We start from the raw sequence: 430,630 nt of genomic DNA, 5'->3' as shown, positions 1-430,630 counted from the left end.
CCTCCAGTTTTACAGAAAATGAAAGCCCCTCCCTGTATTGCGTGGTCCTCAGATGTAAAGACTACTTGAGAGACAGGAAAAGTGACCATTTAAAATGTTGGCCTTACCACATTCACTTTCAATCAAGGCACCGTAAAATTCCTCCCTCCGCAAATCCATGTCTTTAGGAGGCGTATTTCCAATCAACTTTTGTTTTTAATTTAATCCTCTATCAAACTATTGTAGCATGGTTGTGTGGCTTTGAGCAGTGGTGTACCAGTTGATTGTAATAATCAGTGACTCCCCAGTTTTGTTGTACATCACCCAAAATATCTATAACTCCCAATGTCTGGGTCACACTCTATACCAATTAAATAGAGTGTCCAGGCTGAGAGAGCCAGGCATCAACATCTATGAGAAGTTTAGAGCCAACTACGAAGTTAAAGGGCACAACGTCAAGACCACCTTCCAACTGCCAGTTTGGGGGATTCCCAAAATCACCCTCAGGCTCAGTAATTGACTAGAAAGACAGAACCGAATGGAAACTATTATACAATTAGTTTATTACATGGAAAATATACAGATTAAAATTAGCCAAGGGTAAGATCACAGGCAGCATCCAGGGGGTACCAGATTTCCATTGCCCTCTCCCCATGGGGTCAGGACACATGACTGTCCTGGCCTCCATGGGTGACAGTACCCATGGAATATTGCCAACCAGGGAAGCTCACCTGAGTTTATAGGGGCTTTATCCTGTGTTTCCTCTCAGCCTCCAGGTCAACTGATATTGCGTGAGGCACCCTAAGTCACATTGTTGGTCTTCCTGCGGTGGTTTGCTCCCATTATAGACTATGTGGATGTGGCCAGCCCCCGCCAAATCATATTGGCAGGCTATTCAATGTGACTCAAGGTCCCCAGGTGAACAAAGATACTCCTGTCAGACATACCAGTCCAAGGATCCAGAGATTACCTCCCAGTAGTGGACAGCAAAGACCTTACCTTTGGACAGGGCTAAATGCTTTTCTATAAGGTATCATTTCAAGATTCCAGATGATTCCAATCTGCAGCAATGTCTGGGAATCACTAGTAGGAAATAATTTAATCCAAAAGAAAAAATGTTAATGCTTAGAGTTTTATGGTCACAGGAAAAATTTTAAATTTCTAATTATATTCTTTGTGTGTGTGTATGTGTGTGTGTGTGTGTGTGTGTGTGTGTGTGTGTGTGTGGTTGGCACAAACAGTATGAAAGGTAAGTCAGAAGAATTTTAAAATATATTAGTACTACATTAGGACAAAATTCTGTGGGAGAAGTTGAACGGACATCTAAGTCCAAGTAGTGGAGTGATGTGAAATCTCTGTAAAAGGAGGTACTTACTTGTTTGTGGATTTATACCACCTATTACTCTTGTTTTTAAATTTTTAATTTCTAACATCAAAAATGGGGCTTCCCTGGTGGCGCAGTGGTTGAGAGTCCGCCTGCCGATGCAGGGAACACGGGTTCGTGCCCCAGTCCAGGAAGATCCCACATGCTGTGGAGCGGCTGGGCCTGTGAGCCATGGCCGCTGAGCCTGCGCGTCTGGAGCCTGTGCTCCACAGTGGGAGAGGCCACAACAGGGAGAGGCCCGCGTACCGCAAAAAAAAAAAAAAAAAAAAAAAAGCACATGTCTTGGTTGTGCAACTCAGTGAATTATTACGAAGTGAATACATTCACTAAATCAAGAACAGATTGTTGCCAGCAAACCCCGCCCTCAGCATCCCTCATGCACCATTCCCCATCACTTTCAACCCAAGGGTAGCACCGTCCTGAATTCTGTTACCATAGATAAGTCTTGTCCATTTTGGTACTTAATACATATTGAGTCATACAGTATATAGTTTGTATCTGGCTTCTTTCAATCAATAACACATTTGTAAATTCATCCATAGTTGTATGTAGCTGCAGTTAGTTTACTTTCATGGCTTTATAATATTCCATTACATGAACGTACCATAATCTATCCGTTTACCATCAAAGGACATTGCATGTTGTGTCTTTGAATATTGCTGGGTATCCCATCACCAATTTATCTAGATTCCTCTGAATCCCTGTAAATGGCTGATAAGAAAATTGTATCTTAAAACATCACCGTTGTACACATCGGAAATGACATCTTTTGCCACCAGTGAAATATAGAATGAGAAATAATATGGGAGGAGGTACCCTGAAGGGCACGGCTTTAGGTCATTACTTCTGAAATGAATGTGCATGTGGACCAGCTGGGGAGAGAGTTTAGTGCAGATGAATTCACTGGGTAGGCAGAGGGGCCAAACTCCTAAGTGACATTAATGGTGCCAGTCCCGGGGATCACAAAACTCTTTTGTACTTGCGTACATGGGAAGGCCATTCAGGTGAAGCAGGCAGACCCGCAAAGAGATAGGACGGCAAGTCCAGCCTTCAAGGTCTCCCTTCTCCCACAGGCGGAATGACCAACAAGGAACTGACTGTATATATCAGCTAACTGTCCAACTTCTAGATGCCAACCAGACCATCCTGGATCACTTCTCTCCTTTGCCTTTTCCCATCTGGAAGTGGAGAAACAGCGTCTCTCCTCGGGTGAGTCTCTGGGGTGTGGGAAAGGACAGTGGGGCTTATGAGAATCTATGGCTGCATAAAAAGTTGCCCTCAAATATAGTGGCTTAATAGCATCAGCAGTCATTTTCTCACCTCTCGTGGTTTCTGTGAGTAGAGCTCTGCTGGTTGCTTCTGGCTCCATTCTCTCGCGTAGTAGCCTTCAGGCACTGGCTGGGGCCGAAGGGCAGGGCGGGATGTGAGTGTGTATACAGCTGGTGGCTGGCCAGGCAGCTCTTGGTTTAATCTCAGAGCTTGGCCGTGGGATCTCTCTGCTTGGTCTAGTTTGGGCTTCCTCACAGCATGGTGGCTTCAGGGCAGTCAGACTGCTTCCTGGTGGCTCAGGGTTCCACCATGAGGCTTCTGGAGAAACCAGCAGAAGCTGCCTTGCCTTTCTGACCCAGCCTTGGAAGTCACTTAGCAAAAGTCACTCAGCGTCATTTCCACCACACTCTTGGTTACAAGGGAACCTGCCCAGATTCAAGGGAACAGGAATTAGACTCTATCCTTGGATAAGGAGTGGCATGATTCTAGAAGTACCTGTGGAGACGTTGTCACAGCCATCTATGGAAAAATACCACCTGCCTGAGGACCCCAAATCAGCTTCTGAGAGGAAACCTATGTCACAATGAGGCTTACCTCTTTTCCTTCCTACAGGTCAGCCACGTGTTCTCCAACCTCAAGAAGGGCGTTCGCTTTGTGTCTTTTGAATGCTGCATCTGGGACTTGGAGTTCAGAAATGAGCAGTATGGAATCTCTGTGACGAATTCCAGTGTCATCGTGCAGGTCTGTCTGTCCTAGTCGAGGGCTGTCCTTGAAAACTACCTGACCGTGCCTCCCGGGAGCTGGGCCCATTGGCTGGGCCGTCTCAGTAATCAAGGGCTTATAGCTCCCTGGAATCCTGGGATCTCCTGGATCCGGTCAAAGTTCCTACTGGGCCCTGTCTTCAGATTCTGGAAACTACTATAAGAAGGTTCCTGGGGCTTCCCTGGTGGCGCAGTGGTTGAGAGTCCGCCTGCCAATGCAGGGGACACGGGTTCGTGCCCGGGTCTGGGAAGATCCCACATGCCACGGAGCGGCTGGGCCCGTGAGCCATGGCCGCTGAGCCTGCGCGTCTGGAGCCTGTGCTCCGCAATGGGAGAGGCCACAACAGTGAGAGGCCCCAGTACCGCAAAAAAAAAAAAAAAAAAAAAAAGAAGGTTCCTCTATCAAATTTACTGGCTGCTCCTGCTCTAAAGCAGCCCCTGTTTTACTGAGTGGATACGCAGTGATCAGCACAGGGAAACACTGGATCATGAGAAGGCTTCTCACCCTCCACCCACACCAGGCCCTCTGTTTCCGCTCCAGAGCCCTCTACCCTTGCCTCCTAGAAGTTCATCCCTATGGCGGAGAAAATTCCAGCCCCCACGGGTGGTGAACTTAACCCCATGGCGTTTCAAGACTGGGATCAGGACTCAGAGCTGAAAGTCAAACTACCTCAAAAAAATGGATGGAGACAGAGGGTTCTTCCCACCCTATGAACAATCAAGTGGTCCCCTGAGTCCAGCCTTACCCTGAATTGTATGGTGTATAAAATTATTTTGTTATTTTGAAATTCTTTTCAAACATGGAAAGAATAAATCAGAAATATATCTGCCAATCATAGGTAATAAAGGTATTATTTTGCCAATAGTGTCTCATGTCTTTTTTTTTTTTTTTTTTTGCGGTACGCGGGCCTGTCACTGTTGTGGCCTCTCCCGTTGCGGAGCACAGGCTCCGGACGCGCAGGCTCAGCGGCCATGGCTCACGGGCCCAGCCGCTCTGCGGCATGTAGTATCTTCCCAGACCGGGGCACGAACCCGTGTCCCCTGCATTGGCAGGCGGACTCTCAACCACTGCGCCACCAGGGAAGCCTTCTCATGTCTTTTTAATAGAAATACAATGTTTCTGCATTGGTGACTACTTGGTTCACAGTAAGGATTTGCCCCAGTTGAGGAGGGAAAATTGTACAGAAGAAAACACCATAGAAGGTGTTCCCCATTTGAGAGCATGGAAGTGTTAGCATCCCATTTCCCAAGCCCTAAGAAAATCATGGAGTCAAAGATTATCAGTCAGGGGTAAAAGCATTAGGCAGGTGGTGGATGTGGGTACAGTGTCACAGTGACACCACATTTGTGACATTCTAGTCATGATGAGGGTGAGAGAGGACCATGCAATGGCAGGATCTGGCTGTCCTCACCCCAGTCCAGGGGTCGTGGCTAGACTCACTGCTGCAGGATCCCTAAGGAGTTCCAGTCTCCTGATGTAATGCAGGTGAAGCCTGCCGCTGCCTTTGATGTAACTACCCTGAACTGCCCCACCCACCTGCAGTATCAGCATGGGACACACCCACTGAGGACAGTGTTTTGCTAGTATCATCAAAAGGGGAGTGTGACAGGTTGAAACAGACCTAAGAACCATGACCACATGTAGTGTGTGGTCCTGGAGTAGAGACTGGTTCAGACAATTTAGCTCTGGAGGATATTTTTAGGTCAACTGGAGGAATTTGGATACGAGGAGTATGAGACAGGCATTTACAGGTAGTTATAGCACATAGAGCTTTCCCCCCTGAAACATTGAATACATTTCCAACTCGATGCACCATCAACATCACTGCAAAATCCTTTCATGTGTATTTTCTACAAATGTGGACATTCTTCTACATAACTACGATCAAACCATTGGAACAATGAAGGTCACATTGATTAAATAACAGAAAGGCTTCACATAGCTTGTCTCTCTTCTTTGAAAGGCCTGTTTGCAAGGTGGGCTGGAATCTGGGAACTTGATTTGGTAGTTGTCCACCATTTCCTAACAGATAAGAAGGCTCATTGTTCTTAGACTGTGCAAACACGATGGTTTCTCCTCAACACCTGTTTTCATATGGGGAGCCTGGAATTTTGGTACATGCCAGGCAGAGGGTCCTCTGTGTCTAGGGCCCAGTGAAACCCTAGTGTGCTGGGTCCCTCATGAGATTCCCTGGACATCACACACATGTGGCTGCATTTTTATTGCTGGGAGAAGAGTACACTCTGCATGTTCCCCCACCGGGGAAGGGAGAGGACGGAAGGAAGAGGCACATGGATTCTTCCAGTCTCTGCTTGTGTGTTTTTCCCTTAGGATCCACTGTGCATCCTTACGGTACCCCTGTAGTTCATCTCTGGAGTGAGTCCAACTATATGCTGAGTCCCCCAAGTCCTCCTGGCAAATATCCAACCATGGGGGTAATCTTGGGGCCACACAAACATGTGTACAGTTGTGGCAGGGGTGGCATTGCTAGAAGGATCCTAGCTACCTAAAATATGGCTACTCTGTTTGGGGGAAAGGGACGGGGTGGGGAATGGTGAACCCCCAGTGCCTGGTGGCCACGGATTTGCTCATGGTTTGAAACAGCTGAGCTGCTGTCTGTTTGAAACTGAGTCCCCCTAAAACTGTAATCCCTACCAAGTCTACGATTAACCTCTCTATCCAAAACTTTATTCCTTTTCTTGTTCCACCCCTGTTGCCCTCAAGATTGAGGAGTATCAAAGAAAAGGGGGGATTGGAGCTGAGGAGGACCCTGCAGGGCCCCCCCGAGTAAAAAGTCTTTCCAAGGCCCCCGTTTCTTGTTTGTAGGGAAAAGGCCTCAGCCTCCTAGACCTTCCCTGATTTCTGATGAAAGAAATTTTCACATATTGAGGTCTGGGGAAGACGTTGTGGCTTATACATGATGTAACTCAAATTTTATGCTAACTAAAACAGCCTGTTTATACGGCCTATCAAACATACATTGTACATCTGCTTTAATTATTAAAGAAAAACGTGCATTGACCAGAAGTAAAAATGTCCATCTTAAGAATAAAGATTAAATGCCCCCCTTCCTAGGACGCCAACGCTGGTACTGCTTCCATGATAAGACTCCCTTGCCAAGGTCATACTGATTCACTGTGTACATGTTGATCTTTTTCTTTTCTTTTCTCTTTTTTTTTCTTTTTTTTTTTAAACCTTGAAGGAATGTATCTCTGACTTGTTCGGTGTTCTTTGTTCTGACAAGTGATTAAACCGTGTTGAAAACCGTGCTTCTCTGGAGCAGTTCCTCAGAGTTCTCTGAGAGGGCATCTCCGGGCTATAGTCCTCAGTTTGGCTCAAATAAACTCTTTTCTATTCCTATTATAGATTGTTTATTGATTATTTTTGTCAACTGTTCCAAAGGGCAGATTCAAACAGTTACTAATTAGGGAAGTGAGGGAATGCAGAATGAAAGGAAAAGGAGTCAAGGAACAATAATGCAGGGGAAAAAAACAGAGTCCTAGCTCCTCCTCAAGGGATATACATAACAATCTCATACATATTTTTGAGTTCTTCTGCAGGAACTAAAGCCCCCATGCAGGCAGAGGATGGCAACTACATGCTGAGATTCCAGACTTGGAACCAGAAGACTGACGATCGAGATTCCTTGTACACCACCCTGTTACCTCACCACCGGCCAATCAGAAGAAAGTCATACACCCTGCAGCTCTCAGCCCAAATGTTACCTTTCAAAAACTCTTCCCTGAAAACCTCAAGGAATTCAAGTCTTTTGAGCACGGGCTGCCTGTTCTCCTTGCTTGGCCATTGCAGTAAAACTCTCTGTGCTCCAAACTTTGATGTTTCCGTTTGTTTGGCCTCACTGTGTGTCAAGCACATGAACTTGGGTTCAAAAACATGTTGTGAGAGGTAGAAGTTAGCTATGCAATGAAAACAATAGGTCCAGGGGCTTCCCTGGTGGCGCAGTGGTTGAGAGTCCGCCTGTCGATGCAGGGGACACGGGTTCGTGCCCCGGTCCGGGAAGATCCCACATGCCGCGGAGCGGCTGGGCCCGTGAGCCATGGCCGCTGAGCCTGTGCGTCCGGAGCCTGTGCTCCGCAACGGGAGAGGTCGTCAACAGTGAGAGGCCTGCGGAAAAACAATAGGTCCAACCCCTGGGGAGTTGGCCCACAGGACCCCCTGGCTAACTTTGGCCCGGAAGTGAAGATGATAATGCAGCCTGATGATGCCTTTGGTTTTTCCCACTTTCCTCCAGGTGGGAGTTTGGGGTGGGTCAAAGATAATAAATATTAGTTTGCAGTTGCTCCCTATTCTAGGTGGGAAGAGAAAAGGGCCAAACTTCCCAAAGATGGGTTTCAGGTGAACCTAAAAGTTTGCACTGCTTTCTCCTCCGAGTAGAAGGAAACTAGGTTAAAATCCATTCCCAAGACTGGATCGAAGCTTTAGGTAAGCCAGAAGAAAAAGAAGAAAGGAAACATTCCAGCTCTTAGGCCTGGGGGCTGCAGCAGCCCTCCCTGTTCAGGTGGCCATGATGCTAACCCTGAATGCTGAATTTACTTCTAGGGATTTGAGTAAACTCCCAAGGAGGGAAAGAAAAAGGGAAATCTACAATACAATATGGCCTCTCAATTAGATCTCAAAGGAAAGGGGAAATTTGTATTTTCTGGGTATTTCATCTGCACGTATGATTTTAAAAGATCAATGATCAATGTATACATATATATACGTACACACGTATTATATATATAATACATATGTACTTTATACACACACACAATAGTTTGTTTTCTCTGTATTACTGTTACCAAAAGCTCCGCCTCTCTGTATACCGGTGATGAATCGAATCTCCGAGACAGAGTTTTGGGTGAAGTAGAAAAGAATCGCTTTATTGCTTTGCCAGGCCAAGGGGGCCACAGCGGGCTTCTGCCTCGAAACACTGTGTCCCAACCTGGGAGGATTTGAGGAGGGGTTTTATAACAGTGATTCAAAGGTGGGGTCTCTGAAAAGATTAGGGTGTGTGTAGGACCTGCACTCCTTTAATCTTGTCTCTCAGGTGTTCGGTCTTCTAATCTTTCTTTTTTTAAAAAAGCATTTATTTATTTGGCTGCACTGGGTGTTAGTTGCGGCACACATGTGGGATCTTTTCTTTAGTTGCCGGGGATGGAACCCAGGCCCCCGCATTGGGAGTGCAGAATCTCAACCACTGGACCACGAGGGAAGTCCTGGTCTTGTAACCCTGATGAACTTCTCTGGTCCCTTTAATCTGGCCTCAGCCTCCCTTGATTAGCAACTGTCCCTCTGGAACTCAGGGAAGGTCATGAAGGCTGGAGTGTTGCTTACAAGAAACGGGGACAAAAGGGCCTCACTCGGTTTCATTATGACATTTTGACAGCTTTTAAAAGACGTTTCTGGGGCTTCCCTGGTGGCGCAGTGGTTGGGAGTCCGCCTGCCGATGCGGGGGGTTGCGGGTTCGTGCCCCGGTCCAGGAAGATCCCACGTGCCGTGGAGCGGCTGGGCCCGTGAGCCATGGCTGCTGGGCCTGCGCGTCCGGAGGCTGTGCTCCGCAACGGGAGAGGCCACAACAGTGAGAGGTCCGCGTACCGCAAAATAAAAAACAAAAAACAAAAAATATATATATAAAGGAGAGGTGCCAGAGTTGGGGGAGAGATATGATCTTTATCTTTCAGAGCTACTGGAAGATTTCCTCTCCTCCCCAGCTGAAAGAAAAAAAATGGGAGGAAGCCCAGTGTCGTCTTTCCAGGCTGCTGGACCACTTTGAATTCAAACTGTGAGCCTACCTCTGATGTCTATCCCTCCAACTGGTCACATCTGACAGATCTGACTAGGAGACAGCAGGAGGGGACCCCAGTCACAAATACGTCCAGGTGTTGTCCATGCTAACGAGGTGGATGAACCACCTTCATGGCAAAACAAACTGTTTGGAACTGATTGCCTCAGGCGTTCCCCCTGAAAGCTAGGACTGAGCTGAACCATTTGGACTGGTCTGGCAACCCTGGAGTGGGAGGACCCTGGGCAGGCGGCCACACTGGGGGCTCTGTTAACCCATTCTGCCTGACCAGTGCGTGTCCTACTTGGGGTGCCCTAACGATTATAAATTCTTTGCTTCTAGGGGTACCCTGTGTGCCCTCTGGGGTTGTTCTTCTCATGTGTGTGGTGCCCTGACATGCCTCAGCCCTGGAAGGCTTTGAGGTCAGCTTCACCTTCTTGGCCAGAGTGTGCAGTGCCTGAGTTGATGCCTCGGGCCAGGAAAAAAAGTTCAAACAGAAACTTGAAGACTAGAAACTTGAGGAAGCCACCCGATTTTCTGAGACAGACCTTTATGGTTAGTGGGATTTGCTTTACCTGGCTAAATCCAGGACTCCAGGGACTTCCCTGGTGGTCCAGTGGTTAAGAATCCACCTTCCAATGGGGGGATCCCTGGTCGGGGAAATAAGATCCCACATGCCGCGGGGCAACTGAGCCCGTGCACCGCAACTACTGAGCCCGCACGCTCTGGAGCCTTCTAGCCACAACTAGAGAGAAGCCTGCGCACCACAACGAAGGCCCCACCTACCGCAACTAAGACCCGACACGGTCAAATAAATAAATAATAAATCCAGGACTCTGGAGGGCATAACTGAGGCCAATACTGCAGGTTAATCTCACCCTGTGAGGATCTACTGATAAGAATTTTGCTGTAAAGATGCCCTGGCCAAGGGTCAATGTAGTGGACTGCAGAAAAGAGTTATCACAGCAGGCCAGAGGCCCCATTTTTAGAAGAGCCTGCTTACGAGGTTGGCCGGCATCTAGGAGCTTGGTCAGAGTGTCCCCATCATTCTCTAATTGATAAGGATGGCTCACTGAGCTGGAATTGCAGACATGTGGTTTACGCTGAGCACTTTCATTCTTTCTTGGAGTCTGGAATTTTGGTATATGTCAGCAGACGGTGCCTATGTGAGCAGCCCCCAATAAAAATGCTGGATGCTGAAATTCTAATGGACTTCCCACGACGGAAACAACACACACGTGTTGCTGCATTTTGTTGTGCTCTGTGAGCCCTCATGGAAGGAAGAGAGCGTAAGGAAGCCTGCACATGATTACTCCAGAACCCACCCATGTCTTTTTTCCTTACCATCTGGCTGTGTGTCCTTAGTACCTGTTGTCATAAATCTTCGCTGAGTACAACTGTACGCTGACTCCCATGAGTCATTCTAGAAAATCTCTAAACATGGCAGTGGTCTTGGGGACTCCCAACACTGTACCTCTAATCCTTAGATTCCATCCAAGTTTTGCCAAATGTTCCAATGGCTTGTTTTGGTTTGTTTGTAGCAAAAAGATCCAGGTCAAAATCATGTGCAATGGCTTGGACGTTCCTTAAGAAACTAAAAATAGTGTTGCCATATGATCTAGTAATTCCACTCCTGGGCGTATATGTGGACAAAACCATAATTTGAAAACATAGGGACTTTCCTGGTGGTCCAGTGGGTAAGACTCTGTGCTCCCAATGCAGGGGGCCCAGGTTCGATCCCTGGTCGGGGAACTAGATCCCACATGCATGCCGCAACTAAGAAGTCCGAATGCCTAAGATTCCACATGCCGCAACTATGAGCCCTCATGCCGCAACGAAGATCCTGTGTGCCGCGACTAAGACCTGGTGCAGCCTAAATAAATATTTTTTTAAAAGATACATACATCCCAATGTTCATTGCAGCACTGTTTACAATAGCCAAGACATGGAAGCAACCTAAGTGCCCATTGACAGAGGAATGGATTAAAAAAGATGTGGTACATAAAAAAAGATGTGGTACGTATATACAAAGGAATATTACTCAGCCATAAGAAAGAATGAAATAATGCCATTTGTAGCAACAGGGATGGACCTAGAGATTATCACACTAAGTGAAATAAATCAGACAGAGAAAGGCAAATATCTTATGATATCACTGATATGTGGAATCTAAAAAAATGATACAAATGAACTTATTTACAAAACAGAAACCGACTCACAGACTTAGAGAATGAATTTATGGTTACCAAAGGGGAAACGTGGGGAGGAAGGATAAATTAGGAGTTTGGGATTAACATATACACTACTATATACAAAATAGATAACCAACAAGGACCTACTGTATAGCACAGAGAACTCTATTCAATATTCTGTAATAACCTAAATGGGAAAAGAATCTGAAAATGAATAGATACATGTATATGTATAACTGAATCACCTTGCTGTACTAACACCACATTGTAAATCAACTATACTCCAATATAAAACAAAAAAATTTTTAAAAAGGCAAAAAAATCACGTGCAGTGGCTTCTGGTCGTCATGTCTCCATAGTCTCCTCCGGTCGGCAACAGTTCCTCCATCTCTTTTTTACTTTCATGATATTGACAGTTTCAGACCTTGTAAGCCAGTTTTGCCTTGTAGAATGTTCCTCAATTTGTTTTTTTCTGACGTTTCCTTATAGATTCAGATTATGCCTCTTTGGCAAGCATATCACAGAAGTGACTTTTTTGTCCTCATTGCATCCCATCAGGTGATACATGATTTCAATTTGTCCTGTTACTTACGATGCTCACCTTGATCACTAGATTTAAGGTGGTGTCTGTCAGCCTTCACTGTCAAGCTACTCTTTTCCCTTTCTAAATAGCGTTTTGTGGATAGCACCATTAGGCCTGCTTGTAAGGTTGACCCTTGACTGACTTCTGGAAACTTGCATTTTGGGAGTGACAAGGACTGATAAGGGTGATTCTCTGTGCCTGGAATTGTGTGAACAATATGGTTTATGCTACTTTCCTTCTGGAATTTGGGTACATGCTACCAAATTAGGAATTAGGTACATGCTGTGTTCAGCATAAACCACATTGTTTGCACAAATAGTCCAGCCACAGTAAATCACCCTTATCTGTTAGGGAATGGTGGGAACACTTCCAATAGCCAGGTTTCCAGATGCCAGCCAAGAGCCAGTCTTTTTTTTTTTCCTCTATAAATTTATTTATTTTTGGCTGCCTTGGGTCTTCGTTGCTGCGTGTGGGCTTTCTCTAGTTGCAGTGAGCTGGGGCTACTCTTCATTGCAGTGTGAAGGCTTCTCATTGTGGTGGCTTCTCTTGTTGCAGAGCATGGGCTCTAGGCACACGGGCTTCAGTAGTTGTGGCACACGGGGTCAGTAGTTGTGGCACATGGGTTTTGTCGCTTTATGGCACGTGGGATCTTCCCGGATCAGGGCTCGAACCTGTGTCGCCTGAATTGGCAGGCGGATTCTTAACCACTGCACCACAAGGGAAGTCCAAGAGGCAATCTTGTAAGCTGGTCCTTCTAAAGATAGAAGCCTCAGGCCAGCTGTGTTGACTCTTTTCTTCACAGTTCTCCATTCAGTTCTATGTGAATGTAGCCACAGCCCCAAATCTCTTTTAGTTACTGTTCTAAAATATGAGGAACTTCCTTTTTATCTCTCTATTTGAGCAGCCTAACCCTCTCTCCCTTGACTAGAGGGTTGCAAACTTCAGGCCAGCTGAATCAATAGCTTGAGTGTGATGCCAACATCTTCCATATGATGTTTGCATCTGGGTTGCCTTCTACTGTCTCGTGGAGACATTGTATGGAAGCTTTTGAGAAGGAGTCTGAATGACAGGAGCACACAGTGTTAGCTTGTCCAACTTTCCTAGGTGGTGAGTGTCTGGAGTCTTGTTACCTTAGACTACAGGCCACAGGCAGAGAAGAATCCCTTAGTAGAGTCCAGTTCCTTCCATCCCTACTTACAAACTGGCCAGTTCCTGCCTGAGCTCATCTCTCTTATAAGGATATTGCAAAAAGCAAATATGGGTAGTATACACACCAACAATACTCTGAGTTTTCCAACCAGTTCCCTAGGGCTACAAGTTCAGGTGAACAATGGGCCGCTAACCTCACTGTCAAAGAAGAGAGTTCTACAAAATGTTTTCTCCTGGCACAATAAAGGCCACGGGTTCTCATCCTACGATAGCCAGTCTGCCACCTGCTGCATGATCACTAAGACAATGCCACATGTCTCAGAGTTTTATTTTCTACATCAGCATTCCACTTCTGGTATCAATTTCTATATTAAGATGCAGCCTAGGCTGTTGTAACAGACTTGAACACACAGTATCTACAAAACGTGGAAGCTCATATCTTAGTTAATAATTTATAGGTTGGTGCGCGGTCTGGGGCAGATAGATGGATCTGATCCTTGACCTATCATTTCTACCATCTTCAACATGTGTCTTCCATCTCCAGATCCAAGAAAGCTGCTAAAATTGCTCTGTCTCAACCAGTGGGGAAGGGGAGAAGGGGAAGTATGGGAAATTGGGATTGTTTTCAAGGAGATGAGCTAGAAGTCACATACGATATCTCTACTCACATCCCATATCCCACTGGCCTGAATTTAGTCACATGGCCACATCTAGCTGCAAAGGAGACTGGGAAAAGTAGTTTGTGACTGGGTGGCCAGCTAAAACTTGGGGGCTTTTAATAGTAAAAGGAAGAAAGGGAAAATGGAGGGCTTCTCTGGTGGCACAGTGGTTAAGAATTCGCCTGCCAATGCAGGGGACACGGGTTCGAGCCCTGGTCCAGGACGATCCCACATGACGCGGAGCAACTAAGCCCCTGCGCCACAACTACTGAGCCTGCACTCTAGGGCCACGAGCCACAACTACTGAGCCTACGTGCCTAGAGCCCGTGCTCCGCAACAAGAGAAGCCACTGCAATGAGAAGCCCACGCACCACAATGAAGAGTAGCCCCCACTCGCCACAACTAGAGAAAGCCCGCGCACAGCGAAGACCCAATGCAGCCAAAAATAAATAAATAAATTTTTTTCAAAAAAAGCAAGAAAGGGAAAATGGATATGAGGAAACTGTTGAAGTTAGCAGTCTCTGTCATGGACCATGTGAGATTAACTACTTGATGTCCTCCAATGTCCATCCTGCCCTTGATATCTCTGATCACAAGGCTTCCTAAAATAAAAACTATATATCCCAGCTTCCCTTGCAGCCAAGTGTGGCCATGTGACTAAGTCCCAGCTGGTGGAATGTAGGGAAAGTGATGTTCACAATTTCTAAGATATGACTTTAGGGTGGGGGGCAGCATGCCCTTTCTACACCTTCTTCAGCATTCCTGCTTCTCGGAAGGTGGATGTGATGGCTGTAGTTACATCGTGGGCCATGAGGACAAAAGCCACATCCTAATGAATGTTGGCAGAATGAGAAGCCAGAAGCAGCTTAGACCCTAGAGCCACCATGCCCAACCTGCACAGCCTACTCCTGAATTTTCCCCTAGAGAGAAATAAACTTATATCTTTTTTTTAAACATCTTTATTTGAGTATAATTGCTTTACAATGGTGTGTTAGTTTCTGCTTTATAACAAAGTGAATCAGTTATACCTATACATATGTTCCCTTATCTCTTCCCTTTTGCATCTCCCTCCCTCCTACACTCCCTATCCCACCCCTCTAGGTGGTCACAGATCACCGAGCTGATCTCCCTGTGCTATGCGGCTGCTTCCCACTAGCTAGCTATCTTACATTTGGTAGTGTATGTATGTTCATGCCACTCTCTCACTTTGTCACAGCTTACCCTTCCCCCTCCCCGTGTCCTCAAGTCCATTCTCTAGTAGGTATGTGTCTTTATTCCCGTCTTGCCCCTAGGTTCTTCATGACCTTTTTTTTTTTCCCTTAGATTCCATATATATGTTTTAGCATACGGTATTTGTTTTTCTCTTTCTGACTTACTTCACTCTGTATGACAGTCTCTAGGTCCATCCACCTCACTACAAATAACTCAATTTCGTTTCTTTTTGTGGCTGAGTAATATTCCATTGTATATATGTGCCACATCTTCTTTATCCATTCATCTGTCGATGGACACTTAGGTTGCTTCCGTGTCCTGGCTATTGTAAATAGAGCTGCAGTGAACATTGTGGTACATGACTCTTTGAATTATGGTTTTCTCAGGGTATATGCCCAGTATTGGGATTGCTGGGTCGTATGGTAGTTCTATTTTTAGCTTTTTAAGGAACCTCCATACTGTTCTCCATAGTGGCTGTATCAATTTACATTCCCATCAACAGTGCAAGAGGGTTCCCTTTTCTCCACACCCTCTCCAGCATTTATTGTTTGTAGATCTTTTGATGATGGCCATTCTGACCCGTGTGAGATGATATCTCACTGTAGTTTTGATTTGCATTTCTCTAATGATTAATGATGTTGAACATTCTTTCATGTGTTTGTTGGCAGTCTGTATATCTTCTTTGGAGAAATGTCTATTTGGGTCTTCTGCCCATTTTTGGGTTGGGTTGTTTGTTTTTTTGATATTGAGCTGCATGAGCTGCTTGTAAATTTTGGAGATTAATCCTTTGTCAGTTGCTTCATTTGCAAATATTTTCTCCCATTCTGAGGGTTGTCTTTTTGTCTTGTTTATGGTTTCCTTTGCTGTGCAAAAGCTTTTAAGTTTCATTAGGTCCCATTTGAAAACAAACTTAAATCTTGTTTAAGTTACTATGATTTCGAGTGTCTAATTTACACAGTCAAACCCAAATTCTAATGAACACAGAGAATGTCGTAGTTTCATATTCATCTTTTGCAACTTGCTCTTTTCACTCAACATTACATTTCTTACATGTATCCATATGGATTTGTGTATATCTAATTCATTAAAAATTGTTTTTACATGGTTCCTTCAGGAGTTGTTTCCCTGAGACTCTTTATTTTATTGTGGTAAAATAAACATAGCATGAACGATTTTTTTTTTTTTTTTTTTTTTTTTTTTTTTGCGGTACGCGGGCCTCTCACTGCTGTGGCCTCTCCCGTTGCGGAGCACAGGCTCCGGACGCGCAGGCTCAGCGGCCATGGCTCACGGGCACAGCCGCTCCACAGCATGTGGGATCTTCCCGGACCGGGGCACGAACCCGTGTCCCCTGCATCGGCAGGCGGACTCCCAACCACTGTGCCACCAGGGAAGCCCAGCATGAACGATTTTTAAGCATACAATTCTGTGGCATCAGGTACCTTCACAATGTTGTACAACCACCACTATCCATTCCAGAACTTTTTTATCATCTCAAATAGATATTTTGTACCCACTAAACAATAACTCCCCATTCTTCCTCCCCACCCCCAGCCCCTGGTAACCTCTATCCTACTTTCTGTCTCTATAAAATCACCTATTCCAGGCACCTCATAAAAGTGGAATCTTACAATATTTGTCCTTTTGTGTCTGGTCTAATTCATTCATCTTAACTACTCTATGACAAAGCATCTGTCTCTTTGTTGAGGTCATCTTTGTCATCCTTTAATGAAGTCTCATAATTTACTCCAAAATGAACTTGAACATCTTTTCTTGGCATTTGGGCTCTGCACCTTACTTTTTGTTGTATAAGAGAATGGAATCTTTTCTAAGAATTATATTTTCTAATTGGTCATTGCTATTATTAGAGGAGCCTTAATGATATTTTTGTATGTTGATCTTTAATCCAGCAGACTGGCTGAAATTTCGTTTTTGTTTTTTACAGGGAAGTTTTCTAATTAACTTGGATATTTTGAAGGTTTCCAGTGGGGTCCTTATATCACGCTGATGCTTCCCTTTTATCTCTAGTTGGTCACAAAGGTTTTGTTATAAATGAGTGTTGAACTCCATCTAATGTTTCATCTCCCTTAATTTGATAATATGGTGTGTCACATTAGTAGATGAAAAAAATGTTTTTTGATGTGAAATTGTCATAGGTAGGAAAGTGGACTGGTTGCTATGATATGCCACCCAAATACCCTCTTCAGGATGGAGGAATTGTTTCCACCAGCTGTCAGGACTGTTGGCAGCTGGTGGCTTAGAGCTGAGCATCTGTCTGGTCAATGCCCTCAGCTGAAGAAAACCATCTCGCTTAAGCTTATGTCCCTTTCCTAGGGGCAGCCCATATTCCATGTCTGGTCAATGAGGGGACAAAAGCCTGGCTCCAGGGACTTCCCTGGTGGCCCAGTGGGTAAGATTCCACGCTCTCAATGCAGGGGGCCCAGGTTCGATCCCTGGTCGGGGAACTAGATCCCACATGCTGCAACTAAACACGCCACAACGAAGATCCTGCGCAGCCAAAATTAATTAATTAATAAAAATTTTTAAAAAAGCCTGGCTCCATGCCTCAATTAGGGACAACCCAGAAGGCCAGCCCACTCCAGTTTCCCTGTAGGATGGACTGAGGCCCTGCTGCAACCACGTCAGCTTCTCCCTGTGCCTTTCCTGCCTCCTCTCTTCCTTATAAATGTTGCCCCAGAGAGCTCTTCCCAGAAGCCAGCTGTTTGGGCTGCAAATCTCTACCTCAAAGTCTGTTTCCTAGGAAACCCTACGTGTCAAAAATGTGAATGTTATGTGTGTTTATTTATTTATTTATTTTTGGCTGTGTTGGGTCTTCGTTGCTGCACACGGGCTTTCTCTAGTTGCGGCGAGCAGGGGCTACTCTTCGTTGCTGTGCACGTGCTTCTCATTGCTGTGGCTTCTCTTGTTGCGGAGCACCGGCTCTAGGTGCACGGGCTTCAGTAGTTGTGGCGCACGGGCTTAGTTGCTCCGCGGCATGTGGGATCTTCCCGGACCAGGGCTCGAACCCGTGTCCCCCGCATTGACAGGCGGATTCTTAACCACTGTGCCACCAGGGAAGTCCCATGTGTGTTTATTTTTAAACAAAAATAAAATAAATATTTATGTGTCCACCAACTAAGTTCTGGAATAGAACATTGCCAGTGCCTTAGAAGCCCGTTGTGGGCCCTTCCCCGTCCTTCCCCTTCCAGCTTACTCAGATATCATCACCATCTTGATATTTGGTAATAACCTCTTGGTGTGTGTGTGTGTGTCTGTGTGTGTGTTTAGTGTTTTGTACCTATGTATTGCATCTATATCTATCTATCTATCTATCTATCTATCTATCTATCTATCTATATCTTTGCTTTTGAATTATACAGCATGTATTCTATGACCTGCTTCTTTCATTCAGCATCGAAGTGAGATTCACCCATTTTGATGACATAGCTATCGCTTGTTAATTTTGTTCATTATGTGAATAAACTACAATATGCGCGTCTGTTCCACTCTTGACAGACATGCGTGTTGTCTCCAGTTTCGCGACTATTATTACTCACTGCTGCAATGAACGTTCTCGTACCTGCTTCTGAGGTCATGGGCACAAGTGTCTCTAGGGCAGGGTTTCTTAACCTCAGCACTCCTGCCATTTTGGCCTGGATAATCCTTGGCCGTAAGGGACTGTCCTGGGGTTCTTAGAACACTTAGCAGCATCCTTATTTTCATATTTAAACAATCATAAAGAATTTCAATCCAGGACTTCCCTGGTGGTCCAGTGGTTAAGAATCCACCTACCAATCCAGGGCAGGGGACATGGGTTCGAGCCCTGGTCTGGGAACTAAGATCCCACATGCCATGGGGCAACTAAGCCCACACGCTCTGGAGCCCTTCAAAATACATGCAAAACCTGCCGCATCTCTGCCACCACCTGGCTCTGGTCCCGGGCAGGATTACCTCTCACCTCAGTTATGATTCATCTAGTTCAGAGACAGCAGGACCCAGGAAGGCGCCCCGCACGTAGTAGGTGCTGCATGCAGTAGGAGCTCATGTTCAGGCTGACTGATTGGCCTCCTCACCCCCTCTTGGCTGGGCTGTGAATTCACTTGGCCAGCGTCCTGCCATCCTTCCACTGTCCCCCTCCAGCACCCCTGCAAGAGCCCGATCTCTGATCTTCCTCCACGTTGACCCCTTGCATCCCCTCCTCCAGGCCATGGGGCCTCTGGGGTTTTAAGAATTTGAACCTAGAGAATTCCCTGGTGGTCCAATGGTTAGGACTCAGCGTTTTCACTGCCGTGGCCCAGGTTCAATCCCTGGTCAGGGAAGTAAGATCCCCTAAGCCACATGGCACCGCCAAAACAAAAACAAAAACAATTTGAGCTCAGCTGCTCCCCTCACACCCAGGGTGGTTAATTCCAGGCTGGTTGTACCCTTGCCACACTCCCATTCCGTTGACATAATAGTGGGAGTTGATCCATCCCAGGGACAACCTCCAAATCTCTGATCTCCAATCCCTGTGGGACCTTCTAAGACATCCCCGTTCATCTCCGGATCACAGCTCTGACTTCAGCCTGGTCAGGAGCAGAGCCAGGCAAAGGGATGCTACATGATGCCATTAACACACTGGACGTCATTTAACTACCTCCTGGGGTTATGGCCAGGCCCAACAGTGAGACTTAGGAAAGAAGGCAGAATAGAGCTGGGCAGTAAACAGACCAGCTGATGCCAATCCAGATGTGAACAACCTGGCTAGTGCTGCAGACTTTCTCTGATTTCACTGGCTGTGAAATTGTACACATGTCAGGTAATGGTACAGCCCGACATGGGATGCAACCCAGGGGACAAGAACTTGGTAGCCCGCGAAGCCGCTTTGTTTTGATAACTATTTAAAAGGGGCCCCGTGGGTTTTTTCATAACCAGCAAGTCAGAGCTCCTGTTCCAGTCCCAAATTCCCGGCCAAGAATCGCCCTCACCTCACTAGTAAAATTTTCCTTATGAGTGTCTTTTAATGCCCAGTTAGTTGTAAGAAGGCTTACAATCAGAGAAAGTCAGGTGAACCCCCAGAATTAATAGTTTTGTGTTATGTTTAAGAATCATCTGGGATGTTTGGTATTTAATATATTTGAAATGTTTAAGAGAATCTGGCATAGGAGAAAATGTGACGAATGTGTCCTGCAAATGTAAGTCTTCCAACTTGAAGTGTGTAATTGAGTAATACATTATTTTAGACTTGTAATTTGTCACTGAAATGTGAAAGGGAATTTTTCAAACAGAGTAAATGGTACTAGAATATTTAAAAGATCTTGACACTCTTGTAATTTATTGTAAGAGTTAAATACTTGGGAAGGTTTCGCTTTTTAGAAGCTTCTGTTGAGCGTCCAAAGAAAATTAAACAGTTAAGGACTTCCCTGGTGGCACAGTGGTTAAGCATCCACCTGCCAATGCAGGGGACATGGGTTCGAGCCCTGGTCCGGGAAGATCCCACATGCCGCGGAGCAACTAAGCCCGTGCGCCACAACTACTGAAGCCCGCGCGCCTAAAGCCCGTGCTCCGCAACAAGAGAAGCCACCGCAATGAGAAGCCCGTGCACTGCAAAGAAGAGTAGCCCCCGCTCGCCGCAACTAGAGAAAGCCCGAGCAGCAAGGAAGACCCAACGCAGCCAAACATAAATAAATATATTTTAAAAATGTAAGTTGGGGTTTTATTAAGCCACACTGATGAAGGGCTTTGGATTTGACTGTATAGAAACAGGTCCTGCTCAGGGACTTCCCTGGTGGTCCAGTGGTTAAGAGTCCGCCTTCCAATGCTGGGGACTTGGGTTCAATCCCTGGTTAGGGAACTGAATCCCACATGCTGCGGGGCAACTAAGCCCAGGCGCCACAATGAAGAGCCCGCGTGCCGCAACTAAGAGCCGACGCAGCCAAATAAATATTAAAAAAAGGAAGAAAAGGAAACAGATCCTGCTCGGAACAAAGAGTGCCAGCCTATCTGCTTGTTCAGAGCCAATACCATGGACAGTTTTGAGGAAAGACCACATCAGTGGGCTGCTGCGGTGGGTGCCCCCCCATCTCCTCACTGGTCCTGAATCATCGGCCATCCCGAAACTGGCTCCACCTCCACCCAAAACCTCAGCAGCTCTGAGGCAATAACTCTGACTCTTCACATTGGCAAATAAGATCATACTCCCAACAGGAAAGAAGAATACACATTGGAACAGCCATCGTCAAGAAACAAATTCAAACCCACGGTGTCAGCACATTTGTGACATGTGTCAGTACAAGTAATTAGTTTTACAATCATTATAATATCACACAATTGCCTCATCTATTCGTTAAGGTATTTACAACGTTTGCAAAGATCTGATATGAGACTTGTGAAGGGTTTAAGTGATTACGTTTGGAAGGAGTGTTTAATTGGTTAGGGAATTCTGATATAGAAGAATAACTGCTTAACGATTTTATCAAAGAACAAAGATTAGCTAGTATTCCTGTTGACGCGCCAGCCCCGTGGCTGTGAGCAAATCAGCAGCAGGGAGAAATGGTTGCTTGCATACATTCCTGGTGAGTAATGGGTAATTCTGCAGTAGCTAAGAAAATTTTATGCTGCACATACTTTTTCATAAGTATCACTTTTTTATTGAGATAGAATTCACATAACAAAACAATTAATCATTGTAAAGTGTTTGAGTCTGTGGTTTCTAGTATATTTACGATCTTGTGCAATCATCACCACTATCTAATTCCAGAACGTTATCCTCTCCCCGTTCTTCGCAATTCCCCCAGCCCTTGGCAACCACTAGTCTACTTTCTGCCTCTGTAAATTTGCCTATTCTGGTCATTTCCATGTAAATGGAATCGGTACAGCATGTGGCCTTCTGTGTCTGGCTCCTTTAACTTATCAACAGGATTTCAAGGTTCATCCACGTGGTAACATGTGTCCATACTTCCTTTCTTTTTCTGGCTCAGTAATCCCATTTCAATAATCCCATTGCATGGAAATATCACATTATGCTTATCTATTCATTAATTAATGGACACTTGGGTTGTTTCCATCTTTTGGCTATTATGAATAATCCTGCTATGAACACTTGTGTACAAGTTTTTGTGTGGAGATAAGTTTTTCTTTCTCTACAGTATATACCTAGGAGTGGAATTGCGGGTTTTATGGGAACTCTAAGTTCAACTTTTTGAGCAACTGTCAGATTGCTGTCCAAAGCCGCTACACCATTTTATGTTTTCACCAGCAGCGGTGTATGAGGGTTCCGATTTACCTGCACCCTCAGCAACACCTGTCATTGTTCCTTTTTAAAATTACAACCATGCACATATCTTGTGATCCAGCAGTTCCGCTTTTAGAAATATACACATACTATGATGACACACACTGTACATGGCAACACTGTTGGTAACAACAAAATATTAGAAATACCCTGTATTTCCATCAGTAAAGGATGAGAGTAAGACATGGGGTACCCCCATACAGAAAAGTAAATAAATAAGGAAGCTCTCTATGTAATGATATGGAAAGATCATCAAAGTATATTAAATGAGGGGAGGTGGGGGAGGGATGGATTGGGAGTTTGGGATTAGCAGATGCAAACGATTATATATAGAATGGATAAACAACAAGGTCCTATTGTAGAGCATAGAGAACTATATTCAATATCCTGTAATAAACCATAAAGGAAAAGGATTTTTAAAATATATATTATACGGTAAAAGCAAAGTGTCAAACAGGGAGTACATGGTATGTTATTGTTTATTTGAAGAGAGTGTGTGTCTGCATAATTCCTCGTACATGTATAGAAAATCTCTGCAAGAACATGTCTGAATCGAGGGGAAAACTGGGGTAGCTGAGGGCAGTGGTAGAAGAGAGATTAGCCCTAGAAACCTTTTTTATACTTTTAAATTTTTATACCTTGTAAATATATTATCCAATTCAAAATAAATACAATGAGAAACTTTAAAACACTGAAAGCTAAACAAAACAGATCTGTAGGCCTGACAGAAGCTGGAGGCGACTTCTGCGTCATCCAGTTTGACCTTCACGCCACAAGGAAAATGACAACACGGTGAGACAGCAAAGTGACCTGCCTCGGGTCACTCAGTAATCAGCGGTGTCACCAGGAGATAAAGTCTGACCCAGAGCCCCCCCCCCCCACACCCCCGGTCTTAGCACCTTAGAGGTTATGATACATTTCTATTTCTATAAAGTAATGGAATAAAAAAGGAAATCAGCTGACAAAGGGCTGGGGGAGGAGACTGGATTCATTTCCTGTTGCTGCTGCAACGAATGACCATAAACTCAATGGCTTAACACAACAAAAGTTATTCTTTTACAGTTCTGGACGTTACAAGCCTGTAAAATATTTTGTGCCGCATTCGGCAGTATTCACAAGTCCCAGGGATTAGGGCACAGATATGTTCAGGGGGTCTTTACTCAGTCTACTGCAGAGACCACCCACATGTAAGAGACTCCCACACTTTTCTGGTAGGCAAACCTGCTAGAGGCTTGGGGATATGAATCAGAGTGAAGAGGTCATCGCACTCAGGACAGGACTGCAGGGAAGAGGGAGCCCAGCATGACCCGGGCTGTAGGAGACAGGCAGGAGTGAGAAAAAAGGGCCAAGGCAGGCTCAGATGATAGTTTTTCCACACTTCCTGCACCCTCTCCTCCCCCCTTCCCCAGGGCACAGGCCACCCAACATTCATGGGCAGGACAACAAGAATCGAAGGGCGCTTCCCTAAAGAGATCCAGCTCTCTGCCAGCCTGAGGTGGTAACTAGGCTAGGTGTCAGCTTCTGGAAAAAGCCAGTCCTATTTCGGCACTTGTGGAGGAGGGGAGGGGCAGCCGGAAGTGGGGCTTCTGGTCTCTCACCATCCACATGTGAGGCTGGCCCGACAGCAAGCCCCACGCCCAGACACAAAGCTCCCATTCACCCTGAGACCTGGCGGGAAAACAGTCCAACATTTATAACAGGAAGCACAGTCCCATCACCTACCAGACACCAGCCTTGCTCCTCAGTTGAGAATGGCAAGGAACAAGCTAGATCATCAGACAGGAAAAGAAAACTAGCCCCGAGCAAGACAGAACCCAAAGGAAATCACCAATTCAAGACCCAATCAAGGGGACTTCCCTGGTGGCGCAGTGGTTAAGAATCTGCCTGCCAATTCAGGGGACATGGGTTCGATCCCTGGCCGGGGAAGATCCCACATGCCACGGATCAACTAAGCCCATGTGCCACAACCACTGAGCCCGCTCTCTAGAGCCCGGGAAACACAACTGCTGAAGCCTGCACACCTAGAGCCCATGCTCTGCAACAAGAGAAGCCACTGCAATGAGAAGCCCGCACACTGCAATGAAGAGTAGCCCCCGCTCACCGCAACTAGAGAAAGCTGGCGTGCAGCAACGAAGACCCAACGCAGCCAAAAATAAATAAATAAATAAAGTTATTTTTTTAAAAAAATAGGGAATTCCCTGGAGGTCCAGTGGTTCGGACTCTTCACTTCCCCTGCACCGGGCCTGGGTTCCATCCCTGGTCGGGGAACTAAGATCCCACAAGCTGTGCAGTGAGGCTCAATAAATAAATAACAACTTAAAAACATTGTTATAGTTTCTTACCCTCAAACTTTCTTCATAAATTAGGCCCCAGTCTCTTCAAGCAATAAGACCTGACTGAACTGACATCAGGTACTCATAACTATTCCACTAAGTAGTTCTTTCTACACACAATTTAACGCAGAAATATCACATGATCATGGAATGCTGCCCTGATCCTGCTGGGAATACTGCAGATTGCTGTCTATATGTCATATGCATTCTACTGCCTTCTAAATTTGAAAAGTAAAAAATAAACAATCCGGAATCCAAACCATCTAGTCCTAGGCCTTTCAGATAAGGGACTGTGTGTGGATCGATACTGTACACGCTACCAATAATACAACAATTTTACAACCCACCGCAGAAAATGCTTCGAAAGGCAGATGGTACAAATAACGAGAGCTGACGTTTACTGCGCGCTGCAGGCACGGACCTCACGCCGTCCTCATGATGGCGTTGTGGTGCCTTTCTGAGGCTTCCGGAGGAGGGGACCTGCGGAACCGAGGCTTAAACCCCTTCCTGTGTGACCACCAAGCCAGTGACTTGCGCCTCGTGCAAAGCCTACGTATCTCTGGGCCTCAGTTTCTCAGGAGAGGTGCCCATGGAATAATGCACATTCCATTTGGCATAGTTGATAGGGACAGAGTAAAGGGACAAAGTAGGTGATTGGTTAATCCCACTAGGGGATTTTAAGTAGAGAAAAAAGTATGGGAGACCCCTGTAAGTTAATGATCACTCAAGAAAGCATGTTTGCTTAACTACAACACCAAGCAGCCTCGCTTAGCAACAAAACCATGCAACAGAAGCATGAGACATGCCCCGAAACAATAAAACGATGGTGGCATGAGACCCATGTCTTGCCCAGTGAGCTCAGTAGGTTAATGATTCCTAGGACATGCTCCTCTGGGCACACTGAAAACAAAAATATAAGGAAAGGGTGACATTATACTGAACCCTGAGATGATTTACATTTTTTTAGCATACGTTACCGCCTTTTTGCTCATTTCCATTGCGCCGTGACAGTCCCGGCTTGACCATGGAGGGACAAGAAAACTCCCCCACCTCACATGGAGGAGGAGCTGATGATGGAAGCTCACCATCTACTCAAGAATGAGGAAAAAGGTGGTCTTCTCCCCCTCTCCACTTTTCCTTTGATTATAAAACTGTAGCCCACTAAGTTCTCCAGGCGTGGCACTCCCTTGCCCACCAGCTTGTAGGCCTCAAAAGTGTCCTACACTAATACTGTAAACTCTTTTCTTACCTGTCACTCTGCCTCTCCCTGAAGTCTCTCTACCGGGAGACAGAGGAACCTAGGCTCTGCTAAGTACAGAGACGTGTTCTATCAGTTTCAGTGCCCGTGATGAGTGAGCGCTGGGGTAACTGGGACTGGTGACGATTTCCTAGGTTGTGGGAGGCCTGGAGCTCAGAAGACTGGCTCTGGGGAGGCTAAGGTCAGTCCTTGAGGTTCCTTGCGCAGTACAGGGCAATCCGAAGAAACTGTGCAGGGCCAAGGGCAGAGGTCAAGAGAGAAATGGGTCTTGGCCCCATCCTTCCTGTGAACCTCGGATTAATTACCTTGTCTGCAATTTAGGGGAGGGGGCAGGTTTCTAATGTAGGAGCGCCCAGGTTGTCACCCCAGAGAGGTATGTTTGGCAGAGAGGCTCAACTTAAGAACAAGCCTGGGCTTCTGAGACACTACCACCCTGGGGACACAATGTAAATTCGAGAGAACCCCTGTGGATAGAAGCTTCTATCCAAGTGTTTCACACCAAGCCCAGGGTCGAAGTCACAGCTCGGCCATTTACTAGAAGTTGACGTATGGTGGGAGAGATGTTGTGAACGGCGAGGCGGTTGTAGGCAGGTGGCGGGAAAAGGAAGGAAAGACATGATTTAGGGGGGTGGGGGCAGCTGGGACCATTTCCACGGCGGGAGGCTCCCCGGGAGGTGGGACTCGTCCACCGGTGGTGCCTGCGCTAAGCGCCGGGGAACCCGGGTCTCAAATCGCGGGGCGCCTGGGCAGCACGTAACCACGTGGAGAAAATGTAAACTCTCAGAGGAGCGGGCCCCGAGATGCACGAGGGCGGGGGCTGGGTCTCCTCCCCGCCAGCCTTGCGGCAGCTGGGCCCTCCTCCCAGCGCCTACAACCTCCCAGACCCCGCCCCTCCCTCGCTCCGGCTTCGCGCAGCCGCCCGCCCGCGGGATCTCACAGCCGTCCGCCCCGGAGAGGACCGACTGCCCAGAGCGCGGGTCCCGGGGCTCCCTGGGCGCGGCCGTTCCCGGGGAGCCCCCCGACTGCCTCTCAGAGCAGGGTGGGGAAGGGGATCCTAGCCCGCCGCCGCCTCCGAGCAGGCCGCCAGGTGAGCGCCGGGACAGGTAGGGACCCAGGTCGGGACCGGTGTCCCGTCCCCACTCGCGGCTGAGGCGCCCCGGGAAGAATTTCCGCCCCAGGCCCTGCCCGGAGGGGCGTGTCCCGAGAGTCCTGCGCCCTAGTGCCCCTTCCCGGCCTGCCCCAGCCAGCTTCTGCCCCTTTAAGTCCAGAGTTACACAATCGCACGTTTGAAAGCCCCAGATCGTTCGGAAAGGGCTTTGCTAAAAGCAGTCCTCTAAAGCCCTCGCCTCTCCGCTCGGCTGCTGGCCCGCGGAGGCCACCATTAAATAAATCCCCCTCCGAAACGTACCCGACCAACACGTGTTCGCAGCAGCTGGTGAAAGGCCAGACCACTTTTTACCAATTCTGGTTTTTGTTTCCTCTGACTGGCGGAAAAATCTGTGAATCAGAAGATCTTAGAGCGCCGTTTCTCGATTTAGCAACTTGGGCACAGTATGTTTTTAGCTGCGGCCGCTCCACCCAATTTAAATTTTGTTCTAAGTTAACCTTTGCAGTGTTCAGTAATATTTGTTAACACTCCGTATCTTGGTCCTTCAACTTTAGACAGCAGCTGTTTACCCCTTATTTTGAATATTACCAATATTCAAATTTACAATATTACCAACCTACTTTTAAAATAAATAATAACAATTTTTTAAATGTCCCAGTAACACGAGAACAAAAGACAAACGGGACAAAGCTTTGCATGAAATATCAGTCGTTTAAACAGCGCACCCTCCCCCGCAGCCAGTTTTAAAACTTTGTAATTAAATTACTTTCAGAAATGGCAGAAGTAACTTGTGATCCGTGGTGCATGGTTTTAAACCTTCCTCTGCTTTTTATTACTCTGGTAGTTACTTCCAAATTTTTAAAGCAAATTCTTCCATTGTTATTTCTTAGTTTATCAATCATCTCCACGGTTTCCCTCCTTCCTAAATAATCATGACATTCCTTTTAGTTTCTCTATTGGCACTTTTGTAACATGAAATAATTTTTGTAAACTTTTGTTTTTCTTGTTCCATTAAATATATCTATATATAACTATATATATATATATTTGTTATATATATATGTATATAATCTGTTGACTCCCATTTTTGTATGGCCTGACTGAGGAATCTACTTTAAAAAATATACATATTTTTAATTTATTTGTTTGGTTGCACTGGGTCCTAGTTGTGGCTTGCGAGCTCCTTAGTTGTGGCATGCGAGCTCCTTAGTTGTGGCATGCGAACTCTTAGTTGAGGCATGCATGTGGGATCTAGTTCCCTGACCAGGGATCGAACCCGGCCCCCTGCATTGGGAGCGTGGAGTCTTAACCACTGTGCCACCAGGGAAGTCCCGAAAATATTTTTAATAAAGTATTTATATTTATTTAAATGCTATTTTTTCAATCCAGTCAAGTTATACATATGATTCACAAATCAAATAGAAAAATCTGCCTTAGTTTTTTCCTATGATAAAAGAAATATAATCTCTTTAAGAAAAATGGAAAAGGCAGGGGCAGTGTTTTAGATTAAAAGAGATTAGAGAGACATGAGCACCCCCAGCAGTGTGTGAGCCCCATCTTTGTTAGGAAGATACAGCTCCAGAAGACCTTGGGACAATGGGAAAAAGTGTTCATGGAGTGAAGATTAGATGGTAGAATGGATTTCTCTTAGTGGATTAAATGTTAGTATAGACTTATAGAGGGTCCTTATTCTTTCTTAGAAGATGCATGTTTAATAGTTCATCAAAAGAGACATTGTAAATCAACTATACTCCAATAAAAAATAATTTAAAAAACAAGCAAAAACCCGGTGGATCCCTGAAGTTACCCAAAGTCATCTTGCCTTGGCAACAGTAGCTAGTCCTCTGGAGTCACAACATACCAAGACGGAAAATGTAAAATGCAATTCAAATAAAATGCCACGTGGTTCAAGACCATCAAAAAAAGAAAAAAGTTAATCAAAAGAGAGGGAGGGAGAGAAAGCCAATATGGCAAAATATGGAGCACATTGAGATATTCGTTTTAACTATTTTTTTCAACTTTTCTGTATGGTGACATTTTTATGGTAAAATTTGATGTAAATAAAGTAAGACAGTATAGAAACTCAGAGATGAAGACGTGCACAGTGGCACAAACCCTGGAGTCCTCCACACTGAGGTTCAAATCCCCGACCTGCTTGCCTGTCAGGCGACCTTGGGTCCGTTGCTTCCCTCCTCCAAGCCTCAGTTTCCCCAGCTGAAAAATAGCGCCTGCCTCATGGGGTTGTTGTGGGGCCTTCTGTGAGATCTTGTAAAGCACTTTCCACGTGCCTAGAGCAGTTAGAGTGCAGTTAACATTAGCTGTTAGTATTTTGTGAAGGATTTTTCTTAACTACCATGGTCTGCTCACCTGGGAATAACTACTCATAACATCATCACTGCTCTTGAGCCCTTCCTTCTACTCCTTTTTTTTTCTGGAGATAGATTTTGAACTTGCCATTTTCTGTTTTTTTAAATTTAATTAATTTATTTTTTGGCTGCATTGGGTCTTCACTGCTGCACACGGGCTTTCTCTAGTGGCGAGTGGGCGCTACTCTTCATTGCGGTGTGCGGGCTTCTTATTGCAGTGGCTTCTCTTGTTTCAGAGCATGGGCTCTAGGCGCGTGGGCTTCGGTAGTTGTAGCTCGCGGGCTCTAGAGCTCAGGCTCAGTAGTTGTGGCGCACGGGCTTATTTGCTTTGCGGCATGTGGGATCTTCCTGGACCAGGGCTCGAACCTGTGTCCCCTGCATTGGCAGGTGGATTCTTAACCACTGCGCCACCGGGGAAGTCCCAAACTCGGCATTTTTCTCTTGCCGTTTTTAAATTCACTGAATGGCTCTGACCTTGCCATTGCTGCAGTTTCATGTCCTGCTGTGCTTCGTTACTCCCTAAGGATCCCCTTAGCCCACATTCCTCCAGTCATGGCTTTAATGGCTGCGTGATTCTGACATAAGGAGGTGCAGCCACAGACTCCAGTCCCGTAGATGGACTTAAGTGCTAATCGTAGTCACAACGTTCACAATGGCAGCTAACACTTGTCGAGGGCCAGGCCTTGATCTCACTGAATTTCCCCATCACCATGAGAAGTGAGAGTTACTACAAGTCCACAGTGTCTTAGCCAAAACTTTTGAGGCCCAATGCGTTTGGGAAGTGACTATGAGGCAAGCCATAGGAACCATCCTGTACATTAGATAAGATTCCTGGTGGGGCTGGAGAGTAATCAAACACACTGACATTTCTTCAGTGAAATGCAAGTTCATACCATAAATAAAACCTTCCATCCGTTCCAGGCAGCTCCGCCACCAAATGGGTCAGTGAAAGACTTGGTTTGCAGAGCTTTTGGATTTAGGGATTGTGGACGGGAGATGTGGACCTGCACATTTCCCATTTTCCAGAGGGGAAATCTACGCTTCGAGAGGGAAAGCCACATGCCCCAATTCACGGAGAAGTTTGAATTGGGGCTGGGGCGAAACCGGGGCTGACTGAATGTGGAACTGGCAACATTTCACCTCTCCCCAGTGCCACCTCCTCTGCAGGCTGTCACCAGCAGTTCCCAAAACCAGTGTCCCCGGCTAGCCCTGTGATGCCCCAGAAATGTCAGTGCTGCCCCCAGGGAATGAGGTGATGCACGTAAAGAATTTCTCAGGATGCCTTACACAAAGAAAGCATCGACAAATATGAACTATTATTTGCACTAAGATGCAGTGCGACTGTTTCCTTCTTTGACTTAAATAATCATGGTGTTCACTGATAGCACTAATAATTGTTAAATGGCGAAATATAACACTCATACAGAAAAGTACATAAAATATACATGTACAGTTTAACAAATAATTATAAAGTATATGACCAGCGCCCAGGTCAACAAGGAGAACATTACCAGCCCCCAGATGCTCCTCTGGTTAGTAGCCCTTTCCATCCCCGCAGAGGGAACCAGCGTCCCGACTTTTATAATGCTCGTCTCCCTGCTTGGTTTTTTTAATATGGTGTTAGTACCTTTTAATATGTGTGTACATCCGTAAGTAGTATTGATTGGTTTAGCTTGTTTGTAAACTTTCTAAGAGTAGAACCACTGGTGTGAGTATATAATTTATCATCTAAACCAGGGAATTTTGGAAGTGATAGGGGTCACTATTAACAATGACCCTAATTACCCTGGGACACTAGGTGTAGACAGGACTGCCCCAGGCCACCCAGCTGTCTGGTTGTCCTGGGACTCGCACTCTGGGTGACTTGTTGTGTCTGGCAACTTCACCCAAAATTATGCTTTTGAGGTCCATTTGTGTTGTTGTGTTTACTTGTCGTTAACTCTTTTTTATTGCTACTTAGTATCCCATTCTGTGATTGCCTTAATTTGTTTATACACCTTACAGCGGATGGGCACCTGGGTCATTTCCAGGCTGAAGCTGTTAGGGGCAATGCTGTCGTGAACATCCTAGTATGTGTTTCCTGGCTCTGGGGTCGAATTGCTGGGTCATGGAGAAGGCACATTTCTAACTTAAGTAAAAAATGCCTTGGGACTTTCCTGGTGGCGCAGTGGTTAAGAATCCGCCTGCCAATGCAGGGGACACGGGTTTGAGCCCTGGTCCAGGAAGATCCCACATGCCGTGGAGCAACTAAGCCCATGCGCCACAAGGACTGAGCCTGTGCTCTAGAGCCCACAAGCCACAACTACTGAGCCCATGTGCTGCAACTACTGAAGCCCGTGGGCCTAGAGCCCGTGCTCCGCAACAAACAAAAGCCACCACAATGAGAAGCCAGTGCACCGCAACAACGAGGAGCCCCCGCTCACCGCAACTAGAGAAATCCCGCACGCAGCAACGAATACCCAATGCAGCCAAAAATAAATAAATTTAAAATGTCCAACTAGGGAATTCCCTGGCGGTCCAGTGATTAAGACTCCGCACTTCCACTGCAGGCGCGGCGGGTTCAATCCCTGATGGGGAACTAAGATCCCACATGCCCTGTGGTGCGGCCACATAATAAATAAATTAATTAATTAATTAAAAAATACCCAACTAGTTTCCAAAGTGGTTCCACCAATTTTTACTCTCGTCAGGTGTGTATGGGAGTTCTCACTAGTGGCATTTTAAGTAAATTATGGTGACATTGCACTAGTTGGCTGGTTGGTTGATTGATTTTAATACGCATGATGTTCATGACATTTAAACTAGAATATACCAAAATCAGAAGTAACTTTGCCTCCCATTTCACCCATGCTGTGGCCCAGAAAGCAGCTGAATAACTGAGAGGGGGATGACAATGAAAATGACAGAGAAATAGGGAAATTCAGTATGGTCTGTTACTGTCTGCTATGAAAGATGGTGTTTAGCTCACTGTGTATTCGCTCCACTAATTTTTAATAATTGTACTTTTTAAAAGATCATTTCTTATTTACCTTTGTAACTTTAAATTTTATGCTTCACTTGTATTTCTTATTCTGGCAACTTTTGATTCCCATGATACTGAGTGAGTGAGAGAAGCGTCTTGGCTTCCCCTCCTCCCACATTTTCCTTTCCCATCTTTTGTCAGTTGTACACTTGCTTTCACACTGTCAAGGTTGATTACTTCTACAGTCTGTTCCGTTACACTATTTAAGTCTTACATGCTTTAACTGTAAAGTTTGCCGGGTTTGGGGTTTGTTTTTTTTTTCTTGGACAGCTTTATTGAAGTGCAATTTACATACCATAAAATTCAGCCCTTTTAAGTGTACAATTCAGTGATTTAGTGAATTTACAGAGTTTTGCAGCCATCGCCACAGTTTTAGAGCATTTCTATCACCTCCAAAAGATCCCTTGTGCCTATTTGTGACCACTTCCTGTTCCCATGTCCAGTCCCAGGCAACTACTAATCCTTCTGTATGTCTTTTCCGGACATTTCATATGAATCCATCATACGATACGTGATCTTTTGTGTCTGGTACTTTCACTTAGCATACTGTTTGGGGGTTCATTCTCATATTGTAGCACATACCAGTACTTCATTCCTTTATTGTTGAACAGTATTCCACTGTATGACTATTCCACATTTTGTTTATCCATTCACCAGTCGATGGACATTTGGATTGTTTCCGAAGATATAATGTTGCTATGCACTTTTGCAGTCAAGTCTTTGCGTGGACGTGTGTTTTCATTTCTCTTGGGTAGATAGCCTAATAGTAGAATTGCTGGGTTCCATGGTAAGTTTATGTTTAACGTTTTCTTTTTTTTAATGTTCAACTTTTAGAGAAACTGTTTTTCAAAGAGGCTGTACCATTTTACATTCCCACCAGCAGTGTGTGAGGGTTCCAGTTTCTCCCTGTCCTTTGCCAGTCTTTTGGACAATAGCCATTCTAGTGGGCATGAAGTGGCATCACATTGTGATTTCAAATTGCATTTCCTTAATGACTAATGATGTTGAGCATCTTTTCACGTGCTTATTAGTCATTTGTATATCTTCTTCAGTGAAATGTGTATTCAAATCTTTCATCAATTTTTTTTTTTTTGCGGTACGTGGGCCTCTCACTGCTGTGGCCTCTCCCGTTGCGGAGCACAGGCTCTGGATGCGCAGGCTCAGCTGCCGCGGCTCACGGGCTCAGCCGCTGGGCGGCATGTGGGATCTTCCCAGACCGGGGCACGAACCCGCGTCCCCAGCATCGGCAGGTGGACTCTCAACCACCGCGCCACCAGGGAAGCCCCTTTCATCAATTTTTAAATTGGATTGTCTTATTATTGAATTTTAAGTGTTCTTTATATATTCTAGATACAAGTCCTTTATCAAATATATGGTATGCAAATATTTTCTGTTAATCTATAACTTGTCTTTTCATTTTCTTAATGATGTCTTTTGAAGTACAAAAGTTTAAAATTTTGATGGTGTTTAATTAATCCATTTTTTCTTTTATGAATCCTACTTTTGGTATTGTATCTAAGAAATCTTTGCCTAACCCAAGATCATGAGATTTTTCTCCTGTTTTCTTCTAAAAATGTTATAGTTTTAACTCTTACATTTAGGTCTCTGATTCATTTTGAGTTGATGTTTGTGTATGGTGTGAGGTAAAGGCCTAAATTCATCCTTTTGCATGTAGATTTCCTAGCACAATCCAAAAGATTGTCTTTTTTTGAAAAGACAATCTTTATGTTAAGAGACCAGATCTTAAATGTTCTCACCAAAAAAGGAAATAATTATGTGAAGTGATAAAGGCATTGCTAATAAATAATCATATTGCAATATATAAATGTATCAAATCAACAGGCTGGAGAGTTCCCTGGCTGTCTAGTGGTTAGGACTCCTTGCTTCCACTGCCGGGGTCCAGGTTCGATCCCTGGTCAGGGAACTAAGATCCCACAAGCCACGTGCTGAGGCCAAAAAAAAAAAAAAAAAAAACCAAAAAACAGGCTGTACATCTTAAATTTACACAATATTAATTATATCTCAATAAAACAAAAACAATATTTTCCCCATGAAAACCAATAAACAGAGCTAGTATAAGGAGAATGCCCCTAGCCTCCAGGTCAAATGGATTCCTTTTTCTTGTACGTTATCAAATGGATATAACATGGATATGGTTCAGTGTATATCATATTTGTGCCATGACTTTCTTAAACAGTTTTTTGTTTTTCCTGCAGTTCTTTTAAATAGCTTTACTTTTTCTCTTTTGAGAGAAGGATTTTCCTGTTTTTAACTCATCCCATCTATTTCTTGGAATTCTTTTTTTCTTCTTGACGACAGTCTTCCTTTTTTTTTTTTAAAAGACATTCTTCCTTTTTTAGTATGCTGTTCTTGTTTTGCTTTGAATTTCTTCTCAAATCTACGTGTACTCAGGACCAGCTACATAATTTGCAGGGCCCAGTACAAAATGAAAATGTGGGCCCCTTGTTCAAAAACGATTAAGAATTTCAGGTTGGCAGTAGCAGACCATTAAACAGGCATGGAGCCCTTCTAAGTACAACTCCAAAGGTCACACACCCATGAAGCCTGAAGCCGGCCCTGAGTGTACGAATTAGGGTTTTTCTTTTCCTTTACATTCTTTTGGCCCTCTGAACTGTCTCTGTTACCTCTGGGGTCAGTTCACTTTTGCTCTGCATGTTTATCTTTTTTTTTTAATTAATTAATTTATTTATTATTTATTTTTGGCTGCATTGGGTCTTTGTTGCTGTGCGCGGCTTTCTCTAGTTGCGGTGAGCAGGGGCTACTCTTCGTTGCAGCGTATGGGCCTCTCATTGCGGTGGCTTCTCTTGTTGTGGAGCATGGGCTCTAGGCGTGCAAGCTTCAGTAGTTGTGGCACACGGGCTCAATAGTTGTGGCTTGCAGGCTCAGTAGTTGTGGCGCACGGGCTTAGTTGCTCCGCGGCATCTTCAGGAACCAGGGCTTCAACCCGTGTCTGCTGCATTGGCAGGCGGATTCTTAACCACTGCGCCACCAGGGAAGCCCTGCATGTTTATCTTACTGGTTCTTTTTCAGGCTGCTGGTTTTCTTTAAGCATCTGGTGATCCCTGCTTGTCCAATCACATTTTCAAACGAACAAGGGGCTGGGTGACTTATTTAAGTAACTGGTATGAAATTTGGGGCTTTCGTAAATATGGTCCTGCTTTCCCACTGGCCTCTTTGCCCAGCTGAAGGTATGACTGAGAACCCTGTGTTTGGAGGCAGCACTTGTCAGTGATAACTTGGGGGAAACCAGGCTGCTGGGAGCTCACTCCCAGATGCCAGAGTGGGGAAGGCTATCTCAGGAGCACCAGCAGCCTGGGCTCTTCCTGGATGCTTCATGCAATGTTTTCAAAGAACAGTCATCCAGTATTGTTTTGTTTTTCCTGTATGTGAATGTTGGGCAGCTTGAGATCTGTGTGGCAAAGCGTGGGGGAGGAAGGTGAGGGAACAGGGAACCAACAGGCATAGTTTTTCAGAGATGGACTAACCTCTGTCCTCCCTCTGCCCTCTCGACTCCTGACCTGCACTTCTACCACAGCCTGGGCCCCTCTGGATCCTCAACTCTGGGTCCAGAGCCTCTGGGGGTCCTTGAGGCTCCATTGTCCCCACCTTGAGTTCTGTCCTAGCCCCTACACTTCCTTCTGCTTTCTGTCTTGCAGAAATTTATCAGCATTTCTTTCTTGGTGATGGTCTCCCTCCTGTTCACTTTGCTTTTTAATTTCTTTGCTGTACATAGGGAGGATGCCCTTTGAGAGGGAGATCAGACTGCCCAGATTCCCATCGCCACTCCACTTCTGACTGCTGTGTGACCTTTTGTGCCTCATTTCACCTCTCTGGGCCTCAGTTTCCTCATGGTGTGAAGATCAACTGGGATAATACAGAAGCCACAAAAGGCTGCCCGCAATCAGTTCCTGGGTCTGCAGATCTGTCTCACCTGGCCCACACTGTTCTTTATTTTTTTTCTTTAAATGCACTGCTAACATTTAAAAATTGGGTGATTTCACATAAAAACAGGGATTTCCAATCACTTGACAAACTGGAAAATGTAGCCGAACTGGGCCCACCTTCCTACTGGGCAATAAATCAGCCCCAGTGAACACTGGCACAGCCTCCAGCCTGGGCTCTTCTCTCTGGTTTGCTTCCACCCAGTTGGTCTCACTTTGGATACTGCCTGTCTCTTGTAGGCATTTGAACTTGGGATTCCTGGGATTCTGTTTTGAGAGCCTCTAGCACAGAACTAGCTATTATTATTATGAGGCCAGCCGGGGGCTTGAACGCAGCCCTTGCTCTGATCACCAGGCCCTGCTACCCCCGGCTTGCATTCACCCAGAAAGGGTACCATTTTTTAAAAATCTACCTAAAAACTCTTCCAGGCCAGTAGAGGCTCTGATTATCAATAGCTCAGTCTGCCTTCTTAAAGGAGAAGACACACCAGATCTTTGTACATGCAAATAATTCCCAAAAGCAAAGAATTTTCAATCTTGTTTTATTGATGGTTTTTCTGTAACCATTTGTCACAGGTTAGAAACAACACTGGCGCCACAGTTCAGAGTCAAGAGTTAAAATTAATAAGGGAGAGAATTCCCTGGCAGTCCAGGACTGCACACTTCCAATCCTGAGGGCGCGGGTTCGGTCCTTGGTCGGGGAACTAAGATCCTACAAGCCGCAAGGGGCAGCCAAAAAAAAAAAAAAAAAAAAAATTAATAAATGAGGATGCTGACAGCTGCAACTCTCACACATGGTTGATGGGATCGCCAATGGCACAATCACGCTGAAACAAACGATGGGCGTGTTCTTGTAAAGTGAAATACACACTTACCATGTGATCCAAGAATTCCACTCCTACATAGTTACTCATGAGAAATGAAAACATATGTGCACACAAACACTTGGGTGTGCACGTTCATAGAAGCTCTATTCATAATAGCCCCAAGTTGGAAACAACCCAAATGTCCATCATGCTGGGTGGGTAAACAGGTCGTGGTGTAACCTGTTCAATGGAATACTACTCCGCGATAAAAGGGAGTGAACTGCTGATGGATACATGCAACGATGTGGCTGAATCACAGAATGTGATGCTGAAGGAAAGAAGACACAGGGGCACATTCTATAGTTATCAGTCAGGGTCCAGTCAGGAGGCTGGAACCACACAGGAATTTGAAGGGAGAATGTTTAATATACAGAATTATTAATTATAGCAGAGGGTTAGAGTTAGAGGGATTAGCTGCTAAGAAATAAGAGAATGATAAAGAATATAGAAATAGCAACTACAAGGAGCAGCCACTACCCCTAAGATCTAAGACAGAGAGCTTGAGAAAGATGCCAGTCCCAGGCCGTCCGTGGCAGCCCCAGAATCCCTGCTGTTTTTGGAGAACACTTGGAGATGGCTCACTAAAGGGCAAAAGAATCCCTTTGTGCTGCACCTGTAGAACTTGCTGGAAATCCACCCTCTGGAACTTGCCAGAAGTCAGTCCTCTAGGATGCCAGGGAAAGCAGTTCCCAAGGAAGTATCCCACCAGCGGCACTCAGCTAGGAAACCAGCTGAGGTGGGTGCCAGGGGAGGGTGCTGGCTGAAGGATGCTGCTGACTGCCCGACACCGGAGAAGCATGCATGTACGCCTGGGAATGGGGCAGGAGAAGCTGCCTATCCCGGCAGTCTGGAAGTGGGAAGCAAAACCCCTTCCTCTGTATCACAGACTCTAGGTCCATCCACCTTACTGCAAATAACACATATATATGGAATCTAAAAAAAAAAAAAAAAAAAGGTACTGATGAACCTAGTGGCAGGGCAGGAATAAGTACGCAGACATAGAAAATGGACTTGAGGACACGGGGTGGGGGGAGGGGGAAGCTGGGGCGAAGTGAGAGAGTGGCATGGACATATATACACTACCAAATGTAAAATAGATAGCTAGTGGGAAGCAGCCGCATAGCACAGGGAGATCAGTTTGGTGCTTTGCGACCGTCTAGAGGGGTGGGATAGGGAGGGTGGGAGGGAGGCTCAAGAGGGAGGGGATACGGAGATATATGTATGCATATTCACTTTGCTGTGCAGCAGAATCTAACACTACTTCCTCCTGCAGTGCCTCTCTGGCTCCCTCTACTGGAAATATTTAACATGTCAGCCGGCAAAGGGAAAAGATTTACACGCCCAGATTCCAATTTCTCAACTTGGAGCTGTGAGGAAATAAATTAATAACTGGCACACCATATGATTCCATTTATATGAAATTCTAGAAGAGAAAACTCGAATTTATAGTGACAGAAAGCAGATTAGTGGCGGGGATGGAGGTGGGGCTTAACTGGGAAGGGGTAAACCTTTCAGAGTGAAAGAAATGTCCCACATCTTGGCTGTGGGCATGGTTGTACAGTTGTACGCAGTTGTTAGAACACAAATTGTACACTTGAAATGTGTGCATCTTATTGGATGTAATTTATACATCCATGAAGGTAATTTTTTTAAAAAGGTACCCATTCTGGGAAACAGGGCTCCCTGTGTGCAAATATAAATGGAACATGTACGTGTACACACACAGCAGAAATGCACCACAAAACCCACCACCAAGATTCCCCAGCTTATGCAGGTGCATATCTCTCCATGGGGTGTTATTGGAAGTAGTTTCTGGCTTTGGCTTGGTGGTTTGCTCATGCATTCTCCCTGAGGAATTCAAGTGCAACATGGGTGCCCTGGGTAGTTGGCAGAGTTTTGAAAGGGTGATGAGGTAGATGTGTGCCCACCCCCTCTCCCACTTCCCTTCTCCCCAAGGGGGATCCACAGAGAGCATCTCACTAGGTTCCTAATTCTTTCAGATTATCAAATCCTCATCCAAAGGGCGAAAGCCTACAGCTCTTTTATGACCATTGAGAGTTATTCCTTGAGTCCCAGGCATGGCTTAGGGATATTTGTCCTTCACTGCTCACATCCATCATTTGAGGTAGAACAATAGTTATCCCCGTGTTACAGACAAGAAAACCGAGGCTCAGAGGCCAGCAACATGCCTAAGTGATGGCCTGCCCAAGAAGAGGCAGAACCAGGATTTGAACGTTGATCGTCTGCCTCCATAGTGGGAGCTCCTGACCATCAGCTATCCTGCTGGGAGCAGCAGCCCAGGATCCTGGAAACCTTCAGTTGCTCCCTGGCCTCGGTAGAGGGTGCTAATAGGCTTTACAGACACTGAATCTTGTTTTTTTTAACTTATTTATTTTATTTTTGGCTGCATTGGGTCTTCGTTGCTGCGTGTGGGCTTTCTCTATTTGCGGCGAGTGGGGGCTACTCCTCGTTGCGGTGCGCGGGCTTCTCATTGCAGTGGCTTCTCTTGTTGCAGAGCATGGCCTCTAGGCATGCGGGCTTCAGCAGTTGCAGCATGCGGGCTCGGTAGTTGTGGCTCATGGGCTCTAGAGCGCAGCCTCAGTAGTTGTGGCATCCGAGGCATGTGGGATCTTCCTGGACCAGGGTTCGAACCTGTGTCCCCTACGCTGACAGGCGGATTCTTAACCACTGTGCCACCAGGGAAGCCCGGACACTGAATCTTTGGCAGTTGCGTCTTTTCTACCCCCATGATTATATTCTGAAAAAATTCAACGATACAGAGAAGCGAATTCAAGCATACAGAAAAGCTGATTTTTAAATTTTTTTATTTTTATTTTTTGCCACGCTGCACAGCTTGTGGGATCTTAGTTCCCTGATCTGGAATGGAACCCACGCCTTCGGCAGTGAGAGCTCCGAGTCCTAACACTGGACTGCCAGGAAATTCCCAAAGCTGAAATAATTATACAGTGGATAAACACTGACTCCTAAGAAAGGGAGACAAGGACAATACCCATGTATTTTTTTAGACCGATACTGAAATATTACTATTCACAGTAACTGTTCAGTCTTCCAAATTCATAAAACAAAAGTTAACGACATGATATTTCAAGTACCAAAATGTACCGGGGTTTGATCCCTGGTAGGGGAACTAAGATCCCACATGCTGCGCCGCACGGCCAAATAAAAAGAGAGAGAGAAGGACAATTCCATCATCGTGATTTGTACAACAACAAAGAAGATAAAGTGTTTACTTTTATGTGGCAAAAAGCATTAAAAAAAAAAAAACTGGCTACTCAGGGAAAAGTATGTGCTAGCAGGAGACCACGTGGAGACGGAGAAATGCTGGGGAGCCCCCAGCTGTTTGAGTCCCCACCTCTGGTGCTCGACAGAGTGATGAGCCTTCAGGTGACCCAGCACCAGCCCCTGCCTGAGGACCGCTGCATGAGAGCCGCTGAGAACTGATTGGCTGAGCCCAGTCAGTCCCTAGAGCCATAAAAAATAATCATAAATAATGGTTATTATAAGTATGTGCCACCAAACCATGGCAATGGTATCACCACTGAGTCACGGAGGTATTTTTGTGCAAAATTTTCCATCACTATAAAAAGGCCCTACTTGATTGGAGGAACCACTGAGGAGAGAGAGAAGCTACCTCTTAATGCTCTCATGGGGCCCTTAATTGAAAAATAATCCTATCGTGCTCACTTCGGCAGCACATATACTAAAATTGGAACAATAGAGAGAAGATGAGCCTGGCCCCTGCACCAGGATGACAAGCAAATCTGTGACGCGTTCCATAGTTTAAAATCATAGTAATAATAATAATCCTATCTTTTGTTTGATAACAGTGGGGAGAGCTTTTTGGACATCCCTTGGTTCCTTTCCATGGACTACCATCTCTGTTTTTATTGTTGTTATCGTTTCTAGTAAACCTTTTCTAGAAAGTACACAAACTGTACAGCCTGATGAATTTTTACAAACGAACGCACATGTAACCAGCCCTCAGATCAAGAAACAAGAAGAGGGCTTCCCTGGTGGCGCAGCGGTTGAGAGTCCGCCTGCCGATGCAGGGGACATGGGTTCGTGCCCCGGTCTGGGAAGATCCCACATGCCGAAGAGCGGCTGGGCCCGTGAGCCATGGCCGCTGAGCCTGTGCTCCGCAACGGGAGAGGCCATAACAGTGACAGGCCCGCGTACCGCAAAAAAAAAAAAAAAAAAAAAGAAGAAAGAAAAAAAATCTTTCTAAATGTTTCTAAAGGCAGTTCCTCTGCCCAGATGGAACTTTTTTTTAACTTATTGAAGTAGAGTTGATTTACAATGTTGTGTTAATCTCTGCTGTACAGCAAAGTGACTCAGTTACACACATATACATTCATTTTTATATTCTTTTCCATTATGGTTTATCACAGGATATTGGATATAGTTCCCTGTGCTATACAGTAGGACCTTGTGGTTAATTCATTCTATAATATTTATAATAGTTTGCATCTGCTAATCCCAAACTCTCAGTCCATCCCTCCCCCACCCCCCTCCCTCTTGGCAACCAACCACAAGTCTGTTCTCTATGTCTGTGAGTCTGTTTGTGTTTCACAGATAAGTTCATTTGTGTCATATTTTAGTTCCACATATAAATGATATCATATGGTATTTGTCTTTTTCTGATGTGCTTCACTTCGTATGAGAAGCTCCAGGTCCGTCCATGTTGCTGCAAATGACATCATTTCATTCTTTTTTATGGCTGAGTAGTATTCCATGTATATATGGACCACATCTCCTTTATCCATTCCAGATGGAACTTTTAATGCTGACTGGAATTCTCTTGGCCACCCTTTGTGAGGGGTACCTGTCCCCTGAAATACAGGTCACTGAGCATCGTTACATTTAGCGAGTGCTGCGTAACAGACCACTCAAGATGCAATGACTTAAAACAATAACCATTCCTTTATTATTCTGGCGGCTCTGGGGATTGACTGGGCTCAGCTAAGCAGCTCTCAGGGGTTCTAGTGCAGGTGCCATCAGGCAGTGGTTGGGACGGGGTCATCTGAGGGCTCATTCACTCCTCTCTGTAGCACCTTGGATGGGGAGACCCAAACAGCTGGGGCTCCCAAGCATGTCTCTCTCCCGGTGTATCTCCAATGTGACGACTTCAGGGCAGCCAGACTTACATGGTGACTCAGGCCGTGGTGTGCTGGAGCTGGCTCGCACCGGATCCTGGAAGCACGTTGTGGACAGCTCTTTCCAACGCCAAAGTCCAGGGACGTCGTGTTGGTAGCTTGCTGTCAGCCATGGAAGGTGTATTCACACCACAGAAATCAGCAAATGTTACACACCCAGACTCTTTTCTTTTTTTCCCCTACAGAGCCAGTTGTTAAACGTTTTAGGAGCACACCACTGGACTCACGGCTCCCCATGCATGCATCCCCAGAGAGTCAGGCAGAGGCTGTATCCTCTTTCCTGACCCAGCCTCTGAAATCCCTTAGCAATGTCACTTCTGCAATGCTCTGAAAGGCGAAACAATCCCAAAGCCTGCCCATGTCAAGGGGAGGGCTGTGGACGCCACTCCTTAATGGAGAATGACCAGTTCCTGGAAAAGAGCACATCAGTTTGCATACGTTGTTATAACCATCTGGGGAAGATGTCTGCCATGCATCACAGGTCCCTGGAAACTGAATATCAGTAGCATCCCCCAGTCACTGTGACAACCAATACAATATCCTCCCCACCAAACACACCCACACACACACACTCCCAAACACCCTAGCAGCAGGCAGCGCCGTGCCATTCTGACCCAGCCAGTCGTTGGCATTCAGCCGTGTTGGACATGTTGGCTACAGGGCACCTCGTGGTCCTCAGGAGAGCATCACACACAAGCATTTTGAATACCCAGGGCTCGTATGGTACATCACGTGAAGGTCCTTGCCCCTCAGTGAAGTCTGGCTGCCCTCGTTGTGTGAGGGGACCACCCCCAGCTCCAGGGATCCCCTGTTTGCCAGTGATCGGCACACATCCATACCGGGCAAGCTGGTGGATTCGCTTGTAAATTGCAGCTAATTATTAATGCAGCTAATAACCACCTGGGGCAAAGCACACCCTAGTCTCTAAAGCGTGTCTCCACAACTTCAGTTCTCTGTTGCGGGGGTGAAGGGGAATCGGGCTTTGTGCCACGTGCACGGACCACTGGCTTGATAGAGCCTTAATCCTTAACAAGACCTTAATCAATTTATTTCAAAATAGTAACCGCTGACATGAATGGAGCACTTACTGGCATTAGATAGTATAACAAGCATTAGATCATTGAAGCCTCTTAACCCAGGGCAACCTCCAAGGATTGTTTTGGACATTAAAACACGATGATGGGATTCAGTGCGATGATCCAGCTTAAATGCTCGGCACGGGTGGTTTAGTCAGGGCTCAGTAAATGTCACCAGATGAAAATATTGTAGCTAAGTGGTTGCTCACCAGCTTTTTATGGTGTGTAATAATAATAGCAACTAACATAATTTAGTGTCTAATATTATATCAATACCACTTTTATTTATGAAACACCAGCGATTATTTAAGCGCTTTACAAATAAATATTAATTCGTTTCATCCTCACAATAACCCTATGAAGTGGGTAAGGTTAACATCCTCATTTTCAGAAGAGGAAACTGAGGCATAAAAAGTTGAAGTGATTTGCCCTTGAGGCAAGAGGCTTAGCTGGGACTCAAACCCAGGCTGGCTGGACCCAGGCATGAGCATTTCATCACTAAGCTCTTCTGCCCTGACGGGGAAATGAAATGCGTTTCTCACTAGGTCTTGAGCTATTCACTGAGTTCTTGTTAAATAAAGGTGTTTCACCTTGCTATGCCTCAGTTTGCTCATCTGTGAAGTGGGTTTCTTTAGGGAAGACTAAAGTAAGAAAACGGGAAGGAGGAGGAGGTGATGGTCATGAGGCCCTGAAATTGTAAATAATGTGGCCAGGGACAGTCTCATGGAGAAGTTGACATCTGAGCAAAGATTGAAGGGAATGTGGAGGTGAGCCAAGAAATGCTCTGGTTCCAGGTGGAGGAAACAGCCTGTGCAAAGGCCCTGAGGTGTGGAGGCCGGTGTGGCTGGGGCAGAGTGAGTGAGGGGGAGATGAGGGCAGGGAGGTGATGGGTACAGATCGTGTGGGGCTTGTGGGCTGCATTGAGGACCTTGCCCTGACCCTGACTGAGGTGGAGCCACAGGAGGGCTCTGAGCAGGGCAGGGACAGGACCTGACTCAGGTGTTCACACCTGACAGCTGGGGAAAGGAGCAGGGAGACAGTAATGGTCCAGGTGAGAGGTGATGGAGAATAGAGGCGGTTCAAAGACTCATCCCTGGGACTTCCCTGGTGGTGCAGTGGTTAAGAATCTGCCTGCCAATTCAGAGGACACGAGTTCGAGCCCTAATCTGGGAAGATCCCACATGCTGCAGAGGAACTAAACCCGCACACCACAACTACTGAGCCCGCGTGCCACAACTACTGAAGCCCACACACCTAGAGCCCGTGCTCCGCAACAACAGAAGCCACCTCAACGAGAAGCCCATGCACCCCAACAAAGAGTAGCCGAGTAGCCCCCGCTTGCCGCAACTAGAGAAAGCCCATGCGCGGCGACGAAGACCCAACGCAGTCAAAAATAAATAAATTTGTTTTTTAAAAAAACACCGATCCCTGACACTGAAATCAGAGGGAGGAGGAAGGAACAGCTGAGGAGACCGACTAGGAGCCACAGGCAGACAGGAGGGGTCCAGAGAGACATGCTGGCCCAGAGCCAAGTGAGAAGAGCGTCACCTCACTGTGTCAGGTGCTGCTGACAGGTCAAGCAAGGTGAGGATTGAACAGTGACTACTGGCTCAGCACCAAGGGGGGTCATTGGTGACCTTGACATTTCAGGGTAGAGAAGGAGGGCAAAGTCTGATTGGAGAAGGTTTGAGAGAGAATATCAGTAGAAAATATGGAGGCAGTGAGCGTGACAACTTTTTGGAGAAGATTTACTATAAAGAGGAGCAAAGAAATGGGGTCAGAGCTGGAAGGGGAGGTGGAGTCAAGAGGAGTTTAATTTGTTTTCAAATGAGAGATGACTCTGTGCGAGCTGACGGGAATGATCCAGTGCAGAGGGGGAAGCTGAAGGTGCAGCAGACAGAGGGGAGAACCGTGAGACGGTGACCTGGGGTGGGCGCAGTCACGGTGGGAAAGCACAGTGGTACATGGGGCGGTGGGGGTCTCTGGATGTTCACTTCCCATCGATTTTAGTTTTTCTGCAAAATAAGAAGCAAGGAGGGAATTCCCTGGTGGTCCAGTGGCTAGGACTCCATGCTTCCACTGCAGGGAGCATGGGTTCGATCCCTGGTAGGCGAACTAAGATTCCTCCATGCTGCGCGGCGCGGCCAAAAAAAATATAAATGAGAAGCAAAGAGAGAGTGAAAAGGTGGAAGGAAGTGTGATGTGTTGGGGATAGGGGAGAAGGTGTGAAATAGTTATCTACAGAGAGGAAGAGCAAGAGGATAAGAGACATGTAATCTGATTGCCAGGCAGCACTGTGGGTACACTTGAGCATCAAGTGCACAAACTTAAAGTGAGACCAGCCAGTGGAGTTGTGTGTTGTTCTTCAGCTGCTTTAAACTGTGCGGGTACAGGCACAGGTAGGTGGAGGGCTGGATTTAACCGGGGCACGCGTTGGAAGAAGCCAGAGGAGGCAAGGGTGTATGCAAAGAATGTTTTAAATGATTAACCAAGGAATTTAAGCTGGATAAGGAAGAACTGAGGACTTGAGGGGGTGTGGGGCAGTGAAAAAGAGGTAGGGACAAAGGATGGGAGATCATAGTGGGTTGGAAGGACTGTGTGTGTGTGGGGGGGGTAGGTCTAGGGCACTGGAGGGAGAGAGCTGGAAAGAGAGGAGGCGATGCGTGGGGAGTGAGAAGCCTGAGACTGAGGTTCTGAAGAGGCTGTGGTTACTGAGACAAGGTGTAGGTGCGACCACGGGATGGAGGGGCTAGAAGAACAACTGGTCAGGGAACAAGAGAGGCCTGGTGGCAGAGGAAGGATCGTCATCCTGGATACAGAAATCACCAAGAATGTTGATAAGAACAGCTTGAGTGGCTGTGAGCCTGGAGCTAAAATCATGGAGAAGTGAGGGGTAGTCATCTGGGTCAGCAGATGATGACGACAAGGTGACAAACGATCTACCCTGATGATGAGATTCATAGCTGCGGCATTTGGGGGAGGATGGAGGGAGAATCTCTGGAAACAGCACCAGGGAGCAAGGAGATTTACCCACTTGGAAGGCCCACAGGACAGCTGGGTTCTGGTTAGAGCAAAAATGTGACAAGAATCTTCAGCGAAGAGATTGAAGAAATAGATTTTGCTGAAGGACAGGATTCCAAAGGCCCTAGAGTTGGGACAGGTTGGGGGATGGGATGGAAATGGCTTCCTCCTCGGTGGATTTTTCTCATGGGTCTTCAGTGTGTATATGGTCATATGCAAAGTGCTTAGCCAGAGGAAGAAGTCGTGGTTAGCAGTCCTGGTGGGGTCGTGATCAGGCCAGGGGTTTGTTGCTTGAGGGGGAAAGGTGGGGAGAAACCGGTCCCCGTCCAGAGCCAAGTGGTAGGAAATAGATGCTGCATTTTCTTGGTTATGGCAGTCCCCCGGTCGCCCGTGTACCTGGTGAGGTCACGGTCAAGTCGCAGGGGACTTGCGTCCTGGAAGGAGAGGTGGAGGGAGGCCGGGCTGCTCTGACCCGCCGACCCCTCTCGACCTGCAGGACTCTGGCGGCCGGAGATGGGCGCCCGGCTTTCGCGGCGGCGGCTGCCCGCGGACCCGCCCATAGCCTTGGACGCGCTGCCGCCGGAGCTGCTCGTGGAGGTGCTGAGCCACGTGCCACCGCGAGCGTTAGTGACGCGCTGCCGCCCAGTGTGCCGCGCCTGGCGCGACGTGGTGGACGGGCCCACCGTGTGGCTGCTGCAGCTTGCCCGCGACCGCAGCGCGGAGGGCCGCGCTCTCTACGCGGTGGCCCAGCGCTGCCCGCCCAACAGCGAGGACGAGGAAGAGTTCCCGCTCTGCGCCCTGGCGCGCTACTGCCTGAGAGCGCCCCTCGGCCGCAACCTCATCTTCAACTCCTGCGGAGAGCGTGGGTGCCGGGTGCACGGGCTAGCAGCAGGGGCGGGAAAAAAGAGACCAAAAGGATGTGTGGCCTGGGAACCCCAGGCGAGGTGGAGTGAGTGGCCGCGGCCAGGGTGAAGCAGACAGGGGCGAGGCCGGGAGCCAGGGAACGTGGTCGAGGCTCTTGGGAAACTGGGTGGGAGGAGCCAGGGGCTGTGGGCCGTATAGCGAGCCAAGATGGCTGGGCGAGACAGAGCAGAAGGATCCAGGGGACTGGGCCGGGAAGCTATGCTTGAACTGTAGATTAGGTGGGCGCGGTTAAAGGGGGAGGAGCCCGGGGAGGCCTGGGGAGAAGCCGATTGGGTGCTGGCAGGGGCGGAGCTTGCATAGAAATATAAGGTCGTATTGAGAGGCTGTGGGGAGGGGAACTGAATGAGTGGGCGGGACCAAGGTAGGAGGGGCCCGGAAGCGGTGGTGTAAGGAGCCCGGGGCGGGGCCAGAATTGAAGCCCAGTAGTTTGAGAGTGAAGGGAGGCAGAACAGGGGGCGGGGCCTAGAGAGGCTGGGGAGAAGCTGAGTGGATGGGCAGGGCTGAGTGACGCCGTTGTGGGGTGGGACCACGAATACAGCCTGCTGGGAGGGAGGAGCTGGTGGGCGGAGCAAGCTAGGTGGTGGCGGGTTCTCTGCGGGGCGAGCTGGCGGGCGAATTCCTGGTGTTCAACCCTTTTGTATCTCACAGAGGGCTTCAGAGGCTGGGAGGTGGAGCACGGCGGGAATGGCTGGGCTGTGGAAAAGAACCTAATACTGGTGCCGGGCGCTCCTTCCCAGACCTGCTTCGTGACTTCTTTCGAGTGAGTGGCCCTTGATCCCTGGTGCGAGGGAGGGGGACTCTACCCTACCGTCCTCATCCTCACCCTCACCCACTTTCAGCCTCTCCTTCGCACATTCATTTGTTCAGTCAACCAGCTAATATTTGTTAAGGGCCTACCAGGTACCAGGCACTGTTTTACATGTCAGAGACACAAGGAAAATTCAGAAAGATCAGGAAACTGCTCTTTTTTCATTTGCATTTTAGATGTAGGGTTGGGGAAGCCATTAAACGCATAAACAGTAAAAAAAAAAACAAAAACATAATAAACATTTAGAGGGCTTACTCTATGCCAGATGCTTTACATGTAAATTTTTAAATCCTGGCAATAACCCTATGACACAAATACCATTATTATAAATGGTGGATCTGGGATTCGAACCCAGGTAGTCTGACTTCAGAGCTTCTGATGTGGTAAATGCTGTGAAGACATAAAAACAGTTTGATTGGCTGATTCTCTATCCTCATACCCCATACCCATTTTCCTTGTGCCCTCCCCCCACAGTCAACCATTCTCGTGGCATCTAGCTTTCTAGTAGTTACCAGTATATTAGGGGTGACGGGATATCTCATTGTTATTTTAATTTGCATGTTTCAGTTTACTAATAATTAAACATCTCTTCATGTGCTTGTTAGCTTTTTGGATTCCCTCTTTTGTAAGTTGCCTGTTCATATTTTCTATTAAGGTTGATATCTTATTCTCGTTGATATACAAGAATTTCTTGTATATTCTAGCTGTCAGTCCCTTGTCCATCCTGGACATTATAGAAATCCCCCACTCTACCATCTGCATTAACTATGTCCATGTGTTATTTGGTATTTACATATGATCAAATTCATCTTTTTGCTTTAGAATTTGTTCTTTGAAATTTTGTTTAAAAAATCCTTCCCTACCCTTAGATCCTAACAGTGTTCTCTTATACTCTCTTCTAGTAACCTCATAGTTTTATCTTTTACATTTAGATCTTTAATCCACCTTGAATGTGATGTTCGGTAAGGATCCAGTTTTCTTTTTATCCCCCTCCTTATATTGAGCCAGTTTTCCCAACACCATCTACTAAAGAATCCTTCCCTTCCCCCATGGAATGGCGGTGCCACCTCTATCATTTATGAAGTTCCCATACAAACCTAGGTCTGTCCTTGAGCACTCTGTTCAGTTCTGGTCAGTTTATCAGTTCTTCTGATAAATCACTATTTCTGTTATTATGGCACATTGAAATTCGAGGAGAAGGACTGTTTACAAAGGTGCAGGCAGAACACAAGAGATACTACAGGACTCTAGGCTAGTAACAGTGGGGGGAAGGGACTTTACCACCCCTAGGCCTGGCAGGGGTAAGGGGAGGAAGCAATTACTGAAACATGAAGACAGAGAAGGCTGGGAGGAGAGGGCACTGTGGAGAGGGCCCTTTCGTTGAGAAATACAACAGTCCCACGATGATCCCTTGGGAGGGAGCCAGGAGAATAAATACCCTGATTTCACTCTCTTCTCCCTTCTATCTGCTGCTGGAGCTTCCCATTGGCGGACCCAACAGGAAGTAGAGGGTAAGGGAGACCCTTCCATACAGGCAACACAACCTTAGACCATGGGCCTCTTGGTGCTTGAGGAGACCCCAGAATTCTCTGCTCAGATGTCTAGTATGTGGGCCTCCATTTGTATTCATGTCCTGGTCCCCACAAATATTAGGGGCAGGCCTGCATACAGTCAGCCTCCTGGAGTCTACAGCAGAGTGAAGGGTGGAGGGGATCTGAGAGGCCAGTGGGGTTGCACAGCCCATCATACATCTTGTCTGGTAGAGCAACCCTGATGGGCTGCTTTAGACAGGGTAGTCAGGGGAGGCTTCTGGGAGGAGGTGATTTCTGGGCTGACTTGAATGATGGGACTCTCTACCCCCCCCCCACCCATCCTATCATCCCCCCTTCCTAGATGGTGCTTCAAGAGGCAGCTTGTGGACTTGGTGATGGAGGGTGTGTGGCAGGAGCTGCTCGACAGCTCCCAGATCGAGATCTGTGTGGCCGACTGGTGAGTGGAGAACCCCCCGTGGTGGCAGCAGTTCTGCAGAAGGGAGTCATTTCACACCCCCATCGACCCCACGGCTGGCACTGCTACTGTGCCCCCTTCATAGTGAGGCTGACAGAGGGGAAGCGATGCTCTCATAGTAGCAGAGCCAGGGAGGGGCGGAACTTTGGTGAGCCCAGAACCCCCAGATTCCTACACCCTCAAGCTCCTCCCCAAGGTTGTGGTTCCTCCCCAGAACACCATTACCTCCCCACCCCCGTCCATATACACCTGACCCACAGCCTCCTGAATCTGCCCCCAGGAGCACCCAGGCTCTTCCCCCAGGCCCTGGCTCCACCCCAGGGGCACCTAGGCTCCTCCCCCTAGGTTCCCAGGCCTAACCTCATCAAAGTGCAGGGAGGCCAGACCTCAGTCGCCCTCCCCAACCCAGAGACCTGAGCGGGTGGTGAGGCTATCAAGGCTCACTGCCACCCGGCAGGTGGGGTGCCCGGGAGAACTGCGGCTGCATCTACCGGCTCCGGGTCCGCCTCCTGGACATGTACGAAAACGAAGTGGTCAAGTTCTCGGCATCACCCAACCCGGTCCTTCAGTGGACTGAAAGAGGCTGCCGACAGGTGGGTCCAGACTACCTTCCCTCACCCAAAGGCACACCCACCTCTCACCCTGCTCAAATTCTGCTCTCAGCACTGCTGGGTATCTATAACAACAGCTAACAATCATTGAACCCTTATTACAGGCCTGCCCAAGAGTTTCACCCATTAATTCATTTCATTAGCACAATGGCCTCGTTGTTCAACAGACATTTTTGAGCACCTACTGTGTGCCTGCTATGCTCTAGTTGCTAGAAATGCAGCAGTGAACCGAAGTCCTTGCTCCATCCCCATTCTAGAGTTGGGGAAACTGAGGCATGGGAGGTTAGGTGACTGGCCCGAAGTCACCCTAAAGCGTGCAGGGCCTGATTCAACCCCAGGCTGGCTCCTGAGCCTAAACTGTCATGGTCATCATACCTCACTTACCAAAGTAACCTTTTAGGTGGTCTTTTGGTTTCCATTCCTGATCTCTTCCCACCCACCCCCAACCCAACACACAGACTCAGCATCCAGAAAGCTCCTATTAAAAAGTGAGTCAGGGGCTTCCCTGGTGGCGCAGTGGTTAAGAATCCACCTGCCAATGCAGGGGACACAGGTCCGAGCCCTGGTCTGGGAAGATCCCACATGCCGCGGAGCAACTAAGCCCGTGTGTCACAACTACTGAGCCTGCAGTCTAGAGCCCGCGCGCCTAAAGCCCATGCTCCGCAGCAAGAGAAGCCACCGCAATGAGAAGCCCGAGTACTGCAACAAAGAGTAGCCCTCGCTCGCCGCAACTAGAGAAAGCCCGCGTGCAGCAATGAAGACCCAACACAGCCAAAAATAATAAATAAATAAAATAAGTTTATTTTTATTTTATTATATTATTTTTTTTGCGGTACGCAGGCCTCTCACTGCTGTGGCCTCTCCTGCTACGGAGCACAGGCTCCGGACGCGCAGGCTCAGCGGCCATGGCTCACGGGCCCAGCCGCTCCGCGGCATGTGGGATCCTCCCGGACCGGGGCACGAACCCGTGTCCCCTGCATTGGCAGGCGGACTCTCAACCACTGCGCCACCAGGGACGCCCATAAATTTATTTTTTAAAAAAGGTGAGTCAGACCACGGATCTCACCTGCTTGTAACCCTTCCGTGGCTACATCTCAGAGCAAAAGCCAACATCCTATCATGCAGCTATAAAAAGGAATGAAGTACAGATTCACACTTGAACATGCGTGAGCCTTGGAAACTGTGCTAAGTGAAACAGAGGCCAGACACAAAAGGCCACATATTGTATGATTGCATTTATATGAAATTTCCAGAATAAGCAAAGCCATAGAGACAGAAAGCAGATAGATTACTGGTTGCCAGAGGATAGGGGGAGGGAGGAATTGGAAGTGACAGCTAAGGGATTCGAGGTTTTCTTCCTAGGGTGATGAAAATGTTCCAGAATTAGTGGTGATGATTGTATAACATTACGAATACACACACACACACAAACAAAAAAACCACTGAATTGTACAGTTTTAAATGGTACATTTTATGTTGGGTGGATTTTAGCTCAATTTAAAAAATTAAAGAAGATTAAAAAGCCAGAAGCCAGGGACTTCCCTGGCAGTCCAGTGGTTAAGACTCCACGCTTCCACTGCAGGGGGCGTGGGTTCAATCCCTGGTCAGGGGAACCAAGATCCCACATGCTGAGTGGCGTGGCCAAAAGAAAAAAAAAAAAAGCCAGAAGCCAGAGTCCTTCTGTGGCCGATCTCAAAGGCCCCACACGATCTGCCCGCTACCTCCCTGACCCCACCTCTTACTTCTCCCCTCACTCTGCTCCAGGCACACTGCCACCTCAGGGCCTTTGCACTGACTGTTCCTCTGTCTGGAACACTCCAGATCCCCACTTGGCTCCCCTGCCCCATCAAGTCTCTGTCATCTCAGTGGGGCCCTTGCTTTACAATCCCACCCTCCTGCAGTATTTCCTCCGCCCTTTCCCCCATCTGTCTTCAGCGTCACAGTCTAGACTCAGCTTCGCCAGGATACGATCTTTTGGCTGCTTTCTTCACGGCTATATCCCCAGCGCCTGGAGCAGGGCCAGGTACCTACTTGGTGTTGGGGAACATCTGTTGAGGTTGCGGAGGAAGAGGAGTCCATGGAGCCTCACTCCCTCACTCTCCTTCCCTGCACAGGTCTCCCACGTCTTTACCAACTTTGGCAAGGGCATCCGCTATGTGTCTTTTGAGCAGTATGGAAGAGACACGCGTTCCTGGGTGGGGCACTATGGTGCCCTCGTGACCCACTCCAGCGTGAGGGTCAGGATCCGCCTGTCCTAGCTAACCAGCCTGATCCAGCCTTCCGGGACAGACTGCCATCTGCCAGACACCATCGTCAATCAAGGTCGGCTCTGCAGCCACGAGCCGGAGGATGCCCGAGGACAGTGGGGGTCCCGTGTAGCCTGTTCCCGGAATGTTTCCAGTGAACCCCACTTGCTGCTGCTTCAGCGTGGTGGCCCCCATGCTATTCGAGAAACCAGGGATCCAACCAGGCTGGTCACTTGCTTCCCCAGCTTCCCAGGGGGAGTGTCAAAGAGTAACTCAGAGACCTGTATGTTACTTGCAAATTTTTTTCTCACATGTGTGGATATCAGTTGACAGACTGAGTCAGAAAACAAAGGCCAAACCAGAATTTCAGACAGAGGAAAGCTGCGGGCAGTCGTGGACAAGGACTCTTCTCAGCATGCTTTGGGGGCAAGGTGATTGCTGGCAGGGAGCAGAGGTCCTTGAGGGGACCAGCAGCAGCCTCAAAGTGAACTCTTCCTGTTGTTTTGGGGAGTCTCTGGGATTTGGCAGCGGGCCCGTGCAACCGCCTCCAGCACCACGCCCATCAGCACCTCCCCTCTGGGCCAGGTGCCATTTCTTTCAGAATTTCTGAGGCCAGTTCTGTGCTGACCCCCAGACTGTATCCTCCAGCCCCACCTCCTGCCCCTGCCTCGGGGGCAGCTCGCCTCCTGTCAGGCGACAGCCTCCTTTTCTCCACACTTGAGCCCGCTTGGAGATGGACCCCAGGAGCAAGGCATGCTGTGAAGGAAAGTTCTTTCCCCAACTGAGCGCAGCCAACAAGCTCGCTCAGTAAACTCGGTGCTAAGCATGACGTGATGGGGGATTTTTGTCTGTAACTGATGCACTTGTTTGCCCCTAGCTCCGATCCTAAAAGGCCTTGTGGGATGTTTCCAATCGTGAGAACTTCAGGTGTGCTAAGTGCCGTGCAAGAAACAGAGGTGGGCTTTGAGAACCCAGAGACGGGCTACAAGGGCTCACCCAACAGCTCCTGTGCCCGATCTCAGCTGTTCTCCCAGCAGCTCTCACGGAGGCACTGTCATCACTGCCATTTAGTCCAGACAGAAACGGGCTCAGAGTTTAAAAGGCCTGCCCAGCGTCACCTGGCCAGTAAACAGGGGGAGCCGGACTTATACCAGACATTGGGTTCCAAAGCCTGATGATACAAGCTCAGCTCCCAAATTTTCAAACCTAACATAGCCAAGCACATGATCGCGTGAGGGCAGCATCACTCTCAGTGCCATTTTCCAAGGGAGGAAACTGAAGCCAGAGGGAGAAGCAAATATACCCAGAGTCACAGAACAAGGAAGAGGTGAGGCAGGATGTGAACCCAGGTGTGTGTGAGTCTGAGAATGACAGAAGAGCAGCACACACCATTAATCCTTGCAACACCCCTTCGTGGCCAACATTACAATTACTGCCACTTTTCAGATGGGGAAGCTTGACAGCAGGGCTTTTGTGCCCATGCCCTCAGCCTGCAGGAGGGGGAACTGGGCCTCAGTGCTGCCCACTAACTCCAAAGTTTAAAACAGAGTGGCCACTGCATGTGTTATACACATAAAGCACCCAGGTTAATCTTCACCAAACCCAACAGAGGCGATACTGCAAGTGGAGCTATTTTTTTCTGCAGGAGGAAACTGAGGCCAGAGGGGATGTCGGTGCCCAAGACCACACAGAGGGCAAATACCATGCAAATACCACAAGGGGGTGGGGGGGGCGTGTCTCTGTGTTTATTGCAACCCCTTCCCAGTAGATGGCACTACAGTGTCTCGTCCCAGCAGAAGAGGTCCCTGGCGCCAACATGGAAACCAAGAGTGTTGGGAGAGGGGCGCCTTTTTTCTGACTCACACCCAGGACCACTATGGGCTAAGGGTGGTCCTGATGGAAGAGGCGGCCAGGCTTTGAACCACGACCAGCTACTTCTAGAGTTGTACTAGCTTCCCAAGGACACTGCAGGGGCCCCGAGGGGAAGGTTTTGTTCTGCGGTGATCACCCACCCGCCGTGTCCCGGGGGAGGTGGGAAGGGAGTCACTTCTTCTTCTGCACGTGGCCACAGTCGTACTTGCCCCGCACGATGGTGAGCTTGACGCCGGGCAGGTCCTGCGTGCGGCCGCCCTGCACGAGCACGATGTGGTGCTCCTGCAGGTTGTGGCCCTCTCCGGGGATGAAGCAGACGGCCTCCCGACCGGTGCTGAGCCGCACGCGGCAGCATTTGCGGTTGGCCGAGTTGGGCTTCTTGGGCTTGCGGATGAACGTGCGCAGGACCACGCCCTTCAGCTGTGGCCGGCCCTCCGTGGGGCCCACTTTCGTAGGCGGATGCTTTGGAGGACCCCGGCGGTGCATCTGGTTCAGGGTGGCCATGGGACGCGGGGCCCAAGACCGCGGGGCCAGGGCTAGGCCTGGAGAGACACAACCGGGAGGGCCGCGGTTATTATCCCAGCGAACAGATGATAGCATCAGCCACTCCGCTCTGGTGTTCTCGGCACCGTTCCAAGCACTTTGCCAGGGTGCATTTGTTTACGGCTAGGGGTACTCACGGCTGAGAGTAATATAACATTTACGGAGTAACCACCACGTGTCAGGTCCTATTTTAAGCATTTTCTATGAATTAACTCATTTTATTCTGCAAAGAAGACATTAATTTTAATGCTGTTTAAACAACAGTAAACGCAAACAGGCTCCCACTGTGTCCTGTACTGTTCTATGCATCGTACCTACGTTAATTTATGCTGCTCCACAGCGACCCCAAGGGGTACCCCTGGGAGGTGTCACTCCTCCTCCTCCCGTCGCACCCTCTCCTATCCCGGTGAGCAGATCCCATCAACTGAACCTTCACAACTGATCAGAATCCCTTTTCTCCCTCCCCCATGGCATCCACCCTGGTCCTGTCCACCCCCGTCTCCCACTGGACTCTCCTGTCCTCCTTCCTCCTCCTCCCAGGTCTCCCGACTCCTACTGTCTGCTCCCCACTCGAAGCCACAGGGACCCCATGGACACCTGGGTCAGATCGCATCCCTCCCCTGCTCAGAGCCCTCTTGCGGCTCCATCTCAGTGAGGGTAAGAGCCGAATTCCCCCCCGGGGGCCCAGGAGGCCCCACATGGTCTGCGAGCTATTTCTCTGACCTCATCTCCTCACTTGCCCCCTCGTTATCCCTGCTCCAGCCTCAGCCTGTGTCCACAAACACATCAACAGAAAGGAGGGCAGTGTGGCTGCAGTGCAGTGAGAGGAAAGGCAGGTGGGGGAAAAGGGCAGGAATATGGTTCTAAGGTAGATGACAGGATGTGCTCATAGACAGGAAATAGGACATAAAAAGACTCAAACAACTGGATTCTCTTCAACAAACATTCATTGAGCACCTACTGTGTCTTGGCCACAATCAATAATGGAGACGCAGTGGTGACTGAGACAACCCTGGGCCATGTCCTCTTGGAGTTCCCAGGCCAGAGCTGTGAGGTGCATCCTCTCTCTGTGTCACTAGCACGAATGCCCTCTCACACCCAAACGTCACACTCCCCTCCAGATTCAGGGCAGGTCCTGGCCCTACAGTCCATTTCCATGTGTCCTTATGCCTCAAGTTACAGCACAATCCTCAGGACAAGACATTCCTAGAAGTCTCTTCCGACGGGTCTGCCCTTGACCAAGACTGTTCACCTCTCAGTGCCTCAGTGTCCTCATCTGTATGGTGGGCACCACACTCAGGTCTCCCTCCTTAGCACCGTGTGTGAGAGGCTTCCATGAAATATGCATGTCAAGCCAGCCCAGATTCCCCAAGCAGGGCACAGATCTGTCTTGTCCAGTCCTGTGACCCTTGGTGAATAAAGGTCTGCAGAGTGACTGAGTGGAATATTTCTCATAAGGGCATGGCCCAGGAGAATCATTTGATGTTTGTGGAAGAACTAGGTTCATAAATAAAGTGTCCCTCTCAGTGCCTGGCATGTAGTAGGCTCTTGAAAAACATCAGTTGGGGACTTCCCTGGCGGTCCAGTGGTTGAGACTCCACGCTTCCACTGCAAGGGTGCAAGGGGCGCGGGTTTGATCCCTGATCAGGGAACTAAGATCCCACAAGCCGTGTGGCTCGGCCAAAAAAAAAAAAGGAAAAGAAAACGTCAGTTGAATGAATGACTTCAAAGTCTTGCTTGGATGTCTCACCCATGGGAAGTATTTAATATCATTTGCTGAAAAAAATAATTGATCCGAACTCCTGATACCCACCAGACGCCTAAATGCTACTTCCTACCTCTTGCTCTTGCAACCCCTGCTCCGCCGAAACTCGGGGCTAAGGCAGAGGGACACAAGTCCCAGGGGAAATAACCCTCACGCAGCCTCGTCTCTGCAGCCCAAGCCCCCCATTTACCATGATTTAGGGACGTGCGGAGGCCACGGAGAAGGCCGGACCAGGACATCCCGCCGCCTGCAGCGTCCCTGTGTTAGGGGATAAGAGACTCATTAAGCAGGAGGAAGGAAAAGTGGCCGTAGTCGGGGGAGGGTCCAAATTCTCCCCATCCCACTCTCGGAGCCTTCCGGTTAAATCTAAGGAATTTCCTCTCATTGTAAAACCACAACCCCTAACGCTGCTAACAGAAAATCCCTCCGTAAATTTAGTCTTGCTCTGAATAGGCTCTCCCAACCGCCCCCGCTCACAAACAGAAGGAAACTAGAAACTGAGAGGAGGCCCGGGAAGTTTGGAGGACCCGAGAACTCTGCCGACCTTACCGACCCTAGCCGGGTCCACAGACACGCCGAATGCGGCCTCTAGCACGGTCTAGGGATTATCCCGGCAGGGATTGGCTGGTTCTGCCTCTCCCGTACACTGAAGGGGCGGGGAACAGACGACGATTGGGCAACGACAGTGTCAATCTCGGTCAACTGTTCTCGCTGATCTTTTTTCTTGAGGCATGGGAGAGGGCTCACCCCTTCCAGGCTCTGATTGGCTAGTCCCAAGAATAGCTGCTTTGCAATTAGTCTAAAAGCGTAGTGGGCGGGACGAAGAGTGCGTGTCTCTTTGTCCCCCTTCCAAGATGGCTGCGTCCATAATGCGGCGCTTGTGGCCTCTGGTGGCTGCTCGGGGCTTGCGGCTCCGGGGAGGCTGCGTTTGCAACCAGAGCCCAAGGAGAAGTTTCGCTACGGAGAGACGAGACCGGAACCTCCTGTACGAGCACGCGCGTGAGGGCTACAGCGCGCTCCCTCAGCTGGACATGGAGCCGCTGTGCGCATACCCGGAAGAGGCCGCGCGCGCCCTGGAGCTCCGCAAGGGGGAGCTGCGGTCGGAGGATCTGCCCGCGATCGTGAGTGCGCTTGCGCCGGCCGGTGGTTGCGAGGCCGGGCCGCTTTGTCTATTGGCTGTTCGTTTTACGGACGAAATGGGCTAGCAAGAAACTCTCCAGCAGGGGCCGGTCTTATCGCAGGAATTTTAGTTCCTTCCCAAGTTTAGCCAACGTGTTGTACTTGGCACCTAACTACGTGCCAGTTAGCCAGAGTGCTAAGGCCCTACTGTCTAGATACCCATGATGCGCTTGCCCCATAAAGCGTGCTGGGTACCCACTCTGCGTTAGGAACTTACTGTCTGCCAGCGTCCTCTGTGTTTAGACCTCATGCCAGGCTTATCCTAAGGCCACGAAGGAAAATGGGGGACAGGGATGTGAATCAGCGGCGGGGGGGTGTGAATCAGCGGTAGGGGCGGGGGTTGCCTCTTGCCTTTGGAGAATGAGAGGTAGAGTTGTGCACCTACCCCACAGGTAGTAGCCAGTTAAATAGTGTTATTTAATGAATGAATGTGCTTTTGAACAGATATGTAGGGAGCACCCCTGTTGTGTTCCAGATGTTGAGAATAAGGCAGTGAATATTATTATTAATAATAATAAAGCTAGCACTTATATAGTACTGCATGCTGGGGAACTAGAACCAGGGTCACCATACTTCTAGACCCTGCTGGGGTGCTGAGGATGATGGGGACCCCAAATCCTCCCAGCCCTCTCTTGGGCCCCCCTACCATTCCTATTTTAAGTGCTTTACACAGATGAGTCTCATTTAAATTTCACAACTTTATGACGTGGGTACCATTATTTCCCCTATTTTATCAGAGGGGAAGTTAAGGCTCAGAGAAGTTAATTAAAAAAGAAAACCTAGGAACTTCCCTGGTGGCGCAGTGGTTCAGAATCCGCCTGCCAACGCAGGGGACACAGGTACAAGCCCCGGTCCGGGAAGATCCCACATGCCGCGGAACAACGAATCCCATGCGCCACAACTACTGAGCCTGTGCTCTAGAGCCAGCGAGCCACAACTACTGAGCCCGTGTGCCACAACTACTGAAGCCCGTGTGCCTAGAGCCCAAGCACCGCAACAAGGGGAGCCACCGCAATGAGAAGCCCGCACACTGCAAGGAGGAGTAGCCCCCGCTCGCCACAACTTAGAGGAAGCCTGTGCACAGCAAGGAAGACCCGACGCAGCCAAAAATAATTAAAAATTAATTAATTTTTCAAAAAAGAAAAACAAAAAATATATGGCAGTTCCTCAAAAAATTAAACATAGAATTACCATGTATTCCAGCAATTCCACTTCTGGATATATACCCAAAAAGAACTGAAAGAAGGGACTCAGATATTTGTATGCCTATGTTTATAGCTGCGTTAGTCACAGTGGCCAAAAGGTGGAAGCAACCCAAGGGTCCACTGATGGATAAATGGATAAACAAAATGTGGTAAATACATACAATGGAATAACATTCAGCCTTAAAAAGGAAGGACATTCTGACACATGCTACAACGTGGATGCACTTTAAAGACGTTATGCTGAGTGAAATTTGCCAGTCACAAAAGGGCAAATACTGTGTGATTCCAGTTGTGTGAGGCACCTGGAGCAAATTCACAGACAGAATGTAGAATGGTGGTTGTCAGGGGCAGGAGGGGAGAAAGTTTAATGGGTACAGAGTTTCAGTTTGGGAATGTAAAGAAGTTCCAGAGATGGGTAGTTATGATGATAGCACGACGATATGAATGTACTTAATGCCACTGAACTGTACACTTAAAAAAAATTTTTTATTGGAGTAGTTGCTTTACAATATTGTGTTTCTGCTATACAGCAAAGTGAGTCAGTTATACATATACATATATCCACTCTTTTTTGGATTTTTTTCCATATAGATCATTACAGAATATTGAGTGGAGTTCCCTGTGCTATACATTAGGTCCTTATTAGTTATCTATTTTATATAGTGTGTATAGGTCAGTCCCAATCTCCCAATTTATCCCTCCTCCCCGAACTGTACACTTAAAAAATGGTTAAAGGACTTCCCTGGTGGCACAGTGGTTAAGAATCCACCTGCCAGTGCAGGGGACATGCGTTCCAGCCCTGGCCCAGGAAGATCCCACACGCCATGGAGCAACTAAGACCATGCGCCACAACTACTGAGCCCACGTGCCACAACTACTGAAGCCCATGCACCGTGTGGAGGCCGTGCTCCACAACAAGAGGAGCCATCGCAATGAGAAGCCCTTGCACTGCAACGAAGAGTAGCCCCCGCTCACTGCAACTAGAGCAAGCCCACATGCAACAATGAAGACACAATGCAGCCAAAAATAAATAAATTTTTAAGATACTTTTTAAATTATTAAAATGGTAAATTTTGGTGGTTGGATTTACTCCTCGCCATGTCTTCTCACAAGACTTTCAGGATCAAGCGATTCCTGGCCAAGAAACAAAAGTAGAATCGTCCCATTCCCCAGTGGATTCGAATGAAAACTGGTAATAAAATCAGGTACAACTCTAAGAGAAGACATTGGAGAAGAACCAAGCTGGGTCTGTAAGGAGCCTCACATATGAAGTGGCGCACATTGTCAGAACATCACTAGTGTCTGGAACAACTGCCTATGTTTGATGCTCTCTCCTCTTTTCTTGATCTTTCCTCACCACTGCTCACTGTGTAGCTCAGTAATAAACATGTGAACCTTTTGTTGGGAAAAAGAAAAAAATAAAAAGGTAAGTTTTATGTATATTTTACCTCAGTTTACTAAAGTGCTGGTTTAGAGACCCTAAGTTAAATTTATAACCCACAAACGGATCACATTCCAAAGCTTGAAAAGCACTTCCTTAGGGCATAAGTATGGAGAGGAGTATGGCGTGTGGCTTGTCAGGCAGTAGCAGGGCATGCAGTTTGTTCCTGGGGGCGCTGGGGGCCTGGGGTGCTCTCAGGCAGGAGAGGATTGTGTAAGAACTCTGGCTGGACTGGAGAAGGTGAGCCTGAAGGCCAGGAGGCTGGCACAGTGCTTCTGGGGGGTGATGACGGGATCTGGGGTGGGACAGGAGTGGGGAGATGAGGAAGGACAGAAAGTTCAGGATGTGGTACCTGGCTGCGGGGCTGGGGTGGAGGGTGGGCGTTAGTGGGGCTGTCCCTGAGGAGGAGCAGATGTGGGGGAGATACTTTTCCCAGAGTCACTCTTGCACACGGTGAGCTGGGAGGTGTCCAGGAGACATCCAGGGGGAGCCACCAAGTGGGTAACAAACCATCCTGTGATCTCCCTCTCTCCCCTCTGGCTTCCCCTCCCCCTTCCAGGGAGGTAGGACAGTGTTGCTTGCACCATTTTGTCGAAGGGAAAACTGCAGCCAGAGAGGACAGAGGGCTTTGCTCGGGGATCTGGGCTCACAGAGGGACTCCACAGCAGTAGGTGTGCCCAAAGAGTGAGGGCTGGAGGGGGCTGCGTCTCTCCCGCCCCTCCTGACTCTCCTGACCCCCCTGGGTTGGTGAGTGCAGGTGTAGCTGCCGTGGCCGCCCCATAGGACAGAGGCTGTTTTGCTCTCACATGAGAGTCAAGAGGTAAGTGCGGCTCAGCTCCACGTCCCCCAGCGTCCAGGTCCTTTCGTCTTCTTGCTCTGCATCCCTTAGGGGGTTGTCCTGTTCACCTCTCCTCAGGGTCCGTCGTCCAGTCCAAAGGGAGTGAGAAAGTCCAGAATGGGGGCTTATCTTTAAGGAGGCAACTCAAGAGTGACACCTACCACTTCAGCTCATGTCCCTTGGTCAGTCTTGGGCCCACAGACACATGTAGCTGCCCGGGAGGCTGGGAGTGTGTCTTAATTCTGGGCAGCTGTGTGCCTGGCTAAACATCAGAGGGTTCAAGTACTGAAGGGAAGGAGGGGAGAATGGCTACTGGGGGACAGTGAGTGGTCTCTACCTCACCCCACTGCTGGTCCAGGGGGCCGAGGGGACGAGGCTCCAGCCAGAAGGGGTAGGGGACAGTAGCCGCTTCACATCTTTCCCTCCTGTGTCCACCCCCAGATCTCAACATGGCAGGAGCTGAGGCAGCAGCGGGAGCAGATCCGGAGCCTGGAGGAGGAGAAGGGGGCCGTGGCTGAGGCAGTGCAGGCCCTGCTGGTGAGCGCGGGGGTCCTGGGTGGGTGGGGTGGGGTGGCAGGAGGATGCCTCTGGCTGCAGGTAACAGGAAACCCAATTTATGGAACGTGAAGGAGGTGGACATTCATTATGTCACACAACAAGCCACCCAGGGCCAGGCATCCCTGGGACTGATGAATTAGCAGCTCCCCCCAGCATCCCTAAGCCAGGTTCCTTCCCTCTCTCTCCACCTGCAACCTCACCATGTTGATTTGACCTCAGCTGCCCCCTCAGGGTCCCAGGGTGCCTGCCGTAGTACAGCGTCTCCTGGCATGTCTCTGCCAGAGGCAGAAAACAGGACTTCTCTGGCTTGAGTGCCTTTTCCAAGAGCAGGGAGACCTTTCCTGAAGCATCCAGCAGAGTCCCCTCATGTCTCACGGGCCCAGACACCCCACAGCCACACCAGTCAATGACAAGAGGCAACCTTGGCTGGGCCCACGTTCCCTGAACTGCAGGCTACCCAGGGGAGGGTGAACTGAGTCAGGGATCTCTGGCTAGAAGGAGGAAGGAGGGCAAATGGTCTTGGGTTAGACAGCCAACAGCATCTACCACAGAGGGCTGAAAAGCAATCGTCGTCATAATAGCAGACGTGTACATAGCCATCGCTGCCTGCCAGGCGCTGTCCTAGGTGCTTTCCTTACTCTCAATCATCACAGCTCTGTGAGTCAGGAACAATACAGACCCGGTTCTACAGCTGAGGAAACCGAGACCTCAAGAGGTTCAAATGTGCCTGTCTCACAGCTAGGAAGCAGGAGAGGTGGGATTGGCACCCAGGCATTTGGGCAGCTTTTCACCACTCTCCCAACCCTAACTACATCTCCCAGTGACCTGCTGTGTCTTGCCAGGCCCTGGGCTACATGCATCACAGGCGAGCAGCCGGTGAAAACAACAAGATTGATCACAGTTCATGTTCAGTGAGCACTGGCTCATCTTCTCAGGAAGCCAGGCAACAGCCCTACTAAGGAGCTCCTGTTAGCCCATTTCACAGACCAGGATACCAAGGCTCAGCGAAGGGAAGAGATTTGCCTAAGGGCGCACAGCTGGTAGGCACCCAACATTCAGACCCAGATCTGCCTGATTCCCTCTGGTGCTCAGGACCACAGAAGGTTCAGAGTATCACAGACCCTTGGTCTCAGGCCTCCAAATGCATGCTCACAGACCTTACCGTTCCGAGCCTCAGTTTTCTCATCTACAAAACGGGCATCACATTGACGCGCGAAACTCATGGAGTGGGTTATGAAGAAATAGGATCGTATGAGAGTCCTCTGCACCTGGCCAGGCGTGAGGCAGCGCTCAATAAATGGAGCTGCAGGCATGATTACTATTATGTTACCTTGCCTCCTCCCAGCTTTACTGACAGAGAAACTGAGGCACAGAGTGGAGGAGGGTCCAGCCAGGCACCGGCAGAGCAAGGAATTCAGATCCCCTGGCCCTGACCTTTCACCCCTCCTCCCCATCCCCAACTTCATCAACCTGATCACCGCCTCCTTCTCTTTTCTACAGGTAAACCAGGACCACAATCAAGTGCAGCAGGTACTACAGGGAGTTGATATCCTGTCCCTGGTGAGGGGTGGGCAGCAAAGATCCCATTATCAGCCATGAAGTCTCCATTGTATGTAATAGAAAACATAACTCAAATAGGAGTAAGGAAAATAACATCAAGAGGCTCTATTGATTCATGAAACTAAAAAGATTGGCTTCAGGTACAGCTGGATCCAGGTCCTGGCCCATATTTGCTTCTGCTTCCTTCTTATTCCCAGACCAGCTTTCTCCCCTTGGGGCAAGGGGAGGCAGGGTCTGGTGCAGAGAGGACCATTTTCCTGACAGCTCCAGACACAGCCCTGGGGCTGATTCTCATGAGTTCGTCTTGGGTCATGTGCCTGTCTTTAAGCCAATCACTATGGTCAAAGCAATGGAATGTTCTAGTAGACCAGGCCAGAGCCATGTCCCTGTGGACATGCCCTGTGGTGGTGAGGGGAGGTTCCTGGAAGGAAATACAAGATGTTGAGTGAAAACAGGCAGCAGCAGACATCCACCACAGAGGTTGTGCTAGCTGGGATCAAGGTCAAACTGGTCGAGGGACCCCACCCACTCCTGGGCTGACCCTGCCTGCCCCGCTCCCAGGACCCCCAGTATCAGAGTCTGCGGGCACGTGGCCGGGAGATCCGGAAGCAACTCATGCTCCTGTACCCCAAGGAGGCCCAACTCGAGGAGCAGTTCTACCTGCGGGCGCTGAGGCTGCCCAACCAGACCCACCCAGACGTGGTGAGCGTCGCGCTGGGCAGCGGGGGAGGCCAGGGGTCCACCTAGTGCCACCGTCCCAGTGACACCCACTGTTTCCCTGCAGCCCGTCGGGGACGAAAGCCAGGCCCGAGTGCTCCATGTGGTTGGAGACAAGCCAGGTGGACCACAGCCCAGGCCAGGGGACCCCAGGCTGGGGGCGGGGGCTCCTGGGGTCTGGGACCATGGCTGGAGCCTGTAGAGCCCCAGGGCTTTCTCATTTCTCACCCTGTCTCGTATGTGTGTGTGTGCGGGTACACGTGTGTGTGTGTGTACACGCACACATGTATTTGTCTTTTTTTCCTCCCCCCTCTCTTTTCCTCTCCTTTTCTCTCCCTCCCTCTGTCCTCCTCTCCTTCCGCTCTCTCTCTAATCCTCTTTCTCTCTGTCTCTGTCCCTGTCTCTCCTCCCCCTCTTACCCCATTGCTTTTCATCCGTATATAGCTTTCTCCTTCCAACCCCGGGGCCACCTGGAAATAGCTGAGAAACTCGACATCATCCGTCAGAAGTGAGCCCCCCTCCCAGCCCCCATCGCCCAGCCCTCCCAACCCAACAGCTGGCTGCCGGCTCTGCCTCATTGGGCTCAGCATGGGATGTGGAACTGCCAGGGCCTTGCCCGGCATGAATGTTTGATGCCTGGCCCCCCGCCTGGCAGCTGGGCCTCTGCCCCGGGGTGCTTGAGTCCCCCTCTTCCCCCACCAGCCCTGGCCCACGTGCTCCCGCCTGTCTGCCCATCTGTCTCCCAGGCGTCTGTCCCACGTGTCTGGCCACCGCTCCTATTACCTGCGTGGGGCTGGGGCCCTCCTGCAGCACGGCCTGGTCAACTTCACACTCAACAAGCTCATCCACCGGGTATGGGCCTGGATGGGAGGGTTGCCTGGAGAGGGTGGCATTGAAGCTGAGCTCTGAAGGCTCAGGGTGGAGAGGAGGGGGTGACCTCTGCTCCAGTCACTGTTTTCAGAGCTTTACATGTATTATTGACATATTTAATTCTTAGGGCAACTTTACGAGGTGAGTGCTATTATTATTCCCTTTAAAGATGGAGGAGGGAGTAACTAGCCAGGGTCTCCAGCTAGCGTGTGAAGCCGCACCTGTAACCACTGCCCCTCACTGCCTACTTGCAGTGTACAGGGAGTGTTGGGGAAATACAGCATCCGTTGAAACTGGAGGGGTCGGCAAGGGATGAATGCAGGGGATGTTGGCCATGGTGAGGGACTCAGACATTTCCTGAGGGCACTGGGGAGCCACAGAAGGCTTTCAGCAGGGGAGGGACATGGTCAGATCTAAGTGGTATATCCAAGTGAGGAAACCAGGAAGCACCAGCAGAGGGGGCCCCAGTGACAGGGGCCCAGGACCCCGGGTCCAGCTCCAAGCCCACTGCTCAGGCCTGCATCGATTTCCTCTGAAGTGAAATGGACTTTGGAGTGACACGGGGGAGCCATTGGCTCACCCTGCAGCGTCCTTTCTTCAGGCCTGAGCTTGGGGTCTGGTGGGGGTCCTGGCTGTGCTCCTCACCCCTCCTGTCCCCCCTCACAGGGCTTCACCCCCATGACGGTGCCAGACCTTCTCCGAGGAGCTGTGTTTGTGAGTGAGGACTCTGTTCCCCATGCCCAGCCGTGTGTCAGGCCCCATTCTGAGGGTTCCAGGTGGAGAGACCAGCCTGTCTCCCCCGAGGAACCTGCCCTGGGGCTGCGTTGAGGGGGTCAAGCCATAACAGGGAGCTCAGGGTGATTCCAGATGCTTTCAGGGGAGGAGCAGGGGTTGTGACTGCAGAATGGGGGCCACCCAGGTTACCTGACCCCTGACCTCTGTGGCCTGGCCTCCTCCCCAGGAAGGCTGTGGGATGACACCAAATGCCAAACCATCCCAAATTTACAACATCGACCCCTCGCGCTTTGAAGACCTCAACCTGGCCGGGACAGCAGAGGTGGGACTTGCAGGTGAGTTCCTACCTGGGCGCAAGAGTGGGGTGAGGACACCTCCAGTGTCCTCAGAGCAGGAGGGGATCGAAAGGGGACAGCCAGGAGCCTCCTGGCGGGTGATGGCTGCACGCCCAGGATATCTCAGCGACCCCAGGGCCTACATGTACAGTTGTGTAGGTTGTTTACTGCACAATGGTACGGTGAGGATCCAGCCACATGTCCTGACTTGAGGTTGCGTCTGCTAGAGGGGACACCTTTTCTAATTCTCACAAAGGTTTCCTATGGCTGGCTGGATGGTGGCCTTGGCTGACCCATTCTGTCCTCCTCTCCTCCCAGGCTACTTCATGGACCACTCTGTGGCCTTCAGGGATCTGCCAATCAGGTGATGCCCAGTTCCTTTAGACCTTGTCCCCACCAGTGACATTCCCTCTCCTCTCCCTGACCCCACCTACCCTGCTCCCCCCAGGATGGTTTGTTCCAGTACCTGCTACCGGGCGGAAACAGACACGGGGAAGGAGCCGTGGGGGCTGTATCGAGTGCACCACTTCACCAAGGTTGGCATAGCTAGGACTGGCAACAGCCCAGCACCCCAGCCCGTCGAGCCCTACAGCCTAGCGCCTCCTGACTCCTGTGCCCCCCGCCCTGCCCCAGGTGGAGATGTTTGGGGTGACAGGCCCTGGGCTGGAGCAGAGCTCGCAGCTGCTGGAGGAGTTCCTGTCCCTTCAGATGGAGATCTTGACAGAGCTGGGCTTGCACTTCCGGTGCGGGGAGGGGCCGGGGGCTGAGGTGGGTGGCAGAGGATGGGGGTGAGGGAGGAGGGAGGGAAGGGCTGGCTAGGTGCTCCCCCATCTTGAAAATCCTCACCACCTCTTCTCCCTCTGCCCCCTTTTGCCTGTGTTACGATTATATATAGGATGTCCGTCTACCTATCAGTCTATAAAATCCCGCATAGGATCATAATGGCCGCATAAGCTGCGCAGGGCACTCCAGTGTCCAGACCAGGCCCCTTCCCTCCTGTTGCTCCCCATTCCTAGGGTGCTGCCTCATCTGCATGGTCCAGGATGGCTCTTCACCCTCCAGGGGGCGAGGGCACACCCCTTCCCTTTAAGGGGGTGACTGGACGTCACAAGCCCCACCTCCTCGCACCCTGTCAGTCACACGGAGCTTTCAAGAGAAGCTGGGAAGGGTGGACTTTTATCTGGGTGACCCATTACAAAAACCTGAGGGTGCTCCTGTTACAGAAGGAAGCACAGCGATGGTGAACAGCCCACTCGGCCACCTCGTCCCCTTTGCCGCTGTCCTCTACCTTATCCCTTGCATTTCCCTCTTTTGGCTGCCTCCTCTTCCATCGCCTCCCCTTGCCCCTGCCCCGCTCCTCCACCACCTCTCACCTGCTGGCCCTTGCCATGTCTTTCTCCTGGGCTGCAGGGTCCTGGACATGCCCACCCAGGAGCTGGGCCTGCCCGCCTACCGCAAGTTTGACATCGAGGCCTGGATGCCGGGCCGAGGCCGCTTTGGCGAGGTGAGCCCCCTGCCCGGCGGGGCGACAGGGTGGGAAAGAGGACCCCACCGCCGCCGACGGCCCGTCGTCTCAGCCCACCCCACCCCCATGCCCAGGTCACCAGTGCTTCCAACTGCACGGACTTCCAGAGCCGCCGCCTCCACGTCATGGTCCAGATGGAGGCCGGGGAGCTGCAGTTCGCCCACACGGTGAGCCACACACCCTCGCCCACCCTCCCCAGTGCCCCGGCGCCCCGGGCCCACCACCTCAGCCCCTCCCTGGGCCGGCCGGCAGCTGGGTCTGAGCGTGCCCCTCTCGCAGGTGAACGCCACAGCCTGTGCTGTCCCCCGCCTCCTCATTGCGCTCCTGGAGAGCAATCAGCAAAAGGTGAGGGGGCAGCGGGAGGATCTCACGCAGGGAGGCGGAGGCTGCAGGGCTGGCAGGGCAGCCGCCTGAGGCCTGCTCTCTCCCCAGGACGGCTCGGTGCTCGTGCCCCCTGTCCTCCAGCCCTACCTCAGCACCGATCGGATCACGACCCCCACCCACGTGCCTCTCCAGTACATCGGCCCCAACCAGCCCCAGAAGCCCAGGCTCCCGGGCCAGCCTGCCTCGAGCTGAGGACTCATCCTCGTTGGCCAGTAGGGTTGTCGCTGTTTCCTGGAGCTTAGGGGGTCGCTGGGCCCCTGGGACCTGTTGTCCTGAGCCATCCCGACATTTGCCTTCCTCATGTCAGCTCCCCGCCTGGGCCCCTGGACTCCAGGGTCCACCACTCCTGTGCCCCTACTTCCTCAGGATCAGTCAGTGACCCTGTTGTCGTTGGAGCTCCCAGCCTGTGCTGGGAAGCAGTGTTTCCTCCAAGGGGACTTGGAGGTTCTAGGGATGGGGGAAGGCCTCCATCCCTCCTTCCTTCTTCCCGCCCTCAGTGCTTAAGAGAAAGTCCCCCAATAAATAGTGGAACAAAGGCCTTTGTGGGTCTGTGAGTTAGGGGGGTGGCCTGGCCAACCTGCTAGGGATGCTGGGCTATTGCTCAGAGGTGCTGAATCCTCAGGGGGTCTGTGGCTGCAGGAACCAAGCCAGAAGTGTCCAGCGTCCCCAGAGCACGTGGAGGGTAGCTTGGGGGCCACTGAGGGAATTGAGAGGATGCCGAGGCCTCTCCCCTGACTCTGGGACAAGTGGCACCTCACGTCCAACCTCCCCCCTCATTCCCCAGCTCCGGGTGGGGTCCAGGAAGCAGCCCAAACTCGGTGAAGCCAGAACTCACTCCTCCCCTAAGTGCCTCTGTCTCAGTACCTGGAACTGCTCTCCCAGCTCCTCAGGCCGCAGCCCTGAGAGTCATCCTCGACTGTTCTCTCCTCTCCACATCCACATCCCATCCTTCAGCAAACCCCGGCAGCTCCTCCTTCAAAATATTTCCAGAACCCTCCTCTGCCCTCTCGTCCCTGGCCCCTCCCTGGGCCTGTCCACTGGTATCTCCCATTTGGAGAGTCGCGGCAGTCTGTCGGCCGTCTTCCTGCTCCCTGTCCCCCGCACAAAGCCAGAGGGACCCTGTGGACACCTGCGTTGGGTCACATCCCTCCCTGCTCAGGGCCCTCCCGGGGCTCCATCTCACTCAGGGGAAAGGGCAAGCTGTCACCATGGTCCACGGGGCCCCACGCGACCCGCCCCCCACCTTCCTCTTCAACCAGCCTCTTCCCTGTCGTGCTCTGGCCACCCCCCAACCTGCCTTGCTGTTCTCATCCTCAGACTTATTCCCAGCTCAGGCCTCTGCACTTGCTAGACCGCTCCCTGGCTACTCTTCCCCTAGATCTTGTGTGATTGCTTGCATTTTGTCACTCAGGCCTTAGCCCAGATGTCACCTCCTCCGAGAGGACTTCCCTGACCAGCGTGGCCAAAGTAAACACCCCAGCACTCAGCATCTGTGCCGCTGTGCTGTGCTGCGCCGCAGCCTCCTTCCTTGAGTGTTGTCTTTCCCCATTCTCAGATGTCTGCTCCAAGAGGCCAGGGAAGTTTGCCAGTAGCCCCATTCATTGTTGTAGCACCAGGGTCTAGAAGAGGACTGTGCATGTAATGGGCGCTCAACAAAAATGACTGGGATGAGGGAGCTCGGACCTGTGTAGTTCGCAGTGCCAAGCACTGCCCAAGCTAACATGTGCATTAACTGATTTAATCTTCCCCATCAAGCTGTGGAGTAGGTTGTCACCAGCCCTGTTTCACAGTGAGGAACAGGTCTTAGATTAAGCAGTTGTCCCAGGGCTGCACAGCTGGTAGTGGAGGAGCTGGGACTCAGGTGGGGCCCAGATACAGCTCTGAGGAAGTAGATTTATGAGACCCACTTTCCAGAGGAGAAAATGGGCCAAGGAAAGGAAGGAGTTGCCTAAGGTTGGTCTGTAAGTGGCTGCCTCTGGATTCAAACCCAGGTCCCGCCTCCCAGTGGGGCCTTAAGCTCATCAGACCCTGTTTACCTGGGCAGAGAATCCCCCCCCCCCCGACCCCGCGCTGGAGCTCAGGGGCTGGAAGCTGGAGGGGAGGGTGCAGGGAGTGGGCCCCCATGAATAATTGAGGGTCTCAGGCGGGTCTCCGCCCCGCAGCTGTTGCCCTCCATCTGGCGGGGAGCGGGTGGTGGTGACGTCACTTCCTCCCGTGGGGGCCACTGGGGGCGCGGGTTATAAGGAGCTGCCTCCCCGGCCGCACGGTGCGAGGACCCTGGTCCGGACGCCCCGCCATGCAGCGCCGCGAGCCCACCGTGCCGCTCTTGCTACTGCTGCTGCCTCCTCTGCTGGCGCTGCTGCTCGGGGCGGGTGAGCGCCTGAGACCAGGGCGACCCCCCCGGCCAGCCTGGGGAGCGGGGGACTCGGGTGACCGGGGGCGGGGATGGCGCACCCAGCGGGGCCAGACTAGAGCTTTCACGGGCTGAGCTTCCAGGTGGAGACGGCGCACCTGGCAGGGGGGCTGGGGGAGGGGACTTGTGGGTACCGGGACGACCTGGGAGCTGGAATCAGCACCCGGGACAGCGCCCGGAGTACGAGCCCAGCGCCCCCGTCCTTCCTCCACAGCCACCGCGGCTCCCCTGGCACCGCGACCCTCCAAGGAGGAGGTGAGGACTGCGGCCCTCTTGCCCTGCCTCATCTCCCTGGGGCCCTGGTCCCCCCTGCCCAGCCCCCTCCACGATCTTTTGTCTCCCCTCCAACCCTCCCACTGTTCTCATGCCCCCCATCTGCCCTACCCTCAACCTCCCCTCTGACCCTTCACCCCCAGCTGACCCGCTGTCTGGCAGAGGTGGTCACAGAAGTGCTGATGCTGGGCCAGGCCAAGCGAGGCCCCTGCATGGCTCTGCTCCACAAAGGTAAGGAGGGCCCAGGCCCCAGTTCCTCTTAGGAGCTCCCACCCCACCAGGGCTGCCTGGAGGAAGGGGTGTCCTCTTCTCATCCTAGAGCCATTGTCTGGGCTGGCCCAGCATTGTCAAGTGTGTCCAGACTGAAGGAGCCTGGCCCCTAGCCCCACCCTCGGGGCTCCCTGCAAGGGTACAGGATAGGGGCAGAGAGTGTCTCCCAGCACCTGACTCTCCCCTCCCAGGTCTGGGCAGTGCCCCTGTGGGACCTCGGGCAGCCCCAGAACTCCTCTAGGGCTGTTTTCTGTTTGGCTGCACAGAGAACATCCTCTCTTTCCTCTAGAAATGTGTGAGACAGAGTCCTGCGGCTGTGGGTCCACTGAAGAGAAAGGCCTCCTGGTTGGGGATTTTAAAAAGCCAGAGGCTGGGAAGACAAGGTCCAGCCAGGAGGTGAGGGACGAGGAAGAGGAGGCAGCAGAAAGGACCCACAAGGCCGAAGTGCGGGAACAGGCCATCCGCGAGCAGCTCCACGGCCGGCTGCGCCAGGAGGACCGCAGAAAGGAGGAGGAAAAGGAGAGAGGGCCCGTGGAGACCATTGAGGGCCCGTGGAAGCGGGTGGCAGAGCAGACCAGCGATGAGGAGACGGCCCAGTTCGAGGCAGAGGAGAAGGGGGTGCAGGTGCTGGGCAGGGGCCACAGCCTGTGGCCGGGTGCCGAGGCGGGTGGAGAGAGGCACAAGGACCGCCACCACCTCCACCAGGCAGAAGCTGAGCCCAAGCAGGAGAAGAGAGAGGCTTCGGACAGGGAGGTGAGTGGAGGAGGCAAGGGGGGAGTGGGGTGGAGCAGATGCCAGTGGACTTCCTACCGAACAGCCACCGGTATTGGGCCATGAACAGCAAGACCCACCACAAACGGGCCGTAGAGACCAGGACTGACACGAGGACTAGGCAGCAGCATCTAAGCGGGGCCTTCACTTGACCAGGAGGGCTTCCGTACTTCCATTGCAGTAACCAAGAGGCCACCATTACCACACAGAAGTGCCTGGGTTAGCCACCATTGCTAGCCTGTGACCAGCAAGTTGGCCACCATGAGAAGTAGCTGCCGCGGCTGGTTCACTGGGCTCTAGATGGACACCACTGCTGGGTCATGAGAAGCAAAGGTGGTGGCAGTGACCGAAATGGCCATCACCTCACAAATGGGTCACAGCATCCCAGCGGAGCGCCTTTGCTAGTCCTCTGTCTGCCGCCGTTGGCTATGGCACACACCACAGGCCTCACCGCTGGCCACGTTAGCTGCCGTGACCCTTCCAGGGTTGCAGCAACCAGCAGGGCGACCATCGCGGCCCACGATGACCACTGCTGGTTGCCACTAAGTGAACTGACCTGGCCCACATTCATGGGCAACCACTGAGGTGGCCTGCCTTTGAAGGTGGGTGCTGAGCACCCCACTTCTGATCCCCCCAGGAGCATGACGTGGAACGGCTGGAGCACACGAGAGATGAGCTGAAGAAGGCGACGGAGATGCTGGGAGAGGAGCTCAGGAGGGCGGGCTGACCCCTGACCTCGTGTCCTCCTTCCTCACACACCCTCCGGCTTAGGACTGTTGACACCCAAACCCTTCCAGTCCGTCACCCCATTCTGCTCCCCAACCTGCAGGAGTGGGGAGAAGGGTGCACCTTGAAACCAGGCCTGAGGGGCCAAGTCTGAGCTGGGTAGAGGGGCTGGGCTCAGACTGACTCAGGAAACAGCCCTGACACCCGTCTAATGCAGTCCAACCCTCCCGAGTGAATAAAGCACAAAGAAAACCACCAAGGCTTATCGCGTAGCACTTGATTTTAGAGGGACAGGAGCTGAGGAGTGGGCGGGAGGCCTGGGAAGGAGACTGTTGTCAGAACTGGGATTTTTTTATTAAATTGGAAACTCTATTCACAATTAAGTCAGATGGGGTCATCAGGGAGCGGTTTCGAGGCTGGGGTGGGAGGTAGCTGGTTTGGGCTCCGGCCACTGTGGACCACGATGTCGTCATATTCATCCTGGGGGCAGAGGGGGCCAGGCAGAGGGGCTCAGGTGGCTGCCACCTTGCCCGCTGCCCAAGTTCTCCCACCCACCCTGAGAACCGGGTGCTGCCTTGAAGCCCAAGTTCCCCGCTCCCAGTTCAACTTCCCTGCTTCTAGTTCTCTAAGCACCACTTTCCAGGTCACCTGTGTTCTCCCAGCACTACCGCGTGGGCTCCAGCCCTGCTGCCTCTCCAGCCCTTCAGCCGCCGCAGCCTGAGGTCTCCCCCTCCGCCCCTTCCCTCTGCCTCTACCCAAATTCCTCAACCCCCACCGTTCAACGACAACCCCTGCCCCCAGCAGTGTCTCTGCTGCCTGGGTTCTCCAATAAAGCCTCCTCACCGCTGGCTTAGGTCTCTCCCCACCGCTGCCCGTGTTTGAATCACTGCTGCCGAAGGTCATCTTCCCACAGCCTAAATTCTCCAGCTCTTGCTCCCACAAAACAACTCCCCATGCTGCCACCCTCTGCTGCCTATGTTTACCAACCACTAGGACCAAGGTCTTTTCTCTCCCTCTGCCTGAGTTCTACCTTAACTTCTCAACTGCCACTGCCTGAGTTCTCCCCGCCACCCCTGTCCAGGTCTCCCCTGATCGCTGTCTGGTATCACTCTCACTGCTGCCTGAGTTCTCTAATCACAGCAGCCCAACGTCAGTCTCAACGTGCTGCCTAATTTCTCTTCTCCCCCTTCCACCTGCCCGTTTACTCTGACCCCCAAGCTGGGCCGCCCAGTCTTTCCTCCTGACTCACGCCCTCGTCCCCGCTGTCGCTGTCGCTACTGCTGCTGCAGGGGCCAGGCTTGTCCTCGTCCTCGGGCTCAGGGGCTCCGTGTGCACGGAGGAGGCGGGCGAGGATGGGGTTGGTCCGGAGCATGGCGCTGCCGAGTGGGGTGCGGCCACCGTACATGCGGGTGGCGGGGTTGGCACCGGCCTTCAGGAGAAGTTCCAGCACATCGGCTGCCTGGGCCTCCACTGCCAAGTGCAAGGGGCTGCGGCCACATGTGGGCTCCTGTGGGGTGCAGCAGAGAGGTTAGAGGAGGCCCTGCCCCGCTCGGGGACGATCCCCACCCTGCCACGCCTTCTCCCTAGGGCAGCTCACCGGTTTGTTGAGGTCAGCTCCGGCCTCCCAGAGCAGTCGGACCATCTCCGCGTCTTTGTGGATGACAGCCACATGGAGTGGGGTGTGGCCTGGGGACAGAGTGACCTATGTCAGATGATGGGGGGGTGGGCCTGGGCCCCCAATGCCACGATCCTAGGGGATGGTTCTGTGGCCTGAGGGTGATGGAGTTTGGGGTCTGGCTCCTGAATGCCTGGGTATATCAAAGAGGCTCCTGCATCCCAAATGCCTAAGTCTCAGGTGGTCTGGAACTTGCTGGTGGTGCCAATGCCTGGGTTGTGGGATGTCTGGGGCCCATGCGTGAAGAGCCCAGGGGCTTTGGACAGGAGGCCTGGATCTTGGGGCTAGGAGACCTGAGTCTCTGGTCTTACTTCACAAAGAACCAGGACCCCAAATTCCTGGGTCCTGAGTAGTTGAAGGGCCTATGACCTTGGGGGGTGGGGTGGGCCATGAACACTGGACCCCGCCCTTCTACCTGTGGAGGGGCCTGGTCCCAAGTAGTTGGGTGGGCTTAGAGACGGGGGAGCTGAGACTCAGATGCTAGGGCCCTGGGTAGACAAGGTCTATTTTCCCATGAGGCCTGGCTGAGGAGGGCTGTCCCTGAACTCCAATGTCAACCTCTGGGAACCTGGGCTGCCAGAGTTTCCCGGAGGGCTTGGCGCTTGAGTTCCCTTGTCCTGGGTGGCCTGGGGCTTGTGGTTCTCAATAAGCTGGGGCCTGAGCAGGAGCCCTTGGGCCTGATGCCTGGGTTCCCTAAAGCCTCGGTATTATTTCCCAAGGGGCCAGGCTTTGAGTCAGGAGAGCCGAGCCCAGAGCCAGGCACCCTTACCCTGCCTGGGAGCCCGGGCCCTTCCCAGTGACAGAGGACACTCACCCTCATAGTTTTCAGCCTCCAGCTGCAGTTTCCAGTCCTCTTCACTCTCATCCTCTTCCTTCTCCAGGTCAGGTTCAGGGTACAAGGCAACAGAGGTGTGGTTGGTGTCAGGGGTGTGGTCAGAGCCCTGAGCGAGGTAGGTGTTGGGGACTCCCCTGGGGCACCGGGGGCGGGGCTGGAGCAGCACACGAGCGCAGGCGTGTGCCCCGACGCGGCAGGCCAGGTGCAGCGCCGTGTGGCCCCCACGCTCCGCCACCAGCAAGCTGGCACCCGCTGCATACAGCTTCTCCACCGTGGATGCCTCTTCCAGGATGGCTGCCAGATGCAGGGCTGTCTGCAGGAGCAGAAGGCAGGGGTTAGGGGGTCACACAGAGAAGCCTGGCCCCCAAGCCCTACGGTGCCTACGGGTGGCTCACCTGGCCCAGGTCATTCTGCAGGTACAGGTACTCAGTCCCAGCGGCGAATCCTAGGAGGAAGTCCAGGAAGGGCTCGTGCTGGTGAATCACGGCCAAGTGCAGGGCCCTGAGGACAAGGACGGGGTCAGAAGGCAGAGGTCTGGCACTCTCTTTTTAGTTTGCTTGGGTGTTTGTTTGTTTTTTTTGGTTTGTTTGTTTTACTTCTTATGAGGTCAAGTACTCTAGCATGCGTTCATTCAACAAACGTGGAGCACCTGCTGGGTGCTAGGCATTCTGACCACAGTTCTGGAACCAGCTGTCAGGAACCTGGGAGGGTCAGGTCAGAGTTAATTCAGCAAATTTGTTTAATCAATGTTTTGGTTTGGTTTGGTTTGGGGGTTTTTTGGCTACACCGCACAGCATGTGGGATCTTAGCTCCCTGACCAGGGATAGAACCCGAGCCCCCTACAGTGGAAGCGTGGAGTCTTAATCACTGGACCAGCAGGGAAGTCTCCAGTGTTTATTAAGTAGACTTCTACTCCCTCCCAAGATGAAGTAACATGGACCAGATTTCACTCCCATCTCCAACCAACCAAAAAAAACCAGACATAATACAGTATATGAAACAACAGTTCCCAAGATACTGGACATCATGCAATGAATGACAGCAATTCTAGGGAAACAGGCAGCACACTCGATGAGCCCTTCAGTTGACTGCCACAGCTTTCTGTCTTGAGAGTTTCCAAGCCATGATGCAGAAAGGGGAATGCAGGCAGATTTGCCTGAGGTGAGGAGACAGAGCTGAGTCTCAGGAGAGCAAGGCAGCTGGAGTCACAGGACAGGGAACCAGAGAGGAGACAGCTGCCCAGGGATCGCAGAGGGGCCTCTTGAGTATTTAGAAGAATACTGGTCAGTGCAAGGGTGTAAGGAAACTACCCCAGGCTGGGGGAAAACCATCCAAAAGGATTAGAGAGATATGCCTGGTGCTCACACAGGGCCGGGACTAGGACAAACCCACAATTCACAGGATATTGGGTAGAATACTCCGGAAGGTCTTACTTCATCAGTAATGAGGAATAATGAGCCCCAGATTAGGTGGGTGCTCAGGACCCACCTAACAAATCATAAAAGCAAAACCCCAAAGGATCAAACTACTTACAAGTAATTTAACCGCATCCCAGAACAATATTTAAGAGTATTTATAGGAATACAAAGCTAGCTAGCCTGACAAGGTAAAAATTACAATGTCTGGCATCTAATCAAAGATTAGATGGTTAAGAATCCGCCTGCCAAAGAAGCAGGAAAGCATGATCCATAGTGAGAATAATCAACCAATGGACATTGACCCAGAAATGACTCAGACGACAGGACTAGCAAACGAGAACATTCAAACTGTATCTTATACATGCAACAAGTTAAGTAGAGACATGGATAAAAAAAAGAAAAAAAAAAAGACTCAAACTGAACTCCTAGAGATAAAAACTACAGCACCTGAAATGAAAAAGACACTGGATGGAATTAACAACAGATTACACACTACCAAAAAAAAAAGATTAGCAAACCTGAGGACTTCACAATAGCAACTCTCCAGAATGAAACACAGAGAACACTTCAGAACGGAAAGGACATCAGTGAGCCGTGGGCCAACTTCAAGCGGCCCAGTCTATCCGTAACAAGTTCCTAAAGGACCAGGGGGATAGAAAAAACGTTTGAAGAAATAATGTCTAGAAAGTTTTCCGAATCTGATGGAAACTATAAACCCACGGCTCCAAGAAGCTCTATGACTCCCGAGCACAAGAAATATGAAAAGTATATCGAGGCCCCACATGAAAAACCTGTTCAAAATCAACAACTAAGATAAATATCTTCGGAGCAGCCAGAGGAAAAGATACCTTAAGTATAAAGGAATAAAAGTAAGCACGACAGCAGGTTTCACAAAGGAAATAATACAGGAGAACACGATGCGGCCACATCTTTAAAGTACTCAAAGACGGACTGTCAACCTAGAATTCTTTAACCCAGCAAAAATATCTCTCAAAAATGGAGACAAAATACAGCTGCTTTCAACTATACAAAAGGAACTCATCACCAGCAGACCCACATCACAAGAAATGTTCAAGGAAACCTGTAAGCAAAAGGAAAATGACGTCAAACGAAAATATGGATCTATACAACAGAATAAAGAACACTGAAAACAGTAACTATACGGGTAAGTACATAAGATTTTCTTTCTTAATATGTAAATTTCTTTAGAAGATAATTTTTTAAAAAGAATTGACTGTTTAAGCAAAAATTATAACAGTGTCTGGTGGAGTTTATAACACATGTATAAGTGAAATGTACGACAGCAATACAACAAAGGCCAGGAAGAGACAAATGGAAATATACTATTCTAAGGTTCTTTTATGCTATGAGAAGCGGAATCATATCACTTGAAGGCAGACCATAATAAGTTAAAGTGGCACACTATAAGCCCTAAAGCAGGAGTCAGCAAATTTTTCTGTAAAGGGACAGATAAATAATTCAAGCTTAGTGGACGACATGGTCTCTCTTTCACCTACTCAGCTCTCCTGTCAGGATGCGAAAGCAGCCATTGGCGATATGTAAATGAATGGGCATGGCTGGATTCCAACAGAACTTACTTAATGGCGTCTGCAATTTGGATTTCATATAATTTTCACTTGCAATGAAATGTTTTTCTTCTTTTGATTTTCTTCCAACCTTTTAAAAATGTAAAAACCATTCTTAGCTCACAGCCATACAAAAGCAGGTAGCTGGCTGGATTTTGCCTGTCTTTGTTGGCAAAGACCATAGTTTGCCAACCTGTCTTTCAGAGCAATCACTAAAATAAAAAACAAAGAGTTAAAGGTAATAAGCCAACAAAAGAAATACAACGGGGCTTCCCTGGTGGCGCAGTGGTTGAGAGTCTGCCTGCCGATGCAGGGGACACGGGTTTGTGCCCTGGTCCGGGAAGATCCCACATGCCGCAGAGCGGCTGGGCCCGTGAGCCAGGGCCACTGAGCCTGTGCGTCCGGAGCCTGTGCTCCGCAACGGGAGAGGCCACAACAGTGAGAGGCCCGCGTACCGCAAAAAAAAAAAAAAAAAAGAAAGAAAAGAAAAAGAAATACAACGGAACAAAATTTGCTCGTTCCAAAAGACAGAAAAAGAGGAAAAGGTAAACAAAGAAGAGATAAGTAGAAAACTAATAACGAGATGATAGACATAACTATATCAATAATTAAATTAAATGTAAATGGTCTAAAAGCTCCAATTAAAAGGTAGAAACTGTCAGATTGAATAAAAAAGCAAAACCCAACTATATGCTACCTACAAGTAACACCCTTTAAAATAAATTTTAAAATAGGTTAAAAATAAAAGAATGGAAAAAGATATACCATGCTAACACCAGTTAGTCAAAAGAAAGCAAGAGTGAAGGACTTCCCTGGTGACACAGTGGTTAAGAATCCGCCTGCCAATGCAGGGAACACGGGTTCAATCCCTGGTCCGGGAAGATCCCACATGCCACGGATCAACTAAGCCCGTGTGCCACAACTACTGAGCCCGCGCTCTAGAGACCATGAGCCACAACTACTGAACCCATGCGCTGCAACTACTGAAGCCCGTGCGCCTAGAGCCCGTGCTCCACAACAAGAAGCCACCTCAATGAGAAGCCCATGCACCGCAACGAAGAGTAGCCCCCACTCGCCGCAAATAGAGAAAGGCTGCCCGCAGCAATGAAGACCCAACGCAGCCAAAAAATAAATAAATAAGACAGCATACACGAAAGCCCCTAACGTTGGCTAGCATAAAAAACAGATACTCAATGAAAAACAAGTTTAAAAAAAAAAAGAAAGCAGGAGTGAGTATTTTAATATCAGAGTAGATTTCAGAGCAAGGAATATTACCACGGATAGAGAAGATTATTTCCTAATGATAAAGAGGTCAATTAAGGAAGAAGACATAATAATCCTAAACATTTGTGCCCCTAATAACAGAGCGTCAAATTACACGAAGGAAAACCTGATAGAACAAGGAAATCCACAAATCCACAATTATTGTTGAAGATTTCAATACCCCTCTCTCAATAACTGATAGAACAAGTAGACAGAAATCATCAGCAAGGATACAGTAGACCTGAACAACAGAAGAACCAAAGAAACCAATACAACCTCTAACTGACACTTGGAGAACACTACACCAACAGCAGCAGAATACACATTCTTTTCAAGTGCACACACAATGGAATTAAACTAAAAACCAATAAAAGGAAGATATTTGGACTATCTGGAAACTAAATAACATACTTCTAAATAATCCACCAGCCAAAGGAGAAATCAAAAGAGAAATTAGAAAGTGTACTGAATTAAGTGAAAATAAAAACACAGCACACCAGAATTTGTGAGATACTGCTAAAGCACTACTCTGGGAAATTTACACGAAACACCTATACTAGAAAAAAAGAAAGGTCTCAAATCAATGACCTCAGATTCCACCTTAAGAAAATAGAAAAAGAAGAACAAATTAAACCTAAAGTAAGCAGAAGAAAGTAAATAATGAAAGTCAGAAGAGAGATCAACAAAATAGAAAGCAAGAAAAAAAAAACCTATAGAGAAAATAAATGAAACCACAGCTGGTTCTTTGAGAAGATCGGTGTTTCTTGAGTGCCTCCTATGGGCCAGGCACTGTTCCGTCACTGGGGATACAACTGTAAACACAACACACAAAAACCCCAGGGACATTCCCTCAGTTGGGCCTTTACAGCATTGTTCTTTCTACCTGGAATGCTCTCCCCAGATTATCTACTTATCTCACTTTCCTACTTTATTTTTCTCCAAAGAACTTACTATCTTCTGACATACCATTTTTCTTATTTTTTTTTCATTTTTCCATCTTTGTTTCTTCCTATCTTTCTTCTCTTCTGTCTCTCTTTCTTACTTTGTGTCTATGTGGCTTTCTGTTTCTTTCTTTCCTTCCCTCTACCTTTCTTTCTCTTTTGTTCCTCCCACCCTTCCTCCCTTCCTTTCTGTAAGTCTGTCTGCCCTGCCATCTATATACCCCCACTAGAATGTAGGCTCCACAAGTCATAAGTTTTTGTGCTTTCTTCACTGCCTTATCACCGGCACCTAAAACAGGGCCTGAAACGTTGTCGGTGTCGGATAAATATTTGTTTAACAGATGAATCCCTGCTGTCATGGAGTTTACATTTTCTGTTTGAATGTAAGGTTTGAAGATTAGTGCTCAGAAGGTGGGATCTTAGAGTCAAAAGCCAAGTATTAATTTCGGAAATCAAAATCTAATGCGTCTAAGTTAGGAGCTAAGGATCAAAGATCATATTTAGAGGTGAGATGTCAGGAGGAGCCTGCCCGAACTTCAGTTCTAACATAGGTCTCAGGACCGCAGTCAGGAAGGTCAAATCGAGCCTTGGATGTGGAATCAATCAATGGATGTGGAGCTCTGAGAACCAGAGTTCCAGAAAGGAAGGGGTTAGGATCAAAATTAGATTGGAAATTGATTTATCAAAGGTTAGACTTGGGGGTTAGAGGTCAGGGAAAGCATTTAGAAGACAGATTTAGGATTGAGAGGTTGGGAAGTCAGGATCAGAGACTAATAGGGAGTCAGATGTGGGATTTTAGGGCCCGGTGTGGCAGCCTAAGGTTCACTCACGTGTCGCCATCCTCAGTGACGTAGCCAAAGACGAGGGGCGCCCACGACAGCCCCGGGCCCAGCTCCGCGCCTAGCCCCGGTCCTCCGGGGGCCGCCGCGTCCGGACCCAGAGAGCCCAGGCCGCTGTCGCACCATTCGTCGGCATCCGCAGCTTTCCCCAAGCACGCGACCCCGGCCATGGCCCCCAAAGCCTCAGGGGACCCCAGCGGCCGCCCGCCAGTCGCTGGGCTCTGCCTGGAATTCTAGCGCTTCCGCCCTGGGGGGAATTCCCCAACACGCCCCCTGACTCAGCCAATCAGACTGAGTTAAATAGTAAACGCCCCGCCCCCATACCACACCGTGACCAATCAGAGTATTCAGATGGACTGCGACTCTCTACCCTTTCCCACTCTTTCCGCGCGCCCTTTACCAACATGGCTGCGGGAGCGGGGCACTCTGGGATGCGTAGTCCAGCCCTCTTGTGTCTTCCTTACCGCAGAGGGGCTAGCTCCGGGAATTGTTGGCGGCCGCGATGGCTCCTGGGAGTTGTAGTTCTTTGCCCTGTCTCGGACCCCTCCTGTTTCCGGTGCCGTCACGGGGCAGAGCAGTCGGTGACAGTACCGAGGGCCCCCGCCCCGCGCCCATGGCTGAGCCGGATCGTGAGTCGGGGGCCCTGGTGGGAGGGTCGGGCCGTGCCGGGGCCTGGCTGAGGGCTGCAGGCCCCGGGGCCCGAGGGCGGGCGTGGTGGGGCAGGAGATGGGGGCTGCACGGGGGGGAATGGAATTCAGGGGCCGTTGCAAAATGATCCATATTGCTAGCTTGGTGGGTTTCTGGGTCGCGAGGTTTTAAGGGTCCGTTTGCCACGTCCCCCAGGTTACTAATGATCGCGTCTTTCTCTCACCTTAGTTGCTAAGGATCCTCGTTGCTAGAGACTTAGAATGCCGCGGTCCAGGTTGCTGAGGGTACCTGGTTGTTAGTGGGAACTGTAGGATGCTAGGGGACCCCTGGTGTCCCCTCCTATCTCTTCCTTCCTCTCCTAAACCTACCATCCCACCCTCCCTGCCCCCCACCACCCAACACCTCTTCCAGGCGGAGTATCTCTTCTTATCTTCTCACTTGCTTTCTACGCTTCCCTCTGCTTGTAAACCTAACCCTCCCCGTACACACTCACACACTACTGCGTCCTTCCTAACTCCTCCTAAGTCTTCCTCCATACCCTGTATGCTTTACTTTCTTTTCTCTCTCCTAAACCTTCCCGTCCCAGCCTCTTTGTCCCTCACTAACCACCTGTCCTCCCAGCACTCCCCACTCTGATAAGATCTGCTTTTCCCCATTCCCTCCCTCCATCTACTCCATTTTTACACTTCCACCCCAGTATAACTAGGTTGGTGGGTCTTCTTGACCCCCTCTGCCCCCCGCTGCTTTGAAACCCTTCATTCCCCCTTAACCACTCCCTTCACCATAACCACATCTGCTCCCCCTCCTCCCCCAGCCTCTGACCCTGTGGAGACCCAGGCAGGGAAGGTGCAGGAGGCTCAGGTGAGATGGAGGGAAGGGTGGAGGGAAGGAGAGAGATGGACTTCCAACACCCCACACGGGGGGAGGTTGCAGAGGGGAGACAGATACCCCAGGGCCCTCAGCTCACTGCCCCAGTCCCTCACCCCACCTCCTGGTTCATCCTCCCGGGGAATGGTGGATTCTGGGGACTGTCAGAGAAGGGTGTGCAGCCTCAACCCCAGGCCTGCCCTTCCAAACTTTCCTTTCTCCTTGCCCTCCCCACCGCGGCCCCCATCCCTTCTGAAACTCATTTGCACTGGGCATGGAAGAGCTTTGGTCCCTGAACTCACAGATCTCACAGGACAAGTGACTAGACAATGACCCTATGGGGTGATAATGAAAGTAGCTCAGGGCACTCTGGGAGCCCAGAGTAAACTTTGTGGAGGTCACACAGATTCCTGCCAGTCCCTTCCCTGGAGGAATCCACAGGCTGATCTAGGAGTCAGATTGAGACACAGCACATGGTAGTTAGTGTAGAGTGATTTAGAATCTTCTCAGGCAAGGTGAGAAATGGTGTCCCAGACAGAGGATACAGCTTTTGCAAACACTGAGGGGCATGAAAGAATGTGATGTGTTCAGTAATCAGGTGGCTGGGGAGGTCAGCTAATTATATTCATGGTTAGCATTTATGGAGTACTTACTCCAGCCGGGTACTCTGCTTAGTGTTTGATGTGCCTCATCTCATTTCATCTTCCCAGCATCCCTGTTGGGAGGCAAGTTCTACTGTAGCCATTTTATAGATGAGGAATTGGAAACAGAGTTGTTCAGTAACTTGTCCACTGTTCCTTGGCTAGAAGGGCAGGGACGGGTTTGCGACCCACGGCACCCGGCACATTGCGTCCCGGACACTTCTCTGGAAGCAGGCTCACAGAGGCCCCACCAGCACCTCCAGCTCCCCCTTAGGCCCTGTTGCTCCCACGTTCTCAGCAGGGCCCTGAAATCCTTCCACAGAGCCTCACTGTCTGCGACCTGAAATCATGCCAGCCCACCCACAGACGCGAGATCGCAGTTCAGATGTAGGCCAGTGCAGAAGCTGTGATGAGAGCACCCCACAGAGGCACGGCAGAGCCACACCGAGGGGATAAGAGCTTCCTGTCAGGCCGGGCTTCTCCCTCGCCTGGCTCCCAAAGCACGACCACTGTCAGGGAAAAAGGTTTCATGTGAAAAAGCGATCCTCAGTCCCAAAGAGAGAGATTCGAGGATGTAAATTGCAGCATTGTCTCATACAGAAAAACTGGAAACAGCCCAAACGGCTATCAGTTGATGGGTTAAATGAACTATGGGGCATCCTCACACTGCAACGCTATGTAGCTGGTAGGTCTATGATATATTGTTTGGCGCAAAATGCAAGTTGCAGCATCGTACTGTGGTGTGACCCATTTCTGGGGAAATAACGAGTTTTACCCGCAGAGACAAAATCTGGAGTAATTACCATTGTACTGTTAATAAGAGTGGTTAGCTTGAAGTGGGGGAATGGGACGGGGGTTGTGGGTGAGGGAATCATGAAGCAAGTGCCCCCAAGTTATACATTGTCTAATGGTCGAAGTTTTTGTGCAGCATACGTAGTCCGAAAGTAACGAAAAGTTTTCACTATGTTTGGAAGGGAGGTTTCTATTCAGAAAGGCTTGGAACCAGAGTTGTGAGTGATGGAGAGGGGTCGTTGGAGGGGTTTTAAACAGGAGAGCGAATTGGTTAGATTTTTTTTTTTTTTTTTTGGCTGCACCACTCGGCTTGCGGGATCTTAGTTCCCCAGCCAGGGATTGAATGCAGGCCCTTGGCAGTAAGATCGCGTAGTCCTAACCACTGGACTGCCAGGGAATTCCCCAGAATTGCATTCCTACCATTGCATGAGGTCCGTTACAGGGCCCAGGCCTGGGCTAGCACACAGCACAGCCGGTGTCCGTTTGTCCAGTGGTGGATAGTTCTGGAACTCCCGCCGAGTGCCAGACCCTGTTCTTGGTGCTGGGCTTCCAGCGGTGATGACGAAAACTCCCAGCCTTCTTGGAGCTGACATCATGGTAGACTCCATAGATGTTCGTGATCAGATGATTAGACTGGAGAAGCCACAGAGAAGGGCCTTTGAAGTGGAGGGGAGCGGGCCGACCCAGGCAGGCCATCACACACAGGGCAGCAGAGTAGATCAGAGGTGAAGACTGAGGCTGGGAGCCTAGGGAGGAGGTCGGGGCAGGACCGCGGGGAGGACAGGCTGGGCCACGTGGAGCCCTGGAGAGGGGACGTGTTATGGCAGGAGGGCAGGGGAGGGAGGCAGGAGGCGTCTGGCAGACCGGGGGCCGGAAGCCACACTGAGATGGGGCCCAGGAGGAGGAGCAGGTTTGGGGGAGATGCTGAGGCCAGTTTGGGACGTGGTGGGAGTGAGGGACCGGGGGTCACTTAGAAGGAGGCATACCAGGAGGCTGCGGGAACCCTGGATCTGGAGGACAGACCAGTGGCGTGGATGAGGCCGACCAGGGAAGGTGAACAGAGAAAGTAGGGAGGGCCCAGGACAGAGTCCCAGACCCTCAATTTGGAAGTCTGGCTGAGGGGAGGAGTCGATAAAGGAGATGGAAGGGTTGGAAAGGTGGAGTGGGGGGCTTCAGGCAGGAGGGCTGACGGCCGCAGGGTGAGGACCGAGGCGTTATTCACAGGAGTGACGTAGGTGAGGAGGGCTGCAGGACTGCTGGCCGGGGCAGGGGACTAAGGGGTTGTAAGGCGAGGCCGTGGACACCGGGAGGTGATGAGAACATAGCCAGTGCTTCCTGAGCGATCACCACCACACACCCGCCCCAGGGCTGTTCTGAGCACCTCCCAGAGGTGAACTCACTTCATCTCACAGTAGCACTCTGAGATGAGTGTCCTCTGAGCTCCATTTCTAAGAGGAGGAGCTCGGAGACTCAGAAAAGCCAAGTCACCCACCGGAGACTGTGCTCCTTGCAAGTAGCAGAGCTGGGTTTTCCAACACAGGCAGCCTGTCCCAGAGCCCACACCCCGGCCCCCAGCGCTGTCCCCTCCACCCCTCACTTCCTCGGGCCCAGCTCCCAGCCAGAGCCTTTTCCCCAAACCCGGTGTCACCCCCACTTCCTTCCCTCCCTCACCCCACTTCTGGGGCCTGATCACCCCACCCCCACCCTTTCCAGGACTCAGATTCAGACACTGAGGGAGGAGCGGCTGGCGGAGAAGGAGAGAGTGAGTATCTTCCTTGAGAGCACGGTTCTGGGGGGCGGTTTAGGGCAGGGATCTGGGTGCTCACCTCCGCCAGGGGTGACATTCAAAGTATGTAATACCAGATGCAGTGTGAGCGCCTGGAGGCCCCTGACTGGGCCAGGCATTGAGCTCTTAGTTGCGGGAAGGCGGCGGGGCCCCAGGGCTGGGCAGGGGCACTCGGGGCCTCTGGGCACCCTGACTGAACACCCACCCGGCTGCTGTCTCTCTTCTTTTTGGCCAGTGGACTTCCTGCGGAATTTCTTCTCCCAGACACTGGGCCTGGGCACCCAGAAGGAGCGTCTGCTGGACGAATTAACCCTGGAAGGGGTGACCCGCTACATGCAGAGTGAGCGCTGTGAGTCCTCTGCCTGCCCTGGGCCCCTTCCCCTCTCCTGGCCCCAAGTGACTTAATTCACAACTTTCGTCTGCAAGTCACAAGAACCTCAACTCAAACCGGCTTATGCCAGAAAGGGAGTGTGTTGATCCTGTAATGAAAACCCCGCTTTAATCGTGGCTGGATTCAGCGGCTTCCACGCTGTTGTCAAAAATCTGAACCCTCTCTGGTGCAGCTCTTCTCTGTGTTGGGGTCAAGGTTGCTCCTGGCAGTGGCAGATACAAGTTCCAGCAGCCTAGTGGCTCCCACTGAAGAGAGCACCTTTCTCCCAGTAGTTCAGACAAAAGAGCAGAGATCGGCTCCAATTGGCCCGGGTTGGGTCACATTCCTACCCCTGAACCAATCACCGTGTCTCTGATTGGCCAGGCCTGTTTGACAGAATGAAGACGCTAATAATAGTAATTACCTTATAGGGTTATGAGGGGGTTACATAAATTCATAGATGTAAATGCCTGGAACCGGGCCTGGAACAGAGCAAGGGCTGCCTAAGTGTTCCCTGTGACGATTATTACAGGAGGCTTGTTTCAGGTGTGGTGTAGAGGTGCCTCTTTATGGGGTCACCATGTAATTTATATTTCTCGCCACGAGTTGAGGTCGCCAGAGGCTGAGAAACTGAGCCCTCGGCAGTCCTCGACTAGAACAATCCACTCTTTGAGGGTCCTGGACAGCCTTTTGTTGAGGACGTCTTCTCCAGTTTCCCTGTCCTCCAGCTGCTGCCGTCTCTCCGAGGGCAGCCAGGCCAGCCGTCCTGAACCTCCCTCTCCTAGGGCAGGCCAGACAGCTGTCTGCAGCCATCTCTTGGCTTGGGTGGGCCCCCAAAAGAACGAAGGCAGTGGCATCAAAGCTTTCATTCCTTCTGTCCTCCTGCACATGGGTTTTAGGATAATTGATTCATGAGGGCGCCTATGAGGGGATAATAATAAATAATAACAATGGGGACTTGCATGGCGGTCCGTTGGTTAAGACTGCGCCTTCCGACGCAGGGGGTATGTATGGGTTCGATCCCTGGTTGGCGAGCTGAGATCCCACATGCCTCACAGCCAAAGAACCAAAACATAAAACAGAAGCAATACTGTAATCAAAATTCAATAAAGACTTTAAAAATGGTCGACAGAGGGGCTTCCCTGGTGGCGCAGTGGTTGAGAGTCCGCCTGCCAATGCAGGGGACGCGGGTTCGTGCCCCGGTCCGGGAAGATCCCACATGCCACGGAGCGGCTGGGCCCGTGAGCCATGGCCACTGGGCCTGTGCGTCCGGAGCCTGTGCTCCACAACGGGAGAGGCCACAACAGTGAGAGGCCCGTGTACCACAAAACGAACAAACAAAAAAAAATGGTCCACACCAAAAAAATCTTAAAAATATAAAAATAATAATAACAATGAATTGAGCTCTCACTGTTTGCCAGGCACTGGGCTAAGCACTTGACAGGTGTCCCCTCCTTTGATCTTCACATGATACCTGTGAGGAGTGATCTGGACAGAGGAGGAAACTGAGGTGCAGAGAGACTGTGACTGGGTACAGGGTCACACTTCTGGCAAGAGGCAGAATCAGGGCTTGATGCCAGGCCGCCTGAATCCAGGGCGCACGCTCCCTTCCACATGGCCCCTGGTGGGTCCACTGGGCCGAGTCCAATGGCATTCTGAGACGAAGCCAAGGGCTGTGGCTGTAGCAGGCCTCAGCCTTTGTCACCCTTGCTGTCCTCCTTTGCATAGAACACCCCAGAGGCGCCTGGTTCACAGGCGCCTCACACCCGTGTCTGTCCATCAGCTGAGGGGCAGATGCCAAGGGTGCTGCGTGGCAGGGCTGCCAGCCAGCCAGCCACTGAAGAGGCAGCTGGGCTATTTCTGCACAGCCCCACGTGCTTGTGAAGTGATGCCACCCCTACCACGCCTCCCCATCTTCTTCTCTGAAAGCTGGTGACGATGGGGGAGCAAAGCGCTTATAGGTGTACGAATCATGGGGCTAAAGAAGTTGAGCATGAGTGACTTGTAGAATCATCAGTGCTGGGCACTGATCTAAGCTTCCCAGGGATGAATTCATTCTCTCAACAGCCCTGCAAGGTCAGTACTGTGATTATGCCCATTTTACAGAGCAGGAAGCTAAAGCCCAGAGTGGTGAGCTGAACTAAGACGCCCCCGCTGGTATGCAGAAGAAGTAGGATTGGAAGCCCTTATCCACTCTGCTGCTCACTGGGCATGGGCTGAGAGTGGCCAGTCTTTGGTCTTCACCTGAAAATTACCAGACTTCCGGCGGCTGATGTGCATTTGATTATGGAGGGAAGGAATAGGATGAAGGAATGTGTATCATATGCTAGAAATAGATGGCCATCCAAGATTATGTCCAAAAGATGAGGGGTGGCCAGAGATTTTTTTCACAATAACCTGCAGCTCTTCCGGGGGAACCCCCCACCCCACCCCTCTCACTAAGATCTCATGCATTTTTGTCTAGATCTAGCGAGGAGAAATTTCTCTCCAAGTGGCCTTTTCTTGAATCTTACTACATTGCTATAATTTCATTTCTTTTAATATAAATTTATTTATTTATTTTGGCTACGTTGGGTCTTCGTTGCTACGCGTGGGCTTTCTCTACTTGCAGTTTGTTGCAGTGCGCATGAGAACGTTGTGGTGGCTTCTCTTGTTGCGAAGCACAGGCTCTAGGTGCGCGGGCTTCAGTAGTTGTGGCTCGCGGGCTCTAGAGCGCAGGCTCAGTAGTTGTAGCACACAGGCTTAGTTGCTCTGTGACATGTGGGATCTTCCCAGACCAGGGCTCGAACCCGTGTGCCCTGCATTGCAGGTGGATTCTTAACCACTGCGCCACCAGGGAAGTCCCCATTGGTGTAATTTCAAACAGTGGATTCTTTGACCCCATGCTGGCTCTTCCATCAGTCACCTGTGTGACCCCTTCCCCTATCTGAGCCTCAGTTTCCTCATGTATAAAGTGGGATGTTAACACCTCCCTCCTTGAAATGGTTGGGAGAGCCATTCAGGGATCTGAAATGCTTGCCCCAGGGCCAGGCACAGAGTAAACGGCTTCAGGGACTGTGGTGGGTGGTATTATTTAAGGGTAAGAAAGGGAAAGGGAAACTTTGGTCTTTTAATGTAATCATTACATTCAGTCTGTGATGATATATTTGATTATTAGACAGCAGAGCCACTAATAATTTTTTAAGCTGTCAGAAGTTCATTGTGAACACCAGCTCAGTACTTAGTTTATGGCAAAGACAACTGTCTTAAGATAAATGGTCACATTTTGGAGCAGTGTTTGATGTTTAAAACAAAATGTTACAACGGTAAACAAACGTAAACTGAAAAAAAACAAAAACAAAAAACCCACGCTGCATAAACTCTTCTCCTCCAGGTCGCAGGGTTATCTGTTTGGTGGGAGCTGGAATCTCCACTTGTAAGTGCCCCCCTCCCCCAAGAGAACTCCCTGGTTGGGGGTGCCCCTTCGAAGAGCTGGGGAGGAGCTGTATGGGGGCCCTTGCCTGGGAGGGTCAGTGTGGTAGAGAAGGGGCCAAGGTCCCTCATCGATTGAATGCCCGCTGCCACTCCTCCCCCAGCGGCGGGCATCCCTGACTTCCGCTCCCCAAACACGGGCCTCTACGCCAACCTGGAGAAATACCATCTTCCCTACCCGGAGGCCATCTTTGAGATTGGCTACTTCAAGGTACGTGTCCTGCAGGGAGGAACGTCTGTAATGGGGGTGGGGGGTGGAGGCGTGGCCGCCTCTCTCCAGCTCTCATCTCACCAGGGCCATCTGGGTGCCCACCTGCCCTCCGGCTCTCTCTCCCACAGAAACACCCAGAGCCCTTCTTTGCCCTCGCCAAGGAACTCTATCCTGGGCAGTTCAAGGTGAGCTCTCTTTTGCGGAGGCGGTGACAGGAAAGGTTGGGGGCCAGCAGGCATGGGAAAGCCCCCTCCAGGGCCCTTCAGACAAATATGATAGCCATTAAACACATGGGCTCTGGGGAAGTTCCCTGGCCTAGTGGTTAGGATTCCGGGCCTTCACTGCTGTGGCCTGGGTTCAGTCCCTGGTTGGGGAAATGAGATCCTGCAAGCCGTGTGGCACCGTCCAAAAAAAAAATATATACATATATATACACATGGGCTCCGGGCCCAGACGGCCTGGGTCCAAGTCCTGGTCCCTCATTTCCTGCTCTTGTGTCCTTGAGCCTCTGTTTTCCCTTATGTAAAATGAAGCTGTTAATAGTCCACGAGAAGGGTTGTCGTGAGGCTTAAATGAGTTAACGATACATGCAAGAGCCCAGACCCCAGAGCCAGTCCTCTCTGTGCAAACCCCAACTCCACAACCTGGGTGACTCTGGCAAGACAGTCACCCTCTCTGTGCCTCAGTTCCCTCACCTGTGAAATGGGGATAACAAAGGTGCGCGCCTCGCGAGGTCGGTGTGACGATTCCGTGAGGGAAAACAGGCGTGGCGCCTGGAACGGTTCCCGCACACGGCGGTGCGCGGTCAGTGTCTTCCGTCTTCATCGGCACTGTCATGATTGCTCCCCTCCAGCCCACCGTCTGCCACTACTTCATCCGCCTGCTGAAGGAGAAAGGGCTGCTCCTGCGCTGCTACACGCAGGTAGGCGGGACCGCGGGCGTGCTGGGAGGAAGAGCGTGGGCTGGAGGGGCCCGGAGAGCTCAGGCCACGGCTTCTCTGTCACGTGACCTGCAGTGACTCACGTCCCCTCTCTCAGCCTCAGTTTCCCTTTCTATAAAACAGAGGCCAGAACAGCTTTGCCCTCTCAGGCCTGTGGTGGTGTGGCAGTGACCTCCCTCAGGGCCATCTCAGGAGTACTTCTCTGAGCAGACACTATCGGCACCATAGATTTCGTATTTGGCGGGGCTTTCCAGCAGATGACTCCAAACTGAGTTGATCTAATATGATCACTACACCTGACAATTTTCCGGCTGGTAGCTGTAAACTCTTAAGGAAAGAGCACTATCGTTTTTTTTTTTGTGGGGCACCTTTTAAAAATATATTTATTTATTTGGCTGTGCTGGGTCTTAGTTGTGGCAGGCGGGCTCCTTAGTTGCGGTTCGCTGGCTTATTAGTTACGGCACACCAGCTCCTTAGTTGCAGCAGGCGGGCTCCTTAGTTGTGGCATGCATGTGGGATCTAGTTCCCCAACCAGGGATCGAACCCCGGCCCCCTGCATTGGGAGCGTGGAGTCTTAACCACGGCACCACCGGGGAAGTCCTGGGACACCCTTTTGTAATTTGCACAAAGGCCTTGTGCGTACCGTGGGGCCGTGGCTCATACAGGTCAGGTGCTTGGCGGAGGGCCTCGCCGGGGTGTCCTCAGGGAAGGACAGCTCACATTGTTGGCTTCCGAGTTGGTGAGCCTTTTAGGATCTCGCACCCCTAATAGTGAAAAATGTTTGCACCTCTACCTTTGTTTCATAAATACGTATTCAAATTACATGATGTACTATAGCCCTGATACCATGCCTGCTCTAATTCATACCTCAGAACCCAAAATTACGAAATAGAGAGAGAACACATGGATAGAAATAGGTGTTCTATTATTTTCTTCCTGCGCCTGGCAATCGGGAGCCTGCAGCCTCAGAAGTTGCCACCAGGGGGAGGATGAAATCTTTGTAGGTCCGGAATTCTCAAGTGGGGTACGTGCTCCCACCCAGGGCTGGCGGGGGAGGGGATGGCCTCCTCCTTCCAGCAGGAGCCCCAGCTCAGAATAAACCTGACCTTTCTTCCCAGAGAGTCAGTTTTTTCCATGAGATGTGACTCAGACTTGATACGAACAGCTCACCTGAAGCCAAGTGCCTTCATGAATTCCTCACCATAGCCCTGCTGGCAAACCTGTTTGTAAGCTTCTGTCCCAATGTTTACTGAGTGCCAACCCAGTGCCAGGCCCTGCAGGCAGTGAACGGAGGGAGCAGACATCCCTGCCCTCCTGGAACTGACACTGTAGTGTGGGGAGAGACAACGGACGAGATGGGTGAGTTGCGTGTCTACGCTGATGCTGAGAGGTCTATGGCGCGCAGCTGAGCAGGAAAGGGGACTCAAGCTCTGTGTGTGCGGGGTCGGGGGTGCTGTAGTGAACAGGATGTCAGGGAAGGCCTCACTGAGAAGCAGGACATTTAAACAGAGACCTGTAGGAGGGGAGGGAGGGAGCCATGGGATCATCTGTCGGGGGAGAGTGCATTCCAGGCAAAGCGAACAGCCAGTCCAGAGGTCCTGAGGGGAGGCTGCATTTGGCGTGTTCAAGAAGCTGGATCTGGACTTCCCTGGCAGTCCAGTGGTTAAGACTCCACGCTCCCAATGCAGGGGGCCCAGGTTCGATCCCTGGTCAGGGAACTAGATCCCACATGCCACAGCTAAGACCCGGCACAGCCAAATAAATAAATATTTTTAAAAAGAGAAAAGAAGAAGAAGAAGAAGCTGGATCTGAGTGAGCAGGGAGGACAGTAGTAGGAGAAGATGGAGGAGACGAGGTCAGGGAGGTGACAGGGGTGGACCGTGTGGGGGCTTGGGGGCCACAGGGAGGGCTTTGTCCTTTCCCCTGAGTGAGATGGAATCACAGGAGGGCTCTGAGCAGGGCAGGGATGTGACCTGACCCAGGTGTTCACAGGGTCCCTCTGGCTGCGTGAGGGGGGCAGACTGTGGGAGCAGTGGGGGGCGGGTACCAAGACCAGGGAGGAGGCTGCAATGATGTTCCAAGCAGGAGAGGATGGAGGCTGGGCCGGGGAGGGGGCCGCCGAAGGGGAGAGGTGGGCGGCTTACGAACCCGTTTTGAAGGTGGAGCTGGCAGGACTTGCCAATGGGTTGAATGTGAAACGATTCGTGAGAGAAGGAAAGGAGTCAGGGATGACTGGCTCCCTGTCAGCCTGAGCACCTGCTGCCTTTTATTGAGATGGTGGGACGTGCAGGCGTGGGGGGCAGAGGAGGAGCTTGGCTGAAGGCATGTCGGGGTTGAGATGCCCATTAGACAACCACCTGGGGACATGGGCAGACAGCTGGACACAGGAGTCTGGACTCGAGCTGGAGAGCAGCAGATAGACGACGTTTAAACCCTCCAGACAGGATGAGATCACAGGGGTCCCAGCACGAGAAGCCCAGGCCCAGGCCCAGGTGGCTCATGGGGGCAGCTCAGAGGGCTCGCTTCCCAGCTCTGTCTGAGGCAGAACCCCCTGCCCCAACCACGAAAGCACACCAGCTGTAGGCTATTTTTAGACGAAAGCCAAACACCAATGCGTTGTGAGGTCAGCGTGAAATGTGGTGGCATTTCCCCCCAGTTGCAATTCTTCATGTGTGGATTTAAGCACGCATACGTATTCAAAATGGCGCATTACGTAACATAGACAAAGGTGGAAAAAAATTTTCCAGTCTCACGTTTCACGAAACCTTTTTTTTTTTTTTTTAAACTCATCACCCTCTTCTTTAACCTCAGCCACTTTTTGAGTCACTGACCCAGTTTTCTGGAACACATTGTCTTCACGTCTTTCTGAATTGTGACGATGCAGCACTTTCGAAGCCACGCGCGATGCTATTTTTATCTCAAGACACAAGTATCCATTCAAACATGAGAACAGTTGTCGCCTTCGTTCAAGTCACTGTGATCTCCTCAGCAAACCAGCTTATCGCTCTTTTAAATCTATATCTATGGCATTTACATCATACATAGGGTTTGTACTTGGCTTTCTTTCATTTAAGCCCTGTCTGGAGGATCCTTCCATATCTGCACCCACATAGCAGTTTCATGCTTTTTTAAAAAAAAATTATTTATTTATTTAATTTTTGGCTGCGTTGGTCTTCGTTGCTGCAGGTGGGCTTTCTCTAGTTGCGGCGAGCGGGGGCTACTCTTCGTTGCGGTGCGCAGGCTTCTCATTGCGGTGTCTTTTCTTGTTGCGGAGCACGGGCTCTAGGCGCACGGGCTTCAGTAATTGTGGCATGCAGGCTCAGTAGTTGTGGCTCGCAGGCTCTAGAGCGCAGGCCCAGTAGTTGTGGCACATGGGCTTAGTTGCTCTGTGGCATATGGGATCTTCCCAGACTAGGGCTTGAACCCGTGTCCCCTGCATTGGCAGGCGGATTCTTAACCACTGTGCCACCAGGGAAGTCCCAGCTTCATGCTTTTTAAAAGCATGTCAGAGACGTGATGTCTTGAAACCAGAAGTGAGCCAAGGTTTAAAATTCAAGAGATTGCAAATGAAAACCCAGACATCAGGCTCCTCTTGAAAATCGGGAAGAGCTGGCTGTACCCTGGGTGGCTTTCTGTGGGGGAGAGTGGTTGGCTGGAGCTGAGTGGCCGCTGCCCACCTTGCCCAGGGCCCGCCTCCTCACCATGACCTCTTTCCTGCCTGATGCTGAGGCCAGACATCAGTTGCTGTGTGTTGCCATGCATTCATTGCTGCTTGGCCTTTATAGCGAACCTCTTGGGCCATATTCCCCAGCCCCAGCTTCCCTCCCGGGGGCCACGGCTGCTGCCTACTTCTTGGGTCTCCTTTGAAGATATTCCATACTTAGGCAAGCAAATACACAAATTCATATATTGATTTTTTCACATCCTGTACACACTGCCTTTGTGCTTTGGGCCTTCTAACATCTTGGAGAGATCCCTTCACACCAGTACATACGGGTTGACCGCATTCATTTTTGTTTGTTTGTGGTTTCTCCATCAAAAGTGGCATCAAGGGAATTCCCTGGTGGTCCAGTGGTTAGGACTCTGTGCTTTCACCGCTGAGAGCGTGGGTTCGATCCCTGGCCAGGGAACTAAGGTCCCGCAAGCCGCACAGCATGGCAAAAAAAAAAAAAAAAAGTGACATCAAAGGGTAACACAGAGGCGTGTAGGTAGACCTTTGACGTACCATTTAGTTATATGCGTGCATACTGCTTACTTACGTGTCCGGGAGTTGGTAACTAAGTCAAGAAACAAAGGCAAAACTAGCATTTCTAGTAAAGGGGGGAGAGGGAAAGCCACAGAGAGTCTGGGGACAGTGACTCTTGTCTGCATGTGTTGGGGATAAACTGATGGCTGGCTGGGAGCAGAGAGGGCAGTTGGGGCTGTCTGCCCTTGCAAGGGAACCCTCTCAGTTGTTCACGGAGCCTCCAGGAAACCTCGTCGGGTCAGCTGGGGGCTGCATATGCCCGGCCATCTCTGTAACGTCTGCCAGTGTCCTCCAGCAGCACCTGCCCCAGCAGCATTCCTCGTGGGCAAACGAAAGCTGCTCCGGAGGGGCTGGAGAAAGCGCAAGTGTCTATGTGAAAGAGAAGAATATTCTTGCCTGTTGAATAAGGAAAGTATCTCTGTCTGAAAAGACTACAAGTTAATATACTATCAATGCAGCAGATCATAGTAAGGTTAAGTAGGAAAACAGTGTGATGAAAACCCAAAAAACCCTCCTGATTCATTGATTTATGTTAATGCCTGGCCAGGGCTGCCACAGACAGCTGTGCAGGTTGGGTACTGCACAAGGATGCCATATCTGAGGGGGCTGCGTTTACAGTGGAGACACTGGAGAGTTGTATGTTTATTTCAGCAAATTTCTGGCAGGTGCTACTAGAGTGTCTGATTCTAACAAAACACATTTGCAGCAAAACGGAAGCAAAGTGGCCCAAATTTGCCAGGGCTGGTTGGTGGCAGTGGGTCTGGGCTCATAGAGATTTGAGTTTGGGCCCCTGCCTTTAAGTGTCCATGACTTACCTTTTCAGAGGCACCATCAGGATGAACAGAAGAGTTTTAGACACACCCTGCCCCTTGTTTCTCCCTCCCTCCGTTCTCCCCGTCCCACTTGCTTTTCTCAGCCGCAACTCCTGGCTATGCCTTCTGCCCCTTGGGGGGTGTGGTTCGCTCCTGACCCTCTCTCCTCCATCTCTCCCTCCAGAACATAGACACCCTGGAGCGAGTGGCGGGGCTGGAGGCCGAGGACCTGGTGGAGGCCCACGGCACCTTCTACACGTCTCACTGCATCAGCCCCGTCTGCCGGCAGGAGTACGCGCTAAGCTGGATGAAAGGTGAGGGGCCGGAGGCTATTATCCCCGAGGGCAGGCCTCCCGTCCCCTGTCTGCTCCCCAGCGCCAGGGACAGGGTCTCCACGCGCGGACGCCAGCTCTGTCCTGCACAGCTCTGCAGCTCTTTTTAGCAGATAATGGCAGCCCCCAAAGATTGGAGGTGGCAGTGGGGGTTCATTTCTCCCGACACCACCTCACAGCCAGGTTATGATGGATGCGGACTCCAGACACAGAGACGTGCGTTAGCAGACAGGCCCCCACGTGGTCCTACAACCTGTTCTGTGAGGTCATGAAACCCTAGCTCTTTGTCCTTTGGGCGCTCTGACCCCGTCTCACATGAGGGGCTCATCCAGGCAAGCGCAGCTACACTCTAAGAAGAGCAGAAGTATCTGAGAGAACTTTCTGGGGTGAGGGGAATGTCCAACACGGCAGCCACTTGCTACATGGGGCTGTTGAGCTCTTAAAATGTGGCTAATGTGACCGAGGAACTGAATTCTTAACTTTCTTTAATTTGTATTAATTAAAATTTAAAAGTCACATGTGGCTCTAACCAGCATACCGGCCAGCACTGCCCCAGAGGCACAGGATTCAACCGGCCGATTAGCTGGATTCAGGCGAGCAGAGGCCGTGGCGTGTGAAGCTGGGCACAGCCCTGGTTAGGAATGAAGCCTGGGGGCTGTCCTTAAGGATGCAAACTCCAGGGCTTGCTAAAGTCCTCATCCCTGTTCTTGCCTGGGCAGAGTGTCCAAAAAGAGAAGGAGGAACAAAAAATCCAGCCAATCCACATTTCCTGAATGCCAGTGAGAGCTGATTTCTGACATCCATTGTGCTAATTAAGAAGCCACTTACTTCATCCATGGAAACCCATTTCTGATGTTCTTTATGCTGATTTCACAAAGCCTCTGGTGTCCCTGTGTGATAAGGACAGCTGCAGCGCTGATAGTAGGGCCCCTGGAGTGTGGCCCTTCTGACAACATGCCAGCTGCCCGCCCCTGGGGTGAGGATTCCTGAATAGCCCAAGTGCACGCAGCTGGGGGTGATGGACAATTAACATTACCCCATTATGTCTCTCTTACAGCAGTAGCACAAGCGTCACCCGCAAAATGTCATGTACTGTCAATGCAAAAATATTCTCAAGTAAATGACAGACCTGAAAGCAGTGCTCTGTAAATATCTGTTGAAGGAATGAGTGAATAGTTGAATGAACAAACCAGGATTCTGTGGGTTGCAAGTGACAGAATGCTTTCAAGCTTCCTTAATCAATAGGCAATGAGGACGATTGTCATAAGCATGGGGTGTGCGTGGGGGCAGGGGTGTGTCTGTCACAGAGCCCGAGAGTGGGAAGCAGCTGCACCTAAGGTTCTGTCCCCGTCCCAGCATCATCTGCATAATTCTTCCCTCTCTGCCACTAGGCCTGGCGCCTACCAGGCCTCTCTGACCCACGGGGAAGTAGGGCTGCCCTCAAAGACCCACTGGCCGAGCTTCACTCCCAAGTCCAGATCCCCCGGGTCGGGGGTTGGTGGAACCCAGCTGCCCCTTTTAGGGGCGAGTGTCTGCTCATTTGTTTGTTTGTTCATTTAATAGCTATAGGCTGGTGCTGGGAGCCACCCCAGGAATGTTGGGGGCAGGGGAGGGACAGCTGTCTAAGAAGGGAGGTCCCTCCTGAGCAGGGCAAACACCCCAGGAGGCCCGCCCGGTGACTGAGGTGTGTTTGTGTTGACAGTGAAGGAAGGATGGGGTGGGCAGGCAGGCTGCGGCCCCAGCCCAAAGCCTCTTACCTCCTCTTCTCCCTCCCCGTTCCCCACGCTCAGAGAAGATCTTCTCCGAGGTGACTCCCAAGTGTGAGAAATGTCGGAGTGTGGTGAAGCCTGGTGAGCCTTGGGGCCGGGGACCAACCGCGGTAGACTCAGGCTGGGACCCCCTCAGCCACTAACCCCTTCCCAAGAAGGCCACGCGCCCTATCCGTCCATCCAGCCCCGTCACCCTCTCTCCCTGACCAGTGCCCGGAGTCTGCCCCAGGGAGAGTGGGTACCATAGCCCCTAGTCTGTCCCCAGCGCTCCACACTCCCGTCCCAGCCCTGCGGTCCACCTTCTGCTCCTGCCTGTCCTCTCTCTCCCTCCCTGTCTCTGCCCCCCTGCTTTTTCACTGTCTCTATCTCTCCCTGTGTCTGTCTGTCCATCTATCTCCACCTCAGATATCGTGTTCTTTGGCGAGAACCTCCCGGCGCGTTTCTTCTCCTGCCTGCAGTCAGTAAGTATACCCGCCGCGCCCCCCATCTCGGTCCTCGCAGGGGCAGCCTGGGTCCTGCCCTGGGGAAGGTGGCTTCCCCAGGTAGCTGCGGGTGGGCTTGCAGCGGGGGCCGGGGACCGCAGCCCAGCCTCACTGGCCGCTCCCCCTTCACAGGACTTCCTGAAGGTGGACCTCCTCATCATCATGGGCACCTCCCTGCAGGTGCAGCCCTTCGCATCCCTTATCAGCAAGTAGGTTGGGGTTCTGGGCTATGGGGGGCTGCTGGGGACTGGGGGAGCCGGGACAGGCCCTCACCACTCAGCTCGCCCTCCACCAGGGCGCCCCTCTCCACCCCGCGCCTGCTCATCAACAAGGAGAAGACTGGCCAGGTGAGTCCTTTTAGTCACACCCTGCCACCCCCACACAGGGGCCCCACATTGCCTGCCCCCGGCCTCCTCAGGAACCAGGGGACAGGTCTCTGGAGAATCCCGATACTTTGGACCCCTCAGCTCAGACCTAAGGGTTCTGGAATCCACAGTGTTCAGGTTCCAGGCTGCCCTGACTCCAAGATTCCACAGGCCTCTGTGTCATTCACCCCTTTTTTTTTTTTAATTTATTTATTATTTATTTTTGCCTGCGTTGGGTCTTTGTTGCTGCGCATGGGCTTTCTTTAGTTGCGGCGAGCGGGGGCTACTCTTTGTTGCGGTGCACGGGCTTCTCATTGCAGTGGCTTCTCTTGTTGCGGAGCACGGGCTCTAGAACGCGTGGGCTTCAGTAGTTGTGGCACACGGGCCCAGTAGTTGTGGCTCGCTGGCTCTAGAGCACAGGCTCAGTAGTTGTGGCACACAGGCTTAGTTGCTCCATGGCATGTGGGATCTTCCTGGACCAGGGCTCGAACCCGTGTCCCCTGCATTGGCAGGCAGATTCTTAACCTCTGCTCCACCAGGGAAGTCCCTCATTCACCCTTTTGAACGAGTGACAGAACCCCAGCTCAAAGCGACTTAAGCCAAAACGAGAATGTCGTACTTCCCGTGACTGAAGAGTCAGGGCTAGCTGGCCCCTGGGCCTGCAGCAGTTCTGTCAGGAGTTACCCGCTCCCTCTCTCATCTCTCTTTTCCTGAGGTAGCTTCACTCCCAGGCAGGGGCTCCCTCCTGGGGACAGATGTTTCTCCAACAGGCAAAAAACGTACGGTGTGCCAGATACCGTGCTAAGCATTTCCTCTGTATTAACCCGCTGACAGTACAACCCTAGGAGTGGGTTTGATGATCACCCCCACTCTACAGAGAAAGAAACTGACGTTCAGAGAGGCCAGGCCACTTGAGCAAAGTCACAGAGCTGGGATTCCAACCCAAGCCACCTGGCTCCAGGGTCTGTGCTCTTAGCTCCCCCCGACTCCACCCCCTTCCCCACAGATGGACCCTTTCCTCGGGATGATGATGGGCCTCGGAGGAGGCATGGACTTCGACTCCAAGAAGGCCTACAGGTGAGGCCCTCCCGCGGCAGTGCGGGGGCAGTGGAGCCTTCAAAGGACAGGGCCAAGGTGGGAGGGAGGGCACGGAGGCACAGGGCAGGGCAGAGCCGACAGGGCCCTGGGACAAACCTGGGAGCTCTGACTCTCACCCGCCCACAGGGATGTGGCCTGGCTGGGTGACTGCGACCAGGGCTGCCTGGCCCTTGCCGACCTCCTCGGATGGAAGGTGAGGAGCCTGGGCCACCCCCGCCCACCCTGAGCCCAGTCCCTGGACCCCCGTCCCACAGGTCCTCTGACCTTATGATGCATGATGACCTCTGACCTCTGTGAACTTTGTCCCCTGCAGAAGGAACTGGAGGACCTTGTCCGGAAGGAGCATGCCAGCATAGATGCCCAGTCGGGGTCAGGGGCTCCCAACCCCACCACTTCAGCTTCCTCCAGGAAGTCTCCACCTCCTGCCAAGGAGGAGGCCAGGACCACGGAGGGAGAGAAACCCCAGTGACAGCCGCATCTCCCAGGCAGGACGCCCAGCTTTGGGACAGCTGAGCCCCAACCAGGCCTGGCCCCCTCTAACTTACAGCTCTTTTCTGGGGAGCTCAGAACATTTCCTCAATCTACTAACTACTCCCTCCCCAAACTGGGGTCCCAGCACCCCTGACCCCGGCGAATCTCTAACATTTTTAGGGGCTGAGGCTTGGGCAGCCAGTCTCTAACAGCCCGCAGCCCCTAATCACCCTTAGGGCCAAGGATCAGCCTCCCCTAATCTCTAACTGCTCAGGGGGCCAGGGGTACCTCCAAACTGCTAACTGTCCCAGGACGAGAGCCCCAGGGCCCCCATGCTCTCTACTGTTCCCAGGGGCTTGAGGCCAAGTCGACGAAGTCTAACCTACCCTGGGTGAGGAGGTGCGCCCTCCAGACGTGACTCACACCCAGTGGGGGGGTCCAAGCCTCAAGGCCTCCCAAGTCTCTGCCTACAACTCCCAAAGTGGGTGCCAGGCCCCCCAACTCGGGACCCGCTTCCCAGACGGGGGTGGGCAGATGGTGTCGCTTATTAGAGACAAATTAAAAGCAAAAAACAACTAACCATCAGCTGTCTGGCCTCGCTGTTCTTTCCTGCGGGCCCACAGGGAAGCTGCCGGAGGAAGGGACTAGACATTGGGCCCCTAAGAAACAAGAACATCCACAGGCTCTCATGAGAAAGGGTGAAGGGTGCCGAAGGGTGCCGAGAGGGGACTCCTGGGGCCGTGGGAGCCTCATGGGTCTTACCCCTGGACTCCCAGACTGCCAGGGTCCCTTCCTCCAGAGCCCGGTCACCTAAGGCCTGAGCCCCCGGAAAGAGGGAGGAGGGTCGATTTCAAATAACCCCAGCCCCGCCTCTTCCCCCTGCCCACTCAGCTTCCTCTCTCTGCGAGGAACACTTTCACTTCCTGCTACTCCAGGCCTCCCCTCGGAGAACAGGTAGGGGTCCCCAGGGACTGAGCAGCTGGCATCATCACCCCCCCACTGACCCACTGCCTCCCTGAGGTATCAGGCAGCTGCCGCCGTCCCATCATGCCCAGCACCACCCATCTCCTTCTCCCCTTCTCATGGGACCCAGGCAAGCATCTGTCTCCCTCCCCCCACCCCTCCTGACTGCTCTCCCCTGGCCAGGGCACCTGCTCTCTGTCCCCCACTTCCTAATACCCTGGTCAGTGGGCTGATTGATTTGTTTAGCTGTTTATTTTCCATCCCCTGTACCCACCCCAAGAAGAATGGAAGCCCCTGGGAGCAGGGGCCTATTCTGCCCATCACCCTCTTCCTCAGGCACCCTTTTCCCCTACTCTGGGCCTGTACTCAATAAATATTTGTTGGATGGATGGGTGCACGGATGGATGGATGGATGCATGGATGGACCTAGGACTCCTACTCCTGGGACTGCTGCAGGGAAAATATTTTAGAATGCCCACCTTAACTTATAACCCACTGTAGGACTCTCTACCTGGTGAGAAGGGTTGGGGTCCGATGGATAGAGGGACAGATGTGTGATAAAGCAAAAAGAATAATAGTAAAATCTAGGTAGCGGGTATGTGGATGTTCCCTGTAAAATTATTGCAGCTTTTCTGAATGTTTTAAATCTCTCATAATAAAACGTTGGGAGAAAATATCTGAGGGCTCCTCTGTGGTCTGGGAAGGGAGGGAGAGGAAATGTGGTATAACATTTGTCACCGTTACAGAGTGCCTGCTGTGGGCAGAGCCCTTTTCCGGGCACTGTATTTTGACAAGGTTGTTAGTTAGCTGGTCCACATTCATAAGGCTGCACCGGATGTTATAATCTGAAATATTACCCTACCCCTTGGTAAATAGCTATCAGTTTGAGTCATCTTCCTCCCCCACTACGTCAAGACTCAAGACTCCTGGGATCCCCAGATCGCCCCACCATCCAGCAAATAAAGAATTAATACCTGGCACAGCAACGGGTCTCAAGTCCATTCTGATTGGTCAAGGTCTCTGCCATGCGGGTTGTAAATAGACTTATCTTTCTCCCTGCCAGAGGCCAGACCATGGCTCACTGGCCTTCTGCAACCTGAGGATGATGGTACAGCCAGAGGACAAGGCCTCAGCAGGCCCCACCGATGGGGAGAGGTGAGGGCTGCTGGGGCTGTCTCCAGCTCCTGCCCCTGGATTCAGAAGCCCCTTCCATCCAGTTCCCACCCGCCACAGGACCCAGAACCCCATCTCTGACCCTTTGCCCCTGGGCTTCCCCTTCCTGTACCTTTGACCCCATCTCAGTGTCCAACTGCCTTCCTCTGTCCCCTGGTCTCCTGGTCCCTGTGTGTCCCAGACTAATCCCATCACAGGCGAATGGAGCAGGTGAGACCCCCTTAAGAGTCCTTGGGACCCCAGAGCCACTCCTTCGCCTTCAGAGGACATGGGGGGTGTGGCAGATCCCAGAGCTGGATGCCCAGGATGCAAAAGCCCTTCTGGAGCTGTGGCCACCAGGGGTAAGTGCTCACAGCCGGGGACCCTCTCTGACCCTCCCCATGACACTCTGAATCAGTTCGGACCCTGCTGGTTGCTAGTGACAACCACAGCACAGACCAGGCAAACTGAAAGGCTACTTATTGATTCAAATGACTGAAAAGCCCAGAAGTAAAAGTAATTTCAGGAATGTCTGGATCCTGAACATCAGACAATGTATACATTTCTCTTCATTCCACTTCTTGGCTTGGTTTTTCTGTTTTTCCCTTTTTTTTGTTTTGCCACAAGGCTTGTAGGGTCTTAGTTCCCTGGCCAGGCGTTGAACCTGGGCCCTCAGCAGTGAAAGCGCAGAATCCTAACCACTGGACCGCCAGGGAATTCCCTTGGCTTTGCTTTAAACTGCAGGGAATTCTAAATATTTGGGGATGCAAGTAAACACTTGTTCTGTAATAGCTTAGATAAATAGGCATTTATCTTTCTAACATAACCAGAAAGGTAGCTGCAGGCTCCAGTTCTGCTCCTCGGGTGACATCAAGGCCATCTTCTCTGCAATTCTCCTGGACTTCCCTCATGGTCATCCAGTGGCTGCCCCGGACCCAAGCACATGTGTGCATTCCAGGCAGGAGGAAGGAAGAAAGGAGGCACCAGTTGCATTGTTTTCTTTTACTAGGAAAAACAAAAGCCTTCACAATTGATTCAGAATATACAGATAAGGCCCAGGTAGCAACATTTTTAAAAGCTCACCTGGGAGTTATACAGAGGTGAGAACCACTGCCTACATCACTCATTATCCATCTTCTATGGCTGGGCCTATTAATGCCCTGAATAAAGCTGGAGTTCTGCAAGGAATAGGGAATAGATCTGGATAAAGCAACTAACAGGTATACCACAGTTTCCTCCTCAGGGAGGCTTTCTCTTTGTAGTTAGAGAGATGGCTGGCCCCAGCTCAGGGCCACATCTCGCCAGCTTAGCAACCTCCGTGTAAAAAGAGGCCTCTTTCCAAAGAGCTCCAGCAAAAATCCTGTGGAAGATTTCCATTGGCTGAGCTTGGTGCACGTGCCCATCTCTGAACCAATCACAGTGGTCAGAGAACACTGTCAATCCTATTGGCTAGGTCAGGTCATGGACCCACCCCTAGAGCTTGACAGGAGAGTTAGTCACCCACAGGACCTAGAGTAGAGAGTGGAGTAGAGAGTTTTCTAAAGGAAATTTGAGGTGTGGAACCCAAAATAAGGGCAATGGATGCTAGCAGGCACAAATCCTCTTCAAGCTGAACTTTGCCTCCATTCCCCCAGAGTTTCCTGGTCATAGGACATGATCCCAGACAGGTCCTTGTGTTGAGGACAGGACCTTCACCAGGGGAAATCAACACCTACCAGATCCTGAAGCTTCCTGGAGGTGAGGAGCCTATACCCCCAAGTTTGCAGTCCACAGCAAATTTATCACCAAGATTGGTCAGTTTTAATTCTAAAATATCTCCTGAATCTCCCCAATGCTCTCTACCTCCATCACCCTAATCCTAGCCACCATCACCTCTTGCCCAGACAATTTCAGTAGCCTCCTCTCTGGTCTTCCTGCTCCCACCCTTTTCTTCCATTCTGAACACGGCAGCCAGAGTGATATTTTCAAACATCAATCAGATGTTATACATTCCTGCCCTAAACCCTGCAAAGGACATGCAACATCTTTAGATAAACATTAAACTCCTTACAGCCCATCATGGCCTATAAGGTGATGAATGATTAGCTCCCGCCCACCTCTCCATCTACAGCCCTTCATTCTCTCTACTCTAGACACACTGTTTTCTCTGTTTCTTGAGCATTTTAAATGTGTCCCAACTTCAGGGCCTTTGTATTTGTTTTTCCTGCATGAATGCCCTTCCTTGAATGGTTAGTTTAGTCTCCATCGTTTAGGCCTCTGTAGAAATGTAATCTTCCTTGGCCACCACAGCTAATGAGAGCCCTGGTCACTTTCAATCACTCCATTTCATTCATAGCACTCAATACATTATACACTTATCTTTATTTGTTTACTCATTCATTTTTGTCTCCCTCCACTAAAAGGTAAACTACAGGAAGACAGAGAATGTATCTGCCTTTTGACAACTGTATCCCTAGTGCCTGAAAATGAATAGGTGCTCAATAAATATTTGTCTAATGAATGAATCCTATTTGGTGGCATAAGTGGAATGCAAGCCTAAAGTCACAGGAAAAGATAGGGACTGCAAGGGTAGAAATTTCCTTGTTCTGAAGGTTCTTGGGGGACCTGCAGGACTGGGGAAGAGAGAGTCCCAGGGAAAAGAAGGCTGCTACCCCTCGAGTTTTCTAACTTGTTCCTCCTTGCCCTCTCCCCGCAGGTGTGTCTCTGGAGTCCTCTAACCTCTGCATGTCAGACCTGCCCCATCTCCTGGCCTTCCTATCAGCCAGCAGGTACAGGTCACCTTTCAAAAGGGCTAAGGGGGATCCTTCCCTATGATACCTCACCCATACTGTGACTCCTCATTTTTTCTCAGGGATGTTTTGCCCAGAACACTGCTCTTGCCCCCTCCCACTCTAGGGCCTGGAGACCAAAACACAGGTGAGGCATGATTCTCTAATGGAGGAAGAGGCCACCTTTCCACCTCCTTAGTCCAGGAGGATGGTACTTGAGGGACCAAACTACAGGGTTCGAGGGAAGATAAGGCTGGGGTTTGAGAAAGGTGGGGGGGGTGCTCGACTCCTGGGCCCGAATGAGGAGGTGCCAGGGACCAAGCCTCAGTTCTTCCAGTAACGAAGCTGGACACTAAGGCTGGCCCCTTGGACACCTGGGACACCTCACTTCTGCTGGCCCCCAGATCCTCTGCAGATTGGCAGCATCCAACTCAACACCTCAGGGAGGGTGTTCTTTGTGGTGAACAAGCTCTACCTGGAGACCCACAGAGGGTGGGAGATGGAGCAGACGCCCCCAGAGACAACTCCAGAGACTGCCGAGAGACATGGTCCAGGTTAGATGAGCAGGGCCCCGGGCCCCTGAGGGATGAAGGAGCTGCCGCCACTGTTTTGTGGAACTCAACCCTCTCTCCCCATCAGCCCCCAGGACCCCAGCCCCTCACCAGGTCTCCTGGGTGGAAGGCCCGCTCAGCCCAGAAGTACACCATCCTAGGCCAGCTCTGGCCAGCCTGGTGGAAGAGAAGAAGGAGGATGACTACAAAGATGAAGAAGAGGGAGCTGAGGATGCGCTCACGCGTCACATCCGGGCTCTAGCCAGGGCCCGGAGCAGCTACGTGGCCAGGCAGTTCCGGGGCTTTCGGGTGCGCCTCACCTCAGAGGCTGAAGGTCCCCACAGGCCTGGGGACCCGGCCACAGAGCTGCTTCAGGATATGCGGCACCTCCTTGCTGACCTCCAAGATCACTTAGCAAAGGACCCCGATGTCAGGGCTGTCTTTGAGAGCAGGGCTCCCGGGGCCCCCCAGAAGGACGAGGATCTAGGTAATGAGGAGGGCTGAGAGGGAACTTAGGGCCACTCTCCCAACCCGCACAGGTTCACGTTTGCCATCTCTTGGCCCTACATAGGTGTTCACACCCAACTTCCTTCTCTCCATCTGTGTGCATACCTGTTTCCTTTTCTACTCACACGCCCTTTCCTACATGTAATAATACCTATTCTGTTCACCACTGCTCCATCTCACACACGTGTGACAGCCATACTCTCTCTCCCACGCGCTCGTTCACACCCAGGCTCCTTCCACACGTGCTCACACCTAAGTCTACACAAGTGGGTGGCCACAGGCTAGGAAGGTGTTGCGGTTGGCGAGGATGGGTCGCTGGAGAGAGAGGGTAGGCATAGGTCAGCCTGGCGACCCTTCCTTCACCCATCTCAACCCCTGCAGGCCCCGCGGTGGAGGCGGCCCTGTGCCGGGCGGTGCTGGCGCCTCTGAAGCCGGCCCTGTGGACTCGACTCCGCACGCTCCGCGCCCCAGCTCTGCGGCAACTGCGGCGGCGACAGATAGCCATGCGGGCGGAGGCGGGGCCTCCGGGAGCTCAGGGGGCGGGGCATGAGAGGCGGGGCCCCGTCCCCGCCCTGCGAAGCCGCATCCACGCGCGCCTGGCGCGCCTCCACTCAGCCTGCGCCCCACGCCGCAAGGTGTCGCTCCTGCTGGCGGTGTGCAGTGACGTCTACGAGGGCCTGGCTCGGGACGAAAACCAAGGTAAAGGAGGAGTCTTGAGTCTACCTGAATGTGGAGTGGCTTGAGGGTTACAGGAGCCAGGTAGAAGGCTCCCGTGCACACGTCGAGGGGAAGATGGCATGCTCTAGCAGGAGGCGTCTACGCGGGCCGCGGGAATCTAGTAACGGGCGTTTGCATGCCCGGCAAAGTGGAAGGGCAGCCAGCACTTGCGGTCCTGGGGATCGGATGGAAGGTGCCTGCACGCCCCGTCCACCCCAGAGCCTGTCCTCCGGCTCCCCTAGAGCCCCTGGGGGCCGACGCCTTCCTGCCAGCGCTAACAGAGGAACTAATCTGGAGTCCGGACATTGGGGAGACTCAGCTTGACGTGGAGTTTCTCATGGAGCTCTTGGATCCGGACGAGCTACGGGGAGAGGGTGACGCCCCAGCCCCAGAACGCCGGGACCCAAGAGGGGGCGCCCTAGGCCGCCCGCCTGCAGCGGGAGGGAAGGCGGTCAACCTGCAGGGAGCCTGCAGGCGGCCAGGGAACCTGAGGGGGCTGCGCTGACCTACCCTTCTTGCCCCTAGCCGGGTACTACCTGACCACGTGGTTTGGGGCCCTGTACCACATTGCCCACTACCAGCCCGACACGGGCCGCGCGCCCCAGGGGCTCAGCTCTGAGGCTCGGGCCTCCCTGCGCCAGTGGCACCGCAGGCGGACGCTGCATAGACAGAGCCCCACCGAAGCCCAGGTGATCGCCCCTCTGGACTGCGGGTGGAGGGGAGGGCTGGATCTGTTGCCTTTCTGACCCAGGCTCCTGCCTCTCCCCACAGGCCAAGCTGCCCTTTGAGGAACCATGGGCAATAGAGATTGTGCAAGAGGCCAGTGATGATTAGAGTCTCAGACCCTTCTGCTCCGCAGGCAAGATTCGGGAGGCACCTAGGGCAGCACCAACTTCTGACCCCTGTAGTTTAGACTAGAGGCAGCAAGAAGGAGGGGCTCCCAGGAAAAGGAAACGGGTCTGAGGGAAGACCTCTGAGCGTTTGCATTGGCTGTCCCTGCTTCCTGGAATGCCATTCCCGGATATCCACACTGCTCCTTCCCTCCCTTCCTTCAGATCTTTAGGCAGATGTCACCTTCTCAGTGAGGCTCTCTTCCAGACACCCCTGTCTAAAACCACAGCTTCTCTGGCTTGCCCTTTCTGTGGTAAACAGAATAATGCCCCCCCAAGATGTTCACCCCCTAATCTCCATACTCTGTGAATATGTTACCTTAAGTGGTAAAAGGGACTTTACAGATGTGATTAAATTAAGGATCTTGGACTTCTCTGGTGGTCCAGGGGTTAAGACTCCGCGCTTCCACTGTGGGGGCTGGGGGTTCGATCCCTGGTGGGGGAAGTTCCGCATACCGTGGGGTGCGGCCAAAAAAAAAAAATTAAGGGTCTTGTGATGGGAAGATTACCCTGGATTCAGGTGGGCCCGATGTAATCCCCAGGGTCCTTATTAGAGGGAGGCAGTGGGGTCAGATTCAGAGGAAGAGATGTGATGATGCAAGCGGAGGTCGGAGTGATGTGTCCAGGAGCCAAACAATGTAGGCATCCTCTAGAAGCTGAAAAAGACAAGGAATGGATTTCCCCCTGGAACCTCCAAAAGGAGCTCAGCTTTCGATTTTGTTTTTTTTTAATTAAAGTATAGTTAATTTACAATGTTGTGTTAGTTTCAAATGTACAGCAAAGTGATTCAGTTATGTATATATATATTCTTTTTCAGATTCCTTTCCATTATAGGTTATTACAAAATATTGAGTATAGTTCCCTGTGCTATACAGTAGGTCCTTGTTGTTTACCTATTTTATGTATAGTAGTGTATATATATTAATCCCAAACTCCTAATTTATCTCTCCCTCCCTCCCTACCTCTGCTATCCCTTTTGGTAACCATTAGTTTGTTTTCTATGTCTGTGAGTCTCTTTCTGTTTTGTAAGTAAGTTCATTTGTATCTTTTTGGGGGGAAGGGATTCCACATATAAGTGATACCACATGACATTTGTCTTTCTCTGTCTGACTTACTTCAGTTAATATGATAATCTCTAGGTCCACTCAAGTTCAGCCTTTGATTTTAGACCCTAAGACACATTTTGGACATCTGACCTTTAGAACTGCAACAGGTAATAAATGGGTGTTTTTTTAAGCCACTAAGTTTGTGGTAATTTGTTACAGCAGCCATAGGAAACACTCCCCTACCCTGATCTTTTTTTTTCCATAGAAGCTTTCACTTCCAATCATTCCATATAATATACTTATTTACTGTGTTAATTGTCCATAATCTTCTCCCTCCCCTTAGGACAGTGCTGTCCAATAGAAATAGAATACAAGCTACACATGTAATTCTAAATACTCTCATAGCTACATTAAAAAAGAAAAAGAAAAAGAAAAAAGAGAAAAATAAAAATAAAAAAAATAAAAAGAAACGAGTGAATTTAACTTTAATAACATATCCGATTTAACCCATTATATCACTTCAACATGTAATCAATATTTTTGAATTATTGAGATATTTAACATTCTTTTTGTGTGTATCCTAAATCTTCAAATTCCAGTGTGTTTTACACTGTAGCACATCTCAAGTGCTCAATAGCCACTCAGGGCCTGTAGCTACCATTTTTAGACAGTGAGTACAGCCTTAGGACGTCAGCTCCAGGAGGCTATGGATCTCTGTTCTGTTCATAGCTGTATCCTCAGTGCCTAGACAAATGCCTGGCACACAGTAGGTGTTCAATAAATACTTGTTCAATGAACACATTTTCTGTGGTAGGCTGAAAATGGCTCCCCGCAAAGATATCCATGTCCTAATCTCTGGAATCCGTGAATGTTACCTTATTTGGAAAGGGGTCTTTGCAGATGTTATCAAATTAAGGATTTTTTTTCCCCATGCCCTGAGGCTTGCGGGATCTTAGCTCCCAGACCAGGGATTGAACCTGGGCCCATGACAGTGAAAGCGCTGGGTCCTATCCACTGGACCTCCAGGGAAGTCCCAAATTAAGGATTAAAATGGAGGGATTATCCTGGAATGTCGAGGGGGGATCTAAACGCAACCACATGTGTCCTTATAAAAGGAAGGCAAAGGAAGACTTGACACAAACAGGAGAAGGCACTATAAAGGCAGAGCAGAGAGAGATCTGAAAATGTTGGCTTTGCAGATTGGAGTGATGTGGCCACAAGCCAAGGAACACTTTCCAGAAGCTGGAAGAGGCAAGGAACGGAGCCTGCAGAACAAGTGTGGCCCAGCTGACACCTTGATTTCAGCCCAGTGATACTGATGTTTAATTTCTGGCCTCCGGAACTGGAGGAGAATAAATTTCTGTTGTTTTAAGCCACCGAGTTTGTAGTCATTCGTTACACCAGCCCCAGGAAACTTACAGAGTCTCAGCACTATTAATGAAAAGGAAAAATAAGAGTAGAATTAATACTCAACCTCATTCCAGCAACAAGGACATTTGTCTACTAGAAAAATAGGAAAATCCCTCTTAATCCATCTAATGAAGAGATGCATTGCCATTAAAAATTTACATTTTATAATGATCAAAATGCTGTAATTTTAGATGTCAACTGAAAAATGTCCCAGGGAATAGAGTTTTTTCACAATTGTTTTTGAAAGCCAAGAACCTTGAGGATGGCTGCATTGGGCAGTGAAGCAGGAAGAAGGGATTGGAGAGACTGCAGGACACAGTATCTGATCTTATGTTCATACAGCACTGAGGGGGGTGGTCAGACCCCAGGAGATGGGAGGGGTCATGTCCTGTAAGAAGGAGCTGACCTCCAGGGCAAGCAGGGCATCAAGAATTTCATTGATTTATTATGTGTTTATGTATGTACATATGTATTTATTTATTTTAAATTGTAGCAAAAATATATAATTTACGCTCTTATCTTTTTTAAATTTTTATTTATTTATTTTTGGCTGTATTGGTTCCTCGTTGCTGCAGGCGGGCTTTCTCTAGTTGGGGCGAGCAAGGACTAGTCTTCGTTGTGGTGCACGGGCTTCTCACTGCAGTGGCTTCTCTTGTTGCGGAGCACGGGCTCTAGGCGCGCGGGCTTCAGTAGCTGTGGGTCGTGGGCTTAGTTGCTCCACAGCCTGTGGGATCTTCCCAGACCAGGGCTCGAACCCATGTTCCCTGCATTGGCAGGCAGATTCTTAACCACTGCGCCACCAGGGAAGTCCCTACACTTTTTTCTTTTTCTGTTTGTTTGTTTTTGTTTTTTGGCCATGCCAGGGATGCGACCCGAACCCACTGCACTGGAAGCTCAGAGTCAACTACTGGACCACCAGGGACATCCCCCATCTTACACATTTATAAGTGTGCAGTTCAGTAGTATTAACTATATTCACATTGTTGTGTAACAGATCTCTGGAACGTTTTCATCTTTTAAATCTAAAACTACCCATTGAACACAGCTCCTATTTCCCCTTCCCCCCAGCATCAGGCAACCACCGTTCTAATTTCTGTTCCCATGATTTTGACACCTCTAGATATCTCATGTAAGTGAAATCATACAGCATTTGTCTCTTGGTGAACTGGTTTATTTCACTAAGCATAAAGTCCTCAAGCCTCATCCATGTTGTAGCATAGGACAGGATTTCCATCTTTTAAACTTTTTTTTTTTTTTTGCAGTATGCGGGCCTCTCACTGCTGTGGTCTCTCCCGCCGCGGAGCACAGGCTCCAGATGCGCGGGCCCAGCGGCCATGGCTCACGGGCCCAGCAGCTCCACGGCATGTGGGATCCTCCCGGACCGGGGCACGAACCCATGTCCCCTGCGTCGGCAGGCAGACTCTCAACCACTGCGCCACCAGGGAAGCCCTAAACTTTTCTTTTTTTTCTTTCTTTCTGGCTGTACCACACGGCATGCGGGATCTTAGTTCCCCGACCAGGGATCAAACCCATGTCCCTGGTAGTTGAAGCGTGGAGTCTTAATCGCTGGACCACCAGAGAAGTCCCCCATCTTTTAAAAGACTGAATAACGTTTCATTGTTTGTATATATCACATTTTGTTTATCTAGTCATCCTTCTGTGGACAACTGGGTTGCTTCCACCTCTTGACTATTGTAATACTGCAATGAACAAGAGGGTGCAAATATCTTTTTTGAAATCTTGCTTACATTTCTTTTGGATATATACCCAAAAGTAGCATAGCCAGATCATATGGTAATTCTATGTTTAATGTTTTACAACAGTTTTTAATTTAATTAAAATTAATTTTTTAACAGTTTATCTCTAGGCTGTTTTCCTGAACAGCTGCACTACTTCACATTCCGACCAAGAACGCACAAGGGTTCTGATTTCTCTACATCCTTGCCAACACTTATTTTTCTCTTTTTTGGATAGTAGCCATCCTAATGGGTGTAAGGTGATTACCACTGTAGTTTGGGCTTGCATTTTCCTAATGATTAGTGACGTTAGGCATCTTTTCATATGCTTGCTGGCCATTTGTACATCTTCTTTGGAGAAACGTTTATTCAAGTCTTTTGCCCATAATTAAATCGGGTTATTTGTTTTGCTGTTGTTGTTGAGTTGTGGAAGCTCTTTATATCCTGCGTGAGTATGTCTTGTGGACAGCCCCACTTGCTGGATTTGTCTGATGTTTCTTCACGATTAGATTCCAGTCCTGCAGTTAAATGAAGAATACTGTGGAGGTGAGGCTTGGTCCTTCTCAGTACCTCCCATCAGGCACCCCGTGATCTGTGATGCTAAGTTTGCCCATTGAGTTAAAGAGTATATTAGTTTGATTGGACTGCTGTAGCAGAATACCACAGACTGGGTGGTTAAAGAACAGAGATTTGTTTTCTCATGGATCTGGAGGCTGGAAGTCTATTAAGGGGTCAGTAGGGCTGATTTCATTCTGAGGCCTCTCTCCTTGGCTTGAAGATGCCCATTTTCTCCCTTTGCTTCATATGGTCTTTCTTTTGTGTGTGTCTGTGTCCTAATCTCTTCTTCGTATAAGAACACCACTCACGTTGCATCAGGGCCTGCCCATATGATTTCATTTTCACCTCTTAAAGGCTTTTTCTCCAAATATAGTCACATTTGGAGGTACTGGGGGTTAGGACTTCAACATATGAGTTTGGTGGGGACACACAGTTCAGCCCATAATAGGAAGTGACTGTCAGATTTCTTCCCATTTGAATTATGATGTTATCCGTAGGTGGTACATTGAGACCCTGTGAATAACCTGTCCCCCAACAACTTTTTTACCCAATGCTTTCAGCACCTTTTTTTTTTTTTTTTTTAGATATTGGGGGTAGGAGTTTATTAATTTATTTATTTATTTTTGCTGTGTTGGGTCTTCGTTTCTGTGCGAGGGCTTTCTCTAGTTGCGGCAAGCGGGGGCCACTCTTCATCGCAGTGCGCAGGCCTCTCACTGTCGCGGCCTCTCTTGTTGCGGAGCACAGGCTCGAGACGCGCAGGCTCAGTAGTTGTGGCTCATGGACCTAGTTGCTCCGCAGCATGTGAGATCCTCCCAGACCAGGGCTCGAACCTGTGTCCCATGTATTAGCAGGCAGATTCTCAACCACTGCGCCACCAGGGAAGCCCCACCTCTTTTTGATCCTTGCTGAATCATTGGATTTATTTGTACTATTATATTCTATTCATGGCTGTTTTCCACTTCCTGGAGTAAAATGATGTTTCCTGTATAAATAAATGTGTTGAATTTTTTAAAAAAAACAGTGAATCGATTTAAAGAAAATGATTAAGTAGCTAAGCGTACAGGTGATGCGTGGATACGAGGCAAAGTATGGGAAAGTGAAACCAAATGGCTGATGTTTGGGGTATCACTGGTTTAGGGCTTTGGCTACACTTTGAAGCTCTGGGCTTCGTGCTGGATGCTTCCTCTTGGCCTCCCATTCCCATGGTGTCCCAAACTGGCCACAGCATCTCCCTGAAACCCATTCCTTCTAGTGCCCATCTCAGGGGGCCCCCCGATCCCCTGGTCCCTAGGCCAGCCAAAGCCTGAGCCTCGTCCTGCACCCTTCCTCTCCCCACTCCCTCCCACCCCATCCTCCCTTTCCACAGCCCCATCCTGGTCCAGCCCCAGCCTCCCTCTGCCTCCTGGTTCCAAGTCCTGGGGATCCTCTGCGATACCCACCCACGTGGCAGCCAGAAGGGAATTTTAAAAATAGATCTCAGAGGTCTATCTCTCAGACCAGAAATTAGGTTTGCAAGAAACACTATTTTATTTTTTATTTAGAGAGATACACATTCCATAGGCAGAATGTCGACCATCTCAGGTGGCGTGGGGGGTAGTTGGTTTTTAAAGGCTGGGTAATTTCATATGCTAATGAGTAGAAGGAATATTCTAACTATTTTGGGGAAGGGGCAGGGGTTTCCACGAATTGGGCCACTGCCCATTTTTTGACCTTTTTTGGTCAGCCTCAGAACTGTCATGGCACCTGTGGGTGTGTCTTTTAGCATATGCTTATGTATTACAATGAGCATATAATGGGGCTCAAGGTTTATGGGAAGTCACATCTTCTGCCATCTCTGGCCTAGTTGATTCTAACTAGTTTTTGTTGTATTCTCAAATGGCTGCGTCATTCTTTTAACAGTTGTGCCCTGCCCCCGTCCCTCCTGCCTCACCTGGAACGTCTTCCCCAGACGCACGCTTGTCTGACTCCCGTGTGTTTTGCAGGGCTTTGCTCAACTATCACCTTTTCTATGACTTCTCAAAAAGTACAGCCTCCCTTCCTGTTTTATTGTTAATCTTGTTAGGGAGCTGTTGACCAAAACCGCCCAGCTTGGCCAGGCAGGATGATAACCGCTTGCCTGCGTTGTCTCACAACAGAAGGTCCTAGTAAAGAACGAGGTGCTGCCACTGAAAACTAACTGGGAGAATTCGGGAGGGGCTGAAAGGAGGGAGGACGTGCCCGCCCATAGTATCTCTCGTAAAACCAGCCCAGAAAAGTTTGGGAGGGGCCAAAAGGTGGAGGGAAGAGATGATATATCCTGCCAACCTCCCAGAAACGCTCACACTGGAATCCATCTAGGCTGAGTGATGTGCGCGCCACCAGGAAGGACCCTGAGTCAAAATGATTGGCCAGGGACAACCTGGAAACTAACCCTATTATAAAACCAGAGACTGTGAGCCACGCGGCAGAGCAGTTCTCCTGGGTTCCCTAACCCTGCTGCTCTCCACCCGGATGCCCCTCTCCAATAAAGTCTTTTGCTTTGCAGCGTGTATTTCTCCTCGGACAATTCATTTCTGAGTATTAGACAAGAGCCCTCTCTTGGGCCCTGGAAGGGGTCCCCCTTCCTGCAACAATCTGATACTATATATCAATGGTTTTCAACAGCAACTTGTTAAAAATGCAAATTCTAGAAATAAACCCTGGCACGTATGGTCAAATGATTTTCGACAAGGGTGTCCATATCATTCAATGGGGAAAGGACGGTCTTTTCAACGAATGGTAGTGGGGAAACTGGATGGATATCCACGTGCAAAAAAGAATGATGTTGGACCCTTATCTAACACCCTATATAAAGATTAACCTAAAATGGATCAAAGACCTAAATGTCAAAACTATAAAACTCTTAGAAGAAAACATAGGGGAAAAGCTTCATGATATTGGATTTGGCAATAATTTCTTGGGTGGGATGCCAAAAGAAGGGGCAACAACAAAAAAAAGTTAATTGGACTACATCAAAATTCAAAAGTGTGCATGAAAGGAAACAATCAACAGAGTGTTACATCAACCCACGGAATGGGAGAAAATATCTGCAAATCATAAAGGGTCAATATCCAGAATACGTATAGAATTCCTAAAACTCAGCAAAAACCCCACAAAAATCCAATTTTATTTGTTTGTTTGTTTATTTATTTATTGGCCACGCTGCATGGCTTGCGGGATCTTAGTTTCCCGACCAGGGATCGAACCCGGGCCCGGTGCCCCCAGCTCTCCCCTGGGCAGTGGAAGCACAGAGATCCTAACCACTGGACTGCCAGGGAATTCCCTACAATCCAATTTTTAAATGAGCAAAGGACTTAAATAGATATTTCTCCAAAAAAGATATGCAAGTGGCTGATAGGCACATGAAAAGATAATAAACGTCACTAATAATTAGGGAAATGCAAATCAAAGCCACTATAAGCCACTATTTCACGCTCATTAAGGGACAATGTATGTTTTGCCTGTTTATTCTCTGGCTCCCCCCACCCCCCAGCACAGATAATAGCTAATGCTTAGTGGCTTGTATGCCTGTTGGCGGAGGTCATCAAGAGGACACACGTGACTGCCAGTTGACCTGAGAGCTGGGCCCGGGCAGTCAGAGTCTCCTCACCCGCTCCCCTGTCCTTGGAATGTACGCTGCCCACTCTTCCCACAGTGGGAGCTGTTCCAAAGACACAGCCTTGGGAGAGAAGGGTTTTGTTGAGACCATCTCGACGGTATGTGTGACTGAGCCCAGTTAAGGCCTCTGTATATAAACTCTGAAGATTCTGGCAGGTGGGTAAGGAGATCTACTTATCTTGTGGCTGCCCAAGATATGAAAAAAGTTCGTATGAACTTTCCCTTGCTTCTTAAACCTGCCATCTACCAATCTGGACATGCCTCTTTCTTGGGTCTCTCCTTGCCTTCTGTGTACAGGGGCCAGTTTGCAAACCAACAATGCCACAACCTTAGGAGGTAAAGATTGTATTATCAGCACCCCCTTTTAACAGAATAAGACTCAGAGATAAGGGGTCTTGCCAAGGCCACATAGCTAGGAAATGGCAGAGCCAGGATTTGGACCAGGCCATCTGGCTCCTCAGCACGTGTGTGGCCCCAACCTAGAAAACCAAATCATCTGGGCTGAGAGAGGATAAGTCAAACATCATCTCCCCGAGGGTGGGAATTTTGTGTGCCTTGTTCACTGCTGAATCCCCAGTGCCTAGAACAGGGTCCGGCACAAAGCAGTACTCAGTAAATATTTGTCAAATGAAGGAATAAATGAATTAAAATAAATACTAAATTTTCAGCCAGTTTTTATTGTTGTTGTTGTTAATAGTAATAGTAGTTGGACACCGTGGTACAACTACTTTGGAAAATAACTTTTCTTTAAAAGTTAAATATATACCTACCACATGATCCAGACATTCCACTCCTAGGTATATACACTAAAAAAATGAAAACATATCCACACAAACACGTGTACATTGATGTTCATAGCACCTTTATTTGTATAATTGCCAAAAAATGCAAACAACACAAACGTCCATCAGTGGGTGACTTGATAAACAAATTGTGGTGACTTGATAAATAAACTATTCCACACAATGGAACAGCACTCAGAAATAAAATGAATGGGCTTCCCTGGTGGCGCAGTGGTTGAGAGTCTGCCTGCCGATGCAGGGGACACGGGTTCGTGCCCCGGTCTGGGAAGATCCCACATGCCGCAGAGTGGCTGGGCCCGTGAGCCATGGCCGCTGAGCCTGCGAGTCCGGAGCCTGTGCTCCGCAACGGGAGAGGCCACAACAGTGAGAGGCCCGCGTACTGCAAAAAAAAAAAAAAAAAAAGAAAAAGAAAGGAAAAAAAAAGAAATAAAAAGGATGAATTATTGTTAAACATGTATGAATCTCAAAATAATTATATTGAATGAAAAAAGCCAGACATGAGAGTACATACTATATAATTCCATTCTAGAAAATGCAAACTAACCAACGGTGATAGAAAGTAGATTAGTGGTTGTCTGGGGATGTGTGTGTGGAGGGGTGAGGGATGAAGCGTTTATCAAGAGGCAGGGGGAAATTTGGAGATGATGGATATATTCATTACCTTTTTAGTCATTATCTTCTTTTTTTTTTGATGTTCCTGAGAATTTATATTTTATTTATTTATTTTTAAATTTTTATTTTTTTCATGGTTAAGCCATTCATTCTTCTTTTTTAAATGTATTTATTTATTTTAATTAAAAAGAATTTTTTGGGGGGCCGCACTGTGTGGCTTGCAGGATCTTAGTTCCCTGACCAGGGATCAAACCTGCGCACCCTTGCAATGGAAGCACGAAGTCTTAACCACTGGACTGCCAGGGAAGTCCCCTCTTTTTATTTTTTTAATTTTTAAATTTTTTAAAAATTAATTTATTTTATTTGTAATTTATTTTTGGCTGCGTTGGGTCTTCATTGCGGGCTTCTTCTAGTTGCAGCGAGCGGGGGCTACTCTTTATTGCAGTGCACGGGCTTCTCATGGCAGTGGCTTCTCTTGTTGTGGAGCATGGGCTCTAGGCGCGGGCTTCAGTAGCTGTGGCACACGGGCTCACTAGTTGTGGCTCGCGGGCTCTAGAACGCAGGCTCAGTAGTTGTGGCGCACGAGCTTGGTTGCTCCGCGGCATGTGGGATCTTCCCGGACCAGGGATTGAACCCGTGTCCCTAGGGATCTTAGTTCCCTGACCACGGATCAAACCTGCGCACGCTTGCAATGGAAGCACAGAGTCTTAACCACTGGACTGCCAGGGAAGTCCCCTCTTTTTATTTTTTAAATTGAAGTATAGTTGATTTACAACATCATGTTAGTTTCAGGTGTACAGCACAGTGATTCTGTTATATATTCTTTTTCAGATTCTCTTCTTAAATTTTTTTAAATTAATTAATTTTTTATTGAAGTATAGTTGATTTACAATGTTGTGTTAGTTTCAGGTGTACAGCACAGCGATTCATATATATCTATATCTATCTATCTATATTTTTTTTCAGATTCTTTTCTCATATAGGTTATTATGAAATATTGAGTATAGTTCCTTGTGCTATACAGTAGGTGTCCTTGTTTCTTTTGGTCATTACTTGATTGTGGTGGCGGTTTCACAGGTTTATACGTAAGTCAAAACTCATCAACCGTATTCTTTAAATATGTATGGTTTCTTGAATGTCAGGCATATCTCAATAAAGCTTGGGGAAAAATAAGTCACAACTGTGTGATGCAACTGAGAACTTTTCCTCTACCACAATGGCTTCACCCATTGACCCCTAAAGGCATCTGAGTTTTCAATCTGAGGCCCAATAGACCATGAAGATATTTCTGCTTGGAGCCCTGAAGAGGCTTTAAAAAAAGAAAAGAAAAGAAAGCTGGCCTATTTCTGCTTTGGGGCCTGTCACATTTCTCTCCTGAAACCCTGAGCCCACAGGGGACCAATTTCTTGACTAGGGAAGGAAAAAATGAGAATAGGCATAGGAAAAAAAAGAAGCCCAGCAGATGGGAACATGGCTAGCTACCCCACTCACAAGTAGGCAGGAGGAGAGTGGATATGGGGGGAGGGTGGCTGTAGTTCTCCCAGGAAGCAGGGAGAAAGTCACTGCTGAGAGTGACGAGGAAGACGCTGTTAGAGAGGTTTGAGGAGAAGATCTGATACATCATCTGGGAGAGTCAAGGGACCAGGGGCAGAGGCAAGATTCGTTAGGCAGCATTCCAAGTCGGTGGGTATGAATTTAAGGCGAGAGCAGTTAGCATGATTGTGTATTTTTTTCCATCCACATTCATCTGCACAGATGCAGGCATGCGATAGATGGAATCTTAGATTTAACAAGGATTGTGGTTTTGCCAGATGAGTAGGGTGGAGAGGGGGAAGTGTGTAGAGAATGTGCGTAAGGGGGCGATTATAGTGGTTTGTCAAGGAATTTAATCTGTGTGAAGGTATGAGGGGGTGGAGGGGTCATGGAAACATGGTAGGGCTAATGGATTATCGGAGTTGAGCTTCTGAAGGGAGTGAACTAGAAAGACAGGTGACCGGGAAAGCGCAAGATGCATGAAACTGAGGTTCTAAAGAGGCTGTGGTAATTGAGACAAGGTCTAGGTGTGATCATGGGAGGGACACATAATACTGTACATCAACTATAATTTTTTAAAAAAATTATTGTTTTTTTAAAAAGTGTTTTTTCAAAAGGCTACAAGCCAAGGGAATCCCCACCTCCACCTGGATGGGCTTGCTGTAGGTGTTTGAGAGCAGTTATGCACACTCGCGACACTGATGTGGATGGCGGGTCCTGGGATGCCATGGAACAGGCCTGTGTCAAAGAGAGAGGGAGAAGAGATGCTCCTTAAAAAAGAAGCATCTCATAGTGGATAGAGGACCAAAAGGAGCTGGGGAGGTTGGCCACCACTATGAGCCCTGCAGTTGGGGTGGTTTTGAATCATGAGGAGTTTTGACCCCTCAGCCCATCCTCTGGGCTCTACTTTCAAAACAGATCCATAACCTGCTCACTTCAATCCCTCCACGGCCCCCATCCTGACCCCGTCCACCTTCTCCAGCTCATTCCCATTGAATTAGCCTCCTGTCTTCCTGCTCCCACCCCACCTCCCACAGTCTGTTTCCCACACCCACAGCATGCAGCCACAGGGCTCCTGTGAACACCTGAGCCAGATCAGGGCCCTTACCTGCTCGGAACCCTCCTGTGGCCTCACCTCAGAGTAAAAGTCAAAGTCCTCCCCTCCCCATGGCCCAGGAGGACCCTCACAGACTGCCCTCTCCCCCTTTTCTGATGTCATCACTTACCATTTACTCCTCCCTTCCTCTACTCCAGCCACAAAGGTCTCTAGCAATTCCTGGAACACACTAGGCACATTTCACCACAGGGCCTTTGCACTGGATGTTCCTTCTGCTTGGAATGCTCTTCCCCCAGTATCCACATGACTTCCTCTCTCTCCTATTCAGACCTTTGCTAAAATGTCACCTTCTCAGTGAGGCTTCACCTGAATACCCTTTTGAGCAAACTGCCCTCATGTACTCCTCAGCCTCCTTCCCTGTTTTATTATCTTCATAGCAGTTATCACCTCTGATACATATTTTACTGATGTATTGTGCATCTTTCACTAGAATGGAACCCCTGGAAGGAGGGAATTTTTTCCTATCTGGTTCACCATTTTTATCCCAGATGCCCCAAAGAGTGTTAGTTCAATAAACATCTGATGAATGAGTGAATGACCCCAGGGTAGGTCCTTAGAGGGGTGAAAACATACCCACTTTTGGCCCCCAAAGAGCCCAGATTCTAGTGAGGAGACAAAAATTAAATAACTGGTTGTTTTCACATGGCAATAAGAGCAAAGAGGGAGATAAATGGGAAGCCATGATTATAACTGTGTATGGCGACTAACTAGGCTGGGGTGCTCAGGAGGTGACATTTGAGCCAAGGCCTCTCAAATGAGGAGCAAAGATCTGGGAGAAGGGTGTTTTAGACAGAGGGAACAGCCAGTGCAGAGTCAGGAATGAGCTCTGGGTATCTGATGAACAGAAGGAGAACCAGTGTTTGTGCCATGTAGAGGACAAGTGGAAAGGGTTAGGCATGGATTTGGATGGGCCCACAAGGGTTGGATTACGCAGTTCGGGACCTAAGGAGGGGAGGACTTGTTCTTTCACATGCTGCCCAGCTGTGGTGAATTTCAGTTGGTCTTTCCCCTCTCTGAGCCTCAATTTCTGAAATGGAGGTGGACCTGAGATTCCCTCTGCTTCCAGACATTCTCAGCACTTCTCAAGACCACCCAGTGTTGCAGGTGCTATTACCAACCTCCTACCGGATGAGGAAACAGAGGCCCCAGAATGCTAAATCACTTTTCCAAAGCCACAGAGTAAGTAGGTGCACCGTCCATGTTTGAACGCTGGCAGTCTGACCCCAGGACTCATGCTCTTAACCTCCAAGGGATATTGCAGACCCCATCACCGTAACAGGCACTGCAGTGCACTGGTTATGTGTCTTTGGTGGCAGACAAATCCTGCTATATGCCACTTACAAGCGGTGGGATCCCGGGTAGGTCGCTAGCGTCCCCTGAGCCCATTTCCCCGTCTGTACAATGTGCACCGCAACATTTACCTCAACCAACAGAACACTTGGCTGACCAGGAGGAATGAGGCGTGATTCCCAAACAACTGTGCGACTTTCTGTGAGGGATGGGGGGCGGGTATTGAGGGGCTGGGGATGTTTGGGGAAAAGGGACGCGGAGTCTTCCCGTTCCTTTTTTGCGTTGTTTCCTCCATTCAACCGCAGAGCAACTCTCGATCTCCCCCCTCTACCCCCCCATTTTTTTTTTCCCCCGGGCTGGAAAGAGGTCGTGGTCCCTTTAAGTCCCGCCCCTCCCTCCCCCAAAACTTCCCAGTGTCTGCTCTCTTTTCGATCTCGGACGGCCGGCCAGGCTCGCCGCCGAACTGGTAGGGGCTGGGGGCGAGGGGTCAGGGAGGAGTGAGGGGGGATCCCAGGGAGGCGCCGCCCGGGGCCCGCGACCACGGCCCGTGTGCAAGGGGTGGGGGAGGGGCGGAGGCCGGGAGCGCGGGTGTGCAGATAACGCGGCAGCCCGGTCGCCAGCCGTGGGCGCGCTCGGGCGGCCAAGCTGCCTGGAACTTGCCGCGCGTGGGACGGTTCCGTCGCGTCCCGTCGGCGCGCGCCGGCGCGAGGGGCGTCCGGGCCCGGCGCGGGGGCGGGGAGGGGAGGGGCCCCTCTCTCCCCCTCCCCCCACCGCATTCCTCTGACGTCTGGACCTCGCGACCCCGCCCTTCAGTCGGAGCCGCACCGCCTTAATTCCGTCGCACTGATCACGTGTTGGAGGCGCTGCGCCGTCCCCCATCTCCGTTCGGCCGGCTCTTTCGGATCTTTTCGGGGTGATTGGGAGCTGATTTACATCTCCACCAGCCCACTCCAACTTTCGTATCTCCTCAAACCCGCGGACCTACCAGGACGGTCCCACTCCCTTAGTGCCACTGACCCCATTTCAAACTTAGTTTCCACTAGGACCCCTATTTCGGGAACCCCCTTTCACCCGAGTGGAAAGGTTCCAGAGCATCTTTGGTGGGCGTCCCCGCATTTACCACGTCTGTCTCCTCGCTTTCTAAGAGCAGCGTCCCCTCCTCCTCTCCCCCCTCCTCCGCCAGCAGGCAGCCCCATAAGGTTAAAGCCCTTAGGGCGGGATCCTAGGTCACCCCCCAGCCCCGCCCCCAGGTTCCGGCTGTTGGGCGTCGTTGCACCTTAGACTTGGGAAGGTGTACTCTGCGGGGTGGCCCTACCCGCCTCGGAGGAAACAAGGCCCGCCAGACGCTTAGAATACCCTAACTACTCCCCTTTGCAGAGTGCTGGCACTGTGCCGGGTGCTGTACCTGGCGCTTGGTAGGGTGGCCAGCTTCACTAAGGCCGAGGCAGAGACCACCGCTCCCTTGCTCACACAAGCACTTCAATGCTACGGAAAAAGCCACCAAATTGTGACGACCCAGAGTAGTAAGGGCTGTCGCGTAAGAACCATTGGCCTGAGCGATCAGGGGTTATTATGGGGGAAGCCGAGGGTCTGGGCTGGTAGGGACAAGGAACGCTTCTCCGAGTGAGCAGAGCACGAACAAGAGAAATTTATTCTTTAGCTCTGGCAGGAGGAATAGCGGAGAAAGTGTTCTAGTTGGAAGGGCCTGCTCGGGCCAAAGATCCAGAGGTGCGCGAAAGATCCTTCCCTTTCTGCAAACTGAAAGGAGTTATTTGTGGTTGAATTTAGTGGTAGAGTGGTGAAAGGACGCCGGAGAACTGGACTGGGTCATAAGATAGTCGGCAATAGCAAATGGTTTTATACTGAAGGAAAGGGTCAGATTGGGTTCAAAAAATTTTTCACTGGCGTTGTGAAGGTTAGAGATGGAGAGGAATAGAATATAGTGATGGAGACAGAGCTGCACTGGCAGTTGCCCTTCTAACTTAGTTTGCCCTTGCGGGGCTGCTTACAGCAGTAAATAAAGACCCAGGATACTTCAGGCCTTCCCTCCTTTAGAGGGTCGCCCCGCCTCCAGAGGCGCCTGAAAGCGATTCGCGCATGCGTCCTCTCCTCCGATCCTTTCCTAGACTGCGCCAAAGAGCGCCTACGGGTCAGGGATGGGCTCTCCTTTTTCACCCAATCAAGGGCCACCAGTGGTCCTACCGTCTGGTGAGAGGACTCTTTCCACTCTCAACTGACTAATCGGGCGTCTTGCAGAAGATGGACACCTGCAGTAGCCAGTGGAGAGAGGCAAAGGGGAGGGGCCTCCTTGGTTCCTTGCGGAGAGGCGCGGGAAGGTAGTCGCTGTGACGTAAGACTAAGGGCTTTCGGTTTGATGGATTAGCGAGAAGACCAATGAAAGTGGGAAGGAGGCGGGGCTTTGGGGGAGAGTGGGGAGCGCCGCTCCTATCAGGTGCTCCTAACGAGGCCAGGCGGTATCAGAAATCTGACCAATCAAGTTGGAGTTTATTTTAAGGCGGCGGGGTCGGAGAAATGACTGGCAGAAAGCGCTCGCCTATAAGGAGTGTCCCAGACAAACAAGGGCGGGCACTCCTGCAGAACGGCGTGAGCTTTACCCAATCGTTGAGCAAGGCGTATGGAGGCTTCCCCTCCCCCAGCGGCGGGACCACTGGCTCCCCCTATCGGGTGGGGGCGGCCGGTGACGGGCGTGTCCCTCCCCCAATGAGAGGCGGGGGGAGGCGGGTTCTGGACCGCCATGTCGCGGAGGCTGCTGCCCCGGGCGGAGAAGCGGCGTCGGAGGCTGGAGCAGAGGCAGCAGCCGGACGAGCAGCGGAGGCGGTCCGGAGCGATGGTGAAGATGGCGGCGGCGGGCGGCGGAGGCGGCGGTGGCCGCTACTACGGCGGCGGCAGTGAGGGCGGCCGGGCCCCTAAACGGCTCAAGACTGACAACGCTGGCGACCAGCATGGAGGCGGCGGCGGCGGTGGAGGAGCCGGGGCGGCGGGCGGTGGCGGCGGGGTGAGGCCAGGGCCCTAAGCCGGAGACGGCCGGGAAGGGAGAGGAAAATTCTCACGTTGAGAACATTTATTTTGGGGAGAGGGGGGCTATGCGCACGCGCCCAGGCCCTCGCGCCGTGGACGGGGTGGGGGAGGGGAAGGCGTTGGGGAAACGGCGGGGTTTGCGCGAGGACAGGCGCTTGCGCGTGCGCGCTCTACAGAGCGGGGTGTGGGGGGGCGGAGGAAACTGCTCGCGCTGCAGGTGGCGCAGTGCGCAGGCGCCGCGGGCTGGCTTGTGGGGCCCGGGCACGCGGTCGGGCCGATTTTTTCTTTATCATTTTCTTTTCTGACCCCATGCGCAGGCGCACTTCTCTTGCCCGGGCCTTGTGGGTGGTTGGGGGCGGGGGCACCGCGTGAGCGGGGAACGAGTGGGCGGTAGCTTTTTTCCGTGCCTGAGTGGGGTATTCTGCCTGATCGCTATTTGATCTTTGTAGCGTCATGGTTTGTCTCAGTACAGAGATTGATATCTTTGAGGATATTCTCCCAGTCCAGAATATCTGCCTCATTTTTGTGGGCATTATAAACCGGAAGAAAGCGTTGTGAGAGGTCTTTTTAGCCGTTTGGAAGTTGAACCAAGCTTTCGAGTTATCACAAGTTTGCTTACATTTTCTGAGGGTTAACTGGGTGCCGTAGGTTTGATGAACCCAAATGTTCCTTGAGGGGTGGGCACTTTGTAAGGGATTCAGCCTCTTCAGTCTCCTGCTCGGAAAAGACAACCAGTTGTTACTCCTGGCTTGGAGCCCATTCCCTCCTCCTTGGAAGTTCCTGAAGCCTTGTCTCGTTCAGCCATTTGCAGAGTTTTCCACGGTTTAGCGGTGCTCTGTAGCCGTGATTTACTAGCATTTAAACCATGCCAGGCCTTGTTGCACGCATTTGAAAGGTATCTTAATTGAATTCTTAACACTCCTCTATGAGGTAAGGAATGGGCTTACTATTCCCCATTTACAGAGGCGAGGTAAATTCCTTTAGGTCTTGTAGCTAGTCTGAGGAGGGGCAGGGATTAGAACTCAGGACTGTGGAGCTCCAGGTCGCTGATCTGGTAACCCTCAGGCGAGTGTGGCTCCTGTGGTTTGTGTGGTTCATTCCTGAAATAGAATCCAATTCTGCCCATGTTACATGGGCTTCTGCTTGGTGGTTCTCACATGGGAGGCTGGGCCCAGAGCCCAGGAGAGGTGGAGAAAGTTACTTTGCTCTTTCTTGATTCCCAGACACTTTTGTCTGTGGGTGGAAAGATACTTCCCCTGGGAAGGGAACTGTCTTGATTTTTAGTGGTACAGGTTGGATCTTCTCTTCTTTTGAAAGACTTTACTGTCTTTTTCGTTAGTCTGACCTAGGTAGTATTTTCCAATACAGATTTTGGTGAGAGAGTAAAGACTAGACGCAGACAAGACTGGCCTGGATGCCACGGTGTCTGAGGCACCTGCTGGACCTGGGGATGAGTGGTGGGGAGCAGCAGTGCTTGGCTGTGTGGTGATCGTAGGTTCCTCCACTAGGGGAGGGGCAGAAAAACTTGGGTGAATGCAGCAGAAAATTGAGTCCCCTTTCCAAGCCACTCTTTTCCCACATTTCTTTGACCAGTGGGAAGAGACTGGTGCTGGGAAGACTGTAAGATGGGACTTGGGACTTGTCTGGTCCTCCATTTTGCCTTCATCAGAAACTACAGTAAGAGCCATTAGGTATGTGGCCATACACTCAGGCCTTCTGCTCTGCTGGCCCAGAATCCTTTTGGGGTGATTGGTTGAATTGCTGCCTCTAGTTGCCTGCCCTGTGTGTCTTTTCTGGGTGACACACTCGAATGTTTTATCTGTCTGAGTCCCCAGTGGCACAGAAGCCAATAATCCACCATTTTGTACAGCAGAAAATGAAGTCTTATTTTTGCTTCCTTTCTCAGGAGAACTACGATGACCCGCACAAAACCCCCGCCTCCCCAGTTGTCCACATCAGGGGCCTGATTGACGGCGTGGTGGAAGCTGACCTTGTGGAGGCCTTGCAGGAGTTTGGACCCATCAGGTACTCAGCTCAGAGGCCAGGGGTTGGGTATTCAGCTGAGTTAACTCCTTGGTGTCCTGTGTGTCACCGGGTTTCTGGTTAGAAGTAATTCGGCCATTTCGGTCCAGGTTCCTTTAGCTAGGTCCTGGACCTCCATTACTCCTGGGGTTAGCCATTGTACTTGGATAAGTTACAGCAAGTTCCGTGTCTTTTCCTCCTTCCTTTTTTTTTTTTTTTCTCATTCCTTTTTTTTCTCTCTCTCTGCCTTGTAATTTTGGCACATGGTGAGTAATGGGAATAGAGTGGTGAACACCACTGTCTTTATTCCTCCCAGACAGTTGCCTACCCAGAGTGGTCAACACTGTGATAGGGGAAACCCAGGCGTCTGTGGGAGGCATCTGACTCGATCAGGTGAGGGAGGGGTTGGGAAGGAAGGCTGCCCAGAGAAGCTGATGCCAAAGCCGCACACAGCTCTTCTGCTTGTCGTGCCACTTACAGCAAGGGGTGTTCAGGTCAAGAAACCATGACGGGCACAGCGGAGTCCAGAGGCCAGGGAGGAGTCAGATCACAGATAACTGAGGCCGTCCTCTGACTCTTGTCTCCATCCCCCTGAGAGGATTGCAACCTGTGTTCTCTTTGCCAGTTATGTGGTGGTAATGCCTAAAAAGAGACAAGCGTTGGTGGAATTTGAAGATGTGTTGGGGGCTTGCAATGCCGTGAACTACGCAGCCGACAACCAGATCTACATCGCGGGCCACCCAGCTTTTGTCAATTACTCTACCAGCCAGAAAATCTCCCGCCCCGGGGACTCGGATGACTCCAGGAGCGTCAACAGTGTGCTTCTCTTTACCATCCTGAACCCCATCTATTCGATTACCACGGTGCGTGCCAGTGGTTATTCGTTAAGCTGCTTCTGTGGAATCTCCCTCCTGCCTTTTCTCCCTGTCTTCTCCCATGAGCCAGACTGACCTGCCAGTGTCCCTTCATCTTGCTTGTGTTTGGTTTTTACAGGATGTTCTTTATACTATCTGTAACCCTTGTGGTCCTGTCCAGAGAATTGTCATTTTCCGGAAGAATGGAGTCCAGGCTATGGTGGAATATCCTTTGTTGGGAAATGGGTGTTCCTTGAGATGGGAGCTCACAGGGCTTGGTAGGAATCCATCTTTTCAATCAGCACGTGTCTCCTGAATGCCTGCCATGTGCCAGATGCCTTCATAGAGCCCATGGTCTCATGGAAGGGATGGTTAATAAACAATCACAGCTAAATAGGCCCTTGAACAGCACAGATTTGGACTCTGTGGGTCCACTTAAGGTGTGTCTCACTCACTAAGTGTATACGACAGTGTTAAGCCATCTGTGGTGGGTTAAATACATGGATTTTCAACCGCACAGAGAGGCGGCGCCCCTAAAACACACACACACACACGTTCAAGTGGTGTGCAGTGTGAAAGTACAGGGTCTAAAGTGTGACGGGAAAGAAGAATGTGCCCTGAGATACAAGAGGGAAGAACTGATATTCAGGCTGAGGACACCACATCTGCAGAGGTCCTCAGGTGGGCAGGAGCTTAGCGTTGCAGGAAGCAAACAACCTGACAACTGAAGAGTAGCTGACGAGGGGGAGAGGGTTCCTTAGGCCATTGGAAGAAGTTACGGCATCCCGGGCAGTGGGGTGAACTTGGGTCAGGGTGCAGTGGTGGGACGTCACTGATGGGTTTTCAGGGCAGGAGTATAATCTAGTTAACGTTTCAGAGATTGTTCAGGCTTAGTCAAGGCGTGTAGAAGTGGGGGGGGCCGGGAGATGAGGCTGAGGAAGAAGGTGACTTGGCCCGTGAGGCTGGCAGAGAAGGTTGTTGCCGTGGGGCGGGGCGGGGGAGTACAGGTCTCAGGCCGCGTCTGCGCATTTGGGGCAGCACTCCAGCTGTGTCTGCACAAGTGGCTGGTGGCTATGGGCAGTGAACTAACCCCGAAGCCCGCTTGGAGCAGTCTTTGGGGTGCTACTTGTCCTCATCCCTCTCTGGTGCAACTTGAAGCTCTTTTCAGAGAGCTCTTGGGATGGGACTTTCCCTTAACTTTACTCACATTTGACTCTGTGCAGAGTGCCCAGCGGGCCAAGGCCTCACTCAATGGGGCTGACATCTACTCAGGCTGTTGCACTCTGAAGATTGAGTATGCGAAGGTAGGTCTGGGAAACGGCTGCCCCTTGTCAGCTTCCTAGGTGAGCCTGGAGCCTGGCTGACCTCAAGCTTTTTTTTGTCCCTGCAGCCTACACGCTTAAACGTGTTCAAGAATGATCAGGATACTTGGGACTACACAAACCCCAATCTCAGTGGACAAGGTAATCCTGACGGCAGCTTTGTTTTAAACATACCCGCCTTGCCTTCACTTGACTAGCGCACTTCATAGACCTGGACTCAGGGTTATGTAATGCCATTGGGCTCCTGTGGACATGGGAGGGCCTTGGGGATCAGCTCTTGGAAGATACACTCCAGTGGGAGGGGGTGAATGAGGGGCCTCTGTAGGTCCTAGCTGCTGCTTGTGGCCCTTTGACGCAGCAGAGGATGCAGGGTCGAGGCAGAGGCCTGGGTGGGGTGGGGAGCAGGGCCTCACTGAGCACAGGCCACGGCAGTGGCTCACAAACCAGTAGCAGCTCCCAGACGGATTCTGCTGCTGTTCTTCTAGGAGCCTGCTTAGGGTCACTGACCCCGTTCTCACTGGGCCAGGAATGGTCCTCTTGCTCTCCACTCTTGACAGGGTCTGCTTCTGGGGGGACAGATTGGGGATGTGACGAGGGCTCCCAGGCCCTTGCAGCAGAGCCTTTGAGCAAGTTGACCTTGTGGAGGTGAGACACCCTGGATTGGAGCAGGGCGGACACGCCTCACCTCACTTGTAGAGGGAATGCAACATCTCTGCAGGGGGCCCAAATGGACAACCCCGTTCCTAGAATCTGTCAAGAATGGTTTGCCTTGGATAGGAGGGAGAGGTGGAGCCTTGCCTTTGAAAAACAGCGGCGCCCCCTCAGCAAGACCATCCATCTCTGTTTCTGTCTTGGTCTGATACGTCGGACTAGGCCATGGGCTGAGGGAGGTGGCTGGTTGCTGACATCTCACAGGCCCCCGTTCCTAGGCAGGCCTGTCTTGTTCGCCCTTGCAGCTGGGAAGCCGTGGGCCGGGTGGGCTAGACTCTTCCCCAGGACCCTCACAATGGGCGCTGTGGGGCTCGCTGCCCCCTCCAGAGGTCAGAGACAAATTGGTGACCGAGTGAATGTACCAGAGCGGGCAATGGCATTACATGACTGCTAACAGAAACACGGCAACCAACCATTTCTTCTCCAAGGAACATAAATAGAAGATGTGCAGACCGGCAAGGGCTAGTGGCAGGGGCTGGCTGTGCATTGGTTTTGATGCCTCTCAGCTTTGGCCGCCCCCAGGCTGGGGGTCAAAAACGAGAGCTGTTGAGGTGACCTGGAGTGAGGGAGGTGCTTCGCCACCCCCTCGGGAACCAGACTTCAGCGGCTCTGCCTCTGCACATTGCTCACCAACACACAGGGTAGAAACCACTAGCTCTTCCTGGAGAGAACAGAACACGCAGCCTCCACCACGTCCCCAGAAACAGCCGCAGACTTGAGCTCACTACATCAAGAACACCACACCGCGCTCCAAGGAACAGCTACAAGCACAGAGGCAGACAGAGACAAAGAAAGAGACGCAACATGGCAGCAGACACTGCTTTTTTACTAAACATTAAAAAAATGTCAAAATCCAAGCAAACTTGAACCCGAAAATGTACACAGAAGTAGGAAACACAGAGAACAGAGCTCTCCCAGCCAGCCAGCGGCGCTCTTTTCGGAGAACGTTTCATAGACTGAAGTAGATTCCATGGGCCTCCAAGACAATAGGATCCTCTCCATTCCTCGCCATGTGGGTTTGGTTTTTTTTGTTTTTCGTTTTTTAAGTCCTTTGGTTTGGGGAGGGCCTTCTTTTTTTTTTTTTCTGTTTTGATATTTTTATTTTTTCTGCAGTCATCGGCTGCCAACATAATCTGCACCAACTGGAGATCAGAAACCAAAAAAAACCAAAAACTTAAACCACAACAGCAGCAAAAAAATCAAAAAAACCAAAACAGACCTAAAACCAAACAGCCAAACAGCTCAGAGGTACACAGTTACCTGCTGGCGGGTAACTGGGAGTGCTCCCAAGGCCAAAAGCGCGGGCATAGTGGGGCCACTGGCACACCTCATAACCAGGAGACACGCACACGGAACGCTACACAGCCAGAAGCACCGCACTGCAGCACACAATGTGAGGAGGTGACAACATGGAGGGACACTACCCACTTCATACACCTTTATTTTCCACTTTTCTGATATCTTCTGAGGACAGAACATCTGTGAGCCATTTTTGATTTAATCAGAACATTGACTTTTAAAACAATTCTTTAAAAAAAAGTTGTATCGGATGTGTACCGTAACTTGTATTTATGACTGTAAAACCATGTGATGCAGGGTCGCAGTGTATGTTTGATGGGACGCCATCTTTCAGAACTGTGCTAACTCACTGTTGAAGCGTCCAATGGTAAGAGAAAATACAGATTTGTTTTTTGTGACAAATGGACATTGTACTCTGTACTTCTGCTGTAAGTAGCCCTTTTCCATCTTTGTAATGACTGTTGGAAAACAAAACCCAGGCCGGGTGGCAGGAAGGGGCAGTGTTCCCGAGCCCTGGGTTTTTGGAGTCAACCAGGCCTGGGTTGAAGTCCCGGCTTGGCCACTAACTTGCTTTGTGACCTTGGGCCAAAGTGTATTATAACTGCTCAGTTAAAAGTTAAGTGCTCATTTTCCTTATCTGTAAAACGGGACTAAAATAGTACCTACCTCATAGGGTTGTTGTGAGGAATTTAAGAAACGGTGATGTCTGTTTGTAAAGTACTTAGCACAGTGTTTGCCACTCAAGTGCTAAGTTAACGGTAGCGATTTTGAACTGCAGTTGGGGTTGGGGCGGGGTGGAACTGCGCCATTGTCTGAGACTGTTGATGCCTTGTACATGACTGCTCATTTGAACTGATGTTGATGTCGCCCTGTTTGTCCTTTCCTACAGTCCCTCTTCTTGGGGTGGATGTGACTAGAGGGGAGGGTGACTGGTACCAAGATCGAGAAAGTCTTCTCTCTAGAGAGTGGGCCCTAGCGCACTCAGACCCTTGGGGCTTTGTGGGCCCAATTTTATTTTTCTACCCTTCTCTGTGTTATTTTCTGGCTCTTAACTCCTTTCCCTTCATTGGGAGTTATTTTAGAAATCTGTTCCCGGCCCCCATATCAGCTTCCATAGTGGCTGCAGCTTCCCCAGAGGGGGAGCTCGGGAAGGTGAGAGGCCCGGAACCTGGCTTCATCCTTAACGGATGAAGGAAAGCAGCCTGCTTGGAGTGGGCGGCGGGAGGGACAGTGGGCTCCACCCTTGAGGCCTGGGCTTCATGCCCACCCTGGGTCCGGCCACAGGAAGGAAGCCCCAGTAACCCTTGTGAGGAAGGAAAGGCCGCTGCCCAGGCCCTCAGGAGCTGAGGGACGCTGAGATCAGCCTCTAGTCAGGAGGGAGAGAGAGAGCTCTTTTTCCAAGTTAGGTTCTAACTGTTCTCTCTGTCTGCAGGTGACCCTGGCAGCAACCCTAACAAACGCCAGAGGCAGCCCCCTCTCCTCGGAGATCACCCCGCAGAATATGGTGAGGGCAGGGGGTTCCCCTCCGTGGACTCCCGTGGCTCATGTGCCCCTGCCCGCCGCCCGACGCGCAAATTCTCACCCGTCCTCCCTCTCTTTCCTTCCCACCCCCCAGGAGGGCCCCACGGTGGGTACCACAGCCATTACCATGATGAGGGCTACGGGCCCCCCCCACCTCACTACGAAGGGAGAAGGATGGGTCCACCAGTGGGGGGTCACCGCCGGGGCCCAAGTCGCTACGGCCCCCAGTATGGGCACCCCCCACCCCCTCCCCCACCACCCGAGTATGGCCCCCACGCCGACAGCCCTGTGCTCATGGTCTATGGCTTGGATCAGTCTAAGATGAACTGTGACCGGGTCTTCAATGTCTTCTGCTTGTATGGCAACGTGGAGAAGGTGAGCTTCCGCTAGGTCCACTGCTTTCCTTATAGACCTGGCAGCCCCAGGGGAGGCCCCGACCTTTTGGCCCCCCAGTGAGCAAAGAAGGGAAGGAGCGTGTTTAGGAGCAAGCAGGTCCAGAGAGGGTGACTAGTTTTAATCAGGTGACATTGCAGATGGATTTTATTTGGTCCTCATGCTATGTGGGTGATTTATTTTTTTATTTTTTTTAATTTTCAGTGTTTTTTTTTTTAAAAAAAACAAGACTTTATCACATGAAAGTGTTAGTACTTAATATTACGTAAATATTACGGTGTATAAAATTTACCCATCACAGTTAAAGATCATTATGTCAGGATTTTTTCTGGAACACTTCAGATGATATGGCAACACTGAGCCTTCCTGCCTTGCCTGGGATAATAGTTGGCTGGGGCTGTCTGGTGACTGCCCACTTCAGACTAGGTCGTTTCTTCTGTCAAAGCCATCTGGGTCCTAGAAGCCTTTGAGTTTACAGCCCCTGGCCTGGCCCATTAATATTAGCAGCTAATAACGTGTGAAGCGGGTTTTTTTGTACCACTGTTAAAAGTGCTTTAAATGTTGTAAGTTGTTTCATTCTCACAAGAATCCTTAGTGAGACAAGCAGGGGAAGTAAAAGCATGGGGGGCAGATAACTTGCCCAGGTTCACATGCCTTTTTGTGGAAGCAGGACTCAGAGCTGACACTGTTTTTAGTGTTTTTAGACCATAACCCACATAGTCATGACTCAGTATCTGTATATATGTCTGTTGATGGAAATAGCTGCTTTTTTCCTCCCACCATTCCTGCTTTTCTGTTGTGCTTTGTTAAATGGCCCGCTCATGGGTCAGGTCCTGAGGTTAGGGAAAGACTGCCTAGTCTTTGCTGCCCAACTTGGGCTGAGCACTTGCTGTGGGCCAGACATGCTTCTCTGTTCTCCTGGCTCCTCACAAGTGAGGAAATGGAAGCCTCGATCCAGAGCAGGAGTTGACTTCCTTCTGACTGACTTGGAAGGGACAGGAGAAGGGTCTCTGACAGCTGGGCGGTGGTGCTGATCACGGCTACTCTCCTCAAGGTGAAATTCATGAAAAGCAAGCCAGGGGCCGCCATGGTGGAGATGGCTGATGGATATGCTGTGGACCGGGCCATCACTCACCTCAATAACAACTTCATGTTTGGGCAGAAGCTGAATGTCTGGTAGGTACCCAGGCTCCTCGTGGAGGGTTGGAGAGGGACTGAGGAGAGGAGGGAGGGGGAATGGGGCCCACTCTGGACAGAGGTCAGAGGAGCACAGAGAAGCCAAGTGCTTATCCAGGCTGGAGTTGGGCGTGCAGGTGTGTTCCCAGATGCTCTTCTGAAACAGCGGGCGAAAGTGTGTCGGCCTCTCCTCAGCTGTGGCATACAGTGCTGTCAGACAGGAAGGAGGCCACAGTAGGAGGTGGGGGACAACTTGAGGTCTGACACAGGGCTCCCCTTCCCTCCTGCAGTGTCTCCAAGCAACCAGCCATCATGCCCGGTCAGTCATACGGGCTAGAAGATGGGTCCTGCAGTTACAAAGACTTCAGTGAGTCAAGGAACAATCGGTTCTCCACTCCAGAGCAGGCAGCCAAGAACCGCATCCAGCACCCCAGCAATGTGCTGCACTTTTTCAATGCCCCTCTGGAGGTGACTGAGGAGAATTTCTTTGAGGTGGGTGCCATGGACTTGGTCCTTCAGCGTAGCCATCTGAGGAGGCCATTCATTTTTGAATTTTAACGAATATCTATTGAGTTGCTCTGCTGGGCTCTGGGTTGGGTGCTAGGGATGTAGCAGGGACCAAGAAAGGCTCAGAATGGCACCAGACTTCCAGCAGCAGTGGAGTTCGCCATGCTGCTTGTATTTTTGGCAAGTCAGAGTGGCTGCTCATTTGCCTTGAAACATTCCTCCCGGTCTGGGTGACGGACTGGTGATTGGAGTCCAATCTCGAAACATCCACACTGTCAGGCCATCTGGGGCCTAGATGACATTAGAAGGGAGGGTCCCATTATGGTGCTGTCAGGGAACTGGGGCAGCTTTGGGGAAGGGTGGAAGTCTGACTGTGGAGTTGGACTTTGGGCCTTACTGTGGCCTGAGGTGTTGCTATTCGGTTTAGCAAACATTTACCTAGTGCCAGAACACACCCAAATAACAGCTGAAAATGGGAAACTTAAAAAGCAGTTTCCCGGTTTTAGGCAACAAAATAGCTAAGAGCAGTGTTTCTCAACCTTTGGGGGGATTACAGGGACACCTTAGAGCGTGTGACAAAAGCTTAGAAACTCTTGTCCCGAAAAGTCCAAGTGTTCAGCTGTGGCGTGCTTCAGTTCCGCCATGTGGCACTCCTTGTGTTTCTAAGTCTGTCTGTTCTTTGTTTTTGTTCTGGCCACGCAGCATGCGGGATCTTAGTTCCCTGACCAGGGATCAGACCCATGCCCCCTGCAGTGGAAGCGTGGAGTCTTAACCACTGAAACACCAGGGAAGACCTTTGAGTCTGTTTTCTGTTTCTGTTGCAGATCTGCGATGAGCTGGGAGTGAAGCGGCCATCTTCTGTGAAAGTATTCTCAGGCAAAAGTGAGTAAACTGCCCCACCTTCCTCGCCCATTTCTTGACTGTAGATGGGCAGCTCCCTGGCTTTTGCTCAGGTCAGCCTTAAACCTTTGTTTTTCCCATCAGGTGAACGCAGCTCCTCTGGGCTGCTGGAGTGGGAGTCCAAGAGCGATGCCCTGGAGACTCTGGGCTTCCTGAACCATTATCAGATGAAAAACCCAAGTGAGTATCTGTGGGTCCTGCGGTCATCCATCCCCCTTGTTGCTTAATGGGTTGGCTCGCTTCGGGCCAGAGCCATCCTTCCTGCCATCAAGATAGGGCCCCAGGGATTTCCTTATTGTCACTGACACAGGCAGGTGGGACCTGGTCCCCAGGAGAAGCAGCCTGATGTTTCATGTGGGAGGGCCAGCCCAGCTGCTTGCTGCCACCGGCTCTGCCAGCTTGGGCGTTGCTCAGGCTTGTCCTCCAGGGAGCTGCCATTCTCTGTGCATCAGAGGCTGGCTCAGTACCCAGGAAAGGGGGCTGTAATAGCCAGCAGGTGAAATTTGCCCACCCAGTTCCTGGGCAGGCCTATTGTGCGCCAGCTGAAAAGCTGGGAATGGGATCCTCCATGGAATTGAAGGAAGAGGAGAAATGCCTTGTGTGTTAGTCTTGTTTTTGAGTCTCAAAAGTGGCAGTGAAGAGTTTGACCCTTGCAGTTGAATTGCAGAAAATGAGAGGTGTGTGCAAAACCAGGGGACTCTGGGTGGGGGGAGCATCCAGAGAGGGGTCCGGTTACACCTCTGTGCTCTCTTTTGCAGATGGGCCATACCCTTACACCCTGAAGTTGTGTTTCTCCACCGCTCAGCACGCCTCCTAATTAGGTGCCTATGGAGAGTCCCACCTGAGCAGGAAAACATTGCTTTCCTTTATGCTGGTTTTTTCTTTTGTTTGTTTTGTTTTGCAGATGTTCCTGTATTCCTTTTTTTTTAATGCTAGGTTAGTAGAGGCTTAACCGTAATGGAAACGCTGGAAGTCTAAAGGGGGAGGGGAAGGGGAACTGATATCTCCCAAGATTAACCTTCACTTTTTAAAAATTATTGTACATGTGATTTTTTTTTTTTTTCCTGTTCATACATTTGTGCTGTCCGTGTACTCTTGGCACATTTCAATAAAATTGTTTGGAAAATAAACGTAGCACTTTCTGGGATTCTGGGGGTGTCTACTTCCCTCACAGTCTTCTGAAGAGGGGCAGGCCGGCCAGGACACAGCTGCAGCCCTTCCAGAGGGGCCGACCCAGCCCTGAGGAGCAGTGTGGGCCAGAGCTGCAGATTGGGAAGTGATGAAGGGTCTTGAGAATCTGGGAGACCTGGTGGCATCCTTCATGGGCTCTACCCAAACAAGCTGGATCTAGTTGAAGAGTTTTTTTTTTAAGTAAATAGTTGAAAAAATTAAATTGAAGAGATTTTAAAAAGAAGAAAGCCTTAATCTTAAAAAGTAAACACCCGCCTTTCTTTAAGGTTGGAAAATGAAACCTCAAAAGTGAAAGTCATCTCCCCACTCCCCTTGAAAACAAGTTTTTCTTTTTCCATAAGGAAAGTTCTATTTGCATATGTGTCTTAACAGAAAATGCTTTGTACTGTAAGATGTTCTCATATCACATGAGGGCAACCTCATTATCTTCAGTCTTACACAGTATCTTGTGTGGATATGTCATAATTTACTTCGTTCTGAAGGTAATTTCCAATTGGCTACTGCAAACAGTACTACTATGCATCTTCATACAGATGTTATCCAACTTCCTTGATACTGATCTGGAGGTAAATTCCTAGCAGTGGAATTGCTGGGTTAAAGGATACATTCAGTTGCAACTTGATAGATATTCCCCAGTCTTGGTGTGTGGGAACTTGTGCTTATGGTTGGGGCTGGGCCATATGGGTGGAGGGCAGACGATAACCTGAAAGGGAGCCGCCTTTAAGAACCTTGACTCATACTGGAGGGAAGAGATCCTGCAGAGAGGAGCAGGTCAAAAAGTCCAGTTCCTTGTGTGCGCTTGAAAAAACCCACTTTGCTAATTTCCTGTAGAGTTTTTAAACATTAACATCTACTGAAGTCAGATGGCATTTATCAAAGTTTCATCAGGAAAAGCTTCAAACCTCTAGACAGAAACTACAGTCACCTTGCAGCTGTAAAAATCTAGGATTATTTTAAGCTAATCAAGGGGGGTAAAAAGTAAATTTCCCCATTTTGTCTGCCAGCACCCAGTCTTCATCCCATGTTAGTAGCTATGAGTCTCCTAGATGTTCTATGCATATATTGTTTTTTATGAAGGTACAGCCATCTATAACTTTTTATAGCAATCTAACTAAATGTTCTACATCTTTAAATTTTTTTCTCTCACATCTTGGTATCTGCATAGTGGTTCCAGAGTTCTCCATTGTGTAGCTGACCAAACAGTTCTCTGTTTTCCAAAAGATCCTTACTATCTGACACATTGAGAAGGCAAAGTAGGACTTACTTGGTGATCCTGTGGTTAAGACTCAACCCTTCCCTTGCAGGGGGCTCAGGTTTGATCCCTGGTCTAGGAAGTTCTGCCTGCATGCAGTGTGCAGTGCGACCAGAAAGAAAAAAAAAGAGTTTCATTGGTGGTACAGTGGTTAAGAATCCACCTGCCAATGCAGGGGACACGGGTTCCAGCCCTGGTCCGGGAAGATCCCACATGCCCCAGAGCCGCTAAGCCCGTGGGCCACAACTACTGAGCCTGCGCTCTAGAGCCTGCAAACCACAACAGCTGAAGCCCAAGCGCCTAGAGCCTGTGCTCTGCAACAGGAGAAGCCACCGCAGTGAGAAGCCCACACACCGCAACGAAGACCCAGCACAGACAAAAAAATAAATTAATTTAAAAAAAAAAAGCAAAGTATTCATTACAACCCTATTTGCCAGAGACAGAGACCTTGAACTAGTGACTTCTCCCCAGCCGGTTTCCTCTGCATACAACATAAAATAGTACAATCGCGTGGTGGTGTGGCAATTCAGGTTATACAGTCAGCGCTTAATGGTGGTGGGCCTATATTCCCATTCCCGTACATGGATAAATTCAGTAGTAACTTTTTTCTTTTATTTTTTAATATGTATTATTTTTTAATTTATTTTGGGCTGCATTGGGTCTTCGTTGCCGCTCGCGGGCTTTCTCTAGTTGCGGCCAGTAGGCTTCTCATTGCAGTGGCTTCTCTTGTTGCAGAGCACTGGCTCTAGGCGCGCAGGCTTCAGTAGTTGTGGCTCGGTGGCTCTAGAGCGCAGGCTCAGTAGTTGTGGCCCATGGGCTTAGTTGCTCCGTGGCATGTGGGATCTTCCCGGACCAGGGCTGGAACCCATGTCCCTCGCATTGGCAGGAGGATTCTTAACCACTGTGCCACTAGGGAAGCCCCCTGTGGTTTTTTTTTTTTGTTAATAAGGTACAAATGCATGATTGCAAACTTGCAGAGCTGCAGTTATTCTGCCATTATGCCCTTAGACATTCATCTGTCTTCAATTTCTCCACCATTATGAAACAGCTGTGGTGAATTCTGTACAGAATGTCCAAGAGCAGCGTGAACCATTTTCTTAGCCCGGGTATCTACTGGTCCAAAAGTTCCATGACCGAATCACTCTAATGGCCGGCGAACCTAGAAGGCTGTTTCCGGTTGCCCTTGGTAAAGATGGCGAGAAGAGGACCGTCACCGGGGTCAGGCTGCGAACTCGATGCCCTCACCAAACATGGCGGCCTTTTGTGCCCGCCCCCTTGGCTTCCTCCTGTCGGTTTACTCCAACGAATCAGTAGCTATGGCGGCGGTGATTCCGGCTTCTCGGAGGCTCCGCAACTTGCTGACCTGTCGTGAGTCACCTCTTGACCTTTGGGGGTCCGTTGAGCTTTCGTGGTGTCACAGCGACAGTCGGACGGGGAGGCCTGTCCCGGGTCTCGCAGGGTCCGAGCCCCTTATTAAACTCAGGGGTCCGTGCCCCCATCCAAACGGCCTGTGTCTTACAATCGGGTCGCTGACGGCTCAGTGTTCCCAACCTGGAGTCAGTACCACGATCACGGGTCTGAAGTGTTCCTCATACTGAGGCCACTGATAAGTGCGCCCTAATCTTAAAGTCTGTATTTCCCTAAACCAAGGCCTCTAACAGGACTGTGTTCCCCAATCTAGTGTCACTGAGATGTGTGCCCTCTGCTCTTGAAGGTGCTGTGCCCCCAGTCTGGGGTCATCAATGGCTCTCCCTTCCTTCATCTCCCCAGGATTGACAGCCCGCACCAACCTGGGTCTCAGCCTTAACCTTCATCCCTTGAGTTCCTTTGCACAAGATGAACCCTCCAAAGCAGCCCCCGAGGAAGCCCCAGGCCACAGCTATGAGTCCCTTCGGGTGACATCTGCCCAGAAACACATCCTGCATGTGCAGCTAAACCGGCCGGAGAAGAGAAACGCCATGAACAAGGCCTTCTGGAGGTCCGGCCTGCAGATTCTGGAGGCCTGCCTGCAGGAGGAGGCAGGGGCTAAGGGACTGGGCAGGGGTGGGCCTGAGGGCAGGGGATTCCCACGCCAGACATAGCCCTTCCCCCTTTCCCCCACAGCGAGATGGTGGTGTGCTTCAACAAGATTGCAGAAGATGCTGACTGTCGTGCTGTGGTGATCTCTGGCGCAGGAAAAATGTTCACTTCAGGTACGAGGTGCTCTCCACACCCACCCCTGCCAGTCTCCCCTGCTCCTGGGAATAGAGTAATGCTTCATAATTAGTGTTTTAAGCAGCTTCTAACTTCCACTTTGATCATTTTCAAATACAGAAATTAGTCCATGGGACTTCCCTGGCGGTCCAGTGGTTAAGACTGCACGCTTCCACTCCAGGAGGCATGGGTTCATCCCTGGTCGGGGAACTAGGACCCTATATGCCGCACGGTGCAGCAAAAACAAAAGAAAAGAAATTAGTCCAACAGAACATGACAGGATCATCGGCTCTAAAGTCAGGGTTTTCATCCTGAATCTGTGGCCTTGATCAAGGCCTTTAATCACCCAGAATCTGTTTTTTTCTAATGTCAGTAAAGCGTGTTGTAATAATTACACGCTTTCTGGCAATTCCCTGGCAGTCCAGTGGTGAGGACTCAGCACTTTCACTGCAGGGGCCCTGGTTCAATCCCTGGTCGGGGAACTAAGATCCTGCAAGCTGCGAGTGGCGTGGCCAAAAATAAAAAATTGCATGCTTTCGTGCAATTAATTACTCAGTCCACATGAACTGATTCCCGGTTACATGTCTGTTAGATCTTTTGATTGTCCCACAGGTCTTTTCTTCAGGTTGGATAATTTCTATTGACCAGATTCATCGACTCCTTTGTCACCTCTGTTCTGCTGTTAAGCCCATCCAATGATTTTTAAAAATTTCAGATACAGGCATACCTCAGAGATATTGTGGGTTCAGTTCTAGACTACCACAATAAAGCGAATATAGCAATAAAGAAAGTCACATGAACTTTTTGGTTTCCCAGTGCATGTAAAAGTTACATTTACACTATACTGTAGTCTATTAAGTGTGCAGTAGCATTATGTCTAAAAAAAAAGTACAGGGGCTTCCCTGGTGGCGCAGTGGTTGAGAGTCCACCTGCTGATTCAGGGGACACGGGTTCGTGCCCCGGTCCAGGAGGATCCCACGTGCCGTGGAGCGGCTGGGCTCATGAGCCATGGCCGCTGAGCCTGCGTGTCCGGAGCCTGTGCTCCGCAACGGGAGAGGCCACAACAGTGAGAGGCCTGTGTATCGCAAAAAAAAAAAAAAGTACTTACCTTAATTAAAAGATAATTTATTGCTAAAAAATGCTAACCATTTGACAATGCAGGGTTGCTAGAAACCTTCAATGTGTAAAAAACACAGTATCTGTGGGACTTCCCTAATGGTTCAGTGGTTAAGATTCACTGTTTCCAATGCAGGGATGCATGGGGCATGGGTTCGATACCTGGTCAGGGAACTAAGATCCCACATGCTGTGTGGTGCAGCCAAAAAATCAAAAGGAAAAACAGTATCTGTGAAGTGCAGTAAAATGAGGTATGCCTGTATTGTACTTTGCAGTTCTCAAATTTCCATTTGGTCCTTTTTTATATTTTCCATTTCTCTGCTAAAGTTTCATATCTTTTTGTTTGTCACAATCATATTTTTAAAAAAATATTTATTTGTTTATCTTTGGCTGCATCGGTTCTTAGTTGCTCACTCGGGATCTTCATTGCCGCGTGCGGACTTCTCTCTGCTTGTGGCCCGCGTGCTCAGTAGTTGTGGCTTTCGGGTTTAGTTGCCCCTCGGCATGTGGGATCTTCGTTCCCCAACCAGGGATCAAACGTGAGTCCCCTGCATTGAAAGGCAGATGCTTAACCGCTGGACCACCAGGGATGTCCCACAACCATATTTTTCTTTGCATCATTGACCGTAGTTACAATGGCTGTTTTCAAATCCTCGTCTCCTAATTCCAACATCTGGGTCCCCTTGGCGTCAATCTCTGTTTCTTATCTTTTCTCTTGAAAAAAAATGGGTCTCATTTTCCTGTTTCTTTGTTTTCAGAGTAAGCTTAGATTGTATCCTGGATATTGGACTATGGGAGAAAATGATGTGGAAATTCAGGATCCTATTACATAATTCCAGAGTGTTGAGTTTCCTGTTTTAGCAGCTGAGTTGGAGTCAGTGTTTTAAATCTCTTTGCTGGGCTGCCTGCCTGCTTCATGGGTCAACAAGAGATTTGGGCAGAGCTTATACACAGAACCTGGGGCTCCCCTCTCTGGCTCTCTGCTTTCTGGAATGTCCCCCCCTCACTTTCTATCAGCTGAGGTCACCCTGGGCTCTGTTTGTCCTTTGGTTCTTCAAGCACAACTTCAGCCTGCCCTCAGGTTAACTTTAAAAACAGGTAACTCGGCCAGTCACTTCTTCCAGAGTCTGCCAGGTGCCTTCAGGTAATTGGATCTTGTCCAACAAGGGCACCTAGTTGGCACCTGTAGGAGGGTCCATACCAGAAGTGGAAGGTCACATACACTGATTTCTGCACAGGGCCCAGCCTAATGTTGGGGTCCCAGTGGTGACTGAGGCAGCCCCAGGCCCTGCCCTCATGGAGTTTCCAATTCAGTGGGGAAGACAGACAGTAAACAATGTATTTCTTTCTTTTTTTTTTTAACTTGCTTTAAAATATTTTATTGGAATTCTTTTGATAAGACCAAGTAAAGGCCACCTAAATGATTTTGGCCCCCAAATTTCTAGGCAGTCCCCTCTCCCCACCCCAGGAGGTTGACAGCTGCTCACACAGGTTAAGGCAGGGAAGATGTGGAGTTCCGAGGGTCTGTCCAACACCAGGTAGAGGACACCCTTTGTGTCAGCAGAATTCACAGTACCCAGGTAGAAGGTGCGCTGCTCTCCACTTCTTATCACAGCCTGTTAATGAAGTGGCAGGAACCATTACCGGGGCATCCCAGCTATCCCAACAGCACTTCTCCAAGAGGAGAATTCCAAACCTTAGGCCTTCAGTCACCAGGCTAGCCCTGAATCTCTGTGAAGGGACACTGCCCTGGCTGGGCTTCCAAAAGCTCTCCTGCTTTATTCAAGAATAACACAACAGTGGACGTCTTAAACACCCTCAAGGCGCTCAGGAGCCTCCTTCAAGAATCAGGGGCCTGGGGCTTCCCTGGTGGCGCAGTGGTTGAGAGTCCGCCTGCCGATGCGGGGGACACAGGTTCGTGCCCCGGTCCGGGAGGATCCCACATGCCGCGGAGCGGCTGGGCCCGTGGGCCATGGCCGCTGAGCCTGCGCGTCCGGAGCCTGTGCTCCGCAATGGGAGAGGCCACAACAGTGAGAGGCCCGCGTACCGCAAAAAACAAAACAAAACAAAAAGAATCAGGGGCCTGGGAAGAAACCAGTGAGTCAGCAGAAGCCAGGGCGACTCCAGACGAGCGCCCCCTGCTCTGAGCTGGGTCAGTTCCGAGCAGTGGTGTCACAGAGACATCAGACGCTCTAGTCTGTAATGACAGTTCATCCTGCTCAGACAATGCATTTCTTTCTGTTTCGTCTGTTAACATCTCCGCACGTCGTGCCCGTTGTTTTCCTTCTACCACTCTCTCTGTTCTCCTTCATTCCTTTGTTCATCCATTCAACATTCCAGTGCCAGCCCCCTTCCTGGGTGCCTCGGACCTAGAAACAGAAAGCAGCCCCTGTTTCTGAGCCCTTTCCCTCGTGGAGTGCAGGATGAGGGTTCATGTGTAGCCGTGCCAGGCCTGGGGTCCTCATCTTTCAGCTCACAGCTGATTGTGGCCGTCTCGTCCCATTTTCAATCTGAAGGCCAGAAAGAAGAAACTCAACTTAATTAGCAGTTTCAATGATAGAATGAAACTACTAATTTAAAAAAAAAAGAAAAAAAGAACTAGCCCACACTTACTTACATTTGCGGAGTGTCTCTGAGCACCTTACACATATTAATTCTCACCACGACCCTATGAGACAGGCTCAGTCCCCATCCCCATTTGACAGGTGAGGAAACTGAGACCCAGAGAGAGGAAGAAACTTGCCCAGTTCTCACTGCTGCGATTTTTGAACATGGGCTGCCTTGCTGCAGAATCCTTGCTCTTCATGGCTAAGTGACCCAGGTGTCTGACAGGCTGGTTCAAAGTATGCCTAGCCGGAGGAGCCCGCCACCTCCCACCCCTGCCAGCCGCACACACCTTCACCTCTCTGTGGTCTCATCTGAAGAAAAGGGAGATGCTGTGAGCCCCCACCTCATCAGGTTGCCGTGAGGATGAAACGAGTTAATAGGCACAAAACATTAATTCATGTGGAACTTTTATTAATGTAGCTGCTATTATTATTTTTAAAAATAAATTTATTTATTTATTTATTTTTGGCTGCATTGGGTCTTCGTTGCTGCGCGCGGGCTTTCTCTAGTCGCAGCGAGCGGGGGCTACTCTTCGTTGCGGTGCGCTGGCTTCTCGTTGCGGTGGCTTCTCTTGTTGCAGAGAATGGACTCTAGGCGCGTGGGCTTCAGTAGTTGTGGCACGCAGGCTCGGTAGTTGCGGCTCACGGGCTCTAGAGCGCAGGCTCAGTAGTTATGGCTCACGGGCTTAGTTGCTCCGCGGCATGTGGGATCTTCCCAGACCAGAGCTCGAACCCATGTCCCCTGCATTGGCAGGCAGGTTCTTAACCACTGCGCCACCAGGGAAGTCCCCGTAGCTGTTATTATTGATGATTATAAATAAGTTAATTGTTATGATGAAGGAGATCTGAAACACTGAGGTTCCCAGGGAACGAGATAGGGGACCTCTCCGGAATGACTTCTGACTCTGGAGGGGGACACCTTGTTCCGTGGTCTGGGGCCGTTTATTCCAAGGGGTTGCAGACACCCGTGTCTGCAGATCCAGGTAGGGCAGATAAACCAGCAAAAACAGCGGGAGGAGGTGTGGCCAGGTGCCAAGCTGGGCTTGTTCTGGGGGTAAGCTTGGTCCCACTGAGTCATACAAGCTGTGCAGGCCTAGTGGGAAGCTGGCAGATGTCTGCAGGCTGATGCAGGCGCTTCTGGCCTCGGCTGAGACAGAGTATATAATAATAGTAACTGTGGTGATGCCATTACGTGCCAGGCATTGCTCAAAGCGCCTCTGGGCTCTGTCACTTGAATCCTTGCCGCCCCATCAGCTCTCGGGAGGATTTTAGGCTCATTTTACAGAGCAGAAACCCGAAACCCAAAGGATGGAGTGACCTGGCCAGGGTCACACAGAGGAGTTCTGTCTTACCCATATTTAACTTGCACAAATTCAGCTCTACCCTGAGTCAACACTCCTGTGCTCTCGTTCATTTAAATAAGCCTGTGCAGGCACCAGAGCCTCAGAGGGTCAGGGGTGTGGCTGAAGGTAGGAGTGACTTTTCAGGTTTGTCAAATAGCATTGTTCAGAGGACAGGCAAAAGGATGAGAGTGATTCACCTCGGGAAGAAGAAAATTCTGCTCAGAACGACCCCGTAGCTCCAGCTCACTCAGAGTCAAAGTCAAAGTCCTCCTCTTGGCCCACAAGGCCCCACAGAGTCTGCCTCTGTCACCTCTCTGACGTTGGCTTTTCCTGCTTTCCCCCCTGCTCACTCCACTACGCTGGCCTCAGTGGTCCTCCATACAGACACCGGGGTCATTCCTACCGCAGGGCCTTTGCACTGGCTGTTCCTGACATGTAGAACTCTCTTATCCCAGATATCCCTACAGCTCCCTCCCTTATGGTCCTTCAGATCTTTATTCATATGTCACTTTTTCAGTTAAGAGGGTCCCTGACCACCCTACTTAATACTGCAAGAGCCCTCACTGTGCATGTGCACGCGTGCGCGCGCACACACACACACACACACACACACACACTCCATTCCACTTCCCTCCTTTAATTTTCTTTTAGTACTTATTGCCAGCTGACAAAATGTATCTTCTTACCTGTTTGTTTCCCATAGAAGGGCAGCTCCATGGGGGCAGAGATTGTTGTCTGTCTTGTTCACTTATTGAGCACCTGCTGTGTGCTAGGCCCTGGTAGGCACTGGGGATACAGTGGTGGGCAAAAAGCCAAACTCCTTGGGGGTGGGGAGATGGGGAAGACAAACTCCTCCGCTCATGGAGCTCACATCCTAGAAAGGGAGACAGGCACTAAACGAGATAAGCATACAGTTATGTGGTAACAAGAAGGCAGTGCGGGAGATATGGCCGAGAAAGGAGGTGAAAGGTGACAGGCTGCAATTTAGCCAGGGTGCCCAGAGGAGGCCTCTCTGAGGAGGTGACCTTTGAACTGTGGCCTGATCGCTGGGGAAGGGCTGTTCTAGGCAGAGGGAGGAGCAGGCAGAGGCCCTAGGAAGCGAATGTGTTGTCGGAATGGCTGATGGAGGCCTGCGTGCCCAGTGGCATAGGCTGGAGATGATGCTTGTGCAGGGCTGGTAAGGTCTTGGCAGAAGACCTGGCATTTCATTCTAAGTAAGAGGGATGGGGGGCGTCGGGGAGAAGAGAGGGCCCTGAGGTGATCACAAGTGCCCTCTGGCCGCATGTGGGGAACAGACTGTGGCGGCAGGTCAGTGGAGGAAAGGTCAGGCTTGGGATTGTCTTAAAGTTGGAGCCACAAAAATTTCTCCATTTCCGAGCTTCCTGTCTCAGGAAACATCACCACCTTTGACGCAGTTGCTCGTGCCCAAAACCTTGACCTCCAGGCCATCTGGCATCACAGTGAAAAGCACGGCCCCTGGAGCCGGCTGCATAGTTCTGGGCTTGAAGTCGCAGTTCCACTGCTCACAAGCCAGTGTGGCCTTGGGCGTGTGATTTAAGCTCCCCGTGCCTCAGTTTCTCCCCCAGGAAAATGGAGGTAGTAATAGGACCTACCTCAGAGGGTCATTGTGAGGCTAAGGTGAGCAAAGACTCGATACACGTTAGCTTGCCTTGTCTTCACACCCCAAAGGCAGTCCCTCCTGTGAGTTGCTGCCTCCACCGTGGTGGTTTGCGTGGCCTCTGAACCCTAGCCAGGGCAACGGGTTGGGCCTGGGCGGCTAGGTGAGCCTCCCCAGATCTCCCCACCAGGTATCGACTTCGTGGACATGGCTTCAGGCCTCCTTCAGCCCGCGGGAGACGACGTGGCCCGTATCAGCTGGCACCTCCATAGCCTCCTCAGCAGATACCAAGAGACCTTCAGCGTCATCGAGAAGGTGACCCTGGGAGGCTAGCGGGGCAGCCCCCTTCCTGCCGCTCCTGGACCAGCCTTGACCCCGCCCCTCCTGTCCCCTTCCAGTGCCCTAAGCCGGTGATTGGCGCCATCCATGGGGGCTGCATTGGTGCAGGTGAGTCTGCAGCCACCCACCCAGATCTGTTGCCAGTTAGACTTTGGCCCGAGGCGCAACCCCACAGTCTGGGGGTGGGGGTGGGGAGCAGTCCTGTGGTGGTTTAGTGTCCCTGGCCTCTCCTTCCCAGGAGTGGATCTTATCACTGCCTGTGACATCCGGTACTGTACCCAGGATGCTTCCTTCCAGGTGAAGGTGAGCCATCCTCCTGAGCTGCTTCCTTGGGCCCCGCTTAGAGCTGGGAAATGAGTGGCAGAGACAGGTCAGAGCAGGGGCAGAGCAGGGACAGAGCAAGCTAAGGGGGTGGGCGTGAGTCTAGACGGCTTCATGGAAGAGTGAGTTAGAACTGAACCTTAAAAAGTAACCCTTGGGACTTCCCTGGTGGTCCAATGGTTAAGACTCCGCGCTTCCAAGGCAGGGGGCGCCTGTTTGATCCCTGGTCAGGGAACTAAGATCCCACGTGCCACAGGAGCAAAAAAAAAAGAAAAGAAAAGTAACACTTGGCCAGGGAGGAAGTCAAGGGTAGGCCATGCAGTCAGTGTGAGGTCAGGAGTGAGTCAAGTTGTCAGGGAGGGGTTGAGGCTAGGGGCGCTGCTTGGCGTCAGTGCTGGAGGGGGCGGGAGGCACGATGGAGCTCATGGTTGGAGGGGGGCAGGGCAGGGATAAGCAAGGCTTCTGTCTGGAGATAGATGCAGCTGACCTCAAAGAATTGGGAGGGCAGAAGAATTGGAAGGTGGGCTGTATGCTAGACCGAAGGAACCTACATGGGCAAAAGTACGTGGATGGGAATGAAACGGGGTGTTTGGAATGGGAGTCTCTGAGGTGGGGGTGGGGTGGGACCTCTGCAGTAAATGCGGAATTTCATTGGCATTGAGGTTGCATGGGGACAGTAGTGGGCAGAAACTAAGCACGGGCAGGATTGCTCCCCCCAGGAGGTGGACCTAGGTTTGGCAGCGGATGTGGGAACCCTGCAGCGACTGCCCAGAGTCATCGGGAACCAGAGGTGGGTGAGAGGAGCCTGGGGGAGGGGACGGCAGGACATCTCCTAGACCTGGGATGACTGCCACCCCCGACACGCTCTGCCCTCTTGCAGCCTGGTCAACGAGCTGGCCTTCACTGCCCGCAAGATGATGGCTGACGAGGCCCTGGACTGTGGGCTGGTCAGGTAGGGGCTGAGGCCTGTGCTGGATAAGAGCTCAGGGGCAGCCAGACCTGGGTGGGGCTCTCTGGATCCCCGAGTACCTTAACTCATGGATTCCAAGTGGCCTCCTCTCTCTGGGTGGTCTGGAGTCTACTGCCCTGCTCTGATTGGTCCATTTCACTGCGGTATCTTCCATTTTCTACGGTGATTGGCCACTTGTTCATCCATGAGAGGGAGAGGAGAGCTCTTCTCAGACCGCCGACTGCAAATGCCTTTCATCCTCAGCCGGGTCTTCCCAGACAAGGAGGTCATGCTTGATGCGGCCTTCGCCCTGGCAGCCGAGATTTCCAGCAAGAGCCCCGTGGCGGTGCAGAGCACCAAGATCAACCTGCTCTACTCCCGCGACCATTCGGTGACCGACAGCCTCAACTTCATGGTGAGACTCTCCGTCCGACCAATCACATCCCTTCTCTGATCCCAGCGCAACCAATCAGGGCACAGCGGCCCCTTGCAGGCCTTGTCCTCTGACTGGTGCGCTGCTATCTCCTAGTTTTCATTGGTCCAATTAAAATCTTCCCATATCCTTTCCATTCCCCGCCGCCGTCTTTATCCAGAAATCCTGGAACATGAGCATGCTGCAGACAGAGGATGTCGTTAAGTCTCTCCAGGCCTTAATGGAGAAGAAGGAACTGAAGACCATCACCTTCTCCAAGCTCTGAGAGGCCCTTCATCCCAGGTCCTGGCCCAGGGTCTAGCTTTGTCCCGTCTCGTGACTGCGCTTCCTCATTCACAGAGAGGGAGGATTAGTGAAGATGGTCCCCCTCGCTGTCTTCTTTGCCAGTCTCCCTGTTTTCATGCCTTGTCTTCACCCCACGAACAATAAAGCAATATAAAGAAGCCGGTGTCCTTATTGGAGAGAGAGGCGAGGCAGAAAGGGGGTTAACATGATGATCCTGGGGGCTCCAAAGACCACGGTTGTGCTGAAAGTTGGGGACAGAGATATGACCAATGGGCATGGAAGACATGCAGGTGATGACCATTCAGAGTGGCAGTGGGCAGGCCAGGGCTGGTAGCAAGTCATGTGAAAGGCCACAGACGGTCTTCCTGCCTGCCCCAGGCTTGTGGGCGGCATTTCCCCTGCCTGGCCCCCACTCACTACACAGCGTAGTAGGTTCCGGTGCTGGAGTCTGGCTAGGGTTCTGCTGCTACCCAGTCTTGGGCCAACTGCCTCACCTCTCTAAGCTCTGAGTTCTCTTTTCCATATATAATCACAACCTCCTGGAGAATTCCCTGGCGGTCCAGTGGTTAGGGCTTTCACTGCAGCGGCCCGGGTTCAGTCCCCTGTGGGGGAACGACGATCCCGCAAGCTGCGTGGCATGGCCAAAAAAATAAATAAATAAACCAACGTCCTGGATTTATGTTTGGAATGAGGGCAAGAGACCAAGCATTAATTACAAGGTATTATTTTCCTTTTTTTCTTCTTTTTCGGCCGCGCCGTGCGGCTTGTGGGAGATTTGTGGGATCTTAGTTCCCCTGACCAGGGATGGAACCCGGCGCCACGGCAGTGAAAGCACGGAGTCCTAACCACTGGACCACCAGGGAAGTCCCCAAGCATTAATTTAGTGTCTCCTATATGCCACGTCCTGTTATGAATATTTATTAACTTAGTAATTCCTTTCAAGGACCCTATGAGGTTAATACTATTAATATTCCCTATTTAACAGATGGGCAAATGGGCAAATTGAGGTTAAACCACTGACGCAAGATCAAACAGCGAAGAAGCGGCAGAGGAAGGAGTTTAACCCAGAACCTCAGGCCCCAGAAGTCAGTGATCTAAACCACGACATATACAACATGACGTACATACTAGAGGCATGCAGCAATAACTGAGGTCCTCGAACAGTTCCTGGGAGTATCAGGAGTGCCCAGTTCCTCCTTGCTTTTTCACTTGTTTCCGTTGCCCATCTGTCCTGGGCCACTCCTTTTAGCCTTACCCTGCCCCACCCTCCTGGCCTCACCCTCCCTCTGACAACAAAGGGTCAGCCAGGTTTTTATGGGCTCCGATAAGGCCCTTGAAGGGCCAAAGTTCGCCAGCACTTCCTCTTTGCAGGAGGGCCTAGAGGAGGCGGTCCTGAGCTGAGTACCCCAGGCCTGGCCCAGAAGATCTGGGTTCCGGCTGGTTACCAGTGAGGCTGGTAAGAGAAGGGAGACTGGGGGTGCCCTAGAAGATGTGTGTCTAGGATCCCTAGAAGAGGGACCCCGTGGACCCTGCCCTGCCAGCCACTCCCTTATCCTCAGGTATAAGGGCCAGCCACCAGCCGCTATCTGCCGCCATTCCCTACTCCTGCAGCTCTTCTCACTGTAGAAGCCACCAGCCCAGCCTCTCAAGATGGCCTTCGTTCCTGCACCAGGCTACCAGCCCACCTACAACCCGGTGAGATACCCTAGTCCCTGGCTTAGCTCCACCCTGACCGCCACGCACCAATTTACCCTCACCCTGATCCTCAGAGGCAGCCACCCGTGCGTTGTGGGTCTGATTTACCCAGTACTGACCCTGGGGCTTGACTTACTCCTACCCTGATAGACTATTTACATCCGGCTCCAGCTCTCAGCCTTCTTCATCTTCACGCTGATCCCTCACCCCTTGGTTTCCTCTCCCTTGCTTAAGGGAGGGGGACTGGAGGGGCTGCTGACTGAGTAGTAAGGGCTGCAATAGGCAGATGACCTTTGAGGCCCCTCACCTGGCCCCTTCTGCAGACGCTGCCCTACCACAGGCCCATCCCAGGCAGTCTCAGAGTTGGAATGTCCATTTACATCCAAGGAGTGGCTAGCGAGCATATGAAGAGGTAAGACCCTCCCCCATGCCAGGCTAGGCTGGGAGGGGGCTAAAAACAGGGGGCTTCCAGCCCAGGTGCAGGAGGCCTATTTCCCTCCCTCCCCGCCGCTGAGAAGAGGGCTCTATGCCACCGCACCTGATGGCCAAGGAACAGCTCTGGTCTGGGGAGTCCAGGGCTTGGTGATCAGATCAGGAGGGGGGCTGGGAGGTGTTAGGGAGACTCACCATGACAGGTGGCCCCAGAGTTGGGACACTGGATTGGAATTGTTGGGTATGACAGCATGAATTAAGATCACAGGCTCAGAGCCGGTCCACCTGAGTTCATGTCCCAGCTCTGTCACTTACCAACCGTGTGACTGGGAAAGCTCTGTGTGCTTTAGTTTGTCATCTATAAAATGGGTTTTGAGGATTCAGTATGTAAAACATATAGAGTCGTATATTCCACACTACAGCAACTCTTAGCTTTTTGTTTCTTTAATTTTTTTGGCAGCGTTGGGTCTTCATTCCATGCGGGCTTTCTTTAGTTGAGGCGAGTGGTGGCGGGAGGGCTACTCTTTGTTGCGGTGCGTGGGCTTCTCACTGCGGTGGCTTCTCTTGTTGTGGAGCACGGGCTCTAGGTTTGTGGGCTTCAGTAGTTATGGTACGTGGGCTCAGTAGTTGTGGTGCACGGGCTTAGTTGCTCCGCGGCATGTGGGATCTTCCCGGACCAGGGTTCAAACCTGTGTCCTCTGCATTGGCAGGCGGATTCTTAACCACTGCGCCACCAGGGAAGTCCACTTAGCTTTTTTTATGGTTTTAAAATTGTGATGATAAAAAAAACATGGTGATGATAATTGAATGATGTCATAGGACTGTTGTTTCTTTGGTCATTGTTTCTGTGTCCACCGAGTACCCACTCTGTGCCTAGGCGCTGGGGACAGAGCATCCAACAGGACAAAGATCCCTGTCCTCGTGGAGCTGACATCCTAGTAGAGGAGACAGATAAAAAATAAATAAGTCAGATATATAATAAGTCAGATGGCAATAAATGCTATGGAGACAAATGAGGAGGGAAGGGAGATGGGGAGCAGATGTGGGGTAGGGGTTGTGTGACATTGTCCCTTTAAATAAGGTGGCCAGGGAAAGGTTCCTGGGAAGGGAATTTTTCAGCAAAGACCTGAAGGAGGTGAGAGGGAGGGAGCCTGGGGTGTATCTGAGGGAAGAGCATTCCAAGCAGAAAGAACAGCCAGTGCAAAGGTCCTGAGGCAGGTGTGTACCTGCCCCCTTGGAATAATTTGGGGGCTGCTGGTGTGAAGGGAGCTGTGGAAGGTGCTCCGATTTGGGTTTTCATAGGGTCCCTCTGGCTGCGTGTGGGGAATGGCCTTCAGAAGCCAGGGAGGGGGCAGAGAGACCTGAGCCGATAGAGACTGGGCTGGGGTAAATGCAGGAGTCCCAGTAGCAGTCTTATTTGAAGCTGGGTCAGGGAGGGGAGTGAGCAAAGGGGTAGCGGTGGGAATCTGCCCCTTGGAGTGCAGGGGCACGATCTCCCCCTCCAGTCTTGGGTCAATAGTGCGCTGGCATGGGCGGCCAGGGGAACAGCCCTTCGTGTCCCACCAGGTTCTTCGTGAACTTCGAGGTGGGGCAGGGCCCAGAGGCAGACGTCGCCTTCCACTTCAATCCCCGCTTTGACGGCTGGGATAAGGTGGTCTTAAACACGAGGCAGAATGGCAACTGGGGCAAGGAGGAGAAGAAAAGGAGCATGCCCTTCAGCAAGGGTGCCGCCTTCGAGCTGGTGTTCATGGTCTTGGCCGAGCACTACAAGGTCGGAGTCTCGAGGGCGAGGCCTCCCCTCCCCACCCCTCCCTCCCCACTTCCCTTCCTTCCTCCCTCCCTGCCTTTCTGCCTTCCTCTGATCCCTCCCTCTCTCCCTTTCTTTCTTCGTTTTTCCTCTCTCCCTTCCCCCTCCCTCCTCCCTTCCTACCTCACTTTTCTTTTCTTTTCTTTTCCTCCTCTCCTGCCTCTCTTTCTCATTCCCATTCCTCCACCTCGGAGAGCCTTCTAATGTGTTTCATGCATAACATCTTGCTCCCGTGTTCTTGCGAGGTATGTATTTTGGCCCTTTCTTATCAGGAAGTCTAAACACACACAGAAGCACAGAGGCCTGGGAAGCCCTCCTCTCCTTGGCCAGCACCGATAGCTGTCCACTCCAGGTTCCTCTGCTCCTATCTCTACCTCCCACTTCCCCTCCGGTTATTTAGAAGCAAATCCCAGCTATCATATAATTTCATTCATAAATATGAATGGAGTTCTCTCCATCCCCTGCCTCCCCATAAATGACACACATCAGACACCCTGTGCACATCTGTCCCAGCCTGACCCATGGGAGAAGTCTTCTGGGAGGATGACCTACCTGGATGTTATCTGCCCTCATATAGACACCAGATATCTAACCTCATCACCAAGGTTAACATTAGGGCTTGAGCTCGGACAGACACGGGTTCAAGTCTGGGCTTTGCCTCTCCCCAGCATGTGACCTTGAACTGGTCACTCTACTACCTGGAACCTCTGCTTTCTTGAACAACAGGGACAGTGTTTTGTCCTCCCTCATGGAGCTGTTGAGCCCATCACCATGTTGATGCCAGCAGGTAAAGTGCTTAGCACGTAGGAAGCTCTCAGTCCTGGGGAGCTGGGTCTCGGCTGTGCCCGTTGCTTAGCACTATAACTAGAACCGTGAGGGCTTACAGTACTCTTGAGATGTGATGACAAGGCAAGGCTCTACCTGGGATTTCCACAGTGCCTCTGACAAGCCTTCCCAACAGTCCCAGAGCAAGATCCCATTTTACAGAGGCAGAAACAAAGACTCAGAGAAGTGAGTGACTTACCTAAGGTCCCACAGCCAAGACATGTCAGAGCTGGACCTGACACCCAATCATTTGGTACCCAAACCAGGACTCCAATTCAGTGATCTCCCAATCTCCATCCTCAGGCTAAATTCTCTATTCTCGTCTGCCCACCAATCTGTGAGCTGACTTTTGACCTCTGACCGGTGGACTCAAGATTCCTGACTCTGAGGCTGTCCCAGCTCACCCTCAATACTCGTGACCCCCAAGTTAAAAATCTCCCTGTTTCCTGCTTCCTGTTTTCTACCCTCCAGGGTCAGAGGTGCCACCTCTGACCTGACCCCTGCCCTCCAGGTGGTGGTAAATGGGGATCCCTTCTATGAGTTTGGGCACCGGATCCCGCTACAGATGGTCACCCACCTGCATGTGGATGGCGACCTGCAGCTTCAATCAATCAACTTCATCGGAGGCGAGCCCGCCCCAAACCAGGTGTGTGGTGTGTCCCCCTTTTGTTTGCTTGCTGTCTTCCTTAATTCACCCCTACATTCACTTATTTCCTGAGCACCTGCTCTGGGCCAGACCCTTTGCCAGGTGACGCCACAGACCCAGCGGCAACCAGGACAGTCTACTGGGAAGACAGACGTGTCACCAGATAGTAGTGGCCACAAGTTGTCAGTGTGGGGGTGGGGCGCATACAGGAGGTCCGGAGAGTCTTTTTTCTTTTAAGGTATTGGCACCATTTTCTACACCATCATTTTATTTTATTTACTTATTTAATTATTTTGGCTGTGCCACATGGCTTGCAGGATCCTAGTTCCCTGACCAGGGATTGAACCCTGACCCTTGGCAGTGAAAGCGCAGAGTCCCAACCACTGGACGGCCAGGGAAGTCCCTGGAAAGTCTTAGGAAGGGCTTTCTGGAGGAGAAGTAGGTGTGTAAGCTGAGTCAGAAAGTGATGACAGGGAGGGACAAAAACCACAGGAGTAGCAAACGTGTTTCTGAGAAGTTGCCTGACGTCATGAGTCAGCTGGGAAATTCACTGCCAATCCCAGGGAGCTACCACTACGCACCCACCAGAAGGGCTGTCACGGGAAAGGCACATCATACCCACGGCTGCTGAGGCCGTGGACTGGCCGACACTCCCATACCTCGGGAAATAACTGGGCAGCATCTACGGAAGCTGAACAGACACACACCGGTGACCGTGAAACCCCACTACCAGGTCCACGGTGAACAACTGGCCAGGACACAAGCACTAGAAACCCACAGCAACACTACTTGGAGAAGCCCAAATCTCAGAACCCTGGCATGTCCTTCAGCTGAGGGCTCTACCCTTCCCAACCTGTAAGTCCCCCAGCCCCTCCAAGGGGAAAGGGCACTGGTGATCCTGAGCCCCATTCTACAGATGTGGGAACTGAGGCACGGAGTGCTTCAGTAACTTGCCCAAGATCGTGGAGCTCGTAAGCGGCAGAGGCACGGATCCAACCACTCCTCTGCCTCCCTGATGAGGAAATGCTGGGATTGTCTTCATCCCTAAGGTGGCCTTGGGCCTATGGGTGTTCATTTTACTGTCGTGCTTCATCAGTGTATTTTATTTTATTATTTATTTACTTACTTACTTATGGCCACACTGCATGGCTTGCGGAATGTTAGTTCCCTGACCAGGGATCAAACCCTGGGCCCCCACAATGAGAGTGCCAAGTCCTAACCGCTGGACCGCCAGGGAATTCCCTCATCAATGTATTTTAAAAAGAAAAACAACATGGGAATTCCCTGGCGGTCCAGTGGTTAGGACTCCTCACTTTCACTGCCGAGGGCCCGGGTTCAATCCCTGATCAGGGAACTAAGATCCTGCAAAACGCTCAACGCGGCTAGAATAAAAAGAAAAACAACAATGAAGCAATTTTTAAAGGACCTTCAGGATAGCTGGCTTAAAGGGGAAGTCGAGGCAGAAATGAGTGCATCAGAAACAGAGAGAAAGAGTGAATAAAAATTGTTTGGCGGGGAAAGGAACCACTGGTGAGAAGGTGAGGACGAGAGAGAGGAACAGAGACAACGAGTAAGAGAGGCTGAGAAACAGAAACAGAGTCACACACAGACTGAAAGAGCTGAGACAAGGGAGAGACAGGAGCTTGGCTGGCTAAAGCACCCCTAGTTGCCCCAGGGGTGCGCATGTAGAGGGAGGGGCAAATCACGGTTGGAGACGAGGTGAGCAGGGTGTTGTGTGGGCCTGCGGGTGTGTAATGGGGGTGCACGCTTTATCGTGTGGCTCCTGGAGGGAGGAGAGCAGTGGATGAGGGTCCTGGGTCAGCAGGAAGCCAGGACAGAGGTGGGGACAGAAACAGAATTTACCAGCCTTGTCCTAAAGGAGTGGGCTGAGGTGTGCTGTGCACTGGAGATCCCTAAACACGGCGAGTTCCTCTCCCTGAATGAGCCATCTGGGTGCTACCCTTTGACCCCGAGTTCCCTTGGATGGTGGTGGTAGGCTGCCCTGGGGCAGGCATCCTTGACACCCTCCAGGCCCTAGTTTAGGGTCCCCCTCATTGCCTCCTTCTCCTTCTGTGCCCACAGATACCCATGCCTAATCCGGCGTACCCAGTAAGTACCTGCTGGTGGGTGATGGACTTCCCCTTGAGGTGGGGTTCAGTGGCTGAGGAGGTCGTAGGGCAGCCAAAGGACCCCCAGCCTCTCTCCATTCATGCCTTCTGTCCATCTGTGTAGGGTCCCGGGCAGTGCTACCAAGAGCCAAGTAACCTCCCTGTAAGTGGGAGGGTTGTGTGGCCATTTGGGGGTGGGTGGCAAGAACTGGAGGGTGGTCAGAGAGACTGGATCCCCAGTTGTACTAATCCAGCACCTAGAGCTACGCCTGCATGGAGTAGGTGGGCCTAATATTTGCCGAATATTATAGAATAACTCTTCCTCACTTCACAGACCATGGAGGGACCCCCAGCCTTCAACCCGGTAAGGTCTCTGGTGGGAGTTTAGGGTTCTGTGGTGGGCAGTTTGTGGGGAAGCAGGAACTGGTGGTGGGTCGGGGGTCCTGAGCCATGGGGAGCCCTGAGAAGGTAGGAAATAGAGTGGGCAGAGGGTGTTTGGGGAGGGAGGGGGGTGGGGAGAGGGTGGAGTTGGTGGTCAGAGGGTGTGGAGGTTGGGGGTTTGGGACATTTCCCAGGACAAGTGAGAGCCCCTCTCTGAAAATTTGTCCCTGCCTCTGGCTTCTGGGGACCTGAGAGACGATGGGACACCATGTTCTCTTCCCACAGCCTGTGCCATTTAATGGGAGACTGCAAGGGGGGCTTACAGCCCGAAGAACCATTATTGTCAAGGGCTACGTACCCCCCACAGCCAAGAGGTACAGAACCTAGACTGAGGTGTGAATCCTTGGTCCTCCTCATCCCTCAGTCCTAGGAGACTGAGCCCTCAGCCTCCTCCACTGGAGACCTGGGAATCCAGTCCCCAGTCCCCTCCTTCCTTGGGGAGCAAAGCGCTCCCCCACCTCCTCCCCACCCATCTTACTCCTACCCTTCTCTCTGCCCCCAGCTTTGTCATCAACTTCAAGGTGGGGTCCTCAGGGGACCTGGCTCTGCATATTAACCCCCGGCTGAGTGAGGGCAGTGTGGTTCGGAACAGTTTTCTGAATGGCTCGTGGGGAGCTGAGGAAAGGAATGTCTCCTACAACCCGTTTGGTCCTGGACAGTTCTTTGATGTGAGTCTGGGATCTCTTTCCCTGCTTCCCTCCAAAGCCTCTGTCCAGGCTCTGGCCTCATGCCCTCCCCTCTCTCTGCAGCTGTCCATTCGCTGTGGCATGGATCGCTTCAAGGTGTATGCCAACGGCCAGCACCTCTTCGACTTCTCCCATCGCCTTTCGGCCTTCCAGAGGGTGGACATGGTGGAGATCCAGGGTGATGTCACCTTGTCCTATGTCCAGATCTGATCTATATCTGGGGCCATAACCCCTGGGAACACAGAGGGAGATCCTGTAGGACTCCTTTCTAAGCCCCTAATAAAATGTCTGAGGGTGTCTTGTGAGTGTACACGACCCCGTTCGCCTCCCTCACTGTTCCTTCCTTCTTGGTTCAGTCGTGCACTGTCCATTCAGCCATCCAATCATCTGCCCATCCATCCTCTCATCATAATAAATCTAGGGCTTTATGTGTATGAACCCATTCACTCCTCACAGTGCCAGGAGGTAGGAACTATTACTATTTTCCATCTGTAAATGATGAAGAGACAGGCAAAGAAAAATAAAGCTGTTGCCCAAGGTCACAGAGTCCGTCAATGGCAGAACTAGTATCCAAATCGAGGTGGTCTGGCTCCCAAGGCTACGTACTCAGCCACTATACAGCCTGTTGTCCCATCCACCCTGCATCCATCCAACCAAAAGTCCATATACCCATTCGACATCCAACCATCTAGCCACTCACCAATCCATCTATCCGTCTGTTTGTCCAGCCATCTTTTCATCCATCCCTTCATCCATCCACCCATCCATTCATCCCTCCATCCATCTATCTCATCATCCATCAGTCTTTCCAAACATTCCTCTGAGCATATGTTCATCCATCCATCTAAACATTCAATGATCCATCCACTCTACCTCTCCATTTTAGCTGTTTGTTCATCCATTCATCATCCAGCCGTTCACCCATCCATCTGACCATCCATCCATTCAAACATCTAACTACTTATTTATTAGTCCATATGTCTATTCGCTCAGCCATGCTTACATCCAGATTTCATTCATCCTTTCATCTCTTCACTCCCTCCATTTGTCCATGCAGTTCTCTGCCTTCCAGCACATCCATCCATCCGTCCATTTGTCCATTTTTTATCTATCCAGTCATCCATTCTTCTCTTCATGATCTATTCCTCCATCCATTTCCAATTATTTATCCATACATTTATCTCTTCATCTGTCCACTAACCATGTGTCATTCATTCAAACATCCTTTTATCATCATCTTTGTGTTGCTTTAATAATTTGTTCATTTCCTTACACTTTCATGCATCCATTTATTCACTCTTATTCATTCACTCACTCGCTTGTTCACATATCCAGTCATTTGTCACTGTCTCTTCAATTACTCATTCAGTTTATTGTCTCATTCATTCACCTAGTGTAGTTCTTAAACAGTCCTACATTGCAATCCCCTGGGGAGCTTTTAAAAAATATTGATACCTGACCCCAACCCAGACCATCATTAGGCTAAACCACAAAAATGCCATTTTTGTAGGTTAAACGTGGTTAAATATCAATAATTTCGTATGTTCTAGTCTAGTAAGTCTGTAGTGGGTCCTGGGCATCAATATTTTCGTTGAGTTCTCCAGAAGATTCTATGGATTTGTCAAACATTGATCAAAGATGTTCTGGGGGCCCTCAGACCCTGGATGGATGCTGAGGACGTCAGGAAGGGCGGAGGGCTGACCTGGGCAGCCTCCAGTCTGAGGCCGTCTTCTCCTTCTTCTGGGCTCCCTCCTCCCTTACTGAACAGTCACTGCCCAGGGATGGCTGTCAGGAGATACATCAGCCACGAGCCTAGAGGGGCACAGGAAGAGGGTCCCGCAAAGAGCTGGTGAGGTCATGTTTAGTTTTCTATCACTGCTGCAATATGTTTGAAGAAATAATGCCTGAAAACTTACCCAATTTTATGAAAGACATTCGTTTCTAGATCTGAGAAGCTCAATGAACTGCAAGTAGGATAAATACAAAGAGATCCATACCGAGACCCATCATAGTTAAACTGCTGGAAGAAAAAAAAAAAGACAGAAAAATTTGAAAGCTGTAAGTGAAAAAACAACTCATCATGTACAGGGGAAAGCAGTACGAGTCACAGCTAAATTTTCATAGAAACAATGAAGGCCAGAAGGCAGTTGAATGATTTATTCAAAGTGCTAAACAAAAGAAAACTGTCAGTAATTCTATACTCAACAAAACTATATTTAACAACAGAAGGCAAATGTTAAGAAGAAAAAAAACAACAAAAAACTGAAGGCAAGGGCTTCCCTGGTAGCACAGTGGTTGGGGGTCTGCCTGCCGATGCGGGGGACGCGGGTTCGTGCCCCCGTCCGGGAGGATCCCACATGCCGCGGAGTGGCTGGGCCCGTGGGCCATGGCCGCTGGGCCTGCGCGTCCGGAGTCTGTGCTCCGCAACGGGAGAGGCCGCAGTGGTGAGAGGCCCGCATAACGCAAAAACAAAAAACCAAACAAAAGACTGAAGGCAAAAGAAAGATATTGTGAGATAGAAGAAAACTGAGAATTCATTGCTAGCAGACCTCCCTGTAGGGAATACTAAAGGAAGTCCTTCACATTGAAAGAAAATCACATCAAATCCACAGGAAGAAATAAAGAATCCTAGAAATTATGAATATGTGGATAAATATTTTTCAAAATTATATAAATAAAATTTTTTTTCTATTTTCTTTAAAAATGTGATGGTAGTGAAAATTATAACACTATATTGTAGAGTGTATAACATATATGAATGTGATATATATAACAACAATAGCACAAAATAAGGTGGGAAATGGAGATATATTGGAGCAATGCTGCTATATTTTACTGGAATTAAATCTGTATTAACATAAAGTAGACTGTGATCATTTACAATGCATATTGTCCTCCCTAGAGTGACCATTTAAAAACCAGCTTTCAAAATATACAGTTTAGGGCTTCCCTGGTGGCGCAGTGGTTGAGAGTCCGCCAGCCGATGCAGGGGACGCGGGTTCGTGCCCCGGTCCGGGAAGCCCGTAAGCCATGCCGCTGAGCCTGCGCGTCCGGAGCCTGTGCTCCGTGGCGGGAGAGGCCACAACGATGAGAGGCCTGCGTACCGCAAAAAAAAAAAAAAATCAAAATATACAGTTAAAAAAAAACAACAACAGAGGAATTTAAATGGTATACTAAAAATTGTTTAACACAAAGGCAGGTAGTGAAGGACTAACAGAGTAAAAACAAATAGCAAAATGGCAGCTGTGAAGCCAACTATATCAATCACAACATCAAGTGTGAATGAAATAAACATTCCAACCAAAAGTCAGAGATCAGGGCTTCCCTGGTGGTGAAGTAGTTAAGAATCTGCCTGCCAATGCAGGGGACACGGGTTCGAGCCCTGGTCCGGGAAGATCCCACATGCCGCGGAGCAACTAAGCCCGTGCGCCACAACTACTGAGCCTGTGCTCTAGAGCCCGCGAGCCACAACTACTGAAGCCCACACGCCTAGAGTCTAGTCTGTGCCCTGCAACAAGAGAAGCCACTGCAGTGAGAAGCCAGTGCACCGCAACTAAAGAAAGCCCACGGGCAACCACAAAGACCCAACGCAGCCAAAAAAAGTCAGAGATCGTCCGTGGTGGTCAGCTTCCAAACTGGCCTCCAATGATATGCAAACCCTTGTGTGAACCCCTCCCAAATGGTACCAGGGTTAGTATGTCACTTCTCAAACGGGGGTATAAGAGACACTACAGCTTCTGTCGTGGCTTGCTCTCTTGCTCTCTCATTTCTCAATGACTCCCCCGGGAGGAGTCAGTAACTTCTTGAACAGTCCTATGTAAGTGCTCATGTGACAAGAAACTGAAAACTCCTGCCAACATCCATGTGTGTGAGCCCTCTTAGAAGAAGTTCCTCCAATCCCAGTCAAGCCTTTAGAGCAGGGGTTGCAAACTTTTTCTGTAATGGTCACATAGTAAATATGTTAGGCATTGTGGGTGACCCAGTCTCTGTTGCAGCTCCCGAGCTCCACGGGTGGAGCACAAAAGCGGCCAGTAGGCTATACGTAAATGAAAGAGCATGGCTGTGTCCCAATAAAACTTTATTTATGGACACTGAAATTTGAATTTCGCATCATTTGAAGTGTTAAGAAATGTTATTCTTCTTTTCATTTTTTTTTCAGCTATTTTAAAATGTGAAAACCATTCTTAGATTGTGAGCCTTACTAAAACAGGCAGTGGGTGGGTTTAACCCAACAGCCATAGTTTGCCAAACTTCTTTCGGGTGCTAGCAACTTCACTTATAGTTTGACTGTAACTGCATGAAAACTCAGCACCACAACCTAGTTAAGCCACTCCTAGGTTCCTAACTTCAGCAACTGGAAGACAATAAGTATGTGTTATTTTATGATGTTACTGGGATAATTTGTTATGAAGCTACAAAGAATAATACATTTTCAGCCTGGATAAGAAAACAAGACCCAAGTATATGCTATCTACAAAAGACACACTTTAGATCTAAGACGTAGATAAGTTGAAGGTAAAAGGATGAGAAAAGAAGTACCGTGCAATCAGTAACCGTAAGAGAGTAGAAGGACAAAATTAGTATCAGACACAATAGATGTTAAAAGAAATTTTACTAGAGACAAAGGACATTTCATCATGATAAAAGGGTCAATACATCAAATATACACATCAAACTATGCACATATATTGCTAAGGGACAAAAAAGAGGTGAGTGGGTGAAAGATGCTCGATTTTATGCAAGGAGGGAAAAAAATTGCATATACATGTGTTTAGAAGGGCAGAAAGTTTTGGAAAGATACACAAGAGATAAAGACACGGGTAACAGAAGTTTGCTCTTAAAAGGAGGACTTTCATATACATATTTTATATATTTATAGTTTTTTTATTTTGAAATGACTAACACAGAAAGTTGTAAGTACAGTACAAACATTTTTTTCCCTACACTCATTTGAGAATAAGTTGCCAACATGCTTCCTGATCACCTTCAATTACTTTATTGTGTATTTCCACAAACAAGAACATTCTCTTGCATGTCCACTGTAAGGCAACAGTGAAAATCAGGAAATTAACAGATGGATAACAGATTAACAGATGGATAACTACCATCTATTCCGAGACCCCAACCACCTTTACCAGTTGTGCCAACAACTGTATTTTCCACTGCATACTTTGAAATTTGTACCGTAGGTATATCTTTAAATTAATATATATTTTAAAATTATATATATTAAAAATTATTTATATATAAAGTGATATTATATATATGTAATTCCTTTAACAGGCAAATAAAAATAAACATAGTAGCCCTGGGACCAGGGGAATTCAGACTTTCCCGGGTCCTCCAGTGGGAGAGGGTGTCCTTCATTCCACGACCCACCCAGAGATACACTCTTGAGGGCCGGGCATGGGGGTGAAGTGGCTTCAGCCGAAGGGTCTCAAGGGGCAGAAAAACGGGTCCAGAAAAAGCTCAAGTGCCAGCAGCAGGGTTTGGTCTTCCCACCACCCTAGCTGTTTCAGGTTCAGTCGGCAAGCAGCCCCACCTTGCCGAGCCTCCGTTTTTAAACCGCAACTTCTGCAGCGGCCCAAGGGAAGGAGGGAAATTTTTCTGTTACACTTTGGCCGGGAGTCCGGACCGGAAGCCTGTGGTACATCCGCCAGGGGTGCGGATCCAGACTTTCCGAGACCCGGGTCCGAACCCACTGTGAGCTGCTGGCATGCTGCCCCACCCCACCCCCCGCCTCCATCCGCAGCTGCGAACCACGTCCGCTGCGAGCGCCTCGCTGAGGGTGCGAGGCTGGGGGCGCTCGCTTGGTCCCGGCTCCCCCGCCAACCACAGCTATTCAAGGGCGACCCAGCGACCCCCAGAAACCAGAAAATCCCCACCTGCAGGTCGGGGGTGACTGGGCGTCTGTATATACCCAACTCCCCCTACCCCCTAGAATCTCGGGGAGGGCCGGGGTCTCGGGGCCGTCGGGCGAGCCCAGATGGACGAAGTGTGTGAACACGCTCGAAGGCAGCAGGGACACAGGAGCCCGGCCGTTCGCGTTTCCCGTCTTCTCCGCGGGGAGGCTGCAGCTCCAGTGCGCGTCTGCCCCGGGGCGCGACCATCGGAGGCCTGTCCTGACTCCCGAACAGATGGGAGGCAGGCGAGGCCCGGATCTGCCTCCAAGCCCCGCCCCGCGCCACCCGTCTGCAGGCGCCAGTAGGTAGGCGAAACCGGCGAGAGGCAAGAAGAGGGACTTCGGCGCAGGGAGCCTGAGATTCACGCACCCGGGGTCTCCAAGGGACCTGTTGGCAGACGGACCGATTGGGGGGTCCGTTACACCCACGGAGCGGGCGCCAAAGGATGGCTGGGGCCCCTGTAAATTCCGTAAAGTCGGCCCGCACCGCATTGCCACCTGGCTGCTTCGCAAAGTGCTGCAGGGGGGCAAGCCAAAGCCCCACCCCCGCCAGATCGTGACCCTCCTCAGGCCTCCAGGGACAAAAAGTGCCCTCGGAGATTCAGGCCCGGACCCGCCCCGGCCACGCAATCGCCTGTGACCCTTAGTCAGTGTCTTCACCTCCCTGAGCCTGCTATCCTCGTCTATATGAAGGAGACACAGACACACAAGAGGCGCACAGACGAGAGGCTAAGACTTTATTTGTCACTCAAGAGCCCTGTGCCCCGTCCCCACCTGCCCTCCTGGGAAGGCTCAGAAGAGCTTCACAAACTCCAGCTGCACGTCCCCGCCCACTTCCATCCAGAGCGCGCGCTGTGGTGGGAGCCGGTAGCTGAACTGGTGGTATTCCTCGTCCCCGATCACAACCTGCAGGGGCAAGGAGACACGGTTTATGGTTCCCGAGGCGACTGCGGGGTCATTCCCGACTCGTACCCACGCTGCGTGACCTCGTCACCCACGCAACCCCGCATTAGGGAAAAGCGCTGCTCTTGATTCTAAGCCCTTGCCGGGAGGAGTCAATGAGTTCATTGCCGGCACGGGGTGCTTTGTAAGCTTTGGCGGTGGATGTGGTCTCCACGGTGCCCGCGTCCACCGCCTCACTGTGACGCACAGATTGAAAGTGGAGAACGGCCTGGGTGGTGGAGGGTCTACAGCGACCACTCCCTGCCGGGACTTATTCTGGGTTCTGTCTCCCAACCCATCCATTCCCCTGCCCCAGAGCCGCTACGTCAGGCGCCAGTGGACAGGGAATAGGGTCCGGGGTGTCCACGCCTCCCCGCTGGACACCCACCCTCTGGGCTCGTTCTCTCGCGTCCTTGTCACCGCCATACGCCTGCCTTCTAGTGCGCTTGCGCCAGGGGAGGTGAGGGACTAGGGACGCCGTGGCCGGCCTTGGCCGCGCCTTTGCTCTCCACCTCCGACAAGGGCCTTCCTGGCCTTGCCAAGGAAAGAGACCTGGGTGTTGGCGGCCACCCCTGTGGCAGAGACGCACCTGGAAGCCGTCTTTTTGGGCAATGAGGTGCAGTTCGAAGGGCTCCCCACGCTGGAAGGCAGGGCTACCGCTGCGCTCCTCTGAGCCCCAGGCGCTGCACTCCATGGTGTTGAAGACCACCGAGGATTCATCCAGACGGGGGTTGAAATGCAGGACGATCTCACTGTCTGGATCATCACTGCACAGCAGGTTTAGGTAGAACCTGTTAGGTGGCGGATGGGAGGGGGCGTCAGAGAAAGGACTTACCGATTGCTGAAGCACATCCAAGTCCACAGGGACCTGAGAGCCACACGCCAGTGAAGGAGGGGTGGTGGACTGGAGGCCAAGGAGCCCAGATTCCAGGACATCCAGAAACCAACTGGGGACCTGGACACACATCCACCCAGGCAAGGGTCACTGTACTATGGCCTGGGTCCCCCGCATTTCCAGAGTCTGGGAGTTGCCGAGGAGTCATGGTCCTGAGACAGGGGTGCCTCCGATCCCCCAATTCCCAGAGGGCCGGGAGCAATACCAGGGACCCCAGTATTCCCAGGCATCGTAGATTCCCAGAAATCCTGAAGCTCCCGACCCAGGAAGTCATAGGTTTGATTGCTGAGGCCTCCCAGGTGCCCAGGGCACCTCTGGCTCACAGGCTGTGTTTCCACAGTTGCTTCAGACTCAGACTGGAAGTCTTACTATAAGTAAGAGCCTTGGATTGCCCTGGAACTCCCAGATTCTTAGAAGGTTGTAGGGACCCCAGGTACACTGTCCTGGGACAAATGAGTAAAGACATCAGATTCCAGAAGGTGGGAAATAGCTTGGAGATTCCAAGATCCTGGTGGGCAAAGCTGGCCTGGGGCTTGTTCTCTGGGCTGTAAGAAGTGGGGTCAGCTGAGCCTGGAGACCTCCCACCCCTTACCGCAGAGACTTGGAGGTCTCACCTGGCAGCATCTTTGGGGACAACACCACGAATTCTCAACACAGTGCCGACTTCGAAGCTCTTGGCCAGCGAGGTCCTGTAGGGCACGTTCTGCAGCAGCAGGGGTGCGGGGGCCAAAGTGGATCAGGGAGGCAGAGGAGAGAGACACATGGGTCAGTGCCGGGGAGAACATGACCAGGACCCAGGCCAACAGAATCAGAGAGCAGAAAGGGCACAGAGGCAAAGGAAAGAGAGCCAGGCGTAGGGAAAGGGTTGGAGAGAGGAACACAAAGAATCAACAGGAAGATATTCAGAGAGGTAGAAAGTAAGGGGGAAACACCAAGGGGGAGATGGGAGCGTGGGATGGATTGGGTCAACCCAGAAACAACAGCCCAGAACGTTATAGCACCCCCAAACACCCGTTTTCTCCTTGACACAGGAGACCTCAGCCAAGCCCCAGCCCCTACCCCATTCCAGTGCAGCCTTGGGTCCAAAACCTCGCCACCTCCACACCCCTGGAGCACTCACATATACCGGTGGCATGGCTGGAACAGCGGACAGGCAGTGGTGCTGGTGGGTATGGCTGCTGGGACCTTAAGTAGAAGCAGGGCGTGGCTGGCCCTGGTGACTCACCGTCACCCATTTCCACACCCACCACCCACACCTGGCACAGACCCTGGCCCTGGGGCCATGCTGGCCAGCACCCTCCTTCTATGGCCTCTGACACCTCTGCAGTCTCTGAGGATTCCCAGGTCCCTCTCCTCTGGGCTAATAATGATAGGAACAGTTAACAATAATAATAATAATAACACTATAGGGATTCCCTGGCGGCACAGTGGTTAAGAATCCACCTGCCAGGGGAGAGGACACAGGTTCGATCCCTGGTCCAGGAAGATCCCACATTCCTCAGAGCAACTAAGCTGGTGCACCACAACTACTGTGCCTGCGCTCTAGAGCCTGCAAGCCACAACTACTGAGCCCGCGTGCTACAGCTACTGAGCCCGTGTGCCACAACTATTGAAGCCCGCGGGCCTACAGCCCGTGCTCTGCAACAAGAGAAGCCACCGCAGTGAGAAACCCGTGCACGGCAACGAAGAGTAGCCCCCTCTCGACACAGCTAGAGAAAGCCTGTGTGCAGCAACGAAGACCCAACACAGCCAAAAATAAATAAATACATTTATTTATTAAAAAAAAACAACATCAGAGAAGGCTCATTGAGCCACCATCCCTCCAGCCCTAGCTTCCTGGTGCCTGGCGGAGAGAAAACACGCTTGTGCCCATTTCATCATGGAAAACTTGAGTCCTGAGAGGCTAAGCTGTGGGCTGCAACTCTGGACCCTCTCTCCCAGGTTAGGACCTGTTGACTAGGGCTAAGGACGTGTCTGCTCTGACATTCCAGTTTATGCTTCTGGAATATAATAATAACCATGGCAACAGCAATAATAATAGAAAAGGGAGCTCAGAGGGGCAGGGTATTTTGCCTGATGGTCAAGGCTGTCTCCTTGGCGCCTAGTGCAGTGCCTGGCACACATAAGTGCTCCGTAAATATGGGTGAAAGAAGGAATGAAAGATAACACAGCTGCCATTAACGAAGCCTCCGGCCTTTCTAGCATGTGCCAGAGACCACTGATTTCAGACAGGCCACTGAGGCAGGGCCATTGATCCCCCTTATTTGACAGATAAGGAAACTGAGGCTCAGAAATGAGAAGCCATTTGCCCAAAAAACACAGCTGTGCAGAACCACGGACACTGTGTCTCTGGCTTTCTTGATCTCTGGAAGTTTCTCTCTGGTTTATTCTGTCTCCAGGATGCCCTAGTCTCTCTGACTCTCTGTCTCTCTGGCTGTCCTGTGTCTCTGTCCCCCCACCCCCCGACGTGTTCCTGTTTCTCTCCTTCGAGTCTCTCTCCCTCCTCCTCCCAGAACCCTTCCTCTCTCCCATCCGATGTTCAGGACAAGGGGCGGGGAAGGAGGGGTGTCCTACACCCGCCCCCCAGCCAGACCAAGGAAGAGAAAAAGTGGGACCCTCCACCCAGGCCCATTTCCACTCCCCACAGCCCAAAACTCCAGAAGAGGAATCCAGGTATGAAGGGTGGGGTCAGAGGGAGAATGCTGAAAGAGGGTTCTGGGAGACAGGGAACGGGGAGGTGGGGAGCTGGGCAGAAGCCCCTCCTAGCAGCCCCTTCTCCGTTTCCGCCGCTCTACTCCCTGCACCCCACCCGCGTTGGCGCCCCACCCAGCAGAGGGAGAAGAGGCCTGGAGCAGAGCCAGGAATGGAAACTCTGGGTGGAGACAAGCCGACTCAGAACCTGATCCACAGCCTTGCAGGCGTCCCAGCCTCCCTCCAGGCCCCTGACCACACAGCTAGGGCAGCTGGAGGAGCCAGGGCCTCGGAGACGGAGGCTGGGCAGCTGCATTTAGGCGTTTGGTTGGGGGCTGCAGGCACCCCCATTTGGCAGAGGACAAAGCAAGCTTAGAGAGGGCCAGCCTCTCCCCAAGGCCTCACAGCAAGGACGGGCCAGGGCCCGGGCTGGAGCCGCTCTGTGTGCCAAGGGCACCTCATCGGGACTTTCAATAGAGAGGACAGTGGGGTCTGAGGTGGTGACACCAACATCTGCTCGGGTGGAGAGTTTCCCAGGACGAGGGACTCCATTACTCTGATCACTAAGGGTGTCCCCTTTCTGTACCTCATTCTGTATATTGCTGTGTATCCCACTAGCTCATCTGTTCCCCGATTTCTTCATGGTGGTTGGATATTTCCCCACATGCTGCCGACCTGCAAGTCCTGACCTTCGAGTTTGCCGTATGTTTGCACTGAGTGTGTTACCAGCTTGATTGCTAGGTCATCTCTCAGCTGTCAGACACGGGCATCCTGGCTGGATTCGCATTCATTTGTGCTGGTTATCTTTCATCAGTTCTGGAATAACATGCTTAGGAGCATTTTTGTCTCACCTCTAAATAAGTGGCGGATGTCCTCATTTCCCAATACTCTTTTTGTTTTGTCGAGCTGTAGGTCACGCTCGTAAGTCATCCAGGTTTTACCGGAACACTTCCATGAGCCTTGACAATACACGGACCTGGGCAACCACCACCCCAATCAAGTTTTAGCCCCTGAAACAGCCAGTCCCCCTCCACCTGCCCCAGGAAACACTGTCACTCCTCAGCATTTGAGAGCCACCAAGCTCATCTGCGATGAAAACAAAGAAAGGGATGCCCAGCGGGCTGAGTCTGCTGGCCCTCCCCTCCTTCCGAAATAACTGGGGCGAAAAGTACTGAGTGCACCACGGTGTTTGTAGGAATTGAAAATCCCAGGCTCTGTCCATGTCAGCTTCTTGGAGACTTTGGGTTGGTTTTCATATACAGCGAAGAAAGTTCAGGGGCTGGATTGGTTTTGTAAATTAGTTTATCAATGAGGAAAATGATATGTTTTAAAAATCTGACCTTTTTTTTTTGGCCGTGCTGTGCTTGACTTGTGGGAACTTTTTCCCCTGATGAGGAATTGAACCCAGACCCTCGGCGATGAAAGCACCGAGTCCTAACCACTGGACCACCAGGGAATTCCCCCAAATGTGACTTTTTCTTAAGCTAGGAAGTCCGCTGGAAACCTTACAGTCCTATTGATAAATATAGTAAATTGTATCGATGCAATCACTTGCTAAGGAGAAGCAGTTGCTGTCATATTTGGTTCCATTGATAAACTGAGTTCATTAAACCCCTTTAAACATTTTAATCAGAATGCGGGATTTTGACATGTTGAGTTTGAAGTATTTCCACTGTCTCTCCAAGGCCAAAGTAATCTTGTACATTTCCGTCTCGCTCTGTGAAAACACTGATTTGCTGTTTCTCCTCCTCTTCTCCTTCCTTTCCTTCTGCTGATCAGTTGGGTGCTCCAGCTGTCATGCTGGTGAGTAAGTGCTGCTTCTGGGGGTGGGGGGCCCACAGGGCGGGGTGAGGGGGCTGAGGGGGCGCCCCTCCCCCAGGGCTGGGTCAGCTGGGGTGTCAGAGGGAGCCGGTGAGGAGGGTGCTCAGCAGAGGCTGGCCCTCAGGAGGCGGGTAAGGAGGGTGGCGGGACAGCAGGGAGCGCAGCCCGGACGTGGGAGGAGGTGTCTGTGCAGGGCTGAGGGTCACTGAGAGGTGCTGGAGCCCAGCGGGGGAGGGGTGCTTCCCCAGGGGGAGGAAATGCTGTGTGGGTGTCAGCGATGGAAGCAAGTCCAGAGCTGCTCTCTCCCTGTCAGAGGAGGGACGTATAGATGTGGACCAAAGAAATGGGCCGTGAACCCTATGACATCGGTCTGGAAACGGAAGTCTGTTTGAAGTAATGATTGCATGAGTTGGAGATTTATTTGGAGAGGATTATTTTAAAACGTTTTTTAAAATTGTGTTAAAATAGAAAACCATGGAATTTACCATTATAACCCTGTTTTAAACGTACAGTTCAGTGGCCTCAAGTACATTGACATTGTTGTGCAACCCTCACCACCATCCATCCCCAGAGCTTTTTCACCTCCCCAACGGAAACCTGTACCCACTAAACACTGGCTCCCTGTTCCCCTGTCCACACCCCCTGGCCACCACCATGCTACTTCCTGTCTCTGTGCATTTGACTGTTCCGGGTACCTTGTCTGAGTGGAGTCATACTTGCCCTCTGTGACTGATGAGTATTACATACACATAAAAGAGAAAGAAAGATGGATGTAAATATGTGTGTGTGTGTTGAAGGGTGACAAATATGCCACCCAAAATATTACCCTTTGGGACTTCCTTGGCGGTCCAGTGGGTAAGACCCCACTCTCCCAATGCAGGGGGCCTGGGTTCGATCCCTGCTCAGGGAACTAGATCCCGTATGCCACAACTAAGAGTTTGCATGCTGCAACGAAGATCCCGCATGCCAAAATGAAGACCTGGCACAGCCTAAATAAATAAATATTAAACACCACCACCAACAACAAAATATGCCCCTTTGGCATGAGGATTATTTTGAGCTAAAAGCACTTGAAAAGCAGCAAATACAGGAAGGGCATTCTAATCTCCCCTTTTCTCCTGAAAACAGGAGATAAAAACTACTAAGTGAAAGACACCCTACTTGGACCCAAGGAAAGTAACATTTTTATCAGCAAGCTGAGACCTAGAGAGTCCAATAAAAACAGGCCTTGTTAAAATAATTCTTATCTTCCTTTAGCCTCCCCACACATTAGTTACTTTTCCGCAATTGCTTTTATGGTTCTTAGCTTGAAGGTTTAGCTGTTTCTTTGCATTTATTTCCTTATGAGGCCTCCAGGATCATGTGAAACATTTAAATGTGTATACAGGGACTTCCCTGGCGGTGCAGTGGTTGAGAATCCGCCTACCAATGCAGGGGACACGGGTTTGAGCCCTGGTCCAGGAAGATCCCACATGCCGCGGAGCAACTAAGCCCGTGCACCACAACTACTGAGCCTGTGCTCTAGAGCCCCCGAGCCACAACTACTGAAGCCCACGTGCCTAGAGCCCGTGCTCCACAGCAAGAGAAGCCACTGCAATGAGAAGCCCGCGCACCGCAACGAAGAGTAGCCCCCGCTCGCCGCTACTAGAGAAAGCCCGCACATAGCAATAAAGACCCAACACAGCCAAAAATAAATAAAACAATTAATTAATTAATTAAAAAACGAAGTCAGGCAAGGCAAAAGATGTGTGGACCCTCTGTGTCATCTGAATATCTACAAACATTGTGGCCCTACCAGGCAAGAAAAATAGGAAAGGAGCTCAGCTCCTCAACTCAAAACACTAGATCGAGTTTGGTCAGGCAAAAATGTCATCTGAATGCATGTGGCTGACACATCAAACTTGGAGAATGTGTCATTTGAATGTGGCTCCCTTCCTAAAACCCACTAGCAGCAGTTACTCCCATGCAAATGGCATATCCTGGTGTGTGTCACACAGCTCTAGGCACTTGATCAACTTTCACCCTTCAGTTTCTCACTGTAATTTAATCGAATCTAGGAGGTAGGGACTGCTGTCATCCCTGTTTTACTGACATAACGAGAAAAGCAACTGTCTTCAGATCACGCAGTCAGGGAATGCAGGGCCAAAAACACATCCCAGGCGTCTGGCCCTTAACCAGTATGTTTTAAATGAGTTTTTAAAGTTGTCGACCCTCAGGGCCAAAGAAACGGAGAGAGAAGACAAATTTAGGTACTGGATACGTGGTAACCTCTTAGTAAATCCCAGAAATTGAACCCTAGGCTGGAGTTGGAAAACTATAGAAGAAACTCAGTGAATTCAGAGCCACCAAACAGCTCGGGAATCCATGGCACCAGGTGCTTCTGGAGGTGGGACAAACAATGGGAGGCAGGCTTTCCGGGCAGCGGGAACGGAGGTGGGCCTGGCGGGTCCACGTTGCCTCGGGGCTGGACCCCAGGTCCCCGCCCGCCCCAGCGCCCGCCGCCGACCGGCTGAGCCCCACGCCTCCGTCCGTGCTGGGCCGCGGTGGCCGGAGGTGCGCCCAGGTCCGCGGGACAGGTGGGCGCAGAGCTCGCTTGTTTTGGGGGTGGCATGCAGCGAGGTTCCGGCGCCTCCGCGGAGCATCGCGGGTCCCGGGCTGCGGGCTCCACGGCTTGCTATGCGCTCCGCACTTTCCCGGCTCTGAAGCCTCGAGAACACGGCTAGGCAGCAGTAGTTTAAAGCGGACTTTGCCTACTGGGAACTAGGGGCCTGCTGGGGTCTCAGTTCTTGGCTGGCCCCGGAACACGAGGTTGCCAGGCGTGTGACGGCAGCAAGTAGGAGAGAGCCGCTGGTGCGGTGATGAGAAGGAAAGGAAGGACACTGGCTGTTGGCCTGTGAACCTAGGCAAGAACGAGCAGCCAACACAATGCAGACCAAGGTCCGTGGGCCCACCTCGGTCCTGGGCGGCTGGTCAGTGGAACAGATCTGCAGGTGTGGCTCTTGTCACTCTCGGACTGGCTTCGGGACAGATCCTGCTGATGAGCCCAGGGCACCGCCCTCAGTCCTCCAGGAGAGTGCGCCGGAGTGGAGCCGGGGGTGTGTGCCCACTGGGCACCACGGCCACCCCCCTCCAGTCTGCCTGCGAGGGCAGTGGGGAGCGGGGGGAAGTTCCGGTCTTGGGAATGTCCTCTGATAAAAATGAACCTGCGGGGCTTCCCTGGTGGCGCAGTGGCTGAGAGTCCGCCTGCCAGTGCAGGAGACGCAGGTTCGATCCCTCGTCCGGGAAGACCCCACGTGCCGTGGGGCAACTAAACCTGCGAGCTACAACTACTGAGCCCGTGTGCTGCAACTACTGAAGCCCGCACACCTACAGCCCGTGCTCCGCAACAAGAGAAGCCACCGCAGTGCAATGAGAAGCCCTCGCACTGCAACGAAGACCCAACACAGCCAAAAATATACAAATTAAATTAAATCTTTAAAAAGAAATAACAAAAGTATGAAATTACCACCAAAAATACCTCCACCGGTTCTTTGGCACTTCTGCTCCATGAGGTGGAGGCTTAAACGCAGGCCAACCTCAGTTGTTCACTCCTAACAAGTAGAGTGCAGCATGGAGAGGTTTGGCATGACTTCCCAGACCAGGTGAGAACAGAGGAGGCAGCTTTCGTCTGGTGAGCTGAAAGGGCGCTGGCTTTTGGAGCCCTGAGCTGCCATGAAGGAAGTCCGGCTGCTCTGAAGATGCACAGGCTTCCTAGGAAGGCTGTGTGCAGGTCACCCAGATGATCCCAGCCCCCTAGTAACAGAGGTTGCCCAAATATCATGGAACCTTAAGAGACAAGCCATTCCCTCTGTGCCCTGTCCAAACCCTCGACCTACAGAAGCCATGAGCCCACACACACACGATGGCTGTTTTAAGCCGCAAAGCGTTGGGGTAATTGGCTTCACAACAAAAGTAACTGGAACCCGGGGAAATGCAACAGCCACATGGCCATCCTGGACGGAGTCAGGACTCTGATTAAGAGAGAAAGTGATAATGGATATTGGATGGTCAACTGGTGCTCCCTGTTACAGTGCAGCCCTTTGTCTACAATAATATTCATCTGTACTCTTCCTCCCCTACCCAGACCACTCACCTCCCCTTCCAGTGGAGATAACCTTAAGCTCCCATCTGGTTACTGTGCCCAGCCCAGAGGCCAGGATTTTGGTGGAAGACACTCACAGTCCTCTTTGTCACGCCCAGCCAAGGCTGGCCCTAGACACCCAATAAACTAAGGTGAAGGCATTTTTGGGTTTTTTTTTGTGTGTGTGTGGTACACGGGCCTCTCACCGCTGCGGCCCCTCCCGCTGCGGAGCACAGGCTCCGGACGCGCAGGCTCAGTGGCCTATGGTTCACGGGCCCAGCCGCTCCGCGGCACGTGGGATCCTCCTGGACCGGGGCACGAACCCGCGTACCCCGCATCGGCAGGCGGACTCCCTACCACTGCGCACCAGGGAAGCCCGGTGAAGGCATTTTTATGCAGGAAACGGGAAACAGGGCAACGTGCAGCAGACACTGGTCCATAGCAAAGATAAGCCCACTGGACATGAAGACCAAAGACTCGTTCTGGTTCTGCCTCCAGGGAGGTTCTTCTTGTCTCCACTGCTTTCCAAGGCCTCATCTGGGGGGTAGGGATGTTGGAGAGGATGCTCTTTCTGGGAACCGCGGTAGTCCGGATTCTGTAAAATCAGAACCCCAAGTTTGATTTATCCCCCCACCATTTTGAAAATTTTCACACTTACAGCAAAGTTAAAAGAAGAGGACGGTGAACGCCTGCAGAGATGTCATCCAGGCTCCCAGGCGCGTTCATATTTTCCACATCTGCCATTTCTCTCTGTGAACCACTGCAAGGCAGGTTGCAGGCATCATGACACTTCACCCCTAAATACTTCAGTGTGCATTTTGTACAAAATGTATTGGGCTACACCAGGTCTTCGTTGCAGCAGGGGGGAATCTAGTTCCACGACCAGGTGTCCAACCCGGGCCCCCTGCATTGGGAGCGCGGGCTCTTAAACTGGACCACCAGGAAGTCCCTGCAGTGTGCATTTCTGAAGCATAATTCTCCTATATAATCACAGTACAAATCACACCTAAAATGTTAACATAAATTGAACCTTGTAATTATTAGCTCACACGGTCACCTCCGTTTCCAGCCCGATGTCACAGGGTTCACGGCCCATTTCTTTGGTCCACATCTATACGTCCCTCCTCTGACAGGGAGAGAGCAGCTCTGGACTTCCTTCCGTCGCTGACACCCACACAGCATTTCCTCCCCCTGGGGAAGCACCCCTCCCCCGCTGGGCTCCAGCACCTCTCAGTGACCCTCAGCCCTGCACAGACACCTCCTCCCACGTCCGGGCTGCGCTCCCTGCTGTCCCGCCACCCTCCTTACCCGCCTCCTGAGGGCCAGCCTCTGCTGAGCACCCTCCTCACCGGCTCCCTCTGACACCCCAGCTGACCCAGCCCTGGGGGAGGGGCGCCCCCTCAGCCCCCTCACCCCGCCCTGTGGGCCCCCCACCCCCAGAAGCAGCACTTACTCACCAGCATGACAGCTGGAGCACCCAACTGATCAGCAGAAGGAAAGGAAGGAGAAGAGGAGGAGAAACAGCAAATCAGTGTTTTCACAGAGCGAGACGGAAATGTACAAGATTACTTTGGCCTTGGAGAGACAGTGGAAATACTTCAAACTCAACATGTCAAAATCCCGCATTCTGATTAAAATGTTTAAAGGGGTTTAATGAACTCAGTTTATCAATGGAACCAAATATGACAGCAACTGCTTCTCCTTAGCAAGTGATTGCATCGATACAATTTACTATATTTATCAATAGGACTGTAAGGTTTCCAGCGGACTTCCTAGCTTAAGAAAAAGTCACATTTGGGGGAATTCCCTGGTGGTCCAGTGGTTAGGACTCGGTGCTTTCATTGCCGAGGGTCCGGGTTCAATTCCTCATCAGGGGAAAAAGTTCCCACAAGTCAAGCACAGCACGGCCAAAAAAAAAGGTCAGATTTTTAAAACATGTCATTTTCCTCATTGGTAAACTAACTTACAAAACCAATCCAGCCCCTGAACTTTCTTCGCTGTATATGAAAACCAACCCAAAGTCTCCAAGAAGCTGACATGGACAGAGCCTGGGATTTTCAATTCCTACAAACACCGTGGTGCACTCAGTACTTTTCGCCCCAGTTATTTCGGAAGGAGGGGAGGGCCAGCAGACTCGGCCCGCTGGGCATCCCTTTCTTTGTTTTCATCGCAGATGAGCTTGGTGGCTCTCAAATGCTGAGGAGCGACAGTGTTTCCTGGGGCAGGTGGAGGGGGACTGGCTGTTTCAGGGGCTAAAACTTGATTGGGGTGGTGGTTGCCCAGGTCCGTGTATTGTCAAGGCTCATGGAAGTGTTCCGGTAAAACCTGGATGACTTACGAGCGTGACCTACAGCTCGACAAAACAAAAAGAGTATTGGGAAATGAGGACATCCGCCACTTATTTAGAGGTGAGACAAAAATGCTCCTAAGCATGTTATTCCAGAACTGATGAAAGATAACCAGCACAAATGAATGCGAATCCAGCCAGGATGCCCGTGTCTGACAGCTGAGAGATGACCTAGCAATCAAGCTGGTAACACACTCAGTGCAAACATACGGCCAAACTCGAAGGTCAGGACTTGCAGGTCGGCAGCATGTGGGGAAATATCCAACCACCATGAAGAAATCAGGGAACAGATGAGCTAGTGGGATACACAGCAATATACAGAATGAGGTACAGAAAGGGGACACCCTTAGTGATCAGAGTAATGGAGTCCCTCGTCCTGGGAAACTCTCCACCCGAGCAGATGTTGGTGTCACCACCTCAGACCCCACTGTCCTCTCTATTGAAAGTCCCGATGAGGTGCCCTTGGCACACAGAGCGGCTCCAGCCCGGGCCCTGGCCCGTCCTTGCTGTGAGGCCTTGGGGAGAGGCTGGCCCTCTCTAAGCTTGCTTTGTCCTCTGCCAAATGGGGGTGCCTGCAGCCCCCAACCAAACGCCTAAATGCAGCTGCCCAGCCTCCGTCTCCGAGGCCCTGGCTCCTCCAGCTGCCCTAGCTGTGTGGTCAGGGGCCTGGAGGGAGGCTGGGACGCCTGCAAGGCTGTGGATCAGGTTCTGAGTCGGCTTGTCTCCACCCAGAGTTTCCATTCCTGGCTCTGCTCCAGGCCTCTTCTCCCTCTGCTGGGTGGGGTGCCAACGCGGGTGGGGTGCAGGGAGTAGAGCGGCGGAAACGGAGAAGGGGCTGCTAGGAGGGGCTTCTGCCCAGCTCCCCACCTCCCCGTTCCCTGTCTCCCAGAACCCTCTTTCAGCATTCTCCCTCTGACCCCACCCTTCATACCTGGATTCCTCTTCTGGAGTTTTGGGCTGTGGGGAGTGGAAATGGGCCTGGGTGGAGGGTCCCACTTTTTTCTCTTCCTTGGTCTGGCTGGGGGGCGGGTGTAGGACACCCCTCCTTCCCCGCCCCTTGTCCTGAACATCGGATGGGAGAGAGGAAGGGTTCTGGGAGGAGGAGGGAGAGAGACTCGAAGGAGAGAAACAGGAACACGTCGGGGGGTGGGGGGACAGAGACACAGGACAGCCAGAGAGACAGAGAGTCAGAGAGACTAGGGCATCCTGGAGACAGAATAAACCAGAGAGAAACTTCCAGAGATCAAGAAAGCCAGAGACACAGTGTCCGTGGTTCTGCACAGCTGTGTTTTTTGGGCAAACGGCTTCTCATTTCTGAGCCTCAGTTTCCTTATCTGTCAAATAAGGGGGATCAATGGCCCTGCCTCAGTGGCCTGTCTGAAATCAGTGGTCTCTGGCACATGCTAGAAAGGCCGGAGGCTTCGTTAATGGCAGCTGTGTTATCTTTCATTCCTTCTTTCACCCATATTTACGGAGCACTTATGTGTGCCAGGCACTGCACTAGGCGCCAAGGAGACAGCCTTGACCATCAGGCAAAATACCCTGCCCCTCTGAGCTCCCTTTTCTATTATTATTGCTGTTGCCATGGTTATTATTATATTCCAGAAGCATAAACTGGAATGTCAGAGCAGACACGTCCTTAGCCCTAGTCAACAGGTCCTAACCTGGGAGAGAGGGTCCAGAGTTGCAGCCCACAGCTTAGCCTCTCAGGACTCAAGTTTTCCATGATGAAATGGGCACGAGCGTGTTTTCTCTCCGCCAGGCACCAGGAAGCTAGGGCTGGAGGGATGGTGGCTCAATGAGCCTTCTCTGATGTTGTTTTTTTTAAATAAATAAATGTATTTATTTATTTTTGGCTGCGTTGGGTCTTCGTTGCTGCACACAGGCTTTCTCTAGCTGTGTCGAGAGGGGGCTACTCTTCGTTGCCGTGCACGGGTTTCTCACTGCGGTGGCTTCTCTTGTTGCAGAGCACGGGCTGTAGGCCCGCGGGCTTCAATAGTTGTGGCACACGGGCTCAGTAGCTGTGGCACGCGGGCTCAGTAGTTGTGGCTTGCAGGCTCTAGAGCGCAGGCACAGTAGTTGTGGTGCACCAGCTTAGTTGCTCTGAGGAATGTGGGATCTTCCTGGACCAGGGATCGAACCTGTGTCCTCTCCCCTGGCAGGTGGATTCTTAACCACTGTGCCGCCAGGGAATCCCTATAGTGTTATTATTATTATTATTGTTAACTGTTCCTATCATTATTAGCCCAGAGGAGAGGGACCTGGGAATCCTCAGAGACTGCAGAGGTGTCAGAGGCCATAGAAGGAGGGTGCTGGCCAGCATGGCCCCAGGGCCAGGGTCTGTGCCAGGTGTGGGTGGTGGGTGTGGAAAGGGGTGACGGTGAGTCACCAGGGCCAGCCACGCCCTGCTTCTACTTAAGGTCCCAGCAGCCATACCCACCAGCACCACTGCCTGTCCGCTGTTCCAGCCATGCCACCGGTATATGTGAGTGCTCCAGGGGTGTGGAGGTGGCGAGGTTTTGGACCCAAGGCTGCACTGGAATGGGGTAGGGGCTGGGGCTTGGCTGAGGTCTCCTGTGTCAAGGAGAAAACGGGTGTTCGGGGGTGCTATGACGTTCTGGGCTGTTGTTTCTGGGTTGACCCAATCCATCCCACGCTCCCATCTCCCCCTTGGTGTTTCCCCCTTACTTTCTACCTCTCTGAATATCTTCCTGTTGATTCTTTGTGTTCCTCTCTCCAACCCTTTCCCTACGCCTGGCTCTCTTTCCTTTGCCTCTGTGCCCTTTCTGCTCTCTGATTCTGTTGGCCTGGGTCCTGGTCATGTTCTCCCCGGCACTGACCCATGTGTCTCTCTCCTCTGCCTCCCTGATCCACTTTGGCCCCCGCACCCCTGCTGCTGCAGACGTTGCCCCACAAGATCTCGCTGGTCAACGGCTTCGAAGTTGGCACTGTGTTGAGAATTCGTGGTGTTGTCCCCAAAGATGCTGCCAGGTGAGACCTCCAAGCCTCTGCGGTAAGGGGTGGGAGGTCTCCAGGCTCAGCTGACCCCACTTCTTACAGCCCAGAGAACAAGCCCCAGGCCAGCTTTGCCCACCAGGATCTTGGAATCTCCAAGCTATTTCCCACCTTCTGGAATCTGATGTCTTTACTCATTTGTCCCAGGACAGTGTACCTGGGGTCCCTACAACCTTCTAAGAATCTGGGAGTTCCAGGGCAATCCAAGGCTCTTACTTATAGTAAGACTTCCAGTCTGAGTCTGAAGCAACTGTGGAAATACAGCCTGTGAGTCAGAGGTGCCCTGGGCACCTGGGAGGCCTCAGCAATCAAACCTATGACTTCCTGGGTCGGGAGCTTCAGGATTTCTGGGAATCTACGATGCCTGGGAATACTGGGGTCCCTGGTATTGCTCCCGGCCCTCTGGGAATTGGGGGATCGGAGGCACCCCTGTCTCAGGACCATGACTCCTCGGCAACTCCCAGACTCTGGAAATGCGGGGCACCCAGGCCGTAGTACAGTGACCCTTGCCTGGGTGGATGTGTGTCCAGGTCCCCAGTTGGTTTCTGGATGTCCTGGAATCTGGGCTCCTTGGCCTCCAGTCCACCACCCCTCCTTCACTGGCGTGTGGCTCTCAGGTCCCTGTGGACTTGGATGTGCTTCGGCAATCGGTAAGTCCTTTCTCTGACGCCCCCTCCCATCCGCCACCTAACAGGTTCTACATAAACCTGCTGTGCAGTGATGATCCAGACAGTGATATCGTCCTGCATTTCAACCCCCGGCTGGATGAATCCTCGGTGGTCATGAACACCTGGAAGTGTGGCGAGTGGGGCTTAGAGGAGCTCGGCTTTGGCCCTGCCTTCCAGCGTGGGGAGCGCTTCGATATGCTCATCATTGCCCAAAAAGACGGCTTCCAGGTGCGTCTCTGCCACAGGGGTGGCCGCCAACACCCAGGTCTCTTTCCTTGGCAAGGCCAGGAAGGCCCTTGTCGGAGGTGGAGAGCAAAGGCGCGGCCAAGGCCGGCCACGGCGTCCCCAGTCCCTCACCTTCCCTGGCGCAAGTGCACTAAAGGGCAGGCGTATGGCGGTGACAAGGACGCGAGAGAACGAGCCCAAAGGGTGGGTGTCCAGCGGGGAGGCGTGGACACCCCGGACCCTATTCCCTGTCCACTGGCGCCTGACGTAGCGGCTCTGGGGCAGGGGAATGGATGGGTTGGGAGACAGAACCCAGAATAAGTCCCGGCAGGGAGTGGTCGCTGTAGACCCTCCACCACCCAGGCCGTTCTCCACTTTCAATCTGTGCGTCACAGTGAGGCGGTGGACGCGGGCACCGTGGAGACCACATCCACCGCCAAAGCTTACAAAGCACCCCGTGCCGGCAATGAACTCATTGACTCCTCCCGGCAAGGGCTTAGAATCAAGAGCAGCGCTTTTCCCTAATGCGGGGTTGCGTGGGTGACGAGGTCACGCAGCGTGGGTACGAGTCGGGAATGACCCCGCAGTCGCCTCGGGAACCATAAACCGTGTCTCCTTGCCCCTGCAGGTTGTGATCGGGGACGAGGAATACCACCACTACCGCTACCGGATCTCACCAGAGCGCGCGTTCCGGTGCGAAGTGGGCGAGGACGTGCAGCTGGAGTTTGTGAAGCTCTTCTGAGCCTTCCCAGGAGGGCAGGTGGGGACGGGGCACAGGGCTCTTGAGTGACAAATAAAGTCTTAGCCTCTCGTCTGTGCGCCTCTTGTGTGTCTGTGTCTCCTTCATATAGACAAGGATAGCAGGCTCAGGGAGGTGAAGACACTGATTAAGGGTCACACAGCGATTGCGTGGCCGGGGCGGGTCCGGGCCTGAATCTCCGAGGGCACTTTTTGTCCCTGGAGGCCTGAGGAGGGTCACGATCTGGCGGGGGTGGGGCTTTGGCTTGCCCCCCTGCAGCACTTTGCGAAGCAGCCAGGTGGTAATGCGGTGGGGGGCGACTTTAGGGAATTTGCAGGGGCCCCAGCCATCCCTTGGCGCCCGCTCCGTGGGTGTAACGGAACCCCCAATCGGTACGTCTGCAAGTAGGTCTCTTGGAGACCGCAGCCTCGCGGAGAAGATGCGTGAATCTCCGGCTCCCCGCGCCGATGCCCGAGGCTTTATTCCTCTCCGTCGCTTCCCCGGCCTCCCGGCGCCTGCAGACAGGTGGCGCAGGAAGGGGCTTGGAAGCCAATCAGGGCGTCGCCGGCCTCTCATCTGTCCCCGAGTTGGGACAGGTCCCGCCAGTTCGCGCCCCGAGGCAGACGCATACTGCAGCGACACGGGACAGGTAGGGCCGTGCTCCCGTGACCCCCTGCTGTCTAAAGCGCCGTTCTCACACTTCTTCCTCCTCGGCTCACTCAACGGCCCTGCGACCCCGGCCCTAGCCGAGGGATTCTGGAGGGGGAACGGGGAGCGGGGTACATACAGAAGCCCAGTCAGCCCTGAGTGCCATGTGGGGATTTTCTGGTTTCAGGGGGGTGGTTTGGTTGTCCCTAAAAGGCCACTCGTGGGAGAGGAGCCCAGACAACGGGAGCGCCCCCGAATCCCGCACCCACAAGGCACTCGCATCGTATGTGGTTCTCAGTAGCGGACGGAGAAGGGGGTGGAAGGTGCGTGCCGGCAGCGCACCACGTGTTGGAAAGTCCGGAGCCGCGCCCCTGCCGGATGTTTCTCAGCCTGGAACCTTGCGAAACCAGTGACATGTTTCCCCCTCCTGGCCGCTGCCAACATTGCAATCTTGGCAATCGGTGCAGGAGCAGGGCCCTGTTTTCCTTGGTTTCATCTTAAAGAGAGGTGGAAAATCCTGTGGGACCACCAAGCCTGGGCGCCAGTTCGAGCCCTTCCAGGACCTGAGCTTTTTCTGTACTTTGCAAACCGCCTATAACTACCTTTCCCCATGCTGGCCCTTCTGAATATGTTTCTGGGGGGCAGTGGAATGAGGGGTCCCCTGCGGAGACCTGAGAAAATCTGGCATCCCTTGGGACTCCAGGGCTCATTGTTAAATGAATTAATTTTTATTTTATGTGTGTTTTCATGTAGTTACTGAACATTAAAAAATGTTTGTAAAGATAATATACTACACAGTTCGAATTTCAACAAATACAGTGGAAAGGAAGGCACTATTAACACAATCACAAAGGGGTTGGATTCTGCCGTTTAGATGGTAATGATTCATCAGTGTTAATTTCCTGACTTTCACCTCTGTCTTACCGTGTATATAGTGGAGAATGTTCTTATTTATACAAAATACAAACTATTCGGAGATAAAGAGGCAGCATGTTGGCAACTTATTCATAAATCGTTCAAGAAAAAACTGAAGTTTATATTGTACTTAAAACTTTTTGTCATTTCAAGAAATATATATATATATTATATCATAAATGTATGATATGATCTTATATGTAGAATTCCCTAAAGATTCTCCCCCCCCATTGCTAAAACTTGAATGAATGAATTCAGAAAAGTGGCAGGACACATAGTCAACACACAAAAATCAGCTGCATTTTCCTACACTGAGACTTTGTTTTTGTAACAGAGAGATATATACACAGCTTCACTCATTTTGCTGGCTTCCCAGGACTCCACTGCAAGGAGTAACACAACTGAAGTCACTTGAACCCGCTGGATGTCTACTGGTGTCACATCATCTCCTACCTACAAACGACTCTTCAGTGAGTTTCCTTGGACCTACCTACAACAGCCCAAAGCTTTTACCTTTTTAATAATCTCCACTGTTATTAGAAAATATATGCATAAAAAAATAAGGAAAATATATGCACACTTATTGTATGGTTTTGAATGAGAATTTTTAAATTACCCACAATTTTACCACTCTGAAATAATCACACAGTATATTAGTGTGTTTCTTTCTAGTCATTTTTCTCTAATAATTTATCTACATTGTACATTTTGGGGGAAACTGGAATATATATATTTATATACCTATTTAGCTAACATTTCCTGAGTCCCTACTATGTGTTAGTCACTGTGCTAACCATTCGTTCAATCCTTAAAACGACTCTCTGAGATACTTTTTTTTTTTCATTTATAGAAAGACAATATTTTTTATTTTAAAAAATTTAAAAATTTTTTTATTGAAGTATAGTTGATTTACAGTGTTGTGTTAATCACTGCTGTACAGCAAAGTGATTCAGATATATATATATAGATATATATATACATTCCCTATTTATTTATTTATTTTGGGCTGCACTGGGTCTTTGTCGCTGAGCGCGGGCTTTCTTTAGTTGCGGCGAGCGGGGGCTACTCTTTGTTGTGGTGCGCAGACTTCTCATTGCGGTGGCTTCTTTTGTTGCGAAGCATGGGCTCTAGGTGCGTGGGCTTCAGTAGTTGTGGCACGAGGGCTCAGTAGTTGTGGCACGCGGGCTTAGTTGCTCTGCGGCATGTGGGATCTTCCTGGACCAGGGATCGAACCCGTGTCCCCTGCATTGGCAGGCGGATTCTTAACGACTGCGTCACCCGGGAAGCCTCCCGTTTTAATTAGATTGTTTGTTTTCTTATTATTGAGTTATGAGTTCTTTATATTTTCTGGATATAGTCCTTTGCCAAATATATGTATTGTGAATCTGTAATATGTATTCTCCTCTATGTAAACACAGACTAAAAACAAAAGACTAATTTTTTTTCATTTTTTAAACTGTGCCTTTCTCAGAGCAGAAGTGTTTAATTGATGAATTCCACCATATCAGGGTTTTGTTTTTTTTTTTCTGTTATGCTGTGTGCCTTTGTGTCCTATTTAAGAAACCTTTGGAAATTCCCTAGCGGTCCAGTCGTTAGGACTCGGCACTTTCACTGCCAAGGTCCAGGTCCAACCCCTGGAGCGAGAACTAAGATGCTGCAAGCCTCTCAGCATGGCCAAAAAGAAAAAGAAAAAAGAAAAAAAAGAAATTTTTGTCTACCTAGGGTCACAATTTTAAAAATGTTTCCTTCTAGCTGTTTTATAGTTGTAGCACATATGCTTGGGTCTATGATCTATTTTTAGTTAATTTTTTGTATGGTGTGATGTAAGGGTTGCGGTTCACTTCTTACCATATGGACTTCTAGCTATTTCAGCACCACTTGTTGAAAAGATTGTCTTTTCTCCCATTGAATTACCTTGGTTATTTTGTCAAAAGTTAATTGACCATATATGTGTGTGTTTATTTCTGGCCTCACTAGTCTTCTAACTCCTTGATCTTTTTGTTTACCTTTATGCCAATATGACACTCCTGATTTCTGTAGTTTTATAGTAAGTCAAAAATCACATAGTGGGCTTCCCGGGTGGCGCAGTGGCTAAGAATCTGCCTGCCAATGCAGGGGACATGGGTTTGAGCCCTGGTTCAGAAAGATCCCACATGCCATGGAGCAACTAAGCCTGTGCGCCACAACTACTGAGCCTGCGCTAGAGCCCCCGAGCCACACTACTGAGCCCACGTGCCACAACTACTGAAGCCTGCGCGCCTAGAGCCCGTGCTCCGCAACAAGAGAAGCCACCGCAATGAGAAGCCCGCACACCACAACGAAGAGTAGCCCCTGCTAGCCACAACTAGAGAAAGCCCGCGTGCAGCAACAAAGACCCAACACAGCCAAAAATAAATAAATAAAATAAAATCTATTTTTAAAAAAGTCTATAAAAAAAAATCACATAGTATAAGTCTTGCAACATTGTTCTTTTCAAAATTACTTTGTTGTAGGTCTTTTTTGTATTCATATACATTTTAAAATTTTTATCAGCATTTTTAAAATTCATTAATTTATTTATTTTTAAAAATTATTTATTTATTTATTTTTGTCTGTGTTGGGTCTTCGTCGCTGCACTCAGGCTTTCTCTAGTTGCGGTGAGCGGAGGCTACTCTTCGCTGCGGTGCGCGGTCTTCTCATTGTGGTGGCTTCTCTTGCAAAGCACGGGCTCTAGGCGCGCGGCCTTCAGTAGTTGTGGCATACGGGCTCAGTAGTTTTGGCTTGTGGGCTCTACAGCACAGGCTCCGTAGTTGTGGCACACGGGCTTAGCTGCCCTGCAGCATGTGGGATCATAGCTCCCCGACCAGGGATTGAACCTGTGTCCCCCACATTGGAAGGCAGATTCTTTACCACTAGACCACCAGGGAAGTCCCTTGGAGTCTGTTTTTAAGGAACTCACACTAAGACACAGGGCGATTTAAATATATGTTTCATTTAAGTTAAACTCCAGGGGCCATCAGTTGGCCTAAGGTGGAATACACACTTCCAGAAGAGTCAGCCAGCATCTGATCAAAAGCCAAATAGGCAATTACCTCAAGGGCTTCAACTATCTTTGAGAAACACCAGAGACTTCACTAATTAGCATGATGAAAGTTAGAAATGGCTTTTCATTTGCATATTGAGTGGCTTATTAATAATTAACATAGTGGGTGTTAAAAATGGCCTGTTATTGATGAAATTGGTAGCTTGCAGTGTTGACTAAAGTATTTTAGACACTTTCCACCCTTGTTTGAATAGTGTATAAGAATCTAGTAAACTTTCATCATTTTCCGTAAGGTGAAAAAAGAAACCTACAGATTAAAAGCGATTTAAGAGGCATGTCAATCAACTTCAGTGAAGCTACCTTATTTGGGTCCTGATCCAAATAAACTACTAATAATTTTATTACATTTATGAGACAATTGGAAATGTGGATATTTGATGATATTAAGGAATTATTGTTAATTTTCTTGGTGTGACAATGGTATTCAGGTTATAGTTCTCTTTAAGAGTTTCTATCTTAGAGAAATACATTGAAATATTTACTAAGGAAATGAAATGATGTCTGGGATTTGCTTCAAAATTATACAAGAGGGGTGGGGTAGAAGTGAAGCTGGATTTGAGTTAAAAATTGTTGAGTCTGGCTGATCAAGATACGAGGCTTCATTATATCCTTCAGTCTGCTTCTGTTTGTGTTTTAAATTTTCTGTAACAAAAGGTACTGCTTTTAGAGAACAGTGTCATACTGTGGGTATTCTTCTGAGGCTTGCTTTTTCACTGAACATTATGTTTCTAAGGGTCACCCATGCTGTATCTGCAGTTCATCCAATTTTCACTTCTGTGAAGTCTTCCCTAATTTTCTCATTGTGCTGACAAAAGATATTTGAGATGTTTTCAGGTTTTTGCTATTACAAACCATACTGCTATGAACGTTTTTGAACACGTCTCCTGGGATACATGTCACATGCGTTTCTTTAGGATACGTATACCTGGGAGTGGAATTGCTGGGTTATAGCATAGGCATTTGCTGAGTAATGCCAAATTGTCTTCTAAAGTGTTTGTACCAAGTTACACCTCTCCATCAGCACTTCTGTTGCTCCACATCCCTGCCAACACTTGGTATTTTCAGACTTCTTAACTTTCTTCCTCATCTAGTGGGATAGTGGTATTTCATATGGTTCTAATTAGCATTTCCTTAGCATATGCATATTAGCATATGCTTATTGGCCATGCTGCTTATTCGGCAACTGCTTATTCATGTTTTTGCCTGTTTTCTATTGAGTCAACTTGTTTATTTACAGGGGCTCTTTGTATATTCTGAATACTGACCTTTTGAGAAGCAGTATAGTATAATCAGTAAGCCAGACCACCAGATTAAAATCCTGAGTGTGCAACTGTGAGAGCATGGCCACAACACCACACTTCCCTGTATCTCAGTTTCCTCATCTGTAAAATGGGGTCACTATAAACCTTACCTTTTGCTATGGGCTGAATATTTGTACCCCTCCCCACCAATTCATATGTTGAAGCCCTAACTCCCAATGTGGTGGTAGTTAGAGGTGGGGGCCTTTGGGAGGTAATTAGGTTCAGATGAGATCATAAGGGTGGGGAATCCCCATGATGGAATTAGTGCCCTGATAAGAAGAGGAAGAGAGAGAATTCTCTGGTGGACCAGTGGTTAGGACTCAGCACTTTCACTGCCGGGGTCTGGGTTCAATCCCTGGTCGGGGAATTAAGATCCCACAAAAACAAACAAACAAACAAAAAAAAACAGATGGGACATAGAATTAAATATAGTGAAAAACTATAGATCTTCCAAATGAAAAAAAATAAATAAAAAAGAAGAGGAAGAGACACCAGAGCTCTCTCTCTGCCATGGAAAGATACACCAAGAAGATGGCCGTTTGCAAGCCTGGAAGAGAGCTCTCAGCAGGACCTGACCATGCTGACACCCTGATCTGGGACTCCCAGGCTCCAGAACTGAGAAATAGTCATTGTTGTTTGAGCCCCCAGTCTGTGGTCTTTGCTATAGCTGCTATAGATCTCTTGTGCACAGTCACAGCAAGTGCTCGGTAAATAGTAAGCATTTGTTATTATATGTGTAACAAATACCTGCTCTCTATGGTGGGTCTTTTCATTTTCATGATAGCATTTCAGGCAAAAAAAAAAAAAATATTTTTTTAATTTGGCTCAAGTGCAGCCTTAACTTGGTGAAACAGGAACACTCTACTTTGCTGGTTAGGTAAGGAAGCAGGAGTAGAAGCCGAGTAACTGGCACCAGACCCCTTACTCCATGACAGTGAAGGAATTCCTTACTCCACAGGGAATCGATGTCCTCGACATTCCGGCTAGCGCACCGCTGCAGAAATCATGCCAACTGAATTAGGAAGGTTTCTTTTGGTTGCTAGTGACATAAATAAATAAATAAATAAATAAAATAAATGGGAAAAAGAGAGGAGAATTATTGACTCCGTTAATGTAAAAGTCTGGTTTTGAGCACACCCGATTGAGGGGTTGTCTGCTCGCGGGAATCTTGCCACTGGCTCTGCTTCCCTCAGCGTTGTCCTCACTCTCAGGCAGGGTCTCCGGACTACACGGCCAAGGTAGAGCTGAGCCACTCGGGGCTTACATGCCGTCCGCTTAGTGGCCTCAGGGAAATAGAAGCCCTGTCCTGACTCCCAGGTACTGAACAAGGGGTGTGACCGAGGGGCGTGACCAGGGGCTGACGTGCTCTGATTGGCTGTTCTGAGTCACATGCACTTCCCTGGAGCTGGAGGGAGGGGCCAGCCCTACCAGAGCCACAGGGCTTGAGAATAAGGGGCCCGTGGGTCCCCAAAACATAATGGGGGTGCTGATTCCGGAAAGAGGTCGGGGGTGCTGGGCTCACAAAGCATCTACTACAGTAACATCAATGCGTTCTTCTTACCTTGGCTGGGGAAAGCATATTTGGGACTCCGGATTCAAGGAGCGATGTGGGGAGTGATGATCGAGAGAACACTTGCTTGTGGGTTGTGAGCAGAGCCCTGAAGCATGGCAGCCGGCAGGCAGCTAGGAAGAGCAGCAGCCTGGAGGGGCCTTGCAGGAGGGGCCGGGGAAGGGGCAGGTAGGAGGCCAGAGCATCTGACAGGATCCATCATTGCGAGATGTCAGGTTTTACTAAAAGCTTCCTCCTACTGTTAGTGGTACTTTGGGGCAAATAAAGAGGAGAGGGCTGTGACCTCGCGGGGTGAGAACATGGAGAACAGATAATGGGATGGTGGAAGTGACTGTAGAAATGGCAGAGACAGCAGCCAAAGCCGGTGATGATAGGTGACCATAGATGGGATCACAGGACGTAGTCATGACATAGAACGTTCATTGAGCAACTACTGTGTGTCGGGCACTGTTCTGAACATGTCTCACATATCGACTCATATGTTTCTCACAACAACACCCAGAGATAGGTCTTATTATTACCCCCATTGTAAAGATGAGGAAACTGAGGCACAGAGAGGATAAGTGACTTGCCCACGACACACAGTTCTGAGTGGCAGCTCTGAGATTTGAACCCAGGCCCTCTGACTCCTAACCCTGTCACCTGCCTCACGTGGAGGGTTGGTCTTTGCAATTCTATAGGAAGAAAACCTGTTTATAACCTCCTTTTTGTGGCCACACAGCCGGGAGGCACAGACAATATCTGTTTGTCCATCTGGAGGGAAAGATGCCAGAGGGCTGAGGGACATCTAGTATCACAGAGGAGACAAGGCTCTGCTGGGGCAGGAGACCCCCCTGCTGAGTGTGGAAGGGCTGTGGGGATGAAAACTGGTGAGTTTCGGCCACTTGAAACCTATTTCTCCCATTTCTTCCAATGGCTCTGAGGTAGGAGATAGATAGGCCCCAGACTCAGCAGCTGCAGCTGGTCTCCTGCTGATGCTTTGAGATGGGATACCAGCGGGAGCATCGGGCCCTGATTGGGTGCATTCTTGTGGATTTCCCAGCCCAACACATGCGCAGAGAAGGCCTCAGTCTAGGTTCAACCATCAGTGTCGAGGTAAAACCAACAAGAGGGAATGCTTCAAATATAAGTCAACTGGCCACTGGGCCTGTAAATGCCAGGAGCGCCCCCAGGCCATGCCCAGTCTGCAAAGAGACCGGTCTCTGGAGATGGGCGTGCCCTCAGTCCTGAAGGGGAAAGGCGTCTCTGCTCCAGATGGCCATGCTGGACAACTGAGGCGGTCCCAGGGATTCTGGCGGCTCCCCCATGCCCCCTCACGAGCTGTCGGTCTCTGTCGAGGAGCCCCAGGTGGTCCTTGATGTGGCAGGTAAGAAGATGGAGTTTTTAAATTGATACGGCAGCCACTTATTCTGTCTTGATTTCTCATGCTGGGCCTCTTTCCTCTAAAAGTTGCACAGTTAACTGGTGTTGACAGAAAGCCTGAGCGCATTACTTCCCTGGGCCCCTCGCTTGCCGGTTTGAACAGTGTTTGATCTCACATGCCTTTCTAGTTGTTCCTGAGTGTCCTACCCTACTACTGGGGTGAGACCTTCTGGGCCCCCTTGGGGCTATATTAGGGTTAAGGGTGGGCCTAGGGCAGCCCTTTGTCTTGACCCTGGCTAAGGCAGATCGATGGGAAAAGCAAGGGCCTGCTCGAAGGCTGATCTTTAGCGCTTGCTTTTTTAACCTGCTTGTTAAGTTTGCTTTTTCCAGGTTACAGCAATTCAAGATGATGGCGATGCAGGGATTGCATCCACTGCCTGAAACCAGTCCTGCCGGAATAACAGCGGAAGTTGCCCTGGGGCCCCGAACAAGGCAAGGTAAGAGCTCCATGGCCCCGATGAGGTCCGGTCTATGAACCCAGTGTCAGCCTGAAGAAGCTACAGAAGATGAACCATTGCCCTTCAGCCTCCCAATAAGATGTTTTTGAGTCCACATCTCTCGGGAGGGATTTGAGGTAGGAGATAGGCCCCCGGGTGAGCAGTTGCGGCTGGTCTCCTGCTGCTTCGAGATGGGATACCAGCAGAGGTATTGGGCCCTGACTGGGTGCGTTCTTGTGGATTTCCCAGCCCAAAACATGCTCAGAAAAGGCCCTCAGTCTAGGGAAAGGGCAAGAGGGAGAAGATGCCAGCTGGAATCCATCTTGGCTGAGAGATTGGTGCCCACACCAGGACCAAATATGGAGATGATTGGTCAGAAAAAAAACCCGGAAAGTTGCCCCTATAAAAGCAACCTAAGCTGCCCCTATTGTGTGCAACCTCTGTGACTCTGCCACGTGTACTTTGCTTCTAATAAACGCTCTTATCTTTTTCGTAATCTTTGTCTCTTTGCTGAATTCTTTCTTCAAAGAAGACAAGAACCAAGGTCCTTCTTCCAGCCGCTCCACCACCAGAATCAGCTACAGCGTCCTTTTGGGGAAATACTATTCTACCGAACCCTGAGCCACAGGTGGGCAGGATGGGGTGTCATAGTCACCGGTGGGCCTTGCCCCAGCCCAGGACAGGTAGGTGCAGAGCGGCCCCTCCATGGTCAGCTCTGCCTGGGGCAACCAGGCTGAGGTCTGCCTTGTCGGGGAGGGGAGAGATGGGGGTCCCACTTTGGGTGACTGAGGAGTTACAGGGACAGGGAGAAAAATGGAGAGGGACAGAGAGTGAGGCACATACAAGAAAGACACAGAGAGAAAAAGAGACACAAGAAGAGATATAAAGAGAGAGATGGAGGGACTTCCCAGGCGGTCCAGTGATTAAGACTCCATGCTTCCAATGCAGGGAGCGTGGGTTCGATCCCTGGTTGGGAACTAAGATCCCACATGCTACGCAGCCCGGCCAAAAAAAAAAAAGAGAGAGAGAGAGAGATGGAGACAGCGGGAGATACAGAGAGAGATACAGGTACAGATAAACAAAAAATGGAGAAAGACAAAAGGAGACCAGAGAGATGGACAGAGACAGTGAGGTCAAGATAGAGAAGAGAGATAACAATGGCAGGCAGAGAGAGAAACTGTCAGATGGAGAGACAGAGAGAGAGAGATACAGCAGTAAAGATAACTCCCTCCAGGATAAAGCAGGCTATAAAAAAGGCAGATCAAAGGCACTAAAAAAAAAAAAAAAGATGCCTCTCTCCCCATCCCTGCCCTTCTCAACCCCACAGAGGGAGGCCTGCAGGGACAAGCTGGTGGAGATGCACCGCCCACACTGACCTCCTTCTAGGCACTCCCACAGCAGCAGCCGGTCCTCCTTCAGCTCTGCCCACCTTCCCTCCTGCTGCTGGCCAAGCCCATTAAGCTGCTACCCTGGCCACAGCTGAAGGCCCCACGCCCTGAGGAGGAAAACACTGAAGAGGCATCCTTGCTCCCTGCACACCAAACCATCAATTAGTATTAACGAGGGAAGGTTCCTCTCTGCCTAAAGACCCCCATCTGGGCTCAGATGGAGGGGAGGCCCTACCCCCATGACTCAGGAGGTTAAAGGGCCTAGATCCGGCCTGTGAGCCCACAGTGTCCGGATGGCGTGTGGCAGAAAGAGAGTCACCATCCAGCTGGTGAACCAGGAGGCAGGGCCTGGAACCAAGGGCCCAAAGCCCTCTCGGGGCCAGAACTACAAAGCAATCCAAGCAGCCTGCCTGGATGAGGGGATCCTGTTCCGAGATCCCTATTTCCCTGCTGGCCCTGATGCCCTACTTCCCTGCTGGCCCTGATGCCCTTGGCTATGACCAGCTGGGGCCCGACTCGGAGAAGGCCAAAGGGGTGGAATGGAAGAGGCCCCATGTAATGTGGGGATGGGGGTTGGGCTCCCAGGTCTGAGGAAGGAGGCTGGGGGCTGGGCTCCTGGTCTGAGGGAGGAGGTGTCACTGTGGGACCAGCTCAGAGCAGGTTCAGCAATCCTGGGTCAGGGGAGGCCCAGGGAAGCCAAACGGCTGCCCACAGGTTTCACAAGCCTCTCATGGGGTTGGAGGCGCCCATTACTCCAGAGCCGCGAGGGCAGGAGGGGGCCCGGGCATCTGACCCCCCAGCTGCTTCTTCCCTCCCCTTCCTGGCTGAGGTCTGGATTCTCCCATCTCCTCCAGGAGTTTTGCGCTAAGCCCCAGTTCATCTGTGAGGACATGAGCGGAACAGACGTGTGTCAGGGGAGTCTGGGTGAGACCACTGAACCCCTGCTGAGCCCCCAGATCTGGCAGGTTTCAGTGGGGACCCCGACAGCTCCGCCCTCAGCCTCCCCCTGCCCTGTCCCTGCCCCTCCCCCTCCCTCTCAGGCTCTCCTCTCCTGGTGCCTCGGTCTCCCTCTTTCCACCCTCCCCCCATCCCAGCCTCTCCTGCCAGGTAACAGCTGGTTTCTTGCAGCCGCTGCCTCCATCACTCTGTACCCACGACTCCTGTCCCAGGTGGTCTCCCCGGGACAGGGCTTCCAAGACGGCTACGCAGGCGTCTTCCACTTCCAGGTAAAGCTCGGTTCCTCTGTTCATGCCTCAGTTTCCCCCAGGGTGACATGGATTTCATAGTTGACACTGTCCCCATGGGGCTGTAATTTTCGGACTGGTACAGCAGGGTCAGGCATCAGAGGTTGGGGCCCAGCAGGGTTGGAGGTGGGAAGCCGAGCCCAGGCCCCTCCCCTTCTCCCACCAGCTCTGGTAGTTTGGCTGCTGGGTGGACGTCGTGGTGGACGACAGGCTGCCTGTGCGTGAGGGGAAGCTGATGTTCGTGCGCTCGGATCAGAGGAACGAGTTCTGGGACCCACTCCTGGAAAAGGCCTACGCCAAGTAAGGACCCCGATGCCACCAGGGGCAGCCCCAAGTCCCAGCCAGCAGGCCCCAAGCCACAGGGGACGCCCGGAGCACCCCCGACTTCTGGGATCCTCTAGACACCCCACCAAAGATCTCAAACCAAGGTACAGCCCACAGGACCCTCATGTCATACCATCGCCTGAGGACCTCCAAATCATAAACACCTCCCTGATTTTTTTTTGGGGGGGGCGTGCCTTGTGGCATGCGGGATCTTAGTTTCCTGACCAGGGATTGAACCCGTGCCCCCTGCATTGGGAGCACAGAGGCTTAACCACTGGACCACCAGGGAAGTCCCCCTCCATTGATATTTCACACAAAATATTCCCAGATACCAACCGAACACTCTTAATTCTGAAGGAGACTGAAATCTCGTATGAGGCCCCGGAGTCACCAAGTCTAAGCAGTCCCCTTGGGGGACCTGTAACCTCAGACAATCTCTCCTGATCCCTTGAGAAACCAAGACACCTCTAAAATATTGGGTGCAATCCTGGGACCCTTAAATCTTCACTTTTCCCTATTCTGCATCTCTGAAATCCCTGACAAACCCCTTAGGGATCACCCCCCAAAGCAGACATCTCCCACAGACTCAGTGTCAGACACAGACCCCAGGATGCCCAGAATTCTGACAGAGCTCTACTGTGACCCCCAGATCACGCAGTCCTGGTGGCCCCAAGAGCCACCAGCCAAATTTCTCAGGGCCTACCAAGTGCACCCTCCTTAAGAGTCTGCCAATTTGGGGGATAGCCCTTGGGACCTCACAGCATGAGACAGAGGCCCCCCACATTCCCATGGTTGCCCAAGATACTCGCCCATGACTCAGACACCCCACCCGAGACCTGCTTCCACAGGCTGCATGGCTCCTACGGGGTGATGCGAGGCGGCCACATGAATGAGGCTTTCGTGGACTTCACAGGTGATGTGGGCGAGGTGCTCTACCTGAGGCAGGACGCTCCAGGCCTCTTCTCTACCCTGCGCCATGCCCTGGCCGAGGGTTCCCTCGTGGGAGCCGCTGCCCTGGTGAGAGAGTCAGACTCCCATGAAGACCCCCGCCAGGACCAGAGCGCAGTCACAGCTAGAGAGGGGCGGTGTCCTGGGTCCTTCTCCCCTCTGCTTTCACTGCTGGCTTATTGTCTCTCACACACCTAATGCCAGCAAGTCAAAAGGACATTTATTTGCTCTCATGACTAATGAAGCTTCAGGCACAGCTGGATCCAGGTGCTTAGTGGCTGTTGTGAATGTGTTTTTCTATTCTTGTTTCTGGGTTAGATTCACTCACAGGCAGGCTTTCCTCTCATGGGCACAAAAGTGGGCCCCACAGCTGCAGGTTCCTCCTACTGCCCCCCGGGGGATGTGTGTGTGTGAAAAAAAAAAGTGCCTCTTTCTGAGAATTTCAACAAAAGTCTCAGGACTGATTTTTCATGGGCTCAGTTTGGGTCATATGTCCATCTGTGACCCAATCACATATTCATTCACTGAGTCAGTCTAACTCATTCGTTCATTCATTTATTTAATCCTCTACTCAGTTACTGAGTGTCTTTTGCATTTCTCCACCTCTTTTCCTCTCTGTTCTGTATCTTTCTTTGTCCCCGTGTCTCTCCTCTTTATTTATTTATATTTTTAGTAAATTTTTTAAAAATAAATTTATTTATTTATTTTTATTTTTGGCTGTGTTGGGTCTTCGTTGCTGCACGCGGGCTTTCTCTAGTTGCGGTGAGCAGAGGCTGCTCTTCATTGTGGCGTGCAGGCTTCTCATTGCGGTGGTTCCTCTTGTTGAGGAGCACGGGCTTCAGTAGTTGGGGCAACGGGCTTAGTTGCTCCGCGGCATGTGGGATCTTCCCAGACCAGGGCTTGAACCCGTGTCCCCTGCGTTGGCAGGCGGATTCTTAACCACTGCGCCACCAGGGAAGTTGTATGTCGCTCCTCTTTAAATCTGTTTTGGTCTCTTGTCTCCATCTGCCTCTCTCTCCTTCTCTTGCCTTCACTTGCCAACTCCCAGCCCCTCTCAGAGCCTGGTGCCATTCAGTTAGGTGCTCTGGGTGACTCCTGCTTTGGTGAAAGGAGGTGGGGATGCACAGGGGAGCTCTGTCCCCTGCTATGGCTCACTGTCCTGTCCTCTTCCCAGAGTGATCGGGGCGAGTACCGTACAGAAGACGGGCTGGTGAAGGGACATGCATATTCAGTCACAGGCACACACAAGGTGAGGAACCCCCAGGGTGGGCTGGCAGGGGGTGTCCAAGCACCAAACCCCACTGACCACGTCTCCCTTAGGTGTCACGGGGCTTCACCAACGTGCGTCTGCTGCGGCTGCGGAGCCCACAGGGCCGAGTGGAGTGGCCTGGGGCCTGGAGTGATAGGTGGGATGGATCTGGGGTGGGTGGGTGGCTCGGTCCCACCTGCCCACCCCTTACACCTCCGTCTCCCCAGAGGCCCATGCTGGGACGTGCTCCCCGCTGAGTGGCGAGATGCCTTGCTGGTGAAAAAGGAGGATGGTGAGTTCTGGTGAGTGGCGCAGGGTCCCCGGTCTGCTTCGGGGAGGGGCGCCAGGCCAGCAGGGTCAGGGAGGGGGCAAGTCCCGCTTGAAGGGACATGGGAGAAGTTCATGGGGGTGGGTCCTAACGGGGAGAAACTGTCCATGTCTGTGGTAATTCGGGAGTTGGGTTCTATTTCACGGAGTCGAATTAGAATTAGCAGTAACATTAGGGAACTTGGAAGCATAGTAATCTTTGGAGGGTTGAAGGGGGATGGGTAATATTTAGGGCAGTTGAGGGAGGTTTGGTGACATTGGGGCATTTCTTGAGATTTGGCAATACTGAGGGGCTGAAGGGTACTTACTGGTAATAGAGAATCTGAGGGTCTTGGTATTCGGGGGTTGAAGGCAATTGGACCATATCTGGGGGGAGTTTGTGGACCTTGGCTACTTGCAGGGCATTTCTGAGGACTTGCAGAAATCTGAGGGAGCTGGAGGGCTCTAATTTGAGGGTCATTTCTGGAGACATGTATTATTTGGGGGACTGAAGTGTACTTGGCGACATTTAAGGAATTTAGGGGCTTTGTGACTTGGGGGGTCATGAGCTATTTGGGGTGGGGGCCGGGCCACCCCACCTCTGACTGCCGGCCACCGTCCAGGATGGAGCTGCAGGACTTCCTCTGCCACTTCGCCACCATCCAGGTCTGCTTGCTGAGCCCTGAGGTGCTGGTCCGCAGCCCGGCTGGAGGCGGCAGGCACATCCACACCTTCCAAGGCCGCTGGGTACGCGGCTTCAACTCTGGCCGGGGCCAGCCTCGTGCCAGTGAGGCCTGGAGGGTCCCCTAAAGGCAAGCAAGGGGGGCCGTGGCAGGCTGGGTAACCCTGTTTCTTTGTCCTTTACTAGAAACCTTCTGGACTCACCCCCAGTTCCGGCTGACGCCGCTGGAGCCTGAGGAGGAGGACGAGGGGCCCTGGGAGGGCTGGGGGGCAGCAGGGGCACAGGGCCCGCACTGGGGGGCGCACCCCCAAATGCACTGTGCTTCTGTCACCCATCCAGCGCAACCGGCGGTCCCTGAGGGCCCAGGGCCTCACATACCTGACTGTGGGCTTCCACGTGCTCCAGGTGGGACCCCGGGCTGGAAGAGGCAATGGGGGGAACACAGAGGCGTGGAGGTGCAGGAGGCCAAAGGGGGGATCTGAGGGGGTAGAGGATGGGGGCCGAGGGTCAGAGTCAGGAGACAGCTGAGGAAATCGGAGGTGGGGGTCAAGGAGACACTGAAGGGCTAGGGAGGGCGCAGAGGGAGAGGCTGGGGGTCAGAAGGGTAGAGGGGTGAGGGGTGAGGGGTCAGAAAGCAGACAGAGAAAGGGCTGGAGGAAAGGCTGAGGATCAGGGAGGGGACCGAGGAGCAGAGGGCACAGATGGGAGGGAGGGGTCCGGAGGGGCTGGGGCAGGGGCTTTAGAAGGGGTGGGATGGGAAGAAAAGAGAGGGAGGGGTGTGGAGGGAGCCGGAGCGGGGGGACTCTGAGGGGTGGCTGCCTCTGCCTGGCCCTGACTCCCCTTGCTCTTCCTTCTTACAGATCCCAGAGGAGGTGGGTATCAGGTAGGACCCCAGATTCCATCCATCTCTGAGCCAGCCCCAGCAGCTGGGACAACCTGGGGGCCTGGGACGCGCTTGGGGTGATGGGTGACCAGTGGGTTTGGACAGGGCGGTGTGGAGGATGCAGTGGGTCGGAGGCTGGGTGGGGTGAACTTGGACGGCGGTGGTCACGTCGCCCTACCCCCCAGCTGCTGGGACTGTGGGACTCCCCGCGCAGTCTTGTGGGGCCTGCTGCGCGCCGACCGCTCGCCCTTCTGTGCCCGCCGCGACGTGAGCCACCGCTGCCGCCTGCGCCCCGGCCACTATCTGGTGGTATCCAGCCGCCCGCGCCGCCCGCGCCGTCGACTTCACGCTGCGCGTGTTCTCCGAGCGCCGCCACACCGCAGTGTGAGCCAGGATCCCCTGCTCCGCCCCGGGATCCCCTGCCCCGCGCCTGGGTCAGCCCAGCGCCCCCAGGGTCCCACCTAGAGCCCACCCGAGCCTCAGCTGAGACCCCGCGCGGCCCATATCCCCAGCCGCGGGGTGGGCAGTCCCCTCCCCCCATCTCCCGTCTGTAATTTGCAGGGAGGTAGATGTGATCAGCGCCGACCTGCGTGCCCTCATGGTGAGGCGCTGCTCTGGGAAGGGGTGCGAGGGTGTGTGTGTGCTGGGGGGCCAGAACTAAACACCCCCTACCCCACAGGTCCCCTACATTACCCTGGAGCTAGAGATGCAGCAGCTGTTTCAGGAGCTGGCAGGAGAGGTGAGGAGATGGGGCAGGGCTAAGGGGGTCCCTTCCCTCCCCTCCCCTACCCTCGCCATGTACCCCTCCCTCCCTTTCTCCCTCATCCTAGACATCTCATTTTGCTTTGATTTCTCAGTCTGTCTGTGCTTAAATCTCATGAGCTTCTTTTCTCAAAATGCTCACAGCTCTTCCCTGCCTTTGCTCAGTCCGTACCCTCCCCCTGGACTGCTTTCTCTCCCTTCACAACCCCTGCCAGGCTAAGGCCTTATCTTTCCAACGTGCCCTGACCCTCCCCCAGGCTGGTCAGCTGCTTGTCCTCTGTGGGCTCCCGCAGCCCAATGCTTCCCCATTGCAGCCCTGACCACTCTGGGGACAGGGCTCACTCCCTTCCAGGACCAGGAGCTCCGAGAGGGCAGGCCTAGGCTTCTCTCAGTCCCTGCTGTGTCCCAGCACCACCCAGCATACTGTCTGGGCGGCCCAGGGCTGTTTGCTGAATGACTGCCCGAGTGCAGGCTCACAACCGGCTCTCTCCTTACCAGGAGGAAGAACTCAATACCCCTCAGCTCCAGACCTTATTAAGCATTGCCCTGGAGCCTGGTGAGTTGGGGACCAAGAGCGGACTCCAGAGCCCCCATGTGTGTTAATCCATGATGCTTCTGGGAGTCAGGCCATGGGAACCCTGGGCTCAGCCTGCTGGCAACTCCCCTGTAGCCAGACCTGTGGGTTCTGTGATAGGACCCGTGGCCAAGGCCATGGCCACGTATAAGCCCATCTTCCTTTATGGAAGTGTAACTGTCCTGAGCACAGACCCAGAGCCCCGTGCCTGGGTTCAAATCCCAGCTCTACTAGTTTCCAGCAGTCCCATGGCTTTCTGCACCTCAGTTTCAGAAAGGATTATTGAGGATAACAATAATCCCTAGCGCTTATACTAATGGCCAGTACGCAGAAAGTACCTTTTTTTTTTTCCTGTAGCCAGGGCCCATGCACGGACTCCCAGAGAAATCGGGCTCAGGACCTGGGAGCAGCTGGGGCAGCGTTTTGGGGTATATGATGGGGGCATTGCCTGGGTAGGGAGGATGGCCTCCTCTTCCCTTCTGGGGACATTGACCTTAACCAGATGCCGCATCCCCAGCATGGGCGAAGCCTCGACCTGTACCACTTCCAGCAGCTCTGGGGCCACCTCCTGGAGTGGTAGGTAAGATGGGGGCTGGGCAGGGCACCTCCTTCTGGAGGGAGAGGCACCTTTACTAACATGGGTATAGGTGCTCTGTGGGCTAGCAGGGCCCCAGGGGAGAAGGGGAACTTGACCACACCACGCCAACCTGGAGGCATCTGGCTGGGATATTCCTGCCCCATACACCCCTTTGTTGTCCCTCTACTTGTCTGTCACTGGGAGGTGATAATTCCCCGCCCCGCCCCTGCTCTGGCTCCCTGTGAGGAGATGGTCCCAGGTCTCCCCACACTGCAAGTGGTAAGCCACTGTCCACTGAGCCCTCCCTAAGCCCTTTGTGGCGAGAATATCACCTTGTCCTCACAACACCCTTGTTACTGCTGGTACTGTTATTCCCAATTTACCGAATGGGAAACAGACACCCAAAGCTGCTTGCACAGGGCGGCCAGGAAGAAAGGGAGGTGGGTGGGAACGCAGGCTCTCTGGCTCCAAGACCCACTTTCAGCCTCCTCCAGGGTGCCTAGGGGCCTGGGGATGGGACTGACCAATACCTCCCTGCCCAGGCCACATCTGACAAGTTCGATGAGGACGCCTCTGGAACCATGAACTCCTATGAACTGAGGCTGGCCCTGAACGCAGTGGGTATGGACAGAGGTCCTGCGGGATCCTGGGGACAGATCTGCTCCCCCTCCTCCCCTGTACTCCTTCCCCGCCATCCACAAAGCCCACACCTCAGTTGCCCACTCTTGGCAGGAAATGGGTGACCCTGAGAGAGGCCCAAAGGGGAGAATCCTCTGTGTGGGGGGAGGAGGGCACTGAGGGAGGGAGTGCGGCCCTCCTGGGAGGGGAAGGGGGGCGTGGGCACTGGTGTCTGAGAGGCCCCAGCTCCCAGGACCTCATGGTAGAATGTCCTGGACTCCTGGACTCCTTGGGTGGCCCTGGGTGCCTGGAGCCTCCATTTCCCTCTCTGTAAAATGGCTAATACACAGGGTGGCCAGGAGGAGCCTGTGGAATGGAGCCCACAGGGTTTAGTGCTGGGGAATGCAGCTTCCTTGACAACATGCCAGAGTGCCCAAAGGAAGGCTCCCACTGAAAGGCTGAGTTCTTCCAGGAGACGTAGAACAGCCCCATTCCATTTGTGTGGGAGCCCAAAAATCCTAGCCAATGAACAGAGGCAGAGAGCAACTTTTTCCCTGGGCTATACAGTTGGAAAAGTGCATGTGATCTGTCCCCCACTCCACCTTGCATGGACGGGGTGTGGTCTGGGATCAGACACAGAACTCCCAGACCCCCACCCCACCGCAGGGCTCATCTGCCACAGCAAAGGGAAGGGTGAGACATGGGGAGATGGGGGGCTGGGGGTGATGTGACCCAGAGTCTGAGAGGCAGGGGGAGACCCTGAGGGGGGAAGTCAAAGGTGCAGGGAGGTGCAGGAAAAGGGAACTCAAGACAGGGGGGAGATGGAGTCAGAGAGAAGATTGGGAGATGTGAGCTTGAGAAACAAAGAGTCCCAGGTAGGCAGAAGCAGAGGCGAGAGAGGGTGGCGGAAGGCGGAAGGCTGTACTGTTCATGCGGTATGCCCGAGTGCCTGGTACAAGCCTGGTGTTAGTCTAGGCAGAGGAGCGCTCTAAGGGGCTGACGTGCTGATGGTGCAGACACAGAACAAGCAGAACGTCTAGCGCAGATGGTGAGAAGTCCTACAGTGGCAAAAGGAAACAGGCCATGGTGCTGGGACCCGCAGAGCGTGAGGTGTGGGTTGAGACATGGCGGTCAGGGAAGGCCTCACTTGGGTGATGTGTGAGCAGAGACCGGAAGGAGTGAGCCTTGGGGACTCCGGGGAAGAGCGGTCCAGATGGGGAAAGTCAGTGTAAAGGCCCTGAGGAGGCTGGTGTGGAGGCAGCGGAGTGAACTAGGGGCCCAGTGATGGAGATGACAGGGGGCCAGTGTGGCTGGAGCCAAGTGGGGAGGGGGAGGTGGTCAGAGGGGAGATCGGTGGAGGAAGACAGGAGAGCCCCACGAGGCCTTGGGAGGACAGCTCTTTAAAAATTCTTAAATATGTATGAGAGGGAGGAGGGAGAGGCAAGTCCAGGGTCAGGGACTTGTGTGTGAGCCCGGAGCTGACAGGCAAGGGAAAGGTGGTGTGTATGGTGGAGGGAATACCAGGGAGCGGGCCAGCTGGGAGCAAGGTCCGGAGACCTAGCAATCCTGGGCTGGGGGGACGGACAGGAGAAAGAACCTGCTCCGATCCAATCCTATCCTCTGCTCCACAAGCACCCCCTGAGCCCCGCTCTGCTCCAGGCCCTGTGCTGGCTGGTGCTGGGGATTCAGTGGTGACCAGAAGCCCTTCCTGGACCTCACCCACCACTCACTCCCCTGCCCAGTGCAGGCGCAGCCAGACCCACCAAAGACAGTGACAGCCCAGAGGGCTCAGGGCAGGGACGTGGGGGCCCAGAGGGCTCAGGGCAGGGACGTGGAGGCCCAGAGGGCTCAGGGCAGGGACGTGGGGGCCCAGAGGGCTCAGGGCAGGGACGTGGGGGCCCAGAGGGCTCAGGGCAGGGACGTGGGGGCCCAGAGGGCTCAGGGCAGGGACGTGGGGGCCCAGAGGGCTCAGGGCAGGGACGTGGGGGCCCAGAGGGCTCAGGGCAGGGACGTGGGGGCCCAGAGGGCTCAGGGCAGGGACGTGAGCTGTGGGACCCCAGAGGAGGGGCTTCATGCTGCTTGCTGGGGGCTGAGTATCTGAGAGGACTTCCTGGAGGAGGCGTGTATCAGAGTAGGAACACTCCGGGCTGAGAGAGGACGTGGTGTTCTGGGCAGAGGGAACAACAAGTGCAAAGAAGGCAAGGCAAAGCCCAAGGTCAAGGAGAGGAGAGGGAGGTGGGGAACAGGAGATGAGGTGCAGCCTGTGCAGGCCACCAGGCAGCTGGGGACAACAGGGGCCCTGGGGAGGGGTAACCAGGAGGTCATGGTCACTAGGGCCCAGTAACCGAGGTAAGGGCTTTCACAAGGACTGGCTTTTAAAAGCCTCTGTGGGACGATTCCTCATCGGAGGTGATTTCTGAACTCCAGAAATCGCCCCTGGTCTGGAACATCAAGAAATTGACATCATACGGGGCTGACAAAAATGCTTTGCTGCACAGAAATATCCTCTAGTGTCTATTGGCAGAAATCCTGCAGAGTTTAAAGGAATAATAATACAGTAGTTATGATGGGCCAGACACTGCCCTAAGCTCTCTACAAATAACATCTTCACACGACCTTACAGGGTCAGGGCTCTCATAGTCCCCATTTGACAGATAAGGAAACTGAAGCCCAGAGAAGTGAAGGGAGCTGCCCGTGGCCTCACGGCTGGGATGAGGCAGAGCTGGGACTAGAGAGGTGGGACCAGGCCCCCCTGGTGTCTGCCTTCCCTGGGGAGTCGGAGGGGGGGTATGACCCTGAGGTGGGGCTCCCGGGGCAGCCCAGGCTCAGAGGCGGCCTCCCCCGGGCTTCCACCTGAACAACCAGCTGACCCAGGCCCTCACTAGCCGCTCCCGGGACAGCCGTCTGCGCGTGGACTTCAAGCACTTGGCGTCCTGCGTGGCCCAGCTCATCTGCCTCTTCCGTGAGTGTCATCCCTGGCACTGGTGGGACAGGGGGAGGATGTCTCCATAGTGGACCAGGGAGGTGGGCGCGCACCCTGCCCCTCTCTGACAGGCCACTGCAGCCAGCACCTGGATGGGGGCGAGGGGGTCGTCTGCCTGACCCACAGACGGGTGAGCCTGGGCTGCAGGGAGGGGTGGCACGGGAGTGTCAGGAGTCCCCTGCCTCATGCCTGCTGTTTCCTCTCGCTCAGTGGATGGAGGTGGCCATCTTCTAGGACCTCAGCCTGGGAGCCCTGCCTTACCCTTCTCCCAGCCCGGACCAGGGTTTCCTCTACAGGAAGGGGGCTGATGCCCTGATGTTAAGCAGTGATTCAGAGTGTGGCCTTGGGAGCCAGCCTGCCTGGAGCTGACTTCCGGCCCCCCCACTCACCAGCTGGGTGACACCGGGCAAGTCACTGCACCTCTCTGGTAAACAGGCATGGTAACAGCACCTTTCTCATGCAGGCTGCACGAGTTAGCCCACGTTACACGCTTACAACAGTGCATGACCTGGAGTGGGTCCCCAACAGCACTCCTACTTTCACACACTCATGGGAACAGGGATCGGGGCACTCCCACGCCCCACCTCACTCTGGCAAGAGGTGCTCTATCATCGCTCTCCTAAGAGGTGGAGAACAGATAGAAAAACAGAGGACACTGTAGGAATCCTTCTTAAAAATATTACATGTTTTATTATCCTGTCCCCAGAAGGGTGGTTTATCCAGAAACCGAGAAAAAAAATAATCAATCGGAATAAACTCAAAAAAAAGGGGGGGGGAGGTGGTGGAGTGAAACCATCCACTAACAGGCAGCTAGGCCAGCAGCCCACCCTCCGCCTCGGTTGGGGGGGGGTCCCCAGAGACCCACACCGACGGCAGACATCAGAGAAATCAGTAAGGGGCTGGGGGAGGGGAGCAAATCAGCTATGTCTTCATTATGAGAGCAAGAGGCGGCGAAGATATGCTGCTAGGTGAATATATATTTATATAATAAATCCGTAAGTTAATAAAGTAAATAGTAATTCTCTGAAAGTTTTTTTTCATAGTTTTTTTTTTTGTGGATTTTTGTGTGTTTTTTTTGTGTGTGTTTTGTGTGTGTGTTTTTTTTCTTTTTTTCTTTTTTTTTTTTTTTTGCCGGTGGAGGGGGTCCTTAGAAAATCTGAGAGATACGCAGGTCCAGACAAAGCAAGGTGGGGGCTGGCTGGGGGTGAGGGTGGGAGGCTGGTCTGCCCAACCCCACTCCTGGTGCAGAAGAGGGGGGACTGAGCTGAACCCCCTCATCTCCTGGCGATGCCAAGTGAGGGGAGGGGACAAGGGAGCAGGGAGCAGGCTGGTCCTCTTTCCTGCCGGGCAGCTGTGGCACCCTCTACGGGGCCCATCGCAGGCCCGGGCGGTTCCTGGACAAGGCACGTCGGGCTTTGGCCTGGATGTGGGAGGCCTTGAAGGGACCTCAGGGGAGAAGAAATGGACCAGGGGGGTGGTGAGGGGTGGGCGTTTCTAGGGCTTGGAGGGGGCCTGTTTTACTGTGAGGATCCACTGTCCCCTCCACAGAGTTAAAAAAACAAAACAAAACAACACATCATATATATTTACCAGACCAGAAGCGCTGACCCCGGAAGCCTCCCTCACACCCGTCCAGGGGGAGGGGGAGATCCTCCTGGCCCACTGACAAAGAGAGAGGAGAGAGCCTGCCCCAGCCCCTCCCTGCCCACCCCACTCCCGCCCAGAAAGGACTGACAGAGAGTGCTTTGCATAGATACAGAGTCAGAGGAGCGGGGCCAGGGGGTGCCCTTGCAGTGGGGGGGTGGGGGGTGGGGCAGAAAAGCTCCCCCAGCCCCTCCTGGAGGCTGTGAGGAGGGGTGTTTGGTCAGGGTTTCTCTGGTGGGGGCCTCACAGGTCGCTCTCGCCGTACAGGGCTGTGGAGAAGGACTTGTAGTCGAGGGCCCCGGGCACGGCATCAGGGCCCTGGTATGGGGCCATGCGGGCGATGCAGTACTCGGCCTGGTCGGGGGGCAGCTCTCTCCGCAGCTCCTCGGCTGTGATGAAGTTCTGGGGGCGGCAGGGCGGGAATCTGGGTCACGCCCAGCCCTGGCCGCAAGGGCCCCTCCCCGCCGGCCGCTGGGTGCCTCCCAGGTGTCTTGCTCACCTTGTCCCCGGCCAGGACCTTGAAGGAGGCGATGACCTGGTCGGCCGTGTCTGTGTCGGTGGTCTCCCTCGACATGAAGTCGATGAAGGCTTGGAAGGTCACGAGGCCGCTGTGGTTGGGGTCAACCACGCTCATGATGCGGTTGAACTCGGCATCGCCCTGCGAGGGGGGTGGGCGGGGGACAGGCGGCCTTTAGCGGGGCAGGGCGGCCGGGCCGGCCCGGTGGCTAGAACCGGGTCAGGAGAGCAGGGCCCGACCCCAGCGCACACGACAGGCGTCGTCAGCCCGCCTCCAAGGGTCTTGGCTCCCCGGCCGACTGCCCCACCTGCCCCAGACCTGGGACGTGCACCCTCTGCTCCTCCCGTCCCGCGTTTCTGGGAAGTGGGGAGTTGGGGAGTGGATCTAGCAGGCCTACTGCTCCTCAGCCCTGGCTGGAAAGTTAGCTCCGGAGGGCGAGGAAGAAAGAAAGAAAGAAAGAGAGAGAGAAGGGGAGAGAGCTGGAGGCCTGACCTCCTCTCTCCAGAGACTTCCAGGAAAGGAGGTGGGAGGCTCAGGGAGTCATCGGAGGGACCCCAACCAGCAGATGCAGCAGAGGAGGAGGAGGGAGGCCAGGCCATGCTGCTCTGGTGGAGGAGTGTCCCCGAGGACGCGGACATTCTGGAGGCGGTGAGGAGGGACGGAGGAGGGGGAGGGACGGAGGAGGGGGAGGGACGGAGGAGGGGGAGGAGAAGAGGCACAGCAGCAAGGGCAGGCAGAGGCGGCATACCAGGCTGTATCCCGTGGAGATAAGCAGAGCCCTGAAGTCATCGGAGTCCATGCTGCCCGTCTGCTTCTGCTCGAGGACGCAGGGACAGCAGAGGAGACCGGGCCCAGAGTAGGCAAGAGGGGCCGCCCCGTGTGCACAGCGGGGAAACAGGACAGTGGCAGGGAGCGGGGGAGACAGAGGCGGCCCCGAGAGACCAGGTAAGGGGGAAGGTGTCCGGAGAGACACAGGGCAGGGAGGCGGCAAGAGAGCCCGTGAAATGGCACACATGATGGCAAGGGGTGGGATGGCCAGAGGGAGGGGAGACAGAGAGAAGGAGAGAGAGAAAGAGAAGAGCAGTTAATGCCACAGTCCGCTGGGGCCCAGGGGGCGCGTACCTGCCGGTCATTCTCCACGTCGTAGCCCAGGCTGATGAGGCAGGCCTTGAACTCCTCTGGCCCCAGCGCCCCGCCGTGGTCCTGCCGGCGTCCGAAGGCAGGTGTGCACAAGGGGCGGTGTGGAGACCAGGCCGGCACCAAGGCAGGGAGAGGGGCCCGGGTCACATGCAGAGGGTGGGGGAAGGGGACACACGGGGGAGGGAAACACAGTTAGAGGTGACGTGGACAAGGTGATGGCCAGGGCGGGGCAGGTGGAGGGGCGTGGGTAGCCTGGAGGGCAGTCAGAGGCCGCCTCCCAGCTCCTCTGGGCCAGAGCAGGGGTGGGAGCTGAGAGGTGCAGGATTGAGGCTTGAGTCCCAGGACTCCTGGGAGGGAAGGGGGGAGCTCTCCTCACCTCCAGGATTTGGGGTGGGAGAAAGGGGATTGCACCCCCTCCTGCTGGGCCCCTGCCTAACGCCCAGAGCACATGCTACCCACAGAGAGCAGGCAGATGACACATCAGGCCCGGCAGGGCCCGGGGCAAACTGGTGCTCAGGGCCCCTCTAAAGGGGCTGCCAAACCAAACCTGACTTTTAAGGACACTGTGTGTATGTGTGGATCAGATTCCTGCGTCAGGTCTCAAATCCCTGGTGTGCTGGGACCTGTCTGTTCAGGGATGCATCGGCAGGTGGGCGAGGATGCAAAGCCCCGGGGGCGGGGCTTGGGACTCCCCTTTCTCTTCCTGAGGGAAGCTGCCCACGCTGTGGGTCGAGGTGATGCACCTCTGCACCCCCTTCAGTGGCTGGGGCCCTGCCGGCCCCTGTGAGTGGCCTCTGATACTCAGCAACTGTGATGTGAACAAACGGACAGATGCAAAGACGCAGGGGGCAGGGTGGGAGGTGACGGTGGGGAGGGACGACAGCAGGGGGCAGAGGGAGCGGCTCACCTTGTCGAAGTGATTGAAGGACGCCCGGAACTCCTGCATCTGCTCTTGGCTGATGCCTTTGGCATCGCGGGTGAGGATCTGGTTCTCCACCTCGTTGATGGTGCGGGCGATGGTGGTGAGCAGCTGCTCCCAGCCCACGCGGATGTGCTGCGGGAGGAATGAGGGCGTGAGTGTGGGCTGGCCGGCAGGTGGGGATGCTGGGACCACCGCCGCTGTAGCTGAGGGGGGCTCGGGACTGGCTGCTCCTTGTGCGGGGGTATGTGTGGCCTGGAGTCAGACTCACCCCAACTTTCTCCCGAATGCCAACCCAGCCCCACACTCTGCCATGCGGCTCATGTACACAGGGCCACAGGCATGGTGCCCGCCTACTGCCTCTGCCAACCAGCGGGGTTCACGTCACACCGGTGTATGTCCCAGTGACGGATGCAGCAGACAAGCGGGTCCTGATACCTGTGCCAGGATCCACAGGGAAGCTTTGTAGAGACATGCTGGGCAATGTGTACCTAGCTTTCTGGGGAAACAGCCCTTCCCCCCTTTTATTTGGTGGCATCTTCCGATCTGCATGGTCTAAGTGCTGTCACCACGGACCATTTCAAGCTACCAATATGATGGCAACCAGCCCTGATGCTGTAACCTGGCGGCAGCGAGCCGGTGCAGGGGATTCCCGCACATGCTGGCTGGATCTGTGTCCTCGAGTGAGGATGAAACGGCTGAGGTCACACTGGGGGCAGGTGCTGCCCGCCCTCCCAGCTCTCCAGGGAGCTTGTCTTGAGATGTGTGTTGTCATGGTGATGGGAGAGTAGTGGTAGAGAAACCGTGATTTTTAGAGACATGTAAACGTTGGATCTAGTCTTTTTGGTCAGAGAGAAAGGGGAGACAGAGCAAGCAGGAGACACTTTTCTACAGGGCAAAAGCCATTTGGAATAAGACAGCCGGGCCCTGCCTGGGCTGCCACAGGAATCCCGCAAGCGCGTGCAAGGGCAGGCGGGTGGGGGCGGGGCAGGCTTGCCTCCATGGTGTAGTTGGTGTGCTTGTTGTCGAAGATGAGGGCCTCCTGGATGAGCTGGTGCTGCTGCTCCAGCAGGTCCAGGTTCGGCTTGTAGTCCACAATGCTGCGCTCATACTGCTTCAGGTGGCTCAGCTGGTCCTCCAGAGTCCCATTCATCTCGATGGAGATGCGCCCGATCTCCTGCACAGAGGGTGGTGCTACTGGGTGGGGGACTGGCGGACCCTCGGCCACGACCAGCCACCAGGAGGCGGTCTGTCGCGGGCCGCCCCAATGCCAGGGCGCCTCCAGCCCGGGACCTCTGCCCAGGGGTCCCCTCCGGCCCTCCCTCCAGTGTAACAGCAGCCACGATGCGGTTTCTGCACCAACGCTCCACAGGGCTAACCTCGCTGCTCCCCGCCTGACTCCCTGTGAGGCCCAAGACTGGGACAGGCCTATTCCACAGAGGTGGAAACTGAGGCCCAAAGAGGGCAACTTATGACATTAAGAGGCAGAGCCAGGATCGGAACCCAGGCCTGGTGACTTCAGAACCCGTGCTCCTGAGCACGAGCACCCCACGCCTCGCTTCCCAGGGTGACCAAGCCGTGCAGGGGGCACTGAGCCCCGCGGCCGACCTGCCCGATCCTCTCTCGGGCTGTCGTGAGTTTCAGTGAGGCCACTTTGGTCAGTGGGGTGCCTAGTGCACAGTGAGCACTCGTAAGTGGCGGCCTGAGTCGCAGTCGGCATGGTTACAAGCCTTCCCGTGGCTGGGTCACGAGGGCAGAGTGGGGGCGCGGGGAGGGTCTGAGCTCGGACCACCTTGGTCACAGCTACACCACAGTGCTTGTGATGCGGCTGGCATAGGGCGGTGCCCAAAAGTGTCTGTTGAGGGAAGGAAGTAATGGTCTTCCTCATCCTTTTAGGGGTGAGAAAACTGAGCCACAGAGGTTAAATTGTGCCTGGCTCCCGACCGGAAGTCGAGGGGAGAGTCGAGACTCGAACCCGTCTCTACCTGACCCCTCAGCACAGCTTCTCTCTGGATGGCGCTGCCATTTCCATGAATACGTTATTGACGCTCCTAATCCCAGGAGGCCACGAGAGCTGGGTCCCAGATCCACCGGCCCCGTGGAGCACTGGGGCCCTCCCACCAGGGGCAAGCAGCCTCCCGTTCAGTGGGGGCTCTTCCTCAACTCTGCCCTGAGACTCTCCTGGGCCCAGCAGGGCTGGGGCGACTCGCCCTCACCTCCATCTTAGTCTGGATCCAGGGCCCCACGATGTTGGCCTGGCTGGCGAACTGGCGGCGGAGGTGCTCGTTGGACTGCTGCTTGCTCTGCTCCTCCAGGAGGGCGTGGTCCCGCTTGGGCACCAGCTGCTGCACCTGGGGAAGGGGATGCGGGCAGGAGCAGTCAGGGGGGCGGCCGCCTCGCCTGGTTGGTCCTGCCCCGGCCCTGCCGGTGGGTGTGTGCCGCCCACCTTCTCCCACTTGGAGTTGATGATCTGGGGGGTGACGGTGGTGTAGGGGTTGCTGCCTGACAGCTTGATGTGGTTGCTCTCGGCGATCCTCTGGGCCTCCTTGTGGATGGCCAGGATGGCCTCCCGTTCCCTGTCGGCGTCCGGCAGTGTCGACTTGAACTGGTCGTGGGCTGAGATCAGGCCCTGGGGGCAGGAAGAGAAGGGATGAGGGCGCGGCCTGGACCCGTGGAGGCCCCACGAGCCACGAGAAGGGCGGGAGGGGAAGGGGCGGACCTCGATTTCCTCGATGGTGTGGACGATGAACATGTCCTGGAGGTCCTCCATGGCGCTCTCCATCCAGTTGTTGAAGGGGGCTGCCCGCTTGGCGTACTCCAGGTGCAGCTGGTCAATGGTCTCCAGCTGCTTCTCTGTTTTCTGGTGCGTGTTGGGAGGGACGGGGACAGAGGAGGGAGGTCAGTAGGCTAGCAGGAGGTGTGTACGGTGGAGAGGGGTCCGGGGGCACCAAGGGGTCAGGGGAAGACCCCTGCTCTGAGGGCAACAAGGCACAGACCTCAGTGGGGGGCATCGCTCCCTCCTCACCTCCAGGGCTTCCCTGCGACTGTGGGTCAGAGAGCCAAGGGCATCCCACTGGTCGCAGATCTTCTGGCAGCGGGTGTTGACGTTGTGGGAGTCGTAGTAATCCAGCTCGCTGTGGGCCGGGCAGAGGGTGATGAGATCCAGCAGGGGCAGTCAGGGTGTGCTGGACCCACCCGCCCCCAGGTGTCCCAGGCCCTGGTACCAGGGGATATCGACACTTAAGCACATCAGTCATCAATCACCCCTCTGGCCCGGGGCAGGAGGAATTGCGGGGAGAGGATAACAGAGCTTGCTGTCACTGTAAGCTATGCAGGGCTCCCAGAGTGTGGCCCTCGACCATCCCTGTAGGCTGGTGAAATCTCAGTTGCCCGACCAGGGGTCGAACCCAGACCCCCAGCAGTGGAAGCACAGAGTCCTGACTACTAGACCACCAGGGAAGTGCCCTGGATAATTTTCCATTTAAAGGAAGTCTAGCAGAACACACTGGTTAGAGAATAAGGCTCTGGAGCCAAGTTCCCTAGGTGTGAATTCCAGCTCTCCGATTTTGAACTTGTGTGACCCTGGGCGAATGAACTCCCTCTGGATCCCTCGGTTTTCTCCTCTCTGAAATGGGGGTGGGGTTATCACGGAGACCAAGTTACTTAGCTCGTGTGAACTGCCGAGAGCAGTCCTTTGCACCCAGTAGGTAAAAGTAGCAACAGTTCCTCATTAAAGGTTGTGTATTTACTTTAATGGGTATTAAGGAAGAAATGTACAATTAGCCTACAATCTCACTGTATGCAACTAACGATATATTCAAGGAAAAAAAAGTGAGCTGATTAGGGAATGGGTATTATTACTGCAATGACTGAGGTTGGAAACACTAAGCTGATACCATAGTTCCCAGCCCCCTGCCCCTTATTCCCTCTCTTCAGCCCCAGCATTCCTGCCTCCTGGGGTCCACACTTGGATACTCTTAGCAGCAAGGCTCCTAGGGAGTCAGTGTACAGGTCTGGGGGAACAACTATGGGGAGGAACATGACATGGGAACCAGGACACAGGGATTGTGTCGCCTGCCTGGTGAGCCAGACGGGCAGGCAGGATACAGGGGCCGGGGGAGCAGGCAAGGGCTGGAGGAGGAGCAAGGCTGTGCTTCACACGGGGACCAGGCGGCCCAGGTTCCAGTCCTATCTCACTCCCTAGCTGTGTGACCTTGGGCAGGCCCCTTGGCCTCTCTGTGCCTCAGTTCCCACTCTGTGACACAGGATTGCTGGGGGATTAAATGAGCTAGTACACATAGAGCACTAAGTGCCCTGAGTTTTCGTCATTACCATTAATCTACGCTCAGCCGGGCTGTCTATCCAGGCTCATCCTGGCCGGCCCTGGGCCCTCAGACTCATCTTCGGGGCAACAGACAGCACCCCAAACAGCCCTCCCTTTCTCCTCCAGGGCTACTGTCCAGAAAGCTGCCTCGGGACCGCCTGTTCCCCGGCTCAGGGTAATGGGTTTCACATGGCTGTTCCCAGTGCCTGAGAAGTGGGCTGGCCTAGGAGCTCCTCCAAGTCTGTTTCTCACTGGCTTCCAGGAGCTCGCCTGTCAATGGGGGTGGGGGTGGGGGTGGGGGACCTGCCCATGTCCCACCCCACAACCCCTGAGGGTGGTGGACGTCTGCGTCTGTGACCTCACTCTCCTTGGCCTGGGCATGCCAGGTACAGGGGCTCGATCCTAGGGGAGCTGCAGGACTTCAAGGGGTGCCCCCAACAGCGCTCAATGGGGACACCGTGTCCCCGGTACTGTGAAGACCCAGTGGTACTTCTGCCTCTGGGTGAGCAAATGGGGAGCCCCCAGAGCAGCTGGGCAGTGTGGCGGGCGTGAGTCAGGAAGGAAGCCAGCCCTGCCCGGTGTGGGGCTCCACTGGGCATCAGTGCTAGGCCCCAGCCTTGCAGGAACAAGGAGAACTTTGGGGATGACTGTGACAGGGTAGGGGGTGTCTGTGGAGAGGGCAGTTCCAGCCAAGGATCCTATTTTGGAGCAGACGGCTATTCTGGGAGCCCGGCCGCCCTCCAGGGCCTGTGGATTTTCCATGAAGTCATGGCCTGGGCCTCCCACTCCCTGGGCCCTGCTTGCTGATGGCCGCTGCGCTGGTGGAATAAGGCCCCTTTCACTGGCTCTGGAGGTTCAGTGTACTAATTGTGTGCACAAGTTTATCTGACTGGGGTGGGGAAGGGAGGGCAGAGAACCGACTGCCTGGAAGCTCTTACAATAAGTGTATTCTGAGCAGGAGAGGGAAGGGGCCGGACAAAACAATGGGCTCTCTGTGCAGCCAGATTCCCTCAGGGAGCAGGGGGTGGGAGCAGTGTGGGCTAGGCCGCCCACCACATCAGGGCGCCAGGGGGTCTCCTTGGTGTGGCAGGCAGAGGAGGGGGAGCCCCAGGGACCCCAACAGCCTGAGGAATCAGGACAAGGGGTCAGAGACCCCCCCCCCTTCTGCTGGAGAATCTAGATCCCACTGTTTCTCATCTGGGGTAAAGACAAGGTGGGCAAAAGGCATCATCCTGTAAGGCTCTTCCCTGGCATCTGAAAGGAGGGTGTGAGGGTGGAAAGGGCTGGGGGACCCCATTCCACCACTGCCCCGCCACTGCTCTGGACTGGGTGCTGGAGGGGAAGCAGGTGACGGGGAACCACGAGCCCACACGTACTTGAGCTCCTGGGCGATAGCGGCGATCTGCTCCACGCGGTCCTGGTGCGCGGCCAGGTCGCTCTCGAAGGCCTCGTGCTTGCGGATGAGGGCTTTGATGTCCGACAGGGTGGCCGTCTCATAGTCCCGGTGCTTCAGCATCACCTCCTTCCCTGGTGGGGCGCGGAGGGCAGGGGGTGCTTCGTCAGCAGCGCCAGAGGGAGGGAGACGGGGTGTGGACCCCACGCCCTGCCTTGCCGAGGATGGTGCCACGAGAGCTAGAAACCTCCAGAGCCTTTTTCCTCGCCCTTTGCAGGAATCTCTATGCCCAACTAGCTCCTGGATGGAGCTGGGAGACGCTGTGGGGCTGGTGGGCCTGAGCCATATCCCAATTCAAGCTGTGGGCTCTAAACTTAGTATCCTTTATTGGTAGACGGTAAGAATTTGGGTTGTGCTACCAGGGCTGGAAATGTGGACGCCTACCTGCGGACCGCTGTGATCTGGAGAAGCAGCTGGCGTTGCAGCCGTGCCTCAGCAGTGGGGGGAAGGGGAAGTCTGAGTCAGGGCTCTCCCAGGAGCCTGACCCCTGGCACTTGGGCGCCAGGCCCCCTCGGTGTGGGAGTCCTATCACAACCTATTGCTCCACACTATCCTAAGGGCTTTCCACGTGCAGCGAGGCAGGGCCCATTGTCGGGCCCTTTGAAGGAAGGGAGGAACACTGCTATCAGTCCTGGAGCCTGGCTAATGATACACCCCAGGACAGAAGCTCAAGTGAGCCCTGCAAGCACAGTAAGGTACTGCTAAGAACCAAGGGGGAAACGCTGGCCGGGAAAGGTGGCTGGGACCCCCAACCCCTAAAGCTACCTCCGGCTACCCCGGAGCGGCAGCTCAGAGACCCCCTCAGCTGGCACCAGGAAATCCAACCAACAGCTGCCTGCCTAGAGCAGGGGATGGCAGACAGCTTCTCCCCACCTGTTCTTCCCCTGTAAATGCGGCCAGTGCCAGGCCAAGGTTAACACCTCAATGAGGGGATGTTGAGAAGGCCGGGCACCAGCCAGTTCCATCTGCATCTCAGCCACCCCGTGGACAGGGCCCGGCACTGGCGGACAGGAGGTGTCAGCCTGGGAGACCGAGTGCACCGGCCCTGCCACTCCAGCCCCGGGGCAGCAGGCTCAACCACAAAGGCAAGCTTGCAATTCCCTTCTCCAAATTGCTTTCTCCCAAGGGTGGGAACCAGAACCAGTAGGTTACCACTTTTCTGCCTCAGCAGAGTTTCAGCAAGGGAGCTGCCAGGGGTGTGCTGGGAAGAATCGGGAGGAGGGGGCCACAGCCACGGCTGCCTGGGACCCAGGCCAAGGGGCAGCTAGGCTGGGGGGGGGGATGGGGGCTCATTTTTGCTTTTCCCCCAGACAATCTGAGACCCTGTGAGAAGCACCCACATGGGTGCTCACTCCTGCAGGCTGTAGGGATGGTGAGGGGGCACAGAGTGATGGTGGCTCAACCCGCCCTCTGCCCCCCAGCCCCCACAGGTGAGGAGGCTGCTACACCCGGCTTCCAGGGGTGTAGAGGGGTCGGGAGGCTGGTCTGTCCTCCTGTTCTGCATAATTGGGTGGTTCAGAGGACAGAGGCTTCAGGCCTTGGGAATGAGAGTGGACAGGCCTGCCTGGGGACTCCGGGCTAATGCAAGGGGCAGGGCCAGATGCCAAAGTGCCTGTGGGGAGGTAGGGGTGGGGCAGGGGCGTGTGGAGTTGGGCCCTGGCTAAAGACTGGGCCACTTCTCCTAAACGCCTTCGGGTGAAGGCCGGCCAAGGCGGTTCCCAGGGAAGGAGCTCTGGTGGGCCGTCACACCCACACCCCTCGGCCTCAGGAGACCATCTTCTCAGGGCCTCCTGGAGCCCCAGGAGAGAGGCTGGAGGGCTGATAAGAGGCCCCCAGAAGGGAAATCCACAGGGAGGACACAGGAGCCTAAGAAAGGATGATGGGGCTACAACACGTGCATAATGACAGGAGGCAGCTCAGTCCAAGCGTGGGGCCGGTGCTGTAAAATCCACTTACATGTCCAAGGGCCCCGGACCTCACCTACCTGGAAACTGCTGAGCACAGCGAAGAGGCTCAAGAGGTGTTTGTTGAATGAATGAATGAAGAACAAACGAATAAACTACATGCCAACACCCCCCCCTCAGGTTTGCGGGGGCAGAGCCCACAGGCGCCATTTCTGTGGGGCAGAGGGAGGTGCCTGCGTCCCTGGCCCAGGCTACCCTGTCCTCGGCTCGCCTTCTGGCTTCCCCTCCTCTGCATTCCTTCCCTGGCAGAGGAGGGGTCAGGGTATTGCTCTGCATCTGGAAGCTGCCGTTGGAGAGCAGCTGGCCTGAGCTAATGTGAGGAGGGCATTAGCCGGGCTGCGGCTGGGGACACAGGTGACACAGGCCCAGGTCTGCGGACCCTGCAGAGCTGCGTGTCCGCATGCCGGCAAGGGTGGGGCAGGCTCCGTATGGGTGCCTCTGGGTGGGTCTCAGCGACTGACCAGGGTTGCGGCAGCCTGCCAAATAGCTGGGTGGGTGGGGCCAGAGGAGCCCCCAGGGGCTCAGTGAGGATCTCATGGGGACCTGGGAGGGTGGGAGGGATGAAAAACCGCACTGACCAATGCAAGGAAGTGTGAGACCAGCTAGGCAGAGTGGTGGCAGGAGGGCCAGGGCAGGGAGTGCAGGAGGCAGCCGGAAGTGGGAGGGTGGGAGCCCAGTGGAAGGCGCTGGCCGTTTCCCGAAAGCTTTTGGGCCCCTGGGATGCAGAATCTCAGCCGTGGTGTGGGTCCCGACCGAGGGCCAGGGACGTGATGGAATCCCACATCCCGAGCCAAGGGAACAGGCACTGCAAAGCTGCGGAGAAGCCGGAATCACCGCTGCCCTTGTGGGAGGGGCCCCGGGGGAGGCACCGGGACAGGGCAGGGGTGAGAAGGAGCTCCCACGGCGGGCCACACCGAAGGGCGCGTGGCTGGTGGTCAGTGAGCAGCAGGTGCAAGTCGGGCAGCAGGGCCGGGAGGCGGCTCCCTGGCCCGTTCTAAGGACCATGCTCAGGACCACAGACCATCCAGCACTGGCTCTTCAGTCCACAGTCTCAAAGGGTGTTGGGCACGGAAGGCAGGGTGTGAACCCAGGCTGCCAGGGAGGGGAGAGCATACCCCCACGCCCACCCTGGCCCGGAGGGCCGCCATACTCAGGGGAGACGTGGCAGAGTGACCGGGACAGGGGCCACGTCCCTGTGCAGCTGGCAGAGGGTCCAGCGACCCAGGAAGCAGTCCACCTGTAAGTAATCTCTGAGGCCAGGGCAGGTTGGGCGGACCTGGCCCCAAACTGTTCCTTGCTGCCTGGGGCTGGATGGACCCACAGCGGCATTTGTGACATGCATGTTCCCAGGCAGCAGGAAAGGGGGTCTGACAGACAGACGCTATGCAGGCAGGAGGGGCTCTGTGTGTGTGTGTGTCTGTGTGTGCGTACACGTGTGTCTCTGAGAGACAAGAAAGGAGGGAGGGAGCTGGGAGGGTCGTACCGTCGGTCCAGGCCTCGTGGATGGAGGCCTTCTGCCGGAACTTCTCCGCCAGGTGGTCGAGCCGCTCCAGCCTGCGGATCTCGTTCAGCAGCCACTCCTCGTAGCCCTTCTCGGCCTGCTCCAGGTGCTGCCAGCCGTTGTTGATGTCCTGTGGGGGCGGGAGAGGGCAGGGCTACCACAGGGAGCTGGGGCACGCAGCAGGGCAATGCCTCCCTGAAGGTTACCACCCTGATGATGACGGGAAGGCAGCAGAAATGGGCCGGGGTCACATCTCTCCCCGGCTTTGCTGTATCTGCGTGTCTGGTCAGGGCCCAGCACATGGCAGGTGCGGTCAATACTTTTGGAGTAAATGATTGAATGAAAATGAACGAATGCCATACGGGGCACTGGGAGTCAGAAGGTGACTGTCCAGTGAATATTGTCCCTCCCCTGAGAAGGGGTCTCAAGCACTGGAGGTCCTGGAGTCACAGCCAAATGAGGGTCCAAATTCAAACAATTCCACACAAACTATGGTGTGGTTTGGGGATGGGTGTAAAAGTCTGGGGAGTGATGGGGGGAGAAGGAACACAGTAAAGTGTCAAGTGCATGCCCCACCGCACTCTGCACTCCGAAAGCTGTGCATTTCAGTTAAGAAAGACCATGCTGGGGAAATAAGCCTGTGGGCGGTGAGCAGCCGCCCCTCAGCTGTTCCCTCACAGGGAACCTGCAGCCCCACACACCTCCTGGGCCCCGGCCCACCCTCAGCCCCCGGCACTCACCGAGACCATCCTGCCCTCGGAGGGCATGAAGGCGGGCCGGTTGCTGAGGCGCAGCTTGGTCTGCAGCGTGTTGAAGTTGATCTCCAGCTGGCACTTCTCCTGCACCTTGGGCGGCTTATGGACGCGCCGGTAGTCGCGGAAGTCCTCCAGCTTCTGCTGCATCTCCTGGATGGTCTTCTGGGGCACGCGGTCCTCCAGCCAGGGGATGGTGCGCCGGATCCACTCCAGGAGCTGTGGGCCCACAAGAAGCTGCGGTGGCCTCTGCAGGGGACCCTCTGAGCACAGATAGGGCCGCCCCCGGCTCATGGGCACAGGGGACCTGGATCTCCGAGGGCCCCATCTTGGGGAATCACCCCTGCTCCCCAGCTCGACTTTTCCATGATTCCCGACGGGAATCCCATGACCAGGAATTCTGGGAACACGTGCCCCCTCTGAACCACGGGGCTGTTCTCTGGCTACTTCCTGCTCCTGCCTTTGCTTTTGGCCTTCCTTCCCTCACCTAAGCAGGGCAGCCTCAATTCAGACGCCCCTCCTGGATGGCCGCCCCCATTGCACCCCCATGAGAGCCCGCTGTCGCCATCTGCACCGAGCTTCACACTGAGAGCCTCACTGTGTCCTGGTCACTGACTGCCGCCTCAAGGGCAGGGCTGACTGCACGCCTAGCTCACTCTCGGGTGGTCAGTGCCATGCGCGGGGCCTGGGACACAGAAAATTATAAAGTACAACTGAAAAAGAAAGTGACCCGTATGAGCCACTCATGTCTTTGATGGAGTGAGACCAGGGTACAAACAAGCAAACAAACTGGACATTCTAGAACAATCCTAGGAGAGGAAAATCGAGTACTGTCCAGCATAGATAGGCCCGGGGAAGTGATTCCCAAATGCCAACCTCTGGCAGGATGAGAAAACCAAGGACAAAGGTCTCCGTGTGTGTTGACATCTTGGTGCGTGATGCTAACTGCCCTCTCTTGGGAAGGGCCGGGATCCTAAGATATAACCTTTTAACCTTCTTAGGTGTTAGACATGATGGTGGTAACAAACGGTAGCTTTTTCTTTTAAAAATATCCTTAACTTGGCAAAATAAGAAGTTCACCACTCTAGGTTGGCTGGCAAATACTTTCCCAAATTTTCCTGGTCTGTGAAATCTCGAAGTCTGGGAACCACTGGTCTAGAAGAGCAGTCAAACTACTCCTCTTGGGGAGCGTAGATGTTTTTATTTTTTTTTAATGTGGAAATTTTAAAAATAAAGGGGAGAATCTAGGAGAGATGTACTAAACACCCACATTCCCAACTGATGGTCCGGGTTCAGGTTCCGGAGCAGGGCTGCCTGGGTTTGAACCTCCGTCCCACCAAGCCGCATGGTGGTGGGTTTGTGCCTGACCCTCTCTGGGCCTGTTTCCTCACTTGGAAAAGGGGGTAATAGGAGTTCCCTCCTAACACGGCTGTTGTGGAGATGGTAAATCCTGTTCGTGAAGTGCTTGCACGGGGGCCTGACATGACAAACTGCTGTCCTGTCACCATATCAGCTCTCGGGTCTCTCTCCATCCTACGGAATCAGTCTCTCCACGGGTGGGGCACGGGAACAAAAATTTTTTAAATTTTTAAAAAGCTCCCCAGCTGATTCTAATGCAGTCGGGTGTTCAGAAAACTCTGTCCTTGAGTTATCTTCTGTAGAAACCCAAGCTCGAGACCCCAGAAGCCAGCCAGCATAGTGACACAGCAGTCTGACCCCTCAGTCTTGTAAAATCAACCCGAAAGGTCACATACTGGCTTGGTCAAACTCCACAGCCTATATAACCTTACGATCTTTTCTAGAAAGTCTCGCTGCCATCCCTGCTCTCCCCTCTGCAGATGTCCCATGACCTTTGGCAGAGAGTAACAAGAGGTGACCTAATCTTTCAGCGCTGGCGGGGCCACCAGGGCAGGGGGGAGTGACACACTCACGTCGCTGGCCAGCCTCTCATAATCTTCCATCAGGTGTTCATTCTCCTGGTTGACAGCCAGCACCTTGCAAATCCGGTTGGCGGCAGTCTCAGCCTGGGGCAGGGGAGGGGAAAGCACACAGTCAGGGCTGCCTGGGGGCTGCTGACCCTCCCTCCTGACAGGCACGTCCCCTGAAAGCTGGCTCATCCGTGGCCCACACAGAAGTCCCCAAGGAGGGAAGGAGAGGAAGCACAGCATCAGCAAGATGGGGCCGAGTGGCTGTGTCCTGACAGGCCTTTCCGGGGCCCCCAAAGCTTACTGCTGAGGCCCCCGCCAGGGGAGCTGGGCCTGTGGGCTCTCTCGACTTGGACCATGGAGGTGCTGAAGGGGACTAGGGAGCCGTACGCTCACCCACTGTGGGGGAAACGGACTCACAGGCCCTCCAAGAGGAGAGTTGGGTGAGGCTGGGTAGGGTCCTCCGCTAGGCTAAGGACCCTCCCCTTGGCTGGGAAGGGAGACCGCGGGGAAGGCCGAGCGCCAGAGAGCTGTGGCGGCGGGCAGGGGGGGGGGTGCTGGCGCCCCCCAGAGAAGTCTGGTGGTCAGTGCGCAGGCAGAGCATGCCCGGCCCCTTCCTAATCCTCCCCTCGAGGAGGCTGCTGAAGGCTCAGAGGGCGGAAGTCACGATGCACAGGGCGGAGGGGAGCCAGGGCTTCGGAGAGTAGGGAGCAGTGCAGACAGTGACTAGTCTCTGCCCAGAACTACAGGACAATGTCCTGCTTTGTCCTGCTGGGGGGAAAATGCAAGGACAGGAGAAGGAGGGTGAGGGATGCCACACAGAGACCAGGTACCTTTCAGGAAGCACAGAAAGGGTCCAAGAAGAAGAGTTGAAACGGCAACAGAACAGGAACAGAAATAGTGAGGAGGGTCTACAGAGTGGCGGGGAAGGAAAACAGAGAGGCTTGGGGGTGGCTCCAGACCTGGCTAGCTGCAGGCACTGACGCCCAGCCTCCCACTTCCACACGCTGCTCTGGGACAGGTGGGGAGGTGAGTGGGGGACCAGCTGAGAGTGGTGCACGCACACACACACACACACACACACACACCCTGCTTCATGCTGCAGGACACAGGCCGACGGCCACAGGCAGTGCTCCTCAGAGGTGAGGCTCACGAGGGCCTCGGCCAATGAACACCCAGCCCCTAGTGAGTGCAGGAAGCAGAGCCAAGATCGCAGCTTGTGGGGGAGTCACGGAGGTGAGTCCCTGACCCCAAATCTGGAGAGACAACCGGCACCCCAAGCTCAGCTCCACTGCGCTGTGCAGGCCCGCGAAGGTGCGGGCTGCTGGTCACAAGTGTTTTGGTTCACCACTGAGTTCCTGGCACCCAGCTCAGGGCTTGGCGTGTTTGAGGTACTCAAGAGTTGATGAATGAATGAGTGAGCAAAGGAACAAGGAGCAAATGCTTTAGTGACTAGAAATAAACTATCAGGAGAGAACGGAAAAACTTGGTGCTAGGGCTAGGGTTGCCCTTGCATTCATGAAACAAAACAAAACCCAGAGAGCACTCTTTTAAGAGACTGGATTGAACCTCTGGGGAAAAGACAGCCACAATAATAAAAGCATTACAAGGATGTCCTGGGAAGTAAACACGGGCCGGGGGAAGCTGGGCTCATAGCCGGAGAGGCCTGGATCCTGCACGTCCCTTGGTGACGGGCAGCTCCCAATAGGCCGGCCTTTATTTCCTCCCTCACGAGAGGGGCCCAGCTGCCTCAAAGACTCCCAAATGCTCTGACCTGGGCTTTCCTGCCAGTATCCCCTCCCACAGATGCCTCAAGGCCTCCGGTTCCCCACACCAGAGCTCAGCTCTAAGCATGAGGGGGCAGTTTGGGCAAAGAGAAGACACTCCCTCGAGGGCAGTGTGGTGGGCAGCGAGGCTGGCTTGGGGCCCGTGGAGGAGTGAGGCCAACACAAACGTGCTGTTAGTTGGGGTTTGTGGCGAGGAATCTATCACCGCCCACCCCCCCCCGCCTTCCTGCTAGGGTGAGGGGTCCCCTCCACTCTCCCTGCCTGTGCCCCCCCACAGAACACTCCGAACACGAGCTCTGACCACCTGCCGGGGAGGTGGCACGGGAAGTGGCACGGCGGGCAGAGGCGGGCAGAGGCGGGCCACTCTGACTGCCGGGCCGCGGGCGGGGCGCTTAAGGGGCCAGGCACCGTCCTGAGCTCTTCACCCGCATGAGCTCACTTCATCCTCAGGACAGCCCTGAGACGGGTACTAGCCTGCTCCACGTTTTCCACGTGGGAGAACGGAGGTGAAGAGACTTATCCGAGGTCACACTGCTGAGAGGCGGCCCAAGCAGATGGCCCGTAGGAAGGCCCCCACTGGCCTTGAGGCTCTGAAGGAGGCAGCAAAGTCCCCGCCCCGTGACTTCAGTGTCCTCCTCTTGTAAATGGGGATAACGGCACCCACCCCTCCCGGGGGTGTGCAGGGGACTCTTAGAGCCTGTGCACATGGAGTCCTCGGAGCAGTCCCTTGCATGCAGTAAGTGCTCAATAAATGAGAGCTCATTTCTTCTTGTTCTCCTCCCTGCCCAACTGCCAACGGTGACACAAAATCAAGCTGCTGGGAATACACCGCTGGCCAAGACCAGACACCCAGGAGGCAAGTGGAGGGGACAGAGCCGGCCAGGCCTCCACGTGGGGGCAGCTGGGCACCATCCTGTGGAAGCAGAGGGCTCCTGACAGGCGCAGCGGGGGACACGTGAGGTCAGCCAGGCTCGGGGAGGGCCGCTCCTGGGAGCAGACACTTCTGACGGCCCTACCTGTGTCCGCGGGGCTGCTGGGGACAGCGGCCTGACGATCTGGGTCAGCAGGAGCAGGCCCAGAGCCTTTCCTGGGGCCTTTGGGAGGGGACAGAGCTGCAGAGAGGGGCAGCAAAGCCAATGCTCCGGGCAGAGGCACAGCCAGCGCAGCAGGCAGGTGGCCGGCACGGATCACGGAAAGGGCGGGGCGGCCGAGCAGAGCAGCACAGGCCCAAGCTGCGCTCTGCCATCTAAGGTGACACTGGGATTCAGCTGCCTTGTCTGAGAAACCAGGGTGCCACCACCCATCTCACAGAGTGGGCGGTATTCACAGAGAGACTACCTGTGGTGTCTCGACACTGGGCCAGCACCGGCCCGGTGGTGGCAATGGAGGCCCACAGTCACAGGAACCTGCCAGACTGGGTCGGTCCTCAGGCCGCAGCCCGGGCAGGGGGACGTGGGGGTGGAGGGGTGGCAAGGGCGAGTCTCCAGCCACAGCAGTGAGGGTGCTCCCGCCCCAGCTCACCTTTTGAGCCCCCGAGAAAGCGTGGTAGAAGCAGGACACGTAAGTCATGATGGCTTTCTCATCTGGCCTCAGAGTGCCTACAATATCTGCGCAGAGAGAGAGAGAGAGAGAGGCAGGAGAGAGTGAAAGGCGCAGGAAGGCCGGCCGAGGCCCGAGGTTCATGCGGAGGAACAGCGCTTGCTCTGGACTGGAAGCCAGGCCCTGGCTCCGGCCTGGGTGGGCATGTCTTGCCGGGGTTTTGTAGAGGGGAAGGGGGAGGGTCTGAATAAGATGGATTCCTTTTCGAACCAGGCCTGAGTTTGTGAAACACTAGCAAGGAAGCCTTGTTTAGGGCTGGAAGGATCAGGTGTTATTTGATCTTCCTGGAAACATAAGCAAGATCCTGTCCGGTGTGACCACCTACCACCTTAGCATAAACCCCTGGTGGTCTCCTGATGTCCCCAGAATAAAACCCAAGCTCCGGATCCCGGACTACGATGGTCCTGCACGGCCTGGGCCCGTCACGTTTTCCGACCTCATTTTCCTCCCCTCTCCTACTCTTCTCCAGCCATTCCTTGAAAAAGCCATGCTTATTTACACCTCAGGGCCTTCGCACTTGCTCCCCCCTCTACCTGGAACACTTTTCCTACAGATCTTCACCAGGCAGCTCCTGCTCATCTTGCCTCCCCTGACAGCCCCAGCGAAGCAGCCCCCACGCTTCCCCATCCCACCATCCTGTCGCATGCTCTCGACTGCACTTATCACATGAAATTACTCTATCTGTGGACACGCCTGTTGTCTGCCTTGCCCACTAGAATGTAAGCTCCATGAGAGCAGGGACCGTGCCTGACTCAGTCACTGACTATATCCTAAGTGCCTGGAACAGAGCCTGGCACAGGTCAGGCCCTTGATAGACAATGTGGGCAAGGACTGAATGGGCAGAGGTGCCAAGGAGTCAGGGGGTGGCTTCCAGTCGGAGAGAGACCGCTGCCGTCTGCAAGAGAAATGAAGTGAGCACGGGAGGCGAGAGGCAGCAGCGGCATTGGGCAGTGGCAGCGAGGTGGGCCTGCCTGGCCCTGCCCGGTACCTTCTGCGCTCCTGAAAAGGCATGGTAGAAGCTGGACACATAGGTCATTATGGCCTTCTCGTCGGGCCGGGCCGTGTTCACGATGTCTGCAAGTGAACAACAAGGGTTAAACCGCCCAAGCAGGGGCGGGTGCGGCGGGGGCGGTCACCCACTGGATCCACAGGCTCCCAAGGCCACAGCCATCCTGGGAGAAGGACCCTCAGAGCTGATTCCACGGCCCTTGGCGACTCCAGTGGGCTTGGCTTGGCCACTCCATCCCCCATGGTCACTGGAAAGGCCAAGCCTGTGGGAAATGGATTAAAACGAGGCCACTTCCTCTCTCTGAGAGTGGCCTCAAGGGGCTGCTAGACGGTCAACCCCAAAGGCCACCAGAGGCCAGAGGCATGGGTCCTGGCTGGGGGTGGTACATGGCTGGGAAAAGGAGCAAAGCCGGAAAAGGAAAAAACACTCCACTTTGGTGGGCTCCAGACTCCGAGGCTGTGGCAGGCAGGGAAGGCAGAGGCCTTGGTTGTTTGCAGGAGTCAACCCTCCTGGCGACCTCCCTCGCCCCTCCGGAGGGAGGGGTGGGATCAGTCAGGAAGGCAGGGCACCTGGGCCCAGCCCAAGAGGCAGCCCCTGAGAGCTGACCCTTCAAGGACCTCTTCCCCACCACCTGCACCCCTGGCTGCTCAGGCTGCTCCTGCTCTGGCTCCCTGGGTGACACCACTGTCCCCAGTTCACGCTGATTCATTCAGGCGTTCTGGCTGGCTCCGCCAGCTCCCTGAGGCTACTGCAAGACATGCCCACAAAACAGGGTGCTGACTGAACAAAAGGGATGTACTTACCCTCTGCATCCAACATCTTGGGGATGTCTAGGTATTTCTCAGCCACTTCAAAGGCATTGTTCAGGTTGGTGACGGGGTCGTCCTGGGGGAGGGAGGTGAGGGAAGGAGGAAAAACTTGGTCAGGGGCAGGATGCACAAGCAGAAGGAACAAGGGCTGGCCCGGAAGGGAGGGATCTTGGGAAGGGCTAGGACTGGAAAGGGTCCTTCAGGCAGTTCTCAGCCACCTGTGCTGCTGCAGGGATCAGTGAGGGGAGGGGGGACACCCGGGTAAAGTCAATTCCTACCCAAAGGAATGCCTCTGGAAATCTTTGTGGGGCAAACTGTGGACCCTTTCTCCAGAGACAATGCAGGCGTGCTCTTTTCTTAGAATTTCCATCCATCCCCAGACCCCAGATTAAGACCCCTGCCCTGAAACCCACACTGGTCCAGACCTGAGAGAGCCCTGGGCGTGGGGGGTGGGGTAGAGAGGGAACGGAGTGCATCCACGTTCTAACCTCCCTACTCTAACTGCCCCCGTTCTAACCTCCCTACTCTAACTGCCCCGCTGCTTACAGGATGAAAGGCACTTCACCCTGACCCTCCCTCAGGTGCCTTCACCTAGGCTTTCCAGCTAGAGCCCAATACGATTACTCACTGCGGACTGAACGGGCTAAGTGCAGGCCTGTGCCTCCCCAACCTGGGATGCCCGCTCTCTGGCCCTCAACTGCCTCCTCCCCAGAGGCCCTGCCCCCACCGGGCCAGCTCAGGTGTGCCTTCCTTCCTCTGGAGCATTTGTCCGGCCCCATCCCCTCTCCACTCCCACGCAGCCTGAGCACATGCACAGGGCCCTGTACGGCTGGTTTGCTCTGGACGCAACTGTCCTGTCTTCCCCGCGAGGCTGGCAGCTCCTAGAGGGCAGAGCCTGGGTCTTACACGCTCTGTACAGGCAAAATACAACAGGACCCCGCACGGGACAGGGCTGTCGGCGGTGATGGTTTAGAATTCTTTACCCCTCCCCAAATGCTTCCAGAATCTAGAGGGTTAAGGAAGGGCGGCTATTAAGCATGGCCGGCCAGGCCCTACAATAACCCCAGGTAGCTGCGATGACCAAGGAGGGAGAAGGGCAGTCCCCAAGGGGAGCAAAGGAGGCGAGATCAGCCACCGAGCCTGGGGTCTGCTGACAGCTGGCACAAGGCCCTCCCAGTCTGCCCATCTGAGCACAGAGTCCAGCTCTGGACGCCAGCAACAGATGGGCTTGGGGGCGGTGGCCCGGAGCCAGGGTCAGACTCAGGGTGTCTGCGGGCCACTGAGGGGAGCAGGAGACACGTACCTTTCTCAGCTTGTCGTACTCAATCAGCTCTGGTCTGTGCCGGTGGATCAGGGCATTGAAAGCAAGACCGTCCTTCCAGCTGGGGATGGAAAGGCCAAGGTTATGAGTGGAGCCCCCCCACCGTCATGGGAGGGCTGCAGGCTGTGGGCACCCACAGGAATGATTAACTCCCACTCAGTGAGGTGGTTTAGAGTGTGTGCCTGGCACTGTAGGCAGACGGTGTGGCCGGCTGGCCGTGAACCTGGCTGCTGGAGCCAGACCATCTGGGGGAAATCCCAGCCCTTCCACTCGCTGTCAGTGTGACCTTGGGCAAGTCCCATAATCTCCTGCTACCTCAGTTGCCACATCCGTAAAATGGGGATAATACAGTACCTACACTTCATTGGGCTGTTGTGAGGATGAAATGAGTAAATATGTGAGGCTTTGGCCGATACCTGACAAATGACAAGTGCTTTGAGTGCTCGTTACCAGGGTAGCTGTGACCTGCTGAGCACTGTCCCTGCAAGGCCCCACTGAGCCGGGCAGGCCACTGCAGGCCCTCTGCACCTTAGCTGACCTGACCCGTGGGCTGGCTAAATGCCGGGATGTGGCTTGACACGAGGGGCTCTGTTCAGAGGAAAGTGACAGCTGGTCACAGTCACACTGGCTCTTTCATGGGTCAAGGTTAATGACGCCTCCTTAGAAAGACCCCCCCCGGCCCCCGACTGTGGTATTCTTCCAGTTACTTTCTATCACCTTATCCTACTTTGTCGTCTTTCTATGACTCCTCTCACTACCTGAAATTACGCTGTTGGTTTCTTCACGCCTTTGTGAACTACTGGTCCCCCTGCTGCGGTGTTACCTTCCAAGCGTGGGGACTTTATTTTGGTGCTGCTGTATTCCCACTCTTGGCATGGAGTAGGCATTCCATAGACATTTAGTGATTGAATAAATAAACGAGTAGAAATGCACAGGGACTTCCCTGGTGGCACAGTGGTTAAGAATCCGCCTTCCAATGCAGGGGACGCGGGTTTGATCCCTGGTCGGGGAACTAAGATCCCACATGCCTCAGAGCAACTGAGCCCGCAGGCCACAGCGACTGAGCCCACGCTCCACAAGGAAAGATCCCACGTGTGGCAACTAAGACCCAATGCAGCCAAAAAAAGAAAAAGAAATGCACAGAGGACCAGCCAGCTGGTGGCAGGAAAAGGAAGGAAACACACAGAGGAGCTCAAGGGAGGGACCAAATGCTCTCAATGCAGAGCACAATGGTCCCCAACGTCCAGTGCCAGGGCTCCAGGAAGCCTGAGGACACAGCAGGACCTCTGTGGATCCCATGAAGCCCCGTTCTTCATTCCTACGTGTGCCCTCTCCCTGGTCCATCCACCCCAGGAGAACACCAGAGGCTCAGAGAGGTGAGGTCACAGAGTCACACCAGATCTGACCTCGGGGCCGCCCCCAAAGCCTGCACTCCTAACCCCCGGGCCATGCCACGCTCCCAGATCTTGTGTGGCACTGACCACACTCACCTCATGGACACACTCATTTCCCGCCCTCAACCGAGGAAGAACAGGCTCGTGCAGGCCGAGTCTTGTTCCTCTAGTGGACACAGTACATTTTTCCCAACACTACATTCACTAGCAACCGTAAGGATGGCAGGTCCCTCTTGAGAGGTCAAAACAAAGGAAGAGCTTTGTTGTTGCTTCTGAGTTACCTTGCTTGGGGAAAAAGAAGATTCTAGAGGGCCTGCCAGAGTGCCGGGCCTTAATGCCTTTAGCCTGGGACGGCGAGGTGACTGCTGCCTCCCCCAGGGGACGCAGGGACCTTGCCAGGGGCTCACGGGGGCCAGTGGCAGGGGGAGGGGCCGCTGAGAGCTGGCACCTCACAGACCATGACAACACCACAGGAAAAGAGAGAGGGTGGGAGGACCGCATCTCAGGTCCCAGGAAGCAGAGTGGGAATGATGTGGGCCGGGTGCTTTGGCCGGCGCTCACCTGATGTGGAAGTTCTGCACGTTGACGTTCTTGTACGGGGCCGTCTTTCTCTGGCACCAGAGAAGGAGCCCTTCCTTGGCAGAGGTCTCTGCAAAACACATGAGGATGGTGAGCACTGGCCCAAAACTAAGCGCTCAGAACCCAGCCCCGGTGGATTGCACTTTCGGCTCGGGCATAAGGGTCGCACAGAACCTGGGGGAGAGGCCCTTGGACGGAGCAGCAGCAGTGCCCCTTCCAGACGCGGGTGGGCGCCTGCTGATCCTAACAGCACGCCAGGCCCCGAGGGGCAGTCCCTTGCCTGGGGTCACCCCAGAAGTGGCAGTGACAGGCCAGTGTGAGGGCCTGAACCGGCGCCATGTTTCTGACCCCAAAGCCTGTGCCTTTAGCTGGCAGGACACACGGCCAAACAAGCCCTGATGCGGGCCTGCCCACTCAGGGTCTCTAGACCTGGCCGCAGCTTCGAGGAAGCAGGGCGGGAGGGCCCCAGGAGGTCCGTCCGTTCCCCGTGGACAGCTCTGACTGTCCTCAACACACTGGGAGTGCTACAGTGACCAGATAGATGCGCTCCCTGCTGTGGTCTGTCACCAGGAGCCCCCTCTGCACACTGGCCCTGTGGCTTTTCTCATCCTGTGGTGGCCTGGACCAACCCCAGGTCCATGGAGGCCAAGGTCCGAGGGTGGGAGGCTGAGTGGAAACATAGGTGCTGACGCCCAGGAGAACGAGGCCAGGCCTGACTCTATCACTAGTTTGCTACTTGACTGTAAAATGGGGCCACACTTGACAAGGGTGGTGTGAGGGTCCACTGAGATGGGCGGCTGCGGGGGGGACCCTTCACCTGCAGCCTGGGCCAGCACCTCTACTAACCACCCCCAGGCAGGGCATCTGAGTGATGTCTGGACACAAGAAAGAGCCTCAAAGCATGAAGACAAAAAGCCCGAAATCCTAACTAAGTCCCCCCAGCTCGGGTGGAACCAGGGTGGGGAGGAGAGGCTGTTCTTTGCCCATGAGCAGGTCCTTGGCTCTCACCTTCCACAGAGATGTCCTGGATGGCGAACCTGAGGATGATGGTCCAGATCATTCCCAGGGTCATCTTTGCGTTGCCGTCCACAATCTCTGCACACAGGGAAAGGGGGCAGAGGGCAAGAGGGTTGTTAAAACCAGAGTGGGACTCCCCAGGCGGCCCCCGGGCCTGTCTAGAGATCAACTCCAATCATCTGAAAGAGCTGCCTAGGCCTGTCCTCCACCGCCTTCACTGGGAGAAGATGTCCCCTGAACACTCCGGGAAGCGCTGTCCCTAAAGCCTTCTGCTGCCTGGCACCTTCGGGCTTCCATCCCCGTGTATTCTCGGCCACGCAGGCCTCTTCCTCTCTGGGCAGCTCATTCTCTTGACCCAGCTCAACGGACTGCTCCCCGCTGAGCCTCGTCCCAGGTGTTGGGCCTCCGTTTCCAGGACCCACCACACCTTATGGGCATGTCTCTTGAGAGTCTGCCCACTTCCTTCCAATCCCACTGCCGCCACCTTCGTCCGAGCCACCGTCGTCTCCCTCAGATCCGCCCGTGCTGCCCCCTCCATCCCCACTGCGACCCACCCCACGCGGCAGGCGCAGCGTCACTGGAACAGGTGCACCGGATCTGTGTCGGTCGCCTGCTTTGTGTTCTGGAGTCTGGCTTACAAGGCCTGCCCTGCGTGACCCCCACCTCCCTCCCCAGCATTCTCCAGCTCCGTCCCCTCAACAAGCCAGCTCTCTCTTGTTTTAAGGCTCTCACACCTTCTGGCCCGCCACAAAGCGCACGCCTCGACCCTTTCCTCACACGGCTGGTCCTTCCCAGCCTGTAAGGCTCTGCTTATACGTCACCTCCCCAGAATGGCTTCCCTGACCGTCCCGGTGCCTCTCTCCCCAGCACCCTGCTCTTCCCCTCACACAGTGATATGTGCTGGTTTGTCTAGTTGTTCACTGTCTGCCTTCGTGATCACCTCTGCACCCCCAGCACCTGGACCCGGCCCTTGAGAAAGACACGGTGCTGCAGGAAGGGGAGAGTGGGTAGCACAAGGTGCAGCTGATAAGTGCGTGCTTTTTTAACTAACCGAAAACCAGCCTCTCTCCCAAACTTCTGGGAGTGAAAGAGAAGGGTTTGGACCACACGTTCTTCAGCTTCAGCAGCTTAAGAGAAAAACCACTTCTGCAACGCTCAGGCACCGTGTGTCTGCAGCCAGGTGAGGGAGGTGCATGCAAGCGGCCTCTTCCTGGGGCCCATGGGCCCAACACGCCTTTGGCGGTCCTCTCAGGCCTGCCACCCCCACGCCTCTCACACACCGGATGCAGGAGAGAGGATGCGGAGAATGGAGGGGACACTTCAAGAGAGCTTGCTCACCAGCCTCGAGAACAGAAAACTCTAGGCGGGCTTGATCTGGGAAGGAGGCACGATGGTCCCCCAGAGGATGGGGCCCAGCCTTCCCCGAGGACATGCTCGCTAGGAAAGGGTGGGTGCTCTTTTAGCCACTGGAGAGGCTCCCCACAGCGAAGCCATGGGCTGACGGCCGAGGGCACCTCTCGGCTTGAGGGTTTCAGGAGAGGAGATATGCGTAGCTGGCCGCCTGGAAGCAGGGGAAGGACACGTTGTCTGTCCAGCTCTCTCCCAGTGTTAAGAACCCCCACGGCCGGAAACGAGGCCGAGCCTTCCCAGCGTGGGGTGAGGGCGGTGATTCAGGAAATCTACGCTGCGTTCCCCCCGAGGGCCAGGCACCCCAAAGCCGGGGACGGACACAAGCTGGAGAGGAGGCTGCAGCGCCCATACCCAGCCGCTTCCACGAGCAAGCTGGTCACGGAGGACTCAGAGAGTCCCTGTGAGGGGAGGAAGACGGCCGCTCTCATGACACATCCACCAGCTGCTTCTTGGACCTGCAGCTGTGCCTCCGACTCCCAACCCCTCTCACAACCCCCACGAGGAAGCCACGTTCCAGCAACTGCCTAGATGGTGTGGAGGGACAGGGAGCTGGGGGTGGGCGGGGACTGGGGCGCTCAGGTATCCCAAAGCCCTCGGAGCGGCTCCAGTCGGCTGTCCTCCAGAGGCCCGACGGCCACGGGGATTGGGAGTGAAGCAGCTTGGGCATGAACGGAAAACATTTTTAGACTGAGTTTTTCTCCAGATGAAAACTGATGACTGCCACGGGTCTCTCCTCTAACCCCTTCTGTATTTACAGGCTAGCATCTGAGCAAAATCAATGCAGCTGTGAGAAGCGGAAGGCTGGAGGGGAGCCAGGAGGAAAGAGCCATGCAAGAACAGAAAATCTCAGGGTCTGACTGAGTTCAGGGTTTTGATTTTTTTTTTTTTAAGCAAACACCAACCACCTCAGCCGTGGCATGCGAGGCTTGGCAGCGCTCCCTGGAGAGGTCCCGGGTTGGGGCAGAGCCCTGGAACGCGGGATGTGCATTCTGGCCCGGAGTCCTGGCCAAATTCTCGGAGCCCTGCCATTAGCGGCAATTAGTTTTCTTTGTTTTTCTAAAAGCTGGGACAACATGGATATGGGGGTGTAGGAAACCCTGCTCTGATTAATGACCAGAGCTGGGAGCCCAGGCTGATGGGGAGCTTCTGGGCTCTGTCAGGCCTCGCCTGGTCTCCAAAGGCGTCTGTGAGACAAGAGCCTGCACTGGAGGGAGGGCACTCCGCTGCTCTAGGGAGGGCTCGGAGACAAGGGTCACAGTTCCAGGTGCCCGCACGGGGCGCAGAGGATCCCGGGTATTCTGTCAAGAGGCCACACTCTCCCAAGCTGTGCAGCCAGCAAAGTCTGCTCACTGACCTTTGGGCTTACACTCCCTGACACCGGGCCTCAAGCGCCCTCCCCTACTCTGAGCGCTCCTGCCTGCAGACACCAGACAGGGCCTAAGGGCGAAGGTGCTGCTGGCTCAGAGAGATGCCGTGTCACGTGTCGGTCTGTGTCCCTCAGGCCCGGCACCAGGAGGGCGAGTGAGGGTGTCCGGGGTCCAAGTCAAAGCCATTCCTCCCCCTGTGCCCCTCACGACCGGGTGAGCTGGATTTCCTGGTCTTGGGCTGGATTATCCCTTGGGGGAAGGGAGGGAGGTCTGTGGGCCCAGCGTCACATCAAGGGCAGTCACTGTGGTCGCTGCTTGGTGCATCTGGGCTTTAGGCACCCCCAAGTGCTCTCTCTGCCACCAACACGACTTCTGTTCCCAAGGCAGAGGTCGGGCCCCATCTGAGCTCACCTTCCGCCCCAATGGAGACCAGCTTGACTCCTTTGCTGGCGATGAAGTCCAGTGCCTTGTTCACATTGTTGATTTTGTGCACTCTCATCTTGCCCCGCTCCGGCTTAGGTAACCGCTCCCCTGAGGGCCAAACACCGAGAAAGAGAGGGAGAGGAGCTTCAGGGTCCCCGCTGCTCCCCAGAACAGGCCCATGCCAGCGCAGTGCTGCTGCAGCTGGTAAAGGCCCCGCTCTTCCCTGAGCAGCAACGGGACGGCGGGGTGGGTAGCACCCCGTGGGCACCCGCAGGAGGGGGCCTCACCTGAAATGACCTCCAGGAGGAGCATGAGCTTGAGCCCGTCTCGGAAGTCCTCGTCGATGTTCTCGATCTGCGTGCCGGCCTTCCTCAGGTGGGAGTTGCACCAGGCTGTGAAGGTCTGGGGAAGCAGAGGAGAGCATGGCTTGGAGGGTCGGCGTGTTCGTCAGGGCTCTCCAGCAAAAGGGCCAGGTCACAGCCCTGACCCTGCGACAGCACGGCTGCCACGGGGCCCTTGCTCAGGGCCAGGTCCTGGGCCCCACCTTTTATCAACAATGACACTGTTTCTGGTCTTTACAGCGACCCAGGCAGGTGGATCTGAGGACACTGAGGCTCAGGGCAGTTACCAGACTACCACTTGGTCAGCCAGGTGACGAGTGGCAGAGCGTGGACTGGAAGCCACGTCGGCCAGCCTCAGAGCAAGTGCTGTCCCCACCACACCCTGAGTGAGCCCACTGCACGCATCGGGCAAAGGTGCTGACGGAACCAGGTCCTGAGCATGGAAACAAGAAGCAGGGGTCCAGCTCCCGCGGACACGTTCTTCTGGACAGACCCACCAGCCCTCCATCCCCCTGAGCGGGCAGAGCAGACCACAGGTCCCCACGGCCCTGGCTCCCTTCCACCTGCCCCTCCCCTCAGGCAGGGGCAGCGATTTCCCCATCACTGGCACAGAGATGACTTGGGACAGGAAAGCAGTTGGAAAACAAGCCTCCTGTAAATTCAAGGTTTGCTCAAGTCAGTCTCTCTTCGAACTGCCAGTAGCCCAGTGGCAACACCTCCCCCAAAGGCCGGGCGCACAGATCCTCCGAGCCTTGTGGCACCCCTACATATGCTGTTTCCCTAGAGGCCAGACACCCTCTATTCCCTGGAGAACATCCCACGCCCCACCCTTCCACATCTTAAGATCCAGTGTATCTCAGAGGGGGCTGGAAGGCAAGTGGGAGGCAGGCACCCACCCCCACCAGGGTTAGGCAACCACATCTGAGGAGGAACTGCCGGAGGATCACAGGGCACGCGGGTGCTGGAAGGCGAAGGGGCCTTTTCAGGTGGAGAGGCCCGTCGATAAGAAGCCCAAACCCCAAACCAGAGCACAGAATGCCCGAGTAGTAACCACCACTCAGCCCCCTGCTGGCTGGGGCGTGTTATCAGACTTCAGCGCCAGGGGTGCACGTCACATCAGTTAAGGTGCATGTGCCCAGATGCCTTCTGTGGAGACAGGCCCCTGCAGCAAGATCTGGGAAAAACCCCACGCCTGTTTCTCACGGGAGTCCCTCGCTCTGCCCTCGTCAATCTGCAGGGCCCAGCGTGGAGGTGGGCCGACAGCCAGGAACGCGCAAGAGCCCATGTGCACCCGGGTACCGGCAGAGGCCATGTGGGGCTGAGGGGCTTCCAAGGAGCCTCTGGCCAAGGACCATGTGTTTTGACAACTGTCACCAGCCCTGCTCATTCAGAGACTCAACACGAGGCCCCTCCCAGACAAAGAAGCCGCCTGATTAATACGCTGCACCACAGGTACAAGGTTTCCTTCCAAACCCGAAGCGGGGGGAGGGCTGCGAACGGGCAGGGCACCCCGCCCACCTCCCGCCAACACGAAGAAGAGTTCTTCCACCTCGGAGACGGACACCCACGTGAGGCTGTCTCCTCAGCGACGGGCACCTTTACCCCGCTTCCGCCTCGCCTCAGCCCGCACCCACCCATCCCACAAAATCAGTCCCAAGTGCGGCTCCTCCGGACGCCCCCACTGACTTGCTTGCCCCACCCCGACTCTGACTCGGATGCCCCCTCCTGGTGCAGGTCTATCACAGCACCATTCTCTCTGCTTCTGCCTCCCCACAAGCATGAGCTACTTTGGGCTCTGGCCAGGAGCAGGTTCTCAGCAAGGCATCCGCCTTCCCTACCTCGCTTCCCACGCTCCTTCCCCTCTGCAGCTCTCAATTCAGACAGACCAGGGCTACACCACTCATGTGGGCAGGTTACCCAACCTTCCTAACGTCAGCTTCTTCATCTGCAACCTGGCGATGAAGACACCACCTGGGTCACGGTCAGTGTGAGGGTTCGAAGCGGCAATGCCTGTAGAGCACACGGCAGGTGCTCATAAGCGGCAGCTCTCCGCACAGCCCGTGCTTCCCAGGATCTCCTCCTCTACCAACACCTGGCCCGCCTCTTCCACTGAGTGCCTTCTCCGTCCCCTGCCTGCCCCCGCCACCGCGCTCAACCCTTGGCATCTCTCTGACAGCATTCTCCAGTCATTTTGGGTCTTATTGCATGTGTGCGTGCTCCCAGGGAGTAGGAATTAAGTCTCACATCGCACATGCATTTAGAATGCCCAGGGCTGCCCTGGTGGTGCAGTGGTTGAGAGTCCGCCTGCTGGTGCAGGGGACACGGGTTCGTGCCCCGGTCCGGGAAGATCCCACATGCCGCAGAGCGGCTGGGCCCGTGAGCCATAGCTGCTGAGCCTGTGCGTCCGGAGCCTGTGCTCCGCAATGGGAGAGGCCACAACAGTGAGAGGCCCGTGTACCGCCAAAAAATAAAATAAATAAATAGAATGCCCAAAGCACAGCAGCCTCGGTGGTGGGCAGCGGGCGGGCGGGGAACTCAGCCACCCTGTAAAGCAGAGGGCAGCAGCAGGCCAGGCTGGGGCAGGAAGTGGCAGGGGATGCTGGGCCTCTGCTAAGGCATGTACCTGAAAGATGCTGCGGGGCAGCAAAGTGGCCCATTACATCCCGTGGCCGAGGATGCAAGAGGGCAGTTCCCAGAGGGCAGGCGTCCCTGGTGCTGCGCTGCTGCTGGGCCGAGATCTAGGTGCCTGGGCTGCAGGGAGAGCTGGGCACGTGTCTGAAAGGCAACCCTCTCCGCCTCGGCCTGCCTGGGTTACACCTGGGGTAACCCTTCGGGGTTTGAATGCCAGCCCCTCGGCTTACTTCTGTGTTTCCAACCAAGTGACTTGGCCTACTTCCACCTCAGCTTCCTTCTCTGTAGGATGGACTTATCAGAATCTACCTCCTGTATTTGCTGTAGGGCTAAATGGGGGGGAATGCTTTAAAACATCTGGCACAGAGCTTGGCATCAAGAGCCAGATGGACTGAGCATGCGCACACATGCAAACTCAGCCACCCCGGCCGCTTCCCATTCCATTCCCAGGAAGGATGGATGCGAGCCCGTCTCTCTGCAAAGGCCCTTACCCCACGGCCATGGGTGGAGTGGTAGCAAGATACAGCAGACCCTCACTCCAACCTGTGGAGGCTCTGAACGAACCTCGCCTCATTGGGTTCAGGCAGTCTGTCCTCAGAAGGTCACGGCATCGTCCACCCTGCAAACATGCGTCCCATCTCTGCACCTTTGCTCAGCTTCTCTGGGCAGGAAACAAGAGCTCTGACTTGGGGCTCACACAGACCTGGATTCCAATCTTGCCTCGGCCACTGAGGCCACCTGCCGGCGGGGTAACCTCGGGCAAGCAATGAGCCTCAGGTTCCTTGTTGGTGAAATGGAGGCAATAACCTCCCCTCTTAATGAGGATTAAATAAAACAATGCAAGTAAATCACTTATGACTGTGCCTGGCACAGATTAAGTACTCAGTGTTATACAAACCTCAGGGAAAGGACTATTTTTAAATAAATGGTAACTCTGCCCTGTACTTCTGTCTCCCTGGCTGGAAGCAGGCAGAGGCCCAAGCAAAATACAGAGCGGGTGCTTAGGGGAGAATATCCACTGGCCTGGTCTCGCCTCGGTAGTGAGGAAAAGCCTGTGGATATTCTCCTGAACCTGACACACGATGGGAACCCCGCCGACAGGCCTCCCATCCTCACTCCACGGCCTGCGTGGCCCTGTTTTCTCCTCCTGGAAGACGAGGAGCATCTACTGACACCGGAGGCTCGCTGAGTCCTGGGCTCGGGGCGAGGGGAGCGGGAGTCACGAGGCCCTCCTCGGGAACGAGCCCACCGTGCGCAGCCACTGCTCCACGCGGCATGACTGGTGAGTAGGAGCTGGAGTTCCAACGGGACATGAAAAATTCATAGCTTCTTCTACTTGGCTACAAAAATAACATTCTGCTTACTCACTCCCTCTCCCTACCCAGTTTAGACTGAGATGTGTGGGGTGGGTAGTGTGGAGGGTGGCTGCTATAGATGGACGTCTCGTGGGCCCACTGTACCCCTCCACCATGCAGATTTGTCAGAGCACGAGCTACAGGGCCCGACTGCCCGAGCGTGGCAGGCCCCACGGGCTCCGCGATGCCCAGGTCCCTGTGGGGCGGGACATATCCACTCCCACGACAAGGGAGGATTCGCTACATGCCGAGCCAGGGCCAGGCCTGGTGCTGAATCCACAGCAGTGAGCAAAAGCAGACCCAGGCTGCACTCTGAGGAGCTCCCACTATGATGAGGAAGAGGACGGATCTCATTAACCAAGCAACTACTCAACTACAGAAGAGACACCCTTAGGAAAAGTGGTAACAGTAACAACCACAGCAGATACTTCTATAAGCTGACTAGGTGTCGGGCACCGTTCTAGGCACTTCGTCAGATGTTAACATCTCTCATCCACAAAGCTACTTTGTGAGGTAGTTGCTATTTCTGGCCCATTTTACAGATGAGGGAACCGAGGGTCTGATAGGTGACATGACTTGACCGCAGGTAGTCACGCACCTGGAAAGTTGCAGAGCTAGATTTAAAGCCAGGTACTCTGGCTCCAGCAGCCACACTCTGAGGTGTCAACCTGCATTTGTCCTCTTCCCTCCCACCCCCAGAGAGGGAGCTGAAGAGAGCGTTTAGCATGCCAGGGAACAGCTCCTGATCTACTGGCCGGAAGGACATGGGGAAGTTTCCCTATGGAGAACGAGTAAGATGAAAATAAGGGAGACTTTCCAGACAATGTGAACAGCATGTGCAAAGGCCCTGTGGCAGCGAGAACAGAGCCCGGCTGGAGAGAGGAAGGAAGGGAGTGAGGGAGAGCAGGCTGTGTCATGAGGCTGGCAGGGCCACCCTCATGGGGCTGCTGCTGTGTGGGGATTGACCCAAAGGGGGCAAGGGTCAATGTGTGATGACCTGGGAAAAAAAGAGGGTAAAGGGCCTCTACGAGAAACTTGGCAGGAGGAGGAAGGCAGAGGAGCCGTGTTGGAAATGCTGACAGTTGTAACCAAGCAAGGCAAACTCAAGGTTTCAATTTCATTTGGGAGGGTCCGGAGCTACTGGCCCTCTGTGGGAGAAGGGAAAGGCAAAAAGCATCTCAAGCTCATCTGGGTCTTATTGTCAAGGTCATTTTCCAGGGGCAGTACTGATTCTGAGCAGTGGCCGTGTCCCCAGCACCTCACCTAAGAGGCGCTCGATGCAATCACCGGGCTGACAAATCCTGACTTGGAGGCCTGATTAGGCACTGGGCACGGGAGGAAGCAAAACAGACCCAGAATTTACATTCTGATGGCGGGGCGGTGGGGTGGCCAGTAAATGCTAATTGCTAGTTCTTACCATTTACACATAGCAAGTGTTTAAAACCTCCAACCCCATGGCCATGTGAGAGATTATCATCTCCATTTTACAGATGAGGAAACTAAGGCAGGGAAAAGTTAAGTGACTTGCCCAAGGTCACACAGCTATTAACACAAATATGGGGCGGCCACTCATTCCTCTGAGGGGAATGCTACCTACCGGCCTGGCAAAGCAGAGCCCGCAGAACCTAGTCAAGAAGGGCCCCGCCCAGCCTCAGTCCCCAAACTGGAGCTGAGCTCACAAAGCGAGGCAGGCAGGGGTGTTTCCCTAAAAGCCTGCCTGCCTCTTAAAGGGTGGCCTGAGCCCAGTGTGGGAGGCCAACGCTGGCCGTGCTGCTCCAGGCCTGGCCCTGCCATCCTGTGAAGGGAGCTTGCACCCAGCCCTTGACCTATCTAGGGAGGAAGGAAGGATGTGGACTCGTCTGCCTTTGAGAACACACGTGAAAAAAACCCACAGAGAATAGCCTTCAAAACTTGCCTCTGCACACTGGCAGCCTGTTAAAGATTCTTTTCTGGTTGTTAAAATAGCACACGGTGTAGGGGGGAGGCGGGGTGGAAGAAGAGAGGACGAGCTTGTTGGTTTGTTTGGGATCCAGTCACCACTCCCCGTGCCGAGGCCCGAAGCCCATGCACTGGGGAAGGCAAACCTCAGAGGACACCCCCCCCCCCAGCTGTTTCTGCTTTGTCACTGTGTGTTGGGGGAGGGGGAGAAGGCCTAGCATCACTGGTCATAAAGTCCTTCCTGTGTCACAGGGACCCCTCCCAGTTGCCAGGATGTGGGGTGGCTGTGTGAATGAATGATGCATATTGTTCGGGAGGTGAACTAAACGGCCAGGAATGTGGCAGCAGTGGGCTTTAATGAGCTATTCATCGATGACTCCCTCCCCCAACCCAAAGAGGTAAACCCTCTTGATTCTGGGGCAGTCACCAAGGAAGAAACAAACATTCAAAAGACGTGGGGCAACCCGGTGGTATTCCAGCGGGCAGAGTGATGCCAAGGGCAAGAAGGAAGGATCCTGGTGGGATGCGGCTAACCCAGCTGAAAAAACTTTCCTTCCCTTTTCTTCTCACCGACTACGTGTCACAAAACATGTTCTTAGTACTGAAGGGGGTGGCGTGGAGGGAAATGTCAGTTGGAAGCTGGAATTCCACTAAACCCCGACTAAAGGGAGTCTTTTGCAAAGTCAGTTTGGACCTAGAAATGGGCTCACCTGCGACCTCAGGCTGGGGCAAGCGTGCTGGCTCTGATTATTAGCACTGGCGAAGGAGAGCTCCTGGACCAGGGTTGGGGGCTGCGCTATTTCTATCCGCCAGCAGATGCTCACATGTGGATTCCATTGACTCCACACTGGACAAGACTTTAGGAAAAACCGTTCGCTGTCTCGTGCTGCACCCCCCGCCTTCCGCTGTGTATACCGCCCACCCCCTTAGCAGAACATCACAAGCCAGCAGCCTGACCCAGAAGGACCAGCTGCATATCTTTGCCGGAGGACCAGGGCTGGCTCGAAGAACTGCAAACTCCCCCAGGGCACTCGGAGGCAAGACAGGGTTCCCTAGGGAGCTGGGAGTTTTCAAACCTCGTCTCTGCAATACCGTGTTGGGTTTGCCGCTCCGCTGGGGCGTTGGCTGCTTTGAGGGGGAGGGCGCCACCCTGCCTCCTGAACGCCCACCTTGCCTGGTGTGGCCTCTGACGCTGCCCATGGTTCCTGCTTCCACAGGACCTCAGGAAGGGTGTCCGGGGCTTGGACACAGGGGAGGGACAGCTATTTATTCCTAGGGTAGGCACCCACCCTTCTTATCACCCATCTGCCAGCTACTGCCAGGCTTCAGGCAAGGCCTGGCCCCAGCGGGGCATCTTCTCAGTTCCTGAAAGCAGAGACTGCTCCCCTGGCCCCTGGGCTTCATCACCAACTATAAAGGTGCTTTCAGGATCCGATGGCTAAGCCTTCCGGAATCTGGGTTACCAGCGAGCGGCCCAGGCAAACAGGCGATTGCCCTGGCAACATCTGCACGGATCCATCCAGGAAGTCTGTGAAGCCTCTGGAACGGTTCTGAGATTATACATGTGAGTGCTATTTTGAAGATCCGCTGCCGTTACCAGATTCTGAAGATAAAAACCAGGGACCAGGCTGAGAGAAGAGAAAATGATCCGATCATGATGACATGACCACAATTTAGACGGGTGCAGCAACATGGGACTCAGGCAGCCCTGCCAGCATGGGTCATCGGGGCCAGCGGTTCAGCAGCACAAGGACACATTAGCTGCCCGTTCAGGACCCAACTCCATATCCAGCCAGGGACAGAGCAGGCGTGCTGTGTGTGCCTGCCCCATGACAACAGAACCTAATTTGAAAGCAATTACAGGGAAATATGGAATGCTTCTTTCTTATGTCCTGGCCTGCTGTTGCCTTATTCGGAGTTTTCTCGGCCTACATGAAAAAGCTGACTTCCCAGTCGGAGGAGAGGTATAAATACCGCAGAGTGGAGTAGAGAGCATTCCAAAGGTCCTGCGTGTCCATCCAGAAACCAGCTCTTTCCCCCACAACCCCTCCCAGTAGCCAACATTCCTGCGTCAGCCAATCTCCTGCGAGGCACCAGAAAACGTGTATGTTATTGCTGCAACAGGCTGATTCTGGAGTGTAGTCCCTTCCTCCTGAGAAATGCTGGTCTAAGACTTTCTTCTAGCTCTTTACAGCCTGCTTAGTTCTCATCACTCAGGGTTTCCCTCATGCCATCATCCCAGGGTGCCTTCCCTGACCCAGCTATCTCCACCACGCTGTCCCTTCCCTCTGCTTTGTTTTATTCACTGCACTTACTGCTATCAGAAATGAGGTTCTCTGTCCATAACCAGTCTCTCTCCCATGTGTAACATAAACTCTATGAGAGCAGGGTCCAATTTGCTGCAGGACCCACTGCCTGGAACGGTGCGCCTTGTACATAGTAGGTGCTCAGTAAATCCTAGAATGAATGGAACAGGGTTGGTGCTTCTCATGGCCAGCCATTTAGGACTTCTCATGGTTTCCAATCCCATTTTATACTGGTGAGGGTCCCTACTTAGGGATAAGTCTATTTTGCTTTCAGAAGTTCACAGAAATAATCCTAGAGCTGTAGACGTTCGAAAAACAAGCCAGGGAAGACAATGCCCTCGGCGTGCCCCTCCAATGGAAGAGAGAAGCCCTCAGGAGCCCTCTTCGCTCAGGCATCTGAGGCCACTGGACTTGCAGAGACCCTGGTTCATGGGGTTCGGGTCTGGGCCTAGACAGGGGCGGAGCAGTAGGTGGGCTAGAAGGAGACAGTTTGAGGAGCTGACAGACATGTCAAGACATCAGTCTGCCAGGGTCTACAAGGGTGAGGAGAGGACAACATGGCACAGTGCTCCAGAGCAAGGGCTCTCGAGTCTGAACAAACGTGGGTCCGAATCCTCACTCCGCCACGCATTGTGTGTGGCTGCAGAAAATGAACTTCCCCTCTCTAAGCTTCAAGTTCCTCCCCTGTAAAATGAGGGTAACAGACATGACGGGTGTGGGCACTCAACAGGATAACACAGAAGCAGCACGGCACACAGCCTGGCAGACAGTGAGCACTCAACAGAGGTTCTAGTCATTACTATATTATTCCTATTCCGGAAGGTGCCGTCGTTGGCAGCAGCGCTGCAGTTGTTGAAGCCACACCTCCACCCTAGGATTCGCCAAGTTGACGGGCTGCTTTCTGGTGGCTGACACAAAGCCGTCTTCCCCCAAACCTCCCCTCCCCTTTGCCTGGCCTCTTGACTACCAAATGAGTAAAGGAATATAATGATCAGATCCGGTCCTTCCTGCTTCCAGAGATCCTTCAAATCCTGGCTTTACAACAGAATTACCCAGGCACTTTTCTGGTTCGTTTGCATTTTCTCTCTCTAATATTTACTGCTTTAAGCCATTAAGCTTTGAAAAGGCAATTTGTTATGCAGCAGTAGATAACTAATACAACATAGAAGTAGAGCAGCTGGATCACAGGCGTGCATGTACTCTTTTTAATCATGTTCATAGTTTGGAAAATCAAATTTTTAATTGAATTATAATTCACATACCATAGAATTCACCCCTTTAAAATATAAACATCAGTGAGTTTTAGCATGAGATTGAAAAACTATCACCACTATCTGATTCCAGAAAATTTTCATCACCCCAGAACTGTCAGCAGTAACTCCCCATTTCTCCTCCTCCTGCCCGCCAAACCAGCCCATGACAACCACTAATCTACTTTCTGTCTCTATGAATTCGCCTAATCTGGACACTTCATATGAATGGAATCATACAATATGTGGCCTTTTCTGTCTGGCTTCTTTCATTCAGCATGTTTTCAAGGTTCATCCACAGTGTAGTACATTCCTTTTAGACTGAAGATTCCATCGTATGGACATACCACATTTTGCTTATCCATTCATAAGTTGATGGACATTTGGGTTATTTCTACCTTTGCTATTATATATATCTGCTATTATGAGTAATGCTGCTACAAACGTTTAAGCACAAATTTTTGTGTAGATATGTATTTCTAGTTCTCTTAGGGATATACCTAGAAGTGTAATTGCTGGGTCATATGGTAAGTCTATGTTTAATCATTTGAGGAACTGCCAGACTGTTTTCCAAACAGGCTGCACGACTTTACATTCCCACCAGCAATGTATGATAATTCCAATTTCTCCACATCCTTGCTAACACTTGTTATTATCTGGCTTTTTGATTATAGTCACCCTAGTGGTTGTGAGGTGGTACCTCATTGTGGTTTTGATTTGCATTTCCCTAATGACTAATGATATTGGGCATCTTTTCATGTACCATTTTCTAATTGTATATTTCTTTGGAGAAATGTCTGTTCTAGTCCTTTGCCCATTTTTAACTGGTTTATTTATCTTTTCATTATTGCATTGTAGGACTTCTTATATATTCTGGACAATTGACCCTTATCAGGTGTATAATTTGCAAATATTATCTCCCATTCTGAGGGATGTCTTTTCACTTTCTTAATAGTGTCCTTTGAAGCAAAAAGTTTTTTTTTAATTTTGGAGAGTAGAGTTTATCTATTTTTCTTTGGTTGCTTATGGTTTTGGTGTCATATCTAATAAACTACTGCCTAACCCAAGGTCATGAAGATTTATGCCTATGTTTTCTTCTAGGTTTTATGGTTTTAGCTCCTACATTTAGGTCTTTGATCCAGTTGGAGGTACTTTTTTGTATATGGTATAAGGAAGGGGTCCAATTCCATTCTTTGCATGTGGATATCCAGTTGTTTCAGCACCATTTACTGGGAAGACTATTCTTGCCCCAATGCATATGTCTTGGACCCTTGTTGAAAAACAAAGGTCAATAAATGTATGGGACCAGAAAGCTTCTTAAAAATGCCTGAACTTGGGCTTCCCTGGTGGCGCAGTGGTTGAGAGTTCGCCTGCCGATGCAGGGGACACGGGTTCGTGCCCCGGTCCGGGAAGATCCCACATGCCGCGGAGCGGCTGGGCCCGTGAGCCATGGCCGCTGAGCCTGCGCGTCCGGAGCCTGTTGCTCCGCAACGGGAGAGGCCACAACAGTGAGAGGCCCCGCGTAACGCAAAAAAAAAAAAAAGCCTGAACTTTACCCCAAGCCAAATGAATCAGATTTCCTGGGGGTGGGTCCCGGAATAACGATATTTTACAAATGCTCTAACATGAAACCAGGGTTTGAGTGTAACGTGAAGCCAGGGTTGAGAACCACCACTCAAATCTAACCCCTTGTTCTAAAAATGAGGGATCTGAAGCCCCAGGCAGAACCGGTGAGCCTTGCCACTGCATTTGTTAGACTGGACTGGACTCTTGGAGCTAAAAGAAACCCCAGAGAAGCAGGGGACAGGCAGCCCAGGGTAGGGAGGTGCCCCAGTCTGAGCCTGTGTCTGTTCTCAAATGGACCTTTCCAGAGCCATCTCACACGCGGAAAACCAACCAACCAACCCAGAGCTACTCAGATTACACTCCAAAGAACTGGGTCCTCCCTGAGGGGGAAGAGCCTGCCCTCCCCACACAGAATCCATAGGGAGATATGGGTCTGAACTACAGGCAGGTGGGGCCCACAAGGTAGACGCAGGAGGCAGTGCTCCGCTCTCAAAGGAGGGCTTTTCAGCAGGAAGAGGAGATGGGTGAGGCCTACCTTGAAATTAGCGACCTTTAAAAGAGAAAACTTCCACTCCCAAAAGGCAGTTTTAAAATTAGGGCAGCAGCAGAGGTTGGGGCCCTGCCCTCCACCTCCCCTCTGGCCCCATCTGGCATTTTGCTGTGGAACAATCAAGCACAGGGGGCCCTTCACCTGGAGAAGAGGGAGTCTGAGCTACAAAAACCCCATTTATTTTCAATGGTTTACAGCTGAGCTCGGGTTTCGGGCTTGGGAGGGGAGATTAAAGATCGTCTGGTTTAAACTTTGATCCTTCAAAAAGATAGCCGAGTGAGCCAATTCTGGCCTCGAGACTGTGCGGCTTGGAATCCTAACAGGTGCCTAAGAGGACGGGTCTTTAGAATCACATCTTAGCCTGGACAAATCCGCCCATGGACTGGCTCATCGAGATAACAGGTGTTTGACATTTGAGGAGAAGTCAGAGGGGGCGCTGTGCCCCTTCCACCCTGGGCCACGGTGGCCCACCCTAGGAACTCCCGAACAGAATCTAGAGGTGCAAAGAGCGCCACAGGCCAGGGGCACCTGAAGGCAGTGCAAACACTCCCATTCCCCCTGCCGCCTTCTAGCAGACAGCTTGTTTTCTGCAGCAATTTACATGATCCACAAACTAGGCCTTGTTGGCGGAAGGGCAAGCAACTGTGCCAGCCCTGACACCTTTGACAACTGAAACTCCTCCTCGGTGACCCTTTTCCTTTTCCCTGTTTTTGGGACGTTCTGATTCACCGGTCTGCCGGTCAGGTCAGAAGCCTTCTCCTGCTCCAGTGAAAAGCAGGGCTGAGCGACATGGCTAGAGTGGAGTGGGTTGGGCTGGAAATCTTTGCTCTTGACATACCAGGGGGAACCAGAGCCTGGGCCAGCACTCACAGACATGCACTGTTTTCTATATACTCTGTCCCACTGGCTTCCCACTCTCAGAGCCTGGGCGTAAGACGATCCCTTTGAGAAGCAGGGAGAGTGTGGAGACTGAGTGAATGCAGGGCGTTTATCTGCATGATCAATTCCCCTCATCTCTGAGTGGGCCAGCACTGGCAGGGGGCCTGACGAGGTGCCGGGTGCTCGTCAGCAGGCCTGCTTTTTGCTGAGGCTCGTACTGGATAAGAGTGTGAATGAATCCATCGGTCAATCTGGGAGGTGCCTCAGACCAGAAATTCCAGGCTTGGAGTTTAAAGTTTGCCAAGAGGCAACTGGAGGTGTTCAGAGTTATCCACTCTTGCCATCAGCCTTGCGTAAGCCGGTGCTGGCTCTCCTTCCTGGCGTGGCACTAGAATGGTGCTTGGAGTGGGTGGGGAGAAGGCATCATTTCTGTGGGTTAAGAAATCACTCTGGATTTGGAGTCTCTCTCTTTTCCCTTTACCATTGCCACTCCATCTTAAGACCCCTTGGACACATGAGATGGACAATATGAACAGTGTCTTAGGATTTAAAAAAAGAAAGACCAAATTAAGGTTCTATAGCCAAACGGTAATTATAGGATTGGGAGGAACCAGTAAAGAGAGACTGAAACCTCTGACTCATAACTGCTCTATTAAAAATGGTGAAACCGTTTGCCCTGGCAGAGGGACAGCACTAGACTCTCACCCTGGCTCGCCCAACCTACAGGCCTTCCTGGGGCTGGTACTAAGGCCTGGCCAAACCACACAGCAGTCATAAGGGGCGGCCGTCTCCAGAAGCAGTGTGATGTCAGAGGACAAAGGGCCTCTGCCGCGCTCTCGCAGAGCTGACTCCTGGCCCTGTAACAGCAGAGGAGTGGCTTGTTCTGCATGCGTGTGGGTGTGGGGGGCGGATGGGGGAGGAAAGGGAATGAGGTGCCACTGGGAAGTTGTGGGTTCAGTTTTCCAGGGAGGGACTCTGAGTACCAGCTCAATCTGCCCCATTAAAGCTCCTAAGGGGTTGAGCCTCAAAGGAAAACAGCAGAGGTGTTTTTATGATTGGGTGGGGTGTAACCTGACATGATTGTACAAATGACTCACATTTATTGAGCACTTACTATGTACCAGGATTTGTTCTGAGTGCTCTACATTTTACAGATAAGCCATCTGCCTGTGGTCACACAGCTGGTAGGTGTCAGAGCCGGGGCCCACATCGTCTCCTCACCAACCTCAAGTCTGGCCAAGGCTACTTTCTGTTTCTGGTTCTCACTCTGTCAGGCCCCCTGTGAGGCACCTCACATAGTTTCTCTCATTTGAAGGAAGACACAGAAGCAAGCAGGTCCCGGAGACCCTCCCCCAATTTCACCAGCCACCAGCACCACCCAGGGTGGCAGGCTTAGTGCAGAGCTGCAGGGTGAGTCATGGGAGAGGGAGGGCAAGTCAGGTGACCCAACGAGAATCAGAGCTATGCTGAGGTGGCCTGGTTACCTTGACATTCCTGAGATTCTGCCAAGGTAAAAAGTAACCCGAGGAGTTTGCCTTATATGGGCACAATGACAGATTTCGACTCGACAACACGTTAACTGACCCTGTATCAAATCCGTTCCCGGATTGCATAGGAGACGCCCGATAAAGCTGCCCTGATAGTATAGGAAAAAACAGTTTATGACGGGCTAGCACCGATGACTCATAAAACAAAGGCGCAGACCAACTGCCATTGTGTGCCTTTTAGGGAAGGGGGGGGGAAGGTTGGTGGCTCTCAGGCCAAGTGGCTATATCACTCTCTTCCCAACACATGGTAGGGGAGACCTGGCTTCAACCCCTCCCTCTGTTCACAGGGCCTGGCTCAAGGCAGGGCCCGGAGGAAATCGATTTCAGGCTGGAGCAGAATGGCAAGTCCTGCCTGTGCTCACAGAGCCCCAGCCGCCTGCTTTCTCCCGGAGGAGCCCAAAAGAGGAGAGCTAGGGGACAAAATGGTTAGGTCCGAGTGCTCTGACACTGCATGAGAACCAAAGCCGACTGGAACTCAGGATTACAGCGTCATCCCAGCCTGGGCTCAGAATGCTGGCATCAGATCCTTCCTCCCTGGCATCCCCAGCTCCCAGTAGGGGGAGACTCACTGCTCTGAGTCTCTCCCAAACTTCATTCACTCATTTCAATTAAAAAAATGTACTGGGCAGCCACCACATGCTGCCATATTCTGAGCACTGGAATTAAACAAACATCCCTGCCCTCATGAAGTTTACATTCTAGTGGAGGAGATGATACATAAGAGGATAATGGGACTTCCCTGGTGGTGAAGTGGTTAAGAATCCGCCTGCCAATGCAGGGGACACGGGTTCGAGCCCTGGTCCGGGAAGATCCCACATGCCGTGGAGCCCGTGCGCCACAACTACTGAGCCCGTGTGCCACAACTACTGAAGCCCGTGCTCTGCAACAAGAGAAGCCTGCGCACCGAAACGAAGAGTAGCCCCCGCTCGCTGCAACTAGAGAAAGCCAGCACGCAGCAACAAAGACCCAACGTAGCCATAAATAAATAAATAAATAATTTTGAAAAGAGAGAAGAATTAGACAGTGGTGGTGCAGTAAAAATAGGGTTATGCAAGCAAGAGTAACCGGAGGAGGGGGCCAGCCGGGGAGGGAATCAAGTTCAGCCAGCCAAGGAAGACCTCTCTGTGGAGGTGCTATTTGAGTCTGAACCAATAGAAAGGGCAAACCAGTTGCCAGTAGGAGGGAGATCATTCCAGGAGGAGAGACCCCGGGTGGGAAAGGCCTCATGGGTGTGGCCGGAGCAGAGGGAGCCTTACAGGCCCTGGGGAGGAACGGTGGGGAGTTTGGGTCTTATTCTAAGAGTGGCAGGAAGCTGTTGTGGGGGGAGTAGTAGCATGACTAGATTTACGGGGTGGGAAGACCCCCTGGTGGCCGTGGGGATGTCAGGGTTACAGCAGTGAGGATGGAGAGAACCCTGAAGGCAGAGCCACTAGGACGCGCTGTCCTTTGTCAAAGCCTCCTCCTCCACAGAACCAGGTGACCGTTATCCCACACAGCACGAAGCTGCACCCAACGTGCAGACCCAGGACCCCCCCACCGCGGCCCCAGCCATCTTTAGAAACACACAGGCCCCAGGGTGAACCACAAAGGGACAGTGGAATGCCTCTTTCAGCAGAGAAGTGGATGTGATACCAAGGAGTGATTTTCAAACAGCATTCTGAAAAGAGTTCTGCCGTGAGGGGTGCCAGCAGAGAGGGAGGCTGCCCCCTACTCACATGGAACTTCAGCAGCTATTTAATCGATTTTATAATATGGCAGATCCACGTGAGATTCAACTTGAAAGACAGCTGTGCCACGGAAAAATGTCACTGCTTTAAACCTTAAACCCCCCATGCAAAATCTATTCCAAATGGCTGTAGCCCCTTCCACAGTAGCCCCTACATCCCACCAGATCGAGGGGAGGACGGGGCTCCGCCAGGCCAAGCGATGGTTCCACTGACACGAAACCCCGTCAGTCTCCTCGCCTGCTAAAGCCTTTGATCCTCTCTGCTCCGTGGGTGGCAGGCGGCTAGAGGAAGGCAGACACCACATGTGCTGCCGTTTCAGTCTGAGATGGCTGGGGCCTGCTCCCTTCTGGAAGGTGGGGCAACAAACAAAGGGAAGATAAGAAGGCCTGTATCCCAAAGTTCCCCCAGCGTCTGGCCTGCTGCCCACAGATGGAACCTGTTGGAGAGAACCAGAGAAAGGCAACAGGAATTCACAGCAGAGCGGCAAAGCAGGCAGCCGTTCCCCTGGTGGGAGCAGACCCTTGCCGTGAGTTTCTAACTTCCACAGCATCCTCTCCTCTTGGACGAGAAAACAAAGAAAAAAGGAAGAGCTAAAGGCGGAGAGAATGAGAAATCCTCTGTTTACTTAACTAAATGTCTATGAAGGTGAAACTGGCCTTCAGGTAGCTTCCCATCTCCTGGAGGAACTGAGATTCAGGATGAGTAAAGAGAATCACGACCAAGAGTCTAGGGAGATGTACAGAACCTGACATTCTGTCCTGGAGGAGTGCACGGTCTGGCTGGAGAGGGACACTGGTAAGCCAGTCACTGCAGAGCAGTGTGATCCGAGGACAGCAGAGGTCAGGTGACACCTGATCCGGGCCGTGAAAGAGGAGCACTATTCTGATAGGTGGTGACCTGGGAAGAAGGTTGTTCCACGTGGTGGGAACATCAAGAACAAAAAAACATAAATGTGCAAGAAATGTTTGGGGAACCCCTAAGGGAAAGTGGCAGGAGATGGTATCAGCTGGGCTCAGAAGGCAGAAAGGCCGAGGAACTCAGAACTTGTTCTCTGGGTATCGGAAGGTTCCTCAGAGTGACCTGCTTAGATATGGGTCTCAGAAAGATAATGTTCATGGAGCCACTGAGATGAACTAGGAGACTGGAGTGAAGCCAGTCAGGAGGCCGCCGCAGGAGACCTGGACATAGTATAACAGGGGTGATGGTGATGATGATGGAGCCAACGTCAGAACACTTCCTGTGTGCCCGGCATGGAGCAAAGGGCACACAGTGTTAACTCACCGAAGTCTCACCACAGGCCGTGGAGGCAGACATTATCCTCACGGAGTGGTTAAGGCATTTCCCCGCAGTCACGCAGCCCAAGGTAGCGAATGGCGGCACTGCAGTTTACACCCAGGCAGGCTGACTTTAGAATCTGCACTTTTAAGCACTTACTATGTGGTCCTGCATGAGGACAATGGCAGTAGCAAAGGAAAGGAGGAGAGATAATTGAGAGAAAGAAATAAGTAAAATTTGGTGCCCGTGACGGGGTGAGGAGTCAAAAGATGATTTCAATGTTTCTGGCTTGGATGTCGGACCCGGGTACAGTGAACCCAGGGAGAGGGGTCGAGAATGAGTCTGGTTTGGGACACACCGAGAGTGAAGTACGTGCTGCACAACCAGTTGGTGTGCAGAAACTTATGTCTAAGATTCGGCAGAAAGGTCATTTGTTTGCACGTGCATTCATTCAGTCACTCATTCAAACATTTCTCCTGAGCCTCTCCTAGAGTCAGGCGTGGTGCTGGTGCTGGGGATACAAAGAGAAATGAGATAGGGTTCCTCCACGAAAGACCTCAAGTCTAACAGGGGACAGAGACATGTTAGCAGACAATTGCACCAGAGTGTGAGAAGGGGGTCAGGACTAGGGACGTGGAGTCATCCACACTGGTGTGGGACCTAAGGCCAGGGGAAGGCGGGAGATAAAATCCTCCTGGGAAAAGGATGTTGTGAGATGTCCCCATTTCAGAGGTGGGAAGAGGGAAAGGATTCAGAGACAGAGGATGAGATGGTGGAGAAGTAGAGAAGGTGATGTCAAGGAAGGCAAAGGGGAGAACTTTTCTTTTTCTTAAGGCATGCTCAAAAGCACCCAGTACAGTGGTGTGCTGTCCCATCAAAGACACAGACACCCATGTCCATTAGAGAAACACACGGAAGCATTTATGGGTGATGTCTGAGCGGGGAGTGTGTTGGGAGAAGCTGATGAAACAAGTTGGGCAAAATTTTGGTAATTGTTGATGCTGGGTGATGGGTACATAAGGATCCCCTCCACTTTTGTATATGTTCATCAATGTGTTGGGTCTTTTTTTTTTTTGAAAGGACCATGCACTGCAGAGAGGTTGAGAAGAGACAGCAGGGACCACGGCCTGCATCCCCAGCACCTAATACAGCGCCTGGCACTTAGGAGGCGCCAAGCACATCCAGATTAGGCAGTGCTGCGCCCACACCCTCAGGGATGGTAATCAGCCAGTCTCTGGAGACCTCTGAGGGCAGACTCAGGGGAGCTGCTGGGGCTGAGAAGTAACTGGGAAGTGAGGAAATGGAATCAGCCAGCAGAGGCGTACACATTTCTTAAATGCACCAAGGCCAATAGCCAAGCACATTTCTTCTCCCCGGTATAGAACCCAGCTGGTGAACCATCCAGCACCACTCTACTTTCCTACAGGAGAGAGACAGACCGGGCTGCTCCGAGGTGAACTTCTCCCCCACCCCATGCCCACCCCCAGCTTCAGATTCCCACCAAGTTCCCCGCGTTCCTCTCCTCTCATTATCTGGCAAAGGCTGCTGGGCAAACGGGCCCTTTTCAAAGGCATATCGGAGTACACCTCACTATCGTCAAACGAACAAGCCATCTCTTTCCAGCTTTTCTCCTCTCCTGCAGAACAAAGTTGCATTTAAAAGGAGAAACAGTCTCAGGTTTTGTCTCCCGAACAGAGAGAAGGTCCCAGGGGCCTGATTCGGAACACAGAGCGGCTGATTCCCCGGCATCGCTCACACCGACAGCGAAGGAGGTGTGGAGGGACGTGGCAGACCAAGCCCAAGGCCAAGCCTGACAGCAGAGACAGGGCGGCTGTGTCGTTCTGGGTCCCATGGCCCAGAGAGCGCCGAGGAGCTATCGAATTCTGCTCAACCACACCGTGTAGCCTCTATCTTTCTCTAGATTTTCCACGGCACTGACTTCTCTGCCAATGCCCCATAAATAACAATGGCCACCAAAGATAGCCCAGACTGCGCTTCCTTCCCTGGCACTGCGCATCTCCAAGCTCAGCTCAGGACATGGAGACGAGTGGGCTGCCCCAGAACACGGTACCGTAGGAAGCTGGGTTTCAGGACGGTGGGCAGGCGGTCAGACCACAGGGCTGCGCTTTTATGTTTGTAGCTATCTCTAGAAACAAAACACTTCATTGTCTCTTATTATACTAAGTTAATTTGCAATAGGTAGCAATCTCTGTACAAAAGAGATAAGTTTAAAAAAAGAAAAATTTAAAAAGGTCTCTCCCTGTGTTTAGCCTCGTGTCTCATTTTTTTGAGGGCGGGGGCCTTCTCTTGTGTTGCATCCCTGATGCTTGGACCAGTGCCTGGCACACAACACATGGACACCTAGCTTGGTATTTGCACAAAAAGGGATGAATTTTGTCCTAACAATGTTTTCCCCACTCTTCAGGTGACAGTGATGTCTCCCCTCCTTTCTGCACTTGAAAAGCATCCTGTTTGTGGCTGGTAACTGGCAGGCACTGATGCAGAACTCTGTCAGAACAGCTGGCTGACCCACTGGGTCTGGAAGTGTCCTGGGGGAGGACGTCTTATAACCTTCCAGAGCACACAGCTTACCGCAGGGCCAGCTTTTAGCTGGGACTCGACTGGCCTGCAGAGTGTCAGTGCCTTGTTTCTCAGAAAACTGAGGGTGATCAATCTTTGCCCCTAACACCAAGCTGTTCCACAGAAGGCACTCAAATAAGTGGGTGAACAGATGGGTGGCAGGTCCATTCCACCTGCCTGGTCGGCTTGCTATTAATCCATTCATTCCATAAATATATATTTATCGGAGCACCTATATTTGTCAGACATTGTTCTACATGCTAGGGACATAGCAGTGGACAAAACAGACTCCGTCTCTACTCTCATGGCCCTCACAGCGTAGGGTGGGGTGGGGTGGTGGAGAGATCGAAGGATGGTTAGAGTTAAAAGGAGAAGTGGAGGTGAAAGGTGTGCCCCTAAGACAGAGACCTAGCCTAGGCTGGAGGGGTTGAGTATGACTTCCTCACCCACAGTGGGGAAGATCTAAAGAATTAGGAGGAGCTGGGTGGGGATTTGGCGAGGGAAAGAGGATTCCACGGGTAGGAAAGAGCATGGAGCAGAGAAGCAGCTGGCGTGCCTGGAGCACAGTGATACAATGGGAGGGGGAGAGAGATGAAGCTGGAGAGGAAGGAACAGATCCTGCAGGGCCCAGTGGGCTTCCAGATTTGGGATATGGATCAAGATTTCAAGCAGGCTATTATCTGGCTCCCACGTGGAGAATGGATGGGAGGGGGCCGGGGGCTGTTGCTCAAGCTTCAGCATCAGTGCCTGGGCCACACTGGTTATGCCGCTGCACGGGGACAATGAGGCTGCTTCAGGGGAGCCGGTGGGACCTCAGGGCTCCCTGAGATGAAAAGCAGAGCAGAAGGGCTGCCTGTTTACCTTTCACATCCGGCCCCAGAGGCCCTGCCGGGGTGGAAGGCTTCCCAGAGGGAAGGACACATGGGGCGCTCTGCAGGACACAGTCATCTAGCCTCCTCTGAGGGCCGGCAGGGCCCACTCTGGCCCACTTGCAGGACACTGCTGTACAAAGCATTCGGCCCCTCCTGGCTTAGCTTTCTCGCCCAGAGTCTGCCGCTCAACCAGAGGGGCTCCGTCCTCCACCCTGGGTCTGAGACAATCGGCGATGAGCAAGAGATTGCTGCCTCTTTCTAGGAACCTTACTTCCAGGCCCCCTTAAATGCTTAATGCTTCCATATCTAGCAGTTGAACTCGCTGGATCTCAGGGTCAATCTTCAAAGAGCAGCTGGCTTCAACTTAGACACCATAAGACAGCTCTATTATCTTAATTCTCTGGCCGCAGTTTCCTAATTGAAGAAAGGCTCCCTGGTCCCCAAACTCCCCCAACCAACCACTCCAACTGGGACTCCAGATCCCACAGGATGAGACCTCAGAAAGACTCCATCCCAACCGCCCACCCCAGTAGACAGAGTAAGAATGAAAAGAGCCGCCAGGTACTGATCTCTGCAACTGGGCAGACATGCCCCACCCTATCTCCTTACTAAATCCTGACCCTGAGGTAAATACATTATCGGTCCCCTTTTGTAGAAGAGACCCAGCTTCGGCCTCTGCTTGGCAGGGCCGTGCACCGCAGGAGCCCCTGCGTCCAGGCCTTGCTCTCTCTCTGCTACGAAGCCTCTTGATTGAGTGATGAAGAGTTGGGCCCATCCAGCTGACCCTTCATCACAAAACCCTCTGGTAGCGGCTGCAACCTCTGCACCTCGTTAGCCAGAGTGCGCACAACAGCAAGACAGACTTGAGCCCTTGATGGCTGGAGGCCTCCACTGTCGGCTGGAGGCCTCCACTGTCAGCTAGAAGGAAAAGCAAAGTGGCTGGAGATGTTCACAAAGATCCTCCCTCTTTTTTTTTTTTTTTTGCGGTACGCGGGCCTCTCACTGTTGTGGCCTCTCCTGTTGCGGAGCACAGGCTCCGGACGTACAGGCTCAGCGGCCATGGCTCACGGGCCCAGCCGCTCCGCGGCATGTGGGATCTTCCCGGACCGGGGCACGAACCCGCGTCCCCTGCATCAGCAGGCGGACTCTCAACCACTGCGCCACCAGGGAAGCCCAAGATCCTCCCTCTTAAGAGATATTTCTAGGCTTATTAAAAAGCAACAAAGCTGAGAAGGCGACACCCCAGCCAGGTTGGCTGTACCCTCACCATATGCTTTTCAGACTGGGATTAATTCTTTGGCTGGTTTCAGACCTTCAGTTTCAAAAATATCTAGTTTGTGCTTGTCTACAAAGGAATGTAGCTGGACACCTCCCACCAGGAACACAGAAAACAACTCCTACTGCCATCACCTGTTCTTTGAGGCCAGGCCATATATAGGCAGACTGCACCCAGAAGGTTTGGCCAGAGAGCTGTCACTCCCCAGCTCTACACCACCACTTAGACAGGTTTTCCCAGACATGTGGGTCAGTCAAACGCTTGTCTCCAACCTAAGACGTTGTGGTAAAGATGAAATGCACAGCTCTAGGCTACTGAAGCAGGGATATCACCACCTCTGTCCTCTTGCCATACCCCATCCTGCAGGACCCAAGGTGTAGGTGTTTTGATATGCCTGAAGTCCAAGCATCACCAGGAGTCCTTGAATCTTACTACCAGGGGTATATAAAGTCAGAAAGAAGAGAACCAATCACTCAGCCCTGACATGGGAGAAATAACCTAAAAGGACGAAGAGCATGGTTTGATTCTTGGTTCTGTTGTTTATTGGCTGAGTGACCCTGGGCAAATGACATAACCTCTCTGAATCTCAGTCTCCTCAACCATAAGGTGGGGATAAAAACACAGTTGTTTTTTTTTTTTTTTTGGAAGCACTGTGTGGCTTGCAGGATCTTAGTTCCCCGACCAGAGTTCGAACCCATGCCCTCAGCAGTGAAAGTCCCAAGTCCTAAACACTGGACCACGAGGAATATATTCCCAAGGAATATATTTTATTTATTTATTTATTTTAATTAAAAAAAACTTTTTAAAATTAATTTACTTATTTTTGGCTGCGTTGGGTCTTCCCTGTTGCACATGGGGTTTCTCTAGTTGTGGCAAGCAGGGGCTACTCTTTGTTGCAGTGAGCAGGCTTCTCATTGTGGTGGCTTCTCGTTGCGGAGCATGGGCTCTAGGCACATGGGCTTCAGTAGTTGTGGCATGCAGGCTTCAGCAGTTGTGGCTCACGGGCTCTAGAGCACAGGCTCAGGTAGCTGTGGCACATGGGGGCTTAGTTGCTCTGCGGTATGTGGAATCTTCCTGGCCCAGGGCTCGAACCCATGTCCCCTGCATTGGCAGGCACCAGGGAAGTCCCTCAAGGAATATATATTAAAGTGCTACACGCTTTATGAGCTATCGCGGGATCTGTCCCAGCAGCAGCAAAGGACATACTTCCATGGAGTTCCACTTGATGGAGAGCCCCATGAGGGCAGGGATGGTTCTGTTTCTCTTGTTTTTTTTTTTTCCCACAATTATATACCCAGTGCCTAAAACAGTGACTGGCCTGAAGTAAATATTTGTGGAATCAATGCTTTCTCGTTCATTTGGGAGAAAATCTAAGATCCTCACTGGAGGCATGTTCTGGCTGCTGTCACCTTTCTGATCTCACCTCACACCACCCTTCCCACTCGCGGCCCCAGGCACCCTGGTCTCATTCTCTCCTCCCACGCTTCTCAGGTCCCCCTGCCCGGGACACTCTTCTCCCAGGGTGGCTCCTGCCCAATCTATGGCAAGTTCCCCACTGTGCCCTCTTAAAGGGCTCTGCTCTTTTCCTTCAAAACAAGGATCACAATTTGGAACACTATATATTTGGGGGTTTTGTTGTTTTTGCTGCTGTTTAATGCCTATCTTCCCCACTGGGCCGTAAGCTCCATGAGGACAAAGAGGACTGTTTTGTTCACATCTCTTTACCCAGTATCTTGTTTATGGCACGTACTGGATTAATGCTCAGTAAATGCTGAGTGCATGGACAACGCCATCTTCTTCATCAATTGTGCTGGGATCAATTATTTAAAACTGGTGAGAGGGCTTCTCTTCCTTATCAGTCTGTTGCCCAACCTCTCCTCCCCTCCATAATTAATTTCCTTCCTCCTCCACTCATTCCAAATCCATCAAAAAGGACACAGATCAAAAAAACAGAACCTCGTGTAACAAATACCCCTGGGTGGTCCACGTGGCTAGCAGCGAAGCCCATTTATGAGAACTCCTACCAATTTGGTCTCCACCCTAACGCACCTTGGGCTGCCAATCTGCGGTGAGCTGGAAACTTTCTCAGCCCAGTCACTATGGTACAGCGAGAGCCCTGCTGGAATAACGTGATGGCCAGAAGGGGTGACTGAAGTCTTCTCCACCCAGCTCTTTTCCTGGGTGGAAAGCCCTTTCCCTTGCGGAGAGAGTTTCCATCCACCGGAGAGGCAGTGAGCAATGTAAAGTATTACAACCATTTTTCCTCCAGCTATTTCTAGGCACACAAATAACATCTAAGGACTCAAGGCCAGCTTGAGAAAACAATTGAGCCAGGAAATACTCAAACCAGCAAGGAGGCAACGGAGCCCAAAAAAATTAAAGTTGAGGGCAATGCCTTTATGGGGAGTTTCCTGGATTTTCCCAGACAGACAGATCCAATGCAAAGTTTGATAAGGATCTTTCTCTGTGGGGCCATTAATCCAATAAACAGGGAACTTAATTAGAGCTTAGGAAAAAAAGCTGCATAAATTCTTCACGGATAAGTGTCTTTTTTTTTTTTCCCCAAAAGTTAACAAATTTATCGCACACCTAGTAGATCCCGCTTTCCTGAAATCCACCAACTCTCTCATCAGCGATTAGTGCTGCGTTCTGGCTCTTCTGTCTACACAGACCTTAGAATTGATCTCTTTCACAAGACCCGGACTGCCAATATCTTCCAGAAGTCAAGTTTAGCTGAACAATCCTAAATGAGCATTTCTGCACAACTGCCACTTGGGTGCAAAATTTGAACTGGCAGGTAATTTTGAAGGCTGGCCCTGTTCACCAGGTTATTGTGTGCGCAGAACAGCTGCCTTTGTAGGAAAATTGTTTGGGGCCTTCTAAAACAAAAACAAACGAAAGAAACTTTCCACTATTTCTGTTCACAGAAACGTGGAGCCAGATCCTAAAAATATGTATATGGTGAGAGGGATTCTGAGGAGCCAACTCTTTTATCGACAGTAATGGGAAAAAGGAAAGAGTCCGGAGATGGAAAACCAGCCAGGGCAAGCCCTTTTTACCACCATTCATTTCAACCACCGTTTATCAGAGCTGTCACCAAGGAGCAAAAGAAAATGGATTTTCTCCCTCCCAGTAAGAGGATTAAGCAGCAGCAATCCAGTCAAGAGGAAAGAAGAAACTAAAGGAGAGTCAGAGACAAAATCAAGACCATGCAAATGTTCAAGGTCAGAGGTCACAGATGGGTACCTTTGGGGACCAAATAGGCCCCATTTTGTATGGCCTGCAGATTTGGAGTTTTGTTTTTTAAGCTGAATTAATTGCCCCATAAAACTCTGGATTTCCAAACTTCTGGAAAATAAAGTCCCAGAGGCCCACAATCAGCGGAAGCTGAGTAGTGGCTGCCCCTGTCCCCACCCAGGCTACTTTACTGGTTTTTGTCACCTGCCCTACGATAACCCGAGACAGCAGTCTCTCCGCTCCAGAAGAAAACCAGGAGCACTCACACCCATTCCAGCAAGGCCCAAGTGACACGGCCACCCACCCGGAGTGACAAGCTACATGCCAGGACAGAGCCAGCCCTGTCCTCACTATTCCTGAAAGAGGACTGAGGGCAGAGCTGCCCCGGCTCGGCTTCCAGCCTCCTCTGACTCTCCCTCCTGGATCCCACCATCTCCTATGCGCCCACATACAGCCTGAAACCCCGGGTGGGGGTAGAGGGTGTTATGTGGTCCCCAACTCCCCCAAGCAGAAACACTAAATTTCCTGGGGGACCTAGAAGACATGCTTTCCAGGCACTCTATCCAAATGATGGGGCTGGGAGGCTGACATGGGACAAATGGAAAAGAAAGGCATGGTCAGGAAAACGTTAGGAACACCAGATATATCAGCTCCAACGGGCCCTGGAGGAACGACCCCCTTTAGCTGCCAACAGTTTCCAATTGGTGCTAAGAGCGAACAGCTCTTGCCACGGAAGATCAGAAAAGCACTAAAATTTTATACATCGGAGATTTTTGGCTGGGCTGCAACTGTTACCTCTCCCCCCTTCCCTCAACTCTCGCTTCAAGATACCTGATGAGCAAGTGAGCCAGCATTCCAAGAGACGATTTCCACAGTGTCCCCAAAGAACAAAATCCTGGGGCTACGCCCACGGGGTGTCAGTGCTGGTATTGTCCCCAGCCCCTCAAAAAGCAGTACTAACCTCACCAACTTCCTGAGGCCACACGGGGCTCAGCTTCCTGGTAGTTACCACAAAACTGTGGCTCTAAGTGCACAAGGCAGCTCCGCAATGGAGCAGCAGCTCGAGCAATCTAAGGGCAACCATCTCCCCAGGCAATGGTTGTGGCATCTGCCACCACCCCCATCACCATCTCCACCAGCTCCTCCCCAGCTGCCTCCTATACACACTCCGTCTTAGCAAAAACAGCAGGTCTGCAGCTTCTAGACCAGGCCCCTGTTCACCCACTCCAGACCAGACTGGGCCACTGAAGCTTTTCCCACACAGAAATTCTAGAGATGCCACTGATGGGGGACACCTGCAAACTCTGGTTTCCTTGGCCAGGAGATGCATCCTTCTTGCCTAGGTCTGTCAGCCCTTTCCAGCAATGTGCCCTAAGCCAGGATAGTTCCAGGAAAAGCTGGATCCCAAGGCGACTCCTCAGCCCTGGGGAACTTACGAAACTGCACACCAAGAACCAAACACTCGGGATTCAGCCTGAACACCTGAGCTCCTACTCACACATGGCTCGTTGGGAAGATCCTTTCTGAACCCAGGGAGGCAATGTCAATGGGCCTATTTAAGTTAGACTGCAAACTCATTCAACCTATTGTCCACCTTCCCCTCCAGAATGGAACTACTTTGAGGACAGGAGCTAGGTTGGTTTTCTTTCCCACTGTATCTCTAAATCTAACCCTGTGAATGTCTGGGTAAATGTCAGCCGAGTGAGGAAAAAAAAAAAAAAAGAACACTAACAGATCACAGGATGTGAACCACAGGAAACTTATGGCTCCCTTATTCAATCCTCAAACTTCCTTCTGAAGCTGTTAGGATGTTTTTTAAGGAGGGGAGGTTGCAGTGGGGCACTCTAAACTGTATCCTGATCCTGCATTAGCATTTCAGAAGTTTCAGCAAGTGACTGAACTGTGCAAAGCATGAAACAAGACACTGCATTTCAACCCCATCTGAGTAAATCACCCATGGGTTATTTGGAATTCTAAGGAACAGGCACCTCAAAAGACATAACCCTCCTTAGCCAGGCCTAGATCTCCTTATGACTGCCTTCTGCCTTATAAATAGTAAGTCAGCTTGCATATTTGGCATTAATGTCTTCACGCGGGGCTGGTTTGAGTTTATTTTTGTTGCTTTCATTTTAAGACTGTGTTTATGCCTCTCTGTTAGACTTCCAGCCAGAAGAAGAATGACAAGATGCAAAGTTTGTCCTTTTTTCCAGAGATGCTCCAGACGCTTCCTGGAGGCACATGGGAAGGTTAACAACTCACAGATGCCAACTTACTGGCACTGGGTGGTTTTCCAAAATGATTTTTGTGGAAGAGACAGGGACATTAACCTAGTCCTGTGCCTCCATTTCCACATTTCCTAGCAACGGACTCTCGTCCTGAGAAAAGCAGTAGTGAGCATTTACCTGGTGCCTAACTCCCTGCCTTGTGGGCCACAAATCCCAGACTGTAACAGCCAGTTACCCAAGAAAGCATTAAATGAGGAATGGCTCAGAAAAGGCTGTGTCTGAAAAAGCAACAGCATTTTGAGGAGCAAAAATAGTAACAGAGAATTTTTTTAAACTTGGAAAAACAAGGAAAGTTGAACCTAGCTAAGAATATCAAAGACCCCCACTTGTGATTTCTCTCCCGCCCAGATTTTCAATTGACTTCCCTGTTAGAGACAACTAAACACACACACACACACACACACACACACACACACACACTTTTCTAATCTCACCAACCCTCCTCCTCCCCCAAGGCCAGGCTTGGGGGTGACAGCTTCGAACAATGACATCACCCCAGGTTTGCCTCTTTGGCAGGGTCACCAATATTGTTTGCAGTGAATTTCCTGTAAAGGCTCTTAAGACAGGAAACTAGCCCTGTGCCTTGAGTCCTCCGCCTGTTCTAAGCCATCCTGTCAAGTCAAAACAAAGGCTTTTTGTGTTTTTTTCCTTAAAAAAAATAAAATAAAACTTCCCTGCCCTTTTAATGAGCACCTTAATTATAGCAAAAGAATTAGATATATTTATGGATGACCTCATGCCTGCAGATAATTAGTGATTTGAAAGACCCGGCACATCCCTAGACCTGGTTCCTTCTCCTTCATCCCCTCCCCGAAGCGTTCAGGTTAATTACTAAGCTTGACCTTCCAAAACAAGCAGGTCTGGCTCCCCAGAGAGGGGCTTGTCCCTCCTTCTCCATGGAGAGAATGGAGAATGGAAACTGAGTCGGGAGAGGGTTGATTTTTCCAGGATAACTATGTAGGAGGGGTGACAGGTTTCTGGGGCTCTAAGTGTCGACAAGTTTTCATTAACGCCAGGGCTAATTTAACCCTGGCACCATGGAGGGGAAGAAAACTGCTCATCTCAGAGGCAAAAAGTGTTTCGATTTGCAGAGTCCCAGTTGCGATGGAGGGGAGGTGTCTCCGAGTGGACTCGTCAGGTTGTGCTTTCACGTCCCCAAGGCGCGGCAGGTGCGGCTGACCCTCGGCTGTTACTTTCCACACACTCTTGTGGGCGAGAGGGGCGTCAACCGCCTGATTTGGAAAGCGCAAACCAGGTGGCCCTCCCGCAGGGTCCCGCCTGCTGCGGACAATGGGCAGCTCCAGAAAATGGGCCCCCCCAACCCCCACCAGTCAGTTGTCCTTCCCGTTGTCGTAACATTTTCCAAATTCGCTTCGGGCCTGCGCCCTGTTAGGGGAGAGGCTGGGAGGTGGACATTCTCCTCATTCTTTTGCCTTATTAGGTTGTGGATTTGATTGCTTTTGGGGGGGACAGGGGCTAAGTTGAGGAATGGCATCAGGAAGTGACCTCGGGGAGGGGGCAGGAGGCAGGCGGAAAAGAGGATGGAGCCGCAGGCGTGAGAAGCACTGGGGAAGGAGGCAGCATGGCTCCGCAGAGCCTTCTGGAAGGTCCCATATTCTGGGCCAGCAGCTAAGCACAGGCTCCTGCACACCCCTAGGCCCCGACTGACAGCATTTCTGGGCAGTTATTTTGGGGGTTATCAGTGGGAGGCCGTTCTTCTTTCTACATCATTACCACTTGAGAGAAGGCGGCCTGGCTCGAGGCTGTGGGTTGTTTCTAACTTGAGCTGATAAGGACTTTTTTTTTTTTTTTTTTTTGCTTTGGGGGAAGGGGACAGGGAAAGAAGCGGACCTGAGGAAGAGCCCCTCGGCTGACTCCAAACTTAGTAACAAGCTGGGTTACTCACAAAAAAGCCTTGCTGGCACTGCCTATGGCTCATCCAGACACAAAACTGTTTAGGGCTTGCAGCTCAGAAACAAGAAGCCACGTCCCGGGTAATGAGGCCCAGATGGACCCAGAGGCTGGGGAGAGGGCTTCGTCATGTCACCTGCATCTCACATTCGGGTTGCCACTTGACAGTGAATGCTGCTTTGAAGTCGCTGGCCGGGTTTAGGGTTCAGAGCTCTCTGGGGGAGGACTTTAGGAAATGGGGTATACATTTTGGTTTTCCACTGAGCTGCACATTTCTGCAGACCCTTTCAACTCCTTTAAAGAGGAGACGCAGGCAGCAGACCCCACCTGGATGCAGGATGGTGAGCTGCTGAAGGAATTTTGAGAAGCTGCATTTACTGAGCACTGACAATGTGCCATGCACTGTGCCAAGTGCTTCATACACACTATTTCTCTTGTTTGATCTTAGAATCATCCTGTGAGGTAGGATGATGGCCCTTTTCAAAGGAGGACACCGAGGCTTAACCCCTGTCACCTGCCCACGGTCACGCAGACAGCAGGTGGAGGAGATGGGTGCGGAACCCAGTTCTGTCTCCCTCTAAAGGCTGTGATCTGACCCTCTCCCCACCCCACACCTCTCACTCCCTCCTGGTTCTGTGGCCAGAAGCGCCCTCCCACAGGAGCTTCAGCGCTCTCAACACCCCCTCCCGGGTGGCAGCTGCTTGAGCCAGGAGACAGCCTGGATCCCAGTGACAACTGAGCCGTCTCCTATCGTCTGGTGGGCAGGCTGGGTGCTATCGGCTCACCCACCGGCTGAGCAGGCATCTCCTCCCAGAGCCTGGCTTCATGCAACAAACATTCTGATCCTGAATATTCTTCAACGTCTCCCCCAGAAACCTCTCCCAAAGTGTGGGTAGAGCAATGCATTCCCCGACTGCAACTAGTGAGCCACGGGTTCTCTCCTGGAATAAAGTCCACCTCCCTCCCATCTCTGCCTTTCAAAAGCGGGGAAAGAAGCACCTCTTAAGGATTAAGGCAGACCCTGATTGGAAGCCATAACAAGCTGGAAAAGGCAACAGAAACTGGCTGTACTAACATCCTGCAGCTCTTAACGGCAGAAACACTGCTTCAGTGCCCAAGCTACACAGACTGGCTCGTTCCAGGCGACACCTGCAACCCCACCAAATCCTTCCATGGCAAACCTACTGATCCCGGGCAGTCTAAGAGATGGAGGCCAGGTTCTACTGGATGATTTCAGATTTGCATGAGCTGTGCTATCACGGCTCTCAAGCATCCACTGAAGGAAGAAAAAGCCCAAACTGAAACCATGCAAAGAAAGGGGCACGGGCCAGCTACCCCAACCTTATCTCACGGTGGGGCCAGAGTGCAACTCAAGTATGTCAATTTGGGGAAAGCAAATCAAGGGCACTGCAGTATTTGAGTCACACATTTGGCCATGAGCATCTGAATGAGGAGGTTTCTTTTTTTTTTTTTTAAACAGACGAGTATTTCTTGGGATGGGAACTCTTAAGTTCCACAAGCCAGTCTAAGGCATTTATTTAAAGAAAAGAATAGCACCTGGAAGCTGCACTTGGCAGGCAAGAATAAACTCTCAGGACAGAACACTTGGAGGCTACCCTCATCCAGGGATAGTGTGTTTACTGTGGCACACCAAACCCGCCGGCCTGCCGGGACTCAACCCCATTCATTTCCACGATCAACACAGAACCGCCATTCCCGGCTTTGAGTGTCATCTGAACTGGAAGGCAGTGGCAAGCATCACATACCCAGAGGGGCCGTAAGGCACAAGGCTTGAAGAAACCCTTGGACGGAAGAAGGGGGTCTCTCTCTGCTCCTCTCTTTCTGAAGCCTGCGCTTATTCTAAAGGGACCATCAGCAAGCTGAAAGCAAATGCCTCAGAAGGATTAGTCAGAGCAGCTGCCCACCTGGGGAAGGGTCTGGCCTGCCCCCTAGAGCCCTGAAAGCGACAGGACCTGCGAATGGATACGGATTCAGAACCTGGGGTCCTGCAATTCAGAAGTTCCAAGGCATGGCTAAGACATACTGAACATGGTGCCTCAAATGGGAAACTCCCCATAGGCAATACTCACTGAGGGAAGGAACTGGTAGGACTGCTCATGAGAGGCAGCTAAGGAACCTGTTCAAACTGCACATGCGGGACGGGATCCCCCTAACACTTGCCCCCAGAAACTGCCCGCGGCCACACTCACCTCCTTTATGAAAGTTTCCATGACTGACCCCACCTGCCCTTAGTCACCCCCTTTCCTCTCCTGGGACACAGCTAGAGTGCGGTGGGCTTGTCCGTGGGCCGCTTAGTGTCCTCCTGAGGTCTCATGTGGCTCTGCTCTCTCCCCGGCTATACCACAAGCTCCTTGAGAGCATGGGCCGGGTCTCCGGTTTCTCTCATACCCTCAAAGGCTCAGCGCGGAGCTCCGCTCTGCAGAGGGGCCCAGCGAGGGCTGTCGTCTGGCCCTGGCGGTCATGTTTCTACCTGAGCCCGGGACTCCAGGGCCCATGAAGCCCCTACTCATGTTACACAAGATGCTGGTTGGTGTAAAAGCAGAAGCACTTTGGTCAGTGGCCCCTAATTCTGCTACCCAAGTGACGACTGCTGAAGTCTTTCAACAGACCTTCCAAGCCTCTCCTGTGTGGTGCAAAGAGACAGCTTCCCCCCCACCCCACTCCCACAAGAAAGCCTTTTCTATCCGCAGGAACAGCTTGGAGCAGGTTCAGCTCAACATAAATGCATAATAAGCCACCCACCGTGGAAACTTACAGCTGTCTCCCAAACGTGGGGTAGGACTCAATATAATCGGACACACTTTCCACTCGCCATAGACTTTCTTTCCACTCTGAATCAGTTTTATAAAGGGGAAGTTTTATTTTTATATTTAAGGAGGTAAGGATAAAAACACACACACATCTCCCTTCCTATACAGCTACTTAAAAGATTTAACAAGTTCACATGGGTATGCTGCCAGGAAAATGGAAACCTCACCATCTTCTTTCCAGCTGAAGCAGCTGGGCTGGCCGGGCCATTACAGGACACCTTCATACTCATTCGCTCCTTTACATTCTGTCAGAAGGCATGATTTTTGCTGTCAAATTGCATCTAGGGCAGGGCAGAGAGAATCCCAGCCCATGTTTACAATGGACACTTTATGATCCGTGAACTTAGCTTCTTGCTGGGTGCAGTGTGTGCAGTCAGAAGTGCCCATTGAATAGCTCCGAGCTCTGTCACCATTCCTCCCTTCCTGAGTAAAAGCCACACAACTAGTTTGACAAGGTGTGCCTTCCAACCTACAGCCATGGGCCAAATGAAATCTACCAGGTTCCTGGACTGGCTTCCAGCAGGGACAGAAAGCTGCATGCCTCAGAATGAAATCAGCCTGCACATCTGTCTTTCTGAACTAGAACCACCCTAGCTACAGCCCCACCTGACCAAAGGAAACGAGGCGGAAATACTGAGTAAACGGAAGAGATTTACAGAGACAGGGGGACCTAGGAGAGCCAGTTTAAAAAATCAGGCTTCCGGGCTTCCCACTTCAAAGAGGGAGACACAACATTTTACCAAAGATGCTTTGTAAATCAAGCAGCCTCCTGATGGGACTGAAGGGAGCTGGAATTTGTTCATGGGGTAGAAGCTAAAAGAGAGACTACAAAGCCATATGAGTACACAGTGCCATAAAACTCCAGATTCAGAAGTTACCAACACTTTAATCAAACACAGGTGTCTTCTGCAGCAGTGATCACAAAGATAATTGAAGCTTTTGTTCGGTTTAATGTTCTACGGTCCTGGGGTTCCCACTTTAGAAGTCAGTTCTGGTTTGGCCTGTCCAGTGGGCCTGAGGGGAAAGGGTTGCAGGGCCAGAGTTCTGGAAGCATGAGGTTCCTGGCCTACTGGAGTCTAAGAAGAACTGAATTTGCAGACCTGGGCCTCATCACCACTTCCAACAGCAAGGCTCTAAGAGATCTGGCTGTGCCCATGTTTTCTACGTGCCCTGCTCTGACCGTTCTGACCCTTCTGCTCCTCAGGGCCTCCACACTTTCATTCCCGCTTCTTGGAACGGCCTTCCCCCAGTGCTCTCTTGGCTCCCTCTTTCTCATCCCCTAGGGAACAGCTAAAATGTCATGTCTTCAGAGATCTTCCTCTTGATCTAAAGTACCTGCACTGCCCTCCTCCCTGCAGCGACCTCTCTCCAGGCCATTCCCAATCACTAGACTCTAGTGTACTGTAGAAATGAGAGCGCAGGCTTGAAAGGTTCAAATCCTGGCACTGTCACTTAGGCAAGTGACTTCAACTTCAATGGATCCATTTCTGCACCTGTCCTGTAAAGGTAACAACACCTACCTACCTCACAGGATTACATGAGTCAATACACGTAAAGCTCTTAGAATAGTGTCTAGCACAGAGTCATATGCTAACTGTTATTATTAAATTCATAGTGCATAATCCCATCTGAAATTACCTTGTTTTATTTACATGCTTGCTCTCTGTCTCCCCCACCAGCCTGTGAGTAGATCAAGAATGTAAATGAGGACTTCCCTGGTGGCACAGTGGTTAAGAATCTGCCTGCCAATGCAGGGGACACGGGTTCGATCCCTGGTCCAGGAGGATCCCACATGCCACGGAGCAACTAAGCCCGTGCGCCACAACTACTGAGCTTGCGAGCCACAACTACTGAACCCGCGTGCCTGGAGCCCGTGCTCTGCAACAAGAGAAGCCACTGCAATGAGAAGCTGGCGTGCAGCAATGAAGCCCCAGTGCAGCCAAAAATAAATTTAAAAAAAAAAAAAAAGAATGTAAATGAGTTGGAAGATGGTTTGCATTTGGTCATCTGATTTCCTTGGTGGCCACTGGCCAATCCCAAAGTGGGGAGCTAGGCTCCCCAAAGACCCTCAACTGCCCACACTCTGACATAACTGAACCCACAAGGCCTGAACTGCTACTCACAAGTCTCATGTTTAAACTATGCTTGGAATGTTCGATAGGAACATACACTTATTTTTAGGCAGAAAGTTGTCTCCTAAGCTAACCCTGTGGCCCTGGAGCTGGCCGTATTTGGCGAGGCCTGCCTTGTGGCTGTTTATTAAAGAGGCCCAGAACTTTCTTAAGTCTAAGGTAGCTGCGAAGAGAACTCAACGAGCTGGGAGTCTTGTATTTTTATGGTCAAAGCTTGTTCCCTTTGAATCTCTGGGGTGTTTCTGTGCAGCGGGTAGGAGCCGAGTGCCGCTCCCTGACCTTCCACAGCTTTGGGCCATGATGCATCAACCACAGTCATCCCTAAAATGGTTCACTGCTTTCAATGGATTGAATTCTCTTCCGTGGGTTGTCCCTGAGTCAGTGAGTCAGTGAGTTAATGAAAGTTACAAAAGGAAAGGGAAAATTCGAGTGCCCAAACGGTTAAGAAGGTTCCCCCACCCCAACTGGTCTAGGTATTTCCTCTCACTCCACCAGCAGACACAGTGCTGGGCGACTACAGGCCTGACATCTCTGAAAAAGACATCTTGATACAGACCTTTCTGTCTTACAGAAAGTCAAATCCTACCAGACTTGGCAGTGAAGCTCAAACGATGCCCCCACCCACACCCCGTCCTGCAAAGAAAAAACTGCCTGACGATCCTGGTGATGTTTACGGGCTGGACACCTTCCAGGATTGGTTAGCAGACAGCCTGTAAGAAGGGGTGATTCATCAGACTGCCCCTGAACTAGCCTGGCAAGCCAGCTGCTTCCAGACATTTTGAATTTTGAAATGGAGCTTATTTCATAGGCCAGAACTGGAAGATCATACCAGCCTATAAAATTAAAAAAACAAAACACAAAACTGACTCTTCCAAACATAATCCATGCCAGCAGCAGCCAAAGAAGCATTTAATATTTTCATCAGACACAGTTTAATGTAAAGATACTCATTTCCTTAAAGCGGGGGGGGGGGGGGGGAGAAGGGGGGGATGATAGGGAGAAAAAGGCTTATTTATTGTCAGAGTTGGAGTAGGAAGGATGTGGATTTTTTTTAAAAAATGTTATCACAGAATGAACTGTGCTTGGGATTTGCTGGAAACTTCAGAGTTCTTTTTAATTTGTCAGTGTTTGCGAAAACAGGCAAAAGATGCAGGCACATTTTGCCCTGCTATTAAGAAGTCACATAGCTGAAATTCCAACTCTAAATGCCTAGAGAAAAAGCACACATCCCAGCCACAAAGCCAACAGCGGCTTTCATGGTGTACTCTAGTCCTTCTCTCCCTCTCTCTCTCTCTCTCTCTCTCTCTCTCTGTCTCTTGCGCAAATACACACCCCTCATCGATAAAACAATAAAACGGGCTGGCCTGACCCCTGCGCCACGGAACAGAGGCCCCTCGTCCCCCTCCCCAGCGTGGCCACCACTCGTGTGGATATCTTCTGTGAGACTGGCTGGCAGCAGCCTATTTCTGCCCAGTAGCCCAACATTCCACAACTGGTGCTGCCTCTAGTACGGAGCCGCATCCCCAAAACAGTTAGCAACTCAGTTTCCACGGCGATATCAACTAAATACCTTTTACCCACACTCTGATTTAGACTGATCATAGAGCGCTGATGTGTTGATGTTTGCACACGCGCATACCGAGGCCGGTGACACTGACTGAAGCTGGCTTCCAGCACTGCCCCTTGGGGCTTGGTAAAGGGAAGCCTGTCTTTTCAATAACGCAAGCTGAAGACCCACAAACCCTCCTGGCGTGACACCCCTGCAAGCAACCTCCCAGCGTGGTGGCTGGTTGTTCAATCCCTTTCAAGCTTCCTCCTGTGATGTTTCTCCTAACCTCAAACTAGCCTTCTCTGCCACTGAAATGAAGTGTATATTAAGGAAAGGAAAAAGAAGAAATGCATTTATTTGGCTTCCTGCAGTGCCCCCATCCTGGATGGCTGCTAATTAAGACATTCTTGGAGCTGGAATCCTTACTGGTCAGGAGGTAAGAGAGGGAAACCCTTCATCCTGGGCTCTTTGGAGATTAAAAAACCAAATGCGCTCCCTTCACATGTGGAGAACAAGGAGGAAGGCGCACTGCCTGCCTTCCGCACTGCCTCCCATCCACCCAGACTGTGGCTTCCACCCACTCTCAACAGCCATCAGGGAGGGGGAAAAAGATGAAAAGAAAAACCCACTAGAAAGCCAGTAACAAGACATCACTCAGCCCCACATCTTTGGGGGGAAAACATTAAAAAGCATAAAACAAACCACAATGTCTTCTTTATTCCTGCCCAAAGCTGAAGACACAAATGCTGTTGTATTGATGGTGTTCTAGCATCCCGTTCAATCATTTCAGCACCATCAATGATACTTCCCGAGATGACTTCACTGTGTTCTGTGGAGTTGTAACTGCCACTTCCAACTACTTCTGCCCCATGTCCATAGTTCCATAGGAGACAAGGAATCTGTTCTGCTCTGATATTTGGAAGCAAAACATTCAAATCAGCCCTCCTTAACTTGGCAGGAGGGTACTGCCTTCCTTTCTGAATCTAGGATGCAAACCCAGACAGGGTAGCAGGGTGGTTTATTCTTGGGAGCAGCCAAACTTTAAGTGTATATGTGTTAGAAAGCTGGAGCCTTAAAAAGAAAAAGCGATGTGAGGAGCAAGGGATAAACCCACAATTCTTGTATTTAGAACATGGCCCTAGTTACTTAAAAAAAAACCCAGAACCCAAGAAACCTTAACATTTGAATATGCAGAGATAAACCCAGTGCCATCCAATCTTGTTCAAGGGTAGTACAGTGGGATGCCGGGCAAGCAGGATGGGCTGTGTGTTCCTGGGTAAGTCACTCTGCCCGCCACTTGCGGAATGTTTCAGGGTCAAGCGAGATAAAGTTTTTTCCAAGTGCGGCATGCACACATGGGAGATTTTAAGGGTTATCCACACTCTCCATTAAACCTTGAACAACAGCGAGAAGGTTATTCCCCTTGATTCTCTTGAAAACATTCTGATCAAAGAGAAAGTCTCTGCTTGGTACGTGGGTCTCTAACACCTCACCAACACTTGCCAATCTCCTTTCAACAAAGGGAGCATGCCTCAAGTCCAGAGCCTGCAGCAGGAATACTACCTAGCTAGAACTTAATAGCACTGTTTTGTTTTCAGCCTGTTTACTTTTGCAGTTTCCTTCTATTTATGGCCAGGGAAGCTAGGTTTTCCATTTGCAATGCTCATATAAACTTCCCCTTTAAAACTTAAGTTAAAAAAGGCAGGGACTTCCCTGGTAGCGCAGCGGTTAAGAATCCGCCTGCCAATGCAGGGGACACGGGTTTGAGCCCTGGTCCGGGAAGATCCCACATGCCGCGGAGCAACTAAGCCTGTGCACCAGAACTACTGAGGCTGCGCTCTAGAGCCCGCGAGCCACAACTACTGAGCCCGCGTGCCGCAACTACTGAGACTGCGTGCTGCAACTACTGAAGCCCGTGCGCCTAGAGCCCATGCTCCGCACGGCAATGAGAAGCCCATGCTCACTGCAACTAGAGAAAGCCCACGCACAGCAACAAAGATCCAACGCAGCCAATAAATAAATAAATAATTTATTTTTAAAAAAGGGCAAATTGACTTGAAAGAATGTTATTAAGTATATAAAAGCAAAAGTGGCTAAGGAAAAATCACAAATGACTGAAGTTCAGGAAGTACGGAGACAAGCATGGGGTGGGGGTGAGGAAGGCTGCTTTGGCTGGAGAACCACTGTCCCTTCTGGAAACACAGGATGGTCCCTCGCTCTTGGGGAGATGGGGCTCATCTCACTCCAGGGAGGCAGGAGCCAGTACAGAAGCAGGTGGCAAATAGCATATCCCAAGTAAGCTCTATTCACTCACTTTTAGATACCACTTCAGTAAATCACATCTAAGAAAAAAGTCCACTGGCCTCTTCCGGAGTAACTCCTGCTCAGAGTAAAGAGAAGGCAACCAAGTTACACCAACCAGCTTTTAAAGACTTTCCATGGACATTCCAAGTTAATGCATCTGTTGTTTACGAGGGAAAGGGGAGGGGGAGGGACATGAAAGAACAACACAACCAAAAAAGGCACAACACCAAGACAAATGTCTCTGGGATTTTTATAATCCCAGGGAGACCGCTTCTTGGACAAAACTTCCCAAGCACTGATAAAGGTCACTCTTGCCAGTTAAATGTATGCAGTTTTCACTTTCTGGAGGAGGCGGGATCCTCCTCCCAGCCGCCGGTTAATTTTTCCTCCCAATAAGATCACTCTTTAAACAGAGGCTGGAATTTTAAATGATTCTGTTTCTCTTAACTCACTGAACCCTACACTCCCTGATACCTGGGTTACTGACTAAAATGTAACTCATAAACCTTCCTGAAGAAAAGCAAGTGTTACTTGTGCCACTTTCAGACACTTTATAACAACTTCTGGCGTCTAGACAGGCAACACTGTAAAACTAAGTTTCCTTATAACCGCGCTTGATGCTTTGATGTTTCAAAGTTTAACCTCATCCTAAAGGAGACTGATTTTGAGCTCTCAAACTACCCAGGACATAAAGGCTTCTTTCAAACCTCCCTGGATGACAGGATTTGTAGCTGCTCAAGTAGAAGCTTCCACCCACCTTTTAGTAGGTCAGTGTTTCAATTACCACTGCCATTGAATTACCAACTTGCTATCACTTGCCTCCTATTTCCATGAAAAAAGAAAAGGGGGGGAAGGGAGACTTAAACAAGGTAACGTGAGTGCATTTGCTATTCTGTACAATAAATAGGTAAATAAAGGCAACGGAAGGGAACTGACCATGACTGATGAAAACACAGACATCACTAAGTGAAGGAAATAAGGATAAAGCTGGGGAAACCATTGATCTGGAATATACCAAATGCCAGACAAGAGAGAAACATGTTGATAATTCAGCCATTCAGAAAACCTGAATGAGCAAGTGATACCAGAGCAAACAGCTGTTCCTTATTTTTGCCCTTTCCCTCTCCCCTCCCCCCAAAATAAGAGCAAAGGAATTTTTTTTTTTTTTAAAGAACAACCCTAAGATCTGGTCAAAGGCTTGTACAATTCCCAGCACACTATAAATCAATATGGCAAAAGCCAAAAGCGTTCATCTCAACAGTCTCAGAAATTCCTTGAGCCTTCCCCAAATCAATTCCTTTCTGGCTCCATTCTCTTCGCTGTCATCTGCTAGACCAGCACTGCCAAATAACTTGTACTACTCACTCAGTTAACGCTGTAGAAGGGTGCTGTCTGGCCAAAGTCAGCCGTGACTGGAATATATGTTTAAGTGGCAGAACTCCCCACCCCAGAGGCTTCAGATTGGAATCCAGGCTTGTCCCCGCTCCCCTGACATCTGATTAAGAGGACATTTTGAGTGCAAGCCTACATTTTAACTGACCTCCCGTACTGCATCTCAGGAGTCTAATAGCACCAGCAGCACCTGGATATTAAAACCCCACCCTCATTTCCGGGGTTGTTTTCCTCCAACACTTTCACCAAACTTTTCCCACAAGGCATCCCACTCTAGGCCAGGCAATCGGCTGCCATTAAATGAAACCATTTAGCACCAGTTCCAACTGGAGAGTGAGTCAGCTCCCGGCTGCCAAAGCAGCTTCCCTGTTGGTCTCAGGGAGGGTGTTTCAAAAGGTAGAGGGCAATCCTGGGCCCACGCCCTGGAGAGCACAGAATTATATGAAGAAACAGGCACCACTCCATGGCACCAACCAGATTTCAACTCTCAGCTGAATGAGTGTGAGTGAGTACAAGGGGCGCTGTACTCCCAGGCCATCCTCCCACATCTCATCTCTTCCGCAGTCATCAGAAAAGCCCTGTTCTTAAAACACATGGTTGGGGGGCGGGGAGGACAGAGGCTAGCAGCTAATAGCTACCCCTACCTCTCTCCCAAGAAGGCAAACAGGATACCTGCTGCCCTCACATATTTACAGTCTTTAATTCTAGATGACAACTGAGTTTAGGTTTTTTGGGGTTTTGTTTTTGTTTTCAGTATGTAACTTATTCAGTTTTTAAAACTGCTAAGGATCTTGCTAGTCTCAGCCAAGTCCTAAGAGGCAAGCAATTAGAGTAATGGAACAAAATAACAGACGGCTACTTTGAGGTCTCTATCATCAGCCTAAGGAAAAAACAAAACAAACAAACTCTACTTGGAGAAAAACAAGACACCATCAGAACTTTCAAATAATTAACTCAAATCTAATAGAGCCTGAGTCAAAGGTCAGGGTCTAAACACTGAGGCCCTGTAAGCAGTTATGTTTCAATGAACAGGCAACCTTAGCAAAGGAGGCAATTCCTCTTGCTGTGATGAGAAGTTCTAGATCAGCTATCAAGTGACCTCACCTGTCCAGCAGAATGGGGGGCGGGGGGGGGGGGCGGGGCAAGGCTACCCAGGCCCCTTTCAGAAACTGGGAGAGAGAACTCTGGCCCAGAGCTATAATTGCTCAAGAATTTGCTCAAAGGCCAGACCAGTCCTTCCCCCACACCCCTGGAGAAAACACACAGAGCCTTCCCAGATCAGAACTGTTGCATAAGCTACTTATCAGGTAATGCCTTGGTTACAAGGGTCCTTAGAAGGGCTTCAGGTAGAAGTGAGAACCACCAGGATCACACGCACCCTCTGACTTGGGCCAAACCTTGCTTAATTCCTAGAAGAATTCAATTCCACACGCTTTAAGGGCCTACAGCTATCCTGGATAGTGATTTTTAGGGTATGAGAGTACACACAGGACACTCACAGGACTGCCACTCTCCCTGTGACCAGTGGCTCAGCCTTGAAGGGGCAAGAAGGGCAATCTGTCATTCACTAAAGTGACACTGCAGCGCAGAAAAACCCAGCCAGCCTGTCTGGGGGGAATGGGGGTGGGGGGGTTCCTCTTAGAAGGAAGACAACAGCACAAACTTGTGTATATGGTTCCTTTCAATTACTCCTTCTCCCATTTCAGAAAGGATCCCCACCCCGTAACAGGCAGGTGCACAGCAGTGAAGCGACATTTCCCCCCAAAGTACAGCTGTGTGTAAGTATTTGTAGCAGTTGTATAAAGCAGGACACACTAGAATCTGCCCCTTATTGAGAACCTAAAACAGCTAGTATTAGAGGGGTTGTGAGCCACCCTTTCCCTGAACCTCGCCTGGTCCTTGTGGAAGGGAGGAGGGAGGATGATCCAACAGCAGCAAGGCCTAGGGGTTCCGGTGAGTCCCCTAGGGGGTCCCACCCAGGCCTGAATGGTGCCTCAGCCTCACCCAGCGCGCAAGGCAGACTATAACCACGAAGGAGCACACACCCTAACTCCCAGAGGGGAGTGGAAGTGAGCTAGCAAAGGGAGTCACTCTGGGAGTCGTAGAAGTCAGGAAGGGAGGGAAAGGGAAGGTCCCCACTCCCACCACCTGAGTAAAAATGTTCCGAAGCTCATTCTCCCCGAGCACCTGGAGCTGGAGAAGACAGATCCCAGACATGCTCAAAAACAACCCCGTGGCCCCCTGTTCCCCTCCCAACTTTCCAAGTTTCTTGGCAACTCTTAACCTTTTCCAGCCCGGCACTGCCTCCGGCAATAAATTACTGTTGAGACTGCAGGCTAGGTCTCTCCCCTCAAAAAGAATTTTATGTCAGATTATCTCAACCTGTCCACCCGGAGGAAGGTGGGGCAACAGATAAGGACACCACCATCAAGCCGCCACCCGCCCCCCCCCCCAACTACTGATGAGGAAATTCAAGCAGAGGTTGGTAATTTACCCAAGGTCATGCCAGGCTCCACCCCAGGGTGCCTGGAACAGCTGCTCCCTTCACCCTTTCCCCTCCACACTGGGCTGCCTGCACGGAGCTCCCAAAGCACCAACTCACACCCTCAAGAGGCTTCCAGCCGCACTCGCCACTCGAGCCCCTCGCCTGAGTTGGCCCCCATGATCCTGAGGAAGCTCCCCCAAAGCTACCCTCCCGAGGTCCCAACACCACACACATCCATCCTTGTAGAATCAAGAAGGGACCCCTTCGACCCCTCCTCATGTCACAGATGACAGAACTGCCCTGAGATCAAGGGTCTTGCCCAAGGCCACAGAGCTGACAACAAAGCTAGGAAGAAAATCCAGATCTCCGGAACATATTAAATGCCTCTAAGTGCAAGTACTTCCCACCCTCTTCACACACAACACTTTTAAACAGCCCCCTCCCAACACACACACCCACTCAACACCCTCCTTTCTTTAGCTCTTGCTGCACATGCTCAAACCCTCTCTTCTATAAGCTTGGAGCTCTCCCCTCTCAACCACCCTGGATTACACACACACACACCACCTTCTCAACATGCCACCTGAAAACAGACCCTGCTTTAGAAAGAGCTCTTCACCACCACCCCCAAAAGACACAATTCTTCTGGACACTCTCACCTCTTCCTCCCCAAACAATGTATTCTCCCTTCACAATACACACACTCTCTCCAGTCTCGGGACTGCATGTCCAGAAGCCCCCACCCCCAAATTCCTTTCTCAGTCTATCCATCACACACTCCCTTTCTAATGAGACTTTCATTACTACTCTAACCTCCCTCCCACCATCCGCCATTCCGCTCATTCCCTCCCGCCATCCTCACCTGGTCCAGGCTACCTTAGCCTCCGGCGCCGCCAACCCTTTGCTGAGCTTTGTCTGCGTTCCATCAGTTCTTCAGAACCCCTCCTCAAAACACTCCAGATACTCTCTGGATCCCCCCTTCGGCCTCTCCTCATCAATGAGGTCTCGGCCTCATCACATTCCTCCTCTTCTTCCTATCTCCCAATCTTCTCCTCTTCCCCGTAGAACAGCGCACCCCAAATAAATCTCACCTCCTCCAAAACCTCCTATTCACAGCTCCCTAACTTCTCCCTTCAGACCCGGAGTCCCGGAACTCCTCCTTAGCAGCCCTCCCCGTTCTCACCCCCCAAGCTCCGGGTCCTTTCACACCCACTTCTTTCCTCAGCCCCTCTCCTCCTTCCACCTCCCCAGTCTCCCCAGTCCTCCCACTACTCTTCAGACTTCATAATCCCTTCCTTGGTACCCCTACTCCATCTTCAGACTTCCAGAATCTTCATCCCCTTTAGAAGTCCCCCAACCCGGGGCTCCCACAATTCCAACCCTCTTCAGAGGATTCCGCAATCCAAATAACCCCCTCCGTACTCGAGCTCTTCAGACTCCCCCGACGCCTAACTCTATCCTGACCCACAAATTCCAGACTCCCCCGTTTCTCTCTGAACACCCCCCAGTCCATCCTGACCCACCAGTCCTGCCTCAGACCCCGTTCCATTTTAGAGTCTCCAATCATCTCGCCGGTTTCCCCCAATTCCCCGCCCAGACCCTCCAATTCCTTCATCGGGCTCCCCGATTCCTTGTTTTAGATTTCCATATTCCCTACTCAGCCGCCAATTATTTTTTCAGACTCCCAATTCCCTGCTCAAGTTCTGCAACTCCTCTTCAGGACTCTAAACCCCTTCCCAGACCCGCCAGTTCATTCCCAGGACGCCCAGTTCTCACCACAGACCCTCCAATTCCGTCTCAGGACCTCCCAGCCCCCAGCCTCCCTCGGAAGCCCCCCCCTCCAGCCCATTCGGCCCGCGGGCCGCGCACCTTGCGCTGCTGCTTCTCCCAGGCCGGGTCCAGCAGCAGGTCCCGGTCCCAGTCGTCCTCCTGGGCCATGTAGTCGCCCATGCTACCCCCGCCGCCAGCGCCATTGCTCCCGCTGCTGGGGCCGTATTGGTACGACTGGTTCGCCGCGTGGTAGTCCACCATTCCGCTGCCTCTCCCGAGCCCGTCCACTCCCGCCTCTGCTCCCGCCCCTCTGGCCGAGCCGCCGTCGCCGCCGCCGCCGCTACCGCCGCCGCTTCAGCAGCTTCAGCCCGCCCTCCACTGACGCCTGCGCACTGCTCGCTGCGCCTGCGCACCGCGCCGCCGCCGCCGCCCTCTCGCGCGCGCGCGCTTCCTATGCCAAAAAAGCACTGAAACCCCGCCTCGGGGAGCTCGGAGCCTGCGCAGAGTGCACCTCCCCTCGGCCCTTCAGCTCATGGACGAGCCGCGCCCCCTCTCCCGCGTGAGCGCGCGCGGCCTCTGCGTGTGGGCGGGGCCCGAGCATGGATGATTCGTAAGGCGGGTCTCGACATCAGGCTTGAACCTGCTGAGGCGTGGCGTGTATTCCCATTCAGTAACAGAAATTTAACAAATATTTATTAAGCGCCCTCTGTGTGCGTTGCCAGTAAACAAGATAGACAAAACTCCCTGGCCTCATGGAAGGGAGACAACAAAATTTTAAGTACATATATATTACAGGGGTAAGTGTTATGGAGAAAAATCAAGCAAAGCTGGAACGTAAACGAAGTACTCAAGGTAGCCTTTGCGGAGAAGGAGAACATTTGAACAAACATCTGAGGGATTCACGAAATGAACATGGGAGTTAGATAGACTGGAATAGATACTGGCTGATGGGAAAGGTAGAGGATTTTTTGGACTTGTCTATCTTCATTCATTCAACAAACATTTATTGGGCACCTACTGGTGTGCCAGGGCCTGTTCTTGGGTACTGGCGATATGGTGCCGAGCATGATAAATGTGATTGGTTCTCAAGTGGCTAATATGGGGGGGGCGTGGCGCAGCAATAAATAAATACAGATAAATGACATTGCTACATTGAGGCATGTCAAGTGTAAATATCCAAAGCGGAGCTCCTCATCTTGCTCTCTGACCTGGTCACCCCACAGTCATCCCCATCCCAGTCAATGGCACCTCCATCCTTCCAGCTGTGCAGGCAACAAAGCTTGCAGTCCTCCTTGGCTCCTCTGTCTTCACACCCCACATCCAGTTCTTCAGGAAATTCTGTCAGTTCCATCTTCAGAGTATGTACGGAATCCACCCACTTCCCCTTTCCCCCACGGCCACACATCCTGGTCCTGTCCAGCCTCGCCTTGTCTTCGCTTGGACCACTGCAGTAGCGTCCTCACCATCTCTCTGCTCCTCCACTCACCTCCCAACTCTCCTTCTCACAAGAAGTCAGAAGGAGCCTGTGAACACTTGAGTCAGATCAAGTCCCTTCCTCCCTGCTCAGAACCTTCCTTTGGTGCCTCGTGTCAAAGTCAAGGAAAGGAGGAAAGGCTGCCGGAGTCTTCCTTGCCCTGGTGCAGCCCAGCCCAGCTTTTGAAATAACTGAGACTCCTGGGGCCTCAGCCAAACCCACAAGGTCGTCCAGGTCCTGGTCATCCTGGTCCCCATTCTTATACCAGCTCACCTCCCACTCTGCCCCTCCTCTCTGAGCTCCCGCCACACTGCTGGCCTCCTAGCTGTTCCTCCAACACCCCGGGTATGCTCCAGCCTCAGGGCCTTTGTATACGGTGATACCTGTTACCACTGTTTGGAACACTTTCCCCAGATACTGGATCCCCTGGGCTCATAGCCTCCTCTCCTGCAGATCAGCGGAAGTATCACCTCGTGAGACCTCCCCTGACCACCTTTTCATAAATAGCATCCCACACCTTCCCAGCTTTATTCTTTCCAGAATACTGATCACCATTTAATATACTACATGACTGGTTTATTTATCATGTTTATTTGTCTCCTTCCCAACAATGTCAGCCTGTGAATGGTGAGGATCTTTTGCTTTGGTCACTGCTGTATCTCTAGCCCCTGAAGCAGTGTCTGGCACAAGACAGAAGCTTAATAAATCCCAGATGAATGAACAGACTTAAAACCATACTGAAGAATCTGAGGAGTTTTTTTGGTTTTTTGGTTTTTTTACTATTTTTTGCCTGAAAAGTTTTGATTTTATTCTAAGTGCAGTGCGGACATATAATGAATTTTATGCTAAGTGCAATGGTAAGTTAGGAGAGGACTGCAAGCAGGGGTGGGGTCTGATTCAACTGTCCCTAGGGTCTGTCTGGCCACACAAGGGGAACATACTGTAGAAGGTGGAGTGAGTTCAGGGAGCCCAGCGGGGAGGCTGCCGCGATGGTCCTGACGAGGCTGGACAGACAGACAAGAGGGTGAAGGAGGAGAGTGCTGAGGAGAGGCAGTGGGAGGATGTGGGAAAGTGGAGCCTCCAAGACTTAGTGTCATGAATTTGATGGGGGTGGGAGGCAGGGGCGGGAAAGAGCAAAGAATCAAGACTCAAGATGGCTCTAGGTTTTGGACCTAGAGCAACCTTGAGGGGAATGGGTGGGTGTTAGGGAAGGTAAGAAGGTAAGGGTTTGACTGAAGCAGAGCCTGACTGGCAATACAAAAGGACTGTGTTGCAGTCATCTGCTGGGGATGGGGATTAGAAGACACAGCTTCTCCAGGTTATGGGAGCTACCGGGATCTCTCCTCTCCTCTCTCAAAGGCACTAGAAGAGATCCAAGGGCAAGCAAAGGAAGGGGATGATGCCTAGGTGGCAGCCCACTTTCCCAGGTAATGCCATGACCTGGCCAAAACGGGTGTTGGCTGTTTCCAAAGCTGGGCTGGGCTGGGCTGGGTCTGGCTTGGGGCAAAGCACCCTCTTCCTGCCTAACCTGCAGAACGAGCCCAGGACTCTTGCGCTGGGCTCACTGGGCAGGGAAAGGCCACTCAAACAATGGGCCATCTGCCCCTCCCTGCGTGCTCCCGGTTGACACTGAGAAACCTCCCAGACCAAGGGCTCAGAGATGAAGTGGATGTCGAGGTCCCCAGCCAATGAGGTTTAAATTAAAGGCTCCCTTTAATTGCCAGCTTTGAGGCCACTTCCCAGCAGCCATCCATGGACAGTGCAGTAATAATAGCTACTGTTTATGGAGGGTTAAGGTGCAGCAGGCAAGAAGAGGGGGCAGGGAGAGATCCCTGAGTGAAAGGGTATGGCCAGTGGGCCCTGGCAATAGGTTCACCATTTCCACATCACCATTTCTTGGAGCTCTCGAGACTTCAGTCAGAACTTATTAAATGCTGTATCCCATTACTGGGAAATCCCCGGCAGTCTAATGGTTAGGATGCGGCACTTTCATGGCTGTGGTCCAGGTTCAATCCCTAGTCAGGGAACTAAGATCCCACAAGCCTCACGGTCAAAAAAATAAATTAAATAAATAAGTGTTGAATTAAAACAAATAAATGCTGTATCCCATTATTAATGCTACTTAGATGAAACAAAGGAGAGAGGGCTGCATCCTCTCAGGGCAGGAACATGAACAGGTCCTGGGATGTCTAGAGGTGACTGTGGAAGCACCTGAAACAGCAGCCCTAAGCCCGAGCCACCATGACAGGTGACAAGTTGAGTGCATTAACTCACAGCAATGACTGGAGTGGGTACTCTCCCCAGCTGTAAGACTGAGGCACAGAGGGGTTGACTAACACCCCCGAAGGTCACTAGGCTGGTGTTTGAACTCAGTCGTTCTGCAGAGCCAGGCCTCTTAGCTGCTCAAAGGATGATCCTCCTGGAGTAAAAGCAGGTTGGCAAAGCCGGACAAGTTGTGGCTTCCAAAACAGATAAAGGTCATTTCCTCCTCCCCTGCAGGGTGGCCATGGCCCATTGTACCCTACACAAGGGCAATGTTACGTGGGTGAGTGGGAGTGTGCCCACCCAGAAAGGGTGCCTTTTGCTGACTCACACAACCAAATGGGTGGGTAACAGCATACCAGTCTCCCCTCCTTCTACCCCCCTTAGAGCCAGCTCCCAATTCCTGAGCTGCAAAAGCACCCTTTTCCCCAGGGTTTGGGTATGCCCTAGTTCCTGGATCCTGCTCAGGTCTGATCCCAGAGCAAAGGGTGTCCCGTCGGCCCTGGCTCCCCAAGTCAGGGCCCTCAGAGAACGATGGGTGTGAGTGCTGGCAAGTGGGGAGGGCTGGGAAGGCTGGCAGCACAGGCTCACCTGCCCTTTCCGTGTGCAGAGTCCACACATACGGTCATTTGAGAATGAGGCGCTCCCTCAGGGGCACCAGCAGTCTATGTAAAGGGATGTGCATCTATTGTGGCATTTGATTTCCTCCATTTTCCCCAGTCACTGTTGTCCCCACTCCCTCTTCCTGCAGGCAACAGGCTCACCGGTGAAGACACCCGCCCAAAGTCACTCCTGAAGACACCCGCCCAAAGTCACTCCGACTGAAAGTCTGGAATACCTTATAAAATGCGAATAACCAACCTAAGGTCACTCTGCCAGAATGTCTGGAATACTTTGTAAAATGCGAATGACCAACCCAACTAAGGATCATGTGACGTGTGCTAGGCCTCCTGGCCACTGTAGGCTGGGACTTGGCATGGGGTAGGGGTGGAATGGCCTGGCCTCAAATCCCAATTTTCTTATAAAGTCTCACCAAACAGAAAAGTGCTGGGGACTAGTTTGCAACACTGGGGACAAACTCTTCTGACTCTGAAATTAACGACTCCAGTTTTCTAAGCGCCAAAATCAGGCTAGGTCCTGATCTGAGGAATTTACCAGCCAGAGCTCACAGAATCCTCATGATTCTGACAAGGGTGCATTATTCTCCCCCTTTCACAGATGAGGAAACTGAGGAACAGAAAGCAAGGACACAAAACCGCTTGAGCAAGCAGCCAGAATACCCCCCCTCCCCCCGCAAACTCACCCCTCCAGCCACTGCCTCAGGGCCACTAGTGGCTGCATCTGTGAGGGCCAAGGGCAACCGGTGCCTCTCCCTCACCAGGAACCCAGTGGCCACACCTGTTCACCTAGGTTTTCAAGAGGACAGAAGAGCCCAAGCTGGCCCCAGGTGCAGGGCTGGGCTCCTACATCCCATTCACACCCTCCTCCTTGCTGACTCACCCACAGCCCATTCACACCCTCCTCCTTGCTGACTCACCCACAGCCCATTCACACCCTCTTTGCTGACTCATGGCTGCGTGCCCTCCACTTGTGACCTGACAGGTCAGGAAGGTGGTGATGGAGGTCAGTTGCTGGGTCCGGGCAGAGGAGGAGATCAAAGGAAGCTTGGCTGCTGGTGGACGTGGGTGTGGGCAGCCAGAACAGAGGTGGCCCCAGCACAGGGCCATGCGAGGCCTGCTCCCCCGGCGGGAGAGGGGCAGAGTCAGGAAGCCAACAAGAAGATAACAGGGCTAAGAAGTCAACAAGTCTTTATTAAACGCCTGCAAAGTTACTGGGAAGAGGCCATGATGCTGGACACACCTGTTGAAAGGGAAGGCCAGGGTCAACGTGAGCACAACAGGAGACGAACCTCTAGCCACCAACCACAGCGCCCATGATTGTTTAGGGGCAGATGATCACAGACCCCCTCAGTCACCATCACAAAGGCAGGAGAGTTAAAAGTCTGGAGTCTGGAACAAGGAGGCCTAGGTTCAGGTTGCGGCTCCACCCTGTACCGGGGGGCAGGGTGTGTGGGGTGACCTCAAGCAAGTCGCTAAACATCAGTTTCCCACCTATAAGAACCATCTACCCTATGGGATTAAATGATGGCCTTAGAACAATGCCTGTTACTAAGTAAGTGTAGCTCGCTATCATCATCACCGTCATAGTAACATTTATTACGTACTGTTTGCAAGACACTCTGAGCACTGAACTTACATCTCCTCACTGCAGAACCCTTTGCTCCAGTGAGTTCTCTCAGAGAACCCCACCCAGTGGGCACATCTCATTTAGAGTGAGGGTCCACAGCCCCCAATCGTGGAGATGACTGCCCGCTCAATCTTGTTTCTCGATTAAGCAGCAACTTGGTTTGTACTCAGAGGCTACACCATACCAGTCCGTATCTTTCAAACACCAGAATCACACTCGAGACCCAGGGCCTAAGGAAGCAGCCCTTCCCTGTCCCCCGGTTCTCTCTCACTCCAAGACATCCATGCAGCGCAAAGGTGAGAGAGCACGTGCTAGTGGAACAACAGGTTTGCTCCAGCTGAGCAGCCAGTGGAGTCTGTGTTAGGTAATGTATACGTGATGGTGACAAGGGTAACCTTCAGTGAGCTGTGGGACTGGTTCCTTGCTAAGTGGTGCACGTGGATCGCCTCACTTCACACTCACACCTCCATGAGGTGCCTATCGTGGTGGTGTTCAGTTACTTACAATAATGGCACCTACCTTACGGGGGTGACCTGAGGACCAATGACTTAAAAAGTGTAAAGAACTGCACAGTGTTTGTTATAATCATTGGTGCCAACATCCCCCCTTCATACGTGAGAAAACCGAGGCACAGAGAGATAAAAATCTCTTGCCCAAAGTTACACAGCTATGAAATAAAGAACCAAGATCCCACCCAGCTAGCCGGACTGCAGAGCCTGCACTTCCTGGTTGGTGTTTTGCTGCGTTTTAGCAGATGCGGGGCTAAGGCCCCGAGAGCCCTGGGATCAGTGAAGGTGCGGGGACACCCTGCAAGGCCCCTCCAGACCCCGGGAAGTCTTACTGAGTGCTTCAGGGCAGGATATAGTACCCAGAATTCCAGGGGAGGACACCCAGCATTCTCTGCCATCCCTCCCTGGGCAGGCGGCCTGGGACGGAAGAGGTCAGGGGAGTCTGGCAGATGCCGATTTCCTGGCCTTGAACCAGAACCTATTTACCTGGGTCCTTTGGGGCCCCAGCCCTGGTCTGTCAAAGGGCACCTCCTCAGGCCTACAGCCTGAGGCCTCAGGCCACCACTCACTGTCAAAGTCGATCTTCTCCACGATATTCTTGGGCTTAATGCTCTCTTCCTGGCTACAGATGAAGATCTGGCCCGACTCATCGGTGCTCCAGCCGTACTTGCTCATCCACACCTTTAGCTGGCTGTCTGCAGGGGACACAGCAGCACAGGGGCTTTGCGCACTCTGATCCCACAGCACCGGGGGGCCAAGGTGTCCCCCTTCCCTGCCTTCAGCCCACCTGGTCTCCTGCTGCCGGCCTGGTGCTTCTATAGTTCATTCTCCGAACAGCAGCCAGAGGGAGCCTTTTAGCCTTCTCATCCTTCCCATTACAGGGCTTTCGCCTTAGCCTCCTTTCATTTTCTATTTACCTCTCCCATTTCGAAGCTCGGCTCCTAATGACAGCAGTGTACTTATCTGCCCTTCGCCACAATCTACATGAAATGGCTTCAAAATTAGGGCGTCATCATTACCACTGACAACAAGCTTATGGCACCAGGTTTAAGCATTTCTCTGCAACTGTTTGTTGCCTTTAGAAAATATGCCTGTAAGGTTGTCCAGCCAGAGAAGTGTTCTGTTCCTTGAAATAACTCTTTTCTGTATGACTATTATTCATCTGTTTCTCTTTACATTCCATTCTAAGGGTTGTTTCATCCCCTTTCGATTTAATTTCACTTTTAAATATGTAAAACATCTATCCGAGGTAAAGCACTTAGTATAGTGCCTGACTCAAAGTGCCCACTAAAAGTTAGCTTCCACTGAAAACACACAAACATCCCACAGAAAACCCACCTGGCTCAAAAGGCAAAACTACCCAAGACGGTACTTAGAGAAATCTCTCCCCCAACCCACCACTCTCCTCCCTGTTCTCACGTCCGGCCCCCAGGGAGTAACCATTTTCCTTAGTTCTTTTATTTTTCCTTCTTGCGTTTCTTTTTGCAAAATGAGCAAATACACACACATTTTTTTTTTCTTTTTGGAGGGATCTTTTTTTTTTTTTTGCGGTACGCGGGCCTCTCACTGCTGTGGCCTCTCCCGTTGCGGAGCACAGGCTCCGGACGCACAGGCCCAGCGGCCATGGCTCACGGGCCCAGCCGCTCCGCGGCATGTGGGATCTTCCCGGACCGGGGCATGAACCCGTGTCCCCTGCATCGGCAGGTGGACTCTCAACCACTGCTCCACCAGGGAAGCCCTTGGAGGGATCTTTAAAAACATAAATCTGATCAGGTCCCTCTCTGCTCAGATCCTCCAGTGGCTCCATCTCACTCAGGGTAAAGGACAAAGTCCTCAGGCAGGAGGCTCCTCAGCATCTGAAGCCCCTCCCACCACCACCTCGCTGCCCTCAGCTACGCCCCCTCACTCACCCTGCTCCAGCCTAGGGCTTCCTGGCCGCTCTGTGAGCACACGGGATCCTCACATTGGCTCTGCCCTCAGGTTGTAACCGTTCAGATGCTGCACCTCCTCACCTCCATGTGCCTCCTGTCCCCCCGCCCCTCGCCCACCCCAGCCCTCTCTAGGGGCTGTCATGCATGAATTCCCACTGGACATGTACATCTTCATTTGTCACCTGCTTTGCCAACTCCACAAGAACGAATCTGAGTCATTCTGTGTTGTTCACTGCTGTGGCCCCAGGGCCTTGAACACAGAATAGGCGTTGAATTAATTTACGCAGAATAAATGAATGAATGCCACAGGAACCCCGCCAAAGAAGGGAACATTTTATACTAATTCCTTATTCCCTCCCTGGGCCTTCAATAATGACCTGGTGAGGCAGGGCTGGGCCCATCTGAGAAGCTGGCTGAGGCCCACCGCCCTCCTCGCTCCCAACCTCCTAAACGGGCACTAGGGACCCAGAGGGGGCCTTACCTGTCAGATCCCCGAGCATCTCGGCCAGCAGCCAGCGATCAATGTGCTGATAAGTAATGCCCACAACATGGCAGATAACTGTGGAAATTAGGGACAAAGATGATGAAGGGCCACCCCCAAGACCCTGCTGCCACTCCCTCCCCCGCAGCAGGGAGCCCAAGCTCAGAGAGGAACTTACATTTTCGGACAGAGTCTTCAAAGCCAGTTATACCTTCCAAGAGGTCCATGTTTTCATCCAGGGCTTGCTGTGAGGGGATTTACAATGTTGAAATAACAGTAACATCAATAATGTCAAGAATATTGACACTGACAATAGCAGAAGTGAACACCCCAGCATCCACCCCACATGCCAGCCCTTCTTCTGTGTGCAACCTTATGATGCAACAGTTGCTGGTTTTTTGCCCATTTTATTTTTCTCTCTGGCTGCACCGCACAGCATGTGGGATCTTAGTTCCCTGACCAGGGATCGAACCCGCACCCCCTGTAGTGGAAGTACAGAGTCTTAACCACTCGACCGCCAGGGAAGTCCCTTGCCCATTTTAGAGATGAGGAAATCAAAGCTCAGAGCAGCTAAGTGATTTGCCCAAAGTCACAGAGCTGGGGTTTGAACCTGGCAGGCAGAAACCACAGTCCCAAGAGAGGAGACAGATACAGATTAGCTACCTACACTCACCTACCTCCTCTTGGCTCCCATCTCCGAGAAAAGGGCAACGGTCCTACCACAGCCCACGAGGCCCCCCAGGATCTGCCCGCCACCTCCTCCCACTCACCCCCTCACTCCAGCCACTGGGGCTCCTCGCTGCCCCTTAGAAATTCCAGACACCCGCCCACCTCAAGGTCTCTGCGCTGGCTGCCTTGGGGGCTGGAACTCTCCTCCCCCACGGCTACCACTCCCACCTCCTTCAGGCCTCTGCTCAAATGCCACCTTCCCAGCCAGGGCGCCCCCCAACCTCAGTGTGAGAAAAGAGGAAACTGCAAGGACAACGGGAAGGAGCAGCCGGTGCAGCGGGAGGAAAGCCAGGAGAGCAGCTGTCCCGGAGGCCAAGAGACACTGGCCAGGCAGCTGGGCTGGGGTCTGAGAACTTCCTACTGGACCTCGCAATGGGGACGTCACTGTGGGTCTCAACAAGAGTGGTTCCACGGCCTGCGTGTGGGTTGGGGGGGCAGAGGCTTGGTCATAAAAGCCTGAGTGCACTGAACGGCGGCGTTGAGTTCATGTGAGCAGGGGGAGAGGGAAGGCTGAGCACAGGCAACCTGGCCCAGGGGCGGGCTGACCGACAGTCCCGATTCACCTGAGACTGAGGGTTTCCTGGGATGTGAGACTTTCAGCTTGAAAACCAGGAAAGCCCTGGGCAAACTGGGCCAGCCAGTGCCCCAGGCGGGAGCATGGCTGGAAGGGGAGCAGAGGGAGCGGGCAAGAGGCAGAGCTGGTGGGGAGTGTGGAGGTCCAGGGAGCATTCTCTTTTTTAGGCTAGAACTCACTGCGGGGTGGACGTGTTCCATGGTGACAGAAACGGTGCGGGAAGGCCAAGTTTGCTGCTATCAGAGACTGGGGAGAACGGCTTGGGTGATGCTGCCGAGTGGGCCAGGGGGAAGGGGGTCGGTGCACTGGAGCAGGGGTGCCTGTGACGGGAGGAGGGACAGGTCGCCCACGAAAAGAGAAAAGTGCTCTGTCAGCTGCCAGTAGACGTCTGGCCAGGGGCAGGAAGTTCTGCTTTGGCTGCTTCTATTTTCCCATGAAATGAGAAGCCCGATGGTAAGCTGAGGTGGGGAGAAAGTGGTGGTGATGGGCAGCTGTGAAGAGCTGTCCAGGCGAGGGGGAGGGAAGCAAGGCCCCAGGCCAGGAGGAGCTGAAGAGCGGGTCTGGGTCGCTTGCTGGGTCTTCTCCAGCCTGGAGCATCCCCTCAGACACAGGTGTCGAGGGGAGAAGCGCACGCCTTGCGCTGAAGGAGGAAGCAGAACAGAGGACTGGGGCTGCTGGCCAGGCCCAAGAATGTCGGGTCGGAGACTTGACCTCATGGGGGCGAGCTGGGAAGCGAGGAGGAAGTGGTCGGAGGGTGGAAACGTTTGACATTCATGGGCAGAAGAGGAGGCAATTGAGTACAGGCCGGTGGTTCCCAGCCTTAGCCGGCGATCAGAATCACCAAGGATAAGTGTTTAAAATCCCTAAGCCTAGACCACACCTGGACCAATTACATCAGATTCTGTGAAGGCAGGATTCACGTGTTCGTATTTGTTTTTTTAATTCCTCAGGGGTCCAATGTGGTGAGAACTGGTCTAGGATGTGAGGGGCTCAGGACACAGGTAGGAAAAGAAATCCGGAAACTGAGAAGTCAGGGTGGTGGAAGGATGACGGATCTGCCCTTTCAAGTATCTGAGAATAAAGACAGCAGCGGTAAAGAGTGGCAGTGAGCTGAATTCTTCACAAAAATGAGGAGCAGTCATGGGGGGCGGGCAGGGGGTGCTGATACCAACGAAGTGGGGCAGGAAGTGCTATCACAGGCGCTTCGGGGCTGGGGCCTGGGGGAGGGGAGATGGGTCTGGGAGCGGCAGTGAGCAGCTAGGAGGCCACCTGGTCTCCCACTTGGGAAGCTGCAGAAGTGGGAAGCCAGGCTCAGTTAGAACAAGAAAAGGGGGAAGAGTATTTAGAGGATGGAGGACTTTTACTGGAAGAACGTGGGGGGAAGAGGAGGGGGAGAGGAGGGGGAGAGGGAGAGGGAGGGGGAGGGGAGGGGGAGGGGGAGGGGAGGGGAGGGGAGGGGAGGGGAGGGGAGGGGAGGGGGAGGGGGAGGGGAGGGGGAGGGGGAGGGGAGGGGGAGGGGAGGGGGAGAGAGCGGGCCGTGTGAGCACGCTCCTGAGCTTTGCGGGCAGAGGAGAGGACCTGGGAGTCCTGGCTCCGGGTGAGGATGACCATTCCATGTGACCACACACGCAAAGCTCTGAGCACAGGGCCCACTAACACGGAGGCAGCCAACAAATGTGCATGGCCGTGACTATTTTTTTTTTTTTTTGGTACACGGGCCTCTCACTGTTGTGGCCTCTCCTGTTGCCGAGCACAGGCTCCGGACGCGCAGGCTCAGCGGCCATGGCTCATGGGCCCAGCCGCTCCACGGTATGTGGGATCCTCCCGGACCAGGGCATGAACCCGTGTCCCCTGCATTGGCAGGCGGACTCTCAACCACTGCGCCACCAGGGAAGCCCTGGCCGTGACTTTTAGCAGTCTTTTCCACGCGGCCCAGTCACCACCCTGACCACGGACCCAAGAGAAGTTACCCAGAAGGCCTGGAAGTGGCATGTCTCCAGCAAGTCTCCGAGGTACAAAATCTGCCGGATGGGCCGTTCTTCTTGCTGGGAGGAAGCGTTAAGGGCAAAAGGTCTTGGAGCCCGAGGAGGCTGCTGCTGACCCTAGACCAGCCCGCCCACCTGTGTGCACCGCAGCACGCTCGTAATGGTAAAAGTGAGCAACACCCTAGTGACCCAGTGATGGGGACAATTCGACTGTGGCCACTCCACACACTGAGATCGAGTCACCTCGTATAGAAGTGACATGGAGAAAGCGATGAGACACACTGTGACAAGAAAAAAGCAAGATGCAGAACGATGTGTGTAACAGCCCACCATTTGGTTGGGGAGGAATATGTGTCTATAAACACCTGTACTTATGTACCAGTAGGGTATCTGTGGAAAGGTAGCCAAGAACTGCAAACAACTGCTGTCTTCGGGGAGGGGAGTAGGTGGCTGTGGGATGGGGAGGGAGGAAGCCTTGGCTTTTTCACTGTACACGTTGTTGTACTTTGGAAAGTGGACAACGTGCCTTTTCTAAGCCACCGGAACAGACCTCTGGGGAAGGTGGACAGTCTCTCAGAAGGCAGGTGCTCCCATGGACACACCTGGCAGAGCAGGTTCAATGAGGAAGACACTTCTCAGCCCAGCCACCAGTGAGCAGGCCAGTTCATTGATTTTTCACTCAGTATTTCTTCACTGAAGACCAGCACTGTGCCAGACACTGTGCCAGGCCCTGAGGTTACATACAATGAAGTTCAGCTGACAATCTAGCTCTTCACGGCTCCTGCCTTTTGCCTGGTGGTCTTTACTCAGCTAGGAAGCCTCATGGGAATCTTTCTAAAGCATAAATCTACCCATATCGCTCTGCAGTTTTCAAGCCTTCTACGGCTCCCCAGTGCCCTTTCTGAGTTTGACCAGTTCTGTGGCGCAGCTATGCCAAACGTCCTCTACTACCTCTGAAAACCAGCACTGAGCTCTTCTCCTCCTCCTTTCCCTACATACTATTCCCTTTGCCTGGACCACCCTTCCCTACCGCTTCACCTAATTCCTCACCTTTCATATGTTCCCTCCTCCAGTAAGCTTTCCTAGCAACCAGGCAGGTTCAGGTGCCTCTTGCTCTCTAACCCCAAGCCCTGACTGTTTCAGGCTGTCACCGACAGGACAGGTCTCCCCCACTGGACTGTGAGCTCCGTGAGGGCAGGGGGCCAGGCCTTCCTCAGCCTCCACAGTGCTCCAGTCCCAGCCAGCACCGGGCCAAGCTCAGAGCTCAGTGTCTGTGGCTGAACTCAGACCACTTCCCCATGAATTCAGCTACCCTGCCCCGCCCCCTCCCACACACCCAGCCCGGGAAATGGGAAGGATACATGGGCCTGGTCGATCATGCACTTGCACAGCGTGAAGTCGGTGTGGGGCAGGTTGGTGAGGGCCTTTAGCAGGATCTGGGCGGTGACTGTGGTCTGGAAGAAGGCTGGGTTGAACTGGTACCTGAGAAGGGGAACAAGAGACACAGTAGCAGTGCTGTCTCCAGGTCCCTGGGCCTCACCAGGTGCCAGACAGGCTGCCCACTGCTTCGGCCCAGAGTCTGGGAGCTGGACACACCTGGGCTCCGATCCCAACCACACCACTCTCTGGCTGTGTGACCTTAACCTCCCTGACCCTACTTTCCTGCTCTGTAGATGGGGACAGTTAATGCTCACAACCATGCAGTAAGACAGACAGTGTTGAGTGATTCACAAACAAATGAGTACATAAGAGGCAGTCTGCAGTACTGGTCAAGGCTCTGGAGCCAAGTGCCTGGGTTTAAACTTCAGTGCTGAGTGACCTTGGACTACTTATTTATTTATTTGTTTGTTTGTTTGGTGGGGACTAGCGGACTACTTATTTTATTTTTATTTATTTTATTTTATTTTATTTTATTTTTTGCGGTATGTGGGCCTCTCACTATTGTGGCCTCTCCCGTTGCGGAGCACAGGCTCGGCGGTCATGGCTCACGGGCCCAGCCGCTCTGCGGCATGTGGGATCCTCCCAGACCAGGGCACGAACCCGTGTCCCCTGCATCGGCAGGCGGACTCTCAACCACTGCGCCACCAGGGAAGCCCGGACTACTTATTTTAAATGCTCTGTGCATCGGTTTCCTCCCTTGCAAGACGGGACAATAACAACCATATCTAGCTCTCAAGGGCAAGTGAGCGCACAATTACCTCACATCTAAGTGAGTTAATACACACAAAGCTTCCAGCACAGCAGCTGCCACATGGGGAGCACTGACTAAGCAGCGGTTATCACCAATAACCACCCAAACAACCTCACAAACACAAGTGTTGTTATCTCCATTTTATCGATGGCAAAACCGAGGCTATGCAAGCTATAAAAATTACACAGCTGGTAGTATGTCAGTAAAGCACTGAGGAGGAAGAACCCAAACGCCCACTAACAGGAGAACAGATAATTAAGACACAGACACACACTATACAGCAATGACAACAAACAAACTGCAGCCACACAGGAAAAGGATGGAGCTCACGAACCCAGGGCCAAGCGGAAGACGCCAGGTGCAGAAGAGCTCCAGCTGCATAATGACACTCATGTCAAGGTCAAAACAGGCAAACCTGAACTAAGCTAATCAGGATGCGTGTGTATGTGTGCGTGTGTACGTGCACGTGCAGTAAATTCACATAAAGCCAGGCCATGAGAGCACACCACGAGAGCGGTTACCAGGGTCAGGGTGGTTGGCACAAAGCATGTGGGGCAAAGGACCAGGGGCGCTAGCGACACTCAGTTTTTCAACTTGGATGGTGATTACACAGGTGTTCATTTATAATCGCTTGTTAAACTATACATTCGTTTTATGTCCTAGCCTGTATGTGTGCTTTTATTTAAAAGCCATCCCTCCTCCAGCCCCAACTTCTCTGGCTTCCTAGTCTTGCACATTAAGAGAAACCACATCCTATCCAAAATATCAATATATAAAGAGCTCATACAACTCAATACCAACAGACAAACAACCCTATTCAAAAATGGGCAGAAGACCTGAATAGACGTTTTTCCAAAGAAGACATACAGATGGCCAACAGGCACATGAAGAGATGCTCAACATGGCTAATCATCAGGAAAATGCAAATCAAAACCACAATGAGATATCACGTCACATCTGTCAAAATGGCTATCAACAAAAAAAACAAATAACAAAGCATTGGCGAGGATGTGGAGAAGAGAGAACTCTCGTAGGTTGTTAGTGTGATGTAAATTGGTGCAGTCACTATGGAAAACAGTATGGAGCTTCCCCCCAAAATTAAAAATAGAACTACCATATGATCCAGCAATTCCACTCCTGGGTATATATCTGAAGAAAATAAAAACACTAATTCGAAAGATACATGCACCCCAATGTTCAGAGCAGCACCATTTACAATAGCCAAGATCTGGAAGCAACCTAAGTGTCCATCAACAGATGAATGGATAAAGAAAATGTGGTACATATAAACGCATACACACAATGGAATATTACTCATCCATTTAAAGAAAAAAAAAGAATGGAAATTTGCCATTTGCAACAACATGGTTGGACCTAGAGGATATCATGCTTAGTGATGTAAGTCAGACAAGGAAAGGCAAATACCATATGTTTTCACTTCTATGTGGAATCTAAAAAATAAAACAAACGAATGAACGCAACAAAACAAACAGACTCATAGGTACAGAGAACAAGCTAGTGGTTAACAGAGGGGAGTGGGGTGGGGGAGTGGCAAAATAGGGGAAGATAGGGGACTAAGAGGTACAAACTACAATGTATAAAATAAATAAGATACAAGGATGTAATGTACAACACAGAGAATATAACCAACATTTTATAATAACTTTAAACGGAACATAATCTATAAAAATATCCAAAGACTATGTTGTACACCTGAAACTAATACAACGTTGTAAATCAACTATACTTCAACTCTGAAAAAGAGAGAGAAGCCACATCCTGCAGGCCACCCCCAACTCCCACCCCACCCAGTGCTGGGAGTGCTGGCTACTGGCATGGGGGTGGGAATGGAGGCAGACACTCACAGCTTCAGGACAGCCAGGTTGGCTTCCAGATCATAGGCATTCTCCTTGGCTTGTGTCTCCACATAGCGCTCCAGGGTGGCCAGATTCTCAGGATTGTACCTAGAGTAGAGGAGAAACAAGATGGGTAAGCAAAGAGGAGACAAGAGCTGAGGCCCGTCACTCTATGGAACCCGGTGGGGGGTGGAGGGCACTGTAGCCTGCTCCTCCCTCTTCCTTTCTTCCCTCCCTCTACATCTGTCCTGGCCATTTGCTCTACTCAAATACTGAATCAGCTCTATAACCTCTACTGAAGCTTATCCACATCCCAGACCTAAGTGTAATCTCTAAACCCCATCAGAACCCTGGAGTCTTTTCTAGGATGCCTCCTCAATCTCTCAGCCAACCAGCCCTTGCAGCCTGTATACCTGGTCCCCTGGACATCTTCGCCACCCACCCCTTCCTTCTGTCCCCAAACCCCACTGTGGTCTAGCCCCATCCTCTCCTGCCTAGCTTCCCTCATCCCAGCCCCGACCAATCTATCTGTGCTTCCCCCATCACCGCTCTGACCACTCCTGGCTATCACTGTCTATTGTCTGGTCTGCCTGGACTCTGAACTAGGAACTGCATGAAAGCATGACCTTTGGCTGTTTTTGGTCACCTGTGGTCCGCAGCATTGCCCAGAACTGACCGAGTAGATTTTAGTAAACATGTGTTCAATGAATGACATGAGGAAAAAAAAGGAGAGCAATAAAGAGGCACTGAGAGACACAGTGCGACTGAGGAACAGAGAGAGGAAACTGAGGGGCTGATAGAGGGAAAGCTGAGGAGCAGAGAGGGCGGGCTTAAAGCAATTAAAGAGGGGGAGACTGAGCGGTTGGCAAGGCTACCTCCCGCCTTTAGGCCTTTACAGTGCTTTCCTTAAACATGTCCTCCAGGATGACTGAAAAATCCCACCCCTTGCTGTCTCCAGAAAACCCTCTCCTCCACCCCTCTTGGCCAGAAGTGCTCCCTCCGACCAGGCTCAGACCTGTCGATCCCCTTAAGCAACTTGCCCACGTTCGCTCTCATCTGCTCGAACATCGCCATGACTGTTGTCGCCTCCCACACCAGGGCTACAGCCGAACTCCCGGCCGGCACTGCGTCCTCGAGAACTGGAAGAGGAAGAGCTGGTGGAAACGGAAACTACGTCTTTGTTTTCTCTCCAGCCCGAGTGGCGGTGAAGGTGTGGGGAAGCTCTGGAGGCTACTGCCACGCTTTCCGGCTGCCGCGTGACTTCTTCCCAGCGGCGCAGTTAGCGCGTGCGCATACGCTCTAACCGAGCAGAACCAACGGCGCGAGAAAAGACCTAGTCTAGCCCAGTGCGCAGGCGCTTCTAGAGGCGAGGAGGCGGGGCTAAGGTTTTCCGGGGCCTCGAGTATCCAGTTCCAGTCCTTGGGAAGTGCGCGGGAACTCCCAGTGAAGGAGCCTGTTTACTGGTGGCTTGCACCCACGTCGCACTGCGCGCGGCCGTGAACTCAAAACTGTGTTGGAATGCACGTGCTAGACAGATTCCTTTTGGGCCGTGGCCAAGTCCCGAGGAAGGTGCTCTCTGAGGTCCCCTTTTGGCCCAGGCCTCGGTCCCTGAGGCAGGATCCTGAGCTCCTCGCACTCCATTCTAACGCCGGGGGTTGCGGCCCGCAAAGCCGTTGTTCTCTGCCCGGCAGGGGCAGGGTGAGGGGGTTCCTGGACTCCTCCGGCTCGTTTTGTGGGTGAAAGCGAGTGCCCCGTGTGTGCCGTCATGAGCTGTGTGAACAGATTCTGCACACTGCAGGCATGGATACACATGCATGTGTCACTTATGTATATGCTCTGGGTACATCCACATATGTGCACACGGATATCCAGGCATTTGCATGTCGACTGGTCTTCGCACCGCACAGGAGGTTACCACTAAGTGCATGTATGTGCCCCCGGTGAGCAGTGATATACATTGCATGGCCGTCTCTGTGCAGACCTGCCATCTCTGAGTTGTGGCCCAGCACTCAAGCACTCAGCAGAGGTTCAACTGTAGTTTTTAGCCGCTGCCCAGAACGGGGGAGGGAGTGTTAGGGCACCCCTCCAGGTCACAATTAAGATAGTTTGCATCTGGTTTACATGCAGCCCAGGGCCCTGGAAGTGGAGGGGGTGTCCCCTGGGTCCCAAGGCAAGCTGCCCCTCACAGGCTCTTAGGGCCCAGGGGACAGGGGGTGGAGCCGGCTGCAGAGCTCTGTGCTGGGGCAGGAAGCGAGAGTGGGGAGGGGGGAGGCCACAGCCGGTGGAGGCAAGGCGGGTGCAGGGCGTGTGGGGAGGGAGGGAGGTGACAGCACTCCGAGCCCTGAGGCCCTGCTGGCCACTGGGCGCAGGCCCAGCTCCGGGCCCCAGGAATGGACCTCGTGGACCCTGACATCTTTAATAGGGATCCCCGGGACCACTATGACCTGCTACAGCGGCTGGGTGGTGGCACCTATGGGGAAGTCTTCAAGGTGAGGAACCCCCTCATTCTCCATCACCCTCAAACCGGTGACCTTTGGGGTGAGGCCCAAGAAGGGAAGGGGATGTGAGAGGGTCCCAGTCCTTGGCTTTGGTTCAGGGTTGCTGAGGAGGAGCTCAGGCGAATGGAGCCCGCCTGACTGCCAACTTCCCCTTTACAAGGCTCGAGACAAGGTGACGGGGGACCTGGTGGCGTTGAAGATGGTGAAGATGGAGCCTGGTGAGGAGAGGACCTCAGGAGCTTCTTCCCCACACGCCCACCTCCTGGGACACTGGGATCTCCCCCATACTCCCTCCCTGTAGCAGCCTTTTCTCTCTGTCCCTCCTTGCAGACGATGATGTTTCCACACTTCAGAAGGAAATCCTCATCTTGAAAACTTGTCGGCACGCCAACATCGTTGCCTACCATGGGAGTTATCTCTGGTGATGAGCCTCAGACCTGCCCTGACACCCAGCCCAGCCCCTACACGCGAGCTCCCATTCCTGACCAGGGTACCCCCTAACCTGACCTCAAATCCTGGACCCCCATTTTTAACTGGGGCACTCCTAACTTGATCCCCAGCCCAAAGTCCCACTTTTTTGACCAGAGCACCCCCAAATCTAATCTCCAATAGATAACTCCCATTTCTGACTAGGGGTCCACCAAACTGACCCCTTCAGAGTAACCAAACCTGAAACCAAGTCCCCTAAAACTAATCTTTCATCATTTTGCCCTTCGGGTCCCCTAGTTTCACTTTCATTTCCTTTAATACGAACCCCTAAATTCCCTGACCCCCAAATTAAGATCCCAGATGCCCCAATAAAGTCCTCTGTCCCCCAGACCTGGTATCCTAGCTCCTCTGTCCCCTCCAAACTTCCACAACCTGTGAGGTCTCTACCCTGTCTCCTAGGTTAGCATGGGACGACAGAGGATGCCACGGGTCAGGAGCCCAAAGAGCTGGGTTCCACTCCAGTTGATCCTAAACATATATTTCCTCTCTGAGCCTCAACTTCCCCATCTATAAAATGGGATGCTCTCACTGTAGTGGGCAATAGAGAGATGACAGCTCTTACATTAAAGTTCTTGTTGAACTAGAATAAGATGGACAGTGAGCCAGGAGGTATCCTATAATCATTACTGCTGTTATTAGTATTGCTTTTGAACTGTTACAGGCTGCAGAAGCTCTGGATCTGCATGGAATTCTGTGGGGCTGGTTCTCTCCAGGACATCTACCAAGGTGAGAGGAAGGGCACGGGGATCCAGGTAGCCCCATTCCCCCCAATTCGCCTGTCCTGTCTCTCTGCCTTTGTGTCTCCTGGGACTGTCTTTACGGTCCATATTTCACACAGTAAGCTGGCCCCTCCTCTGGGCCTGGCCTGGCCTGTATGATGCTGGGGATACTGTGGTGACCGAGCGGGCACTGACCCCTGTCCTCCAGGACCTGAGAGTCCAGCCCCAGTCTTTCTGCATGCAATGATCCCCTCTACTTCCCCTGCCCCATCTTCCCCGTGTCTGCATTTTCTCACCAAGGTGTATTCATGCGTTTGAGTATTTCTGCATTTCTGGCTCATCCTCAGTGCCCACATGTTCGTTTAATAGTGACTGTATTTCTGATTCTCTTAGCCTGCTTTTCACTCTCTCGGAGCATTGGAGGGTGTGGGTGGGGTGGGCCTCTGATCACTTCGAGTTTTCTCTTGCGCACCTCTATCTTCGACCATCTCCCGGTCTCCCTCTGGCCTCAGACCTCAAATGCCAGGAAGGAAGGACTTCATTAAGAAGTCCTCAGAGGGGGAAACTGAGGCCCACAGAGAGGAAGTGACTCACCCTGCCAGCCCGTCAGACCTGGTCTCTAACCCCTCTGCCTACTGTCTCTCTCTAGTGTATCCTCTTCACCCCTTTGTGTCTCTCTTTCTCACCATGTCTGTTTTCCCACTTTTTGTTCTCCGACCATGTCTTTCTTTCTCTGCCTCAATTTGGGTCTGTTCCTGATTCTCTTTCTCTCTCTGTCCCTCTCCCTGTCTCTCTCTGCCTTTCCTCATTTTACAAAGTGACATCACCCCCTGCTCAGAGCCCTTCCATACCTTCCAGTTCCCTCCAAAGCCAAGCCCAAATTTCTCATCACAGCCGGCAAGTCTGACCCCCACTGGCACACCCCAAGCAGACACACCTCATCTCCGCTCCATCCACTTTACTGCTTTCCAGACCCACCAGGCACTCTCCTGCCTCTGGGCCTTTGCACTTGCTGCTCCCATCTTCACCCCCATCACCTTCTCAGGGTTGATCACCCTGTGTAAAATGTCATACCCCTTCCCACACATATTTCCTGTTGTCTTTTCTTGCTTTATTTTTCTTCTATTTATTAGCATCTCACGTACTGTATATCTTACCTGTTTATCTTGTCTACTGTCCATCTCCCCCACCGGAATGTTCTGTCCATGAGGGCAGGGATCTCTGCCTCTTTTGTCCACAGCTGTATCCCCGGTGCCTGCCACGGTGGCTGGCACACAGTAGGCACGCGGTAAATATCTGTTGAACGAATCCCTCTCCCTCCGGCCTCTGGTTCCCTGCATCGCTGCCCCTCTCTCTGTTGCTGACCACCCCTTTGCCTCCTCCCCCTACTTGTCCCATCCTGTTTCCCCCTCTCTATGTGGCACCCTCTCAGCTGGTGTGGGAGGCGGCCAGGGGCCTGGCCCGCACCCAACACCGCACCGGGGTGACCTTTGCAGTGACAGGCCCCCTGTCAGAGCTCCAGATCAGCTATGTCTGCCGGGAAGTGCTCCAGGTGAGGAGATGCTCTGTGGGCTTGGGTAGGGGCAGGGCCCTGCTCCAGCCCCCGGACACTTACAGCCCCCGTGTCCACCCTCCTCCCCAGGGACTGGCCTATCTCCACTCACAGAAGAAGATACACCGGGACATCAAGGTGGTCTAGGGGCAGAAAGGTGGCCTTGGTGGGTGGGGAGCCCAGGATATGGGAGTGGTGCTTGGAGGGCTCGGGGCGGTGTGGGACAGGGAGTGGCGGCAGCATTGGACTTGGGGGTTATCTCTGAGAGCCTCTAATCGCCCCCTCTTCCCCAGGGAGCCAACATCCTCATCAATGATGCTGGGGAGGTCAGACTGGGTGAGTGTGGCTGGTGGGGCTCTGGAGGGGGACTGGCTGGGGGCCCAAGGGGACAGGAGAGGTCACTATATCTCTCCCTCTGCCTCTAGCTGACTTTGGTATCTCGGCCCAGATCGGGGCAACGCTGGCTCGACGCCTCTCTTTCATTGGGACACCCTACTGGTGAGGGGTGCCTGGCTGGCAGCTGGGGGTGGTACAGGGGGCAGCAGCTTTTCCCAGCCTGGATCTCTGGGAATCTCCATCCTGGCTTTTTGCCCTGCCTCTACCTTGTTCTGTTGAATGTTCTGTCTTCTCTTGGGCTCCCTTTTGAGTTTTCCATTTACCTAGGGCTCTCTGTGCCCCCTCCACCTGTTCCTCCCAGTGTTTGTGTTGATTTTTATCCTGATCTCTCTGTCTTTCCATATCTGTCCACGTGTGCCTCCCTCCCTCTCTCTCTGTCTCTGTCTCTCTGCCTTTACCTCGCTCCGTCTTTATGTCTGTCTCTCTCCATCTTTATGTTTCTCTCTGCATCTATCTCTCTGTATGCCCCGTTCTCCTTGTCTCTCTCCTACCCCCCACAAAAGTCTCCCCTCGTCCTCCTGTGTCAGCCCTGGCTCTCTGAGGGTCTCTGCCCCCAGGATGGCTCCGGAAGTGGCGGCCGTGGCCCTGAAGGGGGGATACAATGAGCTGTGTGACATCTGGTCCCTGGGCGTCACAGCCATCGAATTAGCCGAGCTACAACCACCGCTCTTTGACGTGCACCCTCTCAGGTAGGCAGATGTGGGCATGTCCCCCTAGTCCCAGTTACCCCACTCAACTCTGACCCTGGACACCAGCCCCCAACCTGCTTCCCCACCATGAGACCCCCTACAGGAGACACCCCCTTGCTCTGAGCTCCATCCGAGACCCTCAGGCTCCCCTGAGCCCAGAAAGCCTTTTCTCCAGCCCTCCACACCAGGAGCCCCCAACACGGGGAGCGCCATCTTGAGGCTCCCTGCGAGACTGCAGGAGCTCTGTAATGCGATTAGCAGTATCCCCTAGAAGTGGCATCCCATGCCTTGTAAATCCTAACCCTCGTTCTCATTCTGTCCCCCACTTGGCTCTCTGCTGATCTTAGTGCTATCGGGGTTCCCTTGAGCCATGAGGTCTGACCTCCGCTGGAAAGTCTGATCCCCATATTCTGTCCTACTCTGTTTACAGAGTTCTCTTCCTCATGACCAAGAGTGGCTACCAGCCCCCAAGGCTAAAGGAAAAAGGCAAATGGTAGGAGAGGTTGATGGGAAGGAGGGAGAGGGGCCAGGGGCGATGGTCTGATGGGAGGGTCTCTGGTGCCCTCACCGCAGAACTTGCCTTCTTCCTCCCAAGGTCGGCTGCCTTCCACAACTTTGTCAAAGTCACCCTCACTAAGAGCCCCAAGAAACGACCCAGCGCCACCAAGATGCTCACTGTAAACCTCCCATCCCAGAGAAGCCTTCCCAGACTCACCCCCGGAATCCCCCAGGGCCTCCCACAGCTCCCTAGAACGTTGATAATTTCATCCCACAGAACCCCCATGGCCCTTTCAAAGTCCCTAGTCCCTCCGAATTCCCCAGGGATCCCCAAGACTCTGCAAATTGTATCCCAGACCTTTTTCCAAGATACGCTGAGTTCTTAAAACTCACAAATTCCCAGGGGCTTCAGGACCCATTCCTGGCTGTGCTTTGGAATTCCAGGGGAACTCCAGTCCCCTCTAAGACACCTTTGGAATTCTCCAACTACCCTATTTTTTCTTTTTTGGCCGCGATGCGCGCACGTGGGATCTTATTTCCTTGAGTAGCGATGGAGCCCGTGCCCCCTGTAGTGGAAGCGGGGACTCTTAACCACTGGACCGCCAGGGAAGTGCCCTACCCTAAGTTTATCTAATCCCGTCAGACTCCTCAGAATCCCCCAGGTCCCCAGAATTCCCTGCGTCTTCCTCTGTTGGCAACTTCCCCACTAGATTCCCTTAGATGGGTTCTCCAGCCCCTCGTCCCAGCCCTCTCTCTCCAGCCCAGCCCTCTGTCTGCTGACACCCTCCTCCCCTCCCCAGCATCAACTGGTGTCCCAGCCTGGGCTAAACAGAGGCCTGATCGTAGATCTTCTTGACAAACTGAGGAACCCAGGGAAGGGGGCCCCTGTTGGCGAGATTGAAGATGAGGAGCCTGAGGTGAGGGACCCGCCCCCCCACTTCGCTCACGCTGTTCCCCTGCCTGGAGCACCCCCTTGCTGCCTGTCTTAGAAGGAAAAAAGCCAGTGAGGATGGGGAGCTTGGCGCAGGGCTGGAGGCACAGAGGTTATGGGAGGACCAAGGGCTCCAAGCTGGGCCCACAGGGTGGTGAGGGCTGCTAGAGGGCATGGTCCTGATGCAGTCGCTGCTCTGCCCAGCTCCCCCCCGCCATCCCTCGGCGGATCAGATCCACCCATCGCTCCAGCTCTCTGGGGATCCCAGACGCGGATTGCTGTCGTGAGTAGAGAACCCCTACGTCCGGGGACACCTGATCCTATAAGCCAAGAGATGCCCCCTCATCAGACGGCCAGAGGCCCCAGAGAACCCCATCACCATCTGACCCCACAGGAGACCCCAGAGAAAACCTCATCACCACCTGATCTACAAAGTGCCTCTAGAGACCCCTACCTCTCTGTCCTGCAGACAGACCCCCTGAGACTTCCCACAACCACCAGGACTCCCAGAGACCTCAGAAATCTTTGTCTGATCCTTGGTACCCAGCTGGAACCTCAAAACAAACACTCTGTAACCATTCTGAGCCCCCAGCTCCCTGATCTCAAACCCTGACCCCCAAATGAGACCCCTGTAAACCAAGATCCCTCCCCTGGAGCGACAGCTCCAGTCCTAAGACCCTGATCCCAGACCCCACCCCCAATTCTACTCTTTTTGTTCCCAAATCCACGTCCCCAGCTCACTGTGTGTTACCCCCAGGGCGGCACATGGAGTTCAGGAAGCTCAGAGGCATGGAGTCCAGACCCACAGCCGACACGGTGAGATGCCTCCCCTGCCGCCCAGCCGCCCTCCCCTCCCCTCCCACTGGGCCACTGCTGACCCTTTACTATCCCGCAGGCTCGCTTACAGCCCCCTGGAGACTTCAAGAGCAGCAGTCCTAGGTCAGGGACCCTCAGGGTGGGAGGCAGGCTGGGCTACATGCGGGGACCACACGAGGCTTATACCTGTCCCTCCTCAGGAGGCACCTGTCGGAGTCTGACGATGACTACGACGACGTGGACATGTAAGACAGCTCCACAGGCCCCCACCCAGCCCCCACCTTCCTACGACCCCGCCTTCCTTCCACCCTGACCCCAGCCTCAGCCCCTGCTTTCCTTCTACCACTCAGTGCTGACCCCTGACCCCTGACTGGACCCTCAATGCCCCCACCTTCCTTCACGCCGGACCCCTGACCCTCAACCCCACCCCAACGCAACCCTGGGCCCCCTGCTACATCTCAGTCCCCGGCTCCGGCCAGAGGTTGCTCCCATCCCCAGATCTCAACGGCAGTCCTAACCCTCAACCCCCAGCCCTCATCTTTCTTCATCTCACCCAGCCTCAGGCTGAACCTTTCCCCCATGTCAGGCCCTCAGCCCCAGCAGTCGGCCCAGGCCCCCATCTCCCCCAGCCCCAGGCCTGTGTCAGCCTCAGGGCCCACCCATCCATCCCACACGTCTCGTCTGTCATGGGCTCACGGGCAGCGCGCCTGGCACCAAGTGAGAACCTGACCCCAGGAGCTCATAGGATCTGTGTTCCAAGGCGGGCGTGAAGGTGCAGAGACTTGCTGCACTGTCAGCACTCGATATCCAGGAGTTGCTGTTACCGTTAACATCATGGTTATCAGTCCTTTAGCCCCCGGCCCCAGCCCAGACCGCGTTGCCCTCTGAGCCTCCTGAGCTCAGACCTCTGGCCCCAACCCTCCCCAGTGCTTGTTCCCCACACCCGCACCTGCTTACCCCATCATTGTGTTCCAGCCCCACCCCTGCAGAAGACACACCTCCTCCGCTGCCCCCCAAGGTAAGGCCCTGGGTCAGAGCTGGGGGCCACGGGGCCAGGAGGCCAGAGTCCATAGATGCTGGGATACTGAGCCCTCTAGGGCTGGAGTCTGGGATGCCGGGTCCTTTGAATTCTGGGAAGACTGGGACGATAAGCACATTGGGATCTGGAAGTGGTAACCCCGACCCTAGGGGTGGGACTCAGAATATTTAGCCCGATGGACACTGGTCAGTAGCTGGTCCTTGGAAACGCCTGCTGCACCCAGCACTCGCCCTTTAGTTGCTGGCATGTGTCGATGTTGGGCGTGGGTTAGAGGGGAAGGCTGGAGTGGTGGTCGGACATCGTGGGGAGGGTCAGAGCCATGACCTACTGTCAGTGCTGGTGGAGGCAGATTGAAGGGCGCCCTCTCTCTCAGATCATCTAATGTATTCCCCCACCGTCCTTCTCTCTCTCCAAAGCCCAAGTTCCGTTCTCCATCGGACGAGGGTCCTGGGGAAACTGGGGATGAGGGACAGCTGAGCCCGGGGGTGCTGGTCCGATGTGCCAGTGGGCCTCCTCCACGCACCCCACATCTTGGGCCTCCCCCAGTCACGCGAAGCCCCCACCTAACTGCCCACTCAGGTGACAGGGCAGGCTGGGGTGGGAGGTGGGCAGAGGTGGGGTGTGGCAGGGTTAGGGGGGTTTGGGGGCTGATTTTCCCCACCCCATCTCAGAACCCTCACTCTGGAACCCAGCCCCCTGGGAGCCTGACCAGCCCCCACTGTTGCCCCCCAAGAAGGAAAAGATGAAGAGAAAGGTGAGGCCAGCCGTGCTGAGGACTCACACCTCTGGATGGGGCTGGGGATGCATGGTGGGAGTGGGGGGCTTGGGCTGGGAAGACTAATAATATAACAGGTGACATACGTTGAGCAGTTCCTCTGTGCCAGACACTGATCTCGTGTCTTTACAAGGTGTATACCTTCACAGAAAGAGGTAGATGTCGTAGAGATAGGTGTTATCCCCCATTTCAAACTGGGGAAACTGAGGCACAGAGCGGTTAAGTAGCTTTCCAAGGTATAAACCTTTGAGGAAGCAGAGGCAGGATTTGAACCTTGGCACTCTTGCTTCCAAATCTTAACCACCACGCCTTCCTGTCCCCTCCTCCCTTTTGCTGGATCTGCTGTTGCCCCGCCCCCATGGCCCACCCAGGGATGTGCCCTTCTTGTAAAGTTATTCAATGGCTGCCCCCTCCGGATCCACAGCACGGCAGCCTGGACGCACCCCTCCACCAAGGGTGAGCATTCAGGAGGGTCATGGAGAATGTGGTGGGGACGGGGAGGGCCCTTAATGGAAGGCACAAAGGCAGGGACAGGGGAGGGGAGGGAGTGGCAGAGCTGAGGCAGGGGCACAGCCAGGAGTTACAGGTGGAGTTGAGGGATCAAAGATGGGTAGAGCGAAGATGGGTTTGAGAGTGAAGACTAGGAAAATTAGGGTTTGGAGGCCGGGAGTGTCAGATATGGGACTTCCCCGGGGGTCCAGTGGTTAAGACTCCGCGCTTCCACCGCAGGGGGCAGGGGTTCGATCCCTGGTCGGGGGAACTAAGGTCCCACATGCTGTGCAGTGTGGCCAAAATAAAAAATAAATAAATTTTTAAAAAGGAGTGTCAGATACAGCAGAAAGGTCAGAGTTTGGGGTACAAGATCCAGGACAGTTGGACCCCATTAACCTCGGTTGTAGGTTAATGGTAGAGAGACTGGGATCAGGATTTGGGGGCCAGGAGTTTTGGGGATTAGAATGTAGCAGAAGGGGAGAGAGTTTGGGGATCAAAGATGTGGAGACAAGGTCAGTGAGGGATAAATGTTAAGGAAACAGTATTAGAGTTTTCGGGGTCACACTGGACAGAAAAAGCCACATGGAGGGCTGTCTGAATTTGAGGATCAGTGTTGAGATAGGATTAGCATTCAGGGACCAGAACTGGGGAGAAAGAGGGAAAGAATTTAGAGGGCTATTCGGGGAGTCACATCTAATGTTGGGGGCAGAATTGAGGGGACAGAGGGTCAGGATTTGCGAGTCAGGGATGGAAGAACCACCAGAACCAGTGGTGGTCAGAGGCTGGTGAGAGTGAGATCAGCTCAGGGGAACTGGTCAGGGTTTGAGTTCAGATTTGGGGAAACAGAGGCCGGAAGTGTCAGTTTGGAGGGAGAGCAGAGAATTGAGGGTCAGGGCTGGCAAACAGAGTACCAGTGTTTGGGGCCATAGGGGGGTCTGGGAAGTCCCCCACTATGAGGCAGGTCCCAGCATCCTCATGTCTGTGCTCCCCAGACCAGCACCTGCTTCTGGGGGCCGAGGAAGGCATTTTCATCCTGAACCGAAATGATCAGGAGGCCACACTGGAGATGGTGAGGGGCAGCACCTAGGATGGGCCAAGGGTGGGGGCTGGAGTTGGGGTTGCTGGGGTCTTACAGGGACCATCTCCCCTTCCTCTACAGCTTTTTTCTAGCCGGACTACCTGGGTGTACTCTATCAACAATGTCCTCATGTCTCTCTCAGGTCTGGTTATGGCTGGGTGGGAGGGTGGGGAGTCAGAACTTAAGGAGTCAAGGGGTTGGGAGATAGCTGGGCATGGCTGAAAAAAAAAAATTAGGCTCCCCCTTCACAGAGCCTACAGTTCAAATTCCAGCCACTTTTCCACTGTGGGACTTGGGGCAAGAGACTTCTCCCTGAGCCTCAGTTTCCCCATCTGTAAAATGGGGCTCACAGTAGTGCCCACCTCTCAAGTCAGTTTTGAGGTAATTTCCACAAGAAGTCAGTCTTTACATTTCTTTGATGTTCAGGTGACAGTTAGTACTTGTTCCATGCTTTACTAAAATAGAGCGAGCAAGTGGTAGATTAAAATTATGTGTCATTGTTTTATAAACACTTTGTGTAAAAGAATTTCTAATTTATGAGGAGACCCCAAGGCAAAAGTTTGTGATGACAGACTTTTGCAGAATTTGTAGATATGTTTTTTCTTACATTTTGTAATGTGTGTAACTTCATCTGACTGGTTAAGTGTCCATCATTTGTCATGTGGCTACAAGCACCATGAGGGTAGGGAACGTAATTATTTTACTCACCATTAATGGTTCACCAGAGCCAAGCACAGTGCCTGGCCTACAGTGGGCATTTAAAATATGTTGCGTGAAAAATGAGTAAATAAAGGTGCTTGAGACTTGAGGGCTAGGGCATTTTAAAGGGATGGGGCCAAGTGACGGGATAGGGAAAAGGTGGGAGTGTGCAGTGTCCTATAACTGCCTGCTTCCCCTACATACACACACACTGCAGGAAAGACCCCCCACCTGTATTCTCATAGCATCTTGGGCCTACTGGAACGGAAAGAGGCCAGAACAGGAAGCCCCATCGCTCACATTAGCCCCCACCGGCTACTGGCAAGGTACCAGCCCGCAGTGGCACCTCTGACCCCTCTAATGCCTCATTTCTGCCGTCCCTCCCCCCATTCACGCCTCCCTTCTTCTGCAGGAAGAACATGGTCTCCACTAAGATCCAGGACACCAAAGGCTGCCGGGCGTGCTGTGTGGGTGAGAGAAAACCCCATGGGTGTGCAGAGAGGGGGCGGGACCAGGGGCGGGACTTGGACTCCCTCTCGACCGGAGAGGATTGCAGAGTTAAGGCAGGGTGAACAGAGCCCGGGGAAAGATGTATCCTTACCTCCACAGCAGAGGGCGCGAGCTCCGGGGGCCCGTTCCTGTGTGGGGCATTGGAGACATCCGTGGTCCTGCTTCAGTGGTACCAGCCCATGAACAAGTTCCTGCTGGTCCGGGTAGGGAGCCTGCAGACGCTGGGGACTTTGTCAGATTGGGTGGCCAGGGTGATCCACTCTACGCTTCTGTTGAGAGCTCCACGAATCCGGCCTTCCACCCGAGGCCCCGCCCCAATCTCCCCAAGGCCCCGCCCACCTGGAGGCTCCTCACTGATCTTTCAGCTCCGCTCCTCACCCCTGGCCTAATTATTCTTCAGGCCCTATGCCCCTCCCCCCACCTCTAAGGAGACCCCATTCAGGTTCTTTGAGTCTCTAAGGAGACTTTGCTGCCTTTGGGGCCACAGCCCCCGGGGGCCCTGCCTCTCTGTCGCCAAGGCGGCACGCCCCCAAACGGAAGCCGCGCCCACTCTGAGGGCACATCCGTCAGTTTCTAAGCCCTCTGAGGCCTCACCCCCTGAAGTTTCTTGGCAAGGGAATACTTAGGAAATACTTCGGAAGCCCCACGCCCACTGTCCTCCAAGACCCCGCCCCCGCTCAGGCCCCGCCCCAAGCCTTCTCTGAGCCCGCCCCTCCCTGCGCGTTCCGCAGCAGGTGCTGTTCCCGCTACCTACGCCTCTGCCGGTGTTTGCACTGCTGACCGGGCCAGGCTCCGAGTTGCCCGCCGTGTGCATCGGCGTGAGCCCCGGGCGGCCTGCGAAGTCGGTGCTCTTCCACACCGTGCGCTTCGGCGCGCTCTCCTGCTGGCTGGGCGAGATGAGCACAGGTGCAGGCTCTGGGAGGGGTGGGGCTTATCAGTTTGGGAGGGTTGGGTCTGGGTGGCTGGGCGGTGCTTAGCCTGAGGCGTAATTGAGAAAGGGGTTAAAACGAGAGGGGACGGGAGAACATTGGGTATATATAATTGGTGAGATTGATGATAGGAGACTGGGGAACCCTATGATGGGCGAGGTTTAGCCCTTTTGCTTGGGAATGGACAGGGTGCCTAGCCCGCTTGCTTGGGAAAGGCGGAGTGAGGTGGAATTGGTCCTTGAACCCCCGCCTCTCAAGCAGAGCACAAGGGACCAGTACAGGTGACTCAGGTCGAGGAAGACAAGGTGATGGTGTTGATGGACGGTAAGAACCTTCCTCCCTCCCTTTCCCCCACTATTCCTAGATCTCCGAACCCCAGAACCTGTACCTCTCTCAGAAACGCTGAGCCCCTCCAGTCCTTGTCCATCCTGCTTTGCTTCTCACGCTGAATTTATTGTCTGGTCCCTCCATAACCTCCTAAGTCCCGCTTACTGTTCTTAAAGACCCCGCTCTACCTCCTTCTAGGGTCTCTGAAGCTGGTGACCCCAGAGGGGGCCCCAGTCAGGGGGCTTCGAACTCCAGAGATCCCCATGACTGAAGCAGTGGAGGCCGTGGGTATGTGCCGGGATGATAGGGTCCGGGGTCCAGGTTGGAGGCTTAAGGGAAAGTCAAGGGTAACAGGCACTGCTTTCCTCCCAGCTATGGTCGGGGGTCGGCTCCAGGCCTTCTGGAAGCATGGAGTGCAGGTGTGGGCTCTAGGCTCGGACCAGGTAAGCTCCTCCGTCCCAGCCCCCGCGACCCAGCCCCTCCCATGTCAGTCATCTCATTCATCAGATGGAATGGGAGAACTGAGTCAGGGTGTGAAGTCCTGGAGGAGAAGCTTTCTCTAGGCTCAGTTCAGACGGGTCCCCTTCTCTACCCCAGTGTCGCTTAGGTCCAGACCTCATCCAGGGTCACTGTAGAGATATGTGGGTTAAGAGCATGGCCCAGACTGCCTGGGTTGGAATCCAGCTGAATGACCTTAGGCAAATGACTTAATCTTCCTGTGCCTCACTTTTCTCATCCGGAAAATGGAGTGGAAAATGGAGTGAAAAATGGTGCTTACCTCACAGAACACCATGTGTCAGGCTCTGCCCTTACAGTTTTGTATTTTACTTAATCTTCGTGATTGCCTATCAGGTAGGTACTATGATTTCAAAGGTTAGTAATCTGAGGTGCAGAGAGGTTAAGTAACTCGCCTGACGTCACACAGCTGATGAGCGGTGTTAGCAAGAATGCTTATTTCTGGACCTGAGGAGTTCAGAGACCTTGTCCCCTGCTCTCTTTAAAGGAGAGACACTGACACAGCACCTTTTCCCCCAGCTGCTGCAGGAGCTGAGAGACCCCACCCTCACCTTCCGTCTGCTTGGCTCCCCCAGGTATGAACTCGGGAAGGGGGGGCTTCTGATGTGGAGAGGGCATCTGGAGGTATCCCCAGCCACCTGTATCTGTGGCCTGGACATCCTCTCACCTGGTCTCCCTGCTTCCATCTCTGCCCCCTATAGTCCATTCCCCACACAGCAGCCAAGGTGGAATTTTCATTTTTTAATTTTTATCCTAACTTTTTATTTTGACATAATTTTAGACTCTCAGAGAAGTTGCAAAAATAAATTTAAAAATTGTGTATCCCCTTCACCCAGATTCCCCATATATTATGTTTTAGCCACATTTGCTTTATTCTTCCCTTTCATATATGTATAATTTTTTTCTATTTGCATGTGAATTGCAGACGTGATGCCAATTTACCCCTAAATACTTCAGTGTATGTTTCCTAAATGAAGGCCAGGACATACTCTTACAAACCACAATACAGCTGTCAAAATCAAGAAAATAACAGTGAAATATCACTACCTTCTAATTCCCACGCTCGTTCAAGTCTCACCAGTTGTTCCAATGATGCTCTTGCTCTTTATAACCAAAAAATAATACGTTTTTTCTCGTCCAGGATATAATCCAGGATGATGGGCTGCATTTTGGAGTAATGTTTCTTTAGTCTTGAGCCTAGGACAATTCTTCAGACTTTCCTGGCTTTTCATAACCTTGACACTTTTGAAGAGTACAGGAAACTTGTTTTACAGAATGTCCCTCAACTGGGTTTGAGGTTTCCAGGTTAAGCGTTTGGGGCAGGAATACCACAGAAATGATGGTGTGTCCTTTCACTGCATCAGATCAGGAAGCACATGTTTTGTCCCATTCCTGGTGATGTTATCTTTTTTTTCTTTCTTTATTTTTGGCTGTGTTGGGTCTTCGTTGCTGCGCGTGGGCTTTCTCTAGTTGCGGCGAGCGGGGGCTACTCTTGGTTGCAGTGCGTGGGCTTCTCATTGCGGTGGCTTCTCTTGTTGCGGAGCACGGGCTCTAGGCGCGCAGGCTTCAGTAGTTGTGGTGCGTGGGCTCAGTAGTGGGGCTCACGGCCTCTAGAGCGCAGGCTCAGTAGTTGTGGCGCACGGGCTTAGTTGCTCCATGGCATGTGGGATCTTCCCGGACCAGGGCTCGAACCTGTGTCCTCTGCATTGGCAGGAGGATTCTTAACCACTGCGCCACCAAGGAAGCCCAGAGGGGTCTTTTAAAATCCAGATCTGATTGTGTCACTCTCCACCTGCTTAAATCCTTCCCGTGACCTCAGGATAAATACCCAATCCTGGTCATAGCTCACAAACCATGACTTCTGCAGTCAAACCCCAGGCTCTCTCCCACCTCAAGGCCTTTGCACAGGCTGTTCTCCCTGCCCGGAACACTCTTCCCTGCCTTTTCACCAAGTTCCCTCCTGAGCCTCTTTCAGGCTCCACCATCCTTCCTTTGGGGGCACCTTGGCTGACCCCTTGGGCTAGGTTTCCCTGTTATGTGCCTCACGCTTCTCTGCATTCATCGGATTCACTGATTCATGTTGGTCTCCTGCTCTAGACTGAGCTCCCCGAGGGCAGGGGCCATGTGTGCTCATTCACTGCTATAGCCCAGCATTGTGCTGGCGAAGACTCCGTAAACTCCTCTGCAGATGAAGGAATGAACAAATGCATGAATGAACTGACTTCTCTCTTCCTTCCCCAGGCCTGTGGTGGTGGAGACACGCCCAGCAGATGACCCTACTGCCCCCAGCAACCTCTACATCCAGGAATGAGTCCCTGACGGGGTGTTAGGAACCAGTCCCCACACCTCCCTCCCCAGCGGACACACATTAGTGATCACGACGTGCCCCTGTCTCTGAATAAACATGACTTCAGTCTCTGCTGCCGTCTTGGTTTTCTTGGGTTGGCGGGGGAGAGGAGGGCAGAATTCCTGTATGCCCACCTACCCCCCAATGTCAGCAATCCAGCACAATGATGTCAGGGGTGTAGCACAGAATTTATTTTGCCAGTACATGGTCACCCTCCCCCAGCCGCCTTGCGGGGAGGGATTTGGGGGCTAAGGGGCTTGCTGTGAGAATAAGGACCTTCGAGGTGGGGGTGAAGGGCCAGCTGGGGGTGTCTCAGCTAAGCTGGTCCTCATACTGCTTGCGGAAACAATCGCCAGCCGGGAAGAAATCCCAACATCTCTCTTGGTACATCTTCCAGACGTAAGACTCCTAGGGGGTGGGGGATGGGGAAGGGTTGGTTGGTCACATCTTCAAATGCTTCATATTGATATGAGCTTTTTACTGTCACCTGCTGATTGACCTTATATTAAAATTCACCATGTCTCTGCCCATTGTCGTCCCATTAACACACCCTTACCTGACCCGTGTGTTCGGTCTCGTCCTTGTTTATCAGATACATCAGGAAAAACCTGGGGATGGGAGGCAGCGGTAGACAGGTCGCAATCACCCTTACTTGCTCCTGATTGGCTGGCTGGGAATCCACCCACATGGACACCATCCCCCCTCCCCTAACTGGCCAGTATCTCGGCCTGGCTGGCGGCAGCCACGCCCCCACCCTCCTGATTGGCCAGTGGGCCCACACTCACATGTAATTGGCCAGGTTGTGCTCCTCTAGTGTGTGAGTCTCGAACCCATGCGGTGTTGAATCAAAGTAATCGCTGCCGATACCACAGATGAAGCACTTGGTCTGTGCATGGCAGGAGACATCAGAGTCAAGGCCCATTCAACCCCCCAGGGTCCCATGATCCCTCTGGGTCGCCCCCCCAGATATGACCTACCTCCATATCTTCCTTCACTTGCTCTTGCTGGTCTCGGAGCTCACCAAAAGCGTCAATGATCAGACCTGGGGTGGCAGGGCGCAAGTCAGTGCCCAACCTCTGACCCAGTTCAGATTCCCTCCTCTTCTGGCTACCTACCTCTGAGTCCTGCCTCCCACCCTCATCCCCCTAATCACACCCTGCTTCCTAAAAATAATAATACCTAGCATTTATTGAGCACTTATCATGAGCCAGACATTTACCACCTATGAATTGATTGAATTCTCACAACAACCCGATGAGGCTAGTACAATTAAAACCCCCCATTTTACAGATGGAGAAACTGAGGCTCAGAGTGGTGACTTGCCCAAAGTCTCACAGTAGGGAGAGGCAGAGCCAGGATATGAATCCAGGCTGATGTGATCCTGGGACTGCACTCTTAAATGAGCTAGTCTGCCTCTGGGCACAGAGCCCCCACTCCCACACCCCCGACAAGCACTGACCCTGGATGATGGCCAACAGGATGACGATGACAAAGAAGAAGAAGGTGATGTCGAAGACCACCCGGTACAGCTCGTATTCATCGCCTGCTGGGTCCTCAATCTCGTCCCCAATGCCCCCACCAGCTCGGACACCCACATACATGTGAAACAGGTAACACTGCGGGGGCAGGGTGAGAAGCACATTAGTCATGCACTCAATCATTCGACATTCACCCACTACCTACAGGGCCCTGGGCTAGTTGCAGCAGGGCACACATGGCAATGACTGAGACAGCCCTGAACCTTCCTCTCACAGGGCTCACAAACTTGGCATCAGACAGTGACAGCCCAGAAATGATCAGGGTTGTGATAGGGAGGGCTCAGGGCCAGGACAGTGAAAGCACAGTGTAATCAGGGGTGAGATTGGGGAAGCACAGGAAGCGTTGAAGCTTTGAAAGCCTGACCCAGCCTGCGGTGATGGGGCAAGGCTTCCTAGAAGAGGGGACATGTGTGAGCTGGAACGTGAAGAAAATGTTAGGTGGGAGAGAGAGTTCCAGGCAGAGAAAACCACATGTGCTTCATCACCATTTGGGGAGGAAAGAATGCATCTTGCTCTTGTGAGGAACTGAAAGAGGTTTAGTGAAGCTGGAAAATAGAGTTCCTGTGGGCAAGAGCAGGGAGATAAATGAGGTCCAGCCAATGGTCATGGAGGGCTTCCTGTAGGAGGCAGCATTTAAGTTGAAGGTGAAGCATCAAGTGAAGGGGTGTGTGTACATAGGGCCGGGCAAGGGAGGAAGAGAGAATGTCAGATGCAAAGGGCTTGGGTTGGGAGGAAACACATGATCTTAGGTGAACTGAAGAAGGACCAGGCAGCCAGAGAGCAAAAAGCAAGAAGGACTCTGGTTAGACTCAGGCCAGGCTGGTTTTTCCCTGGCTTTGTAAGCCATGGTGAAGGCATCGGGAAACCACAAGAAGGTTCTGAGCAGAGGGAGGGACGTGGTCTGCCTGGCTGCCTTGGGAAAGACTTTACACTGTTCTTTCTGTGTCCCTGGGAAGTGAGAGAACCCAGTTCTCTTGGGTAAGAGCTAAGACCAGTGACTGATGGGAACAAGGCTGAGTGGCAAGACCAGGTCTGGTGGGGCCTCAAATGTCAGGCTGAGTGGATCCTGCGAGCACAGTGCCAGATTACAGGCCATCTCTGAGATAAAGCCCTGGGATGATTCTTTCCACTGTGGCCCATGCCTATAGTAGGTTAAACTTAATTTGGGGGGAATTCCCTAGCGGTCCAGTGGTTAGGACTCTGCGGTTTCACTGCTGAGGGTCTAGGTTCGATCCCTGGTCGAAGAACTAAGATCTCACAAGCCGCACAGTGCAGCCAAACAAATTTTTTTAACTAAATAAATAAAAAGTTTAAAAAATTCACAAGTGGAGGAAATGCTAAGGTGCAGTTGGGGTATAGTAAAAATAAAGATGGAGTCTAGTGGAATTCCCTGGTGGTCCAGTGGTTAGGACTCTGCACTCTCACTGTCAAGGGCCCAGGTTCAATCCCTGGTCAGGGAACTAAGATCCTACAAGCCGTGCGGTAAGGCAAAAAAAAAAAAAAAAAAAAAAAAAAGATGGAGTTTAGAAAAAAAACAACAACTCAGTTTGGGTTATGACCACCACTCCTAGAATAGAAGAGAAAATAAAAACACGGATAGCATGCTTTGGGTGACACTCTTCGTTATAATGATGATAGTAGCTCACATCTGTGGAATCCTTAATACCTGCCAGGCACTATTCTAAGACTTTTAAATCTTAGATGATCAGGGAGCATCACTGAGTCCTAAAAGCAACCCGAAGATGTAGGCACTGTTATTATACACCCATTTCACAGGTGAGGACACCAGAGGATGGAGAGGTTGAGCAGCCAACTCACATGGCTTGTAAGTCAGGCACCATGCCTGAGCACCCTTCCAATAAGGATAGCTTGAAAAACTCAAATACTATTACAACAGTGGCTACCATTTATTGAGCATTGTTCTAAGTACCTCACAAGTGTCAGCTCACTGAACCCTCACAATAAGTCTACAGGTAGTTTCTATTACTCACCCCCTTTACAGATGGGAAAACTAAGGGTCAGGGATGGTCAGTAACTTGTTCCAAGAGTGTTGGGGGGAGGGGCTTACCGTCATCATGTCGTCACACTTCATATCAGGCTCGTCCTCATCCTCACTCTTGTTGTAGAACTTGCGGAAGAAGTTGAAAGCCACCACGGTGTACAGATAGACCACCACCGCCAGGAGGCCCACGGTCATCACCAGCTGGGGACGGGCAATGGGCCGGTCAGCTCCACTCTGGGCTTGCCCCTCCCCCATGCCCAGCCTTCTCTATCCTTTTTTTTTTTTTTAAATATTTATTTATTTATTTGGCTGTGCTGGGTCTTAGTTGCAGCACGCGGGCTCCATAGTTGAAGCATGTGTGATCTTTAGTTGCAGCATGTGAGATCTAGTTCCCTGACCAGGGATCAAACTCAGGCCCCCTGCACTGGGAGCGCAGAGCCTTAACCGCTGGACCACCAGGGAAGTCCCCAGCCTTCTCTATCCTTGCCCCAGTTCGGCCCAGGTGGCCTTCCCCTTGGGGTCTCACCACCCACACCTGCCCTGGCTCAGCCCGCCCAGCCTTGCCCCTCCTCACCCTACCTGCCCAGCCCTCACCCTCCACCCCTCCTCAGACTGCCAAACTCGTCCCTCCAGGCTCACTCCCCTCAGACAGGTCCCCTCCACACCTGTTTCCCATTGTGGGTGACAGAGGAGAGGATGGTGCGCAACGTCTTGACCCCCATGGCAATGTCCAGGAGGTGGGCGGCAAAGAAGAAGTTGTTGTAGTGACCCAGGAGGGACATCACCATGTACCAGCCCAGATACAGGAAAGACTGTGGGCACACAGAGCCGGGGTCAGCGTGTGTTCATGAGGGTCAAGGAGTACTCTGGGCGCCAGGGAACAGTTGAGAGTGTTGGGCACGCTCTGGGGTTCGGGGGGCCATCTCTGGCTAGGGATTATTTGAAGGATCAGGAACAACTCTAAAACAGCGGAGCACTCGGTGGGAAGCCATTCTGCAGGGAGTTGGGGAACCCTCCGCAGAAGGACATAGTCTGGGAATTCAAGAGTGTTCTGGGTGGTAAGTAGCCTTGGGCGGGTCAGAGGTGCACAGGGGTCAGGAGTCAGCCCCTGGTCAGGGATACCTGGGGGTGGGGCACCCGACGCCCTCGGGCCCTTCTCCAGCAGGCCCCTCCCCCGCTACAGGGCCCCCCTCACATTGTCTGTGAAGATGACCCCAAACTTCCAGATCTGGTACTTGATATCGATGGACATGAGCCTGTAGGGTGGAGGGAAGAGGGATGGCCAGATGCTGGGGGGTCAGACCCTGGCCACCTCCCCTGCCTGTCCCAGGCCTGTGCAGGGTCACCCCTGGCTCACCAGGTGAGCAGCCCCGGTGGTGGTTCAGGCTTGCGCTCATTGTGGGCTGTGATCTCCAGCGTGGCCAGATCCATGCCCAGGAGCTCGGCGATCCGCTCCCTCCCAAAGATGTCCCCGTGCTTGTCCAAGACCTACGCAGGGGAGCATAGGGCCGTGCAGACACAACTAGAGTGGGGAAGGTCACAGCCTGCATGGTTGGGGGTGTCTGGGGACACTCTGAACTTTGTGTGAGAGATTGGGGGTGCATTTTTCTGGGGAGAAGGGCCAGAGCTTTCTTCAGATCCTCAGGGGGAAGGTCCCAAAGTGATAAAGGTCCAGTTTACTCAGTAGCCAAATTAATTGGGATCATTTATTATTATTAGGCAGGTAGGCAAGGAATCCTATATAACTGGCGTCCCCACCCCATCATCTATGAATTCATCTCCTCCCACTCACCCCCTCACTCACTCTGCTCCAGCCACACTGGCCTCCTCACAGCTCCTCAAATATACCAGGCACATTCCTCCCCCAGGACCTTTGCACTGGCCGTTCCCCCTGCCCAGGACACCCTTCCGCCAGATTCCCACCTGCCTCGCTCCCTCACCTCCTGATCACGCTGCACGAAAGAGCAACCTGTCTGGGCCAACGCCCACGCGCTCCCCACCCCTCCGCGGGGCTTTTTTCTTCTACAGCACTTATCACCACCTGAATGCTATAAATGTGTTCCTCCTCTGTCTTTCCAACTTGAGGGTCCAAATGTGTTTACTCCTTGGATTCCAGGTCCTTAAAACAGGTCCTGGCACACAGTAGGTGCTCAAGAAACATTTGTTGAGTGACTGAATGATTGTAACTGAATGTTACTGAACTGCTCATGTAGTAGGTCATATAACCTTTACAACAACCTGGTGGGGTCGGCCCTCATTACTTCACTTTGAATATGAGGGAAACTGAGGCACAGAAAGGTTGACCCCACTAGGAATAGAAAAGCAGACAATCTAGCACCAGAGTCTGTGTGCTGAAAATAGGATGCCTTACTTCCTCCCTCAAAACTAATATTCTTACTTCCTCCCTCAAAACTAATATTCTGCGCCAGGCACTGTGCTGTGCTTGTTACACGTATCGTCTCGTTACAGAGCGGGAGGGGTGACTGTCACGCTCACTTCAAGACTGGCAATCTGAGGTGCTCCTCAGACAGTCAAAGCCTCTTGCCCAAGGTCACACATGAAGCAAGTGCTTGACGGGGTTTGGATGGCCTGGTGGCAGCAAGGAACCCAGCCCGGGAGGCCCTTCCACCTCCCCATCCACGTCCTCTCACCTTCCGCTTGACAAATTTGTCCCAGTAGTTGCTGGGGAAAGACCTGCCAAGAGAAAGAAGCCACAAGACATCAGGGTAGGAGGGAACAGGGGCCACCAGCCAGGCCGGGGCGGGGGGTTGGAATTCCAATGCTTTTCTCACAGGAGACGGGGGGGTCACATCTCACTCAGGGTCAGGCTCTAAAGCCCCCAGGCCAGGTGACTTTTGCCCAAGGTCAACTCTTACCCCGCCCTCCCCCGCTGCTGTCGTTGGTGGAGCCCAGGTGAGGCAGGCGGCTCGCATTCGGAGCTGGGATGTGCAAAGACCCCAGAACTGCACTCAGGTGGGGAGGAGTCGGGACCAGCAGCCTGGCCCTGCTCCGGTTCCGGGGTGCTTCCTCACACTGTTTAATTTTATTTGATGATTCTGGCCCTTTATTTACCAGTTTTCTAATTGATGTCCCAACATCCTGCAAAGGTGGCCCAATGAGTTTTGCTGGGGAGGGGGTCGAGGGTGAAGTGGAGATTTATTATGAATCCATGGATTTAGGCCTATTTGATGTGTTTCAATTTGTGGCACTTTCTATCCTTATCAACGCTCAAACTGTCCTTGATTTGTCCACGGGGAGCCGCTTCTAAGCTGGCAGCAGGGTCCTTTCAGCATGTCACCATTTTGCAGTGAGCACACCCTTGCTTTCTGACATAACAAGATAATCCAGGCTCATCTTACACTTCCGCGACACAGCCCTGAAAAATCTGCCACTTCTCCAAGGAGTCTGGTTCCTTGTCACGGGAAATGGTATTTAGAAGTCAAGGTCTTGGGCAGACACCATTTTAAATAGGTGTCTCTCTCTCTCTCTCTCTTAAGCATGTGTACTTGAATGTGTGTAAGTTAAATGTGTCTTTGATGGTGACAGTGAGAGTATAGCATGTCCTTGGTATGGCTTCTCTCTCTCCTTGCACCACTTCACTAGGCAGGACCCCATAAGAAAATAACTTCCGGGACTTCCCTGGTGGTTCAGTGGTAAAGAATCCGCCTTCCAATGCAGGGGACGTGGGTTCTATCCCTGGTCTGGGAAGATCCCACATGCCACGGAGCAACTAAGCCTGTGTGCCACAGCTAAGCCCGCACGCCACAGCTACTGAACTCGCGCGCCTCAACGAGAGAGCCTGCATGCCACAAACTACCGAGCCCTCGCGCCCTGGAGCCCGCGCACCACAAGGAAAAGCCTGCTCTCGGAAACAAAAGATCCTGCATGTGTGCCTCAACAAAGATTCTGCATGCCGCAACTGAGACCTGATGCAAAAAAAAAAAAAAGTGTCTTCATTAAAAGAAAAAAGAAAATGACTTCCAACCCTTACCTAGAGCTTACAGTGCCCCAGAAACTACACTAACTCATTTCATTGTCACAAGGTCCTTGTGAGGTCGGTGCTATTATATATCCCCACTTTACAGATAAGGAAACTGAGGCACAGAGAGGCCAAGTGACTGGACCAAGAATTCCCGGCTACAGTGTGGCCAACCCAGGGTTCCAACCTGACCTGGTGTTCTTACTCTAGACTCCCTCTAAGGATGCAGCCCCACTGTATGAACAGATAAGATGGGACTTGACCTGGGGGAAAATGGAATGGGCTGCGAGTGTACTTTGGGGGTCCAGAGTCCCACCACGTTGCCCTCACAACCCTCATTTCCTCTCTGGGCTCAGTTTGAAAACCAAGTGATTTCATATATTTCCCACTCATGGCACCTGGTGAGAATCCCGCGTGGGGACAGAGTTTAAAATGCAGGTTCCTGGGTGCCACCTCAGACTCACTGAACCAGAATCCCCAGGGATGGGGCCCAGGAATCCCCACGTGTCAGCAGCACCCCCAGAGGTACTTTAATGCAGGGGAAATTTGTCTGTATTACTAAGAGGAAGACAAAGGCTTGGGGAGAATGAGTCAGGACGGGCAGTGACTGGAACGCCGGCCTTTTGAGGCCTGGGCTGGGACTGGAGTGGAAACCCAGCTCTGCTTCCCCAACCCACCACGAGGCTGGGGCTGGGCCCTTACGGAGTGTTGAGCACCAGCCGGTCCCACTGCCCCTTCACGTCATCGTCTTCAGGCTGCTCCGTGATGTAGAGGCCGTCAAACTCCAGCTTCCGGGCCAGTTCCTTCTCCCGCTTAAAGATCACCAGGGGCACCTAGATCATGCAGGGAGGCAAAGGGGTGGGTGTCAGGAGACCACAGCCTCGGCAGGAGCTAGGACATCTTGCTGGAGCCTTCGTGAGACCCCACATCACAGGAGCTTCCCCAGAGTGATCAGGGTAGTAGTGGGGAAACGCGGTCAGAGGGTCAGGGCTGGGATGAGGAAAAAACCCGGAAGAGCCCAGAACGGGCACCTGCTGCAGCCTGGGGCCTCCCAAGGGAAGGAGGAGGAATAAAACAGGCAGGTGAAAGGAGGTGGAAGTGGGGCAGAGCATTCCAGGCAGAGGGGACAGCACTTGTAAAAGTTCTAAGCCAAAAGAGCTCTGTTCGTCCAATTGTAAAGTATCAAGGTTTGCTGAACAGTCAGTTCTCGTGGAACCCATACTGAAGTCTTCGTAATACACCTTACGGGGCATCACGAGCTTCAGGCATAGTTGATGTCAGAATCCACATCCCCCTGTTGGCACCCATGTTATGTCTGAGGCCCACAGACCCTCACAGATATTAATTCACCCACTGACCAACATGTAGAAAATAAATATTCCCGAATGACAAGTTTTGCTTCTTGATCCAGAAATTAACATCGTCACAGGACCCATCTCCTCAGCTGCAACCTGTATCAGTTCCCAGTTTGAATATCACCCTTGCTAAAGACCCCAATCCTGTACTCAGTCCCCCAGCCTTACCCCAACCCTAGACGCCCCTCTGTCCTCATCACTGTGTTAGATGCCCCAGCCCCTGCCCCAGGTCCTCTCAGCCAGTGCCCCGGCACACATCCCCTCCAAACACACACACACACACGCGCACGCGCGCGCGCACACATGCCCCAGCCCCAAGGCTGTGGTCATGACCCACCTTGAGACAGTTGTAGCCAATGATGCAGAGAAAGGCCACCAGCGTATGCAGAAGGCTCAGGCAACGCAAGGCAGGTTCCATGTAGCCCGTGCTCTCCTCCAGGAAGTAGTACACCATGTTCTCATCCTCGTCACCCTCTGCTTCCTCTCCGGCCCCCGAGCCCCAGCCAGAGCCTCCACCTGACCCTGCTCCCGACAGGTCCCCAGCTGCTGAGCTCTCCACATCATCCTCCCCTGGTGGAGAGTCTGAGACCTAAAGGGGGACAGAGGTCAGACAGGGTGGGGACCCGGTGTCCTGGTACCTGGTCTGCCACACCCAGAACTGGGCCCTCGTCAGATACAGTCTCTGCAGGGCTGTCCATCAAGATCAAGGGGTGGGCCCAGGACCCCAGCTAGCAAATCAGATTCTGTCCTGGGAATCTGACTATTGAACTGAGTGACAGGAGCACTGAAAACAGAGTGCATTCGTCTTGATAGTGGAGCCCTAACGAGACTACTTTTAACACTAATATTAACACTAATACTAAAATTAGTAGTAGCTGTCGTTTATTTATACAGCGCCTTTTTTTGTCAGGTACTATTCTGAGTGCCTTACATACATCAGTCCTCTTTTTTTTTTTTTTTTGGCTGGGCCTCGCACATCTTGCAGGATCTTAGTTCCCTGTCAGGGACTGAACCCACGCCTTCAGCAGTGAAAGCGTGGAGTCCTAACCACTGGACCGCCAGGAAATTCCTCATGTTAATCCTCTTTTAATTCCCACAGCTCTAAGATGTAGGCTCTGTTACTATCCCATATCACAGATGAGGAAATTAAGGCACAGAAAGGTTAAGAACTTTGCCTAACATCATGCAGCCAGTGAGTGGTGGAGCCAGACTCGGATCCTACAGAAGCCATGCTCTGACCATTCTGCTAGACTGCCCCTCTGTCCTGTTATCTAGATCTCGCGCAAGACCCCGAGGGTCCCTTTGTCCTTTGGGAGGCCTGCTTCATAGCCCTCTCCTTCTCTTCCATGAGCTGCCCATTTCCTCCTCCCCACAAATTTCTCTTTAGCTTATGTGAGAACAAAGAGATGTAACCGAATCAGCGGGTGTTGCAGAGAGGGGAAGGCCTGCACCCAGGGGCACAGGGCTGGCCAGTGGCAGAACTGAGCGTGGAACCCAGGATTGATTCCCTGCACTAACTCTCACAGGGCACTCAGGCATCTGTTCCAGATGGACCCAGACACACATACTCACCACCACAGGGGTCTTAAGCTCCAGGTGTTCAGCCTGAACCTTCCTGGGGACCCTGAGCCCAACACCTTATCCCTGGTGAACTGCAAGGGCCCTGGGAACCCGTTAGGGGCTGAGCCTGCCGCCCCACAGCCCAGGTAAGCGCCTGATCCTCCCGGCCCCTCTTGATCAGCACCTTATAAAACAGCAGGATGAAGTTGATGGCGAATGCCAAGAAGAGGGCAAGGAATCGCAGAGTGTAGAAGTTCCGGGAGAGGTAGTTCTAAGATGAGGAGAGAAAGAAAAAGACAGAGCTCACGGTCCACTCGCTTCCCGGGAGAATTTATCCCAACATTCACCCACAACCCAAGCACCGGGGTCCTTAACATCTGGTCCCACAATCTCCCATTTATTGAGTGCTTCTTGTATACCAAGGCCTGGGCTAAGAGCTTTACATGCGTGAACCTGTTTAATTCTCACCCCAACCCTATGAAGTAGGTACTGCTGATGTGCCCACTTTCTGGATGAGGAAATGGAGGCTCAGGGTGGTGAGCTGTCTTGTCCAAGGTTACGTAGCCAAGAAGTGGCAGACCTGGGCTTTGAAGCCAGGCGGTCCAGCTACAGAGTCCACACTCCCAACCACTCTGCCATGCTGCTTCCCGGGTGAGGGCACTCTGTCTGCTTTATCCCGGGCAGAAGACATCTACTTCCACCTCTCCCTTCCTCTTTTTCTCTCCATCCCCCATGCCTTCCCCAAATCCTCACTAAACCACCCTCTGTCCAACATGTTTCCCTCAGCCCCTCATGTCAGGCTGGCCTGGAGAGGAGACAGGACAGATGGAGGCATGGGCCCCGAACTCCCTTCTTCCGGGCCTGGATGAGGAGATGAATTCTCCCCCCACAGGAGGAGCTGGGGCTGGTGTGGCAGCTCCTTCCTGAAGGCTGAGAGCCAAGAAATAGGCCACGGTGGGAGGAACAGAGCCATGGCCTCAGCAGGATTTAGCTCTGGATAGAGGATGGGGGTGGGAAGCTGAGGCCGGTGGCCCCAGGTGCGCAAACGCGGGGAGGCTGGAATAAGGATTGTGAGCAGGGAGAGGCCGAGGAGCCAAGTGGGGACCACCTGAAAATGCTGCCCTGTGCCCAGGTCCTGCTCTGTCTGGGGACGTCTCTGCTCACAGAGATGAGCCTGGCCCAGGTGGGCTCAAGGACAGCGTTGGGGGAGAGGTGGTGTGAATGTTTTCTGGGAGAGGAGGCTTCAGGGTGCCCTTGCTGGGTCCTCACCAAGAACTTCACCCTCTGTACTTCCAGTTCTCCCCAGAATTCCAGGTCCCCGCCTCCAGCCTCCTCCTTCTTTGGAGGGGGGGGAGGAGGAGCTGTCTTCTTGGGGGGTTCTGGTGGGGGTTCGGGGACTTCTTTCTTCTCCCCATTCTCAGCACTGCAGGGCAGGACACAGAAAGAGTGAGCAGGTGCCTGGGAAATGCATTCATTCATTCATGCATTCAAAGCCATGAGCAGGGGCCCACCCCATGCCTGGTCCAGGTCTAGATGGTGCTGGGGACACAGTGGTGAGACAACTTCCAGCCCTGTCCCCATGGGGCTCCAGTCCAATGCGGGTACAGACCCGTCACCAGACAGTGGCAGCCCGGAGTGGTCAGGGCTGGGACGAGGGTAGCTCAGGGGCTTATGGGAGCCCGGAGGAGACACCTCTTCAACTTAGGGGGCATGTCAAGGTCGGCTTCCCAGAGAAGGAGCCACGTGAGCCAAGATGGGAAGGAGGAGGAAGGCTGAGACGAAGCGCAGAAGAAGGTTTTACAGGTGGAGGGAACGGCTGGCAGAAAGGCTTGCAGGTAAGAGAGGAGCGCTCATTTCTCTACTGCCTTTCACAGAGGCCCTCCTCCGGGCCTGGGCCTGGGATGGGTGATGCTGAGGTCCCAGAGTGAACAGGACATCCTCAGGCCCTGACCTCCGGAGGCTTCTAGTCCAGGAGGGAGGCAGTGATAGGGGCTGGGCCCCTTGGACCCAAGGCCACTCACTCGGCTTTCTCAGGCTCCGGCTCTGGAGGTACCTCCTCTTCCTCTCCATCCACCTGGCGGCAGGGCAAGTATCAGGGCTGAGCCTGCACCCCAAGCGCCTCTCAGACCTGCCTATTCCTCTCTGTGTCCCTTTCTGGCCGTTTCTCCTGGGCAATCTAAGTTTTACTCCCCACCCCCACCCCCCAGAAGAGGGATCAAGATTCTCATTTTACAGAGGGGAAACTGAGGCTCAGAGAAGTGGAGTGCCTTGGCTAAAGCACTGTGCAGAGTCAGGCTGGCTCCAAGTGGAGCTCTTCTCCCCTCATGGCCTTCCGTCACCTTGACAACCTTCCGTCACCTTGACAACCACACCCCCACGGCACTTACTGCACTGAGGATGCTTTAGGGGCCTCTGTCACGTGGACTACTTAATTCCCTACATCCGCCTGTATCTCTGAGGGTCTTTCCCAGTGTCTCTGACCCTATCTTGGGTCTTTTTAGTTCTTGGTCCTGCTTCTCCTCTAATTTGGTCTCTGGGTCTCTTGCTCTTTCTGGCTCCAGACACTTTTTCCTGTCTCTCCCAGAATCACTACCCTCTTCACCGGGAGACTTCCTCCAGGTCTCCATCTCTGCGTCCATCTCTCAGCGTGTCTCTCTTTGTCTCTGCGTATCTCTCAGGCCCTCTCTCCGCCCTTTTCCTCTCTCTGTGCACCGCTCTCCAACCTCTATTTGTCTCTCTCACCCTGCCTCCTACCCCAATCTCTCCAAAACCCTGATGCCCCAGCCCGCGCTCTCACCCCCAGCTTCCTCTTGATGATGGGGGAGCCCTCGGGCGTGGGCGGCTCCGCCGGCGTCGTGTCACCCATGTCCCCGAGGCCGCCGGCCCCTTCGGGCCGGAAGGGACCATCCTCGGCCACGGCCACAGTCCCGTCGGGGCCTTCTGGGCCGACCTCCTGCGCCGCCGCCTCCTCGTCGCCCACGCCCTCCGCGGAGTCGCCCGCGCCTTCGCCCGCACCCTCGCCGTCCACGTCGCCTCCGGGCCCGGCCGGCTGCTCGCCGTGCACCTCGTCGCCCGTGGGGTCGGGCATGCCCGCCAGGAGCTCGGTCATCGTCACCTTCTTGGCGCCCTCCACCAGGCCGCCGCCGAAGAGCGAGCCCCAGAGCAGGCGCAGCGCGCCCGCCGCCGCCCCCGCGGCCGCCGACCCCGCGCGCGCCAGTGCCCCCCAGAGCAGCGCGGCCACGGCCGTCGCGGCCTCGCGCGCCGTCAGCCGCCGCAGCCGCCGCACGCGCCGCCGCAGGCTGCGGTAGCTGAGGCCCCGCAGGGCCCGACCCGCCGCCGCCGCCAGCCGCGCCGTCGCGCCCGCCGCCGCCGTCCCCGCCGCGCCCTCGGTCCCCGCCGCGCCCTCTTCTGCGCCCTCGGCGCCCGCCTCCGCCGCGCCCGCGCCCTCGTCGTCGTCCTCCCCCGGCCCGCCCTCGGTCTCCGAGATCTGCGCGGCGATCTGCATCTCGAAGATGGTGTCCTCGCAGAAGCTCACGAAGAGCTCCATCTTCTCCGACTCGCCGCCCTCGTTCACCACGTCGAAGATGAACTGACGCTTCGACTCCTTCACCTGCAGCGCGGGGCGGAGGGAACGTGATGGGGGCGCCGTCAGCGGTGACTTGGGACAACAGCGGTGGCAGCCACGCGCGTTCGCCGCTGTTCTAAGCATCGTCATTTTTATTTTTGAAAGCGAACCTATATAGCGCTCGCTGGAGGTGCACCTGTAAGGACCTCAGCAAGGCTAGGCCCTGTATCCAGCATTTTATGTATGGTATCTCATTAAATCCGCACAAACCGTCCTAGAAGTAGGGGCCGATATCCCCATTTTACAGATGAGGAAATGGAAGCCCAGAAAGTCACGTGTCCGGGGTGATGCAGCTGAGAGGTGGCAGGTGTAGGATTCGAGTTCCCAGCAAGCTGGTTCCAGGATCGATGTTCTTGGCGTCGACAGACTGAGCATAGTGGTTGAGGGCAAAGGTTCTGCAGCCAGCCTGCCTGGGTTCGAATGCTGATTCTGCCACTGAGTTAGACTTAACGCTCTGGGCTTCGGTTTCCCCTTATGTAAATCAGGGAATAATAGTAGGACCCATGCATAAAAGGGCTGGCGTGAGGATTAAATGAGTTAATAGATGCTGAGTGATTAGAACAGTGCCTGGCACCTACCAAACGCCATATAGTGCTTGCTGTTGTGGTACTGCTGCATGAGCGCTAGAGGGCCACGCAGGCAGACGTGGACTCCGGACCCGTAGGAGAACGTGGGAATGGGAAGGAGTGAGCAGGAGGAAGTGGGTGTCTGGAGGAATAACACTAACAGAAAGAGTGTGCACGTGGGGTGCACGTGAGGGGCGGAGCTCCCACAGGGTGTACTAGAGTGTGAAGGGCCAGTGGTGAACCAGGGCTTCCTGCAGATGCAGGGATGTGCAGACGTCCCGGGTGCAAGGACGATGCAAGGGCTTTTAAGCCAGATTGCAGAGGAGGATGAGTATACAGTGGTGCCCCGAGGGACACAGGTGAGTGTGCAAAACCTTGGGAGTTCCGGAGTATGTGAAAGGGCCGATGTGCAAGAGCCTCGTGAGAGGGCACCGGGACTAAGGGAGGAATCGGGTGTGAGGAGGGCGTGGCGGCATGGGAGGACATGGGGAGAACGTGACTGTGCCCGGCTCAGTGCTCGGCGGACATGGGCATATGGGGCAGAGGCATGCAAGGGCCTGGGTGAAACCGCGGGTGGGGAGTGTAAATGTGGGAGGGGTCTGCAATTCATATGGTCAGGGCACGTGCGGCAGGATGAGTGTGCAAGAGGACCCGGGAGTCAGTGTAAGAGGGCCCAGAACGTGAGGGCAGGGCTCAGGGTAGGGCACAAGCCCGGGCGTGCATGAGCCAGGTGTCACTGAGGAGGAGACTCAAGGGGCCCAGGTGTTGAGGAGATGATGGGAGTGCAAGTCTCATGAACTGTGAGTGTTAAGGTGGGAAGGGTGTGCAAGAGCAAGTGGGAGGAGTGTGCAGGTGCCTGGGGGCATCTGAGGAGTAAAAGGGAAGTGGGAGTGCAAGGGGCAGGTAAGGAGCACGCAGGCTCGGCGTGCACTGTGAGTGTGGGCAGGAGGGCCACCTGGACAGCAGGGGCGGGGCCAGGGGCCGAGCATGCGTGAGGGGCACATGGGAGGGTGAGAGAATGGGAGATGGGAACCACATGCAGGCTAAGTGTGTGAGGTGGGCTGGGGGTGTGCCAGGGCTACGTGGGCATACTTTGGAGCAAGTGAGTGTGTAAGGGGCATTCACATACTTGTAGGCTGGGCATATTCGGGGCACATCAGGTCAAGGAGTAGGCCTGGCCACCAAGGACACACAGGGGCTCTTGTGGGTGGGCTGGTGAGGGCTGTCCAAGTGCTCATGAATGAGCATGGGTGTGCCGGGGCATGTGCGGGTGAATGAGTGAGGACGGGCAACCATATGGCATGCCAGGGCTGCAGGAATGCACACTGGCATCCTCAGAGTGAGTGTGCAAGAGAGGTGCACGCACACGTGGGCCCAGCATAAGTGGGAAGGGTATTGTGTGCTAGGAACTCAGAGGGCATTTGGGGGCACAAAATGCCAGTCATCGGGGCACCCTAGAGCCCCCACGGTGCGAGTGCAAAAGAGTGGGCATAGGCAGGCCAGGGCCGAGAGAGGGCATACCAGGGGCTGCTGGTAAGGTGAGCAAGGTGTGTGTAACCACGTGGGTTCAAGTACAAGAGTGTGGGTGTGGTCGCATCAGGATTATAAGAGCTCCCGGGGTGAGTGTACAAGTGGCAGGCGTGGTGTGCGAGCAGCCACAGTGAGGGCCCACAGGCGCTGCTGCATGTATAAGGGTATATGTCCATGCCGGGTCTGCACGAGGTGGGCATGGGAGAACCGGGGTGCGCAAGGGCACAGCAGCACCCCTACAACGTGTGCAGAAGGGTGGGCGTGGGCTTGCACGAGCGGAGCAGGGACACACCAGGGTCTGCAGAGCGGATGTGCGAAGTGTGCACAGCCCCATGTGTGGTCCAAGCGTGCCAGGAGCATGCCCCGAAGCCCCGGGAGGCAAGCATGCGCGTGTGCGGGGCCACCGACCTGGGGCATCTCCCACTGGGCGCGGTTGGTCTCCGAGATCTCGAAGTAGATACGCTCGATGCGGCGGGAGGCGCCCATGATCTCGATGCGGCCCAGGTAGGGCCGGAAGTACTCGAGGATGCTCTCGGCCAGCTCGAGGAAGTTGCGCAGGCGCGGGTCGTGAGGCACGTGCTCCGACAGGTTGGTGAGCAGCACGGCCACGTTGAAGCCGATGTCGCGGGCTGGCTCCTGGAAGCGGTTGGCAAACTCCTCGCAGTCGATCATCTCGTTCTCATCCGCTTCGGAGCACGAAAGCAGGAACTGGATTTCTGGACCAGTGAACTGCTTCTGGCTGTCCATGGCCTGGAGAGTGGGCAGCAGTGAGCGGGGGAGGTCAGAGGGGTGGCCTAGGGAGCCCCAATGCCTTTCCCGAAAGAACTATGGACTTTTCATAAGGAGAGAAAAATCCAGAATCATATAACCAGCACCCAAGGCTGACGTCCAGCAGGTTGGTATGGGTGAGGCTGTACCAGCTATTAAAACACTGAATGTTATGGGACTTCCCTGGTGGCGCAGTGGTTAAGAATCTGCCTGCCAATGCAGGGGATGCGGGTTCGAGCCCTGGTCCGGGAAGATTCCACATGCCGCGGAGCAAATAAGCCCGTGCGCCACAACTACTGAGCCTGCGCTCGAGAGCCCGCGAGCCACAGCTACTGAGCCCACGTGCCACAACTATTGAAGCCCGCGCGCCTAGAGCCCGTGCTCCGCAACAAGAGAAGCCACCGTAACGAGAAGCCCGCGCACCGCAACGAAGAGTAGCCCCCGCTCGCCGCAACGAGAGAAAGGCCGCGCACAGCAGTGAAGGCCCAATGCAGCCAAAAGTAAATAAATAAATTTAGTTATTAAAAAAAATACTGAATGCTGCATTTCCACAAAGCTGAGCTACCATCCACTGTCAGATAAAGTCCGTTTTCAGAGATGGTAAGATGTGAATCGATGAAACTCAGCACTTGTGTAGCAGCTGGTAAAGAGATGCCGCCCCAAGCTCCCTGCCTGCCATCCTGGTGAGTCCCCGCAGGCCTGCTCTCCACCCGTCCTCCCCCCACATGACGACACCTGTGGTCTGTACCAGAGGCTTTCCTGACCCTCTGGCTGCAGCTGGGGCCTGTCCAGCCGAGGTCGGGGAGCAGCAGGAGGATGGACTTGTGGCATTTCTGTCCTCGGCTCCCTCCCCGTGCTGGCTGTATCTCTCCGCCAAAGGTCAGTTCTGCCGTCCTGTCCACACAGCTCCTTCTGTCTCTGAGTTCGATAATTACTCTTTCCTCCAGGCCAGCCCCCTTACAGCTAGGGCCCTGACTGATACATGCCACCACCTCTGCCCCTTCCCCAAGGCCCTTTGGTCCCCCATCCTACCATTTCCAGCAACTAAGTAACTGGCACCTGACACAATGGAGGCCTCCAAATTTCAGCTGGGAATAAAGTCGTATGCCCGTCACCCCAGAACATATTTTCAGCTACTGTATATGTAAGAACGATAACATGACAGGTATGACTGGAGCCCTCTGTGTACCCTTCTCTTGCTCCATTACCCCCACCCTCCCTCAAGGTATCCACCAAGGAGTTGGTGTATCCTTCCAAAGAACTATGTGTAACATGGATGGACCTAGTGGGTATTATGCTTAGTGAAATAAGTCAGACAAAGACAAATACTGTATGTTATCACTTATATGTGGAATCTAAAAAATAAAATGAATGAATATAACAAAACAGAAACAGACTCACAGATATAGAGAACAAATTAGAACAAACCAGTGAGGAGAGGGCATGGGGGGAGGGGCAAGATAGGGATAGGAGATTAAGAGATACAAACTACTATAAATAAAATAAACAAGCTACAAGGACATATTGTACAGCACAGAGAATATAGCCAACATATATATTTTTTTTCGTTACGCGGGCCTCTCACTGTTGTGGCCTCTCCCATTGCAGAGCACAGGCTCCGGATGCGCAGGCTCAGCAGCTGTGGCTCACGGGCCCAGCTGCTCCGCAGCATGTGGGATCTTCCCAGACCGGGGCACGAACCCGTGTCCCCTGCATCGGCAGGCGGACGCTCAACCACTGTGCCACCAGGGAAGCCCATAGCCAATATTTTATGATAACTTTAAATGGAGTATAATCTATAAAAATATTGAATCACTATGTTGTACACTGAAACTAATATAATATTGTAAATCAACTATACGTCAATAAAAAAAGATGTGTCAGTACTTCTACTACTTATATTCTGTCATTTTCTCACACAAAAAATTTGGTATCCTGTGCATTATTTTGATTTAAAGAATATTATAATTATAATCATGTAATTTGAAACTTGCTTTTTTCACTCAGCTGTACGTTTTCAAGATCTATCCATGTTGATATATAGATCAAATGAATGCATTTTCACTGCTGTGTACTTTTCCTGTTTTATAAACACAACACTCTATCTGTTCTCCTGATGACAGACATTTAGTTTATATCCAGTTTTTAACTTTACAGACACTTTCATTAAACGTTCTTGTACTGATCTTCAATGCACTCTTTGCAAGAGGTTCTCTGGGGCAGCCTTTCAAATGTTTTGACCACACCTATAGTAAGAATGCATTTTATAATGACTCCAAAAAAAAAAGTTTTCACGACACAATTCTGACTTTTGCTATGTAACACACTCTGCAATGTTCTATTCTATTTTATTTTTAAAGATGCTGGTCATGACTTAACTAAATTTCATGACCAACAGATGGGTTGCAACGTGGTTTGAGAAACACTGCTCTGGGGTATGAACAGAAGCGAAATCTTCTGGCTCTAAAAAATGCTTTGTAGCCAAGAACTTTGCAAAATGCTTTCTAAATGAGTAACATGCTTTGCAAATCATGAAGGGCTCTAGAAACCACAGAGTGTGGAGACATAATCACACAGGAACTGTTCACCTTCTACCGTCACGCCATCAACCTGACTCCTTCCCTTATGATACAGTGTGACACTGTCCCTCTTAAAATCTGACACCCCCCCCAACCATGCTCCACATTGTGCATTTGCCTATCCCCTTCTTTTGAAATACCTTTTTCTCTGACTGTTGTCAGTTTCCTTGGCTGGAGTCTCCTTCTCTTCCAGACGTCTAAAAGTTGGAGGGGCTCCAGGCCTGGAATTTGCATGCTTTTCTTGAGATATACACTCGTCATGGAGATTTCATTGAGGCCTGGTCCTCCGAAAGCCATCCCATGCCAATGATGGTAAAGCCTACGTCCCAGCCCTGACTACCCCCCAGAATCCATACACTTAACAGGGGAAGCCTTACCTGACATCTCTTTGTGGAAATGGCCAAAACTGACCTCTTGATTGCAAAACCTCTCCTCCCACAGTCTTACCCATCTCCGGAATCGCATCACCACCCACCCAGGTGCTTAAGTTAAAATCTTTGAGTCATCCTTGATTCCTTTCTTTTATCTCACTACCCACACCTAATCCATCAGCAAATCTGTCAGCTCTACTTTCAAAAGATCTAGGACACACACACTTCTGCCCCCTCCATGGCCCCTACCCTGGTTTTGTCCCCCATTGGACCCTCACAGCAACCTTCTCCCTGGTCTCCCTTCTCCTCTTCTATCCCCACAGTCTCTTCCCCACCCACCCACAGTTGGAGGGACCCTGTGAACATCTGAGTCAGGTCACATTCCTCCCCTGCTCAGAATCCTCCCTTAGCTCCATCTCATTCAGGCCAAAAGTCAGAGTCCTCCCTGCAGCCAACCAGTGTCAGCACATCTGCCCCCCTCACCTCTCAGACTTAAAGTTTTCCTCTCCCCGCCCCCAACAGCCCTCTCCAGCCATACTGGCCTCCTTTGCATCCCTCTTATTCCCACTTTTCAGCCTTTACACTTGTTGTCCCTTGTCCTGGGGATGCCACAACCTCCCCTAACTTCACAGGGTAGCTTTCAGCTCTTGGCTTCAATGTCCTCTTCTAGAAAGACCTTCCCTGACCACCCAATTTACAGGGCTTACTCTACGCATGCTCTCTTGCACACCACCCTGCTCACTTCCTTCAGACCACAGGTTATAACCTGAAATTATTTTGTTTCTTTACTTATTTTCATCTGACAGCCACTGGGCTGTCAGTCTCTGTTTTGTTCACTGCTACACACAGTTCGTGCTCAACGCATGTTTGTCAAATGAATTAAGCATCTTGAAAACTGAAAAGACTTTTTAACTTTGTTATACTTTTTGAAAATTAAGAAGTCCTTAAAAAAAACACCTAACCTTGTTCTTTTAAACCATAAAAAAATTGAAAAGCATATTGTAAAATACAAAAGTTTGTAAAGAGTCTGGGAATCATAGGACGCTTTGGGTTTGGGAAACCATATGATGTTTGGTAAAGGTTAGACATTTAGAAATGAGAATATTGCCATTTTGCAATCTCTAATGAACTAATGTGTCTGGGCATTGAATATCAGTGGTTGCTGACATCACAAAAGGAGAGATGACGGGACAGGATGTGCCTCTTGATGGACGTATGAAGCACGACAAAGGAAGGTGTTGGTGAAAAATAAAAATAAAAAAAAAACTCCAAACCTGAATCTGATTGAGCTTCTTGACCCAAGTCCCAGTTTACAGGGAATGCAGGGGACAGAGGAACACGTTAAATGACACCACAAAGTTGCATCAGCCAGATCGAACTGTGGGAAACTCTACAACTAGGAGAGCACTAATGACAGCTACGAGCCACATGTGGCTACTGAGCCCTTGAATCATGGCTGGCAAAGTGAGGTGTGCTGACAGTGTAAAATACATATGGATTTTAAAGACTCAGTATAGGACTTCTCTGGTGGCGCAGTGCTTAAGAATCCACCTGCCAATTCAGGGGACGTGGGTTCAATTCCTGGTCCGGGAAGATCCCACATGCCGCAGAGCAACTAAGCCTGTACATCACAACTACTGAGACTGCCCTCTAGAGTCTGCGAGCCACAACTACTGAAGCCCGTGCACCTAGAGCCCGTGCTCCGCAACAAGAGAAGCCACCGCCCGCCGCAACGAGAGGAAGCCTGCATGCAACGACGAAGACCCAACACAGCCAATAAGTAAATAAATAAATGTTCCTTAAAAAAAAAAAAAAGACTTAGTATAAAAAAAAGAATTTAAAATATCTGATAATTTTTACATTGACTATATGTTGAAATATTATTTTGGTAGAGTAGGTTAAATAAAACATGGTTAAAAATAATTTCACGTGTTTCTTTTTACTTCTTTTTTTTTTTTTTTTTTTTTTTGCGGTACGCGGGCCTCTCACTGTTGTGGCCTCTCCCGTTGCGGAGCACAGGCTCCGGACGCACAGGCCCAGCCGCTCTGCGGCATGTGGGATCTTCCCGGACTGGGGCACGAACCCGTGTCCCCTGCATCGGCAGGTGGACTCTCAACCACTGCGCCACCAGGGAAGCCCTCTTTTTACTTCTTTTTTTAAATGTAAGTATTAGAAATTTCTTTTTTTAAAAATATTTATTTACTTATTTTTGGCTGTGTTGGGTCTTAGTTGTGGCACGCGGGATCCTTCCTTGCAGTGCACGGGCTCTTCGTTGCGGCACATGGGCTTCTCTCTAGTGGTGCAAGAGCTCCAGAGCGCGTGGACTTAGTAGTTGCAGTGCGTGGGCTTAGTTGCCCCGTGGCATATGGGATCTTAGTTCCCCCGACCAGGGATCAAACCCGCGTCCCCTGCATTGGAAGGTGGATTCTAACCATTGGACCACCAAGGAAGTCCCAGAAATTTCTTAAGTATATGTGTTGCCCTCATTGTATTTCTATCGGGCAGTGCTGCTCTACAGGACCAGCAACCCAGGTATCCATCAGATAAACTGCCAGGTAAGGGAAAAGTGATGGAGGGGCAGCAGTAGATAAAAGGAGGTTTAAAGAAACAGCAACCAGGGACTTCCCTGGTAGTGCAGTCGTTAAGAATCTGCCTGCCTATTCAGGGGACACAGGTTTGAACCCTGGTCTGGGAAGATCCCACATGTTGTGGAGCAACTAAGCCCATGTGCCACAACTACTGGAGCCTGCACACCGCCACAAAGAGTAGCCCCTGCTCTCCGCAACTGGAGAAAGCCCACGCGTAGCAACGAAGACCCAACACAGCCAAAAATAAATAAGTAGATAATTTTTTTTTTAAAAAAAGGAGAATTTAAGAAATAGCAACCAATAGCACTGGGTGGCCTTGTTTGGATCCTGCTTCAAAGAAATTACAAAAAATTATATGTGGTCTTTAGAAGATCTGGAAATGTGAACGTTGGCCAGACATTTGATGATTTAATGAACTACGGATCTTTTTCATTTTGTCTTTATTGCTTTGTTTTTAGTTAGGAGTGATAATGACACTGTGGTTTGTTAAATAGAAGGAAAGCTTTTTAAGACCGTATATTGTATAGTTCCATTTATATGAAGTGTCCAAAACAGGCAAATCTATAGAGACAGAAAGTAGATTAGCTGCCAGGGGCCTGAGTGGGGGAAATGGAAGTGACCGCTAAAGGGTATGGGGTTTCTTTCTGAGGTGATTAAAATGTTCTAATTAGATTGTAGTGATGCTTGCACAATTCTGTGAATATATCAAAAAAACATTAAGTTGTACCTTTTAAATGGGTGAATTTTATAGCATATGAATTATATCTCAATAAAGATGTTTTTTAAAAGGAAGTCTTTTAATTTAGAGATAGGTACAAAAACATTTGCTAACAAAAAACAATAAAGAAAACCACAAAATAGTACTAACTAAGAATAAATTAGTAGCCTGAAATGTGTTTTCACCCACCAGGAAGGGCTTTCCAAACTGTAGTAGATGTTTTGGAATCTGCAAAGTACTTATCATTGGAGACATGTTTTGCAAACTGTCAAGAACACTGTCAACCACGAAGAACTTGGGAAGCCCTAAAATAATTCTATATATTTTTCTTTTCTTAATAAATTTATTTATTTATTCATTTATTTAATTTTTGTCTGCATTGGGTCTTCGCTGCTGCACGCGGGTTTTCTCTAGTTGCTGACAGCGGGGTCTACTCTTTGTTGCGGTGCGCGGGCTTCTCATCGCGGTGGCTTCTCCTGTTGCGGAGCACAGTCCCTAGGCGCGCGGGCTTCAGTAGTTGTGGCACATGGACTTAGTTGCTCCGCGGCATGTGGGATATTCCCGGACCAGAGATCAAACCAGTGTCCCCGGCATTGGCAGACAGATTCTTAACCACTGCGCCACCAGGGAAGCCCTCTATATATTTTTCAGTGAAGATTTACATATGAACGGAAATGCAGAAATAAATGTCCAGAGATATGAACATCTAGAGGATAACTGTGGCAGCCTTTGAAGAGGCGGGATGAGAGTAGGGTTGGGTATGGGGACCAAAGGTAACCTCAACCATAGCTATAAGTTCTGAATTTCTCTACAAAAGGACTGAATCCCTGTATTATCTATTCTGTTAAAAATTCATAAAATATTTAAAATAATTTTCTACATAAAAAGCAAGTCTTATGCATGGCCAACCCTCTCTCCCCAAAGCCAACCAACCAACCAACAAAACAAACCACCATAAGCAAAGTCAAAAGACAAATGCTGAACTAGAAAAAAGAAGGACACCTCATATCACTAACAAAGTTATAGTCAGCCAAATATAGAAATCAAGAAGAAAAACACCAACATCCCAATAGAAAAGTAAACCAAAGCCATGGTCAGTTCACTGAACAAGTAATACAAAAGAAGTAACATGAAAAGATGCCTAATTGCACTCGTAACAGGAGAAATGTGAATTAAAACTTCACTCAATACCTTTTTTCACCTATCAGATTGGCAAAAATCCAAATATTTGACAATGTGGTCTGGTGGTGAGGCTGTGGGAAAACAGGCAGTCTCACATTTTACTAATGAGAAGGAAAAATGCAGGGCAAGATCGGTCCAAATGACAAATGAATTTACCCTTTAACCCAGCAATCCCACTTTTGGAAGTTTACCTTTAGATACAACTCACGTACAAAGTGATGTACATACAAAGGTAATTGTTCTAGCCAGCATTGCTAGTGGCCCATGTGGAGCCTTCCTCAACACTCTTACTGGAAATCAGCAGTATAAATTTACAATATCTGTCCTATAAACGGCACCTTTGTACAGTGCACAACTTGTACAACTATCCATGGCCACCCTAATGACAGCATGTGTTGTAATGGCAAAAGACTGGGGGAAAGTGAGTGTCCATCGACAGGGAATAATCAAATAAACCATAATATATACACAAAGTGGAGTACTGGAAACCTATAAAAAATAATCAGGACACTCCCTATATCTCTAGAATATATTGTTAAGTGATACAGGCCAATGTATATAGCTTATTACCTATGATGTAAGAAAAGAGGAAAATAATATCTGGAGAAAATGATAGAAGGACACAAAAAAAGAAACTAATGCTTACTCACAGCAGTGGGGGTGAAGAAAGCGTAGGTTGAGAAAGGGGCGGGAATGAGACTTCTCACACTTCATACTTTGCTATATTTTACTTTAAAAATTATGTGAATGTATTATTTATTCAAAAAATAAAGCCAATGCACTTTTAAAGTTACAGATTGTAACTTTGTGAAACAGATATTGAGCTACAAAATGTTGTGTACGTGACATCAAATCTTGTGATTTGTGAAACCCTGAATCGTCAGGAGGGATCTTTGCCCATTTTTTAAAAAATCACCTTATAACTGAAAGTTTGTACCCTTTCACCAAACTCTCCCTTTTTCCACCACCTCCCAGCTTATGGAAACCACTCACTTTTCTACTCTCTGTTTCTGAGTTTGACTTTTGTTTTTAGATTTCCCATATGTGATACCATGCAGTATCTGTCCTTCTCTGGCTGGCTTATTTCACTTAGTGTAATGCCCTCCAGGTTCATCCATGTTGCTGCAAATGACAAGATTTCCAGCCTTGACCAAGGCTGAATGATATTTCACACACACACATACACACATACCACATCTTCTTTATCCATTCATCCATAGACAGATACTTAGGTTGTTTTCACACCTTGGCTATTATGAGTAATGCTGCAATGAATGTGAGAGTGCAAACATCGCTTTGCAATTATAGTTTCATTTCCTTTGCATAGATACCCAGAAATGGGATTCCTGGGTCCTACTGTAGTTCTGTTTTTCATTTCCTGAGGAACTTCCATTCTGTTTTCCATAGTGGTTGCACCAGTTTACATTCCCACCAACAATGGACAAAGATACCCTTTTCTCTACATCCTTGCCACACTTGTTATCTCTTGTTTTTTCGATAACACCCATCCTAAAAGGTGTGAGGTGATATCTCACTGTGGTTTTGATTTGCATTTTCCTGATGATTAGTGATACTGAGCACTTTTTCTTGTACCTGTTGGCCATTTGTATGTCTTCTTTGGAATAATGTCTATTCAGGTCCTTTGCCCATTTTTAAATTGGGTTATTGGTTTTATTGCTTTTGAGCTATAATGACTTCTTTGTATATTTTGGATATTAACCCCGTATTAAATATGTGGTTGGCAAATATTTTCTTCCATTCCGTAAGTTGCCTTTTTTTTTTTTTTTTTGCAGTACATGGGCCTCTCACTGTTGTGGCCTCTCCCGTTGCGGAGCACAGCCTCCGGACGCGCAGGCTCAGCGGCCATGGCTCACGGGCCCAGCCGCTCCGCGGCATGTGGGATCTTCCCGGACCAGGGCACGAACCCGCGTCCCCTGCAACGGCAGGCGGACTCTCAACCACTGCGCCACCAGGGAAGCCCAGCTGTCTTTTTTTTGTCGATGGTCTCCTTTGCTGAGTAGAGTCATTTTAAAATTATAAATGATGCGACTTTAGCTCCTGCACCGTCCTTTTTGGTTCTCTTGCAGTCCCTACCGAGACTCTCACCCTAACCTGCCTGTCTTGAGAGTCGAGCTGGGACTCCCCAGAGAGGGCCTGGCACCCAGGAGGTGCTCACTGACTGTTTATTAGGCTAGATTAGTGGATGAATCTGGAGGCAGTGTACTCTGGAACCAGACTGCCTGAGTTCTAATCCCAGCTTTGTTACTTATCAGTTGTGTGACCTTAAGCACAGCACTTTAACCTTCCTGTGCCTCAGTTTCCACTTCTGCAAAATGGGAATAAAAAATAGTCCTTACTGGGACTTCCCTGGTGGTCCAGTGGTTAAGAATCCACCAATGCAGGGGACACGGGTTTGAGTCCTGGCCCAGGAAGATCCCACATGTCGCAGAGCAACTAAGCCCGTGTGCCACAACTACTGAGCCTGCGCTCTAGAGCCCATGAGCCGCAATTACTGAAGCCCACATGCCTAGAGCCTGCGGTCCACAACAAGAGAAGCCACCACAGTGAGAAGCCCGCGCCCCACAACAAAGAGTAGCCCCCGCTCACCGCAACTAAAGAAAGCCCGCACACAGCAATGAAGACACAAGGCAGCCAAAAAAAAAAAAGTCCTTACTACCTAAGGGTTACTGTAAATTAACATTCATTTACACACAGGACCTGACACAGGTGAGAACATGATACATATTAGCTCTTATTCCTGAAGGTGCAGGGCTCAGGGACAGTGACGTTTAAGAGGCTGCGAGGGCGACAAATAAAGACGCAGACCTACTAGAGAATGGACTTGAGGACCCGGGGAGGGGGAAGGGTAAGCTGGGACGAAGTGAGAGAGTGGCATGGACATATATACACTACCAAATGTAAGATAGCTAGCTAGTGGGAAGCAGCCGCATAGCACAGGGTGATCAGCTCGGTGCTTTGTGACCACCGAGAGGGGTGGGATAGGGAGGGTGGGGGGGAGGGAGACGCAAGAGGGAGGAGATATGGGAACATATGTATATGTATAACTGATTCACTTTGTTATAAAGCAGAAACTACCACACCATTGTAAAGCGATTATACTCCAATAAAGATGTTAAAAAAAAGAGCCTGCGAGAGATTGGCAGGGAAGGTGGGGGTCCCAGGAATGCGTGGCACAGACGCCCAGGGGAGCAAGGCATTGCCGAGGGGGAGGAAATGGCCGACTGTGGCAAACGCGGCCAAGATGACAAGTCAGAGGAAAGATTTAGGGTGAAGAGGTCACTGATGATCTTAGCTGGCGTAGTTTCAGGAGAGTGACAGGGACAGAAGCCCCGAATCAGGGAAGGAGTGGGAGGTGAGAAAGGAGTGAGTGAGGGTAGATAGCTCTTGGGAGGCGTGGCTGAGAAGCGGGGAGACAGAGAGGCAGGGAGGCTCTCAGAAGGCATCTGGGAGGCATGGGGCACTTTGTATTCAACTCAGGAGACCCTGGGTTTACTTAAATGCTGACGGACAACAGTGATTGCAATCCCTAGAATAAAATAAGAAGTCATGAGTCTATACCCATACAAATGAATGAGTGAATGAACGAACAAACAAACAAACAAATAAATAAATGGAGGAGAAGGGAAAAACTCTTCCTTACAGTAAAATCGTACCTAGTGTGTGGAGAAAAGGGAACCCTCTTACACCGTTGGTGGGAATGTAAATTGGTGCAGCCACTACGGAAAACAGTATGGAGGATCCTCAAAAAACTAAAAATAGAGTTGCCATGTGATCCAGCAGTCCTACTCCTGGGCACACACCCAGAGAAAACTATATTTCAGAAAGATACATGCACCCCTATATTCATAGCAGCACTATTTACAATAGCCAGGACATGGAAACAACCTAAATGTTCATTGACAGATGAATGGATAAAGAAGATGTGGTCCAAATATACAGTGGAATATTACTCAGTCACAAAAAAGAATAAAATAATGACATTTGCAGCAACGTGGATGGACCTAGAGATTATCATACTAAGCAAACTAAGTCAGAAAGAGAAAGGCAAATACCACATGATAGCACTTATGTGTGAATCTAAAATATGACACAAATGAACACATCTGTGAAACAGAAACAGACTCACAGATATAGAGAACAGACTCGTGGTTGCCAAGGGAGAGGGGGAGGTGGGGGAGGGAAGGACTGGTAGTTTGGGATTAGCAGATCCAAACTATCACATGTAGGGTGGATAAACGACAAGGTCCTACTCTACAGCACAGGGAACTATACTCAATATCCTGTGGTGATCAACCATAATGGAAAAGAATATGAAAAAGAATATATATATATATATATGTGTGTATAACCAAATCACTTTGCTATACTGTAGAAATTAACGCAACATTTTATTGCAATATGGTAAGTCAACCATACTGCAATAAAATGAAAAAAGGTACCTAGTAAAGGTAAAGGGTACAGGGAAGTTAGAAAACCACCATTTCTCAACTGCCATAGTAGTAATCGTTGAGACAAGTATCACTGATAGATGCTAACCCTGAGAGGGTGCGCAGGATATTTACATAGTCTCAAAGCACATCTTCACAAGATACCAAGGGGAACGATAGTATCAGTACAGTGGAGACTCTGGTAAACACCACCTTCACCATGTGACCAAGCTAACACCAACTGTAATGGGAAGAACCAACATCACATGCCTCCTGATAGAATGCACTGAGAAAGACATAGCCCTCCTCTGATATTCCTGCCAAAGGCGTATATAACCTGAATCGAATCACAAGGAAAACTCAGACAAACCCACACTGAGGGCCATCCTATAAAACAACTGGCCTCTATTTTTCAAAAATATCGAGATCATAAGAGGCAAAGACAGATCAAGGAAGGGTTCCAGATTGAAGGGAGCTAAAGAGACAGGATGCCTAAATGTAATCCCTGACCCTGGACTGGATCCTTGACAAGGAAAAAAATTTCTTCAAGAGCAAAAACTGAATAAAGTCTGTAGATAGCAGGATTGTCTCAGTGTTGATTTCCTGATTTGCATAATTGTTTTGTGGTTATGTAAGGGAATGAACTTGTTCTCAGGAGATACACACTGAAGTATTTAGAGGTAAAGAGGAATTATGATAGAGCAAATGAGGTAAAAAGTTAATATTTGGGGGACTTCCCTGGTGGTCCAGTGGCTGAGACTCCGAGCTCCCAATGCAGGGGTCCCTGGTCAGGGAACTAGATCCCACACGCCGCAACTAAGACCACGCATGCCGCAATTAAAGATCCCATATGCTGCAACTAAAAGATCCTGCACACTGCAACGAAGACCCCCCTTGTGCTGCAACTAAGACCCAGCACAGCCAAATAAATAAATAAATAAAAAGTTAACATTTGGGCAATCCGGGTGAAAAGGTATTCAGAAATTTTATGTACTATTCCTGCAACTCCTCCATAAGACTGAAGTTATTTCAAAGGAAAAATTTAACAAAATGGTGATGGGAAAGATCTGGCAGTAATAATAATAGGTAATATCTCTTGTACTCTCCTGTGTTCCAGGCACTGCCCAGGCTCTGTTCACCCACTGCCTAACCTCAAAGCAGTCCTGTGAAACAGTTAATGTTATTATCTTAGCCCCACTTCACAGAGGAACCTGAGGCTTAGAGCGGATGAGTGGCTTACCTGGGGTGGAAGGGTTGGCAGAGGCAGGTGAGTGGGCTCCTGGACAGAGCTGCTTCCTGCATTTCCCTCCTAACAGCCTCATTATTTAGACCTGCAGTGGTCGTTAGTGGCTGCCTCTCCCTTTAGTCTATAAGCCCCATGAAGGCAGGGCTGTGTCTGTCTCAATCATTGCTGTGTCCATGGTATCAGCACAGAGCCCAACACAGAGGAGAAACCCAATAGATGGTTATCAACTGAATAACTGATCTCTATTTATAATAATGATAATATTATGACTGTTAATAATGATAATAGAAATAAGGTTCTCATCTGTGTTGATGCATTTCATATTCAAAACAAGTCCAAGGATGATAATTTTATCCCCGTTTTACAGATAAGGAAACTGAGGCATCCAGAGAAGTCTCTTGCCTACAGCAGGCAGCCAGAAGGGCATGACTGGTACTTGGCACCCCACCCATCCGCCTTCCGGTACTCACCTTCTGGAAGTCCTTCTTGGAGATGAGGCCACGGGGGTCAGTGACGTAGTCCTGGAAGGCCTCAGAGCCCACAATGTCCTTGAGTTTCAGGAACATGTCGAAGAACTTGAGGATCATCTCCACGTTGGATGAGGATTCCACAAGCATGTCCACCATCTGCCGGGCAATCATGCCGTTCACCACGTTCCCTGCAGGCAGCCCCAGGTCAGTGTGGCTCAACAGAGCCTCCTTTCTGGATCCCCATTGGGCTTGCCTCCCTCTCCAGCTCAGGAGCCACCAGGATCCACTGCGCTGGTGGAAGCTTCCCTGGCCAGCTCCTGTACCTCCCCTCAGAGGGCAAGGGTCACTTTCTGATCTGCCTCGGCATCAGGTGTGAACCTGGCTGATTCTGTCTATGTCCTCCTCCCCCGATAGCTGGGGGAGTCATCAACAAGGATAACAATGGCATAAACTAATGGCGGGTCCAGATGCCATGCCAGGTGCTGCACTGACACGACCTCATCTTTGTAAGGAACGTGTGTCACTATTCATTTTTATAGATGAGGAAACAGACTCAGAGAAAGTCTCAAACTCAGGGTTACACAGCCAGTAAAGGGGGTGGGGAGGACTTGAACCCAGAGCTGCCTGACCTCTGAGCTCACACCACCTAAGCCTTCCACTAGCCCACAGAGGCCAGGCAGGTCCACAGATGAGTGAGGTAGGCCAAAGACAAGACAACAGGGAGAGGTGGAGACTGTGGTAAACTGGGACCCCACACCCCCTCTAAAGCAAACTGGCTCCACCTTTTTTTTCAACAGAATTTTATTTATATTTATTCATTTATTTTTTGGCTGTGCCACACAGCTTGTGGGATCTTAGTTCTGCCACCAGGGACTGAACCCGGGCCACAGCAGTGAAAACCCCAAATCCTACCCACTGGACTGCCAGGGAACTCCCCAAACTGGCTCCAGCTTCTTTTTGTACCTTTCAATTTTCATATAATTTCAAATTTACAGGTAGTTCACAAGAATAGTGCAAGGGAACCCTCATGTATTCCAGATTCATCAACTGTTTACATTTTGCCATGTTTGCTTTATAATACCTCTCCCTCTCTATTTTTTTTTCACCGAACCATTAAGGACTAAGCTGTAGATGTGAGGCCTTTTTACCCCTAAACGTTTCCACATATATATTCTTAAAGACGAGGACATTCTCTTATATAATCATAGTGCAGTCATCAAAATCAGATTGAACATTGATATGACAGTTATTTAATCCAGTTCAGCTGATTTTTCCCATGTGAGAATGCGGATGCATGGTCACTGAATCTTTCAATTGTTCAAGAAAAATGTTTAAAGGGATTTTTGATGGTTAAATCTGATTTTTTTAAAATTAATTGATTATTTTTGGCTGCTTTGGGTCTTTGTTGCTGTGGGCGGGCTTTCTCTAGTTGCGGTGAGCGGGGGCTACTCTTTCTTGCGGTGGCTTCTTCTGTTGCGGAGCACGGGCTCTAGGTGCACGGGCTCAGGAGTTGTGGCTCGCGGGCTCTAGAGCACAGGCTCAGTAGTTGTGGTGCACAGGCTCAGTTGCTCCGCGGCATGTGGGATCTTCCCGGACCAGGGCTCGAACCCGTGTCCCCTGCATTGGCAGGTGGATTCTTAACCACTGTGCCACCAGGGAAGTCCCTTTACATCTGATTTTTAAAAGCTGATGACTAGTTACCAAAAATTTAAAACATTGTAGGAGGATTATTCATTGCAACATGGTTTGTAATAGCAAAATATTTTTTAATTAAGAACCTTGAATGTCCATTGATGGGGTGTGGTTAAATGAATCACTGTATCCCCATCAATTAGTACTATGCAGCCATATAAAAGAATGAGGATGCTGTTATGAACCTCTATAGGAAAAAGTCTTTGTCTACAAGTTAAATAATTTTATTAATTAGTAATAAATTATGGTTGTTTTAAATCACTACGTTTTGGGTATATTTGTTAGGCAGCAAGAGCTAAATGACATATTCAGCAAATAAATATTCAGTGCATAAATTTCAAAAAGTGTCCAGGCCACCCACCTAATTAAGATTTCTTTGGCGATCCGATAAATTACTATATCTACAGTCAGGACCTGGCACATAATAAGTGCCCAATAAGTGTTTGCTGAGCTTCTTATAGCAACTTAAATGCAATGACTCTCACATGATATCAGATGGGGTTGAAGGTTAGGCTCTCCTGGGTCTCAGAGGGCCATTTTTAGGATCATCTGAACATTGGTACCCTCCCCTTGCCCCCACCCACTAGGAGTTTACCTTCTAGTAGTGACAGCAACATCACCACCATGTCCTTCTGTAGATCCAGCAGCTCCTTCAACAGCTCGATCTGGCTCGAGTCCTAGAGACCCCACATCCCAGCTTTGTGAGGGCTCTTCTCAGCAGAGATGCCTCCCCCACCTCCAGCTGCTTCCACCCACCCAGCAGGGCCTAAGACCCCTTTTCTTTCCCCCTCTTACCTCCGAGGGGACCCGAGTCCCGATATGTTCCTCGGAAGCAGGGGAAAAGGCAGAGAGACAAGACTGTGGGGTGAGATTGGCACTTTGGGGGAAGTGGGCCCAACAGGTGACGTGTAAGGACAAGGGCTGGCAGACAAGGAGAACTGGGAGGTGTATGGGGACCTGAGAGCAGATGCTTGGAGCCAAGAGAGACAGAGACGGACAGGGGCAAATACTGGGGACAGTGACACAGACCTGGGAAGAGATGAGAGTTCAGCACTGCACCTGGCCTACGGTGGGTGCTTGACACATGTTTGTTGAATGAATGTGTGATCGAAAAAGTGGGACTCTGGGTTCAGGAAGAAGGCTGTGGGACACAGCTATGTGCTTTCTGGTAAGCCATTTGGGAAGAATGGCTCTCCTGTCACAGTGTCTCATGTAGGGTCCACAGAAGTCTCCAACATGGTCAAAGTTCTGCCCCCTGGTCCCTATTTGTATTAGGTTGAGCCACATAAAATTGCTAGCCTTCAGTCATTTCTCACCAACAAAGTGGTAATTTCATATGGTTCTACCTAATGAAATGGAGGAAGGGGAAGGGTACCAGATAAATGGGATGTAAGGCTCCTTCTACCCCATGCTCCTTCTAGAGTTGCTGATTCTAATCCTAACACGTTTCCACAGTTCCAAAGCTCTGCATTCTGACTCTAAGATTCCAACATTCCAGGATCTCAAGATCCTAAGATGGGTGGGTCCTGTGGTGTGTGCCTGTCCATGATGTAGCCCCTTGATTCTCTCAACAATCCCACTCTCAGAGCCTATGGGACTAACCCCATCTTCCGGGTTGTAGGGGTGGGTATATAACCAGGACTGGCCAATCAGAGCTTTCTTTCCCCTGGCCAGGGTGATTGGTTCAGGAATGAGCATGTGACCTAGTAGTCGAATAAGAGAATACGGCAGATCTTTTTCTGGATCTAAAGAGGTGTTCTCTTCCCTCTGGAGCTGTTAGTGGAGCTCATGAAAGCCCAGGGCATCATTTTCCCAGCCCATGGGGAGCACCTGCTTGAGAATGAAGCTAGAGAGGAGAGGGACATTTCTACTAACAGCACTATAGGCCCCGGATCTGATCTGTGATGTGAACTGATAAATTCTTTTTTTGGAAGCTACCACTTTGCATTGGATTTCTAGCCCTTGCAATTTAACCTAGACTACGGCTGAGGAATTAATTCTGCAGGATTTGGAACACTACACTAAGATACCAATATCCTCTAGAATTTTAAGATTACATCAACAGCCCCACTTGAACTCACTGACACTAAGAAATTGCCTTCTTAAGTTCAACTCCTTTCAAAAGGTCAGATGACACCAGACAGGGTTTCTGCCAGCCCCTGTGGTGCCTTTGAATAAATTAGAAAAAGGCTTCCCTTCTTCAAGACTCTTTCCTGTTGGGAAATTATAATATACAGAATATTGCCATCTGCTGGAAAACTATTGTAATAAATACACCGATATATGTATGACGTCTAGGATGTGGATGGTGCCGTTTCAGATGCTGGGCCCTGCTGCAGCGCATATGGCAGCCTTGAATATGTTTACCAGACAGAAGCAGAACAAATGGATACGGTGTTTGTGAGGCATTGACAAGGCTGCAAAGGGGCGGGGGTGGTGGGGAAAAGGGGAGCACGAAGATGCTAGAGATGGGAGACGGGGCTCGACAGGGACCTTACATCATGGATGCCCTGGATAGATGTCATCTGCCGCAAGCAGAATAAAGAAGCAAAACACCCCTTCAGCCCCAGGCCCAGATCTAGAAGCCTACCCTCATCCTATCCCTAGTCCTGTCCGAATCTGGGTGACCTCATCAGAGGGGAAAGAACACCAACCAATCATAGAGGAGCTCTGGACCAGAGCGGGCGGGCCCCAAACGTCAGTCCAAGGGAACTGTAGATGGATAACCGGCCGATTGGCGGTGGCAGAGGAGGCGGGGTCATGGAGAGAGCCAATCCAGAAGAAAGATGGATTTGGCCACGGAGAGGGACCGGTCTGCAACCTGCTGGGAGCACTGGGGTGCGACACGGACCGACGGGGCAAAACTTGGAAACGTGCCAGTTGGGGGATGCCTGGAAGCAGTTGGATGAAAAACAGAGAGGCCCGAACCTGAGCGAGCTTCATCATCATGTGGGCAAACACGTGCAGGAATCCCACCACGGCGTCCCAGAGGCGGCTGTGCGCTAGACTCTGCTGGTTCCCGGTGCAGGGCCCCTGTGGGGCAGAGAGAGGTTCTACGTGAGCGCGAGGCAGGGCGCGGGATGCGGAACTGCCCCGCCCCGCCGCAGCGGGCGAGCCCTACCTGAATGTATTCGGTGAGGCTGTTGAACACCTGTTTAGCCACAGACATGGCCTTGGAAAAGTTCCTCTTGCCCTGCTCCTCAATGACATCCTTGCCCGAGTAGTACCAGTAGAAGTCGCTGATGGATTCCTGGGGGGCAGACACAGTGTGAGGGGCTGCTGGTGCCAACCATGGCCCAACAGACCCCGACCCGGGTCACACCTGGACGGCCTCACAGCCTCACCTGAAGCCGCAGGAGGTAGTCCACAGTACAGATGATGATGTTAATAGTGGTTGTATTCCCTGTCTGTGTCCGTAGGTAGTTTTGGAAATCTAGAGAGGTGAAAAGTCACTCATTTATTGAGCATCTACCATGTGCTAGGGGAGGTGGACAGTGAGTCCTTTATTCTTTTATGCAATAAATGTTTATTGAGGGCCTATTGTATGCCGGAAGGCATATAATCATTAATTTACTTAAAAGCTCTTTATCAGTACCTACTATGTGTTAGGGGAAGATGGAGGATCATTTATCCATTTGTCTAATAAATATTTATTGAGGGCCTACTATGTGCCAGATGTGGTGGAGGGCCAGTCATTTACTCATTTTTTTCCCCAAAGTATTTATTGAGCACCTACAATGTAGCAGGGGGAAATGGAGATTCAGCCTTCGTTTGTTCACAAAAGTTTTTTACTGAATACCTACTATGTGCTGGGGAGATCGGAGATTGGTTATTTATTCATTCATTTATCCAAAAAATATTTATTGAGCACCTACCAAGAACCAGAGGAGATAAGCATTTGTTATTTATTTGTTCATTTATTTAATATATATTTATTGAGCATATACTATATGCTAACGGGAGATGAAGACTGGTCACATACTTTGATACTACAAATTTCCTGAGCATTTATTATGTGCCCTGGAGATACAGCAGTAGGAGAAGACAAAGTCCCTGCCCTTGTGAAGTTTATATTATCATGTAGTAAGTTTTCAGTCTTTTCTAACTGCAACCTACAGTAGGAAATCCAGTAAGTACATATTTACACTGAGACCCAGTACGCGTGTCTAATCTGAAATTACATCCACATATACCCGAAACAGAAGTTTCACATACCCTTACTATGTGCCATACGTTCTGCTATTTTCTGCCCTGTAACTAGTCTAGTCAACTACAAATGAATTCTGAACTCAACCCACTGAATGTGTAGTTCTCAACCTCCCAACCCTGGCTGCACATTAGAACTACCTGGAGGATTTTAAATATCCCGGTGCTCAGACCCCATCCCAGACCAATTAAATTAGAATGCCTGAGTGAAACCTGAGCTTTAGCGTCTTGTAAAGCTCCCCAGGCATACCAATGCGCAATTAGGAATGAGAACCTCTGCGATAAACTTGATTCACGACCCTCTGGTGAGTTGGTTCCCACTATTTGAAAAACATTGCTCTATGGCAGAAAGCTGATAACTGTTAGAGCTGAGTGATGGCTTCTTGGGGGCTTATTATACCATTCTCTCTACTGCAGGGTGTGGTTGAGAAGTTCTGGAATAATAATGATGATGATGATAAAGATTGTGATGGGGGAAGCTCAGGGGGTTGGAGGAGCCCAGAGGAGATGCTTGACCCAGACAAGGTGGTCAGGGAGGGCTTCTTGGAGGAGGGGACCTCTGAGCTATGACCTGAAAGATGAGTAGGAGTTGGCTGCGCAAATTCCTCGCTGTGTGACCTCAGGCAAGTTATTGAACCTCTCTGTGTGGCAGACTGTGCCTTGGTTCCCCCATATGTAACACGGTGGTCACAATAGGCCCTACTTTAAAGAGCTTTGGTGAGGTTTTAATGCTTTAGCATGTATAATGAACTGAGGACAGAACCTGCTACATAAGCGCTCAATAAATAATAGCTGTTCTTAAAGGGCCTTAAAGAGAGTGCTGAGGTTAAGAGCTGCACTTTGGAGCAGTGACTCTCAAAACATGGGCCCAGACCAGCAGCGTCAGCATCTTCCGGAAGGAAACCTGTTAGAAATGCAAATTCCTGGGCTCCGCCCCAGAATTACTAAATCAGAAAATCTGGGATGGGGTCCAGAAGCCTAGTTTAACAAGGCCTCCTGGTGATTCTTAGGTACGCTTGAGTTTGAGAACAACCTCTGTAGGCCCATTTGCCAAATGACCAATTCATCAAATTATCAAGGCAATGAAAACAAGCTTCAGTGAAATCCTTCTGATGTTACAGCAATGTCACGTTGCCCAGGATGGCTTCAACGGCCCTTGAAAGCTTTTTTCTCCCAAAGTTTTACTTCCACCTGATTTCCCTATAGCCACTTCACAATCACTATATCAGGCTGAATGTCCATTTTGCCTGGTTTCACATTACAGACGAAAAGTATACTCAAATATTCAAGATTTTATAAGCAAATGGACAGGCTTTCCCATCAACCCTGTTTTCTAATTCCTTTTTCTGTGTTCATTTAAATCACACTGTATGCCTAAATGGTTAATACGGCTCCCCGGCTTTTGTCTGCTCTGAATGGCACTGAATACTCAAGACCTGCAAGGCATCTGAGATTTGAAAGATATTTCAAATATTTATTCGACTGGGCTGGTTAATGAATCCACAAATTTGGGCAGAGGACCAGATTGCAAATTTGGTGGGAGAGAGAAATCCCACCATAAGAACATTCTCATTTCCGAAAAGTCATAGACCCAGGGAATAAAATTCATTCTAAGCCCCAAAGACTGATGCCACCTTTGTTAAAGAAAGAAAACCCCAGTCACATGGCACAAAGGTATTTAATAAACCTTGAAGAAAAACTAGCTGTGGACATAAGAGCTTATGATAATACAAAACAATGGATCATGCTTTATCCTCTGTTGAAAAGAAAAAAGTGAAGATTAAAGACGTTTACCTTAAAGAACACTAGCCCAGTGGGGTGCGGGTTCTATGGAGGTTAGATTTATAATTACTCCCTTTCTTATCGTGAAGGTTAACTTCTGGGCAGTCTGTGGTTTCTTATCACCCACTAAGTGTTATAACCACAACCTTGAGACTGTACACGTTTGTCATAGGAAACTGCGTTGGGTACAGTGTTTACTGTTCAGAATTTCAACTATTCCTTTAACGTTGTAAGCTGTGTGCCACACGAGGTTGTATTTTCTCACCAATGATGTATTTAATTAACTTGCTGTGTCATCCTTGATCTGGTTATATTGCCAGAACCAGAACAAAAGTTGTGAAAACTCAAACTTGTTTAAGTTAGCCAAGAGTCTATAGGCCTTCCTCGTGGCCAAGTATTTTATAAGCAAAATGAATAGGTGGTTCTAATAGATGCGTTTAAAAATGCCCGGCAGTTTTTCCCTCTACAGACCCAGACTATGACCATCGACCACATTTACTGAACTTTGGAGGCTGCTGCGAAATGCCTGTGGAAAAGTGGCATGTGGCAAATGGCTCCTTTGTGAAAATTGATTTGGGGCCAAATCGGGTTTTGGCAGATTGCTTTTGGGGAATTGGACTGGCTAGAGGAGGTGAAAGTGAAGCAAAGCGGCCAGGCTCCAGACATGCAAGAGAGATTTAGGAAGGTGGGCAGGCAGCCCTAGACACTGGCTGGAAGTAAAGAATGAACGACAATGGGATTGAGGACAAGGCCTGGATGGGAGCATTGAGGCCATCACTGATAAGGGGAAGAGGAGACTGGAGATCAACTCAGGCAACCCTTCCAGACCGACCCCAAACCTTGGCCTTCTCTCTATGTCAGCCACCCCTCCTCCTCACCGTTATTGTGCCCCTCGCAGAGCAGTTGCAGGAATCGGAACAGGTCTTGGGTGAATTCATCATCTGCCATGACCTTCTCTCCTGGGTGGAAGAGGGGGGAAGGGGCCAGAGGGATCAGATGCGCCAGGACACAGCACGCATGCACGTGGCCCATGCACACTGCACACGCATGCAGAAAGCATGGGGTGCGCAGGGAGGAGCAGCCACCCCTTTAAAGACAGCATGAGGGCCCCGGGCATCCACGACACCAGAGTCTAGGACATCAGCAGATGGAAACTGAGGTGCCCTGAGTCATGAAGCTGGGGCCTCAAGTATCTGTCTACAATATCACTGTCCCTTTGATGTCACCACCTGTGTGACAGCTGGGAGTGTCTGTCGACCTGGCAGAGGTTCGGGCTGCTGTTACCTCCCTCAGCCCCCCTCCAGGACAGTGTGGGGCGGTTAATGGATTACAGGGGGTCAGAGTCACTTTCACGCCAAGGCTCTGAGCAGGAGGGGATTGAGCAGGGGGATGGGAATCCAAAGCCAGCCAATTGGCTCAGATGCCTTGAAAGCAGCCAATCCAGGAGAAGCAGAGGGGGAGGCATGTAAACATGCGCCAATCAGAACGGGCCTCTGAAAGAAGCCAATCACTGTGGGCTGTAGGGCAGGGAAGGCTAGATAGCAAAGGTTCGGGCCAACCAGAGCAGGCGTAGAGGAGGCACGCACACCAATCAGAGTGGCTGCTTGGGGGCAACCAATCTGGTTGGTGGATGGGAGCCCCAGACTCGATCAACATGGGGTCGCGGGCGCAGAGAGCAGGGTAGGTGGGAGAGGGGTTCACCCCACCTCGGGACTGCGAATCTGGGTCTGGAAGTCCGAGAACATCCATCTGGAAAGGGATCTTTGCCATCTTCTCTAGCTTCTGTTTTACACATGGGGAAACTGAGGCTTACGGAAGGTAAGCGTCCCATGTGTTGTTAGTGGCTAATCTGGGATCCGAATCTTGGTCTCTGGACCCCTGATCTCGAGACTTTCCTCGGGCATGGACCCTCCCTCCCCTGGATGACCCAGATCCTCAGCCCCCAGGTGGAGGGGATGGGTCGGGGTTAGAAGGAAGGGGTGGTAGTAGCATAGCGCGGGAAACGGACTAGGGGAATTACCGTTCTGGCGGTTGATGACTGGGGCAGCCGACAGGATGAGAGGAAGAAGCAGAAGAAAAGAGGGGAAAAGGAGGCAGAAGGGGACAGAGAGACGGACAGAAACACACACACAGTGACATGGTCAGGCATGAAGGCACAGACACAGAGAGAGGAACAACCCACAGAGAGGAAGAGCGACAAGGAGCAAGGAAGCAAAGAAGAGAACAAGAAGAGGGTAAAAGCAGAGAGGAAGAAAGAAGAGGGGAGAGAGAGAGAGAGAGACGGGTAGGTACAGGTGAAGAGGCAGGAGGCGAGGATCAGGGCAGAAAGGTTAGGCACGTCACAACACGGCAAAGAGGAGACTCGATTAACTCGGATTAGGGACATTAATGAGAGAACAGCAACCAGGGCTGGAGACTTGGGGCAAGTGGAGGGTGGGGTCCATGTGGTGATGGGTGAGAGAACACAGAAGGACACCCAGGGGTGGGACCATGGCGAGGGAGACTCTGGAGGAATGGGGGGGAGGCAGGACTGGGGACCACTGCAGGGGGGAAACCTGGGCACGCTCTTGGGGAGGGAAGGTGTCTTGGTGGAAGGGAGCTCTGGGCAATTGGGGGGGGGGTGGATCCTGAAAGAAGGGGATGCCCCAGGGAGAGGGAAGCCCAAGAAGGCCTCACCGGTTCCATCCTCGTTCACCATGCCCAGCCCCTCTGCCTTGTTCTGTCTCTCGAAGGCATTGAGATCCAGGACACTGAGGGAAAGAAAGGAAAGATGGTGAAGACGTGCTGAGGCCTCTGCCCTCCTCTTTTCCAGAGCCTGGTAGCTTCCCCACGGTGGAGGGTGGTGAGCCGTCGTAAACCATGAGTGAGCTGAAATCAAGAGGAAGCAGAGGGCTTCCCTGGTGGCACAGTGGTTGAGGATCTGCCTGCTAATGCAGGGGACACGGGTTTGAGCCCTGGTCTGGGAGGATCCCACATGCCGAGAAACAACTACGCCCGTGAGCCACAACTGCTGAGCCTGCGTGTCTGGAGCCCGTGCTCCACAACAAGAGAGGCCGCGATAGTGAGAGGCCCACGCACCGCGATGATGAGTGGCCCCCGCTTGCCGCAACTAGAGAGAGCCCTCGCACAGAAACGAAGACCCAACACAGCCATAAATAAATTAATTAATTAATAAACTCCTACCCCCAACATCTTAAACAACAAAAAAAAAAGAGGAAGCAGAAACCAAGAGCTGATAGAAGCTATGCAGTGGCAGCTGTGAGGTCAGGTGGGGCAAGGATGAAATGTATAAAAGTTGAAATCAGAAGGAAACAGAAACCATCAATTAGCAAAAGCTTCAGAGAGGCAGCGAAAGTCAGTCAACCGCAAGAGGAGAACGAAGGCAGACGGCAGTGCAGCCACACGAATAGGGGTCATCGGAAAGAGCCCCAAGGCCCTGCTGCCTGAGTGTCCCCTGAACACTCAACAACCTTCCGGTTCCAGCTGTCTGGATCCTTAATACAACTCGTTCTTAAAGTCTGTGGCATTTTGCCTCCCTTATCATTCCTTGTGAATCCTTATAATAAACTCTCTATTATTTGAGCTGGTCTGAGTGTGTCTCTGTTCCTGGAACCAAGAGAACAGACCTGGAACCGGAGGTGGTACGAGGACTGGGGGCTCGGCTACACCAAGCAGCTTCCCTAAAGATGTGCACTAGAGCCCACCTGCAGGTTTGCATCAGCGCCTGGATACTCTGGAAGAAGCCAACTTCCTTCTTGTCCTTCAGGTAATCCAGCATTTTCTGCAGAGGGGGTGGGAGTGGAGGGGGAACTGGGGGTCGCACAGGAACCTCCCACCCCTCCCAGCTCCCCTCCCAAGTGCCTTCGCCCATTACCTGCTGCACATCGGCATTGCCTCCATTCAGGATGGAGATGCCCAGCTTCAGGGTGGAGGACACCATGGCGCCCGTCTCTCCTGGAGGGGATGGGTTGGGGGGCGGGGCAGGCAACGGATGGTCCATTCAGTTTGGGAGCAGTGTTCTTCACTCACCAGAAAACAGCCATCCCGGGGGATGTCAGAGAATGGGGCAGAGGAGAGTGCAAGGGCGTGTATGCAGGGGTGATCAGGACTGAAGGAATTGGTGAGAAATTGCAAGGCAAGTGCGTGAGTGCAGTCCACATGCGTGAGGGGTGGGAGAGTGTGCCCGCTGGGCGCACAGGGGACGAGTGGGCTGGGGACGGGGGGGTTCACTCAGGAGGACCCGAATGCACGCGCAGGGCACCTTTGCAGGCACTGATCATCTGAAGCACCATCTCCGCGGTGCCCCGGTTGTGCAGCCGCGCCTGCTGGTACAGGAGCCTCTGCTTCTCCATCTCTTTCTCCTGCAGCAGAGCCCGGCCCACGGAGCTGGGTGAGTCCAGGCTCACCAGCCCAGCCTTTCCCCCTCACAGCCTTGCCCTCACCGCTGCCTTCCTGCTCCAGCCACATCCCCTGGCTCATCCCTTCAACTGTAAGCTCCTTCTATCCCCTGGGACTTAAGTCTGCGATTTGCCTCCTGCACCTACACAGGGCTGGGCATGGAGCAATCGTAACCTGGCCCCATGCACCTCCAAGGGGTCAATAGATAGAATCCCAGGGGTCTGTGAACATGGATGGGGAAAAAAGTTATACTTTTATATTTCCCATCCTCCCTCTGAAATGTAGCATTTCCTTCCATCATGGATGAGGCCATAAATCACAACAACATTAGCAGAATCCGTGGTTGTGTCATCCGTACACATCACAGATGTCTCCGTATCACATCATTTTTGAAGACATCTCGAAACATCACCTTTTTAGTTTTGGCCGCACTGCGCAGTTTGCGGGATTGAACCCGGGCCCCCGGCATTGAAAGCACCGAGTCCTAACCACTGGACCACCAGAGAATTCCCTCGAAATATCACTTACGTTCATCACTACTTATCAATTACAGTAGCTCCTGGATCCACTGTTAGTTCTTGTTATTTGGTAGATTAATAGAGAAGTACAACTATTACTGTGTCACAAAGTTTTAAAGCCATATTTTGACAACTATTTCAATGTGCTTGTTTCCTCTGCTCTGGATTCGTTTTATACATTTAAGTACAGGATTCTGAGAAAGGGTTCATCCGATGCCAAAGGGGACCCTGACACAAAAAAGGTTGAGAAACTTGGGGAAATGCTTGCCGATCACCTTAATGAGTGAAAGGACGGGTTAACTGCATTTACGAGCTCTCTCTCCCTGCCTGGCCTTTGCGTATGCTGTGCCCCTACCTGGAACACCTTTCCCTTTTTCTTCAACAAGCACATTCCTTTTATCCTTCTGCTCAGACATCCCTTCCTCTGAGAAACCCTCCCTGAAACCCTTCTCCCCGGGCTGGATCAGGCGTCTTGCCTGGGCCCGCATGACCCCCCTGAGCTTCTCTGGCTTCCCCCCCGCCCTGACCCCTCTGCCCGTGCCTCCCCATTCCCGCCCTGACCATTTTGCTGGAGCTCCCCTCATCACCACAGTGGATACTCTGTGCTGTTACGGCCTGCTTGGTGTAGCTGTCTATGTGCCCAACATCACCCAGCCTAGGGCCGGGCCCAGAGCATTGCTGACTGAATGGGGGATAATGAAGTCAGGATCCCCCATCCCTTTCTTCAGGGACTGCTTGATCCCACCTACCTCAAAGGAAAGCTCAATCTCCTCTTCTTCAGCTTCGCCATTCTCCCCTCCCTCCTCCAGGTGGCAGCTCTGGGGATAGGGCATCAGTTAGAGATGATGGTGAACAGAAGAGATACCCCAGGCCAGTTCCAGCCCTTTCAGTGGACAGGCATTGCAGCTGAGGGGGAAGGGAACCTGCCCTAAATGGGGGCAGGGCCTCACCTTTGCCATGATATCGGCATACGCTATATACAAGTAATCTTCTTCCAGTTTGCTGAGGAGGTAAGTGGGGAGACAGTCAGGACCCAGGAGAGAGGAACCCCATCTTATAACAGCTTCCAGTTTTCCTTTGGAGAGCCACCCCTCCCCATGCTCAGGCTGTGTGGTTTGGATGGGGTAGGGACTCTCCATTGCCAGACTGGGCATGTGATCAAGGCTGAGCCAATCAGTACTTTCTATCTGCTTGGCTACAATAACAGGTAAGAGATGGTCATGTGATCCACTCTGGTCCACTGGAATTCATTCTGGGAGTTTTGCTGAAGCTACTGATAGAGCTGCTCCCTTTCCACTGGGGTTGCTGTGATGGTGTGATGGAAGCCTGGAGCTTCCGGGGCCATCTTGCCACCTGACAACTGGTTGGCTCACCTGACAACTATGACCAACCACCTCCTTAGGTCTCCTCTATAATAATAATACTAATAACAGCAGAGGTAATGGCCAACACCCACTGAGTTTACTCTAGGGTGGTTTCTGTTCTAAGCGCTTGGTATATAATAACAAATTAATTCTCACAGTAATTCAATTAGGTAGATATATAGTTAACCCTTGAACAATGTAGTTTTGAACTGCACAGGTCCACTTACATGTGCATTTTAAGAAGAAATACTGCTACAGTACTATACAGTCCATGGCTGCAGAACCGCAGATATGGAGGGCCAGCTATAGAGTTATACCTGGACCTTTGACCACATGGAGGGTCAGTATCCCTAACCCCTGCATTGTTCAAGGGTCAGTTGGATTACTAGCCCCATTTTACAGACGAGGGAAACTGAGGCACAAAGATCCTTCTTCGCCAGGGTCATAGAGCTTGTACTGGTCATAGAGCTTGTACTGGGATTCAAACCATGGAGCTTGTACTGGGATTCAAACCTTGTACTGGGATTCAAACCTGGATAGTCTAACTCCAGGGTCATTGCCGTCCCAGAGCATAGAAAACAGAATACTCAGTTTCCCAGTCTCCCTTGCAACTGATGGTGGCCTGATGTCAGAATTCTGGCCAATGAAACATGTACAGAAGCCCACCAGGGAGAACCTTCCTAGGACAAAAAGGTTTTGGTCTTGCTTAAGGGAAAGCCTTTCCCCTTCTTTCTGCCTGACATGTGGTCATGATGCCTGGATGTCAGCATCCATCTTGTAACCACCAGGCAACAGCTCAGAATGGCAGGGCAGAAATCCTGAACGAGTCTGGGTCCCTGTCAGTGTCATTGTGCCACTGCCCAGCCCTGGACTCTCCACCTCCTGACCTGATGTTACATAAGAAAAACAAATCTCTGTGCCTCTATTTCCTCATCCACAAAAAAAAAAAAAGGTTGATAATAATATCTATCTCATAGTGTGACGATTAAGGGAGAGGATCTATATGTCAAGTGTTTAGCATGATGCTTGACACATAAAAAAACATTTAATAAACACTGCTATTTATTCCCATGACTGCCACTAGCCCACACGAAGCTTTTGTGTGAAATACACAAAGGCCCCCCTTCCTCACTGCCATCTGTTGGAAATTTGTCATAATATTCTGATTTTCTCCCTATAATATACTGTAGTACATTGATTTTGTTTGAGCAAGACATTTTCTTCTAGAAAAAGCCTAAATCTATATTGCCTGTAATGTGAACACTTCAGAGGAGATGCCCTTGTGAAGTGCTCAGTCTGCACAGTGGTACGTGGGAGCTCTGCCTGTCCTAGTAAAATGATATTAGAAGATCCGCTATGGGGCTCCCACACAGAGGGTCTCTCTTGAGTGACAGGGAGGTTGCGGGAGTGGGCAGAGGTCGCGGCTTTCTCTCTGGGACCTAGGAAGGGGCCTCACCTCTTCTCAGTCAGGGCGGTACGGCTGAAGTGCAGGACGAGCTGGTGCAGGGGGTCTGGCTTCTTATCCTCCACCTCTTCCTCCTCCTCTTCCTGCTCACCAGCTTTCTGGAGGGAGGTGTGGGGCTCGAGGGAGGGGCTTCTAGGGTCCCCACCTGTCTCCCCCCTAGCCCTGCTGGGCTGTTTTTGTTTGTTTGTTTTTTTGCGGTACGCGGGCCTCTCACTGCTGTGGCCTCTCCTGTTGCGGAGCACAGGCTCCGGACGCGCAGGCTCAGCGGCTATGGCTCACGGGCCCAGCCGCTCCGCGGCATGTGGGATACTCCCGGACCGGGGCATGAACCCGTGTCCCTTGCATTGGCAGGCGGACTCCCAACCACTGTGCCACCAGGGAAGCCCTGGGCTGTTTTTTTTTTTTCTCTCCCCCCACATCCTTCACCCGGCCCTGGTCCCCATACCCCCCAGTGCAAAGGGCAACCCACCCCTGGAGATGTACAATGGACGGCTGGGCCCCAGTCCTATCCCACTGTGCCCCGACACTCCCAGGCAGGCCCCAGCTCACTGAAAGGTCATCTATCATGCGGCCCTCGAAACTGTGGTCTTCAGTCAGGATCCACGCCGCCTTGTAGCTCTCCACAAACATGTTACAGGCCCGTTGCCTTTGGGGGAAAGATGTGCGGTGTCGCCGAGACCTCCCCGTCCACGCCTCTCTGTCCTCCCACATATCTCCTCCCCTAACCACTCCCCAAAACCCCACTGGGGTTGACACTCCATCCTCTTGCCTCTTTAGTCACTCTTTCTCCAAGGCCCCTAGAGGTTCCCTCCTCCATGGGTGAGGGGGGATGTCTTACGTGGGCAGGTTGTACAGGGGGGTCATGCGGAAACAGGCGACGACCGCCCTCCGGCGCTGCTTGGACAAGAGCTTGTGCCACACGGCCTTCTTGGACTTATAAGGGTGCTCGATCTGGAGGCGGGATTATCTGTCACGTCTCCAGACTCTGCCCCTGATCTGATTCTCACTTCCAGCCCCGAGTGAAACTGCCCATCAGTGCCCACGTCCAAATTCAGGCCCGACTCACAGGGCCGAAGAAACACCCTGGCTCCACCCACAGAGTCAAGGTTCTGACCTGTACTACTCTGCTATCAGACTGGAATTTCCCTCCTACGCCCCGCCCGCAGACCCGGGGCCACTACCCAGACCCCGCCCCCATCTCAAGACCCGCCCAAGGCACTGCCCGGAGAGTCAAGGCGTCTTCACCGGGCCTGACTCGCAGACCCAAAGTTCTGCCCCTGTCGCCGTTCCCAGGCCCAAGATTTAGCGCCAGGTCCTACCCCCCAGATCAAAGTTTCCATCCTAAGTCTCGCTTTAAACTCAACTGTCACCACACCCAACAGATTAAAGGCCCGCCCCTTGCCGCGCTCAGAGTCCCAAGGTTCACCCGCAGGCCCCGCCCACAGGCTCAAGGACCCCCCCCCCCCAGGCCCCGCCCAGAGACGCAAGCTTCGGCAACTCAGTAGTAAGACACCTGCTCCAGATGATAGAGCACTGCAGACACTTCCTGGACTCTGCGCACGATTTTCTCCGGGTCGTCAGCGTCCTCCTCGCGGCCCGGGAGGCCCCGGTACAAGGCCATCTGCCAGCGTAGAGAAGGGGAGCCTTCGACCTGAGAGGAGGAAGGACGGTCCGTATGAGACCCCTCCCCTGCCCGCTCCCTCCTCTCTCAGCCGGGCTTCTCGAAGCGCCCCTCTGCTCAGAGTGGGCTTCTCCGGCAGCTCCACCCCCCCATTCAATGCTGTGATGATTCACTGGGGTGCTGAATACAAGGTTCCTCTTTCGATGCCTGATACATAGTAAGTGCTCAAACGTCGGCTGTTACTCTTGCTGTTAACCTGACATGCCCGTTTCGGTTGCACGAGGAGGAGGAGGCGTACCTTTCCCTGAAGGTGAAGGTTGTTTTGCAGAAATTCCCGGACCTCCTCATCTGTGTCTTTCTGGGGAGACATGACAGGCTGGGTCACTCTGGAGGGCCAAGCGTCCTCCTTGACCTACAACCCTTTCCCTTCCAGCCCCATCACCCCAGCAACTGGTGAGAGGCTTGTGTGGGGAAGATCCGAGAGAAACTGAAAGGATCCACAGGTCAGGAGTGGTCAGAGAGGAGTCCTAGAGGGCATCAGAGGCCACAGAGGAACCTTGAAGAGACAGGATTAGAGGGGCCTCGTTGGGGGTGTGAGAGGAGGTAGGGGGTGACATGAGGCTATCCCCAAAGGTCAAAAAAGGTCAGAAGAGGGTCAGAGTGGGGCTGGGAGTAAGTGGGAGATGGGCAGGGAGTTTCTGAAGATTAGAGGTGGGCGAGGGGGATTAGAAGGAGACGATAAGGTCAGCAGAGGTCATAGGGGGTCAGGCAGATCACCCAAGTCACTGGTGGGGTTTACACGGAGGCTAAGGGAGGGATCAGTAGGGTGGGGTTTCCTTAGGGTCCCAGGAGAGGGGGCCCTCATGACGAAGTAAGTGGGCAGAGGGGCCCAGGAGGGCTCGTAGGGATCTCAGCAGTACTCAACAGGTCCTAGGAGGAGAAAGGGGGTGCTTGTGATATCAGGGGAGAGTCAGTGGTCTTCAGGGCCCTCGGGTTAGATTGTCAGGGTGCTTAGCAGGGTCCTGGGGTTCTAGGGGTCTTGGGGCAGAGTCCTGGGAGGGCTTCTTGGGTCCCTGAGGCCACAAAGGATCAGGGAGGGGGGTTGTTATCCCATACAATGGATAAGAGGGGTCCCGGGAGGCCTCTTTGGAACCCCAGAGGGCTTAGAAGGATTCAGGGGCAGGGTCAATTGAGACCTCAAAGGTTTCAGTGTGTCCTGGGGAAGAAGCCATTAGGATCCTGGGGGCTACTTAGGGTCACAGGGTGCTCACTGGGCCCGAGAGTCTTTGGGGGCTCAGGTGGGTGTCAACAGAGTCCCGGGGGAGGGGTCAGCAGGGTCCTGAGGAAAGATGTGGTGAGCTGGAGAGGTCAGTGGGATCCCAGAGGTTCGGGGGGGGGGGTGGCCAGTGGGGTCACGAGGGGCTCAGTGGGTCCTGAGGAAAGATGTGGTGAGCTGGAGAGGTCAGTGGGATCCCAGAGGTTCGGGGGGGGGGCAATGGGGTCACGAGGGGATCAGTGGGTCCCGAGGGACTTGGGGAGGTCCTGGTAGAGGGCTTGGAGGAGTTTCGGGGGGTTCATGGGGTCTCAGCTGGGGTCCCCAGGTTCCTAGCAGGTCTGGCATGGCAGGGGTGTGGTGCTCTCAGTGGCCTTTCCAGTTTCCAGTGGGGTCCCAGTTAGGGTCCTTTGGTCCCAGAGTTCTGACAGCATCCCAAGTATCCTGTGGGGAGGCTCAGGGCATCCTAGGAGGCCCAGTGGATCCTCAGGCTCCTGGAGAAGGATGCAGTAGGGTCCTAAGGGAGGGCCTTAGTGGGATCCTGGGGGTTCAGTAGGGTCCCAGGGGCTCAGTGGGGGTGCTGAGTGGGATCCTGGTAGGTTCTCAGAAAGGGGCTGAGCAGGCACCAGGGCATAGCGGGTCTTGGCCAGTGTAATGAGCTCCTGGTCCGTGGGTGCACACATGTTCAGGCCGATGGGCAGCATCTTCTTGAGCGTGGCCACAATCAGCGACGTCTGCACGGAGTACCGGTCCCCCCGGCGCTTCTTCTTGGTGCGTTCCTGGTCTGAGCCACCTGACTGTGGGGACACGGGGGCTCAGTGCCAGCCTGAGTCTCAGCCTGGCCCCTGCTCCAGCCCCAACCAGCTACCATTGTCCACACTCCAGCCCCCGCCTGAATACTAGGCAGCCCCCACCCATGCCAGTTTCCACCCCAGACCTTGCTAATCTTTCACTTCAGACCCCCAGCCCTGACCCTAGACCCTCCCAGATCCAAGCCTCTATCCCAAATTCCAACTTCTATCCCAAATCCTTCCAGATTTCCCTCCATTCCAGGCTTTCTCAACCTCTGGCAGTCTTCTCTCAGAATCCCCCCAGAACTTTCAGTAGGACACCCCTCCTGCCCCTACATAACACTTACAACCCCCCCTTCAGAGCCCAAGACAGAGTTCCCAAGAGTGAAGTGAAGATGTAGAACCGTAAAGAGTCCCAAGAGACGAGAGAAGTTGGAAGAAAAAGTGAGAGAGAGAGAGAGACACTGAGAGACTGAGACAAACAAGGAGACAGAAGATGCAAGAAAGATCCAGAAAGATCTGGAAGCAGAAGCACAGAGCACAGAGTCCCACAGCCATGTTCTGGAGCCTTGGGTGCAGACCCATGGCCTGGGCCACCCCAGTCATGCCAATGAGAAGCCCCGGTGACACGCTTCGGCCGGAGCCACATCCATGCCAGCTTGTGACGTGGAGCGTGACCCATGTGCCGGCACAGGCAGCGTCTCGCTGGGTCCTCACAGAGCCCTGGGGCTGGGGGGCCACTGCCTGGATGCCCTCCAAGGCTCACAAGGTTCATACACTTGTCCAAGGTCACACGGCTAACTGCCAAGAGTCAGGATTCTAACCCAGTCCATCTGATTCCAGAGCCCAGGCCTTAAACCCAACCGTGCACGTGCCTTTCCCACCCCCATTCCCATTCCCTGGGACCTCAGCCCAAAATGCTTTGAAGCTTTGGGGAAAGCTGAGAGGGGAGTTGGTTTTTTTTTTTTTAAACAAAAGTTAAAAAAAATTCAACAGCCAAAAGTTGAGGGCCGGGAAGGGAATGGTTGGTGGGAGGTGGGGTGGAGGAAGAGAAAGAGGATGGGGGCTGGGGAACAGGGGCAGGGGCTTTCTGGAGGCAGAGCAGAGGCTGGGGTTGGGAGCGCAGTAGAGGGTATTAGCCAAGAGCCATGCGGAAGGTCCCAGACGTGGGGCTGACCTGTACATCTCCCACCTGCTTCATCAGGTTGCAGACAGAGACAAGAAGTGTTACCCCAGTCCCTCCGAGAACCCCAGGCCCCCTCCAAGTCAGCCCTAAGCGCAGCTCCTCTGCCCCACCCTGATGCAAATCCCCCAGCTGGGCATTTCCAGACCTCACTCAGGGTGGTGGGTTTGTTCTCTAGACCCTGTCCTTTAGGGGGCAGTTCTGGGAAGGATAAGAGGAGAGGAAAGGGGGAGGTGTGGGATAATGGGATAGAAGGAAAGAAGTGGGTGAAAGGAGAGGAGGAAATTGGGATGGCGGAGGGACATGGGGAGGAAGATGGGGAGGAGGGTGACGGGGAGGAGAAAGCATGTAGGGAGGAGGGAGGAGATGGGAAAGAGGAGGGAAATGGGGGGAAGGAAAAGGACGGGAGGGAGGAGGTGGGGATGAGAGAAGGGGGAGGTGGGGAGGAAGGAGGAGGGAGATGGGGCTGCTATGAGGGCTGCAGGGAATGTGACTAGGACAGGGCAGGCCGGCGGGGTGAGGAGGGCTCAGGTAGGAAGCCCAGGAAGCTGTTCCCTCCCTCCCTGCGAAGTTCTCTTCCCAGAGCAAAGCACCCACCTTGGCCATTTTGCTCTTGCTGTCTGCAGTCAGAAATGACATGTTGTTGATCTCATTCTGGACCACAAAGTTCTGCTCTTCGCGCTTAAAGTTCTGGGGGTGCGGGGAGGCAGTGTTGGGGATCAGACAGGGTGGGGGAGGGCATCTTTGGGCAGCAGCTTCTCGGCTTATAGAGAGGAGGGGCAGGGTGGGTGGGGACTCACGTGGGACTTGGACCAGTAGATGAAGATCTCGCCCACCATCCTGAACAGCTCCTCCGCATTGGGATTGGGCTCGGTCAGCCAGTGTGCCCTGGGCAGGCAGGGGAAGGGGCTGGTGAGGGAAGAGGGCAGGGACCCCCACAGAAGGGGCCCACATGGAGAGACCTCAGGGGAGGGGATCGGAGACTCCAATGGGAGGGATAGAGCTTTCTAGGGTAATCTGGCCATTCAGATGATTTAAAAATTATCAATGACCTTTCCTTAAAAATTGTTTCTTCTTTCTCTAACCTTCTTATTGAAGTATTACGTACAAAGTTTCAACTTGATGAATTATCACCAAGTGAACACACTTGTGTAACTGCCACCCAAATCAAGAAATAGAACATTTCCAGTCCCCGGTCTGAAAGATGCCCTTATCCAGACTTCTAGACCATGAATTTCTTTTTTAACATTTAAAGAAAATTTTGTTTCTAAGATTAAAAAAAATTTTTTTTAAGATTTAAAAATAATTTTATTTATTTATTTTTGGCTGCATTGGGTCTTCGCTGCTGCATGCGTGCTTTCTCTAGTTGCGGTGAGCGGGAGCTACTCTAGTTGCGGTGCGCAGGCTTCTCATTGCCGTGGTTTCTCTTGTTGCAGAGCACGGGCTCTAGGCGCGCGGGCTCAGTAGCTGTGGCTCGCGGGCTCTAGAGCGCAGGCTCCATAGTTGTGGCACATGCGCTTAGTTGCTCCGCGGCATGTGGGATCTTCCCAGACCAGGGCTCGAACCCATGTCCACCGCATTGGCAGGCGGATTCTTAGCCACTGGCGACCAGGGAAGCCCCTAAAGATTTTTTTGATGTGGACCATTTTTAAAGTCTTTATTGAATTTGTTACAATATCACTTCTGTTTTATGTTTTGGTTTTTTTGGCTGCGAGTCATGTGGGATTAGCTCCCTGACCGGGGATCGAACCTGCACCCCCTACATTGGAAGGCGAAGTCTTAAGCACTGGAACACCGGGGAAGTCCCCTAGCCGATGAATTAGTTTGGTCTGTTCTTGAATGTTACACCAATAGATGATACAATATGTACTCCATTTAAAATTTTCTGGTTTCTTTCATTCAACCTGATGTTTGAGAGATTCATCCATGTTGCTGGGTGTTGCAACATTGCTGTGTAATATTCCACTGTGTGAGTATACCTCACTTTACTTGCCCAAACTTTTTGACCCAACACTCCTACTCCTAGGAATCTACCCTATAGCGATACCCACTCATGAGCACAAAGATGGGTGTACAAGGATGTATACAGCATGCATACCACTGCTTCCTGCTTCAGCTCCCATGACAGACATAGCTAATCAATCCAAGCACCCTTTCTCACAAAGCCCTGATGCAACCTTAAAATCTTTTTCAACCCAGAGGGAACTTGGAGTTGAATCTTGTTCACTATCCCTGGATTTGGCTGCACCTAAGACTCAATAATTCTTTAAACGTTGCTTCTGATTTTAGGGAGATGTTAGCAATTGGTTGATACCTGCGCTTGCCCTTTTATAAAGACTTATGTTTCTGGGGGAAATTAGTCTGGCTGGATCTGGACTATCTTCCTTTCTTCTCTCAGTGATGGAGGAGGGCCTGACCATTGGACTTCACTGCACAAATCAGGCATCCTGTCTACCCAAGCCTGAAGACACAGTGCTGGGGGAGAGAAGTACGGCTCCTTATGGCCGATAGTGCAGCCCCCACAGGGCCTCAGATTCAGGAGGTTTAAAGGAGCAGAAGGGGAGAAAACACAGGCTGGCTTTTGTTGGTCCATAAGCAACAGGGGCTGGGGGTCAGAAGGTTGGGTAGGACTGAGTGAGAATTGCAACAAGTTTATAGCAAGTCAGAGGCGAGAGGTCAGATGGGGGTCCAAGGAAGCCAGGGGTCAGGCTGGGGTGTGTGGGGGGACGGCTGGGGACATGCTGACCTGTTGTTGTCCACGTAGCGGATGAGCAGCGGGTAGAGGGCGTACAGGTCCCGGCAGAGTACAGAGAACTCATCCCGCACCAGGAGCTCGCCCTCCTCGGCTTCCGCCTTGGCCTCTAGGCGCAGCTGCTCCTCCTCGGACACCACCTTCCCTGCCCGCTTGCGCAGCCGCCCGATGGTGGGGATGAAGTGTGAGTGCAGGAGCTCAGGGCGGGCCCGGCTCACGATGGGCTGGGCAAACACTGCAGAACCAGAGGGGGCGCAGGTGCTGCTGGCCGGCCACTGACTCCAGCACCTGACCTAAGACCTCTGATCCCACCCCTGACCTCTGTTCCCATCCCACGACTTCCGACCTGTACCTCTGACCCAGCAGCTGTCATCAACCCCAGCCTGACCCTGGCTTCTGACCCCAGCCTCTACCTCTGATCCCACTCCTGACCTCGGGCTGTGACCTCTGACATAGCCCCTGATCCTGGATCCCAACCCTAACCCTTGACCTGAAACTGTGACCCCTCAGCCCGACACAAGTCCTTGACTTCTGACTCCAACAACTGAATCCTAACCTGATATCTTACCCTAGCCTATGACATCTCACCCCAGTCTTTAACCTCTGACCTGGTCTATACCCCGACACACCTCACCACATGATTTCTGACTATGACCCTGGTTTCTTACCACAGCCTCTGACCTCTGACCCTACCCTCTAACCTCAGCCCTGATCTCTAGCTTGGCCCTGATCCAAAACTTAACTCCTGACAAGGAACTTACAAGTCATGATTTTTTTTTTTTTTTGGCCACACTGTGTGGCTTGTGGGATCCTAGTTCCCCGACTAGGGATTGAACCCAGGCCCCTGCAGTGAAAGCCCAGAGTCCCAACCACTGGACCGCCAGAGAATTCCCCTGACATGGAACTTCTGAACCAGGAGCCCCAATCTTTTAAAGATTCATTTCTTGATCTCTGACCCAGAACCCTAACTGTCCATATCGGGGACCCTGATATTTGACCTGGTCCTCTGACCCTTTGTATAAGGAACTCAGCCTTCTGACCCAGTTTCTAACCCATGACCTAACCCTCTTCAAGGCTCCAGAAATTCAGACTCCAGCCTGGAGGACTCCCAGGACCCATGCTTCCACCTCAGCCTGAGATTCTGACCCCTTAGGATGACCTCTGGCCTTGTGACCCCGAGAAAACTGAGCTCTGACTCCTCCCCACTCCCAGAAAACCATGGACCCCGGGATCTCCCTCTGAGGCCATCAGGCCCAGGGACCGGAGCCCCAGGCCCGCCAGACCCACCAGCCAGCCGCTTCATCCACGAGGCCTCGTCAATGCCCAGGTTGTTGACGATGATCCGCAGGATGTTCCCCAGCAGGGAGTTGAGATGGTCGGAAGTGATGGCTGTGCAGGGGGGAGGGGCCCCTGCAGGCAGGGCAGGCGGGGGTGCCTCGGGTCCGCGCTCCCACCAGCGGGGCAGGTAGCTGCACAGCATGGGCAGCGTGATCTCGATGACGTGCGGCATCTCTGTGTAGCGGGCCCCCGACTCAGCCAGCCCCCCGATGTCTGCCATGAGCCGCTCCAGCACTGGGATGTCAGGACACATCTCCTCCACGCTATTGGGGAGCCCCAAGACTGGGGTGCGGGGAGGGGGTCAGGGCATGCCAACCCATCACGCCCAGACCTCAGTGTCCACACCATAGCCCAGAGCACCCACAAACTCTGGGGTTCCCCAATCTGGAGCGCCCCCAACCTGAGGAATCCTCAGCCCCTCAGAGCCCCGACTGGGCCACACCACCCACAGTGGGTCTCCCTGGAACCTGTGCAGGTGGAATATAACCGTGGACAGCTGCCCCAGCCCCGCCCGACTTACTGGCCCGCTCCCGGGGAGACTTCGTGGTGTACACTGAGCAGGCGTTATACTCGTTCAGCTGCGGTTCCAGGAACGCCACCGGCATGGCCGCTGCCAGGCAGGCGAGGCACTCGCCCAGGGCTGGCCGAAGCCTGGAAGACGAGGCTGTGCTCAGCTCCCATGCCCCCGCTACCCTGTCCTGGATCCCAGTCCCTTCCTCACAGAAGTGCCTCTCCCCAGGACACTTTGGGGCAGAGATGCCACTCACTGGTGGTCACCAATGCGGCCGGTTCCCTGGGTTTCCTGAGTGCCCTTTTGCTCTACCGGTGATTCTGGCACTGCCAGCGGCCCTCCCCAGTGCCCCCAGCATGCCTGGCTCCTGTGGGCCGCCAGGGTTTCTGCGTACCCCCTGCCAGCCCAGAATAACCTGGCATCCTGGCCGCCAAGCGCCTGTGCCCACCTGGCCCCCAACCAGTGGCCTCCACTTTCTTCACCGGCCTTCCTCCGAGCGCCCTCACGTGGTCATCTTTAGGAACTGCAGTGGCCACGATGCGGACGTCTTTGGAAGACTTTGACCATTTCCCGGCTTTTCATTCACCCCCATATTCTCCTGTGCCCTCCCCGCCCTGGGGCCCCAAAGTATCCACCCCAGCCCCAAACTATGGCTGTCTCTCCTTACTTTTCCACGTAAGGGTTCTTGGTGGTTCCCAGAGAGTAGATACTGCACAGCGTTCGGTAGCAAGAGACCTGGACATCATCCACTGAGGGAAAGAGGGAGGGTGAGGGTCCGTACCGGTTCTTCTCTAACCCCCTCCCTTGTCTCCAAATGACGGGTAAGAGCAGGGGCTGTAGAGCCAGCCTGCTATTTATAAGTTTTGTTACTTGAGCAAGTACCAACTCTCTCGCGGCCTTAGTTTCCCTCTCTGTAAAATGTAGATAATTATAGTATCTTCCTCATGGGGTTGTTGTGATGATTAAATGAGTTAATACTCAGAAAGCAATTGGAACAGGGCACACAGGAGGCACTCAGTGAAGGCTAGCTGTTCTTGGAGAGGAGTCACGGATCTCTTGATGATGTGATGGACATTCTCTCCAGCAAATGCAAACAGACATCCAATTGTGACTTCAATATTGGTTATCCACATACCCCCCACCCCAGAAGGCCAGGTTAAGAACCTCATCCACTTCCTAAATGTCATGGGGCAAAAAGAGGGCAGGGGGACTGTTCTAGATTGAAAAGAGACAACAGAGACATAAAAACCAAATGCAATGGGAGAAACTTCACTGAATTCTGAATTTTAAAAAAAATCAAAGACATTTTGAGGGTAATAGGGAAATTTATAGTCAGGTTAGGTGTGATACTGATATTGTGGGTACACGAGAGAACGTTCTGTAACATTCAGGTGTTGCAGGCTGAGTATTTAGGGATGAGGTGTCACTGTGTGTGTGCAACTCACATTCAAAAGTTCAACAAGGGCTTCCCTCGTGGCGCAGTGGTTAAGAATCTGCCTGCCAATGCAGGGGACACAGGTTCGAACCCTGGTCTGGGAAGATCCCACATGCCGCGGAGCAACTAAGCCCACGCACCAGAACTACTGAACCTGCACTCTAGAGCCCACAAGCCACAATTACTGAGCCCGTGTGCCACAACTACTGAAGCCCGCGTGCCTAGAGCCTGTGCTCCGCAACAAGCCACCGCAATGAGAAGCCGGCACACGGCAACGAAGAGTAGCCCCCGCTCGCCACAACTAGAGAAAGCCCGCGTGCAGTAGCAAAGACCCAATGCAGCCAAAAATAAATTAAAATAAATTTAAAAACAAAAAGTTCAACAAAAAGTTTGGAAATACTTTCACTCATAAAGTGAAAGGTAAAACAAAGGGGGCAGATTGTTAACAATTCTCTTCTTTCTACTTTTCTGTATGTTTTTAAAATTTCAGAATAAAATGTTGGAGGGATTCCCTGGCCGTCCAGTGGTTAGGACTCCTTGCTCTCACTGCCAAGGGCTCGGGTTCGATCCCTGGTTGGGGAACTAAGATCCCGCGTGCCCCATGGTGCGGCCGAAAAAAAAATATGGAGCCGGGAAAGAGCCCCATCCAAGAGCTACTTCTTTAAAATTTTTGTCAATGTCAAATCAGCAGGGAGCTGAGGCAGGCTTCCCCTACCCCTCGGTCCCCACAGCCCATCCTGGATGCCTCCGATCCCCTGGGCCCCTCACAACCACCGAACCCCAAACTGACCTGGGCATCTCCCTCAAACTTGTTATTTCTTCCAACTTGTCTCATGGAGGCCCCACTGTCTCCAGGTCCCAGGCCAGGGCCTCAATCTGGATGCCTCCCCTCTACAGCCTATCTCCTCGGCCTCCAAGACATCTCTCCCACCAGCTCTTCCTGTCGTTTCCTGCCTCTGCCATGCTCTACCTCTTGTAGGGCTTTTTGAGTACCTGAACATACAATGTCATCACCCCTTATTGGGTGTTTTATCTTGCCCGTGTCTCATTAACAACATTATGTTACACACTGTATGCATTATGTTACAAGATCCCAGGCTGGGTCACACACTGTAGGTGCCATTTGGTAGGATAAATACAGCAGACACTGCCAATTGACTCCCAATATCTGCTCTTACCTTCTTCCTGCTCTTCTCTTCTTCCTGGTAAGAGACCTCCATACTTAGCTCAACACATGAATGAAGTCTACCATCCTAGCCTTCCTTACAGTGACATGTGGCCATATGGTAAGTTCCGGCCAATAGGATAAATGTGAGCAGAAGTGATGTGAGCCATTTCTACGTTGTTCCTTTAAAAGAACTGAGGTGCCCTCCTCTGTCTTCTCTTGTCTCCTACTGGCTAGAATGAGAAGGTGGTGGTGCACCCTCTTGGACCATATGGATAAAGGCAATATTTCAAGGATGGCAGAGCAACGAGATGGAAGGAATCTGGGCTTCTGACATCATGATCAACCTACCAGTAGACTGTTACATGAAAAAGAAATATATCTGTCACTTGTTTAAGCTACGGTGCTTTAGGTTCTTTTGTTAGAGCTGTGGAATTAATGCTCTGATTAACTCATTCTCTTACCTATCACTTTTCTGAACTGAATGCACACTTTGCTTATGGCAATGAATCCTCTCAATAAATATAACACTGAAACACCTGCAGATTCTATCAGGCACACTGGGATGGGTGGTGTTGGTTGAACTGACACCCCCCCCGCCAACAACTGCCCTTGGGATCAGGAGCCCTTACGGATAACATCGTCTCCAAACTGGTGCTGGGCGATGTGCTGGAAGAGGGTGGTGAGCACAGGCAGCAGGGCCACGGTGGTGTAGGTGAGGTTCTGGCCCACACCCTTCACCTGCGTGCGTGTCTGCGACACCTTGCCCAGCCGCAGGTTCTCCACCATCTTCTCGATGTCCTCCGAGGCACTCTCAAAGAAGGAACGGAGGCCAGCCTTCACGATCTCGGGGCCAGACTTCATCACGGTCCTAACAGGGAAGTGGGGGCAAACCAGCTTCAGAATCTGAGATTCAAGATTGAGGGGAGTCTAGGAGCACAGGGGTTGGGGGTGGGAGCACGGTTAGAATGGGAGTGGGCACCACGACCCTTAGCCCCACCTGGCATCCAGGGAGCGTGCCAGGATATGAAGACAGTTGACCACAGCTGGGGCATCCGTCCCTTGGGGAGGAAGTTGGGCTTGGGTGAAGAAAGGGTTATGGGGACAGTACCTCCCTCTACAGCCAACTCAGCTGATCTCTCTTCATCCATCCCCACCCCACCTAGACTCCCATAGGCCCCTGTCCTTCCCTCATCCTGGCTGTGATCTCCCTGCCTGTCCCTCCCCCATCCTGGCCCTGACCTCTGGGCCGTCACCGTCTGGTGATGAGTCTGAGAGTTCCATGACGGCAGGGCCCAGGACTATCCCATCACTGCTCTGTCCCCAGGACCACCCACTCCATGTGCAAGTCCAGAGGAAGAACACAGTGAAAGTTGTTCAGATTAAGGCATGAACCGGGGCCATATTTCTTCAGGGCGAGGGGTTGTGAAGAGGGGAAGAGAGGGAAGATTGGAGAGAAGGGCTCGGGAGCAGAGCTACTTACCAAAGAGAGAGACTCGGTGACGGACAAGAGCGGCAAGCTTGCAGAAGAGGCTGAAGAAAGAGAAAGAAACAGGACAGGAGAAACAGGGAGCGAGGACACCAAGGGGACACAATGAGAGGAGGAGGGACAGGGAAGACAGGGGGAGAGGGACAGAAGACAGAGCCAGGAGGAGAAAGGATGATGGGGGAGAAAACGAAGGAGACAGAGGGGGTGCAGAGGGGCAGAGAGATGAACCGGCTTGAAAGTCACAAGCAGTAACTGGTATGCTGGGGGTGGGGAGTCCGGTCTGCCTTTCTGACAGGGTGACCAATTAGTCCCAGGTTGCCTGAAAGTCCCATGTCCTGGGGCACACCAGGACGGTTGGTCACCCTATAGCCCTTCCATCACCTCTGCAGGTAGACTGATCAGTGCCCAGCACCTAGGACAGAGCCTCTAAGGTCCAAGGGTGGGAGGAAAAGATCCAGGATTACAATGCGGTGAGGTCAGGGGTGTGAGTCACAGGTCCCAGGGGGGCGCACCTGGTGATCATTTCCTTCTCCTTGTTGGAGGCGTGGCCACCACTGCCCAGCACTTTGGCTGGTGTGGACAGGAAATAGAGACAGTGGTTGGTGAAGTACTGGTTGATCAAAGGCAGCAGGATCTGGGGGCGTGGGGAAGAGACGAAGGGGACTGGGTGAAGAGAGAGGAGAGCCCACCAGTCCCCAGCCTCCTCCAGCTTCTGAGCCCGCCTCTCACCTTGGCAAAGAATTTAATCTCCTGTTCGTGAGGGGACTTTTCCACTCGTCCACTGCTGACCACAGCCTCTGGTGGGGGAAGGCAAATAGGGGTCATGGTGGCTTCAAGGCTAGGGAACTCAGGGTTTTCTGAGGGGGCAGGGTTGGGATATGATAGGAGATTGCCTCCTGGTATGAAGTCACTTGTATTGGCTTTGAGGTAAACCTCTCTCCCCTATCTTTCATCTGATCCCCCTAACTCCTTGATCAAACCCTTCCTGAGACTGAAAATGGGGAGGAGGACAAACTGGGATGGGGTAAGGCCATGGAACATCGCCCTCCTCACCAATCACAAGTCCTTTTCTTTCTGAACTTCAGTATCTGGCACTGAGTAGATGTGGAATGAATGAATGAAACAAGAAGTCAATGTAGACAGATTAGATTCAACTTTAAAGTGGAAATCTGTTTCAGTCGTCATCATCATCATCGTAGTGACGGTAATAATTCATATTATTAAACTAATAGTACTATTAAAATAATAATAATAATAAAAAATAAGGCTCCAATTACTAAACACTCGCTATGTCCCCTGGCACTGTGAGAAATGTTCTTGCACAATCTCCTCCCAACCTGGAGGCCTGTATACTTGGTCCTTCATTCCCATTTTACAGATGAGGAAATGGAGGTGAAATAGCTCACTCCAGGTCACTCAGCAAATAAGTGACAGAACTGTAGCTGGTTATGGTGAACAGAATCCCCCTTTCACAGATGAGCAAACTGAGGTTCAGGGAGGAGAGGGAATTGCCAGGAGGCTGTGCGGCATGGAGGTCTGGCTCACGTGGGATTTGGGGTGAGATGTATGAGTGAATCCTGCTGGGCCACTCACTCACCTGAAGGGAATTTGGGGGTTCCTGGGTGGCTCTTAAGGGGAATGCTGGGGCTCTCTAGGGGAAGCAGGAAGGGACCATAGGGGGCCCAGCTGTGATTCTTAGTGGTATATAAGAGGCATCTGTGGGGCATCCCAACAGCCTCAGCCTTCAGAATAGATCCAGAATCTGCCCAGTTCTCACTCTCCTCTGCTCCTGCCCCCCTCAGTCTGCTCCCACAGGCAGCCAGAGGGAGCCTGTGAACACCCAAGGCAGATCAGGGCCCTCTCCTGCTTAGAATGCTCCCGTGGCACCATCTCACTCACAGCAAAAAGCCACAGTCCTCACCATGGCCTGCAAAGCCCGTCACGATCTGCCTGTCACTGACCCCATTTCCTCTCACTCTTCCCCTGTCACTCTGCTTCAGCCACATGGGCCTCCTAATACGCACATCAGCGACCGCTGCACTGGTTGTTCCTCTCCCTAAAATACTCTCCCCACACGACCACATAGCTCTCTCCCCAGCTTCCTGGAATACTCTAGTTATTTATTTGACCGCACAGCAGGGCACGTGGGATCTTAGTTCCCCGACCAGGGATCAAACCCATGACCCCTGCAGTGGAAGTGCAGCATCTGAACCACTGGACCGCCAAGAAGTCCTGGAACACTCCGTTTAAAATTACAACCGGCCCACACTCCCAACCCTCTTTAGCTAGCTCTAGTGTATTCCTCTTCCCATAACACTAATGACTTTCTGACACACTCAGTGATCTCCTTATTTCCGACTTTAAATGGCTGAATCCACCACAGGAATGTAAGTTGCAGGAGGACAGGGATCTTTGTCTTCTTGTTCACTGTCTTATTGTCAACCCCTAGAACAATGTCTGGCACAATGATTAGATGAGGGGAGGAAGGAGAAATGAATGAACTGGGTGCCTTTGTGAAACTGCAGCTAGGGCGGGGACGGGGAGGGAATTCTCCGTACCCAGATGGGCGATAAACTCCTGAGAAATGTCCATCCAGCGGAGCAACTGCTGCAGGAAGCCGAAGGCGAACCGTTTCTCAATGGAAGACGTGTCCAGTTCCATGTCCTTAAGGCCCCTGCGTGCACGCAGAACGAGAGGTCAGCCCAGACGCAGAGCCGCCGTGTTTCCCGCCTCTTTCCAGTTCGGCCTGGACTCCTCCAGGCCGTGCCTCCGCTTTCCAGGCCCCACCCTTCTTAGGCTCCTCCCCTCTCTGGCCCCGCCTCTGCCCCCAGGCCCCTCCCCCATCATCTTCCTCTCTCTGTCTCCGCCTCCGCTACCTAGGACTCACCTATCCCAGCTTTTGCCGGGGTTCCGCCCACTTTCCCTACCCCTCCCGGGCCAGCCTTCCAGCCCGCTTGCCTGGTGACCGCGTAGCCGTTCATCTGCAGGAACTTCAGCAGCTCCTGGGCCTTCTCTCTATCTCGTGCCTTCTCCTTGGCCGTGAGCGTGTCGTAGGGAACCAGCAGGGGGTGCGTCCCACCACCTGGGGCAGCAAAGACCAGAAATCAGGGGCGTGGGGGTTGACCCAGGCTGCTCATTGAAGTGGTTCCTGAAGTTGAGGGTGTGCATAATTATAGTAATAAAGACAGAGATAAGAATAACCAAACATTGCTTTCAGAGTCTCCTCACATCCTCACCACAGCCCTACAGGAGTAAATGCTGTGGTTATCCCCATGGTAGAGACACAGAAACGAAGGTTCAGTGGGGTGAAAGCAACTGTTCAAAGTCACACAGCTCTAACCCAGGCCCTTATGACTCCGGAGCCTGTGACTAGGGGACTACGGCGAAGGGGAGTCTGTGCGGCGTGGGATGGGTGCCTCACCCTTGGCTTCCAGCTCCTGTTTCTTCTTCCGTCCCCATGTGTTGTGGTAATTTTCCGCCAGTTGCTCTGCCATGGCCTGGGAGAGGATGCAAAGGGTCAAAGCCCACATTCAGAGGATGTCTTCCTCTCCCTACAGACACCTCCAGTCCCCAAATAAAGGATCAGAAGACTCACCTGCAGCTCCCGGGACAGGGTAACTCCGGTGAGGTCGGGGGGCTGGGGGTTGTAGCCTTCCCGTGGATCATAGGTCTGGGGAGACAAGGGAAAGATGGACGGACTAGCAGGAAGCCCAGCCCCCAAGCCAATTTATCCCCCCTACCTGGCCCTACACCCCTCCTCTGTGCCCTCTCCTTAAGTCCCTGTCTCTAAGCCACCCTCCTCTCTTCTGCCCTTTGCAGTTCTTCAGACCCATGCCCTCTCCCTTCCCAGATCTCTCAGCCTTCTCCTGCACCCCCTCCTGGCCTTTCCCCTTCTGCTGACCCCACCTTTTTCCCCCCGCGGCCCTTATCCCCCTCTCGACCCCACCTCCTGCCTGGCCCCACCCTCTCCTGGCCCTGCCCCTTATTCCAGCCGCTCACCACCCCCTCATGACCCCGCCCCCTGTCCCAGCCCCGCCTCCACCTGGGCACTTTGGGATATCTTCCGGGTTTTTTTCTTCTCCGTCTTCTCCTCCTCACCCTCCCTGGCTTTCTCTATCGTCCATTCCCAGGCAATCATGGCCTTCAAGGACTCCTTGATGGGCCAGCGGTAAATCTCTTTGTCCTGGGGTAGACAGGAAGGAGTGGAGTTGGTGGAATGGGGTGAGAGGGAGGTGGAGGTAGGAGCCCCTGGCTCAGCCTCACTGGCCTCCAGTGTCCCAAAAGGGGAAAGCCCTGACCATGTGGCTAGGAAGTGGTCCAGTCTGAATTCAATCCAGGTGTCTTACCTGTCCTGTAACAGAGATTCCCAAACTCTCATTATCCCCTTTTATACATGAGACTCAGAGAAGTTAAGTTGTATGGTCAAGGAATCAAACTCAGTCTCTCCAACTCTTTCTAAGAGAAGGGACACTAGGAGTCTGGGGTCTAGGGGAGGCAGCCAAGTTTGAGGGAAGGCAAAGTCCATGGATGGGAAGCCTTAACCCACAGATCCAGCTAGATCCAAGCCCACGAAGCTGCCTCACCCCTCCCTGATCCCCCAAATTTTGGACCCCCAACTTGGGCGCCAAGGCTTGGTCACCTTCTCCGAAAACGTCTTGTAGGGCCTCAGCATGGGATGGGTCTTCAGTTCCTCATCTATGTTCTCCCCATAGGACCAGTTGTTCTGGATCTGGAGGTGGAGAGGGGACAGGTGGGGGCAGTGTCACTATGGAGCTGGGCGTGGGAGCAGGATGAGGTGTGGACATACACTGAGAGGGAACCCTAGAGGGGCTGAGGGTTCCAGAGGAGGCTGTGAATCCCAGGAAGAGTTATGGGTCTCAGGGAAATCTGGGGCCCTCCGGCAGGATCTGGGTCTGGGGGAAAGCTGGGGTCTTGAGGAAGGCTGGCAGGGGTGGGGGTTCCTGGGGAGGGGAGGACCATGACGCCAACCTTGTCGAAGGCCCACTTCTCGTGTGTGTACTCCGCAAACTTGTTAATGAAGGAGTCCAGCTTCTCTGGGATGATCACACTATTAGTAGGGTGGGGTCAGCAGATGTTAGGGCTGTGGCCCCTCCTTCCACCTCTGAAACCTCTCCTTCTCCCAGCCCCCAGGCCCCCCTCCTGCCCCCAGGCCTCACTTGAGGGTCTCCACAGGCCGAGGATCAAAGTTGCCTTCGGCGTCCACCGTGGCCTTTTTCTCAGCCTTGGATGAATATGAGGCGTCCACGTAGTCGGGGGGCAGGGCCCCTGCGATGGCACACAGGCAGGGCATAGCCATGCGGTACAGCTCTGGGTCATATTTCTGGGGAGGTCAGGGCGGGGGGGTGTCACTGCAGGCCTGACGGAGCCTTCAAATCCTGGAGCACCAGGACTTCAAACTCACCCCTCCAATCATCACCCCTCTTTCTTGAGCCCTCAAACATGAAGTATGGTCTCTCTCCCTGAAACCCAAACCTCAGACCCACCTGGACTCTCAAACCACCCCTATGCTACCCCCTCCAAGCCCCCAAACTAGAGGCCCATTCCCTCTTCCATAATGTTCAAACCAGAGACCCAACTCATAGATTCTCCTAGATCCAAACCTGCAGAACTGCCTCCCTCCCTGAACCCCCAACTTTGAGGATTTCATTCTGGATCCCTGACTTCGGGCCCCAGACCCTCCAAACCGGCTTCTTTTAGGGCCCTTGGGTGCCCAGACCTTATGGGCCAGAGAGTCAAAGATGCCCCAGAAGAGTTTACGGGTGAGGTGCAGCTCTTCCTCCGAGGTGACCCCATAGTTGGCCCAGCCTGTGGGGAGGCAGTAGTACTTCCAACAACGCTCATAGTGGTTGGTGAGGAGCTGGGTGGGAACAAGAGGGGGACACATAAATGAGGGGGACATAAACAGGTGGCAGACGAATGAAGGCCCAGGGAGGCCCCGGGGTGGGGGTGGGAGGTGCCAGTGCTTTTAAATTATGAAGGAGGTGTGGATTATGCAAATGATATGCTAATAAAGGGGGGAAGGCATGTGTATTGGGAAGTGGTCCTGGACAGTTTATTATGTAAATTTGGCACTCTAATTCAGAGTCAGGATGGGCATTAAATCAGAGCTGGATTTGTCTGGTGTTCTTTATACAAATAAGCATGCAGATATTAATCCATGGGTAGGGTTATGTGCAAATGGGCATACGGATGAAGTGATCTGTGCTTATGTGAATTAACATGGCAAATAGAAACATAGGCAGCACCCCATGCAAACACGTGGTAGCTGGGAAGAGAGCCTCCACCAGCCAATATGCAAATTTGAAATGGGGGCTGATTTAGATGTATTATGCAAAATAGTTAAAATATCTGAGTTGGGGGTATCTCCTTATGCAAACTAGCATGCAAATGAAAATATAATAGGAGAGACAGTGTGCAAATATTCAGGATAGCTGTGGTACTATTTACTCATATAAATGCAGTCATTTGAATAGTGGAAGGCCGGTGGTCTAAGCATGCAAATAAGCATGCTAATTAGAAAAAGTGTGCCCCACGCAAATATATGCTAATTAAGGTGGGGTTGGCTCACTGTTATGCGAATTAAACGCTAATTAGGGAGTGTTAGAGGCACCAATGACGCAAAGTGAATGTTAAAGAGGTTTCTATGGGGCCCGCTGCCCGCGCGTCTTCAGGTTAACTGGCCTAGGCGGTGTGATACAAATGAGCCCCATAGTCCGAGGGCGGAGCAAGCCGGTGGGTGGAGCAAGCTGGTGGGTGGAGCATGGAAATACGCAAGCTGAAGAGGGCTTGCCCTCACCTTGAGCGGCATCTTGGCGAACTCGTTAAGGATGGGCACGTCGAACACCAGGCGCCGCAGCAGGTGCTGCAGCATGGACGGGCGGATGTACCTGCGGGGACATGCACGGGGCGGGGTTATCTCACCCTGAGGCCCGCCCCACCCGTAGCCCCGCCCACCAGTGTCCCGCCCCACCTGCAGAGCGCCATCAGGCATTCCTCGATGACGTCGCGCTGCGCCTTGGTGAGCGATCGGCCGCGGGACAGGCGGTACACCGTGTGAAGCATGGAGTCCACCATGATGGCGCGATGCTCGGTTCCCGCAAAGAGGGGCGCACACTTGGTGATCAGCGGCAGCACCGCCAGGCACAGGTAACGGTTCAGCGCTAGCGCCATCTCCGTGGTGCTGAAAGTGGCCTGGGGCGCAGGGTGGGGACATCAAGCCCTGACACCCGCCCAGGATAACTCTGGGCAAACGACCCGGGCTTCTTCTGATCTTCCCCTGAAAACTTCTTCTCCCAGACTCCACTACCCTTAGTACTTTGGACTATGCAAAATTTCAAATACACGCAAAAGTCCAGGAGCCAATGAATGAACCCTCATTACCCAGATTAGGCTGTTCTGCAGACACCCACCTTCTGCATGCTTTTCCTCTCTACCCTCGCCTTTTTTCCTGTAATATTTCATGCAACCCCCAGCCATATATCATTTTATCCAAAGATACTTCAATATGTATCTCCATTCAGACAAGTATCAATACTTCTATTTAACATTCCATGCTGCCATTATCACACCTCACAGAATTAACGAAATCTCTTAATAATCATGATCAGCTTTCTCTAATTGTCTCAAAAATGGCTTTGCATTTAGCTGCGATTGTTTGGATCAGGGCCCCAGGAAGACCCCCATACTGTACTTGGCTGACAGGTCTCTCCATCAGCAACTGTTCCTTTTCCTCCCCCACTTTTAAGGCTATTTATCTGCTGAAGAAACTGAGTCATGGGTCCAAAGGAATTTCCTACATTTTGGCCTTGGTTGGTCGCTTCCCAGTGGTGTCAGTTAACTTGTTCCTCTGCCCCCTGTATTTCTGATAAACTGGTAGTTATAGATTCAAGTTCCGGGGTTCCCTTTCCCAATAGGGAACAGTCATTTCTCCCATCTTAAGAAGAGCCTTCTCTTGACCAAGTTCACCCAGCCAGCACATCGCCATTTCCCTGCCTCTTCTGTCACCAGCTTGTGTAGACTGTCAACAATCGCTGTCTCCAATACCTCACCTCTCAGCCTCTCTCTGAGAGGGGCTCTCTCTCTCTCTGTTTATTTTTTTTTTGGCTGCACCGCATGGCATATGGGCTCTTCGTTCCCTGACCAGGGGGCAAACTTCCACTGCGCCCCCTGCAGTGGAAGCGTGGAGTCTTAACCACTGGACCGCCAGGGAAGTCCTCCCAGGCTCTCCTAAACCCTTTCCCATAAGGCTTTAGCCCCACCACCTCACTGAAACTGCTTCCCCCATTTGGCCAAACCAATGGTGAGTTATCAGTCTTCATCTTAACTTGGCATTGTCACCTTCTGTTATTATTGTTCTTGTTGTTGTGCACGGGTCTTTGTATCTCCACGGTGCTGAGCCATCACTGAGAATTCTTTTTTATAACCTGAGGTGTTGGAGGTTTCCACCCACCCTTTCCCAGAACTCAAGAGTTTTTCTTGGTTTTTGTTTTCTATCTTGATGGTGGGGGAGGGAGGATTATGATATGTACACAAGTTCAGAACAAACAAAAGTGCTGCCACTATTCCCATGACACATCCCACTCTGGAGGCCGGGAGAGTGGCCAGACTGCTCACCGTGTCCAGCGAGGCGGCCGCCCGCATGTCGGGCAGGAAACCCACGTCTAGCACATGCAGCAAGAACTCCTGGTTCTCGATGCCATACACGCGGTCCAGGAAGAGCACCATCGACGCCTTGTGGTCCGGCACAAAGGATGCCGACATCTTTGGCTGTACCAGTGCCCCATCTGTGGGCAAGAGAGCGGGGTCAGGGCTGCCCTTGGGGCCCCTCTGCTTCCTCCCCAGCATCACTCCCTTGCTGAGTCCCGCCCCTCCGCACCTTTGCCCAGGGTGGGGATCTGCAGTGGGAGGCTGATGATGCCCACGAGGTCGTCCAGGGGCACGAGGGAGCGCAGGATGGCGCGGATCCGCAGAGCCTCGCCTTTGCCGGCTTCGATTAGCTGGAGAGGGGAGGTGGGCATGTCATCAGGCACCCCCTGCCCCATATGGTCATTCCCCCATTCCACCCCTTCCCAACCCACTGGCAGGTAAAGACTCCGTCTCGTGGGGCTAACTCTAGAATTCCCAGCCCTGACCCCTCTGCCTGTGCTTCTCCCTGCAGCCCTGACTACCACTGGCTTTCATTGCCTGATCTCGCGCACTGGACTGAGAGCTCTGTGAGAGCGGGGCCAGGGGCTCTCTCAGCCACTGGTGTGTCCCCGGCATTGCCTAGCCCAGGACCACACGCATAGCAAGAGCTAAATCAATGTTGCTGAATGTCTGAATGAAGAGGTTCAAGGTTGGCTGTGCCCGCCCCCCAGCCCAGCCTTCAGGTCTCACATGCATCTCTGGTGCACAGCGTCCCAGCAGGTCGATCAAGGCAGCGTAGAAGGACATGATGGCATGTCCAAGGTGCACCCGGTTTTCCTCGGGGGGCTCCTCCCCGAAGCTGCAGGGGAAGGCGGGTGGTGTGAGGAGGCAGCGAGGGGCTCGGGGAGGGTGGTGGTTCTGCTGAGGAAGGGGCAGGAGACTCACAGCTCACGCCGCCGGTCCCTGCGGACTCCTGGGCCATCCCTCGCGGGGTCCTCGGAGATGCGGATGGCCTCTTCGATGGTGGCCAGCAGCCCCGAGCTGCCCTCGCCCCGCAGGGCAGGCCCAAAGCACTCAGGCTTGCGGATCAGCAGACGCACCACCACATTGGCATTCTCCTCCACGCTCTCACCTGGCGGCTCGCGGGGTCAGGAGGCCTCATGAGCCACTGCCCAGGGTCCCTCCCTGGACAGCCCCTGACCTGGCACCTCAGGGGTGAACGTCAGGCCCCCGTTGACCTCCAGACCCTGCCCCGCGCCCACTTGGAGGCATCCCTGCCCAGGCCAGGCCTGTGGCCCAGGATGTGGGCCACACCCGAGGGAGGCTTTGGCCAGTGACCCCCAGCCTCCCGCCCTGTTACCGCCACCCCTTGCCTCACCGTTGACGAAGACGGCAAAGCGCAGGAAGTCCAGGTAGCGCTCGCCGCCGCAGGGGTTCCAGCCGATGTCTGGGTACCCTTTGGCCAGGAGGATGGGGCAGCTTTGGAGGCCACAGCCTGCCAGGTAGGACACCACCTGGGGGCACAGGAGGCTCAGCCAGAGACTATACCCACACCACCTTCCTCCCCGAGGCTCAAGTCCTTGCCCATCCCTGGAGCTCCGCAATCCAATTTGGATCCCTCAGCAAACAATAACCCTCATCCTCCACCATCATCTCCCACCTGGACCATCGCAGCCACCTCCTCCCTGGGCTCACTGTTCCCTTCAACCCCTAGTCTGTCCCCCACACAGTCAGAGAGACCCCTACTGTCTCACTTAGGGCTAAAGCCAGAGCCCTCGCTGTGGCCCACAGACCCTCCACACAATCTGCCCTTGTCAACTCCCTGCCCTCACATCCTAGCACTCACCCTGTCTCCCTCTGCTCCAAGCACACTGCTCTCTCTGCCGTTCCTCAGACTCATCAGGTTCACTCCTGCCTCAGGGCCTTTGCACTGGCTGCTTCCCAGCTTGGAATGCTCTTCCCCCTCACGTCCATATGGCCCCCATCTCCTTCAGAGCTTTACCTGAAGGTCACTTTCTCAGTGAGGCTTTCTCTGACCACTTGTGTCTAAACTCAGACACCCTCCCAACACTTGACATTTCTCTCCCTTGCTCACGTTTTCTCCTCCTTAACACTCGTCACTAGCTAATACACCACATATTTTACTTCTTCATCTTGTTTAGTGTCCCTCCTCCCAACTAGAATGTCAGCTTCACAAGGACAAGGATTTTTGACTCTCAATCACTGTCATACGCCTGCTGCCTTGGATGGGTCCTGACACATAGTAGATGCTCAAAAACATTTGTTAAATAAATAATACTATAACAGTAGACAACTGTTAGAAAGTGCTTACTGCTTTGTAAATGCTTTCGTGAGTTAACTTATGTAATCCTCAGAACAACTGTACGAAATTGTTTCTATTATATTCATTCTACAAATAAGGAGATGGAGGCCTGGAGAATTTAAGCCACTTGTCCAAGGCCACAGAGCAAGAGAGTGGGGCTGGGAGTAGGGGCGGGGAGTTGAATCTAAGTTGCTGAGCTCCAGAGCCCATGCCTTTCACTGCTACACACAGAAGCAGGGAGCACAGAGGGCCAAGAAACGTGCCAAGCCCACGTGGCTGGGGAGGGTGGGTGTGGATTTTCACTCAGCCCTGTGAGCGAGTGACTGGGTCCTGTCCCTTTGCTGCAAATTATTCCCCTTCTGATTCAGTTCTGGACCATGCACAATGGCACTCATAGAGTGGGACCCAAATCAGCAAGCGGCCAGGTATGGGCCAGGCCTTCTCCCTCCACACCTTCTCCAGATCCTGCTCCTGCAACGCCAAGGCCAGCTCATTGTTGTCGATGACGGAGGCAGCTGCCACATCCAGGGGCGTGGAGCCCTGCATGCCTGTCGGGGTGAGAGGCAGTGAGAATGCTCTTCGGAGGTGCCTAGCTGACTGTCTCACTTTTGCTTGCCTCACCTCCTCCAGGAAGCCCTCCTTGACCACCCCTTTTCCAGCCTGGGTCAGGTGCCTCCTCTGACTGTGCTTCTCCATCCCAGGCCTGACCAGTCCAGGCTGACACTGTCTGGGATGGGTTTGTCTACCCCACTCCACTGTGAACCCCATTAGGGCCAGGGCCAGGGCTGTCTGGGTATCCCCAGCACTTCTCATTACAGGTCCAGATCCAGGGTGAGTTAAGAGTGAGTATTTGTTAAATGACTAAGTGAGCCAGCGGAGAGTGGGGCCAGCCTGGGTGGACCGCCAGGAGTGGGCTCGAGGTTCCTCACCCAGGCCAATGCCGCTGTTCTCCAGCAGGTAGCTCAGGTGGTCAAACATGGAGCGCTGGTTCTGCCGGCTGATGCGGCAGAAGTAGCAGAGGAAGCGGCAGCAGCTGGTCACCATCTTGGGGAAGCGGATCTCCTGGGCAAGCAGGGTGGGCTGGTGGTCAGTGCCTGCCCTCCGGGGCCCCCTCCCCTGAGCTCGCCGGCCCACGCAGCCCCCTTACCTTGGATTCGCCACCCCCAAGGACATTCACCATGACCTCCATGACTGTCTCATGCATGCCCAGCGCCCGCATCAGGTTCGGGTGTTGGTAGAAGACTTTGTTGTTCATGATGTTCCTGTGGACAGGTAGAGTGCGTGGAGGCAAGTCCAGGGAGAGCCTCCAGACCCTTGCAGGAGCCATCACCACCACTGTGGTAAAAGTTAACATTTCCTGAACTCCTAGTCTGTGCCCGGCACCGCTCCCTTTACAGATCTGAACTCATTCAATCCTTATGTCCACTCTGGGAGGCGGGAACTAGAATTATCCCTCTTTCACAGACAAGGAAACCAGAGGGTCCAAGGTGGGCTCCCCTGGGGCGGAGATCTCTATCATGTTGCATGTTGTAACCCCAAGTGCCTAGAAAGGGCCTGGCACACAGTAGGTGCTCAATGGATGTTTGCTGAGTGAATGAATGAGGCTCACTTGGCACTGAGTGCTCAAGACTATTGTTATCATAATTATTATTACTGTTATTACCGCTACATGAGCTCACTGAAGCCGCACCACAACTCTTCAAGATAAGCGCGGCTCTTCCCCAGTTTAGAGATGAAGAAACCGAAGTTCAAAGAGGGTACATCTTGAGCCAAGAGTCACAGGTGAGCAGGAGCTGTTACCCAGGGGTGGGTGGAGAGGTAACGGGGTGGGGGGGGGTGGACATTACCTAGGGAGATGGGCTAGCTGCTGGGAGGAGCACACCCCCCTGAGGATGGAGCAGAAGTAGGGAAGGACACATTATTGCGTCCAGAGGACGTGAGCCGGTGGACAAGCTTGAGCCGGAAGGTCTCCCCTCCCTTCCCCGGGGACGTGCAGCGTCAGGGGAGGGGCGGGGCCTCACCCAATGCTCTGGATCATGAGGTTTTCCTCCTGGAGGCCCATCTGCACGATGAGCAGGGACCGGATCTGGCCAAGGCACTCAAGCAGGCTCATGGTGTCCTCCACGGAGGAGGGTGAGATAGTATAGGCCCGGGGCAGGGCACGCAGCAGCTCCCCGAGCCCATCGTACTGCCGGTGCAGGAGGCTGAACATGGCCCGTACCAGCTCGGGGCTCTGCACGAAGTCCTCATGGGCCCAACGCACCACTGTGTGGGACACCAGCTCCTGCAGCGACTCTGGGAAGGGGACACAAGGGTAGGAACACTCTTCCTGGCCAGGGCCTTGAGCGAAAACGGTACAGAGGGCGCCCCTCTTTCCAGAGGGCTTCTCAGTTACTAACCACCCACCCCCCGCCCTCCCCCTGCCAGGAGGGGGCGGATTCTGGCAGATTTTCCTCTGTGGCTCTAGGAGTCTCCCTATCCTCTTCACCCTATACCCAGACCGTAAGTGCCCCCCTAAAAGCTTTAGGGGGAAAAAGCATTTGTATCACTGCAAAGTACCAGAGCGTTATTCTGAGCGCCTTTGAAAGTGCAAGTGGTAATTCCATTTGTTCTGTAAAAACACTGCTGATTTTTCATCATGGGAGACAACAGACACAAAGAAAAACTGTGAAGACTTTGGTGTCATCTGAAAATTATGTCAAAAATGAACTCTTTTTATTTTCCCTGGCGATGTCCCCAGGACTCTCCTCTTCTATATCCAGCATCCATTTCTCTCCCTGTCTCTCTTTCTCTCCCAACCCTTTTTCTTCCCAGGATTTCTGGGAGAGAAGACAGATGTCTCCTGTGTCTCAGGGTCAGGAGAAACCTTCCTGCACTGGCACTGAATGATGGTGTCAATTCATGACCTGTGACATGTCCTACCTTCCTTCCATCTGCTCTACACGATCTGGACCCATCACTTCTGACTTCATATTCTGTACCTCTCCTCCGGCTCACTCTGCTCCAGCCAGACTGGTCTCTAAACGCACCAAGCATCTTCCTGCCTCAGGGCCTTTGCACTGGCTGTTCCATCTGTACCAATCATCTTTCCCCAGATCTTTGCATACCTCACTCCCCCACTCCAACCTCTCCATCTTTGTCCCTCTCTCTCCTCTCACTCAGCTTTAGTTTTCTTCTTAATATGTGTGGCCATCTGACATTATGGTATATGTATATTGGTATCTTTTGTAATATTCTAAACTCCTTGAAGGCAGGGACTTTGACTCTTCCCCCTATTACGTTCCCTGGCCCTACCAACAGTGCCTGGCCCGGAGTTGGCCCAATAAAATTTCTTGAATGTTATAGAATAAACCCTCCACCAATGTTAGGGACTCTCTCCTTGTTATATGGTGTTAATATCTAGTTTGCCTAATGACCCATGGGCCCAACATTTATCACGACTGCTTTCCTAAGCCCTCAGCATAGGAATCATTTCACCAAGAAATAAGGGAAAAACAAAGAAAAGCCACAAGTACGTGGAAGCCATGGTGGTGCAGGAGATGCCCCATCCCAAGGTTGGATGTATGCCTCTGCTCTGGCCGCCACGCACCACACTGTTCCAACACACACACTGTGCAGCCCCAGCTTCGGGGCCACGCCTCCAGCATGCCTCCCCTCTCACCCCTCTCTCCACTCCTCCTCTCTCGTTAATACCCATCCACCGGTCCCTTGGGCTACTCCTGGTGGCCTGTCTTGGACCCAGAAACTCCCCAAGCGCAGGGCTGCTTGGCCCACCCCTGTGCCATCCCTGGTGGCCCCGGTCCTCACGGGGTTTGTGCTCCTCAGCAGGTGGCTCCTCCTCCGGTTTCTCCTCCTTCTTCTTCAGCAGCCGTACCTTCTCCAACAGGCTCATCAGGCGGCTGCCCAGGGTGGCTTCTTCCTCTGGTTCTTCCTCCTCCCCCGCCAGCTGAATTCCTGGAGGTGGTCAAGAAGAGAGAGCGTGTCATTCATCCGTTTGCTTATTCATCTGCTCTATCATTTCCTTCTTTATTCATTCATGTGTTCACTCACTCATTTCTCATTCATGTGTGCATTCACGGGGGGTTCCATTTGTTTCTTTATATGTTCATGTTTGTTCATTTATTCATTCCTTGAATCATTTGTCTTTTAAATCAACTATTGCAAGTATCTTCAAAGAGCTAAAGGAAACCAAGTCTAAAGTATTAAAGAGAATTATGATGGCAATGACTCATCAAACAGAGAATATTAATAGAGGTAGATAATATACAAAATAACCATACAGAGTTGAAAAGTACAAAAACTGACATTTAAGAAACACTAGAGGGGTACAACAGCATACTTGAGCTGGTAGGAGAAAGAATCAATGAACTTGAAGGTAGAACAACGGAGGTTATCCAGTCTGAAGAAAAACTAACAGAGCCTCAGAGACCTGTGGGACACCATCTAGTGTACCAACAGATGCATAATGGGAGTCCTAGGAGGAGAGATGAGGAAGGAGCAGAAAAATATTTGGAAAAATAATGGCCTCAAAGTCCCAAATTTGATGAAAAATATTAATCTACACATCCAAGAAACTAGGTGGCCTAGGGGTTAGGGTTCCTGGCTTTCACTGCCGTGGCCTGGGTTCGATCCCTTGTTGGGGAACTGAGATCCCACAAACCTCATGGTGCGGCAAAAACCAAAAACAGCTCAAGTAGGATAAATTCGTTGAGCTCCACGCCTAGATAGATCATACTCAAACTGCCTAAAGGCAAAGGTAAAGAGAAATCTTGAAAGCCAGCCAGGGAAAAATGACTCATCACATATAAGAAAATCTTAGTAAGATTATCAGCTGACTTATGAGAAAAAATAGAGGTCAGCCATCCACCCCTCCAGCCATCCTTCTTTTCATTCATCCAACCAGTCAGCCGTCTCTTCACGCATTTCTTTATTTGGCCATCCTTCTCTCCATCAGTTCACACACTCTTCCATCCAGCTATAGCTACAGCCATGTGTCCACATATACATCTACCCAAATACCCACATAAACATATCCTTCCACTCATCATCTACCTGTTCACTGACATGTTCATTCATTCAGTCACTCATTCATTTTACCAACAGGTACTGCACGAATACTGTAGATATTTAAGATCAGGAAAACTTCAAGACAGGTCTCAAGAGCAAGTATGGGAGGAGGATTCTCTGATCTCCTCTCTTACCACAGTGTGTCAGCAGGTCTTGATGAAATTCGAGCAAATCCTGTCGGATCTCTTCAGGGACAGGACAATCTTCCTCGTCGTCAGCATCTTTGAAGTGCAATAGCATGTTGATCTAGGGGAAGGTCAAAGATTAGAATGAGGGTCAGAGACCCCAGAGCAGGAACTCTGAAGTCAAGGATCAAAGACCCTATCGTGAGTTCCTGTCTAAGGTCATTAGCGAAGAATATCTGGGCGACTAAATGTTCGAAAGGAGTCAGGGTCAGTCTGCGGTGGCTCAGAAGTCTGGTTCAGAGAGAGGTAGAAGAGTAACAGATAAGTATATGGATAGGGTCAGAGGTCAAGCTCAGATTTAGAGGTTAAGTGAGTATCGTCAGTGATCAGAGTAAGGGGAGAGGTTGAGGTTGGGTTTAGACAGTAAGGCCAGCTGGGGTCAGGGGTCAGAGGACCTGCTCCTGGGGTGGGGAGCGGAACTCGCGAGTACGTCGGGCAGTCTCAGCTGCAGTCATGGTGAAGGCTTTCACAAGGATGCTGTAGCGGTCCCTCTGGTTGGCCTGGAGCTTGTCCACGTAGCGCTCTGCAAAGGCTGCAAGAGACTCTACACGGTGCTGCAGCTCTTGGTCACAGAAATACTCCAGCAGGTGACACATCTGTGGGATGACAGCCATGCAGTAGGAGGGATGGTGGTGAGACCGTCAGGACTTCCTTGAAACTTTTCTTGCTTTCTCTCCCCACTCCATAGCCCTGCTCTGGTCGAGCCACCACTGTCTCCTGCCTGGATCCTCAAGCCGGCCATCTCCACGGTCTCATCCCTCTAATTCACCTCCCACATGGAAACCAGATAGCTCATTCAAAGCCAGCAGCACTCCACCGCTTTATGCCCTTCCACAGCTCCCCAGGGCCTTGGGACAAAGTCCGCACTCAAGCCCCACCAGACCCTGTGTGTCCTAGCCCAGAGGGATGGAGGCTGGAAAACAGGAAGAGTCAGCCCACCTGTAACTTAACAGACTCCGGCAGCTTCATCTGCAGCAGCCCCTCCTCCAAGTCTTCTTCTTTGTCCCCTTCTGCCGCCTCCTCTTCCTCTTGTTCTGCATCTTCCTTCTCCTGTGCCTCTTCCTCCTCGTCCTCCTCCTTCTCCTCCTCGTCCTCCTCGTCCTCCTCGTCCTCCTCTTCCTCGGTGAACACTTCAGGCTCAATCATCTTCAAGATCTGTTTCACATCCTCATCGCCAAAGATACCCATCACCTACGGGACAAAGCCCGGGTCTGTCACTGTGGCCTGCAAGGCTTCCATAATCAAGACCCAGCCTCACTCCCCAGATCTGTTTCTCCCGCACAGGCCAGATTCATTCCTGCACTGGCTGTATACGGCTCCTCTTACAAGCAGGAATGGCACCCCGCCCCCGGCCCTGCCACCCATCCTCCTTAAGATCCCCCCAGATCCACACCCTGTGTCCCACGTACGTGGCCCAGACTACATAGCCGAACATGCGCACCTCTCCCTTCACAAGAAGTGTCCTTTTTCCCAAGCTTGAGCATTTGTTACTCTGTAACAGGACACACCCTACACCTGAGGCCCTCATAGCTCCCAGCATATGCTAGCTCTCAGTCAACATAATGAAGATGCTATCAGATGCAAGGAGAGTAGGTAGATAAAAGGGAAAAATAGTGGGGAAAGAGAGAGAGATGAATGAACGGGGGGAGGACTGGGTGACTGGGTGGATGAATTAATAAACGGAATAGTAGAGGTTTGATGGGGAGATGGATGGATGGGTGGATAATGAACTGAGAGATGAAGGTAAAGGTGGAAGAAGAGATGGTGGGTAGATGGATGACAGGATAAATGATGTATAGATAGGTGGGTGGATAGATGGTTTGACAGATGCATAAGCAAGTAAATGAGTGGATGGGCAAATAGATAAATGGGTAAATAACCAGGCACCGGGGTAGGATGGATATGTGGATGGGTGGATAGGTTTGCGTATGAAACATTGGATGGATGGATGGATATATGGATAAGTCATTAGACGGGTATGTGAATGAAAGGGTACATGAAATGAAGAAGGGGTAGAAGGATGGAGAATGGGTGAATTAAAGGGTGTAGATGGTTGGATGGCTTTGTGGGTACGTGGATGGGTCTTAATATATATGGATAGAGAGATGCATGGATTGATGGACAGATAGGTGGAAGATGGAGAAATGGGTGAATCTGTGGATGGGTGGATGAACGGATGCACAGGTGGAAGGAGGCTGATGGTTGAATGCATGAAGGGAAAGACAGATTAATAAATAAATGGGTAGGGGGACGGATGAATAGATGAAATGGTGGATGTGATGATGTGTGAATGAATGGACAACCAGATTGAAAGTTAGATGGATACATGGATGGATGGATGGATAATTGGGTGGAGACTGGAAGGATAAATAGATGAGGAACATTTGGATGGAAAGATGGGGGTATGTTTGAATGAATAGGTGGATGGATGGAAAGGTTGGTGGAGGATGGATGAATGACGGTTGGTTGGATGGATGAATGGAAAGAAGGAAGTGATTACTAAACAGATGAATAGATGGCAGACGAATGGATGGAAGGAAAAGTGAATGAGCAGATGACAGAAGGATAAGTTGGAAGGTGAAGGGTATATGGACAGAGAGATGAATGGGTAGCTGGATGTATAAATGGGAGGGGAACATATGGAGGTATGTAGGTACAGATGGATGGATGATTTGGAATGTGAAAGAACAGGCCAGAGGGAAGCAGGAGGAAGCCATTACCAGCAGGGTGGACACAAGCTTGAGCACGGGCACAAACTGGAACTCCACGGAGCCCCCGACAGGGTCGCGTGCGTGCTGCCCACCGTCTCGCACTGCCTCCCCCAGCATTCTTAGTGCTTTGTCCCGAAGAGCCTCCAGAGGGATGCTGGGGCTGAGACGGGATGGAGCTTCTGCCGCCCCAGCAGCTGGCAGGGCAGCCACAAAACAGGGAGCTAAGAAATGGTGTGGAGGCCGCAGCGAGGTGGTGACGCCGACACCAGGAAGGCTGTAGCGGCGGGGACCATTATCCGCCCTTTTTCCAGGCGGGAAGAGGGTGATGGCACGGGTCTCAGGAGTGAGGGGCACAATGTACTCAGAGAGCATGGAGCGGCGGCTGCGGCAGGCACTCTCGAGATGGATGCTGATGAGGAGGTCGTAGTAGCCTGCACGCAGGGGGCCGGGCAGGTGCGCGTCTTCCAGGGCGTGCAGCAGCTGTGCCTGGTCCACGTGGCTGCACAGAGCATGTGCCACGCGGTTGTTGCCCAGGGCGCACACGGCGCAGTAGAGGCGGAGGGTGTGCGAGTGGAAGCGCTGCAGGTCCAAGCGCTCCGACAGCTCCAGGATGTCCATGCATCTGCAGTGGAGATGGGCCACATTCAGGGACTCAGCAGGCAGAGGAGGTGGGAGACAGAGACACAGACCACAGAGAGGCAAAGAGGTGCTCAGGGGAGTGTTGGTGGCCCCAGGAGCGAATCCCAGTGTTCTGCTGGGTCAAGTTTCTGTGAGGTCTGTGGAGCTGAGTCTAGGAGTCTTTTAATGGTTCTGGAAGTCCTTCAGTGGTCTGAGGGCTCCCTGACATATATCTGCGATCCATGGGATGGTCTGGTACTCTGGGGATCTAAGAGTCCATGGGAAATATCTGGTGACCCTGAGATGTATCTAGGATCCCAGGTTGGGTCTGAATCCCCCTCTGGCAGGTCTGAGTACCCTGGTTATATTTGAGCACCACCTGAATGTAAACTCCGCCAGTACAGGACATTTCTGCCTCTTTTGTTTATTTGTTTGTTTGCTATATTCCCAGCACCTAAAAAGACTTAGCGGGCTTCCCTGGTGGCGCAGTGGTTAAGAATCCACCTGCCAGTGCAGGGGACATGGGTTGGAGCCCTGGTCCGGGAAGATCCCACACGCCGCAGAGCAACTAAGTGAGTGCACCAGAACTACCCAGACTGTGCTCTAGAGCCTGCGAGCCACAACTACTGAGCCCGTGTGCCGCAACTACTGAAGCCCGTGCGCCTGGAACCCGTGCTCTGCAACAAGAGAAGCCACCGCAATGAGAAGCCCGTGCACTGCAACAAAGGGTAGCCCCCACTCGCTGCAACTACAGAAAGCCCACGTGCAGCAACGAAGACCCAACACAGCCAAAAATAAATAAATAAATAAATAAATAAAGGACTTAGCAAATAGTATGTGCTCAATAAATATTTGTTGTAGGAACAAATGAATAAATGGGTGTGTCTGAGGCCCCTGGGGATGGGTCTGAGTCCTCCTGGGCAGGTCTGAGTCCCCTGAGTTATACAAGAGCATTACTAGAATGTCCATTCACAAGAGTTTGGTGTCTCCAGGCTAGAATTCTGCTGTCACACAGGAGGAGCTCAGAGCTATCTGTCGAATCAGTGAATAAAGGAAAGATGAAGCATCTTCCTCGGGTGAGTCTGGGATCCTGGCCACATTTAGAGTCCTTAAAAGCTTTCCTGTCATCCATGTGAATACTCTTTAGCCCGGTGTGCCTGGGTCCCCTGGAGCGGGTTAGATATCTCCAAGGGATACCTCTAAAGTCTCCTGGGTATGTCCAAGAGAACCTGGGGCGCCTCCAGGCCTCTCTGAATAATGTGCAAGACCCTCTGAGGTGCACTTGAGGCCCCTGGGATGCTGTGTGGTCTCCTTGCTGTGGATCTGGACTCCCTGCGATGGGTTTGGAGCCCCGTAGGTGAGTCTGGAGTCCACTGGGGTGTTAGCTGGGGATGCCTGGGCTGAGTCTGGGTCCCCTGAGGTGGGTCTGAGCCTGCTGAAAGGGATTTAGAGCCCCCTGGAGTGTTATCTGGGGATGGTAAGGTAGGTCCGGGGCTTCCTGGGGTGTTGTCTGGAGTCCCGGGGTAGTGGGGAGGGGCACCGGGTGGGATCCAGACCCCAGAGCGCTTGCAGTATCCGCCCCACCCCTGGGCGCCGGGGCTGTCCCTGACCGGTTCTCCTCGGGGATGTGCAGCGCCATCATGGTCAGCGGCTCCTGGCACTGCACAGCCCAGCCCAGCCGCTCGCCCGCACGCCGCGTGTCCACCTGCAGGAAGTGGTTGGGCATGCGGCTCCACGACACGGGCATCAGCATCTGCACCTCGAGCCGCGGCGGGCACTGTGGGGTGGGGTTCTTGCGCTCGCTCAGAAACATGGCGGCCGACAGCGGCATGATGTTCTGGGGACACAGGGGGATGCACGTGTCAGGATTCCCCACCCTTTCCCTCCCGCCACTCTGTTTCCAGGAAGACCTCCCGGATTTCTCCCCCCACTTCAGCCGCTCTGCCAGCCTGACCTCCCACACCTCTGTCCTCAGCCTGCCCCCATTAGCGCCCCATCACGGCAACCTGACCTTCTGCTTCCCCAGCTCAAACTGGATGACGTTCTGGTGTGTCGGCAGGACAAAGACAGCAGGAAACAGCTTTGTATTGGGCTCCACCTGGAAAGGGAGAAGAGGGCAGGGTGAGGAAGGAGATGAACTGGAGGTGGTACTGACTCTGGATCCCCGACTCGGGAGCCAGTTGCCCCAGCCTGATGCTGCTGGCGTCTACAGATCCAAACTCAGGCACTGGAGGCTCCGCAAGAGCCCTGAAGTGGCTCACGGGCGGCACCTCCTCTGACCCAATGAGGCCAACCTCCTCCACCTCCCCCAGGGCAACCTGTCGTCTGGGTCTTTGCGCACATCGTGCCCACCCCCACCCACGAATGCCATTCCTGTTTCTCTCCCAAGCACTTATTTATTCTTCAAAGTTCAAAAAGCATCCTCTGACTGCCTTTCCCTGCAGCCCCTCTGATCTTTGAAGAGAAACCCACCCAGGCTCTAGCACAACAAACACCACTATCTGTGAAGCAGTCTTGTCAAACCTGAATCTAATCCAATCTAATCTGGACCCATCTCCCAGTTTACAAGAAAATACAGGGGACAGAGGAAAATGTTTAAATGACACCTCAGGTGTGCACCAGCCAGATTCAGCCTGTGGGAAACTAGGCCAGCACTCTTCAGATGGTAGTGTGCACACGAATGCCCTGAGATTTATTTTAAAACTCAGATTCTGGGGCTTCCCTGGTGGCGCAGTGGTTGAGAATCTGCCTGCTAATGCAGGGGACACGGGTTCGAGCCCTGGTCTGGGAGGATCCCAGATGCCGCGGAGCAACTAGGCCCGTGAGCCACAACTGCTGAGCCTGCGCGTCTGGAGCCTGTGCTCCGCAGCAAGAGAGGCCGCGACAGTGAGAGGCCTGCGCACCGCGATGAAGAGTGGCCCCCGCTCGCCGCAACTGGAGAAAGCCCTCGCACAGAAACGGAGACCCAACACAGCCATAAATAAATAAATAAATAAATAAATAAATAAATAACTGAGCTAAAATTCAAGCCCTCTTAAAAAAAAAAATCAGATTCTGATTGGGCAGGTCTGGGTAAGAGCCTGAGATTCTGCATTTCTAACAGGCTCCCAGGTGATGCAGAGCCTGCTGGTCCCGGGACCACACTTTGAGGAGCAAAGTTCTACCAGACAGACAGCTGATTTCTTCAGTGAATACATTTCAAAGGGGAAAAAAAGAAAAAAATGGAAGGGAAACCTACATATGAAAAGAGACTGAAGGGACTTAGCAACCAACCAAAACATATCACCTTATTTAGATTCTGATTCAAACAAACAGTAAAAAGACATTTTGGAGACAACCAGAGAAGTTTGACCATGGGCTGGATATTTGGTGATATCTAAGAATTCTTGGGTTTTTTTTAAGACAACAGTGGTATTGTAGCTATGTTTTTTAAAAGAATCCTTATCTTTTAGAGATACATACTGAAAAGAGACAAACTGTATCATATATCTGAGACAAACCATACGATATCTGGGATTTCCTTCAAAATCCTCCAGTGGGTGTGGATGAAGATGAATCAAGGTTAGCCGTGAGTGGGTACTAGTTGGAGCTGTGTAATGGGGACATGGAGGTTCATTACGCTGTTCTATTTTTGCGCATTTTTAAAATTCTCCATTCAAAATAAAGTTTTATAAAATAAATAAAGTTAGATGGATTAATGGATGGATAGCAGATTCGTGGTAGTAGGTATATGGGCATTCATGATACAATTCCTTCAGTTTTGCTGTATGCTTGAAATCTTTCATAATAAAGTGATGAAAAGGAAAATCCCACCTTAGAATTTTGGCCCATCCCAGGATGTGCCCTGATTGGTGAAAAGGTGGCGACTGGTATCACCCAGCCCAAGAGGGATATGGACCTCTCTCCAAGGTCAAGGCTCTGCTCTGTCTCCCCCTTTCTGGATGTCAGTTCGAGGAATGGTTCACCTAGGTGGTCTCCCAGGAACCTCCCAGCTCTGGCCTGTCCTGAGGCTGTTTTATCCTGTCTCTCTGGGGTCTGCCCTCAGAGGGTGTCTGGGAGGGATGTCCCGGGATGCTGAGACACGAGGATGCTATTGCTAAGTTGCTGAATGAGGGCTGGGCTTACCTGGAAAAAGGTGTTGCTCTCTTTGCCGTTGGCAGTAAAGGTCATCAGGCCAGTGGCCAAGTCCACCAGGCAGCCAATGACAAGGTCTGTGTGGCTGATCCGGCCCTGCTGCCCGGGGCTCACGAAGTCTCCACCCCACACCATGTAGCAGTTGCTGCACTTGAGGCTAGAGGACACAGGAGTGATCAGTGCCCCGATCGCCAGCCGAGGCGCTCTGGACCCTGGACGCCCCCTTCCCTGAGCTCCCGGAATACCATGACTCAGAGCCCCACCCCCAAACGCCCGCCACCTGCAGACCTGAGTGCTGAAACCCCTCACCCCACACCCTGAGCCCCTCGGAGCTAGAATTCTTAGAAGCTGGTGGGGGGAAGGGGTGGTTCCAGAACGCGGAGAAGGAGAAGGGGAGCAGGACGAGAGGATAGAAAAAGGAGGTAAACTAGAAAGAGGACGGCAAGATGGAAGAGGAGGAGAAAATGGAAAAGAAATGGACGAAGAAGAGGAGGGAAAACACAGAGCAGGAGCCATGGGAGGAAGACAAGTAGGAAGAGAGGAGGGGCTTCCCTGGTGGCGCAGTGGCTGGGAGTCCGCCTGCAGGTGCAGGGGACGCGGGTTCCTGCCCCGGTCCGGGAAGATCCCACATGCCGCGGAGCGGCTGGGCCTGTGAGCCATGGCCGCTGAGCCTGCGCATCCGGAGCCTGTGCTCCGCAACGGGAGAGGCCACAGCAGTGAGAGGCCCGCGTACCGCAAAAAAAAAAAAAGGAGGAAAGGAGGAGGAGGTGCCCGGCGCTGACCTCCGGTCTCCCACGGCCCCCGCCCCTGCCCGCACCTGCTGTGGATGTTGCCTTGCTCATCCCCCATGGTCACCGTCACCACGCGGACCTTGCTGAGGTCGAAGTTCATGTCGTGCTGATGGTAGTCCGGGGTGACCCAGCCCACCCACACACAGCTGGGCTCCTGGCCGGCGAAGACCCTCACGGAGTAGTAGTACTGCAGAGGCAAAGGGGGGACCGGTGGTCAGTGGGCTTCCCTGAGACTCTGAATTGACTTCTCTGGATTCTCAGTGTCCTCTGGGAGTTTAACAAGAAGTTGCTGGATTTGAGACCCCCTGGGTCTGTGTCCCTCTGTCTCTGTATTTACTGATGTATTCCTAGATTCGGGAATCCTTTGGGACTGTTTCGTGATACACCCAAATTTGGGTCCCTCCCCAGGTTATACAGCAAAGTTATAAATAAATAATAGCTCACAAATGAACTCACTTCAATCCTTACACCAAGCGGATACACTTTTTATCTCCATTTTACTGATGGGGAAACCATAGTGCTTCCACAGCAGAGAAGACATAGAGCCGTGAAGTGACACCCAGGTAGCCCGTGATCCTAACCACTAGGCTGCTTGTCTCAGAAAATATTCCAGATTTGGTGAATCCCCAAACTGTATTGGAATACTTGTGAATTTTGGTTCCCAGGAATATACTAGAATAGCTACTAAGTTTGGGGTGTTGAGTTTATATGGGTGAACCCAAATATTGGGGTGCCGAGTCTATGTTGGTTTATCCCTGGGATTTGGGGGGCCCTGGGAGTTCTATCAGTGTGCCCCATGGCTTCATTGTGTTCCCTGCAATTTTTAGGCCCCTTAGCTATATGGATTTAGGGGTTCAAAGGGTTAAATTGATGTGTACTGTATTTTGTGGTCTCCTGTATATATTGCGGTGTCCCCAGATAAGGGCAATTACTGGGGATTACAGCATGAAATTTGGAAATCTGGAGGGGGGGCCTGAAGTTGAGGGTCCCCGGTTCCCACCGTGGTGGTGTTGAGGATGATCTCAGGGTCATCACGGTCGTCAGCAGGCATCACCTCGCGAGGGAGTCGGGGCAGAGTGGGGGTGGCTGGTGGCTGGGTCATCATGGCGGCCTTCTTGGCCTTGAACAAGAACCTGGTGGTGGAGAGGAGAGGCTGTCACGAGACTCACTCTCAAGCCCAGCTCCCCAGCCCTCTCCATCGCAACGTTCATGCCTCCACATCCATCCTAAATAAGCCTCGTTTCTAATACCCAAGGCCTCGCCTCCAGAGGGATGAAATTCCCAACTGCACCAGCACAGTCCACCGTGGAGGAGCTCTGTGCTTTCGGATTCCGGGTTATCCAGATGTAAAGGTGCCTCTGGGAACATGGAGGTTCCCTTGGGGAGCACACAACGGTCCCCGAAGTCACCATGTCTCATGTGGGTGCTAAAGGCATTTGGGAAAGGACAATTCTTCATCGGGCACTGCCTTGTGCACTGAAGACATGTAGAATCCCTGGGGCCCCCAGCCAGCAGTACCTCCCCCCAAAACTGTGATAACTAAAAACCTCCCATCATTTCCAAACATCCCCTCAAGAGACACAGAACTAAATCCCACTGAAAACTACTGCCACAGTAGGGGAAAAGCAGATTTCGTTTCATTTCAAATTGAATGCCCTTTGAGGGTCTCCCTTGAAGTTAGTTTTTGGGGGGGTACATTTGAGACACAGGAGTGACCCCAATTTAGAAGACCAATGATATTCACTGGGTACCTTGGGGTACAGTCAACTTTCCCAAGATTCTGAGGTCCCCTTTAGTGTTCACAGATAATGAAGTCCATTGGATGAAAAGCTTTGGTACCCCAGGGACCGTGGAGCTCTCCATAGATACAGTGGGGCATCCCGATTTTACATTCCTTTAGAGCATCCCAGGGAAATAATAACGTTCACTCGAGACATAACAGGATCCCTCAGTAATCTGACCCCACTTAGCATATATGGGCCCACTTTGGGATACAGTGGGATTTCTCAAGTTCCTGAGGTTGCCTAATTGGGGGCCCCAGGACAGACCCCCAAACCCCACCCTGCCCCACCCTGGACTCACCCTCTCTTCTTGTTCTTCTCCGTGGTAGCATCCTTCTCATTCTCTGCCCTGGGAGGCTGGGCCTCTACCCCAGCCTGGGCGGTGCCCCCGGGTGACCCTTCCTTGGCAGTTCCTTCTTTGCCCCCCTCAGCCTCGCCCCAGTGCCCAGCTGAGCGGCGCAGGTTCTCATAGTCGGGATCAGGCTCCGCTGCCCGGGCCTCATCCTCAGCAGGAGGCTGCAGGCCGGGGGGTGCCAGAGGGGTGGCCCCTGCGGTGCAGCGGAAGTGCTGGTGGAACTGGACCGGAAGGCTCAGCCGGAGAAACAGCATCTCCACCAGACTGTTCTGGGAGCCCCATGTGCGGTGGGTCAGGCGCAGGCAGGGGGGTGTGTCCACGGTGCCGTCCACACGAGTCACCTGTGGGGGTGAGGCAGGAAGCCCTGAGCCAGGAGGGTGAGCTAGGCCATTGGCCCTAAACCTTATTACACACAGAGTCACCACGAGGCCTTAGAGCACCGTGTGAGAATTAGCCAAAGACTCACTCCTCCGAGCGTACGAACTCCCATGGGACACACAGCTTGGCCATGGGGTGCATTCAGCCTTCTGTCTACCTTTGTCTGGACACCTTCGTACAGTGGGCAGCCCTGGTCAGACACTGGAATCACCTGGGGAGCTTTCAAAACCTTCCTGCGCACAGGGCTCACTCCAGACCAGGTCATCCACCCATCCACCCATTCATTCTTCCATCCTTCCACCCACCAATCCATCCATCCATCCATTCACCCATCCATCCATCTAACACTGCACAAATATTTACTGAGCACCTACTGTGTGCCAGGCACTGTTCCAAGTGCTGGGAACACATCAGTGAACAGAACAAGGGCTCTTGGGGAGAGCAGCCCAGAAGGGTCAGATTTTTTTAAAGGCTCCCCAGAGGAATTTCTGTTAGACTTGTTGGTTGTGGGAATATAACACTCAGAAGAACGCACACGTCGTAAGTGCACAGCACAATGAGGTTTTGGAGGGACCACGCCTATGTACCCAGCACTCAGATGGAGAAATGGAACACCACCAGTCCCCCTGGGAGTCCCCTCAGTGCCCGTTTAGTCACTACACTCTCAAAGATAGCGAGGGATTCTGATGAGGGAAATGCACCGACCTGGCCTAAATAAAGGGCAGGAGCTGAGAGAGGGGCAGGTGCCCGGCCTGTGCGCTCCAAAGGCAGACTCTCAAGTTTTCTGGAGACTCCATTAACAACTGGAGCAGTTCCCTTTCTTTGATGCCCCACCTCAAGTTGACCTCCTTAAGGACCAATTGCCAAGAGAGACCTCTGTGCTCCTCACCAGCCAGTGAATTCATCCCCAAACTGTGCAACCAAGACTGTCTGCAGGGTCTCTTTCTCCCCTCTCTCCCATCTCTCTTCTAAATCCTGTTCTGCCTCTGCTCCTTGGCAAGCCTACTGACCACCTCCTTCCTGTGGTAAGTATGCAAAGCAACTTAATGTCTGATTATTCGTTCACAGTTAACGCCCTTCTGACTTAGCACATCACAGGTTAGCTTTGCCCATTCTTGAACTTTCTGTGAATGGGATCCTACAGTATGTGCTCTTTTGTGTCCGGCTTCTTTCATTCAACATCGTGCCTGAGAGACTCGTCCATGTGGTTGTGGGTAGGTTAGTTTATTTATGCTCACTGCTGTCTAGCATGCTGTTCTTTGGGTTGAGAACACCATCTGGCAGTGGCAGGGATTGGGAGGTTCACGTCTTCCCCACCATCCTCTCCCACCCCAGGCACCTCTCTGGGCTTAGTGCTCCCACTCTCGCCTCCTCCAATCCACTGTCAATAGAGACCTTTCCAAAACTCAGATCTAGACTGGACATTCCCTTGTTTAAAACCCTTCCATTTTCACCTAGCCTTAAAATGCCTTCCCACAAATTATTTATTAATTATAAAGAGAAAAATAGTAACTTGATGGTGGAGAAACTTGGCGGACTCCACCATAACCAAACAGTCAAAGTTAATGTAATCAGTAATAAGACATAATGACATGATGTGCCGCCCTGATATTCCGCATCAAGAAGAACACAGCCTCTTTGCTATGGTATCCGTGCCAAATACATGAGGAATATTCTGCAAAATAACTGGTCTGTACTCTTCAAAAATGTCAGCATCATGACAGACAAACACTCAGAAATATTCTACACTGAAGACTAAAGAGACATAACAACTAACTGCAACGTGTAACTGCGGATTGGATTTTGGATCAGAAAAATAAAAAGAGACATCATTGCCACGATTAACAAAATTTGAATATGGGTTGTAAATTAGGTAACAGTACGTATCAATGTAAAATTCCCTGATTTTCATAACTGCGGCTCTGTAAGAGCACAGCCTGTTCTGAAGAAATGCACGTTGAAATATTTAGGGATAAAGAGGCATGATGTCTCCAACTTCCCTAAATAATTCAGGAAAGAGAAAGAGAGAGAGAATGTGAGAGAGAGGGAGATCTGAACGATGCCTAGGACGGGAAAACTGAGGCTCAGGAGGAGACAGTCACAGGCCCAGGTCATACAGCAGGTAAAAGGCCGACTCCAGGTCTGATTCTAAAGTACCAGCTGAAGCTTAGCCACGTGGAATTCAAGTTCTTCCCAGGTTGAGAAAAAGACTATCTCACTTTATTGTCACAATCTGACCCTGAGTTTAACCTTGGGAAAGAAAGGCACTAGGGTCTAAAAATTCGGATACCAGATTAATGAAGAGTTACTAAAAATAAATAAACCCATGGGAATTCCCTGGCAGTCCAGTGGTTAGCACTCCTTGCTCTCACTGCCAAGGACCCAGGTTCAATGCCTGGTTGGGGAACTAAGATCCCACAAGCTTACTGCCATGCTTTGTGGCCGGCAATAAATAAATAAACAAACAAACCCCCAAAATACCACCACAGATAACAGTTAGTAAGGAAGGTGCCGAAATGTACCCAGTGATTTATATTTCTTTAAACCTTGTTGTAGGATTAGATAGTTATAAGGGCTGGAAATGTCCACTGGGGTCACTTAATCCAGCTTCTCTTTTCTCCCTTCCCGCATTTTGTAGGCGGTACCTGGAGCCCAGGAAGGTGTAGTTTGCCAAGGTTATACCCTACAAGGCAGCCCTGGGAGCCCATGATCCTGACACCCAATTCTACGCGGTTTGTGGGCTAACAAAGAAGCCAAAGAGAAGCTTGGGGAAGAGAACTGTGGGGAGAGTGAGGTTTGGAAGCAGATCAGAGCGTGCTGAGGGGGTCGGTCCTCACCTCATAGTGGGGATGCTCAGGGGGCGTGGCCTGAAACTGGGGAAGGCTTTTGCTGAACCAGGTAGTGACCGGGCGCTGCATGTTGATGGCAAATGGCTCAAAACCTTCCTGGAGGCCACAGATGGTAAAGAACCGCAGGGAGCTCACATCCTGGCCCAGGTTCAGGTGACCCACCTGGCCAGGTCCCAAGCTGCAGACGGGCAGGAAGCCTAGTGGGAGGGGATAGACGGGCAGGGGTGAGGATAGATGGGCAGGGCAGGGGCAGCCATGGGGAAGGAGGTACTGTGGAAAGAAGGGATGGAAGAGCGGGGGGCTGGAGAGGACAGTGTAGGGTCAGGTGAGATGGAAGAAAACCAGAAAGGGGCCACAAGGCCAGCCCTCACCATCCCCAATCTCAATATCCCGGAAGGCTGTTTCAGAGCCTGAATCGGACATGAGGACCTCGCCGTTGAGGGTGAAGATAATGGTGTTCTCTGTGAGGTCGATCATGCAGCCCACGACATCACCTGACTGCCAGGGACGCCCAAACGGTTCACTGCCCAAGTGCCAGCGCTGACCCTGTGAGGGGGCAACGGGGGACGTGGTGCAGGAGAGACACACAGAGGGACGGGGAGATACAGAAGCAATGGGAGACGTGGTGCAGGAGAGACACACAGAGGAACGGGGAGATACAGAAGCAACGGGAGACGCGGTGCGGGAGAGACACACAGAGGGACGGGGAGGTACAGAAGCAACGGGAGACGTGGTGCGGGAGAGACACACAGAGGGACGGGGAGATACAGAAGCAATGGGAGACGTGGTGCGGGAGAGACACACAGAGGAACGGGGAGATACAGAAGCAACGGGAGACGCGGTGCGGGAGAGACACACAGAGGGACGGGGAGGTACAGAAGCAACGGGAGACGCGGTGCGGGAGAGACACACAGAGGGACGGGGAGGTACAGAAGCAACGGGAGACGTGGTGCGGGAGAGACACACAGAGGGACGGGGAGGTACAGAAGCAACGGGAGACGTGGTGCGGGAGAGGCGGGAGAGACACACAGAGGGACGGGGAGATACAGAAGCAACGGGAGACGTGGTGCGGGAGAGACACACAGGGTCGGGGAGATACAGAAGCAAGGGGAGACGTGGTGCGGGAGAGACACACAGAGGGTCGGGGAGATACAGAAGCAACGGGAGACGTGGTGCAGGAGAGACACACAGAGGAACAGGGAGATACAGAAGCAAGGGGACACGTGGTGCAGGAGAGACACACAGAGGAACGGGGAGACACAGAAGCAAGGGGACACGTAAAGATACAAGTGTCAGGTCCAGGGCATGTGGGACAGAAGAGGGCTCACCCCCACGGTGGCCCCCATCTTACCCCACGTTTGCATCCATGATCCTCAAAGGATAAGCTTTCATGCTTTCCCCTCCCACTAATCTCTGTATCTCATCCCTTCTGCCTGGGTTCTCTATTGTTTCCATGACTGGGGCTGGGGTTATACAGACCACCAAAGTGCTAGTGGAGGGTTGGGGACAGCAGCAAGTAGAGGGACGGAAAGGAAAAACTAACCTGTCCATGTCCCCCATACAGACCCAAATATACACATATGCCCCCAGAATAGATAAATGGATAATGAGATGGATGGATAGGAAGCAGGGTATATGGCTGGATGGAAGAACGAAATGAAAGCTGAGAGTCTACCTGGGTTGATGCAGGGAGGGAAGAAAGTGTAGACAGACACATAGGTAGATGGATGGGTGGATGGATAAATAGATGATGTACTTATGCATTAAATTATTGGATAGATGAATGAATAAATGAAATCACAAATTGACTAAACAGGTGAATTGCGGAACTAACAACTACATGAATAGATGGCAACGTGGATGACTAAATGATTCTTTGGACAGATGAGAAGGATGGATGAATGGACAGACAGATGGTTGGATAGAGAGATGGATGATGGATGGACATATGCGTGGGCAGAGAGAGGGAAGGATACATGGAAGAATGGGTAGATGAGTGGGAAGGTAGAGTCAGAGATGGGCGGACAGAGTGAGGCACAGGTAGAGGCAGGGCTGGAGTGTGTGAGCTGTGGGAAGGGCTGGAGTGTATGAGCTGTGGGAAGGACCACAGAGTCTGGCAGGGTGGAGCCCAGGGAGCTACCCACGCGGTGCCCATTGAAGACATAGGCCAGCTCATCAGCTCCCAGCTCCACGTCAGGCCGCAGCTCAGGCCTCGCCCAGCCCACTCGCATCTCGCCGGTGGTGACTGCCTCAAACTCGAAGTACCAGCGGCCGCTCTGCACCACATAGGATTTCTCTGCCCTGAAGATGCGCACCCGGTCCCAGCGAGACTGGCTCTCCACCAGACCTACAAATGGGGCCAGGCAGAGTCAGAGAGGCTGGGTTGGTGGCAGAGACCAGGAAAGGTAAGGGCCTTTGGGGGCTGGGAGGAAAGGGACAATTCTTGGTGTTAGGGAAGAACTGGGGAATCTCAGAGCAGTCACAGAGAGGCAGGAGGGACCTACTGAGACTTCTCCTCCATCCCTTTGCAGTCAGAGCTTCACAGAGGAACTAGTGACAGAGGCATGGAGGAAGAAAGTCGGGTCAGTCGCGGTCATGGTCTGGGGTGAAGGGTCAAGATTAAGGTCAATGGTAAGAATCAAGGGTTGAGAGTAAGATCAGGAAGAGAGAGTCAGGGTCAGAGAGGGGATAGAAATTGCGGCTGGGGTCAGGGGTTAAGAAATTGAAAGTTGAGGACCACAGTCAGGGTTGGGGGTTGAGGCTGGGATTGGGGGCTCAGTGATAGGTCAGGAGTCAAGTCAGGAGTAGGGATTAGAGGCTCTTTAAGTCCTTGCTTGGGTGGCTCCATGTTATAGCTATAGTCCAGAGGTTAGGAGTTAGGGGTCGTAGCTGGGGGTCAGGAATTGGAGTCAGGGTCAGGGTTAGCGCTCACTGGTTCCTGGTCTGGCTGTTCAGTGTTGTAGCCGTAGCCCAGGCAGGGCTTGAGTCAGGTCAAGGTCAGTGGTCAAGATCAGGTTCAGGGTCAGGGACAGAGTGTCAGGGCTGGGGGGAGAGGGTCGGTGCTGTAGATGTAGCCCATTGAGAGGCGAGTTGGGTCAGAGATCAGGAGTCAAGGGCCGGGGTTGGGGTCAGGGTAGGAGTCAGGGTCAGGGGCCTGTGGTCAGCACTCACTGGGCTCCTGGTCGGGCGGCTCAATGTTGTAGCCGTAGCCCAGCAGGGTGCGCACGGCCTGGCAGAGGCTGTCCCGGTTGCTGCGCTTGGTGGCCTCGTCCAGCAGGCGGTAGGGCACAAGGCGAGGGTTCCGGCGTGCAGGGATGTCCTGCACAGAGCTGTAGGTCCAGCCCTGGGCCACTCGGTCTCGTGCCCACACATTGTGTCCGTTCTCCGCCAGCCGGTCCACCAGCATCGTCTGCGCGGGCGTCAGTCTCACGTGGCTCAGGTCCAGAGGCGCCGGCTTGTACCCATTGCTCATCATGTACCTGCGGGTGTGGCGGGGTTCGGTGGGACAAGACCCTCACCTCCACTTCTAGGCTCTGTGCTATGGGCTCCCTGACTTCTGACCCTTGTCCTTCGGATTCCATGATCTTTAGCCTTGAGCTTTGAAATTTCTGACCTTTGGTCTCTGACATCAGGGTTCTATGACTCCCTTAAATAAGCTTTGATATACTTGACTTCTGACCCCAGGATCCTGTGACCGTAGCAAGGGCTTTGACTTCACTGACCTCTGGCCTCTGTGACCCCTTCATCTTGATTTTGGGAGCCTCATTTCTCACGCTGGAACTCTCTGACCCCTCACTTCTAACTTTGAGGCTTCTTACCTCTGATCCCAGGACCCTATCATTCCAAACTCCTGGCTTTGGAGTCCTTGACCTTTGAACCTTGGCATCTATCCCCAGGACCTCTGATCTCTCATCTATAATTTTAAGATCCCTTACTTGCAACTCTAACAATTTCTCACCCCTTTCCATTGATCCCTGACCTCTAACTCAGAGATATTACCTCTGTTCTCTCATTTTCCCGGACTCCATGGCAGACCCTGACCCTGGGTCCGACTCACTCCCACTCTCACTCTGGAATGCCTAACTCCGCATTCCTGACACCTCCCCAGGACACTCACCACTGACTCCAGAGCCCCGACCCCTGGTCCTATGACCTCCACCCTAACCCACAGCCCCTTGGTTTCTGACCTCAGCCTCCTCCCACCGGCCCTCAATTGCTCCAGCCCTCACCACGGCATCCCCGGCCCCCTACTCTCTTCCCCAGGTGGGGCCCGGGCCGCCCACACTCACGTCTTGGGGAGTTTTGTCTTCTTCAGGTTGTCTTCCGCCTTCTCGTCCGCCATGCCCACGTGGCAGCCCAGCGCCAGCAGGGTCCTGGGGGGGGGGCAGGGGGACAGGGTCACCCCACGTGGCTCCCCTGCCGCTGGCATCCTCTCCCCCCAGCCCAGCTCCCCTCATCCCCCAGCCCCTGTCAGCTCTGTCTCTGGGTCACTAGCTCTCTCCACCTCTCTTGTTCTGGTTTTCTGGGCATCTGTCCCGTCTCTCTTGGTCTTGGTGTCTGTGTCTCTCTGGCTCCTGACTCTCCCTGTTTCACTGTCGCTGTATCTCTTTGACTGTGTTTGTCTTTTCCTGTCTGCTTCTTTCCTTGTCTCTTTCTCTCTCTTTCACTTGCTGAGCATCTCTCTTTTTTTTTTTGTGGTACGCGGGCCTCTCACCGCTGTGGCCTCTCCTGTTGCGGAGCACAGGCTCCGGACGCGCAGGCTCAGCGGCCATGGCTCATGGGCCCAGCCGCTCCGCGGCATGTGGTATCTTCCCAGACCGGGGCACGAACCCATGTCCCCTGCATCGGCAGGCGGACTCCCAACCACTGCACCACCAGGGAAGCCCTGAGCATCTCCCTTTATGCCTCTGTCTCTTACTTGCCCCCTGTCAGTTTCAGCCTCACAATCCCAGTCTCCCTCTCTCTCTCTGCCTCCCTTTTGTCTCTCTCTCTCTGTCTCTCTCAGTCTCGGTCTCGCTCCCCCTGTCTCTCCTTGCCCCCCGCCCAGCGGTCAGGCCCGGGTCCCTGCTCCCTGGTCCACCCCTCACTTGAGCGTCTCCCCCGACATCTGCAGGTTGTAATTCCTCTCGGGCTCCGGCAGGCTGTGGAAGTCCACGAGACACGGGTGCAGCCTCTTATTGTCATCCCGAACCTGGAGAAACTCCAGAGTCAACTCCTCGGTTCCCCTTCCCTCCCCAGGACTCCCAGACTGTGACCCCTGGCCTGCCTGACCCGTTCTGCCACCCAAGGAGCTCCTGGTGTCCCAAAGTCGCTTCCCCCAGCCCCCAGCCCCTCCCAGTTAGTGAGCAGTTGTCACTCCACCACAGCGAGCCTAGTCTCTCCCCACCCCCCGCCGCGCTGCAGGCAGCCCCCTCACCGGGCCGTAGGTCCAGCCCTGCTCAATGCGAGTCAGCGCCCAGAGTTCATGGATGTTCTCCGCCAGCTTCTCCCGAATACCCTCCAGATGGGGAGGCAGGACAATCTGGGGGCAGGTGACATTTGTGAGGTCCCTGCATCCCCTCCAGTCTGCGTCGTGACCCCTCTTCCCAAGAACACGTGCGAGCCCTGAGCAGTTCCCCAGAACTTTGACCTTTCCTACTGCCGAGCCTTGCTCCCCATCACCTCACCCTGCCTCCAGGGTTGACGTCCAGCTGCGTAAGGACTTAGCATCCTCAGAATTAAGGAACTATCTGGGAATGGGTCTGTCTCCCCCTGTGGACTGGGAGCTCCGTGAAGGCAGGGCTGGGGCTGTCTCTGTCTCCAGCATTTTCCCAGCCCTGTCCAGCCCAGAAGGGGATGCTCGTGAAATGTTTGCTGAATGAATGGAGGAGTCTCTTTCCTTCTCTGTACGATGAGAATCAGAACAATATTAACTCATGACACTTACTTTATAAGGGTTCAGTGAAATCATTTACATAAACTACTAAACGCTATATGCAGTGGACCCTCAAACAATGCGAGCTGGAACTGCGCGGATTTTTTTTCAGTAAACATACACAGTACCTGTATTTTCATTTTACAGATCTTTCAATTAACTAAGTGTGGGGGAAAGCTTGTGTTTGATTAGAGATCACAAGATGCGGAATCAGAAGAACCAGGGCTTGAGTCCTGATTCTATCCCAACTATTTTAGCTTCCTGCCCTAGGGTGTGTCATTTACCAATTCCTTTGTTTTTAAGACAGAGAGAGCAGTGCTGGGACTTGCGACTGTGCCCCTAACCCTCCCACATAGTTTCTATAAACGCGTGGCACACGGTAGGTGCCTAGTCATGTTTAGATTGTTGGTGTTCTGCAGGCAGAGATAATGATGGTTGGACCAGGGTGGGATGTGGGGGGAGAAGGGATTGGGAGAGGTGGAGTGGACAACCCCTGAGGCTGCCGGGTGGGTGGGGGAGGGGAAGGGAGCCATCCAGGAGGAGGCCCAGGGCTCTGGCCTGGCTACAGGGGGGTGGCAAGTTCACCCCTGCAATAACATTACTACTACCAATAATGACAGTAACTCTACTGAGTACTTACTATTTCCTCAGGACCATGCTAAGCACTTCACATATATTAATTCATCTAACCTTCACAACAATGCTAGAGGGAGGTTCTCTCGTTCCCCCGTTTTCCTCACAGGTGAGGGAACTGAGGCACAGAGAAGTGAAGCCGCATGCCCACGGTGACGTGCTGCAAGTCAAACCCTTGTGATCAGCCTCTTAAACAGGACTTATATTCCCTCCTATAGGGACAGGCCTGGAGGAAAGGTGGGGAGCTCAGATTGGGATAGGCGGAGTGAGAGAGGTGTGGAATAGAAAAGATGCCCAACAAATTGTGGTGGATAAGATCACAGGCTTTGGGATCAGACTTCCTGGGCTCAAATGCTGTGTGACGTGCACAGGCTGCTTAACCTCTCTGGGCCTCACTTTCCTCAGCTGTATATTGGGGGCAATAATAGTCCTTTTTAGGGAATTCCCTGGCGGTCCAGTGACTAGGACTCCGTGCTTTCACCGCTGAGGGCCCAGGTTCAATCCCTGGTCAGGGAGCTAAGATCCCACAGGCACTCGGAGCAGCAAATAAATACTTTTTAAAAATTAAATAAATAAATAACAGTCCTTTTTTTTTAGGGGACTATACTGAGGACTCCCTGAAACCGAGATTCTGCCTTGAGAGAATCCTTTGCCTCCTCTCTGCCTCAGATTCCCCACCTGTTAAACAACAGGGTCCCCAGCTTCCAGCTCAGCTCCCCATCTCCCTGGCTCCTAAGGGAGTCTGCCTCTCCAAGAAACCCTTGTAGAGCAGGCAGTACCTGGACAGTGTCCACAGGGCAGGGTACAAAGTCGGTGTGTGAGAGGCAGCGGCTGGGGCCCACCAGGTGGGGCCCCCGGGGCCCTTCCCGCCGATACTCCTTGATGGGCTCCAGATGGAGTCGCTCTCGCGGGAGCACAGCCTCATGACAAGGGGCATAGCCAGGCGGAGGGAGGAACTTGAATTCGCCATGGCGGCCACCAAGGAGGAACCGCACCCTAGGTGGGAGAGTGGGAGTCACTAGTGAGGGCGGTGTACAGAGGAGAGTCTGTACTCAGTGGGGGGAAGGGAGCAATCTTGGGATCAGTGGAAGGTTCTGGGGAGACCTGAGGTCACTGGACAGTCATAGGGTCATGGAGGTCATTTAGGAGTCAGGAAACTCTAAGGTCAAAGAAAATGCTGGAGGTCAATAGGAATCTTTGGAAAACCAAAAAAGGAAAGTGGGGGTCAGGTCACTGGGGAGTTAATCCAAGGTCATGGGAAAGTCCTTTGGAGGAGGTCCTGGATCAACAGAACATCTAGAGATACCAGAAGGTTTGGGGGAGACCAAGAAGAAGGTCACTTGGAAGTCACTGAGAGTCTGGTGTAACCTTGAGCAAATCATAATCGCCACTGAAATGGTGAGTAAGTCATTCACAGAGGTTGGGGTCACTGGGAAAAGACTGGGCTACTGAGAGGTCTCTGAAGTAACTGTGGTCGTTGAGAGGTCACTGGGAAATTATGGAGCTATTAGAATATCGTTGGGAGATGCTGGGGTCACTGGGAAGTCAAGAGCATGGAGTCATTGGGAGGCTTTGTGGTCATTGGAAGATCACTGTCAGATTCTGGAATCATCTGGAGGTCACTGGAATGGCACAGAATCATTGGGAGAGTCAGAGGTCATCTGGGAGGTCACTGGAAGAAACTTATTAATCATTAGAAGGTCATTGTGAAATTTGGGGGACACTTGGGGAGAAGCTGACATCATTGGGAGGGTCTGGGTCATTGGGAGGACACTGAGAGTGTCTGGGATCATGTAGAGGTCACTGGGACCTTCGTGTAGGGGTCTGGCCCATCAGTCCTGAGAGAAGGCTGCTGGGTCCTGGCCCCATAGAAGGCCATGGCGTGCTTGCAGAAGCTGTCTCAGGACAGTCCCAGGTCTGGGGACTGGCCAGGGGGCTGGGGCAAGTCCTTACTTGACACCAGCTGAGAAGCTGACAACGGGGAAGAAGAGCCCATCAAGGTTGAAGGCCTCGAAGACACCCTGCACAGGACAGCCATTGATGCGGAAGGAGATGGACGGCACGCTGAGGTCCAGGCAGCAGCTGACCACGTCCTCGGGGGCCAGGAGGTGCTGCCCTGGGGAAGTCACCAGGCGTGGCACGTGTCCTGCACCAGGATCACCAGGGAGAAGTCAGAGGTCCAATGGAACCAATGGTCTCAAGAGATAAGGGCAGGTATTAGAGGATCCTATAGGGTCTGGACCCTAGCAACTCTAAGGTCAAGAGATTAGAGGCAGAAGTCAAGTTTCCCCTGAGGTTAGGTTCCTGAGAGGTGTGGGGGTCAAAGATTAAAGTCATCTTGGAGTTAGGATTCTGTAACCTTTGGGGGCGTAAGTCAAAGATCAGAGATCATAATAATCGGGGCAGTTCTCTGGGCTCTCTAGGGTCAGAGATCTGACATCCTCTGGGGTCAGAGCTCCGGAGGCTATGAAGAAACAGGTTCGAGCCCAGATTCTGAAAGCTCTAGGGTTAGGGTCTTGGGAAATGAGGAGTAAGGGGTCAAAGTTAGCCTGTTTGGGGGTCAGGATCCCAAGGCATGTGGTGAGAGCCTAGAAACCCTGGGTCAATGGTCAGGGTTGAGGGTCCCCTAGAAGGGTCCAGGTACCTGTCCAGAGATGTAGCCCATCAAAGCCGTAGGAATAGAGGTCATCGCCGACCCCGTTGCCGCCCCAGCCCTCGCCGCCCCCAGGGTACGGGCTGTAGCCCTCAGTGAGGGCCCAGCCCACCCGCAGGTGGGTGGCCTGAGCTGTCAGGAATGGAGCCACCTCGTCCACCATCACCTCAAAGTACCATTTGAGGTACTGCGTGGAGCCCTCTGCTCGGCCCACAAAAATGTTGGGGCGGATGCTGTAGGAGAGACAGGACAGGAGAGGAGGATGAAGGAGAGATGGAGAGGAGATCCAGGCTAGTGGGGGGGTGGGAGAGGAAGGGAGAAAGACAAAGATATACATACACAAGAAAAACAGAAAAGCAGAGACACAGAAACAGAGAGAGAAAGCAGAGACAGAGACGGACAGAGAGGCATCAAAGGACAGAGAAGAGAGAGATGGGAGAGAGACCAGGAAAAAGAGATGGAGGAGAAATAGAGACAGACAGATGAAGACAAAAAGAGCAAACACAGAAAGAAAGAGGGAGGAAGAGACAGAGGCAGAAATGGAGCAGGGAGAGAGGACAAGAGGAATGAGAAGCCAGGGATGAGCTGGGGACAGCTGTGGGGACCGGGGTGGGAGATGGAGGAAGGCCCATCCACCTGGGTGTGGAGTCTGAGTCAGGGAGGGGATTGCGAGGTTCTGAGTTCTGGGGTCAGGGGTTAGGGGCCAGACCTGGTGACAAAGTTGATGAGGTTTGTCTGCAGCAGAAGCTCGCGGCCAGGGAGCAAGTTCTCAGTAATGAGATCTTGGTTGGAGCGCACGGCCACGCCATTGCACACACACAGGGAACACAGCACGTCCAGCACCTGGAGGTCAAGGTCAGAGGTCAGGGTGTGAGGGCACCTGGGCGGGGGGTGGGGTGGGGTGGGGGTTGTCCATGGAAGACCCAGAGTGGGAAACCAGAAGGATGATATGCCAGGATGGGAGATAGAGCTTTTGACTGAGAAGAGGTGGTGAAAGTGGGAGGTCAGGGGTCACAGAGAGAGATCGGAGTCAAAGAGAAACATCAGGCAAGAGGCGGGGGCCGTATGAGCTGGGATAAGACATCAGCAATGTAAGAAAAGAGAGACTGAGGAATTCCCTGGCGGTCCAGTGGTTAGGACTCTGAGCTTCCCTGGGTTCGATCGTTGGTTGGGGAACTAAGATCCCGCAAGCCACATGGCTTGGCCAAAAAAAAAAAAAAAGACTGGGGTAAAAGGTCAGAAGCCAGTAGGAAGAGTGAAAGGGTCGGTCAGGGAGACAGCACAGGGATAAAGATGAGGTTTAGATCAGTGGAGGTTGCAAACTTGTGTCTTCAGGGGCCAGGTAGATAATGTAAATATGTGAAGTGGTTAGAAACAATTCAGTGGGAACCAGCAGCACTTGGGGCAAACTGGAGAGTGTCTATGCAGCCCCCCTAAAGGCTACAAAATTAGAAATTGAAAAAATACTTCAACGAGATAACGAAGCACATCTGTGGCCCAGAACCCATTTAAGAACCATGAGTTTGAGACCTTTGTGTTGAGATGGAAGCTTGTGGTAGAGGAGTCCAGGTAAGAGATAAGATGGGGAAATGGGGGCAATTCGAGGGCCATGGGGAAAGGTCAGGGTTCAGCATTCAGGGGATAAGAGGTCAGGGGTGAGAGGCCAACCTTGTGGTTCCTCCCATGCTTGTCCAGGAGGGAGATGATGGACTTGATGTGGTTCTCCTGGATGATGTTCAGGACCTCGGGACTCTCAATCAGGACACAGTACAGCACCTCCAGGATCCCTGCACAGGGATCAGAGAGAGGTGAAGTGGCTGCAGCCCTCCCGTCCCCGCAAGTCCCCATCCCCTCCGCCCGGGTTCTCCTACCTGAGGAGGCCTCCAGCCGATCCAGCTTGCTGACCAGCCAATCCAGGTTGTTGGAGAAGAGGGCACAGTTGGCACGATTGCCACGGATCAGAGAGGCTGAGGGTGGAGAGAGGGGTCAGACCCAGTAGGACTGGGAACCTGGGGTGCTCTAGGGGGAGTCCAGTCCGAGGCTCCTCACCCAGGATTTCATAGAGCAGGTTCACAATCTCTTTCCAGGACTCGGCTGCCTCCTCCCCGGCAAATTCGGCAAAGTGGGCAGCAGTGGTGTAAACATTTAGGCGGTCGATGCAGTTCAGGACCAGGGAGAGCATCCCCTAGGGTAGAGAAAAGAGGGGGTTTCATCACAGGAATCCCAGGCCCTCCCTTCCTTGCCTTTCTTGGACTTGCTAATTCATATTCCTTCAACACCTAGTGACTGGGTGTCCCCAGATCGAAACCAGAGCCATCTGTGTGCACCCGCACTCCCAACTCCCTTCTTTCCTCCTCGGCTCTCCAGACCTGGCCTTGTCGCACTCTGCCTCTGTCCCCAACATAATACATCCCTATTAACATCCGGACTGAATCTGTGTTTCTCCTTCCAGTATTTTCTTTCCTTCCTTTCCACCTCCAAGGACTCTACTGCTGGTCCCATTGGCCCAGCTCACTTTCCACACCAACCACCAGAGAGATTTTTGCCTTCTGTCTCTTTCTTTTTTTAAAAAACATTTTAACCTTTTGTCTTCTTTTATTTTGAATTGTAACAGACATACAGAAAAGCACATAAAACATATACGGTCTAGGGCTTCCCTGGTGGCGCAGTAGTTGAGTCTGCCTGCCGATGGAGGGGACACGGGTTCGTGCCCCGGTCCGGGAAGATCCCACATGTTGCGGAGCAGCTGGGCCTGTGAGCCACGGCCGCTGAGCCTGCGCGTCTGGAGCCTGTGCTCCGCAACAGGAGAGGCCACAGCAGTGAGAGGCGTGTGTACCGCAAAACAAAAAACAAAAAACAATAAAATATATACAGTCTATTCTTGGTTTTCGTAGTAGTTAGGTTCTGTAAAGTCGCCGTGAGCACTGAGTGAATCCTGAGAACCAAGGCTCCCAGGGGAAACACAGGGGCTTTCTCTGAGTCTCTGAGCACAACATTTTCATCAATCAATCAATACACACTCTGGTTTTATGTGCGTTTCTGTTTAAAGACACTAATTTAATAGATGTTGTTGATTCATTAACATTAAACTCACAACCAACAGCACTGTAACTCACACTTCAGTGAAGCTTTTCTTTAACACATATTTTCTCAGTAAGGCACATCACAGCCTTCTTGCACTTAGGAACAGTAGACAGCGCTTCGCCACTGTGCTTAGGGGCCATTTTAATCAGTGAAATTAACAAAAAGCACAAAAATGTTAAAAGCGTGGCCCTAAATACACCACAAAAAGGACACTTGCTTACAGGTGAGAGTTGAAATAACAAGGCAAATTGTCGCCTTGTTCAACCTCAACTGGAAACACAACATCAAATGACTTAAATTTTTTGCCTCTCTGCACATGTCCACAAATGACTACAAATATTCTGCAAGCATCGATTTGGAGGTTACAAATAAATTTTAGCAAGTAGGCATATTTGCAAATACAGAATCTGGAAATAATAAAGATCAAATGTATATGGCTTAACAAATAAATATGAAAGAACACTTGTGTAACCATGACCCAGGTCAAGAAAGAGAGCATTGCTAGCCTCCCAGAAGTCACCTCGATGCCCCTCCTGTTACACAACCCTCTCTGCTAGGGATAACCGTTATCCTGACTTTTATGGAAATCCTTTCCTTGTTTTTCCATTTTTACTACCTATGCATGCATTCATAAACAGTCTAGTAAAATTTTGCCTGTTTTTGAACTTGAGGTGTACAGTAAGTATTCTTTTGCACATGGATTCTTTTGCTCAACATTACTTTAAAAAAAATTTTTTTTTTCTATTTACTTAGTTGGCCGCACTGAGCGGCTTGCAGGATCTCAGTTCCCCGACTAGGGATCGAACCGAGACCTTGGCAGCGAAAGCGCTGAGTCCCAACCACTTGACCACCAGGGAATTCTCTCAATATTACGCTTTAAGGTTAGGGCATTGTTTCATGGGGTTGTCCTTTGCTCATTTTCATTGCTGAGTAGTGTCCATAGCCATCATACGGATATGCCACATTTGTGGATTCATTCCAGTGGTGGTAGACAACTGGGCTGCTATGATAATTGTTGTATCTATATCCTGGGCCCATAGTCAGAGATGCAGTGCATCGTGGTAGAGAGCACAGCCAGTTGGAGTCACACACAGTGGCTCTGCCCCTAACTCGTTGTGACTTTCAAAGACCTAACCCTTCTGTGGCTCCCAAACCGCAAGTCCTCACCCTGGTCTGGCCTTTGTCACCTCTCTGTGCTCATCTCCTCCCACTCCTCCCCTAGCTCACCCAGTCCCAGTCATCCCGGCCTCCTCACTATTCTGGAAGCTGCCAGGCACACTCCCACTTCATGGTCCGTGTACTTGCTCTGTCTCCTCTCTGTCCCTCCCTCAGGTGTACACATGGCTGCCTCTCTTCATTCACGTGACCCTCCCTGACTACTGTATTTTAAACTGCAACAACCCCAGCACTCCCTACCGCCGCCCTTTTTTTTTAAAAAAAAATATTTATTTATTTGGCTGCGTAGGGTCTTAGTTGCGGGACCTAGCTGCAGGATCTTTGTTGCAGCATGCAGGATCTTTCGTTGTGGCACGTGGGCTTCTCTCTAGTTGTGGCACGCGGGCTCCAGAGCGCACAGGCTCAGTAGTTACGGCACGTGGGCTCTAGAACGCACAGGCTTAGTTGCCCCGCAGCATGTGGGATCTCAGTTCCCCCACCAGGGATCGAACCCGCGTCCCCTGCTTTGGAAGGTGGATTCTTAACTACTGGACCACCAGGGAAGTCCCTGCCCTGCTTTGTTTTTCTCCTTATCATCATCTAATATGCCACATAATCATCCTATTTTATTGCTCATTTATCCTCCCGCCTCACGTCAACTCCACAAGGACAGGGATTTTTGTCTGTTTTCTTGACAGCTATATCCCCCCTGGTATATTTGTTCAGCAATGGCTGTTATCTAATCTCTCTGCACCTCAGTGACCCATCTGTAATATGGGAATTACAACCCCCCATGGGGTTATGGGGAGGATGTCAGGTATGTAACACCCATAACACACAGTAAGGGCTAAATTCAAAGTAACAATAACCACTGACACTTATATAGCATCTACTCTGTGCTGCTACTGTTCTAAACACTTTGCATATACTAATCCCACTCCATTAGTAAGTTTTGTTGTTGTTACTACCATCATTTCTAGGTCTGCCACCCCCATCACAATGGGAGCCCCTGGAGAGGAGCAGGGCCAACTTGGAAGACTTTAAATGAACATGCTCCCCAATCACCCTGAGGAGACAGCAGACCCCGGACCTTTGTACAGCCCCAGTTTTCCACCCCTCTCGGCCCCTCGCACTCAGACTCCGTGCTGAGCGGAGCCCACCACGTCTCCTCTCATAACACACAGACCCCCAGCCTCTGACCCAAGCTGAGGTCGCGCCCTACACTATCCTCCCACCCAAAAGCCCACCTCTCTGGCCCTCCCCCACCATGCCCCACTCTAGTTCTATCCTCCCACTCCGCAGGCCCTACCCCTACAGTCACCGCCTCCTGAGTCTAGTAGCTCAGCCTCGGGCTTCTACTCAGGCCTTTCCTGCACTGACCTGCCTTGGCCCAGAGCTTACCTTCACCCCGCCCCGTCCTCCCAGGAGAGGGAACAAGTCCTGCCCCGCCTTCAGGCTCCGGTTCCACTTTGCTCTCACAGGCCCCGCCCCTCACCAAAGCCTCGCCCACCAACCCACTCCGGACCCGCTTCAAGGCTCCGCCCCTTCGCGTGTCCCCTACGACCCGCCTCCCCGCCCTGTTCACCCAGTCCAGGAACTTCCTCCTGCCCCTCCACCTGCCCCGCCCCCTCTCAGACCACTGCTTCCCCGGGTCCGGCAGGCTCCGCCCCTCTGAAGGCTCCGACCCCGCGCCCACAGACCCCGCCCCCCCGGGCCGCGCCCTCACCTCCTCCTGGAAGAGGCTCTGGCGGTTGCGCAGGCTGCGCAGCTTGCCCTGCTTCTCCTCGTGCTGCAGCTCCTCGGAGGGTGGCTCGAAGTAGCCGATGAGGTCCTGCAGGCTCAGGATGACGCCCTCGAGAGGCAGTGCTGTGCCAGCCGGAGACCCCGAGCCCCTCGGCTTTCCGCTGAAGCTGTCCAGGCCCCTGCGGAGACCGCGCACGTATCAGTGAGGGTCCGTGAACACTGTGAGGGTCCCGCCCCCACCCACCCCCGGTCCCTGCCAGACTCCCACAGACACACCTATTTAACAGAGAGAGAGAGAGTGAGACGCAGAGAGAGAAGGGCATTGATTGGCCCGAGGTGACCCAGTGGCCAAGGGCAGAGCTGGGCCTGGGACCCCCGCCTGTGTAGGGACAGGTCATGAAAGCAGAGGTCAGGGCTAGGGAGGTCCAGGGTCGAGGGTGTCAGGGGTGTGAAGTCAAAGTCATAGCTGTCGAGGTCAGATTAGGGGTCAAGTATGTAGAGGTCAGGAGTCTGTGTATGTGAGAGGTGTGAATGTCAGAGGTAGAGATTAAATGGTCTGGCGCATGAACACCAGGAGCGTGGGGTCAAGGTGTGGCCTGGCCCCCAGGGCAGAGCGGGCCAGGTGGCTCACTTGATGAAATGGTTGTAGAGGCCGCCAGTGCTGTAGATCATGCGGGCGGCCTGGGACTCCTCCTGCTGACAGCGGGTCAATGACAGTGCGTCGTCCATGTGGCCTTCCTGGTGCAGAATAGCCTGACAGTGGTGGGAGAGAGACGTCAGGAGGGGCTCAGCCAGCCAGGGCCATGCTCCCCAGACCTCCACCCAGACTCTAGCCCCCAAATTGCCCGCATCTTCTACGGAATCTCTCTGCCAGCTCCGCCCCCAGTCCCTCTTCATCTGTCCCCGTGTCTTTCATTCTCAACCCCTCTCTCTTTTTCCCCCCTCTAGGTCTCTCCTCTCACTCTCTGTCTCTGTCCTCTTTGTTTCTGTCTGTCTGTCTTTGTCTCTGTCTCTCTGTCTCTCTCATGCCTATCCCATGCTCTGTCTCTCCCTCTCTGTCACTATGTCCATCTCTCTCTCTACCTCTGTCTTTCCTTTTTTTTTTTAACATCTTTAGTGGAGTATAATTGCTTCACAATGGTGTGTTAGTTTCTGCTTTATAACAAAGTGAATCAGTTATACATAAACATATGTTCCCATATCTCTTCCCTCTTGCGTCTCCCTCCCTCCCACCCTCCCTATCCCACCCCTCTAAGTGGTCACAAACCACCGAGCTGATCTCCCTGTGCTATGCGGCTGCTTCCCACTAGCTATCTATTCTCTGTCTTTCTTTCTCTCTTTCTCTGTCCCTCTTTGATTCTCCCTCTCTCTCCCTCTCTGTCTCTATCTTGTCTTTCTCCAGGCCAGACCCCTCTCCATTTGTATGTACTACTGACTTAACATCCCCCCACCAGAAAGCTCTAATGGCACCCCAAATTTAACATGTCCCAGACAGAATGCCTGAACACCTTTCTGGGAGGTGAGACCATCATGGCTGCCGGCCTTCCCCTGAGCTGACCTCCCCAGGACCCCATCCAGTCCAGCAGCTGTAAATACCGTCCACCTGCTGACGACTCCCACATTGCCCTCTCTGGCCCAGGCCCATCTCTACATCCTCTGCTGTTGTATCCAACTTCAGCCTCAGTTTTCACAAACAGGTGCCGCCCTAGTCTTCTCACTGATTCACTCAGCAAGTCTATTGAGTGGCTCTGTTCTAGGCATTGGGGCCCATCCTCCTGAGCTGATACTTGGCTGTCCCTGACTCAGTTAACGGCACTTCCCTCCTTCCAGCTGCTCAGGGCAAAAAAGGACAAAAATCATGGTCTCATCCTCAGTCCCTCTCCCTCTCACCCTGATATCCAACCTGTCAGAAAATCCTGTCGGCTCTGCCCTCAGAATACAACCAGACTCTGCCCCCTTTCCTCACTCCACAGTCCCCACCCTGGTGCTGTCCACTGTCATCCTCCACCTGTACCAGTGCGGACCTGCCCTGGTCTTCCTTCTCCAGCTCTGCCCACCCCCGTAGTCTGTTCCCATAAGCAGCTCAAGAACCCTGTGACCCTGAATCAGGGCACCGCCCCCCGTGCCCTGGCCTGCTCAAGGCTATCTTGCGGCTCCATCTCACCCAGAGTAAAAGCCAGGACCCTCCCCGGTGGCCCACAAGGCTCTACCTGATCTCTTCCCGTCCCCTCTCTGTCCTCATCTCCCACGACTCACCCCTCGCTCACTCTCCTCCAGCCGAACTAGATCTCCTGTTTCAGTGATTGCAACAGACCAACCTCATCCCAACTTCAGGGCCTTTGCGCCTGGTGTTCCCTCTGTCAAAAGTAGCTTTCCCACTGTTGGGTTGTGAAACTGTGTACTTCATTAGAGAGGGTTTAGCCACAGTGTCTGAGCACAGGGAAGGCAGGGAACAGGTCTGTATAGCTCAGCTATTTGTCCACACATACATCCCCAACACCTGGGGTACTCGATAATTGGCTGAATGTTATTCTGTTATTATTCTGTTATTCTGTTATTATTCATCTTTTTCTCTCCACCTCTGTCTTTCTTATTTCTGTCTCTCTGTCTGTCTTTCTCTATTTGTCTGTCCCCATGTCTGTCTATACTTCTCTCTTTCTCTTCATATATGTATTCTTTCTTTTTTCCTCTCTCAATCTCAGTTTCTCTCTCAGTCTTTGTCTTTCTCTCAATCCCAACCTCAAACTCCTAAAGGCTCAAGCATCATCACCCCCAGTGCCCTTCCTGCCCCAGCCTGTACCCCACCCCTTCCCTCTGCCAGGTGCCCACCTTCTTCTTGAGCACGCCGAGCCGCAGGGCCTTGGGGTCCGGGGCAGCATAGGTGAGCCACAGGCCTGAGGCCACGTGCTGCACAAAGCACAGGGACTCCCCATATTTGATTTCAGGGGGGCCCATGCCCTCCACATCCCGCTTGGGGGCCGTATCCAGCTTCTCCTACAGGGGCAGGGGACAGAGGTCAGCCTCCTCTGCTTGTGCATTTAATGGGGGATTCCCCCTCACAAGAGACTGCAGAGTGGTGGGGGGCTGGGGCGGGATTTGGGGCTCCAGCTGAGGGAGGGTATCCTGACCCCACCGACCTTGGAGATTCGGAAGCAGAAGGAAGTGGCCTTGGTGTGGGCCTTGCTGGCGTCAACCACCACCAGGCCCTGGTCCTCAATGAGTGCCAAGTACCGCCCGGTGGTGACATGCCGGATGCGGAGTGGCTGGCCCCAGCGCAGGTGGCTCCCACTCCAGCTGCAGAGGGTGAGGACGAGGGAGAGGTCAGAGGCCCCCCAGTTCTCCCATGGACACCACAGTCTTGGTTGAAACCTCCTCAAGCACTCAGCCCTGTTCCAGGGTGCCCAAATCTTCCTTGGAGCCCTCAGATCCTTCTTAGGACCCCCAGCCTTCCTTTAAGAGCCCCAATCTTCTCTCAGGCCCTCACCACTTCCTCAGGGCTGCCCAGATGATTTCAGTGTCTCCAGTTTTCCCAGATCTGTCATTTTCTCCCCTCCTTTCCCCACAATTTCACTCGAGACCCTGATCTCTCCCTCAGGAACCTCCACTACCCCCAAGACCTCTTTTTCCTCCAGGATTCTAGGACCCTGGGGACCTTTATTGCTCTCTTAGGTTCTCCAGATTTTCCCTCAAAACCCTCCAGTCTCTTCCTCAGTTCTTCCTTCAAGACACTCTTCTCCTCCCAGGGCCCCCAGGAACCCCTAGCCCCTCCCCCAGCCTGCCTCCTCTGCCCCCGACCCCTACCTGATTCTCAGTGGCTCCAGTCTCCAGAGGGAGCGGGCGTGGGTGCACACAGATCCCCCCTCATAGTAGACAAGTCTGGGTACATGGAAGAGAGTGAGGTCAAGAGTTCAGGCTCCAGCCCCCCAGAATCTGATCCCTAATCCTAGGGTTCCAGGCCCCCCTAGCCAACCTTTGCCATCCCCCTTCTGGCCCGAAGACGCCAGACCCTCTTGTCCCCAAGCCCAGACCTGCGCTGGTCATCACTGTCAGCAGGGGAAATGGTCAGACATTCATCCATGTGTCCATGAAAGAGGCGGAGGACGTGGCCCCCGGTCACATAGCCTGGACAGGAGCAAAGGAAAGTGGTCATTGGGAAGCTGGAGCCCCGGAAAGGCCTGGGAGCCATAGTGGAGTTTGCAGGCCCTGCTTCTGCCCTGTGGGAAGCTGGGGGCTGGGTTTGGGGGTCTGCAGATGGAGATCTGAGTTTCAAGGTACAAAGCTGTAGTCTGAGATTTGGGCCTGAAGTAGGGGCATGAGATTTGGGGTCTGCGGTTGGGGATCTAGTGTTGGGGGTCTGGGTGTGCAGGGCTGAGGCTGGGAGGTTTGTGGGTCTGGGGTTTAAAGGTCTCAGTTTGGATTTTCGAGGTTGGCTTCAGAGAATGTCATTAGAGATTTGGGTCTAATGTTCCCTGATTCTGAGGTTTGAGTTCCAGGGCTTGAGATGGGGGTCTGGGTTTAGAGGTATGACGGTGGAGTCTGAAGTCAGGGTCTGAATTTTGAGTGTTATTTTGGAGGTCTGAGGCTGGTATCTGAGGCTGGTATCTGAGGTTTGGAAGGCTTAGCTCTGGGGTCTGAGTCTGGGGAGATGTGAGCTTTGTCGTAGTTAGAAGTTGGCGGGTCTGAGTTTCGGGGTCTGAGATTAAGGCCTGAGTTTCGAGATTTGTGGCGTGCATCTCAGCTTGGGTCCGGCTTAGGGCTCTGAGGTTTGAGGTGTGAGAATTGGGTTCAAAGTTTTGGGTTCATGCTTTAGGGACTCAGCATGGGGGTCTGCAAACTGGGAGATGATTTTGGAGATTTGAGGTTAGAGTTGGAGGTGTGAAGTCGATTGGCTGAGGTTCGGGGTCTGAAGTAGGGCTCTTAGTTTGGGATCTGAGTTTGAATTTGGGGGGCTGAGGTCCCATGTGCTTGTCATCTGAGGCTTGGGGTCTGAGGGATAAGCTACACATTCGATGATCTAAGCTTTGGGTCTGAGTTTAGGGCTCTGACCTCCAGGACCTGAATTTGGCTTGCGAGCTTTGGGGTCTGAATTAGGAGTCTGATACTGAGTTTTAGGTTTCGAGGTCTGAGCTCTAGGGTTCCAGATTGGTGGTCAGTTGGAGATCTAAGTATAAGGGTCATAATTTGGAGATCTTGGTTTGGGGTCTGAGGGGCAATGTTGAAGGTCTGTTTTGGGGGTCTTAGGTTAGGGGTCAGAGGTCTGGGGTCCTCACCCTCTTCGCAGCCAGAGCAGATGGGGTTCATGTTCCACAGTGTCTGCATGAAGGAGGCGTCAACCTGGAGCTCCCCACTGGCCGTCGACAGGTGCTGTGGGCAACCAGGATGTGGTGGTCAGAGATAATGGGGGGTGAGCAATAGTTCCAGAGTGAGTCAGAAACCAAGGGTGGAAGCCAGGAAACCAGAAGACAGGAGACCAAAAATTACAGGTCACAGATCAAGAAACAGAGATCGGGCTTCCCTGGTGGCGCAGTGGTTGAGAGTCCACCTGCCGATGCAGGGGACACGGGTTCGTGCCCCGGTCCGGGAAGATCCCACATGCCGCGGAGCGGCTGGGCCCGTGAGCCATGGCCGCTGAGCCTGCGCGTCCGGAGCCTGTACTCCGCCACAGGCGGAAACCGAGATCAAGTCAGGAAATGGGGCGTCAGAAACCAGAAATTGGATGGAAACTGGAAATTGGGAGTCAGGACGTTGGGGCCAGAGACCAGGCAAACCAATGAGGAGGAGATGGGGTGGATCCCGTGTGCCCCCAGCCCCAGGAGCAGTAGGAGCTGTGGTGAGGGAGGTGCTACTCACCAGGTAGCGCTCAGAGGAGACGCTGACGAGGATGAGGTCATCCCCAACTCGGACCTTCTCTCCTTCCGACCTCTGCTTGGAGGCCGGGTGTGTCGTCCACCAACAGGCCTCTCCTATGGGTGGGGGTGGGGTGAGGGCTGCCCAGAACGCTCTTCCCCAAGGCATTCCCAGCCACGGAGCCTCCCAAGCCCTCCGTCCCAAGCTCTCCTCTTAGTGCCCCCAACTCTCTGCCTCACAGTCCCCCATTCCTGTCCTCAGACTCTCTGCCTGCTTGCCTGAGTCTCTCTGTTCAGAATGTATTCATCCACACCCCCAGACTCTCAGCCCCAAAGGCCCCCATCTTTGCCCCTGGAACATCCCCATGCCCGCTCCCGGGGTTCTGCAGACCTTCTGAATCCCAACTCCCTGCCTGCGGCATCCCCATCGTAGCCCCTCCCTCCAGCCCCTGCACCTGTTGCGTCCTCCTGCAGTCCCACGTCGAAGGCCAGCTTGTCAGTCATGGAGCGGGAGGTGGTGAGGCAGCTCAGGTACTAGGGTTGTAGAGGGGAGTCAGCCACCCGGCGGGCGTTGCACTCCCTGGCCCCTGCCGCCGCCCCGGCCCCTCCCGGACGCACTTACCATGCCGCTGTGCGAGTGCCGGAGCAGGATGGCATGGCCATACAGGAGTGTCCTGTGTCCCCCACCCTGGGACGACTGCAGGGGGCAGGGGAGGACACAGAGTGAGAATAGACCCCCCTGAAACATCTGGCCTATCTCAGGTGGGAATACACTTCCCAGAAGACACCATGCTCGGGCCTGGGTGCGAAGAAGCCTCAGCTCAGACCCACAACAGAGTCTCTGCCTCAGGTTCCCTGCTTCCAGGGGAAGCAAGGTCTGTGTCTCTGAGAAGCCTGTGGGTGGGGTGTTTTCTATTCCCCCAAGCCCACTCTGTCCTTCAACCTGTTAACCAGGCCCCAGAGTCACTCAGGGGGCTGAACCCCTCTTCCAGAGGTTCAGATACCTGGGGTCACTCGGGGAAGCCCCCGTATCTCGTGTTCCACAGACTTTAGCTCCCTCTGCTCTCACCTGTCATAACACAGCTGTGCACCGGTACTGTCCTACCAGCTGTTAAACATTGGAGCATCGCCCACAGGGACCTGCCCTGTGCTGCCACCCCCCCGGGCCCAGGAAGACTCTGCGCCTCTTGGGAGTGGGTGGGCACACCCAGCACTCGATGGCATCATGCCCCCCATCCCAGCTCTCACATGCCCATGCGCTGAGGGGGCCATGTGATGGGGCCACGTGATCACATGGTGGACCCACCATGTGGGTCCAGAGGGGACTCACACTTGGGATGGAGGGAGGTGATGAGGGGAGAGGTCCCATGCGGAGAAGAGCTAGGAGGGTCGGAGGAAAGGATGGAAAAGAAGAGAAAGGAGCAGGTGGGAGAACAGGGGCTCAAAAGCCCCCACCCCCTTCCTTCCTTCCTGCCTGGCCTGTTCTGGGTTCCACAGACCCTGACAACCGGGGTGGGGAAGAACCCCCAGCCCCTGTGTGCAGGGTGTGGACCCAAGAGGCCCACCTGGGGTCAGGAGAGGTGGCAAGGACAGATGACACCCAAGGCCAGACCTACCCACTTATCCAAATTGAGGGCCTGTGGGGGGCAGGGCAGAGAGAGGAAGAAGAACAGACGGTAAATGACCCCCAGGTCCTCCCACCCGTCCCTGCCACCCGTCCCACCTGGGTGGGAGCCTCACCTCCACGCCGGCCTCCACGGTGTTGGCCAGCATCTCCTGCAGGGCTCGGACGGACAGGGACTGCTCCAGGACGAAGCAACAGATGGCCAGGTCGGGGGGCACATTCTGGGGGGTGGGGAGATGTGAACGGGGGACCTGAAGGCTCCAGAGTGCTGGTGCACGCCCTGCCCCTAGTCTAAATACCTACACCCCTTAGAGACCCAGACCCGACCCAGCCCTCCAAGAAGCCCTGCCCTCTGCCTCCCGCTTCAAACACCCTGAATTCGCACCAACATCCCAGAAGACACCTCTGCTCTGCCTCCTCCCTCACACCCCTGTACCCCACCCGAACCTCACAGAAGTTTCCACAGCACACCTAATCCCATAGGAAGCCTCAGCCCCTGTCAGACGCATTCCACCCATCCGACTCCGGGAGCCCCCTCCTTGCCCTCCCCCAGGGGCCCCCTCCTTGCCCTCCCGGCAGAAAACGCAAATCTCTCCAACCCCAAAGGAAGCCCCAGCTCCCGCTGTAACGAGCAGACAGTCCCAGCTCCTGCCCTCTCCCTCAGACACCTGTGAACACTGCTTCAAAGTCCCAGGAGCAAGGCCCCACCTCACACCTCCCGCCTCAGGCTCCCACCCAGGCACCTCAAGCACTTAGACACCCTCCCCCTTGGACCCAAGACTCTCTGCCCACCTCAGGCCCCTGGCCTCCTCCCCCGTCAAACTCCAGGTCTCCTCCCTCTCCCAGCCCCCGCCCCATCCCCCCAGGTCACCTCCTCCCTCAGAGCCTGAGTTCACCTCAGCCTCAGACCCCAGGATCCCCCCACCTCTCAGCCTCCAACCCCCTCCCCAGTCAGCCCCCTGCGGGCACCCCCTGACCCTCCAGGCTGTTCTGCTTTGGATTGAAGACCCTCTGCCCCCTCAGACACCTGCCCCCTAAGACCCCCTGCCCCTCCCTCCTCAGACCTCCACCCACCTCAGACCTCTGTCCCTTTCCCCCGTAAGCCCCCTCCCATTTTCTCTCCTATCAGCACCCCCTTCAGATCCCCTCTTCTTTGAACTCAAGACCTTCTATCTCCTTAGACCCCCTCCTTCTTCCGCCAGGACCCCAGCTCCCCTCCTCAGACCTCCAGCCCCCTTTCCCTCTTAGCCCCCCTCCCTATTCCCCTTCCTGTCAGCATCCCCTCTCCAGACTCCCAGACCCCTCTTCTTTGGGCCCCAGGCTCTCTGCCCCTCAGGCCCCCTCTTCCTTCCGTCCTGCACAGACCTGGGCATTGCTGGTGGGCTCCAGGAAGCAGAGGCGGTTGCCGAAGCCCTCGGCGGCCAGGCAGAGCTTGAGCTGCTCCTTGAGCACCATGGCGCTGCACTGCAGGACCATCTCGTCGTCCTGGGGACGGGCAGAGGGTCAGGGTGGGCGCCCGCATCCCACCCGCATCCCGCAGACACTGTACCATGGGCCACCCACCTGGCCCTTTCTCCTCGTGAAAAAGATGTGACTAATAATAGCCACCCTTGCCATTTGTCAAGTAGGGGCCCGTGTTGAGCACTGTACATGCTTCTAACATCCCCATGAGATCCAAGCCAGTGGCATCCCCACGTTAAAATGGGGAAACTGAGGCTCCATGAGGGGACATGGCTTGTCCAAGGCCACACGGCTGATAAGAGAAGCAGCTGGGATCTGAACCCCAGTCCAACTGACTCCAGAGGACTCCCAGGTGGGGGTCCACAAGGTGAGTCACTGGAGGGTGGAAGATACGAGTGCCTCAAGTTAAATGGCTTTTAAGTTCAGCCTTATCTAATTATTCTTTTGTGTGTTATTTTAATAGTAGCTCTCATTTAAGGAGTGCTGTCTAATGACTCCTGAATGCAGTGCCAGCGTCTGGACTGGATCCTGGATGGAGGGGAAATGCCATAAAAGACGGTATAGAGACAAGTGGTGAAAGGTGAAACAGACTGTGAATTAGATGATGGTATCATAGCCGTACGAAATCTCCCGATTTTGAGAACTGTGCTGTGGTTTTCTGAGACACATCCCTTGTTTTTTTAGGAAACAGACACTGAAGGATTTAGGGGTTAAGGGTATCATGTCCACAGCTAACTCTCAAACAGCTTAGGAAAAAAAATAGGGAGAGAGAGGGAGGGAGAGATGGAGGGAATGATAAAGCAGACACGCTACATCCTAACCTTTGGGGGAAATGACTGAAGGCCACATGGGAGTTCTCTGAGATAACCTTGCAACTTTTCTCTAAGTTTGAAATAATCTCGAGAGTATAAATTAAAATTTTAAGTAAAATAAACACCCTTCTGAGGTAAGTCCTAGTATGTGAACCTGTGGAAACAGAGGCCTAGAGAGGTGAAGTGATTTGCCTGAGGTCACACAGCCGGCGCAGCTTGTGGGATCTTAGTTTCCCTTGCAGGGTCTTAGTTTCCCGACCAGGGATCGAGCCCACACCCCCTGCAGTGGAAGTGTGGAGTCTTAAACACTGGACCACCAGGGAAGTCCCAATATGCCACTTTTAGAAAGTTAGACCACCTCTTGATACGTTAGTAGAATAGCCCATATTACATTCATAACTAATATAAATGTATGTGGGGGTTTGCGCCACATTTTTACCGATAGAGGTTTCAATCAAAATTGATGGGGAAAAAGAACAGATGGAGACCGCAGTGATTAACCACAGTTAAGACAGTGATTATTCCATTTTACAGCAAAGGAAACAGGTTCAAGGAGGCTAGGCGTTGTGCCTGAAGTCACACAGACTCCAGCCCTTCCAGCAAATCCTGGGCTTCACCCCACACAGGCAGCCCTCATTCTTTCTGTCAGCCTGGGAGGAGGGAGAGAGATTCATCCTGTCGGCCGAGAGGCCCCAGGACTGCTCTGTCCTATTACCCCCATCCCCGACATCTTGGCATATGCCGTGTATTCACAGGGATCACACAGCTTGCATTTATTAAGTACATACTCTCTGCTACACCTCATGCTCACGGCTTTACATTCATCTAATAGACACTGATTAAGCATCTGCTATGTGCCAGGCACTGATCTAGGCACTGGATATAGAGCAGCGAATAAAGCAGACGAATTCCCTGTCCTTGTGGAGCTGACATCCTTGTGGGGGGAAATGCAATGAACAGGTGAATCAATTTATAATGTTAATTTCAGTGATAAGTGTTATGGAAAAAATAACCCAGGGTGATGTAAGAGTTTGGGGTAGAGATGACATCAGTGAGGGGGGTGAAGTGACAGCCTCTCCAAGGAGGTGACATTTGAGCTGAGCCTTGTCTGAATAACAAGAAGGAATCAGGCCCGATCATCTCTGGAGGAAGAAAGTTCCCGGAAGAGGAGTCTGCCTGTGCAAAGGCCTGGGGCCGTGGGTATTCAGAAAAAGCAAGGGAGACAGCCTGGCGCTGCTGCCATCAGGAGCAAGGGAGAAAGTGGGAGGAGACGAGCCCAGAGAGATATTTGCATGGACCCATTGAATCCTTATGGTACATATTTTTGTCCCCATTTTCCAGATTGGGAAACTGAGGCTCAGAGAGAAAACTAAAAATCACTTGCCCAAAGTTAGGAAGCAGGCAAATGGCAAAACCAACATATAAACCAGGGACAGGGAGCCTAATCCCTACACCAATGATTCTCTAACTTTCTCCTGCATCAGAATGAAGGGGGGTAGCCTGGTTAAAAATGCAACTTCCTTGCTGCCCCAGTCTCCCCCTCAACACCAAGAGCCTGATTCAGTAGATCTGGGGTCAGCAGGGAATCTGGACCATTAACCAGCCCCCAGGAGGTTTTGACATGGGCCATGCTTTGAGGAACCCCAGCCTGGGCAGGGCTGGATGTTGCCACCCATCAAAAGGAAATGAAATGAACTTGGGGACCATGCCCATCATGCTTAAAAAGTGAAATAAATGTAGAGCAAGAACAGAAAATAGCAGCATGCCCCCTGTGTTCTAAGGGCTACCTGCATTTCATGAAACTTGTTTCAGTTAAAAATAGTTGTGTGCGGGGCTTCCCTGGTGGCACAGTGGTTGAGAGTCCGCCTGCCGATGCAGGGGACACGGGTTCGTGCCCCGGTCCGGGAAGATCCCACATGCCGCGGAGCGGCTGGGCCCGTGAGCCATGGCCACTGAGCCTGCGCGTCCGGAGCCTGTTGTTCCGCAACGGGAGAGGCCACAACAGTGAGAGACCCGCGTACCGCCAAAAAAAAAAAAAAGAAAAAACTGTGTGAATGCACCTAATTTGAGCATAATAGCATGAATTGGAGGCAACCCAAATGTCCATCAGCAGGTGAACTGATAAACAAAGTGTAGCGTATTCACACAATGGAATACTACTTAGCAACAAAAAGAAATGAATTCTTGATACACATTACATGGATTAATGTCAAAAATGTTACAGTGTGCAAAAGAAGCAGGACAAATGAGCATATATTTTATATGAAACACTAGTTAGTGACTTATGGGATCTATGGTGACATAAAGCAGAAGGGCAGGGTGATTCCTGCAAAGAGCCAAAGGGAACTTTCTGGGAAATGGTCTATTGATTATGATAGTAGTTACATGGGTGTGTGCAGCTTGTCAACTGTAATGCCTAAAAGGGGTACAAATTATTGCATGTCAATTATAGCTCTGCTAGTAAAGTTGACTTTTTATAACGTATGTGAATATATGCATGTACTGGGTTGCAATATAAAATATATTTCTTACCAGTGGGATGAGATCCAAAAAGTTTGAGAAAACCACCACATAACCTCAGTAAAGTTCAGGAAAATGGACCCAGTCTGGGGCCAAGAGATGTCAAGGCCAGGCCTCTAGAATCCAACACTGGCTAGCCAGGCAAGTCTGAGCCCAGTTTTCCTCTTATGAAAGCAGGAGGGCTGGCCCCCAGGGGCATCCAGAGATGACGCTTCCTGGCCTTAACCTTGGTCAGTGACTCCCACTCAGGCCTCGGTTTCCCTCAAAACTCCCAGGGAGATAAAGATAGGGCCCTACCTCAGAAGATAGGGCAGCAAGGATATAATTAGATGCCTCAGGAGGCTGAGGCCCTGGGCATGGGGTCTGACGTAGAGTGGCTGCTCAGGGGCTCAAGGCCATGGCCACGGTCTTATTAGGGCTTGGGAGGAGGGAAGAGCCCAACCCATGGTGTCTGCTAAGGGACTGGAGCCAGTGCAAGAGTCTAGGGTGAAGCTAGGCCTCCTCCCATGGCCGAATGTCCAGCTGTCCCTATCCTTCACTACCAGCCCCAGCTGTCCATTCCTCCCTCCCAGGAAACCAGAGCCGGCTCACCAGGGTCCTATTCTGGGGCCGGAATGCTGTGTCAGCATTTCCCAGGGCCTGGAGGGGGTGGGGAGGGGCTAGTGCAGGATCAGCGGACCTGGCCCAAAAGAGAGAATATCCCCTCCCATATTCACAGCCCCACACCCGGTAGAACCACTGGGAGGGAAAAGTGGGAAGGACTTCGAGATGGGCAGCCCCTCCCCCCATCCTCTCCCTGTCCCCTGCCCAGGCCCCAGAAAAGTGGACTATTCTGGGAGGGACACCTGTTGTTCCAATTCCCATCCCTGCCCCCCCCCCCCCCGCCTGCCGAGGGTCAGAGATGCAGAGAGAGACAGAGTTGAAGACACAGTGAGAAACACAGAGGGCCTGAAGCCGAAGAGCAAAGCCAGAGACAGAGACAGGGAGACAGAGATGGAAAGAGACAGAGACACAGACAACCCAAAGAGACAGATAGGGAGAGACAGATAGAGATAGATAGCAGCCATATCTGACCCTCCTCTCCAAAATCAAGTGGGGAAAGAAAGAAGACCCAGAAACAGGGGGACCCTCAGGAGACCCTCAAGGGCTGGGAGTTCAAAGGAGTTGTGTCCTTCAGCCCACCACAGCCCTCTTCCCAAGAATTTAAATAGGTCAGAGTCTGGAGCAAAAAGAGAATTAGGGCTAAGTGGGGGGTGGGGGAGGGGACAGCTAAATTAAGCTCAGGAATTAGAACCACCTTCCCCAAGTGCCTGCTTCCAGAGTGGTGGGAGGGGGTGCTCTCTCAGCGGCCCCCTTCTCTGGGACAAATCGCTAGCGTCAGAAGAGAGGGTGGAGGAGGGAGGATCCTCCTCCCCATTCTGTAGTCCCAGATTCTGCTAATTCTCTGACGAGAAAGATGGGGGACACTAAGAGAGACAGAAACGGAGAAAGACGGAGTGACAGTCACCCAAAGGGACAGAGGAGAGACCCCAGAGTCTCAGAGACCACCAGCAATCAGGACAAAGACATCGGAGACAGAGAGACACTCAGACCAGAGAGATAGTCCCAGAGACTCCAACACAGAGATACGCACCGTCCGCAGAAACTGGACCTCATCCTCGCCCTCTCCTCCGTCACCCATGATGTCGAGGCCAGAGGTGCTGGGGCTGAGGTCGGTGGCTAAGAGGAGGGGGCCGAAGGCTGGACGGGTGGGCTGGGGGCGAGTTGGGGTCGGAGACCTCTGGGGACGACAGAGGCACCCGCGGCGTAGATGGAACTGCGTGGAGGACTCGTGTGCTGGACAGAGCTGGGAGGAGGTCCCCGCCCCCGGGTCCCCATTGGAGCAGGACGGCCAAGGCCACGCCCCTTTGACGGAGCCCCGCCCACAAACCCCAAACCTTGGCCAAAGGTGCGCTTGGGGTGGGCGGGCTTAGGGGGGTGTCTTTAAGGCATCTACCCTCTCTCCCCCTTCGCGATAAGGAAGGTGCCATCATTCTCCTATTTCACAGACAGCAAACTGAGGCTCTGAATGAGGAAGCCCCTGCTTGATGTCATACAGCAGAGAGGGGATGCGCACTAGGTCTCCTGGCTTTAAAAAGCACCATACACAGTGATTAAAAATATGGACTCTGAGACAGACTGGATCCAAATCCCTGTCTTGCCACTCCTTTGTGTGACCTTGAACAAGTCACTTCGCCTCTCTGTGCCTCAGTTTCCTCAACTGGTAAGGAGGATATTAATAGTACCTACCTCACAGGGCTGCTGCAAGGATTAAATTAGATTATTTGCAGCACTTAAAACTGTACCAATACAGATGCAGCCACTGTGGAAAACAGTATGGAAGTTTCTCAAAAAAACTAAAAATAGAACTACCATATGACCCAGCAATTCCACTCCTGGGTATGTATCCGAAAAAAAAAAAAAAAAAAAAAAAACACTAATTCAAATAGATACATGCACCCAATATTCATAGCAGCATTATTTACAATTGCCAAGAGATGGAAGTATCCTAAATATCCATCAGCAGATGAATGTATAAAGAAGATGTGGTACATATATACAATGGAATACTACTCATAAAAAAAGAATGAAATTTTGCCCTTTGCAGCAACATGGATGGACTTGCAGGGCATTATGCTGAGTGAAATAAGTCAGACAGAGAAAGACAAATACTGTATGATATCACTTACATGTGGAATCTAAAAAATACAACAAACTAGAGAATATAACAGAAAAGAAGCAGATTCACAGAAATAGAGAACAAATTAGTAGTTACCAGTGGGGGTGGGGGGGTGGGGAAGGAGCCATAAAGGGGAGGGGGAGTGGGAGGTACAAACTACTGGGAGTAAGATAGGCTCAAGGACATGCTGTACAACACGGGGAATATAGCCAATATTTTGTAATAACTGAAAAGTAACCTTTAAAAATTGTATTTAAAAACTACCTATACAGGACTTCCCTGGTGGCGCAGTGGTTAAGAATCCGCCTGCCAATGCACGGGACACGGGTTCGATCCCTGGTCCAGGAAGATTCCACATGCCACGGAGCAACTAAGCCCGAGAGCCATAACAACTGAGCCTGCGCTCTAGAACCCGTGCTCCGCAACAAGAGAAGCCACCGCAATGAGAAGCCCGTGCACCGCAACGAAGAGTAGACCCCGCTCACCGCAACTAGAGAAAGCCTGCGTGGAGCAACAAAGGCCCAACGCAGCCCAAAATAAATTAATTAATTAATAATAATTTAAAAAACTACCTACACATAGAAAATGTTAAGTAAGTGTTGCTAGCATCATCATGGTCTTCGTCATCATCATCATTATTATAAAAACTTATGGGCTTCCCTGGTGGCGCAGTGGTTGAGAATCTGCCTGCCAACGCAGGGGACACGGGTTCGAGCCCTGGTCCGGGAAGATCCCACATGGTGAGGAGTAACTGGGCCCGCGTTCCACAACTACTTAAGCTCACGTGCCTAGAGCCTGTGCTCTGCAACAAGAGAAGCCACCGCAATAAGAAGCCCGTGCACCACAACGAAGAGTGGCCCCTGCTCACTGCAACTAGAGAAAGCCCGCATGCAGCAACGAAGGCTCAACACAGCCAAAAATAAATAAATAAATAAGTTTATTTAAAAAAAAAAAAAAAACTTATGAGGCAGGAATAATAGGCATAGTATCTAATATCTACAGTCTTTTGCGTGCCTGTCACATTTCAGGCTCTGGGCTACGACCTTTTCACTGCATCTCATTAGTTCTCACAACAATCCTGCTCTTATTTACATTGTTTAGAGGAGAAAATAAAAATGTATGGTCCTTGCCACGCATGGTTTTAAGGACACGACCTGAATAAATGAGGTACAGCCTCCCCCCCCACCGATATCTGTGGGTTTTCCATTTGCAGATTCAACCAACTGCAGATCAAAAACAAATTTTTTTTAATTCCAGAAATTTCCAAAAAGCAAAAC

The 430,630-nt window shown here is 52.3% G+C and overlaps 18 protein-coding genes and 1 pseudogene across 36 annotated transcripts in view; 13 read left to right on the top strand and 6 right to left on the bottom strand.

Annotated features, from left to right (window-relative positions):
• The window catches only part of LOC307178444 (F-box only protein 27-like), a gene marked incomplete at its 3' end in the record, with an annotated part of 44,552 nt that extends 17,610 nt beyond the window's left edge, over positions 1 to 26,942 (top strand). Inside the window, exons 5-7 of the mRNA XM_079906638.1 lie at positions 2,437 to 2,572; positions 3,245 to 3,373; positions 26,718 to 26,942. Coding sequence (XP_079762764.1) covers positions 2,437 to 2,572; positions 3,245 to 3,373; positions 26,718 to 26,942 — 490 coding nt within the window. The remainder of the gene's footprint in view (positions 1 to 2,436; positions 2,573 to 3,244; positions 3,374 to 26,717) is intronic.
• LOC307179451 (F-box only protein 17) lies at positions 26,792 to 54,544 on the top strand. 10 transcript variants are annotated; one of them, XM_079908618.1, is made up of 8 exons: positions 26,792 to 26,922; positions 46,927 to 47,292; positions 48,003 to 48,114; positions 49,095 to 49,124; positions 49,641 to 49,673; positions 50,056 to 50,151; positions 50,627 to 50,762; positions 52,895 to 54,544. In XM_079908618.1, the coding sequence occupies exons 2-8, from the start codon at positions 46,944 to 46,946 to the stop codon at positions 53,036 to 53,038; spliced, it is 900 nt and encodes a 299-aa protein (XP_079764744.1). In that variant the 5' UTR covers positions 26,792 to 26,922; positions 46,927 to 46,943; the 3' UTR covers positions 53,039 to 54,544. The 10 variants fall into 10 exon arrangements, with proteins under 10 accessions (XP_079764744.1, XP_079764741.1, XP_079764746.1 ...); XM_079908615.1 differs by having other exon boundaries at positions 49,065 to 49,124; XM_079908620.1 differs by lacking the exon at positions 52,895 to 54,544 and adding an exon at positions 52,716 to 52,867.
• A 192-nt stretch (positions 54,545 to 54,736) lies between these two features.
• MRPS12 (mitochondrial ribosomal protein S12) lies at positions 54,737 to 58,017 on the bottom strand. Of its 4 annotated transcripts, none has more exons than XM_079908628.1 (3): positions 57,954 to 58,017; positions 57,397 to 57,464; positions 54,737 to 55,440 (listed from the first exon to the last, which is right to left on the bottom strand). In XM_079908628.1, the coding sequence occupies exons 2-3, from the start codon at positions 57,443 to 57,445 to the stop codon at positions 55,070 to 55,072; spliced, it is 420 nt and encodes a 139-aa protein (XP_079764754.1). In that variant the 5' UTR covers positions 57,446 to 57,464; positions 57,954 to 58,017; the 3' UTR covers positions 54,737 to 55,069. The 4 variants fall into 4 exon arrangements, with proteins under 4 accessions (XP_079764754.1, XP_079764752.1, XP_079764753.1 ...); XM_079908626.1 differs by lacking the exon at positions 57,954 to 58,017 and adding an exon at positions 57,760 to 57,860; XM_079908627.1 differs by lacking the exon at positions 57,954 to 58,017 and adding an exon at positions 57,751 to 57,798.
• SARS2 (seryl-tRNA synthetase 2, mitochondrial) lies at positions 57,960 to 68,866 on the top strand. The gene is made up of 16 exons (XM_079908614.1): positions 57,960 to 58,327; positions 62,311 to 62,406; positions 63,928 to 63,957; positions 64,549 to 64,689; positions 64,772 to 64,826; positions 65,149 to 65,212; positions 65,451 to 65,556; positions 66,241 to 66,288; positions 66,536 to 66,644; positions 66,963 to 67,008; positions 67,093 to 67,180; positions 67,278 to 67,387; positions 68,055 to 68,148; positions 68,244 to 68,336; positions 68,449 to 68,514; positions 68,602 to 68,866. The coding sequence occupies exons 1-16, from the start codon at positions 58,061 to 58,063 to the stop codon at positions 68,743 to 68,745; spliced, it is 1,557 nt and encodes a 518-aa protein (XP_079764740.1). The 5' UTR covers positions 57,960 to 58,060; the 3' UTR covers positions 68,746 to 68,866.
• On the top strand, positions 60,689 to 60,844 carry LOC307179453 (large ribosomal subunit protein eL39-like; annotated as a pseudogene). Its single transcript has one exon. The product of its transcript is annotated as a large ribosomal subunit protein eL39-like (transcript).
• A 1,179-nt stretch (positions 68,867 to 70,045) lies between the features above and the next one.
• CCER2 (coiled-coil glutamate rich protein 2) lies at positions 70,046 to 73,230 on the top strand. Its single transcript, XM_079908241.1, has 5 exons — positions 70,046 to 70,925; positions 71,181 to 71,221; positions 71,383 to 71,470; positions 71,799 to 72,262; positions 72,918 to 73,230. The coding sequence occupies exons 1-5, from the start codon at positions 70,850 to 70,852 to the stop codon at positions 73,005 to 73,007; spliced, it is 759 nt and encodes a 252-aa protein (XP_079764367.1). The 5' UTR covers positions 70,046 to 70,849; the 3' UTR covers positions 73,008 to 73,230.
• A 34-nt stretch (positions 73,231 to 73,264) lies between these two features.
• On the bottom strand, positions 73,265 to 81,806 carry NFKBIB (NFKB inhibitor beta). Its single transcript, XM_079908126.1, has 6 exons — positions 81,555 to 81,806; positions 75,912 to 76,017; positions 75,496 to 75,829; positions 74,604 to 74,692; positions 74,256 to 74,513; positions 73,265 to 73,486 (listed from the first exon to the last, which is right to left on the bottom strand). The coding sequence occupies exons 1-6, from the start codon at positions 81,731 to 81,733 to the stop codon at positions 73,391 to 73,393; spliced, it is 1,062 nt and encodes a 353-aa protein (XP_079764252.1). The 5' UTR covers positions 81,734 to 81,806; the 3' UTR covers positions 73,265 to 73,390.
• Positions 81,807 to 82,129: 323 nt separating this feature from the next.
• SIRT2 (sirtuin 2) lies at positions 82,130 to 101,439 on the top strand. The gene is made up of 16 exons (XM_079907295.1): positions 82,130 to 82,192; positions 83,026 to 83,072; positions 86,225 to 86,273; positions 86,533 to 86,646; positions 90,041 to 90,082; positions 90,243 to 90,349; positions 90,478 to 90,534; positions 91,203 to 91,271; positions 96,532 to 96,661; positions 98,470 to 98,529; positions 98,854 to 98,909; positions 99,063 to 99,139; positions 99,226 to 99,277; positions 100,302 to 100,372; positions 100,520 to 100,586; positions 100,707 to 101,439. Exons 1-16 carry the CDS (start codon positions 82,177 to 82,179, stop codon positions 100,860 to 100,862), a joined length of 1,170 nt encoding a protein of 389 aa, XP_079763421.1. The 5' UTR covers positions 82,130 to 82,176; the 3' UTR covers positions 100,863 to 101,439.
• A 1,532-nt stretch (positions 101,440 to 102,971) lies between these two features.
• Positions 102,972 to 109,115, top strand: RINL (Ras and Rab interactor like). Its single transcript, XM_079907347.1, has 10 exons — positions 102,972 to 103,341; positions 104,614 to 104,716; positions 105,675 to 105,747; positions 105,831 to 105,895; positions 106,152 to 106,301; positions 106,387 to 106,785; positions 107,187 to 107,504; positions 107,765 to 107,896; positions 108,048 to 108,211; positions 108,294 to 109,115. The coding sequence occupies exons 1-10, from the start codon at positions 102,973 to 102,975 to the stop codon at positions 108,354 to 108,356; spliced, it is 1,836 nt and encodes a 611-aa protein (XP_079763473.1). The 5' UTR covers position 102,972; the 3' UTR covers positions 108,357 to 109,115.
• Positions 109,116 to 124,863: 15,748 nt separating this feature from the next.
• Positions 124,864 to 137,265, top strand: HNRNPL (heterogeneous nuclear ribonucleoprotein L). Of its 2 annotated transcripts, XM_079906807.1 has the most exons (13): positions 124,867 to 125,169; positions 127,099 to 127,217; positions 127,840 to 128,077; positions 128,208 to 128,295; positions 129,278 to 129,372; positions 129,459 to 129,531; positions 132,833 to 132,904; positions 133,016 to 133,296; positions 134,369 to 134,490; positions 134,781 to 134,982; positions 135,822 to 135,879; positions 135,982 to 136,077; positions 136,656 to 137,262. In XM_079906807.1, exons 1-13 carry the CDS (start codon positions 124,909 to 124,911, stop codon positions 136,712 to 136,714), a joined length of 1,764 nt encoding a protein of 587 aa, XP_079762933.1. In that variant the 5' UTR covers positions 124,867 to 124,908; the 3' UTR covers positions 136,715 to 137,262. The 2 variants fall into 2 exon arrangements, with proteins under 2 accessions (XP_079762932.1, XP_079762933.1); XM_079906806.1 differs by having other exon boundaries at positions 124,864 to 125,169; positions 132,833 to 133,296; positions 136,656 to 137,265.
• A 2,310-nt stretch (positions 137,266 to 139,575) lies between these two features.
• ECH1 (enoyl-CoA hydratase 1) lies at positions 139,576 to 151,136 on the top strand (the record flags this gene model as incomplete). Its single annotated transcript, XM_079908519.1, has 11 exons — positions 139,576 to 139,708; positions 140,111 to 140,318; positions 140,444 to 140,532; positions 147,407 to 147,531; positions 147,615 to 147,663; positions 147,794 to 147,858; positions 148,596 to 148,666; positions 148,757 to 148,828; positions 149,090 to 149,240; positions 149,419 to 150,999; positions 151,103 to 151,136. The coding sequence occupies 10 exons, from the start codon at positions 139,576 to 139,578 to the stop codon at positions 149,521 to 149,523; spliced, it is 1,068 nt and encodes a 355-aa protein (XP_079764645.1). The 3' UTR covers positions 149,524 to 150,999; positions 151,103 to 151,136.
• Positions 151,137 to 151,184: 48 nt separating this feature from the next.
• LGALS4 (galectin 4) lies at positions 151,185 to 158,608 on the top strand. 2 transcript variants are annotated; one of them, XM_079908520.1, is made up of 10 exons: positions 151,185 to 151,238; positions 151,562 to 151,650; positions 153,237 to 153,441; positions 154,814 to 154,948; positions 157,031 to 157,057; positions 157,181 to 157,219; positions 157,391 to 157,420; positions 157,723 to 157,811; positions 158,000 to 158,165; positions 158,247 to 158,608. In XM_079908520.1, exons 1-10 carry the CDS (start codon positions 151,194 to 151,196, stop codon positions 158,391 to 158,393), a joined length of 972 nt encoding a protein of 323 aa, XP_079764646.1. In that variant the 5' UTR covers positions 151,185 to 151,193; the 3' UTR covers positions 158,394 to 158,608. The 2 variants fall into 2 exon arrangements, with proteins under 2 accessions (XP_079764646.1, XP_079764647.1); XM_079908521.1 differs by lacking the exon at positions 157,031 to 157,057.
• A 5,931-nt stretch (positions 158,609 to 164,539) lies between these two features.
• On the bottom strand, positions 164,540 to 176,025 carry LOC307179417 (galectin-7-like; the record flags this gene model as incomplete). 2 transcript variants are annotated; one of them, XM_079908523.1, is made up of 4 exons in its annotated part: positions 164,540 to 164,991; positions 165,617 to 165,818; positions 166,537 to 166,625; positions 176,012 to 176,025. In XM_079908523.1, the coding sequence occupies 4 exons, from the start codon at positions 176,015 to 176,017 to the stop codon at positions 164,878 to 164,880; spliced, it is 411 nt and encodes a 136-aa protein (XP_079764649.1). In that variant the 3' UTR covers positions 164,540 to 164,877. The 2 variants fall into 2 exon arrangements, with proteins under 2 accessions (XP_079764649.1, XP_079764650.1); XM_079908524.1 differs by lacking the exon at positions 176,012 to 176,025 and adding an exon at positions 167,043 to 167,057.
• LOC307179416 (galectin-7-like) lies at positions 170,398 to 181,551 on the top strand (the record flags this gene model as incomplete). The annotated part of the gene is made up of 4 exons (XM_079908522.1): positions 170,398 to 170,416; positions 179,804 to 179,892; positions 180,611 to 180,812; positions 181,438 to 181,551. Exons 1-4 carry the CDS (start codon positions 170,411 to 170,413, stop codon positions 181,549 to 181,551), a joined length of 411 nt encoding a protein of 136 aa, XP_079764648.1. The 5' UTR covers positions 170,398 to 170,410.
• Positions 181,552 to 192,604: 11,053 nt separating this feature from the next.
• On the top strand, positions 192,605 to 204,402 carry CAPN12 (calpain 12; the record flags this gene model as incomplete). The annotated part of the gene is given in 25 exon segments (XM_079906637.1): positions 192,605 to 192,748; positions 192,750 to 192,866; positions 193,166 to 193,235; positions 193,419 to 193,537; positions 193,722 to 193,727; positions 193,731 to 193,855; positions 194,728 to 194,896; positions 196,002 to 196,076; positions 196,148 to 196,233; positions 196,304 to 196,378; positions 197,006 to 197,169; positions 197,251 to 197,353; positions 197,355 to 197,469; positions 197,925 to 197,936; positions 198,133 to 198,167; positions 198,169 to 198,258; positions 198,260 to 198,331; positions 198,509 to 198,548; positions 198,627 to 198,686; positions 199,208 to 199,265; positions 199,641 to 199,711; positions 199,801 to 199,860; positions 200,403 to 200,477; positions 203,302 to 203,440; positions 203,533 to 204,402. Coding segments are annotated over 25 exon segments (2,325 nt in total). The 3' UTR covers positions 203,778 to 204,402.
• Positions 204,403 to 204,545: 143 nt separating this feature from the next.
• ACTN4 (actinin alpha 4) lies at positions 204,546 to 276,608 on the bottom strand. Of its 2 annotated transcripts, none has more exons than XM_079908610.1 (21): positions 276,404 to 276,608; positions 232,603 to 232,717; positions 232,304 to 232,423; positions 229,107 to 229,193; positions 228,081 to 228,168; positions 226,108 to 226,186; positions 224,799 to 224,880; positions 223,975 to 224,060; positions 219,607 to 219,699; positions 217,664 to 217,894; positions 216,906 to 217,053; positions 213,382 to 213,532; positions 210,707 to 210,815; positions 210,401 to 210,541; positions 210,128 to 210,310; positions 209,898 to 210,032; positions 208,679 to 208,858; positions 207,670 to 207,816; positions 206,745 to 206,825; positions 205,605 to 205,763; positions 204,546 to 205,507 (listed from the first exon to the last, which is right to left on the bottom strand). In XM_079908610.1, exons 1-21 carry the CDS (start codon positions 276,563 to 276,565, stop codon positions 205,349 to 205,351), a joined length of 2,736 nt encoding a protein of 911 aa, XP_079764736.1. In that variant the 5' UTR covers positions 276,566 to 276,608; the 3' UTR covers positions 204,546 to 205,348. The 2 variants fall into 2 exon arrangements, with proteins under 2 accessions (XP_079764736.1, XP_079764737.1); XM_079908611.1 differs by lacking the exon at positions 223,975 to 224,060 and adding an exon at positions 222,909 to 222,994.
• A 5,223-nt stretch (positions 276,609 to 281,831) lies between these two features.
• Positions 281,832 to 293,751, bottom strand: EIF3K (eukaryotic translation initiation factor 3 subunit K). The gene is made up of 8 exons (XM_079908037.1): positions 293,559 to 293,751; positions 292,553 to 292,651; positions 289,858 to 289,978; positions 288,482 to 288,556; positions 285,387 to 285,453; positions 285,209 to 285,286; positions 283,366 to 283,491; positions 281,832 to 281,900 (listed from the first exon to the last, which is right to left on the bottom strand). Exons 1-8 carry the CDS (start codon positions 293,615 to 293,617, stop codon positions 281,869 to 281,871), a joined length of 657 nt encoding a protein of 218 aa, XP_079764163.1. The 5' UTR covers positions 293,618 to 293,751; the 3' UTR covers positions 281,832 to 281,868.
• Positions 293,752 to 294,933: 1,182 nt separating this feature from the next.
• Positions 294,934 to 309,879, top strand: MAP4K1 (mitogen-activated protein kinase kinase kinase kinase 1; the record flags this gene model as incomplete). Its single annotated transcript, XM_079907769.1, has 31 exons — positions 294,934 to 295,032; positions 295,202 to 295,259; positions 295,372 to 295,462; positions 296,192 to 296,256; positions 297,746 to 297,801; positions 297,892 to 297,939; positions 298,095 to 298,137; positions 298,227 to 298,299; positions 298,755 to 298,886; positions 299,317 to 299,379; positions 299,482 to 299,563; positions 300,185 to 300,301; positions 300,520 to 300,598; positions 301,073 to 301,131; positions 301,211 to 301,254; positions 301,332 to 301,376; positions 302,107 to 302,149; positions 302,587 to 302,749; positions 302,842 to 302,924; positions 303,317 to 303,401; positions 304,430 to 304,506; positions 304,597 to 304,657; positions 305,432 to 305,540; positions 305,627 to 305,685; positions 305,824 to 305,927; positions 306,456 to 306,630; positions 306,915 to 306,977; positions 307,179 to 307,268; positions 307,353 to 307,423; positions 308,016 to 308,071; positions 309,738 to 309,879. 31 exons carry the CDS (start codon positions 294,934 to 294,936, stop codon positions 309,805 to 309,807), a joined length of 2,463 nt encoding a protein of 820 aa, XP_079763895.1. The 3' UTR covers positions 309,808 to 309,879.
• A 141-nt stretch (positions 309,880 to 310,020) lies between these two features.
• On the bottom strand, positions 310,021 to 428,315 carry RYR1 (ryanodine receptor 1; the record flags this gene model as incomplete). 2 transcript variants are annotated; one of them, XM_079907734.1, is made up of 105 exons in its annotated part: positions 310,021 to 310,251; positions 310,400 to 310,451; positions 310,629 to 310,729; positions 310,821 to 310,885; positions 311,303 to 311,459; positions 313,450 to 313,584; positions 314,049 to 314,195; positions 314,579 to 314,639; positions 314,741 to 314,871; positions 316,035 to 316,077; positions 318,065 to 318,195; positions 319,055 to 319,306; positions 320,462 to 320,548; positions 321,547 to 321,700; positions 322,299 to 322,351; positions 323,075 to 323,887; positions 326,407 to 326,748; positions 340,369 to 340,556; positions 342,656 to 342,737; positions 344,989 to 345,093; positions 345,182 to 345,310; positions 345,405 to 345,493; positions 348,927 to 349,007; positions 350,069 to 350,086; positions 350,725 to 350,798; positions 351,753 to 351,829; positions 351,923 to 352,002; positions 352,310 to 352,409; positions 353,714 to 353,782; positions 353,915 to 353,966; positions 355,785 to 355,891; positions 356,343 to 356,439; positions 356,632 to 356,744; positions 357,307 to 357,444; positions 357,713 to 357,772; positions 359,314 to 359,501; positions 361,255 to 361,351; positions 361,462 to 361,549; positions 363,408 to 363,648; positions 364,701 to 365,033; positions 365,272 to 365,402; positions 365,930 to 366,011; positions 368,495 to 368,733; positions 368,863 to 368,923; positions 369,346 to 369,395; positions 369,864 to 369,985; positions 370,081 to 370,148; positions 371,910 to 372,025; positions 372,310 to 372,433; positions 372,773 to 372,848; positions 372,947 to 373,021; positions 373,394 to 373,534; positions 373,991 to 374,080; positions 374,341 to 374,419; positions 374,529 to 374,692; positions 375,089 to 375,229; positions 376,169 to 376,259; positions 376,343 to 376,563; positions 377,986 to 378,155; positions 378,248 to 378,368; positions 378,748 to 378,856; positions 378,943 to 379,129; positions 379,376 to 379,511; positions 380,774 to 380,868; positions 381,250 to 381,382; positions 381,468 to 381,582; positions 382,342 to 382,615; positions 384,128 to 384,274; positions 385,522 to 385,633; positions 385,968 to 386,168; positions 386,512 to 386,763; positions 388,293 to 388,905; positions 390,512 to 390,738; positions 390,913 to 390,999; positions 393,027 to 393,192; positions 393,853 to 394,013; positions 394,827 to 394,959; positions 395,909 to 396,303; positions 399,178 to 399,386; positions 399,561 to 399,735; positions 401,334 to 401,536; positions 402,361 to 402,668; positions 403,479 to 403,562; positions 404,277 to 404,380; positions 404,606 to 404,710; positions 406,516 to 406,732; positions 407,690 to 407,882; positions 408,381 to 408,622; positions 409,099 to 409,232; positions 410,058 to 410,176; positions 410,261 to 410,356; positions 410,439 to 410,574; positions 414,355 to 414,550; positions 415,003 to 415,124; positions 417,201 to 417,365; positions 417,509 to 417,665; positions 418,173 to 418,247; positions 418,400 to 418,493; positions 419,642 to 419,735; positions 420,222 to 420,334; positions 420,673 to 420,751; positions 420,840 to 420,914; positions 421,958 to 422,062; positions 423,207 to 423,326; positions 428,268 to 428,315. In XM_079907734.1, 105 exons carry the CDS (start codon positions 428,313 to 428,315, stop codon positions 310,156 to 310,158), a joined length of 15,099 nt encoding a protein of 5,032 aa, XP_079763860.1. In that variant the 3' UTR covers positions 310,021 to 310,155. The 2 variants fall into 2 exon arrangements, with proteins under 2 accessions (XP_079763860.1, XP_079763861.1); XM_079907735.1 differs by having other exon boundaries at positions 359,314 to 359,484; positions 361,259 to 361,351.
• Between the last annotated feature and the right edge of the window lie 2,315 nt (positions 428,316 to 430,630).

The sequence above is a fragment of the Stenella coeruleoalba genome (assembly GCF_951394435.1).
Source record: "Stenella coeruleoalba genome assembly, chromosome: 20".
Lineage (NCBI taxonomy): Eukaryota > Metazoa > Chordata > Mammalia > Artiodactyla > Delphinidae > Stenella > Stenella coeruleoalba.
Note: the sequence above shows the minus strand (reverse complement) of the source record. Positions and strands in the feature narration are given on the sequence as shown.

Coding starts and splice junctions, on each gene's coding strand:
- RINL (XM_079907347.1), top strand. CDS start 102,973: ATGGGGAGAGGTGAGGGCTGCTGGGGCTGTCTCCAGCTCCTGCCCCTG. Junction 105,896..106,151: donor GCCTGGAGACCAAAACACAG/GTGAGGCATGAT, acceptor GCTGGCCCCCAG/ATCCTCTGCAGATTGGCAGC. Junction 106,786..107,186: donor CCAGAAGGACGAGGATCTAG/GTAATGAGGAGG, acceptor CAACCCCTGCAG/GCCCCGCGGTGGAGGCGGCC.
- CCER2 (XM_079908241.1), top strand. CDS start 70,850: ATGCAGCGCCGCGAGCCCACCGTGCCGCTCTTGCTACTGCTGCTGCCT. Junction 70,926..71,180: donor GGCGCTGCTGCTCGGGGCGG/GTGAGCGCCTGA, acceptor CTTCCTCCACAG/CCACCGCGGCTCCCCTGGCA. Junction 72,263..72,917: donor GAGAGGCTTCGGACAGGGAG/GTGAGTGGAGGA, acceptor TGATCCCCCCAG/GAGCATGACGTGGAACGGCT.
- ACTN4 (XM_079908610.1), bottom strand. CDS start 276,565: ATGGTGGACTACCACGCGGCGAACCAGTCGTACCAATACGGCCCCAGC. Junction 213,533..216,905: donor CCACGAGGCCTGGACCGACG/GTACGACCCTCC, acceptor GCGCCCCACCAG/GGAAGGAGGTGATGCTGAAG. Junction 210,311..210,400: donor ACACCATCGAGGAAATCGAG/GTCCGCCCCTTC, acceptor TCCTGCCCCCAG/GGCCTGATCTCAGCCCACGA.
- LOC307179451 (XM_079908615.1), top strand. CDS start 46,944: ATGGGCGCCCGGCTTTCGCGGCGGCGGCTGCCCGCGGACCCGCCCATA. Junction 50,152..50,626: donor GAGATCTGTGTGGCCGACTG/GTGAGTGGAGAA, acceptor GCCACCCGGCAG/GTGGGGTGCCCGGGAGAACT. Junction 50,763..52,894: donor CTGAAAGAGGCTGCCGACAG/GTGGGTCCAGAC, acceptor TTCCCTGCACAG/GTCTCCCACGTCTTTACCAA.
- NFKBIB (XM_079908126.1), bottom strand. CDS start 81,733: ATGGCCGGGGTCGCGTGCTTGGGGAAAGCTGCGGATGCCGACGAATGG. Junction 75,830..75,911: donor TGCAGAATGACCTGGGCCAG/GTGAGCCACCCG, acceptor CTGCTCCTGCAG/ACAGCCCTGCATCTGGCAGC. Junction 73,487..74,255: donor GCGACAGCGGGGACGAGGGC/GTGAGTCAGGAG, acceptor CTCTGCCCCCAG/GATGAATATGACGACATCGT.
- SIRT2 (XM_079907295.1), top strand. Junction 86,647..90,040: donor CTACATGCAGAGTGAGCGCT/GTGAGTCCTCTG, acceptor CTTCTCCTCCAG/GTCGCAGGGTTATCTGTTTG. Junction 98,910..99,062: donor TCTTCTCCTGCCTGCAGTCA/GTAAGTATACCC, acceptor CCCCCTTCACAG/GACTTCCTGAAGGTGGACCT.
- SARS2 (XM_079908614.1), top strand. CDS start 58,061: ATGGCTGCGTCCATAATGCGGCGCTTGTGGCCTCTGGTGGCTGCTCGG. Junction 65,213..65,450: donor CTCGACATCATCCGTCAGAA/GTGAGCCCCCCT, acceptor TCTGTCTCCCAG/GCGTCTGTCCCACGTGTCTG. Junction 67,009..67,092: donor TTCAGGGATCTGCCAATCAG/GTGATGCCCAGT, acceptor TGCTCCCCCCAG/GATGGTTTGTTCCAGTACCT.
- MRPS12 (XM_079908628.1), bottom strand. CDS start 57,445: ATGTCCTGGTCCGGCCTTCTCCGTGGCCTCCGCACGTCCCTAAATCAT. Junction 55,441..57,396: donor CCGCACGTCCCTAAATCATG/GTAAATGGGGGG, acceptor GTGTCTCTCCAG/GCCTAGCCCTGGCCCCGCGG.
- EIF3K (XM_079908037.1), bottom strand. CDS start 293,617: ATGGCGATGTTCGAGCAGATGAGAGCGAACGTGGGCAAGTTGCTTAAG. Junction 292,652..293,558: donor TTGCTTAAGGGGATCGACAG/GTCTGAGCCTGG, acceptor CCTCTACTCTAG/GTACAATCCTGAGAATCTGG. Junction 281,901..283,365: donor GGAGAAGATCGACTTTGACA/GTGAGTGGTGGC, acceptor CCCTTTCAACAG/GTGTGTCCAGCATCATGGCC.
- HNRNPL (XM_079906806.1), top strand. CDS start 124,909: ATGTCGCGGAGGCTGCTGCCCCGGGCGGAGAAGCGGCGTCGGAGGCTG. Junction 128,078..128,207: donor CCATCTATTCGATTACCACG/GTGCGTGCCAGT, acceptor TGGTTTTTACAG/GATGTTCTTTATACTATCTG. Junction 134,983..135,821: donor CTGAGGAGAATTTCTTTGAG/GTGGGTGCCATG, acceptor TTTCTGTTGCAG/ATCTGCGATGAGCTGGGAGT.
- LGALS4 (XM_079908520.1), top strand. CDS start 151,194: ATGGCCTTCGTTCCTGCACCAGGCTACCAGCCCACCTACAACCCG. Junction 151,651..153,236: donor GCTAGCGAGCATATGAAGAG/GTAAGACCCTCC, acceptor GTGTCCCACCAG/GTTCTTCGTGAACTTCGAGG. Junction 154,949..157,030: donor GCGAGCCCGCCCCAAACCAG/GTGTGTGGTGTG, acceptor CTGTGCCCACAG/ATACCCATGCCTAATCCGGC.